The 488,805-nt window shown below is 39.2% G+C and overlaps 4 protein-coding genes and 2 long non-coding RNA genes across 9 annotated transcripts; 4 read left to right on the top strand and 2 right to left on the bottom strand.

The window, feature by feature from the left end:
- Positions 1 to 9,529: 9,529 nt before the first annotated feature.
- ADAMTSL3 (ADAMTS like 3) lies at positions 9,530 to 197,157 on the top strand. 2 transcript variants are annotated; one of them, XM_037394433.1, is made up of 31 exons: positions 9,530 to 9,814; positions 11,197 to 11,288; positions 41,572 to 41,691; positions 95,351 to 95,478; positions 97,848 to 97,893; positions 104,946 to 105,182; positions 118,535 to 118,661; positions 127,520 to 127,594; positions 132,948 to 133,105; positions 134,072 to 134,183; positions 136,919 to 137,057; positions 138,677 to 138,727; positions 142,879 to 143,083; positions 143,951 to 144,098; positions 145,540 to 145,624; positions 152,403 to 152,689; positions 159,797 to 159,926; positions 160,988 to 161,180; positions 161,821 to 162,000; positions 162,774 to 162,927; positions 167,265 to 168,345; positions 170,167 to 170,294; positions 170,643 to 170,771; positions 182,860 to 183,042; positions 185,098 to 185,217; positions 186,000 to 186,212; positions 188,633 to 188,816; positions 191,328 to 191,532; positions 192,373 to 192,482; positions 194,021 to 194,235; positions 196,869 to 197,157. In XM_037394433.1, the coding sequence occupies exons 2-31, from the start codon at positions 11,208 to 11,210 to the stop codon at positions 196,895 to 196,897; spliced, it is 5,253 nt and encodes a 1,750-aa protein (XP_037250330.1). In that variant the 5' UTR covers positions 9,530 to 9,814; positions 11,197 to 11,207; the 3' UTR covers positions 196,898 to 197,157. The 2 variants fall into 2 exon arrangements, with proteins under 2 accessions (XP_037250330.1, XP_037250329.1); XM_037394432.1 differs by lacking the exon at positions 196,869 to 197,157 and adding an exon at positions 194,759 to 196,728 and having other exon boundaries at positions 9,531 to 9,814.
- A 1,221-nt stretch (positions 197,158 to 198,378) lies between these two features.
- On the bottom strand, positions 198,379 to 210,445 carry SAXO2 (stabilizer of axonemal microtubules 2). The gene is made up of 4 exons (XM_037396229.1): positions 210,320 to 210,445; positions 204,004 to 204,183; positions 202,560 to 202,762; positions 198,379 to 201,025 (listed from the first exon to the last, which is right to left on the bottom strand). The coding sequence occupies exons 1-4, from the start codon at positions 210,358 to 210,360 to the stop codon at positions 200,043 to 200,045; spliced, it is 1,407 nt and encodes a 468-aa protein (XP_037252126.1). The 5' UTR covers positions 210,361 to 210,445; the 3' UTR covers positions 198,379 to 200,042.
- A 39-nt stretch (positions 210,446 to 210,484) lies between these two features.
- EFL1 (elongation factor like GTPase 1) lies at positions 210,485 to 291,776 on the top strand. 3 transcript variants are annotated; one of them, XM_037395062.1, is made up of 20 exons: positions 210,485 to 210,531; positions 211,126 to 211,228; positions 211,909 to 211,976; positions 212,173 to 212,257; positions 213,619 to 213,752; positions 214,364 to 214,501; positions 215,369 to 215,583; positions 219,968 to 220,091; positions 220,970 to 221,046; positions 221,206 to 221,342; positions 222,181 to 222,303; positions 224,878 to 224,977; positions 234,716 to 234,867; positions 235,830 to 236,008; positions 236,687 to 236,822; positions 263,215 to 263,346; positions 265,890 to 266,037; positions 272,476 to 273,479; positions 278,530 to 278,714; positions 291,224 to 291,776. In XM_037395062.1, the coding sequence occupies exons 2-20, from the start codon at positions 211,138 to 211,140 to the stop codon at positions 291,410 to 291,412; spliced, it is 3,417 nt and encodes a 1,138-aa protein (XP_037250959.1). In that variant the 5' UTR covers positions 210,485 to 210,531; positions 211,126 to 211,137; the 3' UTR covers positions 291,413 to 291,776. The 3 variants fall into 3 exon arrangements, with proteins under 3 accessions (XP_037250959.1, XP_037250962.1, XP_037250961.1); XM_037395065.1 differs by lacking the exon at positions 291,224 to 291,776 and adding an exon at positions 281,424 to 281,573; XM_037395064.1 differs by lacking the exon at positions 210,485 to 210,531 and having other exon boundaries at positions 210,882 to 211,228; positions 291,224 to 291,767.
- A 16,165-nt stretch (positions 291,777 to 307,941) lies between these two features.
- On the top strand, positions 307,942 to 320,383 carry LOC119151559. The gene is made up of 3 exons (XR_005105456.1): positions 307,942 to 309,032; positions 310,215 to 310,416; positions 319,239 to 320,383. It is a non-coding gene; the product is annotated as an uncharacterized LOC119151559 (long non-coding RNA).
- Positions 320,384 to 334,992: 14,609 nt separating this feature from the next.
- MEX3B (mex-3 RNA binding family member B) lies at positions 334,993 to 338,177 on the top strand. The gene is made up of 2 exons (XM_037395967.1): positions 334,993 to 335,520; positions 336,504 to 338,177. Exons 1-2 carry the CDS (start codon positions 335,259 to 335,261, stop codon positions 337,922 to 337,924), a joined length of 1,683 nt encoding a protein of 560 aa, XP_037251864.1. The 5' UTR covers positions 334,993 to 335,258; the 3' UTR covers positions 337,925 to 338,177.
- Positions 336,165 to 336,640, bottom strand: LOC119151727. Its single transcript, XR_005105523.1, has 2 exons — positions 336,545 to 336,640; positions 336,165 to 336,335 (listed from the first exon to the last, which is right to left on the bottom strand). It is a non-coding gene; the product is annotated as an uncharacterized LOC119151727 (long non-coding RNA).
- Positions 338,178 to 488,805: the final 150,628 nt, after the last annotated feature.

The following is a 488,805-nucleotide window of genomic DNA, read 5'->3' as shown; positions in this document are numbered from 1 at the left end:
AGCATGGTAATAATATATGGCCAGACTGAGCTCCTCCGATGCTAGTCCTAGCAAAAGCACCAGGAAATACTTTTCTGCAGAGAAGTTCCAGGTTTTTATTTTGGTATAATGAGTACTTGTTTGTTCTTCATTGCCAATAGAAAGCTCAATTCAAGAAAAATAAAAAATATGATTTAAATCTGAAATATGTACCTCTAAGACCAAGATGTGTATATCTGAGGCTTTGTTTCAGCTTTGAAACCTCAGTCCTCTACAAAGAACACTGTGATCGTATGTCATTGCCATGTTTGATGGCTGCATGTTACTGGCCAGCTGTTCAAATACAATTGTATGGCTTTGGAACAGATGCAGAACAAAACAAGAAATCTGCTATTCTAAGAATATTTTCCTTGTCTGCCAAGGCTTTGTAATAGTGCAAACAAAAACAGCTGAAAGACATAGTTCAAAAATAGCCTGAGCTAGTTTTGTCTCTTGTATTCTTTACCTACTCTCACTACGTGACAACAGAAGCTAGCAACTTAAGAAGAGCTTAATGGAAGTCTGTTACTGATTCTTTTCTTTCTGACATTTTTTCTGGCTTTTCCTTTGATTAAGACTGCAGTCCATACTGCTTAGACCACAAGCATAGCTGAGGAATTTCTGCAGAGATAAGCCTGGACCATCTTTTCCTACTGTTTCAATTATGAAGATATGAGGAATGCTTCAGGGTTAAGAGATACAGAGGGTATGGGGGAAAATTGTGGCAAAAGGTACATATTCCAGGCTAAAAAATAGTAAAACTTTTTCTACAAATAGTCCTTTGGCAGGAAAATGTAGATATGGAAGATTTAGACAGTATTAGCAGATTCCACAATGTTAGGGGGAAAAAAAAAAAAAAGTAAAATAACTGTGATTTTTTTTTCAGGTGTGTTAATCATACCTTGATCTTGAGCTGGTGAGATTAAATAAAAAAAGCAGAACAATGTAGCAGTGCAATGAAAATCAGGAAAAAATCAACTGAATTTTTCGCTATCTCTTTCCTTAGGTATCTGCTGATTCTAGCCATGTGCAAGCCATCTGTTAGTATTGGTTTCCAAACATCGTCAGGGCTCTGAGTGCACCAATATGCCTTGACAACCTTGACCAGCCTCAGCTGGGGCTTCCATCCACGCCGTCTGCCCACAGGTGCAGGAACACCATTTAAGCTCTTTTGTCTCTGAGTTGTGGTTGTGCTTGGTTCTAAGTGCTGTTAGTCTATGGACTGATATTTTTTTTAATTTTTTTTTTCTCCCCCCCCCTCTCTCTCCTCTAGCTTGACTCTATGTTTGTATGGTTACTGTAATTTTGCCTGGGCTCTGTGCACCCTGGCTGTTCTCTTCAGCCTCTTGCACGTTTCATCTAGAAGTAGTGGGACAGGTGGCTCCTGCCTTGCTAGCCTGGCTACCTGACTTGGCTCTCTGTCCGTTAGGAAACAGTGGGACCTTACCACTCCTTGGCTGACAGGTTGTTAGAGAAATGATGACTAAATAATTACGTAAGGCCAAATTTGTTGATATTTTAAACTTTTTTTTTGTGTGTCCTCATTCAAGAAGTTTGAATTCATAGCTATTTTTCAAGTCTAAAATACATTTGAGGCTATACATAGTAAGTGGACAGGCTTGACCAGTGTGAAAATATTGTGCTGGCAAATGTAAGCACAGATAACAGAAACATTAATGGTCTTTTAGTGGTTTTCTTTAATAGTTATTCTGCCCTTTAACTCATAAGGGTCTCTTCCTAAATATTAATTGGAAACAAAATAAGGTAACACGGGACAGCCTTTATTTATATAGTTTAAGAAATCTGTACATGTAGTAATAATTTGTTTCAAATGGTATTATTCTAATGTATTAGAATATATTAATAAATACTTTGCTAAGCAGTCTATTTACAGGCAGCCGTGCGTGCTCACACATGTCTAGAGCTATCGAAGACTGATTGAGTTCTACTGGTCTGATAATGGTTGCCATAGTACAGGAGTAGGTATGGAGGCTCCATGGGAAAATGAGAGATTACCCACCAGAAAGATTAAAAGGCAGTTTCTGTGTCATCGGTGGTAGTGTACATAAATGGGAAAGTCCTTTCCAGAACCCATAACTGTACAAGTTGCTCCCCTGTGTAGTACTTCAGTATATGCCTCTACTTGTCTACTTAAGCAGGACAAGTCAGTTGGCTTGCAGTGGTTTTTGCCTGTGTTGGAACAACAGCCTTCTGTAACTTGGCAGTTAGTAAAGAAATGAAATTATCTGTGGCATTACAAGATGGAAGCGTAAACAATAGATTTTGTTTAGTAAAACATGAAATAGAGAAAGTATACAGCATAACAACATTTTGTAGGTGACACCTGACAAGATTCTGTCTCAGGCTGTCCTAGTTTCCAGTTCCCATTGATCAAATGCTACTGTCATGTACTCGTACTGTTTACGCTGGTAGTGCTATGACTAGAATCTGGCTCACTGTCTGAAGATGTATTCTCTCTTCCAGTTTCACATAGAATACACCTTAGTTTCTGAAAGAAATCTGTATGGAATGAGGAGGAAAAGAATTCTCAGGTACTGCATGGATCTGCAAAACCATAATTTTGTTCTATAGACTTTATTCATACCAGTATCAGGCTTTGAAGAAACATCACGGATTATGAGGGGTTCTCATAGCATACGACAACAGGGTGTGCAAAGAAGAAAATATAAAGGAAAGTAGAAAATAAGTTGGGTTTTTCTTTTTTTTAGTGGTAGCTCCCAACTCTGAATCTGGAGCTTTACAAATGTTCTTTCCCTCCATCCACCAAATCTTGCTAACCGTTTATCCTCATTCATTGTCAAATAGATTGTATTCGATTACGTCATCACTGCTTGTTAATAAGAATAACAAATACATTTGCTGGCTCCCACAGGAGCCAGAAACAACCTCTGTTCGACCAGAGAGAAGTCAAATCTGAGTCCCTTGTGAAAATGAAGTCACTTCCATCTCTTTTAGTAGAACATAATAACAAAAATGTCTTCATTTACATCCAGGTAACATTGCTGAACTGAGTTGAATCCGTTTCATAAAGACCAAATAGTTTACCCCACTATTATTGTGTTTGACTTAATACCTCACTCAACTCAATATGGAGCACTTGAGCTGCAGCCAGGCTGTGGTGAGAAGAATGGATGCTTTTCCTTGATAATGATTCACAATATACTCTTAATGAAGACTGTAAAACTGCAACTCAAGAAACAGGAGTATTTGCCAACACAGCAAAAGAAGTTGGCAAATGGAAGTAGAACAGAAGAATCAAAAATTAATTCCAAACTTGCTCTCTGTCCTCACATTTACTTTCAAAAAGTATAGATGGAGCTGAGGGTTCTACTTTCTGTAAGTACACGGTTCCGTTCTTGGTTTTGGGCTTCACATTTTATCTGCTGCTTTGTTCCCACCACACAAGCTTATATAACATTTCATGTTATGAGTTTTGTTGTAGGTTTTTCTGTAATGGTACTGAAATGCAGACTGTATGTGAGAAGTAGAAATTTTGTTCCTCTTAGTTCCAAAATTTGATGCACAATGTCACTTTTCTGGGGCTGTTTTCTGGTGACCTAATTTTTTTGGGGGGGGAATTTGATTTTTTTTTAATCTAATTCAACTGTTACCCACGTTTATTCTTTCCACTGGTTTTGCTGTATTTCCCTGCATTAATCACTCATCTTCTGCTTTCATAACCGCATTGCCTTTGTCACTAGTATTCCTCCCAATGATGTATTATGTTTCTTCCAACCTTGTCCTTTGTTGTAAAAGGACAACCTTGTCCTTTTTATTCTTTCTCACTGCTTCTTGCATATGTTCTCTTCTGTTTCCATGTTAGTAAGCATCTTTAGATACTCATGCAGTGCCATGCACAAGTCATCTTGTGAGACACAGGTCACCTACTTTACTACTCTTGCTTTTCTGCAGTGAACCATTATGATGAGGGCAGTAATTGTCTAGACAAAGCAAGCTTTGTCTGTTCCTCATGACTTGCAATGCAACTGATTTCCTCAGAGCTCCTGTTTATTCACCAAATGTTGTCTTTTTCACATAGCACTCAATAACATTTTAACAAACACAGAGGTAAGGGCCATCACAGACTGAGGAAAACAGATTGTTGTCACTGTTGCATGAGAAGAAAATGGCAGACAAGTTCAGGAATTTAAAGCTGGCATATCCACAGTCCTCAGTGGGGTTGCATATTTTTTTTTGCGAACTAAGAAAAAACTCTGTTAAAGAACAGAGTTATGTGTAAATAAACTAAAGCCATTTTACTTCTGCAATGATTTTTTTCATTTTGCCTTATCTGCATTCAATCTTAACCTATACCAGTTCATATTGTATAATTATGCCCACAATAAGCACTTCTGAAAAAATATCCTATAAAACCACAAAATGATCTCGTAAGTGCATTATAAATTTATCTCAAAATGTGAGTTCTTACATTTTAGTTAGGGCTATGGACACTGAACTACAACAAAAAGTAAGTATGTGCCATCTGAATAAAGACATGTTTGTTCTGGAGAGTCATGAAATTTGATGCAACTGCTACTACTGTACAGGATCATAAATATGCAAATGAGCCAAAAGTTGTTTTGCTTGAGGATAAAAAGGATTTTGAGAGACAAGAAAGGACAAATATTTATTCAAATACTTGAAATAGTGACCATTTGTGTATACTGTATTGGTTAATATTAGATTCATTTAAACACAAACTGAGAGGAAGACACTAGTTTTCTTCTATAATGTTTAGGTCTATACATAAGTAGTTTTTCTTTCTCTAAGCCAGAATTTTTTTTTCTATTTACTATACTGATGGATGCTTTTCCAAAGCCCATGGTGAGGATCAATGTGGAATGCAATGGGTTCCATAACACCAAGAAATCCAAGACAGTGCTGTAGCTGAACTTTGTACCTTTATACTAACAGAGGCTTTACTCTTTATAACATCTTTGTGAAGTGTGACAGCGCACTATTGCTTTCTACCCTAGAGAGCTTGCTATTTCAGGGTAAACAAGCACCCTGTACAAAACCAATGCAGGGCCAAAGAACTGATTATACCATGTCAGGGTTCTCATGGCTCTAGTTACAGGAAACTGAACATTTTCCTTATATTAGTCAATCAGGTGCAGCTCAATCACTGATAACTTTGAGGCCTCATTCCAAAATTCAGTTTCTGCATGGAGTCTCTGCATGATACTTCCAGGTTTGGTGTTCAGTAGACATAATCCTGATTTATGAACTAAATGTTGTTCTGCACTGTTTCAATGGATTGAAGATTTGTAGTTTAGCCAAACATATTTTTTCCTGAGTAGTACGGACTTCTATTAAGATGAAAGAATGGCCTTCATTATCATCAGATTTGCTTAGCTGAACTGAAATTGAGAGAATATTTATATAAAAGTGGAGTCTGCTGAATAAGTTTGTATACCTGCATTTCAGGACAAAGTTAAATAGAAAAACATGTTTTTTCTTGTTTAGATGTGAAGATTTTCCATTAATGTTCACCAAGAGAGTGAAATCTGGTGGTTATCATGTGATTGAACAGAGGTTTTTGTTTACCAGACCAGAGATGTAATTTTCTTCAGTTTTGCCTTTAGATATACCTTGCAGGATCCATCTTCTACACCTTATCTGCGGGCACTGTTAAGTGTAAGCTGAAATTTTGTGTTACAATTGAATGTAAATCAACAAATGACAAAATATGTCATGGTTGTGTTCAATAGTGAAGACACATGGTCTTAAGTCAGTATAAAGCAAAGGATAAGACCATCATATTTTGAACCAAGTTCCTCATGAGAGACCATGCCAGCTGTACAGGTGGACAAGATTATGATTGTGTTCAATGAAAGAAGTACAAGTGCCCATATTTCACAATTTTATGAACAGTAAGGGCTTTACAGCTGTCATATTTAACATCATCTAAATGATGCATAGTTTAGAGAGCAGCAAAAGAAAAGCATATATGTAATAAAAAAGCACTGCTAGTAACAAGAGACAAATACAGGAATTATGCAAGAGAACTCTGAGTGTTAAGAGCATTGCTATAGCTTCCTATTCAAAAAAACCTTGTACCAACTCTGCCAAGCTCATGTGGCATGAGTGGGAATTAGAAGACTCTGTGGTAAAAATTGCTAATAAGGTAATACCTAAAGGATTTGACACTGAACCAGGGGTTGTACAAACATAATGTAATAGACAACAACAGCTCCTGCCTTGAAGTGTTCATAATCCATACAGGCAAGACAAAGTGAACAGAAGAGCAGGTAAATGTTTACTTAGGAAAAAGTGATTTCTTTTAAACTTGGATGGCCAATTAGTTTTTGCAGAATTGCTGACAGATTTCTCCAGGGATGAAAACTGCATCCAGAAACTGGAAGTTTGTGGCCTTTAATTTTAGGGTGTGTATTGAAGGAGTCTGCCATGGAGCTGCAGGTGTTGTGAATTTTGAAGTGGTTGTTAATAAACAGGTCTTGCCTGGACAGCTGAGTTTCATTCAGTGTTTGCTTGGCTCAGCAGAAGGGGTTATGGAGATCTCCAACAGGAGTCAAAATCTCAAAGCTTCCAGGCTCACTGGAAGTCTAGAGAGAAAACAGTGAAGTGACAGGAGTGTGGAGAAATAAACCGAATAAAGGAGACAACAAACCAGCATTCAATGAGAATGAGCTTCACAGAGGAAAACGCCCTGTTAAAAACTGCCCAAACCCATGTATAGTTTCCAGTAGTAGGGTATGCTCCAAATACTGTTATTTCCTGGGTGCTCATCTTCCTCATAAAAAGGTACTTCAAAGTAATAAAAAAACCCCAGACCATGGGTGATGGGAGGGAATGGGATTAACGCTGTCATTTCAGTAGCTGGGGCAAGACATATTGCCAGTTGCTATTTTACTAGGTAGGAACCAGAAGGTACTTGCATTATTTATTACAATACTGTTTTCTGATGTCTCCCTGGGGGTAATGCTTGCAGGTGCTTGCCTCCATTTTCTTACATGCTGTATAAATTCAGATATAGAACTGACAGCCTGGGACTGAGTTCACACAAGGAATTAAGTTGTATGTAAGCAGCAGCCTAACTTAAGTCGATGAACCTGACACGAGCTAACCTTGGCAACTTCCTATTGCACAACTACTTTTCTACTCTCCAATTTATTGCAGGAGATGAGGAAATGTTTCTCAGGCTTGTGTACATGATGTTTAATTATCCTTTATGGTTAGGGATGCACAGGGCCAACTGATCTGAAGCAAATGACCTGGATAACATTGAAGGAAGGTAATAGAGTAAGCTGGAAGGAGAAAGTAAAGCGCACAGATAAGTAGCACTGAAAAAAGGAAAAAAAAAAAAACCCACAGAAATGCTGAGCAGCATTCAAATTTGGAAAATGCTGTTAGAATCCCAGTGTTGTCTGACAAGTGGAGTTTGCTACCCAGTGTGCAAAGAGCCAATTTCACACACAGAGCTGAGGTATCATTTATTGCACATCTGCACAGAGATGGGTGCCAGGTAGAATCCACAAAGCTAGCACACCTCTTAACACACAGTGAAACGTTGTATACGCTTTGAACAATTATTTACAATTATGTTTAGCCACACTTAATTCTCATTGGTTCTTACCGGTTGCCTCAAGTGCAGTGTTCTTTTCACTGGGCATGTTCTGCGGGGAGGGGGGTTTGTTAGCAGGAGGCTCTCTTTCCTCCAGGAAGGATCTTGTAGTATGTTAATTAGGATAATTCAAGTAATTTTCTGTTTGGTTTCATTAACCATTGGTTCTCCTTGAGCTTATCTTGTTATGCCCTAGCTTGGCGTATTTAAAGTGTCTATTCCTTTTCCCAAGGCCATGTTTTGCCACTTGTAAGGTCCTCTGTTTTTCAAACTTTGTTTGTCATGATAGATATTTACATATTTTGTCTAAATTTCAAATTAAATTACGGAATGACCTTGTTTTAATCACATATATGCAAGCTGGTCGACTACACCAGGGCCAAACCTTTCAATGTAATCTATAGGTAACACCAGTGCTAGGAACATAGAGCTGTTTTGTCCGGCAAACAAACACATAGCCCACTGCAGCTTTTACTTCAGGGCCCTAGGGGGGACTGCTTCACTATTGAGGGGTAAACAATTGTAAGAGAGGTGATAATCTGAGCAGGGATGGTGCAAACTGTACATTCCTAACTAGTCTTGAGGGTCAGCTTCATCCTCTATTTATGAATATCTCTTGTTGTTGTTGTTGTAGTACTACCAGCCATAGTTCTGGGACAGGAAAATTAATTTTCTGCATCCATTGATCTAATGGCTAAATTCTGACATTAAAATTGCTTGTGATAGTTTGATGTATATGCTGACTGCACTGGCATGTCTTTTTTGAAGATAAGTTGCAGGGGTGTAGCTGAAGTTATCATTCAAGGACTAAGTGGCTGTTGAAGTACTGTATCAACTGAAACGGGTGAAAAGCAAAGCTGCCCAGAAGGCCGATATACTTTCAGCTGACCAGTATTAGAAAAAGCCAAGGTCGGGTCCTTAGCAGTATCCTGGGCTGTGACAGGGCCTGTCACGATGCTGATGTGCGGACTGTGAAGCGCAGCTTGCCCCCGCGGGCAGGGTGAGCCTGCGGGAGCAGCCCGCGGGGCAGGGGCAGGGGGCGGCGGCCCGGCCGGCGCAGGTGTGCGTGCGGCGGCGCTGCTGTCCCGCAGAGCCCGCGGGCTGCGGCCGGGCGGCTGCGCGGCTCCCCGGGCCGGTGCCGTCCCGCTGCCGGGCTGCCCGGGGCCGCGGCTCCTCTGCCGGGCTAGTTTCGGCAGAGGGCACTCTGCTCCTAACCATGGCGGAGGCGCTTTCCCGTGCTGGTGAGAAACCTACACGGATTGGAAAAGCTTCCAGCGCAACATATTTGAACAAACTCTTCATCGGTTATGTTTAGTCCACTGGATCGTATTTTTAACTTCGGTGGCAGGGATAATAGGCCTTTTTCTACGTGCTGCTTTTAGAGGACTCGAGGAAAGCTTGGGACGTCGGTGGAAGCCGTAGCACGAAGGTAGAGGATTTTGGTGTTCCTGTTTAGCAGCCCAAACCTCAGAGGCAAAGCGAGAGCAAAGCTGTCGTAGGAGACGTACTCGCCAGATTTACAGTAGGAAACCTAAAAATATCGTAGAGGGCAGCATGATTAAAGACCTCCTCGGTGCGTGAGCAGATTTGCAGCTGTATTGTGAGAGTTACTTGGGGATGAGACACAGGATGGTTGTGGTTTTAGAAGCTGCTTTGCATCAGATGTGGGGGCTGACTTCACGGTAGCTTTTGCCCCTCGAGGGAAGACGAACTGCTTGGTCCCGGCCTGCGGGGGTCTCGGCCGCCGACACCGGAGCGCCGCCAGCGCCTCCGCAGCCGGGGGGGGCCCTTGGCCGGCCGCCCGCCCGGGCTGGCCGCGGTGGCAGGGGCTGCGCGGCGGGTACCGAGCCGCGGCGGCGGAGCGGGCGCCGGGCCGGGCCGCGGCCCCGCGCCGCAGGTGGAGGCGCCTCTCGCTGGGGCCGGGCTGCGGCGGGCGGGCGGGGGCGGCCCGCTGCCAGCAGCCTGTAGGACCTTGGCTAACGTGCGGCGGTGGGCTGGAGCCTGGCGTGAGGGAGGGGCCGCCGCTCGTGATGCAGGATGCTGTATCCCCGGTGCCGTGACAGGCAAGGCGCTCCCCTGCCCTGCGAGCGGGAAGGAGGCGCCGGCGGAGCCGGACCCGGACCCGCTCCCCGCCTCTCTCCCGGCCCCAGCCCCGCTGCGCGCTCCCCGCCGAGCCGGGCCCCGCACCAGGTGGGTGAGCTCGGTGGCCGCGCCGGGGTCGGGGAGAGCTGCGGCAGCCCGGGTTGGCCCTCGGGCAGTGGCAGCCTCCCGACCCGCTTCCCCGAGCGGCTTCCCGGGAGGCGGGCGGGCGGGTGGCTCCCCCGGGCGGGCCAGCCGGGGCCAGCGGCCGCGGTGCCGGGCGAGGGTCGTCCTAGAGGAGCCTTCGAGAAGGCAGCGGGGTGCTTGGGGAGCCCCGGGGGGGGGGGGGGGCGGGCGGGCGGGCACCCGGCAGTTGTGAAGTGCTGGAGTCGTGGGTGTTTTGCCAGTTGTGGCTCTCGGCAGTGCCTGGTGAGGGGAAGAAAATAAAGATAATCTGCCTTCTCTTACTGCTATAGCTGATGGAAACTTCCGAATCACAAAAGCGTCCAGGAGTGCTAAAGGTTTTGGGAGGGAGGGAGGGAGGGGAACTCTAATTTTTTTTGGGGGGGAGGGAGGGAATAAACACTTATTTCTGTAAGGATTCTTAATTGTGTTTAGTTGACAGGTGCAAGAACGGTTTGGATAGACGGTTTTCCTTTGGGATAGCTGACCTTTTAGAAAGGAGTACTGTTTTTGGAGGAGAGATTTGCGTTCACTGTGGGGCTTTGCAAAATCGTGGGGTGGTGGCTGGGAGGAGAGGAGGGAGGGCTGTTTGTGTGGCTGCGTGTGTATGAGGGGTGAGCGGAATCTGTGCTATTTTGAGATCACTGTGGTAATGAATTGTCTGAGGCAAAAAGATGCATTGACACTAGGAATTATAAGAATTAGCAGCATTATTACACATTTTTCTTGTTGGCAATTTTAAATCGACGTTTTTAGTAAAAGTGACTGAAGGTTTTGTGCTGGCCTTGTAATAGCAGTGATCACTAAATTGATGGATTTTTTTTTTCTCCTCTGTGTTGATCACTTATTATCTGAGCTGTTATGATCAGAGCTTTCAAAGGCAGTGCAAATGACTGCTGAAGTCCCAGGGCTGGGCTTTCAGCTTTGAGTGGGTGAAAGTGCTGGTGCAGTACATCAGAAATCCTATGCTCCTCGGATTTTACCTTCGGAAGACCAAGATAGGAGGGGTTCCCAATGTGATAAATTCTCCCACATTCAGGAGATCCTCAAACTTGCCCAGTATTGCCAGTTTTCGCAAACCTTTAATTTCCCTCCCTTTATGTTCCATAACTGGAACTACCTCACCCTGCAGGCTGTGCTCATGGCATGCACTGTGCGGCTGCTCCTCTGGCCAGCACAAAACTCCCGTGTTTGCATTGCATTTCTTCCAAAGGCCGGTTCCATGCCTTTGCCCAGTTTGCTTTAGTCATTGAAATTCTGGCGGAGCCCTCTTGATTTTGTTTGTAACCTGAAACAATTTCTCTCAGCAGAGCCCTAAGGCATGAGGATGGCCAGCCCTAAAGCCACAGGGCTCTCCTGGGAGATCATTTGGCTGGCTATTGCTGTCTGTGCTCACCTACAGGTAGGTAATGAATTTACTGCTGTTGTCATGCCTGGTCCTTTATCAGGTGATCTTGCTACACGCTTTGAATTATTGTTTTTTAAACAGAAAACTGCTGTAAATAAAAGGCTCCCGATGAGCTTTTCCTTTCACTGAATTGTTCAAAGACATCCATGTGGGAAATTAATATTCTCTTCCTAGTAATATTGTACCTGACTTTACCAAATGGGAGCCAAAGGGAGATCTTGCCAGATGTGTAATGCCATGGGTCTTTCTAGGCAACACAGCTGCTTTTTTGCCCCCAGAAGGTTTAGCACCTGATAAATGTTAAGATACTCTAAATGTCAAGGGTTATATAAATACATGGGTACAAACTTCTAAAGCACTTGAGGGCAGTGTCAGGGGTATCTTTGTTTAAATTGTCCAAAGTGTCCAAAAAGGTCTTTGCTTCAAGTGTTCAATGAATACAGGAACTATGGAGGAAAACCATAGCTGCCAACTGATCTATTGCCTGACACATGAGCCTAATCAGTTCCAAGAAATGAGTATTTCAAGAAATATGGTGTGCTGGCATGTAGCAAAGATGTTGTTATAGTATGTCATTCTCTATACTGATAGTTCCCACAGCACAGAACATTTCAAGGATTCTGTAGTCTTAAATATACCCAAATCCAGAAATCCTTTGAAAAGGATAGCTAAACAAACCAAAGAATTTTTTTTAAATAAATAACATCATTTTTTGAAGTACGTAGTAGTTTTTGACAACAAACTAAAATCTTGGTTTTAAATGAAATCAGTGATGCTATTTACTGTAATATTTTTGTGTACTGTTTGTACTATTGCAATGCTGAGAAGTGGTGGTTTCACCATGGAGCCTGGTGTGCTGGGCATCCTTAAGAATTTTGAATTGAAGGATAACAGAGCAGGCAAGGGTAAATTCAAAGAGTATGAAGAACTGAGGAGGCTGTACGAGACAGCTGAGTAAGCAATGATTGATTTATGGTGGACTTTGAGATTTAATGTAGTGAGAATGGGTCTCCAACCCATCCTCAGTAGCTCTGCTGATGGCACTGTGTGCCGTGAGTCATTTGGCAGCTACCTGTTGGTGAACACCTCCTGTATCTGTATTATGATTGCAGTTAGTCATGAAAGTACATGGGTTAGCAAAGGACTCACCATTAAAGTAAAAATTAGTAGATTTGTATTAATTGTGTAGTAAACTGTAGTGCATTCAGTGCATGTCCAAGCAGCGAGGCAACAGTGGGATGATCTACTTTTTGCTTGTGTATTTCTTGTGCAGTAACAAAAATGTTACTGAGTTGCTGTGCTTGTTCAGCTTGTATTTTTGTGTGCAAGCAGTTGAGTGATGCTGTCAGAAGTGGCCCTGTAAAACACTCAGAAAGTAGTTTATAGTTCACTTAATAGTCCTGTTCAAGGTGAAAATAGAACTTCAGAGAAGAGAAATGTCAACTTTGTGTCTGGGCCTTTTGGTTATGAAGAGACTGTTGGTGGGTTTTTTTCTTTTACAATATTTTTCTTGTATTTTTTTCTTTCATATTTTTCTTATTGTAGAACTGGAACCGGCAGTGGCATAGTTTCCTCTTTTCCACGAATGGTTTGGCATAGCTTCACTTGTCTCTTTATAATAAAAACAACCCAAACACATTGTAGTAATCAATAGGCTATTGTGAGTAGCTTTATGAACATTTCAAGCCAGGTCAAATTTTTTGATCTTGATTGTCCTTTAAAATATTCTTATCTATTTGGCATATTTGAGTCATTAGCACTTAACCCCAGTCTTGTAGGAGGCCCTTCTCCTCCCAAGTTTTAGGTGTTTTATCACAATTTTAGGCACATTAAAGGTATTTTATATTATTTAACATAACGTTTTTGGTATCCAATAACCATTAATTCTTTGATTGGTTGCTTGGGGCCATACTATATGGACCACACACAGTCATTCTACCCTAATACTGTACCGTAGCTTTCACTTGTGTTGTTTTTGGCTATTAAAGTGTTTATGTCTGGAGCTAATCAATTAGAAACAATTGGATGCTGGGCAAGGTCACAAGTCTATGTCATGTCACTTATGTGCAATTGATTAATTTCATCCTGCTTGAGGGCAGGTACAGAATAAAATAATGACCATTTAAAAAGCATGTGGTATGAATGTAATGCAAAGAAAACTTTAACATGAGAAGTTGTGAAAAAGAGGTAGCTGTTACTGAGAAGAAATGAGTTAACTTTGGTTATAGCAGCCCCTTCTGATTCTTCATAATAGAGTAACAAGCACAGCATGGTGTTTAGCTGTGCTCCAGACTGAACTCTGCCCTTATGCAATGTCTCAAGTTTGAGAAAATTTTGTCAAGGGCAGATTTGTTGCTATACTGGTAGATAAGTAAGATTTCATAGGATAACCCAGTGAATAGTTTACCATTGAGCATTGCTGAGCTGCTTGTTCATTAAATCTGCTCTATGACAGAAAGCGGCTTACAGGCTAGCCTTGGCTGTGTACTTTTGCAGGTCTAGAGCCTCCTTTTTCTGATATGAGACAATAAAAATGAAATTAATGGAACTGCATTAGTCTGAAGCCAATGGTAATCAGAACAAATGTACGTTTTTCTTAAAAACCAAAGAACACTCCCCCCCCCCCCCGCCAATGGTAGCAGCAACATAGAATAATTTGTTGTCTCTAAAGGTTTAAATGATATATCTGTTCAAAGTAGTTACTGTATTCCATAGACTATATGTATTTGTGAACATTAACTATTCATGTGTATTTATTGCTAAACGCTCTGTAAAAGGCTCTGCATTTTTTTTCTCACACAGTAGCAACTGAGGTATCAATAGTACAGATTGTAGGAGATCAGCTAGCAAATAAAATTGAAGCATGCAAGCCCAGTTTTGCTGGTTTTAAGTGATCTCTTGAGTACATATTGGTAATTGAAAAGGCAGGATGCTCAGCCTGGTAACCAACTTTTTCTTAACCTTGTGATAACATTTTATTATACCATTCAGCTAGATGATGTTATATTATGAAATATATGTAAGACTGTATATTTGTATATTCTTACTAATGGATTAATGGCAGCAAGAAATGATGGCTAGCAGATCTGTGTAGACATATATCATCAAGAATTTTACACATGGATTCATTTTAGATTTATTCTCTAGTATGCTGGTTTCAAATTGGGAACATGTAGATATCTTCCTGGAGACCTGCAGTCCAAATTAAACCCTCCTCAAGTCAGTCTGTTTCACCTCCAAAGACCATAGGGTTCCTAATGCCCAAGGAGGGAATAACAGCAAAGATACAATGTCTGGTTATTTAAGAAGCATTAGCTCTGGGATTCTATGGAAGGGAAAGTTTCATAGGTCACATATTCATTGAATAAACTGTTGGTTGCTCCCATGATGTATGTTTCTGCAATCCCTGCCTGCATTATGGTTGTTTCTAACTATCTGTGAAATTTTGGATATAAAGGATATACATGCTGAAAACATTATCTTATTCAAAATGATTCTGCCATAACTAATCTGCCAAAAGCTACCAACATAGTAAATGTCTTTAAGGTTGAGCTTTGCAAGGCCAAAAATCTGATGTCCATTATATGACATAGTGGACTTGGAGACCATCTTTGTGGAAAACCTTTGGAATATCGTTTTACAGTCACTGAATGTATTGCACACTGATGTTCAGAAAGCAGATTATGATCTACATGCCGTACAACAGTAAGGATTCTTAAATCTCCAGTAACTTTAATCAAAAATATCAGGATGAGATTCGCAAGTCCAGACTTAAATCTGAAGCAGCTTCCCTTTTTTGTAGACAGGTTGCAATTCTGCACCCATCTGGACTTTTGCCATCAGCCTCTATAGCCCTGTGGTTTTAATCTCGGTTTGAAGATTGAAATGCCTCCACTATAGACGAATAACACTTTTGAGACTCTAGAAATGCTCTGACTTAAAATACTCATTGTTATTGACAAAGTTGTAACTCAGTGACAGCATTACCAGAAAACTTATGTAAGTTTCTGAACTTGCTTTGAATTTATGACTAATAATGATTGCTCAGCGATTGCTCATAGGATCTGAACTGCTGTTACCCTCAATTTACAATCCAAAAGAGTTGAATTGCCAGAAAAATCGTGATGAATCTGCCTTGTGACTTGAGACACAAACTATGTATGAATACTTATTTTTTAAAATGTACTCAAAAAATTTAAGTCAGCTAGGGGAGATTATCAAAAGTACAGATGATATCAGTGAAGGCATCCCTTTACTATCTTATTTATTTATTTTTTTCTCAGTAAATGTTTTTATCATAGTGATTAGGAATGATGTTTGTGGTGATACAACTCAGAAAATCAGCCTTTGGTTATTCAGCTAAACCATGGTCCAAACCCATTCGTTCCAATGCAGCAAAGGTGGTTCAGTCTCAATATCCAGCTAGACTTTGAATTCTGTATCTATGTTTTCAAACATGGGTATCAGTGCTCACTGTGACGATAATTTCTGATAAGGTTACACTAAAAATTGGGGAATGATTCTCAAATAACTTGTGTGTAGAGCTGCAAACTTCTGGTTCCAAAACTACATATCCAAGAGTTGAACGCTTTTAGAGAAGCCTCCAGTGTACGAATGATCTCTCATAACAGCCAGTGGCTTCTAATTTCTCTTGAGAAAGTAGTGGAGAAGTGAAGGAATAGCTCTAGGATAATCTTTGGTTTTAGCAGATACTTGAACACTTAGTCATTGATAATTACTCATTCGGGTCTGCTTGGTGCAGCTGGATCCTTCATATTCCTTACCAAATTGGGGCATAAGCAGCACTGAGGTGGCAGTTTTGCATGATGCACCAAAATCCTGCCTTTGTACACTTTCTGTGATGCATGATTGATTGTGCTGATATTAAAACCCTTTTACTGTTTGTTCAGAAATCGTGATCTGGTCATCCAAAATAATGAGTTTCACTTCAAAAAAACATATATTTTAAAAAATCTGAGTCCTTTTAATTTGCTTTTACTTTTAGAACCCGTAGCATTCACATATATGTCTCTATCTGCAATTTTGGGGCTTGAAGCTTTTCTTAACACAGTTCTCCATGCTCGCCTGAGCTGGGGTTTAAGTAAATACCAAATATAATGTGGCTTGCAATGAAGTAGTAAAATATATTAATTTCAGTGATAGTAGGAGCAGATTTACTATTGTGCCTCTGTACTTGGTTGTGTTGTAAGGCTATGCAAGAAATCTTCAGGCACAAGTTATATCATACTGTCCAAATGTTGTACTTTACAGTTAAGTCAGTGTGTTGTTAACATTTTATATTGTTGATAATATTGATGATAAGGTCTTGTGGCTGCATACAGTCCAAGATAATCTTACTTGAACAATTCCAGCGCAATTCTTACTATGCAAGATCTCTGTAAAACAGAGAGTTTGTGCATGGTGAAAGAACGTGTTTGGTTTTGAAGTACACTTTGCTAATGAGCACAACATTCCAGAAAGGACATTGGGTATAGCCATGGTAACTCTGGAGAGACAACTAAGACCCACATAGGAACTGTATAGCCTGGCAGTTCTGATTTGCCCTCTGCATTCACTTTGTTGTCACTGATAGGTAAATAATTCCTTTAGGTTATGAAAGCATGCATATAACTTTCCCATAAGTGGAGAGCTTTTCTTGATGTTAGCTTAAGTCTGTAGACTGTGTCAAACACCCTTGAATTTAATGGTCAAATTTTCAACATGGCCTCACTCCAGCTTCTAGGAGGAAGTACGGATCTATGAACTCACCTTTTGATAACTGTCAGCTTCACAAGGATGCTAAACTTAATGCAGATACAGCGGAATTTTCAGAAGGGTGTGTGTCATGTGAAGCCTTTGTTTTGATGATTTTTGGTAAGACTTGAGATAGGTTAAACACGAATACTGTTAAGTACTTAACTGTATTGGTAGGCCTTTAGCTGGATTTTTTGAAACAAGTAACAAAGTAAATTTCAATTAATCCAATGGAAACCAGGCATTAGGTGTCTTAGGCACTTCCTGAAGTCTGGCTAAGCATTTGTCATCATATTTAGCTGATTAAAACAAAACTTTCACCCTTAAAACTCTTTTGAGAGAATAGGTTTCTGTCATGTAAATTCTAGTACCTGGGTGTGTAGATATTTGATAATACTTGAGAAGTGCAAGTACAAGCATCACATGTTTTTAAAGGGAGGGCAGTTTTTGAAAACTTGGCCTAATATATCCCTTCCAGACAGCATATTACATAAATTGTTTAGGAACAATGTTATTTCTGTTTCTAATTTTATATTTATTAGATTTTATATCATTATATAGAGAAAATGAAAACAGCATTCTCAATCTGTTTTGAGAAATGTGGTTTCCAAGAATTGTCAAGTTTGTCATGCTTCTGGATGCACTAGAAACACAGTGAATACAAGTCAGCTAGACTAAATTGCGAAACAATATTAAAAATGCATTTATGATTGCAATTACTAAATTGTTGCTGTATGCTAACTGTTGCAGTTTGTGTCATGGTGGGAGGTCCCGACTGGTTAATGATGCTGTTTTGTAGCATTAAATAAGTGGAGCATTTGCTTATATGTGGAAACATGTATTTCTGTATTTATGTAATGTTTTTTCTGTCATCAGGTGCTTTGCCAAAAATCGAAGCTGCTTAAAATTTATAGGATACAGTCTCTTGTCAATGCATGCAAACAGAATAGGGTATTGTTTATAGTGTGTATATGTGAAAGGACCAATAGAGGCTTACTTTGTAGTAAAGGCAGACATAAAGAAGAATTTTAGCTGCCTGATATTGCCTTTCAGTATCGTAGACATAAGATGACATGGGCACAGCAGCACTGGCACAGAATGCAAAGAGTAGGGGATTGTGTTCTGTCAAGCTCTGTTTGGCATTAAGTGTTTCCTGGCCTGCACCTTGCAGAAGCTCCAAGAAGACTGCAGAAACTGGCTTTATTCCAGCTGGCTGATTCAGCAAGAAATTAACTAGCTCCAAAAAAATCCCCGCCCCCCCCCCCCCCCATTTTGTTTCAATTTCCTTGCTTGTATATGTGGCTGCTCCAGGCCATGTAGTGGGATGAAGAAATGTGAAAGGACAATGCAAGTACTGGTGCTGATACATTCAGATTTGCCTCTTCTGATGGGAGTTTTCCTTGCTTTCCCAGCTACTGCAGCCTCTTGCTGGTGTAGCAGTGGTGCGGAAGCAGGCAGCTAAGCAAGATCAGTGCTCTCTGTGGAAGTGTAACAAATGAAATATGCTGAAACATGATTTAGCTTCCTCTCTTGAGTCTCCTCTTATTAGATGTTTTCAAGGTCTCATTACTCATTTGATGTTTTGTTTTCTTGAATCTCCAAATAGTTTTAAACTGTTCCCTGGTTGACTAACATGGATGTTGGCTGCAAAAACCAATAGCATAGTAGAGTCTTGAGTATTGCTGCTTGGTACATAATATTCTGGTTGGAAACTGCCAGGTTCATCCAACATATTACTGATTCTTTCAGCTGATATTATCAACACTTTTGTTAGAAAGCAGAAGAGGGAATTAATCTATCACTGGAGAGATGTTGTGTATGCTCTGTACTGTGTAGGGATTTTACTAATTCCACTAACTGATAAGGCTGCTTGAACAGGTTCATTTTTTTTAGTCTGATTTTATACCTTTATTTATATGAATATAAGGTGCTTTATGTGACTAACCATTATGCTTTTCCTCTAGATCAGTGATTCTTGGGAAAGTCTTTTTGTGGTACAGCCACCTCAGAGCTTGGCAGCAGTTAACAGTGCAAACTAAATGGTAGGAAATACTGTGAGGGGAAGGTGTAAAAAAAGTGAAGACCATCATCCTTTCACTGTATGAATTCCTGGTTTGCCCATACTTGAGTACTGCAGACAGTCCTGATTCCTTTATGAATGAGGTGGAAAGACTCGATAGGAATCAGCTGGTAACTTGTTTCTTCCAACATAAGGACAGAGTGCCATTAAAGAAAACTACCCAGGGGACAGATTCAAAACAATGAAAGGTGGTGGTTCTCCATGTATGACCTTTGGCACCATAGGGTTTGGTGGTTTTTTTGAGTAGTTACATGGGTTTCAGGGGAGACAGGATGAGTACTGGGAAGATCCATTAAGTACTACTATATAGGCAAACCACAGCAGGCTAAGAAAAGTAGGTGAGATCAGGAAAGTATTCCAGGGAAGTATTGCGCATACGTTCTCTGGACGTGCTCTTTGAGTGTCCAGTTATGGCTACTGTTGGAAGCTGATGGGCTAGTTGGATCCTTGGTCTGAACCAGTTCAGCTGTTCTTATGCCATTTTGATGTTCCTTGGGGCTACACTTGAGGATCGCTGAACTAGAAGTTAGAACCGATCCTAGACCTGCAGTCGCTTATGACCAATTTATAAACTAACAAAGAAATACATTCTGCAGACTCCAGGTGTATCTGGAGGTATGTCCTGGATGCATAAGAATTTGCTCAAAACCAATGTAGGGGCCTACATTTTGGACTTCTTTGTGTCTGCTGGGAATATTTTGCATTTTTACATTGTTTTTATTTTTTTCTTTACAAACATTTTTATTATGTTTCTGGTGCATTTTCAAATTTTAAAGTTTTGGAATGATTTTTTAATTATGCAAGGAAATTGGGGTAATCTTAATTGCTGGAGTAGTTTTCTTGTTTTTAAATGAACACTAGTATTTCCTTAAGCAAGGTAAATAGAGAAATGGCTTCTGATATTTTACTAAATAAGGCTTGGCTTAAATTCCACTTTCATTATGTGATCAGTCCTTCTGTAAGACACAAGTATTCCATACATGTACCCTGCATGAGTGAGAACTTGCCTTCACCCCAGTGTGAAACTGCATACTCAGATGCTTTTCCCATTTCCTCTTCCTACCTCTTTCAGTTAAATTTAGAACACAATAGGTTGGTCAAAACTGTAAGAAAACCTCTAGAATGCCATCTTAATGTATGAGTTTTTACTATGCAGCTGTTTATCTTCTGCTAAGAGGAAGCTATAAATGTATTTTTAATGCCAGGAGCTGGGCTTAAAATGCCATCGCTTTTCCAGTGGGAATAGATTTGAAAATTAGTAAGCAATTAGAGCAGTAGGCAAATACATTTTACTTAATGTTGCGAGTCTCATGGGCCTTTCAAATATCCTCTTAGCATCACCTGTTCCTAACTTGCAACCTTTTAAATCTTTACCTAGTCTTAAACAGCAGTGTTACTTGGAAAGGGAAATTTTTTTGGATATTTTTGATTTTTATTTATGAGCTGAATTTTAATTTATTTTTAAAAAAATGCATGGTTTCTCCAAGAGCAACAGAGATGTACTGGGAACACTAAGCTTTTCTTGGAGAAAATTTCTTCCTGTAGATAACCATCTTGAGAAGGGCCTAAGCTGGGATAACAGAACATGTGGGTCTTGTTCTGATCTTTTGAACTTGCTTGAATTATGTCCTTAGCAAACATCAGTGATGTATTTGTTTATAATTGCTTATTTTTCTTGCTGAATTTAGACCTCTGTGAGCCATCTGTCATATGTCACATAGAAGCCACTATTTAGAAACGGGGAGATACAGGAATTGTAGACTTTCTTTTTATTATTTAAGGACAGTCCTTGAGAACGCTGAAGAAAATAACTGGTCCTGTTCACCTGGTGCTATAGGAGTGTCCCATCATCCCTTGGCTGCCAAAAGATCACACTGAATCAGTGGTAGTATGACGACTCAGCCTAGGCAGTATAAAACCTCAGTCCTGAAAAAGATCCAGGCTGGGGAGCCCTGTGGACTTCCTTAGGTTACTGTGCCACAAGTGAGACCTTATTTTGTAAAATTCAAGCTTTCTACTTAACAGTACAACATTCTGCACTCGAGTAACAGTGCCAGTGAAGTCTGCAGGCACTTTGCCTGAGACATCAGTGGGAGTTTTTCTTGAGCAGGACCTGCCCATAGGAAGCAAGCTGAGGCTGAATTTCATTAGTGCTAACTAGCTGGTTGTCGTATTTCCTGGTGTGTGGTGTGAATCATTTCATCTCTTCTTCATGTAACTGCTAAGGACAGATGGCATTTAAAGCTGTGTCTGCAGCTGTTAGTTTTCTTAAAAATTGCCTGCATTTATCCCTCTGGAAAAAAAAAAAAACAAAAACGGCAATAATAAAGATAATTTGACTGTTGCTTATAAACCTTGAAAAATTTGAAGTGATTTCCATTTTTTTTACATGTCACTTTTTTATTGTGTGTCATTGAAGACCATTTTATCAGGTGTTTCAGACCATCCCTGTTGGCAGGAATTTCTCTGAACTTCTGCAGAGGGAAACATCAAAACCAGTCCTTAGAGCATGTATGCTATTTTTCAGGAGAACTGAAGCAGAACATGGAAATTCACTTTTTAAGAAGATGTGACTTTTTGCCAGATTTACTATATTCAGAAGATTCCTTTGAACCTTTTAAGGGGTTGCACTCTCCACTGCATGGTGCAGTTCTGCTAATGAAAATAGAGGGAAATACAAGCACACCATAAATAAGGAAGATACAGAGAGTTGATTTCTACGTGTAGCATTTTGTCTGTGCATATGAAAATTGACATCATGGTGTTGGAATGTTGACAGTGTTTTGCATTTTGCTAGCTGTTCTTACTGGAAAGCATGTGTTTCAAAGGGAGTTTTCAATTTTTATAAGTCTTTGCTTCCATAATAGCCCAGTATTATTTTGAATGTAGACTTCAGCTATGAATAAAATTTAACTCATGAAGTAAGAGATTCCTCTGGCACAAAATGTGAATGAATTATGCAGCCAACAACCAGTAATGTGCATGCCTGGATCATAATAGTCAAAGCCCACCTTAAGATTCCACTGTTACCTCTCAACACTGTCTTACTCTGTTCAAGAATGCCTTACTCTGAGAGTAAGGATACTGAGTTCAGATGAACTCTTTCAAGAAAAGCTGCAGTAAGTGTGGGGAAAGCATAGCTGGCTGCACAAAACCAACCCTTTGTGGGAATTTTTTGCTAATGTGCTTTCTTAGCTCCAGATGGGTCTGGGTCTGTGAAAAGAGGGAGCTGAGAAGTGAAGAAAACAGACTAACAGCAATGAAAAAGTGGCACTAGCCCTTCATCTTCAGAGGGTAGCCATCCAGATAAAACTGGCAAAATTCAATTATATTCTCTTTCAGTAATGGGCTGGCCTTTCTCTTCGACCTTCATAATCCACCTCATTTTCCCAGAGTTTCAGGGTTATATACTCTGCAGAAAGTTGGCAACCCAAGTTTCCCATGTCATCAACTCTGTCTGGTCTCCTGAGAGAACAGTTTTCTGGTACAACATCCTTGCACCTGCTAGTTCTTCCCCAGCTCTTCTGAAAATCAGACCACTCTGAACCCCTTCATGAAATTATTCCATACTACTTAGGCAGTTTCTTAATTTTTATAATAATCTGATTCCTGAAGTGATACAAGGCAAGTCCAGTTCCATTAACCTGTCCTTTTGATGAAGAACCCAAATTCTTGGTGACGTTTTCAGTGTCTAAGATTGATGAGTTTGAAAAAGTTAGATATCTATATTATTCTAAGAAATTACACCTGTATCTTTAAGTTAAAGCAAAAGTATGTAATGTACCTGTTAAAGTGTATATGCCTTTGCAGAGAAGTTCTTTTTAAAGGAGCGTTTAACATCCCTAAATATATATATATATGTATCATTGCCCATTTTAGGTGGCAGTGTGCAATGCTGAAAGCCTCAATTCACCGCTAAAACTTTAGAACTTCAATTCCCATATGTATCCTATATGGTTACATGGGCATGTATAGTGTATGTAATTGCACTAACAAAGTCTCAGGAGATTGTCTTTAGTTGAGTTTTAGATAACTGCAGGTTCCTGATGGGCTCTTCTTTGCATATAAGTTACAGGGCTGCTGTATAAACCAATATACGCTGATTTAGCCTGGTGTTATATTTAGTTGAGAAAATAGGCACAATGAGATGTTTTTGCATATCTAAATGAGAACATGAGTCAAGAAAAATGAGGACTGATGTTTCATGTTGAAGGATGCTGCAGCTTGCTAGGCTGAGTATCTGCTTGAGCTGGGGCTTGCAGTGGCATGATTGGTCTCATAAAATGGGGGCCTGCTTGCCTGATCTATCTTTTGTGTTAGAAGTGGCTCTTTAATAAGGTAGCTTAGAAGAAAATCCTGTTCAGAGCTGCATAATTAACATCAGATAGGTCAGATGTAATATATGGAATGCTTGAATTGACATAAAATTTAGATTGGGACATGCTTGATTCCAATGGATTTTGCTTTCGGAAACTGTTACTGCTCTTTGCGGAGGCATTGCGCTGATGCCTGTTAAATTCTGTTCATTGACAGTTGTTAAGTTCTGTTCAGCTTTGCAAATGCTGGTGTAGCTCATCTACATCCGTTCCTCTTTCTGGAGGGCTGCTGTAGCAGCCTATGCTTTTTTTTTTTTTTTTTTTTTTTAATGGGCTGTTAGTACCAGAGGCTCTCTACTGCAGTAGCAATTTTTCTCCTGCTGTGGATTTGCATGAGGGTTGGTGCTGTACTCGGCTGTTCTGTAAGGTGTTGGAGTTGCAAAGGCCTCTCAGTGGGATCAGTCAATTCACAGCTGCCATGGAGTGCACGTAAGAGCTCACATTTTTGAGAGACATGTAAACTGACTCACAGGGCTCTCACCTACGTGTTATTTTCCTGTATCTTGTTAATGTTTACATTATTTTTGTTTACCAATTGAAAAGATATTCAGAATTGTTCTTAATATTTCATCAGAACATTTTAATGTAAACAGCTAACTTTACATCTCAAATGTTCAGTTATTAATTGTCATGATAGTTACCTATGACTTTTATTGGTTATTTCTAGAATCCTATTTCAAGTATAGCAGGATTTGTGCAAGCTTTATTGTTAGGACTGAAATTTAAACTTTATTAGGATTAAGTGTTTAATAGTATAATTTGCTGCATATGTTGCAAATACAAGCTGCTATGAATAGATCCTCTGTAAAAAAAAAAAAGCATTTGATATGTTATGTATGGACTTAAATCCAATATGTTGTTATCTTTAACTAAAGGAAATTATAAGAAGTGATTTACAGAGAAGGGTTTATTCTATTAACTTTAATTTATTTAAAACATTTCTCAACTGAAGCTGAATTTGGTTTTTGTATTTTGACTTTGTTTCAAATGTGCTGTACATTAACTTCCTTTGTTCCTGGAATAGTATTCTGAAAATAGTACAAATTGGCTGTTTTTCATATATATGAGAGGAGAAAAAAAATGAGTAGTAGTAGGTGGAATATTGAAGTGGGGTGCCCTATTTTTGCATTTGCCCACTCACAGTAGACTTGAGAGTTTAAGTGCAACGTTTCCTGTTATATTACTGGCATTTTAAAATATGATTTTTATAGCTTGTAAAGACCTGGGAGAATGGTGCTCTTTTTCCTACATGTTTTCACCCCCCAGTCTCCCAGGAAGCAGTAGTATGGAACACATTGATTTAGAATAGGTATTGGGTTTTTGCTCGATGCTGAAGGAGCAAAACCAGGAGGGCAGCGTAGCCCTGTGTTTTCCTGGTCTGCATGAGACATTTGATTAATCTGTGAAATGCTTGTGACTGATTTGGATTCTTATGGTTTTTATGCAATTTGGAATGATTCTGTGTTTGTAAATGGCAGGAATAGATAGTTTTGGCTTATTTTGAGATACAGAGACCATACTAAATCTTGTTGGTATAGGCATTTTGACTTGGAAGTTTTATTATTGTTCCATATTTCCTTTTAAAGTGCGTAGTTGCTTCTTTGAAGATTTTAAGTAGGCAATCAGGCTTTTTTGAGAAATTTGTTGCATTTTTTTACAGAAAAAATTGCAGTCAGACTCCTCCTCTGTTATTAAAGCTGGAGTAATGCAAAATGAGCAAAATCACTGCATGCATCATCCTAACCCTAAGAAAGGAAAAGCACATAGAGAAGGGACAAATCTCATTCAGTCATTTTTCGATGGTTTTCTGCAAGAGGGCAACAACTTTCAGACCTTGTGTGGATGTGTAGGATTCACTTCAGCCTTTTACCAGGAACTATAAAAAGCTTGTATAAAGGCACAGAATAATTACAGCCTGAGTCAGACCAGCAAGTTGGCTTTTTTTCCCACTATAATGAGGATAAAAGAACCATATCTCTTGGCAAAAAGGACTGGGCTCTGAAATGGAGATGTTCTGGACTTGTAATTCCAAGTACGGCCAAGCTTGCAGAGAAATACACAGGCTAAGATTTATATTCGAGTCTTGATATTTAAAATGGATGCTGTTTAGGCTTCATATAATAACATTTTACTCTGTATGAAGCGCAGAGGAGCCAGGCCTGTAAAAAGTGCAAATGAAAATAGGATTACTGCCACAGTCAGCACAGCTTGATTGTGAGAGTGAGACCGTCAATTTGTGCGGTTTGTTTACAATTTGTAAAGCAGTGGAGAATGTGAAGAGATGTGTAATTATGCAGGATAAGAATAGATTGACTGAATCAGGAAGAGCGCAGTATTTTACACCACTGCAAATTTAGTAGATTGTGTAGGTTCTACCTGTAGCAGTTTCTAGTGTCAGGGTTGCTTTAGCCTGAGAAGTTATAGATACCTAGGGCAAAAGGAATTCTCTGCAATTAAATAAAAGGGCGGATGAATTTATTTCCCTGCCTTTGCACAGTCCATTGTTCTTGGATTCTGTCTGTATTTTGAATAGTCTTAGAATGCTAAAGACAAACATATGAGAATCTGGAACCATGCTAAACCTTTAGCTATTGAACTGTTAGGGTTGGCCTGCTATCTCACATTAGCTTGTACTGGCAAACTAAGAGCTGACTGCGGATAAGAAAATTCAGGGGAGGTTATTGCACAGATCCATCCAAAAGTGCTCAGGAATAGTTGAAAAATATTCTGTAGGAATAGTGCCCTTCTGTAAATCTTTAAAATTAAACTATGCTGTCAAGAATCCTGTTTAACCTTATGTGCAAATGGCAGCGGTAAAAGAGAAGCTGCTAGATATGCAAGAATAGGTGATTTTGCACTGCTGGTTAGAAATCAGGCAAGTATTGGAAATGCTGTGTTTTCCCTTGCCCTTGCTGTTTTTGAAAGTAGTGAGCGGAGTATCCCTTGTCCTACAAGAGACAAGACAGCTTTTCAAAAGACAAGGTCAAGTGGACAAACCAAGATTATGTGTACTCTTTTAGAATCCAGTATATAAAAGCTGCTTTTGAAAGGATTCCTTAGTAGTTGTCCTACTTCTGTGAAAAATAGTGGTGTTTTCCACTTTGTTGAAGGAGGGGAGGCTGAATGACTTGCCTTCTGAAAGATGTCTATGTCACATTTTGCATGCAAGACAAATGCGTTAAAAGATTTGATTATACCAGAAGCAACAACAAGAGTCAGTCCCTCCACGGCCTTTCCTGTATTGGTCAAGGTAGGAGGGCTTTTCAGGAGCTTAGCTACAGCCTCTATTTGCTGTACAGTTGTGTGTCTAATTTTTAGTTGCCAGAAGATTCAGTGAAGTTCCAGTAACTAGGTACGTGCTGGAACAGTTATCACCCCCTACAATTAGGTTCTTCAAACAGCTAGAAAAGAGAAGGAAACAAGATAATTCATCTTACTAGCCATCTGCTATGCCATCATAAACTCCAATCCAGTATTCTGAAGGAGTAAAATTATTTTGTTAAATTTCCTGTAGAAAGATAATCATTATTGGAAAGCCATGCATGACTTATAACATGTCTCAATTCATCTGTCCTGGGAGCTATCCACTGTACGTACACATCTGCTTCTGTACACCCACACAGGATGGGAAGATATTCCTCCACAGGAAGGTCTTCCGTTCCCTCAGTATGCAGGTGGTATGTATTGGCAAATCACATATTGTGGATATGGTAGCCAAGTTCCCAGAGCTGTGCACACATAGCGAAGCAATTCACTCCACTTCAGCTGTTTGAGTGTGAATACAAGATGAGTGACTAGGAATGTAATCACATGGCCTCTCTTTTAATGTTCCTTCTGTGATACCTGTGTTAATCACTTATACTCGCTACTGGTTGCATTTGGAATATAGACCATTAGAGGGTTAAAAATGTTATGTTGATGAGATCAGTCACAGTGAAGACACTTGCTGCTTAAAATATTTAAAAAAGAAAATGCAGAGCATTTAAGAAAGCATCATACTTTTTTAAATTCCAAAACGTTAGACAATGTTGTGCCTTTGAATTACAAATGTAATGTCAATTTTTCATCCTTTTTCTGTTGTCATGTTCATTGAATGTCATTCTGTAATCACCTGGAACATTTTAAAACTGCTTAATGAAATTTTTTGCTGGTCATGGAAGATGGGTAATAAAATTTTAGCGTTGAAACTATCTTGATTAGAGCAGGCATCCTGTTCTGAATTAGCAGTTTCTATTTTCATTCTATGTCTGACTTGCTTGGCTGTGTCTTTTAACATTTCAGCAATTCTGGTTTGTTCAGAGGATTTATTTCATTCTTTCCAGCAGCAGATCCTGTGTTTATCTTTTCTCACCTCAGTAAGAGCCCTTTCCCCTTCAGCATATCAGTCCTGCAGTGTTGCTGTACACATTATGTAGACGAACAAAACCGAGAGTCATTAAACTAATGACCATTAGTCTTAACAGTTGTCAGTGAAGAGATGCCTGCAGGGCCTGTCATGTGACCTTTTAATTGCTGTATTTTTTACTGCTAAAGCATAGTTATCTAGGTAGTGGCTTATTGTAAGTGTACATGTGAAATACTGTCAGTTAATGCTAGTAGGTAAATTGTGACCAGGAAGGGGACAATCTTCAGATTAACAGTAGGTCCTCTTTAATACTTGGTCTTTTCCGATTTGAAGACTTTGCCTTTTTTTGGGGTGCTTCGCTTCTTTTGTTATATTTGGGTTTTGTCCACTTATTGACCTTTTTCTAGTCAGCCTTTGCTTTGTTAGTGCTGGACAGTGTGTTCAGCTCAATACAACACACAGTTAAAACCTTGCCCTGCTTGAGATGCTTTTACTGGTAAGAGACAAAGGCAAAGTACCCTTGGAGAAAAACCATCCTCTCTCTCCCCAAGAGTTTTAACAGGGAGTTAGCAAATGGGTGGATCAAAGATACCAGAGCTGGCATCACTGGACTGAGGGAATAGTTTGGCTGACATTTAAATGAGGCTAAGTTAAATACATATGGATGGATGCATGCTGGAGAGGTGAGTTGAGATGTTTGAACAGTGGGCCTGGGTCAGGGAAAGCATTTTGGCAGCAGAAGATCAGGTGGGAATGATCACGATACTGGAAGTCAGTGACAATCTCAAAGTGGTAGATGAGATGTGCTAATAAGACCAAAATAATTTCTTAGGGAAAAACGGTTTACTAGGAAGTAGGATGCTTTACCTGGTGGTTGGTGTAATGGTATTCCTGACATCAGTAAAGCACAAAAAGGTTAAAAGCTCTAAAGTATTTGCAGAAACTTATTTGAGACTTAGAGACTGCGTGCTGTGAACAGTTTCTTTTGGGAATTTTTTTAAAATCATGCTGAAACAGGTGTGCACACGTGGAGGGCGCTTGGCTGAAAGGCATTCACCTCATGTGCCTTATTAATAGCCTTAAACCAACATTCCTGCAGCAGAGCCATGACCATTTAACTGCTTCCTTATTGTGAAAATGTGCCTGACCGAGTCAATGTGCTAGGCTGCTCAGTCCATAAACCCTGCAGAGGGACTTACTGCAATGGAGAAAGAAGAGTAGGTGAAGAACTGGGTTAACATCACTAAAATTATCAGAAGTGGTGGAAAACTAACAGTGGAAAAAATCACGTTTCCCTCGCCATGTGTTAGACACATTCATGTGGTGAGCTGTTGTAAATCATAAGTTAGCCTGAGAGTGAACATCTGGCTGTGGCATTCTCTACAGTCTAATTTCTTTCAGGTGAGAAAGGATTCATCAGCTAGAGGTAACAGGGAGGAGAACCATTTCGATTACTTACACTTTTACTCAGGGTGGTCTGTCTTTGTAACTAGAATTTTGGGATACCTCTTCACCCCAGGCCCCTTTTTGAAGTTGTGTTGACAAGATGGTAGCAGGTGCTCTCAGTGCTCTGCTGAGAAAGGTGGATGAAGAACAGCGTTAGCCCAAACTCTCCTGTTCCATGGGATAGCAGTACTAGGAGTATGTTTCTAAGTATTTTGGTCATGTGGGTGCTGTTAGGCTACCACACATCACCTTTCCAAACTTTTTTAAGGAAAAGGAAGAAAATTACTTCTGATAATACAGGAAGTGTAATATAGCGCACACTACCCCCACCTCCCAGGCCCATCCAAAGGCCAAAATCAGAAGCTAGGCAAGTTCAGAGCAAAAATACGCAGAATTTTTGTGATGGAGGTAATTAAGTGAGGAAATAATGTATATCCCCTTTTCCTTGGTGCACTCTAAACTGACTGAACCTTTTAGAAAATGTTTCCTATGTTAAAAAGAAGTGATGAACTTGCAGAAATTTCCTCACCTAGTTCTGTGGCCTGTTTCGTGCAGGTCATGTTAGTACCTTTGGAACAAGAGAAGTTCTGGCACCACTGAGTTCAGTTCTCCACTTACCTGAGCAATTTTGCTCTGTTGATCTGTGGATGTGCAAGCCTTTACACAACCTTATATATGTATTTATTCATTGCGGAAGTCACTGAAGTAGGTCAGCAAACACCACTGATTGATAAAGGTTGTTCTTGTGTTAATTCGGTATTAGTTATTTAAGTATAGCTGGGTGACCTTTGTGTGTATGACATAAGTATATTCTTTTTTAGGGGGATATTTATGTATCCTACAGTAATTCGATTTGACTCTTCTCTGAAGAGGAATCTTGCCACCTTATTCTTCGTATTACTGGATTATACCTGTTTATATGGTGTTTACAGGACTCTTTGAGGGTGTCTTTCATTGAGGAGCTTTGTGATGGTAATGTTTGTCAAACTTTCTGTCTTCCTGATCTGTCAGAGTTGCATAGTTGCATGGTCTTTCTGTTCTCCACCTTGAGTTTTGGGCTATTTGATCTTCAAAATAGTTGCACCAAAGATGTATTTTCTTATTGAGAAATTATTCCAGTTCTTGGTGGCTGAGAGTTTGCTTGTTTCCAGGTCTGTTTCTGTTAGGAGAATGTGTAGCAATTTACAGTAGCAGAGCAATTTCGTACATTTCATCTACCTGTTCAGTTCATGATAAACACCATGCTGTTGCTGATGACAACACTGCATAAACAGTATGCAATGATGAAAAATTGTTTGTGCTAGGCCAGGCTTTTGGGGGCTGAATACTTGCCAGTTTTCCTTTGCCACCTGAATCGCAAGCAGATGTACTGAGATTGAGGAACAGGGAGAAGACTCTATAATTAGCAGTGAAAGGCATGGTAGTGCCCTGCAATATATGATAGAGTCACTGTTCAACCTTACCCACATTGCAGAAGTCTCTGCTTATAATTACAATTGTGAACATCTTTAATGTTAAGATCTTCAGTATTTAGCTCTGAAGTATACAGTGGTTTAGGATTCTTCGCCCCTCCACCCCCAGGTTCAGTGGTTTTAATATCATTCCATTGCCCCACACGTTTCCCTTCTTTGTGTTTTCATTATGCCACAGGAATTCTCTTAAAAATCTGGATCCGCCACTAGTTCTAGCAGGTGTTTGGCTTCTGAGTGCCAGTTTTTTTTCCTTACACAGCTTATGGATGAGAATTTCACTGCCCTTAGGCACAATTTCAACTGAAGTATATGAAAAGCATGTTACTATGTCAGTTCAAATTATATCACTATTAAAGAAAAAACTCAAAAGGAAATTAAATATAAATAATCACGCTAACATAACATAACATTCATAACATTAAGGTTATAATTTAAATTAAAAAGAATTGGGAAAATCTGAGTCAGGAGTCCCGATGTCATTCTTAGCCAGACTCTCCTGAGAGCAGCCATTGTAAAATGAGGATAATGACAACTTTGAGTCATGAGATCTCTTGATGAATAGTACTATAATACTATAGTATATAAGAGCTAAGTGTGTTTTCTAACTCTGTAATGTACTTTATAGGAACTAAGTATTGCGTAAAGTCTTGTCTCCTACATTCTCTCATTATTAGCCTATTTATCTGATGGTGGCTAATAAATTTTTTTTTGCAGTACCCAGCAATGTGCTAGATCCCATTTTGCTCACATATTTATATGCAGATTTCCAGCCACCTGTATCATCTTCCTCGGTGTGTTTAAACTTCTGTGTGGAAAGGTTGGTCATATCTATGCATAATCCTGCAGTCACATCAGTGTGGGCATGTCACTGTGTCCAAGTGAAAACAAAGGAGCATTTTGCAAGTGCTGTGCAGGATTACTTACAAAATGGTGCTGTGAAGTTTCACCTGCCCAAAATTCTTGCTTGATGTTAGCTTGTAGGAGGCTTCCTGTTTAGATGCAATTGCTGGTTATCTGTGATCATACATACCTTTCTTGTACAATTTCTTTAGCATTAGAGCAATTGTCCAGCCTGAATATTGGGGAAGAGGGTGAGAAGGAAGTGATTTATTAGAAAACGGTGATGTTGCCCTTGCAAGCCTATTGGGAGCTATTTATCTCATTAGTAAAGAATTAGGCATCTGCAGCCCATAGCCTGCTACAGCCTCTCTTTTGTATCGTGTGGCCCACAATTGTAATTTTTTTTTTTTGCTGTTATTGAATAATCCTGAGGTCTATGTTAATGTATGGCCTGCCAAAGGTACTAAAGTGTCTTGCCCCTCCATGATAAAGGCTCCTATTGATCAATGAAGGAATCACACTGTATGTTTGCTCATTTTATTTAGTTTGTTCTTCTACTCCTTCAGCAATGTGAATCTTCATTCAGTGCATGTGCTGATTTTTTTTTTTACTTTATAATTCCACTGCCTCTGACAGTGATCCTGTGTAGCCTTAAACTATGCTCCTTTTTTGCCTTTTGTAAATAAATCTGCTGCTCCTCAAAGATTATGCTTCCAGTCTCCTCTAGTGTGTTAACTGGAGCTGCAATCATGTCCATAGGTAGACAAGCAAGTTTGTTTCCTGCAAATGAGTCTATTTGTTAGAAGTTTGTCAGTTTAGCAAAATAATTCTTTCACCACATGGCGTTCATGGTAAAGGTCACTTTAACAAAATGGTCCTGGTTTTGTCTGGGACAGAGTTAATTTTCTTACTAATAGCTGGTACAGTGCTATGTTTTGAATTTAGGATGAGAATAATGTTAACACACTGATGTTTTCTTTGTTGCTGAGCAGTGCTTATATTCAGTCAAGGACTCTTCAGCTTCTCGCATGCCCTGCTAGTGAGGAGGCTGGGGTGCAAGAAACTGAGAGGCAACACAGCCGGGACAGCTGACCCCAGCTGACCAACGGGATATTCCAGACCATACGAGGTCATGCTGAACAATAAAACTGGGGGAAGCTGGCTGGGAGCTGCTGATTGCTGCTTGGGGACTGGCTGGACTCAGTCAGTAGGTGGTGAGCAATTATATTGGACATCACTTGTTTTATATATTCTTTTATAATTATTATTAATTTCCCTTCCTTTTCTATCCTATTAAACTGTCTTTATTTGAACCCACGAGTTTTACCTTTTTTTCTGATTCTCTCCACCATCTTGCAGAGAGGGGGGAGAGGGTGAATGGCTGTGTGGTGTTTAGCTACCTGCTGGGTTAAATCACAGCACAACTTAAAAACAACAACCCAAAAAACTACAGATTATCCTGGTTTCTTTACTAAGGATGCTGGAAGCACTTTTGTAGCATATTTTTTGCTATGGAGATCATAAGAACCCTTAGAAACCTTCAATGAATAAGAGATAAATAGAGTTCCATGAGAACATGCTCCAATAATGCTGAAAGGTCTTGATTTATGATAAGAATTTTACCACTTATTAGGTTACTAAATAAAGAACAAAAGGAGGGTTTTGTTTGGAAGAGTGGAACATATGCTGAAAGAAGGGATAAACCCCCCCAACTTTTTAAAGACTTCAGTCATCTACGTCTGTCTTGCTTGCAAGACTTTAGAAAGAGGTTTTAGTGAAATGGTATTTTGTCTCATTTTCAGTTGTGTGTGTTTTTTTTTTAACAAGGTATTCCTTCCCTTTCACTGTCTAGGCACAGAGGAGTGTTCATCTTAGTAAAACTTCCATCTTAAAAAAAAAAAAAAAAAAAAAAAAAGTGAAAACATCCCTCAACCAATCCCTCTGCCCCCAAAGCATCAAGCCTCTGAGAAGGTGCAGGTATAATCTTCCTTCATTATTCAGAGCAGTTAGAATTTCACATTATCGTAAGGCAGTGTTTTATATAAGAAATTGTTGAACAAGACCTTTATATAAAACACATAAACAAGAAGTAGAAAAATGCAAATAATCAAGCAGTGTATACAGGAGATATGAGTTCAAGAATGAATTTCTTTCCCTCCATACAGCAGGTACAGTCCCTTCTCACCATACTGCCAGCTCCTCTCAGCCTTTCAACACTGATGCCATTGGTATACTTAATGCAGCTTCTCAGCATCTGTAAGGAGACCAAGTAGACATCCCACTATGCTGGCAATATAAGTAGTATCACTGCTGTGAAACAAAATCAGAGGGCAGGGATTAAAATTACTGGGGTTTTTTGTTATCTAATTTCTTCTTTTCCTACTGGTAAATCCATATCTTTGCAACCCTTTTTTCTTGTTCTTGAGAAGGGGCTTGTACACTTTGTATGTGAAACTTTACTCTCCGTGGTAATAGTAATACCCAGATTTTATAGTATATGTTTTGTCTATATGCTATAAAATTGCTTTTAATATTGGCTTTAAATATTGTTGTGCCCATTCCCCCAAGGCTAGACTAAAGACTTAAAGAAATAATTGGGCATTGCATATTTTGACAACAGAATCTGAGCCACAGTCTCTAACGTTCTGATAATAATTGGAAATTAACTGCTCTAGGGTCATCTCTTCTGCGTGCTGTATTTTTCACCTTGGCTCTTATTTATGTAAAGCTAAAAATCATTGAATATATCTAGAGTAATTCACAGCCCTAATAGTAAGTGTTATACTGCAAGGGATGTTGTCTTGCTGCAGAGGTATTTGGGCCCTGACTCTGTAAGGATGGGGGTGGGAACTTTGCCACTGATATCACTGGGCGCAACCTCAGTCTGCTAGTGCAGCTCATTTAAAAGCAAGTATTAGGCACATCAAATCAATCCTTTGGAAAGAAGGCAGAGTCTGCCTAACACAGAGTTTAGAAGCAGCTTCATTGGAAGAAGGAAAACTCCAGGCTTCATATTTCTTTTGGAAATATGAAACATTTGATATTTACGCTGGGTTTTGAAACTAAATGAGATTTTGGCTAAATACTACTGTAGCCTTTCAGTGAAAAGTTTAAGCTTTTAGCCAGACCATAGCAAGAGAAAACATAAGTAGATGTTGATAAATATCCAAAAGCTTAATCACTAGTATAAATTTTAGAAGGTACAGAAAAAGATTTTCCAAATATGTTGATTGCGGGCTGCTGCCCAAGCTATGCCAAAGAAAATGTATTTACATTTAATCTAGAAAAAAATTAGTAGAAATATCCTTTTGAAAAGATGGAAAGATAGTATCTTAATTTAAAACCAAAATTATTTCCATTATCCTTGTCGTGTTCAGTGTTGGCTTTAAGTTGTACAAACCTACAGCATGAAAAAAGGTTTGGACTGAGCACTGTTGTTTTCATGATGTCATCTTAAGCACGTTCAACTCAGTGGAATAACTCCTCATACTTGAATAGGTGCAGAATGGGCTTGGTTTAAGCAGCTGAGATGATGCAGGCAGTGGCTTTCTTGGTTATGAATGTGACTGTAGTTATAGCTTAAGTTCAGTTTTCAATAGTAGATGCTATTCAAATAATAGCTGGATTTTCAGTTTCTAAGTTGCTTGCTGAAAGCATTTTACTATATCATAAATAGGTGGCTTATGCAAAATACTTATGAATTGCTTTTGCTTATCTTTGTATGTATCTCCAACTTACAGGCACATTTTCCCAAGCTTGCTTTATTTCTACAGGTTCTAAATAGGTCTAGAATGAGAGATGAGAGAATGAGAGATGAGAGGAAAAATCATTAGATTTGGGCTTAAATCAGGTCAGAACTTTGCCTTTAATACAGAGCACACACCACGGAAAAACAATCACGCACTTGAGGTCTGTCCCTGGAAGGACTTTTGCTTCAGTCTTTCAGGCTGTCTCATAATTTCACTTGTGACTTCCCTGATGAAATTTGACAGTCATGCTGAGTGTTTCAGGGTTCTTTTATGAAGAAGTGCTTGGCTTTCATCTGTTCAGCTGAGTCCTTTTTCTTTTTTTAGAAGAAATGATGTTTATAGTTTAATTATGGTTTAAAATGCTGGCCTCTTAGTTTAATAATTAAATAATTGACTTGGTCTCCAGAAATGCTGAGCTGCTGGCAGCTTCTCTGGAAACTCAGTTGAAGTGAACTGAGGGTCTTTAAATGTTTCAGAGTGTCTAGCATTAGGAAGTTGTTTTTGTGAATCTTTGCCATAACAAAAGCTAATCTGAGTCTTACTAGATATTTATTCATCAGGATTGCTTGCTCTGGAGATATCTGAAGTTTTGAACTGCTAATGTGGCTTTGTTTATCTACTAACACACTTCATGTTGTGGTGAAGCTGGAGTGCTATGCTCAATCTAACATTTTTGTACTGGAGTCCTTGAAAATCCATTAAAACGAACTGCTACTTAGCTGGTATATTACTTCCCTGGGGTGTAAATCATATGCTACAGCAGCTTCCTAGACAGGTATTTAACTTGAATTAAATCAAAAGGCACACATTTTGGTATATGATTGGACTTGCCATGCATATTAATCTGACAAACGTGTATTTACGAGTCATTAAGAATGGAGATAGTTTTCTCGCTTTATCTGCTTTTCCCATCTTTCCCCCTAAAACAGTGATTCTGGAAACTGACACTCTCAAGACCCTGTCCAATTCCCCCCTTCCAACAAGAACTAATAAAAGAGCCACAAAACTATGGGAAGCAAACTGCCTTCACTGTGCTGGTCTCTTTTTTTTAATTTATTTTATTTTATTTTATTTTAAATAGAATTTACTTTGGGCAAGATAGTGCAGTTGCGCATAACTATAAAGCTCTAAGTGACTGGACCTTTATCTTTTATCTGTTCCTCTTTTTAAAAACAAGTTGTTGAGGCAGTTTCAGGAAGAGTAGGGTATTTTGTCATCTTTGGCATTTAAAATAGATAATTTTGAAGTTTTAACCTTCTTTACACAAACCCGTTTGTTGTCATTATACTCCCAATTTCAGCAAGCATGCAGGGTTAGTTAGGGGATGATTGATTTAAACTGAGGTAATGCTGATTTGCATTAAGAAGTGTACATAAGAGCACAGTTTTTCCTTTTTTTTTTTTGAAATGTGCTTCTTGGTGCCAAGAAATGCTAAAATTTAAAATTCCTCTGTACCTGAAACAATAGTATTTTATTTCTAATTATGTTCAAGCGATTCCTTTGAGGCGTTCTGTCTCTGCTTTCTCATCTTTTGACCTTCACAACACAGACTTTGCAGAAAGCTCACTTCTGCTGTTTATATATAAATACGGAACATATTTATATATACTTTCTGATCTCCTTGTGGCTATGATTAAGTAGTATAGTGGCATATTATCATGACGTTCAGATGAACTTTGTCATAACTTTGTATGAAATGATCCCTGAGAACTGTAGACTAAAGTACATTTTTTTAATTTATCTGAAATTACAGTAACAGTTTAAATCCTTGGATGACATTAATCTGTACCTTGGAAGGGATGACCGATGATTAATATTTGTAATTCTTATTCATAGGAAACTCTACATTTCAGTGATTACTCTGATAATTACAAGTGAGTTGGATGGCAATAGTTAATATGAATCCTGGGTGTCAAGGAAAAAGACCAGTTAAAGTAGTTTGTGTTGTATAGTGGTTTCGGAGAGTGCTAATGGGATTCCTTTTGGGTCAAACTGAACTAGAAGATGTGTCCCAGCAGCCCACCTCCTGTGCTTCTGTCACTAAGAGATACTCAGTCCATTAGATTGACTACAGCTGCTTAAAAATAAGCCCCTCTCCTTCAAATACTGTTCATGTGGGCGTTCAGTAATGCACACTATTTATCAGCAGATTCAGTCCTTCTCAGCCATGCTGCTTGCTAATGTCAGCATTGGCTGGGAAGTACTCAATAATAATCCCTCTTACTTTCACTAATAACATAAAATATAAAATCCCTGAAATCGGCAACTTCAACTCAAGCAGATGCTTCCAGTCAGAGTAGTATACAAAGCAATGAAATTGGGCAGCAGTAAAAATGGTAACATGCAAATCTCTGTGGAGGGAGATATAAAAACTGCCAGCTTGGATATAAGCTGTTCATTTTTTCTTCTGCAATTGAAAGTGGAAGAGTAATTTAGTCTTTAAGCACTCAGGTGGGGGCTGATGAGTGAGGAAGCAATCACAGCCTGAGATCAAAGCTGTGCTCAGTGCATAAGACGTCGATTAAGAACAGTGCCATTTTATGCTTCTTAGAACTTACATACATCATCTATTTATCAGGATAGTTCTCCTTGATAACACAGATAGAATGACGTAGAATGGAAGACCTTATTTTTTTCAGTTTCTGACTAATAAGTTACATGTCCCGATTAACTGATACCCAGAAAGATTTTGAAATGCCGATCTGTTTCAGACTTTTAAATTTTCTTCTTCGTCATTAGAGTAGTACACGCTTCCTAGCTACCTGATATATTAAATTCAATGAATTTTATGTAGTGATTATTATTATATCTGGTTTGGCTACATTATCACCTTCTACTGTCTTCATGTGCTTAATAAAATCATAAAAGCTGCTTTAAAATGCCTGTTCTAAATCTTAAGTGTACTTGTAATTTGACACATTTAACTTAAAGCTAATAACATTAAACTGGCTGTCAAATAAGACTTAAAACGCTAGCGTGAAATGTAATTGTTTTCTGAAAATTGCACTTGCAGTCTTTAGTTTAAAACATGTACTTATACTGGATTAGCCAAGTCATTCAGAGATGATCCCAAATATACTATAAGCCCACAGACTCAAATTTTGTTTAAGCAGCAGTGCCCATAGAAATATAAAAGCTTCACAAGGAATATTGGTAGATTCCTTAGTGGGGAATAAAATGTACTAAGTGGAAACAGTATATTTTGTGCTCAGAACAATGTATGAATGAAAGTGTATTGAACACATGCAGATTATTTGAAGGTACCTATATCTAGAAGGGAAAAACTTTCTGCAACTTTGAGTTGATACAAGAGTTATTTGAGCATTTGAAGCTTTGATTTTTTTTTTTTTTTTAAATGAACTTCTTGATTTGTATTGTTTATCAGCTGTAATTACTTGGCTTCAACATTGGTTTGCATGACAACTCACAGTGTGTTCCTAGATTTTTATTTTCAATTAAATGCTTTGCTGCACTCCTCCTTTGGTTATAGTAGGTAGGTAGCAGATCAGTTTCCATTGTAACCTCCTGTGTAACCTAATAAAACATTCATCTTTTACACTGAATTTTTCCATGCTTGGAAGCCAGATTTTGCTTGCCTTATTAATCTATCAAGCATTCTTCTGCTTCTCTAGTGGCTAGCTGCTCATTTTTTAATACAAAAACTGAATGTGTTTGAGAAGCCCTTAGTTTCTCATGTCATATTTATTAAATTTTTATTTTAGCTTCAAATGTTGGCATCTTTTATATTCAAAGCATAATACTGATGAATGTTGAAAGACATTTCTATTTTAATTTTTAGCTTATAAAGATGAGAAACACAAGCAAGTTAATTGCTAAATATCCTACTGACAATTTTTTTTATAGGAAACTAGGGAAAAAGTGTGATACATACATTTATCGAAGAAGTGTGGTGGGGTAATTTGGATTATCTTCTGCCCGTAAATTAGGCAGATCTTTCAAAAATACTGTTATAAATTGCTAGTACTTAACACTATTCTTTTCCAAAGTATTTTACAAATATAAACTGAATTTTACAATATATCATTAATATAGGTCAGTTGGTGTTGTAATTGTATTTTACATCTGGGGAAACTGAGGTAGAAATGTTAAGTACTTTAAGCCAGGCCACTTGAGACTTAGAATGCATATCTCTTATCCATTAGTCCTGTGCTGAAATCATAGGATTACATCACTGCCATATTCCCTCACACAGGATCTATCGATAGCCCATTGAAACCAGTGGGGAAAAATGCCAGATTATGTCAGCCAGTTTCACGTCTGGGTTATACTCAACATGACAAGGTCTGTGTCAGCTACAGCCAGCTTGGATTCAGCATGGAGCATAACTGTGCACATCTCTTCGTTGCTTTATGGAGAAACTATTGTTATCAAATGTAGATTTATTCTCCGTATTTTACGATTGAATTCTGCATAAATAAAGTCAGATGGCTAAAGCGTACAAGGTAGACTACTGTTATAACAGGCTTTATAGAAATGGCATGATAACATGATGTGAACATGAATTACTCTTATGCAGGCCTGATGAAAAAATCCTCTTTAAAATCTTGTTCAGTCTTGCGTGCTAAAATATGACCTTTACCCTAGTCTAGACATGTCCTTTGCAAACTATTTCTAGTTTATATGACGATTGCTTGATTTAAAACAAGTATGTTAACCTAATGCTGTCATGAATGATGGGGTTTACAGTCTGAGAAGCTGACAGCTTCTTCTTTGCAGAAGAGTAAGCAAAAGCAATGTAAGCTTCTCCAGACCCATACTGCAAATGACATCTCATCTGCTTTTTATGATATGTCGTGAGCTTGGTGCAGGAGAGAAACTGCAGAAGGTCTTGCAAAGCCTGCCTTTTCCACCACAAACTGGTTAAATTACGTGGATTACTTTTGAAATCTCTAGTTATCTGGCACTGAAATTACACACCTATATTTGATACAGTTCTAGCCAACAGTCTGGAAACTGGTCAATGGCAAGTGCTAGCTTTCATGTAAAATTACTATGTATATGTCAAAATATAACAAACAGTTTAATTAAACCCCATTTATTAAGTTGACTCGTTGGGAAATGTCCAGCAGTAACTCGTACGTTTCAGGGCTTGTTTTCTTCCCTGAAAGGTTTCAACCTTTTGGAAGGTGATTTTCAACTCCTTGCCCCTTTCCACTCTCTCCCTACCACAGCTGGACTCAATATTCTGCATTCAAAAGATGATTGCTTATTTTCTCTAGTATGCAAGCCAATTAGCTTCTCAGGATAAAGTTACAATGTAGTAGGAATAAGGATTTAGAAGTCTGTGCAGTACATTTGCTACATATCTGGGAAGCTTTAGACCTACTATGTAACGACAGCGTATGTGCGTTCAGCATGTCTAGCACGTTTCAGGTGTGTTCCAATTACTGAACATGCACAGATCAGTTAAGCAAAAGCCATTTGTCTAATAGGGGCCCAGGTGGCAGACAGCCCAGCTGGAGGTACTGACTGATTCTGACAGAATTAGCTCCTCTGTAGCTTGAAACAGGCCTTTCTTCCTCTCCCAGTCTGTTCTTAAATGCTGTTCACAAATTGTGAATAGCGTACAGAACTAATATGTACCGCCTGGTGTTCACTCCAGTCATTCCCCGCTCCCTTCAGATTTCTTCTTTGCAGTAATAGCTTCCTGCAGGATGGGAAAGTAATTCACCACGTCATGGTTTCATAGGTTACCCTACTTTGAGAAGGCTGGACTAGATGAGCTCTCAAGATATTTTCCAAGCTGAGTTATTCTATGATTCTATGTATTTGTATCTTCCTGTAAGAATTGATATACTGCGTTTAACCAAAAGCCCATGACCTGCAGCAGCCAGTAACAGTCTAGTGAAGTGTATAAGGGAAAAGAATGTGTAGCCAAATGTTGCTTTTCTAGCGGGTTTTCACAGTGTCTTTCAGCAGTGATGGTTGATAAGCCAGAGATGGTATCTTTTTGTTTATTAGATGATCCTGCTATTTGAGGCATTGTGTTGGGTTTTGGACCTCTGTAAGCATTTGGCATATCCTTGTCACAGAGCTCTGTAGCAAAGTATCCACCCAGAAATCCTTGTCTGAAAACACATAACTTCTTTTTTTCCCCCAGAAGTTCATATCTAGTCTTTGTAATTATACACATAGAGTTTTTTAAAATTTGTGTTTTTAGTAGCTGTAATGTGACCTTTCTGAATCTCTTACAGACAAGAGCAGAGCAATCCCAAGGTGCATACTTCTTGCCTGAGTTTGCACTTTCTCCACAGGGGAGTTTTCTTGAGGATACCACGGGGGAACAATTCCTCACTTACCGTTATGATGACCAGGTCAGTATGCCACATGTGAAAATGACAGAGATTGTCACGTTCTTGTAACTCTGAGATACAAAGTGTGTGTTACCTTTTGAAGGCACATCAAATTTATAGCAAATTGAATGATAACACACTATATGAAATGAACATTAAGGCATTTAATTGTAGAAATAATGAACCAAAACCACGTAAGGGTTTAATAGAATGTAGTAGAGGCAAAAGCAACTGATTTAGATGTGTTAAAAGATGTTTATAGTTAGTTATGTAGTATGTGCAGAATTAGAGGTGGTTGTCCTTTCTGTGCATTGTTTAAGCTACCCTAAATTGTTTTATTTCATGGATAAATCAGTATAAGGCAGATCTTGCATTTCCAAGCTTGTGAAAAGTCAGCACATTTTATTGGTTCATGAAGTTTTCAGAAGGGAAGGTTGAGTGAATTATAAAGAAACAAATGCAAAGTGTAATAATGGATGAAGCAGAGTGTTTAGAAAGCAACAAATTATGAATTTTAAAGTTAAAGATCTTTAATGCTTTCTCCAGACCCACAGAAACATTATGTTAAACATGGAATATAGATATAAATGTAAAGAAAGCAACATGAAAGAAATGCTGTTAATCTTGGCAAAAGATCTAAAGTAAACCTAGGAAATGTGTGGCATGCTGTGGAAATTTACTCATAACACAATATGTTCCAGAAATCAGTCGAGCTTCACATCAAAACTGTCTGAATTACATTCATAGACACTTACAGTACATTTCTTAATGTAAGAGGAGGGAATTTGTTAGGAAACACTCCCTCTGAAAGTCAGAGAACAGCCAAACTTGCCTGGTAGTCACAAGGTATGGTTCTGTCAAGTGATTGGCAGCTCTATTTTGAAAAAATAGTCTCCTTGCAGGAGCTACTTTGAGAAAAATAGCTTGCTCATCACTACTCTAAACAGAACTGAGATGAGTCTGTTAAAGCTTTAGACTGAGTATCTTTTTAGGAAGACAAAAGGAAGCAGAAAAGATGGAATAGAAAGCATGCTGAGCTACTGTAAATATTTTGAATTTAGTTTAAATATGTTTACAATAATTCATACTTTTGCTGTACTAGAGGGTCTTGATTATCAACAGAAAAGGTGCTTAAATGAGATGTCCCCTGGACCAAACACCTGGGAAAGCAAAAACTTACAGGTTGGTAAAATGCAGCTGCAAATCAGGCTGCATTTAATGACAGTAGTTGAAAATCACTGTAAAGGTTATATGCTTTGATCAAAATAGCTTCTATTAAATGGAGGACATTTTAGAGAAGATGATAAATCAGATATAACTGAGAGATAGTCTGAGTCTTTGAACAGACTGTTTGGACTATGTGAATAACATAGCCAATTAAAAAAACAAGCAAAATGAATCCCCCCTGCAAAAAACCTCAGATACCAGCATAGCTCTATACAGGAGTGAGTTCCAAGCTCAGTTCCATCTGGTGATGGAAAGTTTTCCATTAATTCCATTGGGATCTGAATTGGACCTGGGATATGGTTAGCTTTTGTCCTTCCATGAATGTGATTGGGCTTTGAAGCCTGCTCTTCGTGGCCACTTAGTATGAAATTAAGTTTTAATTCTTGGAACTGAAAATGGTGCTAAAACATCAGAATGTTGAAAATAAAAGCAACTGTATTAGTTGTAATTTCTTCTGAAAGGGAATTCAGTCATAAAGAATTATTTATTAACAAAAATAAATATATTGAGTGCAGATGGGAACTGATCTATATCTCTAGTTTACCTTCCTGAATTACAAGAATTCTTCAATAAATAGAAAAATTATTCTCCTTAACTTTCTAGGATGTTAATAACAGGTTTGTCATAATGTAGAGTTATAACTTACTTATGCTTTTGCTGAAATGTTCATACAAAACTCAATTTTATCATGTGGTCAAACTGAGCCAGAAAACTTAATTTTTTTTCTTGTTTTCTGTGCTTCGTTCTACTCTTTCATATGACATTTAAACTACGAATGGAAGGAAGTCTTAAACCAGAGGGTGAAAATCATTCAGTCTTCATCAAGATAGTTGATTTTTTTGTAAGCTGTTAGGCATAGGCTTGGTATGTAGTAGTTGTGGTACAGATATGCAGGTGAATAGAGAGAGGAATGTATGTACATTGAAAGGCCATTTTTAGTTGCCTAATGTATCCAGCATGGAAGTGGAATTGGTACAGGAAGGTTGACATGTAATTTAAAAAAAATTCAGTAGCATCTTCTCCCATTCCTTAATTCAATTTTAGCAATTCACTTTGTATCTTGCCCCACTGTGAAGGCATGCTGGCCTGTGGGAAATACATTCCTTCTTTTTGCCTGAACACCAGAATTGTCCTATGGGCATCCCTACAGAGTCCTGGTGTTCTTGTACATACTAAGCTAACATCATTTTAGTTGAAAATTGGAAAAGTGCAAACCTTGTGCACTTGACCCTAGCAAAACAAGAGATCAATCTTATCCAATCTACTGTGAAGATCGTACCTCCATCTGTGTTCATGGAAGGGAGTAGAATAGATAAGAGGGATGAGAGGATCCTGAGACTGTGGCACGAGGATCGGAGAAGAAGGTGGGCCAAAACTGCTGTTCTTTGGCTAGCCAACGAGACCCTTGCAGGAAAAGTCATCCTTCCATATCTTCCCAAGTTGCCCTTCCCCCACCTTGCACTGCTCCTCATATCCAGGCCAATAAAATTTCCAGTTTGTTGGGATAGATGGATATTATTTTTATATAGCATCATCATCGTCATGATACAAGATTAGTTTCCTTACATCCTCCAAACACAGGAATGTTTCAAAGGGGTTTTCTTTGGCTGTTGTGTGTGATATTTTTCAAGCAGGGAGCCAGTTTAATCAGGATCATTCATTCCTTTGTTAGTAAGTAATCTTAGTAAAATAGAACTAGCTGTTACTTAAATATTCAAAAGTATTTGCTATCTGAGAGGACGAGCCTACAGTTTGAAATGGAAGATGAGTAAATATTAACAGGAACACACTGTACTCTGTTCTAGCCCAGCAAAATTACGCATGGATTCATGTTGTACATGCAAGACAGTACATTTTGTTCTGGTTTAATCTGGCAGGACTGTACTCTCATTTTTGTACAGGATTGCACTAACCCCTTTGCATATTCAGTTGCTATGTGTGTACTTAAGAATTACATGCAGATGAAATTCTTTGGCCACATATTTTCAAAATTCAGTTGTTATATCTTTTTTACCACCTATATGAATGTAGAAGAAAATATCTTATATGACCCGATGAGATACTGCCACCTTTATTCACTGAGGTGACATCTGGACAGAATGGTACATTATACTTTTGACACATTTACTGCTTTATCTTCAGGGAAAAAGGAGAAACAGTGATTCAAAGCAAATATTTTTGAGTGCTCCTGAAGAAGTGTAAAAATGTTTACATTGAGCATTTTCTTATAGCTCCTGCATTGTTCAGCAAGCTATGTCTTGCATCAGTGCATTGCGTACTACATTTCTAAAATTCTACTGAGTCAATGTAATTTAAGTCTAACTTAGTACCAAATAGATTGATGCATAGCCAAAGACTTCATTTGCCATTAGAAATCTGAGACAGAAAAAAATGTCCCCCCCATCATTCTTGAATGAGTTTTAAAATAAATATATAATAGCCCTTCCCCCAACGTTGAGATATAAGTTGAACTGTGCCATGAGGAATAGTTTCCTACTTTTCTTTGATTTCTTTTGGCTTTTCACCTTTTAATCTACTACAAGGAATTTTTTTCTTTTCCAGAATACTAGTAGTACTGGAAAGCTTTCTTGCAGAAATAAAATGTTCTTGTTTTCTGACACTTAAGGTATTGCTTCCAAGTATTAAAACCATTCCATATGACGGACCACCAACAAGGACAGCAGTGAAAACTTGGTTGGGCTGAATATGTTTGAAGTACCTTTCTACTTTGATAGGCTGGCTGAAAGAGACAGCTCTTGGGGGGGAAGGTGTGTGGGGAAAAGAAAAAGGCGTTATCTTTTTTTCAGTGAGAAAATGTTTGCTTGACCAGTTAGCTTTCTAGTTGACCTTGCTCCTTCTAAATTTTATGATGTTTACTGGTATAAACTCATAACAAGGACACCCTGAATCTGGAATTAGACATATGGTACTAAGTAGTTCAATCCTGGCAAAGGAATAGAGTGTTTCTAAACACATCTTTTTTAAAATAAATGCAGTCAAGAAGAGTGGTGAATATGGGCATCTTGAAACCACCCAGCAAGCAATTAAAATAATGAAAATCTTTAGACTTGTGAGTGTTTAGCTGTGAGAGGTAAGGTAGAAACCAGTGAATTTGTTTTCAACTAGGTGTGCAAGCTGTAATACACAGGGTGAGGCTGTTACAGTTCTTTTAATAACTACCCTTTCTTTGAATTTGCTAGAAAAGTCTGCTATAAATTGAATGCCAAAATTGGGAGGGTAAATATTCTGATATATGCCTTGTCCTCCAGAAAGAGAAATATCTGGCTTGGTTTCTGCTTTTTCAGGGATGAAAGAAGCATGGTATTTAAAGTGTTAATAAAAAAAAAGGCAGTGGAAACCAGGATCTCAAAGACTTGAAAAATTAATGTAGAAATAAACTGATGGAACCTATTATCCCACCCTTTTATAATAGCAATAAATGTTCATGTTTGTTGTGTGTTTCATATCATATAAAGTAAACTATTAAGTGGACAGAAGTTGTCTTATGGATCCAGCTGGGCTGACAGCCATTTTCCCCACATTTCTCTCACCTGCTTCCCCCGGTGATGATTGCCATCCTCCTTGGTCTGTCTCTGGAACTGTATGTGAGTCACAGCCTGGTTTTGAGTATCAGCTGCTTGCTCTCGGTTTGAGCCTTTTTATTCCATTGCCAGCTAGTTTGCATGTAAATCACCAGGGAAATGGAGCCAGAAATTTTTGGGCTTGGAGATGAGTCATGCAAGGGACAAACTTATTTCAAATTAACACATCAGTGAAGACAAGCTCTAATCCCGAGGAGTAAGTTTTGTAGTTAGTGACGCACTTTCTATCCAAGTGCATAAAGCCCCAGCACTGTCCGTTTGAGAAGGAGCCAGAAACTTGTGTTATACTGTGACATGACATTTTTGTTGATGCTGAAGAAGCATTCAGAACTATTAAAAAGACTTAACATCGTGAAGTTCAACGTCTAGCTCTTCATCTAAAGATTCTTCACCAGCAAACACTCCTGATGGTTTAATTTGTGTTTTCTGAGAGTGAGCTGACAAATTTAATTTTATCTAAGCATCAGAGGTGCAACTGCTAATACTTGGCTACCTGAATTTCAGCATTATGTTAGAAATATTCCTGTTCAGTTGGGTAAAGGAACGGTCGTGCAGTCCTTACTCAGCCAGTGTACCGATACTAGAATAAGGCAAATTCCACTGACTTGAGTACTGCAAGCAGTTCCATTCTCTTAGCTGGGACATCTTGTGTAAGTAACAAATTACGAGGTCAGGTTTGTCTTACTCCATACTAATCCTACAGATGTTAATAAGGGTTTTTAAGTCATGTTCAAGGAGTTTAGAGCAGTGTGTTTGTAAGGCTGTGTGAAGATAAAATGCATCATTTGGTGTTTTTGTGGAAATTTGACTGAAGGTGATGTTAGGTGCTCTCTAATATTTTCAATTCTTTTGGTTGTTTTTTTTAGTACCTTTCTTTTTTGTTTGCAGGTTTAATTTGGACCTCTGTTTTTAAGTGGATTTGTGTGTGTGTGGTTTTTTGTTTTGGGTTGGTGTGGTTTTTTTTTTTTTTTTTTTCTCTTTTTTAATATTACTTGGATAAGGAAATTAGCTCCATAATCAAGTGAAATGTGTTTCTGATTTGGAGTGGGGGGCGCAGGGAAAGGAGGCAGGGATTAAGAGCAAATGAAAACCACTTACAATTTCAGGCAAAACTAGCCTTACAGAGACTGGTACTGCCTAAGTCAGGCATGATCCTATTCAAACAATACTTTTGTTTAGGCTGTTTGTTTGCTGGAAAAGTGTGACTAGCATATGCATGAGTAATTATATCATTAGTGATATATTCTTGTGCATGATAGATTGCTTAGTGAACTGAAAACTTTTAACATGCTTTTGTTTATTGCCAAATTGAATGGGGGAACTGGCACTTTTCAAAGCACCAGCTAACATTTTAAGCTTGGGGTTTTGTTGTTGAGAGAAAATAGTGGAAGTGCTGTGTGCAGTACATTTTTCTGCACGCTAAGAATTACAGTCTTTCTTGTTTTGCATTACTGCATTAGTCCCAACCCTGCCAAAGGTCTCTGCATATAAATCATACTTACAGAAGCCAGCAGGTCTTCACTTTGTGCAGGATAAGTGCCTTCACATGGAATCTGTAATAATACAATTTCTGCAGAAAACACATTCTATATCATTTCAATTTGAATAAAATACCTACTATAAGGCTGTAATCCTATTCCACTGAACTCTATGGTAGAACTCATTGGCCTGGATCCTTAGTCCTTCTGGGGCTGTGATAGTACTAGCCTCAGCAGCTGGCAGAGTATTCTCAGGTAGCAGAAACAGCCCCTCATTTGCTAGCTGCTCTATCAAAATGAATTCTCAAGCTAAAAAGGAGAATGGACAAAAACTTTCACGTGTTTCTGTTATTTCTGCTCCCCTGGGTGATGGACAGATATCGAGGCTGCTCTAACAGGTGATAAAAGGCTATACAGGGGTGCAGAAAGCTTTGCTACATCCCCCTGCTTTGAGCGGTGTTGAGAGCAGCTTGGACACAGTACGTGACTGAGACCACCGACCTGGGTAGAAAGAAGGTTCAGGTTAGAGGAAATAGCTGTTTGTAGGGACTGATAATGATCAGGAGTATCTTTTCTACTAATGCAAAATCGAACTTAATTGTAAAAACATTACTTTCTGATATACTTATTTTCTTCCTTTTTCTTGGACATATCTTTGGGGCCACAATTGCGTGCTTCTTCAGTGTGAGGTTGGTCTATATCAAAAGAAAATCTTGGTCTGTACCAAAGTGCCTTGTTTGTATAGTGTCTCTGCCATGCACATTTTTCATAAAGGACTAAATTTTTTAAATTCATGTTCAGTGTTTCATGTTCTGAGGTTTTCAGTTTAGAGTTTTCCCAGCTACAGTTCTTGGTTCCTAGCAATAGATTTAAGGTCTTCCTCCTCCCCTGGAGCTGACAGAAGCATGAGTACTTAGGCAAATATTCTACTGTAAAATCTTTAACTCAATTCTGCTACATTGAACTAGTAACAAGACACCTGATGAAATGAATTAACAATATACAGACTAGACATTCATTTGACATTCTTTACTGGAGACCAATGATTAAATCCTGAGAGGCTGATACAGTGTAATGTGAATTTACCACTGACCTTCTCATGCCCCCAGTGCACCCCCAGCAGTTGGCACATGTACTTATCCAAGAATTTTGACATTGATAAAGGCTTAGCTTCAGACTTCTAAATTAAGACTGAAAGGTCTGGAGGTAGCAGAAATGACCCCATGCTTACACAGCTCTGACGCACCACTGCTATCATCTATCAATAAGAGTTCATTGAGATATAGCAGAGAAGTGCTTCTAAATCAAAAAGATGTGTTTCAAGTACTATAAGAAACACAACGCTTGGAACTGGAAAGCCATTCTTCAGATGTACATGGAAGAGAGGATGTTTTAGGCTGATAAAACTCAATGGTGAATTAATCAATTTGTTCACACAACGCAAATATATTTTTAAATAGAAAAGACATTTTATGTCTCTTCACTGGTCTCAGTCAAGACCAGAACACATTGTATTTTGTTTTTCAATAATACAGGTAAATTTGTTGAACTTGACAAAATATCTAAACAGCTTGAGAAGTTTCGCACAAATGAGAAGATAAAATTGCTATATTGCAAAATTTTTCATGAGGGATGAATGTGATTAATTGGATTTTTTTTTTCTTCTGTGCTGTGTCTGCCACAGATAACATTAAAACACCCATGAGAGTTTATAGCAGCTTCTCTCTCCTAGCATGGAAAGCCCTCATGCAAAAATAAAAGAAACTTCAGTTTATACTGGCTCTGAAATAATGCTGAGTAAAATGCTTGCTTGATAAAATTAATCATTCTAGGTGAGGTGTTCCTGATAGCATTCTATTGTTTTGCAAGGCAGTGGGTAATTTAAATGGAATTTACATTGTAGAGCATGTGAGTAACATCCCTCACATCCTTGACAGTCATTCTTTCAGGTCTGTCCAGCATGGAAAACAGATTTATAGTACGGGTTGGATGTCACAATGACCTTTTTTAGTGGAGGTAGGCTTGACCATGAATTGCTTTCAGTTTGTATGCCACTAATGTGGAAGATGCAGTGAAAAGCTTTCTTTTGAAAATCTGCATATCTTGGCCTTGTTTCTAGAAACAGTTAAAATGGTGCCTGATATCATTAACACTTGCGTAATCAACCAGCCTTGGGACAGCTAAAGAGCAATCTCTTTACCACTTCAAACAGTTATTTCACTTTGCACTATTTCAAAATAACTGTCAGCATTGCCAGTAAACCTGATTTATTTCTACTGACTATTAGACTTCAAAAGCTATTTGCTCACAAGGAAGAAAATGACATACATTAATTACCAACTTTGGCAGTAACAGTAAAAATGGTAAATGTAGGTTCTTGAGAGGATCACCGCTGACAACTATATTTATTATTTTCAGAGCTTAGAAAGTGTTACAGGTTGTGATACTGTAAGATCTGAAGCATTTTAATGCTCCTAATGTGAAACAAACTGTACCAGGCTTCACAACACACATTAATAATGTGCTGCTGATATAATGACAAAATAAGGAGATTGTCTCTTCTATTTCCCAGCTTTCAGCAACTCTTTTCTGGTATCTAATTCAATAAAAGTGTGTTTATGTGATGTAGACAAGTGATCTGGCTGCAGCATGGCCAGAAAGGGCAGGAGCCCTTCTCCTTTAGAGATTGGATGCTAAATCTTTATGCTATTTTATAAACAACTGTCTCGGTTTGCAAAGGGGAGTTATGCCCTTGTTATTTGGTTGTTTATGTAATGATTGATGAGAAGGAAGAAGGTCAAACATTTCTGAACAGAAAAAAATGCTATTATTCACTTTTTTTTGTTACAGAAAGCAGAACTGATTTGCGGGGCAGGTTATACGATGGGCAAGAATGATTGAGATTCAGGATCAGAACAAATAATATAGAAGAAATAATGTAAGAAATTATATCTTCAGAATCAGTTTGGCTTTAAAAGAAAAAGAGTACATGCAGATTGCAGAGAGATGGAAGTAGCTGTAATCCCTGATTAAGCATCCTTGTGTGTTTCAAAGGTCAGGTTGCTGTGTAACTTCAGCACTGTTGCTGAGCCTAGGCTTGGAGGCTTATCAGCATTGGTTTAAGGGTACAGAGGATGACCATGGTTTTTAGTAACAGAACTGGGAGTTTGTTTTGTACCATATAAAAAAAATAAATATATATGGAATTTGTTAGTCATTCTTTCATGTTGTGAAAGTTCAGTAACTTTTTTTCTCCCTGTGTTTTATGTGTGGAAGTTACTTGCTTTTCTTTTGGCCCATAGCTTAAAAGGTATTGTTTATTTTCTAATCCCTTTAAACCATTACCCCCAGGAAACAACTGAAGCTTTGGGTGCATCTTCCAGCACACAGGATGTCCCATGAATGTCAACAGATCTTTTTGCATGTCTGAAACTATTTACAGAATTAAATGCTTGCATGTGATTTGAGGCCATGGTTGAAGGTGCTCAATGCTTTGGTTGAGTGTTTAGCATGGTCTTTGGTAAAGAGTAATGCTATACTTGAACGTCATCCCTCGGTACTTTAATGTACTTGACAGAAATTGTAGGTCCCACGTTTTGTGGATGATTGGCAAATCAAACATTGCTTTTTGCTGTTGTTGTGGCCCGTGTCGTCCCCCCGCCTTCCTATAGACTGGCAACTGCTAAGATGATTCTTGGTTTAGGAGTGGTAGTCACACCTCTGAGAACTGGAAAGAACCTGGACATTTTTTAATACTCTGACACTATAAAATGAGCTCTTGCCACTTGAGGCTGTGTAATCTAGCTCTATAAAAACACCTTATTCCTAGTAAAATTATTTTTTTTGTTTGTGTTATCATGCTATAAGATAAAGCATTTTAGTGCTGTGATGGTATAAGCCTTTCTTCAGTTAGAATTTTATGTTGTATAAGAGAAGGACTTTAAAAAAGGCACCAAACCTTTAGCTGATTTGCAGGTTCATGAAGCAAACTATAGTATCTGCATATGGGTGCGACAAATTTGTAGTAATATGCTTCTGTATGATAGAGGATGTTGTAGCTTTTAAAATAACTCTTAGGAGATGGTTGCAATTGTAAATACAAGATGATACGTTCTCCTTTACCTGATCATTTAGGCTTTGGTCCAAAAATCATAGTAATTTCAGTAGACTTTGGATCAGGCCTTAATTTTTAATGCAAAAAGACATTTGCCATTGGTTTCAGGCAGATTTAGTTCAGATACCCCAGAAGAAATACTGTAGAGAATGCTGTAGAGTGTTAGACTATGGCAATACTGGAAAATGGGATAGACGCTACAAAGCATGAACATCATTGTATTCAGCAGAGAGAAGTTTGAATTTTTTTTTTTGCCAAATTTGGTGTCAAAAAGATGTGTGAAAACTTGCTGTGTAGTAAACTTTGATAATTTGAACCAACTGCTAGCAGATTTGGTGAGGATCACAGAATTATCTGTGATTTATACAAACGAACCTATTCACACAACATAAATGCTGGTATGAATTCTGTTTTTAAAGTATTTGATCTGTTTCATTAATTGTTGTACTCATGTCACAAAATACTGAGCAAATGTGGTTTACTACTCCACTCTTATGCCACATCTTTCCTAAAAATACGCACGTTTCCTTAAAAATGTAGCATATAGGTCAATGATCTTTTGTGGAAATGTTATGGTTTTATATGTTATAAATCTGAAGAAATAAGCTGTGCTTTTTCAGACAGCTCATATAATGCCCCATAACATCAATACAACATATGGCAAAATACCACTTTTTGTTATACCATTAAAAAAAAAAAGACTTACAATGCATCAGTTTTACTTACATGAAATGCAGTACATTGGCTTGAATGTTTTTTTGATGTTACTAATAGCTGATATAAAGTATGTTCAAATATCAGGCTATAAACCATTACATTTTACCACCTTTGAATGTTGGCTTCAGTGGTAACTACTTGCATTAGGGTAATATTGCATTCTAATGTATGAATCAGAATTATGTCCTAAATATCATATTTAAGTACTGGGGCTAAGTTTTAAACTTGCCCTGCTCTTTTTATTCCATTTGAAAAAGATTTTGTCTTTTTGCAGATATTTTTATACTTCACAATGAACTTGCCAGTTAATGTTCATTCTTCTCCTGCTCCTTCAATATTGAGGCTATAAGATAGTCTGCTTTTCTCATATTTTCAGCTCTGCATTCTAATGAATGTGAGGCAAAGAAAAGGAGGGTGAAAATATTTCTTTTGAATAGTCCATTTTCTGTGCAGTTAAGTGACTTCCTTTTAATGAAGACTATTGCCTATTTTAAAAAGGTTGTCTTTAGTATGTCAAAAGATTATCATACTTCTAAGATAAAGTTGTGATTGAAATGATCTCCTGTACTTTGCTGTGTGAGTGACCAAGGTGCTGCATACTGCAGGCGGTTTTGCTGGCAGCCCTGTGAAGTCTTTCTGAGAATTGGTTCTACATATGTTTGCTAATATTTTGGTCAGTACAGGCAGAGGATTTGGAACACTGTCTAGAGCAGATAGGATAGATGACCTCTCTTGCACAGACCTTACAGTCTAGGATCCAAACACTTAAGCACATGCATAACTTAATTCTTGCGAGGACTCCCATCTACGTCAGTGAACTACCCACATAAGTAAAGATGCACATGTGCAAATGTGTTGGCAGGATCAGGACCTCGTTTCCAGCCCTGTTCTTTGAAATTCCATGCTTAAACTTCTATAAGACCCCAAAGAAAGAGCACCTCTTGGGAAGATCTGAACATCTCCTGTTCATATTGCAGTGAGTGGAAGTTGAAATAATTTGTGTAATATGATGGGGCTAACAGGTCTTTCTCTTTCATAGCTCAGATGTGTACCGACTTAATAACTCCCATTACTCCGACGTTGTCATAAAGCTTACCATGAATTGCAATCAGTCTAGTTTACATTTTAAACACTACTTTTTCTTAAATGAGGGACTTGAAACCATTTTTGCAGATTGATGACATCAGACGATTTTCCAACTTAATGAAAAAATCCAAATGACCGTGTAGTATTTTCAAAGAACAGACTGATGGGGGCTGGCCTGTTGTCAGAAAAAGAGTGTATGAATTAACTTTGCTACGTTATGATTTAATTTAAAATTAACTTACGGTTTGTTGACAACGTTCATATTTCATAGAATAGGTGTAGGGTGCAAGTTTTCTGTATTTCCTACCATGAAGAAAAAACCCCATTAACTCTGACATCTGTTTTTAGCACTTTCCTTCATATTTTTGGATGAATGCCTGGCAAAAGCTGGAAAGCGACTAAGAGATCAACCAAAGATGGCCTAAGGGCCTGTTCCCAGCTGGTACGACATCTGGAATGTTATATATAGTGGATAAATTCAGAGTTGTAGTTTAATAAGATTGGTATTCAAGCATTCGGCCTACAGCAAAGGAAAGGACAGTGAAGCTGACAGCATGCGTGGTGCATAATATGTCAAGGTGTCTGAAATACAATTTGCTGGGTTTTCACTTTCATTTTGGCAGATCCCTTATGCTTATATATAAACTTTCATCTAGTATTGTTTTGAAGCCTTACAAAATAAAGAGTGAAGTCATATTGGTATTACATCCAGGATCTTATCTTTTCACAAAGCTTAGAGTATGTCTGGGTTTCTTTCTTTTTTCTTAGGGAAAAAAAGTGCTAAAGACAGATTTTTATGAGCTGACTAGAAATAACTTAAGCTGCTACCTTTGCAAATTTTAAGTATATGCAGTCTTTTACAGTGAAGATTTAAAAGAATCATAAACTATTCAGGAATCTGGACTTGTGCTGTATGGAACCATACTTGCAAGATTTATGTCTCATAAAGCCTGTTTTTTTCTGTTTAGGGTTTAGTTAATCTTCTGAGTGTCTAATCCCCAAACTGTGATTAAATGTGTTGCTAGACAAGCCCAGCAAAATTGCAGGCAGGGATCGGTGGAGAGCCACCTGCTCCCAACAGCTCCTAACATGGTAATGTAAGGTCAAAAAAATGAGCTGAAGCGGTTTTCTTTTTGCAATTTTGCAGCTACACCAGTCAAACAGTATGCTTGCAAGTCCGTCTACCTTTGCATTGCCTTTTTGTATCCCAATATAAGGTGACTATTGCGTATGATTTGCATTGCAGCTCAGAAAAGGATCTAGTCTGTGTGTCTCATCCTGCAATGGCAAATCAGTTCATGGCACTGGGGCCAGATGGTGGCACAAGGCTGCAGCTGGGAGAGAGTTTGCTGAAGCACCTCTGGGAAGGGGCTGTGCTGTTCTGCACATGATCCCTTAATGTTTCCCAGCACTATGATCTTTTCTCTCTGATCTGCGTCTTTCCTGTAGGTTGCTGGAGCAGGGGGGAGTCTGTCAAACTGCACTTCTTACATGCAAATCACAGGGTTGTGGCAAGGGAGTGTGAAGTGGAGGAGGGTGTGAAATGTGACAGGGCTGTAAGTTATGGAGCGGGGTGTAATGTAAGGTCTTATTCCTCTGTTTTTTTAGAAAAGACTTGCTTGATAATTCCTCAGCACGTTGTGGTTATTTCTATATTATTTATTACTATGCGAGATCTTGTAGGTGAAGACAAGGTACCTGAATATGATTTGGCAGGAGACCAGCAGAATCTAGGAGGAGATGGGCCTAGAGTGGGAGGCTAGATGACTTTTGCAGCTGCTCTTTGGTAGCGGTTTAGATTTGGAGGTGGGAAAGCCAGATTTGAAATGAGTGCAGCTGACAATGAAGAAGCTGGTTTGTCTGCAGGGTGGTGTCACTAGTTGCTGTTTAGCTGGTGGGGATGTCAACAAAATCTTACAACTTCTGTGTGTGGTGTAGTTATGTGTGCATGTAGCGCAACTGAAACTTAAGAGGCTGAGATCATGCAGAACAAAACCAGTATAGGCTGTTCATTCCATGACAATACTAACAAGATAGAAATGTTTGGTTGTTATATGTAGGAAAACAGAAAAAAGGAGTGATTACCATTGCAAATCTTGTGACTGTCTCCTCCTTACCCTTTCTTGTGCTCAGCCAAACTTGCTCTGTCTTTGGGAGTTTGGGGATAGCCAGTGAAATCCCTATTAATATCTACTGCTTTATTCTGGTATGCAAAATAATGGTATCACAGTCTAATTCTAGGTGGTGCTTACAAAGTAACATACTTTGAAAGTACAGATATTCTTGTGAGAGGAATTCAGCGCTTTCTATCACAGAATGTGAAATGATTGCTTTGGCTTTTTTCTTTTCCTTTTGGTATGATCCCACTTCTGTATTATCTGTCATTACAATATTTTCTATCTAGTAGTGCTTTGCAGAGATCCAGACTCCCTATGGAATGTTAGCCAACATGCTCACTTTTCACTTTTCTGTGTATAGATTTGTTATAGAATATTTACAGTTGTCTGAAAATTACTCGGACTGAGTATCTTGAATGTTACTTTGCCTTTGGAGTTGCCACCATCGTCTGTTTTGGTCTTAGCCCTTCCCTGATTCTTCTGCTCTTCTAGCCACGCTTTCACAGGCAAGTCTCCAAGCACTCAAGCAGCCTAATAGGTCTCCCCAATCTCAGACAGCTGTTTTTCTATTAAGATAACTTTCACTTTTCCCAAACTATAAATAATGCATATTTGGAACAACAAAACAGCCACCTAAACCAAACATTACGTTAAGACATTACATGATGTTAACACCACAGTCTTGTGTGACTTTACAGTAACATATTGCCCAGTCTCACATAGTTATCTGTTAATTTAAAACTGATATAATCCGATGGAAACAAACAAAAAAATAGTGGGATAGGAAATGGGAGGGGAGGCTCTGACAACAATTCTAAGACTGCTAGCTGTTTTCATAAGCGTTTATATGTTTGGGGTCTGATCCTGTGCTTGTAATGGAGACCAAACCTACTATGTCCCTGTTATCTGTGCAGCAAGATATTATGTGAATTAAGTTAAACCATATGGAGTAGATATTACTTTACATAAATAGAGTACGTTTAGTTGGAGGAGTACTTCCAGACTGAAAAAGAAGGATGTGCTTGGTTCTTGGTTGGAATTTAATAATGTTAAAACAGCTGTACACTTTCTAGAAGAAACCTGTGGTTGTTGTCAACTTTATCTATTAAAGACCATTTTGTATAAGATTTTATAACATATTATACTTCGGGTATGAAATATTAGTGCCAGGAACAGAAGGGTTTACTCTTCCATACAACAACTCCCTATGTAGCTTGTATAGTAAATGCAATATGAATATAATGGTTTTATAGATCTACGTGGTTTGTCCCTACAATGACAGAAAGTGTTTATATATGCCCCTTTGTATTCATCGCACACTCATGTAGATGGTATTATTTTGAAATGAAAACACTATCTTGTTTATTAAGGAATATGTGTTTATTTTTAAATTAAACAATGCTGCTAGCAATCATGTAAACTACTCTGTAAAGGGAATGTTACCTGTTTATGATATATACTCTTCAGGAGCTGATAATTATTTATTATAATTCAAGAAGGCGGTGAAACTTAGAGCCTCAATACAGTTACGTCAGGAGGGATCTGATAAAAATTTCGTATAGGACTTCGAAAGAACTGCACGTGAAATCATGCTCTGATAGCAGAAATTCTTAGCAAGTCTGTCAAAACAAGGGTGGTACCAAGTGGCTGGGGAATAGCTAATGTAGTACTGAAATATATAGTAGGGAAGGAGCCAGGAAACTGTGAGCGTGTCTGTCTGATCTTAAGTGTATAAGGCTTTGGAATACATTTTGAGGAAGGAATAATTAATAACATAAAGGTAAATGGAAAACTGAAGAAAACGGATTTATCTGGGAGATCAAACCTATCCTAACTCGTTTTATACATTTCTTTGATCATTTTTTTTTCCTTAAATGAGGGGAATACAGAGACCTCATTTATCTGGACTTTGGTAAAGCTATTTGATGTAATGCCATACTGGAAATTAACTTAGAGGAGATGTAGTCTGGTGTGTGAAGTGGGAAATGAATAAGGAATGGGAGAGGAAGATAACTGATGGTGCCGAAAGAGGAATGCTGGTCTGGAGAAAGGTTACACACAGAGTAGTCACTCCTGGGACTAGAGCTGCTTAATGTTTCATTAATTACCAGGACAAAAAAAAGATTAAGATTGGGATCATTACACTTTATGATAAGATAAAATTGGGAGGAACTGTCAACACAGAGGAGTATGAGAACAATACAGTAATAAATGGATGACCTTGAAGATGGGAGTAAGAAAATAATTGTCATGCACGTAGGGGCGACCAGCAAAAACTTCTTGGAGCTCATAGATGGAAACAAGGCAATGTAAAACTTGATTCTAACTTACTAGTACTGCTGAGGTCTAATACAGAAAATAACATTCAGAAAAACCCAGAAAGTTTTATCAGTGTGGTTAGGGAATAGACAGTTTATTTTATAACAAGTTTCTTTTATACTGGCTGAAGAAAGATGATAATGACGACATGGAAAAGGCGAAGTAGTAGTATTCTAGGATGTGAGCACACCAGTAAGTGTATTGGCCTGCAGTTAATCTTACTATGGAAGTTAGAGGGAGGGTTCTAGCCATCTTGTGAGTAAGGTCCTGAAGTAGCTGCCCAACAGGAGTATTGAGTGGGGGAACAAACCGATGTGATTCATTACGATACACAGTCATGTATAGAAATGTGATGCTGCTGCAAGTCTGTATTTGGAGCCTCAGGAGCTTCATTTCAGAACTGCATTTTATGGAGTGCCAGTTGTGGGAAAATACATGCCATGCTGGTCGTATATGCATTTTGAGTTGTTCAACATATTGGCAGTCAGAAGTGGTATCTCTTCAATGTTAAACTAGTTTATGCATATGATATTTTATGTGCTTTGATAAATATTTAGTAACTAGTATATGAAATTAACAGTAGATTCAGGGACATTTTCTAGCCTGTATTACTTGAACTATTTGTGCATTGGTCGTTCAGATTTTTTTCCTTGTTACAATACTTCTTCATAGCAACATTTATAGTTATTAACCTTTGTTTAAAATAAAATTCCTTCCATTAACCCAATGTTTCATAGATGACGTGCAGAGATGAAGAAAATTTCCAGCCGGTTTTTGTCAATGAGCAGTAATGTATATGCATCCATGTACTATTCAAGTTGGTTTGGCAATAGCCCTGTAACTTTATAGGTTTATATGCTTACACCAGGATGGTTCCTGCTGTTTTAAGTATTGTCCAGAGGATATATTTTCTTAAATGAAAATTGCTTGAAACCATTCATTTTTTGTGTGACAAGTGAAGGTATCAATTACTTTCTCTTATAGCCTGGATGGAATAGGAAATATTAATGAAACTCAACTTCTGAACCTCCTGATTGGTAAATTCTTGGCCACCATGTTGAAAGATCATTGTTGCAGATCAAGCAAATGTTCTGTTTTACTCTTTAAAGGTCACACACGAGATGCAAAAATAGGTGAGCAATAAAAAGGGGAAGGTTTTTGAGAATGTGTATAATGTATTAAAATTTAATCCCAGTTGTCAGCAAGCATGGTATTATGGCAGATCTACCCGCTTCGTCCTTTTGTCCACCTCTGTTCTTTTGTCTGGCGTTCTGTTTTCTGCTTAAAGATCTGGTCCAAAACTATTGGAAGCAAAAACATTGGGATTTCACTGTGGGAATTCTTCTACTGAGTTCAATGAGTCTCATTTGAAATCATGAAATAGTTCTCTTTTTCTTTACGTAAAGATGTGATATTTTATAGCTCATGTTGCAGGCTGTTGCACTGGGACTTTAATGTGCATAGTGATTACAGGATTGTGCCCTTAGGATTCTAGAAAAGCAGGAGATTGTAGATCCATTTTAACTCTGTTCTGCCTCTGAGACTGGATTCATGTTGAAGAACTGTGGGGCACTGCTGATTTCCAGTGCAATTAAACTCCTTATTTTACATGTTATACTTTTTGAAGGATCTGGGTGTGGTAGCATGAAAGGTCTATATCAGTTATAAGCTGTGTACTTTTAAATCTTCTGCCCTCATGTATTGTATGTTTGAATTTCATATTTCCCTTAAGCCTAGGGTTTTTATCCAGAGAGTCTGCAGACCTGGTTTTGTCTCTCTAATGTGCAGTTAAGCAGCAGGCTTCAGGTGGGAGGGTGACACTAACAGCTGGGAGGCATTAAAGCTTAACTGTTTGTCAGCTGGACCTGAAATTTTGTGGAAAGTGATAGTAACTGCTCAAATGCTTTTACTGAGACAAACTCACTGGAGCATGGACAATGGCTTTGTCTCATAGCAAAAGGCTGTCTGTTCTTTCTTTGGTGACAAATATTGGACTGGTTTTCTGAGGTGGAAGGGGTCCTTCATAACACTGCGCAGGACAATAGTGATAGGCATTCATACAGAATTACCAGACAGGTATGTCCTGTGCCTGAGTCATTATTTCTACTTTACCCAGCGGTATTTTGGCCTAAAATCGTAGATAAGATAAAAGGTGAAACAAAAGCATGGAAGCAAAAAGCCCTCTGTTTGTTTTAGAGATATTGCCAGTCAGTTGCCCTCATACAACTCTAACTAGTTATGGGAAGTGATTTTTAGTATTCCAATTTTCTGCCAAGCAGAGAATCCTATGAAAATAAACAATATTTATGACTCTTAATGCCTTAATATATCCTTATAGTTGTTAAAATAACATTTGTAATTTTTTGTTGGAAATACTTATTTGTTATTGTTTTTTAACTGATTCAGAAACTTACTGGCATGCAGAACTTTCACCTTTCCAGATGAAAAAGGGATGATCCACTTTACACAAGTAGCAGAGCTCCTCTGCACAGCCTTAGAAATCTTCACTTTGTAGATAAGGTCATTTAAGGACATTCTGTGATTGCTCACATTTGAGCAGAAATCAGTATTAAGACTGAATTGAGATAAGAGTTTGCCAGTCATAAAATGGACGGCTTAAAAACTGGCCAGCTATTATGACTACTTTTTATCTGCCGCCTGAACAAGGAGTGTGTTTAACATGCCCTGTCTGTGCATTTTCAGATAATGCCCAGGACTCCCAGAGATGGTGGCTCTGAATGGACAGGGTAATTACTGGGTTACCTCTTGCTATTTGCGTTTGGGTGACTTCTCTGACTTTTTGGGTCTAACTGCTTAGCTCCTTTTTTCAGTCTGGTCTCTTAGTAAGACTTAGTGAAGAAGGTATGTACGTGCTTGTGTCTCAGTCGTCACCTAATAATTTATTTTTTTGCTGATGTCATCCGTATTTGACAGAGGTGTGACAGACCTCACAATGCTAAGATACTTTATGGTTTGTACAAATAGGCGTTTATATGGAATGGAGAAGTGCTACAAATGGCCTTGTGTGAAAGGCTGCAGCATGAGTTGAGCCTGTATTAGGCATCAGAGAAACCATGTGGGATCTCAGCCTTACTATACAAATCCATAGGGAACCTGACTTACTTGGTTCGGAGACCTGTGTAAAGTATTTGTGAATGTGTACTGGCTTATATGAGGCAGTATAATGGATGAAATGCAAATGCTTCCCCTGAAACTGGTTATGAATGCAGTGCCATGCAGACTGTGAATCACAGTATTTCTCATTTCTCTTGTTACTTTTAGTGTGAAAATATATGTTGCTGGGGTCAATGCAAAGCTCGATAGCAAAGTTAGATCTGCACAGGTGTGAGTAATTTGCCAGTAAACTGCATGAGAAGAAAGCACAAGTGCAGTATCTCACCTGTACGCCTTACCTCACAGCATCAAAAGCCAAGATTTTGATAAATTATTAAAGCCAAATATATATAGTATCTATCTATAGCTCTTATATATTGGTGTGTGTGTGTATATATTCACTGTGCATTCATTATACTTCTTTCAGGAAAGTATTCTTGTGGCTAAAGCACAGAAGTAGCCATCAGTTTTGGATACATTTTCATGCCTCTGATTTTGTCCAAGGTTTCCTGCAGACCTGTCAGGCTCAGGTGTTGAATTTGCAACTGGCTGTTCCTTGTGCTCCCGTGCAGCTGGAGCTTGTTCACTGCTACTGCAGGGCTGTGGCCTTCTGTCAGAGACTCCAGACACAGCTGCTCTGGCAGCTCCTTTCGTTTGCATTTGGCACTGGGACACCTGAGCAGGGGAAGGGCCAGAGCAATGTATTCTGCTGCTTTTGGTTTGTTTCTGAGTGAGGAGTTGCTAAAAGACGTTTCCGTCTATAGCCTGGTGCTGTGGCCTTGGCATACCTGGTGGGCCAAGACAGCTTTCCTCATGTCATGTTGCCTGACGTGCCCAAAGTTTCTCCTCATGTGTTCAGTGTGACCCATCTCGTGCGTTGATGCAGAAGAACTAATTGGATCCTATGTCACGTGCGAAGTGCTAAGCTTTCCAAATGTAAACCCAGGCAACTGTGAACTCTACTTGGCATGCTTTGGCCTTGCGGGAGTTTGGGGTAGGGGAGGATCTGTTAATCTGTATCTCCTCTGTGTAATTAGACAGTGCTTTTGTGAAGTGCTGTGAGATCCTGGGTAGGGTGGTGCTACACAAAGTTAATAGACCTCTTACGTTATTACCAAACATTTAAACCTTTCTCGGAACACCACCCAGTGAAGGGTTCTAGAGATGTATGCCCCACTAAACAAAAAATGTAGTCACTGGAAGTGGTTTCAGTGTATTTTCTATTTTTGCATTATTTTAAGTTTTTCTATGGGCTATATCATGAGAGCTTGAACTTCAAGGTGTATTGCTGCTTATAAAACTGGAAATGCTGTGGTTTCTAAATGGCAGAGTACTGAACTTGGGAGGTCTTTAACTTTTCTGATACTGATATTTTAAAACTTCATATGTATTTTGGTTGGAATTTCTAATGAAACTATATCAGATTGGTACTAGGCGTCAGTTAGAAACAGATGTGGCATTTAACACACTCCCTCCAGCCAAGGTATGGTCTGATAACTGAAGAGTACAGGTATCCTTGAAAGGAGTTGATATCAATCTCCTTGGATATCAAGTTAATTTCAGGCTTGTGTTAGAAGTCCTTGATGGAAGACCGGAGGCAGTATGTATGTGTGTGCATGTGAATGTAGTTTTAGGGATTTGCAGTGGTTTCAATGCCAAATGTTTTTGTACTTCTTTTTTGAAAGAACTTTTTTCAAGGCACATCCAGAATGCAATCTGTGCAATCCACTGACTAATCTATGGGTAGCTTTTTAGAGGGTCCTTCCTTTCTTGCAAGGTTACCAGCTCATGATAAACCTAAATGGGGCTGTCTTTTCTTGCTACTGTGTTTTCACAGTAGCAAGCCTGTAATGTGTACATGGGATTATTAGGCAAGCCTTTGGGCTTGTTTTTAATCCAATGTTACAAGAGGAGTGTATATAATTGCTTTTTTCATTTTAAAATGAAATATTTCTCTTATCTCTGTAATATTTTTGGGGAAAAAAACCCCAAACAAAACAAAACCAAAAAAATACCAACCCAAACCACCCTATCAGTTGGATATATTCTGGCTTCATTTGAAAATGAGAATTAATAGACTTCAAAGCAATAGTTGTTAGTGTATTTGTTCAAATCCACCCACTAATGGGCTTCAGTTTGATTTATAAAACAGTTCTCTCTTATCATACAAACGTGAATAGTTAACTTTTGTTCATGGAGAGCTGAGGGAGTAAAGTCAGTTTTCACTGAGACAACACTACTAAAATAACAGAATGAACAAGCTATGGCTTTAAAGAGCATTAAACATAAATGTTGTGGTTGTGCCAGGGCTAATGTTTAAATTTATGAAAGAATTTAGATAAGCAATATGATGCAATGCTTTCAGAATTTAGAAGAAAATAATTTTCTTCTTTGAAGCAAAGGAATCAGAATCATGGGTTTGAATATGTGAACAGGAACATACCAAGTTTACGGATGAAAGATCAGTAGAACCCAATGTGGCCATTTAAAATGTACAGGTGGGGAAACATTCCGTCTGCATAGGCTCAGTATAGTTTTCATTTGTAGACCTGTCCTCTAAAAGCTGCTCAGCTTGACTTTTGTTCAGTAGAATGGATCCTGAAAACTAAATGGAAACACTAGTTAATGCAGAGTGCATCTACCAGGTCACCCATGTTGCAGTGTCCTGTGCATGAAAGGCTGCACAGGCTGACAATTTGCTTCCTGGCATTTGATTCTTTTCTCAAGTACACGTTCACAGTACAGGTTTGTAGAGGGTGGTTGCGGTAGCCATCAACTCTAATCCAGCAGTTGAGATCACCTGCAGCACTGCTGTGGGCCATAGTTCATTTTGTATGTTGAAAGACCTGGAGGTTTCAGTGGAGGGTTCACAACTGCTTTTTTTGCTTTTAAAGGTGGCTTGAAATTTATGCGTAATCTTTATGTTAAGTGGCTTGAGTAGTTTTCACTGGGTGATGCTATCGGTTTGAGTAGATGCATATAATTTGCATATGTACATGGAGTATGTAGGAGGCATAGCACTGGTAAAGGTATCAAAACCACACAAGTAACTTGGAAGCTGCTGTTTTTCTGACTTCATAGGGAAGAACTTAATGCTGAAGTCCATGGTAAATAATCTTTGGAAAACATGCCTATGATTGATTGTAAAATTACTTTAAATAGTTAAATTATATAGACAAAAAAATAGACACACTAATAATATTGTTGTGGTCATAAAATTGGTCCTTGTGTTTCCAGAGATGGCAACATATGACTGCAAATATGTAATTCAATCTTAATTCCTCCGTGTAGCACAGGATGTTACCGAAGAGTTTGGAGTGAAAGGAAGGAGGCATGGATTGTTCAGTGCAGACTGGGGACTCTCCAAATAATTCAGATTGTATGCAGTTACCCCCCTTGGTCTGAGAAGAGGTCGAGTTCTTGCTCCTTGAAAATGGAATGCTTTTATCTACATTTCTGTTTAAGTAGGTGCTGAAATAAAGATTAACACAAGAAGAGTGGAAATGTACTGTATATGGTACCTCTTCCCCTAGGTCAGAAATAGTGCTATGGCAATATAGGTAGGTAGCTAATACTGGAGTTCTCAGAATATAGGCCGGATGTTGCTGCTCTTGAGAGAGTGAAAAAGCCCATTGAAATCAGTGGGAGCTCGTATTAAAGATCGAAGGATACAAACCCGTATTTTCTGAGTCAGCAGGGTGGACAGGGTTTCCTGCAATACAGTATGAGAAGAAAGGCAAAACTGTTTCTCTTCTGAAGTCCATTGACTACAGAGTTTGGAGAACTGTGATGCTAGTACCCCTATAAAAGTACATTGCAGAGAAAGTAATTAAGATGTATTCTTTAAAAAATGAGTAGGATTTGTGGTACCTTTCAAAGGGACAATAGAACACAATGACAGGAGAAAAATCCAAACCATGTATTGCACCTAATTGCTGAAAAATGTTGTGGGTTTTTGTTGGTGGGTTGTTGGTTTTTTGTTTTGCTTTGTTTTTATAGTGTATGAGATGACTCATACAGTGATACAGTGATAGGGATTAGAGGCTTTTATTCCAGTCATTGGTTCAATGTTAATAGAGGTTATTGTAATTTTCTGAAAGAACTGGAAGAGAATGAGATAGTGATTTCTATCACCTTAGATGCTAAAACGAAGAATCAAGACTACATGCTTTATGTCATCTGACAGTTTGTAGAGTCCCAAGTTAAAAGAAATACACATATAAAAATATTCTACTTGAAATTTGAATTTTGCCAAGACTCTTTAGGACCCTTTGCTCTTTTTATGTTTGCCTTGTTTATGGTGGAGGGTGGGGTAACATAATTGACTTCAGTTTATGGCATTAAAATTTTCTTGTATCTTTCCCTTTGGAGAAGAGTTTATAGTTAGTCTGTGTCTTAGACTCACAGATGTGTAAAAATGTAGTAACACTTTCGGTTCACTTCACAGAGCATGTACACTAATAGGCACACCCTCACTCTGACAGATACCTGTAACAGATTCCCACTCTGGCTGCTGATTCCCACTAGACACGGGTATAATAGACCAGTACACCCATAATATGTATGAGTAACAACAGAACAGAAAGAAGGCAAAAGATCTTCTCTCATCAGGTGATTTCATGCATAGTGTGGAAAATTCTTGTGTATCTTTACTGCATGGAGAAAGGGAAGTTCACCGGTTTTCTGTCGTGGCTAATTGTAGTATCTCTGTTAGAAGCCTGGCACTAGGCAGGGCTAGACAAAATGCACTCATGTTTCACTCCTTTATTTTTATATATAACACGTGGCCTCATAGGAGAAAACAAAGCAGGAACCATCAATGAAAATGAAATTTTTTTTATACTTCATCCATGATGTAATTACTTATTGAAGAAAAAATATTAAAAATTAAAAATAAAACTACCCTAACATGCCTTTTCTGATGTGTGAGCAGTGATGTCATGAGAGTGTAGGGTTTTCTAAGTAATTTATCTTGTAGCAATTGTCATCATTCCCATGCTACATTTTTCTCTATAAGATTAGGAAGCAATGGCATTCTTTATGCTTAATGGCACAAACAATTATAGCACTGACTTGGCACTGTTTTGCTGCATTGGCTGGCTCTGATGCTGCTGGCTTTTAAATTGGCTGCAAAACAGCCTGTGGGACCGATGTGTAATCGGTTGTCTGTTGGCGCGTGGTTCTGGATAACGTTTTTCCTTTGACTCATCTCTGATTGCAGGGAATTTGCTATTGGCTGTAGCATATCTGAGAATATGGCTGTATGCAAGTTTCTTACGAGCTATACGCAAAGTCCCTTTTATGGTAAAAACAAATTCTTTCACATATAGCATAAAACTATGCACCATCCCTATTTATTGTTTCATTGCTCCTGGGGCTTTCTTTCTGAATTTAATATTAGAAACTTTTCCTAAAATGTTCCAAGTCCAAAACCTGTGTGACTGAGTTTTGCCAAATAGTGCTTGTACTATGTTTAGATATTATGCTGCAGAAATTAAGGTTGAACCAAACTGAACATCCTTGTAGTACTCTTTTTGTGGCTGAAATGACATCAGCCTCTGTGTTTCCTGAGGAACCTAGTAAGAGTTGAAGCAAGGAAATAGGAGGAGACAGGCCAGATCATTAATATTGTAGTGCCTTTCTTTGTAGTGTATTTATAGTTCCCTTTAGGCAGAGACCTTTGGGGGACGGACAGTCAGTCAGTTCTGGTGATCACATGTTGACTTGACAATGGAGATAGTTGCTGATGAAGTTATAGAGCAGCTCAGTGTGCCTTTTCGACTGTCTTAGAATGTAAGAGCTGCTCCTGATGCAGTGATGGCTTTGTAAACTTCTGCTAGACCAACATTCATAACCTTGAACTATCTTGTGTGCGATTACGAGCCACATCATGTTCATTCTTACTTGTCAGACCATGCAAAGCGTAGTGTAAATATTAGTAAGTGTAGTACCACTTAAAGCATAGTGAAAATACTACTTATTTCTGTGCAGGGCTTACCTCCAAGATACAGGGCTGCAGTCTGGGGATGTGCACCCTCAAGGTCAGCATTGATGTTACGTATTTTCTGAGGGAAAACTCCAGAATTTTACCCAGACTTGGAAAAAAATCAAAGGCCAGATGCTAGTAGAGACATAACATTAGCCTGTGTACAGTCAGTAGTTGTATTATCTTTTTGGTTGTAATTTTGTTACTGTGCACTTTGACTTCTCTGCTTTGATACCTTCTGTCGGTGAACATTGGTAAAACTGTCTGGCTGACATCAGCTGAGAAGCATAGCCTGTGCACACCTATTGATGTACAAGGGAAAAAAAACCCTCTTGTTTCTATGAGGGTCAACTTCACAGAATTTTTAAAACCTTTTAAGAGCTGTTAATATGGTGGAAAAGATGGCTTTTTAGTTCTAGTCACTACCTTATCAGCTTCTCCAAATATATGCCTGTTTTTCCCTTCCTGAATTTTTGTTTGACTTTGATAATGGTGTTCTGGATTGAAGCTGAGCTTACCAAGGAGACTGGTCCAGGGGCTTGTGTTCTTCCTCTGTTGGTTGTTGTCTGTCTTCCACTGTATTTAAAAATAATTTTCACCAGTTTTAGGCGTGGATTTCTGACAGTTTAATTTCCAACATATTGTGTAATTTCTTTGAAACTTGTACAGCTTTTTTTAGTGAATGCTTACTTTGGATACAATTAAAACCTAACAAACTAAACCCTTTCAAACTTGAAGGATTATATACTATTCATTGTATTTTGAGTTAATAACACTAATGTATTATTTTATGTTATTTGGAAAAGCCTGGTTGGTATTAAAGAGTGAAAGTGGTTGAATTAATGATATATTGCAGTGTGTTTAGGCAACCACATAATGGCTGAAGAAGAACTGAGAGATCTGCTGTATCTCAAACTGTTTAGGCTCTTTGCACAGAGGTGGCTATATTGAGCCATAATGATTCCAAAGAAGCACTTACTGCAAAATGGAAAGATAGCCTTTTAAGATTATTTCAGTATGGGCCTGGCATTGATGCAGACTGCAGTGTTACTACAGCCTGAAAATGTTAACACCCACCAGCGTTTAAACCATCCTGTATATTAGCCACATGATTGTATCCGTTTTCTCCCAGGTGCAGGAGGAGCAAAGTAAACTTTCATTACAGAAGTGATCCAACTAACTGAAGCTGGTGGAGGAAGGAACTACTGTGAAGTAATACTTTGGCTTTGGTCTGCTTTACAAGTAGTACCTCCTGGAATGACCGACTGTCAGGTTGTGCAGGAGCTAGAGCTGCTAATGGGCACATGATAAGTACTTCATTATAAATGAGTGGCAATGACAAAAGAATCAGTGTTTCTAAGGCACACTTATTATTTTAACTCTCAAAGTGCCTTCCAGCATATGTACTGTTTCTGGCGCTGTCACGCTTCCCATTAAAGCATTGCCTGTTGAATGATCTGAACAGAAATCATTCTGCCACCTTGGTGCCAGAGGAGACCCTGTTCGACATGGCTGTCTTCACCTCTCTCTGATGTGGTGGGACAATACTTAATCTCAATCAGGGATGTTTAAGATTTGAATAAGAGCAGGAAATTCTTAAAAAGGAAATACAGGAACTCTTATTTTTGCTTTTGAGTCCAGAGATCAGATTTCAGGTTTCTCTTCTAAAATTAACATGTCTGAAAACATGTTGTAGTAGTTACTTTCATGTTAGTAAATGATGGTATTTTCAGAAGACCACAAAATACTGAGTATACTGGAGGGGGGGAAGCCCTAGCTCACATAAGATTTATTCCCAGTTAGAGTGCCTCTTCCGGCTCAGCTGCCTCTAGCTTTGTCCCTGGGCCAGGCTGCAAGCTGCACCTTTAGCAGGAGAGCTGTGCATCTCATCTTTGGTGCAAACACCTCCCATAAGCTGCTGGTAGCTGCTGAAATAGCTGGAGTAAAAGCTGCATTATTGCTGTGCTTAGGAAACCCTTGTTCCATTAGTGACTCCCATATTGCTCTTACTGTAGAATTGAGCCTGTATTTCTGGTTGTCCTTTCATCTGCATTGTTTTCATCTTCTGTTGATGAAATGGTCTATAGTTGAAACTGTATTTCTGTCTGGAATGCTGTTTAATTAGAATGAATGATCTTGTGTGTATGTAAGATTATTTTTCTTTAATAAATCTTTTCTCCATGTGTATATTCTATGACAAAACCAATTAGGAATGACAAACATGTAATTCAATAGCTTCGAGAGAAACATTTTGTAGTACTTCTTGTACTGCTTTTCGTACCCAGATTGTGGACACTGTGGATTCTTTGTTTGCTCTGTCACCTTGAAGTTGAGCTTACCAAATTTAGCTCAGCATTCTTATGTTTTTGTAATTTGTGCTATTGGCCATCCTAGGGTTCTTATTTCAATTACATTTTTATCACACCGATTCTTTTTTTATTAAGTTACCCTCCTTATAAAAGTTCATTTTAATTAACTCTAGTAATAAAGAAGTTATGAAAACTGTAACTGAGAAATGGTAATGTAAATTTTCACCAAAAGGAGCATTTAAAAGAAGAATGGAAAGTTTATTTCTCTGGCTATTTAATTAAAAGTTAAGAATCAGATATGCAAGCTGAGGAAAAAAAATAACATGCTTAATAGTGTTGAAATGAAACTGTTCATCCTTCCCCCCACAAGTTAGGTAACTTTCCCCATCAGGTTTCTCATTCTTGTCTGTCTGAAGTGATGCAGCACACCTGCTTCTGAAATCCAGGGTCAGCTGTTTCTACTTTTTTTCCTTTTAAGAAACAAATTTTGCTGTCATTGGAGTCAGTCACAAAACTTTTAGGGACTTTCTGTTATAGGTTCAGGCTTTTGGTAGTCTTAAACCAGTGACACCATCATATTCCAGGGCCCTTTGTTATTTCTGCAAGCTTTATCACTCATGCCTTGCTGTGATGTACTTTGACCCACTTCTGTAGACACTAAAGTGCTGTTCTTGTTTAATTTTTTTCAACATCTATGTTCTTCTCCATCTCCTCACCACTCACATTGGAAGATAGTTCAGCTTTTTATATAATACTACTGATTTTCTTCTCTGTTCCTACATATAGTTAATGATGAGAATGACATTGGAGTTGTTCCTGCTGACCCATTTTTTCTAGCAGAATGATCCTGTGTAGTGGTGGATGAGCGGGAAGAGCCCAGTGCTGTAAAAGTGCTCTCTTTTGACCTAATGCTAGTTTCAGAGCAGAGTTCCTGTGTCCTTCTGCCAGGACTGTTATTTTTTCCTCCCCTTGAGTTTCTTCAAACCTTTCTTGTCTCTGCCAAGAGCACCTTTCTACATTCATCTCAAAGTACAGTTCATATGATGTGACCAAGATACCTTTCGTGTTTGTTTCTAAGTTGGGTCTACCTTAAGATTTCATGCAGGTAGTAAATCAATTCAGCCACTCCAGTAAAAGTCTCTGGGGAGAAGACAAGGGAAGGAATCAACATGGTTTATAAACTTTCAAAATAGGTAGTAAGAACTTTTTCCCTTTACTTGGTGATTTACTTCTATTCGTTGTTAGTAAGTTAATATAGAGAAACATTGGTTTTGGTGCCAAAAATCATCAGGAACATAACCCAGAGCAATTTTTAAGGGCACAGCTTTTAAACAAGCTTCTGGAAGAAGCATTATTTGACAGCACACAAGTGAAATAACCCAGTTTGTTATTTTAATCTCATATCTCCACTTCTGGTGTTCTGTCTTGTGGATGATTTGCATTCATCTGAGGCTTTGGCTGATAGGTTACCATAAATGGCTCAAAACCAGATTGGGCCCACTTACATGCAGCAATTTTTGTACATAATTAGAATAAAGCTAGGCAACTTTCTGAAATATACCTTTTCAGCTGATTAAACTTGGAGTCATTGTTCTTGATACAAAGCAGTTGGCTTTTTAGAAGTCCATGATTCTTTCTCCCTGCCCCCCACCCCCCCAGGAAAGATAGGAGGCACTGTTCTTAGAAATAAAATATTCTTACTCAAGAAATGCCTATTTAGAATTCAAGGAAACTCTAATGCGTGAAAATGTGAATTTAAGTATTTTTTGTATGTATGTTTTAAAAATATGCAGTCCCAAAATATGCTTTGAAGAGTAGTGATATTCTCTGTAAAACAAAAAAAAGATTGGGTTTTGCTCCGTGCTTATTTTAATTATGGAGAGACTTCACAGGCAGTTGTACAACTGATTTTTCGTTGGAAATTGTATATTGTAGTTGTCCAATTTATCCTGTGAATGAAGAAAGCTTAGTAGCAACTTTGGAAATTGTCTCAGAAGCTCAAATGAAGTTTGGGGAAAAGGGGAAATTGTTAGAAGGGGAAATAATTGACATTTAAAATATAAACTCAGAAAAGTTTATTTTCAAATTTGTGGGGGTATGCTGCTTATAAAACAGCAATAGGTTGTTTCCTGGCCTTTGCAAGATAGCATTTGTTTTGCCTTTTTTCTGATTGTGTGCAAATATGTAGAACATTGGAGAATACGTGAGGTGACTTTAAAGACTTGTCTACAGTTAAGAGGCATGTTGAATTTTAATTGTAACTTGTACCAGAGAAAGAAGAACAAATATTTGTAACCGTACCTAACCCTGAGATCCCAAAGATGTATCCATCTTGATATCAAACATGTCTAGAAATACACATTTGTTTCTTCCAAACTTTTTACTTGTTTTGCAAGAGTAGTGTAGCTACAGTGTGTGTGCCTTTGGTATTTTCTGGACAATGAGATGCTAAAATTCTGAATTAAAGAAAACAAGAAACGAAGCTGAATGTTTTCTGCATTAGTTTGAAATACAACCATGTGTACAACCATTTTTTGTGTGCTACAGTTTACAGCCAAGCTTAATGAAGTCTGGTCTGACATTGACCTTCCTTGGTATTTCCCCATGTAAGTCTTCCAGTTTTTATCTGTGTAAGTGGAATCAGACTGGTTTTACTGTATCTCAGTGTCTTGAATTTCTGATTTTTTTTCCCATTGTACCAAATATGAATTCTTCCACTGAATTCAGAGAGCAAGAATGGGCACTAAAATGTTGTTCTGGACTAAATCTACCTTCCATTATGTAAAAGGAAAGATGGTAATATTTTTATTGAATCAGGAAAGAGTCTGTCTGTGCTAGTATGTGACATTTCCCAATAGTCCAGCCTCTTGACGGTCTACACAGTCTTCCCAATCAATGTCTGTGCGGCAGCCTTCTGTTTCTGTCAAGAATTCTAGAATAATTCAGATACAGGAAAGTAAGGAAACAAAGGCAAGACCTTTGGTGCCAGCAAAGAATATCTGAGAGGAAAAATCATCAAGTAATAGTTAATTCTGGAGTGCTGCTTTAACTTACCCACTAATACGCCTGTTTTGAACTGCATTCGTGCTGCTCTTGACATTGTCTTTATTTCTTGATTAGAGACTAAGATAATATATTCCAGACATATGCAGAGTAAGGAAGCAAATACCTTTTTGGACTGGTTTACCCTTGTCAAATGAAAGGAATACGCGGTAGCAGTACCTATCTGTATACTACATATACATATTGTATTCTACATATATATTGTCACTATATATTGTCACATATATATTGTATACTACAATGTAGTACCTATCTGTAGCTCACAGCACAAACACAGGAAGGATTGGTAAAGGCTTTTTTTACTGAGCCTTTCCCAGGCAAAGCATCACTAGTGTATTACAGCCCCTACCTCACACATAGAGAACACAGTTGTTTTCTCCATCTTGCAAGACCGTCAGGGTACTTTATTCCTTACCAGTTTGCCCAAAAATGTGTTGTTTGCCAAAGACCTACAAATGGTTTAAGTGGTATGGTCTAAGAGGCTGCAAATCTCTCTCACCTCATTATTATTGCAGAGTAAGATGTGGATGACAGAGAGCAGACATAGCTATCCTTTGAGTATGTTGTTTGAGAAATCTCCTTTTTTGGGCTAGGATTGGGTCTTCCCCTGACCCAGCAGCATGAGTAAAGTGAAAACTGAAAAATAGAGCAGCCAGGACTTTTCTGTGTAAAAGCCTTTCTCCTATCTGCTTGTTTTCCTACTATTCTGGTGAGGCCTCATAACAGAGTTGGTGACAACTGCTTGTGTACCTACCCTCATTTAAGGATAAACTGGTTTTGTTCCACTATATAAAATCTGAGCAGTGTGTCTTCACAGCCCAGCAGCTCTGCTCCAGGGTTGCTCATGGTGAACACAGGGTAGCAGTCCATGATTGGAGTGCTGAAAAATGAATGTCAGAATAATTCATTTTATGAAAATGCAGATTAATCCAAAGTGAATCAGGTTCATGGAACCAAAATCTAGGTAGCAGATAAACTGGTAGAAATTTCCAGTGGGGTTCCAGTCTCTGTGGGAGGTTGCTCTACATTATAGGAATATACATGCTTTTTTTTTTCTCCACAAAAGCACATTAAAAAAGGTTGAAAACAGTTTAAAGAAAATAAGAAACATCTGTCTTCCTCCTCAGCTTTTTTTGTGTAGGCTATTAGGCACTTCCCTTCTTAAACATATTGCCATATTTAAACCAGGACACTGTTTGTGTAGGGTTAATATGGAAAAGCACTGCCCAACTGCAAGCTGTTCTTGCATTTTGATTATTTTTTTGGGAGGTGTGTGGCAGCAGCTTTTGGAGATAGATGATGAAGACAGGAAGATTGCTTTTTAAAGTTTATAACCAAGCTCTTGATCTCCAACTAGGTTACTTATCTCATAAAACTTTCTTCAGATTTCTTCTCCAGCTATATGGTTATTGACCATTTGACCTGGAGTTACATTTTTCCCTTTAGTTGATGGTCAGCTTGGAACAGGCAGAGGATGTTACTGTGATGTGTCTGAAGGCAAAAGAGAAAAGCCCAATCTACCCTGGGCAGCTCTCCAAAGGAAGCATTACATGCTTCGCTTTCGTGCCCTGATGTGCAAGACCTTGTGATTTGACTATTGGAAATGGTAAAACTCAAAGTATAATATAAAATAGAATAGGGTTTGCATTCTGTAGTGTGGACTATCCATGTTAGCAGTGAAAAGTATATTGTAGTGATGTTATTTGGTGTCTAAATAGCATCTTGCTCTCAAATGTAATTAGCCTATCTCCAGCTGTCCTGTTTACTTAAGCAAATGTTACATTCACTCGTAACTTTTGAAAAACAAGCCTGCTTTATGTGTTGTCAAGATTAGTTGTGCATAATGCCACTTGTTGGTTGGGAAACTGAGTCAGAAAGTTATTTATCCAAATGCTTGTAGTTTTTCCTCATCAGACATGGACTAGGTGTCTGGATCCCAGGTCTTGTGTTCTAGCCAGTAGTCCATGGTGTATGTATGTTAACACCTATAGGCAGCTTCTATTCACCAGAATATTTGAGCTTTACTATGCTTCGGTGCCCTCTACTGCTCCGTTAAAATAATGCTGTCTCCTCGCTGTTGCAGAAGCACGGTTAATTTTGTTCTGTTTTCTTCTATGGGCTAATTGGCCCAATAATTCCCCTGGTGAGCTGTAGCTAGTAATGGTGATTAGAGTAATGGACATACACTATACTGAGAATTAATTTTTTCTCTTCTAAAAGTCTGAGATGAATTCAGACTTAGATCATGGCGTTTTCTTGTTTTATGGCAAGGGCAGACTTTATATGTATGCGTGTATACGTGCACAAGCAGTTTTCATTACTATGTGCTTGAGTTTCTGAACATACAACATGTAGGATCCAATATTTGGAAGTACAGAGCCATTTCAGCTTCCACTGAAATAGTTACAAATTTTGATTTGGGAGCTTCTCTGTGTCAGCTAGAATTAAGTTGTAGATTATCATTACTTTCCTGTGGTTTTGTAGGGTTTGGTTTTGGGGTTTTTTTGTTTGTTTTTTTTTTTTTTTTTTTTTTCTGTGTCCTGTTTTCCTCTAAAATGTTTTGCTCTTTACCACGTACATTGGTACATTCATCCTCTGATTACTTCTGTTCTCTAGAAACAAGCCTGGGGGTCTGTAAATCATTGACCAACACTTTTACTGTACTGGAGGCTTGTTATTACCATATGGTTCAAACTGCACTGGTCCTTGTGGAATGGAGCGTAGGCAGCATTGCATGTTCTCACCCTTGGGAAGTAATTCAGGCAGCTATGTCATCTCCTTTCAGAGTTTTAGTCTTTGAAAATTTAATCTGTTATCGAAACTGTTGTCCCATAATGACAGAAATGTTAGTCCTGTGTGCCACCTCTTCTGTATAATTAGATGCAAACCAGACAAGGTATTTAACTTCATTCAGTTTTATAAATGTATAATTCACTATTAGATCCCCTGACATTAGACCACATAGGTTGTCACTTGATTTTTTTCATTATTCACTAATGCAATGGTAACTTGAATTTTCAGCCCATTTCCAGCTTGCAATGCTATGTTTTCTTACCAGTGTTAATGACTGATAATGCATTTGAGGAGTGGTTGCCCATTCATGGTGCAGTGCAGTGTGGGACCTTTTTTGCATGTTTTGGGAATGTGTACAGTGTGTTTTAATATAATCCATAAACAGATTTTTAGATCATTCATAACCCATATTTGTGTTGCAGGCCTCCCTATGGAATGAGATTCATAGCTGCAGTTTTTATTTCTTCAGTGGTTCTCTCTAGCTCTCAGGAATACCCATAGTATGATGCTACAGTGGACTTGGTTTTCCCTATTCTTAAGATGTTAACAGAAGTTGAAAGACAGAGGATTAAAAATAATGTTTGTGACCCTATGTATATCCAATTCATCAAGTTTACTTTCTATCAAGCCAAGCCAAGCTTTGCATGAAAAATATGTGCCTAGTGTCTCATTTGAATTTGTCCAATTTCAGCTTCCAAGGATTGATTCCAGGTATACCCTTCTAAAATTAATAGATATAAATGGGCTTCCAGTAGGTGCTTTTTACTCTTGGGGGAAGTTATTCAGAATGCTATAATCTGATGTTTTCTCTGTTTGTGAAGCTCCATAGGTAAGACATTGTCTCAGCCCTTAGGCCATTTTTATTACTACTTTTCAGCTTTTCAACAAATTTTTAAAAAATTGGCCACTAGAGTTGCGGAGGGTATTTTAAAATCAGTTTCATCATCGGTAAGTGCAGTTGTAATTATTTTCTTAGTCTTACTGGCTACTTAGTGCTCGCCTTACCAGTTTTCATTTATTAATTAGTAATTACACCTACTTCCTAATTCCCTTTGATTCCTTGGCAAGGGTTACTAGAAATGTGCCAGTAATTTATATTCATTTAGCATACATTTTATTGATTTTATAAATCTTGATTTCAAAATTGTTGTACCAAAATGCCTTGCAAATGCTGAAATGTTCTATAACTATGATTAACCCTCCCAGCCACACCTGTTATCAAAGTGTGGCAGGCATTAGGTTTATTTGACAGACTCTTTCTGTTGGTGTGCATAGCAAAGTTTTCCTTGGTTTTCTGCTTATGCTTTTCTGTTTGTGGGAAACGCATGATTTCCCTTATCTGTATGGAACCATTACCTTGGCACAGAAAGCGAATGCAATTTATAATTCAGTTTTTAAGATAGGCTGTCAGCAAATCCTGTCCTGACCACTCTTGAGAGTATCGTATACAAAAAATAGTTGTTACTAGATTTGTGATTGATGTAGCAGAACTGATAAAAGTTACATTGTTTAGAAGTGTTTATAAATCACCCTGTCCATACGTTCATTTCCTGTAATCTGTCATTATGATTTCAAATGTAATTGTGAGAGACACAAAACTGGCTTCGTAACACTCTGGAATGAGTTTTGCTTCCATTTGGTATACGTTGAAAGGTGGCTCAAAGCAAAAATTATAATCCTGGAATACCATGTACATTACAACAGGATATCTTTGCTTTGTGGTTTTGAATTACTGGAGGGCGTAGTCTGTCTTCTGCATTTTTCCCCTAGCATTGCTGGGATTTATGCAGAGTAACTGGGTCACTTACAGGGATTGCTTGGCACAGAGGATCGAGTGGTGGTTGTTTGGGGTTGTTGTTGTTGTTGTTTTTTTTAAATACATATCTTGCTCTCACTTGGGAGATTAATGTTATGATAGACCTGGTTTACAGTCAGTATTGAGCTGGGGTTTTGGCTTTGTCCAACACAGATGGGCTACTAGAGTGCTGTGTGGTATGGTTGCAGATGTAGAGCGCTCTGCTCCATTCCTGAAGATACTTCCCAGTTTCTCAGCTAGGCCTAGAAGTTGGGTGAGGGAGCAGTTATTGTAGCAAGAGTGAAATCCAAAACACTGTCTTCATGCACAGTTTTCCGCATTGCAAGGGATGGAAAAATAGTTTTGGAGAAGCAACTTAAGTTTTATTACCTTTTAGTTCTTTGTCAAAATCAGCCAGGAGCATGATGGAGGCAGAGGTTTACTTTCTGTTGCAAAGCGCCTGTACTCTAGCAGCTTGCTCAAAGAGGAGAATCAGTATAGCACGAACATATTCTTCCAAACTCATGGTACCCAACCATGGCTGTCAGTGAGGTCACTAGCCTTCAAACAGTACAAGTTCTCTTCCAATCTTAAAGATTATTCCTTTAAAGAAGAAAGATAAAGCACACAATATTGTCCTCTGAAGGGGCCACACTTTCTTCCAGCAGAAAGCACGAACTGCCTACGCATTCTATTCAATTTTCCTTACTCAGGAGTCTTGTTAAGGCAACCGTCCTTTGCCCAGCTCTATCAAACCATATGAGCCTCCTGTTCTGCAGAGTGGGCAAGGACATTTGAATTAAGTACTGCAAAAACAGGGAAGTAATTTTTGTTCTTTCTGCCTTTTTTATTTGGTACTTCTCTTCTCTGGGTTAACTGCCAGCGCTTTCACTTTGTGTAAAGGGTTTGCAATGACAGACCAAAATCTTTCACTGACATCTGCGTCAGTTAAGTAAAATGCTTCATTATTGCAAACTTGTTTTAAGGAGCAGATTTGAATGAGCTCACAACTGTAAACGCAAAAATTGTGGCATTTAAGAGGCAGATGTAAAGTATCTGTACTGGGAGATTTGATTTTAGTCAAGAAGTACTGAACAGCTTTGTTTTTGAATTAGGGTTTTGGGGTATAATAAAAAATGTTAGCTGTGCAATTTAAAAGTATCCCTTATGTCCAACTCAGGCTGCGGTTATTTTTCTCCATCTGAAAAATTGGGAAGAACTAACATATTTGAATTCTGTTGCTCAGTAGAGCAGTAAGAGTAAATTCTATTGCTGTTTTTATAAGAGGTCAAAGCAGACGATCAGGCTAGATGCCCATCCTCCTTTTCAAATCAGCAAATCAATGCTTTATTCCTGTTTCCCAGGAGAGAATTTATTAGCTGCTTCAGGTGCTATGTTCATGCATTGTATCAAACTGTGGTTGGTGTGGTTGTACATTTCAATGCTCTTTTATTTGTCAATCCCTTTATTAGACTTTCATAGTTAAAAATTTAGAAGAGATTTCTTTTAACAACATGGTCAGTTGTACTATTAATTTAGGAACATTCTCTTACTTGAGGAAACTGTTCGTAGTGTCTAAACAGTTATCTACCAACAAAGCTGTGTTTTCCTTTAATGGACCTTTGGCTTAGATTTGTATTCATTTTGCGTTTGTGCAGACACACCTGATATTTGCTTAGAATTTACAAATCAGAAGTGCAAACACGAACACACAGCCTTTTTTAGCATATCTGTCACCTTTCAAAAACTGTCAAAGAATCATATTTTTAGAAGCTGTACTTGTGTAGACACAAGTAATGCAATAGCTGTGTCAGTCTTTGAGATTATGAACACGCTTACGATGAGAATATTCTTGGCGTAAGTTAGGAGTATTATATAATAAGGAAACAATGTCTTTTTATACTTTTCTTACAAAACATTCCCTAGTGAGAACTAGACTAAAAAAACCCCATAGGATTGCCTATGAATAGATCTTCGTGCAGCATGATAACTTTAGCCAAATTACACAAAGTAGATTTAAAATCCTTGTCATGTTTTCATAGTTATATTTTTAAAACCCTTTACTGGCATCTAATATGAAATCTGATTGTACAACTGTAAGTCCCAGCCCAGCAACGTATAGATGTACAAAACTGTCCCTCTAGCAGTAAGGATGTCTAAAAGGCAGGAGTCTCGGTGATCAAAAGCAATAAACCACTTGAATGAAATAAATAAAAGCAGTGGGACTAATCCTGCTTTGCCTGGTGCCCCAGAACATACAAAGAGCAGCGTGGAAGGGTGAGGAAAATGTCTTTGGCTCAGTAGTGGTATAGGTCTATGACTTTACAACACAAATATAAAGCCTAGCATATGGTCAGGAGATCCTCCGCTGCAGTGCAACCTCCAGACCTGCTGTAATAAGACGTGTCAAAGAGGAAGGGGATTGGCCCCTACAGTTCAAATTTAGAAAATATACAAGTGGTAGGTGGTTACCCCCTTTACTCCTTTTTCTTCCCCTGTGACTCATGTAGCTTTCAAGTGCAACACAGAATACAGCCCAACGCATTCTATGTGGCCATGTACCAATGCTGAAAACTGAAGTGGAGCAAAAGGAAGATGAATTCAGATATAGCAGCTGTCTTCTGTGTTAATGATGTTTCCTAGTGTTTTATGAGTAGTTTCTACAGAAAGCTGTTAATCCATGGTGACCAAGAGTATGAGAAAATACATGCATACGATAGGTGGTATTTGTGGTGTGAATAAAAATTTGGGAGTGTAAGTTAATGATCCATGATAGGTAATATTTGTAGTGTGAATAAGGATTTGGGAGCGTAGGTTAACCTTCCAAACTGGGCGGGAACAGTTCATCAGCAAGCTTAAAAGCCCCAAAGGATAAGTAGTTTCTGTGTGTGCAATGTATGTTTCCAGAGAAACCACCTGGGAGTAGGTGTATGTATAGCTAGGCTCCAGAAGGCAATGGAATTGTCTTGAGTTATCCAAGCTACTTTTACATTAAACAAGAAACAAAGCCGGTTTGAGATAAAAGGCTAGAGCAAAACAGTAGTTAGATGATTTGAAGGATGCTGCCTAAAGTAGGAAATATGTTGTGAAATAGTGTTGTGGAAGAGAGTTCCCTCTGGCAGGCATAAACCAGGACACACATCTGGGAAAGAACAGATAGCTGAGAGAGACACCTTTTCTCCAAGCAAAATATGAGGCATTGCAAGGCATTGCATGACATTGATTGAAACAGTGATCGACCTTTTCTTCCTTACTTTTGTTTTTAGAATCCTGATTGCTTCTTCAGCATAGCTAAATCATAGCCCTTCTCCCCTCCCTTAATGTCTGCTATAGATCAAACAGAAAATGGCTCTGGAAGAAACCCTGGTCTGTTCCTTTGCTCCAAGGCAGGATCAACTCCAAGTAAACTTTTCCTGATAGACATTTGTCTGGCTTGTTCTTAAATGTATTTGGTGATCAGGATTGCACAACCTTCCAAAAACCAGCATTTGCTTATCATTGTAGTTAATTTCCTTTATTTTTCCTTTATTCTTATCTAGCTGCTGCTGTGGCTTTGAGCACACAAAAGGGAAAGGAGAATGAGATCACAAGCCAAATTTATACTTTTACCATTAGCTATTTTTCATCTCTACAAAGACTGAGGAACTTGTTCTTTATTTTTGTACCAGTGAGATGCTACACAGACCATTTTTAGAGTTGAATGATATGCATAGAAAACCCATGGAAGTTAGATGCAGTGCATCAGTGAGGGAAAAAAATTGGGTGCTGATCTCCCTTTGTGCTCAGCAACATAAATGTGGTAAACTGATTATATTGTGTTCTTGGAATTGACTGATAAATGGTGAGGAAGGCGCTTTTTTTTTTTTTTTTTAGGGGAAAACAAGCCTCCCTTTATTGTGAGGATATATTTTTGGAAGAGAAATAAGTAATGCCTTACAATGTGGAACATTCAAAAGTGTTTGGAATCTGACAGTGGGTGAGCTACTATAAAATCTGTTAGCTGTGTATGATGGGCTGCATAGCTCATTGGTCCCCTAGCTCTCTGGAAAGCTTCACTTAAATAATTTAGCTTTATGTATTTCAGAGGAAAAAAGTGTGCAAAGAAGAAGGAGGTTGTTTCAGGCTTTCAAAATAAATTTGTATAAGAATATGTGAAAAGTCATAAAAGATACGTATTCTTTTCATGTCAAAAAAGAGCTTCTCTTTACTAAAGATGTTGAAATAATACCATTTGGTTAAAATGTAGGTGTGGGGAATTGTTTGAAGTTTCTTATTGTTCTCAAGACTCTCATTTAGTATTAGTGCAAATATTTTCATAATCAACCTGGAGAGTGAGATGAGATGATGATAAAAGGGAGACTTTTGACAACTAAAATGTGACTAAAAACTCTTTGCAACAAGGGTAAAAACCATCATAATTTGTCTAACAAATGCAACTTTTTTCTGAGGGTTCGGAGGAAGCCATGACATCTGAGGCACAACTTGGCTTCAATAGATAAAAAAGAGCTGATGTCTTTTTTTTTTTTTTGTGGTCAAAAAAAAGATGGTGTTCTTAAGTGTATCTTTTTTGTGGGTATTTGAAGAAGAATAATTTCTACCAAATACCTACTTTATAGCTGTAACACTGATAAATGGAGGCTGGTAGAAGAAATAAATTTGAGAAAAGTATGTAGGAGTTTTCCCCCCTCTTCTTTGATCTTTATCTGCCCATATGTGTAAGAAATCACATGCACATCTCTGGTTTGGCTGTATCTGACATGGAATTCAGGTGGTTCTTGTAGGTCCTATACAAAGTCCAATAAAGCCAGTGAGATACTTTCCATTGATTTCAGTGTCTTTTAGCTTAGTCACTAATTGCCTGACAGTAATATTTTGGTTATATTTAATTTACAGAGTATAAGGCAGAATTAAAAGAAAACATAATAAAGTAGCTTTGCTGGTTAATTTATTTACAAAAAAATCTTCCTTAAGTCCAAATGCTAATGTCCTTTTTAATGAAAAAATCCAAAAACCTCCTCCCTTCTCTAAACCCTTCAAATACAAGCAACCAGGGAATTATATAAATAGATATTCTTACCTTTACTACAAAAAATTCATGCGGAAGTCCTATCTTGGAATAAGCTATTCATTAGTTGGCTTGGCAGAAGGAACACAATCCAAATGAATGAGCTGCCAAGAGTATTTTTAGTGGTTTTATATGTTGCCCATTCAAATCTTGGAAAATTTCTTTAGAAAATTGGACAAACTGACCACTCATTTTACAGGCTTTCACAAGATCTAAAAGTGAAAAACAACGATTGTATTTAGCATCTGTTAATGGAGGTTTCAGGCTACAGAACTTGAGAAAGTACTGCTGGGAAGCTAATACAATAACCATAAAATATTGGACTGATAATAGGAAACACTGGCACTGAACAGATATGGAAAGAGTCATTCCACATCCAGGCCTCTTGCCCTGTGCTGAATGCTAAAGATACTGTAGCTAAAGATACGCAGTAGTAGAGATCTGGAATGAAGTCAGTCAAACTCAAGATAGATGAAATTGTCTTTTTCTCCTATGAGTACTCTTGGTTGGATAATTCTATCTTTGGAGAATTAAAACTCAGGAACTTGGACATAGAACAGAAAGCAAGTTGTGCTAACATTTTTCCAAATGGGGAAATGCATGCTATTACCCCACATATGTAATTAAGCCCTCCTCTTCCTTTATTTGAAGTCAGTGGCTTTTTTTTTTTTCTTTTTTTTCTTTTGCTTCTTTGGGAATTGGATCTAGACTTGTGCTGCCATTGTAACTGTTCCCTTGACAGTTTTTTTTTCTCCCTGGGCTGGAAGCTAGAAAATCAATAAAAGGGAAACTATTCACCAGATATCAAATGTATTTCAGTGAATTATATTTTGTTTGACTCAAAGTGGAAAGGAATGACAAGAGAATATTACATTTTTAATCCCACATAAAAACCTTTCTGGGAAACTATTCTCTGCACATGGAGCTGAAAATTTTTTTCTCAGCAATGCAGGTTTTTTTAACATGTACAAAGGTGATACCCAAAGTCGGCCCTCAAAAGATGTTTTGGCTTGCAACATCTCCATATTGGGATCCTCTGCAAGATGAGATATATGGAGGATATTTTAATATTTTTTTCAGTTATCTGAAAAAAACTTCTAGAAGAACTTAAGTGTATTTCCCTGTATGTGAAAGAACACAGCTGGAGGAAGCTTAAGATGACAGAATTGGTACAAGCTTTTGGCTGTAAATAACCATGATCAAACAAAAGTTGAATTTATGACAGAACAGCAGCAGAAGCAGCTTAAGGATACATTTTACCAGTGCAGGTGCCCACCATAGAAGGCTCACAACATCTCAGAGTAAGGCTAGTAAAACGAGTTGTTCACAATGGTGAATGAAACTGTTCTCCAAGTGCAGGAAATCAGCTGGAGCCAGAGAAGCTGAGCAAACTTATATGTTAAATTTGTCACAAGGTTAAGCATGAGTAATAAAAAGAAACACTACAATTATATTTTGATTTTGGATCAGTTATGCCATTGCTTAATACCACTCAGAGATCAGCTCGTTGTTAAAAGGGGCAAGAATTGTTTTCTCTGAGAAGAAAACTCATCTTGTTAAATTTGATTTATACCACAGTAAAAAGGCACCATGATCAGCCTGACAAGTTTTAGATTTACTTTGGGCAGAATCAGCTTCAGTCAGACTGCCTCTTAGTTATGGGCTTAATAAGTCTTCTCCTTCAATACGTTAATTTCAAATGGCTCTACACAAAGTGGTATATACTTTAAAAATCGGGGGTTAGAAATAAATCAATAATGCATTTAAAGTTCCAAATTGATAAACTTAATTGTTCTTTACTTAGAGAAAGGAAAATTAGGATTCTTATAATTGCTGTCAGCTAACAATGTGGCTTTAATATTTTTCCATTTGACATTTGTTCTGTTGCCAGGTGTATCTGCTTATGTTCTGTGATCTGCTTTGCATTACTTTTATAGAAACATTACCCTTAAAAGTGCTACATGTAGTATTAAATAGCAGGGTGAGTCGGGAGATATGGGCCGAATCTCTAGCTCACAAATGAGAAGTTTGGATGCCTCATCTGACTGATAAGGTATAAATACCTATAACCAAATCATCAGTCTGGCGCTACTGATAATCTTGTCATGCAATTGACGCAGGCAGGAGTGCAATATCCCAATATCCAGGGTTCTGAATGTTGCAAATCATGGATAAACAGAACACACAGGAAAGACTTTTCTATACAGGCTGCTCTTGCTACAGTTTATTCTTCTGTCAGTATTTCCCCTATAAACTCCTTTTATTCACAGGTTTGGAAGTCAGCCATAAAATTTTGCTTCTAGCAGGAACTTGGCAGACAGTGTCTCAAGTCAGGAAAATTATTTTAAACAAATTTTTTAAATATATGGTATGCATTGGGGCTCTTTTAGAAGTTAGAGGTGCAGTCATTTCTTTCTGAGAAAAAAGATTGGTTTCAGTGGATGATTTCATTGCGAGTCCTCTAAACAAATTTTTTAAAAAGGAAAAAAAGGCGGTTGTAACTAATTAAAGAGAAAATGTGAATTTTCTTTCAAAAGCATGTGTATAGAGATACTGTATGTAAATGTCAAGCACTTGTGTGTTTTGAAGTGATTGCTTTTAGGGTATTGATTTAAATTAAATACATAATTTATTATTGTGATGGGATAAAGTTTGTTTATGATGGTGTAAACTGTAAGGTAAATAGTATGTAACATAAGTAATTCTTAAATGCCCGTATTCCCTCTTTATTTACTTTTCTATAACCTGTCTGTAAGTCTTGTGCATGAGAGTCTTGGCAAGTCAACCCTTTAACAGGGTAATACAGTAATTGATAAGGTTGTGGGAAGAAGTAGATACCATTATGTGAATCTGTTGTACGTCTGGGATCCAGTCATACTCGGATTGCATGTGCATGTCACGTAAGCAGAACAGCCTTTCTTATACTTCAGGGTTTGCAGCGTTAATTTGGGCAAATACCACCAGGAGCACCACAAACCAGCAAGAGTGAAATTTGATGGTGATGGTGGTAACAGCTCCTGGCTTTGTGTTAGGGTCTGTTCTTCTCCATGTTCTCACAGCTTACCTGTGGGCTGGAAAACAAGAAGTTCCACCCTGTGTTCTCCCCTGTTGCTTTTCTCCTACTTGTAACCTGTAAGTTTAGTACTTTGTTTAATTTTAATCTAGAGCTTCAGTAATTCGTAGCACTCCTGCCATAGTTCCCCTTACCCTGGAATGGTTTCCTCAACTACTGTCAAGTTGGTCTCCATGAAATGAACAGATCAGGAAGGAAATGAGGAGGTCCTAAGCTGGCACAGGTATTCACCAAGAGGAGATGAACCTGGGATAGGTACCTGACCATTAAGAGAAATATTTAGGAGTGTTTTGTTTTGTACTGTTTTTTTTTACATGGAAAGCATGATTTAAAAGCATTCAAAAATATGTAATCACTGAGGTATGATTGCAATTTTATATGGAATCGGAATACAGAAAAAAATGCTGAAAAATAAGCCTCGACAGGGAAGATTTTGCAAATTTGATCTTTGGAAGCTAATGGAAATCCTCTGCTTTGTCACAGGCATAACGCTCATCTTTTTATCAGTGTTACTCTTTCCACTGTATGTGCTGAAGCGATGCAGTTTTTAACTTTGGAGACCAGTTTTAAAAATTGCGTGGAAAAGTATTTAAAAGCACCTTTATTTGGGTGTTTGCAAATATATTTAATAAGGTAATTAAAAAAGAATAATGCCAGATATATTTCCCAGAAATTGGAGTCTCTCTTTCTATTATGCACCTGAGGAATTCTGCACATTAGACTCTGGCTGACCCATCACACTGTTTATGCTGGATGAGGAACATGTGGTGTGCAGTGTGAAGGTGGAAAAATCCAGTGTATCCAGGTGCAAATTTTGAATCAGCATTCTAGTAAAGCTTGCATGAATTCTTACTACATGGAACTTACTACGTGGACTCCAGGAAATATATGGAATGTTGTTAATGCAGATTTAAAGTAGGCCCATACAAGATGTCCTGAAGATCATGTTTTCCCTTTCATACTTTGTACGAACTGTAGACATGCATAGTAGAAAGGACAATGTTTATGGTTGCAAAATAGGAGGTGGAAGAGCTCTATAAGGGGCACTAAAATCCAACTTTGGACACAGAGATGTAATTCTCAGCTGTGCTACTCACATAATGCGCCTTCTCCTCCTCCTTCCTGAGGTCAGGTTCTTCTCCACGAAATCGACATAACAATACATAGCCTTAAAAGCTGTATTCAAAAAGTATTTAAGACTGTGTGTTGTATTTGTCATGTGAAAATGAGAATGTTTTCATTACATCTGTGATGACTTCTTTGCACAACAAAATGCAAGGACTGTGTATTTAATAATACCATAGTGTGGAGAATATTGTGTAATTAATTATAATTTTAAAAATATTTTTATACTTATTAGGACAATTTTAAGTTCTTCATTGGGAATGTTAATATAATTGATGATATTTTCAAAAGGAATATCACGTTTCTTATAAACTATAAAACACCCCATTCCTTCTTTTTTGCTTTTTTTTAAAAAAATCTGTCTTTACATCTCTTCCCAGCCCTGGCAAGTGTTTGCCTCAGGCTGGCTACTGAGAAAGTGGGCAGAGTCCTAAAATTTATATTGCTTTCTTGGTTATATTCCCTTTCAGAACCTCTGTGCGTTTCCCAAGGTCTGTGGCTTTTGGGTTGTTTGCCAGCTACACGTGCAAATCTTTGTTATAATTTTCCAGACCACTTAGAAATGGAGGGAATTGGAGTGATGCTAAACATTTCTCTGTATAGTTTCCATTTTGGATGGGGCAGATTCAGAGGAATGGATGTGTTTTGAAAGTTCAAATTTATATATTTCCAGCTATGTATTCACATGTGCTTTTAAATCTTGGAAGACAACGAAATACTGGAAGCTTGGGAAGCATTTTTTCATATTCTTGATCCTGATCAGCTGTCCTGGATGACTGGACCTAAAAGCATTAGAGCAGCATGGACTTCTTGTCTGACTGTTTTGTGTCATTAGCCTTCCTCCCTGTTCTCAGGACCTAAGATCTTCTCCATGCTCTCCATGCTCTAATAGGGGTGAAATGTGAAATAATATTTACCATTGTAGATAAGGCAGATAAAGGGCTCATGCCTCTAGTTGGGCAAGCGTGAACGAAAACCTGGGCAAATAAGTTTGGATTTTTAGGCGTGTTGCCAGTGATGTGTATTTGTGGGACATGCTTATCAGGGTTTGAAAAAGGATTTTTCTCTTTGCTAGACATTTATCTGTCAAAATAGCAATTTATGGAATATCACCCAAGAAGATGAAACAGATTGTCCAGAGGAGAGGACAGAGGCAAGTGCCTCTGTAATAAAAATGTACCCTGGGACTTCCGTGTAGGTCATCAAAAAGTGTCAGTAGTGAGTAAAACTAGAATTTCGTATGGGTTTTTCTGAACTCATCTGAACAATATAGTTAACTCAGAAATTGAAAAATAGCAACTTAATTATGCTTTAATTACATCAGTGTTGATTCTTTTCAGCAGGAACATGTAGGTGCTGTCTTTAGCTGTTGTTAGATGCAGAACTAACTGCAGGAGTTGGGTGTACTAATGCAGTTGCTTTCTGCTTGGAGTTGTCAGGGTGGGAACCACGATTTCTTCTCCATGCCCACAAATTCCATGTTCCCTCTGTTACTGCTCACAAAGAAGGAAGGAGGTGATACAGACTCTTTTCAATGCCAAAAGCCTCAGCTAGCTCATAGGTGCCAAACAGCCAAGCAACATTTCATCCCTTCCTGGATGCCAAAAGCCTCAAATATCCCTGCTCCACCTGCCAAAACCTCCAACTTTGTCCTGACAACTCCTGCAGTGCAGGCCTGTGTTGTCAATATGAAATTTTGCAACGCACTGACAATAGAAAATCTGGATGCCGTATAATACTGGAAAACATGCTGGGATTCGCCTTCAGCTCAGTATCAAAATGAATTACACTGTAAATATTTCCTGTGTGTGACTCTTTTGCATGTTTTATTTTCCAAAACTTGAATTTGAATTTATTCAAAACCGCTGTAGAATAAAAATATATTGTAGAATTCTACTCTGAGAGCTCTAAAGTATATCTGAGCCCCCAGATGTATTCTTTCATGTAGCTGAATAAGTCCATCATTTGCCTTTTGGCTCATTTCTTGCTGTTGATTCTTCTGTCAGTGAGCTTTACCAGCTTGTGTTTCTGAAATGGTCTTTTGTTACCAGGCACAGATTCCATTTTGCAGTCAGTTCGTAGTGCATGGATACCCTTACACGGTGGCGCAAGGGATAGTTAATGTAACTGAAATAATGTTAACAGTATTAAAACTAATTGTTTCTTAACAACTGCTTAAAATAGCTGCATTTACTCACAAGTGTTTTTATCAGTCTAAAATAATGAATCACTGTTTTTTCTCCAGGATTTTATAATTCCAGATATGTCTTTTTTAACATACAGAATAATATATAATTTATTTAGGTACATAATAAGTAAAAGATTTATTTAACTTAATGACATATACAGTGCACAATTAGGTAATATATAATGCACCCAGCAATAGCGGAAATATATCAGGAAATGTCTTGAAATCTGTCATAAAGTTTTTCTGCTAAAATCAGGTAATGCAAGATCTTATTAATAATCCTTATTTGTCTGGAAATAAGGTTTGACTGTTCTTCTATTTAGTTGCCCCCACAACTGAAATCGTTTTTCCTAAATCTTTAATCTAATCTGCATTCTACACCTTACTTAAATTGTACCAAATAGAGGTGTAAATCATTTTTGTATGTGACCTTAGCAAGGAAGGAGACTTCTAGTCTATTTTGTCGCAACGCCATAGACATAACAGCCAGAGTTAAAAGTGAGGGGATACAGTTTGGGGCTGTATAGCATATCCAGTGATTATCTGCAGGTAAATACTTGTTCCTTCAGTTATGCGCTCTGCTCAGGGACACAGTCAGCAGTGCAATTTGATACCTTTTCCACCAAGTGTAGTGTCTGGAAAGAAGAATCTGGGAAATGCATCACAAAGCTACTCAGGCAGGATAATTTCCCTTCAGTGCCATAATTCCTTGTGTTACCTCTGTTTGGAGCACTTGTAGGTATGAGGAGAAGAAAACTGCATAGTGCAGTGCTGTGCATGGAGATTAGTGAACACCGACATAACCTTGTGCTTTGGAAGACTGTGAAAGTCAGGATAGTGTTAATAGTATTTATGGGTTGTGAGAGTGGGAAGAAGCAATAAAAAGGAAATGCTTCATCTCTCTTCAAAATACCATCAAGGATGAAATTCACTCCTGGGAGAAGGGCCAGTACTGAGCTTTGGGTATTGCTTAATTTAGGCCTTCAGTGGGACTGAAGTGGTGTTTATACCCTTCAATAGGTTCTTTCACTTGGATGAATTTAATCTGAAGAATCTAAATTCTGTATGGAGAAATTTAGTTATAAGCAATGTGTTATTAAATAGCAATATGGTAGAGCTGTGCCAATGTAATTCCTTACGGGGATTCTCTTTTGGAGTTTGGCATGTCTTTTCAAATTAATAACAAACTATTTTGATAAGAAGCCATGAGAAAAACCAATGAGCACTCACCCAGAGAGCTGCATTAATGCTAGCATCGTAGCAGTTACATTGGTAAATATTCCTGCATAACCCAAGTCCTTACTTGGGTTATGACAATGTCTTATTTTGAGAGCCACATCACTGAGTAGAGCATTTTAAATACCTGTCCAGCCCTGCACATGGTCTGTGTCGGTAGATGCTGCCCAGAGGTTGCATTGAATCTCTTCTAGAACCTGGCAGAGCTGGGCACCCTGCTCTGGGGAAGTGCTCAGGGGCACATCTCAGGGCAGAGTCCGGGGCAGTTTGTGTTGTGATACGTACATGGCAGGACTACCACCTGGGGACTCGTGCAGATGGATCGAGTGTTGCATCTCTACATTTCTTTCTTTACACTTCTGTTACAATGTGGTTTGTGTTTGTATTTAAAGCGAGAATGTGTGCTAAAAACTCTGGAAAACAAACATTCAAGGTATCAGAGCATTTCTGTTGAGAAGCTGAATCTGTTACGCTGAATGCTAAACATTTACATATCCAAGCCTTATGTAATGGATGTCTGAATAATAATAAAATTGCATAAACTGACCTTCATTCTCTGGCACTGCATCTCCTTTGAAGTCTGCATGACCAAATTCAAGACAATTATGTCATCCTTCATAACAGCCAAACAAAAGTTTGGCCAAATAATCATTTTTCTCTGTATAACAGCACTGTGTTTGATTTTTGTAACGTGTGTCAATGTAGCTGTTGTTATTTACTGGGTGTTACGAGTGACAGTAAAAATCCCCTTCTTTTAGATTAATGATCAGCCCTGGTAACATCTGGATTTCATTTATTTTACCTCAGTGCCCACTTCTACTATACTTGGAGTAGTACATGGCAAGGCAAGTATGGCCTGAAACACACACACACACACACACACACACAAATAATTTGCAGAACGTGGTGTTACAGTATGTGCCCATATGTGACAGAAGCGAAACAGAACCCTGGACAGAAGGGAAACTGGCACTAACATTTCCTCCCCTGTCCAAATCTACCAATGCCACACTTTCAGTAAAATTCTCCATGTAAAAGGCTGTCTCTGTCAGTTAGGGGTTGTCAGCAGAGACTCAGGTTGCACGTTACTGGGCCTCAGACCTTGAGGAAACCTTGGCATACTGTCATCTCACTCTTTGAGACTCTGCCTATATCACCAAGTGCTTCAAAACTTGTAATTTATTTTCCTCCATCCCCTGATTCAAGTGATCCTTGCCCAGGCCCATGTACTGTGTCACGACTGACTTTTTTTTTTTTTTTTTTTTTTTTTACTTTCAAAATACATCCAATAGATCGGGATGAAATAATTTGGAACTACCTTTATCATATAAACAGGATTAATTTCTGCAGAGAACGTTGTATATGTTCTCAGATATTGCTTGCATCTAACCCTGCATTCATATGGGATGCTTTTAGAATGTATACAACTCCTGCTAGCGTTGCTGGATCCAGTGGAAATGTGACGCCTTTTGCCATCTAGTTCTACGTAAGGAGCAGCAAATCATCTAGGTTTATAGCTGGTTTAAGTTATTTTATCTGGATTCACTACAGCGCTTGTGGCTTTACTTGATCACGTTACATCATGGGTGTGCATGCACACATTTATGTATGTGTAGGCACATACGTACTTTCACAGTGAATATGCTTAATGTACGTGTTGCACTTCACATGTTGCAAAATTAAACCACTAAAGGAAAACCACTTCCATTCTAATATGGTTCAGCAAAACTTCATTGCTGAACCTTGTTAGAATTATGACTGAAGACAATAAAATCATGAAAAATTGAAGTCAAGAAGCAAACCACGAATGCAATCCTGAGGTACAATAATACCCTTTTGTGCCCAATTGCAATTAGCTCTTGATTTAATTCTTAAATGAGCTTCCAAGGTTTTGTTGGTTTAAATTATAATGTTGATAATCTTTTCTTTATTTTACTTCAATTTGGTACCATGGTGTAGACAAATGAAATATGTAGAGTTTATGAAACCAGACAGCTAGTAAATCAATATTATTTTACTAGTAAATTGCTAAGCCAGTGCAAGCTGCTTTTAATTCTTTCCCATGGGACAAATAGTTTGAACTAGCTAGAGTTTAAATCAACACTGTGGGCACTGAATTAGTCAATGATTCTGAAGAAGGCTTTGTTGGCATAAACTTCTGCTTTGATCACCCTAGTATTTACAGCTTTTTAATTAGATACAGTTCAGAACAATGGCTTTTATCAAAGCAGTTTGGTAAGTGAACAACTGGACATTGTTTAGGGCTTTAGAGGACATTCTGTCTGTTAATATCATGTGGCTGGTTTTAATACAATAATGAAGTTAGGATTATTTTAGGCATTGTCACTGCTTTGTCAAAAGAAACTAGCTATTCTGGAAAAAGAGAGTGGCATGTATTGCTTTTTTTAATATCATAAGTTTAATCATTTCTCAACGTATTAAAAAACAATCATTTGCCTTGGGATTACAGAGGACAAACTTTAATTTTGCACTCATAAATTTGAAATAAGTGACTTTTGTTCATCTTGACTCATTTTCATGTGCTGAGTGATTTGTTGGGAAGTGCTGAGCTCTTTTTATTCAAGATTAAAGGCAGTTGGTTCCATTTTCAGTGTCAGGCTTTTCAGAATTGGCTTCTGATATAAAGTATACCCAACGCCAGTGTGAAAATTCCTCGGGGATCTTGGCAGAGCTGGGCTCCATCGTTTCTGGAACGGTAGATTGGCCTAAGTATGCTTTTAAAGCTTTATAGTAAGTGTTTGTAAAATTTGTAAAGTTGTGGGAGCAAGAAAGTTAAGGAGCCACTGATGTGTTTAGACCAACTTCTGTAGTCTAGCGTTCAAACGGAGATAGCATATTCTCTAATTCACAAGTAGTTTTTTTTATAAGCTCAAGTTTTTTTTGAGGAAGGGGATGGAAAAATTTGGAAATTGCCAACGTTTCTGTTAGCTGTTTAACTATGGGGAGTAGTGCTATTATACTAAATCTGCCTACTCTTAATGCCTTTAAAATGTGTTTGAGTAGTCCTTAGTTCTGCTTAAGCGTAGCTAAGATTAACTGTTTGCCCTTTGGGTTCCTAAAATGATGCTTGTTCAATAGTTATACTTAAAACTGCGGTGTGAATGCATCCTAAGTGTAACAGCTCATTCACAGAAATGGGCCAGTTTGCTCAAGTTCTGGGTCATTTTAATTAATAAATTAATTTTTTACTATGATATTTAGGAGGAAATTCCTTGGCCTACACAGCCCAATATTGAGGTGTATTCCTTGTATGGTGCTGTTTTGAAAATAGCTTTGGTTTTATTGTTTGCCATTTTTACTTCAAGCTTGGTAGGTTTTTATCTGAGTCAACTTTCTTCATGGCTGAAGATTTGCTGTCTTTATCTGTAGCACTGAATTTAAGGGGAGTTATGTATGTATTCCCCCCTTTGTACCATAAGATTTGAATTAGACATCCTTCACTTTCAAATCACTTTTGTAAGGCATTTTGGAAGAAAATGGGATTGAGTCTTGTTCTCATGAGTTTACTTACTTACAGAAAATATGGATTAAAGTGTTTTCATCTGGTTTAGTATTGGGACATAGTCTAATCTCTTGCACTTCTCTGGATCTAGTCGGTCAGGAAAATCTTTTTAGCGTTTTAAGCACTTATGAAGACTTGAATGTTTACTTGGGTGCAGTTTATTTATTCATGTTTTTATCTCTTTGCCTTATGTTTGCTGACAGATAGCCCTTTGGTTGGTGTTTCTGTGCACTTGTTTTCTGGGAGGGGGAGTAAAGATTCTGAAACATGATTTGATTAAATTGTGTCTTCCTACGCTGTCAAAAAATATAGTGATGTGAGTATAACGCCTTTGCTTGGAAGCCCACTGAAGTTCATGGGAATAGAACTCTGGCTGTATAAATAGTTGTTTCATTAAAGCTTGGGTGAGCTCTTCATGTTCTCCCATTTGTGATTGTGTTGGGGCAGAGTAAATATCAGTCAGTGTTCTCTGTCACCTGAGATAAATGACTTGCCGCCTCATTTTTATCTACAATATGAATTTCATAATGATGTTATTAGCTGTTACGTTATGTTTGCAGTAGTCTTATGTGCAAACTATCGCCACGGTGATTAGAGAAATGGTGTTTACATCTCAGTCTGGGTGTAATTTAAGATTCTAAAAATCTTAATTTTTTAATGATAACAGGCCCATCATAAGTCTGACAACTCTTAGGGGATCACTGTTTTGTTATAAAAATCTGTGCATGATTTTTCAAAAGAGAAATTTTAAAGTTTGGAGGGACAGACGAATGAAAGTAGGATGTAAATGAAACAGCTGCTCAAGAATTGCAGCAAAGTGAGAGAAATGCTTGGGGTAATTCTGAAGCTGATTTTTCCTATGCTTTCTTCATGAAGATCATAAACCAAGAAGTACTCTCTTAAAGCAGGACATTATTGAATAATTTGATTCATATTACATTCTAATATTGAACTATTGTGTTAAGATACCATGTTCTAAAATGTCCTGAGCATTTTCACTGGGAAATGTCAGTTGTCTTAAACAGGATATAACGCAAGTGAAAAATGACATTTTTAAGACATCAAGCAGAATTTTGGGTTTTGTCACAAATCATTCATTTTTATGTTTGTGATGTCTGGTAATGTTTTTGAAGCCTGTGTGAGTGAGTTTAAGCTTAAATCAGTGTTTGATTGCTGTACCCTAAAAATCACTCTTTTAGCCTTTTCCCCCAGTCTCTTTCAAATTAATAGCACTTTTTGTAATTAAGTTGTATTCTTGTTTTGCTTCCCTGATTGCAGTTCCGTGTGTGCACTTTATGAAAGATTTGAGGTGCTTAATTTCTGTACTAAACTTGAGGAGGTAAAAAGAGACTTCAGTCCTCTTGTTAGTCCTGGATATGAAACTCCTTTGATCAGGATTTCAGAAAGCCCAGCAGCCCGCTCAGAACATGATGCCTTGTCTGGCTGCTTGAGATCAGTTGTGTAGTTCCTACGCAGTGTGTCGGACGTAACATATGTTGGGAATGACAGCGTATTTGGACATAGCGGTCCTTTGGCAGAAGGCAACGCATCAAACATACTGTATCTTCAAAGACTCTGCTTCCTTTCCCATGTTACTATTCTATATTAAAATAGTACATGAATTTGAGATACTGTAAATAAGCAGCAAAGTAACGTACTTGAGCCTATTAATGCCAAGCAGTTAAACATGTACCAAACACATCCATTTTTTTTCTCCCCCATGCGCCCCCCTCCTTTTCTGTTTTTGTAGACCTCCAGAATTACCCGCTCTGATGAAGATAAGGAAGGCTCCTGGGATGCCTGGGGGGCCTGGAGTGATTGCTCACGGACCTGTGGCGGGGGAGCCTCCTACTCGCTGAGGAGATGTTTAAATGGCAGGTAAGCAATGAGCTCGTGTATTTATTCTTCTGCAGCTCTTCCATATTTCCCTGTCCTCTTCTGGTGTCTACAGAGATGCGTTGCTGCTTCTTTATCTGGAACCAAGCGCTGTGGACAGATCAAGTTTTATGAAATCCTGCTTTTAATATATTTCTGTTATGTTAGATAAATATCTTAGCCTTCAATTCTGACAGAACTTCAGCATGCTATTAAATATGTTTGTGAAATAACAACAATGATTTATCTGGTACAGTCAAGTATTGAGAGGAGTCCCTGTCACTGGAATATAAAGTGAACGGTGAGTTAACCTGCATACAAATTAGCCTTCCGTGTGGCTCTTCCATGTCTTCCCTGTAGTAAAAAACAAGTGACTTACTCCACACATAAGTGTATCAAATTCTGCTTTCTGTTAGGAAGCTTTTTCTCTGCCAGTTCTCTCAGTGCACTAGTCCTGGTGGCCATATGTTTTTGTGGATAAGCCTTAGTGTAGCTTAAAGAGAACAGTGTATGTGGTGAAAACAATTTACCTCAGCACAAAGCTGGACTAATGTAGGACTTGTTGCTACAATCCTAAAAGTAGGAGTAATGCAATAGGCCTGTAGTCAGGCGAGAAGAGATCCCAACCAGCTTTGAAGCATCTGTGCTGGCATCCATACTTGCTGGCTTTACTTGAATTATTCTTGAACATTTTAAAAATTGCTGATTATACTTAAATTTCTGGTTTGTTGAGATTTTTTAAGTTAAATGCGTTGTCACCCAGGAAGTAATTTTTTCTTAAAAATGGCTTGTAGAGTGATACGCTAGGTAAGTGCAAACTGTATGAAATACATGGCTAAAGATGATTGTTTAAAACATTTCCTGTTTCTTTTAGTGCAAAATGCACAAAGATCTTTAAGAAAAGTAATAGTTCCAGAAAGAAGCCGTGATATTCTACCAGTGTGTTAGGGACTGTGAAATGAGCTCAATAAATTGTAGCAATATAAATTCCACTGTGGTTTTATTAATATTTTTAATGTGTTCCCCTTCTGAAAAACATGTGTTTTCCATACCTTGACAAATGTGTAGCTTAAAAGTTTTTTTTTCTGTGTTTTATTGTTGTTGTAATGTCCAGGAAATGCGCAATTGTGAAACAAAGTTTTCACATTTGTATGTATCATAAACATTTTTAACTTGCACATTGTGATGCAATCGTTTGTAGCAAAAGATTGGAAATTTGAGACATATAATACCTTGAGCTTGGAGAGTTGTACCTTCTGCTGAGCTGCTTGAACTCTTGCTCCAGGCATCTTGCTTTTTCCTTTTCAAATGGTATTTTTCAATCCCTCACATATATTAAAGAATTTTTTAATATTTGCAATCAATTTTCTTGCAAAAAGTGGGAAATTTAGTCCAAGAGCTGTAAATTACCAGCTATACATTTGTGCATTCTTTAATGTAAGGCAGGTCTTTTTGGTATGAAAGGATTATTCGAAAACACTATTTCTGATTTTAGAGACACCACTAATTGTAATTTCCTGTCAACTCGTTTGAAATATGTTTTCAGTTCCTTCAAGGGCTTGATTTAGCCATTCTTACAGAGAGTATCTTACACGGTGCAGAAGTGCTGGCCAGTTATTGAGAAGTTTGGCAAACTGGGTCCCTGAGAAAAAAAAAAGTGAAATCCACACACACCCATATTTATGAGACCATAGTAAATAATCATGACTTTACATGCCCGTTATTTTAGCTACTAACAACAGACTTTGCTGAGAATCTGAATTGCCTGGATTTCAGCATTCATATGCATTGCGCACCTTAGAAATGCATGCAGTCATGAGAAATAGATTTCATATAAAGTTATGAATTCTGCTCATGTGGTGGTGGGTCAGTAAAATTACATGCTGTTTTTCAAAAGGGTTACATTGTTTTTGGGGGAGAAAGGAAAGATTTGAGGCTGTGTTTTCTTTCCTAGGAGAAAGGGAAATCAATACTCATTAGCCCTGTGCTTGATTAAAGGATTGCTTAGGTATTCCAATCCTCTTTTCCTCTGGGTTACATCTCCCAGATTAGAAATAGCTTTGCTGCAGTCAGAATAGATCAAGTTTAGGGATGCCTTGTGAAATCTTTTTCACAAAATAAATGTGTTTTTCGTAAGGTTTGCAGTAAATTGGGCTTACAGGGAAAGCCACACGTTCTTTGCTGAAGAGAGACAGCAGTGTAACCTGTCGAGTCCCCAAATCCCCTTTGTATTTAAACCTTGTGTTTTGAGTCCAAATTATGGTAGGGCAGTAGCAATAAAAGTCTAATTTCCAAGAGAGTAACTAGCTGTAAAACAGGCAGGGTTGTGTTTTGCTGTTATGCAGTGTAACCGTTTTTACCCTGTTTTTCAGGAACTGTGAAGGTCGGAATATTCGATACAAAACCTGCAGTAGTAATGTGAGTCTGGCCTTTAATCCCATTTTGCTTATTCAAACAATGTGTTAAAGTTTAAGAAATGCTGCTTCTTGTTTAAAACCTTATGGTGCATAATTTTCTTTCCATCATTATTACAGTTTTTAAAGATTTCAGTCTGCATGACACCATGAGGTCTCAAATTTAGGCTTCCCAAATGGACTTTTCTTTTGAAATTATAGTGCCAATTGTGATTCAGAATGTTTTATATCATTTATTAGGAAAGTTACACATTTTGGAGGATTAACGAATCAGTTCTCATCTTAAACTAGCAAGTGCTTTTCCTGGGGGTGCTGCCTTTCAGACATTAAAAGTGAGCTCCTGATCCTTTGTGATCATTAATGATACAGTGGCACTCTTCACATGAGCAAAGAGGTTAACCGCCTGTGTCCCTTTCAGATCTTAAATGGGATAATTACTCCTTATATTCCCTGTTTGCCTAAGCCCAGATTTTTATATGTCCATATGCAAAAGCATGTGTATTTAGGTACACTGGCATAGATGATTTCCATGACTGAATGTAAAGCTGGAGTTTTGACTATACAGTTGCTGTTACTGTGATGCAATCACATTTTATTTTTACAGACACGTTTTATGAAAACCAGTCACATACAACATACTTCATGACTTGTGCTCAACTGATTTGTAGCGATGCTTTGTGCTGTTTAAACAGCTGCTGCCTTTCACCCCAGATGTTGTAGTCCCTTCAAGGTGTGCAGCTCCTGCAGGACTTTGCGATACCAGTGATCAACAGAGCATGTGTACAAGCACAATAATTCAGGATGGTTTATGGTCAGCAGTCACCACCTTGCACAGGTTCCCTTTCTGTACGATGTAACATTCGTATAATCCTATTCCAGAAGAGAGAGATGGTAGATAAATAATTAAAGCAAAAAAACTTTTTTTTTTTTTTTTTAACTGTAGTGCATTTGATTAATCTGCTTCTGGCTCTGGGAGAAAGGCAGCAATTTTCACACAAATAACCCTTAAAAGGTGAGGCCCGCAGTTCCCTTGGGTTGAATTATACCCAGGCAACAGCAGGTGATACTCATGTCATTGCCAACCCTGTGATTTCTGCCAGCAGCAGGCAGCTGTGAAGTATGACAAGTTCTCCTTAGGAGGCCTGACACTGGAAGTTGCCCAGTAAATATGTTGAATCAGTGGATCTCCTGGGAGAACTGGCCATTCCCACTCTCCAGTTTGCCACACCTACAATTTCATGTGTGCCAGTTGGCTTCTGCTCTCCTCAAGAACAAGGCTTGCTAGCACCTTGAATTGCTCTAACACTCCACTCCTCAGTGTTGGATGGATTTTCCACCACAGCGGCTCACAGCCGAAGTTTCTTCTGGCAGAGCTAGTGGAAGTGATTAATGAATCAGGCCCAGTGCATGCAAAACTCAGATTCTGGAGACAAGCCCTGTCACTTGCCCTTTCAGAAGAAAAGGCCTAGCAGCTCTGACCACAATGTCCTTAGCTCATAAATAAAAATGCCACATGCAAAAAATACCTTAATCTTGTAAAGCTGTCTGATAAGCTAAACTGCAGCCAGCCAGTATATAAGCAATAAATAAACTGCCACTGTAAAATCTATTTGTGACATTCCTTATCTAGTTATCTAGCTGTATGTGCTGTATACAGCCATATCTCTGACTGCTTGATCCCATGCACTACAGCTTCCTGTGCGATGGCAGAGACAAGCCGAGGTAGTGTACAGTGTTATCCCAGCCAAAGGACTAGAAAACTACCCAGTGGGCAGAAAAAGGAGAAAGATGAGATCGGTTTGGACATATTTTCTGTAAGCAGAGGTCTACGTGCTTTTAGGATATGTAAGAGCAACTGTGGATACTGTTCATTGTAAGGGCTATTCAGTAAAAATCTGATGGCAATGAAGGCACTTTCTGCTTCAGCATAGAGAAAATTATTAAAGATGATTACCATATCCTTTCTCAACTCCCAGAGAGTTTTTCTGAAGTCACTGGGGCCTGTTTTTTAACTTTAGGACTTATTTTAAAGCGATAAGTGGCAAGCATCTTGTATGTGAATCTGTTTGAATTTATGATGATTCAAATGTTAATTTCCAGACAGGAAGCTGCCTTTACAGTTCTGCTTTTGGGGCATGTCTGAAAGGGATCAGGTTTCCATTTCAGTTTAGATACAGCCAGAATCTCTCAGGAATGGTTTTTCCTAGATTATGGATCAGATAATAGAGAACTCCTGAGAGAAATGTATTTCATGAGAATTCCACCATTAATAAAGTTGATCTTTGAATTTGGTGTCATTGAATTCAAACCCAGTATTAGACCTGACTTAACCTTGAAATGGGAGCTTGCACCTAATGTAAACCTGGGGCTACTAGGCCAGTTTTGTTTCAAATGATATTATTTTCCCCAAAGCATTATTTCTAATGAAAGCTTCTTGCTTTAGGAGTAAAATTTTAGTTTGAAAATTAAGAGTTTATACTAGTTTCTTTCCATATTAGTAGGTATTATTGTTAACCACATGAGACATTCATTATATATATACTGTGTAAAGCTGTCTGCAAATGTAATTTTGCTACATGATACATTACACCACTAACATCTATATTGGGGAGTACAAATGAAGCACAACTTAATATGTGTGTCATTCTAATGAAAAGAACAAGAATCATTTTACCAGAAAATTGGTTTCATCTGGATTTGTAATAGAATAGTAGTAAGTTCATTGAACTCAAGCATAGTTCCAGAATAATATTAGTGATATTTCAATCAAAAAATTAATTCAAAGTCTTAGCAACAATATAATTGCTGCGATTAAGGCATATGTATAGCGTGCTTATCTTTCTGTCATAAGTGAGATGCCAGGTGCATGATTTCCTAAAACTGTGTGTATGCTTTCAGCTTTCCTTACAGAAACTTTAGAGAAATAAACTATATAAACTATTCATTATACGCTGTTCAATGAGATTTTCAGTCTTTCTTAACCCCCCTTTTTTATATTTCCATTTTTGTATATACTGTTACATTCTAATGCTATGATGTGCACTATATGGAAGTGTTTAAGATAATCCTTTAGGGTCCTATTCATAGAACAAGTTATTTGGGCCATTTCCCCATAAATTTCACATTCTTATGTGCCAAAACATCCCATTTGCCAGCGTGACTCTTCTACAGTAAGAAAAAACACTATATTGTAACAGATTTCCCTATGTTTAATTAAATTATGAACTTCTGTTATATGCAGATAATGCTCACACTTGTTCAACGTATTCATCAGATTATTGTCCCAACATGCTCATTTAGCCTATTCAGAAAATCTTGGCTGAACTGTGTCTGCTTTACTTCTGTAATATTTCACCCTGAATTGCATAGTTTCTCTCTAATCTGTTCATTTATTTATTTATTATATATTTATAATATCGATGCACCACATGGCTCTCGTGGGTAGGGTGGTTTCTAGCTCAGGTATCTTGATTTTTACTAAGAAATGGCCTAAAAATTGCATAGGAAAAACATAGAACCTGAAGCTAATTCTAAAAAAGAAAACAAAACAATGACTTCATCGGTTTTGGCTAGGTTTCAACAAAATGAGATTCAAAGAATAAAACTAGACAAAGGGCTAGACTTTCTTTGGTGTCATCATTTTTACTGGGAATTTTCTTGCCTTCTCTTTTGTGCTTTTTTCAGTGGAGTAATTGTTGGCAGAACTCACAGGGTCTGATGCAACCTTCATATTTTGTACATGAATGTTGCCTACAAAGACACAGATTTCCCAGGTTAGCTTTGTTTTCAAGGCCTGAGTGCTCACTGCCAAAATTCAAATAATACATTTCATAAGAAGCTAGCCCTTGAATGCAGTAGTTTTTAATCATCTGTCACAAAAAGAATTGGAATATATGTATCTCCGTGTGTGTATTTTTAACCTGCATGGTAGTTGTGTTTGAAGCATCTTTTTCAGATCTGTCTGTCTAATAATAAGTTCATAAGTCACGTCATAAATACACTTCATTCCACTACAAGATCTGGATGTGGTTATTTTGCCAACATTTCCATGTATTAGACCTCATAGATAAGTTTTCAGCTCCCTGTGTAGTGTATGAACCTACAAACAGCCTTGCTTCAGTTCAGTGGATTTGAGTGTTAAGACAAAAGCTATTGCTGAAATTAGGAAATATGAAAAATACTGAAATTAGTAGCAAAAATATTTAACAAACAAGAAAACATGTGGACTATTGAGAGGGAAGAGGGAATGATGGGATGAATTGATATCTGAAACAGGTTAAAACCAAAAAGATGTACAAGCAGGATGAGGATTGGGGCCCACGTATCGTTGTCTGACAGCATGGCCTTGCCCACTTCCCATACGTGTTTCACCCTTGCTTACTTCTCTCGCATCTTGCCCTCCTTTTTCCTTTCTGTTTTTTAAACTCTCTCTCACTTTTCTGATGCACTCTAATGGAATTAACCTGAAGTTTAGAAGTCCCCGTGTTGTCTTGATTATATTCCTTTCTGTGCTCAGCTGTCTTTCTGCTTAGATTATAAACTCCTTTCTTTAAACAAATATTTATTGTTCCCAGGAAAACAGGGATCTGAACTTGGTTGCCATCCAGGTTCTGATATCATACAAATGTTAATAATTTCAGCCCTTTGATATCCCTTTGTGATGCTCTTTTTTGGCTCCTGCTTTTGAACACAACTCGAACGTATAGCAGGTGGAGCTGGCATATGAATTGAGCTGCCAGGATCGCTTTGTGTTCTTTGAAGATGCCAAAACAGAGTAGGGAGATGAGAATTCACTTGCTTTCAAGCAGCCAGGAAGCAAGTGGAAGGAAGGGGCTGAATTGTGTTGAATCAATGAGAAACATACAGTAACCATGGATTGACATCTTGACATTGTGGTGTTTGTGTCTTGGCATTGAATCAACACCGAGTGATAATGAATTGTAACAACAGCCTGTCAAAACTCAGCCTAAGGCCGCCACTCCGCCTCTTTTACAGATAGCTCTTTTATTCTTTGTGATGAAAATGTAGCTGTGCATGGCTGAATAACACTACTCCGAAATATTGCTTCTAACTTTACCTGAATCTAACTTCCACTTATTATTTTTATCCTTAGCTACTCCTCTATTTGCAACGGTGGAAGGGAACCATATGGTATCCATATGAACTCTGAAGTCCTCTCTGCTTTTTAGACTTGCTATTGTGGAAAATGAGAGGTGACAGATAAGTCAGAGCCAAATTCTGCTCTCATTTACACCAGTGCAAGCTTGGTGAATTTCTTGGGAGTGACACTGCAGTAAATAAGGGTGGTTTCTAACAGTATTTGTTTAATATTTTTAGCTCTCACCTGTGGGATTTTGCAGAGGTAAAACTCTCAAAGAATTACAGTATCTGTAACTTCTTGTCTTATTCCAACATTTTATAGTTTAAAAAAATATGGCGCAAAGTAGAATTATCCCAGAATAAAGACAACACAAAATATGTTAGCATCATTCTGACTTACTCTCGCTGTAAGGTGTGGCACGGGACAGAGCTGCAAAGTGTTGCTGTGAATGCTCAGTGAATTGCTCAGTGCTCAGCTGTGAACCCCCCCCCCCCCCCCATGCTGACCTGTAGAGACAACTTTGATTTTAGATTGTTTTATGCAGGCTGCAAATAAAATGGAGGCATTTCTAGATTACTGTTACCTCTGATGAAAAAAAATCTAAGGCATTGGCAAAGTATTATGCTAGTGCAGTGCCAACTCATCCAGATTCATATGAGCAAGGTGGTGTCAGGACAACATCGTTGAGGGCATGAGACTGGAATTCGAACCTTTCTCATGTACGTTTTAATCCCCAGTACTGTGTAGTGCACTTAATTTTTCATTACCTTTTTTCAGGAAGGGTTCAGTTCACTGATAAGGTTGAAGATGTGTTCAGGATTAGTATTGCTAACTACTACTTAGTAATAAGTTCCATGAGTTCAACTGACACATCACAATCTTTCGGTCTTACATCCAATGAAAACAAAACTTTGTTAAAATCAGCCTCACAATCTGGCTTATATGTGCGGTTGGAATTCTTGGAAGAATATCATTTCAGTCTGGCGTATGGACTGTTTGACACTGGACATAGTTTCAAATGAAGTCTTTAGTGAGAATTTGACACACGAAGTCCTTTGCCAGTGCTTTACCAAAGTTATTTTCAAATAAATCAGTATTCATCTCCATTCCTGTCACCGTAGTTTATATTAACATCGTTTGGGTGCACTGCTTTATGTAGAAAAGTATTTTAGAATATTTTATTTCAAACAGTTCTCATATTTGGTCTTTCAGCTGTATATGCTGAGGTTCTGTATAAGAGGAGGTACGGAACTGTCTCATTAGAACTGGAACTATCTAATCAATAGTTACCAATTTTAAGTACATTTTATTTCAATAAAGTAAGCCTTACTGATTCCATGAAGTAAAGGTCTTTTGTAATTAGACTAAAGAGCTAAGCACTGAAAGTTCTGGTTTCTCCTCCTAATGATTTTGTCCCTGTTCTGAGCAATACTGAACAATTAATTAGACAATTTCGTATTTCCTTATATAGAAGTAGAAATAATGCCTCTTTCATTACTCTGACAATATGTATGAATTGATGAATGAGCGTAGAGCACTCAGAAATCCTTTAAGTGGAAAAAGCTATTGAAAAGAGAAATATTAAATGTCAGACGTCTCATTATAGTCACTTAAAATATATAGATTCCTTTAGAAGCTAAGTCTTATTACAGACTTTAAACATATTACATAGTGTCATAAAAAGTAGCATTTTTAATTATCCTCTCATATCACTTATGTTGTTATTACTGGAATATATGTGCTATTCTGTTACTTGCATTGCAAGCAATAGCTTAAACAACATAAATTGTTTTAATACCGACAGTAAAACTTTGCAATAGGGTATATTTGTCATAGCAGATCAGTTCTTGAACCATGCCTCCCTGAATAGATCCTGTGTAATTCATCAGATAACTTTATTGCAATTGCAAAATATTCCCTTCTTAAAAAAAACACTTCCTTTGGTTTGTTTTTAGGACTGCCCTTCAGATGTTGGTGACTTCAGAGCACAACAGTGTTCAGCCTACAATGACGTCAAATACCAGGGACATTTTTATGAGTGGATCCCTGTGTATAATGATCCTACTGCACCATGTGCCTTGAAATGTCAAGCTCTGGGAAAGAACTTGATTGTGGAGCTTGCCCCAAAAGTACTAGATGGTACTCGTTGCAATATTGAATCCTTGGATATGTGTATCAGTGGAATATGCCAGGTATGTTCATGGTGTAGATCTAAATATGACCTTTGTTGTGAGGCACTTTGCTCGTAAGTGGCCGCTTGTTTACAATTTTTTTTACAGGTACTGCCAAATGGATTGTAGGAAACTTACCTTTTCTTGCACACAGAAGTTCCTGACTGCCTTAGCCATTGATACTTTTATATATAAATAAAAGATCAATAACATTCACTCTATTGTTCACTCATTCTTCTATTTATAAATGTAAAAATTAATGCAAATAATTATAGCTTTCCAACCTTTAGTATGTCTGTCAGGGTGTGATGAAATTACATAGCTTTCCATTTAATTTTACTCCCCTGAGTCTTCTATCTCATGAACTCTATTAAGGAGAAAATTTGACATTTTATGGGATCCAGCCCAGAATTGCAGGTGTGAGTGTATGTGTCTTTCGTCTTGCATGGGTGAATGAGTATATGTTGTGATTGGATGAATTGATTGTTAGTATCTTTTTAACTGAGAGTCTGCATTTCTAGACATATTTATTACAATTATTTTTGTTTGAGTTATACTATCAACTTTATATGGTGTAAAAACAGTTACAATATTTGAGGCTTGCCAGTTTTGCCCATGTCTCATTAGCAAAGCAATATTGCCATCTTAAGTTTTATGAACAGAACAATTTTATGTAAAATGGGTATGTTATTGCAATTAGTTTTCTTTCTCTGCAAGTGGTTGTTGCTCAGTTAAATGCCTAAAATGTGTGTGACTCAAAAATGCAGGATATGGCCCAGTGAGCAAAATAGCTCTATTATAGGGGAAAATTTGACATATTTGGCAGAAGACTGGTGCACGGATTACAGCAACATTAATATATAGTCTGGACCTTGCTGTGGGTTTTATGCAACTTCTATGTATACTGCAGTTCCAAAACCAGTCATGCCAACACACAATGCATCTGCTGCCCCTGAAACAGAAGAATCCTTTACGTTTTCCCCTTTCAAGAGACTGCATTTGTCAATAGTACTTCACAGTGGTTTCCAATGGTGTTCACTGCCCTGTTCATTTAAAATAGGATATACCTCTATAAACTCTGGAAGCACTTGCCAAATATGTTTCTTTTGCAATATTCTTAGCGCTGTCTCCTCTTCTCATACAAGCTTTCACCTGGGAAGATGTCAAAGCATTTTTTAGATGGTACATCTGCAACAGCCTTTGCTGTTTGTGTCCGTTGCAGCACATAAGTGTCATGCTGAATCTAATGGAACTCCGGGTTTTTCAAAGGCTTGTGAGACTCTTGCTCAGAGTGCTGTGAGGTTTCTAGTGTCTTTCACAGTGGCCTCAAACATCTACCATCTTTCTTACATAGCATAAAATCCACTTTGTCTAGAGTGGATCCAATTTTGTGAAGAACAGTTGAAAGGTATATTTAAAAGGGCTGCCTTCAATGTCTCTTGTTATTATTTTGTGGTATTCATGTGTGTATCTGATATCAAACGCTTGGAATTTTAAATTAACTGGTTTTAGAATAAGCCAAGTAGTGGTGGAAGAAATTAATCATTCCAGAAGCAGGCACTGGAACTCTTTTACACTGCTGATGAGAATCAGTTTCTTTTCTCAGTCTCTCCTATTTTTTCTTTTTTTCATTGTTTCTTCTAATTCCACAAAAATATTTTTCAGTATGAGAGAACATCTTCGGGGGAAAAAAACAAACAAGCAAACCATATTTAGGATGTGTCCTGTGCTGTGACTTATGCAATTCAATTAATTTATAACTTAACCTCATAATCAGTTAGGTGTTTTCACTTTATTACCTTTACATCACTGGCTCCTGTTGAGTTATTTTTTGCACAAGTAGGAAATATCACATTTTTAAAGTATACATTTGATAATTTAGCATTGAATTATTTTACTGAGGTAAAAATCTGAATTTAAATTCAATGAATTTAAATTAAAGGTCATTTAAATAACATTTTTCTCTTTGCAGACCGTTTTGAGGGCAGAGTCGAAAGGTTGGTTGCTTGCGAAAGGGACTGTGGGAGGTGGGAGACTTCCTCGGAAACCAACACCGAGCTTTGTTGCTTCTCCTGTCTAAGCAGGAAAAGAAAACAAATTGACATCTAATCTTTCCTGGAAAAATATGGTTATTTAGTCAACTGCTGTTAAAAGAGAGACAGCAAAATTGTGATTCTCTACGATTGTTGCTATAAGATCAGTCTGTTGGGTCCTGACATATACTTGGCACAGCCTGCAAATAACTTGGCAAGTGTTTTTACAGTTAACTCATCTAAATAAACATGTCATACTGCTGATGTGGATATCTTCGCTTTTATGCCTGGGAGCACCAAAGAGTTAGTATAACGAGACTGGCTTGCCTGAGTCCCCTTCCAACTGTTGCTGGTTTAGCTCATTTGTATTCTCAGAGTTGGCAGGTTTTAGAAGATCTTAGCTTCCTCTCCTGCCTCCAACATGATTTTACTTTCATCTGTTTTCTTATTCTTGGTAAGGTAGGGCTGCATCACTACTTCTGCCTCTTAGATTCTTGTTCAAACTCTCTCCTTGGTAGCCCATGAATTTACAAGGATGGTGAGTTCCTGTTGTCCAGCTTCAGCTGATATTTTGCTCTTCCCTTAACAAGCAGAATCAAACTAAACAATGCTCTGTCAAAGCAAAGCCTGAGATGACGAAACCGCTCTCTGGATAGGAGGATGGAAGCTTCAGGGGAAGCAAAATCTAAAGGCAGTAGAGCAGGCAAAAGTTTATTGGGAAAGTTAATGAAGTATTTTGGGGTTGCTTGAGGCTTACCTCAGCCAAACCATTTAATCATGTTTTAGTCTGCTACTGCCATGCTTCTGTTACCAAAGCAAATATCTGGGGCTGTTGTGTTAAATGGGGACAGGTCAAAACTTCATTACCGGGAGGATTTTCACACTTTGGATATTTTTTCTAGTCTCTGCACAACTCCCAACACATTTTTTCATATAATATATTCCTGCTGTGCCCATCTGGATGTGGGTGGAGACATTTAAAAACATCTGCACATCAGACACGTGTGGGCAACATTTACCCGGTTACTCCGCCTGCTTTGGGGCCCTGCCTCTCCTAGATTTTTGTCTTTGAATCATGCAGACCTGCTTTTTTTTTTCTACCAGAATGCAGAATGGGTAATACTTGTGTCAGTACCTGAAACGTTTCCAGTGATAATTTTCCTAATATGGAGTAATGTGTTTGGACAATAAATACACACATCACCCAAAAAATCTGCAGTCCTAAGGAGCAGCCTGAGTAGTTCTGTTCTAGGTTGTCACAATTGGGTCAAAGATGATGTAAATCCTGTGGTGAACTTTCCATTTAGTGTCAGCAAGTTGTTTGTGTTCCAAAAAAGGCAGACTCTACGCTATGCTTTGTAGCATATGGCATAAATTTAGCTGACTTCGGAACACATCCCATATGTCAAGTGGAGTGCCATCAACTTCTGCCATGCTAGCTCTCTTCTGTCACATGTCATGTTATAGCAAGTAGGTATCTCTGTCACTTGCTACCAAAGCAGTCAGGCTTGATGTAAATATCTGTTGGAGTTTTCATTGAAAACAGTTTCTGTAAGCTTTTGGAAGATTATTATACTATTTTTTTAATGAGCTTTGCTCATGCTTAAAATTTAAAATCATAGCAGATTATTAATCTTTTCTGAATCTGACTCCTTTTATTCTGAGAGTTGCTTCCTCAAAGCACTTGTTTAATGTGTTTTGTGTACTTTCCCTTTCAGTTCCTGTAGATACATCTTTTTGCCTGTAAATGCATTAAAGGACTGCCCGAGATGCACAGGTTTGGTGTTCAGATACTTGGAAAAGAATGTTTCCTTTCCATCCAGTGTTACTGCAGATACAAAGCTGTGTTTCTTACATGTTAGAGTAGTTAACTCTTGAATAGCAGTTAAAAAAGCACCTTTTCCCCCCCCCAAATGAACATTTACAATCGTTTTTAAATATTAAAAATAAGAAAAAAGTCCACATTACCTTTTCTTCTTTTTTAGCCTTCAAATCTCAAGTAATTTATTCATAGAAATAATTGATATTGAAGTAGCTCTGTGAAGTCAGCCTTTATACTGAACCTGTTGTTCTTCTCTGGGCAGTGTTAATGAGTGAATGCATGGAGTAAAGTAGATTTTGGAGCATGGAAGAATCCTTGTGTAGAGACCTGTACTCTGTCTATGTATTACCTACTGCAGGCACCAGAGCTGGCAGGCTGGACCTTATCCAGGCAGACTGTGGGAGTCACTCATGTAGAACCAACAAAACTTTCTGGGTCTCAAAGCTACATATCAAAATCTTCATGTGACTGCATACATGTGATTTATGTCATAAAACTGAGCAGAGCAGGGAGCTCCAGCTGCAATTCAGCTGGGAAATGTTGGGGGCTCTCCAGATGTCCCACTGAAGGATGGGGCCATACTGAGCATGGGCTACCACATCCTACGTACCTGTCAGCATCACCCTCTGTAGCCTCAGTGGGTTGGCTTCCTCGCCTGACAGAGGCTCTCAGCACTGCCCGAACCAGCAGGTCGTGTAGCCACTTTTCAAGGGCTGCACTTGCACCAGTTTTAATGTCACAGTCCACCCCAGTATAGTGGTTCCCTTGTGATGACATTGTTGGCAGCTCAGAGGCATGCTTTTACTGCAAGTAATAATAGGATACCCTCAGATACTGAAAAGGTCTTTTGGAATCACTTGTTCTTATTTTGCAGCTGCTGCTAGACGCTGATGTTTCTCTTCAGATCTTGTCTTACTCTCCCTCCTACTGTTTCTTATGGAGAAATATTCCCTAGAGAGATTTCTTACAGTCTAAGTTTATACTTTCTTGTCAGATAAGTAGTGGATTTTTGTCTGATCTCCAGTTTCTTATCTATATTGCTTTTTTCCTAAGTGATTGTCTCTGCCAAGTTTTGTTTTGTTTTAGTGAGCTTTATACAAATGTGATTTTACTTCCCAGCCTAGCAAGGTCCTGAAGCGCGTGAGCAGTGGTAGAAAAATTCACCATTTGAGTGTCTCCTTGAACTAGAGCTTTAGTAACCTTCAAATCCTCCAGTGCTATAACTTCACCTTCTTATAGCAGGACAGACGCGGCTGGACCCAACCAGAAAAGCAGCAAAGTAATCTGATTCCATATATTGATTTCTTTTTTGAAGGCATTCTCACAAACAAGAACCCTGATGGGAGTGTTTGTCCCATCCTCTGAGTATGTATATTTTTTTAAAGTGGAGACAATGTGAGAAAGGGTACTTGCTCCCCTACTAGGTGGTCCTATAATCTCTTAGCTGCTCTAGCATGTGATAGATCATGTAGTAAGAGTTACATGTTTTGGAAACACGTTGTTTTATTTGATGGAAGTGGATTTACAGAATTGTGAACACGCTTTAGCCTCTTGCCTTCAGATATAAAATGTTTGCAGAAATATGTGGAAAGTCTTTTTAGGAGCCCTTTATTATGCAATGAATGTTATGCACTGTATTTTTTATCTTCTGGTTCTTTTATTGCTTTACATTCTTTCCTCTGTATAGATGGCTGGGGAATTTTGAATATTGTGGTGTGTCTCCTCATGCCCATCATTCTGACTTTATGTCTCTGTTCTGAGGTCTGCATTTTGACACACTTTGCCTTTACTCCCTGCTTTCTCATCTAAGAACAACTGAAAATCCTTGACCAGAGGAAAATTTCTTACTCCCATTGCCACTAATACCCATTCAGCTTGGCAGCTGGGATCACTGCTTCATTTGCTGTGAAATGATCGGCTGGGACATTTGCTGTTAATCAGAGAACATACTCAAGGTCCCTGAAGGGGCTGTATTCTGTTTATTAACATATGCTGAAGCCCATGTCAGCTTGTCTGGGCTGCTACTGACCTGCACTGGCTCAGTTGCGGAGACGTGAGAACGTGTGCCACAATCAGGCCTTTGTTAGGCTGAGCTTAGACATCACCGAAGAGTTATGAGACAGGACAATGTGAGGACAAAATCACGTCTCAGACCAAGTTAAACCTTTGATGAGTATTAACCAAAGTGGGAATGTGGTGCTAATATTCCATACTACTTTTAAAAGAAGTAATTAAAAAAAAAAAAGGTTACTTTCTTAATTGGAGGGATATTCTGGTATCATTCCCTCCGCTTGTCAGAATCAATTACTTGTAGATGATGAGCATGGGAAAGAGGCAGTGGGAGGGTTTTTTTATACTCTCTCCAGGGACATATTGTATCTGTGTAGAAATGAAATGCAAGCTGAAGTTATCACAAAGCAAAGGATGTGAGCAGAGATTGCAAAATAAATGAATAGATTGGCTTTGAATGACAGCAGGGTTTTACAGCAGGGTTTTACAGCAGGGCAAAGATACATGGAAAATATTGACTAAGAGCAGGATTTTCACATGACAGGTTTTATGGTCATGTTTTTATTACCATAAATTCCCATAGCCATATTTAAAATTAATTATTTGTTGTGTGGATGCAGACATTCCTAACATCTGCCTGTACTGTGGTTCTGTGCTAAGTAGAGCAGGAGAAAACGCAGCAAATAGCTGACACTGATGCAGTAAGATCCGTGTACTGTGACAGCACATGTGACTGTGCAGTATAATTTCTCTGAGTTTTGGATTTTGTGGTGTGTCTGTGTTTGTAGAAATAGAAATCCTTTTTCTCTGACCTAGACCCTGAGGATTTTAATTTTCCCTATTGAGAGTGATTCTAATAAACTACAGTAGAGACTGGTCTTTCTGAGCATGTAAGAATTTTTTACTGTTTTCTTCTTTTACTAGTAAATGTTGAAAAAATACATGTGTCCTTTCCTACTCAAGTCACAAGACTTGGAGAAGATACCTTGCCAGAAATAATTCAGAGGTTATCTTGTACTTTGTGCAATGCTGAATAACCCTTAAAACTGTGTAGATGTTTTTGTTCTGTTTTTATCTTAGTTCTGATGTCTTGTAAGGATGAAATAAATAATTTGGTTATAATAACCCAAGTACTACTACCCTAGTGGCAAGGCAGTCACACCACTTCTTTGGATCTCTTTGCTGTAGTAGTCTACTTCCATTCTGTATTTTCTCACATCCTGACAAATGGTATAGGTGGTGAAAGCCCAATTGCCCCTAGTTTGCAAATTCTTTGCCCCTCATCAGCAGATCAGTGGTCCAACTGATACAGGATTCACTTACTGAAATACTGCTATAACAGATCTGTTGCCAGCCCATTTTAAAACAAAAACTGCTGGGCAACATTTACTGGGATAATTACAGACTGTTCAGCCCTCGAGGAAAAGGATCTCCTGTATAATAATTCTATCACATTCTTGTGAAGAAAGTATAATTATCAACTCCATGTGTGCATTCTGCAGTGCAGTTTCTTGCTCAGAAAACGTGTAGTAATTCTTTTATATTTTAAGCACATTGGGCACTTCCCCATGAATTATTTTCTGGTTTTCTGCTTTGGCTGGAATTCACTAAATGCCATCTGTATATTTGTGTTAAATTCCCATTAACAGTCTGTTTCATGAGTACATATTGTTGTGCATCCTTTGAAATAGCCAGGTCAACGAAAGCACACAAATGTGAATGTACTCGGAGTAGCCTTCATCTGGATTTCCCCAAACATTTTGGGGTTTTCCCAGCAACTCTGGAAGGATGGTAATTATGTCATATTGAGAAGTTGTTGCACCGATTTTCTATTTTTATTTTATTAAAGCAATTCACATTAATAAAGGGTATCACTCCCTGACACTGAGCTGCCAGTCCTTTGAGCAAACATAGAACACTGGTAACATAAGTTATCTTTTTAATGGAATTACTGATACATGGGAGTCTATATCAATCAAAAATTTATTAGTCAAAGTAGAAAACAATATAGTATTTAACATACACATTGCTGAATGTGTCTGTCTGCCAAATAGCTGAGTTTAAGACACAGTAGGTAGAGAAAGAATGGCACTAGTGCAACTTCAGTCTTAATATTTCATAGAATTTATGTATCTGTCACAGATAAAACCAGCAGTGATTTATTCTTTTATGGCCACTTCTATTAGGAGAACTCAGTCTGTTTGTTTTTTCTGGCTGTATCTGGATCTCTGGCTCCAGAGGAACATGGCAGGGGGTGGGGGTGCGGGGGAGGCCCTTTCTAAAGATAAATATTGTATATAATTATATATATTGCTGTATATAATGCCATGGTTTTGATTGTAACAATGACAACGCTTAAATGGGGCTTGTTATGCACAGATTTCTGGGTTTACTAATGTTTCAGGTAGGTATTCCTCTTTTGTAGAGCATAGGTATATCTTCAGGTCCTTTACATGAAATATATCATCTTGAGTCGTTAGCATCCCAGAAACATTTTTTTATAATTTACATATGACATTTTTATAATTGACCACACATCTCTGTGGCGTGTGTTCTACAAAAAATGGTGGTGTGCCTATGGTGAAAGAGAGTGCCTGCAGCTGGAGGTGAGTGATCAGCTGAGGGAATAATTGCAGTTAAGGAGGTCTAAAGCAATGGTCTAACCAGCAAGAGCTGAAATTTCAAAACCTGATCCTGCATTGGGCTTTGCATTGGCAATTCTAGTCCTTGTTTATATTTATGTTTATTAAAAGAAGACTCTGAAGAGGGTTTGAGATTTGCCAGGTTTTTTACTCCAGTGGTCTTTGCTGTGTTGGAACCTTAGTTGAAAATCTGTCACATTGCAGTCCTGTCTGTTTTCTCGTCATAGTTAGTTGTAAATGTCTCCTTAAGAAAGGAATATCCTTGAATGTAACAGATTATACTTTGACCTTCACAAATCGAGATGAACATGCTGTATTAATTTCTTTGTTTAAATCTAATTCCTCAGCTGAAACCCTACTAAGTGAGTAAGAGCTAAAGAAACAGCTGTGGGAGCTTCTGACTGATTTTTGGATTCATATTTGCAAAAATACTTGTAACGTTCCAGTCACCTCTAACATATCAGCAGCAATTTCATTTTTCTCTTTCATCTCTATTACTATATTTTATACCCTGGCCTTTTGCTCTTCCTTTGCCTTTCTGAACTTACATGAACTATTCTAAGCACGCTACAAAATATTTAACACCCTGCAGTATTGTCTTTCACAATAGCACTGGTATACCAACATCTAGTTTAGAAGTTTGTTGAGGCAAATGAGCATTTCTGTTCACTGCTTAATCAGATGGTTTCTGTTGTAGCTGCTTGTAACAAAACAGTAGTATTCTTTTTCATATTTCTGTTATTTTCTGTGAAAGAACACAGACAAATAGTGTATTCAGGTTCTGTCCAGAAATAGTTATGGATCAGATGCCTGTTTGTGAAAATAATACTGCCATATCTGAATTCATTTGAACAATTAAACATCGTGGACAAAGTACCCGTTTCCTCAATACCTTTTTTTTTATATTACATTTCTAGTCATTGTTCATGATGGCAACATATTGGCCAATATTCTCCCTGAGGAACAAACTTATACCTAGTCATTTCGATACTTGTATCATTTTTCTGAATGACTGTATTTATGATTGCAGATTTCTTACATTGAAGGAGTCCCAATCCTTCCATTACACAGTTTGCATTATCATTTGTTTCATTTATGCAGTCTGTGTTAAAATCACCTAATACAATTATTTCTGATATTCCGTAAAAGCCTGCAGATGTTTTCCCAATCTGCCTGTAATATTTATAGCCGATCTCTTTGCTCTGTAAACAGCAAGTAATGTGGGGTAAATTAACCCTAACAAACACCTGAATTGTGAAAATCATCAGACCTTTTGGGCTTGCTGAGGTGGTGTGGGAGCTGAGGAAGGCTGTCATATATAAGTTTCTTGTCCTTGTTACAGCTTTGCTTGCAAATACACATGGGCTCTTTTCAACATATTTCATCAAAAACGAAGTATTTTTGTAATACTTATTGGCTAGAATATGAATACCTTAATTGCATTATGTTTGGTGCCAAAATATGGTATGTGTTCGATCCTGATTTCCAAAGCTATACCTTGCAGCTTCCTGTTGTTTTGGTGAGATCCATGGCTGTCCAGCTTCTCTGAGAAATACTGCTTCTGAGCAGGGTTTTACAAACAGATTAAAAAGGCAAACTCCAGACACTCAGGTTTGAAAGACACCTCACCCTACTGTTAACTCACAAAGATCCCAGGGTAGCAACATTTGCTGAAATAACTCTACATTTGAGGCCTGTCACATTAAAATCTGCAAGATTTTTTGGTGGTTCACATTAAACAAAATTTGAAATTCTGTACTCGTTTTAGGCCTCATTTGTGATACTAATGTGAGTTATTTTCTGAATTGTTTTGGGGGATATCATTGCTTGATATTTAAAACAGTTCATAACAGTTGAGATAAACGTAATCTTGGAAAGAAGTCCACAGAGGGTGAATGATCTAGCTGAACACAGCACCTTCACTGGCAGGGGAGCCATAAAGTGTTTCCCACATCCAAGTCCCTTGCAGCTAACACTCCTGTTTTATTTCTCTGGCATTTGTATATTAATAAAAAATAAGCAATAATACTATATGAAACAGTCCTCTAAAGTATGCTGCTGTGCTGATTATCTTTTTTCTTACATTCCATGCTGGACACAATAGTGCCTTGTGTTTGCACAGTTGTATAATTTTTGTTATATGCAATGAGAGTTTGTTTTCATAGTGGCTGTGTGTAATAGCTCAGTATGTGTGTTTATTATTATCATGTTGGGCTTTAATGGGCTGGTCTTGCAAGTACTGTGCTTGCTCGATACCCTCCTCCCAGCAAAAGCTTGCAGGATCCGTAGCCTGCAAATGTACAACAGCTTAAACTAATAAAAATAGCAATTTCTCACACAGAGTATCACAATACGCAGCTTAATTTTTCCTTTGAGAATTAATTGATGAGTGAATAAACAGATTCTTAACATTTAGAAAATGAGATTACGCTATGAAATGGCAATGTGTTTGTGAGATCTGGGGAGAGATTACATTCATAGTAGTTCTAACAATTTACCTCCGTGTGCTAGTGGTATCTTTATGTGAATAAGAGCAGGAGAAGCAGTGGAGACCAATAAATACTTTAAAAGTCTACCCGAGAAAAATATAGACTCTCAACTACTGGTATGGTCACCATCGTTGCACCATCTGAATGTTTCAGAATCTTTAGGAGATTTATTCTTGTAACTTCCCCGTGAGGTGGGGAATTGCAGTTATATCCCTTTCACAGGCTGGAATCAAAAAGCGCAGGAAGTTTTCAAAGGTCAAAAAGAAAGCCTGTTGTGGAGATGGGAACTGAGAATGAGTTGTCAAGTCTAAGGCCAATGTATCAAGCACTGTATTATCATATACCTTGAAATTCTATCTGCTTTCTGATTCACACAGTGGCCCAGTCAGTTTTTGTTTCTGAGATGGTGGTGTCTTCATTCATTTCTCACTGCTAATTGGTGATAAAATCAGAAGATAAGCTTGTTTAGAGTAATTTTTTTTACAATCTTTTTTTAATTTGGATGTCAGCGATGAACCCAGAGTTAATGTTAAAAAAAAACCTTAAGTGAAAACGTCTTAGTATTTAATGCAATCCTAAGTTATAGTATAGTGTTCCTGCATGGCGCTTATAAAGTAAATAAGCACCTGTTCTGAGATGGTCTGATTTCACACATGTGTTGTTTCATTTTTACAACTAAGTTTTTGTTAAGATTTAACATTAACATTAAATCATTTCAGTTAAGCAGCTTATTTATTTTTTAAATGATTTCTGTGCTGGGCTACATAGGATGATGATCTTCAGTTGCAGGAATAAAGTAATTTCCTGTTGCTACTGTAGAATTCTATGGTAAATCTGAACCCTTTAGTAGGGAGATGCCATTCAGTGCAGCACGTCTCTCAGCTGAAGTATCATAAACTGTCCTCCTCTTAAGAGAATACAGGATGTAGGGAAGTGGGAAAATAAGGGAAAGGGGCAGGAATGAAAGGTGGGGCTGCTTTGTTGTCTTTTTTTATAGACAGATGAAATTTTGAGATTACATTTCTCCACGTTTGGCAGTGGATGTGCATGATTTGTGCAGGGCGTGTGTGTCTGTGTGTGTGTGTGTTAACTCAGATTGGAAGACCCAACCCTGCCTCTTACGTGCGGACTCGATCCTCACCTCTCCAAGGGGATCATATGTCAATTTTGGCATAGCACAGATGCAGTGGATCTTGGCAGCTAAGACTACCCCTTCCAAGCATTTTTATATAGGAAGAGGAGTGTGCTGGCCAATTTCAGAATTCTAGCACTGTTTTTAACTGTGAATTTTCAGAGTCCTTTCTACCTGTTTGTTAGTTTGGAGTTTGGTTAAATACATATGTCCGTGACGAATTAGCTGTGCTTCTCAGGTATGTGTGGCTATGAGGGGTATATAGGCTGACTTGAGAAAACTTGAAGCTGCAGACTAGCTTTTTACCATATTGCTCAGCATTTGGTGCTCCCTGCAAATTTCTTCTATGTAATAGTGAAGGCTAAGATAAGTGAGACCAAATGTTTGTCTCCCTTTCAGCAGGAAGGTGCTTTTCAGTCAATGTGTATTCTTCTTTATCTTCCCATTCTCACTCCCATGCTTCTTGTAGGATGACTGATATGAAGAAAAAGGAAAACCTGGAAAAAGTTTTCATTATGTTTTGGAGAGTTTTCAGTTGACAGTTTTTCAAAAACTTTGCTTTTGGAATGTTTGGCAGTGTTTAAGTTTGTGTGTTTCTATAATAATTGTTGGAAAGTTTTATAGATTTGGTCTCATATTCAGAAACAAAAAAAATCAAAGGGTAAGAACTGAAACATCCAAGTTTTTAAAAACCTTGTTAGTAAATGTATGTGATTGACATTAATGTAAATGGCAAATAGATCTTCACGAATGCCAGTTAAATTTTGAATGACAAAGATACTGGATTATGAGCACTGCCCACAGCTGCTTGTCTGTGAAGCTGAAGGCAGAGTGCCCTTTAAATATTTAATTTGGGTTATTTCATTGCATTAATCCTTTCTCTGACATAATTAAACAGGTGATGAAAACCAAATTTTAAATAGCATAGTTGTCCCTTGTGTTGGGAAGAATAATGCTCAATGGTATTCATTAGTATTCCCATATATGGGTATTCCCATAAGTAGTGGGAAACAGATTCATGTATTTCCTATGCTTGAATAGCATAATATATCAGTTGTTGTGGTTCATCATTAAAATTATGGAAATGACAGTGTGCTTTTTAAATCCTAAATAGCAAGATATGCTTTGAGAGAATGAAGCCAGCTCATAAAATCAAAAGGATAACATAATAAATAAAATTCCAGAAACTTGAGCATGTCTACTACAGCTTTGCCCTCCTTCTGACTGTGATGTTGATGTTGGCAGGCAGTAGGCTGTGATCGACAACTTGGGAGCAATGCCAAGGAAGACAACTGTGGAATCTGTGCAGGAGATGGTTCAACATGCAGGCTTGTGAGGGGACAAGCTAAGGCACATGTCTCACCAGAAAAAAGTAAGTTGCTAATTGATTCTACGATGATTTATCCTTGACAATGTTTTCTGCTTGTGTATTAACACACATATTGCAGAGTGACCTTTTAACTATATACTTGTTTGCAGTTTTCCAAAGCTACTTATTATAAAGTCTGTGCTAGATTAGTCTATTGAAATTCCATGAGGGATACCACACATTAGGGTATAGCTAGGAAAAAATTTGAGATATGCAATTTTTTTTATAGAGCTATTCAATTCATTCTATCAGGAATAACCATCAAGATACACATCTTATTTTAGAGGGTATCCTCATGTTGCAATATACGTGATGCTGCAGCAGTGTTTTTCAATCATGGAAACATCTTACAGATAGTTTTATGGAAATTGTGGCCCCTGATTGAAAGTGCCTGATTTTCAATATAACTTTGCCTTTTTATTATTTTTTTTATAGTGTCTAAAGACAGTTGAACTTGAGGCAAGTTAAGTACTTCTGTGATACAAAAAGCAAAACTGATTGGCTCAAATTTTGCCATTCTTTGTCAAAATAATTAGCATCTTATTCTGAGTAAGTCTTTAGGTCTTAGCGGTATTAAAAATCTAAGAGAGGAGGGAGATCAGAATTAGACCCTTTACTGGAGTCTTAAGAGTCTGGCTATTTTGATATCCAGGCAAGGTTTGTCACAGAGGCTCACCTCTGACACTTGTGCTTTCCGTCCTCACAGAGGATGCTCCCTGTAATCTCACAGCATATATCCCATGTATTTATAATGTGTGTTAGTTGCCTTTCGTCTATTTTTTCTGTTTCTGAACTCACAGTGCACATTTGTCACATGGAGATGGAGCCTCTGAGGTTTGTTACCTGCTTGCAGAGCCACAAGATCCAAGGGTGATGATCTGGTGCTCTTAAAGTCTAAATGCAAGCAGTTGTGTTGTGGGTTTTTTTGTTGGGTTTTTTTTTTTTTAATTTTATTTTTAATGGATGAAGCACCTGCCTTTGACAGCTGCTGTTTATTTCAGTGCTGTTCTAGTTCAGCCTGCAAAGATTTCACTTACGTCCTCATTTTGAAAGAGCTGTTATATATTGAATCGTGCTTAATTCTTACTGCAGTACATGTAAATATTTCCATGGTTTTTTTTAGTGCCATTGCTTGCAGTATGCTTGCTTCAATGTGGATGTAACTTGAAGTGCAGTGTATGTTACCTTAATGCTTCTTACCTTGCAGTGTGATTACTTGTGTTGATCTACAAGGTGTAATGTTAGGTTATCTTAGGCTGGGCAGGTGCATGATTTCTGTAATTCAATATAGATGTATAACAAAGGTAATCCAAATTAAAAAATGAATATTTTAGTGGCAGCATCTTTTAAAGTCACAGAATAATTTTGCACAATTCAAAGCTTTTTTTTTTTTATGCACCGGGTGGGCTATCAGTGTCAGCCTTTGCCTTGCCTTTACTAGAGGCCTTTTTTCTGGATGGGAGAATTTAGTTCAGTGATTTATAAAGTTTTTCATCCTGCAACACTGAGCAAATGTCTTGAATGTTTACAATGAGCTGAAAAAGAGTTTTCATAGAGGACCACTTTTTATTCACTTTGTCGTATCAAACACTCAGAGCTTCTGGTCAGCACAGAGCAAGCACTTGTGAAGCAGTAAAGGTTGGAAAATATTTCTGTAGTATTACCAAGCTATATTTATTTTCTCTCTCTCTCCCCTGCCTCCCCCCCACAAGATATATCTTCCCCTTTTGGGTATGGAACAGATATGGATTGGCAAGCCTGGTTAGATAGTATGATCAGTGAAATAAAAAGATTCACATTTTTAATTACTGCTTAGTATGTAAGTACAGTAAAGACAAAGTGATAAAAGGGATCTAGGTTTGAAACTTTAATTTTGTGAGAAGAAACACTAGTTTCACTTGGGGGTATTTTGGCACAGGTAAGACCTGATGACAACTGACATCACTTGGTGGAGGGTCTCCCATTGTCTTGACCATGTTATGAAGAATGCCCACGGGTCATTGTTTGCCATAATTCAGTGGCTTTTGAAGAGTTATTTAAAATTAAAGATGAAGAAGGACTGTTGTGGGGAAAGATGTCAGTTATGTCAAGTTTTGGTTTTCTCTTGCACTGCTGTAGGCTAGATTACATGAATGAACTACCGTTCACATAAGCAAAACAGTATGCATCTACTAAAATCAGAATTTTAATGATTTTCTTGGTGTTGTAATACTGCCAAATTTTTTTTTAGGGTCAAGCTGTTCAACACTATGGAAGCAGTTCTGTAAAATCATTCTCTGTGTGAAGAAAATATGGAAATAAAGCCATGCTTTCTTTGTGCTAATGTATTGGTGAAGGGAGACACAATATCTTCCAAACAGTAATTTGGAAGCTTTCAGAACTAGTATTGAGAAGTAAAATATCAACACATTACAGACACGTATTTGAGAGGGAGCTTGTAAGGTTGTGAGCAGGATGTAAATTTTATTGTGCAATGAGGCAAATTAAAGAAATGAAAGGAAAGCAAGAGCCAAAGATTTTATTAAAAAAAAAAAAAGGAGACAAAGGAAAATTAAAATGCCTAGTTATCTTGGTCCTTATTTTTAAAAAAGAAATTCAGAAATGGATAGCAAACGATTTCTCATAAAGGACTCACTTTGTTTTATTATCTTTTTTATATCTTTTTACATAAAATGAATGCCTGCCTTTGATTGGAAAGCTAAACAGCACTGAAAGAAAGCTTACTGTTTTGCAAATATGAAATGAACTGTCATTTCAAAAGTTCTTTATTTTTTCCACTAGCACTTAATTGCCTTTGAAAGACAAAGTACGTTAGACTTATGCCAGCAAGCCAGATTCTAACATTCTGGTAAAATGATTAAAGGTTTGACTAATGATATTCAAACAAAAAGTGTAATAGGTTGTAAAATGTACCGTCCCATTGGGAAATGAGAGATCATGGGCCTGATGTTTCTACTACTATATGCATGGAACTCCCATTAACTCCACTGAACTTTGTGCACATGGAAAAATTGTGGGATTGGGCCCTGATGTCTGCTTTCTGCACCATTATTGGCAAGAAATGGTAGGAAAGTGTTCTGGTTCCGATACTAAGGAGGGAGAAAAGATGCTGGTTCTGAAATTAACAGAGTGAAGTTGAAGGCACAGACTTGTCCTAATCTGTTTTTACTTGATTCTGTAATTGTTTGATAATTGCAATGTTTACATTTCTTAACATTTTGCTAAAAGCTTCGTACAAAGTGTTTTAATGTCAACAGCTTTGTAACTGTTTGAATTACTTCTTGCCGTATGTTTTATTTCCTATGGCACTTGTGTAATTTACCATTGGTCACTTATTGTCATATGTTTCTGTATCATCATCCCCAAGCACACAACCAAGAAACTAATTTCACTTTCATCGTTTATCTAAACAGAGGCCTTCTTCAAGGCTCCCTGTTCAGTATCATCAGTTGTCTCAGTTTTGTGACAGCTTGCTACCTTGCATCTTTTTCCCTCTTTGAAGGCAATATACGTGGAGCTAGTAACCCCCATTGTCAAGATTGCCTGATACTTCGTTTTAGACGAATGATTTTTTGCAAAATTTAACAGTTGGGTCAGAAACTTTCCATGCCAGCTGCTGCATATTTTGGAGAAAATTGAGACGAAACAACTCAGCATATTCCAAGGACACAGCAGAGAAAAACATGTTGTTTCCCACTGTCAAAACATTCCTGAAACCTTTTCATTAATATGTTTTAGCATCCCCCATTGTTGGACTTGATCACGGATCAGGGATTTGAAATTTGGCAGGCAATGGTCTTCTGGTCATGGACAAGTCTTTTGCAATATCTGTGAACATCAACACATATTTTACTACAACCCTTCCAAAAAAAAAAATTACAACCCTTTTCCTTCAGGCTCTGTAGAGGCTTCTTGGTTATTAACAGCTGACATTTCAGAAAATTTGTCCTTTTGAGTGTTCTCTAGCTTGTTACATGTCCTAACTGCAAACAGATCGTATCTGTGTGATTTCCTTAGGAAAAATTAACATGTTGCACTTCCAGAGCTAAACTGGAAAAGTGTCCTTGAGGTTGCTCTTGCTTTCTATTTGGCTGCAGTGTAGAATGGGTACCCTGAGGCGAACTCCATAATGCCTCCTGCTTCACATTCAGGCTTTACGGAAGAAGTTTTGTGGACAGCTTCTGACTCTCCCAAGCTTCAGACTTAGGACTGGGGCTGATGAAATCACATGAGGAGAGGGGAAGACAAGATGAGACTTGCTGAGCAGAAAAATTGGACATTAGTTCATACAGTGACAGAAAGACAGATATGAGAAGGTGGGAGGAGGACTAGGGCTGGCTGTACAGATACATTGGGTCAAGGAAAAAGAGGAAGAGCAGAAGACTGAGATTAGATAAGAAATCTGGGGTGAGAGATGCAGTCAGAAACTCTCAGAGAGGAGGAAGGAGAAAACACAACTGTATGTAGAGCCAGGAGAGGGAACTGGGACTGGTTTGGCAGGAAAACTGTGCGTGGGGAGGGACAGAATGCCAATACATTAGCATTTCAGTTCAGATAAAGAGTATGTCTTCTGAATCAAATTTCGTCATTGTCCTAACATACTGCTCATCAGCTCACATCATGGAGTGGTCTTGGAGAGCATAAACTGATTTTTTGTTTGATGAAGCTAACCTGGAAGATGTGCCCCAGAAAAGCACCTAATGTTGTCCAACAGCTACTGAATATGCAGTCCATGGGATCAAGCTAGAAGTTAAGAACCTCCCGTGTGTATAGTGTGGATGCTGGGTCTTCAGCACCAACAATTTCAGTCCACAGATCTGTGTGGTTTGGTTGGTTGACTTTGGGCTGTTATATTTAGTATGAAGCCTCCTTTACTTTCCTGATCTCTCTTGTCTCACTTGGAGAAGTTCCTGTGTAAGAATATTGCCTGTTTATTTACTTTGCACTACATTTCCTTGAGATAATTTTCTTCATGGGCTTCTCTGTATCTTTGAACATTTTCTCCAGTGCATACAAAGTTTAGAAGAGGTGTCCAGGGGTAGAAAAGAAATATATATCTAAAAGGGGTTGAGGCCACACTGTTTGTCTTAGAAGCAGGTTACCATGCCTTAGAAATACTTAACAATGCAAAGATGTGTCACACACAGATGAAGGCGAAGCCTTGAGCCACAAACCCAGTGGACAGAGTGCTGGAGGTACAGAGGAGTGTGAGACTGGAGATGGGAGGGCTTATGGATGGGAAGGATGTGCCCATACAGATTTTACAATGTGACTTTTAGGGTCAAGATATATAACTGCTGCTTTCAGTAGCACATACCTATCCAGCTCAGGTGTCTCTTAAAGACTATGTTCTTGGCTTTGCACAGATACTTGTCATTAGGCAGATTGGCGCATACGCCAGCACCAATGTCTTCTGAAATTATGCCCAGTGTCAGAGCAAGTGAGGGAAGCCACTGCAATAAGACTCCAGACATGCTGAGCTCTTTAGTTCCCTTGTGCTGGTAGTTGTTCCTGGACTGTTCTGTGTATTTTGAGAGCATGTAGGCCTTTGATCAGAACTGGAGGACCAACAGGTAAGTGCTGAGCAAATACATGGAAAAAACTGGGCTGTATAGGCCTGAAATAAACCCTCTGCCCTGCTGTAAGAGGAGAGGGGGAAAATCCCAACTGGCCCGTATGTGAAACAGTAAATGGGTCCACCATGGCCCACGTGGAAAAAATAAATAAAATCTGCTGAATTGGATTGAGCTCAGGAATGTGGCTCCTTTATTTTGATCCTGGGGATTAGCTCCCAGTCTTACCATAGCAGGGAGCCTGATCTTGCTCTCACTGAAATCCAAAAACTAAATCCACATTAACACCATAGAAACAGGATCAAACCTTGCCATCTAAAGTAAGAGCAATCTGGGAGCTTAATCCGCAAGTACTGTGTGTAGTGTGTGCACACGTTTGCTGAGCGAGTCCCCAGGCAAGAGCAGAAAGCCCATTTCAAGCAGGTGCTGGAGGAGGATGACCCACATGCCCTCAGGGGTCCCTCCAGTGGAAGCAGTGTTAGAATAGAGGGGCAGTATTCACTTTTTAAGGCGAGCTTTATGACTCTAAAATCAGATTTTCACAGTCTAGTGTTTCAGGTCATTTTGGGCTTATTTGTTTTCAGCTTTAGGCAGTAGCCAGCAATTAGCTTTCAAAGATACATTGATAGTATAAGGGTGGAGAAAAGATAACTGGAAATTCTAGCTATAGAATTTAGAGTAGCAATTTCCCCCTGTGGCTTCATAAGAGTTCACTAATTTTAACAGTGTGGATCCTACTGATACGATGGGAGATGTACAGCATAAACATTTTTAAATGGGTTTACAGGGCCTTATGTGTCTTTAAGAATATGAATTACACGTTTCAACTGAGAACTGGAGACCTTTGGAACACATAGTTTTGGAGCCAGACCTGGACAATGCTAACTACTATCTCATAGGAAGTTAAAGCTGTCCTCAGGAGAAGGTGGAGTCCCTTAGGTCAGTTCTGTCCTGTTTTCTTCCAATTCCTCATCTTGGTTCAGAATTCCAAAAATCTCACGTTTATTTTTTTCCTATAATTTATTTCGTTTCATGGAATGACTGCCCTAGGTCATAATTATCTCAGTCAGGTTACGAAAATCTCCTGCTGTCAGGCTTCTTGACAGGTCTGTGGGGCTGCAGAGGTTGAACATTGCTGTTGTGGTGAACTTAGTCATCTCCTCTAATGCAAATAAAATACTTTCTGGTAATAGTGCCTCCGCCGCAGAGAAACACCAAATTTAGCACCCCCATGAGACTTTTGGACCATATCAGAGAGTGCTTCGGTGAGGGTGGAATGTCTGTAGTACTGTTAAAGGAATGTGAAGCATCCTGAAAAGGGATCAACCAGGCCTGCTGAGGCTGGGGAAGCTTGCTGTAAGGAGGTGGAGGAAGCACAGTAGAATGACCCTGGTTGTTCTCCAGAGGAGCAGTCCTACACATCTCTGCACATCTGCAGATCTGGACCTCGTTCGTTCAGCGCAGAGTGCCCTTGCTTCCACTTCAAAACAGCAGTTGCATGTATTCAGAACTGGTCATAATCAGACTCTTATTTGAGGTTTTGTGCTGTAACTGCTGGTTGGTTGTCAAGGCGGGATACAATTCCTGACCAAGCAGGGACAGCTGGGCCCCTCAAACCTGTTTTCTTTCAAGTACTGTGGAGCACATATGAATTCAGTAGTTATTTCCTTACTTTAAAGATATACACATCCACAACCTTCTGGCTATCTTTAGCAATTCGTCTGATGAAAAACCAAGATGCAAAAAGATATTAAGTGGTTCAGTAGTTAATGTTTTTTCCAGGGCTCCCTAGCTGTATTATTGTTCTTACTGTAGTATTTTTCACTCTGGTGGAATACCCAAGTATGAAATTAATAAAGATCATATTTTATTACATCCAAAATAAATTGTTATATTTAAATGACCTTCCTAGAAATTGGCGATATAAAAACTGTAACACAAGAAGGTGTTTATTTCAGAAAAAATAATTGCAGTATTTGCCTGAAGTATCCTGAACATTTGGCAGGTTTTCATACTCATGCTAAGGAGATGTAAACCAGAAGCTGATAATTTAGCATCTACTATAAAAGAGTCTGGTTTAAAGTGGAAAGAAACATTCTTCAACTATTTTTTAGTTAAAACTAAACTCAAATATTCTTCCTTTAAGTATTGTATGAGTAATTCTGGAGCCAATGTATAGTCACTGACCTTTAACTCACTTTGCTTTTTGAATTTGCAAAAATGAACTTCCTCTGTGTCAGCCGCTGGATATATGTTAATGCCATCGCCGAACCGAGCACCCTCTGTGGGGTGTACCTGCACGGGGCCCATGTTTTCAGGTCCTGCCTCAAAGAAGATTTGCAGCTGGGCCATGACGGAAATGGGAGACGGCGCATTGGTAGTTTGTTGCTTGGACACTTCTCTTGTCCTTGGGTGGACAGCCCTGTCAGGCATCCTGCATACCCTTTTCTGACAGTACTGCGCTTGTTGGCGTGAAAGACTCTGGTGTACTGATTTGACTGTTAACTCAGTTTGCCTGGGCAAATCACAGATTTCCTATATTTGAAATGAAAAGTAGTAACTTTCTGCCTTTGTAAAATGCACTGAAGTAGTAAGTGTACATTTATATATGAAGAGGCTGTTCAGGCAGCCAAAAGCTGTTTTGTATTGACATGTCCTATTCAGGGCTGGTTTGGTTTATAGTTAATTTTAAATTGAGGCTCTTACTGGAAGGAATGATCTTATATGGTAAGTTAGATGCAGACACTCATAACATATACATTATAGCTAATATATATTTGCTCTTAACTGGTCTGTAATTGGTTAAGGGCTAGTGTTAAGTAGATGATTTATTTCCTGCAAGTCCTGCCACTTATTAAAGTTGTGACCTGTAGCAGGAAATGAGGTGTGGGCAAAATGAGACTGAACAGCTGCAGATTTTTGTAAGGGGGAAGTACTACTTAGCAGATTCCTTATGTCAGTTCAGTGATTAGGAAATAAAACCGGGACAACAGAGTGTAAATATGTTCCTAATACATTACTGACATTTCAGTTGCTTTTGTTAATAGCAAATAATTTTCTAATAGCAAGAAAGATTTACAAGTCCATAGGTCTTAATAGTTGGATAGCATAGCAAACAGACTCACTATACTGTACTTAATAAAATAACATATGATTATTTTTAATAGAAAAATTGTGAAACCTGTTAAATATTTTCTTAGACACATTTGACAGTTTTCAGTCTAGTTATGTGATAGGCAAATTCCCTGATGCAAAATAACTTCTAAAACAGTTCTTTAATTTTCCTAGGGGAAGAAACCGTGATTGCCGTACCACATGGGAGTCGCAGTGTGAGAATTACCCTAAAAGGACCAGCACACCTTGGTATGACTGAGCTGTTTTATGTATTTATTCATAGGCAGAAGGTAAAAACAGAACCTTACATCTGAACTCATCCAAACTTTGGGAGTATGGGTGAGATCATGACCTTATTCCTCTTCCCATCTTGAATATCCAGCCTGGAGGTAGTTCTACAGAACACTGGAAGTCCACTTAGTATAAAGACATAGTGTACATACTGGTGGTTTCTAAATTTATTTAAACCAAGTAATTCTTATCTAAAATATGGTACACTCTTAAACTATGTACAAACGATTACATCAGAATTACTTTCAAAAGATTACGTGTGGAATCGATAGCACTTGAGTAACCCAGCACCAGATTTCTGTTGAAGGATCTGAGATAATGTAAATAGTCCGGCTGAAGTCACACTTGGTCAGTGAGCAGTGTTCAAGGAAAAGTAATCTAGGTAAAAATACATGAAATAAACTACACAAGTCCTGTTTCCTTGTAATAATTTTGGTCGTTACATACCATCTATGCAAAACAGTTTGCTGTTCTGTTAGATCTTTATTTCCTAATATTTTCTGTAAGTCTGATGGTAGTATCTATGGTAATTTTTTTGCCTATTGGCCTACTCTACATAAAAACCTAATCATTTCAATGATAAGTGGTGCTGCCCTACCAACCAATGAAGTAAACCATTCATTTAACATTTTGAGCAATTTTTTATTAGTAAAAGTGGAAGACTTAGTTTGAATCATAGAAATAAAAAGAACCTCTGCTGCTCTGAGATATGTAAATAGAAGACAGAAAGGTTTTTTTTTTTTAAATTGCTCATCTGTTTGTTTGCTTTGAGTAATATATTGTCATTTTCTTTCAAAGAAAAAATTGAGGAAGACTTCCATTTTAGAGCGGCTCCAGGGTGACAAGAACTAGATATAACACTGATACCAACAATGTACAAAGCTGAACTTATCTTGAAATAAATACTATGCATGTAAAACTGTTGCAAACGATATGCAAAGGAGTGATCCTGACCAGTTCAGGTCAAGGACTCTTGGATGTTCTTAAGTAGTTCTGCAGAAGGGAGTTGTTGTTTCAGCTTCGTATGAGGAAAAAGTACTAGATTCAGTGGCTCCTGGGGGATTTCTGGAAAGCTCACGAGGAATGCAGCAGCAGCTCCGTAACTAAGTACAGAGTGCTCCTGGCTTCCTACCCAGGGTGGTTCTGTAAAGAAGATGTGGCTTGGCACTGCCTTTGTTAGCTAGTTCTCTAGCTGGATGAGAATTGTGAAATGTTCATTTAACCACTTCCCCCAGCACATCTGTTTGCAAATCTGTGAGGATTTAGACATTTGTTACCTAAAATTAAAATGGCAGAGGTGAAAAACAAATGAGAGCTGTTGTGGGGAGGGAGGTGGAAATTACTTCTAGCTTCTTAGCCAGATCTTCAAGAACCTATGTTCTAGGGGATGTGCTTTGGAACAATTCATTTGTCTGCCTTTCTGACTGATGTATGTTTGTGGGTGGTTGTTCACTTAACAGAAAATATCAAGTGATCTTTGGTCTGCAACTTCAGTGACCTCTGTGTGGGTGTGCTGGTATGATTAAAGGCAGAATTTAAAAAATAATCACCTATAATTACAGGATCCATTTGTCAGAGATGTTCTTCCTGGCTTGTAAGGAGTTGAATTTAACAGGTGGAGCCGAAACTACTTATTGTAGAATTTTATGCTGCCTCCTGTTGCCAGTATATATTTGCTCTTCAAATAAAGTCAGCAGCACTAGCAAATGCTCGAAGAGCACTATGGAGTGTCTGGCAGTTTTCCCCTTATCTTGTGTTCTTTTGTGTTTCATCCTGGGCTTTATGGTCTGCTCTTGCTCCAGGGAAACACAGCTGCTGTATTAATCAAAAATGGAAATGTGGCTGGAGATGTAGCGCATAACAGATTTGAAACAAATAAGTGCTCTGAACATCGTTTTACAATCAGCAGCTTAGTTTTTTGGGAAAGACTGTATCTTACCAGCATGTAGCTGGTAAGAATAAGTATTTTGTTTGTGTGTATGGACACTTTAAGACAGGCAACAGATTCATCAGAGAGCAAAGGCATTATTTTGATTTTTTTTTTTACAAGTAAGTCTCTCTTGTACTTCTGTCTGCTTGGGTTTTGTGAATGATTCAGTGGAAAATAACCAAATAGTTAGTATAAAAATGGTTATGAATAAAATGTTTCATTGTGCTGGTTTTGGTTTTGATTTGGACTATTTTACGGCTTTTCTAGCAGTTGTTTTAAAAGCATTAGAATCAAAAGAAGACTGAAAGTTCCCTGAAATTAATCCTCCAGCAGAAGAAACAGGAAAACCAGAAGCTAATATTTTTACAAGTGGCTAATGCTAGATAACAGAGTTCATGAACTTAGGGAGGTTAAACTTCACTAAAAGGAACTGAAACTTTTTTTTCCTTTTTTTTTCAATTTCTTCTCGCTTGCAGTGCTTTGCATTACTTGACAGTATTTAGCTGCATGCCCATGCACTGCTTTGTCTTTTGGCCGATGCTAAGAGGAAGACAATGCTGCTTGCATTTTGAAAAGAGCACATTTCATTTTGGGGCCTTAAATTGGGCTATCTACAAACAAATTGCATGGAAAAGAAAGAACTTTTGGGTAGCAACATGGTTTGTTCCTTCTTGCACTGGGAGCAGGAGCTATTTCCCTGGGAATTGTTCCATGTATCTCTCTACAGAGTGAGCTATCTGCAGTAGGTCCCCCATGCGACACTACCCCATCCTGCCTGTCACTAAGAGCATGGGAGGCTTTTGTGGTGGCTCTTCCATCCACAGCTGGTGCCCATTGGGAAAATGTTCTGTTTATCAAGGTGAGGGAAGTAACACGAAGACAGTTACAGGCCTTTGGCACCAGTGATTGTCTTCTTAGGCACAGAGACAGGTGAGCACTTGAGAATTACCTGTCCTTATGACTCTGCACATCTGGAGTCTTAAGGACCCCTCAGGGAAATGTTTCCCTAGCTTAGGGTGGGGAAGCTTACTCCTGAAGTCAAACTTCCCACCTCTCGGGGATTACAGAACCCTGCAGAACAAGTAACTGGTTGGTGAATTCTTTTCTAAACCTTGCCTATAAAACAGTTGGTGACACCTTTGTTCCCAGCTACTGCTCTGAAATCAATAAAGTAGTTTTTTGGGGCAAAACTGTTCCCTAATAAGAATTATGATGTTACATATGTATTACATATGCTAGATGCTTGCCTTCACTCTGTTTTAGAACCCTGTGATCAAAACCGCTGGATACTACTGAGCAGGAATATGTTGCATCAGATATTATCTGTTGTGCTGTGGAATAGCTCTTCATCTCCCTGTGTGACACAGTTCTGGGAAAATCTGAGCAGCTGTGCTAAGCTTCGCTGACATGACCTCCCGAGATGCAGGCCATCACTCTATAGCTGGACCTTGCAACTAAACACGTGCTTTGGATTAAAATCTAGTGTAGCTCTAACATTAAATGTATGTCAGCTCAGTGAGTTATGTTGTTGGTTGCTGAACAATATTCTTGGTTTAGAAAAACATAAGAATTATTTTTTTTTGCTAAGAAGACTATCATAAAGACTGTAAAGCAATGCAGCTTAGTTCACCAAATTAACATCTTTAACATCTTTTTGCAACAGCCAGATGTCTTGCTTTGCAACCTTAAATGTTAGTTTCAAGGGGTCCTCTACTCCGGAGGATCCTGCTGACTTTAAGTGGAGTTGGAAGTGCTTGAGACTGGCTGCTTTGACTCTTATTCAACAAAATGGCAGAAAAGCAGGCACCATGCATTAGTACTTACTGTCAAGCAGTGTAAGTTTGGGGTCAAGGCTTGCAGAAGCTTAATCGAAGAATGCTGAGTTCCAGATATTTGAAAGGTTGTTTTGTAATGCAATCAGGAAAGAAAACTTCCATAAAAGTGACAAAAATATGTAATAATCATCTAAATACTTGTTCGTTTTTCTGTGATTTGTTCATATCTATTTGTTCCTAATGGAAATGTGTCGGATAATGGGGCACTTAGATTCCCAGAGATTTATTTTATCTCTTTGATAAAGTAAATTTGATTCACTGCTAGATTCCTACCCTATGAGCAACATAAAGTCATTTCCTAGAAACATATCCTTCCTTAAACTTCTTTCCAGCAATGCATGTGATCTTTGTTATACCTACGAGCATAGTGGAACCTAATGCTTAGAAACTTGGTAATGTTTGGTACCCTGTCAAGGAAGTTAATTTTTTCTAGAATTTCTTCACTCTCTTTGTTGGAGATGCTCCAGAAAACATTTGTATTTTGAAAGATCTTAAGGAAGAAAACAGTAATGACGGACTACAGCATTCAAAGTGTATTTTCAGTGCAGGTAAAACCAGATGCTCTTGACCTAAATTATCTATTCTGAACTAGGTAACTCTGTTTAAAGTACCAAAAAAGGTAAAGTAGTTGGAGAAAAAGGGTATTTATAGCTCATCAAAAGGTTCTTTTTAGCTAGCCTTGAGCTCATCTGAGATTCATGCCTGGTGGAGTGCTCTGATAAATTGTAACCAGACCAGTGTATTTCAAGTCATGCATCTTGCTGTGCCTATACACTGTATTAAGCAGAGCCCAAAATTCTACCTGCATTACGAGTATCTTCCTTTAGCTTTGTCCACTTACAGTTCAGCCAGTTTTCTGGAAGTGACTCAATCCTTAAATGCTTCATCTGTCTTCTGGAGGTTGTGGGCTGTTACTTTAATCTGTTTCCAAGGAGTGCAGAACAGCTCAAAAAGTATTTTCCTCACCACCTGTTCTGAAAAAGGGGCATCCCTCTGGCAGTGCTGCAGCTACCCACCTCCTGGCCGTGCTTTTGGCTCACCTGGGAAGTATGCAAAGGTGAGCTAATCACCTCTGGAATGGGTAGAGTGGTACAGGTATTGAGGTGAGTATTCCGTGAGTTTGATACCATTCAGGCTTCTCTGGAGACTTATTGCTGAAATTGCTAGGCGTTTGAGTTGCGTGGAAGTCTTGCGTTATTTTTCTGTGTATCGATTTTATCTGTTTTAAGTTTCATTCAGCTTGTCCTGCCGAATCTATTGATTTAGAACTATACAGAGCTCTTGGTGTAGGAAAAACTGTCTCAGAAATGCTTCTGGTATGAAAGAATAGTGTGTTCAGGCAGATACTCCTGTGCTGACATGTCAAGCAATTATATATCAGCCTATAATCTGAAGCAGCCAATATTCTCACAGCTATTCTGTGTGGGTTTTTAACGCACATATACGGCAGTTACTTGCAAGGCAGAGTTGTAAACATTACTTTCTGACTTCCTTGAAAGTAAAAAATATCCTGTTTAAATTTACTAAGTGCATGTTTCTTCTTTAGTTATAGAGTCAAAAACTCTACAAGGAGACAAGGGAGAGCACAGTTTCAATGCTGCTGGAACATTTGTCATAGAAAATACAACTGTTGAATTCCAGAAGAGTACAGACAGGGAAATCATAAAGATCCAGGGACCTCTTGGAGCAGATTTCATTATCAAGGTGGGATGTGTATGTACAAATCTACAAAGATATTGCAAGTATGTGCAACAGAGTCGGTGGCTGTCCATCAGGTTGTAGCAATACAAAATCTTTTAGCTAGCAAATAAGGAATCCTAATTACAGTCCAGAGATAATTTACACTAAGAATACCCAACAAATTAAAATGTTATGAGGTTGATGTCTTTGCTATGGTGGAAAGTACCACAGGATCTTTAACATTAAAAATGGCCAGGACTTTTGATTTAAATATTACTGAAATAACAACAGCATGATCTGGTGCAGTGGATTGGTGTTAATCCAATTGAAGACTGCCACCTACTGAATCTGAGCATTGCTTCCAGCAGTGCCCTGGAATCTCCCTCAGACATTGCTAATCCAGCTACTCACCATTCCTAATCCTTTTAAGTTTCTCTTCTACCCAGATCACATACATGCAGATATTTATATATAGAAACATATCAACATTTGGCTGCCAAAGGAAGATAGTCATACAGATTGGAAATTGCAGGTGTTTCAATATTATCATGCCACTTGTTTTTATCTGTCACGTTGTAGAAATAGACTTCCAGTAGGTTTTTTTTTTGCATCTCCAATATTACATGTCCAGTTAGACTTGCCTAAATATGAACCAGTGTGTTTATTTTAATTATAGACTTACCTCTCCAGCAAATTTTAAAAATTTTGCTAACAAAGAGATAAAGGAGTAGAATGTGGTTAGGAACTTTGCCAATCAAGGATAGATAATCAAGTAGTCACATTAGTACCTTGAATAATTTGAAAAACAATGCAATGTACAAGCATCTGACTATTGGAAACTTAAACATAGTTGTCACTCTAGACTTTCTAGAGGTTTTAGGTCTGTTATCATATCACTCTCTGTACTGCTATTATATATGAATTATGTTTTTAAATTATATGAACAGTGGAGTACAGTGTACACATGTGTTGTAAAGAAAATTTCTTCAGACCAGGTACTCTGGATCAAAAGAGAGTGTGGTTCAGTTCTTTTTCTATCAACCCATCAGTCATCAGTGGAGACAAACAGAGTTCTTCCCCTGCACAGTGACATGTGGAGGAGGTAAGTAATGGCAATTCTTCAGGAGTGTTTACAACTGAAGAATAAAGGTGGCTGATTTACAGCCTTCATTCTGCATTTTAATTGATTAAATGTTTGTGTTTCTTTGCACTGGTGGTTCTTCAGAAAAATAAATGACAGAATAGCAGGTAAATTGGTTGGTTCAGTTAGTATGGGGTGGGGGGTGGGGGGGTTATGCCTTATATTACTGGAAGTCACGTTTTCCCATAAGGAATGATTGTTTGGATAAGAGCCTTGATGAAGAAATGAAGATATGACATTCAAAGTGGAAAATGACAAATCGTTAAGGATATTGTGGGAAAGGAAGCAAAGAAATACAATGAGATTTTAAAATAAGAGTAATCAAAAAATGAAGAAAGAATTTCTGGCCACAGTAGTAGACATGAGGGAGGGTCTTACGAACGCTTAGTTCAGAAATTAGTTACACAGAAAGCAGAATAAGTAAATAGAATTTCAAAACAGCTACCAGCAGTACCTTTGGCTGTCTGATCTTAGACACTTTGTCCCGATGGTTAGAGCAGCAGGTAGTGTGTTGTAGCATCTACTCCTGGTTTAAACACTACAGCTTATTGATGGTTAGACGAAGTGCAGCTCAGCTTTGCTACTGCTCATCCAGCCCAGGTCACTGCTTGTCATGTCTGGTTCCGCAGAAAGTGTGACCCCCTGGTAGGAGGAGTGTTTGACGTAGTCGGTAGCTATTTCAGTTCAGCTAGCGTTATCCAGCTCACGGTTAAACAGACGGGCTACTAGTGATACTGGTGTCGTGATTTTCTTGGAGAGTACAAATATGTAAATAGTTACTTGGGGCATGAGTAAAAAGAATGAAAGATGTTTAAAGCACAAGCAGAGTCTGGGGATCTCTTGATGGGCCATCCGTTTTGGCACTTGCACCTCACTTAAATCTGAAATACAGGCCATATATGTGTGTAATATGTAGTCCCACAGGAAACTACTGTATTCTATAAGGTACTTGGCCTCATGAAGCATGATGCTGAAACTGTGAGTAGTAATAAATATCCTATGGTAATTCTATCACACTGTTCATGATTTTTTCCTTAACCTATCTGATAAGGAAAGAAGTATAAAGCATCACAGCTATTTTTGAGGATTGCATGTATTGAGGATTGCGTGCACACACTGGATAACTCAAAGGACATATTTACTTTCAGAGTTATTGGCTCAAATCCAGCCTTAATCAAACTGGTGTTATGCTTTGAATATTACAGCTACATATCAATCTCTTTGAAATTAGCCAGGGTTTTCAAAGCCCTACTTCATAGCTGCATGGCTATAATATGAAACTGGTACCTTTATCAACAGGGCTGGACACTTTTGATAGCTGTCCTGAGAGAGGCCAGTAACTGAAAAGGCACTGAAACTAAGCTACTGCTTATCCATGAAAGTAGTAGCGTTAAGAATGGCATATTACTGAGGCGTGCTTGCAGCTGCCTGGCTTTAACCTGTTATCATAAAGTGAATTTAGTATCCAGATTGTCTGTTTGACGTCTTTTACTGGCAGTAAAAGAAAAAATTCCTCACAACAGAGACTTGGAATCAGTGCACCACCATTCCTCACTTGGATGCTGCTTCTATATTTAATTCTGTAATCTCCATGTGTGGAAAGGGGGAGTGTGATGGGCATCTCAGCAAAGTTGAGCAGGAATGAGCAAGAATGTTTAAAAATTGTGTTTATCTTGTTTGCAAGTGACATATCTTTTGGGTCCTTGCCGTACTTATAAGAACTGGAACATGCACGCTTTGAGCACTGGAACTGCTTAGTTCTTCATGGTTATCACTCTCATGCATGATGACACTTTGAATCAGCCAAAAGACACACAACTGAAGCCATTGATACATGATACTTAGCATTTTCAGTAGACACTGGGACTTGTGCTGTTAGTTTATTGACTCTATTTGATTTTACTTCTTGTGGTTTCAAACTTTTTTTTCTTTGCACATACCAGAACATCCTCCTCCTCTCCTCAGTTTAACTCCAAGTCAGCTCTTTTGAATGAGTCTTTTTTTCTTAACCAAAAAAGCAACCTCGTGGTTTATTAAACTCAGAACACTTCTTGTAACCAGTCTCCACATAGATTTTTTTTTTTTTCCACCAAGTAGTTACTTCAAGTTTTCTTTTGTTGGCTTTTCAGTGAGGAATGTTCTTGAAACTATTTCTTGGTTTTCTACGGTTTAACTTAGCAATGTTTTTGGATCCCATCTTCAATTCCTCTGGCTTTCTGTTTTAAGTATTTATTTTTTTTAGCATGCGTGACTGTGTAATACAGCTTTCTAATATACATGGTAACTCCTCCTTGGGGGAGGCAGTTATAAATTGTGGAACATGTAGTAGAACCATATGACTTTGCAGGATTGCCTCTGTGACAGGTGAGCTCCTCCCAGTACATGTATTCCTGCATCACATAAAAAATATGCTTGCTCTTTTTTACTCTTACACTCAGAATATAATTAAAATAATGTGCCAGAGTCTCATCTAGTGTTACGATAGGTTAATATAATTGTCATGCTGAATTACCTTCGATGGAGATCTGGTCCTGCATGGGTTTGTGCAGTGTTTGCTTGGTTAGAAGCAAACGAGAGTAACACGGGAAATCAGTTCAATGGGCAGCGCATTACTGGGGGGGACGGATGGGGCAGGCGGGAATAAGGCTGCTTTAATTTGTCTCCATTACCAAAATTTAACATTGCTTCTGCATTAGGTTATCAGCTTAATTCAGCTGAATGCGTGGATATTCGTCTGAAGCGTGTTGTTCCTGACCACTATTGTCATTACTATCCAGAAAATAAGAAACCAAAGCCCAAGCTGAAAGAATGCAACATGGATCCCTGCCCTTCTAGGTTTGTATGTCAGATAAATGTCAGTGGGCAGTATACTCAGCTACTAAGGAACAAGCAATCGTATTTACTTAATTTCAGTTCTTTTCATCTTTAAATTAACTACTTTAGAAACGTACTAAGGCTACTAGATCTTGGTTGGTTATTGCACATGTTAAAGGCTGATGTCTGGCACCACTGCCAATAGGTTTGTAGCATTTCTTCAGTGTTGCAGAATAGGAGATTTTTGCTTTAGGCAAAGATACTGCGAATATCAATTTGCCTGTTCAAGGGCTAATTCTACTCTTTTTTTGCTGAGTGGTACAGCAATAGTACAAGTATTTTATGAGAGTGTGTGAGGAGCACCGATTGTTTGCCTGCTTTTGGATTTATTGATGTTGCCATTCAGGATTTCTCATTAGATAGACAGTAGCTCCAGTTCTCAGTCAGCGTACAAGTTTTGCACATGGTTTAACTTGGTTTATTTGTCTGTCTGCTGTAACAGATGCATTCCTCATTTGTACTGTGGAGTTTGGGGAGGTTGTTTTGGCTTTTTACACTAAGAATTAAAAAAATATAAATAAATCAAACTAAATGTACTTGTGGTGCAAACACCACAGAATATTGTCACCAAACTGTAAAGGCTATAGTATACATAAATTGTATTGAATTGCACTACAGTATTTCAAACTAACTTTTGGATTGTCTGGTAAGGTTTCCTGGCTGTGCTAAAGAATCTTAAAATAACATCACAGTATCAAGTCCCAGAACCTCACATTAATATGCCAGCTGGCCGAGCTAGAGTTATATGCAAGAAGAAAAGGAAACACTCTCAATGGATTTAATTTCCTATAGCTAAACTGTCCATTTCCTTTCATTCCTGTTGAACATAATCGTTGATAGTGACCTCTAACAGTTATGGATGTGCAGACTTTCAAGTTTTTTTCCTGGAGAGTTGATCACTATATGGAGTGGTAAGACTTCAGTAATGCTTAATGGCAATGGATGCCAAATGTTGCAAAGCTGAAACAGGAAAATTAGGGAAAGAAAGGACATAATTATCTCTTTTTCCTTGCAATTTTAGCTTATACAGACAGAAAAAGGGAAGTACTACTGGTTATAGTATATATTTCTGGGTATTGGAAGTAAAGCTTTATGCCTACTTTATGCTGTGCAATTCAAATAAACAGCTCTAGAAGGGTCCTAAGCACCACTCAGGACCTATATAGGATTAATCCTGTGATGCATTTTCACTGCCACTCATGTTCCTCAGTGGTCTTTGTTACAGATACAAATATGTAACTGATTTCTTGTTAATGAAGTAGCACAGACCTAAAGGATCACTTGATAATAAATTTCTCTGCCTATGGATTGCTCATTTAATATTTATTTCATGGTATGAAGTGGAGAAGCTGTATGGTGAATAGATCTGTACCTGTGCAGGAAATGTATACGAGTCATTGTTTGCCACAAGTGTAATGTGTAATGAAAGTAAGATTCCCTCATTTCACATTGGGAATTGCTTACTTTAAGCATGATCATGTAAAAGCATGTACTTGATGTACATGAGAAATTATGTACATGATGCACATGAGAAATTATGTGTATGAGAAATTATGATGCAATATTTGTTTTCTTGACAGTGATGGATTTAAAGAAATCATGCCCTATGATCACTTCCAGCCACTTCCTCGGTATGTATAATCAGGATAGCATATGTGTCAGCATTACCGCAATTTTCACTGCAAATACACTGTTTGAGTACTAAGAACAGGGAACATCTTCTGATTTTTCCGTTGTAGGGGAGAGCAAGTTTATAACAAACCTGTACACGTTTTTGAGGCTTGTGTCTTATTTCAGTGTGCTCTAGATTATTAGCTTGACAGTAAGAGGATAATATGCTCTTCTTGGAAATACCAGTGTGGAAGGCTTCAGAATAAAGCATTGTCCCCCTAAGCCTTCCCCTGCTGAAGTGCTAAGAAGGGCATCTGCTTGAAAATGCATGTATGAATTCTTGTTTTGAAATGATTTTATTTTGAAGATTTATACAATTAATATATTCTTTTATAGAAGAGGTCTTCCTATGTTACAGGACTCTAGAAATTCTTTTTCCCTTGAGAGGTCTCATTCTTCTCATCTTTAGACCTGCACTCTATTTATTGACATTAAGACTGACATGTCACTTTAAAGATAGTGAGTTGTCTGAATATCTATTGCCTAAAATTAAGTCACCAGAGCACAGTTTGTTGCCTTTTTTTATTTTTTATTCTTTTACGTGAATCAGTCACAAGAATATAAAATCTCTCTGGAAGGCTTATATGTTTTGTAAAGAATGTTAGCACTAAAAAGCATTGAGACAGATTTACTGTTAGTGTAACAAATTATAGTTGATGGCATCAGATACATATTTATCTGACTTGAACCTCTGCTTTATTATGTCGTGAAATGAATGATGTGTATTTTTCTAAAGAAGTAAAGATATGAAGTAATATGAATGAAATCATAGACTTGCACAGCTCAGTGGAGCTACTGATTACAGCTGATATAAATGTCATAGTTTATTTCTGTAGCAATTTACACTTCTTGTGGATCTGCTGTCCTGTGATGTACTTTGGCTTTCATACATAGAGATATTTTTTTTTCCCCTCCACAGCTTTATCCTGTAAAGTTCCATAATTATATTCTGTGTCTCTCCCCTTTCATTTCTTCTGCCAATTCCTTTGTACTTCAGATCTCCTCTGGAACTCAGCACAATTTATTTACATGAGTATTTCATCTTCTGAACTGTTCAGGGCTTGAAGACCAGTTGGAAGAGAAATTTAATCCCCCTTTCTGTGCTTTACTGTGCTCAGCACGTTTGCATGACACTGCGGTGAGATAGATTATGTCTGCGATAAAACTGTGGGCAGGTTCTCTTATTTCAGACACTGAGATCTACAGTCAAAGGCCCACCTCATTTTGACACCTCAGTGTGTCCTGTCAGAAGGTGTCACAGTCTTCCCGGGTGATGCTCGGGAGTAAGAACTGTAAAACAGCAGATGGCCACGCAGGGCTTAGAGCTGGTGCGAGCAGGAAGGACAGAGGGGAAGTGGGCTGTGTTCCACTGGGAAGGTGCATAAAGAAACATAGCGAAGGTGTAAAAGCACCTTTTCTTGCTGGAATTTCTGAAAGAAAACAGCAGCTGAAACAGCCAGTTTGTGTACCTGCATTGTGCGGTGAATCTGGTCCAGCATGGATGCAAGTGTTGCTTCAGCGTAGCAAGATGCATTTTCTCTGTGCCGTTGCCTGTCAAGTAACTGCAATGCATTAGTCTGTGCCAGTTCTGCTGGGGCTTCTTCCACCTTTTCTTTTTGCTTTTTCTTTCCTTACCTGTTTCTTAACATGCTAACCCAAGTGTTCTTGCAAAGCAGGCAGAAACCCAAAGAACTGTAGACATGCTTGAGCAAAGCTGTACAGACTCCTTCACCTTGATCAGCAGTCATACATCACACCTCCTACATAACACGAGGGCCATGTGGAGGGCTGCCTTGCAGTCCTACGGCATTTACCACCACTTTCCCATTCACACAAGGAAGTTGTGGGAAAGTCATGGTGCGCACCGCAAGATCTTGAAAGAGTTCTCCTGTGGCTAGAGTTGTAAATGCCCCACTGAAATATTTTTACAGATGGAGAATTCTTTTGAAATAAATAGAAAAATTTCCCAGGATGAAAATTTTCTTTTAAAGCTTTTGGAAAGCCTCCATTTATTTCAGACTTGTTGGACTGTTGAGGATCCCTTGACAGCTGTGGGTTCTGGAAAGTATCTCCTTGACTGCTTGCCCAAGACCCCCCTTTTCCCCAGTAGCCATGGACCTCACTCCATCTTGAAAATGCTTATGGGAGTATGGGATCTGGAGTGTGTTTGAAACTGATGAGATAAAGAAAAACAACTATAAAACTTCATGCTATAAACACTTGCGGGGCTAGTATTACATATAGCACAGTGAGCCTTATATATATAAATCCATGAGCTGCTAATTCATTGAACAGTTAATTGCTCTTTAGTTCCTGACCATTTTTAAAGAAAATGAGTTAACGCTGGCCATTTATTTAAGTCAAAGAAAGGTGTAACTGTTGCTCTTCAAATGTATTTTGTACTTGTGTGTCTGATACAGATTTGTTCTGAATGCTTTTGAGTATGCACTCTCTAGTTAATGTTCCATGGCTTGCTGTATGTTTCATACTCATTCTTCTGTCGAGCTTAAGCAGGATTAATAGGTTTTTGTAGGCAGTTTACAATCGGAATTGCCCTTGATTTAACTGCTTTATCACAGAAAGTGCGTCATAATTACTTAAATTTACCATTGATTTATAAGCCTTTGCTTCATCTACTCTTAGATTATTACTTCCTTTATGATAGCTAAGCTACTCTTGATGAATTTATTTTGGTGGGATATTGTTGTACTTGCTGTGTCCATTGTTCATAATGGATGTAATTTTTTTCATGATCCTTTCAAAATGCCTGCAGGTGTAACAGGAATAAGTTTTAAACTAACAAATGTTGATGAACCACAAGATGTGCTGCAGGATTGAATCACTTCCCAAGTCTTAGCTTTTGATTTGGGTAGATGGTGGAAAGAAAGTGAGAGATAAGATGTGAAGGGTGAGGAAAAATTGCGTGGAGGTCAGTGGAACCTATAGACAAATGCTGTGATAGAAGCTTGTTATGTCTAAACATGACAGGAGCGGGACATTTTTGAAGTTAGTTTTTGTTGAGAAGTGATTGCTTAAATGCACATTCATGCTAAGATCAAGATATAAATGAAACAAAGTTTGTAATCTAAAAACCTCCATGTAATTCTTACTTCAGGTGGTGCAGCAATTTCCATCTTTATTGTAGATAGGCCAGGGATCATGGGTATATATCCATTTTGAAGATATTCCCTCCCAGCAGGTGGTTGGTCATCCCTCTGTTGGAGGCTGCTGCCCCACAGTTCTGCTGGTTGACAGGGCTGTGTGAGTTTTCCTTAACCTGTGTGTTGCCTGACTTCAGGAGAAATCAGCTGGGTTAGCTGGAGCAGCTGAAACGGATGACCCTTTTGCTTGAAGCAAGTTGGAAAGTGTGAACACAAAGTCATTCAACAGCATTTCAGTGAGGGTGGAAAACTCTTACAGAACTGCAGTGATGACCAGCCAAATGATATCTGTCACAATTTAATTTGTTCACAGTCCTTATGGATGAAGACAGTTTGAAATGAAATGGCCGGGTTTACTCAAAGCAAGTATTAGAGTTCCCATAAAAATTATTTCATTAACAGATTTTTTTAAGGGTAGTCTGCATGATGTGGGTAGTGATGAGCAGCCGTGGGTAATATCATCCTCAGTCAGCACAGCCAGCTCTGTCTTTGTCTTTGGACTTCATATAATCTCAAGTACATGTGTTTCTCGGTCTCCGACAATGATAATAAGGGTATATGTGACCAAGTAAATTAACTGTGAAAAATAATCTATTTAAATGATTTAGACTATTTGCAAATAAAATCATTCCAGTAATTGAACCTAGTATATTTAGGGTCTTTAACTCATGTATGAGAATAAGATTTTCAGTTATTTTGGGAAATGTACTTAAATCTGTAGTTCTATTTTTCTTCTCATTTTGCACATGAATTTAAGCTGGAATAAAGCAAGGTAGCTCTGTAATTCCATGTATTTATATTCAGTGTGTGGTCAGGATCCAGCAACTAAACTATCAGTGAGTTTTAATGACACTAAGGTTGGACTGAGGATTTTGCACTTTTAATAGAAGTTAGTTGAATAATAATAAAAAAGAAGCCTTATTTTTAATGTGTGCGACTTCTTTTTCTAGGTGGGAACATAATCCTTGGACTGCATGTTCTGTTTCCTGTGGAGGTGGTATTCAGAGGAGAAGTTTTGTCTGTGTAGAGGAGACCATTCATGGAGAGATACTGCAAGTTGAAGAATGGAAATGCATGTATGCCCCTAAGCCCAAAGTCATTCAAACCTGCAATCTGTTTGATTGTCCTAAATGGGTGGCAATGGAATGGTCTCAAGTAAGTTGAAAAGTAATTGGGACCTTTATTCTAGTTTTCTAAAGGAAGCCTCTAGTCTTGCATTACTATGTACTTGTGAGCACGAGGCTATTGGAAAAATGTAGCCCTGCAAGCATAATTTTTAGTACTATGTAGGAGAAGTTTGTGCTAAGTAATTTGGCTTGATAATCGAAATCTTACCATGCCTGTGTGGAGAAAAATTCATATTGAATTATTTATGCATGTTGAATTCCTGCTTTACACAAAGGAGAGGTTAGAGCCAGAGGTCAGGCCCCTTTGCAATCAGGTCATTTGTCTCTCAGTTCTTGATAAATGTAGTATTTCACGGCAAGTAATAGCTAAAGGCATATCTGTCTAGGGGCTGACATGTCTGCAGGGGTGATTTTCCAGCATTCTTACCTTTCATTATAGTAACAAGAACATAAAGCCAACTTATTTTGGCTGTAGTTATCTGATACAGCCAGATAGCTCAACACTTCTATAATTCCTTAGTTCATCCAAATGACATCACTGACATAAAGAAACTGTTCTTGCAGCACGTCTGACCCAGCTTTAACTGAAAATGACCACTGTAAGAGAGCATTTTCTCAGTACATAGCCACCTCTGTTTCAGACTGTTGCCAATCAGATAAGCTTTACAGAACCCCATGAAATCATTTGCATTCCCCAAACTTAGACGTTTTTTCCATCATCAACCTTTTCTTTATTCACCTAGCAATGCAGGCACAAATTCATATGTCTCCGATGCCTGATTGATTGTGGAAAAACCTTAGTGAACACATCATCAGTGCTTCTAACTTGTTTTTTAACAGTATTTGTAAATATAATAAAAAAGAAACTGTCAGATGGTTTCATTGTCTCCTGTAGTGCACAGTGACCTGTGGCCGAGGCTTGCGTTACCGAGTAGTGCTGTGTATTGACCACCGTGGGCAGCATGTTGGTGGCTGCAATCCACAACTTAAACTACACATAAAAGAAGAGTGCATTGTGCCAATACCATGTTACAAGCCAAAAGGTAACTGGAATTTTGTCTGGGTCTGTTATTGTTTCACATTTTTGTTAAGAGAATTAAAAGCCCCTGGTAACCTTTTTTTTCAGAAATGCCAGAAGCTGGAATTTACTAGGACTTATTTCAGTTTTGGCAGAAACAAGCATTTTAATTATTGGTGCTAGGAAAAGTGCCCTGCTGATATTTTTTGCTGATGTGGCCAGACTGTCATGAAGTGAACATGCTAACTAAGTCTATACAGCCTGGTCAAATTGGGAAAACCAGAATTAATGAGATCAACATGGGGAGGAGCAGCTGTTCAATAATACTTGAAATTGGAATGGTACTCCATAGGTAGCACTTGGGGTCTTGTTCATTTATATCTCATTAAATGTGTCAACATTCCCAGTGGGCCTCATCAGTTTGTTGTTATAATTAAGCTGATTTCGTTTTCTCTTCCCCATTTCTGTGTATTTAAAAGGTCTGTAACAATGATGTAAATTGACAAATATTCTCTAAGAGAGTTGGTAAGGCATGAAACTGTAGGTCAGAAGTGAAAAGAAAAAGCAAAGATGAGGGGTGGTGGAAACCAGTATGTCTTGTCCCTTGCTCATTTCTGTCCCTCTGGGCCCAGGAAACTTTAGAGGGTGCTACTCCCATTCTTTCAGGTTTTATTGAAAGGCTTTTATTTCAGCCATCCACAACTCACCATAAAGGTTTACACAGAGAAAGTGAAAGCTATCTGTAGACAACCCTATGTTTCTCTTTAGGATGTTTTCAGACTTTAGAGAATTCTTCAGGCAGAAAACTATTCAGGGTTAAACCATGAAGTAGAAACTAGCACTGAAGTTTTACGAACCTTCTGGGATTTTACTTAAGTTTGGAGGCACAGATCCTCAACTGGCTTACAGTACTCCTAAAAAAAAGGATCACAGAAGTGTAGGACATATAGACAGATAAAAAAGTTGGTGTTTTTTAAATTAATTTCCAATTTTGGGAAAGTTGGCTAACTCTGCAAAAAAACCCAGTATTTTCTGTGAAAATTTTCTAGTGAAGCCAGTCTATCTGGAGAGCAATGTACATTTGCTATGCTCTGGCTTCTTTTTCAGCTATAAACTTAAGTTATGATGATAATCCATTACGCTGAGATATAAGCTACAACCTACTAGAGACTGCCTGCATTTGGGGAATATGTGGGAAGGAAGTAGAAGATTAAATAGGAATGGAAATTGGATTACTAGGACCCTCTCAGTAAAAAGGGGTGTCAGAATGGAGCTCAAACATAATGAAGACATTTTCTAGTAAATTGTTTATTATCCAGTATATCTTTATTCAAAAGCATTAGATCAATAGACAATGTAAAGTGTTAAGTGCTAAGGTGAACAGTGCTAACATCTACATATTGCTTTGATTTTGGAGGAATTACTGAATGTTTTGGTTTGTTTGGGTTTTTTTTTTTTTGTAACAGAAAAAAACCCTGTGGAAGCAAAATTGCCGTGGTTTAAACAGGCACATGAAATGGAAGAGACCAGAACAGTCTCGGAAGAGCCAACGTAAGTACATTGTGTGTTACAGTGACGAAACTTTTCCAACATGTTTTGCAGATCATCTGGAATGACAGTTGCTGTGCAGTTTTCTTTGACAGTTGGCCTTCCTTGGGAGATGAGTTGTGTTATGAGCTGTTCCTAATTTTACATCTCAATAGCTTTGCTTCTGGAGCTCCTGTTCTGGATGACACAGAGCTACTGTGTTAGTAGTGACCCTGTATCATTCAAGCAATGCAAAGGGATCTTCATTTAGCCTAATTAAACCCCAATTAATGATGTGGAAGCATTTCAGCAGATGTAAATTAAATAAATTCAGTTTTATCCCAGTCATTGCTGTTACCTCAAGGATGTAGTGGTTGTATTAAAAATTAAGAGGTACTTTGTAGGGTTGCCAGGGTTTCCTTGGGGAGTGAGACCAATGCGTAAATAAAGTGAGAAAAACCTGCTGATCTCTGAGCTTAGCTAAATCTATGCGGGTAAGTTGTGATATTTTACATGTGTATATGTGTGAAATAACATCTGGATTTTGTGAGTCCCTTTAAGAGCTGACAGGGGTAAGCCTTGCAACATTTAAGTCTTGGGCATGAAAGCATGACTTAAATCCAGCTACACTTACTCCTGTCCCTTGTATGTTAGGGCATCCACACAAGTGCTTATATACCCTGTGTTAATGTTTCATGTATATTTGTATCTAATATATTCAATATAGAGTATACAACTTTCTAGAAAATAGAAATGTTCTATAAGGTTTTCATGAGAGATTTTGAACAGCATTTTGTTGTGCTGTGCCAAATTCTGCACTCATTTGTAGTAATGTTAGTTTAAAATAATTTAGATGAGCTTGCTGAAGTTACTTTGGATTTATATTGCTCTGAGAGCAAAGCGTGCCCTATAACTTCTTATTTTTCTTCCTCCATCTAGCTATTCCTGATTTTTTGGCACACATGCACCAGCAGGTGTGATCATGAGTAATAAAATCTTTACACCTGCACTGACTCACAGAAGAAACCTCTTGCCAAACAGGTGTTTGCATAGTTATGGTGACTGTACTTTAAACTTTTCACTGCTCTAGCCTTTCAAGTCAAGTGTCAACCTACTGTGAGTGGTTATTTCACTCTCCAAATTGGTGGCCCTGAATTAAGGCAGGGTAGTAGCAAAGGTATAAAAATGAAGTGTGATTGTCGAAGGGGGTGATGCAATCAAATGTGCCTGTTGAATGTCAGCATATCAGAATGAAGGTATATAAGGCCACCTCTAAAGAGGATTCAGCATGAAGCTGTAAAGAAAGTGATCTCTAGCATTATGAGATCGTGCTGTGGCATCCATGAGCTAATGTAGCCTCTAGGTTTTTAAGATCATTCAGCAGCAGTCTGACAGAACAGGCAGGGAGGACCGGCAGGGGCACAGCGTGCTGGTTCAGAGTATATTTAGAATATAATAGAGCTGAGCCGGAAGGTTTGTAATGGGTTCCCTTGTACCTTGCCCTCACAAAGAAAGCCGTTATTCGTGCCTTCCTAGGCATGACCGAGGTATTCCACTGTGGCCTCACAGCGTGAATGCAGCCGTGTTCGAGTTCTCACTGCACGTCCTGTCACAGCTGTGCAGTTTTGCAGTTCCTTGGATCTTTACTCTTTTGTTTACTCTGGAGACCTAGATTTTCATGAACATTTTTTTAAAATTCATGATCCTCATTCTGTCCTGAGACTCTTTCCTTCACGTTTTCCAGAAGCATCTCCCCAAGTCTAAAAGGTTTCTCCAGCCACTTCTTGCTGATGCCTCTTCTCTGCCATCCTTCTCTGATCCTGAGGTGTTGCTGGGGTGCTGTGCTTCCCTAGCCTGGGGAGTCTGGGCTCTCCTAGGGCCCAGCTCTAATGCTGCAGCCATATTCCTTATTAATTTCTTTTTACTTGTCTTCTGGTGCCGCCTGCTCTTACTTTATTCTAAGGAAGCTGGCAGGTAAGGAGAAATGAGAAATAACTACTCCCTGACTTCATTCCCTTTTGCAGATTGCCTGTTGGTCCTGTGGACAATGGTTTGCAACCAGAGCAGTTTCTCAATAGATGCTTTAAATCTCATGCCCTAACTGTTCCCGTCTTTTCCAGCTGGAGTGCTGCTTTTTGGGGGTCAGCCTTTAGGGTTTAAAATAAACTGTAACAATAGGTTGTTACTTCTCCCAGAGTAAATTATAACAAGATTTCCCTCTGGTTTGGATCTGTTTAACTTTATTTTCTGTAATTTACACAAGGCACAGTGATAACTCATAGCCCACCTCTGCCTAGCAGGAGGCTTATGATTTCCTTGGTAAAATGCCATCACTTTTAATTTTAGTTATTCTGTTGTCATCCAGACTTAAACCACAATACGAAGTCTCAACTTCTAGTCCATCCTTTTATTACAACTGTCTTTCTAGGCTTTTGTGTAATATTTTAGTTGATAATGAATACGAGAATAAATGCAGCTGTGTTTTAGAACCCACAAATGATGAATATGCCAAAAGTAGCTTGTGGAAGATGAATAGTTCTGCTGCTGTGGTCTGCCATGGCTGCTGTCCTGAATTTACATAGAGGGGGAACATTCAAAAGCTGCTTTTTTTATTATTATTAGCAAAATAAAAAATGACTGCCCTTAAAGTGAGGCCAAGAAAAATTTAGTTCTGACCTTTTTAGTTTTGAGTTGTGGAATGTGATGACAGTTGATACCAATAATTATTTTAAACATTCTTCCCTCGAGCCTTCTTAGTTACAGGGGGATTCGCAGAGAAGATCCAGAAAGGTTTTTGCATCCTTTTTATTAATCATAAGTTAAAGGAATAGACACCTCAGCTGCCTTTCCCTGTCATGGCTTAGGACAAAACTAAAATGCTTTCAAAAGCTGATATATTTTTTCAGCAACCTGAACTAAAAAGTCATCACTAGTTTGTGTAGTCGCGGTGGCTGCATGTGAAATGCAGTGTCTCTCAAAGGTTCTTGCTCATTGCGTTTGAGTCATTTTCACAGAAACGTCCCCATCATGCCTTTAGTGATAAAGAATTACCTGTTTTTCACAGCTGCCTCTCTGAAAATGGGTGGGTAATTTTGTCCAACACATTACACTCAAGTCTGATAAAACCTGGCAGTGCAACTCTGCTTAGAGCAGGCAAGGGTGGTGCTTCAGGGGAGGGGTAGGGTGCCAGCACCATGGAAGTTCTGACCCAGTAAGCAGCCAACATTTTAGATGCTTCTGCAAGCTTTTATCCAGGCCCCTTGGCGCAGTAGGGTTGGATTGGAAATATCACAAAAGCAGTCCTTTTTTCAGGATTTAGGCATTTCCTGTCTTAACTGAAAGCAAGAACTGCAGGCTTGAGGAAAATAATAATGAAAAAAATAATACTGAGACACACCATGTTTTCCAAGTCTTTAGAAAGTTGCAGAAGGCTGTGTTGATTTAAGTTTTCAGTTCAGATTTGATTTGGTTGGCCTGGGCTGTTCTGTCCCAGTTATATCATCAGTAGTTTAGGTCACCGCTTCACTTCGCAGGTCATCCTACACTTGCTTTTTTAGTGTGTGCCAGGGGAATGCACATTTCCATTAGTGTTAGACTGGTAACGCCACAGCACGGACGTCCTCTCCGCTGCATCTGTAGTGTGTACATCATTTCTACTTGTGCAGATGACTACAGGAGCATTTGATTTCTACATTGAACTGGGAAGAATGACTGTACAAAAAGGCCAATTGTGGAAAGTTGTGCCTGCTTAGATTTGCATTTTTCCATTCTTTTCCTTTTTTTAATCAGGAGTCTCATCTGCAGACTTAGTTAGAGGTCTCAGAAAATTTTCAGAGTTGCCACCATCCTATCCATTCCATTATAAATTCCTGATGATCTGCAAGGCATCATAATACAACTGCTCTGATGCTTCTTAATCCTGACCTGAGATGACTCTGAAGTGTCTCCATCAAAGGCAGAGTGAATTTGATGATGGGAAGTATTGAATCAAAAGTATTGCCATGTGTGTGCTCTGAATGCCGCTGAGTAAAAAATATATCACTTCTGAGGCTGATGGAGTTTGCTTTAATGGTCTCTCACAGGCTTTGTTTGTGCATATGTTAAATAAAAAATAAAAATAAAAAAATAATCTGTCTGAACTCAAAATTCAGATACAATGCCAACCTCTGGAGTTCTCTCACTGTCCAATCAGTTCCTTGCTCAAATTTTGTATTAGCAGTCTCCATTGGCTGCTGTTGAAGGCACTTAAAGTGTGACTATAACATGATCATGCTTTGAAAAGTTATAGAATTTAGGATTTTAATAGCTAAATAGTCAAGTGACTAGTGTAGCAAATTCCATGTTAGAATAAAATAATTTGGGTGTTGTTTTTTTTTATCTTGCACTTTTCTGAAAAATACCATACACTAATCAACAGGAAAACATCAATTATAATATAGGCTTGGTATAAGTCGAAGAAAAAATGCTTAGAATTTTCTGAATTTCTTTATAAATCAATCAGTTGATTGAATGAAAGGATTGCTGTGGTTCAGAATTTCCTTTCATTTATACAGGAGTTCAAAAGAATGCATCATACGTTATTTTCGGAATGTTTTAATGCACTCAGCTAACAGTACACAAAACTAACACTGATGGCTGGTATGCTGCTGTCATGCTTTTAGCAAAAAAAGTTACTTGCTTTCAGACTGTAAACTGTTAGGTGTGGTCACACCACCAACCAACTCGTTTCAACTATATATGTCCACCAGTTTTATTTTTCTAATTAGCCACATAACCTCAAATGAACTTATACTTATTTTTTTACACAGAAGGAGGAGAAAGCCATAATTTTTTTAATCCTACACACAATGACCTTGATTGAATAAAGCACTTAAGCACAAGTTTAATTCTGAGCACATTATAGTCCTGTTGACTTCAAAGGACAGCTGATATGCTATAAGCTAGGCACATGCTTAAGCATTTTGTTGGATGAGGGTGATTTTGCCATGGCCACCCTATGTAGTTTGCATGGCTGTCTTTGAAAAGACTCTGAGATCTGATGGTTCAGGATTAAGCTGATTTTATCTATTGGGTAAGAGAACCCTTCCTGTGCAGCTTTTTCCCATAGGTGTTCAGTTAGAATTTGTTATCAAGAGCACCTGGACATTGACCCCTACCAGCTGTGCCGTTGGACTTGGTGGACTGTTAGGTTGCACCAGTAGGGCATTTACTCAGATTTTATCGCTGTAGGACACAGCTATCCACCATTTTGATAATACTCTTCCAATAAAAATCAATACTCTGCCCTTTCCTGAGTCTGTCAGGGACCAGCAAGCTCTAACTAACACTCTGAGGCTCTGTTCAAGGAAACTTTGAAGTAACAGGCATTGACATCTTTATCTTCATAGCAGAGTTGTGAAGATACTTCATTAACATCTCTTTAAAGAATAACCAGTTGCCTTGTAACCTTTATTGGAAATGAGAATAGTCTTTTCCACGGCAGACAGTCCGTCTTGAGGTCTATCCCAAGCACAGCTTGGGTGACGACCCCAAGGACTGTTAGAGTATCCTTATGGGTTACCCACTCATCTGTTCTCCTTTCTTCTGTTTGATTCTTCCTCTGTATATACTGGCAAGGAGTTGTTGGCTCAAGATGATAAACTGTCCACAGAATCAGCCACATTTTGTTGACATTTTTCTGTGCTTACTGTGTATGCAGAGTGTAAACACTGATTTTTGTCTTACATGACTGTTCTTATTTTCTTAAGGACAGCTTTCCTGCAGTGAAGAGAAAGATAATTCTTAATTAAAGATAAGGAGAAAATCTTTGAATCCTAATTTGACTTTTTCCTTCCAAATACATTTTTAGCATTGGTCAAATATATCCTTCTGTATCTCCCATTTGTGTTTTGACCATCAGCTACATTTGGACATATAATAAAGAGCAAGTGCAACCTTTTGAAAAAACATCCTATGAAACTCTGATTTCTTATAAATTGTACCCCAGAGCCACTTGGGATGACTTTATTAATGAAATTCAGCCCCTTGGGTCTAAGGCCATTTTGAAAATTACTATCGGATATTGATGTGACCCTCGAAGTCAAAGAATATTATAGATTAAAACCTCCTTTTATTCAGTAAATTCATGATCTGTAAAATAAGATCTTACTATAGTTCATCAGGAGCATAAATGCTTTCTAATAAAAATGAGGGATTTGTGACTGAGCCAGTTAGACCTCTTTATTGCAGATAAGAGGCTTCTTACAAGATTAAATCTGAGCAGCAGCCTGCGGTGGTATGCACTGGAGATAGCTAGATTTAAAAAGTGTTTTTATGCTGTCTGGTTGCTGATTATTGGTATGACAGAAGTTGATGGCCTTTCTCAGATTTAAGCAGACTGCAAATATACTTTTGGCATATGCCTAAGTCCGTGTACCTGGGGAGCTATTTTATATTGTAGAGATGTGTCTTCATGGAGTTTCTCCTTATTTTCCACTGAAGGAGTTTGAGGAAAGATTTAGGGAATGTCCTTTCCCCCCCAGAAAAAAAGATACAGCCTTCCCTGTTCTTTTGATTCTTTCTCCTCTTTTGCTACATCTTTTTTTTTTGTGAATTCTGAGAAATGGTCTGGGGTGGGAGGCAAGTGAAAGACTTAAGACACTTGATTATGCATTCCATTTGAGCATCAAATAGTATTATGTATTGTCTGCTGTGCGTATAAACATACATTTATGTATTTTAGCTATGTTTTAGCTCTGCACACACATACATAAATATATGGAACAAAATGACAGCGTTTCTACTGCCCTGTGATAATTTGCAGGTTTATTCCTGAGCCCTGGTCTCCATGCAGTGCCACGTGTGGCAATGGTGTACAGGTGCGAGACGTGAAGTGCCGAATTCTTCTGGCATTTACTCAGACTGAGGTTGAACTGCCTGAAGAGGAATGTGAAGATGTGAAGCCACCAACAGAACGCGTCTGTCACCAGGCATCCTGTGACAGTGATCCTGTCCCCTACACACCAGAATTTTCACATGCTGAAGATGGCAGCGTGACTTACGACTGGGAATACATTGGGTTTACTCCTTGTTCAGCTACGTGTCTCAGAGGTACCTTTATATATGTATTTATTTATCCCAAGTAGCAGGAATTGGGCATTGCTTGATGTTGTTGGGTCTTCTCTTCATGTTGCTCTATGCAGCTATGTTGATCTGTAGAAAAACATGCACCTTCAAGTTTTAACTGATTTCTAGGTTATTCATAGAGTATTTGAAACTACTTGGTTTCATTTATGTCCTGTGTTCAAACGTTGACTTTATCTGGTTAAGGTGCAAGAAGTTATTGATACAGCAAGTTGCTTTAGTCTTGCTGCGGGAGTCTCAGCTGTCAGGTAGTTGGTGGTATCAGTATGTTTAATGCATCGTTGATGGGCATGTTTAGACAACCTTTCTTTCTAGGAACTGAAAGTGTATAGTTTCAAAGTTAAAATTCCCATGTTAGTTATTTTGTATATTCCCAAATGCTGTCATTTTCTGCAGTACAGTAGGGATACAAAGCTGTAATTAGGGAGGTTTCGTTTCAGTCTGACCGGTGTGAACATCAAACGGGAGTTCGTTTAGGCCTTGGTACAGTACATGACTCTACAGGAGCTCTGTGCCATACATCTGTCTGCAAGTAGTTAGGCACATTCCTTTTTGGATGTAATCGAATCTCCCTGTTGTCCTAAGTACATGCTACCAGACAAGGTTGCTGGTGTTGCTGCTACATGCTGTACGCTGGGACCGAACACAAGTGAGTTATGAAGTGTTAAGTGGAAGCAGGGGAATTGTGAACACACCTATATATGACAGGACTGATGACATCAGTGGGAAGTGAAGACAGTTGTACCCATAGAAGAAATAAAAAATGTAGAAAAGGGGAGAACAGAAACAATTGGAAGCAGAGAGCCAGTCTAGAGCTCACAGAAAGCAGCCTCCTTTGTACTATTCACCAGTTCAAACCTGGAAGACAGAAGCTGGGAGGGATGCCCCAGAATGCTGTCAGCAGGATGGTAAGTGGCTGATTAGTGCCTCCTTTATCATTTACTACTGCTGTTTACTGATGGGGTTGATCCATAGGAACAGCAGCACATATGGTCACAAAAGTTGATGCATCCCATTCCCTCAGCCACCTTCAGTGGGCATTTTGACTGGCAAAGTAGAAGAGGCTGTAGTCCGAGTGTATCTGTATAAATGTGTGATGGTAATGACAGCTATTGTGACTAAGTGTCTGTCTTCATTTTGAGGCAGTTGTCTTTAGAAATAATAATTGTACCCTAAAGGAGGAATGAAGTTTTCATTACTACTAAATTGGTAGTTCTCTTTTTCATATCTCAACTGATTTTTGTAATGTGCAATCATTTCGTTGCCATCTTAAGTCCACTTTACTACTGCTATTTAGCCAGTATCTTCACCAAAGGTGTTCTGAAACTCCAAAGTTTTTGAACTTAGAGGGCATCAATAGACATTTAGGCTGAAATAATCTGTAGTCTTTGCCTGCTATTGCACATGTGCCTGTTTGCATTGCCTGCATCTCCACATGTGAGTTTGTCCATGCAAAAATGTTCATGTAAGAAGTTGTACTTGGAGTGCAAGCTGACAGAAATTTGAGGAGCCTGTACTGAAGACAGTAGTTTTGTTTGCCAGTGCAAAGGAACTTTGGAATGACTGATGAGGAGAATCCCATGATCAGTTTAATTGTATTCCTAAGGGAGCCAAGTGTGAATTCTGTTGCTGACTTCTGACCTTTCATGAATTTGTGAGATGTCTGACACAGAATTGTCCTAGAGGTGTTCATAGTAATCTGACCATTTGTCTGATATGCAGTAGAAATTATCCATTTGAAGAAGTTTCAAAGAAATTATCTGCTTTCTCTTGAGACTTCTGTGGTATCACTGGTACCATGTCTAGACATTTTTCTTATGTGATGCTCAAGGGAAATATGGGAAGTTGTCAGGATATTTTATCAAGGAACAGCTTCAGAAGTCCCTGTACTGTTATGTTAGTTAGGTAGCAGTGATTTTTTCCTTCTATCAGTTCTGGTCTTCTTGCTGCCTTGGCAAAGGCTTTCAAACAGACCAAAAATTACCTGCCGATAAATAGTTTAAAGGGAACCAGACATGTCTTCTGTTTCCAACTTATTGCAATGTACTAACTAATGATCTCACTGTCTACTATTTTTCCATTGTGTAGTTCAAAGAGGCTGATCCATTTCGGCTAAGTTTTATGTTCAAATCTCATTTCAATTAGATGAACTCTCTCATTACAAGAAATGAATGTTGTCTGAGTTTGGAATATCCCAGTGTAATGTAAATTATATTAGGTGCTTTTTCTCTAGTATGTATGTATCTAGCAGTGGCTATTAAAATAAATTCCTGTGGATTTCTGTATCCTCAGAACTCCCTACCCCCATTTCTTACTGCTTGACTCTCCAAACAAGGGAAAAGCCTGCAGGTCTAAACAGGGTGGAAGCTTTACAGCCACTGTGTGAGCAAAGACTGAATCTGTTTCAGTGCTTGTCACTAGCAGCTTTTTTAAAAATCCTTGTGCGACTAGACTTTTAATTCGAATTCTCCTCTGATCCCTCTCCAAAGCAGATGAAAAAGGCAGATGGCAACATTGTTTTCTGAGGTATTAGAATTACAGAGATAAAGTGATCTGCAAGGCAGTATCAAACATCTTCACTTTCCAGTTCGTCATATTCCTTGGTCATTTTATGTGCTTTCTGCAGCAAATCTGTGTGGCTTGTCACCTAGTATATTGAGTGCCATAAAACTTGCTGCTTTTGAGGCCTGGTACAGTCTGTTATGCCTCTTAGCATAACTGATACTTCTTTCATCAGTCTTTCCACGAGTGCAAATAGAAGTTGTCCAGGCCAGTCTGTCATGGTGCAGATGTCACATTTAACGTCCATAGGAAACTCTGTAAGCATCCTGAAAGCTAAAGATCTGTTTTGTCTTCAGTGCCTGAAGAAATCCCAAGCTGAAAATAAACCAACAGTGTACTTGGGTATCTCAAGATTTGCCTTTATTTTCCCAAAATGTGGGGGTTTGGTTTGGGTTTTTTTTCACCCAATCTGAAGAACTTTGGCCCTGATGTGAGAGGCCCCAACACCAGTATAAGCTGAATTTTCATAATGTTGTCAGTGAGACTTATTAGTCATTATCAGAATAAAGAGTACGCCTAAGGAGAAGAAATGTTTTTCTTGTAATCTGTAGTGTTTCTTCAGTGTTGTCAATCATTTAACTACTCTACAATATTTTAAAGGGATGTTTTCAATTTTAAAAAATAACTGAACGTTTTCTGGTTCCCTGTTTAAAAATACCTTTAATTGCAAGAGGCAGATTTTGGTGGTTCTATATAATTATTATTACTACTTATATTCCATATGCTTCAAAATTTATGATTCTGATCCTCTAAAGTCATTACAGTGGCTTAAAAGTAATGAGATTAAACAATAAATACATATGCACTTCCTTTTGTTTCCTCTATAGTCTGTGACTTCGGAAGCTTTAGGGTACAGTCAAGTTGTGTCTTCAGGCTTTTGCCCGAACCGTAATGGCTAAAAGTTTACCATTTTATTTATAAGAAACCTGAGATTCTTAGAAAATTAATGGATTCTAGCCAAATTTAAGGGCTCTTAAGAAAAACAATGAGTGTTCTGAGACTCTCCTATAAAGTTGAGAGCATTTGCAATGGTGTGTTGTAGGTAACTGATAACTGGTTACTCCTATCACTAGTTTCTTTAACTGCAGACACTGTTTACTCTTTCTCAGAATGAGTATAAATAACATTGCTAGTTTCAATAGATTCATAGAGAGGCTCAAGCATATGTAGGGCTTGGCATTTCTTCTGAGTTTTTTTCAGCTGATAGTACATATTTTAAAGTAATCCCCAAACTGAGACTATCTCATAGAAATAAATGACTGTCCTTCCTCTTCCAGGTATAGGGAGTAGCTCAATCCGCTTACCATTTGCACAGCAACTTTCCACCCCCATTTTCTTTGTACTCTAAAAAAGGCAGAAACAAAATCTGGGCTTTTTTCAAGCATTCTGATCTTTTAACACATGCTTCATGCACTGTGTATTTCACGGCACAGAAAAGCTTGTAAAAGAATGTAAATGTATGTGGTTTGAATGCTGGGTTAAAATAGAAAATATTCTATTTCACTGAATAGTAGGATAATTACTACAATAGTGCATCAGATTACTGTAAAAATACTTAATGCTCCCTGCTGCATACATAATGTTTTAGTTAAATTATCTACTATGTTTATATTATAAGCCAAGAAAGTCATACACATAAAACTTTGCTTGTTTGAATAATAGATTTTTCCGTTTTCCAACTGACATAAAATAAGAAGTTTATCAGTGATTGAAGTTCCCAACTAATGGAAAATTATAGTTTGAGGTGAGAAATCTGATTAATTGTCAAGACATTTTGACAGCTAAATTCAAGCAAATGCTGCATCAGTTAACTGTAGTTATTTATTGAGTAGAGTTCCTGAACTGAGAACCACGGAAAAGGAGGGAGGGAGTGGTATGTTTTTAATAGCTCTTTAATAATCCGTTTTATGCTTACGGCATCAAAACAGGTTGCTATTTTTCTTTCAATAAGGCCCCTGTCGCAAAGAATCACTACTGCAGTTTGTGCCCTGTAGTTAAGTCAAATGAAAGATACAGCACATATTGACATTTTCTGCACATAACACAATCATAGCTAGCTGGTCATGCTGCAAGGCAGGAGTGGTTTAATGACTCTAGGTGGCAAGTTGCAGTCAAAACCCATCACCTGGTATGACATTGTTCATTTGGCTGGCCTATTTAGTTTTTGTAACACTGAGATAAAAAGTTTCCATGGGATTATTGCCAGTTTAGATGGTCTGAAAGGAATCTCATTTCATTCTCTTCCTTTGTGTGAGATATTAAGATATTACTTATCACAACCTGTTCCAGAGTAGCATCACCTCTGAGTGTGGTTTTCCCACAGGAACACGGTGAGGTCAGCAAAACAGAAGGTTGGTAGAAGAGAGTAGATTGATAGCAGGTAGCACAGATAGACCTGAAATAGAAATAGATACCTGCTTGATTGCTTGTCTAGTAATGTCATTCTGTTGCTGCCAGAACACAATTTCTAAACCTTTATTTCTCTCTTGTAGACAGTCAGATGTGCATCTCCTATGTAAGGGGACAGGGAAGCTGCTCCTGTTAAACAAACACGTGGGGATCAATCGGACAGAAAATGTTTGATTCCCTTGTTTGTCACTCTGCAGTGAAATAGTAGAGCTCTAGAAAAAATGTTTATTTGTTGGCTTGTCATCGTTGGGCATTTTCATGTCTGCATTATAGTAATGTTATTTGTTGTGAAAGGTTTATCCTCAGCCTTGCTAGTAAAATACTTTTTACTCAATGTGTGTGTTCTGTGTTAATGTAGTTATCAATACTTTGATAGAAGAGAACTGAATAGGTTGTCAATCATACATAAGGTCAGGTCTTCTGTTCTATAAAAATTCATCACTTTGTAGTTATAGTCAAAATATTTATATAACAAGGTCTTTCTGAACTGAAAATTAGTCCCAGAGGGGATCTAGAGGTGTACCACAGAGCCTGAAAGAAATTGGAATCTATGTTATTGTGAAAATCACCGCTGGCCCACTCCTGCTGAACTGTCTGAAATAGCTGGACTGGTTCAAGTGTTGCAAAGAGGGATTGTCGCCTGGGCTGGCTGTTACACTGGACTACATCAGAATTGTTTATAGGTGGAAGGAACAGTTTTGACTTATGAAAAGAACGACAGTGCTCATGGATGTGTTTTAAAGGAGAGAAAATGGACCATTGACATGGAGACAGAACTCTCAGTGTAGTATATTCCTTGACCCCACTGAAATCAGAATGTCTAAAGTCCAACAGTGCCAAGAAACCAGTCGTCGTGCACAGTTGACAGAAGCAAGAATAGTTGTAGTAGACTTTGTGTAACAATAGTGGGAATGTTTTTAGGTAATGTCATAGGTGATACCATAAAGCAGTTAGTGAAGGTTTCTAGCTAAAAATGCAACTCCCTCTGATGGTTGTAAGAAAAGCAGTATAACCTGCTGCTGAAAGCAAGTTTGTATCCCTACAAAATTACTGGAGATAAGTGAAAAATAGGAAGGAAATGGATTTAAATACTTCAGACTGTGACTCTTCAAAAGCAGTTTTTACATGGAAGCAACCAAACAGGTGTTTTATTATTTCGGTGCTTTTTTTTTTTTTTTTTTTTCCCCTACAAGATTATGATCATTAGCATTGCTTATATAGAACATCCCAGATGCACGGGATTCCCCAAGTACATCACAAACCGTCTTGTCTTTCATGTGCATGTGAGTGAGCTTTGAAATTGAGTAAGGGTTTCATACTAAAAAATATGATATATAAGATTGGATAATTACATAGGTTTAAAATAAAAGTGGTTCACAACATGTGTATTCACCAAGCTGACTTGTTCTAAAGCAAACTTATATTACGTTTCATTTTGACTCATAGAAATTTGAGTATTAGTAATCTTTCATGCTTCAGTAATAAGATCTAGGTAGCGAAAGCTGCAGATCAGAAGGGTGCCAAGAATGGTCACGAGTGAGGAAAGCTCTAGGCTGGGTCAGATTTGCTGTCTTCAGCAAAACTGTTGCAGCTCTTAGTCTCTATGAGTAAGGTTCTATGTTTAGTCAGCCATTCTCCTGACTGTAGTTTTGCAAGTGATCTGCATTTTTTTGTCACATATTTTGCAGATCTTTAGCTTCTTAAAGTCAAGGTAAATGAGAAGGAATCACTTTGACTTTGGCAACGAAACCAGTAGTTGGTTTGGGGACCATTACAGAACCAGGTTGATGTAGCATTTGATTGTGAACAGACAGAAAAGCCTATTTTGTGTTGGTTTTCAGAGAGGCAGAATGTCAAATCAAGCTTTTTAACTATCACAGAAATAAAGTGCTAGATATAATTCACAAATATCTTTTGCGCATTAAATACATAAACTGTGTTCCTTTTGACTTGAGATGTTCCTTTAAAGACTGGTATCAAATTCAGTGTCCAGAGCTTTTTTACTGAGTTAATACACACAGCCTTGAATAATTACAAGAGCAAAGTTTGCAGCAATCTCTTCATCTTCAGTGTTTCATGACTGTCTTTTCCTTTTTAATTCAGGAACACAAGAAGCCATTGCAATGTGTCTGCATGTAGAGACAAAACAAGCTGTCAATGAAACCCTCTGTGACAATTCCAAGAAACCACCACCAATGACTCGTACTTGCAATATGAAGCTTTGCCCTCCGAGGTACACTGGAATAATGAAATTGTCTTGTGGCAAAGAAATGGTTAATAGGACTTAAATAAACATTGGCTTTCTCAAAAAAGGGCTCGGATTGCAGGACTGTGGTCTTGCTTTGGGATGAAATTTCCCTGCTTCTGTCTTTAACAAGGTTTGGGGGTTGGGTTTTTTGGGTTTTTTTGGTCTTGTTCACTCCTTTTCCACTCTTCACATCTCACTAATAAAATAGGGAACATTTTCTGAAATAAATCTCTTCCATGTAGATATTTGCCAGAGTTGGAAAAACAGCCTTAACTCTTTTAGTGGTACAAGGAAAATTTTAAGGTAATTTCACAAAAAAAAAACCCCAAGAGAATATTTACTTTCTGTTGTTACTGAATGAAAAAAAGTTAAATAAAGATTTCAAATTATTTTAATTTCGTGCTTCTTTAGTAGCTCCACATAGTTCTTATGGCTTCTTATGTTTGGAGATTCTGGGAAAAGAAAGATCCCAGCCCAAATGCAAGAAGGCCTAGCTGATTTGGTCACTTAAAAGTGCCATATGTGAAATTTTGACATGCCCTGCCTTATTCACCCACTTTTGATCTCTGACATCCCTGATCCTTTGCATATTGTTTCTATGTGTTTGCAGAAACCTCCTCTCACAAAATGTAGGGAAGAAGTTAACAGGAACAGGATGTTTTATAGAAAACATACACACTTTTAAAGGATGTTTTGTAAATGTAAGAAAAGTCTATTTACATATTTACATTTACAAACGTAAACGTCAGCAGGTTGCCAACAGGGTTATGAGGAGCATTCTGAAAGCAAATGCTGGAGTTGAATTTGTCTGGAAATTACTTTGTTTCTTTATTGTTAATACCTTCTGCATTTCATTGTTACCTCTAAGTTCAGAATCCTAGTTTATAATTTTGCATCACAGCCAAACTCAAGGGATGTTTTAGCCATCGATCAATATAATTTATAATAATCAGTTATTTTTTGCTAAAGCCTGTTTGGATGTGATTGCTCCTTCCCCAGGCTGAGGTGAGTTGCTAAACCATGAGCTTTTGGCTTTGTTGGAATAGGTGGCAAAGTGGCCCCTGGAGACGCTGCTCGGCTACGTGCGGGGTTGGGATACAGACAAGAGACGTGTACTGTCAGCAGCCTGGAGGATCTGCTGTCGCGGCTGAAGAGTGCAAGGACAAAAAGCCTCATTCTTTACAAGCTTGTAACCAGATTGATTGTCCCCCTGTGTGGCATGTTGAGGAATGGCAACAGGTATGGCTGGGTTACAGAAAGAGTTTAAATGTGTTCCTCTGGCTAGGTACTGGAAATTCTGGAATAACATGGAAGGTAGCTCCTAAAACTTGGTATGTAGGTGTTTCAACTGATTTCATTAGAACGAACTCACCCAAGGTCAAAAATACTGCTTTTGACTGCTGTGCCAGTGGTTAGTTACCAGATGAGGTGGAAAGTCCTTCTTAAGATTTCAGAAGGCTGGATACCAGTTACTCCAGACATCACCTCTCTCCCTATGCTCTGCAAACACAGTAACCTGCATTTGGAGACACTGCTTCATTATCAATTTTTTCTGTGTCATTGAAAATGTTTCCAAAACTCTCACCAGGTATATTAACTGATGAGGGATATGGGCAGATCCGTGTGTAAGAGGCGCGTGTTTCTTTAAGATTTCTGCTACTGAATTGCAGTCAGGTGGTGTGAATTTTAACTTAAGTTCTCATAATTTCTAATATGTTAAACATTTTAACAGAAATTTCTACACACTACTTACTTTTTACGTGAAAGTAGGTATCATTTTTCAAGATAGCATAACTGGGGGGACTTACAATGTTTGTGCACAATAACAGTATGATGCGTGAGAGCAGGTGTACATGCTATGTTCTTTTCTTCTCCTTAGTGTTCACGTACTTGTGGAGGAGGGATTCAGACCCGCAAAGTGTACTGTAAGCAGCTGTTGACGGATGGAAGTTTCCTGAAACACTCTGATGACACCTGTCAAGAACCTAAATTGCCAACTAGTAAACCATGTGCAAAAGTTGATTGTCCTCCACAGCTGGTCTTTGGAGAATGGTCCAAGGTGAGCAGCCCTCAACAACAGTGAACCGAAACCTTCTGTTGTAGCATGAGCTCTAAAGATTTTTGCTTGGGTAAATAAACTGTAGCAATAAATTCACAGGATAGCTGAAGGTTTCACAAGGCATTTACCTGGACTAAACTGTGCATACAGTTGCTGTGCCTTCTTGCCCACAATCAGACTGATTGCAGCCCCCTTCCTGAGTTGTATTTCAGTTGCTGAAGGACGGGCTATAATACATTGCATGCATCCTACCAGACATATTTAGTTATCAATTAATTGATGCTACAGTTTCCAAAATAAAATCTTTGCGTTATTCTGGAATATGTCCTCTTCCTTTCCCATTTAATGCAAGCTTGCTACCGCTCCCTGTTCAAAAAGATTTATAAAAGTTAATTGCAGCTTCTAAATTCAAGGTTCATGCAATACAAACTAGATGAGAGGGTTGAGATACTTGACACAGACTGTTTAGAATGTGCCAGATTTTTTCTCGTAGTTACCAGATCTCATTGCTTTGTTCTGCCCATGCTTGGACATAATGAAATACTGTCATGTTATTTTAATTGTTCCTGAGTTGCTTGCTGGAACAAATTATCTCTTATGTTCTTATTTTTCTGGAAAAGTGGAGAGAGTTTAATGTCTGGGTAACACAATTATTCATCTGAAGTAGAGCATGTGCACTCTCTCTCAGAAGGAAAAAAACCCAACCTAGCTTAAAATTAGCATGTGTGGCGTGGGACACCAAGTTTAGCTTGACTGCATCCTTCCTTTCACAGTGCTCAGTAAGCTGTGGTGTTGGAATCCAGAGAAGAAAACTTGCCTGCCAAAACCTAACAGCAAAGGGCCAATATGTCACATTAAATGGATCAATGTGTAGTGGTCTGTCTCCTTCAATGCTTATAAGGTCTTGTCAGATGAATGCCTGCAACAGTAAGTATGTTACTTTGCGCATTTTTTTGATAATTTGGAATGATCTATTTATAAAGACAAATCTGTATACATGTTAAGCTACTCATCTCCCTATACTTTCACAACATCACTAATCTGGCATAAACTGAGTGTCATAATTACTAGACCAGTAATAACAGGATTCGTTTTAATTTTTTTCTGCCAGTCAAAAATAAAGGTTATGATCTCCAGAAGCAGTTTTGAATACACTGTAATGGTCCGTACCTCTCACCCTCATACTTACCTACATTTGATCTGAATTTTCCTTTGTCCTTTACACTACTCCAATCGAAAAACAAAAACCAAACCCAAACCATCGATTGACTATAAACTACAAAGGACATCAGAAAAGATACTAATCCAGTTCTGGCTTGTCTTCTCACTGTACATTTGTATTACACTGGACATTTTGCTTAGCATGGTGGAATTCAAAACCTGAAGCTCTGTGCCAGTGATAACTTTAGGTATAATTTCTATCTTTCCTTGTAGAAATGAGAATCCCAATCTCATGAGCTTTGCAGGAAGTGATGACAGTGCAGACACTCTTCAAAAAAATCCAGTATTTTCTTCCTGTCTATAAAAAAAACTTTTCAGAAAGATTATCTATAGGAATTATATAATTCAGGCACAATCAGGTTTTGATACTGATGGTAGTTGCACTAATTACATATGTATAACACTGACGGAAATACTGTACTGATACAGACTATGTTTAATCACCTACAATATAATTTCAAATAGGCAATTCTAAATGCAGATTCCTTATGTCTGAACCTGTGCTCCCTTTCCTTTACAAAGGAGAGTATTGGGTTGTAGGTTTGGGGAGCAGGGCACTGATAAAAGAAAAAAGGAGAGTTTCTAGTTTTGAGGTGGGGGAAAACTGAAAACCTTCATGAATGGCCTGGTTCTCGTCACAGACCACAGATAGACATGTTTTGATCCAAATCATAGTGCTGTCAAGAAATAGCTACTTTATACATATAGAAGCTTTGCTTTAAAAATTATTCACAAAACAAAATAAGAAATAGAATAATTACTGATTCATACATAATATGAAACTTCTTTTCCTGGCCTGTGTTTCAGATTAACATGCCAAAATCCTGAGGTTCAAAACTCCACTTAAATAAAGCCCTGTGGACTTTCAGGAATGTCCTTGGCATAAGGTTTAATAAAATATTTTGAGCTGCATATCTATCTGAATTTAATTAATTGTGGATAGTTGAATGGCAGTATAGCTGGTTTGCAAATTGCTTAGCACAGACTGATATTAAAGTTACATTGTCAGCTTCCACCACAGTGCCAAGAAAGCAGGATGGTAGACTGCAGAGGGAGTGCAGTTGTACTGAATGGGTGCAGATCAAAGTCATCAAAGAGAATCACTGTCCTCTTCCTTCACCTCCACAACCATTTGGAACCAGGGAGCCCTTGCAGCTCGCATCCGCCTGGCAATTCCCAGGCTGTGCAACAGAGGGCAGGGGAAGGTGTAAGACGTGTCCGTACCCATAGTTCTAGCTTGGGTTTGGCCCGAGGAGCCAAGGCAGCGGCAGCAGCAGCCTTTGGATTCACAGGAACATGACGGAGGCATCTCCTCCTCCTGCAGCCATGCGTTCCGGCCGCCTGCAAGGGGCAGTGAATTGAAGGCAGGAATGTAGCATGGCCCGAGGAGGGGCAGACAGCTTGGAGCAGAGGCGGTGAAGAGTGGTGTGGTGCATGGCCCATGTGCCGTTAGGGGTTCTTGCCTGTGAGAGCAACATTTCTGGATGTGCCTCGTCAAAGATCGTGCTTCTGCAGCTCAGATGAGCCCCTTCTTTTTTACTGTCTCATGACGGTGCTGAGGCTTTTTAGACTTAATCTTTCACCCTGGGACTAGTAAGCGTAGCTGTTTTTCTCCTTAATAAGCCCAGTTAAGTCAGAAACATTCCTGACTGGGCTCTGAGAAATAGGAAATAACACCAATCTAGCCCTGAGGTCACCAGGACCTGAGGCCCAGCTAAAGCTGTAGAGGACCATTAGAGGTCATAGACACATATGGATTTGTACCAGGTGATAATGAGGTCCAGTGGCTCCAGTACAATCTGATCCTTAAGCAAGACTATCCTTGTAGAAAAAACCCTTTCCAAACAGTCTGTTACCTCAGCAGCTGAAGGATTGGATGATACTAAGGATCTAGAAAATGCATACTTATGTGGCCTCATATATTCACATGACCTTATATATTTATATGGCCTGCCATCCACAACTCTGAACTTTGTTTCACTCCTAGCCTTGCTCACCAGTCACCAGTAAAAATATACACACCCTTTAGTGTTGAACTGCTAATGAGAGTTAGTGGTCTTTCTTTTTTTAAAAAATGAAATGGATGAGACTTGTTAACATATTTATAAGTATGCACTGGGTTTAATTCCATGTTGGAATAACTAGTGTAAACAGACCACAGCCTGAAGTATTTTAATTTGTGTGTTTAAAGTTACACTTACTGTGTCTGTAAGTTGGATTTTTGGAAATGGAAGATTTAATGCTGGAACACTTCCCTAAAAATAAATATTTGGGGCCCAATAACTTACTAAAAACAGGACGCTACTTTAATAATTTTAGTAAACTGAGTGCCTAAAGAAATTTATTTGTTGTACCACGCGAAATGGTTGAGGGAACCATGTATCTGGATAACGAATACCGATTTAAAAGCTGCGCAATTATGAAACCATGATATCCCCACAGGTCTGAACTCATTACCCAAAACACTGAAAATAACCATTTTGTTTTATAAGCGTAAGAATGCACTCTAGGGTGTAGTTCATACAGTGTACACACTTATTGAATGCTTGAAGCATTTAGCTTTTCACCTATTTCTTCGCAGCATATTTGAAGCATATGTATATAAGAAGCATGCAGTTTTTCAAACATCATTTGTGTGCCATCGGTGCAGTTGTCATTTCATTTTTGCACCTACCAAGTGCAGTATTAGTAATGATTTCAGATTCAGGCATGCTGAGAAGCATTTTGATTTGCGTGTCCATTTCCTGGCTCATCAACCCATTCTGCAGGCTCCGAGTTTTTTCTCTGTCACACACCAAAAGGCTGGGTCACCAACCACAATTGGATTGCTTTCTAGCACCGATGCCAAGTGTTTCCCAGCTCTTCTCAGTTGGCCGATTTCATCTTGCATGGAACGAACTCGGGGGTACATGCCCTTGCTCCGCACCTCCCGCAGCACTTTGTTTCTCACCTAGCTAGCGTTTTCTCAGTAAGATCAGGTCTGCTGGTTAAAGCGGGGCACTGTAGTTGCCAGCAGCAAGTCAACACAGTGGTATCTGAAACATTGCAGTCATTCTCTGTGGTGTGCCCAGTGTGCCTGTCCAGCCACTGCTGGGAAAGGCTGCCTGCGGTGGTATTCATTCAGGCAGCTCCCTAGAAACCTTTCAGCATCCAAGTGCCTGCAGTACAATGCAGGAGGCGCTTCGTAATACCCAGTGTCTCTGTACCCAGTCTGCATGAAGCTTTATGCTGCTATTGCCTGCTTTTGTCAATTCATCTGATTACTACGTTCAACCTCTCAAAATTTTTACTTATTTCTCTCTTTTCTCCTTTCCCTCCCTACTTTCTTGGCACGACACTGTGAGCAACTCATCTTTCAGTCGATCCAAGCAATTGCCCTAAGCTGGTGATTACAGGGTGGTTTTGCTTGTTGCATGTGCTGTGTCTTCACTGACTGTTTCTTTCACCTCCTCTGTTGCTATTTGTTTGGCATGACTCGATCAGAGAACCAGCATGGGCAGCCAACAATTTAAATAACAGTCAAGGGGAGCCTTACTTTTTGGATAGGTTTTGTTTTATTTAGGTCATTCTGCACTTGACAGTGCTCAAATGTGGGGAAAATGATAACGTGTTCAAATTTTTTTTGATTCACTTTTTCCATTCCCATCATACCTAGCCTTTCTGAGGCAGCAATAAGAAATATATAGAAAATATAACCTTTTTATGATCATATCTATCGCATAAATCAATATACTATATAACATGTGTACATTTATGTATGTGTGCACCACCTATGTCCTTCATATAGGTATATGTTGCCTGTATCTTTCTATGGTTAGGAGATTTGGGGAAGAAGCCATTGAATTCTTGGCTGGAGCAGAGGAATGTTATGGTTTCATGTTGTTCATATTTTTGCATTTTTGTGACTCAGATAAAAGCTCAGCATGTTGCAATCTGACTTGAACAAAGTCAGGAAAAGCTCTGTCAAGCATTCTGTGAAAAGGAGATTTTGTAAGCCTGAGTGCCAATGATTAGATACTTTTCAACACTTTGTTTTCTTTCAGAGATTAAACCAAGGCTTCCAGAAAAGTATTCTGCTCATGGACCTCAGATTGTCGGTATTCATCGAGTCTATATTCAGACAAGACAAGAGAAGCGCATTAATTTTACCATAGGAAGCCGAGCCTACTTACTTCCAAAAACATCTGTTGTAATTAAGTGCCCTGTACGAAGGTTCCAGAAATCACTTATCCGGTGGGAGAAAGATGGACAGCACTTACAAAACTCTAAAAGACTTGGCATCACAAAGTCAGGCTCGCTGAAAATACATAGCCTTGAAGCTACTGATATCGGTGTGTACCGGTGTATTGCAGGCTCTGTGCATGAAACATTTGTACTCAAACTCATTGGTACTGACAACAGATTGATAGAACCACCAAATCTTAGAAAACAAGCCAGTGGGACCAGTAACACAGATCACAATGAAGCTAACAGCTTTGGGGCCAAATGGCATAAAATGAGTAAAATGTGGCAAATGTGGAGTAAGAAGAATGAGCTCTACCTGGGTGACAGGCAAGTAAACGATCAGCCATTTCTGCGAAATCTCGAAGCCTTTGGGAGTAATTCAGCAGAAGACTTCAGCTCTCGTGAGTTCAAGAACAAACGACTGGAGGCAGCAGTTCTCCAAGGCGCCTACAGCATGGACACGGTGCAGTTTGAAGAACTGATACGGAACATGAGTCAGCTCATTGAGACTGGAGAAGTCGATGATGACTTGGCATCCCAGGTCATTTATCAATTAGTTGCTGAATTATCTAGGCCTCCACAACCAACTACTGAAAAATGGAAGGGGGCCCAGGATGAGAAACTTGCCTCAAAACTCACAGGCAAATCACCAAATGAATCTGAACGTTTCAGCACAAAAACTGTAGATAAGTTAAAGTTTGACCAGAAGGTTCCAGTTATTATGAGGCAAAAGGAATTTCCTCGAGTTTCCTTCAACAAAACAGTCACTGTACGAATTGGAAATACAGTTTTTCTGACCAAGAATACTCATGCTGTCAATCTTCTGTGTGAAACAGCTGGTATTAGTGAAGTGAAATATACTTGGACAAAAGATGGCGAGGCATTAAAAGCCTCTGAGAAGTAAGTAAATATCTTCTCTTATATTTTTGAATGATTTATTATGTTGCTATCAACTGTAAAAATCCACCCTGCTGGGCAATATTAAAACATACGGTTGTAAAAACGAGATAAGCATGATCACTGTGCCTTCCATCTTTTTATTTAAGTAATTTACTTTTTTTTTTTTTCCTTCAAGTGTCTGTCACGTCGTTTGGCTTTACTAACATCCCACTGTATTATGTCCATTTCCACGATATTATGTGGGAGGACTGACATTTTTAACTAGATGAGGTGTTTTGGATGTCCTAACTGAATTTTGTAATCCGCCTCAACCATTTCAGCTGCATCAGAAAATGAACAAATACTTAAATTAAGAAGCCTGTTGGATTCTATCAGATACCAAATATAGTGGGAACACATTAAAAACTTCTATCACAGTATAGAAGAAAATGGGTCTTAGTTCTTACTCATTTTAAGGAGGGAAAATACAACTGGTACCCTCACCGTCCTTCAACACAATATATCTTTAGATATAACTTCAATTTAGAAAGAATGAGCTTTTATGGATTATTTCTTTACAATACTTTAGAATTTACAAATATTTCTGTTGAGGACAGTGGAATACAAAATAATAAAAGCCTTGTATTACCGTCACTCCTGAGAACTGTACCTGAAGAACAAGTACAGCAAGTGTATGTAATACTCAGATATTTGCTCAAGACTGAGCAAATACTTTTACTTCATTGCTGATAAATTAGAAGCTCACCTGATAATATTAACAACAGCTTCGTGTGTGAACCTCTTAGAATTGTAGCTAGCTCTTGAGCAATGAAAAAAATGATTCTGAAATGATAAAGGTGTTTTATGGATATTTCTCAACATACTTAACTGATTAACCACACTGCCAAGAAAAATATACTTCTACAGGGCTTTCAATTAAAGCAAAGACACCAGAAGTAAGCCATTTTAGAAAGTGCAGATGTTTTTGGAGCCATGGAGCTCCCACCAGTTACGTCGCATTTTTTGGACATGATGGTGCTTTGTTTATTCACAAGCATCTGTTTGAGTCCTAATGTCTGCTTTCACAAATTGCCTTTGTTTTAGCCCAGACTAATATTCTTGCACTTAAGGGATATATTGGCAAAGTTGGTTCTTTCCTATTTTTTTCACAGTAAGGTTTCTTATACACAAATCCATATATATGTGTGCGTACTCAAAAGCCAGTGACATTAATACCATTGCATCTGAGAAAGAATGTGAGGCGGTGAATGGGCTGCTGATCTGCTGGGTTTGTAGGAGAAGGCTGTACTTGAGCCACGCATGAGCATGTCCTCACGTGGCAGGCAAGGGGTTCAGGACACCTGCGGACTTTTGGTGGAAGACTTTAGCTTTAATGATGATAATATTAAAAAAGCAATACAAAACAAAAGACCCTGCAGTAATTTGGAAGTCGGATGAGACCATACATTTGTGAATTCCCCAATCCTGCTGAAAACCAAACTTGCTCTGGAGAGATGCATTTCATGTTAAGCCTAATACTTCCCATTGTGCTAGTCTGATTTATTCGTGCTGCCGTTCCTGAGGGATTCTGGTTTGCAGTAGCAAACTCGCTGTCCTCCAGAGGGCTGCAACTAGGACACAGCTTTGTAGAAGAAGGATATCTGAAGAATCTTCCATGCACGTATCCCTTAGCACTCACTTTTTGTTACCGCAGAGGAGGCAGAACTGTTCCTACATGCACTGGTCTAGTTTTTGCTGCTGTACCTGTAACTCTTGCAAGAAGATTCAGCTGGGTGTATGCCCCAGGGTCATAACCCTTATCTTTCCTTGAACATTCTGCAGGGTGAACCTGGACACCATTGGAAAAGTGCAGATTCAGAATCCTACTCAAAAAGAGCTTGGTACATATGGATGCCTGGTTGTTAATGACTTTGGTTTTGATATGGAAACATCATTGCTATTGCGTGCAGGTAAGACTGTAGAATCAGGCATGTATTTTGGTTTTTGTGTTGTTGGTTTGTTGTTTGGTTGTGGGGTTTTTTAATATATAAGCACCCAGACCCACTCCAATGTGAAATAGTATATTTTGTCACAATCCATGAAACTCTGCCTGATTTAATAGGTAGCAATAAGATGGTCTTGTTGCTCTAAAACCACAGCAGGTGTGAACCCAGTCTGCTGGTATCTACCCCACTTGTATTTTCTGGCTGATGCCGTACAAACTGAATTCTGTTCAAAACATGATGATTTTAAATACAGGATCTATATTTAAAAGTCAAATAAAGCTTTTAAAACTGATTATCCCTTTAATTTCAAAGAGATTCCTGTCATCTTGTCCTCTGTGTTCAATGTTACAAATCTGGAAGCCAGCAGTCTCGCAGCAGTTGTTGGAGGTACAATCGTGGCAAGAATTGGAGCAAATATTATGGTTGAATGCCCAGTGAAAGGTAAGCAAGAGCTGTACTGAGGTTCCTTGTAATGTTGGAATCAAAATTTTACCCGACATCTTGAAAGAAATTACCAGTGAAGGCAGAAAATAATTGATTAGTAACTTTTTATTGGGCAGGTCACCCACACCAGTCCTATTTCTTTTCTGTCTGTCACTTTAATTTGCACACACACGTATATGTTCAAATAGACTTTCCTTTAAAAGTATTTTTCTTTCCATGAAGTGGTCTGAGGCTCCGCTACAGACCCTAAAGCCGACCAGAGTGAATGACTATCTTGCTGCAATAGCAAGCATGGCCAGCTGAGTTGCTCATCAGAGAACTTTCCTTATCCCTATTTGAGATGCACATATGTCTAGACTATTGTTAAAACCGAAAATGAAATCTCCAGCCATAGCTTAATAGAACTTTAAACCTGACAGTGAAGTAAACTTACCTTTTAGAGCCATCAGTCTGCAGCTGCAGTAAGGAAACAAAGAAAAGTGCCGAGCCATGAGAGCATATAGATATTTTCTAGCTCAACATCTGTGGAGCAGCGTTAATGTTAATCAGAAGCTACGTGCATTAAGCAGTTCACTGCTTCATTTTGTTCTCTAGTCCTTTGTTGGAAAGGTAGAGCCTTTCTTTTTAATCAGCATCTCCGTCTGCTAAGTTTAAATTGTAAGATTTAACTCACAGCGGCAATATTCTGTCAAATATTTAATAAGCTACTGTGAGCCTTTTGTGCCTTGTTGAAGAAGATGTATGAAAGTGCTAATAGTAGTGAACATTGCAAGTGAGAGCAGAGAGAGACTTCAGAGGAGTCAGTGTGCCATTCATGTTGCTGGGGGTGTGCGTATCAGGAGTGTTGATACTGAACCAGAGTAGTGATAGAAATATATATATGCAAATAGTTCTGCATACAATAGTGGCGCCAGGCTGACATATATTAGGACATGTGGCTCTGCTATTCACTGTTGTACCAAGGCTAATTCTTTGATGAAGTAATATTTTCCAGCTATAGTTTGGCAACTCTGTGTATAACTGACCTACATCTCAAATTCAGCAGAGAGTTAATGTCACACTGTTAATATTAATATTGTTAGGATGGGTAAGCAGTTAGCAATTTAAATATAAATTAATATTTTCACAGGGGACTGTAGATTTCCAAATGCTTTAGAATTGTGTATAGCTATGAGCCAAACTTTAGTTATGCTAAGGCACCAATGTTGACTTAAAAAATGATTTATCTAATTGCTTGATTTCCTGTGATTGCCAAGGAAGTAAGTATTACTGTTTGTGAATAAAATAGAGCTTGTAAGTCTTAAAATGTCACTAAGCCTAGAAGCAGAACAACTTCTGCAGTGATGTAAGCAGAGTTTTTCTGTTCTGCTTTCCTTAATGAAAAGTAATAAACCACTAACTTCAGAAGATTGAATGTAATAGCACTTTATGCTAACATTTGTCTAATAGATGGGACCAAAAATATGTCCATTTGTAGTGTAGTAGTATGCAAACTTTGTTGAGAATGCTGATAAAACATCATGTGAATTATCAGACAAGCAAGAGTTTGAATAAAAAAAAAAAAAAACCAACCTAAAAGTATTTGTAACTTTTAATACTCTAAATCTGTTCCTACAAACAGGCCATGTGAGTCTGCAAAAGTCCTTTTCTCCTCATCAGGCATGTTGATTTAGAGAATAATCTCTTGCCTTCTTGGAGTAATAGCCCACCGCAAATCCTTACAACTAATATCTAGTCAAAATGCCCATGGATAGTGACCAAATGTGACTGTCTATTAGCTGAGGATCTCTTAGAATGAACTGTAAAAGTAATTTTAAGAGAGCCCTTCTTTTAGTGTCAGGTCTGGAGTACCTTTTTCTCAGCGCCCTTCCTCCTGCATGCTCGTAAAGAAGGGTGTTTTCATTGGGCCTGTCCTAAGTGAAGTATCACTAGATAAGATTCTGTGTGTTCTTCATGTTCTGCTACATACTTATCATCCAGGATCCTTCTACACAGAGGTTACTCATGCAGATTTCTCAGTGGCATCAAGCAGATACATCTGATCTATTGGACTCCCGGTAGCCCACAAAATAGTCCTCCATAAGAAGAACCATCTGATAAATAAGGTGTCTGTGTATGTGAAAAACATTAGTGCCATGCCACTAAGAGAAATCTTAAATTACTTTTAAATTTCTTGGCTGCAATGACTTCTGTGGTTTTTTTCTGTAAGCTGAATAATCTATAATACTTTTTTATAGTTGTTCAAACTGTAATTTTCTCTGTGAGTAAATCTGTAAATTTATTGTTTCTATCTGTAGAGAATAGGTATATTGAGTTCTCCCTTTTGTGTTAAGCAGTGCAAAGGTCTATTCAGGAGTTTTCTGAAATACATACAAAAAGTGTGCACCTATGCAAAATAGTAAATTAACGATTCGTTTAGGGGAGAATATCATGCCATAGAGCAGAACTTCAGCTGGAAGTTGGAGCAACCTACCCAACAGTCTGACAAAGACAGTTGTGAAGGGTAGAGAGGAGGTGATGTTGTAAAGAGATACTTTCCAGCTTCCTCTGCTGGCTGGCTAATGGCTGTACAATACACCTCTTCATTATCCAAGGCCTAAAGAAAACCAAATATATTCTAGTTAAGGGGCCCTGGGTTCATTAGGGCACGTTACACAGGACAGCTTGTTTGATGGTTTTAACGGAAAGGACTTGAAGTTTAATATAACATGCAGTATTAGCCAGGTGACTACAGGTTTTTTTCATTTTTGGGGTTTTTTTTGTTTGGTTTGTTTTTTGGTTTTTTTTTTTTTTGGGGGGGGGGAAGTTGTTGTTACTGATTTGGTTCTTTTTGTGCTTTTGAAAGTCTTCCTTGCACACTCCAAAAATTACATTTGGATTGAAAAAAACCTTTAAAATGCTAAAGAGCATTCTATAAATAGAAGCTCAAAGAACAGTTTGTTAGCTAAACTGCTGAAGCTAATAGCATTGAGTTCCTTTCTCTTTTTAATTTTATAACAAAACTATTTTTCCACTAATTATAATAAACTCACTTTTATAGCTCCCACATGAGCATATGCTAGAAGATATTCATAACATTCTGGATAGATTCATATTCCATTCTTACAGCCAAGAGCTTTTCAATCAACACACATGGTATAAATATCAATACTGATTGCTCCAAATTGCTCTTGGATAACATTTATTGTATTTGCAGAAAAGATCGTCTTGTGATTATTACTAAAATAAACTAAAACTGTCAGACTCCATTTATTGTGAAAACTTGAAAGTTCTAAGTTGAATAGGAGGGGGGGGGGGAAGAAATTACATCTAAAATGTGCATTGTCTGCCACCTCCTGGTAACAGAGTAGAAGGGAAATAGACTGCACTGAGATTGGGTATATTATATATACATTATATTGCATCTCTGAGTATTTTGGCACAGAGGCTTTTAAAAGTAGAAACCCTGTCTTCATCCACATTCTTAATTCCTTGCATATATTTTGGCTCTCTAAAAATAAAATATTGATAAGACACTCGTGAGAAATACGCAGCGCCTGTTGAAGGGTCATCTTTTTGCACGTACGCTTCACAGAGATGGACCAGCTACTTGCTGTCAGTATTGGAACTTGAAACGGGTCCAGACAAATCAAGAACTTTATTTTCCATCTGTTCCTTCATTTACGTGCCCTACTCCAAATGTAACTTTGATGCTCTTCTTTGTCTTCTATGCTAAACCCCTCAGAAAACATCTCAGTGAAGAAAATCAGCAATTTAATACATAGGATTCTGGCTTTTAATTTCTTTTAGGGTTTTTTTTGTGTGTTCTTCTAAAAGGTATTAATAATGGATTTCAAAGATATTAAGGGGTAAGTACAGACTTATTTTACGAGGAAGGAATGACACTGTAATTAGTATAATAAACGGAAAATCTTTTGATCTTACACTTCTTTTTACTTTAAGTGCATCTACATTAGAGTTTTTGTTTGGATCGGGCATAAGCGGGGAGGACTGAAAGATGTACTTGAAAAGCTTAATTGTGCTTTGCTTTGTGTCTTGCAACAGTCTGGGAACCTGAAAAATTAATCCCTTTGGATGTAACTAAGCTGAAGGGTGTGCCTGGGGACTATACCCATTACTTTCCAAACGCTAATGGGCAGTAAGTCCAAGGGTCCAGGCAAGATTCACCAGGTATCCAAAGCGACCCTCATCCAAGCACACATCTCATGTGTTTTGGGATCTTGGTACCTACTCTGCCTCTTTAAAAGCACATTCCTGATGCCCTGTGCTACTTGCTAATGTAAATATAGCTTACAGAGTTCCTTTGGGGAAAACCCCATAAACCAGAATGGTTTACACTATTGCTTTTTTGGGTGTTTCTCCTTTTCTCTCCCAGCTTTCCTTATTGAAGCAGGGGTTTCCTTCAAATTCAGGAAGGGTAAGATGGATTGTGTTAAAGGAAGGTAAAATCTAAAAAACTCCGTTGAGAGTTCTTCAAATGGTCAGCAGACAGGTGGGTATTCCCTTGATACTTCCTACTTCAATTTGCAAAAAGCTGTCAGGAACTTCCCCAGGTAAACTTTAACAAATTCTCATAGTATAACAGAAGAGGTTAGCACACTGGGGCTAGTACCTGATCAAATGATCCGAAAGAACAAATGTTCAAATTTTAGTGGAGAGAGGTTACCAGCAGGGTTCCCCAAGACTCTGTTCTGTGATTTGTGATGTTCAACATTTCCATAAAAGTTCTGAAAAAGAATGTGAACAGTTAGTTGACTAAAGGTATAAAGAATCAGGATTTATAAAGGCTAATCAGGTCTAAAAGTCTCTGCAAAGAGTTGCATCAGGATCATACAAATAATGTTTAATAGCTAAATGAGGGCAAAGGATGGTCAGAACTTATATTTGCAGAATAAATGTCCACATAAAACAAATAAGCTTAAGTATAGGCATGTGCACATGGCTGTACCTGAATGACTGCTGCTCAGAGAAAGATTTGTGGAGGCATGCTGGTTAGTTCTGTGGGAACACCAGCACACGTACTGGGTGGTGTCTGTAGAAGCACATCAAAACTTACGGCAGAGGAATGGACAGCACAAGAGAAAATACAAATTGGCCGTTGCTTAAAGCTGTGGTGAATCCTGTTTGGAACTTGCTAATCTCATCTCAAAAAGGATACAGTAGTGATAGGAAAGGTGGAGAGGAGAGCAATATTAGAGGAAACAAGCATGACGGCCGAAGTGCTGCTTCTGCTTCTGGAAGCTAGGAAAGTATACTGAGGAAGGGTGATTCAATCGATGCCGTGATTTTAGTGGTCTCCCTACACCTCCCACGTGCCCAACATTGGACACAAAGTGCTGAGTTAAACGGACTTCAGGTCTGACTAAGAATGGTGACTCCGATGTAGTTCTTTGATTTCTGATAAAACTAGATTTTCCAAGTCCCTGCGTATGTGTATCTACTTTATGATCCTAAATGTCTGGGTCCTTGGTGATATAGCACGGCTGTTCAGTACAGTGGAAGTATAATTACTAACCAGTTGGGCAAACCAGTCTCCGGTAACAGTGCTGAACTGTAGAATTGCCCTAATGCACCCCAACCAAGTCTCTGTTGGGGGCTGACTACAGAATTCAGTCTAACAGTCATTTCTGAGTTCATACTTAACTCAGAGCCTCTCATTGACTTGCCAACACATAGCTGCCTGATTTTACATGCCTGATTTTGAAAAATATTAGCCGTAAACTTCTGCAGCTGGAAAAAAGATCGTGTTCTCTTTGAGCTGACAGCCAGAGAACTAAACAGGACGCAACAGAGCTGTAGCAAGAGTGGGATGGGAAGGGGTCTTGCTTCAGGAACCCCTCTAAGGAGGCCAGCAGATGTCAGTAAGTATGTCTAAATCCTGCCAGATGTTGCTACCACCTAGGAAGAGGGGCTGTCGCATGACTGGTAGGAAAAGGCAGAGGTAATGGCTTTGAAAGCTTGCAAGAGAATGAGGCAGTGTCAGAGGGCAGGCTGGAGGATCATACCAAGTGCCAAAATGTCTCATGCTGGCTCTCTGTCCAAGGCTATTATGCCTGGTAAAGTTGGCAAGATCCATGCAGGTAACCTCAGTAGCAGCGTGGCTTAGGGTTTTTAGGGTTTGCTAGAAGTTAAGCATAATTTGGGTGAACGTAAAGGCAGTTTGCGACTTCTGCTGGAGAAGATATGAAGATGTATCAATCAAAGAAATTGCACTGTTATGCTAAATCCACTGTAGGTGTTAGTGAGTCTAGAATAAATAATAATCAGATTGCATTCATTGTGTATATTACTGACCCAGAATCATTTCCTCTGAAAGATGACATAGAATTTAGCCTCTAAAGTTAGGTAAACTTTTAGTGAAGTGCAGCAAAATGTGATTTGTGCCAGCACAGTCCTGCCTTGCTCTTGAATGGGAAATACAGAATACTTTATGAGATTCTACATAGCTGGGGGAAAAAATTTCTGAAGACATATCCAATGTTTTAGAGCAACTAGTTAGTAGGCCAAGATTTTTTATGGTGTGTAATATTTCATAGGGCTTTCAAGGTTGGAGGAAATTTGTTTTTGAACACTGAATATTTTAAGGGCACCCTATAGTGCAGATTCCTTTTTTTTTCCTTTTTTTTTTTTTTTTCTGTTTTTTAAACACATGTTTCACAGTCCCATCCGGAGCTGGAGGTTTTTTTCCATAACATTTGCTGTCCCAGGGCCATTCATGGTGGAAAATGACTTTTTTCATGGAACATTGAGTATTTTAGAGCTGCTCCAGTGCTAGTGGAAAATAACCTGTGTTTGAGGTCAGAAAAATAGATTAAACTGATTTTAAGTTTTATAGCCACTTCAGTCTATAGTAGAAATTTTTAACATCAGAGGATTTAGATCCATTGCAAGAGTAAGACTCTGATTTTTAAGGTTTTTCTAAGACTAAGAAGGCTTGAGGTTTTGTTCATGAAGGACAGTTACAGCTATCCTTAATTTTAAGCATGTGTTTAATCGCATTCGCTAATAGAGATGGATTTAATCCTGTGCATAAGCGCTTTCCTGACTTGGAGCCATAGGATAAGATTGACTGATTCTGCTGGTAGCTGATGTCAGTGATGGATCTCCCATTTGAATCATGGGGATCTAAATTGCACTCGGGGATTCTGAACCTTTGGCAGTTTGGGTGAGTTGATACCTTTGGGCTCATCCTCAGCTGCATCTGCAAGGAGGTGGGGTATCGAGGAAACAAAGGTGGCTGCAGGCCATTCTCTCACCTCTTCCCCTTTTTGTACTGGCTGTGGATCAAACCAGGAATTCTTCAGCTTGAAAGTAATATTTTCTTGGGTGTAGATAGGGAACGACTTCCTTCCAGGATTACAAACTGGAAGATTTACTTCTTTTCCTGAAGAGAAAGTCTAGGAAATGATTCCCAGAATGATTTGTTGTCTTCTGATGGGTACAGAAAGGCAGCCATTCTGTAGAAGCAGCTTATGTAGATGTGTTAAATTTGGACAGTAAGCTGAAAGGAAAGACACATCTTAAAACCGTCTGGGAAAGAACAAATGACAACAGTAGAGATTTCTTTGAGTCAGAACAGAGGGCAGAGAATTATAGTGGCGAGGAGGAAATATTTTTAAAATTCAATGTAATTAGCTTTTAAACATCTCTGTAATAGTCTTGCTTCAATTCTATAATGGAAAAGACTCTTGAAGACTGCGAATGTTATTGTGTCCATGTAAAGTCCCTAAGTAAATCAACCTTTATGTAAAGGAGAGTCAAGCATCTGCAGTTAAAATTCAACCTTGTGCACAGGATGAACCCTTCCATGAAGTCATAGAGAGATGTCCTAAAGCTTAAGTATAATTTCAGCTCCTTTAAGGAGAAAAAAAAAAAGGAAGACGAAAACAACAACACCTTGTGTTTGGCTTATTTTTGCTTAGTTTATTTTCTCCTTGGATAAGAAAACAGTACTTAAAACTTTTACAGTTTTGTTTACATGAATACTAAGAGGTGAAGTGCAGGTTTTAGGCCTTAACTATTTGCCTAGGGGGGGAAAAAAAAAAAAAGCAGCTTTTCTTGCATTTTGATGGTATGCTTGAACTCTGTCCTGCAGACAGTGCTACTGTAAGTCTTGTCAAGAGAGGAGCGTGGGAATTGTATACTTTGCCTGCTTTCTCACAAGAACTGATAGATGAGACATGGTGTGCAGTGCTGCAGACCAGTAGGGAAGAAAAATCTTATCTCAACAGCAGTAAATATAATCTAATTTCTAAAGGAGAAGCATAAAAAAATCAGCATGATGGAAGCTTTATCACCTGCAGTGTGCAAATGGTGACTGCACGCTGGGGTTATGTGCTATGTTATGCGAAGAAGTTTTATGCAAAGCACTGTTAAGCACAGACACTATTAAAAAGGTAAATACACACCTAAAAATAGGGATTTTTAGCCTCCTCCAACAGTGTAAGAGTTTCTCCTGATAGGAATTCCAGAAATGACAGTATACGAAAGAACTCAGTGTCTCTCATAGGAGTTATGGCAGAAAAGAATTTTTCACTGGCAATATGAATATACAGATAAACTGAAGCTCTCCAGAAGAGTTTGAAATGTACACGCTGCTTTGCCGAAGAACGCAGAGGAGCTGGACTAAAAGAGATGTCTTTTTCTCCTGCTTAATTTCTTGTATCCATTTATAGGGTGTCTATCAGCAGATGTGGTAGTACCACACAAAAAAAACAGTTTCTGGCCAGATTCTCTGCTGCAGCTCTCTGAATGTACAACTCTTTATAGCGGATTTGTGCTCGCCAGTTTTCCCCTGAAAGGCAGGGCTAGACGCACTGATTCCTAGCGTACAGCTGTGTCCTGACAGCAGATTGTGCAGACACCCAACTGCCTCTTCTCCCCCGCCCCCCCTCCTCCCTTCATGCGATATTCCAGCCTGTAACAGGTTCCTGAACTCTGCTCTGAAAGGTATCTTCCTTTTGCCCTTCGCTCAGGGCTCAAGCTGAGGATTTGCCTTAATACTCCTGATGGCGACCTAACCAAAAGCCCAGGCAAAAGGTCATGGAGGGAACTTGCTTTCAAATACCAGTTGTTCTTAAGCAGATGGTCCAATATCTACCAGGCTCACTTGGATAGTGAATTGGTTTCCACATAGCACAAAGTCTGGGGAAAGAAAAGGAACGTGCATGAAATGCAAAAAGCTGAAGGGTCCTCAAAACGTTTGTGAAGAGGCCAGCTCAGAGGGACTCCGCATACAGTTCACATAAAAATCATTTACTTTTAGAAAAAAAATCTTACTTCATAGTAGTTTTTGGGTAAAATACAATGAAGGAATGTTGTGATTATCTCCACTACTATTTTCAACTCAAACAGGTCACGTTTATGGATGCGCTCTGAAGGTATCTAGATAACATTGTTTTAAAATGATAGTGTGCGATAATCACGTATAATAGTGTTGTTTTTTCCATGATGTATTTAACTGATGGTTTTTCATGGATTTCTGCCCCCCTCCCCTTATCTGTAAGTGACAGCACCTCTAAGATTGCTTGGATAGATTCATTGGCATTTCAGTTGGAGTGGCTGCTGGACTGCCATGCAGGGCTCTGTCCACACTTCTGCTCCTTAGACCTGGAATTTATGTTTGTGTATTCACGCCATTCTCTTGAGAAATGGCCTGATTTTCTTGTGCGTGTGGTATTGCTTGTTTCTGCTAAAGAGAAATGTATACAGCTCTTTGGAGAAAGAAAGAGGAATCATTTGCTGTAACTTAAATTGAGTTTAAGGTGTGTGACAGATACCCAATTTTGAACTTAAAATGAGAGGCAAAGCTGTTCTGCAGATTTCTTCTGCAAACTGAGCTCCAGGCCAGGTTTTAAAAGGCTCTGCATGTCTCTGAATGAGACATGGGTAGAAGAGTACAGACATGGCAATTTTTCCGGGATAAACTCTAGGATACAAACCAACTTTGGAAGAAAGAAATACTTAAGTTAAATCCCAGGGATGAGGTACATTTCTGAATGACGTGGTGAGAGCAGAGGGAGGACTGTATCGTGAGACGATACTGGGCTGAAGTTTGATAGAGGCTCAGGTTAAAAGCTTAAATTTAAACCTTTCCAAACATTTTTGTGTTTTGTGGAATTTTACATAAAATCTTTTGACTTCGGTCCCATCTCAACCGTGCTGCTTCTGGCTTATTTTTGGCTCTGATCAGTCTGCTGGATTTTGGTGCCAGTGAGGGTAGTCTGGCTGCAAACCTCTAGGCCTCAGATTAAACCAGCTCAGCATCCTCACAGCACCTCCTCAGCCCATCTGTATAGTAAGCATATACGCCTGAATGGCCATGGAAAGTACACTCTAAAGGAAAAATATGTCTGAGAATGATACACTTTAGCCAGAAAGCTGGGGTAAAATGGAAAAAAGACCCTTAAAGCAAGACTTCATCCTAATTCCAAAAGGATTTTTCAAAGTGGCATAAAGATTCCTCTGGAAACTTGAAAAACAGCAGGGTTTTTTTGACCTTTGTGCACTCTGCAGATCTGTACTTTGTTTTACGCAGTTTTGTTCAGTAAAACACAATTTCATGAGTTTAAAAGCACTGAACAGCTGCTAAATTGTCTAGAATAAAATCTGTGATTATGCCGAAGAGTGTTTCTCTCCACTGTCTTTCTAGACAAAATGGTTGGGGGAACTTTTTCCTTTAGTGAAATAGCAAGTTCCAAAAAATATGTCTGGTTCCTATTACAGTAAAGGAAAAATTTGAGGTGTGCATTGGAAGTGCTAAGCCAGTGATTGAAATGTTAAAGTTGTTCCTAAAGGCTATTCCACATCATGAAGACATCATCTGTAAAGTAATACTGCACAATGATCTGTGAAGAGAGGAGACTGAATTAGCATTCAATATGGCTGAAACTTCCAAGTGTCCCACATTCAGGTCAGCTTCTCTAGCAGAACCTCTTTTGGTAGTCCTCAGTGAGCACTGATCAGTATGTTTAGCAAAAAAAGAGTTCAGGTGAAAGACAGTTTAACCGCTCTGACTTGTCTAGTGCCCTGCACCTTTGTGCTCCTCCGTGGCTCCTCACCGTGCCGTGTACGTTAGGCTTACCCAGTGATTTATCTAGGATTTTGGAGCTCTGAAAGAGCGCTTCTGCTGCTGCAGCTCAAGCAGAGCACAAGCAATGAAGTGTCTGATTTGCCAGCTTGCAAAATCTCTTCTTAAAGGCCAATGGTTGAAGAAAATGGAACAGTAGAAGTCCTCCCACAGAGGTGTACTGTGACAGCAGAAAAATCATCTAATTAAAAATAAATGTCCAAAGTCATTCAATGATTAAAATTTAGAATGACAAGTTATCTGCAAATGCTGAGATTCTCAGAGTTCGAGCGTTACAGTAGGAATGATGATAGACCTTTGGGTCTCTATAACATGATAAATGAGATTGCTTAACAACTGAGCTCCTTGTTTAGTTGTTAATAACTGTGTTCTTTTTCCTTCACACCACGTTGTTACAAGCTGTATATATGACATCTGCAACTTGGAGAAGTTTACACAAGTTTTTTTGGCAGAAATTGGCCACATGGATTTTCTAATCTAATTGATACATAGATCCTTTTTTTTTTTTTTTTCCATGAAAAATATTTTGCCTCCATTTCTTTTTTTTTTTCTTTTTTCCGCATTTTAATCAGAAATTGAATATTTTTTCCTTACTTCATATATTCTGGGATGCAGGTTGAATGAAAAGATGCTGTGCAGATCTTTACACCAACTGGTCTTGATCGGGATTAATGGTCTCACATCTTTCAGTAGCAAGACACATGAGCACGTTGCTTCTGTAGGACTGGTGGCAGTTTCTAAAGCTGTTCTGAGAGCTTGCCTTACAGTGCTTAACCTTTAACCTAGGTGGGATGCTTAATTTTTGATAGGGCTTACAACTAACAAGTTTTGTTGTGAGTGGAGAAACTACTTATTTTGCTGCAATGTTGTTTGGTTTATGCTACCCGTGACATGACAAAGGAACTTACGATTCTTGGATGTTATGGTAGCAGTTAACAGTATAAACCCTATGGTTTATCTCTCACAATGAATGATTTAATTATTTGCATTTTAAAGGTGTTCCCCAACCAAATGTAACATGGTTCAAGATGAAGGATATTCCACAAAGCAATTCTTTCCTGGTTTTGAATGGCTCTTTATTTCTGAGGAATGTTTCCTATGAAGATGCAGGAACATACACTTGCAGAGCAAATAACGCTCTCGGAAAAGCTGAAGCTGCATCTCTTCTCCACTTAACTGGTAAGTGCTAAATGAGAATTCCTGACTGATAACAACAGTGAGCTACTTTGATTATGAAGTTTAACCAATAAAATAGTTGGAGGGATATTTAACGCTATATTACGAACTTGGAATTTTCAATTGTATCTGACTCCCTGGGATGTGTTCTCTATTTTGCGTTTCCTGTAATACTGTATCTAGGTACAGATGGTTTGACTTGTGACTTCTTCAAAAGTTGTTCCATCTTCTTGCTTCCAGGCAACAAATATCTGCCCTTAGAGGCAGGAGACACATTAGAAGACTAAATCCACTGTAATATTGCATTGTTCCTAGTGCTTTTATCTAGGGAAATGCAGCAGGCTTGAGTTATTCAGAAAATCTGCAGGGAAATGCAGGGAAATGAAAGCAAAGGCTGGTTTTGGCTTTGTTGTGGGTTGTTTGGTTTTTTTTTTATTATTATAGAGGCCAATAAAACTTAGGGACATGGAAAACAAAAAATTCTGAATATGAACTGCTAAGTCTCAGAATAGAAAATGTAAAGAAAAACTCCATTGAAATGGCTCTATTGTAAGTAGATTTATAATGTTATACTGTATAATACAATCATGCCTGGCAAATAGCTCCAATAAATGGATCATTCAGCTCTCGAGGTTAACTTTCTCACCACTTTGCTGTATGAAGTACAACGCAGTTACACATGGCCAATCCCGTTACAAAGGCTTCTTTCTTTGGCACACACGTGTAAGGCAGCTTAGAGTTGTTTGGATCTGTTGGCCAAGGAAGACGTACCAAAGACATAATAGGAGTCTGTGTGTCAGGATGAGTGTAGACTGGAGCTCCCTTCTTGGTTTCAGTTTTCATGGAGAACATCAAAACTTCACATGTTCCAGAGAGGAATATTATTATAATGATGTGACTGGGAGGACTGCTCACAAGAGTCTGAACTTCGTTTCTATTCCTCGTCATATGACGTTAGTTTAATTAAATCTTGAGTGGAGAGGAGAGGGCCAAATGCTGCAATTTTTTGGCTGTGCCGAAACTGCAATGAAATGGGATGACTCCTGGTGTCAGAACTTGCTGATTGCCCTGACTCAATGTTGTCTGAAGCAACATCACGTCAGCCTTTTGGACTTCACTACAGCAATTACTGCCTGACCTGGGGCAGTCAAGCAGCAGAGCAAAATCTGTGCAGCCTTTCTAATACAGGTTCCTAAGGACTGACAGGGCAACCAGCCTTCTGCCTGTGTGGCACTGGCCTCACAGGTTCTGCGGAACCTCTTTTGTCCCAGTGTTTACAGAGACAAGCAGGAGGCTTTGCACAGGCGTTCCATACTGAGGAAAAACGTTGAACATAAAATGACCCACAGAATTTAGAATATAGCAAAAGATTTAAACCGTTCTGGAAGAATCATAGGTATTATGCACATTCATTAAAGCAGAAATGTTGACTAAGTGGCAAGAACTGTGTGTTATTGACAGATTGCCCACAGTTTTGGCAGTTATTCTGTCTGGCATATGATAAAAAGGAGGCGTTGCTATAGTGACAGGCATATGATTCTGCATACATTATGCTATCTCTATGCATAATGAGATTTTAAAAGATTTTCTTCTTTTTTCTGCTGTAGCACTCTGTCATAATTCCACAATGGACCAGAGGAATTGGCCTGATTCTACTGAGAGAATTATTTTTCTTAAAATTTCTGTATGTGAATAACTGGTAATGAAATAATAAATAACATTGTCACAAGAAACAAGAAATACATCATACATCCTGTAAATCTTGTTTTTACACTAACTGTTACAGGCTTATTTTTCTAATAAATAATATTCAATAAATTTGAATAAATTAGAAACTTGCATAAACATCATAAATAATTTCTGCATTTCCCTGTTTACAGATCTGAAGTATATTTGTTAGACAAACAATTTGACTACATAAATCCAGTTAATCCTAACAAATTCCAAAGCGCCAATACCTTTCTGATTCATAACTAGCATGTGGGATAATTTCATACAAATTTTTTATTAACATCATGATTTAAATTGTGCTAAGAAGATATCTTATCTGTGTTACAGAACAAAGACTTACAGGGAATAATACTCTATTATCAAAGGGAAGCAGAAGAAAGCGTGTCCTAATGGCATCAGGAATTGGTACAAATGTCAGTGTGGTGCCTGGAGATCCACTAAGAATAGGTATGTTGTATTTTCTGGTTTGTCATTTAAATTGTATTATTTATTCATTTCATTAAACTGGAGGGAGCCCCATGGAGAAAAATGAGTGTTATTCTGAAGAGTCTTGGTTTGGTGACATTCTGGATTTCCTAACCATATCTCAGCTTTCTGCTATCATGGAGGGACCCTCAGAGTAAGAAACACAATTGTTTTTTGATTCAGTTTTTCAAAAAATGTTTTTAAATGGTGACCCTTTAGGAATCATCTAGGTGACTCACCATGAGACTAAAGCTGCGTAATTTCTCTTTGAGCTTTGGTTGAAAATGATGGGAGGGGATTCAGCTGGGCTCTAGAACAGTTTATTTTTCTGTCTAAAATGAATCCCTCTGTTTCCATCCCTACTTGTTTGTGTTTGTGTTTGACACCTTTCCAAAACAGATAGAAACACTTTCATTAAAAACCTGTTTGCATGTTGCAGAGTGTGGGATGAAATCTTCATTCCTTTGAAATGATTATTCCCCCCACCCATTTTGTTCATATAGAAGTTAAGTTTGTAAGAACTTATTGCAAGGGAAAATATAAAGAGCTGTGGTAAGTATACATCAGCTTACACAGCTGATACCCCTCAAGGGGCAGTCAGGATTTTGGGCTGTAGCTTGGACTTCAGTGAATATATGCTATGCATGTTCTTGTTTTTATTTAGACTGGCAAGGTCTTTTACGTGGAATCATGCAGTCATACATGCTTTGTACAAACATTTCAATGTGTTTAGAAAAACCTGCTTACGTGCTGCTGATTTTTAGGTTGCCCAGTGCTGCCCAGCCACAGAAACACAGTTCACTGGCTTTTTGGAGATAGTCCAGTTGAAGAAGTTAAGACCTTGGAATACCGAACCCTGGTTGGGGGTCGTATCCTAGAGGTGAACACCAGCTCTGGTCAATTTGCTGGACAATTCCAATGTTGGACTTCAGCTAGTGCAAAACCAATGTCAGTTTGGGTAAATGTCAAGAAGGAAGGTTTGTTGAAAATTATATGACAAATTCTTAAATTTTAAAATATTTTCTTTCACTCTGTAAAGACTTTCTTGCAACCTAACGTGCTTTTATACATAGAAAGTAATTCATAAATACATGTTTAACTTCACATACGTGACTAGTCCCATTTAAATCAATAGGCAGAGTTGGAAATCGGTATCCTCAGAGTTGGAAATGAGAGTTAATGTGTATTCAAATGTCATGTGGGGGTTCTCATTTCTTACCTGTGTAGCTGGGAAGCTGCAAGAATGTTGCCTGATTCAGTGTCTTGCTCCTTAGAGTTTTAAATCAGGCAGGTTTTTTCAACTTCCCCCTCAACGTACCATACAAACTGCTGCCATGACAGCCCGCCAAACTGAAACAAAACTGACTTTGAGGTCATCTTTGGAAATACATTAATTCTAATCATCATAATTTTAACACAATTGTCATATTCCAGTGTCATTACAATGACATGGTAGCCACCCTTAAACACATCAATGTATTAGGGCACACTGCACACTCATCTATTTCAATGTTAAGTTTTCAAGAACGCTTTGCAGTGTTCTCCAATGTAATGTGCTTGCACAAAACTGCATTTCTATTAGTAGGTTATAAAACGTGCAGCTGAGGATTATAGATGAATTCAACAAGGATCCTACATACGGACCAGCAGGGCAATAGGCTGTATCTGCGAACATTTTATAAAGTTTTAAAATTTTGAACTGCTTTAGAAATTAATTACATTATAATTGGATTTTAAAAAAGAGAGTTAGGAACTTAGATCCTGCTAAGAGTGGCAGCAAAGCACCAAACTCCATTTGGTAGTTTAAGAAAAAAGTAAAAATCTCTAACCAGTCAATACCCGGGGAATGCAAATCAGGTTTAAAAACAAGTATCTGTTGAAAATGAAAGTTTTTGTGTTTTATCTATTAACCTTTTAATGTGATTTGGCTTACTGGTTATGTGCAAAGGGCTCAAGCAGTAGGATCAGATCTTGCAAATCCCCTACACTGTGTAAAAGTGTATTCTTAGTGACTGACAGTGGATTACTTTTACGAGTGAGAATAGTTCTGGGATGCATGGGGTTGCGGGGTCAGTCACATTTACAAAGTAATTTTTCTGAAACATATATATGGTCAGAATATTAATGAACTGAGTCAGAAAATATCCTAATAGCTCACCAAAAGAATACATCCAGGCCTTGGTCCTAACATAGAACTCATTAAAGCTAGAATTTCTGAACAGGTCTAGCCAGATATTGAACTATCCCTCTGTAGTCTTTCGCCGGACTGCCTTTTGGTTGCCCAATACCCTTTCCAATCAGGCTGCTCGGTATTTTGGGGAGATTCCATTTTCTAGTTGTGAGCTTTTATTCTGGTTGATGCTTCTTTAAATGTTTCATCACTGAAATACCCATGCATTTGTATGACTGCAAAATCTCCTTTGGTGGTTTTCGCACAGTAGGCATATTGAGGGCACTTCTGAGCAGTATCATCCTAGTTAAACAAACAATACAGTCTCTCCATCATAGTTGCAGTTGGTAAATTTAACTATTTCTACTTTGAAAAAGGCCCTTTTGTATTATTTTAAGAAACCCAGAAGTAATAAGGAAACATTGAAAAACAATAAGTTAAAGAATTCATTATGTGCTGGAAGAGTGAGCCTGTGGACACAGCTGGTAGCTATCAATTATTCTTGGTTATTACAGAAAAATCTGACTCCTTCTGTGATCACATAAAAATCTGTCAACATTGCATAGTACTTCATCTTTTACCAAGTGTCAAAAAAAAAAAGTTGTGGGGGAAGGGGTAACTGGAATTGCGACTAAATATAAAGGTAGTAATTGTTAGAGGTGATCGGTTTTTAATATAAAACGCTCTTTTAAACAAATTCTTTTTTCATCTTGCCAGATGCCTCAGTGGCAAATTATTTATGCATTAAATACTTTTCTATAGTTTAGTACAGGACTCTCTTAAATCCTGAAATTATGTGAAGTGTCTGGAGTAAGACGAGTTTTCTTCAGAATAAATTTACTGTAGAACAGCAGGAAGCCTAGAGAGCCTGATTTACAGTTTCCTCTTTTTAATGCTCATTGTATAAAAATGTTATGAAAGTTTTAAAAGAAGTTCATCAGTTCCTACTGTGAGCCAGGTCCTGCCCTTCATGTGCACATATGCTGATCCCATTTGCCTTCTAGAGAACTTCACGCTCATATGTAAGAGCTGAACTTGCAGGGAAGCCGAGTAGGACTGAATCCTACTTTGGCTTATGGTCCCTTTTCACAGCGCTGAAATACTCGCTTTTCTACAGAGGATGCAGTATCTCTCTAGCTTACAGAATATCCTGCCAAATCAATTAAAATGTGACACAGTTACAATGTATAGCGCCTCGCTCACACTACTTGCCATTTCTTTTCTTAGATTATAAATGGGAATATGCTGAGTGGAGTGCTTGCTCTGCTAGCTGTGGGAATTCAGGAACCCGCTCCAGAAGGCTACAGTGCATGAATGCAGAGAAACAGAAAGTAAATGCATCACTATGCAGAGAGCTGCAAAAGCCACTGATCGTTTACCAGGCATGCAACACAGAGGACTGCCCTGCCAGGTAAACTCCCTTCTGCTCTGTTTTCATGTGCTCTCTGTGTATTAAAATGCACTCACAAACCTCCTGACATTGTGTTTATTACTCGAGTCTAAAACGTAGGTTGTATTTCATCATGAACCCTAAAGTGTGAGAGATGTGAAAATGGATCACAAGCAAGTAGGGGAGCGCTTGATTCAGCTGAATAAATGAGATCTGTGCAAGCGTCCATGCTGCTGCCACACGAACACCTTAAAAGCTAAGCTGGAGGTCTCTCCGAGGCATTGCGATGCGCTGGTTTTGCAGAATCTGTGCCAACACACAGAGAGAAAACTCATCATGTTACAAGCAGCCAGGATACTCTGTGCTCACCTCCTCTCCGCCCGAGCCAGCAGAGCTCTGAGTAGGATGTTTACTGTGGAATGTAACGCCCCTCGCCACGGAGTCACACTCCTTGCATGCCCTTCCCTGCCAATTTTGTCACTGGATCAGCCGGGTACCTTGTGATCTAGGGGCAGAAAATCTTTATATCACAGGGAAATATACCACAACATCTGACTCTAAAAGCCAACCCCCTGCCTCCAGGCTCCTTGAGTTGCACTGAGCATTCCAGTTCAATAAGGCGTTGCTCTAGGTTTTTAGCAGGGAATCCCCACAGGAGTCCTCAAAACAAGTGCTTTCCGCTGCTTAAAGGAATTGGCCATCACTGTCAGCAACGTAAAAATCCATGAGGAATGAAAAGTCATGCACGCGTTCTGGAGTTGTCCCTCACTGGAAAATGTTTGGAGAGAAGTGTTAAGACCTTAACTGACATTGTGGGAGTGCATCTTGCCAGTACGTTCTAAACTCTGTTCTAAGTACAGAAAACATAGCAACAGATAAATATCAGGAGAAATTTGTTTATATTTCATTATTAGCAGCCAAAACCCCAGATCATCTTAAATTGTGAGTCTGAACCCCAGCCAGCCCATAAGAAGCAAACTTTTTGCCAGTGGAAAAATACTGAAATAGAACGAATAGTTTGAAACATACAGACTCGGTTGCAGGTTTCCTTCTTAAAATCCAGCCATTCAGAGCAGATGACAGTTAGGAGGATACCGGAGGGCCCAGGGCTCCCCCGGCACGGTCATGCCTTTTCGGTTGACTGCAGTGCATGACTTCACCATCTGATTATCACTGTACCCAGAGTATTCACCACAAAAAACCATCAGTTGTTTCATACGGCCAAACAGACTGGCACATAAATTCTCTCTTATTAAAATGCTTAGATTTATTTTGCTTTTAATTTGGCTTTATATATTTACCAGTCGAAGGGGATTATGTGTACACTAACATCATTAACTCTATGTTGAATTACACATGTATGCCAACATACAAATTGTTTTTCTGTTATGAAGTATTCCGTGCTTCCTATGTAGGAAGAGCATAGAGGAAGTTGCCTGGAAAACAGCCCTGGGTCTGGTTTCTAGTGCCTCTAATCTCCCCCTTCCCTGTGATTACTGACCTGGGAGGGAAGTGCAAAATATTTAGACTTCCCCTTCCATCACCCCACTTACCTATTTCTCGATCTTCTCATCCCAAGGCCACTCTTCAGAAAGTATCCATCAAATCATAAAGGCTTTAGATGTACGGGCAGTGGCACGGGCCCTTATTACTCAAAGTGTTTTGCAGGTGTTTAATCACTTCTCTCCAGCACAGCACAGAAGTACAGTTAAGCAAGTGTAAGGGTTTAAGAATGTACTTCACTTGTGCTTTAAGTGTTTGCCAAATTTGGCCTGACTGACTTGCTGTGCATGTGCTGCGCCAAATGTTTGCAAAAATCCTTGAGCTTTAAAAGGGAGAAAAAGGCAAGATCCAGGCTGTAAAAGATTAATCTTCCTTGAATGGATATAAGCTGTTTGACCGCAAGAAAATTAAATAATTGCTAAAGAGAATAGAATATTTTTCCCGTTATCACAGTTGTGCTACACATAAAGTCCCATTCTGTATTTCTAACCTAGATTTATTAAAAGATCGAGTCAAATAAATGGTATTACCACCTGCTGCTTCCCCAGTATTGTTCGTAGCTGCCAAGACAGACTAAATCTTTGCAACTTGCAATCAATAAATAACACGTTCTGCTTGAGCCATTATCTAGCAAGATCTTGATGTAGTAAGTTTGGATGAGTTATGATGCCTGTTGCCTTAATAGTAACTAAATCGATATCGTTCATTTTATGAGTTATGGGAAAGTAGGCTGACCTTCTTTCAGAAATGTTAAGTCCAGCAGGGTCTGTAGGGTTTACCTAGTATAACCTTTTTGGGTAACAAGCAGTATAACTTCTGTTAGCATACACTGAGCCACAGTTATCTTAGAAGTCATCAGTGAACCGAATTTATAAGATCTTGCTTAACTGAAAAAGCTGATCCTACCTTTTCTCACCTCTAAAACTTGCAATAACAGGTTCTTTTGATTTTTATTTGCAGTCACTGCAAACTACCAGCAAGTTTGCAGTGCTTTCATAGTTGCTATAAAATTGTCTCTGCTGTCTGTAGGTGGGTAACTAGCCCGTGGTCTGAGTGCTCTGCATCTTGTGGCAATGGATTTCGCTATCGACAAGTAACTTGTCAACAAGTAAAAGCCAACGGCAGCGTGCTGACACTGCTACCAGATGCCTGTATACACAGAGACCGCCCTGCGGGAAGGAAACCCTGTCTGGGTCATTTGTGTACAGTGGGGACAATACAGACAAAAGGCCAGGCAAGTTACAGTGTTCTTCTGGAAACTCCTTATCAAAGTGTATCAGTGTCCCCATACCGCTGGCTGAACATCTGTTCTCTTGCACAAAGGAAGAGCTGTGTGGCACTAGTTGTAGTTACCTTTCAGACCAGTGAACTACAGATCCTGGTGGGTTTTTTTCATTTGTGATGTCTGATCTACTTTTATATGTTGAAACGTGAACCCAAACCTGAGTATTAGTTTCAGTGTATTCTATAAGCTAATCCATTACTATGTATTCCATTTTAAACTAGTATATCACTTTTTTGCATTCTGAGAACACGTTTGCATAGCTGTACTTCTGAAGATACATGACTGTCCTTCAAAAGCAGTTGCCACAATATTTAATACACAGAACTCTGCTTTCTTATATTTTGTTTCTTCATTTGTGCAGTAAACTTGTGTACATATTGATATGATGTTATAATTATTGATACAATATTTACTACTCAACGAGCAAAGTAATGAATTAAGAGAATTGCCACACTCCTGATACAGGTATTAGTAAGGCAAGGTTGCGATTGTCAGAGCTACAGAAAGAATGTTCTAGCTCTAGAGGTGTGAAATGATGAAAGCATCGACAATGGATTTAGCTTAATGAATAGGTAAGGAAGTCAGTATCTTGGCAAAATGGGGGACAGAGAATCCAAAACACCTAGTCCTTCCCAGAACTGAGCTGTGATAGGGTTGAAAAAGGAAAAATACAGATCAAAAGTTATGCCCGGGTTGTGTAACTGGGTAACTGCCTAGAAGGGCAATTCTGCTGTTACTAACTTGGTGGTTTCTTTTTCTTTCCCCTGACCCTTTTCTCTCACTTTTTAGTGTTCTGGTCGCTGTGTAGGCCGCCCTGTAGGTTTACAGCATCGTCACTTGATATGTCAACTTCATAATGGATCTTTGGTGCCCAGCTCTTCTTGTGATGAAAGAAAGAGGTATGCAGTTTGCAGTAGTTGCAAGTTAGACTCTTTGGAGGAACAAATTAAAGATTTGTTCCTGTATTGTCAATGCAGTATAAATATGCAAATTCTTATGTACACAAGGAAAGGAGGTAGTGACAGTCATCCCTGTGTATACGCTGGATGAATTCAGGAACCCAAGGAGGGTAATGGATTTGACCAGTGTCCCCCACTGTGCTAACGACAAAGCTAGAAACAGAGTGAGAGAGTCTTGATTCCCAAAAAGAAAGTAGAAATTGGAGTCACTTGTCATAACTTTTTTTACTACTACTAAACTAGATCTCTTCTGGTATTACTTTTTATTCTGGTCTACTGCTGCCCAATTTTTATAAAATGAGTTTTCCTGGGCCTTATTTTGTGGACCATGTAAATTGGTTTACTATTTTATGATTACTGAAATAAGGTGTACTTCTCTGCATATATAGATCTCATTCTGCCTCTTAGTATGTACTTACGAGGTATGTAAAAAACCTCAACGATTGAGAAGATGTGACTTTTTACTTCAAGGTACACATTCTTTCTAAAAACTCTGTTATTTTGTTTTACTCTCTTTAAACAACTCCTTTAAATATGGAAAGTATGGGCTTTACACCCTCCCAGAATCTTAATCAGTGGATTTGCTGGGGGTTATGCTATAGCACATGGATGGATGGCAGTCTCTATAAAACACTGAAATCTCAAAGGGACTGAATTAAAGGCAAATTAAAAGTGAACATGGAGGTCTGGGGGCACAAAACTTTGTTGCAGACCGAATGTGTAGGCAGGACAATGAAGAGCAGGGAATAAATGGGTAACAAGTACATACATGGGAATTGTTACTGTATTTCTAGATTACTGAACCCAGCTGCTCATGTTTCTTGCTATAGAAGAGCTTCTGAATTGTGAGCATTTTAAAGCATTTTTGCTGCACACACAATGAAAGAAATCCTGGCTCCACTCAAGTACATGGTGAAAATTCCATTTACTACTAAGAGCCAGGATTTCACTTTGGCAGCTTCAAATATTCAAGGAGGTTCACTGTCAGCATAGAAATACTGTGTTCAGGAGAGAGGTTGTGCGTGAAGAACTTGCAGCATCCAGAATGAAACATTTCAGGGTCTGTTAAGTTTTCCTTACGTAAAAGGTAAAACATTTTTTCTATCCCAGGGTTAAAGGGTTGGTTTAAAGAGACAGGGCCTTGTCTTTTGTTTCCTCATGAGTGAGGCATGAGGAATGGGCACAAAATGAAATACAGGAAATTTAACTTAAATATGGGAAAAAACTTTTTCTTACTGTGCAGGTTCTTAAACACTGGAACGAGTCACCCAGAAAGGCTGTGGAGTCTCCGTCCTTGGAGATGTTCAGAACACAGGCAGAGATGGTCTCGAGCGCCCTGGTCTAGTTACACAGTGCTATGAGCAGGGGGTGTGGACTAGTCAGTCTGCAACAGTCCCTTCCAGCGCCAGGTCTGTCCTCTGTGAATAATGGGTTAGCACAAAAGTCAACAGTTACCTGCCATCTGTTTTCCTCCACAGGTCTCCTGTCAGAAGAAACTGCTCTTCGGAGGCATGTGATGTCTACTGGCGGACAGGCCCTTGGAGGCCTTGCAGTGTGGACTGTGGGAGTGGATTTCAGTCAAGACGAGTGTATTGCGTACACAGAAAGAATAACAAACCTGTGGCTGATCAGTATTGCGGCTGGAGGAAGAGACCACTGACCTGGCAACACTGCAATGTCACATCCTGTGGCAGTATGTAAATCTTTATTTATATATGAGCGTAGCAATAGTCTGTAGCAGTTATATTAGAAAGTGACTCACGGTTGTACACTAATGATTCTGCAAGCATTTGATTGTACATCAAAGGTAAAACTATCCTCTCCAAGGAGCACTTCATAATCCTGGTATTATTTTTCTCTGAGTAGGCCAGTTTGATACTAAAGCCTCAAAAGCACTTTTAGAAACAGGATATTTAGGAAGCCGTTTTATGCAAAGTTCCCCACATGACTGTGCCAGTTGTGACTCATAAGTCTCTGAGCAAGCTGTTAATTCCTGAAAGATGGGGTAGTTTGCTGAAGCAGACAATAGGTAAATGAATGCAGTGAGATCACACCTCTTATTTGTGACCTAGTTTAGCTTCGAATCCGCTGTTGCCAGAAATGCAAAGTAATCACTGAGCTCCCAGAAATTCATCAGTTGTTTACAATTATGATAAATTCTACTATTTATCTTTTGTCCATTATAAAGCCTTTTAACGTTTAAATATATTTTTCAGAAGGTGAATGCAAGGATACAACTCACTACTGTACATTTGTAAAGCAACTAAAGTTATGCTTGATAGACACCTACAAACAAAGATGTTGTCAATCATGCCAAGAAATGTAACTCTTCTGTGGGAAGTTCATGATGCTGCAGTGAAGAGAGGAGAAGAGAGGTTCATTAAACTAGCCTGCCTAAAGTATATACTTGTAAATAAGACATTAGTCATAACAGTTAAATGGAAACATGGGGCTAATGAAAAAACAGTACTGCAGATTGATATGCTGGACAGGGTATTTTTTCTGGGAACTTTTATTATCCACTCTTTGCAGTGGAACTTTTAATGCTTTAAACATTTTCATGTCTGGATTAGGAAGATAATATCATGGCGTGTCATCTGTAAAATTTTACAGGCCATCACGTTATAATTTCATCAGGGGAAAAAGCATTATCTAAAAGCACCAGATAGCGTTTACTGTCCTCAACTTATGAGAAAAACAAAGTCACAAAACCCTTTGAAGAATTTTGGAATGGAGCAGTTATTGACCCCTAGGTTTTGGTTTTATTGTTTTATCAGTTTTAACACAATTTTTAAATTTATAGAAGCTGTGGCTTGTAGCCGTAAAATTTTTGGCAGTGACTTAATTTTCATAAACAGCTTGAGCTTAAGGGTTGATCTCACAGGATGTGTTTTACTGATACTAGCTGTCAGATGGATACACAAAAGTACATTCAGTTTTTCGTGCTTGTATTTATGTGTATGCAGTAAAAGACACTGTAGATGCTAGAACAATTTTCAAAACAGCAGTAGATCTGTTTTGAATAAATGAGGTGTCATTTTCCATTGTTTCTGTTCTTCTGCTCCAGTCACTGAAGTACAATTGAAGTTCTGGCATGATTAGACTTTTCTACTGATTTTAAATTAGATACAAGGCTTCCTTGTCAGAGCTGTGAATGAAATGTTTGTGAGCACTGTTCTCTTCCACATCAAGTCAAATGGGGAGCCGATAACTGGCCGAGCACGGCTGTCAGATTTTCTGTCCTGAATAAATTTATTCCTCCCTGGTTAATGGGGGAAAAATCTCCAAAGAATATTATTAATTATGAAGATAGACAAGTGCAAGAAATTTATTCTGAGCAGTTTTCCATCAAGATGACTTTTCATCATGGCCATTAACCGTTTGAGTGTTTTGCAAGTTGGTAAATTCTGATTATGCTATTCCCGGGTAAATTATTTTCCATGTTGCAGGTGGTTTCATTAGGGCTGTAAGCAGGGAGAACCCCATAGGAGGCAGCAGATAGATGCGTTTTTTTCTTTTGTAGTTTCCAACTACTGCACATATTGGAGGCCTGAATGCTTGTATTGACTTGGATCTTGTGTTACATTACTGAACTATATTACACGCTAATTAGTGGGTATGCTGGAAGAACAGTTTTAGTAACAGCATTCCTGCACAATGGGTTTGCGTCACTGAAAATTAGATTAGCACTACTGTATAGAAAATGTTTAATGTGGACTATTGTGTCCAAAGCTGACTGCAAGGAGAGGATATTCCTGATCATTACCTTTTTAATCAGCAATGGGTCTTGATTGTTTAAGCAGTTTTTTAAATTAAAAGAAAACCTTTGTAAGATACTTTTGTAGATATTTATTGTCTGATTTAAAAGTGCAATATTTTGTTTTGTACAGTGTTTAATAAAGATTTTTGGACATATATTTTTTCTTATTACCAAAATTTCTTATTCATGTTTTTCCTTTATATTTAAAGTTTTCAAATGTTAACACATAGCATTTTTTTGTTGCTTTAATTTTGTCTTTGGTTAAGTATGCATGCTATACAGAAGCAGTGCTGTAAATGTTTGTTACTGCAACTGGCATGACATTCCTCTGTAGATTATTTTATTGCTTTTCCAGTAACTGAAGATTTTAGCTTTCTTGAATGTAGTTTTGATATTCCTGAAATAAAGTCTAGTTTGATTATTCAACACTGTGATTACCTAGAGATTGTTTATTACCATGATTTTCATGGTAGCTATGCTTTCGTTCCAAATGTTATTTTATCAGCCTACTATGTCCATAATTCTGGGGTTTCTTCCAAGCTAAGATTAGTTCTTATTTTTGACAGTTTATCAAACAGCTTCTCAGCTTCACTGACAGTCTGCTTTGCACAGCTATCAAGAGGCAACATAGATATAACCTGACTAAGCGGGGAAGAGAATTTGCCAGAATCCAAACAAGTCAGCTCTGACTCACTGGAATCTAGAATCAGACCTTCATGTACTGCACCAAGCAGAGGTCATTTAGATCCAACAGAACAATTCTATGCTTCATATTTCGTGGCTGATGGGAATAGCTACGTGAAAAAAACTTGTTTCAGAATATCCAATGTGTAATATCTTTAGGAAGAAGACTCTCATAAATAATATGAACAAGGAAAGCCGTAAAAATTTTATTAAATTGAAAATAAATGTCTAGCAATGAAACGGTGTTTCAGAGTCATTCTAGATGGTAACATAGGCAAAGGTGCCCTTAAAAAAATAAGTTAACAGAAAAAAAGTCTACTTAATTTTCCTTTTGTGTCACCAATGCATTCTTTCTGTGCAATCTTTAAAGAAAAAAAAATGCAGTACAGCAGTTCTGTGGAGCATGCTGTATAGCATAGTGTGTGCCAAGCACTTACAGCAACTGAATCCATTGGTAACTTTTTCACTTTTACATCTTGGTTTAGCATGACATCATAAAATGCTTTTTTAACAGCTGTTATTTTGAGAAATACTAGTTTTCCAGCCTGCTGTTCATTTTGCTTGCATTTCAGTAATATGTTGCTTATGAAAATGCTGACCTCAAGCACTGAATACTGTCTGAAGGCTTAGAAGATCATTTCATGCTTTTCCTGGAAGCACAATCAGTAGGTTGTAGCTCTTTGGACTGTAATGTAATAAAGGCTTCTCTAGCTTAGGGGAAAACATTAAGGGCAAAATGAAAGGGAATATGCCCCCTCCACCCTAACAAAGTCTTCAAACACATATGCACAGAAACTGTTAAACTGAATGTGCCCTCCACTCCCTCTCAAAAGTTTTTGTACTGTGCTGGTAGGTGGCAGCAAATGACTTTCCATAACTCAAGGGGGGAAGTGACTTAAGAGCTGAAAAAACAGCTGTGAAAATTACAAAAAGCATCTGGGCTTACTCACAGACCCAGAGGAGGAGCCATTTCAGCAGAACACGCAGGCACACGTAACTCCATGAGTTCAGATTGCATTTTCTTGCTCCCTAGAAAAGAGAGCTGGAGGATATTAAGAGCTTCTGTAAACTTCTCATGAGGTACCAAGACTGTGTATAGGTTATGGACTTGGGTAGCTGTAACCGTGCAAAATTTTTACTTTTGTTTCCTCAGTTGTGGCCAGACAGAGAATGACTCAAGTTTCGTAAAGAAAAGGGCATTGGTAGTTTGTTTTCTTCTGTGGTACAGAAGGATGACAAGGAATTGGTCTTTCTCCTGTCCTGCTTTCATAATGTTACAGATTTACATTGCCCTTGTTCATTCCCAATCCAAAACATGTCTTTACCAGCTGGGGACATGAATAATTGTCAGAGAATAAAGTTTAATCGAATTGTTGTTTCAATAATAGAGTAAGTCATATTACAAAAACACAGTACAAAGACAGAAATTACCTAAAAGTAACTGATGCTCTGATAATGTCTGGAGCTCGCTTGCAGTGCTTTTCGGCACAGCTAATACACTCAGTTCTGCTTTCTTCCTTGCATATGATGCAGTTCCTGCTTTTGATGTTTCCATCATTGATCATAGTCCTTTTATTGGTGATTTGGCTTATGACGTACAAGCACGTATGTCTTCACAACCCAAGTGTCTGCCCTATACCAATGTGTACATGATATGCAATACTGAAAAATAAATCATACTGAAGTACTGTGATAGAACATGATAACAGAACTATTTATTGGGACTTGCTTAAATCATGAACATAATAGGAATTAAATCGGTTCATCTAGATTTCCCAAAATCAGGTAAAGATACATAGAGAAAAAGCTAAATACCTCATACAGAAGCACAGTCATTGCATGTAAAATTTCTATAAAATATTTATTTTCCGTGTATTTGTAACAAATAATTCTTTGAAGAGTAAACAGGCTGAAGCAAGGCTGTCTAGAGATTTCTGCACCTCAGCTGGTACTTCTTTTTTTAGCTGAGTTTACACTGTTTTCTGTTTATCTCTACATATACCTTTATAGTTTTCTGCGATTTTCCCCTTCAGACTGCCTCTGCAGTGAACTTTGGCGGTAACTACAGGCTGCTCAGCTTTAAAAATCAGCAGGATTGGAACTGTGGTGGATGGATGTTAAGTTTTTGAGCCTGATTCTCTCTCTGCTTCCTCACCGTGTACCTTAGAAACTTGGAAAACAATCATCTGTTAAATCTCTTTGTGAAATTTGATTTAATTTGCACACTGGGTTGAAGAATCACCGGGCTGGGGAGGACACACACTTAGTGTGTCAGTGTGTCCAAAGCTTTGCATCAGCTTTGTTTCCTTTGGAAGCAAGGCTGATAAAGCGTTATCGGGGAGGTTAGGAAACAGTCCAATGACCTGCTTTTTATGTCTGAGTGATTTCAAGTATGTGTACAGAAAAAGAACAGGGTTACTTCTTGTTAATTGCTATCAGAAATTACAGTGTGACCTTTGTATCCTCCTCAGAACTGACTGAAGGAAAAGTAATGATGACTAAAGCTAAAACCAGGCTTTTAGAAATGCCTCGGTGTCATGGGATGCTATCTTATGATAACAAAATATAAAGAAAAAATTCTTATCAGATTACTCTGATTTCCAAGTATTGATGAGATGAAAAACTGGACTGATGAGATAATGAGGTAATTATAGTATTATTTGCTTACTATGAAAAAGAAGTTATTATCAAAAGACACTTGCTATTTTGCAATGACAGTAATTTGATTTGCAGAAAATCTGAGAGGATTTAATGTATAATATATATGCTTGAGATGGAGCATAATGAAATCTAGGAAGCCAAGGAAACTAGAATGCACAATCAAAAAAAGAATAAATGCCATGTAAGATGCATTATTCCTGTAATAATTGGCAAATCTTTATTAGTCTTGTAGTAAAGTTCTGGTTTTGCTTTCATTGTCTTCAACCTAGTAGTTTAAATGCTTTTCAAAGCAGAATTTGCATCATTTAATTTTCTTTCAGCATTGTTTAAAGAAAAAATGAACAAGTATGATTCTAATTATTTCACCCAGGCGCTTGAAATTTTGCATTTAAGTCTTATGACACAACAGCTACTTCCTTTGAAATAGGATTACTATTTGAGTCGGAAAATTCTGGAGTAAACGGGCGGAAGAACTTGTGGCCATGATAATCTGTGTTTACATAGACATAACCTGGAGGAGATGGATAATTTGCTGGGCAGATCTCTTGTTTCTTTGGAGTATATTCTGTGTGATACGTGGTTTCATCTTGAAAAGGAGCTGAATTAGGCACTATAGCATGTACAGGTTTGAAACTTTGAGCTGGAACGATCTGATGTGGTATGTAATGAGATTTGAATGTAGTTAAATCACAAAATTTTCCTGTGGGTTTTGGAATTTCCTGTTGTTTCTTAGTAATCTCTTGCCGACAGCTGCCCCAAGCTTTAAAGTCTTCTTTCGTTGTAGTACACCCTTGAAAAGGGGCATCGGTGGTTCTGCCATTAGAAACTGGTCTTATGGGGACAGCAGGAGAAATCTCATGCTTAATGTAATCAAGATGGCTCGTGGAGGTAAAATCCATTTTGCCTGGGGGTGGAACATACGCTTCTGTTTTGTGGACCTCAGGCAAGGAGACCAACCATTTCTGAAAACGATCCTGGAATTCAGTGACTCCATTAAAACGAGCACTGGATCCAACTTTTGCATTTTCAGGCTTGCAGGTTTTTGCAAGTTGCCCAGGTAGTCCTTTAAAATCATTCCTGTGGGTTGTGAGATCTTCAAAGGGTTGGTTGCTTGGCTTGTACTCTTCTTTTGATCTTACAAATTTTGGTTCCAGTTGATGTGCAATATAAGAAGTGCGATGGCTGGTAGTGCTATCAAAAGGCGTATCTGAAAGCTTGGCTACACAAGGAGGTTTAAAAGCTTTTCTGGGATTCAGTTCCCTGGGAATAAAGTCATCTTGAAACGTAGTAGAATTTCCAAACTTCTGTGTAGGTCGATGGTATATATGCTCCATCTTATTAGGTTGCCTTCTTTGAACTTCCCATGATCTATAGTCATCTTTAAGGCAAAACCAAAACTTCACCATAAAAGCGTTACTACTTAAGACAATTCCTTTTAAATTAAGCCAAATTATTCTGGTATTAAATCTTGCAAAACAAGGAAGATGGATGTCAGTGAGAACGATAATGTTATCTGCATGTCTGTGATATGACAAAACTGTCTTCTCTTATTGGTGTGATAAACCCAGACAAACGTACATGATGCCCTATTTTGATTGTTTCCTCAAGGAAAAAGAAAATGTTGCATGTACATATTTAGTGTGTGTTCTGTACAGAAAATAGCCATATACAGGTTTTATATACAATATCTTACAATTTACTTAGAGGTTTATGTAAATATGCAAGACTGAAAGGAACCTTATAGGTCACTGGGTCATGTTCACTACTGATGGGGAGGATTCTCTCACTTTCAGTATCAACATTACATCATCTTAGAGCTTGTTGGGATTGTTTTTTTCTTGCGTCTGAGTTTTTTACTACCAGACTGTTCTGCTATGGTTACAAAACGTATTGTCCCGTCTAGACTTCTTCATAGGCAGTTGAAATCAATCTGTTGTCTTACAATCACTGCACTTGAGCTTCGGTGTTTTTAACTCCTTACTCCCTATTGAACTGCTAACATACATTTTAAATGAAACAGTTGCGTACTGTCTTAGTTGTATGCTGAGACTACGCTACATTATTCATTATTTGCTAACCTACTACTCACATGGTAGGCTAAAAAGAAATATTAGATTTCCTTATAAATTATTTACAAATAATAAATAGAATGTATTTGTATAAATGCATTTCTATCTAGCATAGGCCTAAGCTTAAAGCTAGTGAAATATAACTGGGTTTTTTTTAAGAGTCTCTTTCCCACATTTTATCCTTCCAACTCTTTCTGTCACTGTACTTTCTCCTCTGCTCATTTTGCACCAGGCATTCTAACTTTCTGTTTTAGCAGCCGTATCTGATTCTCATTATTTCAACTATCTTTTCGATACAACTGGCCCTCATCATCAGGACTATGTTGATTTTCATCACTCTAGTAGATCATATTTCAGCATTTATTTCTACTTAAATTGGGCCTACAATTCATTACATGTAACAAACTCGGTAACTCATTTTATGTGTAAAATTTTCTACTGGTATAAAGTATATCAAGGTCACTTGGCAGAATGACTTGAAAGATTTAGTACCCTTGTGCTGACCATTGTAATAGAATAATTTGTGTCAAACCAGATCATTACTAGGATGATATACAAGCTATACAGTACACAAGACAGAAATCTAAAATCAACTTTCAACCAACTCTGTGGAAAAACATATATTACATAAGGTAAAACTATCCGAAAGATACATCTGCAGTTTAATTACTACCCACTCTTGCCTGAGATAGCCAACCAGGTGTATGTTAGAATTTCTTTATTCCTAGCCAAGAAAACTTTAGGAAGGAAAGGAAAGGAAAAATCTAGTTTCTAATATAGATAATTCAGAATACTATCTTCATTTTGGTTATTTCTCTTTCTAAAGGTGACATATATTATTACCTTGATAGGTTGGTATGGTATCCAATTTTCCTCCTGTAGTGTGTTTTCTCTCTAGAGGTCTTAGTAATGTCACTGGTTGTATTTTATGAGCATTATAATCTTTCTGGTATGTGGTTCCCAGTTCTATCTCTCCCTTCTTCGGTTTATGTTCCTCTTGTACCCGAAAAGGTCGCTTCACAATATCGTATGGTAAATAATCAGATCTGAATTGGGGGAAAAGGAAACACTGGTTAAAAGAAGCTTCTTTTTTTCTGATGGACTCACTTGACATTTTTCCATTATATAGAGAAAGAATGACTTATAATGTTTACTCTGAAAAATCAATCTGATGCCATATGTTAGAGGGATAGCAAGGAGGAAAGAAAACCATAGTACCTAGAACTAGGGCCTCTGATGCATGGTATAACCTTTATTCAGAGGTAGATGGTGAAGCAACTTTTTCAGTGCTCTGGGTCTCATTCTCAGTTTAAAAATATTCTTTAAAATACCTGAAAGAAGACTTGAAAAAGTTGCTGTAATTTTCCAAAGAAATGATCCAGAAACCAGAAGCAGAGCAAAGATAAAACTACAAGTGGCAGCATTTACCAATTGCATGAGGAGAACAGAATATAATAAGAAACAACATTTCACTGTTTTATATGGGCACATTACGTTAAAAGAGCACATATTACATACGTAAGTGTTTAAACAGTATATGCAGTACATGGCCAATCTTGCAGAATGGCATTAGGCCTTTATATACATGTCTCTTGTTTTTTTTTTAATAAAGTTGTGCCCTTGTAGATTAAAAGACAAACAATGGAAAAAGTAAAGGTTTATGCTCCTGTCACGTTATTAGTAATGAATAAGTGATGTCTTTTTCTATCTCTTCAAAGATTTCTAACTCCTGAAGACTCTCTGAAGAAGATTCTTTGAAAGATGCTTCTTAATTTCGTAAGCTTAACATCAGAGTCTGTGCACTGACAGGAGAGACCTACTGAACACTTTACAGTTGGCTTTCTTCATACTTCTAATAATTTAGAACTGTCTAAATAAAAAAATCCCTGTTCCTTTTTCTTAAGGTTTCATTTTTCCACTATCTCAGATTCCACACGTGTGCTACAGAAAGTTCCCCAGCTTGCCAGTTTTTTTTAGGCTTGATGAGACCTAGATTTCCAAAACAGGCTGCAAACAAAGACAAATTTTTCAGGTTATCTTTCGAGGTTAAATGATGCTGTAAAGAATACAAATCTTTTGTATGCGTGCTTTGCTATTTTTTATGACCTGTTTTGTGGTAAAAGTATTTCTACACTCAAAATTTATACTTTTAAATATGCTAAAAGTGTAAAGGATGCAATGATTGCATTTTGAAAATGATTGCAGCACAATGTTCAGTCCCCCCTTAAGAGAAAGTATGAGAAACTTTATAGAGTAATTGTAAAACACATTGCTTCAAAATGTTTACTTGAATGTTGTAATTCCTTCCATTTTCCCGCAAGGCACTTGGTACTCTTGCTTCGGCTTACAGCTCCAGGGAGGAGAGATGTTGCTATACTTGGGATATTTTTCCACATACTCTGTTGTGAGGCACGGCTGTTGTCCATTACCATAAATCCTTGTGGGTTTATGAGGGCAGCGATGGCGCCTGGGTAAAAACACATCAGATGAGATCACTTTGAATAGTTTCGTTTAAGGGGAAACCCCGTTCCCTATCTACTGGGAGTGAATAACAAATGGGGAAGATTGAACAGTGTCAGTAGCCTGTGTTTAAACTGTTTTCTGAGTGATAAAACACAAAATATTGTGCCGATGACATAGGTCCCAGAGCACAATATACTAAGACAGTAATAAACAGTATCAATGTGTGAGTTAGTGCTTCGTATAGAATGCACAGGATGGATAGAGTTGATCTCAGTCCTGCATCACCACCAAGATGCACTTTCTTTTTTTAATCTTTAATGATACTACTAGTCTTACTTGTAAAAATAACTATGTTTCATGCCTCTTCTCATATTGTCTCTTCTCTACTGTTTTCCCTGATTACTTGTCTTTTTATGTCTTTGCATCTGCTCACCTACTTTCACAACTCTTGATTAAAACTTTTGATTAAAATTCTAGTGCTCTGTAGGCCATTTCTGACTTTTCAACCCTTTTTTTTCAAGCACTGATTCAATCCTCTATTCAAAAACTATGTTTGTTTAGAAGTAATGACATCTAATAGGTTTTATTTCAATTATACCTGCCTGTCATCGATATCTATTTTTATGATGCCATTGTGTTAAAAGGTATTGAGGTATATCATGACTTAATTTATTACCTATACCTTGTTGTTTTGCATATATTGTGCATGAAATTCAAATGTACATGTTATTTTCAGTATTGCTTTGAAAATCTTGTTATATTCATTCTAATTTGTGAAATGCACTGGTATTTCTCTGGTAGTTTGTTTCAAGCGTCGTTTTAAAATTTTATGTGGCTGATGTGATTATTATTTAATCTCTCCTTAAAGGTAATGTATAATGAAAGATTTTGTTCCTACTTGTGGCTGACAACTTGCAATACTGGTTCAGATATAAGCAAAGGGAAGTAACAAGAAATATTTTTTTTCAATAAATGTGTCCTGTGAAATCCTGTAAGTGAAAAGCAAAAATAACTAAAGAACAAGAAGAGTAAAAGTGTACAGCTCTTACTGGGTACAAATAAATTCAAGTTTCAGGAAGCTAGATACCCAAGGAATAGTTTGAAGGTCTGCAGAGCAATTTAGCTAATACTAAACACCAAAAAGGAAAAAAAATAAATTAAACCAAGGTAAAATAAAATACACAAACAGACATGAAGAACTCCTGCTGGGAAACATAAAATGAAAAAAAACCCAAACAACAAAACTAAAAGAAGTTATCTGGAACTGGAGATCCCTAAAGCTGGCATTCCTTTGGGCTGCCTGACTTTGCCAGCTCCGTAGTTCAATAAATGAGAAATGAAGTAGCCCTCTCTAAGAAGCCAGATCCTTTCAAAGTCTCAGGTGCTTACTCCTTTTCAATCAAGTGAACAGATAGTCAAGTAAAATTGAGACCTATTCAGAACATAGCAAGGAAAGGAAAAAGACAGAAGGAAAGAACAGGAAAGGCAGGAAAACGAGGAGGTGAGTGTATGCTATTTCTCAGCATGGCGCTTGCCTGCCACTATGTTCTTCATGAAATTCAGTTACCACCTTAGTAATACTTTTTCAGTAAGTATAAACAGCATACGCTGTATCAGGTAGCATCTAAAAGTTAACAGCTAAAGCAGAGACTAAAGCCATTGAATGTGTGTTTTGAAAGCTAGTTGAAATATAGGGTATCAAATTATAATGTTCTTCACATATTTTTTAGGCATAAAATTCAAAGGAGTTTGAAACAATATTGATCTACAAAAACTTCATTTTTACAGTCTTCAGTTTGCCATAAGCTGGTCTAGAAGACCAATCACCAAACAAAATACATTCTCTTTTCTGGTATCACCAGTCTTTAAAGACTTAACTCTCTCACTATTTTCTAAGTAATATTGCCATTATATCCCCTGTATTGCTGAATGGTCATGCTACAAACAGGAATAGATACTAGAAAAATAATGACTTGCAGACTAAGTGTGTAGTTCTTGGCAGATTCAACACAGAGGTGAAAATCTAATGTATCTCTCCAAGGAAAGAGGGTTTTGTAATTGCATTAGAATTAATTTCTGAATCAAAAATGTCCTTGATCCCAGTCATTTCTAGCATATGAAATAATTCTGCCTCTAACTATGCACAAAATTACTTGAAATCAGATGGGACTGTTCAGGAAGATCCTATATCCGGCTCTGTGCTGTGAAAGAACTTTCAGTGGGCTTAAAAGGCAACATAAAATTACTTTAATATCAATTTAATTTTACGTGGAGAATAGGCATTTTTGGTTAACTGATAAATCTACTTCTGGATGTTGTCCAACTGGTAAACAAATAATTTTGTTTAGATAATAATGTTATAAAACTGATTGCATAAGGCATCACAGCTCTCTAGCGACGATGCTAAGAATCGTCAGAGAAGACAGATTACAGCTCTGATAAATATGTTCCTTAAAATTTGGCCAGAACTCCTTGAGTCACTGATCATTTTAAACTTGTTACTTATAGTTATCTTAAATTCAACCCCAGAGTTACTGATAATTCAAATTAATTTGGTGAGAATTTGCCTTCCCCCATGACTGACTGATGCCTGCTTCGATGGATTATTATTCTTTCCCTTCTTTGAGGGAGACTAACTATCTTGTGGCTTGCATAAGATCTTAACAGTATCTCAGCTAAATAGACAGTATATGGGGTCTCCAGTGCCAAATGCTGTTGCTCTGATTGTTTTAATAGAATGATGCTACATTTCACTTATTTAGGATCTGGCACACATACAGTTATCTTTTATACAATGCTAGCAAGACCCTTGAAACTTTCCCACAAAGTATTTTCCTCCTAGAGAACTAGACTAATAATGAGAAAAATTTAGTGGTTATCATCATAAAAAACTTACTAAAAAAACCCATGCACAACAAAGTTTTTATTTTTTAGCTGCCAGTGTACATGCTGTGGCCTGAAAGACAGAAATTACATATGGACATTGTGGTTTTGAGTCATCTACTTTCCTAGTATTGAAACTAGGAGACCTGGTAGTTTTACTGGGTTTGTGTTTATTTACATGCAGTCAGTATGAGGACTTAAATATTTCATATTTTACAGAAATCTTCCTCTTTCCTTTTAATTTAATGTTATTCAGGAATCTAGATTTTTATAATGATAACAAAAATGCAAGAAATGGAGAAAGGCTGACATTGAGAAGAAGATAAAACAGTAGTTTATATCTCAAAACTAAAATTCTAGGGTTTTGTATTATCTTTTATCATAGACAAATAGTATTCTTGAGTGTAGAGAGGTCATCAACCTCAGAGGCTTTGTTCTTCCTTTAAAAGCCAGATTTAACATCCGATATTTCCTGTTCAACATTGCTATTGAGCTAGCGATCTGAAGCCTGACTGTACTTGCTAGCAAGGGGTAGATTTCCACATTTGGAACCTACGGGAAATAATCATGGGTCCAGTCCCAAGTAAGACGAACTCATACCTTCTCCACATCAAAATATACCACTTCTAAAATAAGAAATGGATCTGGAATATCTTTGGAAACAATACAGAATCCAGCCATTACTCTACTTAATGCACTTTTGAGAACATTTTTGTGGTTTATTAAAAAAACCCAAACAAATCCAACCAAATGTACATCTCTCCCGTAGCAGCTTGAAAACAATAATCATACTGCCTTGACAGTGTCTTATGTTACTGCAAAAGTCATAGAATCATAGAATTGTTTCGGTTGGAAAAGACCTTTAAGATCCTTGAGTCCAGCTGTTAACCCAGCACTGCCAAGCTCACCACTAAACCATGTCACTGAGCACCGCATCTACACCTCTTTTAAACACCTCCAGGGATGGTGACAACCATTTCCCTGGGCAGCCTGTTCCAATGCTTGACAACCCTTTCAATGAAGAATTTTTTCCTAGTATCAAATCTAAACCTGCCCTGGTGCAACTTGAGGCTATTTGCTCTTGTCCTAAAGCCTTAAGAAGCTAGAAATTATGTCAGTTATTAAAAATGGAGAAGTCCCTAGCATTGGACCTATTTTGCAAATTGATCTTTGAGCATGCTCAGCACTGGGTACACTTCCAGTGGTTTATCTGTTGACTTTGAAAAAGATCACCTAATAGGCACAAAAAGTGATTCAGTCTCATAAGAATGAATCTATTCAAGATATTCCTAAAAACCTTGTAACAATTATTTAAGAGCCCAAGACTGCAACCCCTAAGTATGAACACTAGCATTCAGGTGTAAGCCTTTAATAAGTGGATTGTGTAAGTTACAGTGCAAAAAAGGTCCTTGTGGAATTCTGGAGGATCTTCTTATTTCCGTGTAAAGAGAAAGCAGAATAAAGTTCTGTCTTACTGCCTTTCCTCCCCTGTATTTGTAAAATTTTTCTGATTTTTTTTTTTCCTTCTGCAAACAGCTAGGAATGATAATTTTCTTCTATTTTATTATTTATAATTTAACACTAATTATATCTCCACAAAATGTCCTGCAAATAGCGAAATGATAACTTCTACAAAATATCAGAACTTTTTCTTCACTTTGAAATCTCTTCTAAGGTGTGTGTGCATTGCAATATCCAGGTAACACTGCCAAGCGACCAATCTTCCCCTAAAAACAGAAACACTATAACTACCCTGAAGCAAACACAATGTGCTGCCTAAACCAATAATGGCTTAAGATTTTGACTAAAAATTTCAGTGATCTTTATTTTAAACCACGTTTTTTTGTGCATGCTTTATTCAATTATTCATATTGCTAAACCAGGTTTTTGAATTGCGAATTTTCAATTAAGTTGAACCTCATTTTGTGCTGTCAGACTGTGTTATCTCACCATCCTTATACTTGAGCATAAGCCAGATTTGCTATCTTGTCATGAAAACCATGTGTTCCAACTCTTTATTAAAATAGGACTTTTGAAACAAAATTTTGGGGCAAACTACACCTGCAGTCTTGGCCAAAAAGAACATGAGAAGCTTTACATGCTGCCTGTCTCTCATCTCTGTCTACAGATTAAAAAAACCAAACAAACAAAAAAAAAAAAAAAAGTGGCTGATGAACAGGTAAGGAAAACTTCCCAAACAGACAGCTAAGAGTGCATCTGCTATACAAACGTCGAAATGAAACAAACCTGTAGTTTGTGGTGCACTACGCAGCTATAGGGGTGGCCCTGTGCTTCCAAAAGATAGTGATCACAGTCTTGTGATCTTGTAACTCTCCTTGCATGTAGTTAAGACTTTTTTTTTTTTTTTTTTACTATTAAGGACTGGATCTTTGACTCCTAGGATGATTATTTTTCTGGCTTTTTTTTAAAGTAGATGGAGAAGAAATTGAAAACATTAACAGTACTGTCTCCAAACCTATAAACATTTATCTGAATTTTGCAAGGTTTAAATCCCTTAATATTTTGGGAAACCCGACTTGTGAATTTTTTTGCCTATGGCATTGATAATATTGCTTATAGAGCTGTAATGGTAATTTTAAACAAAAAATCACCTGCTGTACCCTTTTATGCCAGCTTCCCTGGGCCAAAGAGGTTCTATTACAGTGATGAGGTGTGTGTCTCTGTACAGGGTCATTGAATGCAAAGAAATAGCAGAGCTTCTCCTCAGAGTGGAGAGTATTATTGGATGTGGTGTTAGAAAGGCAGGTGTATTAAATCTATTTTAAAGGCTGCAAGGTTTGCACAGGTTTCTATCAAGGCTGATGTAGCCAGAACTTTCCTGAGGGTGGCTTTGGCTGCTCAGCTTTAGGGAAAAGCCTGATCCTGAGGTTTAGTCTTTGAAAGACTGTCTCCACTCTTTTCTATTTTAATCTATCTAAGATCTGCTTTTTCCCCTGCCTGATTTAAACATACCACTTCATGTTTACTGAGCGGATCCCTTTCAGAAAAGAAGGAAAGCCTCAAACTGTTGGAACAGCAGTGTTACCCTGCTCCTGCCTTCCCACCGCTGAGGAGCAGCAAGGGGCGGGCCCGGGCGCCGGGGCACGGTGAGGAGGGGGCCAGGGTGGGGGTGCCCCTGTGGGGGAGGCCTGGGGCGCTGAGGGGGAGCCGCCCCCATCTTCCTGAGGGGACACCCCCGGGGACCCGAAGCGTCGCCCCGCTCCCCGCAGCCCGCGGCGACCCGCGGGGCCGCTTACCCGCAGGTGCAGATCTGGCACAGACACCGCGGCTTCCTCATGCTCCCCTGGCCGCTCCGCCGGGGCCGCCAGCGAACCGGCCCGTCGCCTGGCAACGGCGGCGTCCCCGCGGCGAGCGGCCGCCGCCGGCCCCGGTCTGGCGTCACGAGGGGCGGGGCGGGGCGGGCGCGCGCTTCCGGGAGCGGGCTCGGCGGCGCCGGGCGGGCGCGCAGGTGGGCCCTTCCCCTCCCCCCCCCCCCTTCCCCTCCCCCCCCCCTTCCCCTCCCCCCCCCCCCCCCCTCCGCCCCCCCCCCTTCCCCTCCCCCCCCCCTCCCCTCTCCTCTCCTCTCCTCCCCGGCCCTGAGGGCGCCCCGCACCGCCAGCGGCCGGCCCCGGCGCGGGGTGTCGGGGTGAGGTCTGCGGCCCCCTCCCGGGACACCGGAGGGGTGGGAGCAGCCCCGAGGGGGCGCGGCGGGGGCTGCGGCTGCCGGCGGTGCCCCGGGAGCGGCGGGCGGGGGGCGGCCCGGCCCAACGCCTGGGGCTGGGCCTCTGCGGGGCGGGGGTGGCCCGGCCCGGGGGCCCCGCGAAACGGAGAGCCGGAACCCCCCCGGCTCTTGGTGCTCGTTGAAACGCGGCCTGTGCGCTGTGCGTTTGGTGTCCCGGGGGCTGTACACATGGTGGCGGGGAACGTGACGCGCCCCACGTGTCAGAGGAGGTTTCCCTGATGCGTAGCTCTCGTCACAATTTCCGTAATTAAAAACCAAACAAACCCACAAAAGCTGTTTCTTAAGTTGCTTCCGAAATAAAATGCTCTCCTGCGTTCACAGAGTTAGCCAACCATGGCCCTCACAAGTGTGGGAAAGATGGTTGGCCTCCAGAAGAAGACTTCTGGAATCAGGAATATCTGTATATTAGCCCACGTGGATCATGGTAAGGCAGGTGTTTGTGAGGGAAAACTGTGTGTGTGTGTGTGCCTGTGTTGGTTTGAATGATGGAGAGATCTTGTTTTAAAGCAGTACGTTTTCATGGGCTTAGCTTTAAACTGTTTTAATCCTGGTTCTGAGAAATAACTTCGCTTTATGCACATTTCTTATGTCCTGATGCAACTTAACTTGTAGAACTTCAGAGAACATTACGCTATAATAGTTTGGAGTAGTTGAAACTGAGTGTTTTCTACTTCTATGATCCTGAATTAAATATATGCATGTGTGAGGTAGGCTGTTGTATTTCTATGTTTACTTAACGGAAGAAGTTTGTTATGTAAGTGGAAATAATAAATGATCATTTTAGGACACAAATCTTTTCTGTAATTGCATGATATATTGAGACAGAAACAGTCTCTAATGCACTGTTTGTTATTTCAACTGCTTTCCTGGTCATGACAGGAAGGGTTACATCCACCCTTCAAAAATATGTTTGTGTACATCTAACAGGTGAAGTCGAATGATAAGATTTTTTTTTTTAAGTTAGTTTGTACTTTTATGGCATTTTAGAGTCTGTATTAATGTTGATATTTTAGAACAGTAGAGGTTGTCAGCATTTGTAATATTGTTGCATCTTTTTCCATTGTCTGTATTAAATTAAACTAAATAATTTCTTTTTCTTTTCAGGCAAAACTACTCTAGCTGATTGTCTAATATCTAGCAATGGAATAATCTCTAGCCGCTTGGCAGGAAAGGTAGAGTTATGCTGTCATTTTTAATAAAATTCTGGTGTGTACATGCTGGGATTGTAAATCAGTGATGATTAAGGAAATTCTATTCCTAGTCTTGCTAAACCTCATTTTCTCGAAGTCATACTCTGTGACAGTTGATAAGTAACAAGTGAAGGAGAATCTACAGATTTATCACCTCTTCTTTTGTTTTTGTACTCAGCTGCGATACCTAGACAGTAGAGAAGATGAACAGATTCGAGGAATAACGATGAAATCTAGTGCAATTGCATTGCACTTTGTGAAAGGTAAGTTGTTGGTGCTGGCAAGTATAAACTTTAATATATGTATTTTTGTTAATTTTCCCTGTCTCTTCATTGTTTTTCTTGAGATACTTTTATATGCAACTTTTACTTTTATAATTATTACTGTTAGGCCGTGATTCTGCAAAGAATTAGGCATGTGTTCAACCGTTAGCCAAGATAATCAAGTTCCATCTCAGGGTTAGGGAATACACTTCAGTCATATCTAAGTGGAGACAATAAGAATAGTTGCCTTTTTATTTTAGATCTAAATTTTTATATTTTGATCTTAAGTCTTGAAATAATATCACTTAAAGGCAAAACCTTCTTTCAGACAGCATCACATTTTAAATGATTTTGTACAGTTATATCTTTACTATACTTCTACGTTAAGGTGCTTGTTACACTCTAAATAGTTCAGAGGGCTTTTTATAGTGTCGTTACAGTGTCATCTTTGTTATGACTCCATGTTCCTCACCATCTTATGCTCAGCTAAGCAAATGAAAGCATGGAATACATTACTACCAGGCTTGTGCAGAAAAAAAGAATAACTAACAGAAGAATTGCATGAACAGAAAAGCCACCATTAGTCATTCTATTTCAGCAACAGCTGATTGTAAATAATAGTTGAAATCAATGGTCTTCCAGCTAAGTGTTGTAAACTGTGGCTGTTTTATTGTTGGCTCTGAAATGACCTTACTTTTCATGGTTGGAACCTTTTATGTCTGTTGTTCTTCTGTTGTATTGAAATTTAGACTCTAATACAACTTCTTAAACAAGAAAGTTGTTTGATCTTATGATGATAAATGCAGTGAGTCCATCGAAAGTTGACTGAGTCAACTCAGTCAAAAAAAAATGAGTCTCCACTAAGCAGAATTTTTGGGAGTAGAAAATTTTGAAAACTCCTGAATTGGTATATTGAAGATACTTTACTAATACAGTCAAAAGCATGTTCTAAAAGAATCACAAGGCTGAAAGGAGGCATTTTGAATAGAATGCAGGGTTTTTTTTATGACATTCTGTTCAAAATGCAGACTGTAACATAGCTGATTTATGTTTTACCTAGTCATGGTTAGGGGTTTGCTTTTTGTTTGGTTAGCTGGTGTGGTTTTGGTTTTAGTTTTCCAAAGGTAGTTGGGCATTGAAAGATGAAGATTAGCATTGAGTGAAATTAAAATATATTAGGCACGAGCCACTAGATGTTATGCTGCTGACAGTCTTCCTGTCTTACAGGGGTTTTTCTTAAGCATGATGATGTGCTGGTTTGGTCCTTAGAAATTAATGATAGCTCAAGCAGTATAATTGAGTGGCTGAAAGAAATATTTTTGACAACTGTTCTGAAATAATAATTTATTATTTGATTCTAGGTGATGAAGAGTATCTGATTAATTTAATAGACTCCCCAGGGCACGTGGACTTTTCTTCAGAAGTGTCTACAGCAGTTCGACTCTGTGATGGTTGCATCATAGTGGTGGATGCTGTTGAAGGTGTCTGTCCACAGGTGAAGTAAAGTATATTAAGTAGAGAAAGAGGGGAGAGAAGACAGAGTAAGAAAGTCTTAAGTATATAGTGTAGAAATAAAAGATGAGCTGGTTTAAGAAGTTTTGTAAAACTTAATGACAGTGTACTTGAGGTATGAAAGAGGGTTGTTAGTTTCATAGTTGTGCAGAAGAGTGAGCAATGCTGATGTAGTCATGTATGGTTGCAACAGTGAGTATGTAGTTTTTCAGGTAATGGAATGTATAGAGAAGAAATGTGTTAAGGGAAGTAATATCTTTACATGTGCTTTTAGGGTATTTATTCAAGGTGAAAAAATAGGCAAAATAAGATTGAAATTGATTTTTTTCATTGCTTAGTTTTATAAGGAGGGTTGGGGTTTTTTTGCTGTTGTGGGTGTTTTTGCTATAAGATTTTGCCATTCTGCAGAATTCTGTAATAACTAACACTGTGTACTATGGGAGTCAGATTTCTGGTTTGAATGTCAGACCTGTCCTTTATTATATGTTTAATGAAATTTCAGAATTATATTGTAATTTTCTTTAGCATTCCATCTGTCTCTTTTGTGGTATCAAGTTTTCTGTAATGGATTTTTTTAAACTGTTTCCCTAATAGACTCAAGCAGTTCTACGGCAAGCATGGCTAGAAAATATACGTCCAGTATTGGTGATTAATAAAATCGATCGCTTGATTGTGGAGCTCAAGCTCACCCCTCAGGAGGCATACTTGCACCTTAAGAATATCTTAGAACAGGTATTCATGCTATAATGTTATGTTCACGCAGCAGGTTTTGTTGAAGTATTTTTCTTTCTCCTTTTCTCAGCTCTTGAATTGAGAGAGGCTGTAGTTTTCAGTGCCTTATAGCTGGAATAAATTTAGGACAGCAGAGCCAGTTTTTTCTTACTTTGCAGGATCAAGCATTATAACATCTAGTCTAACTTTACATTGAGATACATTTTATTTCTAGTTGGTTTTGAAGTTCATTCAGAATCCCTGTGATGGAGGAAAGAGTTTTAAATGCCTCTTGACAGGTCATCAGGAAGAGTCTTCATTTTTGGAAACAATATGCTGGATGTTTTATTCTTCCTGTTAAATTGCTTAAACTTCTTTGGAGATAGACAAATATCTTCAGAGTGCTGCTGTTATTGATGTATTTATGCATCTTTTTATCTTTTAAGTTGTTTTGAAGTTACGTTGCCTTTATTTTATTATTTTTTTTTCCCAGAGCTTGCTTTTAAGTACTTATCTACCTGGTTTCCCTTTGCCCTCCTCTTTGTTTGTCGGCAGTAACAATTTCCTATTTCACCATTCCATGTTCTGAGAGACAAAGTGTATTACACATACTCTATCTGGTTCAGTCCTGATGCAGCTAACTTACACTTGGAAAGAGCAAGGTGTTTGAGTTAAAATGTTAGTCTCATCAAACTCGTCTCCAAATGGGCAAGATTCGATACACGAGGTTTGTGTTTTAAATTGCAAAATGAATCGCAGGCGTTCCGTCTTGTTAAAAAACTTCCCCTCTCATATTTTGGAGGGTGGGGGGGAATTGCATTTTAATTGCAAGGGTTGTGAAAGAGTGAAGGGATCTTACTTAGGGTGTTTTTATGTATCCTTCTGCAGATCAATGCAGTCACTGGAGCACTTTTTACCTCTAAAGTCTTAGAAGAAAGAGCTGAGAAAGAAACAGAAAGTGAAAGTATTTCAGACACTGCACCAGGAGATCAAGTTTATGACTGGAGTGCTGGATTGGAAGATACTGATGATTCACATCTCTATTTTTCACCAGACCATGGAAATGTGGTGTTTGCCAGTGCAGTTGATGGCTGGGGCTTTGGGTAAGTCTGGGATTGAGTTACTGAGTTGTTTGTTGGTTTATTGTTTTTTTTTTTTAAATTGATTACTGCAGTTAATTTTAAAGTATTTTCAATTGCTTCATTTTTATATTTTTATGTGATACGCAACTGTATACAATCAGTTCTAAGGTGTTATTAGTGCTGGACAGCTGAAAATAATACCAGCTTTGTCATCTATGTGACAGGGACCCCTCTTTTACTTACACAGTAGCTGCTGAGCCCACTGTAGTGTCCAGCCTGGCCTGGTGAACTTAGTATTTTATTAATTGCTGACATTTGATAGGCTGCAGTAGGCTAGGCCAAAACCTGTGGTGGTACAGGAGCTGTTTCACAAGTAAATTGGACCTTCCAGCTACAGGAACAGTGATGTTCATAACAAGCATAAAGCTGGTAGCTGGCATCAGGACAGCAGTTTTCAGTTGTCAGATTCAGTCCAGTACAATTCTGGGTCACAGCATTACTGTGATCTGTTTTTTTCTGTACCGGACTTTGACTTGTCCTTGAAATGATGCATTTGTCCTCAAGTGTTTGTGTATCAGGCTTTTTTTAATCTAGCTTTTTTCTGTTCTTCATTCAGGTGCATTTCTTATCTCTTGTTACCTAGCATATTTCTATTTCGGCAGTTGCTAAAGAACATTGCAGAGTTGTTTAAGTAAATGTAAGAATTTGGGGACAGAACAATTTCAGAAAAATTTCTGGATTACTTTATTTAAGTTTGTGATCAGTTCTGTTTTTCAGTCCCGTTCTTAGCAGTTAGTTTCAAGGGGCAGCAGGCTAGTGTAAAGTTTACGCGTGTTCTGATGGCTAGCCACAAGGTGGAGTCGTCGTCTTCATCATGAAAACACAATTAAGAAGATGCGCTCAGTAATACTGTATGTCACTAATACTGCAGATCCTTAAAAAAAACCAGAACCCAGCTCCGGGATTTTTAAGTCACAGTCAAGCTCTTAAATAAGGTTCCATTCGTAGTTTGTAGTCTTCACACAAATGTTTCTTATCACTGCAGAGAAAAGGGAAAATAAAATGGGATATTCTTGTTATCTGTCATGAATAATAATAATTTATAAAAAGAAAAATCAGAATATAAGTGTATAAGGAAATGGAAAACAGATCTTCAAATTCTGACATGTTCTTTAGTCGGAAAGAGATCTCTTTGTAGAAGATGTGTGTGAGGGGAGGCCTTTTCATTTCTGAAGGTTAGAGAAGGTTTTCTGATGTCTTTGGTGATCTGCATGTTAACACACATCTTGCCTGAACTCCTCCATTCCTATATGATGCCCACAGTCATTCTTCTGTTTTATGCTACACAGGGAAACAGTATTTTGATCTTTATAGGCTTTAGCTTTCCCGACTTGTAACTTTTTGTTGAAATTCCATAGAAAAAATGGATTGTGGTAGTGAACTGTTGTTATACAGGGTATTTGGGATGCAACTGTTACAAACTTGTTCAAGTTTGGAGTCGGATTATGAACACTTTCTTTAGCAGATGTTGAAATGATTTAGAGGTATCTGCTTGTTTAGTCCTGTAGGGATAAAGATTGGGCAATTTGCAGCTTTTGTTTTGGTTACTGACAAAGCCTGTGGAAGCCAATAAATGAAAACAAAAAGCTAAGTTTTTGTTTTGGGAGGTTCAAAGATGGCTTTGGTTTAGCATTAGTATTCTAAGTACACTGCCAGGGAATGCTAAACATTAAGAAAAATGTTTTGTAAAGAGAATGATACAATGGAGAACTTTGTTACAATAAGTAGAATAACAAGCTCAAAAGCAATTTAGAAGCTGTTTCTTTAGATCAAGCTACTTGATATTTGCAAGTAAATGATCAACTATTAAGATTTTATAGGTTACACAACTACATTCTGATATAAGCATGTGGTCATAAACACCCTATGATCACCCTTGTAATTAGCAAGCAAGCATGTTGTTCTTAAAGGGTAGGTGGATAAAAGTGAGACTTCAGATAGTTATCTTCCTTAGATGATTTCTTTTCTTCTGATGATTTCACTGCAGGTAGAATTAAATTTCATGCAAATGTGGCAGAAAATTTATTTGTTTCTCCAGCTCAGAGGTTTAGCAAAAAATACTTCAATTTGAATTGTTTGACACAGGAGTTTACTCTCTGATGCGTTCCAGGTTCTGCATCTCATTTGTAGTAACATTGGGGTATATACTGAGAGGTAGAGAAGAAAATTTCTCTAAAACAGTGCTTAGGGCTTGAGAGTCTCTAATTTGTTATTTTCTTAGATAAATACCTTGTATTAATTTTCTTAATTATTTTTCCCCAAAACTTTTAGCACTTGGTGTATGTTGGTAACAGATATTTCTGCAGCGTGGAATGCGTGATAGATTATTAATGATGTATGCTAGGGTAGTCTGAAGCGGAATGATAACTGGTCAAGCTTTAGCTGTTTTTTTGTATCTGCTAAGTCTCTGCCACTTGAAGTGTTTGTCAAGTGGCTTGAACCTTACTTGCAGAGCTTCTGAAATCTAAATATTGGTTGTAATTTAGCTTCAAATGGGGGCAAGAAATGAGCTGGATATGACCTGGCCTTTCTTTTGTGACTGGTTTATTGGTATACTAGAGAGGACTGATAGGCTTTCTGTTTATTCTTTGCCAAGATGAACTTAAAAGGTGTAGAATGCTTTTCATTGAATATGAGACTAAAACCCATGTTTGCTAAGATTCCCCAAATTTTAATCCCCTTCTGCTTTACGTATTGAAACTTCTTAAAGATTATAGTAATTGAACTATCCATGTACAAGACTGTATCTGAGCCCAAAACATTTATGCATCTAACTTAGGCAAGGGGTGTTAGTATTATACTGCTGGATCTGGATCAGACTATTTATACATTAAAACACATTGTCTATTGTATAATCTATTCTTTGTCCCACAAAATGTGCCTACAGCTTGGACAAATAACAGGACTCCTATCTGCTCATTTTCTTATTTGTACTTGTCCTAATTCTGCGTTTTCCCCTCACACTGGGAAGATGTTTTAATGTATTTGTTGAAGCTGAATGAAGATTGTTGGCTTTCTGATACAACTTTCTTTGTTATGGTGAACTGGCATGGTTCTTATCAATCATATAATGGGGGGAAAAAGGAATATTTTCCTGAACTAGTTTCAAGAGGTACTTCTGGATTGCCAGCCAGTACGAGGTGGTGAAATGCACATCAGCGGAGCATCTTCTTAGTCAGGGCAAGCCTTGACTGCTCTTACCTGGATGTGGGTTCTGTTCCTAAAGGCATTACCACTTGTCATGGCAGAAAAAAATTCAGCTATTAGGCAGTGCCAGCCTCATCCAGTGCAATCAGTACATATGTTTTTCTCATTATCCTCAAGTGTTGAAAAATACCATAAATACATATGCAAGAGCTATTAGCACAAGATTCTTGAACGTTCTCCCCCTGTTCAGAGTTTGGTGTAGTTTCGGGGGGGGGGGGGGGGAGGGGGGGAAGAATTATCCTTTTTGCTCTTAGTTCAGAACTCAGCTTACTGACATGGGCAGGTCTTTTTTTAGGTGTGTAGAAATTTAAGAATTCTGGATTTCAAAGAACAGGTTATCAAGAATCATTTTTCTTTAAATAGGATTGTTATGATGGTATATGTACGTTATTGTTTCTGTGTACACAGGGAGCAAATACATAGAAATTTTTTCTATTACTGCTCACTGAACATTGTCAGCAAGGAAACCATAGAATATTCAGGGCTCCCTGTTTAGGTTGTTAGCAGCCTGCTTTTATTAACTCGTGGGGACCACTGAATGACACAGTTGGCTTTATAACACAATTATGGCATTACATTTTTTTATATTGTTTTTCTGGGCTTTACTCATTATTAAAGCAATGATTCAAACAAAAAGAAGTGCCCTAAGTAGTTAATTTGGAAAAGAATTACCAGTATCTGATGGCTCAAGTGTGGCTCACAGGAATACTTGATTTTTAACTTGTACAGTTCTGGTCCCAGACCATAGTTAAGTGTGTTGTGGGGTATCTTTCATAGAATAAATTTGAGAGTCATCACATAAATATTTAGAACTTTTGTATTATGCTTTTCAGTATTTACTGGCAGGGTAATGCACAAATATTTATTTCAAATAAACAAGTTCAACCTTGAAGCTGACTTGAAACAAACCGAGAACATACAAATACTGCTGACATTTTTGAACTGTTGTGACTAAACATTTTTGCAGGTGTAAATGTTAAACAGTGTGGGCTAAAGTGATGAAGACAATTGGAAAAATGGGAGTAAAACAAAGATTTGAGATGTGTGTGATTTTCACATAAGCTTTCCATTGCTTAGGTTGATAAGCACATACAAATAGCATTATACTTGTATCAAAATGTGCTTTGTTTCCTTTCAGAATTGAGCATTTTGCCAAACTGTACAGCCAAAAGATTGGAATCAAGCCTGCAGTACTTCTGAAGACTTTATGGGGAGATTATTATCTAAATACAAAAACAAAGAAGATAATGAAAGGTGATCAGGTAGGGAGGTTGTCATAAATATTACCTGGCTTTTATTTTGTTTTGTATTTTTTAATTCTGTTCCTCATAGTGTATTCTGAAAATTGACCTCAGTACCTTTTCACTCAACATCAGTGGAGATAATAAAGTCACTAGGATAGCCTTGCATCAGCCCCTGGAGAAGAGAACATTCCAAAATTGACCATTCAATAGCTACATGGAGGAAATACCATCAAACCGTGCTCACAGTTGCTCTTAAATATCTGTTCACACCATGAGAGATGTTCCAGCTTCAAGAATTCATTATAGAGCAGCAAAACACATGAGTGGAAGACTTAATAGTGTAGAAACAAGAGTAGTGAGTGGGTCTCTGTCTTAGTTGAAGAGTCCTTGAGCAGCTTAGGATATTCACGTTTAGGATTTAGAAAGTCTTTTTTGCCTTAGTGAAATCCCATTGAGTGCTATACTGAAACCCTGGCCTGAAAACTACACTTCTCTTGCATTAAGTGTTTCCACCACTAAAAGTTAGGAGAGGAGAAGGTAGTTTTCCTGTTTGCATTCAATGATGATTTCTTTGTGTTTTCATAGGTAAGGATTAATAGTTATAAAAAGGGTGCAAACCAGGCTTGAGGTAGACATGTTCTGTATTTATCAGGCTCTTTTTGTGAAATTGAAAACCATGTCCTTTACTTGTAAATGTCATGTTTATTTTGTGCCTTGTACTGCTCTGCTAAGACAGACTGATGAAGTAGTGATCTTGTGTAGAAACAGATAATTGCTTTGATTTTGAATAAAGGTTTTACACACTCGTTATGAAAATGGCCAGTTGAAAGTGCAATCTTAAGCCTATTGTAACACTGAGGGATTGCTGGTAATTACCTGTATGTTTGTTCTACCAGTCAAAAGGAAAGAAGCCTTTGTTTGTGCAATTGGTGCTGGACAACATATGGAGTTTGTATGAAGCTGTTATGAAAAGGTGAGAAGATCTATAAAGTTTTCATGGAATCTCTTTCTATGGGCTATGGTGATTTTTTTAAAATTCTCAAACAAGAAATGTTGTAGATGCTTGTTATGTGTTGCTGCTGGTTTTTTTTTTGTTTTTTTTTTTAATCAGTCTTATTTATTTGCCTTACAGAGACAAAGAAAAAATTGAAAAAATAGTCACCTCTTTGGGACTGAAAATCGGTGCACGGGAGTCACGGCATGCAGACCCTAAAGTTCATCTTCATGCCATTTGTAGCCAGTGGCTACCAATATCTGATGCAGTCCTGTGTATCCTTAAGGAAGATAGGCTTTTTGTTCTATTGCAGTTCCCAGACTTCAGAGTGCTCACATATTTCAATGTGTGATTTGTTCTCTCTCTCTCTCTTTTTTTTTTTTTTTTTTTTTTTTGTAATCTGTGCCTATGTTAGCTGGAGCTATTTTCTCACATGTAAAGTTAAGTTACATACCTAAAGAAATTAGGCATACATTTCTCCCAGCTTTGTGCTTTTGCACGCATCCTTTTTTTAGGAAAGTAAGTTATGAAACAAGGTAGTTTAACAATATTCTTTAATTATGTAGTTTCATATACAAATTGTCATGGTTTTCTTGAAGGATAAGCTAATCTTCTTTTCATAATAGTATCTTAGGTCTTCCATCCACGAGCTTCTTTAAGTATCTGGTGTTATGTTTTAGGCATACATATTCTTAATCCAAGATCGGCTGTTGCTGTTTGTCTGCTGCGTAGATGGTCTTCTCATCGTTTATAATATAATACATATTATATTACAATAGGCATGCACAAATTTTTTGTGTGTGAATGCTAATTAGTTCCGTAAATCTTGCCCCAGCTGTACCTTTCTTAGTTTCCCAGTTGCACATAGGAGGGTGAGCTACCCCTACTTAACTATCCATTCTGCCCTTGTATAAATGCCAGGAATTGTTGCTGACTTGAGAGGGAGCTCTATGCACTGTAACACACAGGGCTGGATTTTAGCGCTCTCTTGTTGCTGGCAGTTAGTGCAAGAGGTTGATTTAAAGAAAGAAACATTGAAAGCATTTGTCTTTTATTTGCATTCAGTAAGGAAATATGAATATATAAATATATATCCTTAGCAATGTGTTTTAGCCATGGTGTGTAATAAACTTCCCAGCCCTCTTGACATCACTGCAGAGAGAGTGGAAAAGCTGATGTGTGTTGGAGCTAGAACATTTGATTCTTTGCCACCAGAAACTCAGGAACTGAAAAGTGGTGAGTAGGTGTTCTCTCATTAACATGAAGATTGGTTGCTTCTGTCTTGTGTTTGTCTTTGGATCATAAGATGTGTAGTAACCTGTATTTAGATTTATAATTATTTTACTTTTAGTAGCTTTGTTGATGTTTGTTAGTGACCTGTCATAGTATTATGTCTTATTTTTATGGCCATACATTTATCTTCAATCTCATATATTCATGGGTTTTAGACAGCTCAGGCTGCAGGTGATGTAAAGTCTAAGACTGAAATCGGGAATTTTGGAGGGATATGAGATTAATACTTGTTTTTAGTTCCAAACAGAAATTATCATGTAGTTGAGAATTGACTATTTTTCCAAGTTCTATATTAAAATCATTGTTTTTTATCTAGCAGGGGTTTGAATTTGGATTTCATTTTTACAGTATGTTGATTAAATAGGCACAGCGTTTTGGTGATTTAAAATGAAAAACATTTTTTGTTGAATTTATTACTAAGTAGTTTGTTTGAATTTATTACTAAGTAGTACTGAGAAGTTAGTAAGGTGTAGCTTAGCTGTTACTACAAACATTGTCATTAAGAATTTCATCAACATCCATAGATGACAGTGTATAACTTGATTTCTTAGTTTTTTCATAATATTCCAGAATGATAAAAGATTAGCAAATAAAAACAAGAGCCAGAAGACTTCCAGGGCAACAAATATATTTTGTTATCCAGAGTGTTAAATGAAGACATGAAATCCTGGTATTTTGAAGTTGAATGTTTTGTCATCAGCTTCATTGAGATCATGATTTCATGTCCAGTTCTGGCAGAGTTTCCACCTTCAATTAAGCATTCCTCCTTGAGAAGGGTTTGATGCTATATTCAGATGCTGTTGTGTTGAACATTGGGATGTCTGTATGCAAAAGTAAGAGGAAGTTTGTTAATCACCCAAGTCCTGTGTTATAAAATTGTATTAGGGGCTGGAAAGATTATGTTCAATGATTTAACTTTGTTGTAGGCATTAAAAGAACTGTATATAGGCAGTAATGAAAATAATCTTGGTGTACAGCATGCAGGAGAGCTAGTAAGATCCTCATTTTCCTTTTTCTAACTTCAAATTATTTGTAAACATAAACTCTGTGTTCATGTGTATCCTTCATAAAAATTGTGATGCCTTGGAAAAGGGAACTGCTGCTGAGTTCTTTTCCTGAAAGACAGATGAGAACTGCTGAAGCTGAATTAAATATTTAGAGAAATTGAAAATCAAAGTTGATAACATGGATAAAATGCTCAGTGGTGAGCAAAGCTTGTATTTCTACATGTATATGTGGTGATCTCCTCTGTTGGCTTGGAAGTTTTGTATCAAATCAAGTGATGTTTTTCACCCAGGTTTGGTAGTCTGAAAAAGAATGCTCCCAAATGATCTTTTCACTTAGGTTTGTAGGGGACAAATAGGCTTTATATATGTGGTTTTGTTGTTCCACAAACTTTCTTTCTAACTCAACAGAATGTAATAGAATCCCATTTTGTTTTAAGGTAGTAAATGTTCTCTGCTATTTAAGAGGTAGTTTAGTAAAAATTACAAGAAGATACCATGCTTAAGCTAGTAATAATTAAAAACAGTTCTTAACTTTGTACGTGTGGTGAAAGGTGTTTAGTGCGGTGTTTTGAAGAGTGCTTCAAGAAACCTAAGGAGATGAGATATGAAATGTAACATAAGATGAGATGTGAACATCAAATTGACAGACTGTTAGGAGTTGTTTCCGGGGGCTGAGGCAACTGATATTTTCATCCTTTACTGAACATTTGCAAATACTGTATTCTCCAAACAGTATTCCATACTGTATTAGTATAAGTTAATGAGACGAAATTTACATCTGTAAACTCGGATCTTACTGCTGTTGGTTATGAAAAAATAGCATTCTTTACATTTAGTGAATATCTTGCTAATTTTTAGTAGTAGTCTTGTGCTTTGTTTGCCTAAGCACCTTAAAACGTAGTCTTCCCCTACGTCAGATAAAAGGGAGAAGTGTAGAAGACAACGATTTATTTTCTGTGTTGTTAGAATAGTTTATGGGATTTCTGAAGTATTGAATGAGTTTTGCGTGGATCCTTCATCCTTTGAAGAATATGCGTTTTTGCTGTTAAGTTGTTACTGTTTTGTGAAGGCATGAGCATCTGGACTTTTGCAGGATTTCCTCTTCCAGTGTGAAAGGAGGGAGAATTCTTTGAGGTATTGAATAAGTAGCTTGGTCTTAATGCTAAGCTGCTCTCTGATTTTCATTCTAATCTAAACCAGCCTATGAATTCAACTTTAAATATCAAATCAATATGTTTAGTTGGAATGTATCTAGTTTGTTATGAAGAGTTCCATTTTTACAATATTGCTCATTTTATTTTATTGTGGAACAGACTTGAAGATATAGGCAGGGTTAACAAATAATTAAGTTGGAGTAATTTTCTACTTTTCCCTATTAATTTGTCTTTAGCATATTTTCCATTGAAATAGGAAATAAACAGTAATTCCTATAAAATTGATGGAAAGCCATAGTTTTGTCCATACTGTTGGGAAAAAGTTGTGCAAATAACTTCCCTTTATGTTTCTTCAGCTTTTATGAAATGCAGTAGTGAAGAAACAGCCCCGGTTATTGTCTTTGTTTCTAAAATGTTTGCTGTTGATGCAAAGACATTACCACACAATAAACCAAGGTAAGAAAATGTAACATTTAACTTTCTGATCTACATTAGATACTTCTGGGGAAAAAAGTTATGTTGTAAGCCTGGATAAATTGTTTTAGACCTGAGAAAATAATTCACAAAATCTTGAGAGGCAATACAATCTTTTCAGCAAGTAGAGTTTTTCTGAACAAGTTCTAGAAATGATTTGTTTAGTTTTAGAAGATCTAGTAAATTTGTTAAGGAGTAGAAAACATTTGTTGGAGAATAGTACTTTTGTCCAGATATGTCCTAACGCATACATTGTAGGCTGTTGCAGGATGTTTGGTTGAAGATATGATTGACTTTCAGTAAGGTTGTGCTGACATGATCATAACAGTTTGTGTTTGTAGCAAGGAACACCATCAAATTTGGTGTAATAGCGAAGTGATCATCCAGCCTATTGCAAGTGCAAAATAAAATGAGTTAATTAAAATAGTCTCAATCTTGATAACTTTTTTGGAGTGAACTGAGAGGCATTAATGCACTTGAAAAGATTTTCTTCTGGGAGGTTTGGAATATTTTTTTGTTACAGCTTTTTATTGTTGAATCACCATCTTATTTTCTTTGAGCGGTACATCCTTCTTGATTCCATTTCCCTGACATACTTACCTGCACTACTTTTAGCTGAAGCCATCTGCTTTTTTACAGAAGAAATGTGCTTTTTTACGAGTTCATAAGAATGGAGTTCATCTTAACCTTCTATTCCACTGAGCCTCTGAGGCATTTTCAGTAGTCACTTTTTTTTTTTTAGCTGGGCATTTTATGTTTTTCTGGTATTATCATTGAACGGTGAAGTAGTACATAAAATATTAACCTTTCTAGGAAATTAGACTGTTAAATCTTTGTGCAAGCAATGGTACTGCTGCTGTGGTAATATTGGAAAGGTTCACTACTATCTTAGGTTTTTCACACACTTCCTAGATTTATTTCAATTTTTTTTCCCATGCTTATCTACAAATCTTCCACCAAAAGCCTTTCTTGAACTGTTTGAGTTGTGGGAAAAGATGCATCGCGCTTATGGATTGACCAGGCACTAGATGGTGCAGTCTTGCTTTGAGTTCTGTCTTTAAATGTATCTGAAACAGGAGTTCTTGCTGGGGTACTGGTGTAGCCCAGCAGTGCTGTTCCTGCTTTGCCTGCTTTCCTGTAATTTTTTGGTAATCAGAGAAGACTATGTTGAGGCCATCACTTTCTGGCTCTTCTATCAGTGATAATGACCTGTTCTTTTATTTTTTTGGGAAGATTGAGATTCTTCTATGTGATGAGGATGTCACACAGAGGCAAAGGGGGCTTTTACATGCACCAGGCACAGAAAATCTTGGACGTATTTTCAAAATTAAAAGAATACCTAATAAAACAAAAGGTAGCTACTGCAAGACCTGGGTTGGGTTTTTTCATTCTATGTCACCTGCTTATGAGCACTCTGCCTCATGGATAAACTTCTTCCATGTCTCCAATATTCATCTTTCTTGGTGGTTGTTTTTTTGTTCTTCTTAGTCATCTCCCTTCAGGAAGGGAGCTGTTTTACATGTGTTATATGCTATTTGTTACACTGTAATTCTTTTTTAAAAAAGTTCCTTAAATGGAGAGAAGAATATTTTGAAGAAATTTACCATGTGTTGTGGTTCATAGTATGTGTGTGTGTGACCAGTGTGACCAGCTCCCTTTTTTTTTTTTTTTTGGTGAATGATGCATTCAATATGGAAGCCCAACCATTGTTACTTGTTGGGTGTATTTTCTCCTTAGGTAAAAAATGTGCTGCACTCTATTCTAGTGATTTTCAGAATGCAAATACGATTCCATTTTTGCACTCTGATAAATATTGTGTAACAAATTTGTAATTCTGATCATCAGTTGGGTTTGATAAAACCTGAAGATGTTTACTGAGTTGAGTGGAGGATTGCAGTTGACTGATAGTCCAAGTAAGGCCAAGCTGGCCTAAAAGTCCAAACAAAATTCAGATAAATTAGGCTTTCTGAGATAATATTTCAGGAGAGTGAGGACTGTCCTGGAATTCGTTGTGGGAGTCTTGAGGCATGTTAGTGATGACTAGACAATATGTCCTTTCTCCCTGCTTATCCAGTAAATTGAAAATTGTGGTGTCTTGCTCCATAGGTTGTGTGAAAAATATTTCTTGCTGGCCTTAATATTACATCATTCAACTAGGTACTAATTGGTTAGTATTAAAATGAAATCACATGACTGTTTTACTTTGAGATACCCAGTCATCAGCACCATGCGATTTTGCTATTGTTTTTGTTTGGAAGTGACAGCTGAATTCCATTTTTTGAAAAACGGTAATATAGCTAAATGTGTATTTCCTGGTATTTTTAATTAAGATTCTACAGGTAAGCAGTTCTTGAAGAAATCGGAAAAGGAGGTTAGTTTTAAAGAGGAAGGAAAGCTATCTGCATAAAATAAAACAAGTGTTTTAAAAGCATGGGATTGTATAAATATTGTTCCTAAGCACGTTTTGTATTATATTGGCCACTGTGTGCTATTTACAGGTACACAGTGAAGACTGTGCTTAACAGAACTGAGTGAAGGTTGTGTGGAGTGTGTGAGATCAAGTACTTAAACTGGCATTCCATAAGGATGCTCCATAATAATGCCTGAACGTAGGGAGGAACAAAGAATACATATGCTAGGTTGATTAACTGTTTTCATATTTACCTTTTTAAGAACTTCAGTACATGTGTTAATTTTGAGGAAAAATAACTGTGCTCTTGTATGTTTAGATGTTTGACTGCTGGACCTATCTGCTAGGTTATTTCTATCCTTTGGGGGCCAGGGGAAGTATTTTTAAACATATTGAAGCATGTAAAAAAAATCTGGGATATTTTTTTTTTTTTGCAAGACTTACATTTTTTCCCCCATGGAAGTAGACTACTGTAGATCCATGCTACTGTCTTTTTCTTTCCTTCTGTAAGGTAGTATTGGATAAGGTTACCTTTTTGTGAATTTCTCAGAAACTGCAAATTGACTTTGCAGTTTTTATAGTTTGTCTTATTTCTGCCATCTGCTTGTAATACTTTCTAAGCATAGGTTCGGAAAAGCAAAAAGCTCTTTTAAGTTCAGGGTGTACAGTAAATGATAATGAAGGTTGGATTTTTAATTAAAACAACCTCCTTTAAGACTGATATTGGCAACTAATATCTCCTAGAAGGTGACTTTAAAAATTGATAGATTCTATACTAAAATTGCTATGTTTTTGCTTTTACTGTTTAAATAACAAAGTTTGCCAGCTGCTACAACACTGGAATGCATAGGAAAATAAATTGTGGTTGGGTTACAACAGGTTGGCAGTTTATATTTATCCTTCTCTGGAAAGATCTGAAGCTTGATTTTATGTAGTACCAGCAAGTCCCTGAGTTTTTTAATCAGGTTTTTCTGAAGAAATTAGAATTGTGCAAATATGTTTTGTCTTCCTATTTCTTCTGTCTGAACTTGTGAGATTATTTGCTAATTCCAACCAAATCAGACAAAGCTGTAAATCTTCTGAAAATCGGGCAGAGTAGACAAACAAATTAGGAACCCTAATAAGAGACTGTAGTATGAGCTCTTTCAGTTTAGATAATAAAATATCTAAAACCAAAAGCAGTAGGAAATAAGACTGTATTGGCTCCTTTTGGAGCTACTTGCTTTATGTAATGAGTCCATGGTTATTTGATGAAGCCTGTGATTATTATTCTTAAGTACTGCTGTATGCAGAATTAGGTGTTCGTTCAGCATATGCTGTTTCTTTCTCTCCTTTCTGCTAGTTTTTTGTTTTGAACTGCAGTCTAAAACAGAATGGTTGAGTGTAGGTGTCTAAATAAAAGCAGAGCTTGGCATTTAGGTACAGAGTATAAATGTTCTAGTTTGTTCTTCCTGAGGTTCACAATCCTGTCTTTATCTACCCTAGTGTAAAAAAGAAATGTTTAGTAATTACTTACAATTGCTTTCAAGTAGTTTTAGCTGTTGCTATGTATATTTAGTATAAAATACTGAGAAAATGTAAATTGGACATCAGATGTTCATTATGATGGAATCCTCTACTAACTTCGTAGAGCTTTATGTACGAATGTCAAAGTGATGTGATGCAGTGTCAACAATAGGAGGCAAAACTTTAGTGTTACTTCAAGTCCATTGTTCTTACGGTGCTGCTGAATAATGTAAATTGAGTACACTAAAGAAATTCTAGTTCTGCTTTTCAGTAGTAATAAAGTCTGTTGACCAAATAATCTGATGTACTAAAATCATATTTCATGACTACAGTAGGGGATATAAAACCTGTAATACCCCTGCTGTTTTCTTCTAGATAATACGAAAGGTACTTCTTTCTTCTCAGTCAGCTTGGAAGCAAGATTATCTTTTTTCTTAGGTGTCACCATGAAATGGGCACTTTCCCATACAATTCTGCATGAAATTATGATGGTAACTGTTTCTTTGTTCTGTAGTACAGCTTGTTTGCATGTCTTAAACCAACAGGTTTTACTATACTTCGTCTATTTCCTTTCTAATGTTTCCTAAAAATTACATGGGTAAAAATCTAAAACCTGTGATTTTTGCCCAACCTTCAGCTACGAAGACATTACATTGTCTTGATCAAAAGAAGGGAACATTTATAAAGTTCCGAGCTCTGAAGTAAATTTATTATGTTCAAAGGCAATATAACTTGCAGTGACTTCCGTGTGATCTGAACCCGTCATCTTCTTTTGCATTGAGTTTGTTCTATATTGTAGTTAGTGCATTAGAAATGAATATGGCATGAGTCATCTGAACAGCCTGTTGGATTTACAGGTTAACATCTGAAGATGGCACCCAGTTATATAATTAATAGGGTAATAAATGCTTTTCAAAAATTTAAAACCCTACTTGTGTTTTTTGTGAAATAAATTTCATTGGAACTGATCTAAGAGAGGGATATGTAGCATCGGATGAAGCTTGAATCTCTGGACATTATTTTGTGTAATTGCAAGCTTAACAGAGAAAAGCTTGTAACTTTCTGGAAGAGTTTTGCTTCAAGTTTCTTCTCTATTGCACTTTTAGTATGTTAGATAAATCAAAGGTCACTGTATCAGTCAAGAGTTTTTCAAGGCAGTGTATGACACCTTGTTATTAATAACTTAATTTCATTATGTATCTCAGAATGAATGGTAATTGCTATTTAATATAATGTGAAACACTTACTGAGTATTCCCCTTTGCAGGAGCCCTGTAAGATTGTTGTGTGAAATTTTACGTAATTCTGATTTGGATAATTTTCAGTTGTATGTTTTCTGTATACACATTTATTTCTACAGTGAATTACCTAGTGCATTCAGTTGCGATAGAAAAGATAGGAAATAATTTTGGTAGGTGTACATTAGTTTGTGAATGGAAATAGTTCCATAGACATAGGGCAGTTTAATCCAGATATTAATGAACTTCAGAAGGATTAGAAAGACCACTGGACATAATCTGTGCTGAACTGTAGCAAATAAGCTGCACTTGAGAGAGCTGTCTTTAGGGATTCTGTTGTCAGAAGTCTTTGAGTGCCAGATGGTGAGCAGAACAGCAGCCAATGACTTGACTCTGCTCTTCAGAATTAGGTTTAGTTATGAAGAGTAATCCAATGGATTCTTTATAAATTACTTGGATTTAAAGCTGGTAACAGAAATTACCCCCTTAGTTTCATGAAGTCAAGCATATGTCCACAAGCTCATGGAATTTAAACTGGTAAAAACTGTATGGAGAGAAAGTATTCTCAGCTAATTCAAAACCATTGTTCATGATATAGGAGATGCATCACAGATACTTATTGACTTTAGTATCAGTCTTTCAGAAATCAGTTGATGTTCTGACTGTGGTCTTTTCTTTTTAAAACTGAAGGGTAAAAGGTTAAAAAATAAACAACACTTTAATAATCAGAGGCCAATTTCTGTTTGTTTTGTTTTTTTTCTTTACTATGAATTTTTGCAATGTTTTTGAATGAAGTTTCTTTTTGGTAACATGGAAGGGTAGAAAAGCTGTCATATCCAGAGGTTTGATTGCATGAAGAATTTTAGTTGTCATTCAGTTTGAACTAAGTGAGTTATCCCCTGGGAATGTGGGAATAAAGTAATTGGCAGTAGCTTGCTTATATTACCTGGAATCTGATGCATTTAATCAACAATGTAGTGAATGTTAATAATATGTATAGTATACTATTTACTGTACAATTATTTCCATGGTGTTTGTTTACCACATGGTTGAGGTTAAGATGGGTTAGTAATAATGCGGTTACCCATCCGTGTCAGCTCTCTATTACTTGTGCCATGTGTATGATGTCTGGATGCTGTAGCATCTGTGGGGAGGTAGGGAATATCTTTTTCTTTCTGCTCCAGAATTTTCATTTACTGCTTTTTGTGTGATTGCATGGTCCTGTTTTGTTTCTGCCAGTATTATGAGGCTGAAGATCTTTTCTTGTGGAGTCAAAAAAGAGGAGGGAAAAAATATAGTAGGGAAGAAGCGAAGAGAGTCTTTTTGGTTTGGGCAGCATTTGTTCAAAATTGATTTGCCTTCTGATTGGCTTTGCCAACTGGTGAAATTGAATAAATCATGGTATAATTTAAAACTGGTTTTGTTGCAGATCCAGTACCTTACACACATTAATCTTGTTCTGTATTCTGCTTGAGTGTGTTACAATTCTATATAAGGATTTATTTGACAACATTATCTTTTTGTGGTTTCTAATGATACTACTGGGAGTGACTAATTTTATAAAAGTTGACACTGACAGAAACCAGGATGGAAGTCTAGGTTGTACCTACTAGCTAAAGTCCCACCCACACTCAATCTGCTTCTTATCAAATTGAGAATATAATTAACTATACTTACATGTATTGCAACTTACAGCAGTGCATTCAGAATTTTAAGGTACCTTTAACATTTGTGATTAGAGCTGACACCTAAATATACTGAAACTTTAAAAAATATTATGTAAAGGGGAAAAAAGCAAACCACCTGTTCTTCTTTTACTCTCAGGATTATTTACACAAATGAAAAGTATTTTTGGACAATAAAATGTGTTAGAATGCATGTGTATGTCCTCATGTGTATACTATGCTATCATATAAAGACTGCATTTATGATACCCTTGGCTGTCTCATCTGTACTTTCCCTATCAACCTCTGTCCTCTGGGAATTTTTTCAGACATTCCAAACCCTTAAATAGCTTTGAACAGCTGCCTTCAGGAAAAAAAAAGTCATCATAAAAAAGTTTTCTTCTCCACCATCTGTTTTGCATTTTGTATTGTTAAGCCTCACTCTCTTTTGCAATAAAATAAATAAACCAAACAGAAATACCACACTATCCCAAATCTCAGCGATACATATTCTTAATTCTGTCACAGTGATTGTTTAAGAGATGATTCTTTCAAAGGAAAATATAAAAAAAGAGAAAAGAAAGAAAAAGAAGAAAAGTTCCTGAGAAGTGTGGCAAATTTGTCTTGCTTTTGCCTTTTCAATGACATGTAATGTGTCTGTCCCTGGTTCTGAGTTCTGAAAGTCTGCGCCTCAAATTCTGACATTTTGTCCTGGGGGCCTGTGTTAGGTAATTTATAGAGGAATTTTTAATTTAAGTGTCATTTTCTTACTCCTGAGTTGAATGTTTGGATTCAAGGTAAGAATGATAACTGTGTTCCAAGTTATTTCCTCAAGTTCTAAGAAGAATTTTGATAAAATGAATGGTCTCATTAAGCATTTTTAAAAATTAAGTCTCTTGCAGATTGTGTTGGATGCAGAAAAGCATCCGTATTATGATATTAAAAAAAAAAAAAAAAAGTCTTAACTGGCAGTGAGTTGGTCTCAGCCACATATCAGGGCTTTCTGCCCCTAATTAATCCAGTTAAGGGCAGAATCAGCATCCAGTAAGTGTGTCTACTGGCTACACTTGAAAACTTTGACCCTTAAGTAATGGGTTGTTTCCCTCTTGTGTGGAATAGTTGATATGGGCATGTGATTCAATCTTCTTTTTTTTTTTTTTTTTTGGTAGAGATAATATTTATATGCCTGTTCTGTAAAGAAGAATAAACACTACTGCTGTAGTGCTTCCCGCTGTTTTCTTCCACTTAACGCTCATTACTACCACTGCTAGGAAATCTTGAACTGTTTTATAAGTGTGGAAATTAAAGAGAGGAAGTGACTTATCCAAGGCTAGTAAACAAACTGAAACTACTAATAGAGCACTTTATGGTTTTTTTTGAGTGTGAGCACTTGATAGAATTAACTGAACGAATCCTCAGCCTAACACTACGAACTGTTGTCCTTGCCTCTGTCAATGAGCAAATGCAGGTGTTAGGACACATCATGTTGACAGGGTTTTAAGTCAACATCTGAGACTTTGCGATTGTTTGGTTGTGTTGTAGAAATGCATGTTTAGGATTCTTCTGTTCCTTCTCTGGATTTTTAAATCCATTAAGAATATTCATATAATACAAAATACACTTTGAGTATTATTTTGGAAATAAATTATTTATTAGTGCTGGAAAGCAATATATGTTATACATATATGTTTCCCAATTAAAAAAAAAAAACAAAAAAACTAACAACAAAAAACCAAAAAAAATCCCAAACCCAAACTGAAAGCATTCTAGTTCCATAAAAAAAAAAATAATCTGCATAGCAATTATTTTTTCCTGTTTTTAAGCTGTGTTGATAATTTTTTTTAAGGTAGGCACCTGACAGCACGTTACATGAGATACTGTTGATAGAGAAATTATTAAACAGAATAGATTATTTTTAAGAGTACCTGTAATGATTGTAGCAAGTTCACAGGTTCAGCGCTTTTCTGTGGGAAATTAATAGAAACAGAGGGGGAATTTGGTAGAGAAGATAACTAGTATCTGAAATTAATTTCCTTGTTTGGACTTTATTAAATTATAATATAACCTCATTACAGATTTTTAAGTAGGGCCAGACTTAGAAATTTCAGGCAGTGCTGTTAGAGTTCATATATGTGTAACTCACTTTGCTGTTTAAAATGCTTGAAATATTTCCTTATGTAAGAATGATAATGTCATTCCTTAATTTTTATTATTTATTACTTTAAATCTTATGTTAAAGCACTTTGTTTTAAGGGAGATAGAAATTGCATTGGAATATTAGAATTATGTTTTGTTGGTTTTGTCTCTCTTTTTTTTTTTTTTTTTTTTTTTTTAGTCTTTTATGAAGTTTTATTCACTTTATGGAAAGGTAACTGTAGCAAGCAAAGATTTTCCGTGCATTTGAACACTTGCTGTGAAGACTAGCTTAAAATGATAAAGACACCACAAGTAATTTAAAATGACAGTATTTGATCCCTATGTATTTGGAAGAAAAGTCTGGTAGTTTTTTCTTAGCTATCTTGGTATAAATAAGCTTAGATTAATACACTGTATTCTTAGTCTTAGCTGTCATTCTAATTTAGGATAATGTGCTGCATGTAGTATAAAGAGCAATTTTGAAAATTGTCTTGGATCTTTTCTGAAAAAGTGAATATTCACATGTCAGTGGGAGAAACGACTTATTTTGAGAAAATAAATGGAAGTTTAATAGTGGCATGTTGCTAAACATGGTAGAGGACAACTTTGATAATTTTAGCTGACTTAAAATTCATAGTATCATCAGGACAAAAGGCATTCTGCATAAGTTTTTACTTATGCCAAATACAGTATTCTGATTATTGTGATTTAGTTTATTTTGAAATAAATGATGCTTCCAAATACTAACATTTTAAAATACAATATAGGCCTTTAACTCAAGAAGAAATAGCTCATCGTCGTGAACTTGCAAAACAAAGGCTTGCGGAAAAATTGGCAGCAAATCGAGGAAAGGAGCTATCAGAAAAGGCCCAAAGTGAAAATTCATCTGAAGTAACTGAGAATACTGGTGATACGAAAGGTATGTGATGCTCTGCTATCTATTTTTCTGACAGGACATTTTAATAGTGTCTAGGTGTTGTCATGGGGCTGTGTACCTTAAAAAAAAATCATCCACATGCCAGTCCAAACAGTTCAATAGATGGGACTGAGTGAAGAGTGAGGAGGCATTTGTAAGAAAGCAGATAGTTCATAAATGCTGTAATACTGTCATGGATACCTGTTCCTATAGCCTAAGAATGTGCTTGTCTCGGTACTTTGAATCAGTGAAGATAGATGGTGCTTGAAGAAGATGGTCTGCTGTAAAATTAAATAGTTTTCACTCGAAGTAGAAAGGTGTGGTGATTGACCTTTTGCCCTTGTGTATGGGATGAAAAGACCCAGGTTTGCTTAGCTTACTGCTGGGACCTTCTTATATACTTGTTACTAGCATATTTTATGCCAATATAACTTTAATTCCTTTTATGAGAGTAACTTTCATTTAAAAAAACCCTAACAACAACCAAACAGCCTAATAATAAATTGGTACAAAAGCAGTGTATGAGCAACCGGACTGGATTATGAGTTATGATGGTGGGTCTTGGTCTCTTCTCCCAAATAACAAGGAATAGGACAAGAGGAGACAGCCTCAAGTTGCACCGAGGGAGGTTTAGGTTGGATATTAGGAAAAATTTCTTCACTGAAAGGGTTGTCAAGCATTGGAACAGGCTGCCTAGGGCCGTGGTTGGGTCACCATCTTGGAGGTATATAAAAGAGGTGTAGATCTGGTGCTCTGGAACATGGTTTAGTAGTAGACTTGGCAGTGCTGGGTTAATGGTCAGACTCGGTGATCTTAAAGGTCCTTTCATCCTAAATGAATCTGATTCTTGCCATCTTTTAATGCATCATCAGATGTGATAGGATAATATGTAATTTATTTTTTTTCTTCAGATGATGAAGCAGAAACTGCTTTTATACTTCATCTATTTTTCTTTCATTGATTAGGTGAAGAGCAACAGCTCACCGGTCAAGTAGAGATCACGACCTCAAACGCAATGAAACAGGAAGCAGAGAACAAGGAGTCTTTCATTGCTTTTGCTAGAGTGTTCAGTGGAGTGGTGCGGAGAGGGCAAAAGATCTTTGTTTTAGGACCAAAATATGATCCTGCTGAGTCTTTGCATAAGGTAAGAGATGACAGTGAACTGTTAGCATGACTTGGTATTTTGAAACACTGGTAACTTAACCTTTTGCACATTGCTCACTCAAGAAATTTTTAAAAAAGTGTTCAAGTCAAAAATTCCAAAAAGTATCAAAATATTTTAGGTAATTGTGGTAATACCTGATTGTTTCCATAAACTTACTATAAACCTTAACATTTCCAAACAGTTTAAGTGTTGTATTAGCTAACAACAAATGCAGTATTTGCATGCTTTATTTCAAAGAAAACTTGCAAGGGAAAAACCAAAGATTTTTGGGAACAGAAAGGTTCATAATAGTATGAAAAAAATGTTATTAAATGTTTTGAGATTGCGATCATAGATGCTCATTGCTTATAAATTTACTTTAAAACATCTGTTTTATCAATGACAATAAGTGAGCTAGTGGTACTGCACACCTAAAAATTACCAAAGAAAGCATTATTTTTTATTTTCTTGGTAACATTTGCTTGTGTGCTACAAGACTAGACTTTTGGAATGGTACAAAAATATTTTCAAGTTTATGTTGTTTTTTAATATCTAACTTTTGAAATGAAAATGCTTTGACATGTTTCTTAGCTTTGGAGTGCAAGGAGGTTTTAAGGAAGAAGTTTTTATCAATATTAAGTGATAAATATCTGACACTGGTTGTTTTACTTTGTATAGCTGTCATCCCAGTGTTCGGCTACAAATGATCTGCCATTAGTACCTCATATGACTAGCTGTACCTTGGAGAATCTCTACTTGCTTATGGGAAGAGAACTTGAAGATCTTGAAGAAGTACCTGCAGGAAATGTTTTGGGTAAGATGTAACTAGTATTTAATCTCCTAGAGCTTGAAGGCTTATATCATCCAAAATACAGTGAGTTTTTTGTGTGTAATTGATAATAAGAAAACTTAAAATAAATCTATGAATATTTTTAAGTCAGTTGTGTGTGCAAAAAATGAAGGCAGTCTAATTAAACTGTGATTTCTGGGAACTTTGAATTGTGAGAAGGGGAAAGATGCACAAATAGGAGAAAACTAGGGATTACATTAGCTTATTGTCTTCAGGCTGGAGTATTGCCAGGTAAGCATTGCTGCCAGGAATTGCCAACGGCAGTGGTAAGGTCTCATATTTTATAAATTGCAAGGACTATTTGTAATATTTTTTCCAACAGTGGAAATGCTGTAATATGACTTCTCTAGTGATGTGGATAACTAGTTTTATTTATGGGTCTGCTTGAAGTATGGTGCTAAAAATTATTTCTTTTATGGCTGTGGCAAATTTTGCAGTTTCTCCATGGACAAGGTTCTAAGTGATAAGTCGTCCTAATCACTGAGTTATGCTCTTTTGTGCCAGATTCTGAGCTGCTTTACTGTAAATTATGAATAGCATTCTTTCCTGGTTTTGTCCTTAATTTGTCTTTTTTTATTATCAAAAGCAGTGTTTAGAATTTAGAAAGTGTATTATTTTAACTTTAAAAAATTATTTTAATTTATTAAATTATTTGGTTCTTTATTTCTTTCATTTTGTGAATGAAAATGTACAAACTACAGTAAAATCAAAGGGTGCGGTTTTTTTCCTGTCAGGGTTGGATTTGTTAATCTGGGGAGTTAACCATGCTCGTTCCTTTTATCACGGGCCACTGCATAAACAGCTGGTGAATTCGTTTTATTTGGAAGCTTAATATTTTAAAATCCTGAGTTATGCCTTACTTTAGTCTGATGCCCAAGTTGACTGTTTTCAGTGTCAAAATGGATTACGTATATGGTCTATTTACTTCAAAGAATTGAGTTTGGAAAAAAACCCCAGCCAACCCACCCCAAAACACACTGCGTTAAAAGTGAAAGGTTATTGTCTTCTTGCTTGCCAAATAATAAATACTCCTGGAGCTGCTTTTGCAGAGAAAAGAAAAACAAGTTGTGAGAATTATATTATGTCTTTAATGGACTAAATCTCAAGAAATGTTTTTGAAGCCAATTAAATCTACCAAAAAGTTGTGAGTAGGCTCTACTGCTAAAAGCTACTCTGCAGTGGGGTCTAGCTTTTCCATAAAGGAAAGTAATTGGAGTAATAGGAAGGTTCTAAATGGTGACACAAAAATTGTCGTATTTAGAATTCATTAGAATTTTAATATCAGAATTGACAGTTGGAGCTCTTAGTCAGGTTATGTTTGGTATTTCATCTCTTTATACCAGTTCATTGTCTAGTCTCTTTACATATTGACAAAATAGAATTATTTTTTTTCCTAGAAGATACAAGCTCAAGTATATAGGTTTGTTGGTGGGCTTTTTAATTCATTGTAGTTTTAAAGAATTTTTAAAACTAAAAGCCCTAAATACCTTCTTCCTTTTTTTTCTCCCACTTCCCTGTAAAGCTGCATTGTTAATTTACATAAATGCAATAAACACCTTTACTGGTTTGGTGATGATTTACCACACTCAGCAGAAAATGCGGTACCTTTATATGAAAGGAACGTGTAAACAATGGTGATGCAAGACTTTTATTATTCCGGTTAATAACAATGATTTCTGTTTTAAAGGCCATTTGTCTTCCAGCTTTAAAGCATACAGCAGTGATTTCTCTCCAGCCATATAAGGAAATTGCTTTTGTATTATCTAGTGAATTAAGGAAGCTTTTCTGAAAGCTCTGTAGTTTTACTCTGTACAGTTAAATTATTGCCATAAGGAATACACAGTTAATCATGACTGCATATTTCCACTTTAAAACTAGTGGTATAGGGTTTTTTCAGATCTTTTTTATTCAGGGTTTGGGGGTTTATTGCTATAGATTGTTTCTGACAAGGAAGAATTTGCTTGGTCCTAGTGAGCAGCCTTTTTATTCTTTTTACTGGTTTAATGATCAAAGACATGGCTTGATACAGGTTGTTTTACTGAAGATGAAAAGCTTTCATCTCTTATTCCTTGTATTCAATTACTATTTCCTTAAAATACTAATGTCCTTTTAATTGCTAAAAATATGAGAAACTTGTAACAAAGTATTTTAAGAGGAAAAGATAATGAAGCATACTCTATTTGAACTATAAAGCTGTCACACAAGCAGAATTCAAGAACATCCAGCTGAAAAGCCATACTATGCCCCTATCTAATATGCATAGCCATTCTGGCAAGCTTTGGAAAGTTATTTTCTGCTGTTATTCTGAGTTCCTGGAAGTTAGAAGAGACAAACTGCTTTGCATTAGTTAATTTGTATTGCAAGTTTGCAGCTCACATGCTTTGTCAAAAGTATTTGTAAAAAAGGTTTAAGCACTATGTCATTTTCAAATAATGGGGCAAACGCAAAATACTGCCTCCTTCCATATAGCTGTTTGTAATTCACAATTTTTCTTCTTTACAATCTCTGCAACTGCTATACATTTTTTTGCAGTCCTTGAGTGGGAGGTGCAGTGTGATTTAAAACAAATGAAAAAGTTCCAGAGGACCAAGGATAAAAAAAGTCTTTGTAATAAATCTTCTTTTAAAATTTATTTGTTGGAATATTCTATGAAAAGAGTAAAATTTTTGTCTCTGACAAAACCACCTGGTTTGTAGAATTTGTAATTTGGAAGCACTATTGATTTCTCCACTCTGAGAACTGAAAAGGAGTATGTGAGCAAAACGCCCTCTGAAGAGAGAGTACCGTCTTATTTTTCACTTCCCACCCCCACTGCTCTTCTGTAGAGGTCCTGTGCCAGCAGACAGGAAATTATACTTGTTAACTGGTACTACTGGGTTCTACTTTGTACTGCTTTCAATGAACGGAGACCTTGCAGGAGGAGAATTTAGTTACTGGAGCAAAGATAAGGTTATACGAGACTAGATACGTGCCCTCAGTTCCAAGTGGCAGTTGTGTTTAGTTGACACTGCTGAATGAAAAACATGAGTCATTGGAATGGGCCATGAAAAGTATCTTGAGGTTTAATTTGGAAAAATGTCAAGTACTGATCAAAAAATAAAACGTGTCTCTATGCTTCTTTTCAAGAATAGCTTATTTTTCTGTGTCATGGCACAGGCCTTTTGCATGGTATGCAATTACTGAATTTGAACCTGCCTGTGGTCATCAAGGCTGAGAGTCCTGGGAGTGGGAGCCTTACCTTGCACATGGCCCACCTACTTGTCCTTATTGCAGTACTAGCCTTCTCTGTATTACTTTGTCCTGTCTTAAGGTCCATATGAACCTGCACCAGCTTCGCTTGTCTTGCAGTTCGGCAGATGCCTTACTATCTTAACAGAACCAGTGTTACCTGCTTTGTAAATTCTAACTAGGTACATTGAAATCATACTCAAATTCCAAATATAAGAGTACTTTGTGCTTGCAAACATTAAGTGTGACAATTACCTATGTCACCTAAATCTGTATCTCAGGATCACTTGATGTATTTTGATTCCAAGACGTCTGGGGCATGTTTTTGAAAACCACCTGAATATCCATTGAAAAGAAAACCTTGTATCATAGACCTTTGACACGTGTCTGTGTGCTGTTTTGAAAATACTGTCCTTCTCTGTGTCTTTAAGGAGAGAAGCAGTAGTTGACTATTAAATGTCAAAGACTGTTTGACTGATACATCATTGCGTGTTCTTAGTGACACTTCAATTAATACTGACCTGTGTTTGCATAATTTAGTGCTATGCAAATAGCAAGGTATTGTAATTGCCCCACTCTCTTCAAAGGTTTGTCTTTTTTGTTATGCCAAAAATGTGTCAGAGAGAAGAGCTTGATACAGATAATCATGTGGCTATCCAGGTGTGTTTAGCTTCTTCAAGTTTGAGTATTATATAGAAGTTCAGGTTCTTGCTGGGACACTCCCCCTTCTGGTACAGGGAACATCTATGGTACTGGAGGTTCCTGCTGCCATGCAAGCATCTTCTCCAGGTGTGTTGGATTTGACAGGAGGTGAAGCCCTGGCTATAGCATGAAATCCGTTGTTCTCTCATTTGGTTATCATAGCTCTTCCTACTAGTGCTTAGTTTGTCTTATGAAAAGGAAGACTATGTACAGTCACAAAATGTTAATTGATTTGATTTGGATGTTCTATGTCAGTTCTTCTGTTTGCCATGTAGTGTTAGGTATCGTTTAACAAACTGTAGAGACTGTTAATGCAGGTACACAAAAAATCTAACACTAACACAAACAATTTCTCTTTTCAATTTTTTTTTTTTTTTGTAATGAAGGGTTGGGGAAACAGTGTTTATTATGTCATTGCATGAATAAAAAAAATTCCTGCTTTACCAAGAGGGAAAACAATAACTTATATTGAAACAGTGTTAAAAGTTCCAGAAAGGAGTTTATTTCAGGCAAGTTTTAAGTTATTTCAGTTATGTTTCTATGTTAAGACTATTTTGTCTAAGTCAAGACTACCTCTATCACACCAGTGTTTTGAAGCATTAATAAGTCTGTGTTCTGGGGAATGCAAATGGAAGTGGGGATGGTTGATTTGCTTGTTCCCACGCAAGAATATCTCTCTCTTTATATATATATATAAAAATATCATTTTTTTCCCTTAGGTATTTATTAATTTACTTAAACCAGGCGAAAGAAAAGTGCAAATACAGGGAAAGTGTCATTCTGTAACACTTGTTCTGATATTTTTTGTGGTTGAAGATGATAAAAAGACCTTGGTGGGTGATCCCCAAAGTGTCAAAGGAAAAATTACAAGGCACTATGTGAGGAAAAAGTAATTTGGGCTCGTAAGTAGAGATTAAGCAAGTGCATGCCCTCCAGATGCACGTAATAGCTTTCTCCCTCTGCCCCTTTTGTTGGTTTTCTTGTTCTATGCAAAAAAAGAGGGGGTTTGGTAATGAAAACAGTTGCTGGAGGTAGTGTAAAATTGTCAAAAAGGAGGAGTGTTTTTTGCTGATGATATCATGCACAGATGAAAGGCCCTGGATTCCCATACTGGGTACTGATTCTTATTTCCATGTAATTTAAGCAAACACTGGTGTAAAACCCAAGGAACATGTTCCTGAAAACACTGGTTTAGGTACTTGTGTAAGTAGAAGCATGTTCAGGTACTTGTATAAGTGAATAATGTTGTGGGGTTTTTTTAAACTTGGCTCAGTGTCATGTTTTTCTGAGTAAATAATTGAAGTATCGTCAGGTGGTATGTTTTTGTTAATTGGAATGGAATTGATCTCAAAGCATGTTGCGCATGCACACTCAGAATAACATGCATCTTCTAATTGACATACATACTGCTTTTTATCCACAAGTACCACAGCAATAGTCTTGTGTTTGCTAGATACAAACCCCAGATTTTTTAGAGCTGCCTGTATGACTATTTAAATGCCTTTTGTGTTTTGCTGAATACTGTTAAAAGCAAAGCCTTCCCCTTACCACTGGATTTGTAGTGCTTTAGTGTAATTCTCATAGGAGGCTAGATTTCCTGATGTTTCAAATGCAGTTAGCTATGTGAATATCAAGTGTTCTACCAAATTAAGAGCATTTGTTTCTTTAACTCACCAAATGATTATTAAAAGCAAGAATCTAGAAGTCAGTCCTGTTGCCAGCTCACCATGAACTGATTTCCTACATGACAGACTGCAGTGTACCTTGGTTTTTCCATTTCTAAAATGCTTGTTTTCCCATTCAATGTTCTTTCATGTTTTAATTATTTGTAAAGCACTTACAGGATTCTTGACATGTAAACAATATGACATGGGAAATGTAGGTGATTACGGATTTGTGGTTCTGGATTATTTTTTACCTTTCTGAAGAGAGGCGCTATATAGCAGTGGTTAGTGCGAGATGCTGGTATGAAGCAGTATAGCTAACCTCATTACAAGGTGTCTAACAAGCATTTTATTCCTTTAGGACTTCATTGAACAATTTAGAAGCTTTTAATAAGCAGCCTCTGTTAAGAGCAAAGAGCAGCTGCAAGCAGCGATGCCATTTTAAAGGCCCAGAATGCCTTTCTAGGACTGATGCCAACTAGCAAGCATTACCACCTTCTGTGAGAGCCCTAGGAACAGTCCTGCTGTTGCACCAGCCTTTCATTTCTGTGCAAACATTTGGTGGGCTAATTTCACTCTCTGAATCAGTAATGTGATTTTTTTTAAAAAATAAAAATTAAATAGCCAGCTTGAAGTGATTCCAGCTGCATGGGCCGTCTTCTCTCAGCATACTATGATTAGTGAACACAGGAGGGCAGTCTTTCTCAAGAATGTTACTGAGATTAGGTGAAAATAGTGAATGAAACAAAGAAAAACCTTTGTCTTCAGTTTTGGAATACTTACAGTTTTTATCGCTAAATGCCATCTTATAACTCCAATAAAATAACCTTGCATTTTTAACTAGTTTATAGCAATCCAGCGTTATTTAGGAAAACTTATATACTTGATTGGATTTTGTTATTGAATGACATTTTATTTCTGTGAAATGTTGAGTTTACCTGACGTCATTGTATTGATATTAATTTCCTACCCAGTTAATATTTTGTGAATAGTTAAATTGTTGAAAAATACTAAATATGTTCAAGTTTCTTTGAGCTGAAGACAGAATAGTGAATCTGTTTGGCCTCTCTCAGTGCTGGAAACTTGAAACCATTTTCTTAACTCTATTTTTGCTGTAGTAGACTTAATCCCTTTGCAGTTATTGCTCTTTGCTGTGCATTGTTCCAACAAGTGGGCTGAGTAATTAGTGTTGCTTATTGGGCAATGTCACATAGCATGATGCGCAGCTGGTGAACTAGCATCAAATGGAATAGAAGTGTATTTTGCTGATCATCTGATAAGTTCCTTTACCCTGTTTGCCTTACCATTTCTGCTGTTTGCTTTGTGTTTCCATTTCAGGGGATTTGACTTGACAAACTTTATTGTAAAAGAAATAAGTGATTCATTACCTTGTTTTCAAATCAATTTCAGCCTTATCACTGGAGAGGAAAGAATATGATGTCTTAGGTCAGAGGTATAGCACTGACACGTGTCTTTATTGACCCAGCTAAGGGTTTTTTGGGGAGACTGCTTTGAATGGTTAGTACTTTCCTTATGAAGCCTTTTATAGGTTGGGTGTTATTTTCTAAAATTTATATTGAAGAATTTAAATTGCTTTTTGAGTAGCTATAATTTTTTTCTATTTTTCTGACTGTAGCTTCTTAAGACGATAAAAGGAACTCATAAGTGTAGTAATTCTTTCTGAGTAAAAACACTTCTAAATTATCTAGTGCTTCTGGAATATTCTCTGCTCTAATATTTAGGAGTTATATTTATTATGTGATCTTAAAAATGTGTTTAGTCCTGCCACTGGAATACAAGGGGTTTTTAAAATGTATTTTAAAATTGAACTGTCTAAAACTATTTAAGCTAAACTCATAATACATTTATCTAGCCAAAAATACCTTTAGGTTTGCTCTTGACCACTGTTGGATTATAATGTCAGAAAAATCAAATAGTTATGTTTTTTGAGGAAAGGAGGGAATGCAATGAAACGTTCTGTATCAGTTTTAAACCAACTTGTAATTATTATAAACTGTAAAATATGAGCTTTCACATAATTGAAAATTAGATTTCTAAATAATCTTCCAAATGTGAGGCAAGCACTCCTTGGTTTTTTGGGGGTTGTATGCAGTCAGATACTTGCTGATGCTTGATGTTTCCCAAATAGTACCAGAAGGAAAACTGCCCAGACTTGGTGTTCATTGTTGCTACTTACGTGCCTGCAGGCAGCAGTGTGACTAACAAGAATCAAGACAATTTCCTACCATTGCTGCTTGAAGAAACTCACAACACAGCAGCAGGCACATACTTTGCAGTTACTTAATAGAAAAGATCTAGAAATAGACTGGAAAGCGTTTTTGAGGTACAGGCAATTGTCTGTTTATCACCTCTGTGTTTGCTTCAGAAAAAAAGTGGGTTTTGGCCTTACGACTTCAAATTTATTAGATGCTTGTTATTACATTGATATATATCGATCAGAATTCAGGGCCAGTGTTAAGGAGAATCCTTTTCCTTGAGTAAGGGTGGAGAATTGACTTACATAGTTACTGCCCCTGGGCAGATGTTACTCAGAGTTTCAATAGCTAACTGCTTGTGGATTTAGGTCCCAGATACTAGCTGGCTTTTCTGCAGTATTTCCAGATCTTTTGTGTGAGTACTTGGGTGTGATAAGTCTCTTTAAAATAAGAAAACAGGTATTTCCCTCAGTATTTCAGAGTTACTTCTTTAGTTGGCATCAATGTGTTATTTTTAGTCTCCCTCTACAAAACTGAGTATGTCGATGTGTAAATAAAGGGAGGACAGTTATCTGCAGAAATAGCCATATTTATTACTTGGCTAATGAACCTCTTTTTTTCCAATACTGTAAGAGAAGAGTGTTAAAGTAGTTAGCGTCACTGATATAAAGTGGTAATAGAAGTCTTAAGGTGAAGTTTTGAGATGATGGGCTGAGCTCACATCCGTAATACTGCGTTTGGGATTTTTTCCAGCATACTGATATACATCACTGATGATTTGGGGAAATTACCTCACGTTTTCATTTGAAGAGCCTGAAAACTATACCCTCTCTCAATCTACTTATAAAAATTACTTGGAGCATGCTTTTGTCTTTGGTGTTTTATAGTTTTTTTAAACCAGTATCCTCTTTAAAACTAGAATGTCAGTATAGTTCAGTAGGTGGCAATTTATAGTATAGCCACATGCTCTCTCCTTTCTTACTGTGTGGTTCTGATGGGAACCATCTGACCTGCCTTGATTGGTTGAAGATCTCTGAAGAGATTTTGGTATCCACCACTAAATGAAGTTCTATGGTAGATGAACCACCATGACTTCAATTTTGTACTCTTAAGTTGTTAGAATTCAGTTTCTAAGAGTATCCTGCCCATTAGTGCCACTGTGTGAAAGTAGCAAGTACGAAATACTTCTTGTATGAAGAAGTTGGAAACATCAGTTCAGGGATGAACTTGAACACTGGGGCACTAAAGTAAATGGCTGAGAGGTTCAGCAAGCGTGCTTAATTTGTGTAGTTATTGTGTAAGGTTCAGTTTTCAACAGAGGTGTAAATTACCTGATTAACAAGAATCTGTATTTAGACAATATAATTGAACCTTTTATCCCTCTGTACAAAATGCTCTTAGGCTTGTTTTCCTAGTTCTGATTTAAACATGCTGGAGAATTCCCTTTGCAGAAGTACTTTGCTGTAGAACTCAAAACTTTCAGAAAACTGTTTTAAAGGAACATTTCCTTTGTTTAATGTGGCTATGGGTTTTCCAAAATTTAAACTGAGAACACGCAGTGTCATTTCAGGAATAGGTACAAAATAATCACTTTAAGCACAAATGAGGTTGAAAATATATGCCTTATTACATGTAAATTTATGTATAGCAATTCAGATGTAAAAAAGACAGTATAAATCAAATCTGTTTAGGAATGTGTGCAATTACCAAAGCAGAAAAGAAGTTTTATTCTTAAAGGATTTCAAGGTTTGCAGTGTTATTTATAGAAAATATATCTCAAGCTACATACAAATGTTGTATTTGAATCAGATAGTGACATTTTTTTAAAAGAAGTGTGTACTTTTAAGCAGCTGGTTATTCCGTTGCTGTTCTGGTCAGTTAAACTTCAGTTTCTATCAGATGAATTAATCTTTTTGGCTTAATTGCAAAGGTAGTCAATTAATGTACTAAAGGTAGTTGTAAAATGTAGATATTTGTCATATTATGAAGTCATAGTATACTGTGGGACAAATAACTAAATAAAAAGCTAGAATGCAGCCTCACAGGTATTATTTAGGCTAGACTTAAGTGTAGAATTGCATAGACATTGAACGGTGTAAAAACTTACATTAAATCATTAAATTGCCTGTTTGGATAATCTTTGTTTCCTGTATCTTGGAGGTATATTTTACATGTGTGCACCTCCGTTCCTAATGCAGCTTCCAGTTGCCAGGCTTTGTATACAGTGCTGCTTCTTTATCCTTTTGCAGACTCAATCAGGGCAATGTACTTTTCCTGATACATCCTTAAATAATACAAACTACCTGCCTAGATAATCGTATTAATGATACAAAATATATCTTCTTTTTTTTTATGTTTCACAGTGCTGAAACATACTACGTGCAACTTCAGTGTGCAGAAGAAACTTAGGACTAGCAGTTACAGCTTAGTTGTCTCAAAATGTTATCCTCTCTGAGCCCTGTAGGAGGCAGCGAATGAGTGGTGTATAAAAGTTTTCTGTAGGCAGAGTAGGTTTTGTTGGTTAAACGTAGTTTGTCACTATTTTTGCATAGTTCTTGACTTCTGAGTAATTTCTCTTAAATCTTACTTTCTTCAGATTTAGTGCACCAGGAAGTTGTTCTCTGTATAGGTGGGTTGTGGTAATGGAAAATTTACAATTCTCTTGAATTTGTTACGTGTTCTTTTCCAAGGTATATACAAACTTGAAACTCCTTTACATGTCTTTGACTGAGTAAGTCTTTTTCCCATTTTTATACTTCAAAAATCTTGTGAACAAAACAGTTTTAAGGAAAACATTGGTGGTTTCAGTTTCTCATGACATATGCACTGTCTGATTAAGATTGTGCTTGAACTTGAATGTAAAATGATCTCAATATTCAGAGCATCCGAATGACGATGATGATAATGATGATTCCTTGACAAATTAGGTTAGTTAGAGAATTGTCATGTAATTTTCCCATATGTTATTTTACAAGAAATGGAAATAGGAACCAGGTAACTTGTTTTATCGTTTAAAATGTTTTCTTATTCCTATTTAATCTGAAGCCAAAGGGCAGTTTTTGTCATACAATATAAAAATATGTAGCTATTTCAGTTTTGGGTGAAGGTCTCGCATGGATTCACAGCACTGTCAGTGTAGTGAAAACTTTGTATTATGGTTTTTAATGTGCATTTCTTCATGTAGAAAATCTACAAATGTTTTGACTCTAAATTAAATTAATCTCATGGAGTATTCTGAAAGCCAAAAATCTGCAATCAGCGTGGTGCCTACTTCTTAGCTTAACTTGAAAATAATGTACTGGTTTCAGAGGCAGCGTAGTGTTAAGTAAAGCCACTGTCATGAAAACATCTTGTTTAGCTTTTTTTTTTTTCCTCTCTGATACTTTCTTTGTCCTGAGAAATGCTTTTGTTTCTATGAAAAAGAGATGGGAAAATTCTCCTTTCTGAATTTTTCTTCAGCTTTCATAGCTACGCTAATTGCACAGAGTAATAGCCAGGCTGTAGAAATTAGGCTGGAACTTCCTCTGCTGTCTTTGGAGTGTTAACATGGCTCTGAAATCTACCCTTTTTCCCCTGAGCTCCCTATCCCAAGTCATGGTATTAACCTCCTGTTTTGTCTTTGGATTCCACCTTTGTCTCAGCCTTTCCATCTGTTTCTCTACCTCAGCTTTTTATTTTGATTACCTTAATGATCTCATGTCAATAAAGTAAGACTATATGAGAATATTTTAGTGAACCACAACCTAAGCAAATGCAAAAGCTCTTCTAACGGTCGTTGTTTATGCAATATAAACCACTAATCCATGTGGGCAATTTATTTGAATGTGTTTTAAATTCCTGCTGGAGCACTTCCTAATCTTAGTCAGGCCTCCTGTGTAACAGAGAGAGGAGCAGGATACACACTTTCGCACCCACATGTGAAGAAGTGTTTGTCTTATTGTGTAGTAGACCTAGTGCCTGTAATACACAGCGTTCTTGCAATAACTACCATCTGGGGTTGTGAAATGCCTTGACTTCTACATTCAAACTAGCCACAAAAGCCTTTTATTACTTTGTATGTTTCTCTTTTGCTTCCATTGTCTTGTTGTTACCAAAATTTCTTCAAGGAGTTCAGAAGAAGCAGGGAGGGGGTTGCTGTGAGGGCATGGGAGTCTGAGCAAGGAAGACCCGTTTGGAATCAATCAGCACACAACCCCAGCGAACATGAACATGGCTGTGGAGAATCAAAATCCTCTGTAACAAATGGAGAGGTTACAAAGTCAAGAGGTTGTTAATAAAGGCGATGTTTTAGTGAGTTATTTTCTAAATATTTTCCCGAAATGTGGATGTCGTTTCATGCTTCGCCTTAAATTGCAGAAGCGTTGTGAGGGTTGTGTAGCCTGTATCAGGGTGTGAGTCATTAAGTTGGCTTTGGCTGGCTGGTGAGCTGGGGGGGGGGGGGAGTTGAGGCAGGGCTATATTTAGGAGTATCAACTGATGTCAAACTGTGTAGCGCTGCTAAACAACAGTGTTAAAGGGGCAGCACTGGAGAGTTTAGGCTCAGAGTTTAAACTGTGTGTAGTGGTTTATCTTTTAGCAAATAATTGGAAAAGCTGATATTTACTAGAAATTGTGCTGATATTTACTAAAAATACTCTTGTGGAGAGGTTGCAAGCCAAGCAGTCCCAGTTTCAACTCCCTTTGTACTTATCTAGTAATAGTTAGTCTAATGTACTTGTCAAAACAGTATGAATTGAAAATAGCAGGCATAGATAAAACTTCGAGTTTCACCTTACATGTTTCAGAATACGAATTCATAAGAATGTATTTATAAAGTATTGTTAAATTCCAGTTATAGGTAGGTAAGGGTGATGTTTGAGGGGCTGGTACCATTGAGTTTTTGTCTTAAGATGCAGAACAGATGCTGGTGTCACTTGATTGTAATAACTGGAACCAAATTTAGGTGCCTTTTTGCATCTAATTAAGACTGAAAGAACTATGGCTCTTCTCTAACCTTTCCTGCTCCCTACTACCTAATTCTCTCCAGTGAGGTCTCTTATGTACTTGGGCAAAATTCAAGCCAGGGATTTTAAAAAAATGAGAGGCTCCATTTTCCGAGGCTGCTTCTCTGTCATGACTGTCATAGACTCCAGCTAATGTTTTTTGTGGGGTTTTGCGTTTGGTAACCTTCCTTTGTGCTGGCATGTTTTACTAGATAGTTCACCTAATTTGGTAGTGAGTGTTTCATATTGTCGTCTTTGTTTCTGGCCCTGTCTGTGTGGAGACAGTGAGGTTGCAGTAGGAAAATTGTAATGAATTTAAGGACCCCAGCTGAGATGTGAGTCAAAGCTTTTCCTTACAGAATGAAGATTATTTCTGTCATCCTAATGAATTTGAAGCAGGCAGGTTTTGCACAGGCACTTAGTGTTGGTTTAAGCACACTATTATTGACTTGAATGTAGGGAGACCTGAGCCAAGACAATGTACTGGTGTGGAAATGGAAAAAACACACTTGGAATGTATGAATTATACAGTTGTTTAAGTTAATGTATGGGAGATTAGTCAGTTTATCTATTACTGTCATTTTAAACTTCAGTGGCTAAAGTATCATCGTTGCCAACTTCGACAGAAGTCTGTTTCGGTGACTGATTGGATTTCTGAAACGTAATATTGAGCATCAATTACTCATTTAAATACTTGGTGGTTTCCAGGTGTCTTATGCTAAGATTCGTACAAATCATGCTTTATGCACTATCAAAGTATTGGGTCAGTAACTGCGAGTTGCATGACTGTGAGCCCATTAATCTAAATGAAAATGTGAACCTGCTGGTAGTTCTTGTTACATCAGTTATTGCATTTACACGTCAGCAAAGATATTCAACCCGATCCCCCCCCCTCCCCCCCCCCGCGTTTAGTCTGCTGGAGCTGTTGAGGACAAGGAAGTTGAGAGCACACGTGATGAATTCTAAAGACAGCCTACGTGGTTCATTGACGCAAAGAGCTGTGTGTTGAGAAGCTTTCCAAAGGGGACCTAAAATCTTTGGAATCCTGGTGGTTACATTTTTCAGAGCTTTTCCACAAAAGACTAATTGTTTTGTGATGTTCAAAAAGCAAGTTCTCTGAGCGGTGGTGCTAACAAAGCCTGGATTCCTGTGGACTGGTGTCCTTAAAATCTCTCAGCTTCCCTCTAAGCTACGCCTATCCCGCCGTGGTGCGTGTCCCCAGTTGGCCAGCCAGGATGCGCATGCTGGTTGCTGGGCAGCTGCTTCCAAGCAGGACATATAATGATTGTGTTTGCCTGTCCATTTTTCAGGGAGCTCACCAATTTTGGTCTCCCTTCAGTACGTAGCCATTGATTTTACATAACTTGTGGAAACTTAATTGTATTTGAACCCTCTCCTCTCTCTCACTGGTAAACTTAGGGGAAGTTGACAACATGTTTAAAAGTTGTTGAGGGGAGACTGTGTAATTACAAGAGTTGTGTTTACTTTGGAAAGGAGACTAAAAACATAGTCAGTTTCTAACAGATCCTTTTGTGTACGTAATCCCATCAGGAAGTATGACATACTGTGTTGGAAGCGTTGCTTCTTGAACAACAAAAAAAGTCATTTAAGTAATCTGCGACTTTTAGCAGAAATGCTTTTCGTTTTTAGGAGGAAAGTTTCATCTACCCAGAACTCTGTCGCTCCACAGCTGATACCTAGCAGTGGCAAATGGCCATGTTTCTTTTGTTCAGAAAAGCAGCTGACATTGTGTGTTCTGAGGTTTTGCTTTGTCTTGAACAGCGGCCGAGCCACTGCTGTTGCTTGCGGGTGATACAGGCTCCTGCATCTGCAGCCTCTTCTGCTTAGTCAGCAGAACGTTACCCAGACTCGTCTAGTTTCTGAGGGGGTAGCAGTAGGGCATGGAGGCAAACCAGATTGTTTCAGGACCAGGAGGCGTTAGCTGCCCTTTTTACATGGATGGGAGGGAAAAACAGTCTCTACACTAGTTTTATAAGATGCTGGTTGTTAAACCTGTACTTCTGGTTGGCTTCATCACGCCATAGTAGTTTCACTATGATTAATGTGTTGATTTGCCTTTTCTCGGACAACACGTCAGGAGCAGTGACTCTTAGAAATTTATTAATGCTATGTTAGCTGAGGGAGTGAAAATTGGGCGAGAGGGAAATTTGCGTTTTTATTTGATGAGTTTTACTCTTAGTTTGTGTAGTATCCTGAATTGGCTCTCCCGGAGTCTGACAAATACTGGTGTGGGAAAGCCAGGAGTGGGGGCAAACTTGCTCTTTTTGATGGCAGCTGGCTGCTAGACCATCCTAGTTGTGTTTGAGATGGTGTTCTTGGACTACCTCTCGGGGTGGGATCTCTTTTATCCTCTAATGCAAATGAAGCACTCAGTGACTGGTGTTACTACTGTTGAAAGGAAATTGAACTCTAAGGGTTTTCCAGATGTGGACATGTTAGAGCTGCAGGCTCCCTCCCTGGTATCTTTTGTCAGCCTGAGGCCCGTGCCTGATTATAAGGAATGAAGAGACCAATGGGATGTAAATAGAATTAAATATTATTAATCAAGATTAGTTCTAATTTATTAATTTTCTTCATTTTGAAATAGAGGAACATTTTAAAGCCCAATTCAGTTGTGTGGTCTTCTGCACTAGTTTTAAGAATTCTCATATCTTAGGAGTGATCTGTATGTTTTCCCCCATTTTCCTCTTAACCCTAGAGCTAATAGAAGTCAATATGTTGCAGTATTTTAGGAAGTCAAAGCTGTATGGACGATGAATTATAGCAATAACTCTCAGTGATACATTAACTGAAGTAATCAGAAATTAGGGAGCAAATGGCAGTCTTTTTTCCATTGTTTTGTGGGGATAAGGAGTAGGAGTCTTAATTTTTAGGTATTATTTTTATGTTTTAAGTAGACATGATTGTGGTATGCTTAGTTTACACAGATACAGACTGCCAGAAATATTTAATATGAAGCTGACTTGTAAAATTCATGATTTAAATGTAAGTTCAATCTTGTGGAAAAATAAGAATTTTTTTTTTATCGCTGTGACAAAAACTTATTTAAACTAGAATAATGAAGGGCTAGCAGAACATCTCCAGAACTTTATTATTTTGTATTTTTTAGGTACTTTTGTCAATGATTAGTGTGAGTGTTTTGAGATAACTTTCTGGAAATTCTGTCTGTTCACTAAAAATTTGTCACTATTCTAGCTAAATTTTGTTTGATGTATTTGGAGCATATCTTCACCTTTCAATGAGATCAGTATTAATAGCCCAATCATAGGTTTTCCAGTGGCAGTAACATCTTTTTTTGTTGTTTGTTTGTTTTTAATTTGAATGCATTTTCTGTTTATTTTGGAATTTATCTTGCTGTTAAACTGGATCTTATGATAAATAACTCATTATCAGTAACTTCCTAGACTGCTGATATAGCAAGTGTGTTTAAGGCATCCCTTGTTCCCTCTCATGCCATCTGTTTGTACATCCCTTATGTCAGATAATCCTAATCTGAGGCATTGGAAAGATGCTTTTTTTTTGTTAGAATCATTCTTCTGATTATTTATCCCCCAAAATATTATTGCTTGTAACTACAAATGAGCTCTTTATAGAGTTCTTTTAGCTTGAAGTCAAATTTCGTATTATTCTTTATCCTTCTTGAAAATTATTGTATTTAAAATAAACATTAACTTCTGCGTAATGTAGACCAAAGTGATCCATTATTTATGGTACTTTGGAACACCTCAAGCTGTTATTTCCCAAGGCAACAAAATAAACAAGCAGAAATCACTTATAGGCAGATGTAACGGGGGGCTGGGGGTGTGTGTGCCTTTAAAGGAGAGCATTAGGCACTGCGTCAGGTCTTAGAAACTGAATTTTAATTAGTAACTTGCATGTCTTGCAAGTTAACAGGATAAATGGTCGATGACTCAGTAGGGTATTTCCCACAGGATATTGTACACATTTGGTAATTGGTATACTGCTTCTACTGTGGTGTCTGAACTAGCCTAGTAACTGATTAGTCTGTCTTTGCGTTTACCTGATGTATTGAATGATAAAGGCCTCATATTCTTTTTTTTTAACTGATTAAATGTAAATCAAGTATCTTGGGATTCTACAGTTAAACAAATTCTAAAATCAAAATCGGCACAAGGATGGACAAAATTCAGTGAGCTTTTAAACTAACTACCATTGTCTTTTGTAATTGGCACTTCTAGTAGTAGATTCTAAATTCCCCACATACATAGGGTGTGTAATGCAGAACTTGTAGCAGTATGTTCTTGTAGCTTTTTCTAGGCAAAGACAACAAAACCTCCAAGACTTCTACAGATTAAAATTAATTCCTTGCAAGATCAGTGCCTGAAGGCCTCATTAATTTTAACGCCACTTATAATTGATTCTGGGAAGTAACAGATGTTAGTTATATTTTATAATCTTCAATTTAAGAAAACAGTATATACACGAGGTCTGCCCATTTTCAGGACACATTACTAAAACTGAATAAAACCTAAAGCGGCATTTTCTCTTAACGGTTGGTTGGTTGTTAAGACTATTCTACAACTAGTTTTATTTATGAAGAAATTGTTTGATGTTATTGATCTATTAGCTGAGATTTGTTGTTTTGCTTTTTTGTGGGAAGCATTTGATCAAAAAATTAGAAGAATTCAGTTTGCTTTTGTGCTCAAAACCCTAGTGAACTTTTGAACTTCACTCACGTGGGTCTTGCCTCAAGTATTCTCATAAAAAAATTAAAATATTCTATTGGATTTTATGTCTTCCCAGTGTCTACTTAAAAATAAATATTGAACTTTACTACATTTTTAAATAGAAAGGTCTTGCCTCCATCTCCTTTCCTGTAATGTTAAAGACTTTTCACGCTCAATCTACTAGAGCACAATTGATTCAATGCTTTCCTTCCCAGCCTCGGGCTGCTGCTTCCCCCTTCCTGTCTTTTTGAAGTTTTAGATACATTTCAGTGTGGGTGAAATATTTTTAAAACATTTCAATAAAGTGAGAAGTGATTGTTTTGATTAATACTTCCAATATATAATCTATTCATGTTACAGACCTAAGAAAATAGGATTCTATTTTAATAGATTTCCAGAACTGAGTATGTGTGCATAGCTCATGTTACTCATGGTGATCCTGCAAAACAGTAGAGTTCCTATTTCTCTACTTCTTTCTAACATAACTGCTATGATATATTCAGTGAGCCAGAGAGGTTTATTTTGAAATATTTTCTCCTCTTTAATGTCCAAAATATAAGCAACATAAACTGTCTTTGTTAGAGAAACATAGAGAATTTGCCATGTTCTGCTGCTTTGAGGGTGAAGAATCATAGAATTGTTTAGATATGAAAAGACCGTTAAGATCATTGAGTCCAACCGTTACCTTAGGTCTTTTCATATATGTTCCTTTTGCAAAATTAATTATGTGTAAATATCAAACCTAACTAAAGTATTCTACCAAACACTTCAATGTCTTCTTGGATTTTGTTGAAATGTTTTTGTGGATAAGATCTATTATCAGTTTATAATTATGTGCAAAACAGCTTTACGAAGGGTCAGTAGCCCCATCTTTTTTCTGTTTTCTATAATAAGGCAGATATCAACATTATAGCTGAAGTCTTGGAAAGTTTCAGTATAGGAATTAGAAACAAAAGAACTTTTTTCTCTTTTGTTAAGTGTTTTTCTTATTGAACCAGTACAAAATCATCTGTAGATGACTAGCATGTGTTTATCTGTGGGACAAAGTAAGAGGGAGGCTTCCTAAAAATATCCAGAGCTACACCTGTGAGACATTTCTTAACTCAAGAAAACCCCAACCAAACCCCCCCAAACCTCTCTTTTTAGAAAGTGTGGTTAATTCTGTTGTCTAGAAGGCTTTCTTTTTGCTTAGAGCATTGCTGGGCAAAATTTTTCCTTGCATAGGATGTTCCATGTGAATTCAGCTGATCTCTTTTCCAGTACAGGATGCAATGTCATGAATTTATTTACAGAAGCAATTTACTATTACTATTTAAAAACCCCAACAAATCAGTATTTCAAAGGACTTTTAGATTATCAAAGTAAATATGTTGAAACAACCATTCCTAAATGCCATTTGTTTGGGATAACAACCATGATGAACAGCCTCTAAAGTTCTGGTAGTAATTTTTTTTTTAAAAAGTAAATTCAGATGTGTTGCTGTCAGATCAAATTAAAATCATTTATTCAAAGTAATTGTAAATCTAAAATTTGGTTTGTGTTTCAGAAACCCTTGAAGAGTTTTGTATGGTGCTAAATGCTTTCCACATGCAGTAATGGAAGTATTAATTTGATGTACAGGCTAACTGAGTTGAGTTCCAGTGCCAATGTGGTCACATGGTACACAGATCTGTCCACGTTTTTGCTGTCGTTCAGTATCGCTGCTTTCAAGTGATGTCATGTTGAGCTGATGTGTGGAAAGGAATTATGTTGTGCGGAGTTGGGCAAAATATTTTACATGAATACTGCTGAGTAGAACTGCTAATATTTTTATGAAACCGCGAAAGGTACCATTTAGTGCCTTTATCAAGAATGCTTTACAGTTAAAAGGTAAAAGTAAACTTAAATTGGAGTAGTGGGGGGTTTCTTAATTATTTTTTTTTTGTGAAGCTTCAAGTGCATTGATTTTATAATATGTAAAAGGAATGAGGGCAGGTTACAGATGTAAGCATTAACTTTCTAAGTTTCTGTGCTAAAATTAAGTTTAACCATAAATATTTAAAAAACAGGATCATTTACTTCAGGTTTTGAGCTCCAAAAATCCGTATGGCATGATAAATGAAATAATTTTGTAGCATAATAATTTAGATAAATATTCAGATAATTTCTTATCTGAATAATTATCTGAAATACTGTTATCTTCTATATTTATTTGGCTCATGAAGCAGCTTAAGGAAATCAGTATTTTATTTTGACTATACGTATTAGTAAACCCAGAAGTCAGATTTGGAATGTTAACTGATTTTGGTTTAGTTCTGTTTACTTTAAGGTAAATTTGTATTTTAACAAGCAAATCCCTGACTCAGCTTTGGTGTCTGCTTTTTCATAAAGACTGAGTGCAGGTAGATCTCTAGCCATTGGTTTTATCATTTTAGAGATGTTACTGTTTAATGTAAAAGGGTTTTTTTTACAGTTTCCTTGAAATTGATTTTAGTCTAGTCTGAGAAAAGTATAGGAAAGTTTGTAATTACAGTTGTCAAGTCAGTCAACAGTTAGGAAACATATGTTATCATGCAATCTAAGTACTTAATCAAATACATGGTGTTTTTTCCTAAAGAGTCTCAGCAGGAGATAAAGGATGCTTGTTTACTCATTATATATGTTTCCAATCCTCTTTGGAACTATAATCTACAATATATAAAACTATAGGAGATGTTAGTGGAACATGCTGTTAGATCACATTCTTGCTTTCCTTGCTTTCCTTGCAGTTCTTCTAAAAGCAGACAGCTTTGTTCTTTGAACCACTAAGTCTTTTTCTTAAAAGCCCTCAGCGGGTGCCCTAGCACCTTCTCATCTTTTACTACTCAGTGATTCAGTGGTAAAGCATTGAGGTGCTTCTTGTGTCAACAGTCTCTTGTTGCATTCAATGTCTGATCGTATGATTGTGTCCCCTGGGGAGAGGGAATTTTGTCACAACATTATTACAAATATTGGTGAGTTTACTCTCATCTAATCGGAAAGTTATGCTCAGTTTGCCCTCAAACTGCTATGAGCCTAAAAGTAAAGTTTTACAGTCAAAGTATAACTTAACACCTTTGTACTGAGGAACTGAATTAATGTTTCTGGTTGTTAATCTCTAGCAGATACTTAGGTAGAACTTCATTCTTAAAACTCATGAAGAAACTGGGACAAGAGCTTCTACAGTCAATTGGATACTGGTGATTTTTAGAGATGCAGCTCAAAAAAAAAAAACCCCACATTTGGAAAGAGAAAATGAATACAAAAGAAAATGTTGAATTAACTTTTTTCTGTGAAATGATTGGAAAGTACTGGGAACAGCTGAAATTATGCACATACTTTACAGAATTCTGTTTTCCATACGAACAATTTCACTTGCATCAGAAGCAAGTAAGAACAATTGAGGGGGGGAAGTGCACAATTACAGATGAGAAGAGGAGGCTCACCAGCAATCTCTGCTAACATGTGGTGTGTATTATGGAAAAAAGTTGATGAAATCTCGACTAGAATGTGGTCTGTGTCTTGATTTACACTCCCTTCCCTTCCAGAAACAGTTTCTAATATAGAAAGGTCAAGTTCTGCCCTCAGATGTCTCTGTGCAGTGCCCATGAGACTCAAGAGAAACATGCTTAAAATCTGAGGTGATAAATGTATAATACAGAGTGTTCTAAAGCCATAGTAGCTACTTGTCCAAAGTCCCTACAGTTACCATCATTTAATCACAGTAATTTGTAAAACATTTTAAGATTCCTCAACTGTAAAAGGCATACTGTTGTAACTGAGTTTAATCCTACCAAAAGCCAGTTTCCCTCGTGGAAAATCCCACTTTTTTCCTTTTTTTTTCTTTTTTTTTCTCCATTTCATTGGGTTTTTGTTTGCTTTATTAGGGATAGTAATGGAAGCATGGAGGCTTTTGATTTAAGTGTACATGGAAGCAGCGAACCAGTATTAGTCAACCTACTAGGTAACAGTGTGCTAATGGTATAATCTTTTCTAGGCTTATGCTAGATGTTGGGAAAAGGAGAATTCTGTGGATAGATTTGAAGATACAGATCTTCAAATTAGATAGATACAGAGTTACTTTCATTAGTTTTTTGGATTATTTTAATATTATTTGGCAAATACCTTTGCCTTTCTGGTTGTTTTTCTTGGCTTTTAACCTATTTATTTTAAGGAGAAACTGGAAACATCTAAGAGCCAATCATGTTTTTAAGGTGGATTTGTGAATTTATTTTTTCATACGTGTTTTCTGAAGCACCTTTTAAAAATACTTACTTTCAGATGGCTCTCACTAGGGAGGAAAAAAAATACTATTTGTATTACTGCCCAAAGAAAATTATAGGCATCTTAGTCTGTTTGTATGCTCCCTTTGAAACAAAAGGCACATGCTCATTTTAAGATTTCAGTTTGTGTAGAGTTATAAAAGTTTGCATCACACCTCCTTTTACGTGAGTTATGAATGCGCTTGCATGGTCTCTCTTCACTGATACATAGTGCAGTGCGTGGAGCATTTAAACCAGGAGGCTTTGCATATTGTGAAGTCTTAATCTTTCTAAACAGACAACGTTGATAAGAAATGATGTATTTCAGTGGAGACAGAGTCTTGCTGGGAAGATTAACACTAGCTTTTTGCTTTATTTAGTTCTTTACAATGTTAGTCCAAAACTTGACATATCTCCATTCCAAAGCAGCCAAGGATTCTTAAGTGGTGATATCATCAGCGAGAGAAGATAAAGATCCACTGAACTAATGTGCTGAGGCTAGTAACAAGTGGCAGAAGTTAAAATTTAAACAGCTTTCATTCTTCTTTGTTTGGTTTTTTACACGGCAAACTAAATTATTTCCTTATCTGATTGAAAAAGTTATGCGTGGTGGTGGCGTCTGCTTCATTTTTTTGCATCTTGAAAGGACTGTAAATGCTAAATCTTTCTACATCAAGGGAAACTAATTATATATATCTTGAAATTGATCTATTATGTATTCAAATCTTTATAGCTGAATTCAGCTGGAAAAGTGTACTTTATCTTTAAAGGCAGCAAAAGTATTGTCTAAGGTATAGTGGTGGAAGACATAGAAGCAAAAGGTAAAATGGACACTTGTCTTAAATCTACTGCTTTTGGAAATTTCAGTTACTATATTCTTACCTGTTTTTACCATTTAGTTTCTATCATGTGGTAAAACCACTGGTGATACAAGTAGGTATATACTTGATCTAGTATTCTTATCTTCTAGGGCACATAATAGAAAGGACTCGAGAAAAGAAGGACTGTTGTAAATCTCACATTTTGCCGTCTTTGTAATAATTCATCCTGATGTACACCATAATGTGGTCTACTTTTAAATTGCAACCAACCAAACTTGAAAGGCCTTTCTTAGCATTATCTCACAGGCTTTTAATGAGTTCCTTGTCTGTTAAGAGGAAGTCTTATTTTCAACCTATATATTGACAATTGCTGTTGAAATAATAATTTTAATACTTTGAAATATGTTTATTGTTGATCACTGTGAATGATTTGTCAGAGTAATCTGAACTTAGTCTATATAAAAAGTAAGAAACTGGTTAAATTTCTATAAATGTGGACAATACTCAATATATGCTAGCAAAAATCAGTTTGATAAACAACTGTGTAGAATTGGCTTCTTTGGGACAAGAGAGATAATTTGTAATCTTTTAAAAATGATGTCTCTACATAATATTTGAAGTCTTGCCTGTTTCTTTTAAAGGTAGCATAGAACTAATGCTCTTCTGGGTGTTCCCATCTCAGTGTTAAGCTTTTTAAAATTACCTTTTAATCTCACAGGACTACGCACAAGAAAAAAACCTATAGGAGTAACTGTTTATAGAGATAAAGCTCTTTGCTTTACATTATAAAATCTATAGAGGTGATTTGAGGCCTGACTGGGAAGAAAAGGCTGTGCTACCAAGTACGTTAGAAGCAGTGTTACACAATATATAGCAAAGCATGTAATATTTCTAATAAGGAGTTTTTAATAAATTCTAGTGTCTCTGAAGTTTATACACTCCCCCAAAGAGTCAGAATTCAGCATTTTTCTGTTGTGTAGAAATTGGGTGATGCACCGCAGGCAGACTTAATAAAAAGAAGCAGTTTCCTGGTCAAGTTAGTATGTTTGAAAATTCCTACAGACATTTCGAACTCCACCTCTTAAAAATAAATAAATAAATAAATTAAAGCGATATACAACAAGCTGCTTAGCACTGTGCGTGGTTATTTGTGTAACAGACTGTAGTTTGTAGACCAGGTTATTCTTTGAGAGATGACTGTTCAAAAATACTTGCAATGCTTTTTAGTATTTCATTCTTTAAGGTAACCTGAAACAAAAGAGCAGTAGTTTGTCTCACCTTTCTTGCCTAAGCAGTTTTTTCTTACTTTTTTTTCCCTTTCTTTTTGATAATTATTGCACTACAAAAAGAAATGTGAAGTGTGTGTGGGTGTTATAATGGTGTCTTTCTTAAAGGGATGAACAGGACAAAACCAGCCTTAAAATAGGAGGCATATTTATAAGCTTAATTTTGGAGTGGCTTTTCTAAGTCTATCCAAGTTATTAATATATTAATACACATTTGAGATTTGTGATCTCCAGTAGTATGTATAAATTTCAGCGATATGAACAATAAGTAAGTTTAAGATTTATATATCTGCATAATTAGTAGAATTCTTCCATTGACATGTCATGTGGTGCTTTGGAATTTGTTATGTTACATCTTCCTCTAATATTATTCAGAAAATACATTAGCAGTTAGTCATAATCATATTATGCAAAAAAGTGTCTAAGAACCTTTAATCTTTATGGATTTTTTTGCCAACATTTGTTACTAAGAATTTGCAAATTAAATGGATTCATCAGGGCTGGACACTGCTCTATGCTAGCTCACACAGTTAAGCAATTAAAAATTGGGTTGTAAGCCAAACAGATTTTCCATGAAAACTGACAGATTATTATTTTTTTTTTTTTAGTGTATTACTGTTGCTAGCCACTAGTATAATTCATATCTTTTTACCTTCAAACATGAAACAAAAGGGCAGAGAGCTTTAAGTTTTCTTCATGGTCGTAAGAGGTATGGTGATGTGTGTTAAGAGAAGAGTGAGTCTATCTGAAGTAGGATTTGGTAACTTGATTTCTCTGGTTCACATCACACTGTGAAAAGAAGCTGTTCACCTCCCACTCTAAATCATTTTCCTTTTACCAGCTGGAGAAGATCAGAATAAAAAGGGCCCATCCCTTTTCTCAGTCCCTGGTGGTGGTGATGATCCAGCATTTGTTTTTCATTCAAACCACATGTTGAATAAGTGAAAAAGAGGAAATACATGCTGGTCATAGGTCAGGTGCAACACAGAGTTTATACAGATTTATTTTCTTTGTAGCATCTGCTATCCTGCATTTAAAGCCATTGAATGCTGTTCTGCTTCCAGTTATTTTGAAGCAGGTTTACTTAAATAGTGACATTTTAGGTTTTGGCATATCCTAACTGGCCAGACATTCAGCCTTCGGAGCTATAGAAACAGCCTGATTCTACAGTTGATAACTCTGCAGCAGACTGGCTCTTCAGAATTTAAACTCCCTCATGATCTCATAGGGTGAAGCTGACCCTCTTTGTTTCTGGCCTCAAATAAAGAAGACTAAGCCAAAAAAGAACCTGGAAAAGTATTAGGGTGATAATGGGGAGCTGGGGTTAAGAACTCTTCTTGTCACTACTTGGGCATGTGGGAGAGAATAAGGAGGAAGGAGCACAAATATTCTTCAATCTACAAATGTGAATTTATTTTTTAAACAGGTATAGATTATGAGCTGAAGGTTTCAGCTTTCTTGTAAGAAGTTACATGCATATTTAGTTTATACTCCATTAGTACTGCGGTGCTCGTTGCTTACGATTGAAGGAGAATCAGGAAAAGTGAGTGTATATATCAATATCATCTTTATTTGTTGTCTTTATTACTCAAACACTTCTGCTAGTGTTTTTATAGCTCTGACTAAATTATGAATGATGTCCTGTTGGTTAGGACTTTGAAGACGATAATTTCAAATAGTCTTAAATGTGCTAGCCAGCCAGCCAAGACTAAATATGCATTTACAGCAACTATTTTGCAAATTTATAGCTAATAATTTTTCTATTTTTTTTCTTACCACTACAATTTAAGCTTAATTTTTTCCAGCTTGCCAGCATTATAAAGCGTTAGGATTAGAATTAGTAGCTTGCTACGTGATAAATCAAATTTTACAAGATTCAAATCGCAGAAAAGGGGAATCCCAAATAGGCATAAGAGTGTGGGATAGGGTGGGAAATAAAAACCCAAACATTCTTCACAGTAAAAGTAATTAAGCACTGGAGGCACTTGCCCACAGAGGCTGTGCAGTCTCCATTATTGAAGGTTTTTAAAAGTTGACTGGACAAGGCCCTGGACAACCTGATACAACTTTGAAGTTAGGCCTGTTTTGGGCTGAAGGCTGGACTAGGTGGCCATTGGAGGGCTTTTGCAGTCTAAATTTTTCTGAATTTAAACCATGAAAAATAAGTCTGAGCTGTACAAAGGACTGGATGTATTCTAAGAGCAGAAAGGACAAGGACTTTTCCCCCTTCTTTTATAAACATGCCTTTTTAAAAAACAGAAGGGGAATGCAATGGAAACTGTGAGTTTAAATACCAAATGTCACACCAGAGACTTGAGTACCCAGATTATGCACAAATATTTTAACAGATACATTATATGAGGAGTTTTTTAATCTGATTTTTGTAATTAGAATAATTTCTGCTTTTTTTAGCTTGATGATCATACCTTTAGTCTCATTTAATATGTCTATGGGTGATTTTTTGTTTTTTTCTTTTTCCACTCTGTTAGGAATAGGAGGCCTGCAAGATGTTGTGCTAAAGTCTGCAACACTGTCAACATCGCCAGCTTGTCCACCATTTACACCTCTCAACTTTGAAGCTACACCGATTGTGCGGGTAGCTGTTGAACCAAAGCATCCAAGTAAGTTTAAAGGAGAAGGGGATGGTAATGCAAATTCAGTGTGGTAGCAATGCAGCTTCCTACCCTTAGCGATCTGGCTAGTTTATGATCTATCCACCGAATTAGTGACTGACCCAGTATAAAATGAATATATATGTTTGCTAGAGGACCATACTTTATTGTCCTCGTGAATTCTTCTAGCTGGCTAGGTCATGTTTCAGCAGGTGAGCTGATACAAAAGACCTTGTTGTGCGCTTTGCGGTCAGACTTCGCTGTTCCCCAAGTAAGACACCACGTGATGCTTGAAGGTTCAGTATTCCTTTACTGTCAAAGGAGGTATATCTTTGGGTTCTTCACTTCCACTGACATTCTTTTGTGCTATATCATGAAACTTGTGGTACAGACTTGCAGTACTGCTTCTAACTGATTATTCGCACCCCCTCCCTCCTTCAACCAGAGACTAGTATATCTCTGGCTATATTTTAATTTCAGCCCAATTTCCATTTGTTGTTGTTGTAGGGTTAGTGGAACCAAAATAACTGGCTTTCTGTTTAGCCACAAAATACAGTAACACTAAGATTACATGTTTTTCAGAAAGTGATTGGGCAGCTTAGCAGCTATTTATCCCGCATGTTTGAATAACAGATAATCTTGTATCATTCATGGTGTATTTGTTAAAGCCGTTTTGAAAGTATTGGAAATTAATGGTTCTGCTGAGTGTAGTATTAAGTTGAAAATGTTTAAGGGATGTAATTCTAGACTGATTTTTGGGGTCATTTTTTTTTCAAGAAAATGAATCCCTATCATTCTTACACCATTACTTAATTACTCCTCCCTGGTAACTTCTGAATCTGTGTCAGGTTTGAACTAAATTTCTTAGAGCAACAGAAACCTCAAAGGTACACTTGCAAAGGTTTCCTGAAATTCAACTGCAGCTTGTAGTAATAGGAAGACAAACATAATATCACTATTGCAGTTTGAAAGCAATCGGTTGTCCAGTGAGCTGCATATAGTCTTGAGGTGGCCCTAGCAAATTGTCACATATGGGTGCCTTGGATTTCTACAGCAAACCTACTTCAAAAGAACATCTGCTTATTTGGAAAATGACTCAAATAAATGCAAATTATTTCCCTATGTATATTTTACAAAATTACTGCATGTCTTCACATTCATGTCAAAATTTTCCTGTATGGTTACCGTAAGTTCTAAAAGAAAAAAATTAAATCTGTGCATCCCTTTCGGTGGGCTTAAATGTAGAAGATAAGGTTGAAAGTATTTGTTCAACTTTGTTGGCTATGTGAACTAACACTGTGTGTTTTCCACTGTTTATTTTATTTTTATGTCTAGTTTTCAAGGATATGTTTCTATTATACCCTCACAAGCTTAGCATTAAATATACAATATCATATTTCTTTTAATAGTTTCCAAGTGAATGACAAGTTTAATGTCACTTTTCTTTCTGAATATGAATATGCATTCCTAGAAAGCCTATGGGTATTCTTCACCCCATATGTAAAGTAAGAAAAAGGAATCATAATCAATTTTTTTAAATTGTATTAATTATGAAAGGCTGCTGACATGATGTGTTTATGCATAGCTTTGATGTAATCTAGCGAAATTTGACTCAGCTGGTGTTGTTCTTTCTCCATTAACTTTAAGGCAACTCTTTTTAAACACCTTCATTTTGGGAACAGCTGTGTTTTGTTTCACTGAAAAGCTCTCACATTCCCCGTTTCTTCCCCTTTTCAGGTTGTAATAACATTAAAGCTTTTCAGTGGCTTCCAGCTAGTTTAAATCCTTCCTGTGATTCATTCGCTTTTATGCCTTCGAAGTAATCCATACGGAATAATTTTTCTTTTATTTTAGTAAACTTAACATGTTATTATTTGTGTCTTTGGAGCATTTTAAACACTAGCAATTTACAGGTTGCTACACTTAACCATGAAAGATTGCAAAGAAATGTTATTTACTGAATGACGACTTTAAACAGTTGTAGTAAATAAGAAACATTCTATCTCTTGATAATTTGTGCAAATGAGGAGTGAAGTTCTGAAATTCTTGAGCACTTCATATTGATAACTTTTTTTTTTTAATTGGTTGTGAGCCCTTTCTGGAGTTAATTGTATGTAGGAAGTAGGATAATATAGTCACAGTTTGCTAGTTTGGTATACTAAACCTATTGTGTTTAAAAAAAAAAAAAAAAAAAAAATTAAAAAAATCTATGTAAACCAAAAGTGGGTAATCCATTTAAATGTGTACCATGGTTATGATTGTATAATATGAATTTTATAATCGGTGCATAAATTCTTGGTAGATAAATTATGAATATAGTTTCTGTCTTCAGTTGCTGCTCTTAAACCATACCATTCTTTGTGACTCATAACCAGAAATGTGTCCACAGAAAGACCTCAGAATTTAGCTGAAAGTTTTTGAGTATTCCCAAAATGTGGTTTTGTGTTTAGACTTCTATAAAAATGAGTGTTACCATTTCTCACTTTAAGTATATCCTACTTTAAGTATTCCTTCTTCAGTATTACTTTGTTAATAATACCTTATTTTGCCAGGTGATATGCCTCAGCTGGTCAGAGGAATGAAGCTTTTAAACCAAGCTGATCCGTGTGTCCAAGTTTTAATCCAGGAGACAGGAGAGCATGTGCTAGTGACAGCAGGAGAAGTTCATCTTCAGCGTTGCTTGGATGACCTGAAAGAAAGGTTAGAGGGGCAAGGAGGTAGAAATATTTTTAGTTCAGTAGGTGTCTGTTGTATTTCTCTGTCAGATGCATATCTTTGATCTGTGTTCTGGTAAAATGGAAGCTTCATCCACTAACTTTTTTTACTACTGGATCATAAATGCACCATTTTGTAGCTATAAAATTACCTGAAGTTGGGCAGAAGGTACTATCTCATCACTTCTGTACATCTTACACACCTTTTGGGCACTTTCTGGAAATGATAAATTGCAATAGGTTCAGGAGTCCTGTTAAGAATGTAATGTACCATTTATACAAAATAAAACCTGTGAGGGGAATCATGTCTGAATGCACTCTCAAAAATTAGAAAGCTCAAGACCAAAATTGTATGTGCACACTCTATCCTACTCTTCACATTAATATTTTTTTTAATGTTAATCTGTTCCCCTATTAATGAGCAGGATTTTTTGCAAGCATAAATGCATATATTTGGTATCTTCTAATATTTCTTGGTAGAAGAACAGTTGTCTTGAAACAGTCCTTTCCTGTAACTGCATTTACTAAAAAAATTCTGGTACTTCTGTCCACATACCTTTACTGTCATTTTCTTTCTAAACCTAAAAGAAAACCTGATGATGGATAGTTGAATGTCTGTCTTACTGTACTCATATTTGTTCTAGTTGGTGTCAGACAACAGTCATATCTGGAAGTTAGACTGGATCAGTTTTAAAATTGGATATATGTTTTAATGGTTATCCTCATTCCAACTTAGTGCAACACTTTTTACCACTTTCAAAACCAATATTTATTGATACGCCTCGCTTGAATGAAATGTGCTAAATATAGCAAAACTGGTTGTGCCTGTCTTTAGCTGCAGTTTGCATAGCAAGGTGTAGAAATGCCTTTATTAATGGCAGTGGTCAAAATCTGGAAAATACTAATAAGATAATAGTTGTGTGATGGGGAAACAGGATTGTAGTGAGCAGCTAGTAGCAGTCCCTATATTTACATCTCTAACTTCTTCTTTTGTGAACATAATTTTGGGTTATTTCTGAGTAGTTTTCTAATTTGGCTTTTGTTAAGAGAATTATAAACTGCCAGGAATGACCGTTTTGTGTCCCTTGCTTGTATTCCACAAGAATATGTTGTCAATGTTCCAAACTACCAAAGCACATAAACACTCTGTGCTTTTGGCATTGTAAGCCGAAACGAGAAACACCTGAGGGCACAGACTAGCAGGGCTCCCACTATGACCCACTTGGATTTGACATTTGGTTCATGCTGCCATTTTCTCTCACTTGTGGACCAGCTCCCAAAATTAGTTGGGAGCAACTGTATTTACTAGCTTGTGCTCCTTCTAGCCATCTCTAAGGACTTAGCTGCCAGACCTCACATACTAGCTTGTGGGACAAGAATTGTCCCTTCCTTCTCTCCCCATTTTGTAGGAGGACAAGTGAAGGGTTCCCTGCCTTGCACAGGGATTCCATGTGAGTTCTGACAGCGGTAAACTTTGCATCAGTTAACTATTTAAACTATTAACTATTAAAGTGTGAAGACGAAAAGTTGTGGTCTGAAATGTTAGTTATATTAGCTCTGTGTGTTTCTCTACAAATATTTAACTTCTAAACGCACGTAGTTTGGAATAGCAACTTGTGAACTAGGGGTTGAGACAGAGTATAATGCGCTTAAACTGTTACCCACAAATTTTTTCCCCAAAATATTGGGAATGGTTATTCAAAATGCTTAAGTGCTGCTTGATGTAGCAGGGCAGGATTCTGGTCTCAGCATCTATCATAATAGCATCAACTATTTTTTGAAGAGTTGACATTTTTTGAGTAATTACAGAAACTGAGGAGGTTCTGCTGAGTTGAAACTACACTGAATTGTCTTTGTTGGGACTTCAATCAAACTTTTTCAAAGGCACATATTTAATTTTAGCTTTCCCAGTATGTATTTAGAAAATTATGCTCAAGTGATACTGTCAAAGATGTGAAGAGACATGGAAACAAGTAAAAGATCAGTGTCATCCATGTTTATCTAAATGATTAAATATGGATGTTCTGCCTAATATACCTACACTTATTTTTCTTTTTTCTTCCTAATTAGCGCTTTTTGAATAGAGTAATAAATTAGACCTTTTAACTTCGAGCATTTTATTTTCTGCATTTTACAACAGAAAGTTTTAGAACTTTCTGTCCAAAGAGCATTGCAAATACTAAGCACGAGGGGATTAAATTACCCTGTTCAGAATGAGAAACAAAGAGAATGAAGGTGGTGGTGTGGAGCCTTTTTCTTTTTGTTTTTGTTTTTTGTTTTGAAGTATAATACAAGTACATGGGAAAACTGCAAAAAGGACAGATCTGTTTTTTGAATCCCATGTAAATAAAGCTCATGATTACATTTGCTTTTCCTCTGCAACTTTTTTATGATTGCCAAAATTTACTAGAACTTAGGAAATTTTGGTTAGTCCTTTTGTTGTCATTTAATGGACCTGATCAGACCTCATGAGTGGTTAAGGGGGATACACAACTCTGAATTTTGGGTCTGTCAGGTAAACATAATAAATCATTATTCCTTTTTTGCTTGCCATTACTCACAACATTTGATATACCTAAAATGTTTCAGCTGACTTTAAAGCATCCCTTTATATTATGAAACTGTTATAATACTGGTTATCAGACCAAAGGACAAAATTATTTCTGTTAATGTAATGCTGGTTGCCTGAGTAAAGCAGTGCTTCATTTCCATTCTCTGTGGAATAACCCTTGGCAGTTTCTGTTCATGCTTAGTTGCAATAAAAATCCAGATGCTATCCTAGCTTGATAGAAAACTATCCTAGTTTTTTTCCTCGAGTTGCACTTTCTTGGAGTCTAGACTAACGGCTTCTAAAATAATCTGGTGTGGAACACTTTTTGATAAAATGAATTGTAGCTCTCATGAAGGCTTAGTGCGAGCTTTAATAAAAGGGGATTTATAAAGACCAAGATTGCCAGTCACAGAAACAGTGATGTTAATCATCACTCTTCCCAGACTTGTTAAGTATTTGGAGTGAGTTGCTTTATTGCTCCTGGGACCATGTAGTCCATGGTGTAAAGGACAGAGCCTTTGGTGGTTTCTCAAGGTTCAAATCATACAGATTAAAACTAACGAGTTACTTTGAGCTGCGTTTGCTTGGCTATCAGTACCTGTGATTTCAGGTAGTGGTAGTTGTGGTGGTTTTATTTGCAGGCAGCTATTGAGCTACTAGCTTTCAGCTGTAGGTGTTACTAATAGAACTGAGGCTTGATGCAGAGAAGTGGCTATTCTAAAACTGATTACAGCAAAATATTTCAGCTTTAGAGTGATAGAGCTGAAGTATTGAGTATTCCTGAATGCATTGTATTAACCTCACAGATGGCCATGCAATCATGTAGGTAATTCATCCTTTAAGTTATGCATACTGCAACGTAATTTTCGTTAATTTTGGTTTTGAATGTAGACTATAGCAGCATGAAAATCTAACTGCACCTCCTTTACAGGGATCAGTGACTTATCAAAAAACTAACTTTCCCTTTGTGTAATAAAGTAGTTCTATTAGTTCATTAGTTTATAGAGTAGTTCTATCTCTAGTTCATTAGTGGGATAAATGAAAGTAAATAGTATCTGGGCCTTAGAAACAGGTCATTCCAATTATGGTCTTGTTTTCGCCATGTGTTTTTAAAACTGAGCCTAATTCAGCTGGCAGAATCAAACATTATTTTTATACCTTCATTGCTCAAATAAATAGACCAAACCCCATTGTACATTGATCTGGTGCTAGCTTGCTATACCACAGGTTGTAACAGTGAGATAATAATCAGTAGAATATAATTTTTAGGTTATGTAGCTAGAAAAAGCTGTTACAAATCTTTGAAGACACAGGATTACCATTTTACCAGTGGTAGGAACATTTCATTTCCAAACAAGCTGTTTCCTCTTGAGATTTTTCTATGAGACTATTGTTTTTCCCCTTTAGATGAGGTGAAAAATATAGGCTGTTTTCCAGATTTGATGGGAAGCTTTCAACATTCCACTGTCTTCAGCGGCATTAAATCCTGAATGTATTTGAACAAGATGCTGATTATGTGCACTTAATAAACATCCATTTCATAGTTACGGAAAACCCAGGGGTTTGCCATGGTGCCATTGGCAATTTTCAGCCTCTGTGATTACAGTACAGAGATAAAATACCATGCAGGATGTTCTGGTCATGAAGTTGCACCTGAAGATAAAAAAGGTGATCCTTTATGAATAAATATAGAGATGTTTATTAAATATATGAAAGCTAACAAATCTGGCACTTCCTGGCTGGGTGGTAAAATAACATGGTGGCATACTCAAAGATGTGAAGATTTTATTTCTAGAGCATTTTAATTGCTAGTATTTTATTTTCTTATCTTGTGGAATACTTTTTTTAAAGTGTAGTGAAAGTTTTCATGCAAAGTACTCACTTAAAGACAAATAATAAATACAAACTAATCTGAAAAACATTGCTGTTGGTTAATAGCATTGTTGTGGAAAATATATCAGTTCCTTAATAATCACACTTCATCACTGTTATAAATGCCAATACTACAATATTGTTGAAACTTCTGTCATTCTCTCTTATTGTGGTCTACTGTACTTGGTATTTCCTAAATGTTTTTATTTCCAAATCAGAGTTTTTTTCACTGTGTAGACTATCTTCCCAATTTAGTTCAAAAGAAAAAAGAAAGTTTTTTAGGTTGTATCTTTCAACTCTTGACCTGAAACAATTCCTTTAAAAATTGGTACATTTCTTGCAAAGCAGAATATGAATTATAGTTTAACAGGCTGAACTGCACTGGTAACATTTTTTTCTTTTCTTTTGGCATGGAAAAAGACCAAAATCTTTACCTACAGTCTCATACCCCATTTTATTTTGTGCTTTCCGTGGTTCCTTAAAGGCAAAGATCAAATTTACTTTTTCTTAATTAGCCCACAAATAAGATTCACCACAGCATTAAAAATTTGTTTATTTTCTTCCATTAGGAAATATTATTATCTTTGAGAATCTTCCAATATAAACTCTTCTAACAAACTGAAAAGCATTTAATGACCTGAAATAATAGGGTTTTCTGGTGTAGAATTGATAGTTTAATTTTTGTCTGTAGTTAATGGTCAATTTATTTTAATTATCTCCCATAGCTGCTTTTTTATGTTTTAGTTTTGTATAAGCTGTACTCACATAAGTAACTTAATTAAAAAAAAAAAAAAGCTTGATTTTTATTGAAGTGACTGTACAGTATAAAGCTACTTGGGATGTATGAGAGAGAGGGATTGTGTTTTGCTTTATAGCAGAGAAAGGGCTGCTGCTAATGACAGGTCTACACACGAAATAATTACCTGGCATAATTCGGTAACAAATGTGTCCCTATCTGCTGGTACAACCCAATGCAGGCAGTCATTGACTGCCACCTTCAGAACAGTGCCTTGTGTATTTACGTTTGTTACAAGATCATAATTATGAATGATCCTTTACGTTTGTGAGGAGAATAGTGGTTAAGGCTTTGGCTAGCTAATCACACTATGAATTTGCCAAAAGCTTTTTTTTCCTACATTAATGCTCCTGCTTCTGTGCTGCAGTGCTGGTTTCACAGACAAGGGCAGCACAGTATTACGCACAGATTTGAATCTGCTGTGCCAGGAGTGTGGAGAAGATGGGAGTATCAGCGTGCCAAACGCTCTTCACTGCAGAGAGGGTACTTGAGCTAAACCTACAAGGTTGTACAGCTGCGGCTCCACACTTCTTTACAAAAGCCTGTTCAGCTTACCCAGTGCTTCATCTTTTCAGAGTGTCTTGCTGTATGAACAGCTGTAGTGGTTCAGATCAAGTATCCATCTTGCTCAGTGCTGTCTGCAGCAGCGTGGCCTGGAGCAGATGTCTGGGAAAGAGTAAAAACAGAGTAACCGTAATGTTTTCCTGGGCCGTAACCATTTTCTGGTCCCGGCCTGTTGTGGTTTCCTTGTCGGTTAATCCTGATCAGCCTTCCCCATGCCCTCATGATTTTGTAGACCTCTGTTGCAGGCTGAAGGCTGCTTTTGTACTCTCATACCTTTCATCATCCTTAGCCTCACATTTTTCTAGTTAAGTTGTATCTGGTTTGAGGGGAGAGAACAGCAGCACATAGTTGCCAAGATGTGGGTGAACTGGTAACTTACATGGAGGCACAGCAATGCTTTTTCTTTCATTTTCTTCAGTTCCTTTCCAATTCTACCTGAAGACATAAGAGGCAATACTTCTCTTTTGAGTTACATGACAAAGTTTTTAAGAGTTTGAAATGCATTACCTAGTAATCTGTGTTGCAGTCAGATTTATTCATGAACATCTGTTCCATGTTAAGGCTATTGCCCTACCTCCCACACCCAAGTTTAAAAGTCTTTTTTTAAATTTTAAACTAATTTTTAAACTTCTATTTTACAGGTTTGCAAAGGTACAGATTAGTGTATCAGCACCTATTATACCATTCCGAGAGACAATAACAAGACCTCCAAAAGTCGATATGGTGAATGAAGAAATAGGAAAACAGCAGAAAGTTGCTGTCATACACCAAACAAAAGAGGACCCAAATAAAATTCCTGAAGGAGTTCAAGTTGATTCAGATGGGCTTATTACAATATCTACTCCAAATAAACAAGCTACTCTCAGCGTAAGAGCAGTGCCACTTCCTGAGGAGGTAACTCGACTTCTTGAAGAAAACAGCGACTTAATTCGAACTATGGAGCAACTCAACACATCTCTGAATGAAGAGAAAAAAACCCATGAGATAAATCAGAAGACTCTGGATAGGATCAAGGAATTCAAACAAAAGTTGGAGCAAAATCTGCAGGGAAGAAAGTGGAGAAATGCTGTTGATCAGATCTGGTCATTTGGACCACGGAAGTGTGGGCCTAATATTTTGTTATATAATTTTGAGGGCTATAAAAGATCTGTGTGGCAGTGCCTTGGGAACGCTGTGAAAGAAGCAAGTAAATACAGAGACTTTGACAACAGCATAGTAAGTGGATTTCAGCTGGCTACGCTTTCAGGTCCCATGTGTGAAGAACCCCTCATGGGTGTTTGTTTTACAGTGGAAAAATGGGAAATAAATAAAGTTGGAGAGATGCTGTCGACTAGCAGTCAGGATTCAGGGAACTGTGATGCCGTAGAACATAAACAAAATGAAGATGCTGCTCTAACGAGTAGTTGTGCTGATGAAGTTTGCAGTGTGAATGAACACCAGGACAGCAGTCAAAGTGTTACAAAATCAACTGAGAAAATTAGTAAACACAAGGGAGAAGTTTTACTTGCAGATTGTTATGGTCCCTTCTCTGGACAACTGATTGCCACCATGAAGGAAGCTTGTCGTTATGCTTTGCAAGCAAAACCACAGAGGCTTATGGCAGCAATGTACACATGTGAAATTATGGCTACTGCAGAAGTTTTAGGTAAGACAGACAAAATAAACCTTTGTCAAGAATTTTCTTTCTGAGTTCTAAGGTAAGGTTTTATAAATTAGGCTGTATCAGGAAGTATAACTTCATTAAAAGTTTTATCAGAAGCCTTTTACATAGTTCTCCAGTAGATTACAATGACTCTGTGATGCCTGTAGTCTTTATAATATTCTGAATGAAAATTCAGCATTCATTGTGCTTATCTGAAGCATATGCATAAATAGCAATGCTATACTAAGTGCAAGGTACCAAATGTTGCCTTTTTATGAAGTTTTTATAATATCAACCTGAGTAAACATGAATATCAATATTGTGCCTCATAATTAAGCATTAGTTTCATGAAGACATGAGGAAACCTATCCTGTTTTAAAAATGAGTGCAGAATCTTAGTAAATGCTATTTCAAGATGTTCAGGAAAAAAAGAAAGTTGAGTAGTTTTTTGATTATGGGGTGTTTTTTTTTCAGTAGCATCTGTATCCTTCTGGTATGCAAGTTACTGACTGCAAACCCAGTGCATACCAAATTCATGTCAGTTACATTACCTTACCACTTACAGCTACTTAAACTTGGTTTTATGACCTACTTGCAACACCACTTAGTTAACATAACATCTTGGAGTTTTCCGTGGGAGTTGCTTGCACGCTGAGTCTGATCCAGTGCACCAAGATTTTTGTTAAAACTAACTTCCATTGCATTTAAGCTATCAGTAAATTGACTATACTAATCATGACAGAAATTATAGTATATTTCACATCCAATAATTAAAGATTTGTTAATTGTTGTAAAAATCTCATCTGTTTTGCATACAAGCATAACGATAGCAGTATACAAACCAGATTGGTCTGAGGAGAAGAATTTACAACTGCATGTAGTGAAAAGAAGTACCTTTGAATGAGCAATTTTTTTGTACGGATGCGCGGTCCTGTTCCTTTCTGGAGGTACCCTCTAGCAGGCCTGGTTAAAGGTGTCCTGCTGTAAGCTTATTAGCGCATTACCTTAAACTACAACTTCCTATGACGTAGAACTTCTGCATTTCAAACTGTCTTTAATTATTTTTTAACATGTAAGAATGCCTGTCCAATTAGACTTTGTAGCATTACTCATTACTGGTCCAGGAGCACAATACGTCTGAATTGCTACCTCAAACTACAGGGAAATTATCAAATTTCAAATAACAAAAACACTGTGTGAATTGCTGGTTTTGAAAATGCCCACTGCTGGAAAAGCATGATTGTTTATAGTGATTAACATGCATCAGCTGATAAGTTGTGCCATAAAACCAAATGGAAACATGGCTTTCTAATGTGCACATATACATATATATATAAAAAAATATATATAAAAATATATAATTATTTATCTTAATGAGTGTAATTTAGGATTCAGGCATGCAAGAAAATTAGTCCAGGCTAATGAGTGTGAGTTGTGTGGTAATAACCATGGACATGCACTTAGTTCATTACAAATTAATGGGTTTAATTTTTATTAGGGAAGTTTTAAGCTAATAAATTGCATCCTCGTTAGGGGAAGTGAAGAGCACACATGCTAACAAGTAAGACTTGGCAGTTGACATGTGATAAACCACTGACTTTTGTAACTTTATTCTTTTGTTTGATCTTCCGTATGTTGATACCCAGTTGAGTTTAATCTATCTTCACATTAATCTGCTTGTTTCTAAGCTGTTAGCTTCTGAGAAAGCTAGTTCTTTTATAAAGTTCCTTATTTCGGTATATAAAGGTTTTTCCATCAGACTTTTCTGACAATGAAAATAAACTGAACTGGAGCTGAGGAGGGGAGCAAGGGAGGAAGCACGCAGTAATGGCTTGCAAGCTTATACATGTCCAGTGTAACAGGCCTTGGGTTTAGACTTGGGTCCCGCATACATCTGATGTTTCCCAGCGGGTATTACTTGGAGCATCTCATTCCTACAATTAGTTCACTAGAAAAATTCATTTTTACACAATCCTGCTTTATGGAACTTCTATGTAAACTCCCCAAAGCTGAAGAATATTCTGAACTAGTATCATGTGTTTAATTATTATTAGCTTTTGCCTGTTGATATTCCTACCTTTTGAGCTCTTCTTCCTTAGTCTAGGTGTTCCGGAGACTGAAAGCTGGACTGTCTTTTCATTTTGCTGATGTCATTGAAACTTAGTTGGGAAGATACTTTACCAGACTCAGTTTGTAGCTTTTGGGCTTGGATTTTCATAGCAATTCTTATGTCTTTATTTTTTTAAAAATAAAAATATTAAAATTTTGGATCACAGCATTTTAGGGGACAGTGCAAATCAATTTGTAATATTACCTCTGGCTCAGTTGTATGAGTGAAAACCTGCAGCTTCCAAAACAGAAGAGCAGCTCATCCTTCCCTGTTTACTGAATTTGTGATGGCCCCATGGCTCTTGCAAATGCTGATCCTGTTGTCCTTCCACAGTATTGCTTTCCAGTATGAAGCTTAATTATTTTATTTTTTTTGCGTGCAGGGAGTACGGAAATGAGTTTAGTGTTTCCACTTAATGCACTGAAATATCCTTCAGTAAAGTGGTGAACAGGACTGAAGGAGCTGGTCTTAATATGTATTTAAAGTGAGTCTTATGCACAGGTTTGTTCTCTGTGTTACAGCACCTTGAAGCTGTTCTTGAAGTAGTATCACGTTTTCAAAATAACTGCTTTAACTGCTTCAAACAGGAAGATCTTAACAGTATTTCGTGGTGATTGATGCTGCTAAATCCATTCAACTAATTAGTGTAGCGGTAGAACCAGTATTTCTTCAGTATACTGCTGTCTGCCCATAGTGGTAAAACGGAAGACCTTATATAGCTTCTTTGTGATAGCATTGATTAAGGCAATACTCCAGACTGCTTGAATGAAATACATGCAGCTAGAAACCATTTAGTAAGCTATAAATTGTCTTCTGGCTTATATGTTTTCAAAGAATAATCTTCAGTGGGTTATGGCCAAAAAATGTGCATCTAAAGTGCTTTTTCATAAATGTTACCTTACCTCATTAATATGTGTGCAAAGTTTTCTATGTCTTACTTAACTTAAAATATTTATTTTAATAATTATAATGTTAATAACCTATAAAGTGGTTTTGAACTTACTTGCTTTAACAAATAGCTTTAATATATACTGTGTAGTACATACACAGTATGTACAGTGACCATGATGTGGTGCTCTTTTGCAGCGTGTATGTTTAAACTCGCATTTTAAAGCAGTTAGTGACTTGTGAGCTGTGCTGAGATAAGACTCTTTCATATCTGAGAATTTTCTGGACTCACTGAAATTTCCATGGAATTGAAATTGCTAGTTATGTTAACAAAGGCTGTACATCCCTGGCAAGCTCAGTGACTTATCTTCAGAATGCCTTAATCTTTTTTATGATTTTAAGTATAGAATTTTAAGTATTTCCTCCATTTCCTTGTGAGCCATAAGAAGACTATTGTTCATCGTAAAGGTGAAGTTCAGTCAGTGGAACAGCGAGGAGGTCCTGGTAAGGGCAGGAGCAGAGAAAATTATCAGTTATGACAGAAAAAACACTTCAACCCCCATTTTATTAGAGAACTATAAACTCTTGAAATGATTGGTGCTGAACTGATGCTTCATTACCTGCATCTGACAGGAAGATGTAACAGTACTAGCTGTGTGCTTGTGTGGAGTGCCTTGAACAAGGATCAGATTCTGTATTTAAAAAATAAAGGCACATGAACCCACTGCAATATTTTCTCTGGTATCCTGCAGAAGGCTTACAGTATATATGCAAATCAATATCTGTGGCTATAATATGTAACGAAATCTTTGTCAAGTGAGAAAAGGTGGCAAGTATTATGAAGTAATGCATATTTCTATTTATTTCCAGTAAGAGTCAGTTTTGCCCAGCTGTTTAAAAGGTAGCAATATGCATTTGTGTTTTTTAAGTGCAATATAATAGAAAATATTTGAACCTCTTAGAAATTGATATAAACTTGTTCTTCATGGCAAGGTACTTTTAAAATTAATTTTTGCATCCAATACTTACTATCTATTTGTAAATGAAAGCATTCCTAAAGCACTTTCTTCAGTACATAGGTTGTATTGTGTTTTTATTACCTTGATCAACACAAATGTGTTTGTTAGTATTTATCTGTAGAATGCTTAACCCATAAATTTGCAAAAACATTTTCCAAAATTAACCTAAAGCCTACCATAAAGTCAAACATGGCCATTTTCACATCTCCTACTTTCATGGTATAGACACTGTATTTCAATGGATTGAATATTAATTTGTTAAAGAAAAATAAAAATTAGACATGACTAAAGACTGAATTAATTAAAAAACTAATTGAACATATTAAGCACGATAAATATGTAGTATTTCAGATAAACCAGCTTTCTGTGATTAGAATAGCACTGCAGTATCTGGGACAAGTACCATACAGGTACATGGGGATCCAAACAAACTTCTGAAGGTAGCTAAGATATGATTCCTGAAGCACAGTGATATGTCTTAGAATCATAGAATCATTTCGGTTGGAAAAGACCTTTAAAATCATTGAGTCCAACTGTTAACCTGGCACTCTATCTCCACCAATAAACCACATTCCTAAGCGCCACATCTACACATCATTTGAATACCTCCGGGGATGGTGATTCAACCACTTTCCTGAGCAGCCTGTTCCAGTGCTTGATAACTGAGTAATGTTTCTCAAATACTTGGTTATAAGAAGTAAAGCAAGTCAGGTACATAACCTGGCAAAGTGCCTTTAAGAAAATAGTCATATGATTGTATAAAATGCACCTAGTACAAGCATTGTCTAAATCCGTACAGCTGTAATGATGTGTTAAATGTTACTCATATGGTTCTGCACATTGTACTGGGAAAACATGTTGTTTGCTTGAATTTAATGGGTCCACTTAATTAATCTGCTTCCAAGAAAGAATTTTAGCCAAAGAAATGATGAATTTTACTCAATGATGAATTTTCCCAAGCAAATATTTATGTATTTATCTTCATGATGCAGAAAATAAATACATTGGTAAGCTCATAAAAATTATGTCTTTGCAGGTCGTGTGTATGCTGTCTTGTCCAGAAGAGAAGGCAGAGTGTTACAAGAGGAGATGAAAGAGGGGACGGATGTGTTTATTATTAAGGCAGTCCTGCCAGTAGCAGAAAGCTTTGGTTTTGCTGATGAAATCAGGAAGAGAACTAGTGGCCTGGCCAGTCCGCAGCTGGTGTTCAGCCACTGGGAGGTAAAAATATCTATTCATTCCATCTGTTTTGGTGATTATTTCCTGTAGATGTGGCAGACTGGAATAATAAGCGGAAAAGGTTAAGTTTTGGTCAAGACATTTGATTAATTCCTTTCTGAAATGAAGAGGGGGGAAAAAAGTTGCTTTGTATTTGTCTTGTTTCCTTTTATAGATATGCTGTTCAGAAATTAATTTATGTTTTGTTTAGATGGCATGCTTCGCTATTTCAATAGAAAGTGAGTCCTTCACAAATGAAAGTGATTCTTCATAAATGTGTTTTCCTCAATTTTATGTGCCTTTTTAAATGAGTTCTCTGGTAAACTTGTTCGGGGAGTGAAAAAAACCCCACCCAACCAACCCAAAACACAAACCAACCCCAGCCTACTGCTAATAGAAAATGTAACAATAAATCTAATGCATATGAAAGTTAACCTTCTAGGGGTTAACAGACACCTAGGGTTTTGGGGTTTTTTGGTCCTTACATCCAAGTCAACATATATTTTTATTCCTAAAGGCAAAGAGGATAGATTTCATTATTTCAGAATTAAGTCTGGTGATAGTAAGCGGTGGTATCCTCAAAATCATTCCCTTTGGTCATCTTTGTCACTTAAACGGAGAGGTGAAAGTGAAGGTGTAAAGAAAATGTGCAAGTGGGAAAACTGATAGAGAGTGTCAACAGCTGATAGTGCACTGTATTTTAGTCCTATGATGTGGATAGTAGATCTTCAAGGAGTAATATAAAAAGCTGTAAATCAGAGTTCCTTGTTCAAGGCAGACATACCTGCATTGTAGAGCTCCTCTGAGGACTCCACTGAAGGAATTAAAAATGAATTCAAGGGCAAGAGTAAGAGGGTATAAGCTTTTCACATTAGATTTTTAAAATATCTGAAGTCTAGGTTTTTCTGGTTTTGGTTGTGGGTGTTTTTTTTTTTAAATCAGATGTTCTTTTATTTGGTGTTAGGACCATAGAAACTTTTGTAAATGGATTATAAAGTCTTTTTTTGTTTGGATGGTTTTATTTCATCTTCTGATTTATTTTGTGATGTCAAATATGAAGTCTTTGAGACTACAGATTTTTGAGGTCAGTGGGACTAGTATTCCGTGCAGTTGCCAGCTATGGTGTGTTTACCATTGTTTCTCTCCAAAGTATGTGCTTTTTTTTCACGTGGTATGGATTCTTCCTCATTTCTAGTAGCCAAACTGCCCTACTAGGTAGTATCTGTTAAGTACTTCACTACCAGTATTTCTTTGTTAGTAATTGTAACTGCATCAGCAATTTTATGTGGATGCTAATGGAAAAGGAGGATCTCTGTAGACCAGCCAAGTGCTATCAAAGGAGTTGGGAATACTGGAAAGAGTACATTTCAGAAAGTACATTATGTCTTCATTGGCAGTGGTACCTTACTGGCATTAGAAATTGCAGTGGACCAGGGACTTACCTGTCCTCCAGTACAGATTCATTTAACCTTCTTGTAGCTAAGTCTGACTTCATGGAGAACCATAGAAGGGAAAAACAGAGATACACCGAAAGAAAGAGGAAAAAAAAAACAAAAACCAAGAGAAACCCGATAACTGTCTTCCATAGATGGTGTATGCACAAAAAAAAAAATACATAAACCTGCAGCTTTTGGGGTATAGGGATCTACGTGTAAGCCAGTAACAGATTAGGTACCTCAAACCAGTGAGGATTGGCAATATTGCGTACAGTTGTCCTCTCAGTCTTGGTTGTTCTCATTTGAGGTGCTGGTGAGGTTTTGTGGATTAACTAGTCTTTTGTCTGAACAGCCTCAGGTATCAGTGCCCTAAAGGAACATCAGTTAGAAGGATGTTAATTCCAGCTAATCATTGTTTTGTGCCAGTTTCTTTAGGATTTGTAGCTACTGTGCTCCGATACTAAGCAAAAACATAAACCCCTTGCCTCTCTGACTTCCACTTCTATCCCCAGACCTTGGCATGTATGTTCATTCTGTCAGGTGTTAGGAATTTCACATAAGAAAATGTTCACATGTAATTATAGATATGCATAGGAGAGGGAGATTTGAACAACTGGCAACATTTTCTAAAATTGACCCTCAGGAGAGATTAGAATTGCAGCTAGTGTGCTAAAATGTACTGGTAGTAGGAAAAATGCTTGCGTAAACCAGTCACCTTTCCACCTGGCAAATCTCAGTGGGGCAGGTGGTTTTTTGGGGATTTTTTGTCACGTTGAAAGTCATGCTCTCACATTTTTGTAACAAAATAAGGCTTTTGCTAAGCTACTAGCCATGTTGGTTTTGTTTTGCATTTCCTATGTTAGCAAGTGTATGGTTGCTGCTTTAATTGCATATTATTCAAACCTTCCATGACATTCTGAATGAATTCTGCATTAGTGGTATTTTCTCAGTGTGCTCAGCTCATTAGCTGAGTACCTGGGACATATATCTACACAGGTTCCTTTTAATGTGTTGTTACCCCCATTTTACAGCTAGTGAACTAGATGCTTTTTGGTATTTTTAAACACTTAATCTCATGGAAATCATATGCGTAAAGTATGTTTAAAGAAATGAAGGTTTAATTTATTTTTTATTATTCATTTCATTAATGCGATTTGTAGACTATAAACACAGGAAGGTCAATAATAGAGCCTACATTTAAGTGAATCCATTTTGGTCTCTGTGGAAATCAAATTACCATTTTTTTTTCTTCAGTTAATGAATGTATTTTCTGTAGTTCAGATTGCTGCAGCCCCGGGGGATGGAGCAATACACGTATCAAGGTCTGTCTTGTGAGATACTCCTTTTTTATTCATTTCTTCTGTCATACTTATACAATTTATTCCTGCCTGTAGAGGATGGCACCAAATAATCATTAGTGAAAGCTTTCAGTTTGGTCCAAGTTTAAACAGATAAATTTCAAGTTAGTCAAGTATTTTCCTTTATGATATTACTAGGCAATATTAAGTGTACTGGGTTTATGTGGCTATATTCTCTTAGATTTCAATATAAACTTTTTCAGAATTCTTAGTTTAAAATATATAACTTTGGGATAATTATGAACTCCTTGTATTTTTTTTTAATCTTTGAATTAATAATGCACCTTCAGTTAGTTTATGTTTTTGCCTGAGCCTGTTCCCTTTGTTCTGTCTTAATTCTTTGCAGTGACTTTTTTTTACTCAGTCATGTCATTTTATCTTAATCGTAAGGTTCTTTGAACAAGAAGATACTTGTGATTACACAATGCTTAGAATAATGGAACTCTAATCCCATTTGGGAAATCTGTGTTATAGTAAAAAAATAACGCACATGGCTCTTTCAGATGCTGATTGAATTCTCAGCAAGTGCAGAACTTGTCAGACATCTACTAGTTGTAAAGTTCTGAAATGTGTAGTATTCCTGTTAACTCACATCTTTTAAATAATGGTTCGTTCTTAGATACGCTTTTTCTTGGGGGAGGCATGGGTGAACTGTAAACACGTTTAATCTGAATTCTTTTTTGGTATCCCTTCTAAGTAGAAGATTTAGGGCTCTGAAGATAGGTAAGAGAAGGACTGCATGTAATAAGTGGTAAGAATATCAGGCATTCTGAATCTGCAAGTTTTATATTCTGAATTTTAATTCATTCCTTTTGAATTGTAAGTCATTTTACGACTCAGAGGATGAAGGCTTAATATAGAAGTTGCTGGATGAGATTGTCAAGCATGCATTAAACAGGAAGCAGACTAAGGTAATAAGAGAGACTCCAAGAATCTGTGAATCTACACCAGGTTTGAATTGTAGCTTTACAGGCATCATTGTGCCAGTGACAGTTTAGACATGTAAATGGATTCTAAGAGTAACCTGGAACCTTTCAAATATGAAAAGCTCATTGTATTGGTCAGAACATCTGAAGCTAATTAAAAGAGTAAATAGAAGTGCTAGTGGTGTGGCTTTAATTTTCCCTCTTGATACGTTTTTCTTAAGTAATAGGAAAGAATGCAACAGTAGAGCCACACGTCTCCTTTTTTCGTTCCAGTTCCCGAATTCCTGTTTGTAGCTACTGACCGAAGTCAAGGCTAAAGCTCAGCAGTCAGTGATTGAGACACAAAGAAAGATGATGGTCTTGAGCCAAAGTTAACTTGTATGAGGGGTTTTTTTATAACTACATGTGTAAATGTTCATTATTACAATATTTATTGGAAGAGGAGTTCTCATATCTGACTTCAGGCATTTTAAGGCCTTGGCAGTCCCCTTTATATATTGTGGATGGGATCTCTGAATTACAAAATACTTTTGGATGCTTGTTTTACTTGTAGGGAATCTATACTGATAATACATGTCTGTAGGGTAAGTGTTTGAAGTTTGACCACAAGTTATTCTGTCTCCCCTTAAACCTTCTATCTTTGAAAGAAAACAAGAAGTTATTAATCTGATACTTCTTGTATTTTTGTAGCTTTTGCAAGATGGCTATGGATATGAAATAAGTTAACTTTTCTATTGGGTTTATAACATCCATCTTGATGGCTGTCTGTTTTTTGGGGTCTTTTTTAAATTGTATTTTTGCCAGACCTTGTAATTTGCAATTAAGAGCTGTTGAGAGAAAATACTCCTGAGGAGTACAGACAGAAATAAAATTGGGAGGTTTTTTCCATGCAAGTTATGAAGAAAGCAATCTGTTTTCATGCTTTCTTTTAAATGCTTGTGTAAAAGTAGATATAATCTTGAGAAGAAGATACATTGCCTTTATTTGTTTGATAGATAAGTTGATCTGTAGTGATGCAAATGGCAGCATTCTGTGAAGCCAAGATTTGACTACAGGGCAGTCAAACAATTGGTAAATAGGGAGGCTGAAAATTGTTGGATTTTTTCTTCTTTCAGGATGTGGTATAGAGATCAGCTATTTATAAAATAAGCAAGCTGGTACACAAAGTGTTTGGTACAATGTGAAAGTTTGTGTTTTAACAGAATAACTGTGACTTGTTTTTATTTTGAGAACATTTTATGTGTAGGTGCTTCTGTAAAATTCTTTAGCATATTGCAGATATTTCTCTTCCCACCCTCTACTGCTTAATCCTCATCCCCAGCATGATGTTTTGTGGGAGTGTTTCAGGTGCTCAGCACTTCCCTCAGTCGCTTGGTACTCCTAAGCAGGAAAGGAGGTGATACCTGCTTTCCACTATGATGGAATGGATGCAGCAGAATGGAGAAGCTGAATCTGCAGCGAGAATATTCTCTTCCTTTCTGAATAGGAAGCATTTGGGGCCTGTAAGGGCTTACAGAGGAATAAGATACCTGTTATGAAAGGGTTTTTCACTGAATAAAACCAGTAAGACACCATAGTTGGTTAAACAACAATCAAGAAAAGACACAAACTTGTAGAATCTTTCCCTGATTTTTTAAGTTGTGGTTTCTTTCAAGGACAGGCTGAGATCCTGACTGCTTTGAAAGCAGTTTTTACCTGTTCTTCAATTGTATATTGCTGAAGGAAAGTATTTCAACACAGTAGTACAGAAATGACTTTAAAAATGGTATTCAGACTGCTCTACGTTACAGGTTATGGCAGCTTCTAGTCATACATGCTTTTCTAGTCATCATGCCTTTTTACGTGGGGTTGATGGAAAGCAACTGTTGATGTGGAGATTGCTTTTGAAGTTGCCTAATGTCATCTTGTAACGCCATTCTAGGATCTGTATTTTCTTTCATATGGAAGTAAGGAATGACTTGGTAAACTACCTGTCCATACAGGCACTGGCATGGTTATGTGTGAGGTGGTAGTGTGCTGCCACGCTGCCAGCACTTCTTTCCTGACTGCAGCTGCTTGGGTTAAATACAGGAATTAGCCAGTCACTTGGGTACCTCTGCATTACGCTGTGTGTGATACTCAAGGGAGGGCTTACATATGGAGGTGATGGGTCTTTCTGGATCTGAGGTCACAGGAAGAGTATAGTCAAGAAATTAGCCTCTCTTTACTTTTGAGATTCATCTCTTCCTTGCCCCTGCTCCACATCCCAAAATGTACAAGACACTAGAGCCCACCTCAGTCCGCCTGACCTCAGGCTTACTGCGGTACCCTGCCTGGTGTTCTGTATTCTGGTAGCACAGTGCCAGTATCCGAATGGCCTTGCACCCTTTGGTTATGCTCAATGCAGTAGCGCTTCTACGGAGTTACCCTGTATATTACCAAAAACCCAGCAGTTTTCCAAGGTCACATAACTTCTGCAAAGTTCTGCCATTTTACCAGGAAGGTAGATGTAGTTTCTGTTTCACAGTGCTGCTTCAGACATCTAAGACAAGCGTATCAACTGTACCCTTATAGATGTATGGTCTGTGTCAGTACTAAGTGATGGACACCATTTGAACTGTGAATGTTCTTGAAATATCTTTATAGCATCAATTTTTCTAAGGTAGAAAGGATTCTGGTACACTGAAGCCTGTATCATCTTTGAAATTGTGTATAATAGTTCTTTTGAATATTTTTCTTTTCTGAAAAACAGCTGCTGGCATAATATTTTTCCTGGCATGCTAAGGGCTGCTTGTGGTAGTGCCCAATCACACTGAATTTAGTGGTTCTTGAGATTTCTTATTAAGCAGTTCACAAAGGCCATAATGTTGCTTGCTGGGCTTAAAATCTTCATTGGACAGTGTAAGACTGCTCTTTCTATTCATGGGCCAACTACAGCATTTTCCACACTGATATTTGGCTCAAAAGAAATTTTCTGTCCTCATCAGGCAGTAAGGACCAGTAAGGGAAATGCTACTAGGAACATGGCTGTGTTCCCAGATCTGCCTGACCTTTTGGATGAACTAGGCAGATCCCTTCTGTTTGCTTTTGATGCTTCTCTCAACCTTGTTTTGCATAATTAGGCTGCCTTAGGCAGAGACTGTTTCATACCATCATTTTGTGAAATACACTAGACAATGGGACCCAGATCAGTATTGGAGCCATCTGGGTGCCACTGAAATGCAAGTAATAAATCATCCTCAAATTAAGGCTTAAAATTTCAAGTCCTCTTGAATTGGAAGCGATCTGTTCTAGCTCAAATCTTACTGAAAAGTTTGATTAGCTTACATAATCATTTGCAGAATTTAGTACACACTGTATTGTCCTTCAGTATTAGCATAGTACACTCATAGTATTTGTATTTTTACGGATTGTTACAGGTATTCACATTATTTCTTTGATAAAGATACAGGCATTTATTGTTTGAATAATTAATGTGTAGGTTGTTAGGCTAAAAGAAAATGACAGCTGTTTTGCCTATTCTACTCTGCATGCTGTTACTAAACAAGTCTTACGAGACTTCATTATTTGGGTGTGTTGGTTTGAATAGTTGTGATATTTAATGAAACATCTCGCTTTAGATAATTTTCCTTTTCTAAAGAACACCCTTGCACTACAGTATTTGAAGTAATTATTCACTTCTTTTGAGATACCCAATTCCAGCTGACTTCATTATAAAAGGTGTTTTATTTATACCTAGGGTGGTCTTGTAGTTCTGCAGTGACCTATGGAACATATTCTTCAGCCCGTATTTGACTGGGTTTTTTGTATAATGGAATTTCAGTGAGTTGCTTTTACTTTCAACATAGCATATCAGCCAAGACTTTTAGAAAGTAGATCACTGAAGATATTGTTAAACAATACTATCAAGGAAAATTTCCATCACTTAAGAATTGCATTTGCAATAACAAATTTAAGAGTTGGATTGGCTGCTGTGCACCAATTCATTTTACTGTATTGCATTGTATATGGCTTTTAGAGAAGACACTTGTTCTCTAACAGAGTAAACACTAGTCCAGTCATCCACAATGTAAACCTTGATTTAGAATTCACTTCTTAAAAGAAATTGTTTTCAGAAGAGCCTTGTGGATGTAGTATAGAAGTATTTCGTTGTGTAAATGAGGAAGCAGTAGCTGTCTTGCTGGCTTTGTCATTTACACTTTGGAGGAGTAATCATGTGTTTGTTCTGGGCTGTTTGCAGTTAAGGCTGCTGTTGTCCCCACCAGATCACTGTGGTGTTGAATAATAAATAGGCATAGGCCAGTGGCTGGTTTATGCCTTTACAAAGGAAAATTCCCAAGTCCTAGCAAAATTTCCTGATGAAAAGATACACTGTTTTCTAATTGTCAAATTATACACAGTATGGTGGTATTTAAAAATATACTTTGCCATAATGCTAACAATACCATTATGTCATTGGTTTTATGGTGTATCTTCTAATTTTGGTTGCTCCTGATATCTTTTGTCTGTTATACTTGGTATAACCAGTTTGGCTGTTTTCTTGTCACCCCTGCTCAGTGGTTCCCAGACATGCAAGGCACCCAAGCAGAATTACAGAAAGGCAGACTAAAGACCTTTGATAGAAGGTGAAATGAATTGCTTGAGTCACTTAACATGCCTTTCACAGCTGAAAAATCTTTATTTTTAATTTCCAGTTCTGTCTTGATTGAAGTTTTTGTTTAGGAGTGTGACTTTTTGAAAAAGCACTGTTAAGATGCTATCACATTGCTGTTTTAAAAATTAATCTTAGGCTATATGTTTTAGGTTTGTACTGAAAAACTAGTATGTGGAATCATGTAAATAAATTTAAATTAGAAGTGACACGCAACGTAGAAAAAATAACATTTGTGGGCATTTTCCTGCTTTGATCTTTCGGATCTTCCAGGATCCACAGTAAATGCCCTCTGTTAAATGGCTACTTCATATTCCAGAAGGATTGCTCTGTTTAGAATCCAATTAATCATTTAGGACTTTATCCAGACAAAACCTCAAATTTCTGTCACAGATTCCAGAGTCATTCCTGTGCAGTTCCCATGAATACAAACAATAGCTCAGGGGATAAAAAGCTTCTCAGCTCTGATTCCAGGAAACCCAGATCCACCATTCTGACAGCTACTATTGTAAGCAAATTGATGACAATGCTTTTGGAGCATTATATGGAAACATTTTTTTTTCCTTTTGCTTGCTTGTGCTGTATTAACAGAGTATGGGGAATGATGGATGCCACCTGCTATATGCATTTGCTGTCATTCATTAATATGACATAAATAGAAGAGGGACAGTATAGACTATGCTCTCACCTTCACTTACAGAATCAGAACTTTTAAAGAAGAAAATTACTTTTTTTGTTTTGCTGTCAGTAACGCCTCTGTGTAGTGATATTAGGGTTATGTTAACATGGCTATTTGCTGACTTCTTAAAGGAGAGGCACAACTCATGCCCCAGGTTCCAGCTGACTCAGTAGATCTGGCTTCCTCTTTCTCATTACTTAACCTTGGTGTGGTAACACAAATAGCGTATTCTAATTTAACCTTGTCTTTTGCCGTGTGGACACACCATTCAGATAGACATGATCCTGTAACAGAAATTTTTCAGATGCCACCATAACTTGCCCTAGAAACAGTATGTCGTACCTGAATTATTTGGACAGGTTGAGAAGCAAAGCTAGCTCCTGAGGTGGCTTTTGAGACTTATATTTATGTCTCTTTACAGTGCTGCTCTGCATCATGTAGCAGTGCAAGGTTTGCTCAGGATTCTGTAGCCCCATGCTGCACTAAGTTTGCAGGTTTACCCTTGCTGGCTACCAAGTACTAAATAGTACATACAACTGAGCCTCCTGTTATGTTGGCTTTCCTGAGCGCTAGATACCTGTTAAAGCATAATGGATTATTATCGGTGGAAGAAGTATCCAGTGCAAAACTTCTGTTAACATCAGTAGAACAAGTCTTTCATAAATCATTGAAAGAGCCGGTCTGTCAAGCCTGGGGATTTTCTTAAGCATCCATCACTAAATATCTAAATATTTCCAGGTAGATGAGATCTGTAAGCTCAATTTTGTATACTTTTGGACTCCTCTGTTGTAGTCATTCTTCAAGAATCTCTGTTTCGCTGACTCTCTCTGAGCCTAACTTCTGGGTGTTAGATTTCTTGCTAATGTGAAAAAAGTCCAACTTCATCAAAGGGGGTAGTAGCAGCCTTTTAAGTTATCGTAGTTTGTAGCTGTATAATCTCCCTCGGCAGTACAGTCCGGAGCAAATCCACTGAGCATGGATCACCTTCTCTTATTCATGTGTTCTTGGACTTTGAAATTGTTGTTTGTTCAGCTTTTTGGGTAGATCATGAATGGGGAAATCCCTGTTGTTTTTCCATCATTAAGATGTTCAATATGAACATCAGTACAACTTCAAGTCAACATGCAGTTTCTGCCCAAAAGTTGGAAAAACCCAGTAGTCTTCACTGCTCCTTTTCTTTATTTCTGGTGCATAAAATAATGGTAAAACTTTCAAGAGTGGGTTCCATTCTTGTTTTTATTAATTGAGGTAAGCTGTCAAGGAATCACCTTTAAGTTTCTAGGCATTAGTTATAGGGCCCTATACAAGACATCAGAATGAGTATGACTCGGGCAGATTCTTTTATGGTTAGACAGTCCTTTTATGTTAAAAATAAATGTAGAAACATTTGGAAAGCTAAGTTTCATACTGTTTATTTCTGAGCTCTGCTTACTTTTGGTTTTCAGCCAGACAACCCTATGCGTAGTCATTTCCCACCTAAATAATTGAGGTTGGATGTCACTTCCAGCATAAGTAACATTCCACTTAACTATACATAGTTCTGGTAAATTAACTGGAAGTAGAATTATTTTTGTTGGTTATGGGGCTTAACATACTATTTTGCAGGGCTGAACCCACAATATTACCTAACACAAAATAGCCATCTTCTGCCACAGTCATTTTCTTAACTCCCCCAAAAGTATAATTTGTTGGATTGTGTTAGGTGTTATTTAAGATGACGTATCAAATTCGGACTTTACAGTTGATATTTCTAGGGAAAATTGTCCATCTTAAGCCATCATTCTAGTTCTTGCTAGTTTGTGTAACTTAAATAAGCTTTAAGAAATCTTTCTTAATTTGAAGTACCGTGTGATAATTACAAGAATTTGTGAGAAGATGTTTATAACACTAGAAAAGGTTTACAATGCTAAGCTAAAATTGGTAGTTTAGGGAAATTTGTTCCCTCCTTGTCATTTGCTAGTGTTAGTGCTAATGTTACATATTTTGGAGATGATTATAGTGATGTCCTCAACTATTGTCATAACTATCCTAATTCTTACAGTAACTAACCATTGTTTGCACTCCTTTTTCCATGAGGATTTTGTTTAGGAAATGGATAAGATATTATCTTTAGGGCTTTTTTAGTAAAGATACAATACCGGTCACTACATCTTTTGGAGGAAATCTACAGTCATTTAAGTGAAATAAGTATTTTTGAAATTTGCAACAGAACCCGAGTAACGTAATCTGGTCAATTTTATCCCTTCCCAATGCTCATGGTTAGCATTCTTGGAAGGTGATCTTTCTATGTTTAAATAAGTTCCTTAATGCTCATTAACTACAGTATTTTTTACTCTGTTTTATGGTCAATTGTCCACTAATGGGAAAGGAAGTTGAATCTCAGAACTATAACCCTGTCCAATTTTGGTTGGTCACCCAGACATCAGTTCACTAGGGAGCACTTCCCAGATTTGATTACACATACAAATTACAAGACCTTAAGACTTGATGATCACTCTTAATGACTTAGGAGTAATTTCTAGTGCCTGCAAGGGTTTAATATATGAATAGAAATTAGGTGGATTCTTAGGAGCTTAGAACTGGGGGGTGGGGGGTGTCCTCCTTTTTCTTTAGGTCTTAAAACATTTACTTGAACAACTAAAACTTCTTAAAGTAATGAGAGTCACTAACAGTAACGGAATAAATTGTTATCTTGGGCTAGCTAGGTAAGCATTAAGCCTAGAATTTGTGTGAAATCTATGTAGTCCAAAGGTAGAGAGTAAATATCTCTTCAGACTGTCTTGGGGTATTAAAAATGTTGTAGCTTTCCTGTGCAAGATGAAATCAGGAAAGGTTTTAAAGAATTTATAAGATCATTACACCTTTGAAATACTTGCTGTGGTAGTCTGAGAAGTGTGGGGTATATAGGATGAACTGGGGATAAAGACGTGTCCAGTTATTCTCTGATCATCTCTCTTCTTGAGGACAGCCCCTGAGATGTTAAGCTGCAAGAGCAGCTCTACTTAATATGTTACCACCAGAAGCAATAATTTTTAAAGCATCTGTCCATGCATAGGGATTGAAGAACATGGCGCACAGAAATGAGCAGAAACCTTCAGTTCTTATAAACTCTAATAAATTCATACTGAGATAATACTCAAATAAGGAATTCCTTTTTGAAAACCGAGAATTTTCTGAATGTTATTTGGCATTGTTTGCTGACTGGCAATTAAATTTGCTTTAAAAAAAAAATAATTCATGCAGATCAACGCAACTGGATTTGAAAAGCTGTTGTGGTCTTTTGATGGCAAGTGCCACATAGTGTACCGTAATTCTTGTTTTCTGCTTAAAAAGCTAATTGCAGGCTTTCCAGAAAACTCTTGTCTGCTCTACTTTCATACTTCTCTGTATCAGAGATTGATTACCTGAAATGTGCTAATAAACCGTTGTACTGTTTTACCTTTTTTTTTCTTTTTTTTTTTTTTTTTTTTTTTCTTTCTATAGATCATTTCAAGTGACCCATTCTGGGTACCAACCACTGAGGAGGAATATTTGCACTTTGGGGAAAAGGCAGACTCAGAGAACCAGGCCCGCAAGTACATGAATGCAGTAAGAAAGCGAAAGGGACTTTATGTAGAAGAAAAAATTGTGGAGCATGCTGAAAAGCAAAGAACTCTCAGTAGAAATAAGTAGATGTGTCTGCTTCCTTTCTCTCCTGACTCAGCTAAGTGCGGGTGGATTATTTTCTATGCAGCAGATTCAAAATTTCATGGGGACTTTGTTCTTTGACACCACTTTTCTTACACACTGTAATGTCTGTGGCTTACGTTTTAATAAACTTAAGCCTTTCCAACTTACCCAGAGAAAATAGTTTGTTTATTTAAATAAAATATAGGCATATTTGTTGCAATTGGTCTCAATTTTTAAAACTTACTGCCCTGTTGAACTTTGTCACAGGATTAGGAACTCCCAATTTAATTTGTTTCTGATTTATCAGATTTAGAGCTGGTTAGCTAGTTTGTTGCAAATAAACTATGCACTTAATTTAGCTCCTTAATGTGTTTGACTCTGTTTTTAAAATTTATTTTAATTTCTGTGATGTATTTGTTAACTCAGCAGTACTTTCCATAGTTGCCTCTGTGCGAATAGATGTAAGCCTGTTAAGAGTTTCTAAACTATTTGTTTTACTTTATTCCTCATGCAAGCAGTCATCTAAAGCAACAATGTCTCTTCTTTAAATCAAAAGGCAAAGATAGCACATGTGGAAGACTAAGCACTGCAAACCAAGCACCATTTGTCTTTTTTCCCTCCTTAAAACACATCTTACTAAAAAGTTCATATGGTTATCCTAAGCTGGGAGCTCAGGAGGCTCTGAACTAGGCACACACTACCTTTGCGAATCCTGTGTGTTTACAGACTCCTGTAGAGAAACTTCTACCCATTCAACCTATTGTCTTGAATTCAGTGAATTTGCAAAAATATACAAAAAGTCTCGCTGTTTGCAGGTATCTAGGATGCAGAAGGCTCCAAAATGATTCGGACCAAGACTATCCAGAAAAAAAGCCCTCACAGGGCTTAGGTTTTAGTTAAGAAAAAGGGAAACCTTGGATAGACAAGAAGCATGATGCATGAATTATCTTGTCATTTGCCGCTTAGATTTGTAAAAGGAAAGGACAAGAATTCTAGAAGGTAAAGGCTGAATAGATGGGTGTCCTTGAAGAGTTTCTGATAATTAGTTAAATGAAAGGGAAATAAGTCCTCAAATCTTGTGCCAACTGACTTTCTGCTACCTCTTGTCTTTGCTAATTGCAAAGAGTTCTGTTTCCAGATAACCATGCAAATATGTTGTTCTTTTCTTTCCAGAATATAATATTTTTTTAATTTGTGATTGCCTTGTACTCCTTTAGCACCTACTTGGTCTTTCTAAATAAATATTATCTGTGTGTCAATTAATGCAGCAGGCAGAATTTGCTCATATCCTTTTTGCTTCTTACGGGAAAGAAAACTGTTTCTTGTTTCACAAGCAGAATGGTTTTGAATGCCTAACTTTTATTTTAAATAGCAGCCTTTTCTTTTCTAGCTTGTTTGCTTTCATTATGGAAATGTTTCCTTTTAAGATTGTATTTATGAATTATTCAGGCAAATGAAATATTTGCCTTTCTTAGAAGGTTGTTCCATAAATTGCTGTTGTTTTGCAAGGGGTGTCTGCAGAGCAGCCCTATTAGAGCTTGAACAAACATCGTTAGGCAGGTTGGGCACTGCCAGCTGGTATAGTCATGGAAGGCATGGTAACTTCATGCAGCCTGCAAAGAACAATCCAGACATAAATGTTTGTCATGAGATCTTGGTTAATACAACTGCCCTACTAGCTGAATCGGAGATAGTTGAGGATGTCTGGCCTGCAGTTACAAAGGTGCTTGAATAGGTGATGTAGAGATGGACAGTTTGGTCGTTGTTAGACTACATAGTTGTTAACCATGATCTACTAGAGTAAGCAGAAAGTGCATTAACATAGATTTTAAAAATTTAACAATAGCTTTCATGTTTTATTATGGTGTATTTTTGGATTGCATCTCAAACAGCATAAAGATGATAAATCAGGATGTTGCAACACTATTATTTCTAAAGAGCAAAACCTGCTAATTAGCAGAAGAAAATCAAACCAACCTGCAAGAAGTGCTAGCAGCGATGTTTGAAATCTGTTTTCTTTAGTAACAGCTACTATTGGGAAGAGAATCTAATTGCTTACGTGCCATGAATTGGTAACCGTTTTTCTCTGGATTGTTCAAAAGTAACTTGATGTCGCTGCTTTTCTCCAGCTTTGTTACACATACATAACAATATGACATAATTTTGGGAAAATCTCTGCAAAGCGGGATAAATAACTTGCTGATGAAGCAAGCCGTGGAAAGATTTAATTGAGAATTAGCCATTATATACTTTAATTTTCCATTAACAGCTTTATTGCTAAATATAATACATATTTAAAATAAGCATACACTGCTTTTGAAAAATTTTAGATGTGTTAAGGTTCAGTATACTTTTAACTCTCCAAGAACTGCGCACTCAATTGATGTGATTTGGCTCTACTGGCTTTAGTAGAGTCACGGCTCCTTATAACTGATTATGTATAAAAACAACAGTCAGCTTCTATGTGGTAATATTTATTAGAGAATGGTAACTGTTCCCTGGCAAGCCATATGATAATGCAAATAATTCCACTTTGTAGAAAGAAAAAACAAAAATGGCGTTAGATTTCCCCAGAGAAGAATAAAGACCAAGCAGGGGCTAGCAAGTCCCTTTCTCTTGTCTCCAGCCACAGTTCTTTTATCTTCTTGCTTTAAAAATCCTTTGTTTTCTCAAGCACTAGTCATCTTAGGTGAGTCACCTTTTTTTTTTTCTCCACATCTTTCTTTCTTTCTTTCTTTCAACAAACTTCACATACGTTTTAAAGCAGGAGTCCTAAAAAGATATCAAATTATAACTGGAGTCTGTACTGTGTTTTCTTTCCTTATCCCTCTTCCCATGTTAGTTTAGAACTTCAGCTGCAGCCTCAGCATTACAATTGATGAGGGGACAGAAACACTAGAGAAGCACAATGTTTCGGTACCAAACCACATGGTTCCCAAATTAGGTCTGAATAGTCTCTTGACTCCCTGCTAACCTTAGGAATTAACTCTTCTTGGTTGAGACACTAATGTTTGGACACTTAATCTGTGAGAAATAGAGCGTGTCACTCCTTCATCAAGTCGGCTGCTGTGCTAACAGGAGAGAAGCATGCGACATTTGAACTGTACACTGTACTTCTGATAAACTCGGAGCATGCAAGAGCAGCTTTGCCTGTAAGTGATTTTGGAATGCTTTAGTAGATTGAATACTTACTCCGATAGCAGAGGGGTCCTGGAAGGATTCTTGGACTCCAAATGGCCATTGTTTTGAGTTGAAACTGTCTTTAGCAATTTGAGGTTGGTTAGGCAGTCACAATTAGAAATGTCCTTCACATTTCTCACAGTGCATGGTAGACTCCTGCTTTTGTGTGTGTGGTGTGAGTTATAAATATATCAAGCCATAAAAAGTCTACAGGAAGGTTGTGAGCAGCACAGTTCAAGTACTTGCAGTCTTCTTGTGTACTCTTCCCGTAGTGTAAGAGGGGAGAGGTAAGTCAAGTCAGACTTTACAGTGGGTGACAAATAAGCAACAAGATTCCTCTCTTGAAAAGTTGTGGGCAGGAAGATTCTTTAATGCTACTTGAGGAATTTTTAGTTGATCTTTCAGACTGCCAGATTAAAAGGGAACCTTAAACTAACAAGTTTGGTACAGCCAGGCCTGGCATGTTGCCATGCCTGAGAAAAATTACATTACAGGGAGTTACCTTGTAGTTTGTGCAACTAGCTGGGACCCACAAGAGTGAAAGAACTTTGGCTTTTGCTAAGTGTTCGCTTGTTCTTTGTTTCCACAGATTGGGTGAGGCAAATAAATGTCTCAAATATCGATGAGAAACTGGACATCAGTTTCCTTCTCTTGCTTTACACAGGAGCCAACTACACTGTACTGGGCAATTCTGAGAGTAAACCAGCACTGTTGATTAGAGAGGTCTTCCTCAAATACATCTGTCTGAATCTTTTTTTCATTTATAAACCTAGTGCCAGACAGATGAGACAACTTGAAGAATAGAAGCCTGCAGGTCTACTTAAAACCTTCCCCAGAGTGGCTTGGCAATAGAACTTGAACTGGGAGTTCAGGTGACATTTTTTTCCTGGCCCTGATCATAGCAGCCTAAATTCTTTGGGCAGGGTATCTATAACTATTTTTCTGCTTCTGTTAGGGTTTCTCCTTTATAACTTTAGTTTGGTGTACAATGCTGTGTAGACTTTTCTGTGCTTCTTCCTGGCTTCCTTTGGAAGCAGAAATAGCAGTAGAAGAGCATGTGCAGGAAAGGATGTGAATGAGCTGGATCATTTTGTCAGCACCAGTTTTTTTTTAATGCTTGGTTTGAATTCTCACATAGCTTCTGATTCATTTTGATTCTTGTTCATACCAGACTGCCTGTGAAAACTCAGGAGTTGAAACTAGGCAAGGGAGTAGAGTTTTCTTTGTTGCATCACATACAGGATAAGGACAGTCAAGAAAAGAGTGCTAAGTTTTTTTTGTAGTTCCTGTTGTAACGTTGACACACAGTCCTTTGGTATTCATGAAATGTTTTGAAATCCTTCCTTGAAGGGTGTTAAATGTACTCGTTCTTCTTACTGCATACTACTAGATCCCCACTTAACAGGATGCTTATAAGAAGTTTCCATCAACTGATATTACTTCTGATATATAAAATCCATAGAAACGAAACTAAATCTAAAGCATGATTTTTTTTAAAATGAAATATTTACATAAAATTTCCAGTTAGTAAACGTTCTCTTAACACTGTAATTTGAGGGGGTTTACATTGTTAATAATGTTCTTATTTTGACTATAGCTAAGCTTTTCTATGGATCTGAAAGCTTTTTCATTAAATTTGTCTATAATATGTTACCATTGACAGAAGTGACCTGAAAACAAATGTTCTAAGCTAAGAAGTATTGTGAAAAGCATGGATACACCAAAGTTGGTTTGGTTTTTTTTGAACTTCAAGCTTACAGTTGAGTTCTTCAGATTCACCTACAACATCTCAGCTGAGACTGCGTGGTGAAAGACACAGGATCCATGTCAGTAGTGTTGTGAGGCACAATGTGTTTGGAGGGGGGAAATCCAAAAGGCTGATGCCATTTCCACAGTCATAACTCAAGCGTCTTGGGAATTTCTACTGAGTGGGATCCAATGAAGTTGGGGAAAGGCTGGCAGAATGTGAAGCAGAATCTCTTTAAACCATGCATAGATATGTCTGTAAAGTGATAGAAAGTGCATACCTTTTTTATTGTGCTGTTCTTTACCGGTTTGCACTCCTCAAATTTGCAGTGTCTCTGATTTGCTTCTTCGATACAGCCCTTGCAAGGAGAATAGTGACAATGTTAACGTGAGAGGCCTGGCTGATTTTACTGGTACTTAGACAAATAGTTTACGTGCAAGCTAAAACATTTACGTGTAAATACAGTTTTGATTTAGCGGTATTTCTGAATTTTGGTGTCTTATCTACTTGATGTGGCTTAGTCATATCCTCTATTGTCAGTGTGTGCTTTTTGATTTGTTTTGTGCTAGTTTGGATCTACTGAAAGTAGATAAGATAAAAGTTATTACTGATTTTTATAGTTTCTGTTAATAAACTGAACTGAAAAGTTTGGGGGGCATTGGTCTTTTACAGCTATATCATTCCATGATTATAAAACTCCTGCAAACCATGACTAACACGAGGAAAAAATAGATACCATGAAGTAGTGTGGTTTGGGCTCTTTGGCAGAGACTTCTGTTTCAACAGATGCTGTTTTCCTACAGCAGCTTTATTTATTTATTTATTGTTAATTTATCCTTCCTCCCCCTCTACTCATCCCTCCTCTTTCATTTCCTATTTTACCAAGGATCCAACTCCATAACCCCCTACTGATTCTTTAGAGGAACATTTTTATTATCAATTTATGTACTACTTTTTACTGAAGCTGCTTCTCTTTGTAAAGATTTGCTGATCCTGGAATTTAAATGAAAAAAAAAAAAAAAAGAAAAAAGAGAGGAGCAAAATTCAGTAGTGTTCCTGTTAGCATTTTTGACGGCCATATTAAAAGGCTTGTTCACCCTAACAGAAGTGGCTTGTCTCAGTATTCTCCAGTGAGATATCTAGATGTTTTCCCCCCCCCCCCCCCCCGCCCCCAGAACAGCTGTTGGTGTAAAAGGCTAACAATAAATAATAATCTGCACAGGTAGCAGAACCAAAACTTTTGTTAAAAGAATCTGTAGCCTTTTTAAACCCTGCATTCTCTCCATGCTTGCAGACACTTTGCAGTCCCCCGAGAGGGAGGGGATTTCCGTAATGTTACGCTACTTTTTTGTGGAGTGGACACAAAGCACAGCTAAAATATGCATTTTCTTAAGTGGAATTACAAATGGAATTACAAATTACAAATCATCATCACCAATTCAGTGCTGCCTTTTTCCCATCTGTGGAGATCCCTTTCCAGAATTTTTTGTATGGTTCCTTTACACTGTAATAAATTGTCAGGTAATGAATAAATCACTCTTGGTTCATTGCTTTCTGCATGATTTATGCCAGTGTAAACTGCTACCTTGGAATGTGTTGTCATTTGTTTTCCTGTAGCAAAGGGCTCAGGCTTAGAGACAAGTCTTAAGAAATGTTTGGACTTTAGTGATGACTTCATGACAGCTATGTGTATGATTGTCCCCTCTGCCATATTCTCCAGAAAAGAATAATTTTGGATTATAACTTGATTAAAAAAAGAAGAAAACCCCCACAATCTTAATGTAAAAAGGCAGCTGTAGAGTAAGCAACAAGCTTATAGAGGGGGTTAGTACAAAATGATCCTTCGCCATCTAACTTAGTGTGCCCTACAAAAGCAGTTCTTTGCTGTAGGGATAATTTTACAGCATTTGAAAAAGGGAACATTCAGCTGTCTTGTAATTGTAGGATTCAAGAAAATAGTTTGGAGTGACCACCATGCAATGGAGGCCTAAATGCTGTCTGTAGTGGGGCTGTTAAGAAGGTTAATCGTGATGAAGAGGCAGATTTAATCATGATTAAAGAGGACTTCACAAAGGCCATGGCAGCTTCAGGAGACCCGCTCCTTTGCTGCGTCTGAAGGCAGTGTAACCTTTTGGCTAGACTTACTGCCTGAGTACTCTGAGATTTTACTCCTACTTTGTTCAGAGGGATGGATGCAAAGTCAAGGTCGGGCATGTAGGAGTAGGGACTATGATGGCAAAAAATACCTCAAAAATTTTCATGGCAGGAGTGATACAACCATTAAGCAGTGGTTTCTGATTGCCTCTAATATATGTGTTTGACTGTTAAGTCCTTTTATTTCTTTTTCTAGTGCTCCTTTAAAGGATAATTTCATAACAACCTAATTCCAAAGGCTGATTTATTTGCTCAGTGATACAGACATATCCAGAGCCAACTGGTGCTGAAATATAGCAGCAAGCATGCTAGGGAGTATACTTGCAGCCAATTGTTTTCTGTCTTTCATCACTTGTCATGGTAGCATTTACCTTTAGGAGGTCAAGAGAATGTCTCTTAAGAAGAAAAAACTGGCATTTCTTCATGGAGTGACTGACAGAAGGAGCTGTGTAATCAGCAGCTGAAGCTGCACTTCCCCTAGAGACGAGGCACAGTGTATGTTCATGACAAGTGCTGCTATCACTGGTCTGGGGATTGAAAGCTGATCCTATTTATGAATCCGTGTCTTCTCCCTGTAATATTGCTGTCATGCGGTATGAACAGCTTAGGAAGGTTATTTAAAATTAACCTTCCTGTGTTAAAACAATATCTAGTCTGTTCCCATCACATCCAACATTGTAAGCATCAAGGCCAGTGAGTAATTAGACTGCAGCTGGTGTGAAAGGGAAAGGCTGGAGAAGAAATGTAAAAATGCTGTGGAAAAAAGTAGCATCATGCTTGTATGCGTGCCTTTATAGTAACTGTTTTAATTACATAATGAAATTGCTTTGTGGCTCTGGAAGTGTTCAGTAATAGATTGTGTGCAGTGTGCAAGTGTGCTATATGGAAGGTACGCTGCCTTGACAGGCAGAATGTAATTACCAGGCAGAGCATGCCTTTTGTACAGCCTTCCTCTGCAAAGGAAAGCACGAAGAGACAAGCCTCTGTAGCGTGTTTCTCTGTCTCCCGTGCTGTCCTGCAGATTTCAATAGAAACCTCTTGACTGTGGCAGGCGCATCGTTTCAGGGAGCGTGTGGAATGGAGCTGTGCGTTCCCACCAGCAGCAGTTCCCTGGGTTGCAGTTTACTGACTGTATAGGAAGCAGCTCTAAATAATCTTTTTAATCCCTTTCCACCAGGACGCAGCAGTGAATTGTGGCTTCTCTTGAATCTTGCTTCTGGGACAGGTGGAGCCTGAAGAACTGCAATGCAAGCATATTTTGAAGAGATGTTGTTCAGAGATCCACAGGCTGTACAAAGGTGGGAGGCCCACGGTCATGAAATGACAGAGCTTGCTCTCCTCTCATGTAAGACAATGCTATAAGGGAAACTCCTTAATTATTTTTTGCTCTTGTGGTTCTCTCTCAGTTGAGCACCTTAGAGCACATGAGGAAGCCTCTGCCAACCTGGAGTGGAAGAGCTTGGGCTATAGGAAAGGGAAGTACAGTAACTGTCCTACTTCCTGATGGCTGTCACTTGTGCTTGAGCTCATCGACATCATTTCTTCCAAGCCAAAGAGAAGGTGCTAAAACAGTGATTGACACCTAAGTGTGTAGACAAGAGCTGGTGGCTGACAAGCTGAGCTCTGCTTTTGCTCTAGAGCTTGCAGGTAACGTACTGCCAACAGCTGCATCTTCTAAATGTGTCTGAGAGGTAAAGTAACCTTAAGGTTCCCTTGCTTTTGTTGTGTAAACAGATTCTGTATTGATATCAGTAGTTTGGACTTGAGCAATGTCATTGTCATATTATGTGTGATTCAGACTTAGACAAACAATCAAAAGAGACAAGTTCCCCAGCCCATGCTGCTGGCCGTGTTAACCCGGGGAATGTATCTCCCGTGAGCAGGCAGCCAAAGGAAAACAGAGGCCAGAGAGCTGAAGCTGGAGATTAGCTTTAACCTCTGGTTGGAAGAAGCACAGGAGCTGTTCAGTGAAGGAAGTCACTGAATAGTTGAAAGAATCACTGAACAGCATGAAAATCATACATACTTCATCACACAGCCTTCAGTGCAGCCATGTGACTGGCATGGCATTTGCATCCATGTGGCAAATTAACTCCCTCGTGTTGCATCCCTGGAGGATATGCGCTGCTTTTGCAGCTGATTACATGGAAGTGCGGTATGTAGTACAGCCTAGCCTTCGGTTTTTAGGACATATAAATTTAGATTTAGGACCAGAATCTCATTTTGTATGATTTGTTGTGGTTTACGTGACCAGTTGAGTCCTGTTTGATTTCTGCCAGATGAGGATCTGGGGTTTTGTGCCACTTCCATTTTGTTCTTGACTTACAGAGTGACAGGTATCGGTGATAACGGTAGCTGAGCCTTTTTTTTTTCCATAGATTTATTACTGGAGAGCAGAAATATGTCGGCAGACTTGTGAGCACTCCTATAAATAGCAAGCTACTGTGCATAAGGCGACTGTTACTGTTGCCAGCTCCATGTTTTTATGACAAATCTTGTGATATTTTGTTTTTCTGAAAAACCTCAGGTCTTGTATTTCCTCAGAATCTCTGTTTTCATTAAAAAAAAAAAGCTTGCAGTTTGATGTTGGCATCGAATTAGAGAAAAACATGAAAATGTTTGCAGCTTCATCATGATGGCAGAAAAACCCAAATGCATACAAGAACCCCCAAATATAGTATTTTACTTTAAAAGCAACAAACAAAAAATCCCAAACCACTGAGTAAATGAAAGACTCGTGGTTTTGAAGGACAGACTCTTAATGTCTGTGTTGTGGTCTTTTACTGTAACTGTAAAAGTGACTTTTGTAATACTTTTTTAAAGTGGTGTTTTGTTTTTTTATCATTGCAGATAAGCTTCTTGCAAAATCCATATTTAAAAAGAAAAGATGTTGAATCCTTTGGAAACATTGGTCACTTTATAAAACAAAGAGCTTCTAATAGTCCCTGAACAGATGCCTTTTTCTCTAGATTTAATTTTTGATGTGAGTCTGCATGAGACAAAGCAGAAGGGCTGGAGGCTGACAGTGAATCTGCTAAAATACTGAGCTGCTGTGGGGGGAAATGCTAATCTAGATTCTTCCCTCCTTGCTCGGTGTATGCGGAGTTACCTACCCCTGCTTTTTATCAGGGTAAATGTTTAAAGAGTAGTTAATTCTATTTTAACTTTTAGACCTTGGATTTCATTTTATAAAGATTTTCTCAAAATACAACCCTCCTTTAGCCCCTAGCTTGGCTGAGAGCTAATAAGTCTGTTTGTACTGTGCTTTTACTGGAGAGTCTCAGGTCATAACTTACGTGAATTGAAGTGCTGAGGCTAAATCTTTGGGGGACAGGGCAAGTGATCACAAATGAGGCTGCAAACTGAACTAGAGGTTTCCTTCTTTCACTAGTCCTCATGAACTGGCCTTTCTCCTTTGCTCAGTGAGAGAGAAAAAGATTAAGTCTTGCAGGACGTTATTATCCAACACTTCAACAAAAGGGAGAGAAAAAAGAAGCTGATGTGTTTGATATTTCAGATGTAAAAATCGATTTGAAATTATTTCCGATCACCTTTAATCATCCTGAATAGGTAACAAAAGGGAAAAAAGACACAGTGTAAGCTTTTCACTCAGCTTTTGTTGACAATAAATGCTGTTGTAGATGAAGCAGTCATGAGGGCCAGAAGAAAGAAAGATGATTACTGGATAAGTAGGCAAACTTCACTTTTGAAAGTTGTGCAACCAGAGGTAACATTATGGAAGAGAAAAGTAGAATTTGGTAGGTTCAAAGGTGGTTTTGCTACAATAAATATTATTTTGGAAAAGTTGATGGAGCTGTTACAGAGATTTGCAGAAATGATGATTTCCTGCTACTTAAGAGATTGAAATACTGCAACTTCTGTTAATTTCCCAATCAAAGGATATTTTCCATGCCACTGAGCTATGTTGGTTTTCTGTTGTTAACCTCTAAAAAGCTTTTTTTTGAATTACAGCAAGTCAGGGGAGTTTGTTTATTTTGCAGCCCTTTTACTCTGTGGATTTAAACAAATCGTTTGAATCATAGGTGTATTTTCAGTGTTTCAAGGCAAAGATGGGGACTTCCCCTATTATGCTGTATTTCCTTTCCTGACGCTGCTGTATCAAACCTCTTGGTGATGATATTCATCACTGATTTACAACGATGCTTCCAAAGAGCATGCTGCTTTTATTTTGGATATAAAAATAGGGGAAAACATCCCAGGAACTCATCGAGTTATCAAAAAATGCGTTTTCTCTTTTCCTTCAGCTCTGGCAAATGTCATTTCGAATGCTATATCATTTGCTGTAAAATGTTTTTTAAAAACCTAAACGCATACTTGTGGGAAGTAAAATGAATGATTTGTGGATTTTTAGCAGAGGAGGAACTGGTGGCAAAATCTGGGGTGTGTTTTTTCTGTGCTGATTGCTCAGGGATGTATTTTAATACCTAATCAGAAGTCATTACCGGTTTGTGCAGCATTAATTCATACAGCCTTCCATACATACACACTCTTGGGTCCCTCAGGGCAGGATGGTTCTTTAATGGACCACATTCCTGAGATCAACTGATAAGGCTGCATCATTCACCTTCACCCACACTGGTGATCTGCGAAGTAAGCAAACATTTAACTGCCTCATGAAAGAAGGCTGAAACTGAGTTTCCACTCCCAGCACTTCCTGCTAAAGAAACAGCCTTAGGTTTTGTTTGCTTGTTGTGTGTTGTGTGTTTTTAAAAAAATAAAAAATAAAAAAATTATCCTAGCCTTCTAGAAGGAATACCCAGAGGCAACATATTTCATAGAGCGGTCTCTTTCCCCATGATGGGTCTTCCAGCACACCAATACTGATCAGTAATGGAAAGACCTGATTTTAGTAACTTGGTAGGCGGTGCTGGGATATTGCGATAGCATCAGGTGGGAATATCTGTGAAGCATGTCTACCACCTGGAGGAGCGTTCACTGTAAACTCAGAATGTGCCAGAAATGTGTGTCAGGCAAAGGTACTGGAGTTCTGGTACAGTGCAAATGGAAGGAGGATGAGGGTTGCTGCGAAGAGAATATGGGTGTTCGGAGGTGGGTCTAATTTTATCGCTATGTATAAAAAGAAAGTAGTAAGTTAGTAATTCCTTTTCTTAAGAAGGATGTTTTGATTACTGAGAAAATCCTTCTCCACAGCTGTACGATGCATTTAAATCACCCAGCGGAAGCAACAATCTATATTAATGTAAATGTGTTTTGATGTTCTTAGAAGTTTAAATGAAACACCCACATCCAGGAAGCTAGTTAGCTCATGCGGGAGCACAATTGCAATTCTTCATTAAACATACTATGTAGGACTTCTTTTTCACTTCAGAAGCACTGAACTTTGGCAATTTATATTTATTTGAGATGAAAGAGGCAAGCTAACAATTCAATGCTTATCCCTTCTAAGTAAGAGGAGACCTTGTGTGACAAATCAATTTATCATTTTTAAAAACTCTTAATTTTTGATGTATTGCTCATTCCTATTGCAGATGATTAGCATCACTGCCTGTTCTGTAGAGACAGCTTCTCTTTTTACCACAGCACATATCCACCCTCCATATCCATAGGAAAATGTTGCAGGAGGTAATGGAAATACAACCGGTAGGATTCTGTAGAAATTACTCAACGAGTGTCAAAAATGTGGATATTTTCTCAGATATTATAAACTTGTGTAATTTGGTTGTCTTGGTAGCTAACATTACTTAGCTAGTGTTGTAGCTCTTCTATATCAAAGAAGGAAAACTGATTTATTCTGCTTGAGAATCTATGGGGGATTTTATTCTTTATGCAGATTTGGATCTTAACCAGCCTGTGGAATTACAGTGCAGGGAAAAGCTGTATATTAAACCTTACTTGGATGTTCTAAGGCAAACTCTCCTTTTTTTGATGAGCCCCATTATTTAGTTCCATGTAGGTGTCGGTGCTTCTATTTGAAATGGAACCAGATCTTCTATTCAAGCTTACATATGCTTATAACGTTTTCTTTGTAATGTTTTAGCAATAATAAATGGGACTGGGACCAGTGCAGAGTAAGATTTTTCATGAGTGAAGCCCAGAGCAAAACCTGCGGCACTCTACTGTATTATGTTGGAGAAAGTACTGCCTCTGTAGCTTTTCTCTAATGTTCAGCATGGGCTTTACATGTAAGTCTGTTTAATTATTGCCCCTTGGAGCAGATAAGTATATAGAATGATCTCACTCTATTGTTAAGATAATTTGTCTTTGGGGATTCTGACCTTCACATTTCAATGACATCATCCTTCTTACAGACTGTAAATCACTAATGTTGACTCCTGGCCTTACTAATAAAACCTGCAGAAATATGTATGGAATAACAGCGTGCTTCTATTAATATTGTTAGATGTTTTGTAACTTTTAGCTGCGCAAAACTATTATTTAAAGGTAGTAAATTTGCATACTCGTAGCCTCATTTCATGTTCCGAACCAATGTATTATATGCCAGCCCATATAGTGTGCACATCTAGCTGAGCTGTAACTTAGGTGTTTTCTTTTAATTATGATCTAAATAGCTTTATTCATTATCCTGAAACACAACAGCAAAGAGAAAGTCTTCTCACAATGACCAATTTTTAAATTGCAGAAACATCGCAAAAAAATTATAATGTACCTGTTTACCTACAGCCGATGGCCTTCATTTATAGAAAAGGCCAATTTTGCATGAACCCACAAAGACAAATCTGTCTTTAACACACGTTTTCAGCAGAGCTTCTTGCAAATGGTTCTTTCAAAATACCTCTGGATGTTGCCTATCAGTTTCTTCAGTAAATACCTTCATGTTGTCATCCAGGGTATTGCAAGGAGTGATGAGCTGCAATTTTGTGATTTTTTTTCTGGGTCTGAAGAACTTGATATTCTTGCCACAGCCTGTTATGGGGCTGAAGCAAAGGAAGCCTCTTCCCTTTGTTGGTCCTTCCATGCGTTGGCTTGTGTGCATTTTACCTTTTGGGCGGTACGGGTCTTCTAGTATTAATTTCTAATGCTTAATTAATGCCTCATATAACGGCATTAAGATCATCCAAATCAAACCAGTGTTTTGAGATCTTGTGGGTCTGGGAGCTACTTGTGTACAGTCACTTTCACTCTTTCTCCTGCATATTCACTTTCCTGTTAATGTTTGTATATCTTTCTCACATGCAAGAGGAAGAGAAAACTGTACCTAAGAAGATAAGATTGCAAGGTATGCACACTGGACAGTTTGGGAACTAGGTGGGAGACTGTAGGAATTCTTTTTTACTATTTGTGATTCATTATATTTCAGGCTGGCATGTGTGCTTTTTGACCTATTAATGTGATTTGTGTCCTATCCTAAAGTAAGGGGAAAATGGACAAAAATTGAAGCTGCTTGGCAGTAGCTACCAGTGTGTACAGTGATGTGCAGATACAATTTCTGTGAAGCTCCTGTCTCTGGGATTTGTTTGCACATGAAAAGCATAATTTCTTGCTAATCACAGTTTTAACAACCACATCTCCACTTTGTCATGTTTCAGTTCCAGGACCCCAGTGATACTGTAAATGTTTCAAAAATCTTGGCTGGACAGTAGAGAAATCCAAGTGTGAAAAAGATCAACTTTGTCCCCTTCTACTTCCCTTCCTTCCAGCTTGCTGCTTTTTCTCTTTGCCCATTTTCCTTTACCCCTTGTTTTCAGGGGAAGCTTCACAGCTGTAGAATATAAGTCTAAACACCAGCAAGGCTGGATGTTCTTTGCAAGCAGCCAGTGTGCCCTGTATTGATCATTGGTTTACTTTGCAGTACTCCCCCCCAAGCTAAAACTAACCTGAAATCATCATTCTACCCTTTTGATTTTAATGTCACTCTTTTAAGTTTCTTGTTCGAAGTATTGTTTTCTCCCTAGGAGTCCATAGGAGGTCTTTGTCATTTTAAACTTTTTTAGTGTTTTTAAGGAAATGTTGATAACAGCCTATCTTTTCCTAAAAAAGACTGAAAAGGAAAAACAGTGATCCCCGCTTCCCGCCCCCCCCTGCATTGGTCCAGACATTTCCATTCAGAATTACATTCTATCTTATAGGTGTGTTTAACTTGATCTGCGCAGTTTGTGTTTGTTTTCTCAGTGTTCACAATTACACGCTGTAGACAGTGACTTCTGGGCCTTTTAGAGCTGCCGATCAGAAGGCAAATGGGAGATAAGTATTCTGAAAAAAAAGAACCAGACTGTAGGCTGTGTTGTGCTCTTTATGTATTTTCCAGCTGGTTTTGCTTCTAACCTTCAGCATTCCTCATGGGACACTGATGCAAATCTGCATTCGCTTTTTTTGCTCTTTGTGTATAACACACAAGACCTAAAGGAAAGCAGTAATTTGCAACATTAGGAAATGTGGCTCAGTGTCCCGGGCCCCAGTGTGAACATGCACATTTGAATATAAATGAAAGTGGGCCAGAACCCCCTTGAAGCGTGGAGCTGATGCAGACTGCCTGCCCTTTCCGCTTTAAGTACTGTATTTTTTTATTATTTTTTTTCCCCTCCTTTGCCGATCAACAGCTACCATATGGGCTGAGCTTCAGCCAGTCAACTACTAAATTACAAACGCTCTTTTGACTGTAAATTGAATGGAAAAGGATGTCAGTTACCGCTTTCCTCCTGTGGCCCCACCACAAGAGCACCTGCAGTAAAGAGGTGGCATTCACGCTCTGTGAGACACCCCACGCTGCTGCTGTTAGCCCAGCAGCTCGAGCCTTGGCTTTGCCTACCCCACTGCTGTCACAGCGAAAAGATGGCAAAGATAAGAGCCTCACTTTTGAAGATCAGCTCACTTAGAGGCATGTCTCGGCACTTATCCACAGTATTTTGTTTCCACTAGAGGAAGTAAAAATCTGCTGGGGAAGATGGCTATCGGTGGTGTCCTTCAAAGAGGAGCCTTTGACTTAGGCATATGTTTACCGTATTTATTCTGACATTTGTTATGAAATTATAACTGCTTTCTCAGAGAACCTCGCACAGTGACAGGTTCAGCTCCCTTACAGGGTTAGCTGGTTTCCAGCCTGAATGCTGGAACAAAACGATTCTGTTTCTTGCCTGTGCAAAGGTGGTCTGGAATGTGACCGTTCCTCTGTCCCCCAGAGTGTGCGAAGAGGATTTGGGCAGGGAGAAGCTGCTGATGTCTGGAAGCGGTGAGCTGGGCAATCCGTGAAGGGAGACAGCTGTTAGGCCAAGAGAGGTGCCTTGTATCCCGATATGTAACATGGCAGCTGAGCTGGGGGGCAGGCCGGGAGCGAGCCTGCAGCTGCTGCTGGCAAGGGCCTGCCAGCCCTGGGGTTCTAGGAAGGCTGGTGGAACTCTCCGTCATCTGCTGTGCTCATTAACTCTTCCTTTCCTACTTAGATACAGATGCATGTGTGTCATTATTGAACTAGCCAGAATGTTGACTCGGCCTGTGATTTAAAATAATTGGGAAGAAGGGGCAGTTTAACAATGAGGATATTTTCTTTTACCTTCTGAAGCCTAAAGCTACATGGCTGGCTAAAGTATTATTTTTGTGGAGTTCCCCAGTGCATTGCTGGATGCATTACATATCTGCCTTATGGCTTTTGTCCCGAAACTCCTTAAAGTTCAGTGCCTACAAGCATAAACTCCACTCGTGAATCACTGGAGGGTAGTCGTTAGGTCAAGGCTCAGCACGCTGAAAAAAGTATTACAGTGCTAAGGACTTTATGGGGTGACCAAGTAACATTCAGTATGTTAATTTACAATTACTGCTTATGACTTACAATTGTACCGATCGGAGGCCTTGAGCATTTCTGCCGGTGTCAAACCCCACAAAACGCAGTCGAATATTCTAACATTAAGCTGGCTGTGCAATTCTGGTAATTATCCGGCAGCGTGTAACATTTAAGAGGTCGTGTATTTTTATGTATCATACTGTGTAGTTGTCCTTCTCCCCGGAACTGAGCAGATGATAGGAGCTACTGCTGTTTGAATAATCTCAAAGCAAGATGCTGATGTTCGAAAGTTGTTTGTAGAAAATTTCCTGTATCTTTAGAGGGCTTTAATGTCCTTTCTTCTGAGATGGTAGATGACACCTTACATAATGAGTACTGTCAGATGGGTTCATCCTTGGTTCCTCTCCCGGCCCTGGGCCACCTTTTAGCATTCATGCATATTATGACTACTTTAACTAACGTGCCTATAAAGTATTTCCACATGTTTATTGAGCTTAGAGTCAGAAAATTAAATTGTGTTTTATGGTGAGTTTTTTGGATATCCATTTGTGCCCTTGTTTCCTACCAGCTGTGCAGTGCTGAAAATTAATAGCTCAGGTTTCCATTACCTGTACCTTTTATGGATGTTTAGCCTTCATTCTGCTTTTGTTTCTTATTCTAAACATTTTGTAGCTAAAGCAGGCATGTGTACAATATTTGTTGCTTTTTAATAAAACCTGTAGGGTTCTTTTTATTATTTGTACTATTTAAAACAGGTTTGGAGAGATGCCGTGGCACAGCTGGCATCTAGAAATCTTGTAGCTGCTTCACACCATGAAAGCATGGTAAGCTTGTTTTTCACATCTTTTCTAGATTCTTAAAAGATAATTTAAATATGGGACATCTTCTAGGAAGGCAAGTCCAAGTTTGGGAGCGGTAAGCGAAAGTCTGTTTTAAGCAGCACTATTGCTGGCTTTTTAGTCTGCTTCCTGGCAGTTTCCTAGTGGTATCTCCAAAATGTCTTGACTGACAAGATCCTAACAGGTTTTTGTCTTTGGTTGCTGTGTCTGAGTAGAAACTGGTGGTGAATTGTTGCAAAGTTATCTGTCAGGGTTCACCTACAGGATAATACTGTAGAGAGGAGAGGGAATGAAGTGGCTGCTCATCAGAGCAGGGGAAACTGAGGAAAAGAGGTATGGGATTGTGGAGAGGGAAAAGAGGACAGGAGAGCATGAATAATTTTCAGTGTGGATAAAATGTATGTCTCCATTTCTGGTTCTTTCAATCGCCTACAGCCCTGGGCTTGTACCCAGAGAATCACAGGATGGTCAGGGTTGGGAGGGACCTCTGGAGATCACCTTGTCCAATCCCCCTGCTCAAGCAGGGCCACCTAGAGCAGGTTGCCCAGGATTATGTGCAGTCAGGTTTTGAATACCTTCAAGGTTATCTCCAAGACAGGTCCTTGCATTCACACGTACACCCTTGCTAGACATGCCAAAGTCTTTCAGAAGGGAGATTTCACTAGAGAGGCCTTCTAAAACCTGCTGGACCATAGAAGGTCTTAGATGCCAATCTTATGGGGGGTGTGTGTGTGTGCAGAATTCCTAAATAAACAGAAAAACATGCACATAAGTAGGAAAGTATGTGTAAATGTGAACTTCTAGGTCTGATCACACCTACAAAGAAATTTCTCCTGTTACTTTCTAAGGTTCGAGAATTCTTGTCTCTGAAACTTGCAGGTGGATTCAGAAATTTGTATTTCTGCTGGAGTTGGAGATTGAAAGTGTGATATTGGTTTCTTAAACATGCTCTATAAACAATATTAGGAGACACAAATCCTATTTCTACCCAGTGTCTTTTGATAAGCTCAGTGTGAGCTTGCGTTAATATACACTCATTCTGAATTTACTTTTGCTCAGAAGTATTTTGGAGTTACCAGAATTTATTTTTTAATGCATCATGTGTTGCCGTCACTTATCTTAAGTCAAGCAGCTGCTTTTATATCCTGTTTTTCTGTCTCTTGCTAGCTTTGTGCCTGATACGGGACATCTTGCTGCAGTCGTTCTGCTTTGGACATGTCAGTCATGTACACAGCGTGGGGATAGGTGTTGCTTCCTTTGGACTGTGTGAAAGTGGTGCTGGCAGCATAGAAAGAGTTGGGCTGAAGTAACTTTCTTCCATTGGAAGAAAAAAAATCTGAAAAAAATAAGATCTGAATTGTATCTAGAGGTAAGGTGACTTTCATTCAAAATCTAAAATACGGATCTTTGCTTCTTCCCTCCCCCGAATTCCAGAAAATATGATTTGTCTTTGATTATGGATGGGTTGAGGATTTTTTTTTTTAAGCAGATGTTTTTAAATTGCTGGTTTCTTTGGTATGCTGAAAGAAAATAAATACATTCAAAAGGGCTGAGAATTTAACCATGGGGAAAAGCTAAAGAAAAGCGAGACAAATTCTTGTACTGACTCCATGAACCCTTTGGGTGACAGGTTCAGCACCGTTTCCCCATTTGCTTTAGTGACACACAGACTCGCCACAAAATTCCTTAAGCTGTTGTCCTGGCTGGTCTGTGAAGAAGGCTTACACAAATGGAGAAGTGCTGTGACAGCAGCTGAAAGTCAGCATGATACTGATGCAGGCTGGGCTGCCATGGGAGGAGGGGAAAAAACCCAAACCTCTAGCACAGTACACCCATGCTGGCAGCTCCTGCAAGGATTTGCTTTTACTTCTGCTCGCTCTCGGGGAGGCTTTTCCTGCCTTTCAGTCATCAACCACTGAACACTTTTCCTCTCTGGCCTCTCCAAAACACCCTCAGCTACCTCAGGGGATTCTAACAAATTGAGTGAGTAGCCCACAAGGGCCCCTCGCCTAACAAACCCTCCAGAATCTTCCGGCATTTTAACCAGATATTACCTATATCACCCAATTCACGATGATAAATGTTTCTCCAGTTTATTTTTTTCAAGGTGTAAAGTACGGAACTGGAAGAAACACTAAACAGTTAATTAAACAATTTGTACTTAGTGTCTGCTTGGTACTGTGCAACCCAGGGGCTGCCCTTGACTTAATGCTTTAATAAAAAAGCTCGTGTAGCTTCTGTTACAAAACAGACCTGGCCCTGGAAAGAGAAAAGAGATGTTTTGAAAAACAGGGTGGTATGGGAGGCTCTGCCCCTCCATGTTACCTAATGGGGTGTTAGTAACCTACCAATGACACTATCGCTTCCTCAAGTCTCTTCCCTTTGTGTTTACAACATTTCTTCTGACAGCTGAGAAGGAGCAAGTTTCCAAGGGCTCAAGGTTTTTTTCAGCAGCACCCAGAAGTCTGGCACCTTACCCTGACCTTGTAAGTCTGCAAAACTGGCCTGGAAATTAAATGGAAACAGACTCTCTCTTGAGAGTCCAGCTCCCTCCTACTCCTGGTTGGGCCAGAAACACTGTGAGAACAGACAGATTTCCTAGCAGTATCCTGGCACTTTCTTATCCATTGCCGGCCAAAACCAGAAAGTGTTAAAAAAAAAAAAAAGAGAGAGAAAGAAAGAAAAGAAAAAAGAAAATTCTATAGGAAGTGGGAGGAGAGGAAAGCACTGTATATTTTTAAAACAGAAATCTTATCTGAGTTTTGGGTCGGTTGCTTTGTCTGACTGGTTCATCTACCCCTCTCCTAATCCCTGTGTTTACTGCAGAGCTTTGTGGTTTCCTTCCTCCGGTCCCCTTGGTTATCTGGGCTGGCACGGAGCCTGGGTTCTGCTTCCCTTCCCCCTTGCGCACCTTTGTATCCCCCGCCACTGGATCCTGCAAAGGCAAGTCTTAATTCTTCACACACACTTTTTTTTTTTTTGGTCATTTGCAGCTACTCAGGGGCACCTTTTGCAGGCTGTTGTGCTCAACCCTCATTGCTTTGCCTTCAGCTTGGCCTGTGGTTTTTGGCTTCCTTTTTTTTTTTTTTTTTTTTTTTAATTTTATTTTATTTCTGGTTGCCCTGAAGTGCGCACAGAGTTGCTGACAGGCCATGGAAAACTCAGCAAAACATTCCGCGCAGAGCACTTGCTTGCCTTCACCATCCTTTCCTGTGCCACGCTCATTTTTATTAGAGGTAACTGAGAAAACAGGACCTTTGGGCTTTGGCTGATCTGCTGCTGCTGCTTTCAGACACAACATGCAGGTCTGGAGCACCATCTTCCCTGCTTCCAGCCCAGCCTTCTAGCCCTATGGCTACTTCTGTTGGTTCCTCGTCAGGAACTTGCTCTGCCATCAGCTGTACAAGCCAACTGCTTCCAGCTTTCCCTGGTTCTCTTTCTCTCCCCAAGTTACCCAGACAACTAATCCTTCTCTCTTAAGTTCACCTCCTTCATTTTTATGGTTCCCACTAGCTACTTGTTCCCTTTCTCCCTTGTTTTGAGAGGTCTGGCAGCAAAGCCTCAGACATTTCAGTGCTTGCATGTTTCAGGATTTTTATTTTCCCGGTAAAGTAGTAATGTTTTTTTAGGGAGTTACGGAGGCATCCTCTAACATGGCCATGACCTGGTACTTTCCCAGCTCGTCAGTTCGATCTGTGCTGTACTAGCTCCCCGGCAGTGTTAAGCAGCTCATTGTAAGCCAGGACAAAAGACATTCAGCAGCTTAGAGAAAGGTGATATGACAAGCTGAGCCCACCCTGTCTCAGGCTGCCTTATGTGGCAAGCCTGGAGAGAAGGCTTCTTACCTAGTTAAGGAATTTCAGAAACTCACTGTCCCATCTTTACTTAGGAAGGAGTATTTGATAAGATTTCTTTAGATGCAGCTGTCACAAGTAGATCAGCATGGCCGCAGGCAAAAAGAGCATGGGAATACCACAGCCCACCCCTTTTCCAGTACTACCAGACATCCTTTGAGGCAGTTTTCAAGATCTTGCTCAGCATCTGCATAGATCTCACATTAAAGAGTGGAAATTTTGATGTTGAGTAGGATGAGGACAGCAATCTCACACAGTTTTGAAAATCTTGTCCCCAGTTTCTTGGAACCACGCAGGCTGCAGCTACATGTGGATGCTTGCCCGTGCCACCCAGCTGTGCATCCCTTAAGTACCTTGCTTTAAGGTACAGAGCTGTCCCTTTATGTCACTCCTGCGTTAACACAAATGTAGCCTGAAGCAAGAGAAGCCAGTCTAAAGGTACACTGGCGATGATTGCAGAAGTAATTTTCAAAATGAGGAGCACTTGGTTTGAAAGCCAGTTGGGTGCTTTAGATACCAAGCTCAGAACCTGGTGGCCTTGTCTATATGTTTTCCTGCTTCCCAGTGTCGTCTTCATGCACTGGAACTAGTCTTTGCTCTCCAGATTTCTTTACTGCAGTGGTGGAGCCTCCTTTTGCCATCATTAACAACTATGTTGGATTTTATTTTGAAAATGTTTTCTCTGTGTGCTCCCATCTCTCAGATTTATTCCAGCCCAGTTTTAAGGATTGCAACCCCTGCAGGAGTCCCTACAAATCTTATGACTGGATCTCATGACAACAGCCTCTTCAATGTTGTTGATTAATCTTAACTTCCAAGAGAATAAAGAAGTTTGCACAAATAAGAAAGCCCTCTCTATTACTCAATAACCAGCCCAACTTACATCCTAAGAGTACAGTGGAAAATTTGACTGTTGTGGGCCAAAAGAATCTAACCGTGTTACCAAAGGCGTTATGCAAGACTAAATGAAGTTACATTTTCTTCAGACTATTCAACTCTCTGCATAATTTACTTAGTATTTTAATCATCTTTTTTGAACAGTCCTTACTTTCTGAAAGGTCGGAAGTAGCCTAACAATAGTTACTATCATATGATAACAGCTTTGCTGGATATAAGACTAGATTCCCAACAGACAGCATTTTCACAACACAGAACTGTAGTTATCCTGGCAGTAATTGGCATCCTTGCGGATGGTCTGATACAGAAATGCAAAGCTTGACTGTGTGCTCTTTGCTTTTAGAAAGTGCTATTTATATGGTAAGCTCCTTGGGGCAGGGACTGTCTCATATTATGAATGCTTCATACAACTGAATCTTGAATTGGTTGAGGCCTGAAGGCACAAATCTAATTCCAGGAATAGTATGATTGAATGGACGTGGAGACTAAGGAACTTTCTCAGTCCTAGACATGATGTCAGTACAAGATTGAGGTGGAAGTGGGAGAACTTGTACTGCGCAGGCTATGTGTTGTTTGGATGGAAACAGGACTTCATTCTCTAGGTTTATCAATGGGTCACTGTTAGTGAGTACTTCTAGTTCACTTACACTTTCAGATCTTTCTGAGGACAGGAATCGTCTATTTCCTTTTTTTAAATACCAGCGAGGGAAAAGTTTTACTTACTTGGATTCTGCAGCGAATGCTGTGGTTGCTGCTGGTTATTAGTAGCGAGGATACATGCAGTAACAGGTGCCAAGCGTTAAGATCACTGTAAGCTTAGGATTAAGGTATGAGAAGACACTAAGTGAGCCAGATCTGTTCACAGGAAATGAACTTTTTTCTATACTTGTTTTGACTAAAAGAATAAAATCCAATCTTATATAATTCTTTGTTGCTTGATCAGGACATGTAGGAGAATTGAAGATAGACCTGGCAGGCAACCTTATAAACATTAATCTTAAAGAGTCAAATACCCAGATGCTAACTGGATCCAGAAAAGTGATAAATATCTTTTTGCTTTAAAACTGAAGCATGGGTATTTCTGTTAGCCAAGATCTTACTGTTCACCCATTGCTAATTAGAATAGAGAATTAGTAATGAGCAGCTAAGGTGGCCCACAGACTAGCAAGGTTCTGTTGGACTCCCACTACCACCCCACTCAGTCTTCTGCACAACTGCACTTTGAGATCTTACTCTTTGAAGACCTTTGCTAATGTCTTCACACGCTGGAAGTTGTAATAACGTTTCTGATAATTATTACCTAATCCCATTCTTCTAAAGCTGCCGTTTCTTTGCCTTCCTCTTTGCACTCGGCTTCAAGGATGGTAGGAGGAAATCAGGAAACCCACCTAACGTGTTTGTAATCCTGACCAGATGGGAAAATTCATGCCTGGCTCCAGAAGCTAACCTGTTTGATTCAGAAACCTGGTCTGACTACCACCATGCTGCTACCACCCAGTGGGCAAGGCAGCTTTCGGCAGGGAGAGCACCTGCACCTGCAGGCAAAGTGGGGAGGAAGGCAGGGACTGAGGATGCTCAGGGCTGACTGCTCCCTAGTCCCTGCTGCTCCACCAGCACAGCTGCACTGCTCCGCATGGACCAGCGTCTTGTTTCTTGTGGAGGCCAGCATTTTTTTTATTTTTATACATTAGATTTATACATTAAATTTCTATAATATATTGCTATATAATATATATTATTTTTATATATATATATATGTATATATCTAAGCTTCTGGAGTCAGGCAGAATTTTCCCATCTGCCCAGGATTATAGATATATATATATAAATATGTATTTATACAAAAATAGAATCAGTCTCATAGGTCTTGTGCCTCCTTGGTATCATCTGGGCAGAAGGAGGAAAGCGAGATGATCTAGTCTCATCCCAGTCCAAATACTAAGTGAGGATGTACAACCAGAATGAGATTTTAGACATAGATGAGTTGTGTATGCACTTTGGGTTGTTGCTGTTCAGGAATTAATGCGGAATAGCTGGGGGAGCTGCTAGTGCTGGTAGTCACATAGCTCTAACAGAGACATTGCCAGCCAGCAGGAGTAGCTATAGGAAGATAATTTGAGCATATAGGGACAGATACTTGCTCCTGAGAAAGTGTCTCTAGCACAGTGTGTGCATCCCTGGAATAGAAATTAATGAGTTTGTGTCTGGGGTTGGAAAAATAACGTGTGTGTATGGCAGGAAGCAGAGCCTGTGGTGTTTGGTCTGGCTTCATCTCCGGCTCACCTACACATACAGCCCCTCGTACCTGTGACAGCACTGTACAGTGTCCCTTACGGCTGTCACAGGCGTTACAAACACAGTGCAGACAGGTGGTCTAACCTGACCTGCTAAAATGGGTCATTTCAAACTGCATTGGTACCTGTGGGTTAGTGAGCCTCCTTGCTCCTTTCCAGCCAGGTTCTGCTGTGAAAGTCATGCTTTGTAGCACTTCGAGGAATACCTGCCTAGACCTGTGCCTTGGCTCCCCTTCATTCCCCAGGGTGGATCGCAATACTTTTAACCGAGCTGAAATGTCAGTACATTGGGCGTAACACTGTGTTTAACGCTCTGTCTGCTTCCGTGTTTGGATGCGACCTCTTCTAGTCTGGGTGAGACCACAGTGAGAATGGAGTTTAGTAATGAAGTGGAATCACAGAAATATAGAGATGCCACTATAGGTAATTTTGTGCTACGCTTTCATCCAGGCAGCACTGAATATAACTGATTTCTATTCCTGACAGGCTGTTTGACATTCCTGTCTTCTGCAGCAGCTAGGCTCCGGTTTGTACTCACATGCTGATGCAATAGCTTCTGCTGGGTTTGAAAGGAAAGGAAAGAACAGATCGGAATCCTTGATATGCATCTAGGCAACAACTTCCTCTTACAACCAAACCTCACTGGCAGAGGTCACTACACTGGCGCTCAGAGCTGAGTCTTGTAGATGAGCAGCACGTAAAAATTTACACAGCTTTTAATATGCCCTGGGCCAGCCAGTTTTCAATTACATTCATGCCTGCACTTCCCTTTGGTGTGCAGTGGTTAACCCTTCTGATACGCTCTCACGGTGCTACCTCTGCCAGTGGTGCTGTGTGCTTGCCAGGAACAGGTAAGCACATACCAACACATTTCCCAGGGCAGTGAGTCAGCCATGCAATCAGCTGTTTCTTTTTTTGTTGTTACTGTTTTAAACGCCATTAGTGAGGCATGAAAGTATGTATTTTTTTTCAAGGTGTTTTTTTCTTTTCCACAGGATTTGCCATGGTCTAGAGCACAGCACGGTAGTTTTTTCCTTTGCTCTAGGACCATGTGTGAGTGAGTGGTACTTGGGCATGTACCCTTCCCCCAGGAACCATCCAACTGTGGGGAACTATGAGCTTCTCTCTGTGTATGGCATACTTACCTTCATTTGATGGCCCTTTCACCCTGCCTGGCCTGTGGTTTCTGCTGTATTTTATTTTTCCTTGTTAAAAAGAGCCATTCCGTATTATTCTAGGGTCTGCTGTTGCTATTATGTGGCAGTATAAATAGTTAGAAGGGTCTGCAGAGGCTGTCAGATGGTTTAAGCTAATGATCCCTTAGTTATGATCCCTAGCAATCTTAACTGGATTTGGCAGTGGAAGCAATTTAAGGAGTGAACTGCTTATTAAAATGACCTCTGCTGCATGTGTCTGTACTCAGTAATTGATACAGATTAGTCAGGAGTTCGCATAGCTTTTGATAATGGATTAATCCTGGAAAACTGAACTTTTTTTTTTTTCTTGGGAGCAGCTCAGAACAAGTCTGTGGTTTCTGTAGGCTTCTGTGTTCTCTGTCCTCTGCAACATCCCCTTACTCCAGCTCCTTAATGGATCAGTGCATACAAAACGTCCTCTGAGACACGAACGGTGCAATTACAATGGTACCTTTTAGCAGAAAAAGTTCTTAAAACAGAGGCATAAAACCAACCTGACGGTTTTAAGGACAAAACAGCTGTGAGGTTTAGAACAAATGTGGGTCTTAATTTCAATTTCTGCTATATTGCACATGGAAGCATGCCCAGACAAGCATGCACACACTGTCCGAGGAGTGTGCAACAGCAGCTCTGTGCGTAAGACTTCAGTTTGGGAGTATCGATGTTCTTGGGAATGCATGCATGTACCAGCAGAGGGCACGCAGACTTCATTAAATGGGGACATGCGCTAATTAACAAATCGCAGAAGTAGGTAGGAGGCTACCTGCATCCATCTCGTTCCCAGACAAAGCGCTCATTCAGTTGTGCCCATCCCAACAGATGTGCGTTCGCTGAAATAGGCAGGAAGCAAGAGGGCATGAAGCATATGTTTGGAATTACATAATCCATAGTCAAACCATGATCATGTTTCGTGTTCATGCTTAGTCAGGCTGTGGCAGTGATTAGGGTTGACTAAATAGTTACTGTATCTCCCATTTTTTTCCATTGTGTGGCATCTGCCAGCTCTGTTCATCATTACAGCCTCAATCTAGGCAAGTGACACGTAGTGTGGATCAGCCCCATAATGAACCAGAGGAAATCAGGGACAGAGTCAGCAGTTTTTATAATATATTAGAACAGGATTATTGGGAAATGTGAACTTAAAAGGAAGGCTGTCTGCATTTTAGAAACTAAATCAAAGATAAACTGTACAGTAGACTCCTGTTTTATCCTGCTCAGTGCACTTGCAGTACATTCATAATCTTCATAAAGGAGAAAATGAATTGGTGAAATAGGCTGTTTTATGATAATATCCCATATGTTATCAGATTCATGCAGGCAGAATCACACTAATGAAGAGAAATTGCAGTTTATGTAGGGCTTGCAGGCCTCGCTTAGGCAGATTAACAGTAGCGAGGGTAAGAGGCAGCACACTGCCTTGGCAGGCTGCCCAAGAACTAATCAATGCAGATGGAGTCGAAGGGACTGCGAGTCTGATTCCCAACAGTCATCTCGGAACTGGAATGACTGCATCCATCAGTGCTCCTTGATAAGGCATCCTTTAAGCTTGTGGTAAGAATGAACCCATTTGGGGAGGCAGAGGCTGAGCAATACTAAAAGCGATGACTCCACATGTGGTGCAGGGGAGAAGTGGGTGTTTAATTTTAGCTGCTGACCTGATTTCATGCTGAATGACAAGTATCTATAGGAATCCTCAAGGGCCAATCAGTTGCTATGCTAGTGAGGCTTTTGGAGAAATGCATTTAATTTTATTCAAGTGATGCCTTTAAGGAAGCAATTATGATTTTAAGCTCTCAGAAGTTCTGACTCCTCCAGGTTGATTTCAGCTAGGGCTAAGCTGAATGTCTTTCATGTTTCATGTTGCTGAAACTGAAGTCTAACTCCATTGTGTATTTAACATGGCACACACTAATGTTCTGAAATACCCTGATTTTCCTCTGTGCTGTTCAGTTTTTTTCCCTAATAGGAAAGCAGATTTGGTGCAGAATCAAAACACCTCAAGTCCTTTTGCCGTTTGCACACACATCCTGAAGGGAAGTTGACAAAATGAAGCAACTGCAGAGCCTCATCACTGAGGATCTCCTTTGCAGGGGTTCTCACTTGCAGCTTTGCGCTTGAGGAAAGTGTACTTGTGACCCAGGAGAGAGCTTTCATTTTTCAAGAGGAAGGCTGGCAAAGATCTCGGTCCACCTATCAAGTCCCTTTTCATAGAAGACACTCATGAAAAAAATATGAGAGTTGGGCCTACGCATGGGGCAGATACTTCACTTTTCACTGGTGATAGAGTTCTGGCCACTACAAACATTAGTCACTTGGAGTTCTTCCCTTGGCATCGTGTGTTTCTCATCAAAAATGAAGGCAGTTTTCAGCCAGGAGCGAAGCATCAAATTACCCAGTGTTATTGAATGCTGAAATATAAAGTAGTAGGGCTTTTACTACTGCAAATAACGTGGTAGCATGCTCAGTTACTGTGTTCATACCCCATTCCGCTGCTGTTGCTGGCTTATGTAGGTAGAGTTTGAATGCAGGTTTGGTTCATGCCCATCTTTCTATAGTCATATTGATTGATTTGAAAGTTTATATTTGAAAATCACTTTGCATTATCTCCCCCCTGATTTTGACTTCAGTGAAAAATGGCTGGACCCAAATTGCCATGCTTTGTGGATGGGATTTGTTTGTTTTCTGTGGCTAGCTGCTGACTGGAACCTCATCTGCACGTTTGTATTGGCTTTTTATTTTCAGTTGTCTCTGAATCTGTCCAGTGATTAGTTTGTTGACAGATGGCTTTTCCCTTGAATAAGATACAGTGACTAGATGTTCTGAATGTCCCAGAAGGGCTCTGGCATTTGTCCTCAGGACAATGAAAAACACCCTGGCATTTTCTGCCTTCTCTGAATTTGCCTTTCATTTGTGTATTGTATGAATTCCTCTAAGGATATAGAAAGAAAAATGTTAAAATATGGTTATACCAAGAAAACTGGCAGTTAAAAAAAAGCCTTTTACTCAGCAAACCTGCAGTTGCTGTGTATTGCAGCTCACACTTCCTTGCCTCAGTAAATGGCTATGTTTTCTACCACTGTTTGAAGCTACCACAGCAAAAAAAAAAAAAAAAAAGAGAAGGATTGATTTGATTCCACTTGCTTTATTTTGACTGAGTTCCCATCCCTTGCACCCCTGCAAATGGTTTGTGGCTCTGAGGTTGCACAAACAATGCAGGCAGCACAATAGCAAGACAACAGGGTTTTCACATGGGAATAGTGGGAGCTGTGGGACTCTGCCTCAGTGGTGATGTGCAAGAAGAAAAGAACTTAATCTGACTCTGTCTCCAGTTTGAGTCTGCAGGGTTGGCACCTATGGGAGAGGAGGATCCATCTCTGTATTTTTGATATGTTAACCAGCCTTGAAGTGGATCTGCTGAAATGCAATCACTGAAACACGCTGAACCCAGGCATCCTGTGATGCTAAGACTGGTTCCTTTTCTGAAGGGGAAAGAACATCAAAATTATTATACTTTCTATAATCTCTTAATCACAGCTCTCATGAAACAAAAGCTTTCTAAGAGCATCCTTTCTTCAACAGTTACAGACAAAAAAGCCTCATTTAAGTAATGCGCTTGCTGAACCCACTGTGCTGCTGCAGCTGGTACTGGGGACAAGCTCACCCTCTTCCCCACTGACAGTGATGTGCACAAATCCACTCTGCTTTTTTTTTTTTTTTTTTTTTTTCTTTTCACCACACCAAATTCTTCAGTTTTGCACATGTGAGTCAACTTGTAAAAATGACTCACAAGCTCATTCCAGCCCTTCTGAATTGGGAGCCCAATTAAAATACTACTTGTAATGCACATATTGAAGAGAACGAAAACTGTCTGTTCCTGAGTGTCAGGCATTAGCACAGCATATCTGAAGGCCTGGCCTGAGCTACTCTGATACTTGCCAGCAGAAAACCTTGTGTTTAATTAAGATACAAGTAACAGAAAAAATATTTTGAAAATCGAGTCAGGTAGGAAAAAAAAAAAAATAATTAAACTATAAAATTGGTTCATTATCAATGCATCAACGTTTATTTCATTTAATTATTTGTTTTAAAATATTTATGTGTATATATATATATACACATACAATGTTGTTGGATGGAATGTTTTATTTATAAGACACTGCAAAGGTGGTTTTTCTGCGGGGCTACAATACCTGGCAATCGGCTGCTTCTGTTGCTGGTTTGCTTTTTGAATAGACATTGTCTTAGGTTTCATGTGTCTTCTGGGCAGGTGCCCCTATAGAACTGGTAATGTCCTGTAATGGTAATTCCTCACAATCTCAGTCTTTGGCCTTCAGTGAGCCTTTACGTCAGGACCAGCCAATCTTTTCGACATTGCCACCCACGTACCAAAATTCCCTCTGGAAGGTGATTCTGGGGATCTCGGCAGTAGCTGTACTGCAGCACCAGGACACAGTTGACATAGTCTGAGCATCAACTTGTATTTTGACCGGTATAAGTCACATATCGTCCAAAACTAGGCCTCGTCTGCGCCAGCACCACATCAGCAATCTGATTTTTGCCAGCAGGCGAAGGTCTACAGAGGGAACGTGCTGGCTGGACAACATGTCATCCCAGCTCAGCAAGGATGATGTCTGTGATATTGACACGTGGCCCTTCAACTGACATTACTCTCTGGCATATTCATCATAAGCACTTTTATCTCCAAGATGTTTCTGTGGCATCACAGCCAACCTTAGGGCAAGAAGGTGGGAGCTGCAGCAAAAGGCAAGGAATCATTCAAGGGAAAGATATTTCAGAGTGCAATTGCTTCCTGGTGTTATCTGCTCTATCCAGCCATGGCCTTCCTTTTCACAGGCTTCTGTGACTGCCGCAGAATAGAGGTCATACCCAGGAGCAGCGCTTGCCCAAATTCTCCTACCTGGTCCCATACCACCATTGTAACTTACAGCCAGTTTCCAGAGCAGTGGGTATAAAGCAGCAAGGTCTGTAAGCCTGGTGGTACCACGTAACCCGCCTTCTACAGCTGAGCGAAAAAAAAAAACCCAGTCTTACATTAAAGGGATTCACTGACAAAAGCAACAACCTTAAATGAGAACTATTTAAATAAACAGCTTTTCTGGTTTAAGTTCTAATTGAAAAGAAGAAAATAAACTGATCAGACATTGTGGGAACAACACATGCGGGAATGTATTTTTCTTCAAATAAGTCTAGTAAATGTAAAGATGAAACCTGATCTTTGTCCTAGCAAAGTTCAAACATGCACATATTGTTACCACTTACCAGTATGTAAATAACATATATGAATCATTGCCAGTAGGTGGTAGTGTGTGTTTTTCAGATACGTTTGTTAGTACTGCAAGTGTTTCATGTTTGAGGTGATTTTTTGTCATCTTTAATGTATGATCTCAAACCATCATTGCTTTGAATTCAGGCCCTGGTTTCACTGATTTAATAGTTCTGCTTCACAAACATCAGCCCATCGCAGAGAGGCATATTTTGATTTTCAAGCTTATGGACAAACCTAACTGGAAACATTTTGAAAAGTGCCAATTAGTATGAGCCCTGAGAATTCAAATGCCTGTATTCATTGGAATGATTGGATTGCTCTCTAGTGTTTCATTTTAGGAGGAGAGCTTTTGATAAATAAATGCATTATTTTAATGATTTATAAACTTAGAACTGCTCTGTCATAGAGGCTTTTTTCGAATCCCTGAAAGAGCTCACTGGAAAAGGAGCAATACAGTTACTGGACATCCAGTTCCTGTCAGTGTCTCACTGAGCTGTGTAAGGAAAGGCAGTGCCCAGCTGGAAGAGACTAGGAGTTTTGGTGGAAACCATCCCTTCCTTGGCCCCTGTGGTTTTTCTTGCTGAGAACAATCTACACAAAATCAGTGCTGTTCCCCCAACTCACCACACAGGAAGAGATGCCCACTTCCCCCCCCGTGAGAGTAGTTACTATGTCTCCTGTGAGTACGTCGCTGGCTGCCCGGGGGGACATTCATCCTTCCCCAGGTAATGACCAAGCTGCCCTCGCAGCCTGGCTGGTGCTCTCCGACTGCCTTTGTTGTGCTTTTGGGAAGGGACTGAATTTTTGTTTGGCGGAAGAAGGGGATGCCAGTGGTAAAGATTCCTTCTGTGGTGTTGCCTGCCAGGAAGCGAGGCAGAGGTTGGGAAAGGCTCTATAAATATTTCTGCAATAACTCAAAGGCAGTGAGCATTTGGGTTGATTTGTTTTTCCTGGGGTACATGAGACTGCTCTCCTCTGTGCAGGTGTCTGATTCATGTGGGGCTTCCTTTTTCTTTCTTTTCCTACTTGTTTCCTGCCTCTGCAATTGTTGCTTGCACTTGTAGCACTTTTACTCAGCCTGGCAGTCCCACTGAATGCAATCAGGTTATTTGTGCAAACACTTTTCATCATGAATATGGTCTGCAGAGTCAGACCTTTTGCTTCTTCCTTCTGCTTCTAACCTGTCCCTCCCAAGTTTCCTTTCTCATTGTTTTTCCTTTCACTTATGTCTGCCTGCTGTTAGAGCAAGCTAGCAGAGAAGGAAGTGGGGGAGGGCTGTTTCTGCAGGGGTTTCAGTGCAAATAGTTGCATGGCTTATAATTTCTTGAGCAGGTCAGGCTCTTCTTGGCCTGCACTCAGGCTGAGAGAGGATCACTCGTTGCCAGGTGAGGTTAATGTTTGTGCCACCAGTGTCCACAGGCTATGCTGGCAGGAACAGTCAGGGAGTGAGCAGTAATGGGCCCTGCCCAGAAGCAGAATTAGTGTAGCCCAGAGGAGCTGTGCAGGAGACCTGTGTCTGACTCAGGATGAACAGATTCCCATGGAGCTCGAGGAGTTGTAGCCCTCCGGCACATGGAGGAAGGCTTAGGCATATGGATGAGCCAAACTACCAAAACAGAAACCTTCCGTCTTCGGTGGTGAATGAGTCCTGGTTTCACTTGACTGCAGTTTTTTGTCTCCATTAATGACAGAAAATGCCATGTGATATAGGTAGGTGTTGGAGGTGATCATGCAAGCTTGCAGCCTGTTTCCAGTCCCATGCAGCCATGTCCAACCGCTCTAGGATGGAGGTGAAATATAAGTTAACCTGCCCTGTTTGCCTTCCTGGATTATCCATTGTTCTTAACCTGTTCCCTTGGAACCTAATTTGACCATGCAGTAGAAGGTGGGATGGAACGTGATTTTGTGAAGAACTTCCTGCCTGGAAACGATACCAAGTTAGCCATCTAAAGTTGGGAGTCCATTTGGAAGGTGCCGACCTTAATATTTCTGTTCTGCTTTCTGTGTTTCAAATGGTAACTGCTAGAGGCAAACTCAAGCAAGAGACATCTATGCTGCCCTGGTGTGCGTCCTCCCCAATACATAAATGTAGCTGTTAGTATATTGATAACAGAAAACAGATTAGTAAGAGTTGGGTTTGAGCTTGGACATTGAGTTTTGTGGGTAATGTAGATTATGGAAGGGAGGAATCTCAAGGTCAGAAGCTGATTGTATCATGTGGAAGGCAAGAAACCACAAACTCAGTAGTAGAGAAGTGTTGTGTTGCAGAAGTGAGAACAGAGATGTTAATTTAGCAATTGAAATCAACCATGCTGGAGACTTTTAAATTGTGTTTTATTTGTATAGAAACAGTCAGTCCATCCTGGAACAACAGTATCTCCGCTGGTTGTTTCTCTGTCATCTTATTCGGTGCACTAGTGACGACATCGTGATGCGTGGTGATAGGTCTCAAAATTCAACTTTGAGTTTTCTATTCAGAATTAAGGAGAGGAGTAGGAGGTAGCTTTATCTAAGTGTACACTACCTAATATGTGAATGAATACAAAATGTGAGCGAGGTGGGACATTGTTCCTGTAACAGGACCAACTCATCAGCGCTACAGCACTCTTAAAAAAAAAAAACAAACAAAAAAATGTTCCTTCTAAAATTATATATAACACGAGGCTGCGCGATCCCGAAGCTTTTCCTCTGGATTTAATTCTCCCTCTTGAGTTAACATCATCTGAAATACAAAATCTAAGAACATAATAACTGTTACTTCCATCTTCCTTTCAACATTTTCTTTCTGCTAGGAGGCAGGAAAAGCATGAGGGTGACACTTTAGTTCATACTCTCACCCCTAGCTGCCAGAGATGTAGAAGCCAGCAGGCTCTGACAAGGCACTTTTGGTGAAGCTGAGCTGGGGCTTCTTCCATTACATCTTCCCAGTGCAGCTGTGAGGGAAGTCCTGACTGGGAGCCTTTAGCACCGAGTGTGGTGCATAAGCCAGTAAACTGATCTGCAACTTACTGGCTGGAAGTAGGACAAATGGTTCTAGAAACCCCATCAACTTTCACCCAACACCTTTGCTTCCTGTTGTAGACCGTGCAAGCTAAAAGCACAATTGAGGGTTTGGGTTCTTTATCTGAAGTACAATTTTGACTGGGAGTTACTAAAAGGCAGTAAAAGTGGAAGCATATTTTGCTGCTTTTTTTTTTTTTTTTTTTTTTCTCTCTCCAGAGTCCCTTCTCATTGATTGCCATTTGCGGAATGAGGATGTCGAATTTGCCACGTTGCACAAAGTTGTGGCAGCTGTTCCATATTGCTAAATTGGAAATTAAAATGGAGATCTATTCAAATTGTCTGACACTTCCAGCAAGCTTGAAAGCAATGCTTTAAAATATAACAGAACTCTAATTTGGGTCCTGAGGGATAGTCAGTAACATTGAAAGCACACGTCTTTTTCCAAATGGTCTTTAACTGCTTTGTGTCTTTTCCTTTTCCTTGCTAAATTCTGCTTTCTGTGGCAGCCATGTGATCCAGCCGAAGTCAACAGGTTTGCTGAGAACGTCAAAGACCAAATCCTAGGCGAGAACATTTCAGCAGGTCTAGTCTGTTATGACAATAAATATTTTCAGGAATGTTTAAGCTATGCTAACCTTTAAAAAGGAATGGATCACATTTCTATTTTCTTTCTTGATAAATGTGTGGTGCCTGAATCTTCTTAACAGTTTCTTCATCTAAAGATAAGACTGGATTTATCTGTATCTGTAGAGGGTAATGCAATCTCTTGGTTCAGGAATTTGTGGAGGTCAGCCTTTTGCCTGTCAACACACAATCAAAGCTAACTTTTGATCCTAGTGCTGCTGCTTTAGTAACACTAATTTTATAAAGGCTAGAAAAACTCATAACCGAGGAAATTAAGTTCTTTGAAACACGTGTCATTCCAGACCTGGGCTTCAGAACTCAGAGTTTAGCCACCTTGATTTGTGGCTGCCATAAAATTTTGTTTAAAAGCATTAATGTGTTATCTGGTAATTCTTATTCCACAGAAAGAATGCGCTGTTGACATCTCAGCATTTTTGTTGTTGTTGTTTTTGTCCTGAATATGCCAGTTCATCACTCATACGGAGCATTAATCGCTACAGTAAATGTAGCAGTGATGTGTTCAGGAAATATTTGACAAGGCTTTATAAAGGCACTCCATAAAAAACCGTGACAAAGTAGTCTGTGGTGTTCCCTGTGGGTGAAATTCACCTGCCCAAAGCTCAGATAAATACGTGACAGACTCTTCTGCTAACACAGCTCCAGTGCCACGGCTATCTGTTCTGTTTTGCTTCCCACACATCCTGTAATGACGAAGACGACTCTTTTCTAAAATACCATTTGCTTTTTCAGGGTGGCACTGGCAACTACGAAGGGCTCAGTGGGCCCTGGAAAGAGCAATGTGCTATTGATCCAGCTGTCCTCTGAAGGAACCCTGGTAAAGAGCTGTATTTCCACAATTCTCGATGAAAGAATCTGTATACAAATAATGGCAGGAGGAGTTCTCTCTGGAATGATATGACTGCATAAATAAGCAGTTCTTCAGTGCAGCATGTGGTTTTCTAATTTCCAGTAAAATGGAATGAGTCACACATGACAACACCATTGCCACTAACCAGTGTGGCATGGCATCTGAAAAAGCTAGCACTGGAAGGGTGTGAACTGCAGAGCAGATGATGGGGCTTGAAACATCTTGTTTGCTTTGGCAGAGCAACCAAAATCTTGATGCTTTCCCACAATCTGCTCCAAGGATATAGGTTTTGCTATGCTGTATCAGATTATTACTCTGGGAATTCGTGCGTCCTGCCTTTGCCAATGGACAGCGCGTGATGCTTCAGATAAAGATAAATGCCCAGACTCCCCACAGGGGAATTCCAAAGCTAGATGGTGTTTCTTCGAGTCGGGTTTACGTTACTGCAGAAGTACCAGGGGAGGTTTTCTCTCTCCGGTACCAAATCATAAAAGATATGTCTACTCAGTCAAGCAAACAGAGGCCCAGGACAGCTCACAAGTCCAGGCTCACATACCATAAATATTATTTATATGTAAGTACATGCTCTGGTATGGGCCTTAGGCCAAGTTCACTCCAGAGGGGAAGTCTAGCCGTAGTCATGTCTTATCACAAGCCCAAGTTTTTCTTCCTCATGTTTGGAAAGATGCTGCTTGGCAGCCCAGCTGCACGGGAGCAAAACTTCCAGTGACTGCCGCTGCTGTTAAACCTTGAATCTGCGAGGAGAGATTCAGAGGCTCAAAAGATGAAGGCCTAAATTAAAGGGATTAAAACCAAAACGTTTCCCTTTATTTCTGCTTTCAGGCCTCTAGAACTGGGAATCAAATCTTCAGTGTTAATGAACTGCAAACTGAAACTTTCCATGCAAAATGCCTCCAGCAGAACTAGAGGCATCTGCTCCAAAGCAAGCTGAAAATGACCTAGCACACACACTTGGTCCCTGGAGCAGGGCCTTAAGGTTCTTCTCAACTTGGTAGTCACGAATGACTTGTACTTTCTTGGATCCGTACGTGAAAGTGGCATCAGACGCTTGTTCCTTCAAACGTTTCTCAGAACGAATGCTTGTTAAAAGTGGGGTGGGAGGGGGCACAAGTAATTCTCCGGACACATCCCCAACACACAGCACTGCTGAGCACCGTATTTAGGCAGAGTTAATGGTGATGTCCTAGGTGGCCAGCATTATATTTCCATTGGTTTATGTTGCTTTGTCCCTGTCAGTACTGTCCACATGGAGGGCTCAGGAAGAACGGTAGTTTAAGCTGCAATTTAATTCCCTGTAGATGGAGATTTGCTGTGACAGAAATGCCTGTCATCCCAGCAGTCTCTCACATCTGCTGGAGGCAGAAGAGTATGTGAAACAATAACTCTGCCAGCAGATGTGGTTCTGTAGGGACAGTAGTGTCTGTGGTACGAAAATTCTCTCCCAAAATACAGATCTGTGGGGACAGTAAGCGTCTGTGTTAAGTGACAACTTTGCAGCATCTGCTGGGACAGTAATGTCTGTGATACATAAATGCATCTCTGCATCTGCTGGATTGTTCAGAGAGAGATGTATTGTATATATCTAGTTTTAGATGTGAAAATCTCCTTCACTTTAATTTGGGGGATCTGTTTCATTCTTCCCACAGAGTTCTTATTAAGAACCGTCTTATGTAAGAAGAGCTGAAGGTGTTCGTGAGTCTTTTGCACATAGGGCAGACATTGCCACATTTCAGCCGCCGAGAAATACTGCTATGTTTTCTCCTACCATGGTATTAATCATTAATGGCTTTGTTCTCAATGAACAGCCCAAGTATCTTCAATGATGCTCTTGTGAGTGCTAATGCTTTGTGGTCGCAGTAAGAGCATCTCATGAGAAATGTGTTTGTTCAGAGCAGAGATGCACCACAAACAGAGTGTTCTGATCCAGACCAGATTTCAGACATTCCTAAGTACAGATGTGTGCAGATAAGGATTTTTAAATTTGGCCTCATCTCTACGCTAGGCACCGGACCCGAGTCAGGGAGGACTGCGCTGGAGACAGCCAATTTTCCAGCAGCGCAACTCCATTCAGATGTCAGGGTATTTTGCTACAACAAAGGCTGATGTTGACATTTTTTCTTGGATAGAGACAGATGCAAGAGCTTCTGCCTCAAGGTTATCCATTATACAGTATATTAAGTAGATGTTTTAACATCGTGCTTCCTGCAGAGACAGAAATGAATGATAATTAATACTTATCAATTAAAATCCAATCTTTTCCCATGTGTATTTATATGCTGATCTTCAACCTACAAGGCAATCCTGTGACAAGAATTAGATACTCTTTTATTGGGGAGCATTGGGATTATGGTCAGGGAGGTATTATTCACTCATTTATTGAGTACTGCGTTTATGCCTAGATTTTGCTGAGGCGTTGTATATAAACATAGTCTGTATAAAGGAGTTTATAAGCAATTAGCATTACAGGGACAATTATTTTCTCCTTTTTGTAGCAGCACTGAGTAGGGGGGGAGGGATGGAAGAGAGAGGAAGCAAAGGTTGTACATGTTTTATGACCATAATTATAATTGTTTCACAGATTAAAATTTAATTAAAATTTAATTATAATTTACTGTTTCACAGATTAAAACTGATGAAAAAAGACTCAAGGTTAGGACTGTCTCACAGATCTATGAGCTATCTAGCTCAGCTTAAATATACAAATATAAATTATTATTTTATTTTAATCTAGCCGCTGTCTAATAGAGAGTGCCCACAAGTGTGATAGGTGCTTTACAGACTCGAGCCGCCAGTGCTGCATCGCAATCTGAATACTGGCCCAAGGGCCCTGGTAACAAAGAGCTCCAATCCCGCAGCTGTGCACAGAGGAGCACTCCACTGCGAGGGCTGCACGCAGGAGCAGCCTGGAAGGCTGGACTCTAAACATGGAATGTGAGAGCAAGGGAAAGGCAGAAGCGATTTTCATTTTTGAGCTCTGGTCGGCATGGTTGTTAAACGCCACTTGATTCAGATATACTGTGTGATAACCCTCGTTTGTAAGCGAGAGGCAGAATGGAACAATAAATGAAGGAGGCCACTCACAGTCCAGGTGGAGAGTTTTAAAGTGGGCAGGTGATCTGGCTGGTTGGTTTTGATTTATTATAAAGGCATCTTTATGCTTTTTGAATTGCCTTCCATCAGTCATGTTAAAACTGCATTCTTGTAAGGTAGTTCATCCCCTACACACATGCACACACTACTCACTCATGTCAAACTAATAGCAAACGCTTATGAAGAAAGTATGGTATGTGGTGCCTGTTACAAAAATCTTTTTTTCATTGATATACTGGAAACAAGCATATACCAGTTTAGCAACTGGTATAAATTTATAGTATGGTATCAACATTTTCAGAGACTGCTTCAGACTGTTAAAGGTGTGAGACTTTTTCTGGTTTGTGGCAAAATTGCTTTTCACAACTTGTCGCAGAAGATCTTTGTTTTTTTAAAAAAAAAAACATTTTGCAAATGAATTCTGTAACAGGGAGAGGTGTAGAATTATGGGGGTGAAAGCGCACGTGGGGAAAATCATCATCTCCCCGTTTCTATTTTTTGATGTGACATTCCTTATCATGAGGAAGAGAGGCACTTCTGCAGCTTCCCTGCCCCTGAGCCTCCTCCCATCTCGGAAAGGTATCACAAAGCCACACGCTACTCCAGCTCCATTTTATTCCTTGTCTTTTATTAACACAGCCACAGTGTTTTGAGAGCTCTGCTCATCCCTTAGTATAAAGCATCCAAAGTGGTTGGAACAACTGATGGCAAAATAATAAACATTTTCAGCTGCAGTTGTTCAGATTCTGGATGAGTTGTTTGTAAACATCTTGTTTAGAACTGTCAAGAGGTGGAGCTAACATCACTGAGAGAGGATAAATTCTGACACGGTGCTCTGAGATTTCGCTGCCACTGAATGTAGGTTAATATGGGATTCAATAGGAAATCTGGCTTGTATATTGCTACATATTACAGGAAACGAAGGAACTTGTCATTTGTCTGCAGATTGCTAATTGCAGTTTATTCCACATGCAAAAGGTTAATTTGGGTGTGTTATCACAGTAATCGCATGCGCTGTCTCAGAATAAACTACACTCCTGCTCTTATTGATGATCTGGCCTGTGGGATTGGGCATGTTATTTTGTAAGATTATGGCAAATAAGAATTTTACAGGGAATGCTGTTAACAGTAGGCAGCAGTGTCCTTAAGTGTAAAACAACTGGGATAGAGTAGAGTTGCAAGTCTCTAGTATGAAATACTTCTTTCCTTGACCCTTAATCTAGTTATTCCCTGAGATGCATGTAATTTATTCTTTGTGATGATACGTTGAAAACAGGGGTCTCATCTATTCTAAATGAAAATTATATTCTACTCTTATTATTGCTAATCCTTTGTATTTAGAGTAGTATTTAAAGGCCTCAGATTAATTCAGGATCTCTTCGTGCTAGGTGCTGTCTTGTATACACACAGTAAGATCACTGCCCCAAAGACTTTACACTTTAATTAAATAAAGGTTGGAGGAAGGAAGTTTTATTACCTCTGTCACAAATGGGAAATGATAACAGAGAGAAACTAAAAGGACTGAGAATTACACTCCTCCTGCAATGAGCCCTGTATTTGCCTGTAATATATCCTCCCTTCCTGCTTTTGTTAAGTTGCTATAAATTGGTAGGTAGATGGTTGGTCTCTCCCCCAGAGATGGGGTTTACTGTAATTCTGCATATGTTTCAAGGTTTTATGGAATGAAAGGCATTATGTAGATAGATAACACTTTAATTTATATCTGATTAAGTTATTCTGAAGAAATATTTCTGTGGAGTAAGTAGATTCATATGAATCTTGTGTGCATTCCTTGTTGCCATATGAGCACACTATTGCACAGACTCTGCGTTCCCTGGGGGGCTGTGCAGTTGGTGCATGCGTGTTTTAAGGTACATCAGTATAACTTTTTTATTGTTATTATTCCCTATAGTTTGCTCTTAAATGTTTTCTAAAATAGTAAAAAAGCAATAGCCCTCAAGATGTTGAACCATTCCACAGGATTCATGGGAGGCTTGAAACACCAGTGCACACTTAGTATCCCAGAAATGGATCTCCTTCTCCCCCTGCCCCTGGAAAGTATCATGCTTATTCTGAAATGCATTTTACACATTTTTAATTAGAGCTTCTAGCTTGACATTAAAAAATAAAGCTAGAACTGCATGGAGTCTTCATAGGAAATATTGTCTCAAATCGAGGAACAAAACCCTGAAGATAACTTGTTTTCCTTTTTCTCCACAGCCAGTATATGGATGTTCAGTAACAGTACAGTGATCTTGGGCAGAAACACAATCCGAGTTTAAGCAGGTGGGATGGGAAGGGGGGAAGGAGGAAAAAAAGGGGATAATGTAAGTCCAGAGAATAAACAAAACAAAGAACAGGTAAAATCCAAGCACAACCCGACTGCTCTCCTCATATCTTTGCATTTCAGTATTGATGACCCTCACGGTCAGACTTCAACAACAGTAATCCTCTACACTGGCATGTCTTTCCCTCATCTTTGTCCTGTCCTGCCCCTGTCTGGTAAGTGGGTACTGTTACTTTCTCTCTCACAGATTTTAGAGTCCTTGAGTTAAAAAGACTGCAAAGCAGCCGATTTTTCATTTATTTATTTTATTTTTTAGTTAATAATGAAGAGCAGTATTTTTAGTGTTGTCAAAGGTTCTGTCCATCTGTTTTTTCTCTGTGTAAAAAATTATGCTTAATGCTGAAAATAGTCACCAGCCTTCTGGATCCTTGAGCACTTACAAGTCATCTCTCATTTATCCCCTCACGGAAACCATCACTGCTGCCTATGGAAGTAAAGTGTAAATTTGTGAAATAAGTGATCTTGTAAATATGAAACTACAGCATTTCCTTAGTTGATGGGACAAGCCAAGCACTTGGGAAAGCACACCATCGGTGTATACCCTTGCTAGAAAACAATCCACTGGAGCTTTGTTATAAAACATGCAAACATCCTGAGGAAGTGACAGTAATTTGCAATAAACACTGCGTGTAAACAATTACCTGTGACTTGTTACACTTGTTTGTACAGGCAGCTGGCTAAACAGATCTGTGTGCACTTGTAAACGTCTGTCCCTGTCAACTTGATACTGGAAAACAATTACTTGGTATTTGATTTCTCTGAAGTGAGAAAAAGTCAGACTTTTGTACCTGACAGCTGGCAAGGACTAAGTAAATGTGGGTGCTTTTAGAGAGGTGGGGAAAAGCTGGAGAAATAAAATGTGATGGTGTTCTCATTAGAATGGCAAGGACAGTTTCATGTCTTGGTCACCAGATTGAAGGCAGGGTTTTGTGTCAGGGTACTTGCTGGAAAAGCTGTTTGTACAGCATGCTTGGAGGGTCCTGTGGTGGCAGAGAGGCGAAGTGACTTGGTCATGTGGCCCGAAGAAGAGGCAGGGGTGATTTGAGAGTGTTTTAGCAAAATGGGTGTAAAATGTTGGTGAGGTTATGCTAGAGCAGATGGGTGCGCTGCGTTCTTCCCCTCCCGACTCTTCATGAAACAGAAGAGCTGAGGCTGCGAGGTGAGGGAGCGGGGTCCGCCAGCCCGCCGCGGCCTGCAGCTGACAGGCTCACCCCGCTGGGTGCCCGGCGGGCCAGCCCCGGGCGGGTGGCAGCGGGCACAGGCCGGGCTCCGCGGCCCGCACAGCCAAGCAGCACGGCAGCACTCGGGTTAACTGCCGCCACCTCTGCAGACCCGGGCCGCGGCCGTCCCTCCCGCTCCCGGCGTGCCCGGGGAGGCGGCTCGGCCCCCGGGCCCGCAGGCGCTGCCTCCCCGCTCCTCAGGAGACCAGGGCTGGCGGCAGCCCCGGGCCCACACGGCTCCCGGCGCCCCGCCGAGGGAGGCGGCTCCGTCGTGCCGCGGGGCACCGCCGGGGCGGGGCGCGGCAGAGGCCCCAGGGGCGCCGAGCGCCCGCGGGGGGAGCCGGCCCGGGCCCTGTCAGGCGCGGGCGCTGTCGGGCGCGGGCGCGGTGCGCGGGGCGGGGGCAGGGCGCGCAGGCGCAGGGCGGGCGGGGCGGCTCCGCGCGCGGGCGCTGCCGGGGGGGGCGCAGCCGGTCGCTGAGGGGCGGCTGCCCCGCGGCGCGGAGCCCGGCGGGCCGGGCCCGTTTCACCGCCGCTCGCCGCCCGCTGCAGGGCTGCACGGTGGCGGGGAGCGGCAGCGAGGCGGTACACAAAGGGCGGCGGAGGCCGCCCATCTCGGCACACGCCCCCCGCCAGAGAAAGGAAGGGGGGGAAAAAAAAAAAAAAGACCCGAAAAAGCCCAGCCCCCCCTCAGCTCTCCGCCGGGGCCGGCAGCCGGGAGCGGGGCTGCTGGCGGCGGGGGGGCGGGCAGCGCGGGGCCGGCGCGGAGCCGGGACAATGGGCACACGGCGGGCCCGGCCCGGTATTGTTCCCCAGCCGACAACAAAGAGCGGAGCCGGGCCGGGCCGGGGGGGGGCAGCGCCGGCCCCTCCGCGCCGCCCTCGGCCAATGGGCGCGCGCAGCGATGGCGGCGGCGGCGCGGGGCTGTCAGCGATCGGCGCTTACGCTGCGGCTCCCGGCGCGGCCCCCCCTCCGCCCGCCTCTCCAGAGCCGTCTGGCTGCAGCAGCGCCTCAGACAGAGGAGGGGAGAGGAGGGAAAAAAAAAAAAAAAAAACCGCTGAGTGAGTGGAGTGGAGCCTGGGAGGGGCTCCTTAAAGAAACGCTGCCGTCGCTTGGCATTGTGGCCGGCGAGGAACTCGAGGGGGGGAAGCCATCGGAGCTCCTCTCGCTATCCTCTTCCCACCCCCCCACCCCACCCCCAGCCGAGCAAAAAAAAAAAAAAAAAAAAAAAAAAAAGAAAAAAAAACCAACCCAAAAAACCTCGCGGGGGGGAGTCGTGGGGGGGGGTTCCTGAGAACATCTTATAAACCGGATTGCACTGAGAGGAGGAAAAAAAAAAAGGCAAAAAAGATACAAAATATACAAGCAAAAGGCAACAACTCCCCGGTCTCCAGCAGTCGCCCACCCTCCCTTTCCTTCTCTCCTGCTGGCCATCTGCCTTGGGTTTTCCTTTGTGTCTGATCTTTTACTACTGAGCCGAGTGCAGGAGGAGGGTGCAACACACACAGGGACTATGCCCAGCTCGCTTTTTGCAGACATGGAGAGGAACGGGAGCGGCGGCGGCGGCGGCGGCGGTGGTGGTGGTGGAGGGGGAGAGACCCTGGATGACCAAAGAGCCCTGCAGATCGCCCTGGATCAGCTCTCCCTGCTGGGGCTGGACAACGACGAGACGGGCTCCATTTACGACAGCGAGCCTCGGAAAAAGAGCGTGAACATGACTGAATGCGTCCCGGTGCCCAGCTCGGAGCATGTCGCTGAGATAGTGGGGAGACAAGGTGGGTGCCTGCATGCCAGGGGGTGGGTGCGCGGGTCGCCCCGCCGCGCTGCCGGCCGTGCGCCTGGGATGCGACACTGGCCATTCCCAGGAAAACTGCAGCCGCACCGTGGTGCCCGGTGCCGGCTTCCCCCAGACAAAGAAAGTGCAGCAGACGTGATGTTCCCGAGGAGCGTTATGCATCAGTTTCGAGATGCACTTTCAGCTGCCGGGAGAGGAGCGGCGGCGGAGGGGGGGGGGGTGTGGGGGGTGATGATCACGAAAATAATAAAAACCGCTCCTTTTCCTGCGGCTGCAAAAGTTAAGATTTGCAAGAGGAAACGGGAGGAAAATGGGAGCCTCGGTGCTTCGACACCCCCCCCACCCCCCCAAGTTAGAAATCGTGGATTATTTTTAAGGAAGAGAAATGGAGTGGGGAAGTGGAACAATGGGATTGGAATAAAGCATCCGCAGTGGGGAATGTGGCTCATTTGGTACAGCCGCTGCTTCTCACCTTCTTAAGAACGGATTTTATTTTTCCGAAAGGAAAGTGCTGAGCAGGAATGTGGACTGGCGGGTGTGTTTATGTGTTAGGGCTGCTTGCATTTTATTATTGTATTTTATTTTTTCCGGTCGCGCAGTATTTCCACACGCTTCTTTTTTTTTTTGTTGTTGCCGTTCCTGTGAACCGCACGTTGGTAGTTGGTAGTTTCGGGGCAGTTCGCATGGCAGATGTGTCGGTGGCCACTTACGATGCCTTTGGGCGTGTGCCAGGGCTGTGGGCTGACATTACTTTACGCCGTGACTGGGGCGCCTGGATGAGATGCCAGCCATCACCTGGGCCAGGGGGACAGCGTGTTTCGGGGGTGTGGGGGATGTGTGCGTGTTCCCTTCCCTAGCAGCACCCAAATACTGGGTTGTAACCGGTTCTCCCCCCCCCCCCCGACCTCCCCTTCCTCTTCCTCCCCTCCCCTTCGCCCTCCATCTCCCACATCTCGTTCCCAGGTTGTAAAATCAAAGCTCTGCGGGCAAAGACCAACACCTACATCAAGACCCCGGTTCGCGGGGAGGAGCCGCTCTTTGTTGTGACGGGCAGAAAGGAAGATGTGGCCATGGCCCGCAGGGAGATCATCTCGGCGGCCGAGCACTTCTCGATGATCCGAGCCTCACGGAACAAGAACACAGCCCTGAACGGCACTGTCCCCGGCCCCCCGAACCTGCCCGGCCAAACCACCATCCAGGTGCGGGTGCCTTATCGTGTGGTGGGCTTGGTCGTGGGGCCCAAGGGGGCCACCATCAAGCGCATCCAGCAGCAGACGCACACCTACATCGTGACCCCGAGCCGCGACAAGGAGCCCGTCTTCGAGGTGACGGGCATGCCTGAGAACGTGGACCGGGCCCGGGAGGAGATCGAGGCGCACATCGCCATGCGCACCGGCGGCATCATCGAGCTGACGGACGAGAATGACTTCCACGCCAACGGCACGGACGTGGGCTTCGAGCTGAACGGCACGGGCAGCCTCTGGAGCAAGCCCACGCCGCCCAGCATCACGCCCACCCCGGGCCGCAAACCCTTCTGCAACTACCGCAACGACAGCTCCAGCTCGCTGGGCAGCGCCTCCACCGACTCCTACTTCGGGGGCGGCACGGGGGGGGGCGGCGCCCGCCTGGCCGACTACAGCCCCCCGAGCCCGGCGCTCAGCTTCACCCACAACGGCAACAACAACAACAACAGCGCCAACGGCTACGTGTACGGCGGGGGCGGCGGCGGCGACGTCCTCTCCTCCCCGGACTGCTGCTCCGAGCTGCCCTTCGACTCGCCGCCCGGCTTCGACCTGGCCCCCGCCCCGCCGCCGGGGGCCGCCCTCATCTGGCCGCAGTTCGAGCGCGGCCCCGCCGCGCCCCCCTCGCCCGCGCCCTCGCCCGCCGCCGCCGCCGCCGCCTTCCCGGGCGCCGCGCCCGCCAATGCCAACCTGGCGCTGCTGGTGAGCGGCCCCCGGCGGGGCGGCGGCGCTCCGCCCCCGGCGCGGCTCTCCCCGCCCCTGCACGGCAGCGCGGCGGGGCCCGAGCACCCGCTGGCGCGGCGGGTGCGCAGCGACCCCGGGGGGCGGCTGCTGGCCGCCTCCTACCCGCTGTACGCCAACGGGCTGGGCTCCCACCTGCCGGGGCTGCCCTCCGACTCGTCGGCCTCCTCCTCCTCCTCCTCCAGCTCCTCGTCCAGCTCCTCCTGCTCCTCGTCGGGCGTGCGGCGGAAGGGCAGCCGCGACTGCTCCGTCTGCTTCGAGAGCGAGGTGATCGCCGCGCTGGTGCCCTGCGGCCACAACCTCTTCTGCATGGAGTGCGCCAACCGCATCTGCGAGAAGACGGAGCCGCAGTGCCCGGTGTGCCACAGCGCCGTCACCCAGGCCATCCGCATCTTCTCCTGAGAGCCCCGCCGCGGGCGGGCCGGGGGGCGGCGGCCGGGGCCCGCCGGGGCCGGGGGCTGCGGGCGGCGGGCCGGGGGAGGGCGGGGGGTGGTGGTGGTGGTGACCGCGGGTGCATGCTATACATAATAACGGGCGACTCCATTCTAGTGCTAGGCTAGTTTTTACACTGTACTTTAATACGAAGCTTCCAAAACTCTCTCTCTCTCCCCCCCCCCCTTTTTTTATAAACGAACAAAAAAAAAAAACCCCACAAAAAAACCCCAACCGAACAACAAAAAAAAAAAACGAACAGAAAAAAAAACCCGGAAAAAAATATTGAAAGTAGAAGATGCTTATGATGATGACAATGGTGTGTGGACTGTTAGTAAAACGTGCTGGTAGTTCCTAGGATGCTCATTACAAAATAATTAAATCTATGGGTGGATACTTTTCTGAATGTTCTTGAAAGGGCAAAAGTTCCTGTGAAAAACCATGATACTGCAGCTTTATCAAAGTTTAAAAAAGAAAAAAAAAAAAAACCAACCCTGTAACATATCTCTTATATATATTAAAAACGTTTAAAGGTTTTAAAGATAAATTGCATTAATACAGATTGAAGTATTTTATTCTTTTTTGACTTGAAAAATTATATTTCATATTGCAAAGATGTTTACAAGTATTTTAATTTAAGTTCAGTGAACTTTTTGTAGCTGGGTTAAATCTTTTTTATTTTAGTATGGCCTTATGGCAAAGAACACTGTATTATTTTAATATCACACAATTGTGAACGGAATTACAAACCATAAAATGTGTAATGCTTTGAACAGTATTCTGTTGGGATGGAGATTTTATAGGTTCAGAAAAAAATCTTTTAAATCTGCTTCACCCAGCATATTTTCTATTCAGTGATATAAAGCATATTTTATTCTATATTATTACAAAAATGCAAATGTATAAACATATGTCAAAAGGAACTGTTGAAGCTTTCTAACATTTGTATAAATAGAATTCAGTGGAAATTACAAAAATTCTGTTGCACCACTATAGTTTTAGTATTTCTATTTTAATACATTTGTTTACCACTTGTTTATGTATATGTAGGTGATGTTACTTGAGCTTAAATGTACTTTACTGAGCAAAGTTTAAAAACAAAGTATATTTTATTTTATGATAAAGGGCCTTTAACCTCATGGTCAAATACTAATATTATATTTGCTGAGACAAGATTTGAAATTGTATCAAGAGTTTTATTTTTCTGACATTTAAAGTTCTACATAATAAAAGTAAAACTTAAGTAATGGTGCTACTTCATGTTTTTTTAAGTATTTCTATATAAATAAAATAAAATATTACAGAAAAAAAAAGGTGCTCCGTGTGGTGATTTGATCTGATGTGCTTGAGAGTCTCTTCAGGAATTTTTGTTCCTGGCTTGTAGCACTGAAATATGAAATGGGATTTTAAACTGTGTCTTGTTAATGCTGCTGCTGGAACACTTTAGCCTGTGAAAGATTCCAGAATAATCCTGCCAGCAATTGTACCTTATAACACGTTTTTAAGGGGGGGGGAATCAGTTGTTCTTTTAATATGTGGCGTATTGCTGGGGTCATTCCACATGTAAAAATACTGGGTTTTTTTCAGAATCTCTAGAAAGTACTTGGCTTTGTATGAATCGTTACTCTGGGCAAATAAAGCACGTGTAAGAAACGGAGCTGACAGCTTTCTTAGCTTTGGGGTCTAAAAGCAGGTGGCAGGGGAGGCTCCTTTGGTGTGTTGGTGGCGTGCTCAGTCCTGCAGGTCCTGGCTCTGCCGTGTGCGGGGACCTCGGAACCGCGTGCCCAGCTCGGTGTTTGCTGGTGTGGAAGAAGGGCTTTAGCATCCTTCCTGAGTTCTTGAAAGTGCTTCTTGGTATTTGGCAGTTGTGGTTCGGGTACTTGGTGTTGACAAGCTTATTTGAATAAAAAATTTATTGCCGTGTTAAGTTTGTTTACTTTTGATGATGCCTGGAGTGGTATTGGGGCGAAGGAAGTGCAGATGCTTTCTGACTAACGAGCCTACGAACCCACCAGGCAAACCCTGCAATGTTTTTGTCGCTGATTTGTAGTCAATGTGTTTGAATGAACTTGCTGGGTGAAGCATGTTGGAGCAGATTTCGGAAAGTAGCTGCAGATCACTTGCAGTGTTTAGTTTTGAGTGTGCCAGTGTGCTTTCCAGCGGGCGAGCGAAAACGACAAACCAAAACCAAACTGTGTAGCGCGTTTTGTATGGTTTACTTTGTGCTTAGCAATGTATGCCAGAGCTGCTCCGCTCGGATCTCCTTCATGGACTCCAAAGCTGCTGGTTGGGTGGGAAGGGGGAGGAGGGAGAATGCGGCAGGGGATGATGGGATCTCTTTGTTTGATTTGATTTGATTTTTGCTTCTTTTCATTGAACTGTGATTGTGGTATCTTCTGATTTATAGAGTTAAAATCCCTCACCGAGTGTTGCATTTGTCTCAGGAAGCTGCTTGTTTTGAATGGTGGGGAAAAAATAAAACTCTAGTGCTGTGGAAAAGAATCCAGAGAGTGGCAGGGAAGATGTGCTTAAATACAGCAGTGGTACAGGCATTGAAAAAAACCCTTGGCAAAATGGGCTACTCTGGAGGGATCAGGAAGTTTAAGTCCACGTGTGTATTTTCTTAATGATGGGTGTTTAGGAAACGTACTCAAAATGCGTCAATCAATTTCTCATTCCAGTGTAAACATCCTGTGCCGTTGTCTGGGAAAAGTTGTGAAAATGCCTATAAATAAAAAAAGTGAATTTGATCACTTTGCTTAATTTTCCAAGCTTAGTGAAACGGAGAGGTAAATAGGGCGAACAAAAAGTGAAAATTAAACGTGGCTCCTTTTTTTGTTTCCCCTCCCTTAATGTACACTACTGTGTGTCTCGGTGGTGCTAACAGTGGTGGCGTGGAAGAGTGTGAGCAGCCGATGTCCCTCCTGAGAACAGCACTCGCACTGCGGCTCGACAGGTGCCCTGCTCAGCGCGGCCACCGAGCCCCTTGCTTGATGGAACCGGCCTCATCGTCCGTGTTCGCCTTGCAGGACTTAACTTGCTATTTTGTTTACCAAACTGTGGCTGAAACAAAGGCAATCCCCTCTCCGTCCGTGGCCCTGGCTGTGTTTTCAGCCTCTGTGTGCTGGTTCAGCTCCTCTGCGAGCTCCTCGTGCGTGTTGTTTCAAGAGGGAAGATGGGCTGTAGTGCCTTAAAGACTGATTGCGTTCATTCCTCTTTGGGGATTATCTCGCCCGCAGAGGGACCAGTCTGGATTACTCTTGCTTTGGTGTTTGACGATGCAGTGAGTGCCTTTTGCCCCGTCTTCCAAACGTGCGTGCGTGTTGGTGATGGCACACTGCTGCCCAGCATGCCAGTGGGGCCAGCAGCATTGCCTGGGCCACCTCCGCTGCTCCAGGGCCAGCAGCATCACTTGGGCCACCTCCACTGCCTTGGGGCCAGCAGCATCGCCTGGGCCACCTCCGCTGCCCCGGGGCCAGCAGCATCACCTGGGCCACCTCCATGGTGGCCGGTGCCTTCCCCTGTACCGGCACACATGGTCCCTGGTGTGTTACCTCTTGTTGCTTGCTGCGCTGCCCTGACGCACCCAGGACCCCATACGTGCTCGCGGTGCCGGGATGCGAAATCCTGCGCCCTTGGCCGGTGGAGGCGAGGGCACGTGGGCAGAGGCAGCACGGGGAGGAGCGGGCAGGCTGCCCGTGCCCCAGATTTATGCCGTAGGTCAGTCCCTCGGACTGCAGAGGCCATAAATCAGCACAGAATTTGTCCCGGGGTCTGGGGCCATATGGCGTGCGAGAGCGGGAGAGCGCGAGGGCTGCCCGCGCCGGTGGGGGATAAAGGCCAGTGTTTGGTGCGGGAATATTTCAAAGCCTGAGAAAGGGGCAAAGTTCAGTTTCTAATTGAGTGCTTTGAAAGATACAGATGTATATGGTCAATGTTTATCTTCCAGAACAAAGATCACTTTGTTTTTCAAATGTTTGTGTATTGGTGCTGAAAACTGTACACGGGGGTCCCCACAGCGCGGCTGCCTGGGGGCGCCCGGAGGTGCCTGGGGGTGCCTGGGGGTGCCCGGGGGTCCGTGAAGACCTGCACGTTTTTTTGGGGGGGAGGTTCTTGTCTTTGCTAATGCTCGTGTGTGGTTCCCAGTGCATATACACATAATTATCTCAAAAAAGGATACATTTACATTTTTAAGAATTATTATATACAAAGTCCTGAGCTTAATTATTCCTCTGTCCATATCTTGTACTCCATGGAATTTGCATAACAATCAGACATCAAAGCCAAAGCCCTTTACTGGAAGAAAGGTCTTTCCACTTTATTATTTTAATTGAATAAATTATAATGATCAATTTAATCGAAATTTACTCTTTAGATTTATTTTTTTCTGCAAATCAATTGAAATGAGACTTAAAAGCAAAATTTAAATTTAGTAGTAAAAATCTAGTACAGTAAGGTATTTAAATTAAATTGCTTTTTGTTTGATGTTTCTCACTCCTCTCTGCCAGCCCCCTCACCCATCTTTTTTTTTCTCCATTCTCGTTGTTTTGCCATTTTGGAAATTGAAATGATGCTTTGCTGTCACTGAAGTGAATGGGAATTCTGCTGCTGGAAGAGCGTGCTGGTGAGTATTGCGTTTAATTAATCTAGAAATAGCAAAAAAGTAATTATTCACCCTGCCTCTGCTTATTTGTGTTTCCTGTACCTGTTGTCTCTCTAGTAGAGATGATTTAGTTATAGAACAAAGACTATTTAAAATCTAGGATAGTTAAGGGATGCTTCAGTCTGTATAATCATTTGAATTTCTGAATCATTTGAATTTCTGATTTACCTTTTCATGATTCCCCTGGCAAATGCCAAAGGGCCCGAGTTTGCAGGTGAACAAGCATTCTATCCAACGGCGAGTGATGTGGGAAGACCCTCAGAACTACTGCATTCTCTTGCTTTCTTCTCAGAAAATATCTATCTATAGATAGACCGATAGATAGATGTGACCGTATATTCAGTATATACTTGTGTACATGGGTGACTGCTTAAAATCCTCCAGAAAATCACAGATGAGAAAGTCTTTCCTTTTTCAGTGCATTAATGTTGACAGAAGCTCCCTGAAATGCTAGAAAAAAAAGTTTTATTGTATTTTTATTACTTAATATTAAGGCTTTTAATGAAGCTTTCACAGTTGGATATGTAAAATAATTACATCTCATCTAATTTCTAACTTTGATTAAAAAGTAAAAAGCTTATTCTGTCTTGTGAATTAGGTTGTATCGTGATGTGCTTGTATAGCGATGAAGCTGTATCAAAAACATGTCAGCATTTGGTATATGGATTATTCTTTAATATTATCCGTACACTCTGTAAGTGTAACTCTGTGCAGCACTGACTGTGCTCTAGATATACACATGCGTATATGTACAATATTGTAAGTACCATATAGCCGGAGTCTTGTAAGATTTGAGCAGTCTTGGTAAATAGCCTCCATCGCGTGAGGTTGAATTTGTGGCCTTAAGGATTATCAGGTGGGGCTGTGGCTACAGAACCACCTGTGTCCATCCTAGGCTGCCTGCTTCGGAGCGTTTGGCTCCATGAAACCAACAGCAGCAGCTGATCAGGATTGAATTCTCCCCATAAATTAAACTCCAGTAAATAAGGCTTGTTTGCCTATAAACTCCTACCCAAGGCACACAGATACTTCTCCCCAGCGTGGGTTTGTTGGGCTTTTTGGTGGGTAAGTTCTTGCTGTATCTTTTGTGACATCTTACAGCTCTCTGCTGGTGAGAAGATTATTGGTTAAGAAAATCAGTGGGTTAAATACGTTCGCACTAAACACGTCTTACGCCTCTACCACTACAAATGTGATTGATTAGCTGCCTCGAGAAATTTATAGCCTTTGATAAGATTGCACCAAGAGAAATCCCTTGTTAGTTTTAAATGGAGAACAAAAAGAGATTTTCGATGTCCCTCATTACTGGTGTTCCACTTGTGATGGAGATAAAATACAGTAAAGTGCTTTTTCCCCTTATGTATAAGGGCTCTTCTGCCTTTTGTACCTGGCAGAGCTGTGTGGCCCACTTCACATTAGCATGAATGGCAATTGCCTTGTAAGCGTGACTGCCGCGAGTGGGCGAGTAGTCTGTCATCTCCTGTTTTGTCCTTAGTCTTTACGTTTTATTCACTTTTACCCTCTGCAAAAGAGCCTTAATGTAAACCTGAGAAAACAGTAGCAATACTCCAGTTCATTATAGATCTACTCGCAGGTTTTATTTGGTTTTGATGTTCTTTGTGTTTTGATGGGTGGGCTAAGCAGAAGAAGCTATTTTAATCAAAGGAAAATTTCAGCGAGTGCATGACCTATAAATAGCAGTTTTGATAGAGTCACAGAAGTTTCTGTTACACATTTGGAAATTATTTCCACGATTTAACTGCAAAGGGCAGGTAAATCATGCCCTTTTAGGAGTCAGAAAAAAGGAGTCTTTTTCAGGATCTTTAGTTCTGCTACTGAGTCATCCTATCATCTCAGCTAATTAATTTCACCTTTTACATGCTTCAGGATTTCCATCTGTGAATGAACTAATGACACCTACTTACAGGCAGTATTGTGAAGATCAATTAATTGACATTATTGAAGTATCCTGAGGTGGAAGTCCCGATGTAAGTACAAAATATTATTACTGATGCTTCCTGATTAATCAGTTCCCAGTAGCCAGCAAGTGGAAATCGTATTGGTCTGGATCAAACAGAGCAGCATTATATTTGAAATCTGTGAAGTGGGGTTTTTTTTCAGATTTCTGGTTTGACAGGTTATTTGAACCATCTTACACAGTGAGTGTCAGAATCCCCCTCCCGTGGTGCTCGCAGGCGTGGTGGGCTTGGCTTAGGAGAAATGGGTGATCCCAGTGCTGTGTGTACAGCCCAGGTAGGCTCTGCTGGGGATACAGAAAGGCAACTTTGGCTAGCAATTTTCTTGCCTCCTCTGGTGTAACATGACTAACACCTTAAAATGCGATGCCCTCTTGTAATGGAGATGAATACGCTGGCGTTATACAGAAGCATAGAGCACCGATCTAGTAATCCCAGTGCATGTGGCTGGATATTACTGAGCGGAGCTTTTCCTGCATGGGGGAGGATGGGGGGAGTGATGTCCTGCATCATGAAGCATCGGAAGGCAATTGATGTTGTGAAATTATTCGTAATTTATATGCATAATAAGATCTATTCTTACTACTGGTGGCTGGGATGCTGTTTGCATAATGATATGTCTACAGCTGTGCAGGTCTTAGTCCACGTGTTATAAAATGGCAAGATGAGCTGGAAACAGTGGAATTTGTCAGAGCTTTGCTGTAATTAAATATGATGAAACATGTACCTAATTTTTCATAATGTTGAATACGCAGTTGACAGTGAGGTGAATGTAGTTGTTATGCTTTCCAGAGACCGATCACATTCCTAAACGACTCAACACGCTTTTTGTTGTTGGAAATGTAAGTCACAAGATATTTTTTGGAATTATTTGCAAGTGTTGCACAAGTGCAGGCGAGAGGTTTAAAGCATCACAAACATTCCTATTTCTTTCTCCTTGTGTCACATCTTTAAAAAAACCAAAAAGTCAGTCGCATGCAATTGTGAAACCGCTTCGTGTTTGACACAGTTGAAGATGTTTTCGGGCCACAAAAATGTAACTTTCTATGACTAATTTAAATCAAAAACCCACTCCGGCAGAAAATATCCTCAGTCTTTGGAATCACATGGTTCTTGGAAAGTTCTCCCCTGGCTGTGCAGGAGGTCAGTCTTTTAAGGAGCCAGTCTGCGCACAAACGTGCAGCGCTGCTAATGAGAGGAATTTCACACTTCTCCCCCTGACACAGGCTCTGCGTTCATCCTGCCGACTGCCGCCTCTAAAGCCTTTCGGTGTTAGATGTTATAATGAATGCTGGGCCGTTACTGAGCCGGTGTAGCAAAACGCTGCAGCTCTAGCTAAAGAGACAGCTTCCAGAAAGTAGGGTCACCCACTCTGCAAAAACAAAAAGGAATTAAAAGCAGGGTCTCCTGTTTGTCTCTGAGTGAATCTCTGCTATATGGCTGCCCGTCCTTTCCCCAATGGTGATTTTCAAGCCAAATGGCCCTTTCATCATCACTCTGGCTTAGCAGCAAAGTTGTCTGTCGATAACAGCAGGCTTCACTTCTTCCCCAGCTAACTGGTAGTCAGACAGCCAAAGAATGGCCTATCCAAAATTAGGATATGCTCAATGCACTATCTGCTGGTGTTGTTCCCATCAGCCTAATTATATGACTTTTTGGTCAGACAATGTCTCATTGTGTGGCCCTTGGCAGCTATGGGACGCCTAATGCTGCATGAATGTCTAATGTGGAGTTTGATGGCTATGACCTAGGCTGCAGTTCCACGCTGGAATTGAAAACATCCGTGTAGTTTCCATAGAAAACCAGGTCAATGGTGCTTCCATAAAGCATTAGCCCCAGGGAAAGCTATTGGTTGCACAGTGCCTGTACAAATCCATGCAGGGTGAACAGTTTACAGTGCATTTCTCTTTCAGGTAAATGACAATTAAGGAGTCGGATTGATTTAGTCCTTAGTGACCTATTTCAGAATCCTAATTTATTGCAAGCACCATCCCTCATCCATTTATCTCTGTCTTTTCTTCTGTTGTGTGCATTTAAGAACACTTGTGAGGTATCTTAAGAACGTTGCAAGCACAATGAATATGGTTTTGTATCAGGAGGTTAAAAAAAATCACTTTATGTTTTCTTTTACTGTAAAATTTTAGGTGGAACTATCCTATCTTTACAACACTTCCTGTAAAAACCCACCTTTTTTACAGGCAAAAGCAAGGTATGAGTGTAAAAGACAATTCATTGCAGATGAAGGCTGTAATATGCTTGTTCATTTCAAAGGAGAATATATAACTAATTATGTTTTAATTGAATCTCTAACGTCAACAGCTGCTTTTAAGAGATCTTTTTAAGCTACATTTATTTTTAGTATTGCTTAAGATCATCTTTCTTTGCATGCATCTCCCGTCATGCGTTATTGTCTTAAAAAGTTTTCCCTCTTTTAAAGTATCAACTAACGCCGGCATATATTAAAGGCTAAGCGCTGGTGAAAATTTGTTTTTTAAGATGCTGGGTGTGACTTTTCTAAGTAGAGGGCAAAAAGACACGACAGCACCAAAACACCCTTTGTTCTCTTTTTCTCCCAGAAGTAAAAAGTTCCACTCCCAAACCCCAAATTGCTGAGGTCACTTGTCAGCTGATGGTGTTTTATGTTGGCTGGGTGTTATCAGTTCCTCTACAATGCAGCTGCTAATTACAGTAATACCACAACCATCTTTTAATCCCTCCCCACCCCCACCCCGTGCCCCCCCAAATCTACAGCATCATCAGTGAGTATCCTTTAACCTGGGGGGGAATCTGGCTCCTTTTCACATGAAGAAGCTTAGCCCACCTTAGGGTTTCATGCAGATCCATGGGGATTTTGCTGGAACTAGTGTCAGCCTGCAAAGCTTCAGGTGTCATTGCGGCTTCTTAGTGTTCTTGGTTTGTCATTTCCAGCCTGGATCATCCAGAAGCAGAGAGGAAGGAAAAAGGAGTCTTTCCTCAGCCTGGAGAAGCTTGGAAACTCTTTCTGGGAATCGCCGGAGCCTGCTGTCTGCCAGCTGCTGCAGGACCTCGAGGTGCGCTCCATGGTGGGCGTTAGGTCAGAGCCACACCGGTCATCTCCATCCCTGGCCTGGCGAGACCCAGCTCTGTCACTCCCCATCCCTGCTGGAAGGGACACAGATCCACCCTGCAGCTCCTTCCAGCTGCGCACAGCTGGCAGCCCTTCCCCAGTGCCGGGGAGGAAGGAGCAGACTGCTCCCCACGGAGCAGCTCCCACGGTTAGGCTTGGCACCGGTGGGCTATGGCTGCCGTACTGCTGTGCCTGGCCCATCCCTGGTAAAATCATTCAGGGGGCATCTCTGAGCCCTGTGGCGGAGTTCAAACGTGCGCCCTGTCTCTCTGCTCCGATCAGAGGGGCCGATTCACCTCGGGGGGACGTGCAGGTAGCCTGTGCCTGGCTGACCATCGCTAGCTGCTACTTTCCTGCAGCCGCTGGGCTTCCTATAGTTACGGGATCAACCCATCCTCTGTAATCCCCTCTGCTCCCCGTATCACCTCTCCTCTTGCTGAACTGAATGTTTTTGCATCGTACAGTCTTAAGCATTCGGGAGGTGGAGGGAATTATTGGAGAGATGGTTGTCGTATTGCTGTGCCGGAATAGGTAGCTACTGTCAGTTTACCGTCTAAACTCTAATTTTCCTCAAACATCAAAACCCAGCAATCGTGAGAGCCCTGGGCTGGTTTTGAAGGTAGTTTTATTATAGATTGGAATGCCAGTGTATTTGCTAAAAATTGCATAAACGATAAATAAGGATTTATTATCTCTTTCGGGAAACTGGCCAATAGGCTCAGAAAGACTTCACCTCTGAGGCTAAGATAATGGATGCAGTGGCAATAAAATAATGGCAAATCAGAAAAACTGGTGAATCTTCTTGTTAACACCTGCAAATGCATAGTGATTATGCTTTTCACGGATAAATGGAGATTTGTGAGACCCGTGATTTGCAAGAGCAGAGCTGACCCTTTGTATTTTACTGTTGAATTTCTCTTCTTTTCTTATAAGGAGTGCATCTAATTTTGATTGCAGGCAAGTATAAATCACAGTTAACACTGGTGACATCATTGTAATTGCATGTATCTGAAGTGAGTGTGTTTGAGAGAAAAGCAGACCTGTTCGGTCAGATTCCTCAGAGAGGGAGTCTCTGAAAGCAGAGCAAATTCACGCGAGTGATATGAATTATCCACAGCCTGACAGTGCTGTAAATGAAAGCTGAATCTGACCAGCTCAGTGCCGTGGCTTGAATAGGATTTTTGATGAAGCATGCCACAGCTCGCTCTACAGCAAAAATGTCTTTTATTTCAGCAGTGTAAAGCAATCAGAAATACTAAGATGTGTGGTGTTTCTTCAGCATGGTGAAGGATGCTCCTATGGCCACTTCTGATGGATGGGTCAGGTGTTCTTGGAGCAGCAGGCAGCTCAAACTGTGTAAATGAATTGATGGGGTAACTGAAACGAAAAACCATCCTTGGGGTGCTTGCAAGCATTTCCAAGAATATCATACCAAGCAAAAACACTTGTTAGGGTCTTGTGGGACGTACAGGACAAAGTTAAGAGCTGGTCTTGCAGCTGTGCTCTCTGATGTAAATAAATCCCTGAATTTCTCCTATCAGTTTAGCTATTAAACAGGGAAATGGTCTTGGGTTTCTGTATTAGGGCGCTGTGAAGATAACTTCCATGAAAACATGCTTAGAATTCTGGATTGGAGAGCATAATAGAAACGTGAAGCATCTTGTGATGTTAGATGCTGCAGAATTAGCAAGGGTGGTTAATCCCTAGTGTTTAACAATAATTTCTCTGTACTGGGACAGAAACCCAGGGCCACTAAGAAATGTGGCACAGCTAGGCTGAAGGTGCCTGCAGTGAAACAACATTTTGATTTGTTGGTCTCTCAGAACTTTGCTTAATGTGTTACTATTTCTTCTTGTTAGAGCTGATTGAATCACATAAAACTGAATTCCAGGAGCTGAATAGCTACATGGCATTGTATTAGGAGACATACCAATCACTCCAGGATTGCTTTCCTGATGTCAACAGCGCATACTGCATACCAACATCCGCGCTGTACCAGAGATGCTCTTCTACATGGCTGAAAAACTGCATGACAATTTGTGCAAGACGAGCATATCTTACGTGCTGGGTTATTGAAAAGTTGAGTAAATTGATTAGTGTCATTTTCAATAATATTTACCAGCAGACTTCATATATTGACTTTTAGACCTACTGTCGTGTTGGATTACCATTACTATCAGATAGTAATTGCAAAATTCTTTGTGTGTGTGTGTGTGTTTTCGCAGGTAAGACTTATTTAACAGAGAGTGTGTAGAAAGCTCCTGTATGTGTTTTGTCCAAGCTCTCTCCTTTCGCCTCGCGGGACGTGGTGGTGTACAGACAAGCTGCTGCGGAGAGGCGGTGAGGATTTGCCCTGATGCATTCAAGTGTTCGGAGTATCAGAAGTCCCGGTGAATCCTAAGCTACCTACGGCAGTGGGCACTTTCTGCCCTCAGTGGAACCAGGATTTTCCTGCCATGTACATTTGCTGCCCGGACAGCATGTAAACCTTTCTCTGCCTGTGTGATCACACATGTCAGGCTTCACGGAGCAGGTATGTTCTGTGTGGATGATAACTCGGGGAATGCATGTTGTCTCCGTCAGAAACATGCTTTTCCTGTTGTAAAGGCTATTCAAGTGGTCTGTGTGTAATATCATGAACTGGAAGAGAAAGGGGATTTGTGCCCTTTGAAGAAGCTCCTCCAGATACTTTTCTGTCTCTCCTCAGTGTGATACACCACATTTACATTATTTTTTATCTCCCCCCCCCCGCCCCCCCCCTTGCTTCTTTCTTTCAGGCAGTTAGAGCCTGGCTTTGGTCTTGCTGGTGGATGCAAGTTTTGGTTTCAGTGTGTTACTGGATTTTTTTGGTGTGGTGCAAAAGCCAGGCTGGAGTGCAGCAGCTCCTATTTGCGTTAGATCCTGTCAGGTCTCTCCTGCACTGATGCACTTATTAAAAGCTTAGTTATTTATTCATTTCCTCTTCACTATCTTTAGGTCTACACCTGGAATTGGAAATGATCAGTCATGTTTTTTTCATGTTGCCTTGCTCTTTTTGTTCTCTTGTGTCAGTGTGGAAGACTGTGGTGGTGGTACAGGGCTTGCCCCTGGAAACCAATGTTTCCAACCCATTTATCTGTACAAATTGTTTTTCTGGATTACCTTTTCTGAATAAAAACTGTTAACATTGAAGACTCCAGGCCATTTCTTTTTTGTCTTACTGACTCACCAAAATATAGCAAAACTTTTCCATTTACAGACCTGATTAACTTGATTTTTTTCTATTGCTATGGAAATGTTTACAAAAAATTGTCCATTTTCAGTTGCTGCTGGTATTGCTTGTATTATTGTATATATATTATTTACGTACCTACCTTATTTTTTCTTATACTGCTTATGACCCTCTTAAATGAAAACATTTTTGAAAGAAATAAACCCAACATGTTATCGTAGGGGCTGTTGGCCCCATAGGGCTGGAGTGGCCTGGCTGCTCTGTTCCCCAGCTCCCGTAACTGGGAGTGCCCTGTGAAATGGAAGAGGCACACCGTGGGAGGAGGGTGCCCAGGAGTCCAGGAATGACCCCTCCAGCGCTTCCCTAAAGCTCTGGCTGGTGCTGCAGGATCTGCAGGGACCTTTGTTTTCCCCACCACTTCAGCTGTGTTCTGGCAGGAGGGTGATGCGTGGGCTGTCTCTGCCCTGGGTCCAGGAGGGACCATGTGCCTGCAGACCTCTCCTAGGGAGGGAGAGCAAGCACAGCTTGGGCTGCGTACCGGGAAGGGGCTTGGGGAAAAGCTACCTCTCAGTAGGGATGCCCAGGGGTAAAAGGATGATCTGATGTGACAATTTTGCTTCAGACTGTGGGTTTCTGCAAGGTTTTGATGCTAACCTTGACTGAGCAAGATGGAGATGACTTAAAGAGTTGGCTCTGAGCTGCAGCCCACTACACATCCTTTTAAAACATCCTGCTTGAGGAATGGGGATGTAAACAGCCTATTGGTACAACCCTCAGAGACCAGACTGATGGGAAGAGGGCTGGAGGGATTTCTTCTCCTTTGCTGTGTCACATCAACAGCTGAAAGCAAGCTAGAAATTAGAGATTTGATTGGGAAACAGCAAATAACACCAGAGAGAACAGGCCAAGGCACAGATAAGCAGAGACTTAACTCAAGACAAGCAGCTACCTGAGTGTGCACCTGCATGCACAAAGGGAGAAGCAAAAGACAGGGAAGGCAATTAGGTGGAATACAAGTTTTGAGTCCAGCCATTCCAGTCACACAGTGAGATGTGGTTTCTTTTAGGGAAATGAGCATTTGCAATCACCTGGATCATCTGCTGGTACCTATCTAGACAGGTGCTGCTAAACCTTCTAAATTCAAGGGGTTTAATACTGAGGGGAAACCTACTAGTACAAACCAGTCTGGAGATACTCTTCTGCATGCAAGTGGGAAAGGGGGAGGCTTGCTTCAGAAGCACAAATGTAACAGATGTGGCAAAATGGAGGAAAATGAAGGTATGATGAGAAAGCAGCATCAAGGGAGAAGCCAAGTGTCAGGTAGAGGTAGAGAAAGGGCTTTTCTTGGAAAAGTCACAGCAATGTAGCATCCGCACTGAGAACCACTAGCACTGCCCTCTAAAAGCTGCTTGACTATGGGAAATTAAGGGGGAATTCGCTAGCTGATCAATCAGTGGTTTAGATGGCACAAAAATAAGCAATTTCCATGCTGTGAGTTTAATTTGCTTTTATTATATTTTTTTTTTTTTTAGCATAACTTTTGATTAGACTCCAGGCAATTCCTTAGCTTTTGAAGAGAATGGATGCGAGACAACACTGAGGCATGGTATGTTTTCACAGGTGTCGTGATCATTAATAAGGGGCTGTTCATGATGCAGGTTATCACCCGGTAATATAAATTTGATCTGAATCAAGAGGCACAGTGCAATCACACTTCTGTCAAATTAGCTGGGATGAATAATGCAAAGTTTTTGCAGCTTTATGTTTTCAGATTAGTTTTATGCTTGCTGTGGGAGAGCGGCTGACAGTGAGCCAGACGAGGTTAGCAGCTGATCTGGCATGAAGTCTTCTGGTGCAGAGTTACCCCATTAAAAATTTTAAAAGAAGTTTGTATAGCCAAGGTGAATTTTCATTGCCCCGGTGCTTTTCATCCAGTGGTCACAACATTGCCTAATACCATAAAAGCAGATTCAGCTTCTCCTCAGGTGGCTGGCACAGCTCCCTGGGGTTCAGGTTTGCAAGTCCTGAGCCCCTGGTGACCCTGGCTTGAGCAGGGCAGGAGCTCAGCACATGGTGGGCAGCCTGGCAGGCACTGTGATGCACGTGAGGGGTGTGGACCGGTTGTGGCTGTGTGTGGAGAGCCTCAAATTGCACTTGGAACTTAATTGTGGGGAAGCAATTGGTTTGGGTTTGTTGGGTTTTTTTATGTAACTGTATACAAGTTTTAATTCTGAAAAAATAACTGCAGATGTTTCCAGTACAAGCTAGAGAAGAATGAGCTCACCTGAAATGGTAGGTTAATATCTGAGTTTGTGTTAAAGCTGATTGCATTCCCTGGAGCCAACTTGAAATTTCTGCTGGTTTCCAAATGGGCATTAAAGGCTTCCTCCAGCCAGCTCTGCCTCCCCTCTGTGCCTCCTTCCAGAAACCTCTGGCTCTTCTCTACACCTGATACGTTTGTGTTGTCCTTTTCTCCACCCTGCTCCTGTGCGCTTCGGCTGCATTTGCCCCACTAGTAATTAATCTGGCAGCATATGCATAGTAACAGGACAACCAAATGTCCCACATAAATGGGAAAGCGATGGTCACACAAACATTTTTGGACAGGGCCACGGTGGGAAGAGACTGGCATACTTTTTATAGGGCCATATATATGTATATGCTATTTTTTATATATATATATGTCACTTTTTATATATATAGATATTATAGTGTGACTCTTCATTGGTCTCATTAATGTAACTTCCTTTCACTTGAACAATGCCTTTCCAGGGCCTGGTCCATGAAAGGTACTTGTCTGATGGCAGCTGGTCACTCACTTCAAGACTGGCACCAGTACCAGGCATACGTAGGTGAAGATGGTCAAGGAAATCTCCAGTTATTTGCTAAAAGAGCATCATTACCAGGCTGCGTTAGAATCATAGAATATCTCGAGTTGGAAGGGACTCATAAGGATCATTGAGCCCAACTGTTGTACCTGTTCTGCATCCCAGCTGTGAGGGGCAGGGGGGTGGGGGTAGCATCCTGGGGACTGGCTGGGAAGAGCTGGGGAAGACTTGAATTTATGGACTTACTACTCTTTAGGGCCTAGCATTAGAGAGGCTGCCTTATAATTTTAATCTCTGCTGGGATCGAAGGGGTTTCCCAAAATCAAGAAGCCTCTAGTAGTTTGTGCTAGAGGTGCTTTTGCTCTCCTCTGAGCTGGCGATGTTTTCTGCCAGTACAGCTACACCGATGGCTGTAATCAGGTCCCACGTTGGCTTATGTCTTACCATCATTTAGTTTTACCTTAACACTGACTGGGTTCAGTTCTACTAGCAGAAACTGTAAAAAAAAATAAATAATCATATTAAAGGTGTGTTTCTCATGGTATCAGTTTAACTTAGTACAATATAATTTCTGCCTTTAACAAAATGGATTGCTGAAAGATGTATGAGAACAAGTGAACATTTTCTGCCTGAACAGCTATACTGGGGACTATACATTTTGCATAGGTCTTCTGTGTCTGCAACTCAGACAGCTGAAAAGGAGCATGGTGGGCACTATAATAACTTGGTAGTGTATGGGAACTCCCTTTGAGCAGAGTATTTCTTTGGCTGGATGTGAACCAAACTTTTGCTCTGGACACTCACAGGGAGTAGAGAGAAAGGGCTTTTCCCTGGCATGACAGGGAGCTGGTGCTTTCCCTCTGCCCGGGCTCCTCAGGGTGCCTGGGTACCAATTCCTGATCATTTGAATTGTGTCTAAACTGGGCGCTCTGGGGTGCCCGGAGCCGAGGGGATGGGTATCCTGGACAGCAGCGCGGAGCCGAGGGGATGGGTATCCTCCGCAGGAACGCTGATCCCAGCATGTTATTCTTCACTCTCTCAAAACTGGAAAGTCATTAAAAGTAAAGGTGATGGATAAGCGGTGTTTAATCAAGAACTGTCTTTAAGTGGGTTCAGTTGTGAAGTAGCAAAAGGGTAGTAGAGAGGCTAATTTCCGTATAATAAATGGGCCCACTTAAATTGGGTCATCAGAAAAGGGTAATGTGTGTTTTGTGGAATAAGGAGACATCACTGCTAAAAAAATAGAGCATTAATTTTTATTGAAAAAAAGTAGACCGTTAATTTTCATTGGTTTTCCCCATTTTTACTATTTGTGTCAGGAGAGGTAGGTCTCCTTTCTGCATAAAAGACAGTTTGGAACAAAAAGAGAAGATGGAAATATCGGTACAGGATTTTAAACCCCTCTGAGTGTGGTCCCGGTGCCATGTCCCTCTGTGGTTTCTCCCTTCAGTGCCCGGTCAGTCAGAATCTGGAGGAACTGGTATCTGCTGCTGTGTGATGGGCTGGGAGCATCCGGGGGGAAAGCTGCTGTCCTAGGCTTGCTCCTAAGGCGCTTCCCACATTGTTCTGTAGGAGTAACTGAACAGGTGGCTTCATGATCTTCTGTTGCTACAGCTTTGGTCAAACTGTTCCATATGTAGTTTCATTAAAAGATATTTAACACAAAGATTGGGTTCCCCCTCCCCCCCCCCCCCCAAAAAAAAAAAAAAACCCAAACAAACAAAAAACAAACCCAACAAAAAAAAGAGTGACTGCAAGAGATGCAAGATAAATTTCTCCTTACAGTTCCTCCTAGGGAGGGTTGCCCAGGTGTGTGTGTGTTGCACGGCTGCTCTTGTTCAAATCTGTAGACGAAAAGGGGTAATTGTGGCAAAGGTGGCAACTGCTTGGAGGTGTCTGTCTTTTTTTCTTGGTGAGCTGAGGGTTGGGGAGGGCTTCTGGTGACTGCTCTCTCTTGATTTAGTCTTCTTCATGCCACAAGAAACAACTGCAGGCAAGGAATTGGTAGAGCAGGTCTCAGCCATGTGTTTTCATGGTACAGGGTGGTATTGGCTTCCAGATGGTCTTTTTCTCCACGGACATTGGTGACAGTAACAGTTGTATAGAAGACAGCTTCTTCCACCTGTCCGCTGAGTAGTGCCCCACTCCAGTGAGCTGTTCTGCCCGATTCTGGGCGGCTGCTGGACATCAGTGACGTTTGCAGCCATACTGGATGAAAATGAAATCCGTAAGGATAATGAAGGCTTGCTTATTTATAGATGAGCTTTTAAACTGAGGTTTAAACCTCATTATCTGCCCTATTTGAAGGGAGAGGAAGTCACCCAAGTCAGAGATCAGAATCCATTCAGTTGCGTTTTCAGTTTCTTTGTGAGAAATACGACTTTTCCTTTCCCCCTCTGGAGAATGCGTGTCCCTCCTCCCATGGGAGCGGCTCAGCACTGGTGCTTGCGCAAACCTTGCTTGGGATTCACCACTGGGAATTTTCTGACCTTGCTGCCCACACTGGCTCCCTAGAAACCACCCTTCCTTCAAAATCCCTCAATTAACTGTGAATGGTGCTGGGAAGGAGCCTGACACCGTTGTACCTTCTCCAAGCCAAGCCTGGGTGCTGGCGGAGAGACCCTCAATATGGTTCAGTTTTTACCATTTCTCTCTGTTTTTCCCAGGTGAGCCAATGACCTGGGAGTCTCGCTTGGCTACAGCACAATTTAAGCTGTACATAATCACATGAGAAAAACAAAAGCAAAAATCCAGTAAAAGCGTGGCTTCTGGACCAGGCACTTAACTGGGCTGCGGCAGATCTGCTTTCAGGTCCCAGATCCGCTCCAACCATCATCTCTGATTTGATACAGATCACTGAACGCCCCTGTGTCTCCCTCTCTGGTTTGGTGGAGGGAGCAGTGCTGCTCTGCTGCTTTGTCCGACGGCTGTGCTTTCTGCCGTCCATCCTTTGGAGCAGAGCTTCTCTGTGTTTACGAGTTACCCAGCGTGACGGCGATGTGATCTTGCTTGAGGTCTGTGCAGTCTCCAGTAATTGCAATGCAGACCGTCAGTTAACCGAAACAGAAACAAGTATTCAAACAATATGCCTGTGAGGTTTCTCTCTTCATTGGATTTTATTATGCTGTATTCTTTGTTTGATTTACTTTATACCTCTAGGAATATTTATTTAGCTTATTTATGACATTATGGTTTTCATAGAAATCAGGACACGTTTCTGAGTGGTCCAATGGAGAATGCCCTTATTCTGGTTGCTTCTCGTGTAATAATCCATAGACTTTGCAAATACCTACTTCGGGCATTGAATGTGTTAAAATTCTTGCATAGCTTTTTCTCTCTTAGGTATGGGGAAATACCTACCCCCGGCAGGCTGGATTTGGAGCCTCTGCTCAGGCTGTGACGGCCACGTTACTCCATGCTCAGTGCCACCGTGACTGCCAGACTGTCGGCGTGAGTAAGAGAATCTAGTTAACAGCAGTAGTATGCACTTCGGTTTTCCCTGTCAGAGGTTATATCTGGTGACTGGAACAATGAGACTAACCTCGGTTTTACAGTAACAAAGCAGCTCTGACTTTTCTGGGTAAAGTCTATTTTGACTGACACACAAGTAGCTGTAGCTTTGCCGCACAATGGAGAAAATGACTTCATTTAACAGCTTTCTGTGCCAAGAAAGAAATAAAACAGTTCTGAGAATGTTGAAGATTTTTTTTTTCTGTTTTAATTTTAAACCTGAAAGAAAAAAGCAGTTGCCATATAAGTCCAAGTCAATGGAATATATAAATCTTTAAAAAGGTTTCATAAAGTAATAATGACTTTAGTGTATGTACCAAATGAGATTAAAGAGCTACATTTGGTTCTAATACAGAGTTTCACATTCAAAAGGACCATCGGTTTCCTGTTTAAAATCTACTTATATTGAACTGAATGGAGTTCAAACATAATGCCATTGTATTTTAGACATTTATCTTAATTTAAAACAGCTGAAAACATTAATAACAGAGCAAGGAGATGTGGAGGTATAGGCATTTCTCCCTTTCCTCTCCACTTTTTCAAACGGTGAACTCGGATATAACATAGTCCTGCTTACGCTGCTCTGCCAGTCTTGCAAGAGATAAGGTGCACGGTGTGAGCCCCATTGAAACCGTGAGAATAACAGCCTTTCTGAAGGGCCGAAGAACATGAAACTTGCTTCACCAAGTGTCTGTTTCTGAACAGAGGGGGTTAAACGATTTATTGGGGCAGGTTTTACCCAAGAGCATCTTCATGAAGCATTTGCAATACAGACATACTAAGCTGAAACTCACTGGCATGAACACTTTCCCACTTTTTGGCTTTTGTCCCAGTCTTCTCTTTCTTTTCAGTGAAAATTCTTCCTCTGCCATGACTGCCTTTAAACATACCATGTTGCAAATCATACCATCCTGCATTTTACATGTCCTTCATATGGATTTCACCTTCTCTATTGTAGTTTCACAGAGGGATTGTCACCTGTGTGCGAGCTTTCAGAATTGTTCAACTTCTTGAAGCTCTGAATTATTGTCAATAAAAATCAAAGCTGATTTTCCTAATAGTGTTGTCTTTCCGGAGGAGATGGTGAGTGAAGAAAATGCATGACAAGGGCATGAGAGGTCAGTTTTAGCATAAATACCTGAAATATGCGAATTGGGGCTGGGGCACCATTGTGTTAGGTGCTGTACAAACACAGAGGAGAGGTAAGTCCTGCCTCTGAAGGTCTGTAACATAAGTAAGCTTTGTAATAATTTTCCAGTGAGTTTTCACACTAGAATAAATTACCTTGAAACCCCTTCAGAATGATAAAGGAATCTTCTAGTTTGATGCTCCACTTATGTGGGAACACCTTTTCCCCAAGGACACCAGCTATCCCACCAATCAACGTATCTGTCTAGTGGAATAATGTGAGAATGTAGGTTTTATTATCAGGATCTTCCCAGGGAGCCTAAGGTACTTTGTAGTGTTATATTCCTTGCAGTTCTCAGAATCATGTGCATTAAAGGTTGCTTAACAGCTGGTGAGTCACACAGCTTGTTCTTTGAGCTCGAATGCTCCATTAGGACGCATCCACTAGAGGTATTTTAACCTTTGAAAAAATCAATACAAGTGGCTTAGGCATTCTAGGTTTTAAGAAAAAAAACCTGCACAAAACAACAGAAAACCCTCAATAAGAACAAACTGCCTGCATGATGTTTAATAAATTAATCTCTCTTCTAGTGAGTACATCTTAGGGGTGCAACATTTGCTAGAGAGTAGCACAGTTCTGGTCTAAAAAGTCACTGTCCTTGGGCACCAAGTGAGGCAGAGGCTGGAGGAAGTAAAATGTCTTCTGAGTAAAAAAAAAAATATCTCTAGTTAATCTTGTTCAACGTTGCATGTGGGGACAGGAATGGCACTTGGAAGAAAAGTCCTCCCTAATTTCACTGGGGAGTTGGTCTTTTCCTTAAACCATGAACTGTATTTACTGCATATGGCTTACATGTAGCAAGCCACAGTGCTTGACTAAGTAGCCAGGATGAGAGAGGAATTCCGTGGGCAGTATGTGTTTCCCTCTAGTTTATATGTACCCGATGTGAAATGAGTTGAACTAGCCCTGTTCTAGCCAAGCTTCTTGAGGAAATGAAGTATATGCTCCCGCTTTGCGGTCAGTGCCAGTGCTTCTCCTCTGTGATATAACATGGTGGAGAAAGGCTGATTTGAATCAAATTTGACTGTGAGATGAAGGGCTGAAGGATATTGCAGTCCTCCAGATTTCATAAGCAGACACAGTCCAGCAGAGGGAAAACAAATCAGTGTTCCCTTTAGGGAAAATGCTGCAGTATTAGTTCAGTTGCATTAGCAGACACCCGAGATTCCGGCCCTTTGCTATGCACACACAGGACATAACTGAAGAAAACCAGATTTCCAAAATTCTGCCTGTGGAATGACTTGTTTGCATAAAAAAGCAAAATGGTTTAATTTTTTTCTTATGGTATAACCTCGGTGATTTTGTTTCTCATTAAGTCTCCTCGGGATAAATAACCTAGCTGTATAAAATCACCAGCCACATATGGAACTCCTGGATTTCCTCTGCTTTGGTCCCTTTGGCATCAGTTTTATCCTGAGTACAAGGTGGAGAGATCTCACGATGCCGCCCATCCTCTGAGCCACCTGGGTTGGGAAGTGGCCACAGCTCTTCCCCTTGCATGTGGCCAAGGGATGTGTTGGTGGCAGGGCTGGCTGTGGGCAGGTTTGCGTCACCACCTGATGCCATGGGAAGCGTGTAAGCTGGTGGTGAAACCCTGGCCGGACTGAGGTGGGCTCAGGACCTCTGACCGGCGAGCAGAGGGCAGTGCCCAGGATGCGGCGGCGACAAGCTGCGCCCTGTTGGGATGCGGTCCAAGGCTGCCAGGCAGTCTCAGCATCCCAGGCTTCAGGTGTGGTGCCAGGCTGCTGTCTCTCTGCTGGGAGCGGAGCCTGGATGTGCTGGAAGAGCGAGCCGTGCCGCTGTGCCGGGGAACGGGCTGTGCTGACCTCCCTGCCGATGGTGCGTACCGCTTGCCACATGCTGTTCAAATTTGTGAGGACTGCTGTGAGGCAGAGCACGCTATTCAGTACCAGGAGAATTTTCTGGTACTTAATGCCACCAGAATGTCAGAAGAGTTAATGGCAGATGTGGTTGTGAAAATGTTCTGTATTTTTAGACAACCTTTAATTAAGACACTTTGTATGTAGCAGCGACCAAATAATATGCTGCCAGTTGAAAGCTGTCAGAAGGGAAAAAGTGTACAAAGCTTCTAGATGCAGCCCTCTTTATTTTTATCTGAAAGTGAATTAGGAAACCTTTCCAGTAACAATAACTGTCCTTTCACATGAAATGATTTATTTAATGCACACTGTAAATACTTTGGGCAGCTATATGGATTTATACTTAACCCCTTTCACTTCACGTTGTTTAATCTAGCCTCATATTAAAAAGATTACATCTGAAAGCTGAATGGGTTTTGTGATCCCAGCCTTTTCTTCTGAGACTAATGTTTTATATAATTATTTTGATACCGCAGATATATTTTTTTTTATCCTTTCGTAAACCTTTGTAAGGGGTGAATAGGCCTTTCAGGGTTTTCATTTGGATTAAATTAAGAGAAAACAAATGTATGGAGTATAATTCCATTTTGAATTTGAAGATGCCTTTATTAATAGATCATTTGTTTGCCTATAGGGTTAGAAAGATGCTAACGTGATAGAGGATTCTCTAACATTGCGTCAGCTCAGGTTTGGATTGAAAGCAACGAGGTTGCAGTAAATCAAGATACAAAAAATCTCAAAGAACTGGATAAGCATAATTTTGATGTTCCTAGAATTTTGATACTCATCACTGTTAGGATAAACACACAGTAAGCAGCAATTAGATTATTAGGTAGCCAAGATATTACGCATTTACAGAATGAAGTTGCTTAATGTATTTAAACTGCTCCCAGCCCGTGTTCACACGCTGCCATCCGAGGTGAGCAGCAGGCTCTGAGGCTGCCACGTCCCTGGCTGCTCGCCTGGCAGCGTGCGGCATGCTGAGCGGTGCCCACCCGCACTGGGGGGGCGAGACACGGTCTTTGGGAGCGACAACAGCCATACATCTTCTGTGGGCAGGTGGATATTCAGTTACGAGCTCACTCGGTCACCCGTGGAATTACAAAGCATGTCTAAGGCAGAATCAGGCCCAAACCATCCCAGCACAGTTTTGCCTTCTGCGGGGCTGTTTATGTTTAGCTGAAAGTACACACGAAGGGAAATGATAGCAGGTGTGTTTATTTTCAGGTTTCTCAAATCAGTTTCGGCGTGTCTCCTTCATTGTTCGTGTTTTGTTATTTTTTTTTGTTGGTATATGCTTTGATATGCTAATCTGCAGGGAGAACTTGCCAGCAGTTGCACAGGGGCAGAGGATCCCTAAGCCTCGAAGGCTGGTCACGATGTTCCTACAAGTCCACATCATTGTGCATCATCACAGCTACCAGGTGTCACCCTGCTTTCTGTTGTGTACCTGTCACCAGCTCACTGATACCTTTGGCAACAACCTGCTGCTTACTGAAATTATTTAAACCGTCTATATAATGCTATTAATATGTATTCTGTACCAATACAAGGGAAAAAAAAAACCCAAACAACGTCTGCAGTCAGTGGTAACGCTCAGAGAAATTTAGCTTGGGTTTTCAGGATCTAGCTCTTCTAAGCTGAGGTGCAAAATCTCACTGAAATGCTCTCGGTGTGTGGTCAGGATAGCAAGAAAAGAGCCAGATGCCTCCAGGTTTTCAAAAACAGAGAGGCTGCCGTATGTACAGGTCGATGGGCCCTTGTGCGTATGGGTATGGATTATTTTCAGTAGTGTCCTACCAGTGAAGAACACACAAAAAAGCAGCAGAACGTGTCCTATTGCTAAAAGCAGCAAATTACTATTATTTTTGAGTTCAAAACCCCCTTGTAGTTCAGTAAGCTTTTTGTACTTCTCAAACCCATGTTTTTTGGCAGGCAAAGGACAAGTTACCTGACTACCCTGTTTCCACGGGTGCTTTCTAACACATCACTACTTTGTAGCGGATTGGAAACCAGAAAAGGAAGAAAAGGGAGGATCCATTTCTCATGTTGTTTTTCAGAGAACCTCTTCTAATGCCTCTGGGAATGGTGCCACATATCTTGAATATCAGCATCTGAACCAAATCTGAGTTCTTTGCTTGCACTGAAAAGCACTCTATTCTGCTAGTAGACCTACAAAAATGCTACTTCCCAAAATAATACTTTAGGCAGTGACACCTGAGACCCAGAAATCAATGGCATTAATAGTAGTGCAGGTGATAATGGTTGTCACCAGACACATGAGAATTTGTCCCTGAAAGGCTCTTTTTGAGCGCCCTGTGTTGGTGGTTAACAGCGTTTGAGTGAATATTATTTCAGAAGGACAAATTTTGCACGGAAGGAAACGTCTTCTGTTGGAGTGGCTCGTACGGTGAAAATCCATGGTCACAGCTGTAGGCACACAAGCGCTTCTTCAGGGCTGATACTTGAACACTAGGCAAAGAGAATCAATTTATAAAGAACAGTACTTTTATTTCAATGGCAGAACAGCCAAGCTGTTCTTAGCAGTGTTGGTGTGCCTGGACTCAAAGGCACACCAGATCCCCGGGCCACCCGGGCTTGATCGAAATCTGTCCTGTAAGAGTGACTGGTGTGTGGAAAGGGGAGGGAAAGTACAGATACATCAAAACTGGAACAAAGAGACACTGTCCCTGCCAGGTTTGGTCAAAATAAAACAACAGAGCTGCCACTGTCCTGGGTTGCTAATGAGCTGTGATGGATTGAGATACCTTCATCAGCTCTCTGTGGAGGTGAGTAGTGGAGACCAGCTCCTGATGTGTTATTTTGGTGTAACCAAGGGGTGTGTCTGGGCTTGGGTGACAGCCTCAGGCACATATTCATGAGCTTTAATAGGGATATTTTGACAATGTGTTCACTCCAGCTGTAAAATCCACTCCAGAACCTGGTTAAAACCTTTGGTAATTAACTTGTGTTGTTGCCATCACTTTCAGGGCTGGTTTAAAACTAGCCTTGATAACATCTATGGGAGCTGCAGTGTGCAGATGTATGCCTAGTTTAAGTTGTTACTAGTTATGCATGAATCTACATAACATTATAAAGGCAGGTATTCTTACTGCTGTCACCTGAGCTGTGAGAGCAGAGCTAAGGGGAAGAGGAGTTAGTTGGACACATGTTGAATTTTGGCTTCTCTAGCCAGCAGACAGTCAAATAGCTTCTTAGAAGGTAGCATCTGCTTCAACAGACTCAATTACCTAGTTAAAAATGACTTGCAAGCTAGCAGGGAAGTTTAGCCTGGTGGTACTGAATAAAAAAGCTATTTATGCTATTTTTCAGTATTCGTTCAATATCACAGAGTGCTCAGGCTTGACTCTAATTGCTTTTCTATGCAGCTGAATATCAAGGGGCTGTGTGGCAATGAAGTTGATCACTAGAAGCCCCATGGCTTGATGTGCTTCAGCTGGGAAGCTGATAATAAGCCTATAAAGGGATTAGGTCCCCCTAGTGCTTGGTGGGTGGATGGGATAGTTGTAGAGTGGGGGGGTGTTGGTTGGTTTATTGGTTGTGTTTTTTTTTTTTTTTTTTTTTTTTTTTTTGGGGGGGTGGTGTATTATTTATTTATTATTTATTTTCCTTCTTTTTTCCTTCTTTTCTTTCCTTTCCTTCTCTTCCCCACCTCCACCCCCCTTCCTTTTCTTCTCCCTTCCTCTCAGGACTGGATGGCTCAGCTGGGTTTAAAAGTGATTTGACATGATCTTTATCCAGGCTGCAGTATACCTCCAAGGATATGCTTTTTAGTTGCTCTTTATTCTTATCTCCAGGATTTTTTTCCTCAAAGAGACACTGTAGTGATTTTTCTGGCAGGCTGTTGCTATTGTAGAAGCTGAGAGCTGTGGGTCCTCACCAGGAAATGTCAGCCCCTTGCCACGAGGCAGCATGTCTGCATCTGCAGTGCTTCTGATGTGTGGTGTCATGACTTAGCGAAGAAACTTTGACAGGTGACAGCGCTTTGGAGGGTAAGTTAAAAGCAATATGCACTTGCTTCACTAAACTGGAAACACACTTTTACTTACAGTACCTGCTAACAAGGAATTGCAGTGACTAATCTTCATTTAGAGGCTTTAGTCTTTCATATGGCTTGTCATTTGAAATACTTCCAAAGAGACTGGCTGTGGGCTCAGTGAGCCCCTGCACAATGCCAGCCTGGCGCTCAGAGATGCAGTGCCTGCGTGGTTCAGAGAGGAGCCCCCGCCCCACACGCCGTGGGATGGACCCGAGGAGTGGGCATCCGACTGCGCTGTGCAGTACGTGTGTGGCGCGTTGCTGAGCCCCGCTGTGCTGCGTTGCTTTTCATTAGAGGCTGCTGGGCTGGGTTTAGGACCAGTCCTCTCTGAGCAGAGCTTTGGTGTCTGGCTGCTCTTGGGCTGGTGAGCCAAGGTAAAGGTTGGGACTTTGGCAGGTACCAGTGATGTACTTCTATTGATTATTCCCAGTGTTACTGTCTCCTCTTCCGCATTAAGCTTTTGAAATTCCCTCTAATAAATACTTCTTGTTGGATCCCCTCCCAGAGCCTCTTCCAGTAAAGCTGAGATGCCTTGGAAGCCAGTTTGGTCAGGCTCTTTCTCACCCACATGGATAGGAGCAGACCTTATTTCCACATGGAAACAAGCAGAGCTTTGCTGCGTCAAACAGGAGGCACCTTTCTGTTGGGAAGCAGCTACTGGGAGACACATTGAGAGCTGCATGTACCCTCAGCACCGCTGGCCCTTCTCTATTTTTAGTCAAGGTGAAGTTGCCCACGTTGGCCCGAGGCATGGCGGCACGTATGTGGCGAACAGGGGACAGTCAGTGTTGCCTGTTCTTTACTGTCTTTGCCCTTGAACTTCCTTCTTGCCTGTATCTGGGCAGCAATGTCTTCTCTCCCCTTATCATCCCTTCAGCAATCTCTTTCATTCATGCTGCTTTTTTTAACTTCTGGGCTTTCTGGTGTCTTCCACTCCCTTTGCCTACATGGGACTAGTAGTTAGGAGTACTTTGCATGATGCTGTACTGAACTTGCTGCTTCCAGAAAAGTCCCCTACCACCCTCCAAAGTACTGTGGCTATCAAACACTGTCATTCTCTTCTCGCTGTTGCACAATGAGAAGGTACAGAGTACCTCTGTGTTGCGAGCTCTCTGAGGTAGAGGAATTTCGGGTCACTACTTAACTGTCTGCTGTGAGCTGATGTTTGCACCAGCATGCTGTAACGATACTGCTCCTAGCCGGAGTCACAAAATGAGACGTGCCATACTTGACACAGGAACACATGCTCTCCCATTAGCATTCATTATTTGTGGTCGCAGCCAGACAGATAAAGATTGACATTGATAACTGCCTGAGGAGAGAAGCTGTGCACCAGCCTGCGCTCCGCTTGCTGCTTTGATAACACAGAGATGAGAAGGGAACAGCCGCGCAAGTGGTGGCTCCCTCCTTGCGTTGGCTGGCAGGTGTTTGGCTGTCATCTTCCATTTCTCTCTTTGGAAGGCAATGCTGGAAAGGAATTCCCATTAACAATTCATATTTATTCAATTAAATCACAGTTAGCTGGTAGGTAGCAGGGTAGATCACTGAGGCCACCGCTCCAAACAAATGAAACCAGATTTACGGGTGTGTTTTCCTTTTTGCTACCTCTTCCTCATTTGGCATGTATTTACTTTTGAAAAAAAAAATCTGCTTGTTTAATTTTACCCATTTTTTGGCAGTGCACAAGCACCCCACACATGGACCAGTGTTCCACTATGTTATAAAGACAGGCAGCAAGGCAGCTCAGAAGGGCTTGTGAGATCAAACGATACCTGCCACATCTTTCCTAATGTGGGCTGAGAGCTTGCTGGGGCTGGGGCTCCTCTGCTCCCTTTGTTTACAGGGTGCTGGCTGCAGTGGGTGTCTCAAGCTCATGTTTTAGAGGAGCTACTGGGTGTACATCACGGTGCTGGTTTCTTTCATGGGTCTCTCGATATATGAATTGCTGATCAAGACTTTTTTAATGGTTTGAAAGAGCTCTTAGTGCTGCAGTATCCTTTTAGGTGACCTTTCTGCCTGCAGGCAAGATATCTATTATCTGCTTTTAAAAAAATAACAATTACACAGCTAAGATTTTTAAAGAAAATGAATTTCCTGGCTGCAAAGTTCTCCCTTAAGGAGAGTCAGGAAATGGGTATCTAATCAGACTGCTTTGGAAATGCCAGCATTATATGGCGCTTAGCCACCAAATGGGTTCTGTAGAAACCGTATGTATAGAATAGGCAGACTGTGACTTGTGAGCCCAGGAATCCAGCAAGCGTGTTTGTAATGGTGTTGTTTCTGGGAGGTCTCTGTCATCTTTGAGAGGTGACCATTGATGTAAGTAATTAGAAATTGTGTTGCATGGGGATGCTAAATGAAAACGGGTTATTAAACAGGTTTTACTGGAAACTATTTATGAATAATTATCTCCAGAATAATCAGAAACATTAAAATAAAAGGAATAGATATGTCATTAAAAAAAAAAAAAAAGACAGAGAGAGATGGGATCAAAAGGGATCTGGAATTAGCATTCCTCATTATTTTAATGCCAGAACATGCTTCTGTACTATTAATAGAAGTTAAAGCTGCTGCAGATTTTTCTGACTGCATTTCTACAGCTTGAAGAATCCTAATCATCCTAGGGCTGAATATCCCTTTCTTAACAATAGCACCTGTTTTACCTTCCTTAGTTTGTCTCCCAGAACAATAAAGGTCCTGTAAGGTCATCTTCAGCCCTATCTAGAATCGGGGTATTTTTCTTTAGTTTACTCATCATAGACCAGGCAGACAAGCTCTGAAATCTTTTGAAAACTGAATAGTCAGATTATTTTTTTTTCCTCTTATAAGCATTTTACAGTACAGCATTTTTTTTTCTTACCTCTTTGAATGGTATTTCCTTCCAAATACATTTTTCTCCCTATGTAAAATGTCATTAAACTACAGAGCATTTCAGTCTGGATTTTCCCCAAGCATTATGGGCTGTTCACAGCCAGCTCTGTGAAGTCAGCTATTATTCCTCATAGCAGGGTTTAAAAATAATTGCCCAGCTCCACTTAGGAAAAAAAACCAAACCAACAAAAAAAACCCCAAAAAACAACCAAAAAAGGCAGTTAGATAATGATTTAGTCTATAAGGTATATTTATCTGTTACAGAGCTCGGTAATGATAAAGAACTATTTGCATATCAGGCCAAAATTGTGAGACTGATTATTTCTGTGTGCGTGGAGGGGCCGGCAGTGCGCCCAGGGGTGCCACTCTGGGGATGCTCGGTGGGAGCACCCATGGGTGCACAACCCCACCCCTGCTCCGGGCGGTTGACACAGGTGAGCTCTTGCCTGGGATGCATCAAGCTCTGGGGGCTTGGGCTGGTGCCCACGCCGAGACATCTGCTTGAGTGGCAGGGCTGGAGCGTGGGCATAGGTGTGCACCAGCATGTCTGAGCTGTCACTTCTTGTAGAGCGGTTTTGGGAAAGGGGACTTCCCAGAGAGGCACCCCTGAAAAACTTGTAAAAGGATGATGAAAAGGTTGGGGAAAGCAGCCCTCATCTGTGTGAATGCTGTTGGGGTGGTTCTTGGGTTCCAGATTAACAGCTCTATTTTATTTAAAATAAATGACTGCAGTTTGGATTGGATGGAAAGTCCATTGAAGATGATGGAAAGGCTGCTGTTGCTTAGTGAGCTTTGGTAATGGTTATTTCGGAAGACTTCCCCCCACCCCCCCTTGCAGTTTATTAATTAATTCTCTTGGTTTTCTTTTTAATTGGTGAGACAGAAATTCAATGGGCTGAGTGGCACTAAATCATTCAGAAGATATTTGAAAACTGTGGTTTCAGGGGGAGGTGAGGGATATTGTCTTTTCCTAGTGCGCTGAATTAAACCTAGGAAAAATAACAAAAAAATAATGTAATAGGAGGATATAACCAGGCAGTCACAGTTGAGAACAGGTTATTTTACTTACTTGCCCTGTGATTCTGTGGTAGAAATATGGGGTCAGGTAATAAAACTAGAACACACTCCCACTTAAATGAATGGAGCCATTCATTTCAAGGACAGCTTCAGGGTTTTTTAGTCTAGCAATGTAACTAACTGAATTCCCTACAGGCAGATGAGCCAGTGAAGGAAATACATTCAGAATAAGGATTCCAGGTTATATGCTTTAGAGTGTTTGGTGCTGTTTTTTTCTTTTCTTTCTCCTTAAATATTGAGGCTAATTACTCCAGTGGGGGTGGGGAGGTGATGGAGAGGGGAAAGCTGGGTTTGGTAGAGAGGATCTTTGTAAATGCTTCCTCCAGGCTGCAGAAGCAATTGAACCACTAGAGCTCTGCAATTCTGAAATTCAGCTGGAATCAGTAAAACATGGGCTGCCTTTTTCATTGGATTGTTCCAAACACCTAGAGAAACTGGTCTGAGGGAGACCAAAGTTCTTGTGATCTAAACAATGAAACAATATTGTTATGTTTTAATGTAATAATGTTTTAAGATAAGAATAATGAGCTTATTTCTCTGCTAGAGGCAGGTCATAAAGATAAGCACTTCTGGAGCACTTCACTCCTTCCAAGTGCTGCTCTGTTAACAATAGCATCTGTGATGCTGAAAGCAGATATAGAGGGCTCTTAACTCCTGTTTATTTCAGCAGAAGCCTGATCTTGACTGTGGGAAGACTCCTACTAAAGACTAGAAGATGCTTCAGATGAGCCTCTTCCCCACTCAGGATAATGGTGTCTATCTCAACAGATTTTCAAAGGAGGGGAGAAGGAACATATCCTGTCCTCAAAATAGAGCGCTGCAGGAAAATAAAGGTATTGGAGATGAGCACATCTTATGGGAGTGACCCTCCTGCTGGAAAGTCGGTAGCAATGCAGAAACATGGCATTAATCCTTTGGGAGCCCAAAATGCAAACAGTGCATCATTATCCACACTCTGTAGGGCCTTACTTAAATTGCACTCATTTGTGGTGGTGAGGAGCAGTGGGTAAGTGGGTACTGCTTTACATTTTTGTCTCTGAGTCACTTGGTCTGTCCCCTTCCAGCAATGGGGTACAGAGGGAGTTGGCAGGGTTTTTTTTGGATCATTCAGAATGTGAATCAGGGAGAAGGCATCACTGTTCTTTTCCTAGAGTAAAGGAAAAGATCATCTTGTGCAGTAGAAGCAAAGAACAGGAGCTAGCAGATGGGCGCTCTCCTGCTGTTAGATATCACTGCCGCTTCACACGACAAGGAAGACACTTGGAGGCTCCTCAGTATTTCTCTCCTGCTCCCCCATCATAAACTGAGGGCTCCCAGCTCTCGTTGTCTTAAGTGCTCACGTTGTCCTCGGTGAAGAGGTAGAAAGGGTTCCAACACAAATGGAAGGGGTTGCGTTGGACATCAGCCCTACCTAGTGTGTCATGGATCTCTTTCAGGGAATTAGCAAAGGCTTCCCTCTGGGCTGGCACTGCTGTCATCTGCTGTTTCTTCTTCCTCTCTGGCCCTTTGGAGAGCTGTCTCTCTGTGCTCCTGGGATGCAGGATCTAAGGTTTGACTTGTGGCATCTTTAGTGCTTCCCGGGAAATTCAACTCGGACTTTAGCAACTGCTTGGCTTTTTACATGACGTCGAGAAGACTGGGTTCCTTTTCCCCTTTTGGGTGTGTTTCGTTGTGTATATGATCCTTCTTTACTGGTGTCTCGAGAGAGCTGGATGTCTAGGGAAGTATAGGCACAAAAATGAGTGAGGCCATGGGGAAAGAGGTGGTTTCACTTCTGACTGTATTTCTGAGCAAGTTTAAACGTGCTCATTTTGCACCTACAGCCACCATAGCAGAGCAGTTACCCCAGCCCAAACCCATGGTGACACTCCTGGGACAAGAAGGATGGGATAGCAATTGCAAGGGCAGGGAGCTCAGCCTCTGGCTCTGGGTGGAATCACTTATGTCTAGGCCATTCCTAATAAATGTTCCATGTGGTTTTGAGGCCGTCCAATGTTGGTGTCTCTCCAGCTTTCTCAGCAGCCTGTCCCTGGGTTTCCCTGTTCTTACCTTCATAAAACTTTTTTTCTGTAATATCCAATGTTTTTCCTGCAGTACGAACGAGTTACTCTTTGTTTTATCTGCTGCACATGTGGTAGAAAGATGCTCCCTTTCCTCCTGGAAATGTAAAAATTGTATGTATTTATTCATATCTCAATTTCTTCTCATTAACCATCCTGTTCCTGGTTTCCATGTTGCCCGTTCATCTCCTCAGCCTTTTTTATGTCCCTCCCTTCACTTTCCTTTGTCTCTTGAAAATAAAATCATCTTTTCACCAAAGAGGGAAAAAACCCCAAAACCCAAACAACAACAAAAAAAACCACGGTTGGAGGAAAGAAAACCCCAAATGTAAGATGAGTTTTGCAAATGCTCACCCAGCATCTCAGCCCTTTGTCTGTCTCCTCTGTTTAGACAGCAAGCTCTTCAGAGGAGGGGCTGCTTTCCTGTGTTTGTACAAGTGCTTAGCAGACTGAGGCCCTGATGTAGCCGAGTTCCTTAGGGGCTATCGTAATGCACAATAATAATGAACCATATGTCGGTTTAGCCAGGAAAATACTAAAGCAGCAGGCCAGTAGGCAGATTTTCCCTTAATGGACCAGGTATTGCTTAGACAATGCACACCATTTCCCCTTCTATCCCACGAATAATACACTTCACTTCTAGAGGAAGCCGTCCTAGGGATGATGATGTATTTTAGACTTTGTGGGATTTGTTGTTAGTCTAATTATATTGTAGACGTTTAGAAGGATGTTTCTGGAGCATTTTGCAAAGCGGGCATTTGTGAGTTCTAGGCACCCTAACGCTCGTAGGGCAGCGGTTGTGGTGTCAGTGCGAGGCCAACCCGGACCTCATACGTGGCCCACATGGCAAAGTACCTTGGCTTGGGCTCAGCATCTCGCTTTATTGTTCTTTGGGTTACTTTTGGTTTGGCTCGCTAAGAGAAAAAGTTTGGGTCAACCTGCAAGGTGTTACAGAGCATTGCACAGGTGTACCCTTAATAACCAGACACAGTTATCAGCCCATTTCAGGTAGGGACCATCCTTGAAGTTATCAGCCTGTTTGTTTGGTAGTGGGATCTGGTAGGTGTCAGCAGCACTGGTTAATTTCGCAGCTAGATGGGGATTCTGATTTTGATTTTGATTTTTTTATATATTTTATCTTTCCACCCTTTCTTTCAGACTCCAGAGAGATGTTATCAACATGTTCTATTTCACTCTTACCATTTTTGTCTTACCACCAAAACAGTTTAAGTAAAGTTTTAGTTGTGTAACACTTAGAAATGTTGACACTAAGTTGAAGCATTTTGACTTCTTATGAGAAGAAATAACTTGAAATTTTCATTTCATAAATGTGTTTTGAAGTGTCCCAAAGTAAAGCAAAAGGGGTAAAAGGCCATGTTTAAAAATATTAGAAAGGCTACCAAGATACCCCAGCTTTCAGCCAGAGGTTTTGTGGGACCCTTGGAAGTCCTCGCTAGCTCTGGGTGATCAATGCTGATGTGGTCACTGTGGCTGCCCTGCGCTGGTCTGGCTCTGCTGGGAGGTGGGGGTAAATCTGCTGGAGCTGTCTAAGCTTCACCTCTCTGTTGTCAGAGCTCGGTTCAGCAGGAATCACTGGGAACAGGGCGAGGGAAATCGAGAATTTGCTGCTTGGTAAATCCTCCCACTTCCCTCCTCCCAGTGGAGACATTTGTGATAATCATGGAGAATGCTACCACTTCAGCCTGCAATAATAACCACGGAGCAGCTCTTGCGCTCGTAATTGCTTTACTGCCCAGGGGAGAGAGAGGGCTGTTTTCCTTTTATCATTGTCTTCGGTGTTGGATTTGGTTTTTTCCTTCTTCTGTCAGTTAAATATTCCTACATATCATCATCTTGATTTCCCTTGCCAAGGAACACAAGGGGCTATGTTTTAGGCGGTAGAAGGGATGTGCAGGGCACCATGAGTCCTGAGATGTTGTATTTATGTATTTGAGTAAATTCAAACTTAGTATGATCAGCATGGTCCTATGGAGTGCAGATCTGTTCAAATCGAGAAAAGTATTTTAGTGGATTTATTGTTGCCTTTGATATGATTTTTATGTGTTCTTGTCAGAAGTGGAATAAAAAAAAAAAAGTGCTGCAGTTCAGTGTTAGCCTGTAAAAAACATAAAAATCTGGCATAGAAAGACTTGTCATCATAACTTTCATCATGTTACAGATCCTTACTTTGCCACATCTGCTCATTACGTGAGACAGGCAAGAATTCAGAGCATCTGAGCTTTAAGAAATTCTGTTGCAGGAGGTAACAACTGACTGAAAGGTCAGGAGATAGTTTAAAAAATTTTCCTATGGTCTTTTTTGTTCATGAATTTCATGAGTGGGATGCTGGTAGACTGCGTTGCTGCATATGTTTAGATACAGATTAGGCTGGGGAATGAATTACAGTGAGGTGTAAAATAAGTGAAATGTAAGCTGTGCAGCAAGTGTACTTTTTAAAATGGTTGGCATTTTTGTGCAATAAAAGGAAAAAAAAAATATACTGTGGTCATTTTGGGAGCGCAGTGGGCGAGATCAAGCATGGAGTGGTAAAGTTAATGGTGCCGTGGTGATTCATCTTAGCCGATGATCTTGCCTATGGGCTCTTACTCTGCAACTTGGTCAATAAATGTGATTGTAGTTATTATGTTTAAGAGTAGCTATGGATTTTCAGTCAGAATGATCGTTGCTTTTGTTTTTACCCTTATTCTCTTTCCACCTGAAATATAGCCTTCCTGTGAGAGTGCTGCTTGGCTGCCTCTCCTCCCTGCTGTAAGCTGCCTCTGAAGGCAGAGCGGCAGCTCCGGGGGCGGTGGGCGGGTTGGTCCCCCCTGTGCGGGATGCTGCTCCTGGGGGACGCAGGGTGAGCAAGCAGCTGCTTCCCTCCTACCGCTCTACCTGAGCGGCCGTCGCTGCTACTGAAGGCTTAGCAATTCTCTGCAACAATTCTGAGATTAAAAGAATAATTCTAGTTTGATGCCTAATTTTTGCTTTCTGGGAGATTTTAAGCAAAAGAAGAAAAATTAAAGTACTAAGATAATGCAAGGATTCCAGAAGCTGTAGATTAAAAAAAAAAAAAAAGTCTCAAACTTTGTGCTACTGGATAGTTATCATGACACAGAATGGAAAACAGGGTGCTAGTTACATTTTCATCTGATCAGATGATTTCTGAGGCTTCATACCTTGTGCATAGAGGGAAAAGGCTTTCTCCAGGGCAGTTTCCTAGCTGGATTTTCAGGTCTTTGGCCTGAGTCACCTGGTGGAGTAACTTCATAGCTGGATGGTGTCAAGGCCACTTAGAGCCATCCCGTAGCTCTCGGGTTTTAAATGGTTGTGTACAGCGTCCTGTGTTGCAGTCACAATATCCTCTAATAGATAACATTTTAAAATACAGAGATACATTTGGTATAAATATAGCTCACAGCATGAGGCACTGAATAAAACATTTCTCTTCACTCATCGGGGAGGATCATGCATAACTTACTCTTGGATCTGCTTCATCATTCAGGCGTTGGAGAGTCACCCCTAATTTGTGAAAACATATGGCTTATTCTACCCTTCCACACTGAGAATTCGTTCGAGACATGCTTGCCTGCAGTCTTGTGTTCACCATCTGGATGAACCTTCTGCAAGTCGAGGTAATCGGGAGTTACAGTAAGGGGGAGCAGGGAAGTGCGTTCCTCCTCCTCTGCTAAAATTGGAGGACATCTGACTCTTGGCTTTGTTACAGCCTGGTGGACTGAATCGCAGGGAAAAAAAAATTGTACACCAGGCAAATAGCCAGGTTACTGAAAACACATTTTAGCCAATACTTATGAACTATAGAATCATTTAACTTTTTTAGACTCCATCTTGATTAACTACCTAGCAACAGTGAGTTAGGAAAAACTTGCTGTGGATCCAGTAAGAAAATATTTGGTATATCACAGACCTATTGTCCATTCCGAACCATAGATCATAGCTTCCATCTGCCCAGAGGTTCGAGCTGCCATTATTCATGCTCAAATTTGATGGAATAGGCAAATCTTAGGTTATATACACCATGTTTTGGAAGGAGTCTTCCGCAGGCCGTGCATTACTGAAGCAGGGATGAAATACATACATATTTTCACCAGTTCCTCAATTTCAGTTGCTCAACAAAAGACAATTGATTATCTACATGGAACATCATTTGAGTTCTTATTATTTGCAGTGGCTGCTCAGTCAAGTCAATGATGAATTAATAACCCTGTTTACTTGTTCTGGTTTGCTGTTTTGATTGTTGTGATTAAGTAAGGACTTTTTATTCTCTTTTGGCTCAGGAAAGCAGTGTGTGGCTTGTTCAGGTTTTCCCACTTGCTCTGGTGCTGGCTGCACAGTACTCTGCCCTGCTCCCCTGGAGAGAGGGAGGCTCAGCATGTGGTCAGAGCCCCCCGGTGTGCGGGGTGGGCAGGCTGCACTCCCCAGTGTGTGCCCCAAGCTGGGCAACCCACAGAGACCTACGATAGGCATCAGTATTGCAAACCACCGAGGTGGTGGCTGTGCCTCACTTTTTCTGCAAGTCCTTCAGCTACCCTTTCTTGATTTTTGTACAAAGAAGGCAAACCAGTAGCTCATTCTGGGTTTGAACGCAGTCTGGTGTGTTTGTGAGGTCCTCTGATACACCAGTGGTACTTTACAGTGGTATTGTGGATGTGATTGTAACCTTCTGGTATATTCCCAAGCAGAAAAGTTGATACTGGTTTAAGGCATCCTTATGCTATTGAAACTGGTTGCATACCGGGGTTAGTAGCAATGGTAACAGTCTAAACATTTTTTCAGAGAACAAATTGCAGCTGTATCCTACGCTGTCATACTGGTACAGAGCCCCTGTGAAGCAGTCTCAGTTTCTTTTGATAACTATAACTAGATCCTGTTTCTGAAACAAGACTTCCTTGAAGTTAGTCCTGGTACGTAGGTGCAGGGCTGTGTATCCATCTAAACAGAAAACTGCAAAGCTTTCTTATGATGCTGTGAGCCCCTAACAGCCTGTTTGCTGGCTGTGCATGGAGCACGGAGTCTGCAGTTAAAGCTGGTTTCCTTGCCTGGCTTCTCCTATGTGTATGCTTTTATCTTGAATTACAAGGAGATCTTTTCATCTACTGCTCAGGTAGCAGAACAGTGTTCATCCAAACTCTCTGCATGTGACTTAAACTGCCCGTTGCCCGTGAATCCAGCCAGCACAGGTATTTAAGCAGGTAATGGGGCATGCAGGGCTAAACTGCAGCCGGGGTTTGCATGTGATTCCTTCCAGATGGGTGAATTCCTATTTTGTATGTTGGAAAAGGTTCCCTGTGGCCACGTGCATGTCAAATGATTTGTCGAGATCTATCAAAGTGGCCACCTTAACCCCATTGGTCCCTCTGGGATGGTCCCTCTGGTTCGCCCTTTGCCACAGCTAAAGGAGACCATGTCTGTGTGAAGGCCAGCCTGTCCCTCCTGTCCTGGAGGCTGCTGCTGTGTGCTTTCTTTAAAGACATCCTCGTGTGTCTTCTGGGCACATCTTCCATTGCTGCTAGCTTGTGCTTGAGTCAGGTTTCCCTCTTTCAGGGCTGGCTTTCAGGTCCTCCTGGTTTTGGGAACATTGAACATACATGAAGTAATATATTTTTTGTTTCAAAGTAGAGAAGGATATAAAAATATTCTGCACTGGCGATGCTTCCGAATAGCTTTCACAATTCCCTCTCGCCACCGCTCCCGTGGATACTTTCTCTCCTGCCCGTTTCTGCAGTAATTCTGCGCGGAGCTTTGCAGTGGCTGCAGACAGCTGTGTCCTCCAGCACCCAGCTACTCCTTCACACGGTCGTGTATCCTGGGGAATCACCCACCAGAGTCTGAGCTACAGGGTGGGAGAGAGAGGTGATTCGCAAGAGCTTTCTTACTGCTCTGGGGATACGTGACAGCCTGTGAGCATGACTTCAGCCTGGAATCCCAGACTCAGTTTAGTTAAGTGTATATACAGAAAGATCGTGCCTGTCCTGATCTACCCTCTTTGTTTCTTTCTGTCTTAATCATAGCATTCAAAATTATTAGAACAGATTAAAATGCACACCAGCACCATAATCAAACAGAATGTAATAGCTGGTTTTCATTAAATAACGTGAAAATAAAAGACAAACAATTTACAACTAAGTCCCTCACCAGCTTTGGTGGACATAAACCGATGCTAACAAGCTGCTACCCAAACCTCAGGAATTTGTGTAGCCAGACTACCAGAGTCTGGCTCTCCTCTCCCGGCCCTGAACATGTCTCGGATTGCAACATACTCCATATGAATTCTTAGACAATCTTATCTTATAGCCTATAATTTTTATGCATGTAGTTTCAAATTTTACAATGACTGTGTTTATATGCATCTAAAGACTTATAGGTGTGTACAGAAAATGTTCAGTATTTTACAAATGTGATTTTTTTTGTTAATGAACCCTCAGAAGCCACCTTATGCCTTGGTTATCCCACCCTTGGTTTACAGAGAGATACATCAGGGGGCAACGAGGAACGAAAGCTCGTGCAAAGTATGAAGGCGAACTCTGGCGTGGCTACAACCCAAGTTACCAAAATAGCAGATACTGGGTTTTTGGTATTTCTGAAAGGTGTTGGCACCAGCATTTTCAGCACTTACAGAATACCCCCGAGACAGGCAGGTCATAGCAATTTAAAGTTCTTGGATTATTTATTTATTTATTTTAAGTTTAATTGAGCTATAAATAAGCATCTGTACCTCCAACATAAAAATAAGACTGAATACTTTTGATGAGCATAATGAATATTATCTCTAAAATGGGATTGGAGTATGTGCATAGATGTAAATTTGATGGGCTGAATAGCCCAAGAATACTTCAGGAATGCTTGAGGAGCTTCTTTCTGTTCAGATTACCAGTTTTTTTGCCATATGGATGGGTGTAAATGGAGATTGATGGGAGGAGCTGTTATTGTAATGTACCCATTAAGATGGTTCCTTTGTTTCAATATGTAGATTGCATTTTCAAGAAGATGTGAAGCTACTTTAAACAAAATGAGATGTATAGAAGCTTTATGTTCTCCTTTCTCTTCAGCTTCTGCTCAGACCCATATAATTTTCAGGAAAAGGTTAGTAGTTTGTAGGGATTATAGCATATTGGTGCAGAGCAAAATTTCGGTCTTCACCATGTTTTGAATGGAAATGGCAACATCTGATGAAAATACATTTTAATGAGAAGGGTGAGATCATAATTTGATCAGCATACACTCATTCATTTTAGAATAATTCTAGAGCTAAAACATGCTCTTGGTTTGCATGCAAAGAATTCAATTCACTTCATACTGTGCAGAATCAAATATTTATCAACTTCAGTTTTAAAACTTTTATTTGCATTTACCTATTAACCAGTATGTGATGCTGTTCTGGGACATGCGTGGAAAGCCCACACAGATGTGTCCAGTTTCAGGGTTGCTTTAGCGATGCTCTGCAAGGTTTGACTGCAGCGCTGCTCTTCCCCACCCCAGCGACCTTCCTCGGCCGGCTGTAGGGAGAGGGTACTCACTTGCTTAAACGCATACGGTGATGGAAGGTTTTATGAATTGGCTGAGGCAGTCTATCAGATTCAGTTTTACTCTTATGGGTGGTGTTTTCTTGTACAAAACAATGCTCTGGACATTCAGTTAAAATGGGGGAAGTTAGATTTTTTTGATTTTTTTTTTTTTCTCCCCCCACTGGACATCTTATTTGCTTCAATTAGCACACTATTTATATTTTTAAAGTTTAGGTTTTGTGATCTGTTTACTTTTTCACTCCTGCTCATTTGCAAGCTGACACAGGATGTCACATTCTAAGTTTGGAAACCATTTGATTTTGATACAAGAAGTAGATGGATTGTAATTCCCCAAATGAGAGCATGGTTACTAATTCTATTGGATATCATAGAGCAATTTCTTGCCAGTGAAAGGACTGTATCCATTCTGCCATGGTGAATTCCATACATTTTAATGTCTACATTGCTGATTTTTTTTTTTTAAGCTTTATTTTTTAAATTATACCTTTTCTAAATTGTTTTGAAGATGCTGATTGTCTGTGTTGGAGCGCACCAGCCAGGGCTAGATTTCCTGGCAGCAAGATGTGATTCATGCTATGAATATAAGCTCCACTTAAAAAGTTTGCGGGTAGCTGGGAAAGACAAGACAGGTATTTGTCTTGTGAAAGAAGCTTCCCATGTGATTTCAGCTGAGAGCTGGGTTTTGGAGCCAACTTAGCTTTTAAAGGCCAGGCACATTTTTTTCAAAAAATCTAATTACTATTTAGAATAAATGGTACCATTAATTGCAGTCAATTCTCTATAAAAGGAATAAACTATCACTTAATTGCATTTAAATTCATAATACCAAAATGTATCTTGATTAGAGAAAGAAATAGACCAGGTTAATTCTTTTCTTTGGTAATGAGTGAAATTTATACAGAAAAATCGCATCATCCGGTGGAGCCGTCGTTGGCTTCTTTCTGTAGCTGGTTCTCAATCTTCAAATAGATATTCAAACACCCGACTGTCATTTAAGCTTTCAATATTTTTCCTTCTCGGACAATAATTCTCTGCAAAAAGTTGAAAGCTTTCCAGCTTTATGTTATCTCTGTTCTGTGGGGGTGCAGGTAGGAAGCGACTGTATAAGTTGGCATGTATATTTCTTCGCAGTATAACTTGCAATCAAGTGGAAATGAAACTATTTCAGTTTGGGTTTGTTTTTATTTTTCTTTTTCTGACTGATTCAAACCCTTGCTTAAAAAATTCCAAGTGTTAATCCAGGAGGGGGCAGGAAAGAAAGGACATGTGCTAGGGAATGAAAGGTGCTGAACAGAATTATTTTCTGAAAGATTGAAACCTGGTGTGTTGTGTGAAGTCTAATTTTAGACCACATTATGCTGCAATATGGTATCAGATTCAAAGAGCAGCAGGTGTCAGAGAATCTGCTAGCTGACACTCCATGTTACAGCAGAAAAGCTTTATTAAATTCATTTTCTAAGCTGCAAATGGGACTCTGACATGGTGTGAAATTCAGCTAAACTGAACTTCTTCAGCTCCTGCTCTAGCATGTCATGGATTTTCTGTAATCGCCCACTGTGATCTGGCTAGCCCAAGTTTGGAAATGCTGGCTATTAGCCTTAGCAGGAAAATTCTTTGCTTTCAAGCACTGTGTGCTTCCCACCTGCAAGCTAATGAATCCTCAAGGGGGTCTGAAATGAGACAAAACCCAATCCTGAACTGAAGGAGAACAGGAAAATCTATTTCATGCCTTTCCTACGGGAGATGGATCTAATTCACAGAAATATTTTGTGATGGGGCTGGGGTTATCTGGATGAAAAAGCTATTTTTATTTTGAGTATTTGAAATATGGCTACACCCTAAATTTCTCCCTATGAGATGTTTTCCTGAAAATCTGAAAGGCTTATCAGGGTAGAGATATAAATTGTGCAGACACAACTTATAATGGCAAGGCTGTTTTAATGCCTACTTTCTATATCAGTCCTGTGAACAAGCAAAGCCGCCACGGCACGGGGAAGGGCTCTGCTCTGTGATGGGCTTTGTGCTGCCGCCTCTCCTGACCCACACAGGTGACGTGCGGGCTGGGTTTGTGCCTCACACCCCTCTGCACCCGGAGCCCCGTCTCGCATGGTTGCAGCACGTGCCCTCCAGCCCTCTGCTTCTGGTCCAGCAGGCTGCAAAGTGTTGGCATAGCAGTACATGGGCTAACACAAAGTCTTCTGGGGATGGACAGATAAGAAGGAGGAAATATTTGCAATGCTGCTAATTTTGACTGTGTAGTGCCCTGATTTTACCTGTAGTTGTTGCGTAAGGGGAATTTGGTAGCCATAGCAATAGGGACAGTGCTATGGGAAGAGTTGCCGTTCACTTTAGGCTGCTCTGACTGTTTAAACATCCCTGAAAGTGTTGGGAAGCAGCAGAGAAGATAAAAAAAGAATTGTCAAGACTCTGAGAAGCCTGTGGAATAAATTTAGAGAGCTCCCCTTGGACAAAACAGTGTCAGGTAAAGATGGTGTTTTATACAGATCAGATGTGATCAGCTGGGCATTGCTGGCAAGTCCCAGGGAGCAGCAGAACACACACAAAAAGGAAATGTTCAGGCTGTGAGTTAAAGGGTTGTCTGTCTTTCTTTTATTTTTTTTTTTCTTTTTGGGGGGAGAATTCTTCCCTGCCTCTTTTTTTTTGGAGATGGTTCCACATCTGATCTTGTAGCAAGTAAAGATATAGAATGCACAGGAATAGTTGCAAGGCATGCTTATAATTGATAGGTTTCTTTTTGGAGTCTGAACTGCCTTTAGCCAGTCAGGCTACTCTGCTCAGAAACGTCCTTAGCAAAGGAACATGGATAAACATAAAAATCTTCAGGGAAGGACTGGAAGATTTGGGGTTTGCGTACAGAGTCCTTCACAGCCTGGCTTTCTGATTGCTCATCTAAGTTGTGAAAGATGGCATTCTTGGGCCTCTGAGTTGTGAAAGATGGCATTTTTTGCTCAATGCAGGGTACTGCTTTTTATCTCCTTCAAACTGTCACCCAATAGCCTGACAATGCAAGTTGTTTGCTCACTGACTTTGGTTGGCAAAACAGCAAAACCACCATGATTTTGGTCATGTTTTCAAATACAGTTGTTGTATTTGATATAGGAATGATTGTCATAATACATATGAAGTGCAGCTAAGCAATGATCTGGGCTGGAAGGCTGGTTGGTGGGCGGGCAGATGCACTGGGACACCTAGAAGGTGGCTTTGGCTCTGTAAGCAGTACAGGGAAGGGATTTGAGCCATGTGGAGTCTGAATGGTTTGGAGTTCATTCAAAATGCAAAAGCAGGGCAAAGTGGCCTTGTCAGTTTGTGGGCAAATGTAAATAAGTTTGTAACAGTCAGTGCAAACCCTTCATTCAGCAAGATTTTTGAAGCTAGATTCAGTGTAACTGTGGTGTTCCATGTGAATCCATATTGAATTTCTTTCTTCAAATGAACCTGTCATTCTAACCTAATCCTCAACTGAGGCTTTGAATATAAAGTTAAGAACAATGTTGTTGGATTCTGGGTGAGCCCTTCAAATTGCTTTAGGTATCTCCAGTGGGTTCCCGCTACACAAAATGCATTGGGGTACTTACAAGAAGTAGTAGCCAAAAATGCCAAGTGCCTATGCTGTGCAGGGATGCTGCAGTACCACTTGACATGCCTTGTCAGAAAGGGTCTCTGCAGGAGTAATAGCAACAGCCGTATTTTATTCTAAGAGGTAAAACTGCTTGTATTTGGGATAGTAGTCTTTATTCTGTTCATAATTTTTTATAAGGAAACAAGCTTCAGCCTGGGCACTTCATCAGTATTTTGGAGAAGGCAGGAGAGCTCTAATTCAATTTCTGGCACTGCTGTTTTTGTGCAGAAACCATCACAATATCATCATAATGTGTTTTCAGACCATATTATGTGGAGGAAATCTGTGACTTCATCTCAAAGGTGACCTGCAAAGGAAACTTTAAAATTGGCTTCTACTGCTCCTTTTTGTTTTGTTTTTTCCCTTTGGGTTTTAAAAATGTTGTACAAAGGTCTGGGAAGCTTTGAATATTCCCAGCTTTCTGCTTTTGGTGTGGTGTGTTTTGGTTTTTTTTTTTTTTTTTTATTATATTTAAAAATAACAAGAATGCAAAGCCTGCTTTTGCTGCTCTCCCCCCTCCTCCTCCTCTCACTGGACTTGGGGGGTTTCTCCTTGGGGATTTCAAGGACAGGAAAGTGAAACATGACTCAGAGTCAGAAGCGTTTATTTTTTAGAAGAGCTTTCTCCTAAGTGCTTGGGCTCAACAGGTGTTATTGTAACAAGCAGGTTATAGCACCTGAACCAGCCTGTCTTGACATTTCTTCCCTCTCTGTAGTGCAACTTTCTTTTTTCTTTTGCAGTCATAATTACATTAGTTTTCATGTGGACTTTTTTAGGATAGACAAAGTATTAACTTTTTAATGTCAAAATATTTTCCCACCTTTTTTTTTTTTTTTTTGCTATCTTCTCAAGTCATTTGATACATTACAGATAAGAGAAAAAACAAATTTATTTTTAAAAAATAATTAAGAGAAGACTCCAGAAGCTGTAGGTTGGGAGCAAAAGTGAAGTGAGCAGAAACTCCATAACCTGTAGTTCAAAACCAGAAATACACGGCTTCACAAGCTACGGTCTCAGTGCTCCGCAGGATTCACTAGCTGGGCAGCCATGCTAAAAAGGAAACCATTACTCTGTGGCTGGCCTAGCCAAGGGAAGTTGGATATTTACGTGCAGCAGGAATTTTACATTTGAAATCAGATCTGAGTGCTGGTTTAGCATGCAAATGTGTACAGAAGAGAGCGGAAACCATTTGTTCTGCCAGTGGTACCCGAAGTCGCACCAGCAAGGGGATGGGGTGAGCTGTAGGTGTGTGGGGAGCAGTCGATCGGACTCGCTGCTCAATTTCGGGTGAGCTGAAAGGGGTGTGTGCAGGAGGCTCTTGCTGGTCTCAATCTCCTGTTGCTTTTGAGGTGCCTCCTGAAAAGGTGTTGACTGGGAGATGTCTGAGAACAAAATTGCTCATCTGGCTCAGAGCCTGCTTTCTACTTATGCCTTGGGGGACTTATGGGGAAAATGATGTCTGGGAGCAGACTGACATGCAAAGCCCATGGGTCATACCTTGCATTCCCTCTGTGTTATTTTGTCTGCTTGGTTGGGATGCCAGCATAATGAATTTTAATTGAAGAAGAAAAATCTTTTGGTGGAAGCATATTCTCAGATGGGGGAAGTATAAATTACAGAATAATTCATGGACTATTTACAGCTCTTGAGAATTCAGCTGGTCTAAATAATGTATGTTTATACATACAAATTGTGTGTGTGTCCCTGCATATTTTAAATGTTTGATTGTTTCACGTTAAGAAATGAGTGAACAAGTGCCGACTGTAGAATACTGGAGCACTTGCCCCTTTAGTTTTAATTTTTCGCTATTATGAGTCTCACACAGATTTTTCTTGGTATGTTTTTCATACCTGCAACTTATTGATGGCGTAAAACTATATAGGCATGGCAGACAGACAGCATCTATTTAAAGCTGAAGAGTGTCAGTAGAGGCAGGGCAGCCATCATCCCACAGCTAATTAGGGATAAGGAGCGGCGGAGGATCCAGTGCTGCCTCCTCTGCCTGTCTGCCTGGTGGGCTTGCTTCACTGCATGGATAGAGCTGCTTGGTACCTCACAGAATAAAACTGCATGATAGATTTGCGTGCCTGGCGCTCTGGATGCGCTGACAGTGCGGTCCCAGCGCGTTGGCAGAGCCAGAGCACAAAGAGGCTGCAGGGCTGCAGCTGCCTGGCAGCAGGGGGGCACTTCTCTGGCTCGTGCAGACCTTGGCCTCCGAAATCTGCCTTTTAGTAAGTAAAGAAAGAGTTCCTCAGCTGGAAGAACAGAAAATAAAAAGTTGCGGGTTTCAGTCTGTTTGCACGTGCGTGGTGCAAATGTCATCAAAAAAATCACTCTCTTCTTTACACTGAGGGTGGGGAAGAGTTAAACAGATGACGGCAAGTGTTTGGACATGTAACTGAGCTCCTGGGTGGTGGTAATCCAGTCACTCAGATGCCCAAGCTGCTAGTAGTTTGCTTCTGTGGGTGTCTTTAGACCCCTGAAGATGCAAGAGGATTTCGGCGTACAGCTGTGTCAGAGGCTGCCGCAGGACGTGCAGAGCCTTCAGCCTTGTCTTCCAGTGCTACCTGGTGTGCGCATCACTCTCCTGGTAAGGGAGGACAGCACATTCTTCTGTAACTATACCTACATTGTGTCAATCTGACTGCATATCCAAGTTGTGATGTGATGAAGTGAAGAAAAAACACTAATTAATTGGAAGACCTGAAACAGGGATGAAATGAGAGGATCTGCAGTTCCTGATGAATACCTGCAGGTTACGTGTGCTCTCTGAGAAGGCCTGAATGAAGCAATGATAAGCAGCTGGAAGGGATGTCCCTCATGTAGGTAACTTGCACACCTGGCTGCCACTGTGTTGCCGAACATAAACCAGGAAAATTTGCACCACTGACCGAGTGTGGAGGCCAGAGCTGAAATAAAAAAGCACATCTGGGGGTGTTGAGGCTGCTTTTGAAAGATTGGGAAAGAGCCTTGCTACAGCGGTTTGGCTTGGCTAGTGTTATATAAACCCAAAAGTTGCTGCACAGGTTGAAAACAAAATGCACTTAGAGTGCAAAACACTGTGGCAAGATGTGGGAGCAAGGAGAAGGCTTTCTGAGGAAATTCAGGTTCAGTATTTTGTAACAGTTTTACTGAGGAAGGGGTCATGGTCCAAAATTACATTAATTTGCTTCCATGTCAGGATAGCATCTGGTCCCAACTGGAAGGACTGTATGAAAATGGGTCCTGGAGAGCCCCAATTGGCAGGGCATTGGCAGGTGAAGGTTGTGTTGGTGTCAGAGAGATGCCATGGCAGTTCTGCCCAGCCTGGGTGCACCATGGGCAAAGTACAGTAGACGACGAATGAAATGAACTGACTTTTTTTTTGGGGGGGGGGGGGGGGGGCAGGGAGGGAGGAATTTGGTCTTGTTTCTTTGTGATGAAGCACTAGTTTCATGTCATTTCAGACTCAGGCGCATGGGGTGAAGGCTAACAAGCATGTCCTGGGCACTGGGGTGGTGTTTTAAGGACACTGTGGAGATGGGCAGTGGCAAGGCATGCAAACCACAGCAAGACTGTACCTGTGAGTCTGATGCATGCAGGTCACTGAGCATCCTTGCAGAGTGACTGGTTTTGGCCATTACTGATTGGAGCTGGATTCAAAGCAACAGACTAGAGGCAAAAGCTATGGTTTTTGTAGGGCATGATGGCTTACTTAAATGAAAAGTTCTGGCAATAATGCCTTCACCTTAGGGCAGTAAACTAGCAATAGCTGCCCATCAAATAACCTTGTATTTTAAACAAGATATTGCTAGTAACCAGCATTTGCTATTAAATGTAAACAAGTCCCAGAAGCGTTGCCAGCTCTGTGGGCTTTCTCTAATCTGCATAGCTATTAAAGCTCCTTTTTTTGCAATCCTGGCTAGCTGTATTTTAGAGTTATATTTCTGTCACCGCTTCTGCTCCTCGCAGGTGCAAAGAGTCACTTCCCAGCAAGACTGGTTTACCGCAGCACTTTTTGTATTGGCTTACCTGATACCAGCTCTGCCAAGGCCCCATGAGGTCCCAGTTTGAGTGTTGGCTGTGGCTGCATGCAGATTGCACGCAGAGTTCAACTACCAGATGGGGGACACTAAATATGCTTTGTCTAGCCAAGAGCTGGCAGACAGAGCACCACTGCTGCTGTCAGCCAGAGAAATACTGAAAATTGCTCAATCAACATAATTCATGAAGGTTTGTGGCAGGTCTGCAGCTCCACAGGCCAGTGTGAAAGTGCCAGGTCGGATGCGGAGCTGTGCAAACCCATGGCCGTGCTCATTTACTTGGAGGATGCGCACAGCTGCCCGCTGCTGCCCAGCGCGATGGCTCTGGCAGAGATACTTTCAAGAGGAAAATATTGTGAACGACACTTTGCCAGTAATTGCTGCTTTGTTTGCAGAGAGGTCACGGCTAAGAGCTCTGTCCCTGATCCCTTTTATGATGTTGCCTTAAAGCACTCTGAGGACCATCGAGTTACTTGGGTGCCTCCATCCTACCTACCATCCCTGCTTGTCATAAACTACAGACTCAAGGTGAGGAGAAAATAGCAAACAAGTTTAAATCTTTATGGGCAGAGCTGGGCAAATACTCCAGCAAGCCTTCTCAATCATTCTTTCAAAGAGAAAAAGGTCTAATCTGTGGGATGGTATTTCCAGCCCTTATTTGCTTTTCACGTTCTGGGGCAGTGGGGTTTCCAGTGAGCTCACCTTGAGCAAATGGAATTTTCAAAGGTTCTGGCAAAAGGGAGAAGAGCTGCGAGCTGTGGAAACATGCTGCCTCGTGGTGCTAGGCAAAGCGTGTGCTTATACGGTGTGATTGAGTGTCCAGCTGAAACGTTCTCTTTGTCTGGTAAAAAAAGTGGAAGGAGGGGCTGGCTATGAAGAGCAAGCAAATGGTGTGCAGCGGGGAAAAGCTCGTTAGTGTTGTGATCAGAGAGCGAGTGGTCCTGCAATGGTAACACAGTCAAACAGATGCAGGCCAAACATTGAATAAATATAAAAATAATAAAGAAAATGTGTGTTTCCATAAGCAAATAATAATATAATATAATTTTCCATATCTCCCTAGTATTTTTTATGTCTTAGGCTGTATATTGTCTAACCTGGTACCTCTTCTTCTAGGTGTGAGTCCTGCTGGAGATGTCTATCCAGCATGTACGTGTAGGGGCATGAATATTTGTAAACATGCAAGTAAATCTGCATTTATGTGTTGGTCTCGCCCTGCTTATGTCTAGTAGAACTGTTTTCTGATATACTGTATGGAATACATCTTGCAAATGCTCTTAAAGAATCAATTACAGAGTTAATTCAATAGCTATTAGTAATGAAACGTAAATGCAACTTTACAATTCTGCCAGCTGGCTAAGGTAACATGCTTTCATCGTCTACAGAAGCAAAGCATTTTTCAAATCTCTGGCTGAATATTAAAATCAAAATTAAATTATAATTACCAGAGGGTTTCATGGCAGTCTGTAGGCAGACGAAAGAGGACTCTTCCCTCTTGTGTGTCCTGCAGGAGCTCCGCTCCAAAGCCAAGATCCTCAGCCCGCCACATCTGCTCAGGTTGGGCAGACAACTGTCAAGAAATCTGTGTTTTTCCAGTACCAGCAGGAAACTGGTCAGGAGATTTCATCAGTTGGTTGATTTATATGAAAGAATGTAGATTTCTGTGCTTTAGATCATAGCAATAGTTTTCAATTTCTTTTGACATGGTAACAATTACTTTTGGTGACCACAGTTGTATTTCCAGACTTTGTGGAGATACAATATTTTTGGCTGGTCCTGTGTAAGTTCCCGTCCCCACACACAGTGCGGTTTCATACCTTTCTATCACCTGCAACCATACCTATGTTTTCCATAATGTAGCACATCCTCAGTAATCCTTGTACTTGACGCTGTAACGGAGGCACACAGTGATATTTTGTAGGGAGCAATCCAGAGAACAACAGACTACTGAGATGTTAATAGAATATTTCAGTAAATAGAAGGGTAGTACAGTGTGCTTTCAGGAGGTGATTTGTTTCTGTTAGTGGCCACTGGGTGGAGGAAAAACTGAAAAAGCCGACAGTAGGAGCTTAGAAGAAAGCGGCCTGATTGCCAGGACATTCAGGGCGCCTGCAAGTCCGCTTGTCTTGCTGACAATACTCAGCAGCTCCTGGAAATCAGATCATTTGTTTAGGTGCCTGATTTTGAAATGTGGCGGGCAGAGACTGGGCTTGTGATAATTCCAAGGCGCAGTTTTAGCAAAAAGGCTAAGAAAAGAAGTAAGCAATGGCTGAGCGAGCGAAGCTTGGGTAGTGTAAGGTGGCACACTGAGCCAGCACCAGTGGGAACAGGGCTTGGAAGGGAGGTTTTCAGGAGGAGCCTGCTAGGAGAGGGCAATACTTATGTTTACTTTTTCTTTATAATTTTCCTCCCTATTAATTTAAGATCTGGGGACCAGAGGATTTGCAAAAATCAATGGAATGTGACTTGGCCATACAACTACTTTTTCTGATTGCATGATGTATTGCATACGGAAATTAACTGTGGGTGCGAAGATTTAAAACTCTGCTCTTTTTGATCCCCCTGTTGTATGGTTAATCTGAGGTTATATGCAAGAAATTACTGTTTATTACCTAGTTTCTTCGCTTTCCTGCAGGCTGGGGATGAGACTAGCCCCTTAAGTTGTTGCTAACATTTCTGCAGCATGGGCTTATAATGAAAATGAAGCAGTTGCTTGGAAACCCTCCTCCTCTTTGTGCTACCTCTTTTACTTTTTCAAGATGCCTTTTTTCCAGACTATTAATTGTAAGTGGCAAAAATATTGCAGGCGGAACTGCTGGTGTCTCTTACTGTGAAGATTGTGTAACAGTGTCTCTTGCAAGCCTCTGTTTTGATTGGTGTATGCTTTGCCAGACCTCAACAGTTTTGAACAAAATTTGGAGGGAATTTTCTGTGCTGGGTGTCTCCCTGAACTCTTTAGGAAAATTTCAGCCAAAATGATTCCTGAGAATAGAGCTAGAGAACAATACACTGGCAAAACCCCAAATGTGGTGAACTTTGAAAACATAAAATATCTCAATGCTTTGAAACAAGGACCTGAAATTCATTGGGGAAGGATTGTCTGGCTCTTTACCTAGGGATATATGTTTTGCCGTTTCTGATCTATGAATGTTTGACTAAATTGTAGGGATTTCCATAGCTTACAATTGGCATGTGTCCCATAGGGAGAGCTTTGTTATATTTAGCAGCTAAAAGCAGAAGCAATTTCAGCCCCACTGGCTACTCTGGACCAAACTGAAGTCACCCTCCAGGGGTTATGTCTTATTGAAGGGATATGCAGAAAGCAGATAAATTATGTGCCACGAAATCCTAATTCTGACATCTCTGGAATTCTGAGTACTTCACTTTGCAACCTTAATGTTCTTATGGGATAGTTTTCTTGTGCAAAGTATGTATTTTTAAATTGGGAGATTTAAGCATCAACTGCATAGATCTTAGAATTTCTGCAGCACTTTTGGTACAGAAAACTAATTTTTTTCCATACAATGTTGTTTCTGTCAATCCATTGGGAGTTCCAATGGGCGTGGGATGCCATACCTTTGATAATGGAGATGTTAGGGTGAAAGGCTATTTGTAAAATTTAAAGTGTATGGATGCATAAAATGCTTCAGGGTTACCCCTATTATCTGGAGGAAACAGTCCTACAGGGAATACACTGGGACTGGATAATACTGAGAAGGCAAGCTTTCCTGACACCGAATCAATGATTTATTTTATTTTGGAAGCTTCTTCTGAGGAGTGGGGTGGGGGCAAGATAATTCTAAAGAGGATTTAGCAGCATGAGATCTCTTGTGCAACTGAGCAAATAGCTGGGCAGTCTGGTTACACAGAGTTTCAAAGTGCACTAATCATGCAAATATTTTTTGAGTAAAATAGTAAAATGCTGTTTCAGTGGCGTGTAGAATATGATACATACTTTAAAAATTTTATGTGGAAAAAATATTGGTGGGAAGCCCTGGCTTGTAGGAGCGAGACAGGAATTATTTGCCACTGTGTTTTCGCATGTTACTACAAACAATAATTCCCTCCCCGCCCCCCCCCCCCCCATTTGCTAATGTCAGCACTATGTAACTGGGTGTTTGGAGGCACAGAAAAACTATTTTGTGTTCAGCAGACTCTCATGTCTTTCTGGGTCTTGCATCTGCTAAACAAGGGCAGGATGATGGGTATGTGCAGGCTAATGAGGCCACAAGGCATCATTTAGATAGAATTGGAAGGGATGTGTTGTAGGGAAGCGATGAGACACATTTTTTTGACTTTGAAAACTGGTTTAAAACAGATCTATTGCTTCATAGTCAACAAAGGACTACCACCTACCTGAGCTACCTGGACCTTCTTTTCCAGCTGAAAATTTTATTGGAAATTTGAGGACTTTGGTGACTTTTGAATATTTTAAATATCTGGAAATCCTGGAGATTCAGTACTTTGCATAGATGGTGTGCCCAGGCAGCTTGATATGACCCAGATGCCCATCTTGCTGGGCCTGCTCTGCTTGGAGCCCTGGTTAGAAAAGCCACAGCCCAGGCCTACCAACCTGAATTCACACGGATGCTAAGTCTCAAATTTCCGTATCCCAGAAATCTGGCAGAAACCACCTATCAGCAGTGCTAAAATATGGCTGAAAGCTGCGTGCATCTACTGGGAGCTGTGTGCTAGCATTCCCTCCCTCAGCAGGGGTGTGATGAGTTTTTCATTAATATTAGCTCTCTGGAAGGAGCAGATGGTGCCAAGATCTTGCACCTCAGAGCCAGAATTACAGTTTGGGGCCAGCTGCATAATTTTCATTAGCTCTAGAGTTTCAGAGACCCTTTCTACCCTTAATTTACCTTTGTAAGTGGGATGAGAGTGCCAGCTCAATGAACTGATGTGTTAAACATGAATAACATGTTGAATGATTATTCTGAGCGTCAGTGCTGACTGATAAGGGAGTGCCACATTTTCAGCCTTGATCTTGCTGATGGCATATGTTGCTTTCACCGATAAAATCTGTAGACTCTAGAAAACTGGCTGTCAAGTTGCCTGGAGAAGGCCATAAGGCAGCAGCAGCAGGAATGTTCAAGGGCTGGATGCAGGAAAACCTCTGGCAGTTCTACATAGCTGCTGCCTGGATGGCGAGACTCTTAAGAAGAGGTACCAGAGGGGCAGCCTGGGAAGAATGGATTAGATCAGTATTTTGTACTTGTATTTTTGTGTATCGGACTGGTGAATGTCGCATCAATGCAGGCAAGTTTCACAATACCAAGATGATAGAACAGAAACATTTTTACTGCTATAAAGGACAATGATAAGATAAGGAAATCTAAATGATGATAAAGATACTGTGGTGGACCAGTAAGATGTACACCTTACAGATAGTGCAGAGATGCAGGGGAGAAATCAAGGATCTTGATGCAAATTACTCAAAGGCTTCTAGAACAGAAATAGCAGCTTCAGGTTGCGGTGGTGTGGTGGGTTTCTGTAGGCTGATTCAATTAACTATACTGTGCTTAAGCTCACTAGGAATGTGTTCAGACACATGACTGAGGATACAGTGTGTGTATCTTGTACCAATAGCAAGTGGAATTTTGAACATTTGGCTTAAGAAATGCAACATGTCACTCGCTTCCCAATGCACTCTAATCTGCTTTAAATCACAGATGGGTCATCTCAATACCATAGAGTTACAGACTTGAAATGTCCTGTTCATGGCAAGGTAATTTAACTCTAAGAGAAAGAATATGTCCATCTCAGTGTTTACAGCCATTTCTCTAACCATTCTGACGCTGGCATACAACCTCTCTTTTTCCAGGATCTGATCTGCATACAGAAGTCAATGGGAACATTGCTTTCAGCTTGGCAGGGACTGTAACCAGTACTGACAGATTATTGCTCTTGCTACACTGTAAATTTGGACAAGCTAGCTAAACAATCCAGTCTTTTAAGTGGATGGTTGTGAAAGCTTTTTAAATCTTGTCTTTTGTCCCTTAATGGCTTTTCCCTGTTTGTTTTTTCTTGTTGATGCAGTTGGTTTGATGCAAATGCAGTGAAACCATCCAGGAATACTACTTTCAGAACACTTTAAAAGGACTCTTTAAGACCTCAGCTAGGTATAAAGAGGTCTCATGGTAGCATTTATTTTTTAAAAAAGAACTTGTTCATTATTACTGTGCCTGGATTTAATGGAGTATAATTTATTCCTTTCCCTAACAACTGGCAATTAAACACAAAAGGTGAAATACATCCCACTGAAGGGAAGGGCAAAACTCCCACTGTCTTTGGTGGGACCAGGAATTCACCCAAAGTGTACGTGGAGAAATACTTTGAGCACGATGTTATAAGCTATCTTTGTGGTAGTAAAGAGCTTTTATTAAGCTCACAGCTCTAGCTATTCACATGATGCATTTGAGTGGTCTTTGCTGCACTGCTGTTTTTCTGATTACGTAAGGGCGTGTATAACTAATTGTAAAAGGGGAATTGGTGGCTGTGTGTTGTGGTTTAACCCCAGCGGGCAACCAAGCACCACACAGCTGCTCACACACCTGTCCCTGGTGAGATGGAGGAGAGAACCAGAAGAGTAAAAGTGAGAAAACTCGTGGACTCAGGTCAAGATGGTTTAATAGGTAAAGCAAAAGCCACGCACACAGGGAAAGCAAGACAAAGAATTCATTCACAGCTTCCCATCGGCAGGCAGGCATTAGCCATCCCCCGGAAAGCCCGGCTCCATCACATGTAACAGTTACTTGGGAAGACAAACACCATCGCTCTGAATGTCCCTCCTTCCCCTAGCTTATATACTGAGTGTGACATCATATGGTGTGGAATATCCCTTTGGCCAGTTTGGGTCAGCTATCCCAGCTGCATCCCATCCCCATTTCTTGTGCTCCTCCAGCCTTCTCACCGGCAGGGCATGAGAAGCTAAAAAGCCCTTGACTTAGTATAAACACTACTTAGAGACAACTAAAACCATCAGTGTGTTATCAACATTATTCTCATCCTAAATCCAAAGCACAGCACTGCAGCAGCTATTAAGAAGAAAATTAACTCTCTCTGGGCCGAGACCAGGACAGTGTGCATTTTTCTTTCAGGCAATAGATACAAACAGGGCCTCTGGGTACCGTCCTTGTCTGTAAGGTGGAGGAGGTACACCTCTTGTAAGAGACAGAAGTCTCCTCTCAGCCTTTATTTCTTTTTCCTGGGCCAAAGGAAGGCGTAGAGTCAGCTCCACCAGGCTTCTGCTCCAGCCTTGGTCATCAGGATTAACTGACACTGTGACTTCTTTAACCAGGTTGGTTAACAAGTCCCTGTTTCTTGACTGGCTGGTACCTGCTCGCCCCATGCAGAGTTACACACCTTGCAGTAAGGCAGTTACTATATTGGCTTTTTTAAAAAAAACAAAACAAACAAAAAAAACCAAAACAACAATCACAAAAGTGCTGTCCAGCCACGTTACTTCTCGTCTGCCCCTGCCTGCTTGCCAAGGCTTCATTAAGAAATGAAGTACTGACCTCATTAGTAAATAAAAAAAAAACTTGTGCTGGGAACATATGAAATATAATTTATGGGGTGAGAGGGAGGAGGAGGGTACCTGAGGCTGGGATTGATAATTATTTTGGCCCAAACTGCTCTCACAGCAAAGAGATTCTTGTTTAATTCCGATGCCTTTACTGCTGTGGGGGCTGCCAGGGGCTCATCTGCCCCCTTGAGTCCCAGCCTGTTTTCTGCTTGCAGCTCACCATCAAGGTCTCAGGAGGAGGGAGGGCAAGAGAATTCACCAGCGAAGAATGAAACTTGGCTGAGTGGGAGCTGCTGCTCCCAGAGCCTGGAAGCTCTTGTGGGTTTTTTGGCTGGTCACTTGTAGGGATATTGCTTGTTGCAGGAGTGGGGTGGCCAGTAAAGAGAAAAAGAAATGTTTAACAGCAACAAAGCTGAACGCACCAATTTCACCGCAGAAGTGTGCTGTCATCTCCTTCTCAAGATAGCCTCAGGTACAAGAACAGTGGGATGAATGTACAACATGCCTGTGCAGATCCCCTTCGGAAGGCATTCCCTATGCACTTCACATGGAGGTTATTTACATGTTTAAGGAGCCATCGTTGTCCATTGCGCTTTAGTTCTGACAGATGAAACTCCCACAAAAACAGTTTCTGTTGAATCTCACCAGATAAGTCAGATAGTTTTGTGCTTGGCTGATGTGCTGGTGAAAGCAACATTTATCGGTGTGCTTTGCGCAAATAAAGGAGGGTCCAAAATGGGAGAAGCTTTAGCTTTCTGTTGATGCTTTTTCGAAGGGTATTTTTCCTTCTCGGGTTTGAATGTCAATAACTTGGAAGTCCTTTGGTAATACAACTTTGCTCACTTCAACAGAGTGAAATGAAACTCTGCACTGGTGTAAATGACTCTGTGTGGCTGTTCCTGGACACTAAATGCCCCACATTGTTCTTGCTTGCAGGGAAGTGATGTTGGTCCTACTGTGGTCGTGGGACAGAATGATGGATTCCCTTCTGCCCCTGGTGTAAGTTGTGTGCGTCATTGATTTTTTTTTTAAAAGAAATTCAGGTTTAATATGCATTTATGCTACAGCTGCGTGTGGGCTCCCATGTTATGAGAAATAAGGGTTTGTGGCTTTGGTCGTCTTTTCCATGTAATTGGACATGAAGATTGACTTGAAGAGATTCTTCTGGCAGAAGTAGGGGGATCACTGAACACACACTGGAGCTTTTCTTGTTTAAAGATTGATTTGCTTCATGAAACCCACATAAAGAAGTCACTATTTGGAGAGGAATATTAAAAAATGATGTTTTTTGTTCCCCAATCATAGTCTTTAGTAAACACTGGGGCCGTTCAAGAAATGTCCTGTGTACAAAGGGGAGGATACACGTGGGCTGACCCTGCCTGGGTGCCAGGTGCCCACCAAAGCCGCTCTATCTCCCCTCCTCAGCTAGGCAGGCGGGAGAAAAAGTAATGAAAGGCTTGTGGGTCGAGATAAAGGCAGTCACTGGGAGAGGTGCCAGGCAAAACGTGGACTGAACAATGTTGGAGATCAGAATGATTGTGGGTAGTTTCTGTTGTTCAAGTTGTGGTGAAGGGACAATGGGTGGGTTGTCATTAAATGGCCTTCTTTGGCTCGGTGTTGTGATGATGTTTTGATTTTGGTGTGGAGAATTCTTTTTTGTTGATGTGAGTGAAGATTGTGTGATGAGTGTGGATTTTAATGATAATTCTTCATATGTGATTGACAGAGGTGAATGTATTGGGGTTTTGTGGCAAGATTTTGGGGGGAGGGGCTACACAGGTGGCTTCTGTGAGAAGTTGCTGGAAGCTTTCCCTATGTCTGATAGACCTGACACCAGCTGGCTCCAAGATGGACCCACAGCTGGCCAAGGCTGAGCCCATCAGCAATGATGGCAACGCCTCTGGAATAACATATTTAAGAAGGGGGGTGGGGGGTGGGGGGGAAAGCCCTGTACAATTGCGGCGGGAGAGAGGAGTGAGCACAGCTAGAGGAACAGCCCTGCAGGCCCCTGGGTCAGGGCAGGAGGCGCAGGAACAGCTCTAGGCCTGGAGCAGAGGGTCCCGGGCAGCCCACGGGGAAGGCCATGGCGGGGCAGGCTGTGCCCCCAGCCCATGGAGCCCAGGGGGGAGCAGACCCCCACCCGCAGCCCGGGGAGGGCCTCGGGCAGGACAGGGCAGGGTGTGTGGGGCAGGAGGGCAGGGACAGCGTGTGACGGGCTGGCTGCAGCCCTGTCCCCAGAAATGGGGCGTGAATCCAGGCCAGGAAGAAGGGAGGGGTGGGGGTAAGGTGTGTTCAAGTTTTGATATTTATTTCTCATTATCCTACTCTGATCTGGATTGTAATTGCACTGATTTCCCCACGCTGAGCCTGTTTTGCCGGTGACGGTAACTGCCGAGCGATCTCCCTGTCCCCACCTTGGCCAGGAGCCCCTCGTCATGTTTTCTCTCCCCTGCCCGGTTGACGAGGGGAGATCGAGCGGCTCCGGTGGGCACTGGGCGTCCAGCCAGGGTCACCCCACCACAATGCAGTAACAATTTTTTCAATTGGTATACTATTAAAAATATGCAGTATGGTTGTACAGAGCTGAAAAACGGTGGTGTTGTGATATAGTCAAGGGAGTAAAACAGTAAAACCCCACATTTTCATCTAGCAAGATTTGACATATGCATCCACTTCAGGTTTTGTTAATAATGTTCTTAATTTGCAGCGTGTCATAGGAGGACAGCATTAGTTATTGTAATGCTGTATTTATGATGTTATCAGTAGCAGAGCTGCAGTATAGTTTTCACCACAGAGCAGAACTCAGATTACTGGGGATTTAACAAGAAAGTTCAATAACAATAATTTAATATGTACTATGCACAGTTAGAATGATAGGGTTTTTTTCTCTCTCAGCAGGAAATAAATGTGTTGGATCATTAAGCCTTGCTACTCTGTTCCCCATTCAGAAAATATACATATAGGTCCATATTGTTGCATGGTTTCATTCTATGTAGTTACATTGACTGTAGTGGTGGGACATTGATTTACATCAGGAAAGCATCCGGCCCAGTTGTCAAAGATAGTACCTTTACATGGCCATAAAAGTCATGGAAGAAATCATATCAGGATATCAAAAGTATTGACTGTATTTCAATATACTTTGGATAAAAAGAAACTGGGGGATTGAGGGAAAAGTGTGTTTTCTCCTCAGTCTTTTACTTCTAACTTCTGGTTCAGAGCAAGCTGTCAAGGACCAGAAAACCACTGATTTCTTAAATTTTTTCCAAGTTACTTTATCACTGAAGCCTTTTAATTTGGGTGGATTTCAGGATTCCCACACAGCCCCTGATTGTGTCCATTTTTGGGAAGGGACTCTCTCTGTTTGTCCCTCGTGCAGTTGCAGACATGCTGTTGATGCTCAATAAATAATCATAAATAACAATAAAGTCAGAGTAACATGATCTACGCAGCTGTTCTGGATGGGACGTGGAAGATGAAACCCACCTTGTGCTGGGTCCCAACGCTGCTGCACCTCTCCCGGCTGCTGCTCCCATCCATGCTGCCCGTGGGCTGCAGGAGCAGCTGCTGGCCTCTGCCGGGCTCTGTAGGGGCTTTACAGGATTCTCCAGCCTGCTCTCTTTTTCTCTTTTTCTTTGACAGATTTAGGAATCCCCATCTTAAAGGAAGGGATTGATTTCTGCCTGCTGCTAAAAGCAATTTTTAATTGTTCCTTCTGGGGCCAGGCTCCTCATTCTGCACCTGAAGCTGAATGTGTTTTGAGCCAAAAGTGTTGTATGGTTCTCACCGGTGTGAGGAGCAGAGTGGCTTTCAGAATGGAGGGAAGGGTGATGTAGTGCAAGCATTGATCCTTCAGCAGCACTGCCACCATGGGTAGTTGTCCATGACATGAATTAAGAAAGAAGGAATCAGAAGGTTATGTAGAAAATTTCTCAAGCTTAGTATCACGTAACAAATTGAAGCTGATACGAGTTGCAAAAGTTTCCTATCTAGCTTCCCCTCAGACTTAAGCATCAGCTCTGGTCTTGCTCAGTTAGTGAGCCAGGCTAAGAACATCAGGGAATACTCTGCTCCTGTAAAGTGTCAGCCCAAATGTTGATTCCTGGTGTCACCACAGGAGGAAAGGCTGGTAGCACCTTGCAGGGAGCACATGCAACTTGCAGGACTGGTCTGCAAGACCTTTCCCCATCCAGCAAATCCACTGGGTGCAGTCAGTGAGTGGAGCAACAGGCTTAAGGTGCCCTATACGGGGATATATGTTGGCATTTGAACCTAGTTGTGTGACTTTGCCACTAAGAATGGTCTTGAGCAGGTCACTTATACTTGGAAACATGAATTTGACAAAAATGACCAATATAGGATAAGAATAATGTATACTAAAATCAGGATGTGGGAGAAACGTGAAAAAGCTGAGCCAGGTTTTTGCCCTTTGAAGACAGGGGAATGTCTGTGTAATAAGCCACCCTTTATACCAGACTAAAAAGAAATCATTCTTTCTTATTGTTGTCAAATTGGCCTGAAGTATCGCTGAGAACACATCTAACTGTTTCCAGCTGCCTTTAACTGAGCTTGATATTGAGTATTTGACTTCTTTATAAACACAAGATGAAATTATCATTTTCTAGAAGGCTTTCAATGCAGTATAAACAACTCAGCTAAAGAAAGTATTTATTAATAATCTCTGAAACACTGTAAAGGTTATTTCCTTGTCTGTAGCTAGAAAATGCCACAGTCCCTGCCTCTGCCTCCACAGGAACAATCCATTGCTGGCTCACAGGCACTTCCTATGGGAAGGCAAAGAGCTGTTCCTTACAGCATTCGGTATCCAGCATCTGCTGGTTATGGGGACAGTGATTTCTGGTAGTTGTTGGTATCTGGCTATTTATCAATGGCCAGAAAACCAGGCATTAAACTTTCAAGTCCATTAGCAGAACTTGGGCTTGTGTGCTGAACTGATTGATGCTGCTGTATTATCAGAGTTGGCATCCTTCAGATAAAATAAGGGAGAGTTGTGGGTTTTTTTGTTCACTTCAGTTACAGCTCCACCTGCGAAGGAATGCCTTGTTTCTCTTTTATTAATGAAATTTTGGATATTTTGTTCTCATTTTTTGCCCTCTGTTCCCCCAGCCTCCACCCATTGCCCTGCCAGCTCAGCATACTTTTGATTAACAGGAAAAGATTGTATCTGTCTCTAATGTTAACCCTGTCTGTCTCTCTGCCCTTGTGGGAATGAAAAAATCCAAAGGCATTACAAAAGGAACCATAAGGACTCCTAATGTCATCCTGTTCAGCATTCCCCTTCTTAGTAAAACAAGCTTTAATATTCAGGACATTGAATAAGCTGTAGTGAGTGCCAATTTCTTGCTTGTATACTTGTTGCATTGCCAAAGTCTCTTTGGCTCTCCAACGGGGATGCACAATAGTAGAAATGAGTAAAGCGAAATACCAGATCCAGCTCTGATCAAACTCTGGAGGAGTTTTTATTTAGATTTGAACTTTCTCACACCCATTTCTATGCAAGAGTTGCTGGCGCTTGGTGGCTTGCCACAGCATAAATATCATATACTGGAATGTGTTTAGCTTTAGAGGATTACCTGGGAAAAGAAAAAGCCTCTCCAGTTGTAATGCTTTAAAATGCTTTCAACTCTGACTTCCCTCATTCCTCCTTTCTTGCCTTTTAACACCTGCATGTGAATATAATAAAGTGCAGATTGAAGCTGGTCATTTACAGAGAAGGAAGAGCACTGGCATTGTAAGTGAGATGTTACTGCCTGCCTCTATGGCACATATTAGCTGAATAAAACATGCAGTCAATAAAGTGAAACAAAACAATAAAACTAAGCTCTTTGGTGCTCTGTTATAGGGTGTTATGCAACATAGAAACCTGCAGTCATAAAACTGAGAATGAGGGAAACCTTACACTTTCAAGAACAAAGGCATCCAAGCATTAAGTTAGAAACAGCACTAAACTTCCATTCTCTTTGCACCTGGAAGCAGTTAGTTTTAAAAGCCATACCGGTTTATACTGTTCTTTTCCAATTTAAATAGGGCCTTCATGTGTTCTTGTTAGATGCTTATACAGAAACATGGTTTTAATTAAGGCATGCATTGATCCAAGTCCAAAAGATACATTTATTTCGGAAGATAAATTCATTAGCCATAGGCATAAAAAGCTGGTGTTCTTCCTGAGACAATTCCAGCCTTGGGAATGATGTTCTGTATCCTTTCTAAGTGTAGAGTATGCCATACAGCTCTGTTTTCTATGGCATCAATCAAATATACTTATATCCTTAAGCCGTTTGGCATAGTTAATTTTGAGAAATAAAGACAAGCTGAAGGAAGAAAATTAAGTTGTATAAGCATGGGAGGACAGATATTTTCAGCTGTCAGATTTTACTAGCATTTATCAGTAATTTATGTGTGATAGTTATGGAAAATAAATCCTAATGAATAATTTATTGAAATATATGAATTTCAGCAAATTGCCCAAACACAGTAGCAAGTTTCATTAATGCCTTTGTACGTATTTAAGATTAAGGATATTTGTCCAATACTTCTTGGGGTGTAAATGAATAGACTTCTCAGAGACACGGTGTATTTCTCATCAGATGCACATAACTCAGTCCCTGGGCTTAGAAGGTGAAAGTTGGGTAACGTTTTTCATGGTTCTTAGTTTGTTAAATATCCTCCCATGTGTATACCTGAAGCTTCTGGGCGCACATGAAGAGCATAAAATATAAAAAATATTGCACAAATAAAAATGGCTATTTATGACCATCTTTTTACAGTGGTTAATGATTAAATGTTTATATAAAGTTGCAAAACTGTAATGTGAAAATTTAGGAAGTGTCAGGAATTTGGAAAAATTAAGTTTTCTGCCTTGCCTTCTCCCTCTTCTACTTTAGATAAAATTTGGTACAATGTGCCGGTTTCTGAAAATTTATTGATGCGCATGCTTATAGATGCTAAGAATAGTGGACCGTTTTCTGATAAATGCTTTAGTAAAGTCTGGCCTTTTTCCATGAACTCAGGCTTGAAGTGATTTCAGGCAAACATATTCTTGACTATCTTCATTCACAAGAAAGGCCCCATCTGACTCCTGACCACTTTCATGCTTGCTGTTTTTTATGGACCTCGTTTAAAGTCAGGGCACATGACAGATGTGCCTTGACATCAATGAACTTTGAACATGGCGCTGCAGGTTCAAACACTTGCAGGCCCGGGTCATTAGCGTGCCATCTGCTTTCCATGGGGCTACGGGACAGGCCTTATTGTACCGTTTAAAGGGACTTGGACTGTGTGATCAGAAATACTCCTCAGTGACATGTTTCTCTTCTTTGATTATACTGTAGTAAGTGAAATAAAAGAGTGCTTTTCCACTTTATTACTGCTAGTATTGTGTGATTAGACGTCATTATTTGCACCTTTTTTTAACATGTAATTAAATAGACAACATCGCTTGTTGTTTCTTACTCTGTATAAAACTGTTGGACACTGTGCGTCTCCTAGACCTGTAAAGTTTGAACAGTTTAGCACCAAGATTTCGGTCATGAAACACTGAAGAGATAAATGGACCTTAACGTATCTTTTCACTGGTATCTGTGAATCTAACCACAAGGCTGGATAAATGCTTGAACTCAAAACGTGAAGTCATGGATGGTGCAAATATTGGTGGCCTGCTGACTTGTTCAAAGTGAATAAACTTATTGTGAATTTGTTTGTTGCAATGGTAGGACTCCTACAGAAACTTCCTAACATACTCTATACCTCTGTTTTCTACTCCACTTCAGAAAAAGCTCAGCATAAAATACACTGACAGTTTGCCAAAGCTACTAGATATGCATTGAAGAAGTCTCTGCTGTACTGTGTGTCTTTTAATACAGATTACTTAAAAGCCCATAAAAATCTGAGTTAAGGCAATCAGATTACTGCATTTACCTTCAGAATGGAATTTTATTAGAAAATCCATTTACTTCAGCTCCTCAAAATCTAAACCTGTTTTGTTTTCCTTATATAATGTAGGTTTGTAATTGTTTGATTAAACTTCATTTCTTCATATGTAAATGCCAGTTTATGATTTTTCAGAGGTGGGAAGTCTAAGGAGGATGCAGTGGTTGTGGAAGTGAGTTAGCAGGCATCAAATAATGCTTTTTTTCACCTCAGCATTTGCTTGCTTCCAGTTTTATTAATTCAAAGATTTTTTACAAAGTTTTGAAGTGATCAAACAAAAAATTTCTGGTGGTGTTTTTTGCTGTTAGAATGGTGTCCAGAAATAATAGAGGCATGCACACACACAACTGCCCCCAGCCAAAATTAACAGAAAATTCATGCTTGTATCATCGCTAGGGGGAAGGTGTAGTGAAGGAAGAGGAAGAAGCGACTGTTTTTTTCTCAACAGCTTTTTGATCTAGTAATGTTGATTAAACACACAGTCTTCAATCCAATGACACTGTTTTTTTCCTGTCACTTTTCTTGCTGTCTCATTTGCTGATTTTATTTATTTTTTTTTTTGTGGTGCTGCTTTGAAGGACACTGAAGAAAACTAAGATTCCGCTTAGGAGATATTTTCCATGTTGTCCCATCATTTATGTCAGAAGTCCTTTTGTTCCTTATCGGTATGGCATCTACTACAAAAGGACCTTGGTCTATGATCAGAAGTCCTACCTGTAACTCTGATTTCCAGAAAAGAAAACTGGACAAAGAGTTTGGGCCCTCCTGGACACATCTAGATCAGAAAAAGTCTCTCAGGGCAATGTCAGCTTCCATTTGATGAATCGTGGGTTGCTTTTTTTCTGTTTCAGGCAAAATCCTTACCAAAACTACTGCAAATACATGAAGTAAGTTTGTGGCCTTTTAAATGACTGTAATACAACTCAGCTCTCCAGCTCTGGCTTTCTGCCTCCAGCGTTGCTTTCGAAGCACACGAGACAGAGGCGTTCTGTTAGAGGTGAACCTTCGTGACTTCTAACACTCAGAAATCTGTTCCTTTCCTAGTCAACAGTCCTTAGAGCTTTCTCACATTCTAATGACTCTTCATGCTTTCGTCTCTCTGGAAGTTAGTCTCTCAATTAGTATAGATACAAACATGCTACATACAACATCCATTCATGCTAAAGATTGAATGCACAGCTACCCAGTGAGCAGATAAATGAAGGTTATAGAAGATGAACTAGTATATAAGATACTGTGTAAAATGTAAAATCAGAGACTTTGGATGATTTTCCAAGATTTCTTTTTAAGAATTCAGCAACACACAATTTACTGAATATTAGAGAAGGATTTTTTAGACTAAATAATAATCGTTCGTGAGCTTAAGTGCTAGCATACAGATTTACTGCAGTGAACTACAGCATTTCTTCCTTGGAGAAAAACACAGCCTCGCTCAACATCCTCCAGTAAAATAAGCATTTTTAAAGGACTGAAGTTAGAGTATAATTTATAGTTATCATTTTAAGCACTGAATTTTCAGACCATTTCCCTCTGTTTTCTCACTGGTGTGGAATGTTCAAGGACTGTAATATCAGCATGTCTCCTATTACAAAGTTAAACTCCAGAAACATTTAACAAGGTGAAAGTTCTAAAATTAGCCTGTTTTCTCCAGCCCACACATCACACACCTGTGGGAGAATGTGGCCATGTACAGTGTACTCTACGCTCTCTTTCCTCATTACAAATCAAAACACTTTAGCCTAGCATACAGAACCCAGCATTGCCTATTTTCATTAAGTCAAGAGACCTATTGATTCCAGATGTAAACCATTCCACTTATCCTTCTCAAGGCTGGAAAGGGTATTTTCCTGTACTCACGTCTGGCTTTTAGCATATGATCTCTTTCTTCCACATTCCCTGGCCTGCCTATCGCACAGTATACGCCTGAAGGTTTGTTGCTTCAGTTGTGTGGCAGCTCTACATGTGAGGAGTTTAGCAAGTTCGAAGTTTTTAACTTTCTCCAACATACTTTCAGGATATTTGATCAATATTAGAGTGTACTACCTGACCAGTGATTGCTAAACATAGGGCTACAAACCCCTAATTGTCAGTGCCTACTTTTGAGGGTGGTGGTGTGTGTACATGACCGTAGTAACAAGCCAAAGAAATAGAAAGGTTGTTATTATATGATAATGGGGTCTTTGTTACAGCTAGAAAAAATTTAGATGTTCACAAACGGAGAAGGGTAGAGAACCACTGACTCAGATAATTTATTTTTTAAGTAAGGATCAGCTTAATCCTGAACCATTTTTGCATGTTTGTGGTTCTATCTTATTTCTTAGAAACTGTGTGTTTTACTGATGGCTTTGCAGTTTTTCAGCTGGCCTGTTGGTAGGAGCTTCTTTGTGAACAAAGATAATGTCTCAGTTGAAACAGTCTGGGGTACAGGTGGTAAGTCTTTAGTAGTAACTAACAAAAATGACCACACCACTTCATGCACTAACAGTTTCTGTGACAATTAGTTGAAAAGATTTTTTTTAAGCATTGATGTGATGGAAGGAGCAGATCCTTCAGTCAATTAAATATGTGTGGATTTGAATAATCTGATTGACTGCCAGTTGACAGTAAATTTATCTGTGGTAAAGGGTCCATAGAAGCTGATTTTAGCTGTAGTCCTGACACAAGAGGAGGAGAGAATGCTGGTCTTGTCGTGAAATGGTCATTGGATGTGACTTGGCAGCCCTCAGGAAAAATAACTCCATTGCTACTTGGCTAAGCAACAGGACATACTATATTGCTGCCACTACGGAAATTTTGTACTTGTGTTGATTTGAAAATTGATTTTGATCCTAACATTAAAAAAGGGGAACAAAACTGGGAATATATGGATAAATTCATCAGCAGCTGCTCTTGGGTATAAATTTTACAGTAGAATTTTTAGGGGCAGCAATTGCTTCTTTGATATGTACTGGTGTTGTGACTAACACTCAGGGATAGCATCTGTATGTGGGACTTTTAAGTGCCATGGTAAGACAAATGACTGTTAAATTGCCCTCGCTGCTGCTAGCTTTGTGATATGCCTGAGTACATAAGTGTTTATAAAAATTACTTACACCGTACCTGTGTTTCCCATGTATTTCAGGATAGTACTTAACCAAGATAGAGAAGCACGCTTGTGAACAACCAAGGGGAATAAAATTGTCACTGTATTGCTGGCAGACTTTGAAATGAAAGTGCCATGTAACCTTTTTTCCCTGTTTTTCTTTAAGTAAGAATAATAATAAAAAAAAAGTGTTTAAGGCATAAGTCAAGTTGAAAATGATAATTATTTTTGTTGGAAACATGATGGAAAATAGAAAATTAGAGACAGATGAGTCACATGATTCTTGGGTACAGACCCAGTGTATGAAGTTCACTGCTTGGACTGCTGCCTTTGCAGCTGAGAAATCCTTTAATTATTTTTTTTTTAAAGTGATTCATTTGGCACACTGAAGTAAAAGAAATAGAATAAAATATATTTTTGCAGGTCTACAGTATACATAGTTTGGAGATAGTAATCTACAAATATTTCCAGTAAAAATTTTTTGTTGTGTTGCTTTGGGTCTTGTAAAAAGTGAGGGTTTTATAGCATTTTCCAGCTATCTGTTCTCCAGTGGACCTTGAATGCAAAGACTATATAAAAAGCCTCTCCTGAAAAATTACTTGTTGCCACTGAAACACTGTTGGTAAATTAAAACAAACATTCTTTGTATGATTTATGATTTGATTGCTTTCAAAACTGGAGTTTAGTGTTTGCAAAAGGACTTAAATTTTTATTATTTTTAGCTCGCATGGCTTGCAATGAGAAAAGGCATCATGTTAATCATATATAAAAGGAAATACAGCTTTGTTATAAGAGACAACAGGGTAACATTTTCCACTGTGTTACTGTAATACAGTAAACTGGGAAAATCCAAGCTGTCATTCATTAGGAGCTGTTCTTGCTACAGGCTGGCTGCTGCTGTACATTCCCACCCAGTGGTGCCCATGAACAGTGTGATCAAAAATAACCAGCTAGGAAACAATAAGATGAGAAGGAGATCGATGATGATGAAGATGTCTTGGGAGCATCTGCATGGTGCCCTTAAAGAGCTACTGACTACATAGAGTGTATTAGCATGTTAAAATGCCTAGGAGAGAAGTCTTAAAGCAGGAAACTGGCTCGCTGATAGCTACATGAACTATATAAAGGTTGTGAGGGTCCAGGCGCTGTGCCCCTGCACAGCTGGTGTTGGATGCCATTGCTCAGAAATCTTCATGCTACTTTGGAGCAACAAGTGAGTCTCTATTTTGAATATGAATGAGTGAAGTCAACTGCCCCTTAATTTATACACATTGCCAGAGACTGTCCCAGGGTTTGGAATTAAATACTCCAGCACAAATCTCTTTAAACCTCTCCTAAATAAGAAATTATGCTAAAGCTCTTTAGTAAGGAGGTTCTCCCCCCCTGTTGAAATAAAAATCAATTATGTTTGCTCTGCTGTGAACAATGTCGCTCCGTAGCCTTGCTTTCTAATTGGGTAATGCCTTAATGACCTGCTGGGAGGCTATGATGCATTGCTTTGGACCCTCTCTGCAGGCTTTTAGACTACCAGTCAGATGTCAATGAAGCTTGACTCAATAGGGGTTCTTTTTCTAAAATTCCATTATTCATCAGGGTTTATGCACTAAAATGATCACAAAATAAAACCTTCACATCAAGCAGAGTTAAATAGAATTATGGATGCTTTACTTCATTGTAAAAGTCTGAGATTGTCACTGGATTAAAATTAGGTTCTTTTTTATTTGTTAAATTTGATGAAAACATTTTCTTGGTTTGGGGTTTTTTTTGTTAAAATGCATTGAAAGAAGCAACTTTAAAGGTGGTGCTGGTTGTTTTTTGCTTTTGAAGGATGTGTAGATGTATTTTATATTAGTTTTACCTATTTTACTTTAAACCATAAACCAAATGTTTAAAAAAAGTCTTACAGTCAGTGAGAGATAAGTATGACACCATGTATTTCAGTTAATAGCTTTGTTGAATCATTCTGGTTTTCTATCAGAAGGGGGCTAAATAGCATAAAAATGCTGCATCTGCTTTATATTTTCTTCCTAACGTCTAATAGCTAGTAAAGTGGAATTTAAAAAACTCTTACTAGCTTCTTTTATGAAGCTAGTGCCTGAAGAGTGGAGCTGCTAGTTCTGGAAGACTTCTCTTCCAGAGCAACAAGGACCATCATTTCCTTTGCATGGAGAAGATGCTCGCCATGAGAGCCTAAGGATATGTAACTATAAGAAAGGTAAATTTAAGCTGGAAACGCATCTTTCCTGTTTAATACACACATATACACGCAGATGCATGTATTCAATTTGAAAAGTAAAAGGAAATTACAAACGTGTGTTTTTATAACAGCCTCAAGAAAAGTTTTATAGCCATTTAAACACAAGTAAATCTGTTATGCAGTAACAAATCAGGGGTTACCAGGGCAACTGCATGTAATAATTTATTCATACTGCCTCTGGAACACATACCACCTTCTTAACTTGACTAACTGATGTGTTGTGTGAAATACCTGTATTTCCAAATTAGTAAGGAAGTCGGTCATATCAGTACAATAAAATGACACCTTTCCCTCAAGTTTATAAAGATTAAATGTACAAAAATACAATTACAACTAAATGAAAAGTATAAATAAGAGAAAAGTTTATTTGGCTTTATTCTTTTCAGGTCCATATGTTCTGGAAAAGTCTCTAATTTTTAAATTTTAAGTTTCTGGTTTTAAAATAAGACCAGAATTAGTATCTCTTAGGATCCACATCTGTGAGATACTAACTTTTAGTCAGAATCCTCTCTCTTCAGAAAGGTAAGAGTTTTTCTGCACATGCTTCACCTTCATCGCTCACACTGAACACTGCATTTTCAGCAATTCAGTCCTTTCTGTCAGAACTTCCATGTCCTTGTCTTCTGATTAATACCATTACCTTTACTTTTGGCAAATTTTAATGCTATACTTTGTATAATTGTCTAGCATATAGGTACACTTTATCCTTTGCAACCTATCATTAGTAATATATAGGATCTTTTCATCGTACTGATATCATACAGAGGAAAATGAAGTCATGCTTCCTTTCACACATGGAGGAGATTTACACAATTGTTTTCCTAAAACCTTGGAAAGCTGCATTAAAACCAGGATCCCAGTCATTCAGACAATACATCTTAGTCTAGTGTTTAGATAATTTTTTCATGTTTATGAAAGTTTCATCAACATCTGTATCTCTTCAATTGCAAACTAGGTCATGAAAGGTAGACCCTTATATCTGCTAGCAACTTCTTTAAAAGCCCATTTTCTTCTCTATTGTTCATTATTTAAGTAGTCTGCCCAAATATGCGATGTGTTAAATTGTCTCCAGGAATGAATACCCACCAGTTACAACTGACTACACAGGTTTCTCAAAACAGCGTTACCCAGCCTCCAGATCTGGTCTGCCTCTGTGCACAGTTAGAACGATAAGCATTGAAATCTCAGAAGTTTGCTGTTTCTTAGTATAAAAAGCCTGTAATCCTTGAATAATATATTGTACCTTGTCAAGAACAAAGCATATTTAGAATAACTGGAGACTTCATAGTTTAGTATTGATCGATTACTTAAGGTGAGACCATGAGCTGGAGATTTGGAATGCTACAGGCTCACCAAACGCTGTTTTTAGGACTTTAGAGAGGCTTGTTATGGATTCAGCCCTCATACTTGATCTGTAAATGCTAAAAAGCTGTTCTGTTTTATAACGCCATGCCCCCACCCCTATCGTGCAAGAGCCATTCTCTGCACATCTAATTCTAATCAGTAAAGTAAATAAACTTGAACTTGGAATACTCTCAAAAGCACTTGCTCATGTTTTCATAAACACTTAGGAAAGGACCCAAGTTTCTGGTAGCTAATATTAAAGCCTTAGCTGAAATACTCATTCTGGCTGTCCCAAACTAGAATTTCTTCCAGTATGCACTTAGAGAATCATGGGACCCTGGAAGGTGACATGACACTCCACAGGAAACCATAAAATCTTCTGGCCCTGAAATACAGGACTGCAAAACTCATTAAATTTACTTTATTCATAATCCTTCTTGAGGTATCTTTTCTACTTCCCTCTTCTCCCCTTCCACCCCCCAGATACTTCTGTAGATCTATTTTGTTGTGGTTAAACAGTTGCATTTTAATATTTTATTAGGTAAGTTAGGATAAAAGCCTGGTTTCTACTTGAAACAGCACAAAGTGACTACAAAAATCAATATGCAAATTATATGATTGCCTGGTATTGAGCTACAGTTTTAATGATTATAGAAAATTAGTGGGCCACCTCACAGTGCAGACCCATTGGCTCCCCAGGGAATGAATGGTTACATTTAACTTTGATATACACAGAATTTTATGGAAGGCCACTATCTCACTAATGGGTGAATTAATGGCAGCTTTTTTTACAAAGCTGGACTTGACTCAGGGTTGGATCAAGTCTTGAGGCAGGGAGATTTTTTTCCTTCCTTCAATGCTTCTGGGCATTGTCTTCTTAAATGTCACAAAATGTCTTTTTTAATGCTTGAGGATTTATCTTCTGAAACAGTAAGGCTCTGGGGGAGCTTACCCCAGTGTATGAGATTTTTCCAAGCTTGCTCAGTACTGAATTCCTTAAAATAGTACTTAAGTGTTATCTAGGCCTCATGCTCTTATTTTTGCAAGGAGTTGGGTCATCCTGTAGGATTAGATGCTTAACTTATCCTGCCTGAAGAAACACATTTATAATTTAGGCAGCTTTTTATCTAACTTTGGGGCAGCCCTTGTAAGTTTTCAAAGAAAAAAAAACTTTAAGTTTTAATGAGAAAATCTGTTAAATTCTAACTTGATTCTAAATGTTCTCTCTACATTTCTTTCTTATAGTATGGAAAAAGAAAAATGAGAAAGTAATTGTTGGTTCAAATCCAGTCATATATGTATAAGAAAAGCATACAACAATGGCAGTGGGGTCGATACTGAAGAAGATAACTTTTGCTCACTAAGCTCCATCAACAGCTAGAATTAGTTTATTTTGCACTCACGCATCTGTGCACGTACCTGTACACACGCATTCTCTGCGAGAGTGAAACTCCTGGTTTCTTTCCTCTGAGAAAGCAAACCAGCAAATTTCTGGTATGGATATGTTCAGCTGAAATTTTGGCTGCTACACTTAAGAAAGACAAGAGACAAGGGCTACAGAAATAAAAGAACTGCTGTTGATTTTCAGCTTTAAATGGCTTCTATACCTTTGTTTCACAGTTCCACTATAGAGAAAAGTGTCTTCAAGCAGCAACTTTTTCTCTTCTGATCAGTTTTTCCATGTTGTAGAAACTGAGGTTTAGGAATTAATTTAGTAGCATAACGTTTTTAGGATTTGCATGATGAACCATAGTCAGATTCCTTGGACAGCTGAACTAAGATAGCCTTCCCTAGAGCCTGACTGCCGCACTCGCTCTGTTCCCCACTGATGTCCACGGGGTTCTGTGCACTGCCTGTGAACATCAGGATTGTATTACCGCAAGACCCACCATGGTGTGTCTCCTTGTATCTAAACTGAAAAGCTTGGATGTAGCTAAGATGCCTATTATGTCTCATCCGTTTGATCTCAGATTTATATCAAGATTTCTGCTGATAATTTTGCAGACTTCTGCAGACTTCTCTAATGTCTTAAAAACATGGTCTTCCTTTTGTGGTAGACTTGACCATGAAAGTAATGTTTTGGTTTGGAGCTGAATGACAGCTTTTTTTCATCTTTACTTTTCTTTGCTTACAGAAATGTTGACATTATTAGAATATGGCTCCAAAGGATTTTGGTAAGTTTTCAATTAGTGGATTTATAATGAATACTTTACATATGACATCACAGTTTTTTCCAGATGAAGACACTACTATGTGAGGTCATATTAAAAATGCTAAGCTGAAATCATAGTTACTATGTTAACTTTTAGAAAAAATAATACTTTACCATTAGAGTGCTGGCATTTTCAGTCTCTCAGATACAGAATTTGATTTTGCAGCCTCTCTACTGGTAAAACTCTTGTTGGAATTACTTTGCTGCAAGGTGTTTTTTCTCTGAAAAGACTAATATCACCTAAAAGTAACTGGGATGTTTCTGTCTTTGTACTAATACAGGAGATATTAATTCAAGCCCTGACCAAGAAACCATTGTGAAGAAATTTAAGTTCAATAATTTCATGAGCTTACTGCTGTGTCCTTCCTGTTCTCTTTCAATTCATCTTGCAAATTGCTCTCTTTTATTGCTTTTAATTTCAGGAACAGTTTGTGATTTCATAGTATTTTCTAACATTCACCATGAGATGTCCTATGCTATGGCTACATTAGCAAATAAATCAGTGCAGTAGGGGCAGAGTAACTGACTAAAAAAGTTGGTGCTGAGGCTTCTGCATCCACACTACATGTTCTTCAGAGATTTTCCTTCAGAATAAATTCAGTCTGGTCTCCTGCACTAAATTTCCACATCACAAACGTGGTACGAAGCTGTCCAAAGGAGTACCTGTTGGTTCAAACCCTTATGTCCCTGTAAGCCGGTTAACACCTGAAGATGAAATTCCAGTTCAGTCCTCTTTGAAAGTGATCAGACAGACTTTCTCTGTCAATCCAACCAGCACACACTGTGTTCAGGTGGGGGCTCACTTCAGAGCTGCTCTGCTCCTGCAAACCAAAACACCCCCATAGGCACAGGCCATCTGGCTCTGATTTCTCATAAGGAAAGTCTTCTGGATTTCTGAAAGCTAGATCTTTGTAAGCTGGCTCAAATTGAACAGTTAAAACACCAGTCACTTTGGAAAGTGTAGATCACAGTAAATAAATGATAGATGGTTTACCTATCTGAGTGCGTAGGAGTAATTTCACTAACATTAAAAGGAATACTCTGATACAGAACTAGATAAAGTTTTCCAGGTAAGGTAACTTCGCTGGGAAATGAGGTGATTATATTATATTAAAAAAAAATTGGAGAATTATTTCAGCCAAAATTTAGAAGTAGGATAACATTTTAACATATCAAAATATTTTATTTTATGGGTGGATGTTTTTCAGACTGTTTTATTGTTGGTTTGTTGTTTTTTTTTTTAATTCTGCCGAACAGCCAGAAACACTTCTGCTTCAGATAAATACTTTTTACTGACTTTTTTTTCCCCCCTAAACCACAAGATGGGAAAATCCATTTATTCACTTGCTGTTTCTTATATGTTTAATTAGCTTCAGGCATCAGATCTTAAATCTAGATCTTCTCCAGGGAAAGGCTGTGTCAAAATTTTCTGTAAAGCAGTTTTGGTAAACCAGAGCGTTATATAAATAAAAGGAATAGAGCTTAGGGCATTGCTGCTTCACTGTTCTCATTACTAGCCAAAGACCTATATTTTAAAAAGGTTCTTGTGCTCTGCTTTTGGTTCCAGCCCAAACCAAGAATTTGACAAAACATGGAGAGAAGTGAAGTGAAGGTACATGCTCTTGCTCCGTCTGAACCAGTTCACCCACTTACTGGCGATGAGAACCTGGGACCTTGTGGTCATGCATGAGCAGACACTCAAGGGGAGAGATGAAACCTAGAGCTCTGCTGAACAAGTTGGGTGGCAGCGTGAAGAACCACCATCCTTGGCTATTTGCTTTGTGCTGTCCTTTCCTGCCCTTTGTAGCACTTCTTGTCCCTGCAGTGAAGCAGGAGAGACATGCCTGTTGTCTCCAGTTCAGCCTGGTGTCGAAGTGCAACCCACTTTCTTTGGCAGTTTAAGCTAAAATGCCATCTCTAAGCAGAAACCCATCTCACCCTGCTACATGGCTACAGGGCAGGGCAGGGTTCAGCTGCCGGCTGCCTTCTCAGGAGTCTGTCTTGCAGAGCTCTGATATAGACAGGCTTAATTCAAGCATATGAGTACATCATCTTGTGTCTGCAATATCTCTTCATGGTATGTATTTTGGAGAGGTTGTTTTGTAACATACCATACAATGTATTGGAATGTTTAACAAGGAGCGGCTCCTATACTGGTAACTTGAAATCCCTGAACTGGAAATCAAACTAAGAGCAAATTCTCCCTGGTCCTTTAATATCCTTCTACACTTCCAATAAGATCCACTGTTAGAGGATATTAAAGTGCTTTGCTGGGGGGATGCTTCCTTTCTGAGGTAGTACACAGAGATGTGGGTTTGAGAATGTTGACTAATTTGTCCAATATCACAGGTTGGTGGCAAAATTTAGCTCCCAGTCCCAGGTCCAACCAACAGTTATTGCTACTTCTCTTAGGGATTAGTTGATTTAAGTGTCATAAAGCAGCATTATTTGAATGAGCTAATAATTCTGAACTACCCTGGAGCATCTGGCAAATCTGCAGCAAACAAACAAAAAAGCATAGGAAAAATTCTTGTTGCAATTTTACATGTGAATACAGATGTGGCAAACTGCATCAAGCTAGCGAAAGGGGTAAAACAGACCTACAACACATCTTTACCAAGCAATCCTGTTTGACACAATCAGTGCTCCTGGTTTTTGTGGGAACTGTTCCTGGCTTTCCTTTGTCTATGAGGAGACAGAAATGCTCTGCCCTAGGTAGAACAATTGAGGGGAAAAAAAGTGTTTCTTAAAATCCTCAGTAAAAGCCTCTCTGCTTTATCTAGAGCTCATTAGAGAGTTTAAAGGAAACCCAATGTCGTGTTTAAATGCATTTCCCCCCTCAGTTTTATAGATAGTTAAATGGCACACAGGTTGTGGCTGTCTCAGCCATCAAAAGCTAAGAAAGGAGGTTAAAAGACCCCAGGGATCCTTCACATTAATTACTACCACTGTCACTTGGTGTGAAACCATGTTTGGGCCTTTTAGAAAGGAAGAGAGTGTAATTTGTGCTTTCAGTTTGGGCTGAAACTAATCCTGCACATACTGATGGTATATACTCATGTGTAAAAATGACTGATTTGTTTCCACTGAATTTTTGCAGTTAATCTGGAAAAAATTTATGGGAAACCCCCTCACCCTACTCTATAATTCCAAGTGAATTTTAGCAACCTGAATTGGCAGAGTCTGTAAAACCGGCTTGAATTAATTGGAAGCCTAATCCGTGGAAATTCACTAAAAAATGCATTATTCACTCCAGTGTAGCAGCAGGGAGGAGAAATGAAAGAAATAGAGAGGAAAAGCAGAAGCAGCACCTAAGGCAAAGGGCTGTCATTTGAATTTCATAATCGAGGGTGAGACAAAGACACCTCTTTGTCCAAGTAAACTATCTTCTGAAAGGGAAAATCTGAAGAAAATATAGAACTACACCATCTGAGCATTGGGGCTGGTTGGACCGTGCATCTCCCATCATTTACAGTGGTGCACAAGAACAACCAAAAAGAAATGAAATTTCTATAGCACTGCAGCACAGTGTATGGGATGCATTAACCCCACAGTCTGCCACTCAGCTTTGTCTCGTGTTGACAGCCTCCTGAGGGACACACACAAAATAAAAACTGAGATGCACCACAGCCACAGGAAGACTGTTTTGAAATCCTTTCCCACACCTGCATCATGTGAGGGCAAAGCAAAAAGAGACATTATATGCAAGCTACTAAGCACCTGTATGTGTGCAGAGAAGCGGCAAAGGTTGAAAGGGTAGTTAGAAATTATCTGGAGTACATAGACAACAATTACCTCGACAACTGGTGATTATCTTACATCACCTAACAAATATATTTCAGGAGGCTGGAGGAAGAGAACGGGAGCTGGAAAGAAAACAGATGAAAACCTGTTTTTCATTTTTAGCTGAAAAGCCAGGGACTGTAGCATAGTCCTATCCCTTCTAGTTATGACTGTAGGTGTTATAATTAGGAGTGACAACTTCAAATTAAGTCCTCTCCTGAGTAGGAAATATCCAGAGAAATGTTTGAGGCTGTTTCATTGAATGGCCCAGGTCCTGAGTAGGGCACTGCTGCTAAAACTGACACGGCAAGATGGGAGAATGGCTGTCCCCAGGTACAGAGGGCTGGACTGGCTTTCTGGGCTGAGACAAGTGCCAGGGCTGAGCGCAGGAGGGGGACTGGACCGTGTTGCTGAGCAAGCAGAGAAGAGCAGGATTAACGCTTTTGGTAGCAGTGATTTGTTAGATCAGCTCAGTCATCTTCAGAATCCTAATCTTAATGTGCCCTGCCCCTATATTTTCACTTGGCTGCGTTATGCTTATCCTAAAGTCCTTGGTACTATTTTACACAGTACTAATCCTTTTTGAAAAGATACCATGTTAATCTACCCCACAAATGTGCATAGTTTGCCTACCAGAATTTGGCACATAGGTATGTATTTATTGCAGGAATTCAGTGGTGTTTTTTTTTTTTAAAAGAGAGCAAATAATGGAGGTCTTCTTTAGAGGTGGAGAAACTGGGAACAGCACCTTGCTCTTGCAGAAATACAAACTCTCATTATCATGCTCCTCAGGAGCAGCACAGAAAAAAGTTAAACCATGGAGCTGGCTTATTATTTTTAATTAGTGTTGCATCCCCATTACACTATGACCTGCTTTTTGGCTTTGCCACATATGTGTTTTATGATGTGTAATCTCCCAGTGTCTGTTTCCATCATCTATAAACTGGGCTATACGCAGACACGCTGCAGGGCTGTACGCAGGCATGGGGAGGAAGAGGCTGTGCTACCTCGCAGCCGCTTCCCAGCACTGCTTGTAATTCACATGTGGAACTGCTCCTCTGCTTACAAGTGCACACCTCACAGCAAGATGTGGAGGTTAATTATTTGCTGTTTGAGAACTGCTTGAAGATTTTTGGATGAAAGTGCAACTGAAAATGATTAAATTAATTTTTGGGTTGGTGTAACCCTCATAAAAGCAAGGGAGGATCATCATGGCCCACATCTACCTTCCATGCTGGCCTTTGTAGGCACATGTGTGAAGCACTTCTTGCATTGCTCGTGGGGAAACAGATAGGGCAGAGGGCAATTTGGTTGTAGCCTAAACTATTTTCCTTCTGCTAGAGTCTTTCGGAGAAGGTAGCTGCTTCAGAAAGGCTTAACATTTTAAAGACTACAGCTGAGTGATGGAAGTTATTCACCATGCCTACTACAGGTTATTTGGTGTTTGGTGATGGGATGGGCTACAGGTATATCATAGAGCAGCAATCCTCTGCAAAGAGCTAATGAAGGGCCTAATTGCTTAGGTTGAGTAGCTGACTAGAAGCAGTGGCTGCAGCTCTGACTGCCCTAGTAAATGGGGGCAGGAGGTAGGAGTACAGGCTTGCTGCAAGAGCCAGCAGAGGGAAAATGGAGAAGACAGAGCGCACTGTGAAGAAAGGCACAGAATTCTCTGCTGCTTGCCAGGTATTTGTGTGCTGAAGCTGGAATGAAGTTGGAAGCAATGGGGAGTGGGATTGGGACTGGATTAGGGTCTTTTTCCTTTATCAGCCTGGAGGAAAACTGAAGAGGCAAAGGATGAGTGGGGTTTGTAGTGGGGCATAGCCTCTGGTCTCTGGTACGTGGACTTAATCCTTTTTGGTCTGGGAAGGGTGAGCCCTTGAGCTATGTAGGTAGAAAAGTTTGTGGGTTTTCTGCCCAAAATATGGTATGAAGAGATGGTCTGTGGGTACTCTTGGGGCCCTCTTGCAATTTGTAACTCATTTGCTGTGAAAACTCTGTAAGCTTTTCTGCAATCTAATATATTTGATTAGAAAAATGATGTATGGGTAATGATCTGAGAAGCTGGCTGTGTGTCTGGTGACTCTGGAAGGTAACTTCTGCTCTATTTTAAAGAGTTTTAAGAGGTAAATCTCTTGCTTCATCTTCCTGAAAGTGTACAAATTTCCCTTCTGTAACAATCTTTTTCTCTCAAAAACAAACAAAAAAGATTTTCAGAATTCAGGGGCTGAGGAAGTTAATAGATTGTGATCCTTTTCCTCCTTTTTTACCACATTAAAAATCCTGTTTCTGTAGCAGTAAGACTGTTAGGAGAGCAGAAGGAATGGCTTCATAAGCCACTTGGATGGGCTTTTTCTTATTGGCAGATACACTTGTTCCGTGTGGTGGTTCTGATCAAAAACCAAAGCAATAATGTCTAGTTAATCCAGGTTTGACTGTTACCGTCTGAGTCTCCTGCCCATTTTTTTTATGTGATAAAAGCCTCAGATATTTTTCTGGTCTCTACATCTAATTGCTAAGGCAAAATTAAAGTTTTGGGGGGTGTTTGTGTGCTTTTTTTTTTTTTTTTTTACTTAAGATGCTTGGGCAAGGGAAGGATTGGCTTATTTTCAGATGCTGTTCTGGTGGTGTGCTGTGATTGGGAAAATCCTTCCTATCTCCCAGGAGCAGCCCGTTAATTACTAATATCAGAGAATGTTGCACTTGTACTCAGATTTCACAAGAAGCCATATGTTAAATTCTATACTAGTTACTTGGTTTAAACTTATTTAACTGAAATTTTGTGTAGAATTTATCATTCAAAGGGAAAATGATATCACAATAGGATTTAATGAATTGTGTGCCTACAAATGCAATATAGCTCACAAAATGCTCAGAGAACTGTGTAACTGCTTGTCCTGTAAATGTAGCAGTAGAAAGTTGCACTGCTCCTTTCCCTAGCCTGGTTAAGACCTGCAGATTAGTTTTCACAGTGACAAGGTAACTATTAGACGTGAATGGAAAACACGTGCAATTGTGTTGGGCTGTGGTTTTAGAACGCGTGGTTGTGATTCAGGATTTTGCATTGTTAGTTGGAAGACTATCGTTGACCTCTCTGGTGCAGGGTCAGACCCTAATTACTAATTTTATGTGAGTTTAGCGTGGTGCTTGGAGGTATGCTACCATCTTGTTGAGGAAGGAACCTAGTCTGCTGTTTATTTTAGTTCTGTTGGACAGTAAGTTTGGCTCTTGAGATTAAGTTAAATGGTTTGTTCATCATTTATTTACATCCGTGTTCACAGCTTGAATCAGGATTGTTAGGGCTTGTACTGCAGATGCTCTCTGGTTCCTGGAGCATTTCGAACAGCTGCATCTGACACTCGGGACTGGGGTACAAAAGCAAAGTGGTGCTCGTGTGCAGCAGCAGCACTACTCTGTGCTGTGTCTGGGCTGTAGCATCATTCTGTGAACGCTCCCTTGGTATTGTGGGGATGAGGTGGATAGTAATGGACAACCTGAACCAGGGGAAAAAAAAAAACAAAAAAACACCTCAGAAATGGAGCCTCATTTACTGGGCGAGTAAAAGCATCAGTGATCTGAATATAAGGAAGAAACCTGAGGGGCAGCTGTACAGTAGGTGAGCTTTCAGGGCTTTCCCTGTCCCCTGGGGAAAACAGAGTTCTTCCTCTTGGGCATGGTCTGCAAAACAAACATTTCTTACTGAGAGAAGCAATCATAAAAAAGTTACAGCAATGACAAGGTACAGCTAATAAAGGAAAAAAAAAAAAAAAAAAACAAAAAACAGAGGAGGAAAGGTGAAGTAGTGAGACAGAAAAAGAGAGTGAAAGACAAAAGGTGAAAAGGGAGAGAAAGGTGTCAGATTTCTTCTGGCATTCGTGCACTCTGTATATAGTTTGAATATATTTTCCAGAAGAGGATTTCCCCTTGCATTTGCAATTCAAAGCTTCTAGCAAATTCCACTGTTTCCCTTGGCACTTCTTCAGCCTCTGTGGATTTTCCAGTTCTGCTTTTCGGATGCAGTGCAATTGTCAGACTGTGGGGTTTTATTTTCTCTTCCCTGAAGTAATGTGGCTTAAGGTGTATTGTGATATTCCCTATGATTTTGGTTCAAAACCTGAAAAGACGCATGGACCTTGTTGTCTTCTGGGGTTCTTGTTTAATACGTGGTCCTTAGGGCTACTTGCATATGTGACAATGTTGCCTGTCTTTCTCCATTTTATTCCCTTGAATGAGTAGAAGGATTTGGGATTATTTATGGTATGGGTAGATGATGGTACACAACTACTATGTTCAAGTAAAATACCAGCAATGGGGTTGGTGGGACATGCTCATAAAACCAAATACTATGGAGGAGGATAATATATTTGGGATGATGAGCAGAGAAATAAGAAAATTGCTACTTCACTGTCTTGTGAACAAAAAACCTTCTACCCCAGATCATAGCCGGTTCAATCTCTCCTGTATGACTAGGCAAAATGTTCTTTTTGGCTAGTCATTTTGAAATTGCATGGGTAAGATGACAGTAAACGTTGTCTAACAGTAAACAGTACAGATGGTAGTTTGCTTTATTTTTACCTCTCCTAGAGTATAAAATTAATGATTTTTAACAGAGCCTTGCTTTACATGCATGCTGTTAACAAGCTGAAAAAAATTTGTATTTGTCAAAGCCGGACTGCAAAATAAAACTGTGATCACTAAAGCCTGGATATCTGGACAGAACTTTAATGGTGGAGAGTGGAGAAGCAACTAACGTGTGGCTCTTCAAAAGCCCACATGCAGTGAAGATGAGTTAAGAAAGTGAAAATTGTTTCAGCTTGTTCTGAACTGGAGTAGGATCCTGCTAATGGATCCATTACCAACATGAAGACATGCAATAAGGTTTTTCCTAATGGCTGCTGTGATGGGCTGGTGAAAGTATTTGGGATAAGCTGCAGTAATAGCTAATTGTCTGTGGAAGCCCAGCAGCTAGACCAGGCAAAGGGTTTCAAAGGGCTGCATGGGAGAATTCGCTTCACAAGGGGCCCCTTTCAGATACTTTCCAGGTTTGGAGCTCCTTTCCTTTTAGTACACATTCTGGGAAAGCACTTTTATAATCCTCCTTTAGAGTTACTGCAGGCGAATGCAGTGATGGTTCAGTGAAAAAGCATGAAAACAGTAATGGAATTTCTTTTCTTCTTTTTCTTCTTTCTTTCCTAATAGGGTCTTTAGAAAGTCAGACCATATGTGTAGAAGCCTTATTAACTAGAGGCTAGGTTTGGAAAGAACTGTGGTAAATTACCAAAATGAACTTGAAAATAAACCTAGAAAGCATGGATTCATGTTCTAAATTGGTACTTGGGGGAAAAAAAAATCAGACCTATAATTATTTGGTATCTTATGACAGCTCAAATAATGTTTGGTGTAATTTTTATAACACTGAAGCTTATTAGGCAGAAAGAGCATTGTTAGGAAAATTTAGAATGCTGCATATTTCACTTTGAAATAGCTTTCCTATAAGAGAACTATAATTTTTCTTTCTCTGTATCTTAATACATTTATTGCAGAAAATGATTTTGAGTAGACTATGTAAATGTTCTGAATGACCTACATATGAAATGCATAAAAGCATTAGACTTTTATGTAGCTGAAACTTGGAGAAAGCTGAGACTGGGGGTGGGGGGAGAAGGCGTTATTTCTCCCTCAATGCACAGGGATTTCTTTAAAAATAATTCTAAAATATTTTTGGTCTACAAGTGTTTCTCTGTTCATACTTATTCCTAACCTGTTACAGTTATATGCATTGTAGGGCTGTGTGTTTGGTTTTTCTTTCCTGTTCCTTGTGCCAGCGTAAGTAGAAAGGATGAATAACTTACAGAAGTAACACGCAAATTTTAGGGAGAGCTTTATGCCCAATTCAAATAAAAGCCTCCATTCAGATATGATGTGGATTACTTGACTCTTCTGTTCAAAGATCTCTGAAAACTATCGTTTTCACCCTTTCACCCATAATAAGGATCTATCGGCTGGTGACTCTGTGGAAGGGGGAAGAGAGGAGCTGTTAATTCTCTATTTAATTCAAATGAATGGTCATATCAGAATGGTTGGTGTAAACTTGGTGTATTTAAGAATGAATGTGCATTGCATAGGTAGTGTGATTGTGTCCTTTGGAGAGAACATATTGTTTCTCTCTCCAAAATGCTGTTAGTTACAGCATGGTCTGTCTGGTTGAAGTAATACCTTTTCTCTACTTTCCACTAACAGTTTTTTCATATTTGCATGTGATCCTGCAAACTATTCTGACAGAAAACCTGCACAGCACAACTGAAGTGTATCTTTAGCTCAAAAACTTTGGAGCAATTTAAACTTCTTTGCAGCTTGCTTCTTTACTAATTTATTACTGAATTTAATGCTCTTACTACTGAAAGATCTTGGAAATCACCAAATAGACCATGTTAGCGTAAAGTAATATGAGAAGCATATAGTAGTACAGAATAATTCTGCATATTACTAAATTTCTTTTATTATAAAATGCACATTGGTCTTCTAGGTTATAAAATACTTCAATTTTACTTGCTTTTTAAAAACTGGTTTCTCATGTTACGGTTTTTAGATGGCTGCGGGAAGACGATGTTGGCTCTTCCATTTTAATTGTCTCAGTAGGTCAGTGTGGGGAAAAAAATTGTCCTGTTATGGATACTTTGCCTTTGGGCTTAAGATTTCTAAAGTTTACTGAAAAAAATGTTTGAGAATCAAGAATTTCAAATGTTGTTGCACACAGTGACTTGAAAAAAATATTGATGAGCATGTTTAAAATGGCAAGAAATAACTTCCCTTTTCTGACTAACTTTAGGTAGAGGGAGAAGAGAATGGAAAAGAAAAGCAGAGAGAACATGAGCTGCCATTTGGTTTCTTTTTAGTTGTGTTTTTTAAATCTCTAGTGCAAATGGTTGGTCAGCGAGAACAGTTTAGACCTGCTATCTTTCTACCTGGTCAGATTAGAAATAGTTGCTATCTGACTACTGAAACCTACCAACTGAAAAACTCCAGAGCAATGTGGAGTGGAAGAAAAGCTGGTAGCTTTGAAGGCTGAGACATGCTGTGTCATGAAACAGCAGCCTCATAGGAATAAAGGATTCTTCTTTAGCATCCTTACCTCAAAATACATTGATTCCCATCTCTTAAATTACTGGAAAATGACAGCCTTTTGGTGGATAAATAAATTTTAGGCATGTGTTTTAATCATAATAAAAGGCATTGTTTACTTAGAAATTTATTTGTTCCTATCTTGATAGTTTACTGGACACAGTACTGTGATTCCTTGTAGCGTCAAGCAAATTAACTATAAATTCTGCTGTGAATCAACACAAATTTGGCTAATGATGGAAGTGCAGGCAAGTCATCGTTGTGGTTTAAACCTATTTACGTTTACAACTGTTGCTTTAAATCGGATGTTTTTAAATAGGATGATTGTGAGAATTCTTTTGTGTTTCAAAAATGAAAGAAAATGAGTGAAGTGCTGGCTAGCTGTGGTGTGATTTAAGAAAATAATAATAAAACATTGCAATATAGAACCCCTACTCTAAGATTTCAGTTACGTTTGTGGAAAAAAGATTGTTCCTATTATGAGTTTTTGTAGAATTATTATTGTAAATCCCAGTAGTGCTTACTGCCTGAGATTCTGGAAAGAATAGGATGGATTGAGTTGCTTACTTGATGTGGAATATAATAAACTGGAAATAATTGAGAACACAGAGGCATATACACTATGAGTTTATCTTAAAGAGGACACCTATTACTGAGTTCCCAATTTAAAGTATTTAGTCTGAATATCTACTCTTTTACTCCTTCCGAAATATGACCGGATCCAATTGTATCAAACTTTTTTATTCAAGAGAAAGTCTGATTATAAATGTGGGCTAAAGAGCATGCTGAAATGCCTGGGCAGGTGCTGGAAACCTGGGATGTTGAAGCACCATGTGTTTTGCTAGTGGTAAGATAATGTCATGTTTAGCAAACAGCTGACAAGAGGAGGAAGTAAGGTTTAGCTCTGGCATAGATAGCAGATGATGAAATTGTATAATGCCCCGCTGTTCTGGGCATTAAGGTGTACATTAGCTCCTGCACTTGAAATTTCTCTGCAGCCTCATGAACTTGACAGAAACTCTCAGCTACGCTGGTCTTGCTTCTATTTTAGAAGAAACAGATAAACAAACAAGTGGTTAAGAAACAAAGGAACAAAAAATCCCCCAGGCTACAGCCCCCCAAAAGATTCTTCATTCTGAAGAGGGGGATTAATGGAGGGTAACTGTTTGTGTATGAAATGTATTTTTTACTTTCTAAGTAGCGTTCCAATTAAATGACAGAATTGTATCTTTTTTTTTTTTTTGGCTTACTGGGAAAGCTTTGCTATACATTGGACACTAAATCTAATTTTCCTTTTTTCGACTGTGAATTTCCATCCCTCTCTGAAGTGGAATATTAACAAAACAAGAGAGGGTTACTCACTGATCAAGTGCATCTCAGCAAGCTGTCCGTGCTTTCTATAAGCTTTGATACAGGAGTAATTAGTGCCATGTCTGAGAAGGTAGTGCCAACTTAATACCCCTTCTGTTCTTGACCCCAGCCCTCAAGTGTTCAAGGAAAGCACTTGTTGGAACTACTGTGTTTGTAATGCAGGCACATACACATTTAGAATGAGTTTCTGAGCAGCATCTATCAGCAAGTAAACAACTTATGATCTTTTCTGATTGTTGCCCATAAAGAGCTTTTAAAAGAAGAATGAACTGAGGCTTCTGAGAGACCTTGGCTGATTAGAAGCTTTGTTATTTGTGTAACAGCAATAAATACAAGATTGTCTCAGATTAGATGCTTAACTAGTCATAGTGCTGGCATTTGAAATTTTAGGACACTTTGAGGTCAGGCTTTAAAGGTGATGTATTTAGTGAATAAGTGCTGTTCAGTATTAAAAAGGCAGAAATGTAATATTGAAACAGATAGGGTATCCTAGATTTGATGGGATAAGCTACTACATATAGGTCACACCTGAATATGTTAGGGATTAAAGTCACATTTGACAGTTTGCTTTTGGAGATTTTTTTTCATGATGAAATCTGTAACATCTGCCATTCAACTTGTTTCTGCCTGGCCAAGAAATCACTAGAAATTTTGCTTTGTTAGAGCAGTTACATCACCGCAGAAGAAAGATTGCTGAACTTGCAAGCTGCTTCTTTCTGCTGTGCAAGCATTCAATATTTCACATGATAACTTTAATGAATATCATGTCTATGTTTAAAAAGCAAGCCTAATGAAGAAACAGATATTTAAAAGTTATTTTTAGTTAACATTCAACATGACCAAGGCAAGTTTCAGGCAGGTTAGTGGGAGGTGAGAAGTCTGCAATGTCCTGAGGCATCCAGTTCCCCTGATCTTTCATATGTGATTAAATCGCTGTTTCTAGAGGTAAATCTTGCCAAATAGCTGAGGGCTTTTTATATAAATTACAAAAATGTAACAGTGCAGAATAAACTTGATAAGCTGTATGAAGGCAAAGAGTGAGTTGCTTATGCTCTTCTCTTGGCTAATTGCTTGTATTCAGTGGTTAGCAAGAGCGCTCTCCTGTTTCTTCAGCTGCTATGAATTGCTTCATGTGCGAGTGGCTAGAGCTGAAGGAGCTGTTTGCCTTTTTTTTTTTGAAAGGGCAGATGCAGCAAAATATTTCTGCTTCCATTCTTTATACTTTTTTTAAAAATCCCACTATCCTGTTTTCTTGTTAGAGCTGAGGTACACAGGGAAAAAAAACCTGAGCAAAGAACAGACTATGTGTAACAAAGAGAGTCTGTACTTGTTAAAGTGCAAGAGCAAATTTTGTCCTGTTCCCTAATCATGGTGTTCTTTTTCTGCTAGGTAGTCTTGGCTGATGGGTGTTCCTTTTTTATTTTAAGAAACTTCTAGGATGTTACCTAAAGTGATGTCTGAAAATTATTGCACTACTTTGGGGAATATTTGAGGGGGCTCATAGAACTGTAGAATGGTTTGGGTTAGAAGGGACCATAAAGACTATCTCGTTCTGAACCCCCTGGCCATGGATAGGGACATCTCCCACTAGACCAGGTTGCTCCTAGCCCCATCCATCATGCTTCACTTGTGGGACTTTGGAATAAGGAAAAGCAAGCTAGCAGGTGGCAATGTCCTCAAAACGACAAGCAGTTTAAGCAGGAGGTTCAGAAAAGCTGGAGAAGAAAATGGAGATGCTTGTGCTGCATCCTGCCATGTGGGAAATAGGGTGACACAGGAACAAGTGTACAATACACAGCCTTTCTGCAGCAGTCTTGCTAAGAGTGCTTTTACCTGTGACCTTCTCCCTGCCCCTCTTTGGAGCGGGTGCAGAAAGGGACAGCAGGGGCAGAACAGAAAGAAAATTTTATTCTTTTTGGTATGGAAGTCTGTAATTACTACCTTCCCCGTGATGATGATATGTTTTTAGGCGTAACTGCTCACCACTGGGAAACAAAATGAAATGCCCAACTTGGCCCTTTTTTGGAGGTGGTCTTGGAGTGTATCGTAGCTTTGAGGCTGCATGCTATGAAGTGAAAGTGATTTATTCATTATGTCCTGTAAACAGAGGCAGTTGCCTTGGGTGCTGTGACAGTGCCATGTGAAACTGGGTAAACGCAAACTAGCCTAGTAGGATGTAGGTTAGTATGAATAATTAAAACACAAGCAAAATGCATTCATGGCAACTTTCTAATTCTTTCACTCACCTTTTGGCCTCCATCTCGTTGCACGGCGCTCTGAGTGCCTGTGGCAGCCATTTTGTCTCATAAGCTCTGTTCCTTAGGAGGAGAAAATGGCTGCCTCTTCCTCCCAGTGGCTCTCCAAAACATAATGTGGTTGAACGCTGCCAGCCCTCTTGGGAGATGGCTATGTAAGCAGCCTGTTACAGGTTTTAAGCAGTAGCTGTTGTTTTCATACCCTGAGAACTGTATATAAATTTTCCTTCCATTTTTGGGCCTAGTCAGCAGAGAGATGCCAGGCTGGAGGGCTATGGCAGCACTTGCTGTGTCTCCTGAGCAGCTGATTGGGGGCTGTAGTTAGCAGCTTTTACTTGCAGAAATTTGCATCAGAATATGGCCCTAAGCATCCCATCTAGATCAAAGTGGGAAGTGCTGCTCCACAGTATTCCTCCCTCTCTTACTACTGCTCCTCACCTGCCTGTTCTCTGGGACACTTGTGTGAGTCAGTGCCAACCTGCTTTGGAATTGCTGCTGGGAGGAACAATTTTGAAGTCATAACGGTTCTTGCTGTCTGTTTATAGTATTTTTTTTGTTGGCATTGTTGATGTCCTTTTGTTATACAACATTGGTTTTGACTAGGTTTCACAGCATTTAGGTCTAAAAAGGAATCTGAAAGTAATTCAAGTCTGTACCAGTTTGGTGAGTATGTCTTACTGCTCTGTATCCTAGCATGGTTGTCCCAGTGCTAGTTCTTATTTACCTCAGCCTCGTGCTGTCTCCACCTGGAAGAGGGCAGTAAGTCACTTCCCTCATGCTGTCACACTTTCCATTCTAATCTTCCTCCTCCCAACTGTAAATCTGATTGGAAAAAGTGATTTAACTTCACTGCTGTTATATGTAGGTGACATGGTAGCAACCTCAGGTCAAGGGGCTGTAGCCTTTAGCCCCAGCACACAGGAATGCAGGCAGGAAGGTCACCCCCAGGAGTGGTGACTGGCAGAATAAACTGCTGTTGGTGTGAGAGAAAGTGTGCAACTTTAAATGTGGCCTGAGCATGCAGGTATCTCTGCAGATCTTGAAGTTTGTATTTTCCTGCTGAAACATGTCGGGGGTATTGGAATGTTTTTCTTAATGTGAGCCTCATTTTAAAGAGTTAAGTAGGTTCAGGGAGGATGTTTTATGGGTATTTTAATCTCTGAGACAAACTCTGATGTACCTTTAAAAGAAAAAAAAAAAAACCAAAACCAAAAAAAACCAACCACCTCCCCTGTCCTGCCTTCCTTTATCCCCAGGAAAAAATTCAGGGGGAAAATCTTCAGTTGCTATTAAGTTCTACCACAACCTTGTAAAACAAAACACTAAGGCCCTTGTGTTATCTCATTAGAGGCTTAAACGAAAGGAAATTCAGAGTTCAGGTTGTATCTGACTGAGTCTTTTCAGACTTACATACTTGGAAAAGAAAGTGCAATACTATGTGTTTAAGGTTCAAATCTTCTGAGCAATTAAATTGTTCAGTTCTTAATAATAACATATTTCAAATATAACTAAATATTGGCCCATGAGTGTAACATGTACCTATGGTGGAGATGCCGATAGCCCTATATTTATTGTCGTGCCAAATTAGTTTCTAATGCAATAGCAATAATAGAAACTCTGTAACTATTCAGCATCCATATTGAAACAATGTATGTTTAAATACAGCTGAATTCTGGTTTTCCTCAGTCTTCTGAGTATTTGTGTTTTCTAGAGGGTGGGTTTTAAGTCATTTAAAGTAGGAGTTCCTCTGGCTCCAATTTAAATTGAGCCTCCAAGTGTAGTGTGACAGACAACTAACATGGAGAATGGAAAGGTCCTCTTAATTTTAGAGAAAGAAAACCTAACTTTCATTCTGGAAAGCATTTGGAAAATGTTGCTTTGTGAAACTGCATCCTGTTGTCTACACAGCCCTTTGCAGTTTAGTTGAAGAGATGCATAATTCTAGTATGTTTGGTGATGCTTAACATCTCATGCTGTGTGTTTGCAGTTGAGGAGGTGTATGGTATGTTATATCCTGTTATGATTGCTGGTGCTAAGCAGCAGTTTGCTTGTCTTGCCCTTAAAGCTTGGGATTTAACAGGGCATGTTACTTTGTGGCTTGCAGGAAGGGAGGCTTTTGGGAGGTGGCTGCAGAAGTGAGCAAGTAGGGAGCCGGCAGCAGCAATTCAGCTCAGGAATTACTGGGTGAGAGGAGTAACCCCCAGGCAAGCTTCAGAGGTGATAGAAAGGAGGATGACTTCATGAGGACTCAGTTGTGACTGTATAATGTTTGCTGTGAAACACCAATAGTTAAACTGAAGCTAAGGACCACACCTGCAAGTATAGGTCGGGAAGATTTTTGTTTAACTCTTGCATTTTAATCCAATTTATTCAGTACACACACCTTAAAGAGTTGACACAGTCTGAAGGAGCCTGCTGTGCCTTTGGCTGTGTTTATTTTGAGGAATATGGTCATTTTGCTTGGAGTACTCTGACACAGTGACTGAGTATGGCAATTCTCAATTTTTGAAATTGAGATAATCCAAAATCAACCCGTTTGTTTCATAGCCTAACTGAGTTTCATGAGATTCCTTGACAGAAAAACTGGGATTTGCCACTATTCTGCTTTTCATTGCTTTTGGGCTGGCCTGTATTTGGGGAATTGTATGTTGATGAAAACCAGAAAGAAAACAGCCATCTCACACAATCACATCATCTCACAGACTGATCCCTCCACAGTTTCCCATTAACTTAATACATCCAAGTTCTTACCTTAAAAGCAAATAGATGCTGCTAAGCCAAGATAAAAGAACAGGAATACCAACATTTGAAGGCTGGAAGCCATGGAAATTCCTTGGCTGCACAGTGTGTTAGGGATAGTGCGTACCTACCTTTGTCCACTTGCATGTTCTTACACTTAGAGTGTTGTCTGACCCTTACAAAGTGGATGTTTGGGATTCCTCTCTGTGCCCCCACCATGTCGTGAAATGCCTGTCCCTTTGACCAGTAGGTGGGAAGGTTGCTGATGTGTATTTTTGTGCACAGTGTGGTGTCTGTGCTTCTATTTCTGACCAAGATCCTACATGGATTATCAGACTCATATTGTGTATGACAGTGCAGATTACTTTGGGTGCAAAGAGATGTGATCTGTCTTAATTCAATCACAAGAAGAGATGTATTTAAAAAAAAAAAAAGTTAAAAATTGCAGGGTCATAGTCATAAGGAAAAATGTGTGATTAAAAAAAACCCAAACAACAAACCCCACCAAACAAAACCCAATTGTTTTCCCTAAATTGATGGCAAATGTGTGAGTATAAGTAACATTTGGGTTTCTCTAACAAATTCCCGAGCAATTCAGCAGTTGCCAAGGTAACGGTGCTACTTTTAATAACAATAAAGCAAGCATATAAAACTTCCACGTTTCCCATTGTCTAAGATAATGTCCTGATGCTGCAATAACATTATTAGCATGTACTTTCTTTTGTTCATTGAGAAGCATGTCTGGTTCATAAATTAGTTGTACAGTAGCATCTAGCACAGTGGGGTCTGGGCTAATTAGGGCTCCTGGTTACCACAGTAATGTGAAGAAATAGAGTATTTTTTAGCTCCTCATCCATTTCTTAGAATGTAATTTTTGATTTTTGCTTCCTGTGGCTGTCACTTTAGTATGTGGCTGCCTTAGATTAGTTAGTTGAATATTACTGTGATCTTTTTAATGCAAAAGCGTCAGTATGTTATAAGCAAGTCCTGCAGATAGTCTTCATGACTAAGCTATACTCATAAAACATTGAGAATACTCTTTTATTATTGATGGCAAGCTGTGTATTACTAAAGAAAACTCAGTTTCTAGTGCTAAAATGTTGTTGTTCTTAAATCTTTTAGAGCTGCCCTTTTCAAGTCTAAATGGATGTCTCCTGTTGTGTCTTCCCCTACCATGTCCCCCCACCCCCCCAAAAAAACCCTAAAAGAATACACAGCCACTTGAGCTTCAATTAAACTTTGGCAGATAGCTCAGTGTGGTTACTGTGGATATAAACTCTTGGGTCTGGGTGGATTATTTGCATTCTGAATACTTCATGTTTCGTGCTGAGTTTTCCACGTTTCGATCAAGATTTTGTCACTTCACAAGTGAGAAACCAGTTTTCTTGCTTATTTCTGCAGTCAAATCTGTGATTTGAAGATCATTCTCCTTTTGGCCTCTTAGTTTCAGCAAAATTGAGTCTTTTAATTAAAAAGATCAAAATAAGCATTCAAGAGCCTTTTGCTGGAGATGTGGGCTATTTAATTTTCTTTAAAAATACAAAAACCTCTGTGCTTCAATATTTTTGTTTTGAAGAAGTTGCACAAGTAGTTATAGATAGCTCTGTGCCACCAACTGGGATTCTTGATACACTGGAGATACTAAAGTTCAATCTGTGTCTCAGAATAGTCTGCGTTTAAAGTTGGTTTTTGGGTTTTTTTTGTTGTTTTTTAAAAAAAAAATCCACAAAAAAAAACAAAAAGAAAAACTTCATGGACTGAAGATGTGAGCTGTGGAAGGAGGAATCACTTCTCCATTTATGATAATTGCCAGTACTGAGTCCCTTGGCTGGTCATCTCTCACCAGCAATCAATGACCTCAAGGGAGGTTAAAGCAGGATTTAGTTCACTGCAGGATTAATTGATAGTTTCTGAGGTGTCATCTACATATGTGTCTAATTCAAAGTAATAACATATTTTTGAATTTACAAGTTTACTATGTGTTACTGTGGATTGTGAAGTGCTCCCAGTGCACATGAATGTGTTTCCTTTCTTCTAAGAACACAATTAGTTCCAGGAGATCTGCTGCAGCTGCCCACCTAAGGCCTCTAACCCAACCCTGATGTGGACCCAAGGGTCTGAAACAGTGTTCCACACTCAGAAACTTCTCCAACATGTACTGAGCATTTGTGCACCAAAGGCATGTCCTTGAGTTGCTGAAGGACTTTTACCACACCTTTTCTCTTCTTAGGTTGCTTTAGTCTTCAGTGTTGGTCACATGGGGAATGGTTGCATGGCCTCAGTGAGAATTGACTGAGTATATGTGCTGCTCTTCTGAAGATCTTCAATAGATCATCAGGTAGGAGTGCACCTTAGAGCACACAGGGCCCAAGACTGTTATGTGGGAGATCCCAGAAGAGGGTATTGCTTTTGATACATCTCCTTAGGTGTAACAGAAGACCTTACAGAGGCAAGCACCATGTCTAGGGACACCTCTTTGGCCTACTCAATGGTACTGTCAGCATTCGAAACCTTCTGTGTTACAGATGCAAGATCGTTAATACTAACTCTGTATCTACTTTGTGCCACATGTGTTGCGTCTATACTGGAAAGATATGATACGTTAGGATTAAAACTGAGCGCATTTAAACTTGTATTTTTATCTTTGTCTAATGGCTTTCATTAAATAAAAGGCTACTTTAACGTTATATAAAGGCATATTTTATCCATGACAACATCAAATATTGAATATTTATTTTTAAAAGTTAGTTAAGTTAATACAGGAAAAATTAATCCTAAGGCAGTAAGTTTGCTGAAGGCCTTTGACCCAGTGAAGTCCTCCTTTTATTTGGCCTCTATGCAGGAGACTGTTCCAACTTGATTTTGTCATTCAAATTCTTTTTTGCTTGCACTAAGATGCTTTGGGGCAGGCATTGTCTTTTCTGGTTTGTTTGCATAGTGCCTAGGACAATGTGGTCCTTGTCCCTAGTGGGGCCACCTAAGCAGTGTTGTAAAGGAGATAATAGGTTATTGCAATTGAGAAGGATAGTTCAGGAACAGCCTATTTACTTATTTTTCAAAAATGATATTTCCAGGCAGGAGATGTAAAGGAAGAGCAGAATGGTGGTGACCGTTAACAATGATATATTACAGGAACAGACAGCATAGCTGCTGTAATTTACAGCTTGAAATATAATGGTACTGATTTAAGCTCTGGACAAGATAAAGTGTTTATAATCTTTTCATCTCTATTCTGGGAATACTTGTTTTTAGGATAAGTACCTGGTAGACTGTACTTTAAGAAGCTCAGAGTAATTTTTATTTTTTTTTTCTTCACTGCAAACTTCATTCCTTAGTTAAGATTTAAGGATGTTTGTGCTTAAAAAACCCCAAGAAAACAATCTCTAAACCAGCAATATTGCTTTCTGATTCTCTGTCCAGGCACGCATGCACCAAAAGTGCAAATTTGCCATTTTCAGAGAAAACTGTTGCCTCTTAGTGGCCAAAGGCTGATGTAATAGCATACTGATGAATTCAAGATGTAATTCTTCACGTTTTTACAATTTTACTGCTTGGTTGGCATTCATCCTGCTGTTATCTGGTTTTGCTTCAGTGCAAATATTATTGAAAAAGTTCTTAATTTAAGAGAGTCAGTCCTTAGTCTTCCATTCTTCCTTTTTCCATTTCACTGCACTAATCTGTTGGGTAAGAGTTCTAACAGAACAAAGTCTGTAACTTGGTGCTGGCCTGTAGGGAAAGGGAAAGCAAGTTTTGGGTTTTGGTTCTTGGTGGTTTTTTGTGGTTTTTTTTTTCTTCCTCTTGATATTTGTTGGTAAGAAAAGAGAAGTATTTGAAAGTGTTTTGAATTGTCTGATTCTGTTTTTGTCAGTGTGCCCAATTCCTGTGCTCAGCATTTGCCTTTTGAACAACTGCCTTGTTCTCTTCAGTTCTTTGAAAACATCTGGGAGTTGATCTGCTTAGGAGGTGTCACCAGGTATTCTGTTTCCTAATGTTTATGCCCATGATCAGCACCCTGTCTGTTACGGGCAGACACTCAACATCTCATTTTGAAATGCAATGTCTGGCCCCAATCAAGTGATGCTGGAAAGAAATGTTCAAACGGTATGTTAGACAAAATGGGGTTTGAGGGCTGGAGGGAGAAATTTAAATCAGTGTCAACTAGTTCTAGTTTTACTTGCATTGATGAGCTTCTGCTGATTCATTAGTGGATCTGCCAGCAGGCCTGCCCAGCCCTGGATGGAATAGCAGGAAATAGCTCAAATCCAGTTAAGGACCGAGTTATTACAAGTTTCTGTCCTGGCCTAACTGGGAGCAGCACTGGACTTAAAAATATAAAGCTAAGGGAGTGTTTGAGCTTTTCCTGTAATACTTCATGCTCAGCAGGAAAAACTTTTGCCAATTACTATTCTTTTAAATTATAATACTTGGCCATGGAGAGAGCTGTGAATGAAGCACTGATACTGTTTAGATGTTTTATCAGAGATGAGATAGTAACATGAATTCAGAGAAGCTTAGGTGACGTTTTGCTCAAGTTTCAATCAAAGATGATGCTGCTCAGGTCCAGAGCTGGTAAATACTATCCCTTTATCCAACTGCAAGTGAAACTTGACTGTTACTATCATAGCTGCTATTCACTGCTTTAGTCACAAGCATGTCTTATTTTCACTGTGAACTGCTTGTTAACTATTTGCTCTTTGTGGTGGATGTGTTGTTACTTGGCTCACACAGCGTATGAGTTATTTCTGGATGGATAGCAGAGGGTTTTTTCTTTACTACTTTATTTTTCTAATGACCAGGTGTAAATAAATCATGCAAAGCACTTCAAGGTAGCTTTTTAAAAAGTGCTGCATCTTGTGCAATACTGATATTTATAGAACTTTTCTTGTTTGGAAATATTTCAAGTATCCTGTCAGCACCTTACCAATGAGCAATACAAAGCAGCAGAGCCCATGCTTGTATCGCTGAAAACAGTTGTGAACAATTTGATTCTAAATTTTTATCAGCTTGAACAAACAAAGTTTTGATAATCAATTGAAGGTAGTGGTTTTTTATTTGAAAAAGCTAAAGCAGCTGTAAGCTAACTTTAAATACTTCAGCGTAGAACATCTTAAGTCTCATTTGTGTATGTTTGAGAAGGGGGATTTTGAGAGCAGATACCACTTTTATCTAAAAAATTTATTAGAAGAAAGGATGGGCTGCTCAAAGGGTTTAGATCTGTGCCGAGAGCAGGAAGGTAATGTGATTCAGTAGTATTTTGTGGTGTTGGAATACGGAAAGGTGCTGCTGAGAGGTGCTTAGTGTGTGTGGACACCGAATTATGTAAGGCTGCAAATTATTTGGGAGCAAAGATAGCATTTAAGAACTGTCTAGCAGGTTGAGATGTCTGAGGACCATTACTACTGTTGCTGTGTGGTCGAGTCCTGTTTTCTCAAGAATCTTTAGAAAATGTTTTCTATGGCATGACACTTACGGTTATGCCAACTGCTTTAACAAGTGCCTGAGACTGGAATATGTGAGTTGTGAATTTTGTCTGACCGTAAATCCCTTTGCTAAACATGTTGGGGAAATTACTGCCCAAGATCAAAGATCTTTAGCAACTGCATGTTGTTTCTGCCAATAGGTCTTTCTAGGAGTATTATAGTTTTTCCTTTCAAAAAGTAGAAAAGGACTTACTGACAACCATCCCAATTATGCTCAGAGCAACATTTGCTCTGTACCTTGGTAGTCATTAAAAAGCACTGTATAGATATTTAACAGAAGAATGCAATGTATGTAAGGCAATGTTTCAAAAGAATATTCCTTTTAATCACTTTAATTTGAAACTAGGTAACTGGACGGTTTGTTATGGAAAAATTCGTGGTTGGGGGTAATACTGTTCTTATTATTTATTGCTACTTAATGATTGAAAAAGCAGGTTTGAAACAGCGTTTGAACTTTCAGAGTAGTACTGATCAGGCTTTGATTGGTAACTGGGTGAAATAAAACAGCATTCCTGGTAATCTCACATGTAAACAAGCAGTTGGATGAATTCAGAAGGGTCTGGGTTTATGAACAGAGAAGAAAAGCTGGCTTAAACATTTTTTATGAATCATCCTTAGGAAATGAGAGCTACATGGCATTAGTACGTGCCATTCAAGACAGATACATTTTCTGGAAACTTAGTGCAGAAGCAACATCTGTCGTAAGACTCTTTCCTGTTCTGATATCTTCTATAACTTGCACTAGTTATGCTGTCCCTTGTGCTACCAGCATAGTATTTGTACACCAGTGCTGAACTTGAAACCAAAAAATTGCAACCCATTCAGCTGGTGGAAGGCTATCTATTCTCAGGCAGCCTCCCAGAGACCCACTGAAGCCAAAAGGTCAAGGTAGCTATTGTATTCTGATTTCAAGCTGCCCTTTCTAGCTGTGATAGACAGCTATTTTGTTTTGGCTTGGGATAGTTTCTCTAAGGAATAGATGGACAAATGCTCTGGAAGGAGGGGAGAAAAGTGATATACTGAACAAAGTCACAGGAGGGATTTGCAAACTCAGTGGTATGTGGTAGATAAGGAGTGGCAGAAGAGGCTACTTAAGAGTAACTGAGGATCTTATGGAAAGGGCAGGGAGCAAACAGCCAAGCCTCATGAGTAACAGGAAAGGTGTGTGAAGGGTGAGAGTGTACTGGGCAGAACTTGCTGCTACTCAGATTCTATTGCTTGCTTTAAAATGCAGGATAAAGCCACACAAATCTATTTTTAGTACTGTTGCTTCAGCATTCACTGTTGCTTTTTGGTGGGATTTCATGCTGATGACGTGGGAAAATATTGCTTTGCTCACTCTTTCCTTGTGAGCCTTCGCGGAAATATGTGCAGACCCATGCATACCTTATATATAAAGGTGTTATCTTCTGCAAGCAGTGCTGTTAAGCCAGGTTGTTGTATTGTTAGGGAATTATTAACTGGATGATGGGTCGTATTTGTAATACATCTAGCTTAAGATTTTTGGGATCAGACTTTCCACAGGATTTGACAGAACTGAAACATGGTCCTCTCCATTTTCCTGTTCAGTCTACAGTTATTTGTGTGCTTTGACTTATTTCTTAACACTTTTTTTGCCTAGGAAACCTCTGGGTACAAAACAGATTGCCACGGAAACACTAAGTGCATTTCTATGGCTGTCTTCAGCCTGTGATGTTTTTCCCAGGCTTGGGAGTAAGCCAGTGTCCATGCATTGTGTTTATGGTAGTGCTGTGTCTTGCTGGCATTTCACAGATCAAAAAAATCATGTCATTCATTTTGAAGTCAAGAGACATTTTTTTTCTTCAGGAGGAGAGCTGACCTGGCCTTCATCTTACCTGAACTCTAATACAGCAATGTTTTTCCTTTGTACATCTGGTTGAATACGGCATTCAATTTTTGCCCCGATATTGTTACTTGCTATTAACAAGCTGCCACATTCCATTGGAGAGTTGCTTGCTTCTAGGCAAAAAAGATGAAATGGAATTTATACAGAAAACCAGTAAAGAGATTTGAGGTCCTTTATAATGAAGGATGTCAAAGATCTCTTATTTATTTAGACTTTAAGCCAGATTTGAACTTATACTTTCTGCTTTCTCTTTGTGACATTCGGATCAGGTGGATAGTGAGATTATATCAAGAACCTTTTTTGTGTTTGCAATTCCAATGCTTCCTAAAAGACTTGTACAGTCAAGTGTATTTGCGTAAATTGTTTTGCTTTTCTTTCACTTGAATGGAGCCCTTTGTTTCAAAGGCCAGTATGTGTATGACTTGGGTATCTCTTTGTGAGGTAGTGTTATTGTAAATGAAAGTGTTTGGTTTTTTGGTTTTTTTTTTTTTTTTTTTGAGGAAATGGCATATCTTAATTTAATTTTCAGTGGATAAAAGTCAGGTGAAAGGAAGAAAAATGTGGACTTTCTGTTTAAAGAAATCTTATTTCCATAAAACTGCATACCTATAATTAACAGCTGGTGTTGTAGCTGCGCAAGCTTTTAATAACTAAAATGCTTGTGCCCTTGATTATCTGACTTACAGTGGCAGAACAGGATATTTAAGTCACTGTGATAAAATGAATTGAGCATCATGGCACTTAAACCTCTTGAATACTAATGGATTTAAAGGACAGAATTTTTGAAATGGTGCCCACTCATCTTCATGCTATGCATCCTGCTTCTCTGACTCTGTTCTCTTCTAACCACTGATAGCAGCACTCAAACATCTGGATGTTTTAAAAAAAAAAGTGAAAAAAACATAAGTATTTGATTTAAATATGTGCAGTATCCTCTGGAATGAAAAGGATGCCAGAAAGATGTAGTATAGTGTTATTTGCTCTAGATACTCAGGCTGTCCTGCAAAATTAATTTAGTAGCCAGTTTTCAGGAGAAATATGTTTTGAAGGAGGACTGAGGGGTGGTGGTGTTTTTCACTTATTTGCCAGACTAAAAATCTTGAGCTGCTGATAAATGTAAGATTTTTGATCTATGTAAGCCTTAGTCTGCTGATTCTCGGCAATTAATTCTCCACTGCCACCCTACTCGTGCCTATCATTGGGAACAGCTAGCTTGCATATGAATTTTCAGAAAAATTGTATTGGTAGGATGGACAAGGCAGATGTTTAGACTCAGCAATTCTTCAGACTAAAACTTTTTGTTTGCAGGGCGTTCTCTGCAAACAATGAGAAAAATATAACTGTATACACTTTTTTTAATAACGTAAGTGAGTAGAGTTACTTGATTGCTTGAAATGATTACTGTAAATAGGACAAGGAACCAGTATTTACTTTCGCTTTTATCTTTTCCTGGTGGTTCATAGGAACTAGCAAAATTAAGCAGTAATTACGATTTTATTCCAGTGTAAGGCAACTTCTATTATTTAGCATGTGGTGTTTCTCTGGTTAGCAGAAGGCCTCTGACTTAAGAAAATGCTCACATCTTCATCCCTTGGTGAATATGGAATATTACTTCTGACTTTGGTGTGGCTGCATTTGTTAGACAGTGTGCATGAATATGTAAATACTGCTGGATATATGGCCTATAAAATGGTTTTGGGATCATAGGATAAAAGCTGCTGTATGAATGTGAATTAAGTTATCTGATGAGCTATAGCTCTAGGGCAAGGATGAGGGGTTTTGGCTAGGGCAGCTTATTACACCCCTTTTGAAGGCACTAGAATGTGTAACCAATTCTTCCTTGTTGATTAACTGACCTGGCTGATCTTAATGCTGCTGTATCCATTTATATGGCAGACATTTCTGCGGCTCCATGTCACTGTGATAGTTTAAGGATATGCATTTGGTCACACCTAAAAGATTTAGATTTTTGCAAAAAAAGGATATTGTTATCTTTTTTTAAGACAGGCTAAATGATAAATACCAAGGGCTGAAATACTTAGTCTTTTTTAACCAGTGATTTCAAGTGCTTTCGTAAGGTAAGTTGGGAAGGTGCAGAGCCAGAAGCAAATATTGCTGCATGATGGAGCCACAGCACCTCCTTTCCAGGTGAAACCCTTGTTTGCTTAATCCTAGGATGCAGGGCTTCTCAAGGGGAGTAATTCCTGTACTAGTGCTTTCTTATTTTCTTTCCTATTCTTCCTAATATTACCACTGTTTTCCTTATTCTAGTCTTCCCCCAGGCACTCTACCCATTCACCTTCAGAACTCTGATCTTTCAGTTGTTACCCTTTTCTCCCTGCTCCCCAGTCTTTTCCTCTAAATATCTTGGCTTCAACCCTCTAGTCTTCCTTTGCCCTTAAAAGCCTTCTGACGATAAGTTTAATGGAAAATCTAGATTCCAGCTCTTCATCTGGGCATGTTTGGGAAAGAAGAGCTGTATTAGCAACTGGAAATTCTCTGTGCTGTGCTCTAGGGAGATGATGCATACAAAAAAACATGCCAAGAAAAGATTAGTCAAGGTCAGGGGCAATCTAGCCTGGACTTGTCTGGGTCAAAACATGCCTCTTATTCCAAGTGCAAGCAAAGTATCTATTTTTAATGCTTTTCTAAAGCAAGGAATTTTTGATTTGCATCCTTCCAAAGCCTATGTAGGCCATAGGTATAGCTAGGTTCCTCTGATCAGCCTGTTTTCCATAAAGGTGGTAGATGGGTATCTTTTGGGTGATGCAATTAAAGTCTACCTCCAGTCCCCTTGTTGTGTCCATCAGCAAGCCCTTGGCATCATAAGCAGCTGATTCTTAGGACTGTATAATGAGCAACACTTGTGAGTGATTACCTTCTGTTTTTTTTGAAGGCTGATGTGTAAAATTTGTCAGTTGCGGATCCCTTGGAGCTAGGAACATGTTTGATCACATCTGCTGGCAAGCAGACGCCAGCAGGGTATGTAAGGGGGAGTGTGGCCATGGGTTCAGGTGACTGCTTTCCCTAGCTCTTTGCTCTGGCACTGCTGGAGATGAGAAAGCAGGAAATTTCTGAAAACCTGTTTTGCTCAGTCCCAGGCTATAGGGGAAGAGCATTCCCTCCCACTTTTCCTTCCCTTTCTCTGACAGTCCTCACCTTCTCTGTTTTGCCTTGGGTCTAAAAAGGGGCTGGAAAAGACAAAACTAAGAGTACTGGGAGAGGAGCAAAGATGTATGTGGGGTTAGGCAGCATTTAAAATGGGATTGTCTGGAGGGTGGGAAGGAAAGAGGAGGAGAACTGTGCTCACTGCCCCAGTCCTGGTATTTTTAACTCCACGTATACATTCCAAAGCAGGCCTGCAAATACTAGTTTTGAGCACCTGTAGTGACTCAGTGGACTACTAACTGGGACCTGTGAAGGAGGTTTGTCAGTCAAGGCTCTTGTGTATGTGTAACATCATAAACATATGTTTGAAAGACCATGTTGTTTGTAACTTTCCGTTTGAGGATGTATACCCAGCACCTTTCCTGGGTGTTTAAACACAGAGGCTGTTACAACTGCAAGAGATGTAGCACTGTAGATCAAGGGATAGCAAATCAATTTGGATGAGATTACCAACATCCAGAGAAGAATCTGCAGGAAATGATTTATTTACTGACTTAATCCCATCTTCTCATTGCTGACTGTAGATAACTTGCAATTTGTTTGATGCCAAATAAAATCTACAGAGACTTGTAGGTCTCTCTTATTTGGACAGGTATATATACACTTGGTTAGTCAGGCTGAAACTGAATATTATGGTTTCATTCTTACTAGTCATAATACTTTTTGTTTTTTCCCTAGAATTATTTTGATCTGCTAATATTCCTGCCAATAAACTAATCTACTGGATTATTCCTGGAAGAACAGAATAGTTTATAAATTCTTTATGTGAATTATTACTTTCAATTTGAGCAGTTTTGCATTAAATGTCTTTTATTTTTCCTTTTTTTTGGGGAGGTGTGGGGGGGCACTTATTTATCAAAAAATAACTGCTTGCCAAGCTCCACCTTGACCTCTGTTTACCTTCAAGGGCAGCCAAATTCTTTTTTTTTATCATTTTATGTATTGAAATTAATGGGTCCTGTGTGGTTCAGCAGAAAATGTCTAGTTTCTTGAAGAGCACCCTGAGAAGTTGTTTTTACAGTACGATTCATGCTTGAACAGACATGGCAAGCATCTGAAAGTCTCACTCAAGCTGTTCTCTCGAGACTTCCAGTTCTGCTTTGCAGAGAACTGAGTTTTCAGAACTGGTTTCCTACCATAAACCAAATCTCTGAACCTCTTTTGAAGCCTGCCTGTTCTTACAAGAAACCTTAGTACAGAGGAGGTTTATTTATGAAGGATACATTAGACTCCTTCATTTGCAGCCAACAAAAGCAGCGCGCTCTTTTCCTGGCTGCTCTAATTGATTTTTATTTTTTATTTATTGTTTTGAAGCAAAACAAATCATAGATTAAAACCCCTCTAACCAATGCCTCTAGGTATTTTTGTCACATAGTAAAAATACAAGTACTAGTGCAAACAAAAAGAAAACCACTGAAGCCTGGAGTCTAATGTTGCTTGCAGATGCTTTGGCCGGGCCTGTTAACTTGTTCATGATTGCATCTCTTTATGGGCTCTGCTGCCATTGCTCTGGGTTTGTGGTGTTGGAACCAGCAGTGGTAGTCTGAGTTCAGATGAAGCTGGCAGATATGTAAGAAATGCAGAACTTGTTTTGGTGCAGGTGTAAGAGTATCTGAATGAATATAATAAACAAAAATTGTTCTTAGGTGGCCTTTAAACTCTTCCTGGGGAATACTGAATAAGCAAGAAGACACTGTCATGGCTTGGAACAAACAGATAATTCAACTTTTGACTTCAATTCCGAAACCCGGAAGACAAATGGCAATTAAAAACTTTCTTAAGAAAACAAAGCTTTGTATTCAGTCTTAAACTTCGGTACAAACTAAATCTTGTAGTGGTTTCAATCTGGTTAGACTTCAGCTAACCATCAATCTTTCTCCTTTTCCCTTCTGTTGCACTACTGTTGGCAGCTTTTAATGAATTTTTAAATATATATCATGAATAGGCCAGGTCACTTAGTACAATATGAAATGCCTTCATGAAAGAAGAAGCTTTTTCCAGTTCATGACAAAGCTGTCAGAAAAAAAATCACTTTTTGACATTTGCTTTGGGCCCAGCACTTCTACAGAACATAATTAAGTCCAAATCTGTAGCAAATAGACAGTTTGGTCTTACCCAATGTACATTCACAAGGCTTCTTTACATTTTTAGATGACAGGCAGACTATAGATCTGGTTCAGTAAAACAATTAACAGAAAGATGTTGTGCTAAAATGAGTGATTAGGTGTGGTTCCTGAACACTTGTTCAGGTTCCTGCATGCCTCGAACCAATCTGAATCCTGGTACTGGTGCTGTCTTCCCTGTAGCCTTTGTTTAAAGGTCATTACTGACCTTAAATGACCTCCTGACTGCCTTCCTCTAACATGTGCTACTTTAGATGTGAAGCTGCTGGATGTCTGCTGTGCATGGTATTCTTCAAAAATACCAATGAGTCAGATTGAAAGCTAAGTGATGAGCTCTCACTGACATCAGTTAAGTCCCTGTGTATTCCTTATTTATAAAAGCAAGGTGCACTTATGAACCGGAGATGGCAGGAAACTGCAAATCTTCATGAGACCAGAACAGAAGGCCAGCCATGAAAATGAATGGAAATACCTTGTGTCTGCAAAAATTTCCTTCTAAACTGATAACATTTTCTTTGTTACTCTGAGCCCATAAATTTATGCATAATCCTGGCAGAGAGCAATCTTTTTTTTTTAATAATGAAACTTAACTTATTTGTAAGGAGATAACTTTTTTAATATGCCAAGAGCTTGTCTTAAGAAATGACAGTTGTCTGTGTTCTATGTTGCTAGATAATGGGATTATATGAAATTTAAAACATACCTATCACTTTTGGCATATTACAGTGCAGTGAAATCATGGGGTATAGTACAGTTTGTCCAGTATGATGACCATTTTTATGGTATTTAACTAGCAGCCACTTATCCTGAGTATTTAAAAAAAGTGGTAGTGGGAAGAAATCATTTCACCTAGATGTTTGGTTTTCGTAACACCTAAATGCTTTAAGGAGGTCCTAACTCTCTCTGTAATATGTGAGAAGTATCTACTTACAGGAAACTGGTAAATGGTTGAAGGAATTCATAAAGGCATAAGAATTAAAAATGCTAAGAACTGTAATCTGAGTTAGTTCTACTGTAAAAGTGGGCTGATGCAGTGCTGAATCAGTCATTAGCTTTGAGGACAGAGCACTTCGAAACAGTCCATTAAGGCAAGAGATTGCCCAATTAGATATTCACATGGCAGTTAAAATTGCATCAGAATGTTAACCACTTCTAATTTTCAGTCAAATGGCCTTTTAAGACTTTGTCTGAAATGTTCTTAGTTCTTACTGCGTGGCAAGAGAGAAAAAAGTTCTTGAAATACTTGTTAAAAATAACCAAACCCCTATATTCACATTAACTTTATGCCAAGTTGCTCTTTATGTAATTTGAAATGGCTGTGATTCTGCTTGAAGTATTGAGAATTTTAAAGGGAATATTAATATGCCCTTATAATACTATCACATTAGTGCAAATAATGTAAAGATTTCCTTTGTCAACAGAGACATTAACAAATGGTTTGAACAAACTGATCTTCAGAACTTTCAATGCATTTCAGAATTTGAGGGTTTTTTTCTTAATTGCTAAGAGAAGGGAAAGAAATAGTCAGACATTCCAGTTGAATTAACCTTATTTTAAATGGATTTAAATGCTATTTGTGCTCTCCTTGAAAGAAATTAGTGATCACTACTTTTTTTTTTGGGGTGGGGTGGAGGGGGTTGAGCTTTTTATTGTATGGTCTACAATTGCTGTTAAATTTGGTGTCATTAACCAGTCTCTGGAGAGCGCTTGGATTTGTTTTGTGTATGTTTTGGGGTTTTTTTTCCCCCCTTTTCTGGTTGTTTCTTTTTTAAACACTGGTTCAGTAAATAGACAGTTGAAAAGTACCTTGGGCTAATGGAGCCATGGATCCTCCAGACTGACACATCAGTAGAGTTGCAGCATTAGGTTAAGTTTATATGAATAAATTAGACATCATAATGCTAGAATTGGACATTTGCAACTGTCTAGTGAAAACAAGTCAATAAAGGTGCAGATCAAATTACCTGGAAGTCTGTATTAGTGCTCTGCACTCCCATACATGCCACAGAAATATGGTGTCCAATATATTAGAGCAATTTCTTCAGGAATGACAAGAAATGCTATAATACTGAGGCTGTGGTAAAACACTAATACTTGCTGCTTGCAGGGATGGCTATTTTAAAGATAATGCCACAACTGTTTATTTCAGTTGATCGGCATCTGCAGATATTGTAAGGCTACTGCAGATATTGTAAGCCCTAGCACTGCTGTCAGGGCTACATTTAAGAAAGCTTGTTTTGAAATGTTTATAGGAATATTCAAATTTAGTTAATTTGAAGGGTCTGATATTTTGAAAGCTTGTTTTGTAATGGGTCAATCTAAGAACGCCTCTACCCCAGATTTGGGTTGTGGGTGGGGTTGTGTCTGGGGGTTTTTTTGACATGAAAATGGAAGGAACTCCTTTCTTCAGGCAGTCAGTGATGGTGAAGTGTTAAATAATCCACCAACATGTTCAGTTATAGATGCTTACTAGGGGAAGTCAACTCCTCAGTGACTGACATTGTGGAGTATGCGCATGTTTTGTTTGGGTTTGGTCTTTATATGTGAGAACTTAATAAGAAAAAAAAATGAATAAAATGGTCTCTACCAACACTGCTTATTCTGGTATATGTGAATGAGGTTACTGTTCTTGCTTGAAAAGTCATAAGGAGATTCTGGTGAGAGAGAACTGGGGATGATATGTGCTGTCATTATTTCATTTCTATTGAAACAAAATGTATTTGTCCCTTTCCTGATACTTTGACATAAGTGCTGTGATATAGTGTTATAGTTGTGCAAACTCTGCTCAGCAGGGCTCCTTGATATGTACAGAGCACTATTCCTTTCTATAGTACTGTGGAAAACTATGCAGTGGGTCTGTGTTGTGCTGAAACACATAGGAATGAATAGAGGAAAGGTGTTGAATAGCCTTGTTTGGCCCTTCTCTCCACACCTTTTCTCTTTCTATCTCCAGGGTAAAATGGTGTACCTTACTTTTCTATGTGCTGCTCCTAATAAAACTGAAAATGGAGACTGTGCAGTCCTTTGTTCAATCTGTTCCTTTCTCAATCTTCTCTAACACCACGTAGCTCTGTTCTTCTCTCATTTGAGCAGAGAGCTTAAAAATTAGCCTCTTGAAATTTAAACCCTCTGTGTTTTAAAACGTGGGTAATTCTTCCTTCGTCAGAAGAGTTCTAAAGAAAGTACAGCTAAGTGGAAAAATGGCAAGTGTGCTGTGGTTTTATTTTTTTTAATTTTCAGTACAAAGGACTTGGAAGGCTATTAAGCTCTTTCACATTTGTATGTGCTATATATTGTGTATTAAGTGCCAAATAGTTGGGGTGAGCACAGGGTTGATATTTCAAGTTTCATATGGCTGTGATATGGCCGCATTCATGCTTAGGCTAAAAATCATAGAAGAAAAGTAGTATGACAGGTTAGGATTCATGAAAGTAAATATTCATAAGCTCTTGTCATGTCTGACTGAAAATATTCTATTTTTTCAGCCTTATAAGCTAAACTTGTTAAGGAAAACCTCTTCTATAGCATAACAGGAAGAAATACCTCGTATATGGTTTCAGTTTAATCACTGCTAAAACAAGTTGGTAAGCAGGGGAGGCTATTAGATTGAGGGACTGAGGGGACTCCTTCGCTGTGCTACCTATGAAAGTAGAGCAACACTCTTTCATTACTCTGGATTTAGAAGCCCAAAATGTAGTGCAAGGCAGTCTAGAAACTCCTTCAGTGAGAAAGCAATGATTGAAAAATATAAGAAAATGATTCAGATTTATGATGAAAGATTTGCAGGTGCAGTAACTGTATGTTAGAAATGCAAAGATGTCTTCTAATTATCATCCAGATTAACTTCTTCCACAAAAACACTGGTATTGTTTCAACATAGTAGAGATGGTAAATAATATGTGGCGAGCATAACTGTTATCTACCAGTATTGCATGGGGTAATGGAGATTAAAAGCTTAAAGCAGACTTTAAAACAAATGAAATAATAAAAATGTTCAGTTTAAGAGATTCTGGAGGTCTAGAATGTAACTAACATATAAAGCCTTCATTTGAAAGGGTCAAGTAACATACTGGAAAACTTTAGACTACACTGTTTGATGTTGTTCATGTGGAAAGTCTTAGAAGTTGTTTTAAAGTTTAAGTGAATTTTAATGGCCCAAATGAGAAAACACTTGGAAAAAGTGTCATGTGATTAACTGTTTACCTGCTGAAGTATAAGCTATTCCCGCTGTGAGGCTGCAAAGGAGTATGAAAAGGTGAAGAAGGGACTTTCAGAATCAGGAAAGCTCTGAGGAAATTTGCATTGATATATTATGGGAATTACACAGTGCTGGAAAGCTCTCTTGTCATCTATGTCTTGATATTCTTGATAGAAGCTGGACAACAAAAATCCTGTCTTGAATAGGCTTAAAATCTTTAAATATGTTAAGAAAATAGGGTATTAGTTTCATTTTTAAAAAATTCCCCAATATACTTGGGGGAAAAATGGCTCAGAGAGCCAAATTCAGGAAGCAAATCAAAACTATCAGTTAGCCCTTATGGGTTATGAAGGGACTGTAGTGTGAGATCTTAAGATCTGTGCTGGAATCCAGTCATTACATGTGTATGACAATTGCCTCTGACAATGCTATGTACAAAGCAAGGGTTTCAAGGCCTAGAAACTGATAAAAAGGCATAACAAATAATGAGGTCTCCCTCACTGCAATTAGGTACAGGAGATTCAGATCGTTTAAGTTTCTGCACATAAACTGTAAACAGTCAGTTAGGAAGCCATCAATAGCAGGGTGGGACTAACAGTTTAAAACATCGTATATAATGGGTGAGATTCCAGAGCATGCTGCCCAGGAAAGACACTTTCAAGTGAACATAAAAATCCTTGAAGTGTTGATCCCAATGTGCGCACAGCTGCAGTAAAGAAGGCAAACAGTGTTACTGCCAGAGGACTGCAGTGTAAATAAGAGAGCTGCCACTCGTTATCTGCAGGTTAGAGCATGGGCACAGGGTCTGCTCAGTGTATCTTTGACAGGAAATAGCTACTCTTAATGGGGTATGGGGGAGATGAATTCAACTGGCACCATAAATATTGGAGGTGTTGTTAAGCATAAGGTAATTAGGATCCCTTTTCACTACAGACAGGAGACAGTTTTATTACTTCTTTTAAAGTGTATTTTTTTCCTGAGTGATATAGGTGCCTATTTTGAAACAATTTTATTTAAATACAGCTATGAGTGAAGGAATGTAATCTCAATAGGAGAAGCACTCTGAGGTTTTGAGTAGGCTGTTTTACACAAACATGATCCATGGCAGCTATACACTAGTTTTAAATAATGCAGAGTAGGGTTTTTTCACTCTAGTGTAGTGTGCAAATTCAGGCTTCCAATACAGCTGCTCAGGCAGTGTTGCAAAATACCTGCTTGGTAGATGATAATTAATAGCTGCAAATGATGCATTCACTCTTTCCATGCTAATCTTGGCCTCTACAGCATCTCACTTGCCAAATCCAGTGGTGATCTTTTGGGTGCAGGTGGCATCTCTTGAACTAAGTGCTCCTGGGTAGGTGTGTGGCTCTGGGCATCACAGAGCAGTGGTGGAGGAGAAGGTGTGTGGGAAGACGAAGTGTGTATGCCAGCGCGCCGGAGTTTGCAAACAATTGCAGAGTTAACAATTGCATTTAGCTTGGGAGAACTTGATTTTGAAACTTTTTTCCAAGTTCTAATGCAATGGCCAAAGGCAAGTTCAAAGCTGTAATCAATAAGGCAGATAGTACACTGAAAGGGCCTAGCTAGGCACCTCCTGTGCCAAGAGGTGCCTTTCCTGGGGTTGTTTTGGTGGGTTTTCTAAGCAAACTATGTCTGTGCCCATTTGATGGACAGTTCTGTTAGAATCTCTTACTGTATAAGTTGGCGCACTTCCTTTGTTTTTATAATATGCTCATCACCATGGCATCGGAGCACTTTGTTTTGCATTGGTAACTTTAGAGCTTCTGCTAATGCATAGAATCATGTTTTTCCATTACTTTTCCCAAAAGGCCATTACCTATTTTCCTGTACCAGCTGGGGACTTCACTATATATTAACACCTACTCCCCTGTCCTACAGCCCAATTGGAGGAGATGATTTATTCATATTTCCTTCTTTCAGAACTGTACAAATTCCTTAGCAAATGGGCTACACACCATACAGCTAAGCGTGGGGGTGGGGGTTTGTTCATATATCCAGACTACAAATATAACACTATCTGCAAATTGTTTAAATTCTTTGTGCCCTGCCTTTGAAAGTCTATTTTAGAACTATTTTATATGAAATCTGTGATATGGTTCTTAGTTTTTCCTCCACTCTCTCTGTTACAGCTTTGCATACAACCTAGATGTTGAACTATTACGGATATTTAGCCACATATCTATGGAAGAGAAATTTAATGTGATATGCTGAGGGTTTCTTATTGCTGTATCTGATTCCTGATCGGATTTTTCTGAGCCTAAGAATGAAGAGGATTTTTTGTAGTAAGTGGAAGAGCCTCAAATTCCCCCTAATCTGAAAGACAATGGTTTTTTATTCACGTTGCTAATAGCGAGTTCGGTAATTCCATTCTGATCTCAATAGTACTACTTCTTCCTCCATTGCTTACATATTTCTGATCCTTGCTGGATCATCCTCAATGTTGATACTAACAATAATGAGGAGCATCTACCCCTTTAGGCATGCTTGTAGGTTTCAGTGGGCAGTGTAGGTAAGTGTTGTCAATGAGGTAGCCTGTGGAAAAAATGATGAGCACTTGTCAAGGAAGAGTAGTGTCTCGTATCTATGGGATTGCACTGTGTAAATCAGCTATTTTTGCTGAAGTTCTATGAAATGATCACAGACAACTCATTTGGCTGGTGTCTCCAGTTCTGAATCCTCACCTATTCACTGACCATGCTACAAAACTAGAGCTTTGAGTTTTTATCTAAACTTCCTCACATTTGCTTAGGGCTCTCCCCACTGAGAAAACTAGGGTTATAAAACTATTGGTTAAGCAAGGGTTTCACAAACTAGAAGTGGAGAAAATTAAGTAAGAGCAGCGATACCGAATTCCCCTATAACTTCAGGGAACCTCAGAGTGGAAAAATTCCAGGGGCAGGGGTATCTGGCTCGTGATATTTTTTTAGAAGAAATGAAAAGTTGCACTTAGGAAATGGAAGATTCAGAATACAGTAATGCAGACTTTGGGAAATGATCAAATGGAAACTTGTCTGCAACAAATTGCTTTAATGATCAGCATAAATGTGTTTTAATTTGGATTAATTACAGCCCGGGAAGACTTTACTTATAAATAAACTTCAGGAAAATGTCATCCATAATGAATATACTAAATAAACTTCAGTATAAATAAATGGGTCATGGCTCTCCTTCCCACTGAAGACTTGCTGTGTTTAGACAATGTAAACAAAGCCCTGCATATATATACTGTACCTTAAGGTATTTATGTAATGACAAAAGATCACTTTTTCATTTTTCCAACCATCACCAAGGGATTGCAAAGCAATCAAACTTTAACAGCCAATTAATCTCTCTAGATGATGTTTGTGTAGCACTTAACCAGTTTCAGTAAATTAGATCCCTGTGGGCTGGGCTGTTACATTGATAGAAATGTTACTGCTAGCTGGAGGCATTCATTTACTAGTTTGTAAGAGCAGCAGTATTGAGAAATCATGAGCATATGGAAACAAACTCTCTGCACCTTTTTAAAATAAATGCTGTTTGCAAAGAATAGGAGATTCTGGGAGTTACACAGCATGGAGCCTCACTAAACTAAATAAGTAGTTTGTCAGTTCTGTTGAACTGGAGAGATTGCTGTTAAATTCCCTGTAAGAAACAGAAGAAATTCATTGGGAGTCAGCTGTAGCTAAAGAAAGATAATTTATTGCAATAGTATCCACTTAAAACTGTTAAAGGAGCAGGTTTATTCAAAGTACTTGTCCTGTGCACCTAAGAACAATGCATTAAAAATAATTTTTAAAAAAACCACCCCAAACTCAAGAAAAGCAAAAGCTTTCAGTATATGCGAGATAAAATCGATCAGAATAGTATTATCTTGGAATGAAGTTGGAAACTTTGCTTTTCAATGTGGTGGCTTAAGGCATTTGCACTAGTTTTCAGGCTCCCTGTGTCAGTTGGAGATTTGCAGTTGTGCTTTGTGGGCTTCAAGTGGAGTGCTGCAGGACTGATGTTGGTGTATCCTGGCAATATAGCTACAACTATGAGGTGCTGAATTCTCTGCATGTGCTCCTCAAAGATCCCCATAGAACTATGATTTCTATACTAGGTTGGTGCAAGGATTCCCTTGCCCATCATGACTCTAGAGAAGGGTCCTGGGTACTCATGAATGGGTTTGGCTCTGTCTGCTCCTTGCTTTGGTCAATTCCAGCTGGGAGCAAGGCAGGACTCCTGTATCAGATGAACTGTTCCTGCTTGCAGCTGCACTGGTGTTGCATTCAAGATGCAAACAGGGAGAAGGGAGATGACTGAAAGCTTTTCAGTAACAGTTTCTGATCCATGGAAATGTCAGGAGGTCTTGAGGGAGAAATCAATCCCTGGCAGAATGAAAGGCACTTGGTAAAAGTCAGTTTAGATTGCTGCTCTTGAAGCAGGTATGTAGTTGGTGGTGTGGGGCTGGGATCACATGCCGATGGCACAGTGGATGTGAAAATTCTGTGTGTGAGGTTGGCTTTTCCTGATAAGGGTCAAGGGAGCCTGTGGAAATTCAGAATTTGCTGTCGTTACTTGGGAGATGTCAACCCAAGAGTGTCATGGCCTAAACCGTTGGTACACCAGTTGAAGAGGCAATTGGTTTATATGTATCTTTTAATGGCTATGGCTGGTGAATGTGCTCAGTGCGACTGGACGCTTGCTGTTGAAAGAACATGCTGCCCAAACCCTGCTCAAGCCTGCAATGGTACTTTGATTCCCAGAGTTCGTTGCTACGAAGCGTGTGTGACTATCTGAAGGCTGTAAAAGCTGTTCACCATCCTGTGGGTGTCTAAGGAAAAAGTAGGGCCATGAGCACCTGCTGAGAAAGCCAGGTGGTAGCAAATAAGAGCTGACCTTTGGGCATGAGCTTCTGTTTTATGCTTTCTGATAACTTGCATTATCACGTATTGGTTCATGATATGGCTTGACCATACGGTGTTTAGCAGGAGAAGGTTTAATTGTATTGTTAGGCAGGACATATGCTCACAAGGCCAAAGAGATGATAAAGGAGCTCTGTTCCTGTATCATATTGCCATTACTGAACTTGCTGATTATGGGTCCTAGAAAATGTAGGATGGTTGAGGTTGGAAGGGACCTCCAGAGGTCATCTGGCTGAAGCCCCCTGCTGAAGCAGGGCTACCTAGAGGCAGTTGCACAGGACCATGTTCAGGTGGCTTTTGAGTGTTTCCAAGGACAGAGACCACAAAAACTCCCATGGCAACTGTGCCAGCGTTCAGTCACACTTGCAGTGGAAGAAGTATTTCCTGATGTTTAGATGGAGCTTCCTATGTTTCATTCATTTTGTGCCCATTGCCTCTGTCCTGTTACTGGGCACCACTGAAAAGTCTGGCTCTGTGCTCTTTGCAGGGCTGGGTAGAAGGGAAGCTTTTGCCACCCTCAGCCTGCTGGCAATGCTTTGTCTAGTGCAGCCCCTTAGCCTCACAATTAGCTTTCTTTGCTGCAAGGGCTTATTGCTGGCTTGTGTGAATGATCCTGTTAGCTCAGGTGCAGTTGTTCTTGGTGGCCTGTTTGGCAGGACTCGGTACCGGCTGTGATGCTGAGAACAGTTTAAGCTCTTTAAGCTTAAGTGCTGCATCTGTAGCAGTGGTCCTTTGTACTCTCTTAGTAACAAATGACCCTTACTTCTACCACCCTCTTCTAGCTGTTTTCATTCCAGTGCCTTTCAAACACTGCTCTGGACTTCGGCAATGAATATAGGGGAATGATAAGTTTAGCTACAGTTCCAGGTTGCTCCTTGGGCCACTGGAAGCATTATGGGGAAATGCTATGCATTGCTTTACTTGGACAACGCTGCAGCTTTCTTAGAAGGAAAGAGATAACTATTAACCATGTAAGCAGAAAGTAGCGTGGGGTATGTGGATACAGTAAGAGCAAATATAGGCCCTCATGGCTCTGTCTCTCAGTATTTTAGCAGAACTTATGCTGCAAATGTGTATGTTTAGAAATTCTGCTTGAAAGCAAAAATAAGAATTTTGCCCCATGCTGTAACAATAGTAGCACTTGCAAGAGTGGACAGGAAGGTTTTTGAGTATGGATTTTTGTGGTCAAAACATAGTTTAGAACATAGGGAAGCCTGTAGCATAAATGCGCTATTCATTACAATTTTCTGACAAAGATGTGGTCTGAATGGTTGATAATGAAATGCTTTCTCAGTGCAATGATTTTACCAACTGTTTAGATGCACAATGGACAAGTTTGGATAGAGGCTGATCTTTGAGAACAGATGAACGACTTCATGTACTGAATAAAATTACAACTTCCTAAAATGACATGCTGGGAAAATAAATGTATCTAAGTGATACTTGGCACTAGGGGTGAAATGAAAGAACAAAACTACAGGACTCTCTCCAACCAAGTGAAGTTCTGACAAGGTCATATAACAAAAGCATAATATCACTCTGGGTTTCTAGTTATTATTTCAGTATGTGCTCTGACCAGTGAAAGCATTGCTAATTTTGTTTTGCACAGCTGTCTTCCATGTCATAAGTTTGTTTCTTTGTAATATTGGATCTTGCTCTCTCTTTCAGATATGCTTGTTTTCTGTATCTTCTGCAGTAATAAGTAGCTTTGAAACTGTTAAAATGATAGTCTCATAGTCTCAGCTGAAAGTGACAACAGAATAGTTTTCTGCAATTAAATAACGTGGATATAACTCTGAAAGTTTATACTGAATATCTTTACTTTGCAATGTAGGCAGGCAAATGCATCTGATAATTACACCGTAGTTTATAATCAAGCACTGTCAAAGCAGGAATGAGTGGTGTAAAGATTCAAAAGGTGATGCTTCCTTGCAGAGCATGTTAATGGGCTGGGAAGCTGCAGAAAGAAAATTATGTGACACTTCAATGCCTTTTCCTGAGATCTGTGGTTTGGGAGACTGCCAGCCAGAATGGTATAAGCTGACACGCTGATCCTGTCACCTATGTGCCCCACCCCCCAATCCCTCAAAAACCCAACTTAAAGTTATTAAATACAATGGCTTGTGGAAACCTTAATAGTCTGTTGTCATCCAAGGCAGGGCAGCTGCTGTTTCCTGGGAAAGGTCAAACGTGCAAAATCTAGATATGTGGTGCAGGATGCCCCAAGGAGAAACCAAAGTTATGGCAAAATTTGGTTCCCAGGACCAGTCCTGGAACAGTGGAGTAGAGACTTCAAGCAACCTTTAGGTTATTCTTCTATGAAAGCACTACTCGGTATTTGAGTTATCAAATAAATTTTTAACCAGAATTTGAAGCACTTCCCATTTTCTTCAGACTAATACTTTGCAAGTCTCGGAGCCTCAGAGCTGATTCTCCTGTGAACTAGATCTGTCAGGTAATAATTACCATGCTCATCTCTTTCCTCTGTGAAAGAGGAGGATGTTCAGTTCAATAGCAGTTTAGTTCTGGTGGTATGTGTGTTTCTCTCATGGTCGTCTTACACTAGTTGACACTGGCTTTGGTCTCTGTAATGTTTTTCTGATAGAGGCCTCAAGAAAGGCTCTCTTCACCATGCTTGAAGACAACCATCCCAAAACGTGCTGGATTAAAATGTGGAATTTGAAATTGCACTAGAGATGTGGAGGGGAAAACACAGATACTTATATTGGGAATTTGTGGGGTGAGGAAACAAACTTTCTTATTCGGTGAAAATTGTTGAACAGTTTCTGACAATTCTAAATTTCAAAGAGTGAGTGGGTTCTCTGCTTGAAATTATGTGTATGAAAAGCATTCTAGAATGGCGCAGGACATGCTATAGGGAAATACTGATTGTGTTTCTTCTAGACTGTGTGAGTCTGGTCTCAATGAGAACTGTTTGAAGGTATGATAACACGTGGTTGTCTTGACTTGAATCCGCTGCTGAAGGCAGTGGGGAGAGTTAAATTCACTTAAAAAGAATTTTTAAGAAGGTATAGATTTTTCTCATCCTCTTTCTTCTCTCCAGAATACATTGCATCTAAAGAAGGGGAACAACACTCCTATATTTTCTGGAATAAAAATTCTGCACTAGGAAAAAACACATTCAACTTCCTATGCATATATGTGTGAACAAGCAGCAGTGCTCTATGCCCCTGGGACTGGCTTCCATCCAGAGGCTTGCTTACTTTGCAAGAGGGTGCAGGTGGCATTTTTGCACAATCTCCAGTTTCGGATTGCATGTTATCTTTTGGGCAGCTTTAGTTCTACCCAGTGCTCTGCAGGAGCCTCTTGGCACACACCATCTGGTAGAAACACTGAATCAGCCTGGTTTGGTCCTGTCCTCTGACTGAGGTGGTAGTGGTGAAAACCCTGTACAATTATTTATTTATTTTCTACTGCTGTGTGCAACTTCAAATGACCTTTTGACTGTGGACTGTGTATTGAGGCTCTGCCAATGGCAACTCGGCTCTAAATTGGGTCTTCTGAGTTGTTCTTTGAAGTGTTCTAGCACTGAGGAGAATTTTTAAATCTAGGACTCTGTTGTGATACTATATTCTCATCTAAATCATCTTTTTACCAGTCTGAAAGTATTGTAGTTCTAGTCTCTTCCAGTATTGGTGACAATTTGTGTCTATAATTACTCTTTTCTTCTAGAATTTTCTTGTCCTTGGTGCTCTCTTGGGGTCAGAAGCAGAACTGAACACAGTTTAAAAAAAGCAAAACAAAATTTGGATGCCACCGTATGTTTGCAGTGGGAGACACACAAAGGTGGCTTATATTTAATCCTCTCTTCCTTGGAGGGTTACTCCTCTTTTGATTCATTTTTTTCTTTTTTGATGAACACCAAGCTGAAACTTCCACAGGGCTGTCCACAGATTTCTTTTCAGAGTGGCAATAGCTGACCTAATCACTGCGTATTGTGGTTGGATTGATTTCCCTATCACACCTGTGGAGCATGACTTTGAAGTTACTGATGTTGAATTCCATCAGATAAGGGCTCCTGGTCTCTGCAAGAACCTTTGAGGACTGGCCAAGCAAACTTAGAAGTCACCAGTCATGGAACAGAGTTATTTTGTGTTTTGAGTTTTTGGCTTTTGCTGTATTGCTTTCATCTATTCACACCTCTGGGTTATTAAAGGTTTGTCCAAAGAGTGGGGGGCAGGCTCAGTTAAAGAGAGTGCTAGCTGTTCACTCCTTGGGGCTTATAGTTACTGCTGTATTGGTGAAAAATGATAAATTTAACTTGTAAACCCAGCAGGGGTCTGAGGATATATCTGCTCAGGCAGCGTTCCACCTTAGCGTGGCTACACAGTACAGGGGTTAGGGAAGGGCAAATGGCCATCCAACTTGGAAAGAATGTGGACCACATGCAAGTCTCGTAGTATCAATCCTCTTAGAAATGCCTGGAATACTCTACAAAAGTAAAGAAGTTTAAATCATTAAATAAGTCTAATGACCACATTAGGCCTCACTGAAAACGTAAGACAAAACAGCAAGAAGCTAAATAGTGCTGTTACTGTTAACATATATTTAAAAGTTCTTAATTTTGTTGTGCTTTCTCATTGTGCGTGATACCTAGCCAACCCAGTGCCACAGGCTAATATTTTCATTAGTATTCCTATTTATCTTCAGTGAAAATTAGTTACATCTGAAAAAGCATGTGTGCAGGATATGTATAAACTGTGTCCTGGTGTTGGCAATTCTGTTGTTCATGCTTGTTAACTTTACTATAGCCTTAGGGCTCTCATGCTGACGCTGTTAAGCGTAAAGTGCTGTAACTCGGAGAACTGTTTGTGTTATGCCTTTAAAGTTATCTTTACAAATATTTCCACCAGTTTACTGTGTTCTTTACCTTGCAGCAGATCTAGGTGTTCAAACTATACAACCAACGCTTATTTGCCTGTTTCCTCCTTTTCCCACTCTTTTTCTTAAACATTAATAAACCAACGGGAAACAGTTCAAAAAGAACAGATTTTATATGTGGATATTGAGGTTTTCAATGCCCATGTAACGTGTTTCAGCACTTCTGTCTAGGAAAGGGGAGGGAAAGAACAAGTACCAGAAACAGGACAAAATGCCTTATGGTAAAAGTGCATAGCAGCTCCAGGAGAAACTGAGGTCTGCAAACAGCTTCATCCCAACAATAACTGATCTTTCATTAGCAAAAATCCAAACATAACGTTTGTTAAATGTAGTCGGATCACTTGTGTTGATTCTAAAATGGAAGTGCATCACTAAAAGCAGTTTTAATAGTATTCATTGGGATCATCTGTAAGGTGGGAGGGTTCCAGCACACTTCACATGCCTTCCATTCCAGTTCATGGGAACTGTGGACTGCAGAGCTCAGGGACTCGGCAGTAAATGTAGAAGCAGCTTGTTGTAGTAACGATAGCTGAACTACTGTAGATACATCTGACATGTTACTGCCTGGAGACGCTGCTGCTGTTGCTCAGCCATGTGCTCTGCATCACCTAAGGCAATGCTGGGATCTGCAGAGTTCAGGAAAGAGGGTAAGGCAGGCGCAGAGATGGGCAGGAGGTGAAAGACTCTGGTGGGCTGGGAGTATAGGGCTGTGTGGTATAGGATTGGAGGAGAGGGGTATGGTGTCGAAGTCCTGGTTGGGGATGGCAGAATGTGCATAGAGACCCAAAATTAAATAAAGTAGTAAAACAGAAGAGGCTTCTGCTTCTCAGTATTATTTGAGGCCTTTAATCTAAGACCGGTCCTGGTTTTATATCCATGGCCCTTATCTCTACACAACGACCAAAATAAAAATCGGTGCAACAGATCTGCTTTATTTGCAACTGTTCGCATACTAATTAGAAAATCTTAGGGAGTCTTCTATTGGATATTACTATAAACCAGATTTAAAGTGGCTGGACCCTGTGTTATCCTGCAGTCTCTAGAAGCAGATGTCCGTATGTCTTGGTGAACAGAACCACATGTTACCATGTAGGTACGCAGTTTTGCTATCAGTACATGTGCCAGGATGTTCAGAAACGGCTAGTGATGTAGACACCTTCATTGCTCGAGTCTTCAATTTTGACTCGGTTAACAGTTGTGATTTGACAAATTAAGAAAGATTGTAATAATAATAATAAATCCTTGCTTTAAAAGAAATACTGCTTGGTAAACCACCTTTGGAGGGACACACAGTGGTTGTGGGGCTTGTGTCATAGGCTGCATTTCGAAAGCCCTTACTCCTAGTTTCTAATCCAACAGGATACTGAATAAGTGAAATGCCTAACAAAAAGGAAAATGTCTGTCAGAAATATTGCAGCTTCCCCCTGTAGGAGGAAGTTTTAAATGTGAAACTTCTCCTTCAAACATTCTGTGTGAAAGCTGCTTAAAAAAAGAAAACGTTGAGGTAATATTGCTGTCTATTTTGAACATATTTCAACCTTTCAGTTCTTGGTACGCTGTTGTCTGTCTCTGAGATCCTGCACTATCTCAGAGAATGATGGTAGGGGGCTGAATATATGTCCATTTATATGCATCTAAGGGTTTAGTCACAGGCAACATAGACAGTTATGTAAAATATATCCTGGGGAAAGGTATTATAGTGTAACTCTGCTCATGATGAAATTCTTCAAATAAAAAATTAAAATGTTTAGTTGAATCTTGTTGGTGATAGTGAGCTCGGCACCTCTCTCCATGAACTCCAGAATCCTTTAATCTTTTGCATTTGCTGCAATTGCACCTACTTCAAAGCCTTGCTGCAGGCCTTGGAAAGGATCCTGGCACTCGGTGGGAATAGGGTGGGGATGTGAAATTCTGTCATCACTTGGAAACTGCAGCCATTTCTGAAGTGCCAGTGTGATCTGCCTTTACAAAAGGGCAGCAGCATTATGCAATTAATTTGGGAATCTAGGGAAATGTGTCTGTATTGGCTGTAATTAAAAAAATGTTTTTTTAAACACCCCCACCCCCCAGGTCTCTATGCTGAGGAGCGCTTGACAAATAATCTGAGAGCATAGTGTAGTAATGACAGCTGGACATCTATATGAATAAATGCTGTTCTGTCTTGTGGTTTTGAAACCAGCTGTAGGATGAACCCTGACTGCAATCCAGCCATTGCTATGTGGGGTCTGGTGGTACTGGGAGGTAGTAGAGGGTCTTGGGGAAGAGAGAGTGAAAGTGTTAATGTGAAGAAGCAAGTCTATGTTAGCTTTAATAAAAAAGATAGTCTGAATTGTAGCTGTTATCACTTGTCTGTTAACTGATCTTTTAAGAAATAAAATCTCCTGTAGGGTGTGTAAGTTTTAGGTGAGCTAACTTCGTTTGATGGAAGCTGGGGGTGGTGAGGCCTTACGAGCAGCCAGTCCTGTGCTACTGATATCGTGTCAAACCTCCTGCTGATTGCTGTAGGAATGATCAAACTTGTAATGAAAATATTTGCCCTCTTTCAAGACTGATGTATTTGTATGAATACACAAAAAGCATGTCATTCACAGATACCTTGATTTCATATTGGCTTGCTTTTGGCAAAAAAAAAGATTCAGTCATAAAAGTCTCAATCATTAATGGCATCTGCTTACACAGAGTTGTGCTTCAGCATATGCAGCAGCTGCTTTGACTTGCAAAACTACAAGATACTGCTTTTCATCGAAGGAATTTAATAGTGAAAGAAGTTGTAAGGTTTTTATGGTACTTAGATTGTGTTTTATCTTAAAGGCCATAGTAAGAGCATTCACAATTAAGTTTCAAAAGAATTTGGCACTATAATGCCTTTTGAGCTGCCACTGTTGTAAAGAATTACAATTCTTGGAGTATAAACAGTGACTAAACTGCTCCTAAAAGTGAAATCCAAGTGCACTATAGTGTTTTTTTATTGTTGTTGTGCAGTGCACTTAAGTTATGAACTCGCTTGGTGCTAGGAACAGAAGACAATTTCCAAGGTGCTTCCAAGGTTGGAGAAACTTTTTTTTTTTATATATAGTCAATGATTTTCAAATAACCTGTACCACCAGTCTCTCAGTAAAAGCTGAAAAGGCTGGAAGAATGTCTTCTGTGGACAAGATACATTTAAAAATAAATTTCAGACTAACTTTTACTGTAACAACTTTTTTAGCTCTTAATATGAGTGCTTTGTGTCCATGTTCCCAACTAACACACACCTTAATGTCAGGGCAAGAAGAGCAATTTTCAAGTTATAGCTAGGAGAAATATGAATCATAGTGTCCAGGAGCTGTTTTTTTGGGTTGTTTCTTTTGTTTTTTTTTAAAAAAAATTAGAATATTACATTATATGATTGCAGAAATAATCTATAAATATTAAAATACTTTTTTCTCCAGAAATTTACCTCCAATCTTTTAATTGCTGTTGGAAAGGAAGGATCTAGACTGCACTTTGATCTGTATTTAATAAACTTAATCTTGGTTTACACTTCCTTGTGTTCTGAAAGATCAAAGGACTCTAAACATGCAAAATCCAAGAAGGTCTCAGCTTTAAATATGATGTTATTTTGTTTTCGGTGTTGGAGACGGTGCTATTTCCTCAAGGCGATAAGCTCAGAATATGTAGCTATTACTGAGCCTTCATGATAACCACTCTGTGTCAACATTACAGATACCCAATGAGAATATAAGCTGTTCATACCATATGACCTCTCATAGCCCAGTTAGTTGGCAAAGACCAAACCAACCAACCAAAAAAAAGGGACAAAAAACCAATTTATATACTGCCTGGTGCTTTATAAAAATACATAATCTTTGTCTTCAGAGATTATAAAATCCATAGACAATCTGTAGTAGTGTTGGTCAAAAATTAGTACATCTTGTACCTAAAAAAAAAAAAAAATAAATCATGACACAACATGGACAGTGCTGACATGAATTAATTTATGTATAATACGAGACATGACGTCATTCACAAGGAACATGTGTTCATTCTAATTAATTTGAATAGGACACAACCTCTTACCTGCCCAGGCAAGAGCAGACTAAGAATTATTTCACATCTGTGCAATAAAAGATTGGGCTGTCATATTCATTCAAACTTTCTAGCTTTCTGTATAGATTCATTTTACAGGTATTGTAATATTAGTGTTGAGTTTCTAATTGCATTATTAAAATGTGAGTTTAATCAGTGTACTTTATTCCACAGACATTTTGCTACATAGCTGTATGCAACATAACCATGTTTTTGTTGCATGGTTGTATGAATCATGAAATTAGGAAGTGGAGGATTCTATAGGCAACAAGAAGGATATGGGGGAAATGGTGTGTATAAAAAAATTAATTGAACTCCGAGATGATATATATGCGTACTGTCCTCTAGTTTTTAACCTTACTTAATATATGCCTATCATCTATAACTACTAGACCTGCATATCCATAATTAGGACTGGCCCTAGAATTTTATGTCTTTTACAATTTTTTCCTGGATGTTTTACTTTGTCCAGCATGATATAAGGTAAAAATGAGTTGGTCCGGGATGGGTGCCATATTAGATAATTAGAAGAAAAAATTACAAATACCGTTTTACTGCCTGTTTCTCTTTTTTCTTTTTCTTTTTTTATTTCCAAGATCGCTGTATTTTGATAAGAATTGCTTGCTTCCGTTCCCTAAAGTGGTAAAGCCTAAACTTATCAGACTGTAAGCAGAGTATTGGAAGAATCTAGGAAATATCAGCATTCTAGATTTTGCTAGTATACACTGTCTCAACAAAACATAGTCTATAGCTGACTATTTCTGCAAGCTCAGTAATCCTAAACTAGGCTTGTGTTTGGCTGTGGGACCACCTGGGAGTCCTGGGTACTGTAGGCACAAACCAAGAGGTCAAGATCAAACTCTTGGCAAATATTAGACCACAGATGCTGAATAAACAGAAGGACTTCATTTGGTACCATCACTGCTGCTGAGTCGACAGATGGGAATAAAACCCCACAAACAGCCCTTCCTCTTTCCCCCAGTGAAAGCTTCTGTTGATCTGTGAAAGGCTGATCACACCCAGAAAGCAGCACTCTGTAGCTGCCTCTCTTTGGGCTAATGATCATGCGTTATCTGTCCGTGAAAGTAAAAAGGTTTTGAGGAAAGACAAAAAAATTCTCTTGTGTTTCTCTCATGAGACAGAAGTAGGACCGATAAGAAGAGGGAAGTGTGGACTCTGGCTGAAAAGCAAGGCTGGAACTTGGGTTTTGCCAATTGCAGCCTAATGAGTGGTTTTGAAGCAGAATTGTTCTGGGGAAGGGGTGATTAAAAAAAAGAACAACAAAAAACAAAAAAACAAAAAAACCTGGCAGACAGATTTACATAAATATAAAAATACCTTAGTAGGAACAAAAGGAAAAAGAGAAGTTATCACTGCAGGACCCCTGGGAGCCAAATTTTCTGCCTCTATGACTGTCTTAGCATTATGAATGAATACCACCTTCTGAATGCCTAGCATCCCTAATTATTGTTATAGCTAGTTTGTCCTGTATTTTTCATACTATTTTATTTTATCAGATAGAAAGTGTATTTTTTGCCTTTGAAAATACTGAGGTGTAGCTTTTCTACAATTCACTTCTTAATGGTGGTGTTTGCAGACTTATCAGGTAATTATTGCCAAGAAAAACAATTGTTTTCAACTCTTTTACTACAGCTGAGTGGTGTGTCTCCTTGATACATGGTGACCTCAGGAGTTTGGTATTTTTTTCAGTTTGTTACCCCCATGCCCTAGAAGGTCTGGAAAACAAGGATTAGATTTTGCTAAGGTCTAATCAGATTTTCATAGTTATGCCAGAAAATGAGGTTGCTTCTCTGTCTCCTTTTTTTAACAGGTGTACACTTTTTTTTAAAGTGCATCTCTGACTTCCCTGCTCTGGGGATGACACACTAGTAGTCACAATGTTAGGTTTCCTTCTAGGAAGAGGAAAGCCACTCAGAGCAGGCTATTAAAGAGCTCAGTGAAATGATGGAGTTACTGTTCCTATTCTCCTGAATTTTTTGTAACACCTTTCCATGTCTGAATTGGAAGAGCAGGGCATATGAACTCTTGGCAGCCACTGCTGATTTTCCTACGATGACTATGGTGATGCCCTGTAAACTTCTCTAGAGAAAACCCATGTTGTAGCAGAAAGGGAAAGCTAACAGAAGGTCTATGTAATGTTCATAGACTGACCATAGGTGGGTTTGCTGCTGTGGGAGAGTTTTCCAGATCATTATAACATACAATGTAGGTCAGCTTCTTTTGGCTCAGCACTTAAGTACTATAAGGTTTGTGCTTTTGGAGAGCTCCAAGCATGAGTCCAAAGGGCAAGTCTTTCACAGCACCAGTCAGATAGTCAGGTAACTGCCAACTGCAGAACAGCAGTGTGTAAACCACTAATTTGTTGATTGCCTATTAAAATGCCTTATATCTTCCATTTTTCTTCAGTCTTTGCAACTGAGTTAACAGTAAGAAGTGTGAGGTGCTGGCTTCACTCAGGTCCATGGTACAACTCCCACCTCCTTCAGGAGAGATAATTTTGGTTCTCTCTCCTCCCAGTACTGCTCTGCTTTTCCATTTGTTTTTCTTATTTTTTTTCCTTCTACCCACATTAGAGAAGTTTTTTAGCAGAAAAAGAAAAGGAGTGGTGGTGTGTATTTTCTCTGGGTACTTACTGATTGCAACAGTGATGAATTAAATGCTTGTGGGAGCCAGATATGCGATAACTAATTTTTTTGATCATAGTTAATTACCCCTTTGACTAGCTGTTTATCTGCATGGTTTTTTAGGCGGATGGATGAAATAGGTGTGCAACAATGTGCAGGGGGTAGAATTTAAAGATAAATCTATGTCTTTAAGAAAATGAAGGATTATTCTTGCCCTGCTACTTCATGGAAAAGCAAATCAATTGAGTAATTGTAGTGGAATGAAGCTGGGTTAATTAGCATTGATAATATACAACTGTAGGTTGGTTTCAGAGGTGGTGGGTTGGCCGATGTAGATAAGGTGCAGCTGTGGCTGGTTAAGTGGTTGAGAGCCAATGAAGAGAGAGCAGCCAAGGAAGAAGCAAGAGAGATGGAACACATGCCTTGGATGAGGTGAGATGAGGAGAAGGCAGCAGAGGGACTGGCATGAAGAGTATGCTGGTATGAGGTGGTAAAAGACCTTGATGCAGCTTGATAGTTTGGAGAGTGCTGTGACAACTAATAGTGTCACTAAGTCTACAAACCTGCTGTTAAAGACACAGTCATGAAGAAGAAGAATTAAAAGATGTATCTTGTAATGCTGGGGCTAAAAATCCACTTGTATGTTGTTTGCTAGTGTTCAGTACTGAATTATACTGAGGAATGAGGGCCAAACTTTGTTTACAGATTGCACCCATTAAAAAACCAAGGTATATTAGTTTTTTCGGGGATGAATCCTCACATCTGTACACTCAGATGACAAGAGTGTCACCCAGAGGGTTGCTTGTGATAGCTGTCCTGTCCAGGAGAGCTCAGTGTGATGTACCACACCAGGCAGGCAGAACTGCAGGGTAAGGCAGAAGAGCCACTGGGACGTGGTACCCTGCGTGCTGCTAACATCTACTCTGCTCTTTCAGCTGAGTGCGTCTGTGGGAGCAGCTTTTGCTATTAACTGACCGGCATCTTAATGTTCGTTTCCATCCCCATTCTTCAAATACCGTAGAATTAAAATTATGAACAAACCAGCCTGGTAAACTTGGCAGATTTTGACTTTATTCATGAAGGCAGATCTAATGTTCCCTGACAAATTGTTCCAGAGACACTGTCTTGTAAAATACAGTCTCTGCCAGTTTCTTACTACCAAACTGTATTCCTCTTAGGACATAGTGTTAATGATTCAGTAGAAAATACAATGCCTGGTGCAGAGTGAATCTGAAATCATTTAGCATATTTGATTGTTAACCACGCTAGCTATCCTGCAAGCGCATCGGCTGCCATCTGTCCATTTACTTGACAGCCTTATCAGGGCTGGGGGGGGGGGGGGAATCTCAAGAGCTGGCACTGGTCCAGTTTGCCGCAGGTCTGCTTTCTAGTGTTTTTGTAACAGATGTTGTGCCACATGCCCTAAGCTGCTGTGTGCTCAAATTTTTAATTTTGGGGGTGCCAACTGTCTTTGACACAAGATTTGCATTTATCTTAGCAGCCCATTATGGGGTGCCTTTGTTACAATGATAATCTGATGGAGAGTCAGAGCCAAAAACCTCTAGGCCTCTGTCACAGGTTTTCTGATGACTTCACTGGATGGTGGATTGGACCCCAACTTGCCAGTTGTTAATATTTTTCTCCTTTTCCATTTAATTCTGTGTATTTTAAAGCACGGTATTTATAAAACACTTAGTATGGAATTAGGGAGTCCTAGAGTTTGCACAGTGCTTTTAAGGAAATCAGTGGTCCCTATTTAATCTGGTATGCTCTGAAAGTGTTTACATACAGAGACACCCTGCCTCTTATGCATATATAAACTAGAAATTACATTGAATTTTTCCTCCTCTGCTATCTTCCATACATAACATAATTCCACCGTAAGCCAGCTGATCCTAAATTAATGTAAATCAACCAAGGTGAGATGAAGCTTTGGAAACTGCTGTTTTTCAATGCCATGATTAAAATGCCTTGCTCCTCCTGTGAAGCTTGGCTGTTGTCAGCAGAGTAGCAGGAGGGAATTATCATCTTCCTGCAGCAACCCCTGCTGCTGCTGATAGGAAAGATTTCTTCTCTCCTTCCTTGCTTTTCATTAACAAAAAGCAAAAGGAAAAAGAAAATAGGTTAATTAGGTAAAGCACAGTGCAACATCATGTATCTCTACACTTTCTAAATGACATCTGTTTCAAGAGGTTTGCTATATGAAACTGATAACGTGGTTATCTGTAGGATCTTTCTTCCATCCTAGCTTATATTTCTGCTTGAACACTTTGTAGTGGACTGCCTGTATGATTTCTTGGAGGATGAAAAATTGTTTGACTGTGTTCAGCTGTAAAAGCAACTGCCATTGATTTGCGCTGACTGTGTGTGTAAATAAAACATGGAACAAGAGGTGGCCTATTTTTGTGTTAGGCATGGGGAAACTTTCTGATCTCAGTAATTCATTTATCACCTTTCAATGGAAAACTTGAAGGCTGTTTCTTCAACATGTGGCTTAACTTGGCTTTGTACATTTGTCTTTGTACTTTGTCTGAGCTTCTTTGAGTTTAAAATATCTGGTTCAGAGTCTCTGCTTTTCAAATATTAATTGAAGGCATACAGAATAAAAATGTGATTACAAGACTGAATCTTCTTGAATTAGTCTTTATTGTTCAGTGTGGTGAATGCCATTTGCCTGTCAGGCAAATGCATCCCATGTGCAGGGAATGCAGCTGGAGAGCTGCAAAAGTGATATATTTAGAATATCCTGAATTTTGGGAAAGGCCTTTGTAATATCTCTAACTAGAATACTGACAAAACAGTTAATCATAATCTAGGATCTCAGGCAGAGTAATGCTACTAGTTCATGCTGTGTATGCAGACATCTGTTACTCAGCAACAAATGTCACTCTCTTTCCAGATGAGTTATTAGCAAATATTAAAAAGACAGGTATACAGTAAAAGTTTAATGCCTATGAAATGACCTGGAAGGCTCCAAATGCCTTAGCATATGGAATATAATTTAGAGTAATAGAGATGAGCATTCCAGAGTATTTATGATGATTTAAAAAAAAAAAAAAACCACCAAAACTGCTGCCATGTAAAAATGAAACAAAGAATTCAATTTACTGTTCCAACAATGCATGCTTTACAAATGTACATGCTATGGTTTATGGAGGCATTTAGCTGAACAAGGCAACAAATGTTTTCTGCTGTGAAGTAATATGAGGCGATGTATTTTTCTACAGTGGAAAATGTGTAGTCGCTTTCCTGAAGAGTGGAAGTAATCTTACTAAAGCAGAACAAGAAATTACAATATCAAGATGCCAGTAGAGAGTGGACAGAAAAAACTTCACTAAGTCAGGTGAAGTTATGGCATTTATCTCATCTGATAAAATACTCACTTTTCTTTAACTACTAGCATAAGAACAGAACAGAGGTAGAACAAGCTGTAGCCATCCCAAGCATTTTATTTTCCATATCGTATATAGTTTAAGTTACGTAAAAGCAAGGGTCTGCAATATTTTTCTAAAACATAGACAACAAATTCTATAATAGTTGCATCAGGAGAGTTTCTTTCATTCTTACCTGTTTAATCCAGAGACAGATGTTGACAGTTCTGATGCATAACTGCTTGTGCCAGTGCTCCAGGGTGCAGCACAACTCTGCGTGCTGGATATGCATTGGTATAGATGCTGAACCAGATCTGATTAATTGTGGTACAAATAGTTTGAAAGACAAGCAATATAAACAAAGATCTTCAAAGTTCTTACAAATGAGTCTATGTAGAAACCTTATTTTTTTTTTCAATCTCCTATCTGTTCTTCTGATCCTAAAGTCAGGCAGTCTCCCTCTCCCTTGCCTTTTCTCCATTGCTTAGCAACACTCATGGGTGAACTTACTTAAAGCAGAGCTTTGTTCCCAGATGTGATTTCAGTAATATTTGCAGGCTCAACAGTTCTGAGATGTGAAAATCAACCTCCTTCCTCCCCACCACTATTAGCCTCCTTCATTAAATAGTCTCTCTTCTCCTTTTGCACCCTGGGTGTGTTTCAGTTTTTGTCTTTACTGTTTTGATCTAACCAAGAGTGATGTGGAAGGAGGGGGGAGGTTCAAGTACAGCGTTAATTATGGAGGACACTCATACAATATATGCAGCAAAGCTGCGTGTTAGGCATAGAATTTGAGTATAAATGCAGAATGGGTCAAGAAAAGAACTGTTATTTTTCTCCACTCAATTTGATTTTTGAAGTCGAGATTGAATAAATGGCATTTTTCATGCCAACAATTACATGCTGAATTGGTATGACCAACTGCATGTTACAACATAGCCTTGAATAATCATTTTAAGCAGGGAGAAGCTACAGTAGCTAATTGCTTCCTACCTAGTTTCTCTAATTTTGGCAACACAGTGACATATCAGCACTTCCTAGAAGTCTTCAGTTTGCCAGACTAATCTGTATTCAGTCCTATTTCTGGAGGATGACCTGTTTTATCCAGTTTGTTTCCTCTTCCTTCTCCTGGCTGTTTTTCTGCAGTTCACTAAACTTTCAGTTCTAGGTGGCTTTTGTGTGTTTTCTTCTGCAAGCCAGAAGATGTTGGGGTAAGTCTCTGTGATCTTGGAGACAAGCTAGGAAGATGTGCTGTTCATGGCAAAACCTTGGAGCTTTTGCCAAGCAGAAGGATCTAATGTGAAGGCTTTCATGGATTTTGAGGTTGACAGACAGGTGAATCACCTACCTCATGAAATCAGTAATTTTGGGTGGCCTGTTGCTCAGAAGGGTTGAAGTACACACTTGTTTGCTCCCTCAGCTCTAAGACAATGAGTAAAATGAGGCACCTTAAGAAAAGGTAGAGTGTATAAAATGCAGTGGCATGTGTCTAGCATGTTTTGTAGAATAGTCACAAAGTAGATTCTGAGAAAAGGCTTCAGAATTTTTCTATGATGACTTAGAGAACTGTGATTTATTTGAATCTAAAATCTACTTGCCCCAGTTTAGATAGAAAACAAATGAAGTTCTGAGTCATTGTGCATTCTCTCACTGGGTCTTGTGTCGTGGAGCTTTGCTGTAGGATATTGTCCTTTCACCGGGAGGTTGAATTAACGAGGGCTTGTGCATCCCAAAGTTAGTTATAAAATAAGGGAATGCCTGGATGCTTTTATGACAGGAGTATTGAAGAACTTTGTGATTCCTTATTCTATCTTCCGTTTACTAGCTAACGTGTTCCTACTGCTGCAGTTAGTTTCTCCACAGAAAGTGTGCTGCTCCCTTCATAATCTTCTGTTGTAGCTGTGTAATTTCCTAAGTGTATGTTGTTGTTATGAGGAAACACCAAACAAAGAGAGGAAAAGAAAAACGGGACTGAGGTCAGTTTATTCTCTTGTCTGAGAAAAGCAAGTCAGTTCTGTATCATTGATGTCAAATTGATACAAATACTATTTTTGTAATCATACACTATTTGTTTGAATGTGTACTTAGGAGTTGTTTCTGACTGTGTGAGGTTCCTCAGGAGTGTTCTCCCGGTTACCACAGGTGGCGGATCAAACGTTTGCTAGGTGTCATATGTGCACAAGTAGTGTGCCTGGGGGTACTCCAGCACATCCAGGCTTCTTCCCCATGAATGCTTCCACCTTCAAGCTTTTCTGTTGTCAACAGAGAATATTACTTCTCTTAGAGCAATTGTCTCTGTATTGCATCCCTTATGGTAAGACAAGGTAACCCCCCACAAATTGCCACCAACTGCCCCTTCCCAGCTTGCAGAATCTATTTGCCAACAGCGTAATAATTTGCCCGAACTCTGAAGGATGTAGCAGTCCTCTAACTCTCTAACATCCTGTGGTATTCTGGTATTTCTTTTCTTATTTTTACTACAGGTCATCAATTAAGTTCAAAAATAGAAGCTATAAATCATGTCTTAGTGGAAACTTTTCCTGTCTTTACTGTGCAGGTCAATGTCTTGTTGGGATATTTGATGAATGTACTGTTTTGAGTCATTTTGTTATGCTATAGAACTGAGTTATGTTTGCCTATCCTTGCTTCTGAGTATGTAGCTAGAAGTCATACGGAAGCTAAGGATTATAGTCTCTGATTAAGAAAATAAATACATGGTTTTTCTTCAATGCATTGTAATTCTGCTGCGTTTCCCTGTCACTGAAAGTGCAGTCAGACAGCAGGATGCCTGGATCTTCTTCTGCTCTCTTCTATTTAAGTGAAAGCTGCTTTCCTCAGGAGTTAACTGAAGACTGGACACACCACTTGCTGCAGTGTACTGTTACCTGAATTTGGTCTTAACAGCAATGGATAAGTAAAAGTGTTGCTCTGTGTTGTTTTTCCACTCTTCTGGTAGAAGTGTTCTTCAAAAGGAGATGTTAAACAGGCTTTGGACCACAGTGTCCTCTAATCTACCCGAATGGCTTTGAGTTACAATATTTGTTTATGTAATCTTATAAAGCCAAAGGGAGCTGTTAATTGCTTGGTTACTGTCACAGCTGCTGATGCTTTGAAAGTGAAAATCCCTATTATTGTTAGCAATTATTTTTTATTATATTTTTTTTTTAGGAACTGTTTTATTTTTTTAGTCGAATATATTAGGGAATTGTACTATTGGGCTGATCTGAATGAAGGGTGGATCTCTTCTGCAAATATCTGTCCAACAATCAATTGTCATTTACTTAAAAAGCAGATGAAGGGGGTTGTTTTGGGGGTGTTTATTTGTATAATACAGCATTTTGGCAAAGTATTCAATTGAAAAACATACCAAAGCTCAGTCTTACTGTCTTTCTAACCTCTTCAAACTACTTGAGCTATTGATCAGCGTGAAACCTGGTCATGGTTTTGCAGGCAGCCAGGCAAGGGTAGAACTGGTTCTCTACTAGTGTATCACCAGGAGATGCCTTATAACGTTAGGTAGGATTAGGCATAATGGTGGCGATGAGGCTGAAGATAACACGCTTATCTTGTGCTTTTCATGTTTAAAGGACTTCAAAGACAGTATCCAATTAATCTGTACCACAGCCAGCTTAAATGTTCCGAGTGGTTCTCCAGCTCAGTTGCTGTCATTATCAGCACTTTTCAGGTGATGGGGTATTCTGCCTTTGCTCTTTGAATTCCTGCTGCACTTCCTTGAAATCCTGCTGTCCTTGCCATTCTGGCAGAAATCTCGAAAACAACTGCTTTTATTTGGAACAAAATTAAATGCTTGACTTCTGAGCATGTGTACTAAAAGGTGTGGAAAACCAGGGCTGGAAAAGTAGAGAACTTGAGTCCTGTTGTCTGAGTGTCCTCAAGGACTGCACTGGAGTATCCCTTTTGTTCTTTGTACTAAGGGCCTGTATTAAGCAGATCAGTTTTCAGCCAGGATTTTGCAATTTTTTGGGTGAGGATCCCAAACACCTAGGTGTAAACTGTTTGTTATAGCAGGTGTTTCCAATATCTCTCAATCTTGGGATGCTATTGCTGTGGTTGGCATTTGAAATGTGCAGTGCCCCCTCTTCATTCATGATTTTTTTCCCTTTGCAAAACTATTATGTGAATTTGCAAATTATTGGGGGAAAAAAAAAATAATCAAAGATGGGTTTGTTTGGCTTACTTGTTCCTCCAGAGAAGGCACTGTGCATCTGGAACTCTTTTGTTGCTGAGTTCTAGCACATGGTACTGTCATGTTAAGTTTCCAACTCTCTCACCATTGTGACTCAGTATTTTTCATATCTTTATCTCTGTTCTTGGACTTTATGGGAGCAAATGTGCAACACTTATGTGCAGCTGACAGAGGGGGGGCTTGGACTGAGCACAGACTCGAGCGTTGTTCTGATATAAATGGTGTGTAATAACTGTGCAAAGCAGATTTGCTGTTGCAGACATCAGCCTTTGCTGCACACACACAAGTGTCCCATATGACATAAAAGTGAAATACCTTACCTTGTTTTTGCAGGCATTTATAGGCAAAAGGTAGGCAATGATACTGATCTTTCCTTGTTCCTGTATTTTAAAATTGAAGAACCGGTAAGTGTGACATGTGAAATACTTCAGTAAATTGCTTCTGTTGTTAACTGCGGTGCAGTACTTCGAAACTTTTTGACCCTTTTATAATGGAGCTTTTGCATGTTGCTTAAATAACCCTGCTAGGCGGTTCTGTCCTTTCCCGTTTTCATCGCCTCCCTTCTGTGCCGAGGTCTGGGTAGCCTGGAATGGCGTGCTGGGGGCAGTGGTGGCGCCCTCCAGTGGCTAGTTCGGTATGTGCACCTTCTCATGAACGGGCTAGGAAGGTAAAACGCCGGGCCAAATCTTGTTTAGGATTACACCCTATTAACGCTAGAGAAGCGTTGCAAAATCTTGATCATTTCCCAGTTAATAAGTTAGTACACTTAGTACAGTTAAATCCCGCTTCTGTGTGTGTATTCTACTTGTGCTTCTGTTTAATCTACTCTGTAGTTCGAAGGAAGGAAGGTAGAGGCAATTGACACCCACCCAACGATTCAGGCTGCAGTCCTGTGAGTTTTTAGGCACTCGCCAAACTTTATTTCCAAACAGTTGTATGTATTCTAATGTGCAAACTTGCTTTCTGTGCCTAAGAGCTTTTAAATGTTTGGGCTTGAAGGGATGATCTTGTTCTATTGCAATAGTTAGTTTTAGCAGGCTTTAGTGGGAGCAGGAGTGAACCTTAAACAGCTTACCTGTTTTTTCTTTTCCTAACATGGCTGCTTTAAGAAGAGCATATTGCCTCATCAATTTTGAAGCTAAACTCTCTATAGAAATCCAAGAAGAGTTCTGCTGAAAAATCAATGGTACAGTATAACCCATAGTTACTGCCTGTCTTAAAAGATTGAACTGCTCTCTTTGTAATTTGGCCACTTCCCCACCTCCCCCTCTTTTTATTAAAGCAAAGCATGTGCAGGCTCTTTGGAACACGTATTTAGGCATGCCATCTGATGGCTGAAACTGCTTCATTTCCTTTGGCTGTGGAGGATAAGTTAGCTCCATGTGAAGCTTTACCTCCTGCAGACACCAGAATAGTATGTGAAATATTTACCATTTTAATTGTGTGAGGCTTCATTGAAAACCTTATTTTCCTTGCTATGTGTCGTTTAGAGAAGCAGTGCTGAACTATTGCTGAAAATGGGAGCCCTGACAGACAGGGAGTATGGCACTTCCTTAACAAAGAACAGCATGCAGGCTCTATATACCATAATGCTTAAGGCTATATAATTCCATTTTCTTCTGTAGATTTTGCTTCATTGCTTTAGTGTCTGCAACACACAGGCTTTTAGTATTCAAGGGAAAAAATTCAAAACCTGCCTAATGTCATGTGCAGAATAATTTAGATTTTGCATAATAGATGTTTAATTTTTTAACCTAAATGTGACACACATAGAGTATAGAACTCTTCTTTTTGTTTGATTGGGTTTTTTAAAATCCCACACAAAAACCCCCCACTGAAATCCCCAAAATGAAACAAACCCTTCAGTTTTCATGTTTCATATTATCACTGTTCATGTAAGAAAACATGTATGTTTTTAACTATTCCTGTTTTATTTTTATGTCTGATTCAGAGGAAAATAATTTTCCACACAAAATGTACTGTTAGTTCAATAGATTATTCTTGTCATGACACAGTGAAAAGAGTGCATCCTCCAGGCAAAATCATTAATTTTTGTTTAATCACCATATTGGAAAAATTTGACTTTTTCACATGGGTGAAAATCAGCTTTTAAAAGCAGATTTCTTTCTTGTACTTCCTCCTTGCCTGTAGTAATGAAAAAATCTGATAGGAAAAGAAGATATTTACTACTTGTGTAAATTAAATTTTTCATTGCTCCAGCTAATAGCTCGTAACAGTTCTCAAACGCATTCATCCGTATGAAAAACTATAATAGCTTAATTATCCAAAAGTGTGGATTTGGTAGGGGTTTTGCCTTGTAATTTATTTCCTTCACCTCCACTCCAACTCTGTGTCAAGTCACTCAATCTGTGACTGGATTTTCATTTTTTTGCAGGCACTACAGCATACTGCAGTATGTCTTTTAGGTAAACAAACTCAATTATGTTGAGCATGAATTAACAAGCAGCTTCTCTATCCCAAATCAAAATGTTTCTGTAAAATTCCTTTGCTTTTTTTGTTTGGGTCTCTGTTGCAATTCCCAGCTTTAGCCATGACTACAAGCAAAAATACCAAAATCCTTAAAGAATAATATTCCTAGTATTTCCTACCTGGATGGAAAGCCAGGAGTGGGGCTGGGAGACTCTGACATATGTTATTTCTATGTTGACCTTAGGTTTTCAGATTCATGTATTTTTGTACAAAGTTCAAATAAGACCCTTTGTGAATTGAATCTGAAGCTCTTCTGAGATTCAGCCATCATCACTAATTCTTTCTCCTACTTTGACATGCTTATAATTGGGTTTGTATCATGTATGCTTTATAAATGCAAGCCTTTTAACTCATTCTGACTAGGTAGAGATTACAGAGTGAAGGTAAACATTACCTGTGTTCCAGCAAGAATAATGATGCAGCATTTATGAATAAGAATGTCAGTCTAGATCCATCACTAACAGGAATTTTCTTCAATGGTTACCTGTCTATAACTATGCACTAAACAAAATTACATACATGATCCGTAGCTTAGGTAGAAATGTGCTGGAAAAAACTCCAAGTTCCAAAGAGCTATCGTACAGCTTTTTGGTGGTGGGTTGGGCCAACTTGCTTTGTGTGAACACTTCAAAACTACTTTTTTTCCTCCTTTCCCAGGGAAGTTGGGATTTCATTACTGCCAATGATTTTCCTTTCTAGTCAAATATACAAACTATTATTTTTTCCTGCTGTAGGTAATCTTTGAGGCTAACTATACTGGTGGCATAGGGGAAAAGAATAATTTCTGTATAAAAAGCCAATTATGTTCTTTCTGATGTTGTTTAAACTAAGGAGGAATAAGCATCCAGACAAGCTGGAAACTTCAAGCAGTGTCTGAGTATGGTTTGTGTGCGAGCATGTGAAAACGTAGGTCTTTCTATTACCTAGAAGAATAGGGAAATACCCACAACTGCTCTTTCTTGTATGGGAAGAGAATGTGCAGAAAGCACCAAGAAACGTTTCACTGTTTCCTGGAAAGGAAAGACCTTAAGCGCAGTCCATACTCCATAATCCTTGTCAGCATAGATGGCACACAACAGAATGCTATCGCTCTGAACACTTTAGTAGTCTATAAGCACTCTGTTACCTATGGCTGTACGCTTTCACCTGCCTTCCCCTTGAACTGGAGGCAACTTGCACAAAAACTGTCACATCCATTTGTGTTGAGGGAATTGATTATTCCACCTGTGGGCATGGATGGGAGGCTGGGGCCACTGTGCCTTCTGTACGTACTCCCTCCCTTTCTGGCTGAGGATGTGTCCAGGAGGTTGTGCGCGCTGCCTGGTGCTCAGGGTGCCAGTGTAGTGCCAAAATAGGTTTGATGGGCATAGTCTCCAGTGTGGGGTTTTATTTTATTCGCTTGTTTATTGAAGAAAGGAGGGAAGCTTGGGGGAGCATTGAAAACACTTTCAGTATTTAGAATAAATCAGTTTGTGTCAAATAAGACATAGTAAAACTGACTTCTTTTAAGTGTGGGATAAATGCTAGTTTCAGATTGGTGTCTACTGCTGTTGTCCTGTGGCAACTTTCCCCTAGTTCGGTCCTCTGAAATGTTTTTAGTGCTATATAATGAGAATTTTGAGCTGTATTTTTTATAATTATGGTGAGTTTTTAATGCAACAAGTATCTTAACATGAGAGGAAAGAGGTGGTTGGGCAGGGACAGACTGTGTGTCTCTGTAGTCTTGTTACCAGACATTACCGGGACCTTCAAGGGATCTTGTGTTGAAGATCAACCTGCCAATTATCCTTACAGTATTCAGGATTTTCTCTTGGTTTAATTTCTCAATGAATTCTACCCCCACCACTCCCTAATCCTGAGAAACGCATATATCTCTTAAAACAAACAAACCAACCACAACCTCTCTGTAGCCTTTTGAGTCCCTCTCATTGTGCTTTGGTGATAATGTAACTACGGGGCTGGCACACTGTTTACCAGGCACTTATTCCTGGACTAAGCTTATGGAAAGTTCTTCTAATCACCACTTGGTACCAGTCTTTCCTAATGCGTCAGGCTTTGTGCTATGGTTACAGTGGCAACGTAAAAAGAAATCAAAAGTAAAATAGTGTTCCTTTGAAATGGGACCCAAGTGCAGATTTGAAGTGTTATTCTGTTCAAAGGAAATTAATCTGGAGCTTCACACTCTGGTCACTGGTAGTTCAGTGACTTAGTCTCATCCCGTTCAGTGTCTGTATTTTGGCTTGGCCTTGCAAATGATTCTGGGGTTACTGCTACTCCCATTAATCTCTTTCACTATGAAACTATATGTATGGTGCTTTGGGGTAAGATTTAAATGCCTTGGTTGATAAAAATATTTTTGTAGAAAAGTAGTCCAAGTTGACCTGTCTGATCCAGTTTGCAATTTAGTTGAACACCTGAGCCTATACCATGGCATTGGAAACAGTAGGTTCTGTTTTAGGGCAGCTGAAGGGGTAAAACATATGTTACTGTCGCTGGAGGCTGAAGGGCTTGGGACTTCTGAAAACTAGGCAGTTCCTTTTACTTTTATGTCTGTACCTAAATGACTAGTCATAAGCACTCAAGTTTAAAAAGCATTGGTTGAACTTTTTCGTACAAGTGATCTCCCTGTTAAAAGGTCATAAGTATAAGGGAAATGGGATGCAGTGATCCCATGACCAGAGATATCACTGTTACTAATAAAACCCAAACAAATGTGTTGGCAAAGCAACTTTGGGTAGGAAAGGTTGGCAGGACTGAAAGATGTAAAGAATAATCTTTGTGGTTGGAGGTGGGATTCCTTTGGAAGCATATCAGGCTAATAAAGTATTGATTATCAAGTGATGGAATACAGTATTTTATAGGAAACTATCTTGCTGATTTGGTGGATGAGGAGGGAGAAAGAACAGAAGAAGGAAGTGAGACTCAAAACTAAGAAGTAAATCTGTAGAACTGAAAGAACTTAATCCAAATAGTTTAAATACCTGATTTAATAAAGCTAAATAAATCCTTTTGTTAATTCCCTAAAATTCTTGTTCTTTTACTGCTTAGTATTTTTCTTGCTTTGTTTGAAATAGTACTGCTGAATACTATAAAAGTTTCATATATAGGAGCCAGCTAGCTTACGGGATTTCTAGGATGACTGGAAGTAATTTTACAGTGGTAATACAAATATTCATGTTATATGAGGTGCCGTTATCAGCTAACATGGGTGTAGAGATTCACACTGCGTAGTGTGCAGGAATGAACCCTAGTCCCTTGGCTTGCCAGAACCTATAGGAGTATAAACTGTGTGGTTATGTATCAATAACAGTACAGCATCCCTACCTTTCAGTGATGAGATCATTTGATTTGTTACTGACATGAGTTGTAACCGTGACACAGGAGCTCAGAAGAGTTTATGCATAGATGCATACACTTCAAACATGCAAATCAAAGAATAATTATTGTAGCACTTTGGAAACAGAAGAGAGCTCTATAACACATTAATGCACATGTTTCAGCAAGATGTGTAAAACATCTGTAATTATGAATGAATGGACTCGTTATTCTACCATATGCTCACAGTGCTGAACTGAAAGTAAAAATAAATCTTTGAGACACTTCTATCATTTCCTTTTTCATCAAGAATTTGCATCTGGAATTCTCATGGAATCTTTCACAATGCCCAGCAAAGTAAAATGATCTGCCTGACTAATACAACTATTATGTTACATTGGTTATGGATTGCTTATGGTTTAATTGTTGTGTAGCCACCGGAATGGGGATATACTGATCTCTGTCAGATGACAGATATTAACCTTTTGTTAACCCAGATCCTTATCTTCTGAAGAAGGTCCTTTCCTCTAAAGAAATGAGGTCTTTCACTCAAACTGCTGTTATCAAAGACCTCAAACTGAATTTTTGGGGGCCTTTTTTGAAGCTAACAAATTATATGAATTTATGGATTTTCATATTAAATACTCCTGAGAAAACATGAAGGTGTTATGCTGTTTTAAAGACTTACTACGCTTTCATCTTGAAATTCTGTTTAACTTTGAGCCGAATGGATAATCCCGAAATAGCTTTCTCTGCTTCCTGTCAGACACATGCTTTCATTCTGCTGTAAGCAGCAGGCGGTCTTTTGCTTGTTTGGAGTAGTGCTCATAAATATAAAAATTGGACTGGATGCTAGGGTTTAAGAGTGAAGGATGAATGTTAATATAGATCACACACAAATTGGTCTCTGTTGCTTCCAGACTCCATAGCATGAGGTCTACCTGTTGCCAGGCAAAGAGTTGTATTGTGGTGTAAGGCTGACTCTTTCAGCAGTTTAGAAGTTTCTTGCAAGGGTAGTATTAAGAAAAGAAACTTTCCAGAGTGCTTGATGAAAAATTGGTGGCTAGGTTCTTCCAGAGAATGGGGGGTTATCGCGAGATTTAAGACTGTAGTGTTTTTGTCCCATACTTTGTGAATTTCAGCGAGGATTTGAATTATTACTTTGTGTTGCTGAATCTAGTACAGTTTATAAAGCATACGTTGTCTCAGCGTTGAGGCTTGTGATATGCTCCAAGGTCAGCACGTTCTATTTGCAAAGTTAGTTGCATGTAAGAATAACTAACCATATGGTTTCATGGTGGAGAACTAAGTCAAATGTACAGCTTCATACTACTTATATACTGTTCAATGTTATAAACATGAATTATATTTCACAACGTGTGAAATGTGAATTCTGCTCTTGGAGGAGTAGAAGGAAGTGAAAAGCTTTGCCTTAGGCCATGGGGTAAGTACAAGAGAGCAGAAGAGCTTCAAACACCAGATTTTTCATCAGTGTGTTTACTTACTGTTGGTTACTAGCCATTCTGGGGTTTAGATGAGAATTTCAGCCAAGTAACTTGATTTTTTTTTTTTTTTTTAGTTGTATAAATTGATTTTAGTTGTGTGAATGTAGCTTGAAATAATCTTGGATTTACCAGGGAGATTTCCCATCCAGCCTTGGGAATCTACCCTGAAAATCCACCCAGCTGTAAGGCAGTTGGACTTGGTATACAGCTATAACATAGGAAAATTGATGTATTAGCCAATATTATTGAGGGACTTATTTTAACAGAAATCTTCATGGCTGCCAATAAATAACAACAGTGACCTGAAAAAGAATTTCCGTTATTTTACACTGTGTCCCAGGCTAGTGTTTCAAAAGCTGTGATGCTGCTGTGTCTGTGCCATCAGTGAACTTTTGCCAATTTGAGTAAAGACTGTATCAAGGCATTATTTGCATAGCTCTGAAAATCTCGTTCTTTTTTCTTTTTTTTTTTTGTTTGTGTGTGTGATAGCTCTGCTTAAGTATCAGCAAAAATGCAGTTTCTGTATGCAGACGTGTCAGTGTTTGAAGTCTAGGTGCTGATTTAAACTTGTATTGCAGAAATAAAGATAGAAATCACAGACTGATGACAAATTATTTCTGTTGTTTCTCAGTACTAGGAACTGTGTGTCTTGAGCTTCATTGAATAGATCATACGAAGTCTACCAGTTCATTGTTAGTGCTTGTAACAGAACATATTAGATGTTGTTTCCTTCCTTTTATGAAGCAGAAAACTGCCTTGTCTGATAGTGAAACAGAAGGTGAAGATAGCGTTGTACAGGTGTAGGTGAAAAGCTTCAATGAGATACTGCAATCATAAATAAAGAAGAGGTATGCAAGAGGAAATCTGCTTCAAATACTGAAGATTTGAAAAGAAGAAAGGAAAATTTTATAATGACTTTTTAATTTTATAGTTAGCTTACCTGCTTGATTGTGGTGAAGGAATAGCCTTAGTCCTAGATGAATTCAGAAGGACAGCAAATTAGACTGCACATATTAACAAAGTTTCTTTGGTGGAAACAAATCTCCAGAGAAAAGCACTACTTGGAGAATTTTCACCCTTTAACAAGATAAAAAGATAATTAGGAAGGGTTTCAAACTGAAATAAGATGACATGTGGAACAGTGGTCGTGCAGTGAGAAATTAAAGCCCTTTGAAAGAAGTCTGCCCAAAGTTCATGTTTTAATGATAATTTTTCTGACTTTTGGGAAGATGTTCCCCACTTTCAGATTCCACGGAAGAGCTCTGATCAAATGGGACTGAGATGGGGCCTGTCCTGAAGGAACAGTACATGTAGATCAGATTAGGCTGCTCATTTGGAAGAGCTCTTGAATTATCTCAATATACACTAAGTGGTTGCAAAGCCACTCTGATTTAGGTAAGAGGCCCTTATTTAGGGTCATATACCTAATGAATGATGCAATAAACGCATTGATGTCAAATATAAATTCATCATAAACATAAAAGAATAGTTACCTTGTTTTCTTAAGGAAGATCTCATTTAACCTGCTTATGCCTATGCAAAGCTATGTGGGCTTTAAAAAAAAAAAAAAAACCCCAACAAAAAAACCCCACAATGTGATCAGAATTACTTTCTGTTACATGGTTTGGGTATGTCCATGACCTGATATGCTTGTTGAGTTAAAAATACACCCATGCTGATTTTCCTGAGTTTGACTTTTACAGGTATTTTTAATGTTCTTTTTATCAGTTATTTTAAGAGGCCTAATAGATGACATAAGTGGTATGTCTTACTATTGTGAAATTATTTTAATCTTAACAGCTTTCCTTTATGACTGAAATATGGAATATCAAAGATGCCGTGGATTAGAATCTGAAAACAGACTTACATACTGTCACTATTTTATTGAACTGTCTTATTTGTGCCTTTCACATGTGCATACCTTTTGACATAGCCTTTCACTGAGGTGTGAGGTTTTAACCTTCATGACAACCTAGAGATTTTGATGATCTTTCCTTTGTGGTAAACACTTAATGTGTGTGAGGGGTAGAAAGTTTCTTCCAAAAATGTGGCAGGGGTTCAAAGATGGGTTCTGTGGCTGAAAGATCTTTTGGGGTAATTGAATTTTGTAGTAGTTAAACTATACAGTAATTGGTAGAGAAAGGAAAGAACTATTTATGCAGGTCCATCTGAAAGAACAGTAAGATTGGCAAAACCTGTATGTCTGAACTCGTTGAATTTTAGCAGAAAAAACACTTGCCGAAGTTTTGACCAAAAGTGTCCTAATTCAGTTAAAAGATTCCTGATATTAAAATTTGTTCCAGATGGTGGATACTGAGGAAAGGTGAAGCAGCAAATGTGACTGGAGGCCAGATTTGTGGTGGTCCCAAATGCTGGAACTGGGGATTGATCCAGCCTGTTTGCTGATACAGGTTAGATGAGTCTGACGTGTTATATGTGCAGCTGCCTGCAACCACAACAGCCGCAGAAGGCATGTATTTTGGAGGAATTTTTTGGCTTTGTTTGGAATCTTTTATAGAGCAGAGAAAGAAGACTTAAGTTGGAAGCAAAAAAGGCTGCATTGAGGAAGTTGCATGCTTTTAAGTTAGAAGTAAGATTCAACTTCAGGTTCACTTGTTAGATTAAAAATCTTTCTGCAGTCTTTTAGATAGCTCTGTGTTCCTGTAAGAGAGGCCTAACATGAGAATTGTCTTTCTCCAACAGTTAATACTTAGAACTTAGATCTGAGGTAAACTGGACTTGGAACTCAGCTGAATTGCATTGTATGGCTCACTTCAATCTACCTCAATTCCACCTAAATACTTATACAGTGTGAATTATTTCCTATGATGAGGTAAGGGGGAGAAACTTGGGTGAAATTCAGGCTTAGTATGTCTAAGCCCAAGGCAAAACAAGGAAATTGTGTTCCCAAAAGGGAGTCTAGCCTGCACAGTGTTAATGTCATGGCTGAACTTCCTGAAGCGTTTAGAACATTTTGGGGTAGGGGTGGAAGGCTTGCAGTAGGAAATTGTCTTTGTCAGTACCTGGTCAGTTGAGCGTGTCTTCCTCTGGGTGGCTGTTTTGTCCCCACAAGGCTTATAAACGCAACAATTGGCCTTGGATCTACTATCATTTTATAATGTAGCTTTCCAGTTGGAAAGGCTGGGTCTTGAAGCGCTTCATGAAAAATTTCTAATGTATGAACAATCTGGTCAAAATTATCCCATGAGAATACCATTTAATGTCTTAAGCATGGGTATTGGACTAGAACATATTTGTTCTGAAACAGACACAGGCTTAGCTTGTTTTTATCTCCCTTATGTGTATTTATAACAGGTGTATCATGAAAGACTTCCTTGTGTGTTTTTTCTGTTTGGTTCTGCTCATTTTGGTAACTGTGGCACTAGAGCTCAACAGGTAATTTTAGATGGCTGTGCTGTCTATGAATGAGATGGGTATCTATTTTGGTTTCAGTGAGGCAGAAAAGGTGCTGTATTTGTTGTCAAATAAGCAATATTTATGCATCTGTCACCTGTGCAGACCTGGAAAAATGATAAAGTATGACTAGCTAAAGAGCTTGTAATATTCAGTGTCTGTACTAGAATAGTTTGTGACTGTCACAGTCTTCCAGTTTTATTTCTTTACATGTGACTGAGGACTTTTTTCTTTCTTCTGATTAATGAATCCGCACTCAACTTCAAGGAGTTGCCAGGACTTCTGGGGAAGCTTTTGAATGTGTCTGGGAGCTCTTATGTCTTCACTGGACATATGGAACTGCCTGACACTAAAACAGTCTCTGCGTGTGTTATCCAAGATAGAAGAAAGGGGAGAGCATGAATAAATGCTGTAGCTTTACATCTTAATATACTTCCAGTGTACTCATGATAATATAATGTAGAACAGAGAAACGGGGAAATCCAGTTTACTAAACTGGCGTGATCAAGGCCAAATTCTACCTGTGCTTCACTTTTCATGAAGGTAAAAATCTTCCTTTGAAAAATTTCAGTCAGAAAATGAATGGTTTAGCTTTAAGTGCTAAATAGTAGTATTGACTTTTCTGGTCCCTTTCTTTTGCCTTGCACAGGTGAAGGTCAAGTAGGATATTGGCCTGAACTGATGCACAGTACTGAAGTACTCTGGAAAAAGACTTACAGGAGGCCAGTTGACTGAGCGAATTGTCCTCTAACTTTACTTTTATTTTTTTTCTTCTGGAGAAGTTTTTCTTCCTTTGATTATAAAGGGATCCCAAAATCACTATGTCTTTTCACTGCACTTCCACACAGGTGTGTGGCTGCCCTTTTCTTCTCTGTGAAATAATGTGCAGGATAAAAATGGATCCTTGCTTTCCTCTAACTTTGGTTAGGCTCCTTCAGCAGAGTGAAGGTGAGGGGCAGCGAGCGAGAAAATGAAAGAAAAGGCAAAGAGTAAGGCAGAACGCTGTGTTGAACTAGCATTTTACATGAGAAATTCTTAAATAAAGTCATACTCCCTGAATTCTCCTCTCAAGTTCTTAGTTTGGTGTGTTGTTTTGTGGGTGGGTTGGTTTGTTTGTTTGTTTTAGTATGAAGACCATTCGTTGTATTCCAGGTCATGAGGGAGAAAGTCATATGCCTTTTTCTTCCCCTCTGCTCCCTGGTGCAACATCAGGGATGGCTATAAAAGACCAAAACCTCTCCAGAATTGTTGTTAGTGTTTACTGGGAAGATTCAGAACTTAAAGCAGAGGGGGTGAATTGCAGGAAAAACCTGGAAGGTCTTTTGGTCATAGTCTTGAAACTGTTTTGCATCTTAACTTATCAGCTTGCCCTATATTGTGAGGGAGAAAAAAATGATAGAATTCTTTGATAAGGGGTAATTTCCTCATACCCTTTCCTGATGTGTTTTGAAATGAAATGGCAAAAAGACATGAGAAGTGGCTTGAAAAGACCAAGGAAGTAGAAGTAATGATAAGATTGATGCATCTGAAATATACTGAATAACACAGCAGAAACTTTGAAATATTTTCACACGTGGCTTACAAGTTAGGATCCAGAAATGCTGTGGACGCGATGACTTGGTCATAGTCTTAAGAACTTTTGAATGCCATCAGCTTGTCATTGGGTTCTATGAAACTTGCTGTGTGGAATATCGAAGAAAAATAACTATTCTGCAGTGGTTTTAAAATCGCCATTAAAGAGACTAACAAACCGTAGCAAAATAATGTGTATTCCAAACATGCCCAAACAATGGCTTAGCGCTGAATATTCAATAAATAAGTTGATTTTTTTAATAGTAGTTATGTTCAGTATCAGTGGCTGACAACTGCTGTCACCCCATTGAATTGTGCTAAATCCTTCTAAACAAGACACCCCTGCAATAAAGCCTCACTTGTAATCATTTTTTTGGCAAGCACATCTTACAATTGTTATTATTCTAACTGCTCACGCTCGTGTATAGCATGAGGTGCCAATGTTTCAGTTCCAAACATTAAAGATGTGGTGATAGAGAAGGCGAACCCTTATTAATCCTGAGAGATTTGCTTAATTGGGACACAATGTGAAGATTCTCAACAATAATAACAGATGATGGGGAATAAATAGGCATGGCAGGAGAGAGGCAGTTTCTAGTGTGAATTTCCCTTTGCTTCTGTTTAATTGCATTACATACTGTGGGAAGTATCTGGAGTATGCATTTTCTAGTTAATTTTTCTTGACTGCATCCGTCTAGCTACTGCTCCTGGACACTTTAATGTTTGATAATACTCTATTTGCATACGACTACACATCTATAGCTGTCATTAGAACCAATTTACATACATGATTTGCTTCTTGAAGTGTCAACGTCTGAATTTTATCTAGAGACAGGAATAGGGTCAGGAAAGTTTAATTGATTGTATAATGCAATTGAAAAGGCTGGCAGGGATCTAGGGCAATTTTGGAACATCTGTCTTTGAGTCATCAAAAATAAAGCACATAACAGCTGTGATAACAGCAGGATTATGATTAGATATACAGCATTCACCATCAGATTGAACAAGGATTGGAAAACAAAAAGGAGGTAAATAATCAGTTTTGATGATAATACGAGATTTTTTTAATAAGTCTCTTTGTATCTACATATAAACTTGTAAAAGGTTAAAAGTTGAACAGGAATGTAAACTATCTGTTTTGTTTTTTCTATTAAAATCTCTTATGCATTGCTGAAAAATAGAACTTGTTGCCTAATAGCGCAGTTGTGTAGCTAAACGTTGCATCCCACTTACTACGTTGTGTGTAATGTTAGCAATTCCCGCTTCAAAATGGCAGCTACCGGGTTCTGTTCACAATTTCTGCTTAAGGGATCCATGAAACACGTGATTTGTTCCTTTTATAACATGGAATCAGCTTTATCTGCATACTATTATGTCTTTTGTTAACCGTACTTTATGCATAACATGAAAAATCCTTTGGATGTTAATATAGTGAACTGTACCATGTAGTTTCAAACATGAAAACTTCTGTGTCTGTGTTTTGTCTTTTTTTTTTTAATCATGCCTACTATTTACAGGTATACCTGTTTTCTCTATCTGCTCAGGTTTTGCCCTGCATGGCGTTTATGCTTCAGTTATTTTGTATGTGAATGTCACCTGGTTTGAGACTGACATTGTTTTAAATGTGGAAACTACTGGCTAATTCATAGTATGCCCATCTAAGTAGTATTTCAGTCAGTCTTCCAAAAATTAAGTCAAATGTTTGCAATCTGAAATTGTTTCTTAGTTGCAGAACTGATTATAAAACATGAGGATGTGTTAACTATTCATGTGATGTATTACTGTATGTCATTTCTAGTTTGTAATTTGATGAAAACTGAAGATATAAAAGGTATCTAGCTATGCAAACTTATTTTAGAATTTTTGCATCCACAACTTTTGGATGCAATTCAGTTAAACTTGGTTGTATGACTTTATAACCAGAAGTGAACATTTTATGTTCTGTAGTCACCATATGCATTTTTCTTCAGATTTATTCTTATTTCATAACTTCAGTATTCATTTATGCTTCTACTTAAATTTTAATTCATGAAAATAGGATATGTAAATAATAACACTTTCAAAACGAAAACACTGTTTTTTTTCTTCTATCAGTATGAAAAGTCATTAAGCTGCAGCAAAATAGGAAAAACTACAGAATGCTTGCAAAAATATTCAGCCTAGGGCTGCTTTCTTGTCCACAGATGATTGTTTAACAAATTAATTTCAGGATCAAACTAGAAGGCTGACATCAGTTGAGTTGCTAAGATGTTCTGTGGCTGTCCAACTACAGTGTGCTATTGGCTTTGCAAGAACGTTTTTGTTTCTGAGATTTCTCAGCAACTGCCCCATGTGGTATAAGGCAACTTGGAGCCTTGGAATCTGTCACTTATTTATTTCAGATGCCCAAACTGTTTCATTTAGAAGTATGTTTTGGCACAGAAAAGCACCAACTGCGGAGAAGTATGCGCTCTATGCCAACTACTTTTTTCCATCCATAAGTGTCAGCACACTAACAATCATGTCATAATCAGTGTTTAGCAGATTGCACTATTGTTTTAATTTCTCCAGGCTCTGTAGAGTTTTCTCTTGGATCTTCATATGAACATAATACTCTCATTTACTGCAGCAAGTGTATGTAAAATTTCAGCAAAGAAACAATATATAGTGCTTTAGTGGTAGCAAATAAAAGTCATGTAATCAGTGGCCTTCAAAAGATACTGAGATAGGCTATCTCAAACAGTAATTAAGAATGGGTATCACACAAGAATATGACAGAGCATTTTGAGAGCCACTGTTGGTTAGTTTTGATTGCGGTAATTAAAATAGGTAGGTTTTTGACTGATCATTCATGCCATCAGGAGTTGTTTTCTAGTTCAGTTTCTCACCTGCCTTAAGATTGCTTTAGTGCTGCTCTGATTCTGAACTATACCAAAAATGAGTGGATTTCTAGTCTTTTTGAAGTGAAAATGAAACTGCATGTAGGAAGTATTAAACGTGTGGGAAGAAGTCAAGTATGCTCATAAATTTTACCTATAGAGCTAATATAATGCCAGCCAATGCTGACATCAGCAATTTGCTTCCATAATGTAAAAATTTTGTACAAGTTTGTTTCCCTTGATGATGAGGACTAATAGTTTGAGGAAAATGTGAGAGGGAAAGGTGAATTCTTCTAAGGTAGTTCTACTTTGATTTTTTTTTTTTCTTTTCCTCCCAAGTGAACTAAAATATCATTATCAACCTGAATAAAAGTGTCTATGTAAGTTATATTAAGTACAGTAAATGCACTTTCACTGAACTACAAATGGTAGTAAGCTTCCCAGGCTGAGAAGTACTTGGAATTCATCTAGTTTGAATAACCTGTCACAAGGTTTTAAATGTAGTAGAAGTTTGCTCACCAGCTGCCGTATTCAGATCTTCTATGTTAGGGCTTCTGTGCTACTAAAGCCAAAGATGTTCTGGAATGTGAGGTGTAGACGACAGCAGATATTGCTAGGCCTCCCATGAGTCTGCAGTTGGCATGTTGTGATACTAGCAAAGTCAGAGAAAGAGGACTCTTGAAGATCGAGCTGAAGTATTTTGAAAGTAAAAGGAGACAATGCAGGAATTCAATTTAGTGTGTGCAGGGTGGGTGCAAAGCACAGCTCACAGGAGAGAGGTGACTGGTGTGCAGCATTTGGGGGAAAATGAGTGTCTTCTACAGGAAACACAGGGCTTCCCTGGCAATGCCTCAGTAAGGAGGAAGATTTTTTTTTCAAGATTAAAAGATTTGTATTTCTTGCAGATCTGGAGGAATTTACTCACGTAGTTGCCAGAGTAAGAAACTGCAACTTCAGCTTGTTTTCTTGGTCTGTGTTTCAGGGTCCTGTGCCAGCTAGCATCACCCAATGCTGAGAAGCTTTTTCTTAAAGTTTCCGAACTTCTCCTTCTTGCAGCATGGCTCTGTGGGAACTTAGTACTAATGGCTCTTCCCAGGACCCAGCAATGTTGAGGGTACTGTTGTGCACAGGGTGTCACAGAAGAGGTTATATAGTGGGTATCTTTATTAGCTCCTTTTTACTCAGCTTTTCCCTTGTCCCTACAAGGAGGACAATTCCCATACATACATGCAGGGCATAGTAATCAGTATCCTTTCAGTTGGGGTTAAAATTCCAGGCACTGTCCAGCAGCCCCTTCAAACCAGAAGTATTTACTTGTAAGGGTCTGGTGTAGGATGGGGTACAAGGAAATCTATCGCTGTTTACTCTTCCAAGCTGACTGTTACGTCTTTGGAGTAGGACTTGGTGAAGGAATGCCTTCAGTTTTTTGTAAAGGATTTGAAAGTTAGCTGTCTTCAACTTACCAACTACATGTGCATGGCACATAATAAAATTATTTTTATTTTATTTTATGAAGTCTGGGGAAAGGCTTGTGTGAGTCCTAAACATGATTGATAGTTCTGTTCACAACGCAGCAGTTTTGATTTAAATCAAGGCTCATAAAAGATGGCCATGTTCTTTGCATAAGGATAAGACAATAGAATGAATAATTACTTTGCTTGTGATATCTCTGGGCATATGAGATGGTTGCCATCTTCTTTTCCCTGAGAGACCAGGGAAAACACTTAGGGGTGCTATAGCTGCAATTAGAGAGAAATTTACTATTCGGGTGGCTGGAAGCATAGATGGACTGCACAGGGTGTTATTGCTGTATTTTTTTTTAAAAAGGTTTTCATCTCCTGAGGACATTTAAATCCTTATAGAGAAGCCACATCAAATAGGTGCGGTAGTTCTACACACCTGGATTGTTGTATGTGAATTATTTGGCTTGCACAGCAGGATCTTGGTCTTAAAATTGACAGCATTCACCTTGTCCTGTTTGATTAAACCATGAAGGCAAGTGTGGTGTTGGTGTACTGGGGATCCTGTTGTGTCAGCATAACTGGGAGACTCAAAGTGATCTTAGGGACAAGATTTTAACAATTAAAAATCTGAACCTGAACTTTACTTTAAAGCACAGGCAATGTCAGTTTTTGCTCTAAAATGGACGTGATAGTGGGTTGACTTAGCTGGCTGCCAGACCCAGTTGCACTTTTGCTCCCTTTCCTCAACACGGCAGGAAAAGGAAAAAAAGATGGGCAAGTTTGTGGGTTGAGATAAAGGCGGTTTAATGAGGAAAGCAAAGGCTGCATATAGAAGCAAAGTGAAAAGAGGAAATTTATTCTCTACTTCCTATCGGCAGGCAAGATATCCAGCCATTTCCTGGGAAGTAGGTTCCCAGTATGTGTAACAGCTGCTGTGGAAGACAAGTGCCTTAAACACAAATGTCCCCACCCTCCTTCCCCTTGGCTTTTTGTGGTTCAGCATGGTGTCACATGGTAATGAATATCCCTTTGGTCAGTCTGGGTCAGCTGCCCAAACTGTGTCCCCTCCCGGTTTCTTGCCCCCCACCAACCTACTGGCTTTTGAGGAGGGGGGGTGAGGTTGGAGAGAAAGCCTTGCTGCTGTGAGCCCTGCTCTGTAATAGCCATAACCCTGATGCATTATCAGTGCTATTCTAGCCACAGGGGCAAAGCACAGCACTGCATGGGCTGATACAAGGAAAGCGAACTGCATCCTAGCCAGACCCAGTACAGGTGGTATAGGAAAAAAAAAAAGGCAAAGTCTGAAAAATCCTGCTAACCAGATTTCATTTTCTCCTCCCTTCCTTACATTCACTGCAAAGTTCTTGACTTCCTATAGATTTACCTATGATAATGTTCTCCTCTGGTCTTGAGTATAGTGGGTCTAGAGGTAAAGAGGACTTGTCAAGAAGTGCGCTGTGCTTAGCCGCTCATGCTGGCAGGGATGAAACTTGGATCTGTTGCAAGTATGTGCTGGAGCAATTCTGAGGATTGCTTGTAGGCTAAACCTGACCAACAGTGAGGCCAGCAAATCTTAAAGGTGACTTTCCTAGATGTATATTCTCCCTTGAAGCCAAAACATAGATACTTGTTTGGACATCTAACTGGAAATAGAATGTGTGTGATTATATATTTGTACGCATGATTTTCTCACAAATGTACATGACGCGTGTATGAGTCTTGTAATGTTGATGGGAATTCATCAATACAGGCATGAAGAACAAGAGTTCACTGTGCTGTCTGGCTTCTTAAATCTATCTATAGGCTTGGTTTGCAAGCCTTGCTTGAAAGTAGACATGTACCATGAATCTGGTCACTTTTAGCTCTGAATCTTTCATGATCCAGACTCGTGCATGTTAGGCACTTTGCCGTTTCTGCTGAGCTTGAAAACGCAAGGCTTCTGAAAGGAATAAAATGTTTTGGCATGAGTTTCTCCAGTCACTGTAGCACTAGTGCTTAAGAGCTTTCCTGTATTTATGAGGATTAAAGCATCTACTGATTAGGGCAACACTTTGCAAATTGCATGAAGCTGGTGGTGAAGGACTCTTGCAGATTGAGAGTCTGATACAACAGCCGCTGCAATTGATGTAAAGAGAAGCATAAGCAAATACCACTTTAACAGTGCTTTAGCAGAGGCACAGTTCATTAAAATCAGAGGCTTTTCCACAAGTCAAATCCACCAAAACAGGATAATTTCTTTCTACTTTTACATAACTAGATGTGTGCAAGAGATTTGGCAGAGAACACTCAACAACAAACTGCTGTCTTCAGCCTCTAGCTGAAGCCAAATGTATTCCTTCCCACCCTCTGAGGACCAGAGATAAGATGATATTCTGGATACAAGGTGGGATCGATTTTCATAGAGTGGGAAGAAGAAAATACCAAAATGGGAATTACAATTTGAATTCCATTTTCTCTTAAGTGTCGCTTTGACAGGGGGATATTTCTAAGCAAGACACATTATCTAATACCTAGGAGAACTTCAGCTATGCACTGCAGAGGATGCTTTGTTGTCTCTTACACTTGAGCTTTTCTAATTGTCTTTCTAGGCAATGCAGGTCAGGTATCTGAAGGACAGTGGAGTGGGAAGAGCATCTCCAATATCATGTATTCTAGAGCTGGCATAACAGCACTAGAGTCTTAGAAGAGAGAGACCCTTAAATGCAGCGTTTTTTCTCAGCTGGAGTGCCAAATGTCTCTTGATTACAAGGCTCTTGACAGCCTGCAGATGAGGAGCAGAATGCACTTGGCTTTTGGAAAATAATAAATAAAATGACAGCTAAGCCACCTCTTCTTCTCCCTTAGTGCTGTAACTTTACATGCTCTCAGACTTACATAGTCCGATGCTGTGCTTGAAATCTTGATCCTGTTTTAAAATATTGCGTTTTCTGAAACACTGCTTAGTCATTTAGTATTTGACAACACAGGAGTTGCTTTAAAACTCCAAAATGTACACTGTCAGGTTTTCAGTCATAAAAATTCAGTCCAAGTCTTTTTTTCTTTTTTTTAAATAAAACAACCAAAAAACCTGAAGATAAGTAGAATGTTCTGTTTGCAAATGGGAGGGGGAGAAGAAGAGCAATTAAAAATGTAAGAATAGAAGCTAATTATGAGCAATTCAGGCAGAGCTTTGTTTAGAAAATGTATCAGTATAAAATGGATAGGTGAATAGATTAGCACTGATTGCAGTTTTTACGTATAATAGTCTCTTTTTCATGAGTAATCATTAGCGATTATAATGCAGGCTTTAAATCAGCCTGGGATGGGACTGCACTGTAATATGAATGCTAAATAATTGTACGTTCCCAGGCAGAAGAAGAAAATAACTTTGCGATTTGGTGATAAAATCCATAGTGCAAGTATTTCCTTGGACTATTTGTCATTTAGCTCTTTATTTCATCTCTGGGTTCAATAGTGTTAGCATTGAATGCTAAGGTTCATCACACAAATATTGTTACCTAGTGTTAGCTGGGAGTGGAAGTTGCAATTATGCTTTTAAAGAAGTATGAATTCATGTAGTAATTACTGGTGGTATTAATTTCTAAAGGAAGTAAAGATTATCCAGGTGATAAAGAGGCTAAAAGTAATAGTGTAACACGCTGTACGGCTGTAACAGTGCAAATTTATTTGGAAGCTGTCTGTGCCATTGATCCATGATAATTTACTTCCTGAGCCTGAAGGTTTTTAATTGTGCAGGACTATATGGGGAGACCTTGTTGATGGTGCCTGATAACACCTGGGATACTACTTCTTTTGTTGATGGTTGAGATTTTTAGGTGTGCTAATGAGCACTAAAAAAAAACTTATCCTGGTTTGCATCTTCATTTCTGCTCAAGATTGTGACCCTGTTATTTAAGGTTCTTAATCGTATCCTGAAGAGTCTACATTTCTAAAGGATACACACCTGGCCAAGAATTAATGAAATGGTCCAAGTAACCGCACCAAAGTGAGCTGTGAGAATTACAGACACAGA

The sequence above is a fragment of the Falco rusticolus genome, chromosome 7, assembly GCF_015220075.1.
Source record: "Falco rusticolus isolate bFalRus1 chromosome 7, bFalRus1.pri, whole genome shotgun sequence".
Taxonomy (NCBI): Eukaryota; Metazoa; Chordata; class Aves; order Falconiformes; family Falconidae; genus Falco; species Falco rusticolus.
This window is presented reverse-complemented; position numbering and strand designations above follow the sequence as displayed.

Bases quoted from the DNA above. Each gene is read 5' to 3' on its own strand.
- MEX3B (XM_037395967.1), top strand. From the start codon at position 335,259: ATGCCCAGCTCGCTTTTTGCAGACATGGAGAGGAACGGGAGCGGCGGC. The intron at 335,521-336,503 runs GTGGGTGCCTGC...TCTCGTTCCCAG, and splicing joins TGAGATAGTGGGGAGACAAG to GTTGTAAAATCAAAGCTCTG.
- SAXO2 (XM_037396229.1), bottom strand. From the start codon at position 210,360: ATGAGGAAGCCGCGGTGTCTGTGCCAGATCTGCACCTGCGG. The intron at 202,763-204,003 runs GTAAACATTTTG...CCCCCAATTCAG, and splicing joins GAAGGAATTACAACATTCAA to ATCTGATTATTTACCATACG. The intron at 201,026-202,559 runs GTAATAATATAT...TTTGCCTTAAAG, and splicing joins TACCATACCAACCTATCAAG to ATGACTATAGATCATGGGAA.
- EFL1 (XM_037395062.1), top strand. From the start codon at position 211,138: ATGGCCCTCACAAGTGTGGGAAAGATGGTTGGCCTCCAGAAGAAGACT. The intron at 215,584-219,967 runs GTAAGTCTGGGA...GTTTCCTTTCAG, and splicing joins GTTGATGGCTGGGGCTTTGG to AATTGAGCATTTTGCCAAAC. The intron at 220,092-220,969 runs GTAGGGAGGTTG...TTGTTCTACCAG, and splicing joins AGATAATGAAAGGTGATCAG to TCAAAAGGAAAGAAGCCTTT.
- ADAMTSL3 (XM_037394432.1), top strand. From the start codon at position 11,208: ATGAGGATGGCCAGCCCTAAAGCCACAGGGCTCTCCTGGGAGATCATT. The intron at 118,662-127,519 runs GTAAGTTGCTAA...TAATTTTCCTAG, and splicing joins ACATGTCTCACCAGAAAAAA to GGGAAGAAACCGTGATTGCC. The intron at 137,058-138,676 runs GTTTGTATGTCA...TTTTCTTGACAG, and splicing joins ATGGATCCCTGCCCTTCTAG to TGATGGATTTAAAGAAATCA.